The sequence below is a fragment of the Pan troglodytes genome, chromosome 12, assembly GCF_028858775.2.
Source record: "Pan troglodytes isolate AG18354 chromosome 12, NHGRI_mPanTro3-v2.0_pri, whole genome shotgun sequence".
Taxonomy (NCBI): Eukaryota; Metazoa; Chordata; class Mammalia; order Primates; family Hominidae; genus Pan; species Pan troglodytes.
In genome coordinates, this window is record NC_072410.2 from 119200701 (window position 1) to 119694534 (window position 493834).

The 493834-nt window shown below is 48.4% G+C and overlaps 7 protein-coding genes and 3 long non-coding RNA genes across 81 annotated transcripts; 6 read left to right on the forward strand and 4 right to left on the reverse strand.

The window, feature by feature from the left end:
- Positions 1-4116: 4116 nt before the first annotated feature.
- On the reverse strand, positions 4117-53867 carry COLEC11 (collectin subfamily member 11). Of its 21 annotated transcripts, none has more exons than XM_063789357.1 (10): positions 53096-53865; positions 48579-48708; positions 46645-46763; positions 43621-43776; positions 36648-36692; positions 34782-34919; positions 10795-10866; positions 8066-8119; positions 5046-5141; positions 4117-4848 (listed from the first exon to the last, which is right to left on the reverse strand). In XM_063789357.1, exons 4-10 carry the CDS (start codon positions 43748-43750, stop codon positions 4457-4459), a joined length of 927 nt encoding a protein of 308 aa, XP_063645427.1. In that variant the 5' UTR covers positions 43751-43776; positions 46645-46763; positions 48579-48708; positions 53096-53865; the 3' UTR covers positions 4117-4456. The 21 variants fall into 21 exon arrangements, with proteins under 21 accessions (XP_063645427.1, XP_063645432.1, XP_063645430.1 ...); XM_063789362.1 differs by lacking the exon at positions 36648-36692 and adding an exon at positions 22308-22383 and having other exon boundaries at positions 34848-34919; positions 53096-53850; XM_063789360.1 differs by lacking the exon at positions 46645-46763 and having other exon boundaries at positions 53096-53867.
- On the forward strand, positions 30654-30982 carry LOC104004853 (thymosin beta-4-like). The gene has a single exon (XM_054677625.2). It carries the CDS (start codon positions 30715-30717, stop codon positions 30847-30849), a length of 135 nt encoding a protein of 44 aa, XP_054533600.2. The 5' UTR covers positions 30654-30714; the 3' UTR covers positions 30850-30982.
- An 11100-nt stretch (positions 53868-64967) lies between the features above and the next one.
- On the reverse strand, positions 64968-70574 carry RPS7 (ribosomal protein S7). Its single transcript, NM_001252001.1, has 7 exons — positions 70549-70574; positions 70215-70307; positions 70011-70082; positions 69257-69400; positions 68113-68177; positions 65645-65795; positions 64968-65082 (listed from the first exon to the last, which is right to left on the reverse strand). The coding sequence occupies exons 2-7, from the start codon at positions 70287-70289 to the stop codon at positions 65005-65007; spliced, it is 585 nt and encodes a 194-aa protein (NP_001238930.1). The 5' UTR covers positions 70290-70307; positions 70549-70574; the 3' UTR covers positions 64968-65004.
- An 879-nt stretch (positions 70575-71453) lies between these two features.
- On the forward strand, positions 71454-78646 carry LOC107972070 (uncharacterized). Of its 2 annotated transcripts, XR_001714866.3 has the most exons (3): positions 71454-71561; positions 74665-76335; positions 76694-78646. It is a non-coding gene; the product is annotated as an uncharacterized LOC107972070 (long non-coding RNA). The 2 variants fall into 2 exon arrangements; XR_001714865.3 differs by lacking the exon at positions 76694-78646 and having other exon boundaries at positions 74665-76394.
- A 7259-nt stretch (positions 78647-85905) lies between these two features.
- RNASEH1 (ribonuclease H1) lies at positions 85906-114072 on the forward strand. Of its 21 annotated transcripts, none has more exons than XR_008542900.2 (12): positions 85906-86147; positions 87372-87487; positions 88115-88228; positions 92853-93017; positions 94694-94793; positions 96045-96099; positions 96435-96519; positions 97114-97238; positions 100197-100367; positions 109167-109354; positions 109749-109864; positions 111820-114072. XR_008542900.2 is itself a non-coding variant. In XM_054677412.2 (9 exons), exons 1-9 carry the CDS (start codon positions 86020-86022, stop codon positions 106052-106054), a joined length of 996 nt encoding a protein of 331 aa, XP_054533387.1. In that variant the 5' UTR covers positions 85906-86019; the 3' UTR covers positions 106055-106899.
- A 9319-nt stretch (positions 114073-123391) lies between these two features.
- LOC107972068 (uncharacterized) lies at positions 123392-127626 on the reverse strand. The gene is made up of 2 exons (XR_001714864.4): positions 127533-127626; positions 123392-124582 (listed from the first exon to the last, which is right to left on the reverse strand). It is a non-coding gene; the product is annotated as an uncharacterized LOC107972068 (long non-coding RNA).
- Positions 127627-127826: 200 nt separating this feature from the next.
- ADI1 (acireductone dioxygenase 1) lies at positions 127827-153049 on the forward strand. Of its 2 annotated transcripts, none has more exons than XM_001153347.6 (4): positions 127827-128123; positions 133522-133641; positions 149540-149719; positions 151890-153049. In XM_001153347.6, the coding sequence occupies exons 1-4, from the start codon at positions 127827-127829 to the stop codon at positions 152007-152009; spliced, it is 717 nt and encodes a 238-aa protein (XP_001153347.1). In that variant the 3' UTR covers positions 152010-153049. The 2 variants fall into 2 exon arrangements, with proteins under 2 accessions (XP_001153347.1, XP_001153282.1); XM_001153282.8 differs by lacking the exon at positions 127827-128123 and adding an exon at positions 128565-132689.
- An 18733-nt stretch (positions 153050-171782) lies between these two features.
- TRAPPC12 (trafficking protein particle complex subunit 12) lies at positions 171783-278748 on the reverse strand. 8 transcript variants are annotated; one of them, XM_001153001.6, is made up of 12 exons: positions 278562-278748; positions 269773-270823; positions 256616-256732; positions 235230-235343; positions 232578-232716; positions 209270-209382; positions 193940-194012; positions 191320-191393; positions 185945-186043; positions 173694-173794; positions 172415-172502; positions 171783-172129 (listed from the first exon to the last, which is right to left on the reverse strand). In XM_001153001.6, exons 2-12 carry the CDS (start codon positions 270817-270819, stop codon positions 171887-171889), a joined length of 2208 nt encoding a protein of 735 aa, XP_001153001.4. In that variant the 5' UTR covers positions 270820-270823; positions 278562-278748; the 3' UTR covers positions 171783-171886. The 8 variants fall into 8 exon arrangements, 7 of the variants coding, with proteins under 7 accessions (XP_001153001.4, XP_009440220.4, XP_054533640.1 ...); XM_009441945.5 differs by having other exon boundaries at positions 173694-173797; XR_010149223.1 differs by lacking the exon at positions 173694-173794.
- Positions 278749-278779: 31 nt separating this feature from the next.
- On the forward strand, positions 278780-457840 carry EIPR1 (EARP complex and GARP complex interacting protein 1). Of its 23 annotated transcripts, none has more exons than XM_063789367.1 (12): positions 278797-278929; positions 301849-301956; positions 303962-304045; positions 320532-320664; positions 333588-333730; positions 334311-334412; positions 391679-391835; positions 432001-432100; positions 449125-449261; positions 451973-452140; positions 453556-453723; positions 457302-457840. In XM_063789367.1, exons 5-12 carry the CDS (start codon positions 333670-333672, stop codon positions 457474-457476), a joined length of 1068 nt encoding a protein of 355 aa, XP_063645437.1. In that variant the 5' UTR covers positions 278797-278929; positions 301849-301956; positions 303962-304045; positions 320532-320664; positions 333588-333669; the 3' UTR covers positions 457477-457840. The 23 variants fall into 23 exon arrangements, with proteins under 23 accessions (XP_054533645.1, XP_063645439.1, XP_063645440.1 ...); XM_063789368.1 differs by lacking the exon at positions 278797-278929 and adding an exon at positions 297114-297158 and having other exon boundaries at positions 301873-301956; XM_063789366.1 differs by lacking the exon at positions 301849-301956 and having other exon boundaries at positions 278795-278929.
- A 1530-nt stretch (positions 457841-459370) lies between these two features.
- On the forward strand, positions 459371-475801 carry LOC134807845 (uncharacterized). Its single transcript, XR_010149224.1, has 2 exons — positions 459371-460692; positions 475244-475801. It is a non-coding gene; the product is annotated as an uncharacterized LOC134807845 (long non-coding RNA).
- Positions 475802-493834: the final 18033 nt, after the last annotated feature.

The window sequence follows — 493834 nt, forward strand, 5'->3', positions numbered from 1 at the left end:
GAAGGCGTGTCCCAGCCTGGGACACAGCGGGTCGTGTGATGCGCTGGTGGAAGAGGCGGCCGTCTGCCCAAATAGATTTGCAGGAGGACAGGGGTTGGTGTTGGAGCAGAGAATGGGGGGCAGTGGACAGCCCACAGCCCCATGGACACTTGGACAAAGATGCTGTGGGCAGCCCTACGGGAATGGAGGCCCAGCTGGCAGGCCTTCCCTGTGGCCAGGAGTCCGCACATGGAATCAGGGTCTCCACCCACTCTGTGGGCAGCACCCCAGACCCTGCAGGATCCCCGAGGCCAGCAGCACCCCCAGGACTGGTGGACCTGGGGCAGCCAGGGAGGCTTTGTGGGCAGTGGATGCCGCTGTGCAGATGAGGAAGAGCCAGCCAGCCTCACATGCACAGAGCCGACACCCTATGTGTGCACAAGAGCTTTGCCAGCGTCAGGAGCGTCTTGGCTCCCCCAGCCTGGGCAGAGCAGCCTCGAGCATGTGAAAGCCTCATCAAAGACAGATGGGAAGACATGCTTTCCTGTGTGACTGGGAGACGTGTCAGGGAGAAGCCACTCCACATAATGAATAAGACTCATCCATTAAAATAATTACCTCTGCTCCTTAATGGGGGGGAGAAATGGAAAAGAGGACAAACCTCTCTAGGCCAAAGAGCTCTCCTGCTCCCATCCTGAGGGCCCAGACTCATCACTAGCACAGGAGTGGGAGAGGCTGCCAGGGCTGCCGGGCTCCCTGGCGCTGCTGTCCCCAGGGCACCCACTGCCCATTGCCCCACACCTGCCCACTGCACCATCATCAGCAGAGCCTGGTCTCTCCTCTCCTGCCTAACTCACAGGCCCAGACTTGGCATTGGATTGGTTATCAAATTTCTAAGTGCAGCCATTCAACCTCCAGGTTTGTTTCTCCCCTACAGATAGGTTCTCACCGGCGCACATCAAGGTGCAGTCAAGGAGCCTGACCGCAGCTGGGTTGCGAGAGTGAAGGCTGAGACAACACTAGTGTCCATCAGGAGAGGATGTGTGAGCGACCCCCAGGGGCATCAGGAGAGGATGGGTGAGCGACCCCCAGCGGCCACACTCTGGAATACTCTGCTGCAGGATGGGAGAAGCAGGCAGGCCCCATGGGCAGCATGGGAATTGCCCCAAGACAGGTTGCTGATGAAGAAGGTGAAAAAGAATGCCCACCCCCAAGCCATTCTCCAGATATGTTTTAATCGCGCGCGCGCGCGCGCGCGCGTGTGTGTGTGTGTGTGTGTGTGTGTGTGTGTGCATGCTGTTGAAAAAGGCCTGGAAAGACTGACCCTCAACTAGAGCAAAGTTGATTGAAGAAAAGGAGGATTTTTGCTTCTTAGACGTATGTGTGTGTCGCGTTGAACATATTACCAATTACATTCACATGGTCCCTGTGTCATCACACACGCAACCCCTGCAGCCTGTCTGGGGCCCTATATTTCAAGGCCACCTCAGCGAACCAGAGAGTTCAGAGGCAATGGGGGGATGAGGGGTGCAGGGGCTGAGGGAGTGGCTCTGCGTCCTCATGGGGATGATGGACAGCAGGGCACAGCCTGTGAGACCAGAAGTGGGGACCACTGAGGACTTGCCCATTCAGTGAGATGACCTGCTCAGTGACAACCCTCCCCACACACAGCCTGGCCCCCCAACACACACACACAGCACCATCCCCCAATTCTTCAGCTATGCTCCAGGCATTGTTGGAACTGCCCCACAGAAAACCATGGGTCTGACAGAGTCAGAAACGGAGAAATATTCAAACTGACTGCTTAGTAAATGAATGCATGGGTGAGCAGATAGAGGGGTGAGTTAATGGCTGCAGTAGCTTGTAAGCACCAGAAGGATATACGCACCAGTAGGAAGACTCCATCTCTCATACACAGAGTCTGCGCCAATGAAGCAAAAGCCTGGTCGCTCTGACGGGCTCCCTTCCAGCAGGCGAGGCAGCGGCACCTGCCTCTCCAGCTGTACATCATTCCCTGGAACCTGCTCCATGAAGACAAGGTGCTCCTCTTCCCATCCAAACAAACCAGGGACCGCTCAGGTCTGGAATAAACTTGTTTGCTATGTCCTTCCAATGAGATGAGAATTAAATTCAAGGAGATATCAAGAAATTCCTGTCAAGAACTGTGAAGGGCCTGAGATTTTACCCTACTTACAGTCCCAGGTTCATGGGTGCTGGCCGAAGACATGAGACTTCTGGGTCAGAGACAAAGGACTTTGTTACTTACAGCAACAGCCATAGCTGGGGTATTCGCATTTCTGCACCAGTATCCTGGGCTCTACTCCCTTCAGGGGTTCAGGAAGAAGGCAGACAGCACCCGCACATGCAGTGGGTCCGTTACAGGGAGGACCCTTGAACCTAGGGAACCCGGTTCTTCTCTAGCAGGTAGTACACATGCCTGCACTCTTTCCTGGAGGGAGACATCATCTTTATTATGCTGGACAGTAACCATGCCTGCCTGTTGCCACAGAACGAGACACTCTATTTTCCAAGGCTGCGGGCAAACCTGCCCTTTTCTCCGGTGGGGAGACAGGGAAGGGAGACACTATCTTTATCTTCCAAGGCATTTCACTGTACAAACACCCAGAATAGATAACCTAGAACAAAGGGCCATCAGGGCCTCCCTGGCAGGATGTGCACAAATACACCCACCCCTGGGAGCCAGCTCCACAGCTCCCTCTCGCCCCACAACACCAGCTGGGAGGGAACGTGCATGTACGTGTGTTCTATTTTAAAAATGAAGATACTTATTATTTTTATTGGGATTCTGAAATACAAAAAAAAAAAAAAAAAAACCATGAGGTGCTGTGGCAGGCAGCTTCTGAACTGACCCCCACTGGTCCCCACCCCCTGGTATTCACCCCCATGTATGGGCTGCACCCGGTGCCTCGCCTCAAGCTGGTAGAGCACCACAGAGGGAAGGCACGTGCTGTGGTTTGCTGTTGGGCTTCTCCGGATCTCATGTTGAAATGTGACCCTCATAGTGGAGGTGGGGCCAAATAGGTGTTTGGGTCGGGGGCGGAACCCTCATGAGTATCTTGGGTGCTGTCCTCAGTCCTTACCCTAGTGAGCAAGTTCTTACTCTGCTAGTTCCCTAAGCTGATTGATTATGCAGAACAGCCCGGCACCTCCCTCTCTTTCTTTGTGGCTTCCCTCTCCCCATGTGATCTCTGTGAGTGCCGGCTCTCCCTCCCCCTCCACTGAGGGTGGACGCAGCCTGAGGCCTCACCAGGAGCAGATGCTGGCACCACGCTTCTGGTGCTGCCTGCAGAACCGTGAGCCAAATAAACCTCTTTGCTGATCTGTTGCCCAGCCTCGGGTTTTCCTTTGTGGCAACGCAAATGGATGCAGACAGCAGGATATGTCCAGGTGAGCTTAGGAAAGGCTGCGGCTTCTCTCTTCGGCTCTTCTGGGCTGCTCTGAGGAAGGTGCTGTCATGTTGTGGGCAGCCCAGGGGAAGGGCCCCTGTGACAGGGAACTGCGGGAGCCTGTGACCCACAGCTGGTGGGAAACTGAGGCCCTCCATCCAACAACGCAGGAGGACCTGAGCTCTGCACAAACCACACGAGGAGTGACCTTGGTTCCAGCTTGGGAGAGGCCCTGAAGCAGAAGACTGAGCTAAGCCCTGTGCCGATTCCTGATCTGAGAGGTAATCAATCTTTCTTAGGCCACTGAGTTTTGGGGTAATTTGTTAGGCAGCAATAAATAACTCATACAAGCCGGGTGTGGTGGCTCCTGCCTGCAGTCCCAGCTATTCAGGAGAGGTGGGAGGATCGCTTGAGCCCAGGAGTTCAAGGCCAGCCTAGGCCACATAGCAAGACCTCACCTCTACAAAAATTAATTAAAATAAAAGATAACTAATACAGCTATTGAAAAAATTAAGAGAACAAAATGACTCCACACATTTAGTAGTAAAGTTTGGAGAATTTTGTTGTTGTTTTCCTGAAATCTGGGTTTGAAGCAAAGCAAAATTGTTTTTACATGGATAATAGTGTGAAGGAACCTATACTGTAATGTAATTTACAGAAGTGTTGGTCAAAGTGAGTTCTTTTCCATATAGAAATTAAAAGGTAGTAATTCAAGACCCCATTGCCACTATTTGGACTTAACTACTGCACTACTTAAAGATTTTATTGTATAGCTTGGACAAAGGCACAAACTTTATGGAAGAGCAATTCTGAGTAATAATTACATAATGACATTGGGGCTACAATACAGGTAATGAAACTCTGCTTCTTCAGAGACAGCACCCCAGGAACACTTTCATTTTCCTCTTAAGCATAGGCCATTTTCTCAGTTTAGACAACAGCCCTCTACTCAGTGAGCCTCCGCCCTTCACAGAGGGACAGCTCCCTGGCTGGCACCATGGTCTGGGCTCTGTCCCTGCCAACCCTGCAGGGACATGTGGGGCCCCCAATGGGCAGCCCCAGCCTGAGGCTCACATGTTCTCCTTGTCGAACTCACACATGAAGTACATGGTGGTGTGGCAGGCCACGTCGTTCCAGCCGCCCGAGGCCACCATCTCCACGCAGTCCTCCTCGTCGTAGGCGTTGTTGGGCTCGCCACTGCGCCACTTGTTGAAGGTCCGCATGGGGGAGCGGTCGGAGTACACGAAGGCGCCCTCCTTCTCCAGGTCGTTGATGCCGATGAAGACACGGGCCAGGCCGGCTTGCGCCAGGTATGCGGCCATCAGGCCATTGGCAGCCTCGTCCTTGGGCATGCTCAGCGTGCCCCCGCGGCCCTGGCAGGACAGCTGGGCGTCCGTGTAGCGCTTCTCCTCCTTCACCAGCAGGTAGATCTTGCTCTCCGTCTCGCGCACACCGGCGACAGCTGTGGGGTAAGGCAGGGTTGAAAAGTGAGCACTTGTATCTGTGCAACAAACTTAAGGTACAGCCACACGCAGCAGGGGCCGGCAGGGCAGCAGGGGCCAGCAGGGCAGGTGTGGGCACAGCAGAGCCCTTGCCAGGGGGGCTTAGGACAGGGCTGGGAGGTGGGAGGGAGCGAGGGCGGCGCCGGGAGCCACATACCATTCTTGATGAACTTGAGCTCGCTGGTCAGCTGAGAGACCTGGTTGTCCATCTCCCCGATGGCCTTGCGCAGCTGGCTGCACTCACATGGGAGGCCTGCGGGGGCCGGGCCCGCGCGTTACAAACGCTGGATGAGGACTCGGACTCAGAAGAGAGGCGAGGACCCCTCCCCGGAAATGCACATTTTACTCAACAAACATGCCCCATGGGCCTTTGAGGCCGCAGTAACCATCACCCACTTCATCCTAACGGCAGGGGGAGCAGGGAAGGACCTCCACAGGAGCGGAGGGAGGGCAGACACGTGTATTTCAAACCTCTCCAGCTGTAGGGGGAAGAGAAATGGAGGTGCAGGGGTGGGAAGCAGCCCAGGGCAGGGTTGGGACCCAGGGAAGCGGGTCTGGCTGAGGGCGTGCAGTGAGAAAAGCTAGAACATCTGAGGAAGATGGTGGGGACGACCAGCAGGCCTCCATGGCTTGGGGGCACTGCAGGGCTGAGGGGAGCTGAAGGGGGCAGTGGCGTCTGTCAGGAATGGAAGAGGTGGTGGGGCCATTCCATTCCTGGCTGGGCACAGGAGGTGGAATCTGCCAACACTCAGGTGCCTGTGACATGTCAGGTGGGGAGTGGGGGCCAGGGCAGAGCTGGGCATCGTGGGCACACACAGGGCGTGAGGGACGGCTCAGGGAGGGAGGACAGGGCAGCATCACCAGGAGCACCTGCAGGCCGTGGGTGAGGCCTGGGAGGAAGTGAGGAAGGCAGGCTGCACCCACAGGACAGGCGCTGCCATGGTCTGGTGGGAGGATGGCTGGAGCGGCCCTCAGACCCACCACCTAGCGATCAAGGGCTGTCCCAGCTGGATGATGGGGCAGGAATGTGGAGGGAAAGACAGGGGCCCAGGGTACAGAACTCTGGGGTGCTGCACACATGAGGCCGCTAGAGAGGAGCTCTGCGGCTTTGCAGTCGTTTTGCTTTAAGACAAGAATTGCTTGCATGTATTGAAACGGTGGTGAAAGGGAGCTGATAGGGAGGGAGGGATGAAGCCGGTGTCTGTCCTGACACACAAGAGTGAGCAACACACGTGGCCTGATGAGAGGGACATGGATGGGACGCAGAGCCGTGGTGGGAAGCCACCTCCCACACTGAAATAACAGGGAACACCTCACAGGCCTTTCTGGCAACAGATCTCATTCTCAATGAGCTCATTCAATTCCCACAGGCCTGTGACCACACGCGTGCTGCTCCTATCCCTGCATCACATCTGACATCACTGAGAGCCACGGGGCATGGAGAGCCTGAGATCTGGGCCCAGGCAGACAGTCTGGGCTCCAAAATTGAGTATCTGTGCCCCTGTGGCTAGGCGGGAAGTCCCTCTGATGCCTTGCAGACGGCACGGTGTCCAGAACACGCAGCTGTCCTAAGTCCTCTCTGGCTAATCAACTGAGCTACACTCCGCCCTCCCAGTTCTGCCAACCAATTCCCTCAGGCTGCGAGTTTGTTCCTAGTCCCTGGACGGACCCTAGCCTTCTTCCTGTGAAGAGTGACACCCGGTCATCGCCTCCGTGGTGCCGGGGCTCCCCGTGGCCCAGCAGCCCCTGCCTTTCCCCAGGATCGGAGCCTGGGCCTGCCCAGCACCTCACCATCCACCCCCATCGCTGCGGCATGCGGGTGGGCTTTACGCCTTTTCCCAGTTTCCACTGTGCAGAGTCTCAGCCCACCCTGCAGTCTGGCATATCCTGTAGAAGTTCAATCCCCTCTTTCTGGACGTCGGCAATCACGTAGAGCCCAAACCACCTTCCTCGCCCTCATACGTGAGACCCCTCCCTCCACTCACACTTGCACATTTGAAACTCGATCTTTCTTGGGGTTTGCCTTGGTTTTGGGGTTTTTTTTAATGGAAGTTTTATCTAAGATAAAATTTTTTAAATATATTTTATCTTCAAGCTCGCTGAGGTTTGAGGTAATAGAGGCTTTCTGGAGAGACCCCTGTCAGGGGAAGTGGATGGATTCCTCTCCTCATTTAACCTCCAAACTCTGACCAAGCTAGGCCTGATGATAGCAGCTCAGCCCCGGGATGGGACGTCCCCTCTCCTTGCCCCGCCGTCACCTGCCTCCAGGTCCTTCTGTCTCCCAGAGGCTTTGTCCGGGCCCCTCAGGTTGGCTGAGTGCCTGGAGGTGCCCTGAGTGGATGGTGCTTGGACACTCAGTGACACTGATCTCAGCACACTCGCACTGAGCAAAGTCACACTGGCAAGCACACGTTCCAAGCAGCCGTTCCTCCTCATCTCTGCGGTGCCGAAGGAGCTTTTAAAACAAGGACTTTTATTCAGAAAGCTAGCCCCTCTCTTTTCTCCCTGGCTTCCAAGAGTCAGATCCTTCTCGGAAAGCACCTTCTGAATGGGATCCACCGTGGGGTCTACACGGTGGGTGGGTGTCCACCGTGGGGTCTACACGGTGGGTGGGTGCCCACCGTGGGATGTGACGGTGGTGGGTGTCCACCGTGGGATGTGACGGGGGTGGGTGTCCACCGTGGGATGTGACGGGGGTGGGTGTCCACCGTGGGATGTGACGGGGGTGGGTGTCCACCGTGGGATGTGACGGTGGTGGGTGTCCACCGTGGGATGTGACGGGGGTGGGTGTCCACCGTGGGATGTGACGGGGGTGGGTGTCCACCGTGGGATGTGATGGGGGTGGGTGTCCACCGTGGGATGTGATGGGGGTGGGTGTCCACCGTGGGATGTGATGGGGGTGGGTGTCCACCGTGGGATGTGACGGTGGTGGGTGTCCACCGTGGGATGTGACGGGGGTGGGTGTCCACCGTGGGATGTGATGGGGGTGGGTGTCCACTGTGGGATGTGACGGTGGTGGATGTCCACTGTGGGATGTGATGGGGGTGGGTGTCCACTGTGGGATGTGACGGGGGTGGGTGTCCACTGTGGGATCTACATGGTGTAGATCTACATTGTTTTCAAAAGTGCAATTTTTAATACATTTTATTAAAAATCCTTGGACCCTTTATGCCATACCTGGTTCTCCATTAGGACCAGGGGGTCCTATGTCACCAGAATCTCCTTTCTCACCTGAAAATATAAAACAAGGTCCAAGTCACCAGGCAGAGATGGACGTGTCCTATGAGTTAAAAACATCAAGACTGAAAATGTGATTTGTCTCACGGATTTCTCCCGGGCCCTCTTGTTGCTACGAAGTACCGGAGCTCCATTCTGCAGGTAATTCCTGCTTCCGGCACTATTTATGTGATACGAACCATATACATGTCATGGGGTGACAGGGATTATCGAGTGATCATTCTTTAAATCAGTTCTGGAAAATCCAGGATATCTGATAGAACACTCTGCAGACATCGCCTCATGAATCCCTGGTGCCATGAGTGAGTGGCCACTCCTCCCAACAGCAGCACCCGACCTCTCTCATGACAGCAGGAAAATCCAGACGGAGCATGATGGGAGCGCCACGCGGGCCTGAGAGCTCGTCTAATCCAAGAGTCGGCGCACTCCTTCCTGCCCTGGCTCAAGGTCCTTCCCGTCCCTGCTCGCAGCAGCCTGGTGTCCTGGAGGGCCCAGATGCCAGGAGCCCTGGGCTCCATCCTGGCCTGGACCCAACCTCCAGTTAGATGAGACAAGCCACCTCACCACCCTGCCCCTCAGTTTTCCTCAACGTACACAACAAGGGGGTTGAACAAAATGATGGCAACAGGGCTTTCTAGCTGCTCTAAAATTAAGTCATGTGACTTAATAGAAATAAGTTCTAATGCATTCTCTTTATTCTCACAGAGAGGCCCCAAATGCCTCTGAGAAAAGACTTGAGTAGATTCCAATTCCATTCGCATAAGGAGAGAAGGAGTTTCGCAGTCTCCACCCACCTGATTCCTCTGTGTTCCTTTATCAGCATCGGGAGCTTGGAAATGAAAGCACAGCTTGACCAGAACCCAGGATGACAATCTCAGACATGAAGCAAATCAAATAAGCAAAGCCAAACAAGGCCAGCCTGGACCAGCTGCCCCTTAGGAGACGCCAGAATCTGCCCAGAGCACACACCACATGGTAAAAGTATACACATCCCCATGTGTGAGTCAATACGCAATGTGGCATTATTCACAAAAGGCAACAGGTGGAAAGAACCCACGTGTCCATCGACAGGTGAATGGACAAAAATTGTGGTCCATCTGTATGGTGGAATATTATTCCCTAAAAAGGCAGGGGATTCTGACCCACGCTACCACACAGGTGAACCTTGAAAACACTACACCAAGTGAAATCAACTAGACACAGAAGGACAAACATTGTTATTCCACATATGTGAAATATCTAGAATAAGCAAATTCAGAGACAGAAAGCAGATTGGAGGTTACCGGGGCTGGGGGAGGAGGAATGGGGAGCCACTGGTTAGTGGGAAGAGTCTCTCTTTGGAGAGATGAAAAGGGTTTGGAAATAGTGGTAATGGCCGTACACCATTGCAAATGTACTCAATGTCCCTGAATTGTACACTTAAAATACTTAAAATGGCAAGTTTGGGGATATAAGTATTTTACTATGATGTTATTTGGGTTTGTGAAGCCCACGCCTCCCTCCAGATCCTGTGGTTCTCTGCGTGCTCTTCACTGGATTGGCCGTGGCAGGGAAGGTGCCTCTCACGGGTTTTCCAGGAGGAGGCCCGCAGCTGAGCTAGGCCCCTCCCCGTCGCTCTCCTGGCCACAGAGCCCTTTCTACCAGGTATGGGCTGGGCTAGGGGGAGGTCTGTGACCATGGATCAGAACAAACCATGAGAACCCCCTCACAGCTCAAACCCCAGACCGTAGCCTCTTGGTACCTGGGCCAACCTGCTCCGAAGCAGATGAATGAGGTAGAAGAACCTGGCCCCTGAATTGGACAGATCACAGCAGACTCCCTCCACCGCCAGTGCTCAGGACAGCTTAGCCGCATTGCTACACCGTGCGGGACCCCAAGGAGACTTCATGAGTCCACACCTGAAGAGCTCAGGGACGGCCAGCTCCTTGCCCTGCCACCGGCTCTATCCCCCAGAGCCCAGCATAGACCTGGAACAAGTCAGGCGCTCCAAAGACGTCCACTGACCAGATGGCGGGGGGCGGGGGCGCATAGGAGCAGCACCTTCTGAACAACCCCTTGCCTGTCCTGGCCTCAGTCTCTCATCACGGGAGGCGCAGCTGATCTGCCCGCCTTACCAAGGCTGTGAAGCCAAATGCAGCAGCGGAGACGGTGCAATTAGAACCCGCAGGTGCAGACTGAGCCCAGGTGTTGGCACCATAGTTGCTGCTCACACCCGCTGCTGCCATCCCACACCCTGTTCTCACCAAGAACCATCCCATCACCTCGAAATGCCTGAGACCTGAGCTGGGGGAACAGACGCCGTGCCTCCAGAGCAGGGTGCGTCCGCTCCTTACGTGAGGCTCTAAGTCTGTTACCAAACTTGTTAAGGACTTTGTGGCTACACAGCCAGAGTCTTGCCCAAGCACACTAGCTGCAGCCCCTCCATCCTGGGGCGCTGTGAAAATCCCGCAGAATGGGGAGCACTTCACCACACCCTGTAAGCACAGAGCCAGCAACTAGCTCCAAGCACCCCAAAAATGGAAGCACTACAGTAGATTTCTTATCTACCATGCACAGAATATAAATAAGAGCACCAGACGAGACAATTCAGGCTACAGTTATTCTCAGGGTATCCAGACGCTGACCCTAGGGGCAGGGGGGAAATGAGGCAAGAATTGCATTGCAAATACCTTTAGAGCCAATGGGACCGATTTTTCCATGGCGACCCACACTGCCTTTCTGTCCTTTGTCCCCCATGTCTCCTGTAGAAAACAATAAGAGCAAAGTTGGTTGATGCACACATGACACCGTGGCCTCCTCCATCACACACGTGCACGGGTGACCCGACCACCCTCCTTCCTAAATCACAGGCACATAGAAGAGACTAAGAAAGACAGCTCTAAATCTCTTCAAGGTCACGTATGTCACTGTCACAGGCAGGTCGCCTGTTGATACAGCTTCCAAAGGAAGATGCACTTCCCCCAAAAGTCATACACACTATAGAATGGAGGGGCTGAAGGGGGCATCCCTAAGTTCCAAACTCAACCACGGTCCATCCCCTCCATGCCTGTGTGAGACGAGAGCTCGTCTTTCCTCCATCCCAGCAAGGCAGTGCCTCCCAGCTCTTACTCCTGCACCCCACCAAACCACGCACCCACTACTCTGTAAGCATGGACATAACTGGCACTGTCAGGAACACGGTCTGGTGGGTGGGTGGCAGGTGGCAAAGCCCCTGGCTCCTCTCGGGTGTGTGAACTTGAGCCAGGGAGGAGGGTCCTAGGACACTTCATCAGATGCCTCCCGACCTGACCTGCCCTACAGCAGAATGCCTGATCCCCATGACCTGCTGGCCCCTGTCCCCAGCTTGGGTGTGTGCAGTGGTGGTGTGGGGTGGTGTGTGTCCCCCACCCTTCTCTCATTCATAGCAAGAGGGACACCAAGATCCCACGGGATTGTCTCTCTGATCACTGGACCAAGCCTGAAGAATGCCGCTGTCACCCAGTCCCTAGAACAAACTAAACCAGAGGGTGGAGTTTCTCAGTGCTCCCTCCCGCAAAGTGTTAAGCCCTCAGCAACTGCTCCTACCTGTCTGCTGGTGATCACCACTGACCACCAACCCAACCAGCAATCAGCAAACAAGTACATAGGGAAAAACTGGGAAAAGAAACAGGCTACCTGATTTAACTCAGCAATTCTTTTTCATGGACATGTTTACACACTATTAGGACTTCATGATCAGTTATAACCCACCATTGCAGGAACTAAATGAAATTCAATGTGGGAAATTCAATGTGGGCAATCCTGCAAGACAGTGGGTGGTGGGAAGGACTTTCTTTTTTTGAGATGGAGTCTTACTCTGTCACCCAGGCTGGAGTGCAGTGGCGCAATCTCAGCTCACTGCAAGCTCCACCTCCCGGGTTCACACCATTCTCCTGCCTCAGCCTCCTGAGTAGCTAGGACTACAGGCACCCGCCACCACGCCAGGCTAATTTTTGTATTTTTAGCAGAGATGGGGTTTCACTATGTTAGCCAGGATGGTCTCGATCTCCTGACCTCATGATCCACCCACCTCGGCCTCCCAAAGTGCTGGGATTACGGCGTGAGCCACTGCGCCCGGCAGTGGCGGCGGGAAGGACTTTCTATTGCACGCAGATAACCCTCTGTCCCGCAGTGACGCCACCTGCCTCCTTAGAACCAAGGACTTCCCTGCCAGGAACTCCTAGTCTTGTTTTGCGAAGCAGATGTAACGTTCCCCCAATTCAGAATAGATAGAAACCAGAGGATGGAATACAGACTTCAGTGAGCTTTGCTAAAATGAAACCACACACGCCCCTGCAGAGAGTGGTTTACATTGCAATAAAATGCAGCCTTGATTCACAAAGCACATTCACATGCATTCTCTTATCTGGCTATGAAAATGACACGGCCTGGCATGGCAGAGCCAGGACAACAGCCATACTCTGCTGCTCTGAGGCCCAGGCTGCTCTCCTGATGCTGGCAGCTGGGGGCCACATCCAGCCTGGGGGACGATGCAGGGACGAGGGAGGCAGAGGCAGATCCTAATGGCACCTAGGCTGGAGCTGGACAGCCAGGACGGAGGCGACTCTGCTTCGCACACCAGGCACTGTGTGTCGCCAGCTGTGCAGGGCGCTGGCTGCAGGAGTCAGAGCTCAGGGTCTGCTGGTAAATCGGGACAGCGGCCCAGCAACTGCAGTGCACACGAGAGGAAGGGAATAGAAAAGGGGCAATGGGGACACCACTTCCTCGTCCGTCCTCAGAGCCCAGGAAAGCATCGGAGAGGGTGTGGTGCATCTCCGTGCTGTGGGAGACGCGGAGGGTTGGTGAAGAGGGCGGCGAGATCAGACTTGTGTTCAGGAAGCATCTGGCAACACTTGCTGGAGAGACTGAAAGGCGCAAAAGGAGGCCAAGGGCAGAGCAGGCTGGGGGTGAAGGGGGTCATGGCAGGTGGGGTCTGGGAAGATAAGAAAAACGCCCAGATTGGGGAGACACCCAGGAGGCAGTGTTGGCAGAACCTCGTGCATGATGGGACGTGTGGATGAGGCACGCACAGCTGGCACTGAGTGCCGAGCCTCCCCAAGATAGGCGCAGGGAGACACAGCTCTGGAGAGGCACAGAGGGGAATGTCACGGGGCACGTGGGGAGAGGGGGACAGGCAGGGGAGAGGGGGACAGGCAGGGGAGAGGGGGACAGGCAGGGGAGAGGGGTCATCATGGGACGGTGACAAGGGCCAGGAGGGCACCTGAGAGACGTGTCCAGTGGGAGGCAGGGGCCCACGTGAGGAAGAGGAGCTGGGGGAGGAACCCGAGGGCAGCGGGGCAGGCAGGGGCACAGCAAGGCAGTGAGAGGCACTATCGCTGGGGGGCACCCAGTGAAGACAGGGTCCAAGACATGGGCAGGGCCGGGACCAAGTGGACAGCCAGGAGGTCTCACAGAGGGAGGGGCAGGGCCCCCACACCAGAGGGGGCCCTGCCAGAGTGCTCAGTGCGTTGCCTTCATCGTCAGGGGGCCAGCCCTGCCCTCCTCTGAATCCCTCTCCACGGCAGCCTGTGAGTCCAGCGCCTGCCGGAGCCAACTGGCCTGCTCTTCCCGATGGCAGGTGCCAGGTACCCATTCCTGCTGTTCTGAGTCATGACAATTTCAACCTGAAGATTTCTGTAACAGTAAAATGCCAGAGCAGGGAGAGAGAAGGGCAACTGGAACAAACAGCTTCAATCAACCAGCCAACCCATTATACATGCCCAAAACTCACTGCAAGGGAAGCAATTTGCAATTCTCCCTGGAATATAACTGAGGGGCCCTGCTTTGCTGCAGGAGGAGGCACGGTACAGTCAGTTCTCATGGCTGGAGGAGCTGGGAAGTTGCTGCTCTGCTGGGTCCGCCCAGCCAGCCTGGTTTTGCACCCATAGAAATGCAAAGCCAGCTGAATTCACCTTCTCCAAGAGTCCCCTAAACATTTAAAAACTATTATCTGTCTGAAATCTTCCCTTCATCCAGCTAGAAACCCGCAGTCCCTGCCCTATCCTGGCTGCCTTTCCCCAGGACGTACCCTGGAGTGTCTTGGTTCCTTGGAAGGATGGACACAGCCACCCACACTGAGTGCCCAGTCACGGCCTGAGCACCGTCACCTCCTGCAGTGGATGGAACTGTGTCCCCCACCAAATTCCTCTGTTGAAGCCGTGACCCCAAGGTGCTGGTATTTGGAGACAGTTCCTTTAGGAGAGAGTTAGGGCAAGATGAGTTTGTGAGGGCAGGTGTCCCTCACCGTGGTCTGAAGCTGAAAGGTGAGTCCCGTGCTTCTGCTCGGCCTCCCGCAGAGGGTCCTACAGAAAAGCTGATATTCCCTGAAAATGCACATCTGCTGTTTCGTGTTGTCCCAGGCCCTGTCTGCACAGGAAACATGTGTCTTCCTCGGGCCTCCTGTACCCAGCTCTCCACCGCAGCGGTCCTGAGGTTCTGTGCTGACCATGAGGAGGAAGGTCGGGAACACGCACCTTCCTCGGGCCTTCTGTCCAAAGACAAACTCTCCCAGCTCTCCACGGCACTATTCCAGAGGTTCTGTGCTGACCATCAGGAGGAAGGTCGGGACAGCCTCAATGTTCATGCTTCTTATTTCCCCCTCCATGTCTTCATGCCGCTCCCCCGTCGGTCAGCTGTGGTCCCCGCTCTGTCCCCTCGCGAGGAGGTCCAGGCAGCCGGATCAGGCTGGACGCGCTCACAGCACCCTCACAATCAGCAAGCAGCCAGCGCAAGGGCTTCTCAGAACCCCCTCTGGCAGGGACTGGGTCCCGCACTTCTCCAAGGGCAGGAGCTGAGCTCTACTCGCCGGAGACAGGTGCCAAATGTGAGCGATGACCTTGGATTTGCTTTAACATCTGGCCGTGGGATTCAGAGATGGCTAAAGGCCAAATGCTCTCAACTCACTCTCAGGTTTTAACTTGTCTACAGCAGCAGGCCGCGTGCCTCCTCCAGCTGATGGACTGAACCACTAACAAGTCCTTCCTGAAGACGGGAGGAGCCTCCCCAAGTGCATCTGCGCCCAGGGGCTTCTCCTCCACTGTCTCCTGGGCCTCACCATCCCGGTCCCGGTCTACTTGTCAGCCTGGGGGCCTGGCCTCGTCCTCCAGGGAGGAGCTGTGTGGGTGGGAAGACGGGAAAGCGGGGCCTGCGGGCCGCTTCTCTCTCCCCGTCACTGGTCACTGCCCTTGAACAGCTTCACATCTCATCTCTCAGGGGTCTCAGGGAGAAACAGCTCCCAGGTGGGGAGGAAGCCCCTCGCGCCCTCCCCATCTTTTCCAGGTGGAAGCTTCTTAGCAAATAGTTGGCTCTTCGTTCAGGAGAAGGGCCACAATCCGCCTCTGCCACGTCGCTCCTCAGCCCCTGTGGTGTTTGTGCTTTTTCATGGGAAGGTGACGTTCCTCGGGCTGGGACTTTGGTTTTCTTTCCCGTGCTCTGACGCTGCCCCTCTCCAAGTGGGGACTCAGTGGGGGTCCCGGGATTCTGCTCATTTTTCCATCTTTCAGAAATAAATTAGAATACTCCCAGGTAGACTGTGCACCAGGAAACCACATCCACACGTACACGCTGATTTCAGCTTCACAACGTCCCTAGCAGCACCATCTGTTAGGGCTGAATTACATCCTCCAAAATTCTGACGATGGAGCCCTAACCCCAGTGTGAGTCCTACTAGAAGCAGGGTCTTTAAATAGGTCACACAGGTGGGCCCTGGTCCAACAGGACTGTGGCTTTACCGAAGAGAAAGAGAGGCCGGGATTGTGCATGCATGGAGGAAAGGCCGCGTGAGACACAGCAGGAAGACACCGCCTGTAAGCCCCGGACAGCAGCCTCGGGAGAAGCAGCCCTGCCGGCACCCGGATCCCTGACTTCCAGCCTCCACAGCCGGGAGGAAATCATCTCTGTCCTGGAAGCTGCCCGCTGTGTGGTATTGAGAGACGGAGACACTGCCCTCTGCTCCAGAAGAGGAGTTCAGAGAGTCACGTGACCACCACAGGTCACACAGTGAGCCAGGAAAGAACACAGTGCCCCGTGACTCAGAGCACAGCCTCTGCGATCAGACAGGCCTGGCCCCAAATCCCAGTGCTCCACCCATGAAACCCTGCACAAGTTACAGCCCTCTGTAAGCCTCAGTTTCCCTGTCTGTCAAGTGGCACCTCAGGGCATTCCGTGCCTCGGGTCACAGCGAGCATCAGGAGTAGGAACGCACACTGATGGCGTGGATTTCACTCAGACCAAGGCCTCCTGACTCCACGTCCAGGGCTCCAAACCCTGCACCCCCACTGTGGGCAGGCCCTAGCCTGTGGGACTTCCACCCCTGGGTACAGCCAAAGCCACCCTCCACGGGCCAGGAACTGCGGGAAGCCTGCATTTCTAAGAGCCAGGGGCTGGACACATGGCACAGGATTGTGTTCCTGTGGGAGGACAAGCAGTGCCCTACTCCCAAGCCCAGGGGGCAGGAGACAGAGACCAAGAGACCAGAGTGTGCAAAGCAGCAGGCAGAGCCCTCCGAGCAGAGCCCCCTCCGAGCAGAGCCCCCTCTGAGCAGGGGCCCCTCCGAGCCCTCTCGCCTGTGTCAGCCATGACCAAGCATACTCAGCTGGTGGGGAGTTAGGGTGGCTACAGGTGGCCCAAACCCTCCCGTCCCTCCTCATTCCCTTCTGCCCTAAACCCACAGCTTGGACCACCAGACCCCTTTCCACAGTCCCCTCAGCCTTGCAGGGAGGCCTTTGGGGGAAGGGCCAGGCCCTGGGCACAGCTGGGCCTGGGGGTGGAGAAACACTCCCTCCACCAGATGAGCCAGTGCCAACTTTCTCTAAACACTCTGATAGTAGGCAGATGTTATTGTTCTTTGGCCCTCCACAAAGAGAACAAGCAAAATGCCTTGAGCATCCAAAAAACCTGTTGCCATGACCTTCGCTCTCGGCCAGTCTGCTTTGCTTTACTGTTAAAATTCTTTGAAGAATGCCTAAGCATCTTTTTTTTTAATTTTTTCTTTTTTTTTTTTTTTTTGATACAGAGTCTTGCTCTGTCGTGTAGGCTGGAGTGCAGTAGTGCAATCTTGGCTCACTGCAACCTCTGCCTCCCAGGTTCAAGTGATTCTCCTGCCTCAGTCTCCTGAGTAGTTGGGATTACAGGTGTGCACCACCATGTCTGGCTAATTTTTGTATTTTTAGTAGAGATGGGGCTTCACCATGTTAGCCAGGCTGGTCTCGAACTCCTGACCACCCACCTCAGCCTCCCAAAGTGCTGAGATTATGGGCGTGTATTGTATTGCATTTCTTCAAAATTGTAACAGAAGATGAAACATGGCTTTACCAGTACAATCTTAATGACAAAACAATCAAAGCAACGGCTACCAAGAGTTGGAAGTGGTCCAGGAAAGCAAAGCAGACTGGCCGAGAGCGAAGGTCACGGCAACAGGCTTTTCGGATGCTCAAGGCATTTTGCTTGTTCTCTTTGTGGAGGGCCAAAGAAGAATAACATGTGCCTACTATCAGAGGGTTTTGAGAAAATTGGCCAAAGCCTTAGCAGAAAAATGCCCAGGAAGCTTCACCAGAGCCCTTCTCACCCCAACAATGCTCCTGCTCATTCTCCTTATAAAACAAGGACAATTTTGCAAGAGTTTCTATTGGAAATCATTAAGCATCCAACTTTCCCAGTTTGGCTCTTTCTGACTTCTTGTTTCCTAATCTTAAAAAATCTGTAAAGGGCACTCATTTTTCTTCAGGAAACAATGTAAAAAGGACCACATGGGAATTCCTGGGAATTTCACCATGAGGAACCCTCAGTTCTTTAGGGATGGACTAAATGGCTGGGATACTTACTTACAACAGTGTCTTGAACTTGCTGACGCTTATATTGAGAAATAAAGTTTATATTTGTATTTTTATTTTTTAATTCCACTTTTCCACAAACTTTTTGAAGTCCCCTCACACATTATATACAGACATATGCACATAAACTATACACACATACATGCATGTACACATACACATACATACTACCCTGATATGCATACACATACATATGCACACATACATACTATACACATATGCATGCACAGACATCTATATGCATACATACACACATGCACATGCATATACACATACAGAGATGTGCATATTCACCTCCACATACATACATGTGCATGCAAACATATACATATTAACAGAGATATGCAATATGCAAACACATAACATATGCACACATAAAAACACACATACATACACATATGCATGACGCATGCACACATTCATGCAAACATTTTTGTATAAACACAACCACACATAGCATGTAACTGCACATCGTATATATGTACATATAAACATACCCATATACACATACATAAAACTTACAAACCTACATATATGGATACATGTGTACACACACAAACATACATACATGAATACAAACATATACATACATATGTAAGAGCACTTGGAATTCAGCTTCCTCAGTGATTTTTAACAGCTTGGCTTTCTCTGGACCCGTGGCCTGGCTTTGTTATCTCAAAACAGGGCATCCAGCAGCACATACATAGACAAAGGCATACTCACATGACATACCCATGCATACTATAGGAGCACACATACACATACATACTATTCACACACACGCTATATGCACATACACACAAATGCTCATATGCACATACACACAGGTACATATACATATGCACACATGCATGCACATATATACATATAGGTATGTATCCATACATACAACTATACATGCACATACAAGCTATGTGCACATGTATGCATGCACACACTATACACACGTGTGTGCATGAGTGCATGTACATAAGCCTACTTTTATCCTCACACAGCTCAAGCTTGTGCAGCTGGTCAGCACCTAGGCTTAAACTGAGAACCCCAGAAGCACCCAGGAGACCCTCACTACACCCCAACCTCCACATACCAGCCACACACACTGGGACCTATTGGTGTGAGCTGTTGTTTCTGACAGAAATATTCTATTTTGGGGTGTTTGGAGGAAGAAGAAAAGATGAGAACCGTTGAAATCCACTGAGATTGTCAACACATTCTCTACTTCATACCACAACCTTTTCTGTAGCTGACTTATTTCAACTTGAAGACTTCTCCTGGAAACTCACCCTTGGCCGGAACAGTAGTGTGGTTACAGACCCAGAGGTTCTCTACAGAGAGCAGATTAGAACAAGAGCCCTAACGCCTTTTTCCCTCTCCCAAGGCCTCGTGCACCTCCAAGTGACAGAAAGCTTTTTGCAAGAGGCAAGCAACGCCCCCTCCCGCTGGCTGCGTGCGACAACAGGAATGCAGCACCTGATGCCCCTGGATCCCTTCCCTCTCTGCCATAGGAGCTTCTGGCTGTGGCACCCGGCACACTGGGCACGAACGCCACGGCCCATCCCACATCTCATCACCATTGTGAGCAGTGCTGCGCCTCCCATCTGTCCTCTGGACACGCATGAGGATTGAGGGCAGCTCAAAGCAGGTGCGGAGTTCTTATTAATTTTAATGAACACTTCACACAGTCCTCTGAAGTGGAGAAGAAGCAAAAAGAGCATTTGAAATTCAGCTTCCTCGGTGATTTTTAACAGCTGGGCTTTCTCTGGGCCATGGCCTGGCTTTTCATCTCAAAATAGACCATCCAACCGCACCACCTCCTTGAATGGGGGGTGGGGGGTCTCACTTTCCCAACAGGACACTCCCTCAAAGCCCCAGCGCACACCCAGCCAGCCTGTTCAGGGCAGCCCCCACTGCAGCCAGGCCCCCATGTGCAGAGCATGCACTTTGCGGAAGCAGAGGCATCTGGACCCCCACCAATGGGGACAGCCCAGGCTGGCAGCAGCAGCACCTGGGTGCTGTTAAGACCAGTGCAGGGTCTCAGGCCGCCCTCCTGGGCCAGGAGCTGCATTTAAACGAGAGCCCCTGGGGAAACCTGAAGCAGAGCCCCGCCTCCATAGACAGGCAGAGAACACAGCCCCCGCCCAGCATGGCCTGAAGCCTCGTCCCACAGACCAGCTCTCTAGAACCCTGCGGGGCAGCCGCTTCACCTGGGGAAGGGACGATGACACAGATGGGGGGCCCTTGGCCATAGACTGGGATCACCCACAGATTGCAGAGGTATTTGAAGATATGAAACCTCAGGATATTTTTCCAACAGTGGACGGAGGGCCTTCCAAACGCCAGGTCTCATGCTAGGACCTGAAGACGCAAGGATGAGAGCGGATCTGCAGACCCCAGGCCCACTCATGGCAGCAACGCCCTGTGAAGGCTGTGATTTTGATGTCAGAAGTTGAAAACAATGGTTTGGAGTGGCCACAGGCTGGGCAACAGCAGGGCTGGCATGGGAGCAGGGCTGTCACACCCAGGTCCCGCTCTTCCCAGGCATGCTCCTCCCCTTCAGGAGCCCCTTCAAGAAGCACTGGGACAGGTGCTGAGACCCACTTTGTCATCACGCCCAGCGTTATGCCCAGCATCATCGTGTGCAGCATTGTGCCCAGCATCGTCGTGCCCAGATTCACGCTGTTGTCATGCCCAGCATCGTCATACCTAGATCCACCGTCATCGTGCCCAGCATCGTCATACCTAGATCCACCGTCATCGTGCCCAGCGTCACTGTGCTCAGCGTCATCGTGCCCAGAGTCATTATGCCCAGATCCACCCCATCATCGTGTCCCATCTTCATGCCCAGCATCGTTGTGCCCAGAGCCATCATGCCCAGATGCAGCCCGTCATCATGCCCAGTGTCATGCCCAGCATCATCGTGCCCCGATCTACCGTCATTATGCCCAGATCCACCCCATCGTCGTGCTCATCGTGCCCTCCATCATCATGCCCAGTGTCTTTGTGCCCAGATCCACCCCATCATCATGCTCATCGTTGTGCCCATCGTCGTGCCCAGCGTTGTGCCCAGCATCATCATGCCCAGATCCACCCCATCGTCATGCCCCCCGTCATCATGCCCCCCATCATCGTGCCCAGTGTCGTCATGCACAGCATCGTGACCAGCGTCATCGCGCCCAGGGGAAGTTGAGTTGCAGCCCCCAGTTTGCCCAGGACTGCAGTGGTTCCCAGGACCCTAGAAACCAGGAAGTCTTGGCCCCCAAGTTCCCGCAGAGGTCACTGTTTTTCTCCAGGTGAGTCTCCACAGCATAATGCCATGGAAGCCACAGATGTTCGTGACCGGACATCAGGGAACTGCCACTGTGCCCCCGCTGCAACGAGCTAGAAAGCTATCCACTAGCACCCAGCTAGCAAGCCCACGGGCAGAAGAGCCAGTGGGCCAGGGGAGCTGGCAGGGCTGTGTCCCACTGGAAAGTGAGACTCCAGGGAGGGTGTGGAGGGTGGTGGTGGCTGAGGTCCTGGTTCCCAGCACATCTGCGCCCCCTGGGGCCCGGGCACCGCCTACCACACAGGCAGAGCGCCCAGGGTGTCCTAGGTCTCAGGGAGGAGATTCATCCCAGGTTGTGTATAAAAAGTCCTAAGTTTATTCTATTCTCTCTTTGACCTAATGTCCTTGTAAACATATTCCATTCTCTCTTTGACCTAATGTCCTTGAGAATAAACATTATCCAGAACAGAGCACTTACAGCTGACGGAAACAGCCACGATTATCAGAAAGAATGTCAGTTGGTTATTGCAGAGCCCGGAAGTCATGCTCATTCCCTAGTGAGTTCCCATGAGCAAAAGCACCAGGGCCCAGACTTTCTTCTGTGCAAACGGAGAATAATAACAGCAACCACCAGGCCACCAGGCACCGGGCAACTGCCGCATCCAAGACATTGTGCGTCTATCCTTCCACTTAACCCTTCTGGGAGTCCTGGGAGGTAGATCCCCACCCCCTACCCCCCATTTTACAGGTACAGAAAAAGGGGGCTTGGGAAGACGAAGCTGATTCCAGAAGCTGACATGACTGACAGGTGGTGGAGCCACGATACAGACAGGCCCAGTGAGCCCAGGACTGTCTGGTTCCACGTCTGTGGTCTCTGCACTGCTCAGCTGAGGCTGGGACCGCACTGTGCCTAACAATATTCCTCCGTCCCAGCAAACCACGTCCATCTAGAAATGGGGCTTCTGCTCCAGTTCTGTCCAAGCCATGTGGCCATGGGCAGGGTGGTTGCCTATTCTCTGCATCTCAGGGTCCAACTTAAGTGTGAAGGTGGGATTTCCAGATCCATTACCCTGTGATCCCATTTCTACAAAGGACGAGGTGCGCTTCCTTTTGGAGATGTCAGAAGCTGTCACGACTGGCTGTGACTGTTGGAAAAAGTAAATACAATGTTATGACTATCCCTGCTTGACAACTCAGATAATAGAGATGTTAAATAACTTTGCAAAGTCTGCCAGGTATGGCGGCTCATGCCTATAATCCCAGCACTTTGGGAGGCCAAGGGAGGTGGATCTCTTGAGGTCAGGAGTTCAAGACCAGCCTGGCCAATGTGGTGAAACCCCGTCTCCACTAAAAATACAAAAATTAGCCGGACGTGGTGGTGGGCGCCTGTAATCCCAGATACTCAGGAGGCTGAGGCAGGAGAATCACTTGAACCCGGGAGGCAGAGGTTGTAGTGAGCCAAGATTATGCCACTGTACTCCAGCCTTGGCAACAGAGCGAGAGTGAGACTCTGTCTCAAAAAAAAAAAAAAAAGTAAAAAAGAAGAAAAGAAACTGTCCAAACTCATGGGTCCAAGCTGAGGCACAGAGTAGACCCCTGAGTGATAAACGCCCCTCCCCTAAGCTGACTCCCTGGGATGCCAAATGCCACATCCATTTATGGACTCCTAGCCCTCCCTGTCTCCAGATTTCAGAAACCTTGAATTACGAGTAGCCTCCCGAGTGCCTTCCCTAACCCCCGGCCTGGGCTGGGTCCATGGCCCCCCACCCACCACAAGGCAGCCAAGAACGCTGTCTCAGCAGTCGCTGTCCTGCACATCCTGCCTCAGGCTCACCCTCCATCCGTGCCCACCCCTCAGCAGGGACCTGAGGCCTGCTTGAGCATGGAAGCCTGACCTACACCTGAATATCAGTGGGGACAGGCCTCGGAGCCTGAAAAAGCCTGCTGCCACTTCTAAGTGAGAGAAGGAAGGAAGAAAGGAGGGAGGGAGAAGGGAATTCCTCAGAGGTTTTAATAGAGAATCCTTGCCGCCTTGGATCAGCAAGCCATTGTGTTTGTGGATCCTTTGATTAAGATTCTTTAAGAGGTAGAAATGAAAAGAGTCTATCAGACTTTAACCCCATATCTCTGGGGTAGTCAATGTACGTTTAATGACCCTCTGTAAATCTATCAATCTAATACTTAGGAATAACTACTATGTCAGGGACTTTGAACCACTTACTCGCAGGATGGCAGAGTGTGATCCACAAATCCCTACCCTTGAGGAATGTATAATCTAATTAGGAAGACAAGACATGCACGCATGGGTGACGTTAGGAGGATGGCAGAAGAGGAGCTTTCTACCAAAGCCCCCCAAAGAAGCTTCCATTTTGACAACTCCCCACGAACAAAAGTGTCTTTGTAGGAGTCTGGAAGTCCAGTGGAGAAGTTCCAGCACACTGTTAGAGAAAAAAATCCAAGAATAGATGCACTGATGAGGGTAAGAACAGTTTCGTTTTACCTGTGTGACCGTTTCCCACAACTGTGAGCTGAGCAACTGTGAGCTGAGCAACACAGCTCAGCGCCCAGGGAAACCCCCTTGGCCCATGATTTTTCCCACTGGAGTAAGTGAAAGTGTAGTAAGTGAGCTTCCAGCTCCCCCAGCCATGCAGGATGCTGCCCAAAAAAGGTCTGCTTCTTTCTTGTCTCACCTCCAATACTGAGGTGACTGACATGGAGGAGAAGTTGGGAGAGACTGGGAGCTAGGAAGAAAGGCTATGGACTCTAATAATTGCTCTGCAGATTTTATTAGGAAGTCCCCCAACAAGCTGATGAAGATGCCTTTCCTGTGAACCATCCCAACTGGACTACGGGCACCCAAATGCTCACATGCTTCACCCAACACTCTGCCAGGTCCCCAAAGGCACCCCCACAGATGGCAAGTGCCAGCATCTCACACAGACAGATAGCTTGACTGTGTGGGATGGGGAGGGAGAAGGAACAAGAACTTGAGCATTTCAGAGCACTGCCCTAGGGGAAACTAATGAGAGGCTCGTAGCACCTAGACTGCCTTTGTGGGATCAAGAAAAGACATATACTCTTTAAAAATTCACCCCTCTCCAAGAGAAGCAAAAGGTGTGGAGCAGGTGCATCCACAGAAATGGTCTGAGAGAGCCTCAGAATCCCTAGCCAGGCTGTTTCGTAAAGAAATCTCTCTCCCAAAAAAAGTCCATAAAGACTAGAGGAGGTGACTGCTTTTGCAAATGAGAAAACAGCAATGCAAGACTTCAAGGAATATAAAGTATCAAGGAAACATGACATTACCAAAGGAACACAATAATACTCTAGTAAACCAATCCCAAAGAAATGGAGATCTACAAATTGCCTAACAAAGAACTCAAAATAATCATTTTAAGGAAGCTCAATGAGATACAAGAGAACATAGACACACAACTCAACAAAGTCAGAAAAACAATACATTAAAAATGAGGAATTCAATGAAGAGATAGAGATTTTTTTTTTTAAAAAAAGGACCAAACAGAAACTCTAAAGCTGAAGAACAGAATGAATAAAATTTAAAATACAGCAGACAGCATCCACAGCAGAATTGATCAAACAAAAGAAAAGAAAGAATATGTGAGCTTGATGACAGGTCATTTAAAAATATTCAATCAGAGAAGAAAAAAGGCATTAAAAGAAATTAAGATAGCCTGTGAGATCTAAAGGACACCATCAAGAAAGCTAACATTCACATTATGGAAGTCGCATTAGGAGAATATAGAGAGAAGCTAATAGAAAGCTTGTTTAAAGAATTAATGCCTAAAAAACTTTCCAAACTTGGGAGTGATGTGGACATCAAGGTACATGAAGCTTAAAGTCTCCAAATAGGTTCAACCCACAGAAAACTTCACCAAGATACATTATAATCAAACTACCATAAATCAAAGACGAGAAGAGAATTTTGAAAGCAGAAAGAGAAAAGAAACTCATCACATCCAAGAGAACCCTCACAAGGCTATCAGCAGACTTCTCAGCAGAAAGCTTGCAGACCAGGAGAAAGTGGGATCATATATTCAAAGTACTGAAGGAAAAAAACTGGCAATAAGATTATGTACTCACAAAGCCATCCTTCAAAAATAAAGGAAACATTAAGAGTCTCCCAGATACACAAAAGCTAAAGAAGTTCCCCACCACTAGACTTCCCTTACAAGAAATGTAAAGTTCTTCAAGCTGAAACAAAAGGATGCTAATTAGTAACATGAAAACATTTAAAAGTGTAGAGATAACTGATAAAACTATATACTTGTCTTAGTCTGTTTTCTGTTGCCATTACTGAATATCTGTGACTGGGTAATTTATAAAGAAAAGAAATTCTTTTTTACAGTTCTAGAGGCTGGGAAATCCAAGGTCAAGAGGCCACATCTGATGAGGACTCTCCACAGAGTCTTGAGGTAGCACAGGGCATCACACAGTAAGGGGGCCCATGAGAGAGGCCACCTGGCTTTTATAATAGTCCCACTCTCATGATAACTAACCCACTCCTGTAATAACCCATTAATCTATTAACTCATAAATGGATCAATCCATTCATAATGTCAGAGAACTCATGATCCAGTCACCTCCTAAAGGCCCAATCTCTCAATACTATTACATTAAAGATCAAGTTTCAACGTGAGTTTTGGAGGGGGCAAACATTCAAATGATAGCAATAGTCAAATTCAGAATACTCTGATGGTGTAATGGTTATGTGTAAATCATATATAACTCTAGTATAAAGGTTAAAAGACAAAGATATTAAAATAACTATAGCCACAATAATTTGTTGTTGTTGTTTGTTTCTTTTTAGAGACAGGGTTTCACTCTCTCACCCAGGCTGGAGTGCAGTGACATCATCATAGCTCACTGCAGCCTCCAGATCCTGGGCTCAAACAATCCTCCTGCCTCAGCCTTGACTACAGGCACATACCACCCAGCTAATATGTTTTCCTTTTTTTTTTTTTTTTTTGAGATGGAGTCTCATTCTGTCGCCCAGGCTGGAGCGCAGTGGCACAATCTCAGCTCACTGCAAGCTCCACCTCCCGGGTTCAAGCGATTCTCCTGCCTCAGCCTCCTGAGTAGCTGGGACTACAGGCGAGCACCCGGCTAATTTTTGTATTTTTAGTAGAGATGAGGTTTCACCATGCTGGCCAGGCTGGTCTTGAACTCCTGACCTCGTGATCCACCCGCCTCAGCCTCCCAAAGTGCCAGGATTACAGGTGTGAGCCACTGCACCTGGCCCAATAATTTGTTAATAGATGTACAATAAAAAAGATGTAAATTGTGATATCAAAAACATAAAATGGGGGGGTGGGTGTAAAAGTGTAGAGTTTTATGTGTGATCAAAGTTAAGTTGTTATTAGTTTAGCATAGACTGTTATAACTATAAAATGTTTTATATAAGCCTTGTGGTAACCACAAATAAAAAACCTAGTACATACACAAAAGTAAGAAAAAGGAATCAATGCATACTACTACAGAAAATTATCAAACCACAAAGGAAAACAGCAAGAGAGGAAGAAAGAAACAAAGGATCTACCAGGTGACCAGAAAACAATTAACAAAATGGCAATGGCAAATCCTTAACTATCAATAATTACTTTAAATGTAAATAGATTAAATTATCCAATCAAAAGACACAGAGTAGCTTAATAAAAATAAATAAATAAAAAGGAGACCCAACTATATACACTGCCTACAAAAGACACACTTCAGCTTTAAGATCACACATAGACTAAAAATGAAGGGATGGAAAAAGATATTCCACACAAATTGAAACCAAAACAGAATAGGCGTAGCTATATTTATTTTATATCAGACAAAATAGACTATGTCAAAAACTGTAGCCAAGAGTAAAAAAAGGTTTTTATATAATGATAAAAGGTCAATTCATCAAGAAAACATAATCATTACAAATATACACACATTCAATATTGGAGCACCTAAATATGTAAAGCAAATATTAACAGATCTGAAGGGCAAACAGATAGAATACACTAATAGTAGCAGACTTCAATACCTCACTTTCAACAATGGAAAGATCACCCAGACAGAAAATCAGTAAGAAAACACTGTATATAAACTACACTTTAGACCGAATGGAGCTAACAGAGAACATTCCATCCAACAGCAGCAGAAAACACATTCCTCTCCAGTGCACACGGAACATTCTTTGAGATAGACCATACGTTAGGCCACAAAACAAGTCTTAACAAATTCAAGGAGACTGAAATCGTATCAAGCGTCTCTTCTAACCACAACAGTATAAAACTAGGAATCAGCAAGAGGAGGAAAACAAAAATTCACAAATATGAGAAAATTAAACAACACATTCCTGAACAATCTATGAGTCAAAAAAGAAATCAAAAAATATCTTGAAACAAATGAAAATGAAAACACAACATACAAAAACTTATGGGATACAGCAAAAAGATATTCTAAGAGGAAAGTTTATAACAATAAATACCTACATGGAGGGAAAATAAAGATTACAAATAAACAATCTAACTTTACACCATAAGGGACTAGAAAAAAACAAGCAAATGAAGCCCAAAGTTAGCAGAAGTAAGGAAATAACGAAGATCAGAGCAGAAATAATCAAATAGAGACTAGAAAAGCTGTAGCAAAGCAACAAAACTATGAGTTGCTTTTTGAAAAGGCAAAAAAAAAAATTGACGAACCTTTAGCTAGACGAAGAAAAAAGAGGTAACTCAAATAAAATCAGAACTGCAATGGAGAAATTACAACTGATACCACAGAAATATGAAGGGTCATAAGAGAGTAATATGAATAATTATACATCAAAAATTTGAATAACCTAGAAGAAATGGATAAATTCCTAGAAACATACAACCCACCAAGACTGAATAATGAAAAAATACTAAATTTGAACAGATCAGTAATGAAACTGATTCTGTAGTCAAAAATCTCCAATCAAAGAAAAGCCCAGGACCTGGTAGCCTCATGCCAAACTTTACCAAAAATTTAAATAGGAATTAATACCAATCCTTCTAAAATCTTACAAAAAATTGAAGAGAGAATACTTCTGAACTAATTTTTAAAAGCCAGCATTACCCTGATACCGAAGCCAGACAAGAATAATACAAGAAAAAAAGATTACAGGCCAATATCCCTGATGAACACAGATGCAAAAATCCTCAACGCAATGCTAGCAAACCAAATTTAACAGCACATTAAAAAGATTATACACGGCCGGGCGCGGTGGCTCATGCCTGTAATCCCAGCACTTTGGGAGGCCAAGGCAGGTGGATCACCTGAGGTCAGGATTTCAAGACCAGCCTGGCCAACATGGTGAAACCTCATCTCTACTAAATATACAAAAATTTGCTGAGCGTGGTGGTGCGTGCCTGTAATCCCAGCTACTTGGGCGGCTGAGGCAGGAGAATCGGTTGAACTCAGGAGGCGGAGGTTGCAGTGAGCTGAGATCATGCCATCGCACTCCAGCCTGGGCAACAGAGCAAGACTCTGTCTCAAAAAAAAAAGTATTATACACCATGATCAAGCAAAATTTAGGCCTGGGATGGTTCAACATACAGAAATCAATAAATGTGATATGCCACATTAACAGAATGAAGAATAAACATCATATTATCATCAGTAGATGCTGAAAGAACGTTTGACAAAACTCAGTGTTGTTTCATGATAAAAGCTCTCAAGAAAGCACATATACAAAGAATGCACCTCAACACAATAAAGGCCATGTATGAGAAGTCCACAGCTAACATCATACTCACTGGTGAAAAGCTGAAAGCTTTACTCTAAAATCAGAAACAAGGCAAGGATGCCCATTCTCGCCTCTTGTATTCAATATAGTGCTGGAAGTCCTAGCCAGAACAATTAGGCAAGAAAGAGAAAAGGAAAGCAGAAAGGAGAGAAAAGGAAAGGGGAAAGGAAAGAAAAGGAAAGAGAGAAAGAAAGGAAGAGAAAGGGAGAAGGAGGGAGGGAGATAGGAAGGAAGGAGGGAGGGAGGGAGGGATCCATCCAAATTGGAAAGGGAGAGGTAAAGCTGGCTCTGTTTGCAGATGGCATAATCTTATATAAATAAAACCCTAAAGACTCCACTAAAAACTGGTTAGCACTAATAAACAAATTCAGTAAAGTTGCAGGATACAAAATCAACAGACGAAAATCAGCAGCATTTCTATACACTAACAATGAGCCACCTGAAAAAAATTAAGGAAACAATCTCCTTGACTGTAGCACCAAACAGAATGACATATTTAGGAATAAATTTAACCAAGGAAGTGTTGTGTACCTGTACACTGAGAACTATGAAACATTGAAGACACAAATAAATGGAAAAAATATCTGTTCGTGGATCAAAAGAATTAATATTTCAAAATGTCCATACTACCCAAAGCAATCTACAGATTCAGTGCAATCTCTATCAAAATTTCAAAGGCACTTTTCAGAGAAATGGAAAAAAAAATCCTGAAATTCATGTAAAACCATAAAAGGTCATGTATAGCCAAAGCAGCCTTAAGCAAGAAAAACAAAGCTGAAGGCATCACACTTCCTGATTTCAAATTATATTACAGATAGATGGTAATCAAACCAGTATACTTGATCAAACAAGCACTGGTATAAAAACAGACACGTAGACAATAGAGCAGAGAAGAAAGCACAGAAATAAGCCCATGAGTGCATATACAATCAACTAACCTTCAACAAAGGCATAAAGAATTCACAATGCTATTGGGAAAACTGAATATTCACATGCAAAAAAACAAAACTGAATCCTTGTCTTATACCATACATAAAAATCAGCTCAAAATAGAAGACTTAAATGTAATACCTGAAATCACAGAACTCCTAAAAGAAAATGTAAGGGAAAAGTTCCTTGACACTGGTCTTGGCAATGATTTTTTTGGATATGACCCCAAAAGCACAGGCAACAAAAGCAAAAATAAATAAGTGGTACTAACCTATCCAACTAACAAGTTTCTGCATAGCAAAGAAAGCAATCAACAAAACAGAAAGGTACCTATGGAATGGAAGACAGTATTTGCAAACCATATATCTGATAAGAGGTTAATATCCAAAATATATAAGGAACTCATACAACTCAATAGCCGAAAAACAAATAACCCAATTTAAAAATGGGCAAAGAATCTGAATAGATATTTTTCTAAGAAGACATACAAATGTCCAACAGGTTTATGGAAAGGCGGTCAACATCATCAATTATCAGGAAAATAGAAACTAAAGCCACAATGAGACATTACCTCACACCTGTTAGGATGGCTGGTATCAAAAAGTCAAAAGAGAGTAAGCATTGGAGAAGATGTGGAGAAAGGCGAGCCCTTAGACATCGCTAGTGGGAATGGAAAACAGCACAGAGGCTCCTTGAAAAAATCAAAAGCGACAACTCGGTGGTGGCCACTGCACAGACCAGACTTCTCTCGTTCTCGCACGCCTCGCTCCGCTTTTCCTCCACAACCATGTCTGACAAACCCGATATGGCTGAGATCGAGAAATTTGATAAGTCGAAACTGAAGAAGACAGAGACTCAAGAGAAAAATCCACTGCCTTCCAAAGAAACGACTGAACAGGAGAAGCAAGCAGGCGAATCGTAATGAGGCGTGCGCTGCCAATATGCACTGTACATTCCACAAGCATTGCCTTCTTATTTTACTTCTTTTAGCTGTTTAACTTTGTAAGATGCAAAGAGGTTGGATCAAGTTTAAATGACTGTGCTGCCCCTTTCACATCAAAGAACTACGGACACCGAAGGCCGCGCCTGCCTCTCCCATCTGTCTGGCTGGCTGGCAGGGAAGGAAAGAACTTGCATGTTGGTGAAGGAAGAGGTGGGGTGGGACGACAGTGAAATCTAGAGTAAAACCAAGCTGGCCCAAGGTGTCCTGCAGGCTGTAATGCAGTTTAATCAGAGAGCCATTTTTTTTTTTTTTGTCAAATGATTTTAATTATTGGAATGCACAATTTTTTAAATATGCAAATAAAAAGTTTAAAAACTAAAAAAAAAAAAAAAGAAAAGAAAAAATCAAAAGCAGAACTAACACATGATCCAGCAATGTCACTACTGGGTCCATAGCCAAAGGAATGAAATCGGATCTTGAAGAGATCCCTACAGTTTCATGCTGACTGCAGCATTATTCACAACGGCCATCACATGAGAACAACCTACGCATCTGTTGACTAATCAGTGGATAAAGAAAACATGGCACATATATAACGGAATATTATTCAGTCTTGAAATATAAGAAAATCCCAGCATTTGTGACCTGGATGAACCTGGAGGGCATTACGCTAAGTGAAATAAGAATGTTCCAGTCCTCTCCCTCTCCCCACGGTCTCCCTCTCCCTCTCCCTCCCCCCATGGCCTCCCTCTCCCTCTCCCTCTCCCCTCGGTCTCCCTCTCCCTCTCCCCATGGTCTCCCTCTCCCTCTCTTTCCACGGTCTCCCTCTGATGCCAAGCTGAAGCTGGACTGTACTGCTGCCATCTTGGCTCACTGCAACCTCCCTGCCTGGTTCTCCTGCCTCAGCCTGCCGAGTGCCTGGGATTGCAGGCGCGCGCCGCCACACCTGACTGGTTTTCGTATTTTTTTGGTGGAGACGGGGTTTCGCTGTGTTGGCCAGGCTGGTCTCCAGCTCCTAACCGGGAGCGATCTGCCAGCCTCGGCCTGCCGAGGTGCCAGGATTGCAGACGGAGTCTCATTCACTCAGTGCTCAATGTTGCCCAGGCTGGAGTGCAGTGGCGTGATCTCGGCTAGCTACAACCTCCACCTCCCAGCCGCCTGCCTTGGCCTCCCAAAGTGCCGAGATTGCAGCCTCTGCCCGGCCGCCACCCCGTCTGGGAAGTGAGGAGCGTCTCTGCCTGGCCGCCCATTGTCTGAGATGTGGGGAGCGCCTCTGCCCCGCTGCCCCATCTGGGATGTGAGGAGCGCCTCTGCCCGGCCACAACCCCGTCTGGGATCTGAGGAGTGTCTCTGCCCGACCGCCACCCCGTCTGGGAGGTGAGGAGCGTCTCTGCCCGGCCGCCCCGTCTCAGAGGTGAGGAACCCCTCCGCCCGGCAGCCGCCCAGTCTGAGAAGTGAGGAGCCCCTCCGCTCGGCAGCCGCCCCGTCTGGGAAGTGAGGAGCATCTCCACCCGGCAGCCGCCCCGTCCGGGAGGGAGGTGGGGGGGCAGCCCCCGCCTGGCCAGCTGCCCTGTCCGGGAGGGAGGTCGGGGGCAGCCCCCGCCTGGCCAGCCGCCCCGTCCGGGAGGTGGGGGGTGCCTCTGCCCAGCCACCCCCTTCTGGGAAGTGAGGAGCCCCTCTGCCCGGCAGCCACCCTGTCTGGGAGGTGTACCCCACAGCTCATTGAGAACAGGCCATGATGACAATGGCAGTTTTGTCGAATAGAAAAGGGGGAAATGTGGGGAAAGGATAGAGAAATTAGATTCTTGCTGTGTCTGTGTAGAAAGAAGTAGACATGGGAGACTCCATTTTGTTCTATACTAAGAAAAATTCTTCTGCCTTGGGATGCTGTTTATCTATGACCTTACCCTCAACCCCGTGCTCTCCGAAACATGTGCTGTGTCCACTCAGGGTTAAATGGATTAAGGGCGGTGCAAGATGTGCTTTGTTAAACAGATGCTTGAAGGCAGCATGCTCGTTAAGAGTCATCACCACTCCCTAATCTCAAGTACCCAGGGATACAAACACTGCGGAAGGCCGCAGGGTCCTCTGCCTAGGAAAACCAGAGACCCTTGTTCACTTGTTTGTCTGCTGACCTTCCCTCCACTGTTGTCCTATGACCCTGCCAAATACCCCTCTGCGAGAAACACCCAAGAGTGATCAATAAATACTAAAAATAAATAAATAAATAAATAAAATAAAATCCCTTTGGAAAAAAAAAAAAAGAAACTATTTCTCAGTGGATTCCTGAGAAAGGGTGCATATGAGGTACATTGTTGTGAACTGAAATACATGAAAATATTTTATTCTGCTCTCAGCCTTGATGGATAGTTTAGCTGGGTATAGAATTCTTGAATAGAAATAAGTTTCCCTCAGGATTTTAAACGTACTGTTCTTTCTTCAACTGCTAATATTGGGAAAACTGATGTTATTCGGATTCCTAATTCTTTGTATGTGATATTTAGTGTCTGGAAAATTTTGGATTTTGTTTTTATCTTTGTGTTCTGAAATTTCAAAGTCAGGTGTCTTGGTATGAATCTTTTTTTCGTTTACTTTGCCAGGTTTCTGGTAGTTCTGTTCAATCTAGATACTCATGTCCTTTCATTATAAGAAATTTTCTTCTAAACTTGTGCAACTTTAGGAGTTTTACTCTGAGCACCCTTATTGGTCATCCTCTCCTTCTGTATTGCCTATAAAAAATATCTGTGTTGAAGATTTTTTAAAGCTTTACTTAGAATTGTTCCTCTCTAAACTTAATAAAAGGAAAGCTGATAAAAAAAAAAAAAAAAGAATGTTCCAGCTCTTGCTTAGGACGAGGGTACGGGCAAGTGCAATGGTCAAAACTGATTGCATGGTAATCTCAAAATGAGAATGTCCATAAATTATACCTCAAAAACATTTCAAAAAACAGTGTATGGGCTTAAATATATATTTAATTATCTTTGTGTTGTTATAATAATTTTTTTTAATTGGAAACAACTTAACTCTCCAATGTTAAAAGATTGGTTGGGGGGTTGGCTAACTGTAGTATATGTTCTCATAGAATGATGTGTACATACTGAGAAAGCATTTCTAGAGACAATCTTTAATGACTTGGAAAAAATGTATTACTTGAGGCCAGGAGTTCGAGACCAGCCTGGCCAACATGGTGAAACCTAGTCTCTACTAAAAATACCCCCCCCAAAAAAAATTAGCTGGGTGTGATAGCACATGCCAGCTACTCAACAGGTTGAGGCAGGAGAATAGCTTGAACCTGGGAGGAGAAGTTTACAGTGAGCCAAGACTGTGCCACTGCACTCCAGCCTGGGCAACAGAGCAAGACTCAGTCTCAAAAAAAAAAAAAAAGAAAAAAGAAAAAGAAAAAACACTTAAAAAAATTTTAAGCAGTAACAAGGAGTATATAAAGATAATAGCCACCATATATTTAACCCCTGCCATGCACTGTGCAGCTACTTTACACATGATACATTTCCTTTACATGTATGATCTAGCTCCCATGAGCCTCGGCACAGTCCCACGAGGCAGGCACAATCACACGACTTTACGAAGGAGGAGACAGACGCAAAGTGATGAGGGTCCTATCTGTGTACTCTGCCACGCCGCCTTCATAACGACACTGATTCACTTAGCGCTCACAAATGATCTGGAAGCTATTATTCCCGTCTTACAGATGAGGCTTAAAGGGGCCAGGAGCCTCTGCTGAGTTCCAGGACACACTTTCTTTCCTAGGGCCCCACAGGTCAGCACAAGGAGCAGTGCTGAAGGAGCACTCTCCCCTCTCTGCTCCCGAGCCAAGTCCCATGCCGTCTGCCTCCCTGGGACCCAGAGGGCAGGGCCTGTCCTCAGGGGAACCACCACCCCCACCTCCCCACCCGGCTCTGGCAGGAGCGGTGCCTCCATCCTCAGAGCTCTGAGGGCCGGCCCAGGGCTGCAGGTACCTTTTTCTCCCGTGGGGCCGACTCTTCCAGGCCGTCCTGGGGCGCCTTTGTCTCCCTTCTCTCCCGCATCCCCTGTGGAAGAAGTCACATCCATTTAGCAGCTCGTCTGGCCAGCACAGCGTCTCAGAGTGATTTGTGGAGGAAGAACAGTTAGAAGCGTTCTCCCCGGGTCCCTGCAGGTGGCCAAGCCCCTTCTCTCCCCACCTACCTCCCCGCCTGCAGCCCAGCCCCTACCCTGGGTGCCCCTGATTCTGCTTTTAGGGCTATTTGTCTCCCTGCCCTACCTTCTCTCTTAGAAAGGGCCTGTGTTTCTCTCACCAGTTACCCCTCTTGGCGGGCTCTTAGAAAGGGCCTGTGTTTCTCTCACCAGTTACCCCTCTTGGCGGGCTCCTAGTCTGTCCCTGGGCGCACAGTGCCGTCTAAACGCCGGCTCTCCCCAACCCTAACACCAATGAGAAGGGCGGCAGCGTCTCCAGGCGCCCCCATGGGAAGCGTCACCCCGACCTCTCCCTGAGCTTCATCTGCTTGGTACTCAGGGAAGGATGAACTATGTCAGCATCCCCCTGGCCCCGTCAGTGTGAGCCCCCCAGGGCACAGGCTCCTGCTCAGCCAGGGCCTCCACCATGGGGGCTGCCTGTGACCAGGTGGGCACGTCCACCCGCTTCCAGGGCTCAGCAGGTGCAGGAGACAGAGGGTGAATCACTGGTGGAGACACCCTACAAGGCACAGTTCAGAGATGTGTGCAGTGAGGCCAAGGGCCCCAGGAAGGCCTATGGACACCAACACCTCCGCTCCAGTCTTCTCCCCCCACTCTAATCCACACCAAAATGACTGTCCTGAAACAAATGGAATTCTATTATGTCTCTAGATTCAGCTATAAATGACGTTCAGTACTTGAGCCTCTCCTCAGTGTGGTCTCTACATCGGACCCCGGTCTTTCCCTACTCTGTGCCCTCTGCCCAGCCTGCCTGGTCAGCCGGCTCCTGTCCAGGGTCTGCCTTCTCACCTGGTTCTCTGGGAGGCTCTTCCGGATTCTCTCAACAGGGCCACTCTGCTGGCTGGGACTCAGCTCTGTAGTCATTTTTATAAGGCCGCATTTCTTACCTGCTGCACTATCCCTCCTCTGAATGGTTGCAGACAGGGAGTGTGTGTGCATGTGTGCATGCGTGTGCGTGGGTGCGCGTGTGCATGTGTGTGCGTGTCCGCATGTGCATAGGTGTGCATGTGTATGTGTGCGCGTGTGTGTGCGCTGATATGCTACAAGTTCACCTTCCCTCTCTGCACAATTGTGCCAGCGTTCACGTAAACTTTACTTCTCTATAACTCTCCATTTGCACTTTTGTGGGCGGCAAGCCATCCAGGTGCCAAGGCAAGAGACCAAGGGCACAAGCTGTTCCAGTATAATAAAATATATAAAACAACCCTATATATAGAGAGAGCATATATACTCTAGTATAACTCTTGTTGTTTTATATATTTTATCATACTGGACCAGCTCATGCCCTCGGTCTCTTGCCTCGGCACCTGGACGGCTTGCCGCCCACACACCTTGTGGCCCACACACCTTGTCTTGGAGAGAGGCTCAGTTGAGATTACAGATCCCTCCACAAAATCCCCAAAGCTGATTATCTGGCCTCACGGAGGGGACTTTCCATTTAAATCCAAGTAACAAAGAGAAAAGCACAGCGATGGTGGCAGGCCCATCCCCACATCACCCCCGTGCCACAGCCACAGCCCCGCAGGGCCACCTGCTGAAAAGCCTGTGGGCTGCCCCTGGGCTGACCCACGATCAACACTCACATGCTGCTCTGAGGCTCCAAGTAGTTCTCAAGTTTGCTTTCTTATCTTGTAAGAAGAAAAGAGAAGTATTGACAGTTTAGCAAGAAATATCCACTAACAAGATAAACTCAGCATTAAGAATCCCCAGAGGTTTCAGGGGCACCAGCATCGTGCAGAAGAAAGAACAGAGAAGACGGAACAGTGGAGCAGCCGGACGCTGACTGTGCAATCAGTGAACGGAGGTCCTCATGACATGGGAGAGGCCAGTCCGGGAACAACAGCACACTGCAGCGGAAAGAGCCGAGCAGAGACGCTGTGCGGGAGCCACTCCGCAGAAAGGCGAGTCCCCGGTGGCCAAGGATGAAGAGGCCTCGTGGAGCCAGCGGTGAGGAGGAAGCACTGTTCACAGGGCAGTACTAATAAGAAATGCAGGCTTTGTTTGTTTGTTTTGAAGTTACAAAGTTGAGAGTTGAAGGAAAAACTCACAAATGCCAATGTCGCTCTGACAGCAATTCCGGAAAGAGAGGAACAAAGCCTTCGTGGCTGCGAAGATTTAGTAGCTGCGATTTCCCAGCGCTAAGGAAAGCCATGAAAGAACTCTGTGAAAGGGCCTGCAGAGAACCACACGGGGAAAATCAGAGAAAAGTAACTCAGACACGTCAGAGTGACACCGCAGAACACCAAGAATAAAGAGAAAATGCTGTCAGCTACCCAGGAGGGAAAAACAGTTTTAAAGACTGCATACCTGTGAATGAGAATCAGATGGACATAAGAATTCTCATTAGCAACACCGGACGCAAGAATAAAATGAGGCAATAACCTCAACAAAGGAGCCATAATTTAGACGGCAAGATCTGAAAAGCCCCTCTGAGGGGTGGTTCTCAGGCTAAGCTGCTGAGCAGGGGTAGCCAGGCACAGAGTAAGAAGTTCTGAGGACAGGGTCAGCAGGTGCACAGACAAGGGGGAAGGGCTGGAGGGGATGACGGGAAGCCAGGTGGTTGGGCAGAGCGAGCCACGAGCCCGAGGCAGTAGGCAGCCCAGGGACTTCATGCCTGGAGCTCATGGGGATAACCTGACCACCCATGCCACGGTCCAGGCCAACAGTGATTGTGGCTGAGATGAGGGCGGAAGAATGTTTCCTTCATAAAGCATTTCACACCGCCTACATGACAGCAGTCTGCTCTTTCTCCCACTGGCTGAAAGCTCTGAGAAGACACAGCTCCATCTCACCCAACCCTCGGTCCCCCAGAGCACCAGGAAGAAGGCAGGTGCTCCATCAGTACTCGTAAAGAATCAACACTAAGCAGGTCTGCCAGTGTTTCTCATACCGCTTAAGAAAGCTCCTGGAGTTTGTACACGGCATTCACTTATTTGCATAATAATTTCACCTCTCCCCCTACATGGGGCGGGCACTATGTCCACTCTAGAGGTGAAGACACAGCTACGAGAATCAAGTGACATGTCCAAGCTGGGATGTGCTGGCACACCAGTGTGTCTTTACCACGCCTTGCTCAGGCTTCAAAACCTCAGAGCGAGACTCACTAACCAGCATGACTACTCACCCTCGTCTCCTCTCCTCCTAAAGATAAAGCAGTAAGGACAAGTTTGTCATGACAGCTTCTGACCAACCTCCACCTGCATCCATCTGCCTATCTCTAACCTGATTTTTAAAAACTGGTTGGCCAGGTGCAGTGGCTCATGCCTGTGATCCTGGCACTTTGGGAGGCCAAGGCAGGAGGATCATTTAAAGGCAGGAGTTTGAGACCAGCCTGGGTAATATAGCAAGACCACATCTCTACAAAAAAATTAGCAGGGGTTGGGCATGGTGGCTCACACCTGTAATCCCAGCACTTTGGGAGGCCAAGGCGGGTGGATCACCTGAGGTCAAGAGTTTGAGACCAGCCTGGTCAACATGGTAAAACCTCGTCTCTACTAAAAATACAAAAATTAGCCAGGCATGGTAGTGGGTGCCTATAATCTCAGCTACTCTGGAGGCTGAGGCAGGAGAATCGCTTGAACCCAGGAGGCAGAGGTTGCAGTGAGCCAAGATCACGCTATTGCACTGCAGCCTGGGCAACAAGAGCGAAACTCCATTTCAAAAAAAAAAAAAAAAAAATAGCAGGATGTGTTGCTGTGCACCTGCAGTCCCAGCCACTCAGGAAGCTGATGTAGGAGGAGCTCTTCAGCCCGGGAGTTGCAGGCTGCAGTTAGCTATAAGCGCACCACTGCACTCCAGCCTGAGTGACAGAGCAAGATCCTGTCTCTAAAAAAAAAAAATCAAAGAAAAGAAAAATAGTTCATAGTAACAACTGGAGGCACGGAAAGACCCTGAAAAGCACCACACATTACACTGTGTCCCACAAACTCTTGTTACTAAAGCAGGAGAGAAAGAATAATAAGTCATTAAAAACAGCAAGACTTTCTAAAGAAGAGGATTTAACACAGGTTTTCTTTATATCTCTCAGCTAATCACAAAACCCACTTACATGCCATCTCCCAAGGGCTCTGCTTAATGGACCTGTGTCTGTAGTTGTACAGGGCCAGGCGCATTTCAGCCAGTGCTGGGCAGCAGGCACCCCAAATGCCTCACGGCTGTGCCTGCAGTGTGGGGAACCCAAACCTGGAGTCAGAAACCGCTTTCCTTCCTGTGCAAAACCCAGTGTAAGCCCTCCCAGCCTGGTCCTCCTCAGCTCTGATGGGGATTGAACAAAATATGCCCTGGAAGACACCGTGCTGGTTGTCACGAGAAAAAGTATTTTAATCCCTGGTTCAGGACCAACAGCACTGAGGACCAGAGAGTACAGAGGCCTCCCATCCACGGCGGGGCTGCCCTGGTTTCTCCACGGTCCCCATCGCCTCCGCCTTGTAGACTTGCCCTGTCCACGCATCTTAAGAACCAAGGCTGTTTTCAAGCACTGTTCACAATTTGGCAGGGTTTTGTTTTGTTTTGTTTTTGTTTTTTGTTTTTTTGTTTTCCAGAGATAGGGTCTTACTCTGTTGCCCTGGGCAGTCTCAAACTCCCGGGCTCAAGTCATCCTCCCACCTCGGCTTCCCAAAGTGCCGGGATCACAGGCGTGACCCACTGCACCTGGCCAATTTGGCAAGGTTTGAAGTGTTCATTGTCCACTGGTCCCAGGGGTCATAAAGATGTATGTCCCTGCAGGTAATGACTCCAGAGCAGGATTTCTATACACGTCCCCACTCAACACTCCATGCATTTTGTAATGTAGACCCAGCGAGCACAATGACATTTTTCCCACATCCTTTTCATTTTCAGGATGATTGACTATATAAAGTTCTAATGACAAGTTATTTCTCTACCAGGAGAGGCTAACATTTCAACTGCTGGCTCACTTCCACCATCACCACAATGCAGCTCTCTCCTTGCTCAAAGAAACAAAACGTGGCTGACATTTACTATTTGCTTGGCTTCCCTGCAAATCATGTATAAATCTACGAGCAAAAATCTTTTACCTAGATTGTATTTGGGGTCATTTCCAACCCAGCTAGGAAGGCGCATGTCAGTTATTTTATTGAGAACCTAAGATACTTCGACATATTTATAGCCAGTTGAGGAAGATCCGTGGGCAGTGCTTGACTGTCACGCCACCTGCTTACAAGCTGAACAAACTCGTGTGCCAGCGACTTCACATCCCTGCTGGCCACAACAAGTGCCACGGCACCCCAGGGCCATGGGAAGTCAGAGAGGAGAAAGCCAGGACCTCAGCCTGCCTGGCTCGTTCTACACAAGGGGAGACGGCACAGACAGGCCGTCAGGTGTCAGAAGAGCAAACCTCCCACAGCGCATGTTATTCAGGCCCCATTACTGGTTTTATCAATGTTGTTTTAAAGAATGGCAGTAAATGATTTTAAAATTAATTTGATAGGCCAGGTATGGTGGCTCACACCTGTAATCCCAGCACTTTGGGAGGCCAAAGCGGGTGGATTACCTGAGGTCAGGAGTTCGAGACCAGCCTGGACAACATGGTGAAACCCCGTCTCTACTAAAAATACAAAAATTAACCGGGCGTGATGGTGTGCGCCGATAGTCCAGCTACTTGGTAGGCTGAGGCAGGAGAATCACTCGAACCTAAGAGGCAGAGGTTGCAGTGAGCCAAGGTCGCACCATTGCACTCTAGCCTGGGCAACAAGAGAGAAACTCCATCTCAAAAAAAAAAATTAATTTGATAAAGCCTATAAGAAGAACTATGACCTTTCATATTTCTGGGAAACACATTTGTTAATACAGATAAATGTTTTCTCACCTACAGCCATTTTTTTAACCATTAAAAAAAGACTTTTTTTCCCCATTAAAAGGAGTTGTCATTCTAAATGTAAAGACAATATATTATTCCCTCTAAATGTAAAGATAATATATTATTATTATCTGAAATGGCCTGGAATGGCAAATAAATGTCATCTCAAGCACCACCAGCAGTCAGCGGCAGCCTGACACGTGTGCCCAGGAAGATTCTCCAGCCAAATGTGGAGTTGGCAGAGGTTTCAGGATCCAAAACACAAGGGGTGTGGGGGTTGGGGGGGCGGCGCGTGCTGTGTTTCTCAGACCAGATGCCACCCCGTGTCCGGGGCTGAACGGCGGGACTGTGAGGAGACAGGCCGTGGCTTCTTCATCCCAGCCCTGAGCCTGCCTGGTAGATTCTCAACAGACGTTTGTCTAATGAATGGTGACTGCGTGTGTGTCTGTTTCCTTAGAAGCTGGCACTGTGCCGCACGCTGCCTCTCCTCTTTGACCTCCAGCGACCCTGGGGGGCTACGGCACATGCTGGGGCCGGCAGGGATGAAGTCTGCTGGCACACACCATTTTCTCCATTGAGTAACCCAATTCCTGACATGCTGGGTATCCTGAATCCTTTTAAACCGCTCCTTGCCCCTGGTGCTCGCCTCTCGCTTGCGGACTCGCGGGGCGCGTGCTGGACGGACACCTGATCTGCTCCCTGGTCGGGCTCGCTGCCTGCACAGGGTTAGTGCTTTGTAAGTCACTGTCCCAGAGCAGGGAGCAGGGGCTGGGTCCCCAGTCACTGTGTGCCCACTCCTGGTGCCACCATTGCATCCCCACAGAACCCAAAGCTGACATCACCTCCCCAACCTCACGGACCAGGAGGCCGAGGCTTGGGAGGACAGGTGACCCGTCACGCAGGACGGCTGACCCACAGCACTCTCAGACCTGCCCTACTTCCCAGCCTGCGAAGGTTGAGAAGGGACCCTACCCATGTGGGAAATGACAGCACATCCAGGGGACCCAGGACGTGGACAGCTGGGAAGGACCCTCCCAACAGCACCTGGGAAAGACGGCGTCCAGAAAGGACCCTGGAGCCCACCCCACGGCCCCCACCAGTGCGGGCTACTGACCTGGCAGGGCGCAGGGAAGAGAACCGTAGGGACTCGGAGGCACCCACCACATCGGGCAGCGACGTGACCTCCACAGCCAAAAGTCCAGCTCTCCACAGCCACGGTTTCCAACCTAAAGCTGAAGGTTCCACTCACAAACCCACACACGCTACCACAAAGTCAGGGCCAAAGCCACTTTCACCAAAACTTCTGAGAGAGCCGTAGGCGTCCAACAGTTTAAGTTGCTTCCAACATAATTAAACATTTTCTAAAGCAGGCACATTTATCACAATTAAAAGCACAAAGGCCACTGGGCTTTTCTGGGCTGCAGGACAGTCCACTTGGTTTCCAACAGCAGGGTGAACACAGCCGGAAAAAAGCCCCCAGCCAGAGCTGCACAGCCTGGCAGGGTGGCCCCGAGCTGTCCGGACCCTGTGCCCCGGGAGAGGGCTGACCTTTTCATTTTGTACAACACGGGCTGAGCAGGGTTTGTCTTTCGTGGTGACTGTTTTGATCATGGGTTTGAATCTACTTTTCTCTAATGTTTCAATAAAAAGAGCTGCAGACGCTCCACAAGAGAAGCTGAAGGCCCAAGCAGCCCGTGGATGAGGAGGGGGCGGACCGGATTCAGGTTGCAAACGGTCAAGGTGCCCCTCCCCCTCCTCAGTACCCACGTGACTCCCCCTCTCCTTCCTCAGCACCCACGTGACTCTCCCTCCCCCTCCTCACCAACCACGTGACTCCCCTCCCCCTCCTCAGCACCCACCTGACTCCCCTCCCCCTCCTCGTCACCCACGTGACTCCCCCTCCCCCTCCTCAGCACCCACGTGACTCCCCTCAGCAGCAGCCTGGACTCTGCTGCCGCCGGTGCAGCCCCGGCCCTGCCACCCAACACTGGCACACACTCTGCTGTCCCTTCTTGGGTTCTGTAATTTTGAACAAGGGGCCCACATTTTCATTTCACACCGGGCTCCCCCAGGCTTGGGGACCTGTTGCCTCTGCTTTGTAGAAGCTGGTGATTTTCTTACTTGAAGATGCTGCTCTGGAGTCTTCAGGTACCGCAGCCTCAGGGACTTTCTCACCCATGCCTGACCTGCAGAACTATCTCTATCCGGGAGCAGATTACAGACAAAGCAACAAGAAAAAAAAAGTTCCTGTCTTTTTTTTTCCCCCTAACCACTAGACCACCAGGGATTTTTTAATTTTTAAAATAAAATATTAAGAGCTCTCAGGAAGCAATGTAGAAGCACACTTTGGGAACTTAACACAAGTTGCAAATTTTCTCTGACCCTCAAATTTCCTTATCTGTAAAATGGTCCACATGAGATCATCTCATGGGGAGGATCACACGAGGCCATGTGTGCAGGGTCTGACGCAAAGCCAGGTGCCTTCCAGCAAGGTCCCCCTGGAGAGGGCTGAGTTGCAAATAAATTGCTATCTTCAGAATTAGGAATTCCATGGCCGAAGACAGTTTAGACATCATGTCACCCAACCCTTGATTTCCAGATGGGGAAACTGAGACCCAGTGGGGTAAGCAGATTTGCTCGGGCTTTGTGCTTTTCCGTGGAACTGCGCAGTTGCATGGGAGTCTCTCAGCTGGCCCGGAGGCCACTGCCCAGCAGCCCAGAGTCCAGGGAGCGGTTACCTTTGAGGCCAGGGACAAGGATCTGCACAGAGCAGGCGTCATCGCCAGCCGGCTGAGGATGTCCAGATGGCAGCAGTGACAGGAAGGCCAGGCTGATTAGAACGCCCGCCAGGGCCAGATTCCCCCTCATCCTGAGCGCAGGCAGGACACCAACTCCTACACAGAGGAAGGAATAAACAGTGATGGGAACTGCAACAGCCGGGCAGCCAGTGACAGTGAGCAGGCCTCGGAGGCAAGGGGTGTAGCCCTCCTGGTGCCTGGAAGGGCTGTCTGGGCCCCCATGGCGGGTGCTCCTCACTCACTCAGGCACCAATCATGAGCCTCCACTGAGAAGCTTCCACAGCAGCCCCAGGGTCAGCACCAGGCACCAACTGCATGCCAGCCCTGGTCAGTGAGCCTTGATTGAAGGCCTACGGCTCGCCCATCCCAAGGAGTTCGATCTGATCTCTGGGACAAACGATTCCTACACAGAGTGGAGTAGGGGTCTCCACACAGCATAGCCAGCCACAGACATGGAGCCTCTGCAGAGCTGGGCACAGCGGAGGGAGGCTGAGATACGGCTAAAGGAAACAGCCAAGGCGCCTGAGGAGCCCCAAGCTTAGCGGCTCCATTCACAGACAAGGAATCCACGCCCCCACATCTCCTTAGGTGGCAGGAGACAGGCACCTGGCCTTCTTCAGTGAGATCAGTAAGGAGAGAGGAGCCCCGGCCTTAGGAACCCAGGGGCCTGGGGAGGTGGGGCCTGAGCCCACAGGAAGAGGGGTGTCATGGACATCTGACCATCCCAGGAGGGGCGGGTACGTGCTGACCTCTTTGTTTCTTCATTCGTGAAGGGCATTAAAACTTGGAAAACAAGACCGGGCGCAGTGGCTCACACCTGTAATCCCAGCACTTTGGGAGGCTGAGGTGGGCAGATCACCTAAAGTCGTGAGTTCGAGACCAGTCTGGACAACATGGTGAAACCCCATGTCTTCTAAAAATACAAAAATTAGCTGGGTGTGGTGGCGGGCACCTCTAATCCCAGCTACTTGGGAGGCTGAGGCAGGAAAACTGCTTGAACCCAGGAGGCGGAGGTTGCGGTGACCTGAGATCATGCCACTACACTCCAGCCTGCATGACAGCGAGACTCCGTCCCCCCAAAAAATAAAATATAATAAATAAATAAAACTCGGAAAACAAAGAGGGCAATGGAAACTACTCAACTTGAAGGGAGAGGCCCGGGAAACAGAAGGAAAGGGACAGGAGGGGAGAGAGGGACAGGCCAGAAGGGCAGAGTGCGGACAGCAGCCCTGGAGCACAGCTGATAAAGAGCCGTGGCGAGCTGGGACTGGGGCTCCGCAGAGCATGGAAGCCACAGGAGCATCTGTCCATCCCAAAGGCCATGCTTCCGGATACTTCTGGCAGCCTTTCGTTTGGTTAATCATTCGTTCAAAAACATTTGTGGATGCCGACCAAATGTCAGGCACAGCTCTAGGCACCAGGAGTACAGCAAGAACATTTATGTTTTTATTCCTGTTGGAAGAGACAGACAGACAGAGACAGACAGAGGCAGGGGTAAGCGCCGTGGGGAAGACTGAGGCAGAGTACAGTGGCCGGGACACATGCTGCTGTTCAGGACGGTTGCCAGGGAAGCCTCGCTGACAGGTGGGTGAGGGCGGCTCAGAGAAAGCCTTGAGGCAGTGCATGCCGGACAGTGCTAGGAGAGGTGGGCTGGCCTGGTGGGCACAGAGGAAGCAGACAGCCGGAGACAGGAGCCGGCGCCCAGCAGCTTTGGGGGTTGCTCTGTATGAGACAGAGGGTCTGGATCAGGGAGCGGCTTTACAAAAGGGTCTCCCTGCTCTTGAGACGGGACTTAGGGGAACAGCAACGGAAGCAAGGAGACCAAGCCAGGGTGACCACAACAGCACAGCGGGCGAGGATGGCAGCTGGACCCCACGTGTGGGTGGAGGTGATGACAGAGGTCTGGGATGCAGTCTGGAAGCAAAGCTGACAGGTTTTGCTGATCAATTATGTGGGAAATGACAGAAGTCAAAGATTAAAGCTTTTGTTCTGAGCAGCCAGGTGAACAGTGCAGCCAGCTGCTGAGAAACAGAACTGAGGAGGTGAAGTGAAGTCAGGGGCTCGGGTTCAACTTTCCGAGTCTGAGACACCTATAGACTCCTATGTGACCCAGTGGGTGGAGCAATAGTTCGGTTTGCGAGGCTTGGGGGTCAGGGCACCCTCCATTTTCTCTCCCACAATTCCAAGCCAGCTGGCCCTCTCAGGCCCAAAATGAAGGTCACCTTAGCTGCTAGAGAAAGGCCATCTGTGGTGGGGGGCTTCCCACATCAACAGCCCCGTGAGAGCCCTGCTACAAAAGCCAGGGGAGGGTGGTCCGGACAGATCCCGAAAGCCAGGGCCCCATGGAGTCTACAGAGACCCCGCCTCTGGCTGGCGAGAGCGCACCTTTACCACCTGATGTCCTGCTGCACGAGGAGTTCTCCCAGAAATGTGTGGAGGTCAAGATGCGCAAGATAGCCCTGCAGCTCGAAGGGAAGTCATTTGAAATCCTTCTCCCAAATCTGAAAAAAATCGCCTCTAATGGTAACAGACAAAAAGATGACGTGGAGACGGCTAGCGTTACCACCATGAACATTCCATGTTAAATGTCCATTTCCACTGAGGCAAGGGTCGATGAAGGGGCGGGGCGGGAAGGGAGAGAGGATTAGAGTTAGGGCAGAGCCAGGGCTTGGGCACGCGGGTGGGAGAGCTTCACTTGCCGAAGATGACAGAACTTAAATCCTACCTCTGTGAAAACCTACAGACCTTAAAGCTGAAGCCGTCTCTCATCCCGGATGTCCAAGAATGGCTCGGGGGAAAAAAGGTACTATAAAGCTCAGAGTCACGGTGGCTCACGCCTGTAATCCCAGCACTTTGGAAGGCCAAGGCCAGCAGATTGCTTGAGTCCAGGAGTTTGAAATCAGCCTGGGCAACATGGCTAAACCCCATCTGTACAAAAAATTAGCCAGGTGTAGTGTCACGCACCTGTAGTCCCAGCTACTGGAGAGGCTGAAGTGGGAGCATCACGTGAGCCCGGGAGGTTGAGGCTGCTGTGAGCGGTGATCACACCACTGCACTCCAACCCGGGCAGTCAGAGTGAGACCCTGTCTCAAAAAAAAAAAGAAAAAACAAAAAGCTCAAAGTCACAAAAAGTAAACCCATGAGCTTCGGCTACACCACGATGGTCTACATGGTCCACACACCACCCTGTCCACGGCGACCCTACTCAAATCCCGGCTCCACTGCCACCACTCCAAGGCCCCCTGCCTGTGTGGGAAGGGTGGTGGAAAAAGGGGTTGATTCAGAAACTGCCCACATCCCCCTTTCTTCAAACATCCTACAAGAATCCAAGAGGAATCAGAAGTAGAGATGACTTCACAAAGCACAGGAGTGGAAAGGCCAAGAGGAAAGTGGGGGCTCCCGACTCTTCTGAGAAGGGGCGTGGATGGGAGCCCGCCCCGTGCAGTGACACAGCCATCACGGGGCTGGGTATTGTCCTGCTGAGGCTCTCATCATTCTTAACATTTATAATGGAAAATGTCGATACACACAAAAGCAGTACCATGAACTTCCATGTCCCCATTGCCCAGCTTCAACAATTATTAATACCTCGAGGTGTCATTTTTGATGTTCACTTTCTAGTTCATTAGGAGTTAATGTGTGTATACAACTACGCAATGACGAGGTCTAACCACACAGCAGACGCTGGTGAGTGCACCTGCCTCGCCGGCCCCAAAGCCCCAGCCCCGCTCCCGTCCACGCGCCCTCCCCTGGGGGACGCCATCCGGAATGCGAACTTCTCCTCTGGCGGGGTTTAAGCAGCATTCCTACACATTATGCGTTCTTAAACCATATTCTGTCACCTTTTGCTTGTGTTTGGTTTTGGGACAGGACTGGAGTGCAGTAGTGCCATCTTGGCTCACTGCAGCCTCAATTTCCTGGGCTCAGGGGATCCTCCCACCTCAGCCTCCCTGGTAGCTGAGACTACAGGCATGTACCACCATGCCTGGGCAATTTTTGTCTTTTTTGTAGAGACGGGTTCTCACCATGTTGCCCAGGCTGGTCTCAAACTCCTGGGCTGAAGTGATCTGCCTGTCTCGGCCTCCCAAGCTGCTGGGATTACAGGTGTGAGCCACTGTGCCCAGCCTTGCTTGCTTTTGAGTTTTGTTTTTGTTTTTTTTTTTTTTTTTGAGACAGAGTCTCGCACTGTCACCCAGGCTGGAGTGCAGTGGTTCGATCTCAGCTCACTGCAAGCTGTGCCTCCCGGGTTCACGCCATTCTCCCGCCTCAGCTTCGCAAGTAGCTGGGACTACAGGTGCCCGCCACCACGCCTGGCTAATTTTGTGTATTTTTAGTAGAGAAGGGGTTTCACCATGTTGGCTAGAATGGTCTCGATCTCCTGACCTCATGATCCACCCACCTCGGCCTCCTAAAGTGCTGCGATTACAGGCTTGAGCCACTGTGCCTGGCCGCTTTTGAGTTTTATAAGATATCACAGCACAGTAGCTATAGTCTTCAGTGTCTTTATACTCAACTTTATGTACTTGTAGCTTATGGATTATCTAATCTTATTAAGGCAGACTGCGTGCCACTGACGGGTGCTGGGAGAGGAAGGGCACAGCTGGTGGCGTGGAGCTCACCCTCATGACTGTGGGGCCAGTAGGCCAGTGCTTGCCTCCCTGGGCCATGGAGGGGCCATGGCACTACCCAGAGACCTCCCGGGACTTGGCATCCTGAGGGCAGTGGGTGAGGGACAGCTACAAATCCACTGAACCACTTACCAGCACCTTGGCCACACCACATGCCCTTTGCAAGCCCCTGCCCTTCTCTTAATATGGAGATAGGCTATTTGAAGGGATAGCAGAGGTAATTAATGCGTGTGGCACTGTGACCCAGTGTGACACATAGCAAATGCTCACCAAATGGCAGCTCCTGATTCTACTGTGATCACGTGCATGGGCTCCCAGTCCAGGGAAAGGGCTAGAAGCCAGGGTTCCTCATCTGAGAACGCCTGTCCCCCGCACAGTGCCTCTGCGTCAGTCAATTCTCCTGCAGAATGGGCACAGGGAAACCCGTTTCCATTCAGTGCCGTCCCGCGGTGTGGTCATCGTGCACCGAATGAGGACCTGGCTTCTTCCTGCAGAGCCCCTTGCAGAAATGACTTTGTAAAGGACAGGGGTACAGAACGTCCACTGGGTTGGAGGAAAATAACTCCCATACACTGCAGAGAGATCAGCACCATCACGCGCTCATCACAGATGAGGAAGCCAAAGAAAAGAAAAATTAAGAACGCTTCCCAGCATTGCGTAACCAGTGTGTGGTGAGGGTGGGACTGAAATCCAGCGCTTCCCAGCACTGTTGGCTGCTTTCCTCTTTCTGCCCGACTACCCTTTCCCCATGCATCAAAGGAAGGGCTCACCTTCCTCCTTCAGTCACGATGTAAGGGATTTTTAAAAATAGGTTTTTGATGGAGAGAACAAGGAGCCAATATACGTTGTATACCAAATGTGGACACATATCTGATTTAATTCCCAAAACAACCTTGTACCTTATTACAGTTCCTCACTCTAAAGACAATGCAATATGGAAAGTTGAACAATCGGTCCCAACTCCACCACCAGGCCATGCAGCTGGGCACTCCGCCCGCAGCCTCCTCTCCACACCCCGCACCCACGGCCCGCCTCCAGCCTCCTCTCCACACCCCACACCCACGGCCCGCCTCCAGCCTCCTCTCCACACCCCGCACCCACGGCCCGCCTCCAGCCTCCTCTCCACACCCCGCACCCACGGCCCGCCTCCAGCCTCCTCTCCACACCCCGAACCCACGGTCCGCCTCCAGCCTCCTCTCCATACCCCGCACACACGGTCTGCCTCCAGCCTCCTCTCCACACCCTCACCCACGGCCTGCCTGCAGCCTCCTCTCCACACCCTGCACCCACGGCCCGCCTCCAGCCTCCTCTCCACACCCCTCACCCGCTGCCTGTGCCCACACCCTTCTCCCCTGTGCTCACGCGGATATTAGAACAATAAGGGCAACTGAAAAGCGGAAACGCAGGACCCCACCAGCTGACTTCACTCCTCCCACCTTCCTTGTTCCCTGCAGGCTTGGGTCCACATGCGAGTGATCTGTGCAAGCTACAGCTTCGTAAAGGTCTCTGGGCACGCAGAAGCCTGCAGTTTAGCAGGCACCAAACTGAGTGAACAAATGAATGAGTAAATAAAGGAATAAACAACAGAACGAAAGTTCACAATTGCATCGCAAATAGAGCCTTCTGCTCTTCTCCTCGTGGTGTTTCCGTGTTTCCAAATCTTTATTATATCTAATGTCTACACAGTATTTCCAGGGCAGGCAGTCTGCAGACGTGGGTTACTGCCCTGCTGTCATTGTCCTGAAATTCCTAATAATGTTGAAATGGGCCAAGCACAGTGGCTCACGTTTGTAATCCCACCACTTTGGGAGGCCGAGGTGGGTGGATCACCTGAGGTCAGGAGTTCGAGACCAGCCTGGCCAACATGGTGAAACCCTGTCTCTACTAAAAATACAAAAATTAGCTGGGCATGGTGGCGGGTGCCTGGAATTCCAGTGACTCGGGAGGCTGAGGCAGGAGAATCGCTTGAACCCGGGAGGTGGAGGTTGCAGTGAGTCGAGATCACACCACTGCTCTCTAGCCTGAGTGATAGAGTGAGACTCGGTCTCAAAAAAATGAAATAAATAAAATAAAATAAAAATAAAAAATACAAAAATAATGTCAAAACAAGGGGCACCACAAGGTTTGTAGCCAGACGTGCTGGTCCACTGGGCTTATAACCATAGTCTCCCCGGCTCCTGCCTGAGCAGCAGTATTTTGGCTCCTTGTGGTATGTGGCTTCTGAAAGCAATAGTAAACTCTTGCTCCCCACCCACTCAGTACGCAAGTCGAACCTCACTTCTCAGTGTTTGTTGGATGCAAACTGGATTTAGTTTTTTTTTTTTTAATGTCTCAGGAATCAAAGGCTGACATGGGAATTTCCCCTCTAGCTAGAAATGATTCTGTTCAGGTATAACCAGGTGTTCAGCAAAGGCTTTTACTGCCCTCACTCCGCAGATGTCCCAAGAGCGGCTTCAACAAAGATCAGGCTCCGTCTCCCAAGAAAAGAGGTGAGTAGTGAGCAGAGAAACCCAGAGCAGCCCAGGCGGGATTTCTCGTGCCTTCACTCACACTCATCTGCTGATCCCAGAGCAGCCCAGGCGGGATTTCTCGTGCCTTCACTCACACTCATCTGCTGATCCCAGAGCAGCCCAGGTGGGATTTCTCGTGCCTTCACTCCATTCATTCACTGACACCGGAGCAGCCCAGGCGGGATTTCTCGTGCCTTCACTCACACTCATCCGCTGATCCCAGAGCAGCCCAGGCGGGATTTCTCATGCCTTCACTCCATTCATTCACTGACACCGGAGCAGCCCAGGCTGGGATTTCTTATGCCTTCCCTCACTTCACTCATCCACTGATCCCCGAAACAGCCCAGGCTGGGATTTCTCATGCCTTCACTCGCTCCACTCATTCACTGACCCAGCTGCCCATTCACAGAGTTTCTGTCCACTTTCCTGCGACGGGCCCCAGCTAGGCCTATGGGCACAGAGGGGGCACAGAGGAGGCACAGGCCCTGCACCGGGGCGCTCTCAGACGCACAGCAGGAACCAGGGCAGGTAGGCACAGGGTGAAGGCACCCAGGCCCCCGAAGGAGTCTCTGCTTCCCAGAAGTCTCGCCCTCTGACTGCCTTCTTAGAAGAGGAATTCCATTTTGTAAACGGAGAAGCCACAGCTACCCCCAGGACCCCTTTAAGAACAACATCCTTATCTCCCAGCCAGGGCCCAAGACGCTTAGGGCCCTCCCATCAATGGAAGGGGCAGACTTGACAAGCAGGGGAGAGGGGGTTAAACGTGGAATCCTGAGAGGAAATACATGTTATGAATGAAATAAACAATGGGGCCAGGCCCAGTGGCTCATGCCTATAATCCTAGCATTTTGGGAGGCCAAGGTGGGCAGATCACCTGGTTAGGAGTTCGAGAGCAGCCTGGCCAACATGGTGAAACCCCCCTCTCCACTAAAAAATACAAAAATTAGCCGGGTGCCATGATGCACACCTGTAATCCCAGCTACTCAGGAGGCTGAGGCAGGAGATCGCTTGAACCTGGGAGGCGGAGGTTGCAGTGAGCCAAGACGGTGCCATTGCACTCCAGCCTGGGTGACAGAGCCAGAGTCCATCTCAAAAAAAAAAAAAAAAATTAAATAGACAATGAGAAAAAATCATGGCTTCAGTTGCCAAACATGCTATTCTACTTTTTCATTAAGTATCTACAGCAAGGCCCAGCATCTTACAGGCACCACAAATATCTCCTAAGAACCACATCCCTGAAGCATGAGGAGGTTCCTCTCACTGGGGACAGCCCCAGCCCCACCGCGGTGTTTCCCTCCCTACAGCGACAGAGCACCTTCTGGGGCAGCCTGGATTCCACCCACAACAGCACACGCTCCTCTTAGCTTCTTACCAAGAGCACAGAGTAAGAAGGCACCTCTCCTCTCTTATCTTCCCCCAGCGGTCAGCACATTACCGGTGTGCTCTCTTCTACGGTACATGGATTTTTCATAATTGTAAACAAAATCGAATAGCTGTGAAAGATCGGGGCAGTGCTCTGCCTACCACAGGCAAAGTGCTTCCCATCAAACCAAAATTCCAGCTATGCACATGAGATGGCTTTAAACGTTCATCTTTAAATTGAGAACGACCACATCACCTCAGCTCTAAAAAGGCCGCCAGTTCCTAGCGCAAGGCATCCAGGTAGGAGGCAGCGGCCCTAGGAAACTTTCCTCCTTTCCAATTTTGGAGACAAGATGACCCCACTTGGTTTTAGATGACCCCATCTGAACTCAAAGTCTTTCCCTGGAAAGTTGCCAAAGCAAGGCCCACCTTTCCCCCACCTCTCTGATCCCCGTTCCTGAGCCCAACACAGAGCCACTGGTCCCTGGGGGCAGTCGTGGCTGCTGTCCGCCTGGCCCCTCAGACGCTGCTCAGGCTCAGGAACAATCGTCAGGTTGTGAGACCAGGTACTGCACTGCGGTTTGGAATTAGCGAAGACTGTTTAGCCCCCTGGGCCTTGGGCTGTTTGAAATCTGCCACCCAAGAGGGTGACTCCATCATCCAGCACCTCTCATGGGTCTGATCCCATCTCATCAATAGGCTCCACGAATTTCCGCCATGAACTAATCAAACTTTGGAACTCTGGTGCCAGATTTATTGAGACTCAATCTTTTGCCTGGATCTAGGGACAGATTCCCATGCTCCTCGCTCAGCAGGAGCCCACCTCGCGCCCAGTTTGGAAGCCTGCCTGCCTCCCCTCTCCACTGTCTTAGCCCCGTCAAACCCTCAGCTGCAGCCCCGGGCAGAGTCTCCTACCTGAGCACGCGCTAGGCGAACGGGGCGTCCTGCCCGTCGCTGGCCCGCGAGGACACTGCCCCCAGGCGCCTCATGGCTGCTATTAAGAGAGGCGGCCGCAGTCCCAGGCGCAGGGAGAAGCCTCGGCCCGGGCCATCGGACAGCCCAGCAAATCAGGCCGCCCGGCCGCAGCGTTATCTCGGGGAGCTTCCTGTCTGCGCTGCGTCCACCGTCCTGCCTGGGGAGTGTGGGAACGCCTGGAACTCCCTGAGGCCGGCTTTGGGGTGGGGGGCAGGACCCTCCTGGAGATGCCCCTGCTAACTCTCCAACCCGAACATCCCAATTTTGTTTCTTTTTTGGCTTTCTCTTCTTTCTTTTCGTTTTTTGAAAAAATAAGCATGACTACTGTGGAAATTCAGAAGAGCATAAAGAGGAGGGACGCACATCACCTGGCACCAATCAGACAGAAACGAGGGCAGCTGACTGATCTCCTTTCCTTTGTTCATATGGGATTTCGCTTCAAAAGTCAGCAAGAGCTTGACCACGGCCTGTGGAGACCTGGCCACACGTGAGTCCGGAAACTCACTCTACGCATTTAGGTTTCATTTAAAGGCAAGTTTTATTTAATGCCAGAAACAAATGTTAGTCAGGGGCTGGACAGATCCAGCTTCTATGCAGCCCGAATCTTGCATGTTTTCGGGGATAGCGGAACCTTCTTTAAGAAAAAGATACATATAAAATTACAATCATAAGAAGCTAGGTTCAAAGGTGAATATTTATTTAGACTGAAAAATCATAAAATAAAACTGTAAAAACAGACGAATTCCACACACATAATAAAATTAAGGAAAAATAATGGATTCTTTATTTAAAACGTATTATTGAAGTTATACATAAATTTGACAACTTAGACAAAATGAACCACTTGTTGAAAACACGAACTACAACATGCCCAGCATGAAACAGATAATTCAACAGCCCTATGCCAAGGAAGGGAATTGAACTTGCAATTTAAACGCTCCCCAGAAAGACATTTCAGGGCCAGATGGTTTCACAGGAGGGTCTACAAAACGTTTAAAGAAAAATTAACACCAATTCTACACATCCTCTTCCATAAAATAGAAGAGGAGGGAATATTTACCAATTCATTTTATAAAGTTGATTATTACCCTGATACCAAAACCAGATAAAGACAGAACAAAAACACTATAGACCAATAACCCTCATGAATATAGATGAGAAAATCCTTAATAAAATATTAACAGACAGAATTCAGCAATATAGAAAAAGATTTATCAACTATGACCAAATGGGGTTTCATCCAGGAATGTGAGGCTATGTCAATATTCAAAGCTCCTTTGATAAAAACCCATTAACAAGCTAACAAAGAAAATCAAATGAATATCTCAATTTATATAGAAACAGCATTTGGCATAAACCAACACCTTTCATGATAAAAACTCTCAGAAAAATAGGTGCAGGGGACCTTCCTCAACTTGATAAAGAGCATCTGTCAAAGGCAAAGCCACAGCTAACATCATACTTCATGGGCAAAAATGGAATGTTTCCTTCTTGAGATCAAGACAAGGCAAGGGTGTCCACTCTTACCTCTTACTCAACGCAGTGCTAAAGTTCTAGGCACATCAGCAGGGCTCGAAAAGGAAATAAACAGCATGTAGATTCGAAAAATAAAATAACTCTGTCCCTTGTTGCAGACGACATGGTTGTCTACTTAGAAAATCCCAGAGTCTACAAAAGAGCTCCTGGAAACTATTAAATCAGTGTGACAGGTGACAGGATACAAGGCAAACATTTAAAAAACCAAGTAGGCCAGGCGTGGTGGCTCACACCTGTAATCCCAGCACTTCGGGAGGCCAAGGTGGGAGGATCACCTGAGGTCAGGAGTTAGAGACCAGCCTGGCCAACAAGGCAAAACCCCATCTCTAGTAAAAATACAAAAATCAGCCAGGCATGGTGGTACATGCCTGCAATCCCAGCTACTCGGGAGGCTGACGCAGGAGAATCGCTTGACTCCGGGAGGCAGAGGGTGCAGTGAGTTGAGGTTGTGCCATTACACTCCAGCCTGGGTGACAGAGCGAGACTCTGTCTCAAAAAAATAATAAACAATGAAAAACCAAGCAGATTTCTATAAAATAACAATGAACTCATAGACACCAAAATTCAAAATAATATCATTTACAATTACTTTAAAAAAGGAATACTTAGGTATAAATCTAACAAAACATATATAGAACTTACATGCTGAAAACTACAAAATGCTGCTGAAAACCTCAAAAAAGATCTGAATAAACAGAGAAACACATCGTCTTCATAGATTAGGAGACTCACCCAAGCACAGTGGCTCATGCCTGTAATCCCAGCATTTTGCGGGGCTGAAGTGGGAGGATCACTTGAGTCCAAGAGTTCAAGACCAGCTTGGGCAACATGGTGAAACCCTGTCTCTAACAAAAACAATACAAAAATTAGCTGGGCATAGTAGAATGGTCCCAGCTACTCAGGAGGCTGAGGTGGAAGGATCACTTGAGCCCGGGAGGTGGATGTTGCAGTTAGCGAGATCGCACCACTGCACCCCAGCCTGGGTGACAGAGTGGGACCCTGTTTCAAAAATAATAAAATAAAAATTAAAAAGTATAGATTGGGAGACTCAACAGAGTAAAAATGTTGATTCTCCCCCAAGTTAATACACAGTACAAGCTTAACACAATTTCTATCAAAATCATAACAATAATTTTTGTAGATATAGACACGGCTATTCTAAAATGTATATGAAAACAGAAAGGAACTAAAATAGCTAAAACAATTTTGAAAAAGAATAAAATAGGAGGAATCAATCTACCCAATTCTAAGACATTATACAATGGAACAGAACAGAGAACCCGAAACTAGATCTACACCGATACACTCAACTGCTTTCTCACAAAAGTACAAAAGCGATTCAGTGGAGGGAAGACAGCATGTGCCATGAACGGTGTGGAGCAACAGGACGTCCATAGGCAAAAAAGACGAACCCCAGTATAAGCCCCACACCTCATACAAAAACTATCTCAAAATAGATCATGGGCTTCAATGTAAAATGTAAACTTACAAAACTTTTAGAAAAAATGGAAGAAAAATCTTCAGGATCTAAGGCTAGGCAAATCATTCTTTGATATTCTAACATCAAAGTACAATCTATAAAAGCAATAACTGATCAATGGAACTTCACCAAAATTAAAACCTTTTGCTCTGCAGAAGACCCCGTGAAGAAAATGCAAAGACAAGCTACAGGATGGGAGGAAGCATCTGTCAGCCACAAATCCAGCAAAGGAGAGTGTCGGGAATATAGAAAGAACTCTCCGAACTTAACAGGAAAATAACAAACTGCCCAAGTAGAAAATGGGCAAAAACATGAAGAGACATTTCACCAAAGAGGATATACAGTCGGCAAATAAGCACATGAAAAGATGTTCAACGCCATTAGCCATTAGAGAAATGCAAACAAAACCCACAGTGAACTATCACAACTTGTCTATCAAGGTGGCTAAAACAAAATCCCAACACCAAATGCTGGCATGAGGGGAAACAGGGGGCAATGTGAAATGGTGCAGCCAGCTGGGTGTGGTAGCTCAGGCCCGTGGTCCCAGCACTCTGGGAGGCCGAGGCGGGCGGATCACGAGGTCAAGAGATCGAGACCATCCTGGCCAACATGGTGAAGCCCCATCGCTACTAAAAATAAAAAATTAGCCAGTTGTGGTGGCGCATGCCTGTAGTCCCAGCTACTCCAGAGGCTGAGGCAGGAGAATCGCTTGAGCCCAGGAGGCGGAGGTTGCAGTGAGCCAAGATCACACCACTGCACTCCAGCCTGGACAACAGAGTAAGACTCCGTCACAAAAAAAAAAAAAAAAATGAAAGAAAAAAGAAATGGTGCAGCCACGCTGGAAAAGTCCGGGAGTGCCTCAAAAAACTAAACGTACAACCACACTACCACCCAGCAGCTGCACTCTAGGAATTATTCCAGAGAAGTGGAAAGCTGTGTTCACACGCACCGGGGCCATCCAGTCTTTTGGCTTCCCTGGGCCACATTAGAAGAAGAATTGCCTTGGGCCACACATAAAATACACTAACAATAGTTAGTGAGCAAAAAAAAAAAAAATCTCACGATGTTTTAAGAAAGCTTACGAATTTGTGTAGGGCCACGTTCAAGCCATCCTGGGCCACATGCAGCCCCCGGGCTGTGGGTTGGACAAGCTTGCTGTACACCAAGGTTTACAGCAGCTTTACCTATAATATACCAAAACAGGATAATCAGCCTGGACATCCTTCAACAGGTGAATGGTTAAACAGACTGTGGCACATGCCCGCCATGGAACGCGACCCTGTCACAAAGAGGAACCCACCATAGACCCACGCAGCACCTTGTAGGAACTAGGGACTCTACTCACTGAAAAATACCAGCCCCAAAAGGCTCCTTACTGTATGATTGTCTTTATACAACACTCCTGAGATGGCCAAACTACAGAAACTGAGAAGAGACTCACGGTTGCCAGGGATTCAGGAGGAAGCGGGGCAGAGGGAAGGGGGTGCTGTAGGACGGTGCCGTGCGGGGTCCCCGTGGTGACTGCAGCGAGGCACGTCCCTGTCTCTGGCTGGGAGACTGTCCTGCAGTTTCACAAGGTGCTGCCCTTGGGGATGTTAAGTACACAGCCTCTCTTACAACTGCATGTGAACCTATAATCATCTCTAGATATTAATAAAAGTTTAGTTTTTAAAAAGCTGCCTGACAGCCCTTATGTTTTTGTTTATGTTTTTGGGGGGGTTTTTTGGGGGTTTTTTTTTTTTTTTTTTTGAGACGGAGTCTCGCTCCGTTGCCCAGGCTGGAGTGCAGTGGCGCGATCTCAGCTCACTGCAAGCTCCACCTCCTCAGTTCAAGCGATTCTCCTGCCTCAGCCTCCTGAGTAGCTGGGACTACAGGCGCCCGCCACCACACCCGGCTAATTTTTTGTATTTTAGTAGAGACGGGGTTTCACCGTGTTAGCCAGGATGGTCTCGATCTTCTGACTTCATGATCCACCCACCTCGGCCTCCCAAAGTGCTGGGAGTACAGATGTGAACCATCGCGCCCAGCCCAGCCCTTACGTTTTTATATTATTTGGCTGTATATTCTTTCATTGCCTGCTCCCATGAACACAAATTTCTACAAAGAGAACAGAAGATGACTCAGTATTTGCTCTTTCTTGCATGGTTATTTAAATATCTTCTTATTGGTAGCTTCAAAACAGTTTACTTCAGCTCCACAAGCCTTTATCAGTGACGCCATGAACACTTTTTGGATAGCTGTCAAGTCTGGGGAAACCTCTATCAGTTTTCTTTCATATACTAGGTGTTTGATTTCAGGCATCTCAACGATTGGGTTTTGGTTTGTTTTGTTCAGAGTAATCCTAGTCTTTGAAATGACCACACCACTGACCGATTTATAGCTCATGACCTCCTCCTGCACCATGAACCACCCAGCATATCCAGCTGAAATCCAAAATAATATAACCCCAACTCAACGTCAGTTTGTTCTCCCCACCCCTCGGGCTCAGGGACATTTGACAATGTGCAGGAGACATTTTTAGTTGTCACAACTGGGGACATGGTACTGGCTTCTAGTGGGAGAGGCCAGGGATGCTGCTGAACATTCTACAATGCACGGGATGGCCCCACAGCACAGAGCTCTCCAGCCCTAAAAGCTAACAGTGCCGAGGTGGGGAAACCCTCAGCAGGATGCAAAGATGCCTGGGCCGCATCGGCACCACTCAGCAGGACGCTGTGACAGAGGAACCAGACAGCGGTCTTCACTCATTGTGCTTTTTTTTTTTGAGACAGAGTCTGGCTCTGTCGCCCAGGCTGGAGTGCAGTGGCGCGATCTCGGCTCACTGCAAGCTCCGCCTCCCGGGTTCACGTCATTCTCCTGCCTCAGCCTCCCAAGTAGCTGGGACTACAGGCACCCGCCACCACGCCCGGCTAATTTTTTGTGTTTTTAGTAGAGACAGGGTTTCACCGTGTTAGCCAGGATGGTCTCGATCTCCTGACCTTGTGATCCGCCCGCCTCGGCCTCCCAAAGTGCTGGGATTACAGGCGTGAGCCACCGCACCCGGCCCATTGTGCTTAATATTTTATCTGTGCTAATTTTATACAAATATATGACCACAGAACTCAATGCTAAGGCCTCTCCAGCCGGATCTTTATTGGCCTCATGGTGAATCTACCTCTATTGTCTGAAGTGGGGTGTGGAGCACAGTGTGCCCAGGTCGGGCCCATCACATCATGTCCTTTGGGCAGCCATCCCCTCTGCCCGTGGAGGACGCAAACTGGGGTGAAGAGAACGGAACGTGTGTAGAACCCGGTGCCAGCTAGGATCATTCACGACCGCTCACTCATGGAGGCCTCACAGCTACCCTCAGAGCAAGGAGTTATCGCCCCTGTTCAGAGTTCAAGAATGAGAGACCTTGCCCAAGATCAGAGTTCACAAAGAACGTGCCAGTCGGAGTCTGGGCCCATCGCACTAAAGCTGCACTTGTCACCGAGCAAGCCAGCAAGGCCCACAGGACCCCCCAAGACCCAAGCGCCCAGCGTCTGTTTCACAGCTGATGTGGGTGTTTTCCGTTTGTTTTTGTGTTCCTGAAACGTTAAGGGCTTTTTAAAAATTAAAAAAAAAAAAATGCCAATAAGCCGATAATTACTCTCAGTTACATAAATAAGTGATCATTCAACTTCCTATTTCGAGTACACTATATTGGAAGCACGGTTAGACTATAAACCGTGTTCACACCTGCACTGGGAACAGAAGGGCCAGGAGGCCTTCCCCTCCTCCTTTTTCCTCTCCTCCCCGCAGCTTTTTCTTGAAAGTGTTGAAGTCGTGGCTGCTGGGAACAGCCTTTTGCCTCGTGAACCCTGACCCTCTCATGGAGCGAGTCCACGCCAGGGGGCCAGGAAAAGACTCTGGCGCAAATCCCAAATCGTATTTACATTTCTCAGAGATAACTCAGAAATCTGGACAGCAGGAGCCGGATGAAAACCCCGCTTGTCTCCGGATGGGAATTCTCACTGGGGTCACACAGTGCATGCTGCCAAATCTCTGGGACATTGTCCATGAGGACATGAACGGCAGCCACCTCTCCCCGTCCTTAAGTTCCCTGACAGAGTGGAGCCCCGCTGGCCTCCTGCCTCAGCAGTGTGGGGCTGGGCCTCCATCTTCTCCCCGGCGCTGCCCTCTGACCGTGCCAGTCCGGCAGCGCACAGCTGTCCAGGAGCACAGGCATGAGATCCGGAGCACAGGCATGAGATCTGGAGCACAGCCTCCCTGCCTGGGCGCATGAGGGCAGGGCCCCACCACTGTCTCATCAGAGACTATTAGGGAGTCAACTATCAGAGGTCCTCAAACTTGAGCTTGCATCAGAATCGACTGGAAAACTTCTTAAAACACATGGCTGGGCCCCACCCTAAAGCTGCCGATGAGATACGCTGCCGGTGGGACCTCAGTGTTCTCGTTTTTAAAACGTTCCAAGCATTGGAAACCACTGCCTACCTCCCAGGGTCCTTGTAAGGATTTGAGCTAATCCTTCAAGAGTCTACCCCGGTGCCTGACCCACATGGACCGACACTCAGTGAAGACATAGGAGCTGTTCTGGTGTCCCCAAACACCATCCTACTCACCCCCAACTGTCTGCCACACTAGACACTCCTGCTCCAGCACAGGCCTCAAAACTGAAAATCAAGTTAACCCCAGGCCAGGCATGCTGGCTCATGCCTGTAATTCCAGCACCTTGGGAGGCCAAGAAGGGAGGCTCACTTGAACCCAGGAGTTCAAAATCAGCCTGGGCAACCTAGCAAGACCCCCATCTTTACAAAAAAAAATTTTTTTTTTTAATTAGCTGGGTGTGCGCCTGTAGTACCAGCTACTCAGGAGGCTGAGGCAGGAGGATCGCTTGAGCTGGGGAGTTTGAGGCTGCACTGAGCCATGATCACACCTCTGCATTCCAGCCTGGGTGACAGTGCAAGACTCTTGTCTTAAAAAGATAAAATCTGTAACTGGTTTGGTTTTCAAGGACAGGAAAACACATTCATTCATCTTTACTAAGTGCCAAATACTCTGAGAACTTGTCTGTATTTACTGATACTTTAAACTTGTAGTACTTAAAGTCAGTGGCTTTTAGAATTAGAGGGACCCTTAGACTCAGCTAGCCCACGCTCTTTTATTTCCCAGTGGGAAACCTGAGGTCCACGAAGGAATGACACAGCTCATCTTCACGCCACCAAACACAGGGAGGGACTCCCCACCCACCACATCAAACTCCCCAAGAGCTTTAGGCGAAGATTTAGCCATGTCAGGTTAAGATGTGGTCAGCGCTGCTTTCAGGGTCCCTGAGTGAAATGGTCAGGTACTATCACAAGCTTGCAGCATGCCAGAGATCACAGTCGGGAATAAAACTGGCAGAATGCTAAGGGAGTTCTGTCAGATAATGATTTAAAAGCTAAGTAAGGAGTGATTTGCTCTACTTTCAAGAGGAAGCTTAGGCCATTTTAGATCCAGATAATTAACAGCATGCTGACTTTAATGGTGGCCTCATTAAGTGTGTTACTACAGAGCACGGCCCTGATGTTATCTGTATAGCATTTTGAGTAAAATGTGATTGCTAGAGGCACTCAGACTAAACTTCATTACAGTCACTCACCCACTGTTGCTGCTATTGATTATAGTGAGAAAATTCGATGGAGTTAAAGCATTTCCAACAGCTCATCTAGCAATAACAGGAATCTTAGGAACCAGGCCCATCTCCAGTCATTGAAATGTCTCTTTCACTAGGCTGTGTTTGCATTGTCCTGTTATAAGTTTCAATAAATATCAAGTCTAATACCTGCTTTACAGGTCTAGTATCATCTCAGTGCCTGAAAACATTCAAGATGCTGTACTAAAGAACTGTGTGACTTTGTATACCTTCACTAGTTCCTTTACTGTGTTGTATGAATCACGGAGAAAAGGCTGCACTCATGTACCTAGAAGGGAAAAGGATTTTTTAAAACCACCATTCCTTCCCATAGCAAATGCATACATTCATGCCTGCAGGTTTACTATCTAATCTTTGTTCAACACAATCATGAAAAAGTTTATATTTACCTTTCAAAAATATTTGATATATTTAAGCTTTCTTGACAAAAAAAGATAAGCTTTCTTGACAAAGTTTACCGATGAAAATTGTGCGTGCTTAGCATGCAAGGCCCCAAACTCTTCCATTGTGCACTCCAAGTAAAACTTTTGAGTACCTCCAATGCGTAGTTAATACAGAACGCACCACGGTGCTAACAGGGTATGTACGTTATAAAAACACAGAAGGTTTAAATGAGTAACCACAGTAATGATATCTAAGTCTTTTTGTTCACCAAGGTATTAATTTTAGAGAAAGCAATGATTGTTTTACTTTGATATAACAATTTAAAATCTAGTTTTAAGTTTGGCACTTGATTTTAATAATTATCACAGCTAAAAGATTCCTAAATGATAGGTTTAGAATTTGCTTCAACAATCTCCAGCGAAAAAAGGGTGAGAATAGATGAAACAAGATTAGCAACGTGTCAGTACTAGCTCAAGCTGGGTGATGGGACAGAGGCCCACTACTGATTCTGTTATACTTTTGAGTATGACAGAAAACTTCCACTATGAGGGTTTTTTTTTTAAAGACCCCTTACAAAGATAGATGCGGACAGAAGCATATCTTTGGCTATGCTTCCCATCTAGCAAATGTGAAGTTTTTGTTGAAAAATCAACCAAAATTTTCCATCTTTCTTGGTATTCTGGTCATCTTTTGTTCTTGCCATGTAATTAGAAGGGATTATTAACAAATAGATTCAAAGCCAACTGAGACTCTTCACAAGCATCTTAAATAGGTAAAAATATTCTATTTCCGAGTTTTTATGTTATTGATACCTTACAGGTCAATGTGGCTTTCACCTAAAATGGAAGCATATCCCAATGGACATCCTAAAGTAAGCTCATTCCTTACACTAATTTCAAAAAACAATTGTTTTCTCACATGTTAAAGTTTCTTCTTTTCCTGGAGATGGGTTCTTTAATGTCTTCTAGGTATGCTACTGATAGCCACTGGCATCGTAGGAAAATCAAGAAATTCAGAACTTTTTTTTTTTTTTGATACGGAGTCTCGCTCTTATTGCCCAGGCTGGAGTGCAATGGTGATATCTTGGCTCACTGCAAACTCCACCTCCTGGGCTCAAGCAATTCTCCTCCTCAGCCTCCTGAGTAGCTGGGATTACAGGCACCCACCACCACGCCTGGCTAATTTTTGTATTTTTAGTAGAGACGGGGTTTTACCATGTTGGCCAGGCTGGTCTCGAACTCCTGACCTCAGGTGATCCGCCCACCTCAGCCTCCCCAAGTGCTGGGATTACAGACCTGAGTGAGCCACCATGCCCCGCCTGGAACATTTTTTTAAAAGGAAAATGCATAACATTCTAGGACAGCCTGTGTAAATCTTGTTTCCCAAACCAGTGAATCTGTGAATTCCAATACACTAAATGTTTGAGATGACAGAGATGAAGCCTCCCAAAAAGCCACTAAACAGGTCGCCAGGAAATGGGGGGTTGGGGGAGAAGGGTGCTTTGTGCTGGAGAAGGGTGAGAATAGGTTTGCAGCACCCTGGGCCTAAGTAAATACCTCATTCCAGAGAAACCAGGGCGACCCCCGACAGGGACAGGGTGAGGGACAGTGGAAATGGGTTAGGGACATATGGACTACTGAGGGTAAAGGGCCAGCCTTGGTAACTGACTGCTTAATGGGAATCTTCCTCACTACCCACTCATCCACAAAGGCCTCAGACATGTACCATCAAGAGGGCTTGCCAAAGCTTTGAAAACATCCCGTGTGCCTGCACCGCCATGTGAATTCTGCCTGGACAACAGCCTCAGGAGCCTGACAGTAGTTCTACTCCTAAGAGGCCTGACCCTCACCTGCAAAATGGGAAAATACTATTGTGTCACCTCAGAGGCTTCCTGGAGTGAGTCTATCTGTGGGAATAATTTGTTGTAAAACATGTTATTTGGGGGGTTGTTCAGTAAGATTGTCTCTTCACCCTATAGAAGCAGGAAGGTAAATTTTACAGGTCATTTTAAGGCTTATCAATACCTGAAAGCAATCTGGCACAAAGCCAAAACTGAGGAAATAATTCTCTAAGAAGACATCTGCTCCACTCTACAAAGACCTGGTCCAACTCCAGTCACCTGACACCACACCAGGGCCCTCACTTCAGGCTTTCATTTCACCCAGAGCCTTCGTTTGATGAAGTGGAAAACTAAGGAAGTGAGGAATTGAATACCCAAGTTTACACACCACTTAGCACCTACTAAAATCTATTAATCAGACTCTGACATTTAACTTGTGAAAGTCCGTTTAACACCTAACATGAATTCACGTATAAAAAATTCAACCAATCTGACAGAATGAGAAGTGGAGGTGCTGGTTTCATGGGTAATTTGAGTTCTACAAGATGAATAAAAAAGTTCAGACTTCCGTTTCCCAACTTTGTAGATATACTCAAGGCTACTGAGCTGTAAAGTTACAAATGGGTAATATGGTAAATTTTACGTCTATCACAATAAAAAAAGTACCTGCTATATTTTTAGTTTGAACCATGCAAAAGTGCCAATATTCAGCCATTTCTGCAGCATCACGTGATGACACTTGCACCCCTGAATACAAGCAGAACCTCACAGGCATCAAGCTTTCTGGCACAGACACCCCTCCTGCTGAAATCCTCTGGCCCACACAGGACGCCACTGATAATGAAGACAGCTGCGCATCCGTGAATTTGCAATTTTGAAAAACATAACTGAAACAGAGTACTGTGAATATATACTTTTTATTTAGTCATTTTTGTTTACAATTGAAACTCTGGGAATTCAAAATTAACATCCTTGCCCGTGAGCTTCTTATAGACACCAGAAAAAGTTTCAACCTACAAGAAAAGAAAGAATTCATCACAAAACTTTGAAATACACACTCAGCTTAAAACCTAATAGTTTCGTGAAATTGTGCCCTGTATGGTTTTTCTCCTCAGCAACTAAGTACTGAGAAGATAAGGAATACACACAGCATGTCCGCAGCAGTCTTCATGACCAGGGACAAGCTCCTCTCCAATGTTGTGGGACAGGACTGTATACCACTGCACTGGGGAAGCCATCAGGGGACCCCAGCAGTCACCCACATGGTTATGTCCCCCCAAGACACTGATCCCATCACCACCCACCCCTAACTCACCAAGAATATACAGCCTAACTAAAAGACCACAGAAAGAGTCTACTTCCAAAAGGTACAGAGAATTTCAAGTGTTCAATTCTTGAAACATCTCCATTTAACACCTGACACATAATCCAAAGGAGAGCAGGCTGAAATGCGGGTAAAAGAACTAGTCCTGAGTTTACTACAGTCATTGCTATGGTGGCGCATGGAGACTGGTTACACTAAAATCCACTCTCACTGTGGCTGAACCTGTCCATGATAAAATGTTGACCTATTACCTTGTGTTCCACATTGTTCTGCTGTGCTTTGTCCAAATGAACCTTTATGAGCCGGCTGCCATCTAGTTTGACGCGGATTCTCTTGCCCACAATTTCGCTTGGGAAGACCAAGTCCTCAAGGATGGCATCGTGCACAGCTGTCAGAGTACGGCTAAAAGAAGAGTTTAAAAGGTAAGCAACCTAGCAATGCCTGCCCTCTGGGCAACTCCAGAGGGCACCTCTTTAAGTCAAAATGAAAATGCAAATCCCAGGTTCCTGAAGTCAAATTAACACTCATTTTCAAATAAGCTTGTTATATTTCACGTACCAAACTAAAGCCTTTGCCTACCTAGAATAGGGTAATAGCTTACTGATTTATTTCAAAAGCTCAGTCAATTTTAAATGTTACTCTGGGATAAACTACAAACTCACCAAGGCAATGAGTGACCATCTCTAGGGAATGTGAGATTAGAGGACTTTTATACATCTTTATTTTCACTTGTATTATTTCTCAACTAAATCACTACAATAACCTTTAACACTCTTGCTCATCTCCAAAACCACCCCCTTCCAATGTCAAGATAATCTTTCTAAAACACGGATATGATCACATCATTTACTTAGCATCACAGAACTGCCAGTGGAATCTTGCTCCTCGTCTGAATATCACTACCAAGTTCAAAACCTACCTACCTGCCACCTAACAAATGAGAAGTTTCAATTAATTGCAAGCTTTTGGGGCAGCTACCATGTACCATGAGACATCAGGAATAAGTCAAGAGACGGTTCTTTGTTTCAGCATTTAGGGAGCTGCCTTACATATGGTTATCTGTCTACGTCTCACCCCATAGTAGCTAACAATAACACTATAGTCTACTCATTTGGATTTCCTATCTGGCAGCGCCCGTATACACAGTTAACATCTTCTGGTGGCTCTCAATTTTACTGCCAACATCTTAATATGTCACAGCCACAAAGGGCAAAAGCCTGAAGAAAGTCCATTTCCCAAAACCCTCATCACCTTTCAGAAAGCAAATCAAGACAAACAGATTATTCACTGCGACTCATTAATTAAGCATATTCTTACAATACTAGGAAAGCACCCAAATACGGAAATTAGATTCCAATGTCATCTACAATCTTTTAAAATGGGGAGCAATGGCACCATAACTCAATCATCACAAACCACAGGGACTGGAGCGCTTTAAAGGAAAAACCCTGCTATACCCAAAAACTGGATAATTTCAGCATTTCACCTGAGTTAGATAAAGACAGCTCTACTGAATAGGGAAACTAAATCTGAAAGCAGGAAGCAGGATTGGAAAAGTGGTAGAATCACTATGACCTACCAGCTAAGCTTAGTGTGAAGGCTTTCAATGTACAGACTAGGTCCCACTAGAAACACTGAAGCCATTGTCTGAGAAAATTTGGAAAACAGAGGTTTGTACTGAGGGGAACTAAAGCTATGGATTTGAGGGACAGTCCTCTGGGACTGTTCTTACACTCATTTCCTAACTGAGGTTCTCAGAACTGAGTTTCCAAAACCCTCTTTAAGTGTCATGATTTAGAGGAAAAAAATCCTAAATTCTTATGCCACTCTGCCTTTAAAAGTTTTTCAAAGTACTAAGCCATAGAATTCAAGTTCTAGAAAAGCTGGCACCTACCTTTCCACATACCACAGCTCGACACAATAACACATTACCAGACTCCCAACACTGTGTTCTAGCAGTTTTCAGAACAAGACCGAGTTAAAAAAAACATTCTTGGCACTACTAGTACTAGCTGCAATGAGCAAATTATCCCAGCCTTGGATCAGTTTCCTCATCCACTGAGAATAACAATACAAATTATACATGTTATAGGGTATTTTTCTTAAACTCATCCCTAGGGAAGAGTCCACAGGGATTTAATAGTTCACATTTGTAAAACAACATACTAATCAGAGACTAACAAAATACCAAAAGATCTAGTTCAAGAAGACAACTACCAATATTTGAGTTTGTGCCAGATAACCTGTAAGTCAATCAAGTTCATAAATCATTTTCCATCAGCATCTTCAACTGCAGTGATATTTTAACCTGTGATGTTATCACCAAAATCCACCTACATTTTTTTTACCTCCAATCCACAGCAAAAATAAAAATCAAAGATAAATCCAAGCCCATGTCAACTATGTCTAGCATGCTATATATCACAGAATTAAAGTAATGATTTCCTTCTCATCATTCCTATCCTGTGCACAAATAATCGGAGGAAATCATCTCATCTTGTGACAGCACTGACCTAGTAGGCAAACAATGGCTACATGAACACATGTATGTTTTACATCTAGAATTCTAAAACATATCATGTGCAACTATACAGGAAACCAAATGCTGCTACTCAAAAATTCCCACTTGAACATCTGTTTTCATAAACTACAACTTACACAAATTAAGAGTTGTTAATAAGAGGGGTACACACATTTCTGAAACTACTAAAATACTCACCTCCTGGGACGCTTTTGCTTATTTTTTGTACGGCTTTTTCGAGTTGGCTTAGGCAGAATTCTCCTCTGTAAGGTGAAAATTATCATGCAACAAAATGAAAAAAGACCTTAAATTGACAAAAAGCTGTAACTGCCATACTGCTTTAAAAGCAAGAAGAATGGCAGGGTAAGTTCAAAGTTCGAGAAGGCTAAACAACTTAGACCAACAATTGACTGAGGAAACCCTTCTATGGAGTTACTTCCTGATTCTTGAATAAATCATTCAGAATCCACAGCCTCTACTAATACGCCAGTGGACAAAATCTCCCAGATACGCCTTTCCCCATGCCTATGACCCAGAATGCTACTTTTATTCCAGATCAATCCTGGCACTTCATTCCCCACAGACTTCAGTTTGCACCAATCCCCCATCCGAACTGTAACAGGTTTCTTCTTTTTTTTGAGACAGAGTCTCGCTCTGTCGCCCAGGCTGAAGTTCAGTGGCGGGATCTCAGCTTACTGCAAGCTCCGCCCCCCGGGTTCACGCCATTCTCCCGCCTCAGCCTCCCGAGTAGCTGGGACTACAGGCACCCGCCACCACGCCCGGCTAATTTTTTGTGTTTTTTAGTACAGACGGGGTTTCACCATGTCAGCCAGGATGGTCTCGATCTCCTGACCTCGTGATCCGCCTGCCTCAGCCTCCCAAAGTGCTGGGATTACAGGGGTGAGCCACAGGGCCCGGCCTGTAACAGGTTTCTTAGTTTGATCATCTCTGTAAGCAACCCACTAAACTTGTGGAAATTTAAATATGGGAAATCATTTTCATAACTCAAAACACAGCAGTCTGTCACTTTACAGACTTCTTGTTTCGACTCCTAATTAAAGAACGTACTTTATCTTTCTTTTTAAAACTTATTTTTTCTATTTTTTGTAGACAGGGTCTTAACATGTTGCCCAGGCTGGTCTCTAAAGTGATCTACCCGCCTCCACCTCCCCGTGCTGGGATTACAGGCCTAAGCCACGGCGCTCTGCCTGTACTTTATCTTTCTACCCAGTTGGATTCATAAAAGGATTGTTTTCATGACTCCACCTACCAATGCAGTCTAAATACAAGCAATTTTAGCAAATTCACAAACAGAAACGTGCTGCAGCAGTAGAACAGATACCTGAGCGATAAAGACGACATGCTTCCCACTGAACTTTTTCTCCAATTCGCGTACTAGCCGGACTTGGATTTTCTGGAAAGATTTCAGTTGAGGAACGGGAACAAAGATTATGATAGCTTTCCGACCACCACCAACTTCAATTTCCTAAAGAAAAAAACAAAAATCCACTTTGTTAACTGCTTCAGAAAGTAAAAGTAAACGTTGTGGTCAAATTAGAGAATAAGAAGACCTTATCACTAACACCGTAGCTGCATTACAAACTAATACTAGTTTTGAGTTAATCATAAATGCACCCTTCGGAAATGTTCTCATCTCTCCCCAACCTTCACGTTTCCTTATTCCAGGAAGGGAGACTGTCCAGGCCAGGAGGCCAATCACTGCCACTTCTGCACCCCCACTTGCGGCAACTCCGGGCTAAGTGTAGAGAGAATCTCATCCTGAGCTCCCCACAGCTCTTTGCTGTATCTATAACTAAGTAAGGGCAAATAAGGTCCGAAATGGGCCCAGGCCCTCCCTACTCCACGTTTCTCCACCGCCCGCACTTGGACAGCTTAAGCCGCAGGGTACCTGCAACCCCACTCCCCGCACCTGGGCGGTATCACTCCCAAACAACACGGCCGAACCTGAGTTCAGGTTAGGCGGCCAGGCGGCAAGTCATCATCAACCGTAAGCCAGGTCATCTAACAACCCTCCCAGGCACTGCGCGGGGAGACGCGCCGCAACCTCCCTCCCAGCCGACGGAGCGCCAGCTTACCTTAGCTGCCGTAATATTCAGCTCCCTGAGCTGAGCCTTGAGGTCCGAGTTCATCTCCAGCTCCAGAAGAGCCTAAGAAGCAACGAACAGCAGGACCGACCCTGAGCGCGCGTCCGAGCACCCCGAGCCCAACACACGCGCGGCCGCCTTCCCTCCCGGGCGGGGCGCCTCCCCCCACCCCAGACCCCAGGGAAACCCTCTCACCTGGGAGATGCCGGACTCGAACTCGTCCGGCTTCTCGCCATTGGGCTTCACAATCTTGGCGCTCGAACTGAACATGGCTTTCTCCTGGGAGAACTGAGGGGACAGCGGTCAGCGTTACGCGGCCCGGGCTGCAGGCGCCGCTGGCTCGCCCTCCCGCCCGCACCCCCCGGCCAGGCCCCGCTCGCCCCGCAGAAGCCATCGGAAAGCACAGGGCGGGTAATCGGCTGTATCCCCACCCTGTGAGCAAGGCCCGCCGCTCCAGGGCCTGACTCCAAAAGGCGTTTTCCTCAACCCAAGAAGAAAAGTTCCGTCGGAGAGCAGGCCGCCAACCTACCTTGCCGAGCGCCGGCTTAGGAAGAGACCCAAATCTCGCGAGAGCACGTCAAAATCCGGCGGCCGAAGGGAAGAGGCGGAAACAGCGCGAGGAGGAGGGCGGAAACCGGAACATCACTGAGAAGCGGTAGGAGGCTAGAGAGTCCCAGGAAGCGGCTCTGGGGACGAGTGTCTTGGTAACGCTTTTCCGCCCTAGGATTCGTACTTTGGTGCCGTTTCCGAGCGTTCCGGTACCGGCTCCCAAGGTTCCTGTCTTCATTGCAGGTTGCAGGCGGGAACCGGCCTCGTCCCAGCCCTGGGCCTGGGCGAGAGAAGGAGGCCGAAGAAAACCAACTTCGGCAACCTCCGGAGACAGGACGTTTAAAAAAGGCTAACTTGGCTGGGCGCTGAGGCTCACGCCTGTAATCCCAGCACTTTGGGAGGCCGAGGCAGGAGGATCACTTGAGCTCAGGAACCATCCTGGGCAACATGGCGAGACCCCATGTCTACAAAAAAAAAAAAAAAAAAAAAAAAAAAAAAAAATTAGCCAGTCATGGTGGCGCGCGCCTGCAGTCCCAGCTACCCCGGAGGCCGACGCGGGAGGATCGCTGGAGCCGAAAGGTCGAGGCTGCCGTGAGCCGAGGTTGCACCACTGCACTCCAGCCTGGGCGACAGCGCAAGACCCTGTCTAAAAATAAATTTTAAAACAATTGTGAGGCCTTCATTCTATGCTAGTACTGTACTAGGTGCTAATTATTAAGTAAAACCGACTGAACTCTTGCCCTCATGGAGCTTACAGTTCAGTGGAGAAGACATTACCTAAAGCAGTATGACTAAATATATAATGACATATTGTAATAACTTACATAACAGTAAAATGAGAGGTTGGGGAGGGATTATTTATGCTTTAAGAAGTCGGGAATCCTGGAACGGAATGACATTAGACTGAGACACGGAAGAGCCGCAGGATCTATCGCTGGGGAAGAGCATTCCAGACAGGGAGGAACTCGTGCCGAATGATCCCGCTGTGGACAGGTAATTTAATCTGAGCTTCGGTTTCCTCTTCTGTCAAATGTCATGCAAGAGTTACTTTCAGCCGTGGTCCAGGCACTGTGAAAAATGCAGAAGCCACACTAGGTGCCCTCTCTCAGGATTCCCAACCACCTTTACCAAGCAGAGATGGTATTCATCTCACATTTTTAATGCTAGATATGCTCCCGCCCGGTGCTTCTCTAATAATGTTTTTTAAAGGGCAAGTGACTATCTCCTTGGAAAATTAAGGATAACTTGAAGTTTCTTCCAGATAGAAAGTAAACTACAGCTGCGTCTACAATCTCATCTGGGCAGTCGTTCTGAGCCCTTTTGTCGAACTAGGTCCATTTCCTTACTCCACATGCACTTTTCGACCTGGCTTTTATCTCTGCTGCTCTATAAAAGTAGTAATCTAAAAGTTCATCCAGTAAAGCTTTTTCTCTGTGAACCTATCACTTGAGAAAAAAAAAAAAATTAAAGTTATTTCTGGTTTCCAGTCCTTTGTTGAATAGGAGTGGTGAGCAAGGACATCCGTGCCTTGTTCTCCATCTTAGGGGAAAACCATTCAGTCTTTCACCATTAAGTATAATATTAGCTCTAGGATTTTGCAGATATTTTTAATCAAATTCAGGAAGTTCCCTCTTTCTATTTCTGAGAGGTTTTTTTAAAATCATGGGCCGGGCACGGTGGCTCACGCCTGTAATCCCAGCACTTTGGGAGGCCGAGGCGGGTGGATCACGAGGTCAGGAGATCGAGACCATCCTGGCTAACACGGTGAAACCCCGTCTCTACTAAAAATACAAAACATTAGCTGGGCGGGGTGGCGGGCGCCTGTAGTCCCAGCTACTCGGGAGGCTGAGGCAGGAGAATGGCGTGAACCGCCGGGGGCGGAGCCTGCAGTGAGCCGAGATCGAGCCACTGCACTCCAGCCTGGGTGACAGCGAGACTCCACCTCAAAAAAAAATAAAAATAAATAAAAAATAAAATAAAATCATGAATGGATGTTGGAGTATGTCAAATGCATTGTTTCTATGAACTAATATGATTATGTGAGTTTTTAGCCTGTTAACGTGCTGTTAATGTACATAAATGCTTTTCCTTTCTAACTCTTTAGCTTTGAGCCTCATGAGATCCTAAGAAATGTGATTTTTAAAACCTAGAACCTGATAGAAGTTGATAGAGGTTGCACATGTATTTTTAATAGGTAGTTTCAGGATCATAATCACAACTTAGAGGATCATTCTACTAATTTTATGTTAGGAAACGCCTACTAATCGTTACATTAGATTTTTTTCCTAGTTTTACTAGTACTAGCTTCTTTATTATTTAACCATACAATAAGTGAGTCGATAATACCAACATGATTGACAACGAACAGAAATGTCATCTATGCAATCCACTTACTTTTAGAACACTTTGTTAACTCTTATGTATCATTATGGACATGGGACATTTCAGATTTGCTGTACATCAATCAGTCTCAGCCAATATTCTCCTTTGATCCTCAAATTGTCTCAGTTGTGACCAGGAGGGGCCCCTCTTAGATAAGCAGCCGAGTCTTGTCATTTCCATGAATGTCTGAACATCTTGTTTTCTGGCACAAGATATTCCAGGCTCCTCTTGTAATTTTCTGCCTGAGACATAGAATGAGCCTTTTCTCCTAGAAGTGCTGATACTTTTGTTTTTGCTTTTTTGGAAAAATAGTACTGGAGACCAGAATTTTGGCAGCAGGAAGCATCGTGGGGCTCCTCACAAGCCGTTTCAGCGGACAGAACTTAGAAAGATGGCATTTAAAATAATTTTTTCATAAAAGATACAAGTTCACATTGACATTCTCAATCCACTTCTAACAGAACAATTCCTTCTGAAATCCTCGATTCTATCATAGCATCTCCTTTTCTCCTGTAATAAAAACCTTGCTTCCTAAACACAAAAATACAATTACTTGCTTTATCTGACACTATGAGAAAATACATTCAAAATAACAATGCAGGTGGGCCGCAGTGGCTCACACCTGTAATCCCAGCACTTTGGGATAATCCACCCAGGGTGAGTGGATCACTTGAGGTCAGGAGATAAGCCTGGCCAACACAGGGAAACCCTGTCTCTACTAAAAATACAAAAATTAGCCAGGTGTGGTGCCACACGCCTGTAATCCCAGCTACTCGGGAAGCTGAGGCAGGAGAATCGCTTGAACCTGGGTGACATGAACTCCTGACCTCGTGTGATCTGCCCACCCTGGCATCCCGAAGTGCTGGGATTACAGGCGTGAGCCACCATGCCCAGCCCTTGTTGACTTTTGAATATGTGAAACACTCTGCTTCTGAAAGTCAAAGCCATCTAAGGAGGTCACTCCCTTGAGAAGGCCACACTCCACCGGCCCCTGCCTTCCCTCCTGCACCCAACCTTGCTTTCTGGTTCATGCTTCCTGGGTTTCTTTTTGCTTGAATGTATATTTTCTTACCTCTCCTTCATTCTTACACAAAAGCAGGATTTGATTTTTGCATTTTGTGTTCGCCTAAACATATTTCCTGGAAATCCCTCCATGTCAGTTCAGGAGACCTCCCTCATGCTTTTTCACCACGGCATCACTCTCCGCTGGGCTGTTAGACCACTTTCACCCAGCCCGTGTTCTGTGGAGACACTTGGACTGCATCCGAGTCATACTCAACATTTTGAAATTTTAAACAATGCCCCACAAATAAACTTAGGCATATGCGTTAGGATGCTTTTGGAGCAGCCCCTTCGGGATAAATTTCTAGAAGTGGGATCTCAGCCTCAAAAGGTAAAGGCATAAGTAATTTTGTTACGCATTGCCACCTTCCCTTAGAAGAGCGCTGTGCATCATATGGGAATTCTTGTTTTCCCACAGCATTCCCAACAGAATGTGTCATCATACTTTTTAATTTGTTTCTATCTGACAGGTGAAAAATGAGACCGCAATGTAATTTAATTTGCATTCTCTAATTCCGTGTGAAGTTGGCATCCTTCCATGGGTTTCATATGTTCAAGGACCATTTTAAAGCGTTTTATACGTTTTTGTGTGATTTTTTTCTGCTCATATTTTAACCGTTTTTCTTTTTTCTTTTCTTTTTTTTTTTTTCAGGTTGAGAGCAGAATTTTAATAGGCAAAAGAAAGAGAAGAGCTCTCTGCTGCAGACAGGAGTCCTGGAGAAATGGGTTGCCCTCTTTTTTCTTTTTCTTTTTTTGAGACAGTCTCTCACTGTCACCCAGGCTGGAATTCAGTGGCGCATTCGTACCTCGCTGCAGCCTCAACCTCCTAGGCTCAATCGATCCTCCCACCTCAGCCTCCCGAGTAGCTGGGACTATAGATATTTAACCATTTTTCTATTGAGATTTGGTCTTCTCCACCCCCCACCACAGATTTTTGTAATTAGAGGGCACTTTTCCAAACAAATGATTCTTAAGGTACTGCTGTCTCTGAATATTATTTTTATAGAACAAGCATAAGTATAATTGGATCAATCATCTAACCTTTCAGATCCTCAACTTAGTCTTCCATTAATGAGAGGATTAAATCCATTAGTTAAATGTTCTCTAAGAATCAGTGTGTCTCCAACTTCAGTGTACAAACAGCAGCTCACCCAGGGATCGCAGTGGGACGCAGACGCTGATTCCGCAGTTGTGGACTTGGTGGAGGTGGGCGCTGTCTCAGTCCATCTGGGCCGCTATACAGAGTGCCACAGACAGAGTGGCTTAGGGACAACAGACGCTCATTTCTCACTCTCTGGAGACTGGAAGCCCAAGATCAAGGTGGCAGAAAATGCCGTGTCTGAAGAGGAACTGTTTCCTTGTTCACAGCCTCTTCTCACTGTGTCCTTGCAGAAGGGCTGAGGGAGCTCTCCAGGGGCCTCCTTCATAAGGGCACTCATGCCATCGTGGGACTCCACTCTCACGACCTCATCACCACCCAAAGACCATCACTTTGGGGGTTAGGATTTAACATGTGCACTTTGTGGGGACACACACATTCAGTCCACAGCAGCTCCAATATGTTGCATTCCTAATTAGCTCACAGGCAATGCTGATGATACTGGTCCAGGGACCACACTTCGAGTAGAAACAAACCAGATAGCCACAAAGAGGAATTAATAGATGTAGCATTAAGGAAGAAAGATTCCTTCCAGTGCCAAGGAAACTCATCACAGTACCTCCAATACCGTGTCATCCTGGAGGAACCACAAGACCCTGGATAGTTGGCCCAGGACAGAATACTGCTCGGGGTTTGGAGGGTGGCAGTTAAAAAGCCAAGATCTGTTTACCTGTTAAAATATATATTATTTTCTTTACTAAAAATATATATTATATATATAATTTCTTCTCTATTATGTAGGATCCTGTGCCTGGAATGTATAATCTCTGTGCTGCAGAAAGCCTAGAGGTCAGATAGGTGAGGGAGGCCACAGGCTTCAAAGTGATTCTTCCCCTCCGAATCTTAATAACGGAGTGACAGAAGGAAAGTTACTAATGAGTCCTTGCATGTGAGATGAAGTTATGGACCTGTCTGCTTGATCAAGAATTAATGGATTGCATTTAACAGAAGGTCCTTTCTCTCCCCTCCACTTACAGCTGGCAGAGCCTTTATTATTATCATCGTCCGTGGACCAGTGCAAGTGAGATGAATGTGCAAGGCTGTAATGAGAGTGAACTCCTGGGTTAGCACACGCTTCACTGAAGCAAGGTCACAGGCTTGCTCTGTAAAGTCAAGACCACTTTTCCTGTATGGCAGTAAACCATCTCTAGACATGGGCGACCTGTGGGTATATGGAAAGTAATTGCTCATATATTAATATTTAAAATATAGAAATATTTGCACTCTTGATTTTTATCATAAATTGATAATTTGCTTACCTTTGATAGATCTCATCAAAAGAAACACTATTCTTACCATTAATTGTCACAAAATATGTACAGGATGAAAAGAACCAGTGTTCTTTTCATCCTCTACATGCCCGGATAATTTTTATATTTTTAGTAGAGACAGGGTTTCACCATGTTGGCCAGACTGGTCTCGAACTCCTGCCCTCAGATGATCTGTCTGCCTTGGCCTCCCAAAGTGCTGGGATGACAGGTGTGAGCCACTGCACCTGGCCAGTTATCTCCATTTTTCACAGGAGAGAACAGAATTGGAGCAATGCAGCAGATGCACACAACCAGCAAACGTAGAGCTGGAATCCGAAGTCGATGCCTGTGAACGTCCCAGCTCAGAGAGAGGCGGTGAGCAGGAGAGGACTGGGTGAAAATGGTTCGCACACACACCTTTGTCTTCATCATTTAGTCCTCCAGGGTGTCACATGGACGACGCCACTTGACCTCCACAGCAATTCTGTGGCGTTTGTGCACCAGAAACTTTATCCCTGTTTTGCCAGCGAGGAAACTTAGGTTTGGAACGGGTAGATCACCACACAAAGCCTTACTATAAAGAGCGCCAGGCCTCAAACTTTTGCTGGCATTGTCCTTCGCAGTTTACTTTAGGGCCTGTCATTTACTGGGGTGAAACACAAAAGTTCCTTGTCCCCGAAAGACTGCAATTAAAGTGCCATTAGCACAGTAATGTACCAACCAGTCGTTCCTTGGGCCGCAAGGGGGCATGTCTACTGCTACTCAGTCTCAGTGGGTAAGCTGGAGAGTCCTCCCACAATGAGCAGATTCCGAGGCGGGTGTGTACATGGAAGGACTCACAGGGGTTGGGGAGGCAGCAGTGGCGTTCTGTCTGAGCCTGTTTGTGTTGCTATAAAGGAATACTCAAGGCTGGGTAACTTATGAAGAAAAGAGGTTTATTTGGCTCAAGGTTCTGCAGGCTGTACAAGAAACATGGCGCCAGCATCTGCTTCTGGTGAGGCCCTCAGGGAGCTTCCACTCATGGCAGAAGGGGAAGGGGAGCTGGCATCAGATGGCAAGAGAGGAAGGAAGAGAGGAATGCGGGAGGTGCCAGGCTCGTTTCAACATCAGCTCTGGCAAAAACTAACAGAGCAAGAACTCACTCCTTCCCGAGGGGACAAGAGGATGGCACCAAGAGGCACATGACCCCAAGACTCCCAGTAGGCTCCACCACCAACACCAGGAATCAGATTTCAACATAAGATTTGGAGGGACCAGGTATCCAATCTATCCATCCACTCCAAGCATCCATTTGATACCCAGAATGCATTATTTCAGCACCCGTATCCATTCAACAAAACTATTTTAAATTATAATCATGTAATAGGAATAATCATCATTTTCCTAATTATTCTTCGGCTTCAAAACCAAAAATTGGCAGGTCATGGTGGCTCACACCTGCACTCCCAGCACTTTGGGAGGCCTCAGGTAGATCACCTAAGGTCAGGAGTTAGAGACCAGCCTGGCCAACATGGCGAAACCCCATCTCTACTAAAAATACAAAAATTAGCTGGGCGTGGTGGCGTGTGCTTGTAATCCCAGCTACTGGGGAGGCTGAGGCAGGAGAATCACTTGAACACGGGAGGTGGAGGTTGCAGTGAGCCGAGATCGCGCCACTGCACGCCAGCCTGGGTGACGAGAGTGAAACTCCATCTCAAAAAAAAAAACCCAACAATTACACTTTTAAAAAACAATAAATTTCTTTCCTTTTTTTTTTTTTTTTTTTTTTCTGAGACAAGATCTCACTCTGTCACCCAGGCTGGAGTACAGTAGTGCAGTCACGGCTCACTGCAGCCTTGGCCTCCCAGGCTTAAGCAATCCTCCCACCTCAGCCTCCCAAGAAGTTGGGACCACAGGCACGCTTGGCTAATTTTTTAATTTTTTTGTAGAGACAGGATCTCACTATGTTGCCCAGGCTGGTCTCAAACTCCTGGCCTCGAGTAATCCTCCTCCGTTGACCTCCCAAAGCATGAGCCAACGTACCTGGCCAAAAAAAATAAATTTCAATTGTATTTTATTTATTTATTTATTTAATATTTTTTTGAGACAGAGTCTTATTCTGTCGCCCAGGCTGGAGTGCAGTGGCCCAATCTCGGCTCCCCGGGTTCTAGCGATTCTTCTGCCTCAGCCTCCTGAGTAGCTGGGACTACACGCCCGCGCCACCATGCCCAGCTAATTTTTGTATTTTTAGTAGAGACAGGTTTTCACCATATTGGCCAGGCTGGTCTCGAAATCCCGCCTCGGCCTCCCAAAGTGCTGGGATTACAGGCGTGAGCCACCACTCCTGGCTAAATTTCAATTTTAAAGACATTATTTGAATTCAGTAAAATGTGTAATATATGAGCTAAAATCCACACTATAACAAAAATATTTCACCTTGCGGTTCCCACCGCCCTATTTCACTGATTCAAATTTTAAGCACAAGTGATCACATAGAATGAAGTGAAGTAAAGCAAGTTCTCCTTGTTTGTCTTTATAGTCATAGTGCTACCACGGTTTACTTCAAACCTGCTGTTTAAATGCAGGAGGTTGCAGTGCCCATGAGTTGGATCAAACTGTGCCTGAAGCTAGCACTCTGCTTCTGAACCAAATAAACTTCTTGTGGCTGAACGAAGACGTGTTGGAACCAAGTGCATAGCTGGGAGCCCTTGGGATTAACTCCCATGTAAGACATGTTTGTTAAAAGATTAGGGATAAAAATGGAATTATACTCATATAATTACAAGAAAGTTTTTTTTCTGGGAAGAGTATTTATCACTGACAGTGTTTAGAATTCCCGGTGCTCAGTTATAATAACAGAGCACCCTGACTTTCAGTCGGCTTGATCGGTCTTTTTTTTTTTTTTCGAGACGGAGTTTCACTCTCGTTGCCCAGGCTGGAGTGCAACAGCGCGATCTCGGCTCACCACAACCTCCGCCTCCCGGGTTCAAGCAATTCTCCTGCCTCAGCCTCCCGTGTAGCTGGGATTACAGCCACCACACCTGGCTAATTTTGTATTTTTAGTAGAGATGGGGTTTCACCATGTTGCTCAGGCTGGTCTCGAACTCCCAACCTCAGGTGAGGCTTGATCACTCTTTTAGGTTCTCTGTGGCTAAGGTGACACCCACACCAGAATGAAGTTCCCCTTCCCCAGCCTCAGGCATCCGTGGCAGGAGGTGAAGGTGTGGGGATTGTTGATAATGGATGGAATGTGAACGAGTTGCATCAGGAAATGCAGGCTGAGCACAGTGGCTCCCGCCTGTAATCCCAGCCCTTTGAGAGGTCAATACGGGAGGATTGCTTGAGGCCAGGAGTTTGATTACAGCCTGAGCAATATAGTGAAACCTTGTCTCTACAAACAATTTTTTTTCTTTTTTTTCAGAGACAGGGTCTCGCTGTGTTGTCTAGACTGGAGTGCAGTAGTGTGATCATAGCTCCCTGTAACCTCAAAACATTTTTTTTTTTTTGAGACAGAGTTTCACTCTTTTTGCCCAGGCTGGAGTGCAGTGGTGTGATCTCAGCTCACTGCAAGCTACACCTCCCAGGTTCAAGCGATTCTCCTGCCTCACCCTCCCAAGTAGCTGGGATTACAAGTGCCTTCCACCAGGCCTGGCTAATTTTTTGTATTTTTAGTAGAGACGGGTTCAACATGTTGGCCAGGATGGTCTCAATCTCTTGACCTCGTGATCCACCCGCCTTGGCCTCCCAAAGTGCTGGGATTATAGGCGTGAGCCACCACACCCGGCCTCAAAACATGTTTTTTTTTAATTATACAGGAGGCGCACACCTGTAATACCAGCTATTTTGGAGGTTGAGGTGGAAAGATGACTTGAGCCCAGGAGGTTGAGGCTGCAGTGCACTATGATTGCGCCAATGCACTCCAGCCTCGGCGACAGAGCAAGACCCCATCACAACAACAAAAAATGAGAAAATGGACATTTATGGCAAACTACTTCTGCCCCGAGATTTCCTGTGGGTTCTGCGTGATTGGCTCTCAGGGTGTGGGCAGCTAAGGTTCCAAAGTGTACTGTTTAATCCTAGCACAGCACAAATGGCTTGCAGGAGATAAGGCAGAATCTCCTCAGCACATCAGGGTAAGCACCCAGTTATCATGGGCTAGACCCATGGAGAAGAAGCCGTGCTCTGGGAACCCCCCTCCTCCTTCACTAGAGGCAATGAAATGAAGCAGTAGCTCCTGCTCTGACCTTACTGCTCCCAGAGTCCTTGTGGGTACTAGTTCCAGTCTCAGACTAAAAGCCAGAAGATCTGCCATTGGAGTTTCAGTTCCAAAACTAATGTGATGACTTTGGGTAAGTCATAAAACCTCAAAGCTCAGTTTCTTCATCTGTTAAATAAAATCGACATCTGCCCTGCCGGCCTCACAGGGTTGTTTTAAGAAGGAGATGGAATAACAGAAATGAAGGAGGGAGGCCGGCTGCTGCCACAGGGCAGGGACCATCACCCACTGTGGCCTCCAACCTGATGGTGCCTCAGAGTCAGCTGGGGCTGCCCAAACGCAAACCGCCGGGCTCCACCCCCAGGGATTCCCATGCTGAGGTCCGGGTTGAGGCCCAGAATTTCCATGTCTAATGAGTGCCCAGGTGGTGCTTTTGCTGCTGGTCCAAGGACCACACTTTGAAAACCATGACTTAGGTTGAGGAGGACGGGCTCTGGAGGCAGGTTTGAGTCCTGGCTGTACCACTTCCTGTCTACGTGTCTGAGGACAAGTGACTTAATCTTTACATTTCAGCTTTCTCAGCTATAGACAATATGATATTGGGAGTGCAAATTAGTTCAACCATTGCGGAAAGCAGCATAGTGATTCTGCAAAGAACTTAAAACAGAACTACCATTCAACCCAGCAATCCCATGACTGGGTATATACCCAGAGGAATCTAAATCGTTCTACCATAAAGACACATGCAGGTGTATGTTCACCGCAACACTATTCATGATAGCAAAGATGTGGAATCAACATAAATGCCCATCCACAGTAGACTTGACAAAGCAAATGTGGTACATTTACATCGTGGAATACCATGAAGCCATAAAAAAGGAACGAGATCATGTCCTTTGCGGCACCATGGATAGAGGTGGAGGCAAACTAAGGCAGAAACAGAAAACCAAACACCGCGTGTTCTCACTTATACATGGGAGCTCCACAGCGAGAACACAGGGATATTAGGAGGGGAACGGTGGGCACCAGGGCCTACCTAAGGGTGGAGGATGGGAGGAGGGAGAAGATCCGAAAAAAATACCTATCAGGTACTAGGCTTATTCCTGGGTGATGAAATTATCTGTACACCCATCCCCCATGACACGAGTTTACTCATGAAACAAACCTGCACATGGACCCTCAAACCTAAAATAAAAGTTAACAAAAAATTTTCCTGACCGACCTCTTCAGGAAGAGGGGCAATCCTCGTGTCACAAGCAATGCCAATAGAGAACAGGAACACCACCTTTTTCAACTCCTGAGAGATGAATCCAACGCCTGACCCTGCATTGCATGCACTCTCGCCCATGTCGGCTCTCATCCCCACACTCCTCGTTCCTGTCACCGGCCTATGCTGTAAACACCCTAGCAGTCACAATCAGTCACTTATCTATGGGTCTATTATTTCATTCTCTGTCCTGCAACCGAAGCTCTGCGTTGTCTTACCCATGTTTAAAACAGCTCCGTTCAATGATGAGAGTCACACAAGCCATTTAAACTTTTCTGGTGGTCACATTTGAAAAGTAAAACAGCAACAAATAATTCTATTATTATTATTAAGATGGAGTCTCACTCTGTCATCCAGGCTGGAGTGCAGTGGGACAATCTCGGCTCACTGTAACCTCCACCTCCCGGGTTCAAACGATTCTCCTGCCTCAGCCTCCCAAGTAGTTGGGATTACAGGCACCCACCACCACACCCGGCTGATTTTTGTATTTTTAGTAGAAATGGGGTTTCACCATGTTGGCCAGGCTCATCTCGAACTCCTGACCTCAGGTGATCCACCCGCCTCAGCCTCCCAAAGTGCTGGGGTTACAGGCATGAGCCACTGTGCCTAGCCACTAATTTTAAATGTATTTCTTTAACCCAATATATTCAAAATATTATCAGTTCAACCTGTAATCAATATACAAAATTAACAATGTGTTTTAATTTTTTTTGGCAGTAATGAATGCCATGTTGGCTTTTATTATTTTTTTTTTCTAATTTTAAGTTCCAGGATCCAAGTGCAGAACATGTAGGTGCTATATAGATAAACATGTGTCATGGTGGTTTGCTGCACCCATCAACCTGTTGTCTAGGTGTTAAGCCCTGCGTGCATTAGCTATTTGTCCTACTGCTCTGCCTCCCCTCGACCCCCACCCCTCTTAAAATTCTTTTCATTTTTCACACTGAGTCTTCAAAGTCCAGTGTGTATCATACAGCACATCTCAATAGCCACATGCAGGCAGGGCGCGGTGGCTCACGCCTCTAATCCCAACACTTTGGGAGGTCGAGGTGGGCATTGGACGATGCAGGTCTGGACAAGTGCCTGGTATATTGTGGGCACAATTCTTGAATGGACACTGAGAAATAAGCAGAAATGGTTTTGTTATTCCTAATTTACAGAGTATAATAGATAATGGCAATATAGCGACTTTTATTTGAGTTTATGTCATGTGTCAGGAATAGGCTATGCATACATTTATTATTTCATCTAAAATCTCATCCTCAAAACAAAAGCCTTTTGCAGTGGGAATTATCACTCCCATTTTTTTTTTCAGTAGAGAAAATTAAGTTTCAAAGGAGCTAAGTGACTGAGACCACATATACACTCATCTTCTGATTTCTGATCCAGTGTTTGCTCAGGATAAGAAATGTCCTATATTTCTATGAGCCAGAGATTAAGATAAAAAAAGATTTTCAGGAGTAACCAGTCAATGAAAAGTCAAAATAAATAGTTTTGGCAGCCGGGCGTGGTGGCTCATGCCTGTAATCCCAACACTTTGGGAGGCCGAGGTGGGCAAATCACTTGAGGTCAGGAGTTCAAGACCAGCCTCACCAACATGGTGAAAACTTGTCTCTAAAAATACAAAAATTAGCTGGGCGTGGTGGCGCATGCCTGTAATCCCAGCTACTCGAGAGGCTGAGGCAGGAGAATCGCTTGAACCCAGGAGGCAGAGGTTGCAGTGAGCCAAGATCATGCCACTGCACTCTAGCCTGGGCGTTGGAGTAGGACCCGGAAAAAAAAGAAAAGAAAATAAAGAAAGAAGAAAAGGAAAGAAAAGAAAGAAACAAGAAAAGAAAGAAAAGAAAGAAAGAAAGGAGAAAGAAAGAACAAAGGAAGAAAAGAAGAAGGAAGGAGGAAGGAAGGAAGAAAGAAGGAAGAGAGAGGGTTTTGGCACTGTGGAAAGTCATGTGGATGATCCTGCAAGCGTCCTCAGGTAATTCCAACCTAGGACTTCTCAGGGAAGATGAGTCCTTGAGATACAGGACCAGCCAGTGGGCACAGAAAAGCAAGCCCTTGGTAGGTCAACCCTCAGATATGCTGACGAGGTGGGGGCAGCTGTCAGGTCATCCTGAGAGCCTGCCCGGGCATCTCTGGGCTTCCTCAGATATCTACACAAGGGTAGGATGATCAGTCATAAATGGACTTTAGGGACAGCTGTGTGTGTCTTTTTATTTTAAAATAAGAATCCGTCTTGAAGTGCAATAGATAGGAATAAGGAATGAAAGCTATGGCCAATTTAAATTAAAATTAGGAAAGCTGAAATGTTTAAAATTGATGTTCTTTGGCCAGGCACAGTGGCTAATGCCTGTAATCCTAGCACTTTGGGAGGCTGAGGCAGGCGGATCACTTGAGGTCAGGAGTTCGCAACCAGCCGGGCCAACATGGTGAAACTCTGTTTCTACTAAAAATACATAAAAATTAGCCAGGCGTGATGGCGGGCACCTGTAATCCCAGCTACTTGGGAAGCTGAGGCAGGAGAAATGCTTGAACCCGGGAGGTGGAGGTTGCAGTGAGCCCCAATCGTGCATCGTGCCACTGCACTCCAGCCTGGGCGACATAGCAAGACTCTGTTTAAAAAAAAAAAAAAAAAAAAGATGTTCTACGATTTCACAGAGGAACACAACTGACCACGCCAATGTACGTGTCGCTTTTGCCTGGGCCGTTCCTTCTTCCTAGAATGTCCTGCTTCTTTCTCTTTGTCTAACTCATGTGAATGAACTTTTTAAAAAATTAGTATCCTTCAAAACAGTATTTGCTCAGGCGTTCTGATGTGAGGCCCTCCTGACCCTCCAGGTGCGGTTGCTTCTCTGCTCTGTGTCTCTCTCCTCCAACAGCTTGTTCTGCCTGCGCACTATTTGCTGATGTGTTATCTCCGGGGATTCTCGACTTTCTCACCTTCATCCCCAAGGCCTGACAAAATACATGGCAGGTGTGCAAAAGGCTTGTTAGAAGACCTTAAGAAAATTAAAGAAAAGTGGTTTAAAAATAATTCGAATAACAATGTTTGCCAATGGAGACTTTTTTTTTTTTGAGACGGAATCACGCTCTGTCGCCCAGATGCAACCTCCACCTCTCGAGTTCGAGCGCCTCTCCTGCTTCAGCCTCCTGAGTAGCTGGGATTACAGGCGCAGGCGACCACGCCCGGCTAATTTTTGTATTTTTAGTAGAGACAGGGTTTCATCATATTGGCCAGGATGGTCTCGATCTCCTGACCTGGTGATCCACCCGCCTTGGCCTCCCAAAGTGCTGAGATTACAGGCGTAAGCCACCACGCCCCTCCAACCCATGGAGACTTTTAAAATTACTTGATTTGCTTACAGAGCAAAAGGTCAAATGGGGAGAATTCTAAAAGTTACCTTCTCAACTCAGTTTTCTCCCGGGTCGTGGTGCTTGAGGCACTGGATATCCCCTGGTTAAACACCCACGTGCAGTGGAGCAGGGAGGGGACGCGCCCCTTCGGGGGTGGGCGCCCAAGGCAAGGGGAGGAATGCGGCTTCCACGGCCTCCCCTCTCGCCCTCCTTTGTGCTTATTCTAATTCATGAATTCTAACATCTTTCTGCCCACTAAAAAATGTGCATTCATTCATCTGGCCACAGCCCTTACTGTAGATCCGCATCCCTGGAGCTCTCGAGGAGCCGCGGTTACCGCACGTGGGTGCCGGGCGCCAGGGGGTTCAAGGGCTTCCCGCGGTGACCCGAGCACGCCGGGGCGTGGCCCCCGAACTGCGGCCTGGGGACGGGGAGAGAAGGGGCCCAACATGGTCCATCTCGACCTTCCTCTGCCGGGCCCAGGGATTCAGCCCCGCTCCCATAGGCCCCGCCCCATCCCAGACCTCGCTCGCCTTCGGGATCTCAGCCCTGGTTCCGCTTCTTCAAGTACCGACAGGAAGTTGACGAGTTCGGGCTAATCAGGGGCCGCGCTCCGGGCTCCGCCCTACGACCCCGCCCCTCCCTAGGCCCCGGCCCTCATCAGGACTCCGCCCAGACGTGCGTCATCTTCCCGCGCCGGTGACGGAAGTGCGGTGTTGAGCGCCGGCGGGTCGCGCCCACGCTGGGCCGGGAGTCGAAATGCTTCCCGGTGCCGGGAGTGAGCGATGAGCTGGCTTCTGTTCCTGGCCCACAGAGTCGCCTTGGCCGCCTTCCCCTGCCGCCGCGGCTCTCGCGGGTTCGGGATGTTCTATGCCGTGAGGAGGGGCCGCAAGACCGGGGTCTTTCTGACCTGGTGAGTGGCCCGCCCGCCGAGGCGCCTCCCTGCCGGCATCGGGGTCGAGGGAGGCCGGAGCCCGGCTAACCCCGGCGGCGGGAGCCTGGCGGTCCGAGTCTGTGCCGCGCGCTGTGGCTGTGGGTGGTCGGGGGACCGCCTCGTTTTCCTGCTCGGCCGGCGGGGTTCCAGGAGGCTCATGGCCGGGGACTGGACCGCACCGAAGACTTGTTTGAAATATCAGAAACGTCGCGTAAAGGTTAGGGGTGGCCTAATAAACCCTGTGTTTAATCCTTCGTCTTTGTTGCAGTTAAAGTGCAACAAAAAGTGACACGTAATCAGAACGAACCCCCGTTACCAGAAGACTTTCCGTACCAGCTAAATTGGGATTGGAACTCAGTACCTAATCTTCCCTTTTAAAAAAGGCAAATTCTAATAAGCCAGTATTTGCAGTTGGATCCTTGTAACAACCCTTGGAGGTGAGAGGGATTATTCTTTCAGGTATAGTTCTTGGGGTCAGGAAGTTCCCAGGGCATGTAACTGACAGAGAAAGGACTTGAGCCCAGCTGTTCTGACTGTACCACCAGAACTCTTCCCGCTACAAGATACCAAAGTTCGTTACCTGTGTTTCCCCATGCACGGCAGCTACAGTATTGAGGAAGAAGCATCTCAGAAGTTGACCTTTTTGTTGTAATGAAATGGTTAATATTTTTTTCAAAGACCGCAGTATTTTGTTATGCTTTGAGTTTGACGAAAGCCTTATGGTGCTGGTGTGCTGGCTGGCTGGCATACAGTAGAACACAGGTGTAGAGTCTGACGTGCAGGATAAAACTATAAGGTGCGACTCTGCCCTTTTCACGCAAAAATTGGTCCTCTATATCCAGTTTGCATCCTCAGTTTCAGCTAACCATAGATCAAAAATATTTGGAAAAAATTAAAATAGAATACAGTTTTAAAATACGCATAAAAAGACAATACAACTATTTACATTGTATCAGGTATTATAAACTAGAGATGATTTAAAGCATACAAGAAGATGTGTGTGGGTTATTTGCAAATACACCATTTTATGCAAAGGACTTAAGCATCCTCTGATGTTGGTATCTGTGATGGGGTGGAGGACTTCCTGGAATCAGTCTCCTTCAGATACCAAGGGACAACTGTATTTCCAACCTTAAGAATCTCAATATAAAAGGGGATAAGTTAGAGAAGGAAGAAGGAAATAACATTGCACATCTTTTCCAGGAATGAGTGCAGAGCACAGGTGGACCGGTTTCCTGCTGCCAGATTTAAGAAGTTTGCCACAGAGGATGAGGCCTGGGCCTTTGTCAGGAAATCTGCAAGCCCGGAAGTTTCAGAAGGTAGTCACCTCTCATATCAGTGTGACATTTTAACCTATTCAAAGACTTTCATATGCCAGATGGCATTTGATCTATATAGCTACCCTCTAGGCATGTGGGGAACCTCGTGTGATTGTTTTCATTTTACAAATTAGGGAACAGACTGAAAGCAGTTACAAATAGTGGTTCATATTACTTACAGTATTAGGGATAAGCCAGGACTCAGCTCTCCTGTTCCATTCAGCCTTTTATGCCATAATTCCTTGTCTTTTTTTAAAAAAATACTTGTCCAGCCTGGCCAACATGATGAAACTCCGTCTCTACTAAAATACAAAAATTAGCTGGGCATGGTGGCGCACGCCTGTAATCCCAGCTACTCGGGAGGCTGAGGTGGGAGAATTGCTTGAGCCCGAGAAGTGGAGGCTGCAGTGAGCCGAGATTGCACCACTGCACTCCAGCCTGGGTGACAGGGCAAGACTCGTCAAAAAAAAAAAAAAAATACTTACATAGTTATTGGAATGAATGGGCTACAGTTTACAGGAATGAGTGTGGTTCTTTCCATGGCATGCCCCTTTGTGGTGTTGCCTTTTTATTGAGGACAGAGTCACACAATCTGAATTTCTTCTTTTTTTTTTTTCCTTGAGACAGAGTCTCTGTTGCCCAGGCTGGAGTGCAGTGGCACAATCTTGGCTCACTGCAGTCTCTGCCTCCTGCGTTCAAGCGATTCTCCTGCTTCAGCTTCCGGAGTAGCTGGGATTACAGGTGCGTGCCACCACGCCCGGCTAATTTTTGTATTTTTTTTAGTAGAGATGGGATTTCACCATATTGGCCAGGCTGGTCTTAAACACCTGACCTCAAATGATTCACCTGCTTTGGCCTCCCAAAGTGTTAGGATTCCAGGCATGAGCCACCACGCCTGTCCAATTTCTTCCAATTTTATGTGTTATAGAAAGTATGGTTATTCAAAGTTTAAAGCCCAATATAAGATTAATTCCCAATATAATTGGAAGTTTAAAGCCCATTATGCAGACTCAGATGAGCAGGGTGACGACTTTAGAGCACAAGATTTTAAAAATATTTCTGGATCTACACTGAGGAGGTGATCTTACGTGAATGTTACTTACAAACTTTTTACTATAGCAAATTAAGACTGAGCAGAGCATAGTTTTAATTACCTTATCTTGAACAGCCTCTCTAGAGGCCACTGAGATGCCTGAACCTGAACAACTGCTCCTTCGAATCATCGTAACAATCCTGGACAAAGCACAATTCAGAGCGAGGGAGGTTGTGTCCAGAATGGAGCCCTGAAGAGTCAGTTTGCAAAGCAGGGTCGACCCTCACTCAGTGCATCTGCTTCACCCTCTCTCTCTTCAATAGCTTTTAAAGGAGATTCTGTTTGAGAATGAGGACACGTGAAAAAGGCTCATCGATGTGACAGTTCTTACTGCTTACTGCATGACAGCCAATAAGCTGAGAGACAAGGTGTTGGGGCAAGGAAGGCGACTTTTTTCTGAGAGCCAGCAAGTCAAGAAGATGGTGGACTAGTGTCCTGAAGAACCATCTTAAGTTAATAGAACTTGAGACTTCTTTTATGTTAAGGGAAGGGGAAAGAAAGGCGGAGGTGAGATCAGGAGGAGACCGATGAGCACAGACATCTGAATGGCAGCGAGGGTCCAAGGGGATTGTGAAACTTCTCTGTCCTTGGTCAGGCCATGATGCTCCTCCTATAAGTCTTCAACATAACATTGTTACTTGTGTGTACTCCCTCTTTATCTCCTTGGGGGTTAGTTTTGGGAACGGACCACTGTCATCCTTGCTTTAAACTATAAATTCTTCCCATAGTTCACTTGGCCTATACGATACCACTACGGGGATGTTAAGGGAGAATGGAGGCAGTAATGCTGAGCCACCTCCTCGCTGTTACAGCTGTTCATTTTTCTACCCAGATGGAAAAATCAGTTTGAGACAGAAAGCAGGTGTGAAAATATGGCTCTTTCCTTCTTTGCTGGGTTCCTGATACTTCCTTTTCTTAATTTTCCTTTTCAGTTTTCCTTTTCACAAATTTTTTGTTTTTAACCAATCAGTAATTTATTTGTATCTCAAGTCTTCCAATAGAAGTATGTTTCTGTTTTTATTAAGTACTCTGACTCTTAAAGCAAGCTAGTTCTTTTGAATCTACTTCTTTAAACTTTAGAGACCTCCTAGTCAGTGACTTACGTCTATAAATTGAGATTTAGTGCCTTTAATGATTCAGATCTGTATCAAAGAAAAAGTCTTAGCCCCTTTTACAGTTTTTTGTTTTTTAACATTACATTTATCCTTATTTTAGAATTATTGAGCTATTTACTGGTTCTTATGGTTTATATAAGCTGATTTAAGGTTAATTTACTTAAAAACCACAATTTTGTGAAGTAAAACTTAACTGACAAGTGTGGTTTTTTCCTCCAAGTCTTATCTGTTCTGTAAAGTGTCCATCTCTGTTATAGTAAGTAAAACCAGTATTTATATCCGTGTTAAGGTTCTACAAAATGACACTTTAACCTGGACCACAGTGTCTGCATTTACTTCAGTAGAGTACGCAGAGGAACGTTTTGGAGATGAGTGTGTGAAAACAAAACGTGGCAGCGGAAACGCCAGCTGTTGCTGACGTCGTGCTGATCACAGTCAAGTGTTGCCCGGCGCCCTTAGGGTTCCGAGAGGTGTGAGTTGAGAAGCTCCACTAGGCTGGAGATTTTCTTGTTCCTTTCTAGTAGGCGTTCTGTGATGTTCGTGCCCCATTTCTCCATCCCTGGTTTAGGAGTTGAGAGCTGGAGGTGAATCCTGTAGTGTTGGGTTAGGGTTGTTAGTTTGCAGGTAGTTGCTCCTGTGTCCTTATTTTCACTCCATAAAATGATAGTGTAAGGAAAAGTCGTTTCAGATCATCTAGCCCAGGGCCTCGTTTTACAGAAGCCCAGAGGGTTTAATTCAGTTGACGGAGTTCGCAGCTGATAAAAGGTATAGCACAAATTGAAACTGGTTTTTTGAGTCCTGGTCTAATTTAGCTGTTCTACTTCAGCTGCCATAGTATTACCCAGTGAGTGAGATATGGGCCCTTCCCAGATAACCCTGAGGTGGTATTAAGAATCTCTTTGGGGCCGGGCGCAGCGGCTCATGCCTGTAATCCCAGCACTGTGGGAGGTCAGGGCGGTGGATCACAAAGTCAGGAGTTCAAGACCAGCCTGGCCAAGATGGTGAAACCCCATCTCTACTAAAAATACAAAAAAATTAGCCGGGCGTGGTGGTGGGTGCCTGTAATCCCAGCTACTTGGGAGGCTGCGGCAGAGAACTGCTTGAACCAGGGAGGTGGAAGTTGCAGTGAGCCACGATTGCGCCACTGTACTCCAGCCTGGGCCCAGAGCAAGACTCCGTCTCAAAAAAAAAAAAAAAAATCTATTTGGGATTAACCTTGAGTTCCCCCTGAAGAAAAACTTCGTTGCAGAAGAAAAACTTCGTTGCAAAAGAAAAGCTGCAAGAGTACTGCCCCTGAAGGGACCCAGTTGCTTCCTTTTAGTTTCTGGTTTCTGTTTCCTTTTTTTTTTTTTGAGACAGAGTCTCACTGTCGCCCAGGCTGGAGTGCAGTGGCGCGATCTCTGCTCACTGCAAGCTCCACCTCCTGGGTTCACGCCATTCTCCTGCCTCAGCCTCCTGAGTAGCTGGGATTACAGGTGCCCACCACCACGCCTGGCTAATTTTTGTATTTTTAGTAGAGACGGGGTTTCACCATGTTGACCAGGCTGGTCTTGAACTCCTGAGCTCAAATGATCTGCCCGCCTCGGCTTCCGAGCCCTGTTTTCCTTTCTTAATATGTCCCATTATCTGTTTATTCAAGCTAGACGAACCTGCACCCTCTGAGCCCTCCTAGGGGTTCTTAACTTCGTGTCCATGTAGTTGTATTTGAGGCAGGGAGGGGCTGAACCATGGACACAACTCACCTTTTTTTAGATTTATCTATTTTTAAGCAAAGGGGTCTCACTATGTTGGCCGGGTTGGATTCAAACCCGGGCTCAAGCGATACTCGTATGTCAGCCTCCCGAGTAGCTGGAACTATAGGCACACACCACTGCGCCCAGCAACACCACTGATGTTATATACACAATTTTGGGCCATGTTTTTCCTGGAGAAAGAGCCCCTTTGATTTCAAACTGTCCATGATTCCTAAAGGGTCATGAACCCTTGGTATCATGATCTCCATCAAAACCACATTTTACTTTCTTTTTTTTTTTTCTTTTTTTTCTTTGAAATGGAGTTTCACTCTTGTTGCCCAGGCTGGAGTGCGATGGCGCGATATTGGCTCACCACAACGTCTGCCTCCCGGGTTCAAGCGATTCTCCTGCCTCAGCCTCCCAAGTAGCTGGAATTACAGGCATGCGCCACCACTTCCGGCTAATTTTGTATTTTTAGTAGAGACAGGGTTTCTCCATGTTGGTCAGGCTGGTCTCGAACTCCCAACCTCAGGTGATCCACCTACCTCAGCCTCCCAAAGTGCTTGGATTACAGGCATGAGCCACCGCGCCCGGCCAACCAGATTTTACTTTCAACAAAAGCCTTGCTACTGTCTTCACATTGTCTTTATCAAACTTATCTTGAAAAATTTAGAATTATTTCAGAGTATCGAAGTCTGAGATGGTGTGGATGGGGTCATTCCCTTGTAAGTCTGAGATGGTATGGATGGGGTTGAGATAGTGTGGATGGGTTGAGGTGGTGTGGAGGGGGTTGAGGTGGTGTGGAGTGGGTTGAGATGGTGTGGATGGGGTTGAGATGGTGTGGAGGGGGTAGAGATGGTGTGGAGAGGGTAGAGATGGTGTGGAGAGGGTAGAGATGGTGTGGAGGGGGTAGAGATGGTGTGGAGGGGGTTGAGATGGTGTGGATGGGGTTGAGATGGTGTGGATGGGGTTGAGATGGTGTGGAGGGGGTTGAGATGGTGTGGAGGGGGTAGAGATGGTATGGAGGGGATTGAGATGCTGTGGAGGGGGTGGAGGTGGTGTGGAGGGGGTGGAGGTGGTGTGGTGGGGAGGGGGTGGAGGTGGTGTGGAGGGGTGGGGGTGGAGGTGGTGTGGAGGGGGTGGAGGTGGTGTGGAGGGGAGGGGGTGGAGGTGGTGTGGAGGGGAGGGGGTGGAGGTGGTGTGGAGGGGGTTGAGGTGGTGTGGAGGGGGTGGAGATGGTGGGGAGGGGGTGGAGATGGTGGGGAGGGGGTCATTCCCTCGTTTCCCTCGTTGTAGGGCCACATACAGAGGGTGTTTTTAAGTCTGATTTAATGATACTAAATAATTTACTGAATGTCTTCATTCTCTAGCATTTCGTGTTATGTTCATTGTTTCCAGCTCACGAGTGGACTCTTGTCTTTCAGGGCATGAAAATCAACATGGACAGGAATCGGAGGCAAAAGCCAGCAAGCGACTCCGTGAGCCACTGGATGGAGATGGACATGAAAGCGCAGAGCCATATGCAAAGCACATGAAGCCGAGCGTGGAGCCGGCGCCTCCAGTTAGCAGAGACACGTTTTCCTACATGGGTACATCTTCCTTGGGTTTTCAGATTTTAATACAACAGTCAGGAAAATGTTATGTGTAAAAGGTGTTTCCCACTTGATGGGGGGGGTTTGAGCTGGTGTTTGTCATCTTCATTCTTATGTGTAAAGATTATTTAGAAATCACTAAGGCCATTATTTATAATCAAGTGGTGCAGAATTAAACTTTTGGATGTTCTTAGGAAAACCCTTACATGTAAATGAACAACTGTAATCTTTTGAAATACCAGTATTCCCTGTGCATGCAGTACTTAACGTTAAGATGAAATGCGAAGACTCCAGCTTTTTCAAATAAGAAACACCTCACACGCAGCTGCTTGTTATAATTGATTAGCACCAGCATTTTAACCTTTCATATTCAATCTTTGGAAAACAAGAGATTCTATTTTATCCTGAGAAGCAAGGTAGTAGTGAACTTTTCTGCTACCTTTCACTCCAGGAATCAGTTGTATGTATTTAGTGACTCACAGAATAGAAGTCTCCTTTGTGTCTTTTACACATATGAGCAGAAAGTAGAAATAAGCATTAAAAAATATAAATCAGCATATTTATAGGTTCTAATTTAATTCAAGGGAAACCAGTAGAAAATGTTTTGCCAAGCTGTATTATTTATAGATATGTTTTGCAGTTACGTAAAAAAAGATCAAACAAGTATTCTTTATTTGGTGATTTACTAGTAGGAATTGAAGCAAAGATTTGTGGAGTCGCAGGGAGATGAGCCGTTTCCAGACACTGACCATTGCTGGAGGCTTGGTGGCCTGGAACATGGCGGATAGCAGGTGCTGGCTCCTGAGACAGTTCAATGGCTGGGTGGGAAGCTTGTAGTCATGCTGATACAGTCAAGTTCCAGCCGAACGGAGGAGCCCTGCCCAACACCCACACTGCCCTTGGCTCTCAGCCCCGCTCCTGTGAGGAGCACGTCCCCATCTCTGCCGCTTCGCCGCCGCTGAGCTCAGTCTGCCGTCCTTCGGACAAGTACTTCCACTCCCTGCGGTACCACCTCTATTTGCCCTCTCGCCCAGCTCTTTTAACACTTTGCAACCTGACCTCTGATCCCACCACACTACTGAAGTGTCCTGGTCACCAGTGGCCTGAGAGTGCCCCCATCAGTCCTTTTTTACCTTGTTCTTTACAGCCTTGGTGTGTCAATCATACCCTCTATCTAGAGGGAAAGAAGCAAAGGCGGGAACCACACTTAACTGGCAGCAAATATGCCAGGGAAGAAATTAGACCAGCACTGGTCAGGAGACTGGGCCCTCGGGCAGGCAGGGTCACCGTCATGCTGAGGCGCTGCTCATCTCTGGAGGACGGCTCCCTGGGAGTGAAGGTGACCCTGCCGTGGAGACAGCGCCATTGTCCTCTGAACCCGCAGTGTGGGATGTGAACAGTAGTTTTTACTGCAGCAGGCTCTAGTTTTACAAGGTGATTGCCTTCACCCCGAACTTGCCTGGCCTGCAAGATCAGAATGTAAGTGGATTCCAAGCATAAATGTTAGGTGCCCCCTTGTAAGGAATGGAGCACGTTTTCCTAGAGAGAAAGTGTCTGCAGCGTTGTGAAATACCCTCTCGGTTTAAAATGCTAAGTCGACCTGGTGGATTTTTGAGGTGAATTTCAGTTTTTAGTAAGGTCAGCCCAGCAGCATGTACTTCCTTTTCCCACAGGAGACTTCGTCGTGGTCTACACTGATGGCTGCTGCTCCAGTAATGGGCGTAGAAGGCCGCGAGCAGGAATCGGCGTTTACTGGGGGCCGGGCCATCCTTTGTAAGTTAACAAACGAAGCTGAGTTTGACTGAATCATGTTCCACAACTTGTGAAAAGATGAGGCGGGATCTGCTCATTGTTTGATTATTGGGAAAACCTGCAGATAAGTAGCTCTGGCGGGGGTGGCAGAGGAGCAGCTTTGGCTCGTGTTGGGGCTAAGCGGCATTGCTTTTCAGAACGTCAGGTACCTCAGCTTTACTTCCTTTGCCTTTTTTTTTTTTTTTTTTTAAGACACGGTCTCACACTGTTGCCCAGGATGGAGTGCAGTGGCACAAACACAGCTCACTGCAGCCTTCACCTTCTGGGCTCAAGCGATCCTCCCACTTTGGCCTCCCAAAGTGTTGGGATTATGGGTGTGAGCCACCGCACCTGGCTTTGGTGTTTCTTTCTTGCCCTGGGGAGGAGTCTTTTTTTTTTTTCCTGAGACGGAGTCTCACTCTATCGCCCAGGCTAGAGTGCAGTGGCGCGATCTCGGCTCACTGCAAGCTCCACTTCCCAGGTTCAGACCATTCTCCTTCCTCACCCTCCCAAGTAGCTGGGACTACAGGCACCTGCCACCAGGCCCAGCTAATTTTTTGTATTTTTAGTAGAGACGGGGTTTCACCATGTTAGCCAGGATGGTCTCGATCTTCTGACCTCATGATCCGTCCGCCTCGGCCTCCCAAGAGGAGTCCTTTTTTCAGTAGAGATGAAGTCTCACTATGTTGCCCAGGCTGGGCTCAAATTTCTGGGCTCATGCGATCCTTCCACCTTGTCCTCCCAAAGTGCCGAGATCACAGGTGTGAGCCACCACCCCTGGCCCAAAAATTATTCTTTTAGGAAACTCTGGATCTCCTGGTGACCCCAAATTTTAAATAACTTGTCTAAGGGTTTTGCTGGTTCCTTGATTTCATTTTCCTCCTTTACTTCCTGGAGGTTTTTAGTAGTTTCAGTCTGAAGTCTCACTCTCTCCATTCTTCTTCCCGAGTTTTCTCCTGGGATTCTTTCTGCTGCAGCCATAGGGCCTAACCCAGGGTCCGCAGAGAACCAGCTTTTACTTCCTTTGCCCTAGTGGAACCCATGAGAGTCAGAAGGTGCCCAAGTGTGGAAACCTGTGTGCTGCTCTCTGCTGGGAGTCTGTTAGTTTGATTTTTATATGATGCTTTTATATTTCAAATAAGAATACACACTAGTTTATCGTTATCCATTAAGAAGAATCACTTTGAGAATTCACTTTATGCTTTTATTTTCTTTTGTACTGTTTTGAAACAGAAATGTAGGCATTAGACTTCCTGGGCGGCAGACAAACCAAAGAGCGGAAATTCATGTAAGTTATCAGATACGTTTAAGCCTCTCTTTTTTGAGCATTGAGTATGAAATTATCAAATAAACTAATTCTTTTTTTTTCTACCTATACATATAAGATATTTGAAGAGAGACTTGGGTTTAGTAACAATTTTGAAAAATAGGAATTTTGTAGAAAAATTCTAAAAACTTATTTCAAATAGATGTCTACACAGGAGAATTGTATGTATAGTAGTGTTTCATACAGAGAATATAATCAGTACAGAGGGGATGTTTCAATTTCGAAGTACTTTTGAACTTTAGTAATGTCAAAGTTGAACATTTTCTGTAGCATGACTATCGACTTGTCTTTTCAAGGCAGCCTGCAAAGCCATTGAACAAGCAAAGACTCAAAACATCAATAAACTGGTTCTGTATACAGACAGTATGTTTACGATAAATGGTAAGCTTTCACATTTGATTTCTTCTGTTTTTCCAGTAACTGTGAAGGGAAATTGGTAGGAGGTGTTGTAACAGGGCAGGACCCATATGGGAACGGGGGGATGACATTGGTTTGTCAGGTACCGAGCAAAGAGTGAGGATTTTGGAGTCTCCCTTCTGCTGCTCTGATGTTTTCCACATGCTTATTTCTTTGCCAGGCACCGGCGATGCAGTCAGAAGTGGAAGTGTCTCTGCTCTAGTGTTACTTCTAGTCTGTGTGTGTATAAGTCACTTAAGATGGCGTGTTGACTGCTTCTTTGGGAAATGCCCTGAATAGGAGCATGTAGGGGATGCTTACGAGGCTGGGGAAGGCTCCTGGGAGAAATGACATCTTAAGCTGACAGCTGTAGGTAGAATACAAGTTAGGGGAAAGGGAAGAGAGGAGGGCATTTCAGGCTGTGCCAAAGGCCAAAGCAACTAAGGCCAGCTAAGGAAGTGAAGAGTCAAGGATGGTGACTCAGAATACAAGTGGGATCAATTATAAGAGGTAAGACTAAGGAGGTGAAAAAGGCAGGACACTCAAGATTGACTCACCAGTGATCGTGCATTTTTGTAGGTATAACTAACTGGGTTCAAGGTTGGAAGAAAAATGGGTGGAAGACAAGTGCAGGGAAAGAGGTGATCAACAAAGAGGACTTTGTGGCACTGGAGAGGCTTACCCAGGGGATGGACATTCAGTGGGTGAGTATCTTAAATGTTCATGTCCTATGGCCATTATGACCAAATAAGCTAAGTTTACTAGAGATTAATGGTTTATGTAAGTGGTTTAATGACATAACAATTTCCATGATATTAATATCATAATGTATATTACAACGTATTTGAGGCTGGGCGTAGTGGCTCACGCCTGTAATCCCAGCACTTTGGGAGGCTGAGGTGGGCGGATCATGAGGTCAGGAGTTCAAGACCAGCCTGGCCAGTATGGTGAAACCCCATCTTTATTAAAAAATACAAAAATTAGCCGGGCATGGTGGTGTGTGCCTGTAGTCCCAGCTACTCAGGAGGCTGAGGCAGGAGAATCACTTGAACCCAGGAGGCGGAAGTTGCAGTGAGCTGAGATCGCGCCACTGCACTCCAGCCTGAGCAACGATATGAGACTCCAAGACCCCGTCTCAAAAAAAAAAATATGTGAGCCTGGGCTCAGTGGTTCACATCTGTAACCCAGCACTTTAGGAGGCCCAAATGGCCTGACTACTTAAGCCAAGAAGTTCGAGACCAGCCTGGATAACATGGGGAGACTCTGTTTCTCGAAAAAATTAAAAATTAGCCAGGTGTAGTGGCGCATGCCTGTAGTCTAGTTACTCAGGACACTGAGGTGGGAGGATGACTTGAGCTGGGGAGGTCGAGGTTGCAGTGAGCCAAGATCGTACCACTGCACTCTAGCCTGGGCGACAGAGCGAGCCAAGATCGTACCACTGCACTCTAGCCTGGGCGACAGAGCGAGCCAAGATCGTACCACTGCACTCTAGCCTGGGCGACAGAGCGAGCCAAGATCGTACCACTGCACTCTAGCCTGGGCGACAGAGCGAGCCAAGATCGTACCACTGCACTCTAGCCTGGGCGACAGAGCGAGCCAAGATCGTACCACTGCACTCTAGCCTGGGCGACAGAGCGAGCCAAGATCGTACCACTGCACTCTAGCCTGGGCGACAGAGCGAGCCAAGATCGTACCACTGCACTCTAGCCTGGGCGACAGAGCGAGCCAAGATCGTACCACTGCACTCTAGCCTGGGCGACAGAGCGAGCCAAGATCGTACCACTGCACTCTAGCCTGGGCGACAGAGCGAGCCAAGATCGTACCACTGCACTCTAGCCTGGGCGACAGAGCGAGCCAAGATCGTACCACTGCACTCTAGCCTGGGCGACAGAGCGAGCCAAGATCGTACCACTGCACTCTAGCCTGGGCGACAGAGCGAGCCAAGATCGTACCACTGCACTCTAGCCTGGGCGACAGAGCGAGCCAAGATCGTACCACTGCACTCTAGCCTGGGCGACAGAGCGAGCCAAGATCGTACCACTGCACTCTAGCCTGGGCGACAGAGCGAGCCAAGATCGTACCACTGCACTCTAGCCTGGGCGACAGAGCGAGCCAAGATCGTACCACTGCACTCTAGCCTGGGCGACAGAGCGAGCCAAGATCGTACCACTGCACTCTAGCCTGGGCGACAGAGCGAGCCAAGATCGTACCACTGCACTCTAGCCTGGGCGACAGAGCGAGCCAAGATCGTACCACTGCACTCTAGCCTGGGCGACAGAGCGAGCCAAGATCGTACCACTGTACTCTAGCCTGGGCGACAGAGCGAGACCCTGTCTCAGAAAAACAAAACAAACCCACCCACATACACACGTTTGATTCTTTTCCTTATCATACAAGTAATACAGTTTTTTGGTTTGGTTTTTGAGACAGGTCTCACTCTGTCACCCCAGGCTATGGCGTGATCTCATTGCAACCTCTGCCTTCTGGGTTCAAGTGGTTCTCGTGCCTCAGCCTCCCAAGTATCTGGGATTACAGGCATATGCCACCACGCCTGGCTAATTTTTGTATTTTTAGTAGCGATGGAGTTTTGTCATGTTACCCAGGCTGGTCTTGAACTCTTGACCTCAAACATTCCACCTGCCTTGGCCTCTCAAAGTGCTGGGATTACATTTGTTTTGTGTCACTTCCTATATGTTTTTGTTTTATGACAAAAAGGTTTACAACTAAATCAATAATCATGTCAAACTTTTATTTATTGTTTTGAGACGGAGTCTCGCACTGTTGCCCAGGCTGGAGTGCAGTGGTGCAATCTCGGCTCGCTGCAACCACAAGTAATACAATTCTAGTGAGAGTGTCACTAGGCATAGAATACACAGGCAGTGTGGTTTGAGGGATGTTCTACAATCCTTATATTTTGTTAAGAACACGAAGTAACACCCAACCTGGGCACATGGCATTACAATGACAGCTGTATGTCACCCTGTTCATTTCTTTGGAATGCATCATAATGTTAAATAAAACTATCAGTGTATTTTGTTTCAAACAATAGTAAGGTTGTATGATTAAAGCCTTGGTAATAGAACTTTTATTCCAAGATGGAAGCACTTTTTAAAATCATAGATCATGTTTATTAAAAAGTTTTTTTCAAGCAATACAAAACAAATTAAACTGCAACCACTGTCTCAACCCTGCCTTGTTCTGCCTTCCTAGAACCACTGATAATAGTTTGGTAGCCTGATGTGTAAATTTGCTTTGGCAACATAAATGTAAACAGTGGTTAAATAAGTACATTATTTCTGACAGCACTGCAAGGGAAGCGTGTGTGTGTGTTGCATACATATCCGTCCACCCATCTGTACATACATGTGTTTTGCCTGGAAAGCTTATCAAGTCCCATTGATAAGTGGGGAGGAAATAGCAATATGAACGGTAAAATCCAATTTGTGGAAAAACAAAATGGAATGTTCGTAAATAACATCCATTGCATAAACGCATGAAGAATCGACAGCGTGCTGTTGAGGATCATGTCTGGGGAGAGGAGCGTTGAAGTTGAGCTTATGCTACGCAGTCTGTTCTGAATGGTTTTTCATGATGAGAATATAGTCATGTGTTGCTTATGTAAAGATGAGTAAAAATAAAAGGAAAACATCTATCTTTAACAGATGCATGTTCCTGGTCATTCGGGATTTATAGGCAATGAAGAAGCTGACAGATTAGCCAGAGAAGGAGCTAAACAATCGGAAGACTGAGCCATGTGACTTTAGTCCTTGGGAGAACTTGAGCCAGTGGCTGTCTTGCTGCCTGTACTTACTGGTGTGGAAAATAGCCTGCAGGTAGGACCATTGCAGTGATGGGCAGATGCGTCTTTCACACGGAATCAGGCACAGTGGCCTTCTGTGACATGTGTTTATAAAAAATGGTTAAGTATATAATAAATTGAACACCTTTGAGATTGGAGAATTATGTGAGATTGCCGCATTATGTTTACTGGGTTCAATACTGTCCTTGCTTGTTTTATTGCAGGCAAGCAAGGCAAATGGCCTAAAATGCTGTGGCTTATATTTTGATAAGAAATCAAAAAACCATTGGTTAAAAGATGCAACTCAGAAGTCTGGAAGTGTTCTGAAAGCATCCATTTACCGTCCAGTTGACAGGTTTGAGTCTCCTGCTTGTATAGGTGACTTGTGCCCATGGGTACATTAAAGGAACATGCTGCCCAGGGCCTGGGCGGACAGCTCAGTGGGCAGGATGTGTGCTGGGTCTCAGCCCCATGTGCCTGCTTGCTGGGCACTTAGTATAGGGCAAAGCCTGCCTGCGGCGACCCTGGCTGCTAGGCCATTCTCTAGGAACAGCTGCGACTCGTAAAGACCAAGATGCATAAATAAACTTTCAAAAATTTATTTGGCTCTTTCGTTAAAAACTGTGCAAATTAAAAAAAAAAAGAAAAGAAAGACACCGGCTGGGCACAGTGGCTCACTTCTGTAATCCTAGCACTTTGGGAGGCCAAGGCGGGCAGATCACTTGAGGTCAGGAGTTTGAGACCAGCATGGCCAACATGACGAAACCCTGTCTCTACTAAAATTACAAAAATTATCCAGGTGTGGTGGCACGGGCTTGTAGTCCCAGCTACTTGGGAGGCTGAGGCACAAGAATCACTTGAACCCAGGAGGCGGAGGTTGCAGTGAGCCAAGATTGCACCACTGCACTCCATCCTGGGCAACAGAGTGAGACTCTGTCTCAAAAAAAAAAAAGTAATAAAAGTTTGACATGATTATTTATTTAGTTTTAAACCTTTTTATTATAAAAACATACAGGAAGTGACACAAAACAAATGTATAGCTTATTGAATGATTATGATTGTAAGGTGAATAACCTTTGTGTCCACCACCTGGTGAAGAAATAGTATGTTGCCACATACCCCAGGAGGCTCTCCAAGTGCCCCTCCAGCCGCAGCCCCCTTCTTCTCCCCCTCCTTGCCCCAACAAGTAATCCTGACTTTTACAGAAATGACTTTCTTGGTTTTTTGATGGCAGTTTAGTCTTGTCTGCTTTTTTTTTGTTTATTTTTTAATCTACTTCAGTGTCCATTTGCAGTCTCGTCTGCCTCGCTGTTTTCCCTGCCGTTTATCTGTTGAAGAGCCTGGGCTGTTTGTCCCATGGCTTCCCACGGTGTAGATTTTGCTGACCATGTGGTCATGGTGTAGTTCAGCATGGCCCTCTATGTTGCCTGCACGTTGGCAGCTGGGTCCAGAGGCTTGATGAGCCTCAAATTTGATCCCTTTGGCAGGAGAACAGGCGGTTAGGAGCTTTCCTCAGGAAAGTACCATGTTGACAGCAGCTGATGCTCAGTGCCAAGATCCATTAATTATTTGGGGTTGCAAAATGGTGGTATTCTCATTCTGTCATTTTGCTTGCCTTTATTAGCTGGAATGGTTTTCTAAGAAAGTGTTTTCTTTTTTATACTTATCTGGTTACCCAGTGGTACAGTTCATATAGGAAGGGCAGGATAAATGCTTGATTCTTTGCTCTTGTACACTAAGTTTTTAAGATAATGCATTAGTTGTCTGTCAAGGAAGGTGAGTGGTGAAGGGTTTTTACATATATACAAGAATTCATGGGCTGGGCATGGTGTCTTATGCCTGTAATCCCAGCACTTTGGGAGGCTGAGGCTGGAGGATCACGTGAACCCAGGAGTTTGAGACTAGTCTGGGCAACATAGCGACACCCTGTCTCTACAGAAAATTAAAATAAAATCAGGTGGGTGTGGTAGTGCCTGCCTGTTGTCCCAGCTATTCTGGAGGCTGAGATGGGAGGGTCGCTTGGGCCCAGGAGGTCGAGGATGCGTGAGCTGTGACCATGCCACCACATTCCAGCCTGGGCGACAGCAAGTCCTTGTCTTAAAAAAAAAAAAAAGAATTTGTGGAGTTAAGCATACTTGGTGGGTTTCAATCCGTTGTGATTTTTATCTTTATTTAGCTCAGACTAGCTTATTCGGTCAGTGAGAGGGAGCCTCTTCAGCTTGGCTCTTGCTTTCTTTTGATAAGTGTGCACACGTGTGCATACATGTGTGCACAGACCACACGCACAGTCATTGATAGCTCCCTGCAGCCTGGCATGTCAAGATGCTCTAGGCCCAATTTATACAGCTTCTGCTCCAAACCTGTCTTAAAAGAAAAACTTTAGACAAGTTAGCAGTTTAATTGAGCAGAAAATAGTTTCTTCAGCTGGGTAGCACGCAGGACCAAAAGTGGTTCAGAACGTTCTCCTGTGCATTGTGTGCAGGCTGTATTTATTTATAGCCACAGGAAGGGAAAGACACACGTACAGGGCCAGACTGACTGCAGGTCAGCCTCCACCTCACATAGGCATGTTTTGGGAGCCTTCAGCATGTGATTGGTGAGACTCTGCTGCTTGTTACAGAAGTGTACTCTCAAGTCAGGTCCCAGTTTGCTTATACATTAAGTGAGGTTATAAGTCACTATGTACAGAGGCAGTTTTAGGCCAAACTTAATTCCGTTTAACACTTGGAATCCATTATTTTTCCCAGAGTCTCTGGTAGAGATGGTATTTCAGATCCAGTTTAGGATGCTCATTGCTATTGGGTTGGTCATTGTTTCTAGATTTTTGGACAGAGCTTTAAAAAAATACAAACATTGCACACACATATTTAAAGGAAGAATATTTTCTGAGCCTATATTGATATTCCCAATACAAATTCAGGGTCCTGGGGACTTTACATAGCCTCCTCTATATGATGTCTGTGTCTCCTGCACTCGGAATCCTGCTTCTCAAGACACAGGACGATGGCATGGAATATCCATCCCGTAATCACTCACTTGTTTTATTCCTCTTTAGCATTTAGCATTTTAAAAAAATACTAATAGCATAGCATTAATTGTGATGATGAAAACAGCACTGTGTCTACATTGTCAGAAAAATCGCTCCTTTTTACCACCATTGACTCATTTCTATGTGTTCAGGTCTCATAACCAGTCTATAGTCAGTGTCATCTTGGGGACAGTATTCCTTGAGTTTCTGATGTTGAATTCAGTTTTGCTGGATACGAAATTCTTGGCCCAGATTTTCTTTGAGTATCTTGTTTTATTCTGTTTTCTTCCAGCATAAAGTGATGCATGAAAAGCCTGATGAATCTTGTTTTCTTCCCCTGACAGTCATATGCTGTTTTTCCTTAGATGCCCAAAGGATTTTTTCCTTTTTCAGTCAAGTCGGCCGTTTTATTCGAATGTGTCATGTGTTGGTATTGGTTGTCCTGGTCCATATTTGCAAGTGTATGGTGTGCTCTTTCTGTGTGTACTTCACATCTGTTATTTTAAGATTTGCTTGAACTGGAGTTTAGTGTTACATTTTTCTTGCTTTGGCTTTTTTCTGTGGGGATCCCTGTTATCTGTATGTTGAAATCTAAATTGGCTGTTCTCAGTGTTTGCCACTGTCTCTTGAATCTCTTTTATCTCTTTCTTTGTTTCTTTTTGAGTTTTAAAAGTTGTTATTGTACCACTTTTGTTTTGTTTCGTTATTTAAAATAGGAACGGTGTCTCACTGTGTTGCCCAGGCTGGTCTTAAACTCCTGGCCTCAAGCCATCCTCCTTCCTTAGCCTCCCAAAGTGCTGGGATTACAGGTGTGAGCCACCAAAGCCAGCCCCACCTTGCTTTTTAAAATAGCTCTGTTGAGGTGTAACTGACAGGTAATGAACTGCACATAGGTGAAGTGACCGATGCATTTGCCTGTGAAGCTGTCGCCAGAACATGTCCATCACCACCAACAGCAGTTTCACACCCCGGTCTAAACCGTCCCTCGTGTCCTCCATGTTCAGGCAACCACTGGTCTGCTCTCTCTCACTAAAGGTTAATTTATATATTCTAGAATTTTATCTGAGTGGAATCGCAGAGCAAGTACTGTGGGGGGAGGTGCTTCTTCTACTCAGCATAATTATTTTGGCATTCACCCATTTTGTGTACATCAATAATCCACATTTTGTATTGCATGGATATACCACAGTTTATTTATTTACCTGTTGACCTATATTTCGATTATTTCCAATTTCTAAATAAAAATAAAGCAAATAAAGCTGCCGTGAACATTTATATCCTCGTCTTTGTCTTCTGTTTCTCTTGGGTAAATGCCTTGGAATGGAATGCTTGATCATATGGCAGGTGTGTGCTCTTTCTTTCTTTTTTTTTTTTTTTTGGAGATGGAGCCTCACTCTGTCACCCAGGCTGGAGTGCAGTGGCGTGATCTTGGCTCACTGCAAGCTCTGCCTCCCGGGTTCACACCATTCTCCTGCCTCAGCCTCCCGAGTAGCTGGGACTACAGGTGCCCGCCACTACACCCGGCTAATTTTTTTGTATTTTTAGTAGAGATGGGGTTTCACTGTGTTAGTCAGGATGGTCTCAATCTCCTGACCTTGTGATCCGCCTGCCTCGGCCTCCCAAAGTGCTGGGATTACAGTGTGAGCCCAGCCAGCAGGTGTGTGCTTTTTAAGAAACTGTGAAACTTTTCCAAGTGTGAACTTTACACTTTACATTCCCTCCAGTCAGGCAGGAGAGTTCCAGTTCACTCCACATCCTTGTCAACATTTGTCACCTCATTCTGTTACAAATGTCCATAAGTTTTTTGGTTTTGCTGTTTAGTAGTTCTGTTTTTAGGTGGGGATTTGAGAAGATTCAAAAAGCATGCTCCTGCTGCTGCCTCTGTCTTCTGAGAATCTGTGATTTAAAAAAAAAAAAATTGAACCAGAATTGGAAATAGATAAAAAGTTGTGCCTTTAGAAACTTTACGGTCTGTGGGATTTTCACAACACAAATGATGTTGGCTGGGCGCAGTGGCTCACGCCTGTAGTCCCAGCACTTTGGGAAGCTGAAGCAAGTGGATCACGAGGTCAGGAGTTCAAGACCAGCCTGACCAAGATGGTAAAACCCCATCTCTACTAAAAATACAAAAATTACCCAGGTGCGGTGGCAGGTGCCTGTAATCCCAGCTACTCGGGAGGCTGAGGCAGGAGAATTGCTTGAACCCAGGCGGCAGAGGTTGCAGTGAGCCAAGATTGTGCCACTGCACTCCAGCCTGGGCAATAGAGTGAGACTCTGTCTCAAAACAAAAAACAAAAGTGATGTCAGTACAGCAGAAAGTGCATGAAGCCGGAGAGAAGGAAAGGTCCAACCACTTTTAAAGAGGAATCTTAAATTTTTAGGGGGCAATTTTTTTTTTTTATTAAAAGAAAATATATTACTGAGAATAAAAAAATCAGCTGCATTTTTTATATCTTTAGAAACTTAACAATGATATATAATTGCATCTTCATCAGCTCCAAATCAAAATATTTGAGTGACTGTCATATCAGATTGTGCTACATATTGTGGAATATATAAGCTTTCAACTGGTGCTTCTTTAATAGGATGTTCGTGCCGCACAAATAGAGGCCGTTGAAGAAATGTTCTTTGTGCAGAACTCCCCTCCTGGTGTCTGCCGGTACTGGAGCGTCACGGTGTCACCCCATTGCTGAAGCCTGAAGGTAGCCACTCTGCCATCTTGTAGGACAGGCACAAAAGTGCACGAAGCCGGAGGTCAAACAAAACGAGAAAGAAAAAGCCCTCCTGGCTGGTGGACAGCTTGGGTAACTGTAAATAGGAACCAGTGAAAGCTGCACTCCTGATTCAGGTGATGTTCATTTCAAGTTGAGCAAGTCTGGGCCGCAGATGCTGTGTCTGAAAAGGAGGACCTCGGGGTGGATTTCTGGTCTTTTTCCTAATTCTAATATTCTAGTAGTTCTGGAGCAAGAAGGAATAGGTCACTCAACTAAAGCCCCTTTTTTACTAACGTGATGAGCCGACATTCAGAACTCAGTAAGAGGATGTCATCAGAACAAAACACGTAGCAATGATCGTGGTGGTCATGGTTCCTCAGTTCGTAAACACTCAGGAGTAACATGGGGAGGGTCGGCTGCATCTGCCTGCATTGTGTCTCCTGGCACACAGAAGGCGTTGACTATGCTGGCCAGCTCGTTCAAGCAGCTTTGGTTCTTAATTGCCCATTGAGAGACAGGAATTGGCACAAGGTGACTCTGATATTGTGTTGACATAAGTATTTGTCAAAGAACAACTTTCATCAAAATACGCCCTCAAATTAAGATTCTTTGGTGATATGGGAAGCCGCCAGTATACGGTGGTAGGGTTTTGGACAAAGACAAATATGAATGAAGTGGGAAACAGGGCAAGTGGACCGCTGTCTCTGCCCACAGCTGACAGAGATGTTCTCTAAACCTAAATATGCACAGATTCGTGTATATTAAAAGCAGTACCTCAACAGTAAACAAGGGTCTTTAACCTAGGATTTAACATCCAGCAACCATGAAAGAAGACTACGTATAAATAAAAAAGTTTTGAAGAGCCATAAGCAAAAACAAACTAGGAAAAGAAGTTGCAACTCATATCACAAAGGACTAATTTCCCTAATATATAAGAACTAGAAATTGAAAAAAAACTAACAACTCAGAAGAATGGATTGGCCAAATTGTTTACAGAAAAAGAAATACTCCTGGCCCTTTAGGAATGAAAAGATGCTTGGCTTCACTCACGAGAGAATGCAAATTAAAACACCAAGACATCATTTCTCTGTATGATATTAGCAACAGTGCACATGTTGCTGAGGCTGCCTGGAAACTTGTGCTCAGCTGTGTTGGTGCTGAGTGCAGATGGGCACCACTCAACACCAGACAGAGGTGTGGCCCACTCTCAGAATTACAAATGCTTTGATGTTTAATCCACCAGTCCCCACTCTGCAGATTGTATGCTGTAGATACACCTTGCACACATAAAAATAAAAGATGACCAGGTTTTTAATATCAGAGAACTGGAAACAATACTGGGACCTGAAGCGGCCGTGGAATAAACAGCGTTAGAGTGACAGACCCCATAAGTACCCACAGACCAGAAGGCGCTCTGGGCGCTGTTAAGTGGAAAAAGGAAAGTACTGATTCATGTTACAGCAGGCTGCCTTTTGTGTCAAAGAGGATAAATAAAAATTCACAAACAGTGAAGTATTACTCTATTACACTGGGAATGGGGAGAGGATGCTGTGGGTGGGAACAGGGCGGTAATGAGACTTGCTGGTGTGTGCGTCTTTGTATGCTATCTTTTTATCTTTTATATATATATTATATATATTTTTTTGAGATGGAGTTTTGCTCTTGTTGCTCGGGCTGGAGTGCAGTGGTGCCATCTCGACTCAGTGCAACCTCTGCGTCCTGGGTTCAAACAATTCTCCTGCCTCGGCCTCCAGAGTAGCTGGGACTACAAGGTGCCCAACACCACGCCCGGCTACTTTTTTTTGTATTTTTAGTAGAGGCAGGGTTTCACCATGTTGGCCAGGCTGGTCTCCAACTCCCGAGCTCATGTGATCCACCCGCCTCGGCCTCCCAAAGTGCTGGGATTACAGGTGTGAGCCACTGTGCCCAGCCTGTATGCTATCTTAAAAAACAAACTGTTTTAAGACAGAGTTTCGCTCTTGTTGGCCAGGCTGGAGTGCGATGGTGCGATCTCAACTCACCGCAACCTCCGCCTCCGGGGTTCAAGCAATTCTCCTGCCTCAGCCTCCCGAGTAGCTGGGATTACAGGCATGCACCACCACGCCCAGCTAATTTTGTATTTTTAGTAGAGATGGGGTTTCTCCATGTTGATCAAGCTAGTCGCGAACTTCTGACCTCAGGTGATCTGCCTGCCTTGGCCTCCCAAAGTGCTGGGATTACAGGCATGAGCCAGCGTGCCCAGCCAAAAAGATTTTCTTTAATCTTTTTTTTTTTTTTCTTCTGAGACACGGTCTTGCTCTGTCACCTAGGCTGGAGTACAGTGGTGCTGTCAAAGCTTACTGCAGCCTCCACCTCCTGAGCTCAAGTGATACTCCAGCCTCAGCCTCCTGAGTAGCTGGGACTACAAGTGTGTGCCACCATGCCCAGCTAATTTTTATTTTTGTTAGAGCTGGGGTCTCACTACGTTGTCCAGGCTGGTCTTCAACTTCTGGGCTCAAGCAATTCTCCAGCCTCGGCCTCCCAACACGCTGGGGTTAGAGCCATGAGCCACTGTGCCTAGCCTTTTTATATGTTACCCTAATCTTTGAATCATGTTGTAATACCTGTTAATAACTATTTGATAAAAAATATTCGAAAGGTCTGCCTTCAAAGAGGGCAGGTAAAGGGCATGGGTGCTGTGGGACTCTGACCAGCAGAAACCCCAGTGGCCAGGTGGACACATGCTTAGCTGAGGTGTTCAGATCCCACCCCAGTCTCTGCAGCTCCCATCTGCTCTGTGAAACACTGTGACACGGCACCGTGTGTGTATCTGAGATTCGTATAATATGTAGTGTGCTCCTTTTAGGTAGACAACATGCTTTAACCTAACATTTTGAAACCCAGAGGAAAATTTACGGGGATCACATTTATGAACTGAATGGATCCCCCAAAATTCATGTTAAACCCCTAATCCCTGGTGTGGCTATTTGGAGAGGGGCCTCTAAGGAGGTACTGGGGTTAAGGTTATAAGGGTGGGGAGGCCCTGACCCGATGGGATGGGTGTCCCTATGAGGAGAGACCCCAGAGTGCTCGTGCTCCCTCCTGCCTGCAGGGGCACTCTCCCGGGACAGGCCACACACCAGCCTCTGCGAGCCAGGAAGGAGCCTCCCCAGAAACGGAACCAGCGGGAACCTTGACCTGAGACTTGCAGCCTCCAGAACTGTGAGAAAATAGATTTCTGTTGTTTCAAGCCCCCGAGCCTGTGGTATTCTGTCCCAGCAGCCTGAGCAGGCTGAAATGGTAGGTTGGGATGCTTGGTAAAGAAAAAAAGGAAATCATTGTTAAGGGTGTGAAGAGGCATTATTCAAGGGCCCACTCCAGTGAGGTTTTGCAGTAAAGGAGAGAGATGGGGCTCAAATTGGAGTACAGGGATGGGTGGGAGCTGACAGCCCCGGAGCAGGGGCGGGGCCTGTGGACAGAAATTCCTAAATGGAAACGTCAGGAGTCAGGGTGGGTTTCCCCAAGCAGGCTCAGCAGGATTTGCTCAAACGGAGCCCAAGGTCAGAGCCTGGTCCACGAGGGGACTCGGAGGGGTGGACTCAAGCTTGGTCCCGGAGGGGAGGGGACTCGGAGGGGTGGACGCAAGCTTGGTCCGGGAAGGTCTTTGTCAAGGCCCATTTGTTTTATTTTACAGGGAGGAAACTGCAGCCGAGTCAGCTCCTCCGACTCTAGGCCGACTGTTCTTCACTGTATGACATGTGACTCACCAGATAAAGCCACACACGTCATTCTTTTAAAATTCTCTACTCTGTGAGTGCAATGAAATTAGTATTTTTCCACAAGTCCTTTCCTTTCTCTGATGTGTAAAGTAAGAGGCAGAGAGATCCTGCTCTAGTCTCTGGGCCCTCCCTCTGCTGGCAATGTTCTTTTTCTGTTTTAACCATCTGAGCAGCACACGACCCCCCTGTCTTGGGGCAGTGACGGGTCTGTGGTCAGTGCAGGACCTGGTGCTGGCTCTCTCGTGGCCAGGACCGACAGTGGTCATGCCTGGACCCCGCTGTGTGTCCTGCCCTGTTCAGTTTGCCAGAACAAGCTTTTGGTTCCATTTTCAACACCTCTCTAGTCTGATCAGCCCTGACCTCCACTGCAGGCTGCGTCCTTCCCTGCCTGTACTAGTGCAGAGCTCCTGGTGGGTTCGCACCTTCTCCCCCAGCTCCTCCCTCTCCAGGTAGCAGCCAGGATGGCACTTTCAAACCATGTCAGATCACGTTGCTGCTGTGCTCAGGACCCTCCCATGACTTCCTTGTCCCTCAGAATAAAATGCAGATTCCTCCCCCACACCCACAGGTGTCCCCCTGTCCCCACCCCACACCTCACCTGCACTTGCCAACTCCAGCCATGCGGCTCTTACTGACCTTCCTCAATGTGCTGGGAACCTCCTGCCTCAGGGGCTTTGCTGTTCCACTGCCTGGGCTTTACTCAGATGGAACTTTCTTTGTAAAAATTATTGATTTCTAAAATTATGGTAAAATATACATAACATAAAGTTAACATCTTAACTTTTTTTTTTTTTTTTTTTTAGACAGGATAGTCTCACTCTATCACGCAGGCTGGAGTGCAGTGGTGCAATCACAGCTCACTGCAGCCTCTGCCTCCTGGGTTCAAGTGATTCTCTTGCCTCAGCCTCCCAAGTAGCTGGGGACTAGAGGCACACACCACCACGCCTGGCTTTTTAATTTTTTTTTAATTTTTAGTAGAGACACGGTTTTGCCATGTTGGTCAGGCTGGTCTCAAACTCCTGATCTCAGGTGATCCGCCTGCCTCACCGTCCCCAAGTGCTGGGCTTACAGGTGTGAACCACTGCGGCCAGCCCATCTTAGCCATTTTTAAGTGTGCAGTTCAGTGGCATTAGGTACACTCACACTGCTGTACAACCATCAGTACCCTCCATCTCCAGAACTTCACATCTTCCCAGACTGAAGCTCTGTTTGTGTTGGACACGGACTCCCCAGCCCGCTTCCCCAGCCCCTGGCAGCACTGTTCTGCTTTCCATCTCTATGAATGTGACTCCTCTGGGGACCCCGTATAAATGGAATCGTGCAGGATTTGGCCTTTTGGGCCTGGCTTATTTCACTGACCCTAATGTCCTCAAGGTTCCTCCACATGGTAGCAGGTGTGAGAATTCCCTTCCTTCTAAGGCTGAAGAATGCTCCATTGTGTGGATGTGGCACAGGATTTTTTCCGTGCCACTTCACCAGCCGGAGACCTCCATGGCCGCCGGCGCCCCTGCCCGGCCTCACTCGGCCCAAGGATCACTGCTGGAGGTACTCTGCACATTCGGCCCAGTGAGCTGTGCTCGGCTTGCACCCCGGCCCAGATCCCACGCTTGCCACAGGATCCGCGCTCAGCCGGCGGTTGGGCCGGGCATGCCGCAACCTGCTTCTGCCTTGGGCACCGGTGTCTGGATGAGGGGAACGTGGTGGCACCCAAAACTCAGAGACACCAGGAACCGCAGAGCCCCAAGGGTGTCACAGCTCAACCGTTCCCACCACCTGTGACTTGGCGAGCAGGGCGTGCTACAGCCCTGGTTCAGGGAGTCTGACGTCTGGGCTCTCGGGAAGCGCCACAGCTCTAGTTCATTCCTGCTGCCCGCAACTTCAGCAAACGGGTGTGTGGCAGCCAGCAGTTTCTTCTCTTCCACTGCTCAGCAAGCAGGAGGGAGGGTTACAGTGTTACAGCCTTTTTTCACACCCACTGTTCTGCAGGTCCCAAGTTCTTGTCCCACATCCAGAAGAATAAGGTTATGCAGACAACCGGAGAGTGAGCAGGGCAGAAAAAACTTACTGCAGGACGGAACAGCTCCCAGTGTTGAGGGGCCCTGAGAGTGGGCAGCCACTACCTGAAGGCGAGTAGTCTCTACCCAAAGGTGGTAGTCCCTGCCGTGTGGCTGAGTCCAGGGTTTTTATGGGCTCAGAAAGGGGGAGTGTGTGCTGATTGGCCCATGGGCGGGCCTAGAAAAAAATCACCATTTGATTGGCTAAAAGGTCGTGGACTTAACCTGGAACTGGCAGCCTGGTTTTCCAGCTTCAGGCTGTCTTTGGCTTGAAGGTCGGGTTTCACTGGGGACCTGCCCCAGTCTGCCTAGGAATCTGTCTTCTGCTACTATCAGAGGGACCACGCTTCGCTTATCCAGTCGTCATTCACGGACCCTGCATTGTCTCTGCCTCTTGGGCTTTGTGAAGAACGCTACTGTGAACAGGGGAGTCCCCCTGCCTGTTTGGGTCCCTGCTTTCCATTTCTTTGGGAGGTATGTGGAGAGGAGATTGCGGGGTCATGTGGTCATTCTGTTTGGCCCTCGGAGGAGCAGGCATCCTGTTTTCCACAGCAGCTCTGCCATCAAATGGCACTTTCTTAGTGACACCCCCCGTATCTCTCACCATAAATGTCTCTCCCCGTAAACATTGCAACTCCTGGCTCACTTTCCTTCTCCTGTAACTTGTCACTGTGGAACTCTCAGGTGTGCCTGAGCCGACTCGCAGCAGCCCAGGAAGGCCAGCAGTGAGGCCCCTTCCCCGCTCCGTGGTCAGTGCCTTCACACAGGGAGTTTGGAGGTGGCTGTAGTGGAGGACTCACACCGCAGAAATCAGCCAGTGCTGCAGGTCAGGGGCCGCCATCCCCCAGAGCTGCTGTGAGACATCGACCAGCACATCAGTGGGCTGCTTTCTGCTGGTTTTATTTGCATGTATTTTGGTCTGTTTCCCTACCTAGAAAATAAACTCCCTGTGGCAGAAGTTTTATCTCTCTGCTCCCTTCTTGGTTCCCAGCTCTTGGAACAGAACCAGACTTCTGGCCGGGGCTCAGTCAGTGCTTGCAAGATGTTTGTTGGCACCAGGCTGTGCCAGGAGAGGTGAGCTCTGAGAGGGCAGTGTGAGGAAGGAGCAAGCCTCGCGGCTCTCTTTGGAGAAAAGGCCCGGGTGACATTTTATGCGTCCTTTCCCTTCCCCTAAGGCAGCACGATCAGCTTCTCTGTGGGCACAGAGGCCTGGGTTCTCGCCTCGCTCTGCCCGAAGGGCGAGCAGCTCCATCAGTCCTGTCTGCGCGGGAGAGCGCCTCCATGCCCCTTAGTGCGGTGCCTCCCAGCCTTTATAATGTCAGGGCATGGCTAGAAAATACGATTTCTACAGCACATCGGGGCCAAATGGAGGGCGTTGTTGGGTGCATCTCTTTGGGTCTCAGTGAACACTTCCACTAAATTCTTTACATGCAATCATGCACTGCATAGCAACATTTCTGTCGATGCACTGCATATACAACAGGGGCCTCGTCAGATGATGATACCGTGTTTTTGCTGTAACTTTCCTATGCTTAGATACACAAATCCTTACCATTGTGTGACAGTTGCCTGCAGGATTCAGAGCAGTGACCTGCTGTACAGGTTTATAGCCCAGAAGCCATAGGCTGTGCCACGTGGCCCAGGTGTGTAGTGGGCTGTACCATCTAGGGGTGTGAAATCACCTAAGGACACCTTCCTTAGAACCTATCCCCGTCAAGGGATGCGAGGCTGAGTAACGGGGCCCCTTGGGAGTTCAGCACTCAGCATGTTTCAGTGAGTGACTGAAATAATGAACGTTCTGATCGGGCCCTCTCTGGCTGGCACCTGTGAACCACTCGCTTTGTACCCATTATTTCTTGTTCCCACAGCATCATTATAAACTGCTGATCTACTGTTTCTTTGTCAAACGGGAGGAGATAACATAAAGGTCATAAGAAATGTTTGCAGACGGAGTGAATGCCTTGAAAGTGCTGCGACCAGGTGCTGACATCCGGAGGTCTGGCTGCTCGAAGTGTTAGCTGACACGGAAGACACACGGACTTTCCCTCCATTCCCCAAAACTCCCCCTCCCTGACTCGTCAGCTGCATAAAAACCCTCTCCTTATCTCTTTGTCAAGGGGATTTGAGAAATCTTGCTGTCTTGTCTTCTTGCTTTGGCCAAATGGAATAAACCTTTGTCTCCAGACACCTGTGTCGCAGTGTTCGGCCTCAGCTATACAGCAGGTACATGAACCTGGTATTTGGGCTTCTACAACAACTGTACTTATAGCAGAAATAAAGTACAAAGTGTTAGGGAAGACCAAAGACCACAGGTAGAAAACTTGTGTACAACTTCCAAATAAACACTCTTCAAAACATTTAATGACCAGCTTCTGGAAACATAACTTTTTCCTGTCAGGTTTATAATTAAAATAGCTGTAGACTTCCCAACCGCAGCTTTTTAATGATGATCTCTTGAAATTCTTTTTGGCCTCACGTTGTCATCCAGGCTGGAGTGCAGTGGAGCAGTCATGGCTCACTGCAGCCTTGAACTCCTGGGCTCAAGCAATCCTCCCACCTCGGCCTCTTGGGTAGCTGGAACTACAGGTGTGTACCACCACGCCTAGCTAATTTTTAAATTTTTTGTAAAGGCAGGGTCTCTCTATGTTGCCCAGGCTGGTCCTAACACCTGGGCTCACGCAATCATGGGGAGCTAGAAAATCCTGTCTTTGGAAGAGTGTCCCTGAGTTTTGCACGGACTCAAAAGGAACAGAGCCGCTGTATCCAAATTTCTGCAAATACTGGAAGCACAGGGTGGCAGCAAAGTTTTGGGGCATATTAAGTTTGTTCCAACTTAATTTGCTTTTTAATGCAATTATTAAGGCTGTTAGAAACTGTTCTTGTTTATACGGAAAAGCCACTGTTTTGTAACAATACCTGCTTACTCTCCCACTGTGTCTTAACACTTCTGTTAATTTCCTTGAGTTTTCCAGGTATGCAATCCCATCATCTGCTAATAATAATACTCTCATTCCTTCTTCCCCATCCTACTAATAATAATACTCTCATTCCTTCTTCCCCATACTACTACTAATACTCTCATTCCTTTTCCCCCTCCTTCTAATAATAATACTCTCATTCCTTCTTCCCCATACTACTACTAATACTCTCATTCCTTCTTCCCCCTCCTACTAATACTCTCATTCCTTCTTCCCCCTCCTACTAATAATACTCTCATTCCTTCTTCCCCATACTACTATTAATACTCTCATTCCTTTTCTCCCTCCTTCTAATAATACTCTCATTCCTTCTTCCCCCTCCTAATAATACTCTCATTCCTTCTTCCCCCTCCTACTACTAATACTCTCATTCCTTCTTCCCCCTCCTACTACTAATACTCTCATTCCTTCTTCCCCCTCCTACTAATAATACTCTCATTCCTTCTTCCCCATACTATTAATACTCTCATTCCTTTTCTCCCTCCTTCTAATAATACTCTCATTCCTTCTTCCCCCTCCTACTAATAATACTCTCATTCCTTCTTCCCCCTCCTACTACTAATACTCTCATTCCTTCTTCCCCCTCCTACTACTAATAATACTCTCATTCCTTCTTCCCCCTCCTACTAATAATACTCTCATTCCTTCTTCCCCATACTACTATTAATACTCTCATTCCTTTTCTCCCTCCTTCTAATAATACTCTCATTCCTTCTTCCCCCTCCTACTAATAATACTCTCATTCCTTCTTCCCCGTCCTACTAATAATAATACTCTCATTCCTTCTTCCCCATACTACTACTAATAATACTCTCATTCCTTCTTCCCCATACTACTACTAATACTCTCATTCCTTCTTCCCCATACTACTACTAATACTCTCATTCCTTTTCCCCCTCCTAATAATACTCATTCCTTCTTCCCCGTACTACTACTAATACTCTCATTCCTTCTTCCCCATACTACTACTACTCTCATTCCTTCTTCCCCATACTACTACTAATACTGTCATTCCTTCTTCCCCATACTAATAATAATAGTCTCATTCCTTCTTCCCCGTACTACTACTAATAATACTCTCATTCCTTCTTCCCCATACTACTACTAATAATACTCTCATTCCTTCTTCCCCGTACTACTACTAATAATACTCTCATTCCTTCTTCCCCATACTACTACTAATACTCTCATTCCTTCTTCCCCGTACTACTAATACTCTCATTCCTTCTTCCCCGTACTACTACTAATAATACTCTCATTCCTTCTTCCCCATACTACTACTAATACTCTCATTCCTTCTTCCCCGTCCTACTAATACTCTCATTCCTTCTTCCCCGTACTACTACTAATAATACTCTCATTCCTTCTTCCCCATACTACTACTAATACTCTCATTCCTTCTTCCCCGTCCTACTAATAATACTCTCATTCCTTCTTCCCCATACTACTACTAATAATACTCTCATTCCTTCTTCCCCGTACTACTACTAATACACTCATTCCTTCTTCCCCGTCCTACTAATAATAATACTCTCATTCCTTCTTCCCCGTACTACTACTAATAATACTCTCATTCCTTCTTCCCCATACTACTACTAATAATACTCTCATTCCTTCTTCCCCATACTACTACTAATAATACTCTCATTCCTTCTTCCCCATACTACTACTAATACTCTCATTCCTTTTCCCCTCCTTCTAATAATACTCTCATTCTTCCCCATACTACTACTAATAATACTCTCATTCCTTCTTCCCCATACTACTACTAATACTCTCATTCCTTCTTCCCCGTCCTACTAATAATAATACTCTCATTCCTTCTTCCCCATACTACTACTAATAATACTCTCATTCCTTCTTCCCCATACTACTACTAATACTCTCATTCCTTCTTCCCCCTCCTACTAATACTCTCATTCCTTCTTCCCCGTCCTACTAATAATAATACTCTCATTCCTTCTTCCCCATACTACTACTAATAATACTCTCATTCCTTCTTCCCCATACTACTACTAATACTCTCATTCCTTCTTCCCCCTCCTACTAATAATACTCTCATTCCTTCTTCCCCGTCCTACTAATAATACTACTCTCATTCCTTCTTCCCCATACTACTACTGATACTCTCATTCCTTCTTCCCCGTCCTACTAATACTCTCATTCCTTCTTCCCCATACTAGTACTAATACTCTCATTCCTTCTTCTCCATACTACTACTAATACTCTCATTCCTTCTTCCCCATACTACTAATACTCTCATTCCTTCTTCCCCGTACTACTACTACTAATACTCTCATTCCTTCTTCCCCACACTGTGTCGCTTACACAGTCTCACATCTCATGGCCTCATCTAGCACTCCCTCAACATTTTCCATTCCGGTGATAAATTGGTAGTGAGTGTCTCCAAGCTAAGCACCATCAGTTAGTTGTGTTTCTGGCCTTTAGGAAAAGGGATTCCTTGCATTTCAGCAGAAAATGGTGCCTGCCTAAGCCCTGCTGTGAGCCGGGGTCATTTGCAGTGTGGACCACCCAGTCCAGGGCGGGGGCCCTTCCTGTGGCTCACTGCAATGGTGGCAACAGGGCCGGGCCAGGGCACAGCAGTGGACTGACAGGGCTGGAGGGAGAGAATGGGTGCCCGTTCAGAGATCGCTGGCGTTGTGTCCCAGGGCACCATACACAGAGGAGTGCAGGCAGGTGAGATGGGAGACAGAGGGCAGGGGCAGTGAAGGGCGATGCTTTGCCCTGGGTGATCCTGAGGCTGGCAGGGTGGCCAGTGCCGCCAGGCCCAGAGCTTTGCCCCGCGTGAGGCACACAGAATGGGGGCCTTTTGCGCACATCACGAGACTGCTTCAGAGTTTCAGGTGTCTTGAAATGTCTATCAGATAGGGACATGCGGGTCCCACTGGAGATTTTAGTACTTATTTCTTCCTTCCACAATTTGTACAGTAACAGTCATGGCAAACAACTACATACATGTGGTGGTGATGTGGTGGTGGTTGTTGGCCCAGGCTGGAGTGCAGCGGCGCGATCACGGCGCTCCGCGGCCTGGACCTCCTGGGCTGGGGCGATCCTCCCACCTCTGCCTCCTGAGCGGCTGGGACCATAGGTTCAAGCTACAAATCCAGCTTCTGCATTTTAAATTCAGAAAATTAGTTGCTTCAGGCTAAATTAAAGAAGATAAGCCAAGTTTCGTGCGCATATGTATTTTGTGGGATATTCACTTGTTCCAGCACCGTTCGTTGTTGAAGCTAACGTGATGTTAAAACTACGTATTTTTAAATAAGTATCGATTCACGGGCAGGTGCAGAAAAAGTACAAGGAGGCCCTGGGTCTCCTTCACACACTTCCCCCCAGGACAGTGTCTTGCACAGGTATAGATAGGTGCGTTTTAAAATTTATCTTAAGTAAATAATAAAAGTGGATAAAACATGAACAAGAATGTTTTTGAAACATTATTTATAAAAGTCACAAACAGCAAAAATCTAAAAAGCAACAATAGAAGTGCATTTACATAAACGACAGCTTCGTGTTGCAGTGGAGTCCTGCGGGTCATTAGGAAGTGATGTCCACGTGTGGCCATGTGGCTCTTGGCTCTCAACGTGTTAGAAATCAACATATGGCCGGGCGAGTTTCCCCGACAAGGCCGTTTAGAGCTGCGCCCGGGAAGGTGGGCACGAGGGAGGTGGCACAGGGGAGGGGGGTCGCAGGCTCCCCAGGGGCGTGCACTGCAGTCTCCAGGAGGGCGACGCGCAGAGCTCCCCAGTGTGGTGAATGCCCCTGCGCGTGTGGGCAGAGTGCAGGGCATGCGCACAAAGGAAGGGTCACGCTAGCGCACGCGTGATGGTCAGGGAGCAGCGCGCAGGCCTCAGCGGGGATCTTAGTGTGATGAGAGGCCAGGGTCTAGGCGTCACTCTGCGGGCGGGCGGCGTTTCTCAGTGTGACACACCCCCTGAGGTGGCCCGTGAGGTGGAGCAGCCAGGCCCGGCTTTGGCATCGGGCTGCTGTGCCCGACACCCGAGAGAGCGCGCAGGCAGCGCGGCTGGAGACGCGTTCACTCTCGGTCCTCCCCAGAGGCTCAAGATGAGGGTGGGATCCCCGCGGGCTGAGGAGCGCTCGGCCAGGAGCTCAGCAGACGGTTCCGGACTCTGCGCTGCCGCCCACCAGCCTCCCACCGCCTCGGCCCACAAGCTCCCCAGACGCAGACGGCTCCTCCAGCACCTGTGCAGACGCAAGGGCGCGCGCACACACACACACACAACACACCACACACAACACACAATTCACCACACACACCACCATACACAACACACCACACACAACACACAATTCACCACACACCAGACAACACACACCACCATACACAACACACCACACACAACACACAATTCACCACACACCAGACAACACACACCATACACACCACACAACACATACCACACAGCACACACACCACACACAACACACAACACACACAACATACCACACACACCACAGACAACACACACAAACACATAACACACCATACACACCACACACCACACAAACACATCACACACCACACAACACACATACTACACACAACAGACCACACACCATAGACAACACAAACACAACACACCATACACAACACACAACACACACAGCACATACACCACAGCACACACACCACACACACCATAGACAACACACACAACACATACCACACATCACACCACACACCACATACAACACACAACACACACCATACACACATCACACACACCACACATACAACACACCATACCATAAACACACCACACAACATACCATACATACACCACACACACCACACATCACACCATACACTACAGATACCACATACACACACCACACTACACATATACATCACACTATACCACACACACCCCACACAACACACTACACACACACCACAGAGTACACCACACCCACGTCACACACACCACACACGCCATACACCACACTTACCACACAACACACACAACACACCATACCATACACACTCCACCATACACACACCACACACATTCAACACACAACATACTATACACATACCACATACACCAGGCATTACACACACCACACACCACAGTATACACACACATCACACACACCACAGACACACATCACACACACACAACATACACACACCACACACATTCAACACACAACATACTATACACATACCATATACAACAGGCATTACACCACACACACCACAGACACACATCACACACAGCACACAACATACACACACCATACCATAGGCACACACCACTGCCCTCATACAACACACCATACACACACCACACACCAGCAACCCCCCTTCCACACACACAGCACTGTGCTCCCACCCTGTGCCACGCTCTCTGCCCCACCCTGTGTGATTTTTCTCTTTTGAGGGGGTGGTAGGGGGGCGCCCTGCAGACTGGGGGAAGAGTGCAGGCTGGGTGGGGGAGGGGTGCCTCTGAGCCCTGCGCCCTCCCTGTGTCCCGGGACGCCAAGCTCCGGAGTCAGGGTGTGTGGAGCCCATGCTGCCAGCCTGCTGGTGATGACTCGGCCAAGGAGCGTGGAGCCACCTCTCTGACTCCTAAAGCGACTCGAGTCGTTCGCCCTTCTTGGGTTTTTGCTTCTCTGCCTTGGCCTTCCCAGCCCCCAACATTGGTGTTCACCGAAGAATGTTCTATGGAACATTTTCAGAGTTAGTAGATGCCTCTGCCCTAAGAGCCAACAGTTGTGTTACCTGAAACAGTGTCTTCATCGCAAGCCTTCCCACTGCCCAGGACGGAGCTAGGACCGGGTTTTCTCACTTTTTTTTTTTTAACCTCAAAACCCTTTTTGCTAATCACCTCACAACTTAGGTGACATGAGACACATTTTGGGAAACGTTGTGGGGGCAGTGTGACCTTGAAGATGATGACAAACGCAGAATGAGATACCCTGGAATGGACGTGTGGTTAGATTTCATCCTGGGGGCACGGAGGTCTGGCATAATTCACTGACATGCTGTAAACCAGCCTGCATTTTCTCCCAGGAAAAAACCCTCCATCTTTACTTCAAAGAAGATGTATGAAGATCAAGAGAAATGTTTTCCTTTTAATTAGTTTCAACCACATTTTGCTGACTGTGTCCTCCAGGCAGCTGTTTCTGAATATGCTGCTGCTTTCTGAAGAAATCTATATACCCACACTCCCTTTTTTCAATTAAGACATTTTACATGCACAGATGGGTTGCTTGTTGATTTATAGAGAACACAACTTTTTTTATTATTATTATCATTTTTTGAGATGGAGTCATGGTCTATCACCCAGGCTGGAGTGAAATGACATGATCTCGGCTCACTGCAACCTCTGCCTCCCGGGTTCAAGCGATTCTCCTGCCTCAGCCTCCCGAGTAGCTGGGACTACAGGTGCCCACCACCATTCCCAGCTAATTTTTGTATTTTTAGTAGAGATGGGGTTTCACCATGTTGGCCAGGCTGATCTCAAACTCCTGACCTCAGGTGATCCATCTGCCTCAGCCTCTTAAAGTGTTGGCATTACAGGCGTGAGCCACGGCGCCCGGCCTATAGATAACATAAGTTTTTTAAAATTGAAAATTTTCAAAAAATTTGAAATACACAAGAGAATGGTTTGATGACCATCCAAATACCTCTGTCACCTACCTTCAATAATTATCAACACTTGCTACCCTAATTTGGAACGGTATTCTGGAAGTGGTTTTTTTTCATGTGCAGTACTAGGCGTGACTCTGATACAGGAATCTATTACAGTCTCCTGTCATTTTAGGTATCATCTGTGAACCTGCCTGGCTTCCTTGACTTGTAGGGTCTGGGACAGTCTCACTGGTTGTCATTACACAGGTCTTATTGTTAACCCCAGGCTTATTTATAGAGACACCCTTGCTTTCACTGCAAACATACTATATTCTTAGCTGTTAGCTGTCAACTGCTCCTGAAACAACCCTTTTTACCCAGGCGCTCCTCCGCAGCTTCTAGCCATCCACCCGTCTTCCATTATTTATCATACCCCTGGTCCCTTACTGTTTTCTCTATTTCCCAGCAAGCCCTCCAGGCTGTTCCATTTAGAAGACATTAAGTCAGTTTTGGCCCTCCCAGGAAGAGTGGTGTAGACTCAGCCTCCTCCACAGAATGGTGTCTGCCCTGGCAGCACTCAGACTGGGTTCAGCAGGGAACAGCCAGGAGGGTATGAAACCTGAAGTCGTGGCATTGAGAGCAGCTTTGCTTGTCTCTTTCATTTGCAAGCTGTTGGAAACACTCACCAGTAGGACACCTTGGCAGCTTAGTATTTGTCATGGACGTCTGGCCTGTTGGTCTGCCCTTCCACCGCCCCTCTCCCTGACCAATCGTGGGGCTGAAGGACTGCCAGGCAGAGCACCTCCCAGACTGGGCACCCGGCCAGGCCCAGGGTAGTGGAGTCTGCACCTCGGGCTCCCAGAGAGATCTAAAGGGCTTGCAGTCTGGAATCTCCCATGAGACTGGATATCCAATCATTACATAACAGAGCTCTTTTGCCTTGAATTGCAAGCAAGTGCAGTCTTAGAGCTACTGGCGGCTGTTTCCTGACCCATGCAGAGAGCTCTTTTTAGTAGCTGAGTATTCAGACAATGCACAGAGAAAAGAGGGTTGAGATAGGGAGGAGAGAGAGAAAGAGAGAAGGAGAGACAGAGGGAGGAAGAGAGACAGGAGGGAGAAAAGGGGGCAGAAAGAGGAAGAGAGAAAAGAGAGGGAGAGAAGAGAAGGAAAGCTAAGTGAAGAGAGAGACACACACATATGGAGAAGATAGAGACAAAGAGACAGAGACAGAGCTGTTAACATACTTTCAGCCCTGAATCCAGCCATGCCCAAGGTGCGTTCTGCTCTAACCCTTCTCATTTATGTGATCCAACATATCTTTGTTCCCGTTTGTTTGCTTAGGTAACTTGGACTTTTCTTTTCTTTTTTTGAGATGGAGTCTCACTCTGTCGCCCAGGCTGGAGTGCAGTGGCGCAATCTTGGCTCACTGCACCCTTCACCTCCCGGGTTCAAGTGACTCTCCTGCCTCAGCCTCTTGAATAGCTGGGATTACAGGTGTGCACCACCATACCCAGGGTTTCACCATGTTGGTCAGGCTGGTCTCGAACTCCTGACCTTGCGACCTGCCTGCCTCAGCCTCCCAAAGTGCTGGGATTACAGGCATGAGCCACCGCGCCTGGCCAACTTGTTGGATTTCTGTCACCTGCAACCTAAAGTACCCTGAACAAAAAAGATGAGAGCTGTGATTCTTACAGTATGGGGATGTTTGAAGTCAAAACTATTTCTCTCACAATGCCAGGATGACATGTACCTTCTTCTCTGTGTTGAGCACTGCCCTCATGGTGCAAAGTCAGTGATGGGCTCAGCTCTCTGTGCCCAAGAGAGCCACGCCATGGTACACACTGTACCAGCAGTCATTGTGTTTTTCACACACCTGCACTGAAACAACAGAAACAAAAACAAACCCCTGCTTCTCTTAAGAATGTCTTTAATGAAGCTGTAAAAATGACTGGTTTTATTAAATTTTGACCTTTGAGTAGACATCTTTCTAACATTCTCTGTGACAAATTGGGAAGTACACAGGAAGCATTTCTGCTGAATAGCTGAGTATGACTCAGGGAAATATTTTGGTTATCCCAAGCTCAAAGTTCCTCCCCTATAACGCAACCCACTGAAGATGCAGGTATCATCCCTTTTCAAGTTCCCTTGGTGGGGACTGGCGTTCAGCAACCTGTGCAAAAATGCAGACACTGTGGCCCCTGCTACCGCTGTTGCTCCTGAGTAATAGGCTATGTTTTATCTCTGAGCCGATAATCTCATGTCTTCTGTTAACACCCATGAATCTGGGACAGGCTAATTTCTTAGCTTGCAGAGGGTAAACATCTCCGACTCTTGGCAGTTCTTTCCACAGGCCAGAAGTAAAGTACACTTGATCATCAGATAAAAATTAACTATTATTAATAGTGCACAGCATGCATTGGCAAACTCCAGGCTATGAGCCAGATTCAGTCTGCTGCCTGTTTTTGTATGTTCCATGAACTAAGAATGGTTTTTATGCTGTAATGTGGTTGTTGTATAAGTACCTACATACTATCCTCAATTTTGACTCGATCTACAAAACCTAAACGATTTACTATCTGGCCTTTTCCAGAGAAAACTTGCTGCCCCTGTCTATAGAGCCTTATCTGCGTTCCACATTCCAGCAGTTTGGATTTTCCTGTTCTTCTGTGGCTCTACTGTATCCCTACATGGTTTGTTAACGCGCCCCTGGGTTGGGAGCATATCACAAAGCCCAGACGGGTAACAGTCTGTGCAGGTCTGCGGCGATGGCGACCATCTGTCTTTCAAAACATCTAAACAGATTCTTCCCAAGTGTCTTACATCGGGGTGATACATTCTGGTCATGAAACATATTTTTGGGCTGCTGCTGGCTATTCTTCTGGAAGAGACAGTTCAAGTTCCAAAGATTCCCCTTCAAAGGAGGAATCCCATGGGCCGGCAATGTCCGTATGAAGTAATGAGTGCTGTTCTCATCTGATTCTGCCCGCTTGAACTCCTGCCAGCAGCAAGTGCTGGGCTGCCTTGGCAATTCCTCAGAGCCTCTCCATCATCTTGCTTTTCTAAAGTATGTTTTTTATGGCATAAAACTGTTTCCCCCATACCTAATAGGAAAAAAGGAACAGCTACTGAAGACGGAGGCTGACAAATGGTAGATACACAACGGTGTGGGGCTGCTGCAGCCTGGGGGTGGGAGTGGAACCGGAAGCACTCTTCCAATTTCAAGATGAAGTTTATTCTACGATGGGATGAAACCCACATCATTACTTCTTGTACTCGATTTTAGCAGTTATGTGTACAGGCTGTTGGGCTGGGCTCCCCAAGCTCAAATACCAGCTTTGTCACTTCTGGTTGTGTGACCATAAGTTACTTCACCTGTTTGTGTCCTAGTTGTCTCATTTGTTTTTAAGTGATATGGGGTCTTGCTGTGTTGCCCAGACTGGTCTCAAACTCCTGGGCTCAAGCAGTCCTCCTGCCTCAGCCTCCCATGTCTCATCTTTAAAATGTGGATAATAAGTCATACCAACTTCACAGTGTAATCATGAGGAGTAAAAATAATAATATGCATCAAATCTTTAAAATGTTACCCAGCACACACTACTATTATTGTCACAATTACTATTTTCTTTTTAATAAAAATATTTTTTGTAGAGATGGGGTCTTGCTGTGTTGCCCAGGCTGATCTGGAACTCCTGGCCTCAAGTGATCCTCCCACCTTGGCCTCCCAAAGTGTTGGGATTACAGGCATGAGCCACAGCACCCAGCCTAGTACTACTATTTTCTAGGAAATGAGAAGCATTAGATATGAGATAGGAGTGCAATTACAGTAAGACAGTAAAGAGTATTTGGAGTGTTCCTCATCCTATCCCTTCATTCAACAAACTTTTAAAAAAATTGTCTACTATGTACCAAGCACTGAAGGACTAATAAGACACATTCTCTGACCTCAAGGTATATGCGGCACTCAGCAATACAGACAAATCCATTCATTCAGCAAGTACCAAACAACACATGGAGTGGTCAGTCCTTTGGTGAAAAGACATTAAGTCAACATGTCCTTACAAACTCTAAGCTAGCACCATGGCAGGGTTTCACACGGAGAGCCCATCTAGTTGTCTAGGGAGTGGTCAGAGAAGGCTTCTCTAAGAAAGGGATAGTTACGCTGAAATTAGAATTTTGTACAGGAGAAAAGTACTTGGAGGAAGGAAGAGCATTTTCAGTGGAAAAACTGCATGGGTGAAGGGCCCAAAGGAAGGAGGAGCATATGACTCAAATACACTGAAAGGCCAAAGTATCTGGAGGACAGAGAACAAGAAAGGAGGGCGATGGGCTGTGAGGTGGTCAGGCCGAGGCTATAGAAAGGAGGGTTGAAGCAGAAAAGGGGCTTGACTGGATTCCATGTTTTTTTGTTTGTTTGTTTGTTTTTTGAGACAGAGTCTTGCTCTGTCACCCAGGCTACAGTGCAGTGGTACAATCTCAACTCACTGCAACTTCAGACTCCCAGGCTCAAGCAATCCTCCTGTCTCAGCCTGCAGAGTAGCTGGGACTAGCGGTGCAAACCACCACGGCCAGCTAATTTTTGTATTTTTAGTAGAGACGGGGTTTCACCATGTTGCCTCGGCTGGTCAAGTGATCTACCCTCTTTGGGCTCCCGAAGTGCTGGAATTACAGGCGTGAGCCACAGTGCCTGGCATCTGGCTCCTATTTTTAAAAGGTCACTCTGGGTGCTGTGCATAGAACGGATTGCACTGGGGCAAAAACGGAAGCGGTGTGAGGAGGGGGAATTTCAGTAGTCAATTCCATCAGGCAAGAAAAGACCGCGGAAAGAGTTGGGCTGGAGAGAAGTGCATGGGTTTGCGGTGTGTTTCGAAGGTCAAAGCAACATGACTTGCTGATAGATTGGATTGGAGCTTGAGGGTGAGGAAAAGCAAAACTGAGAGTACACCTAGATTTTTTTATTAAGCCACTGGGCAGTCAGTGCTGCCGTTCACTGAGACGGGAAAGGTTAGGGAGAAGCATGTTTGGGGGTGTGTGTGGGGAATCAGTTGTTTTGGCCATGTTAGGTTTGACACACTTATTAGCCATGTATGTGACAACACCAACTGGATACTCAAGCCTGAGGTTCTGGAATGAGGTCCAGGTTGGAGATGTGGCTGTAGGAGCCGGCAGCACAGCATGGAAAGTCGCCTGGAGTGAGTGGATAGGAACAGGACGAGGAGAGTCTGGAACCCTCCACTAACCAGTGGTTAGAGGAGCAGGAGCTAGGAGGGGCCTGGGAAGGAGCAGCCAAGATGCCCTCATGAAAGAAAATGAGAAAATGTTTCAAGAAGGGCGCGGGCAACTGTGATGAATGTTGCTGGTAAGAACAGAAGTGCCATGATTGGATCTGGCAATATGGCAGTCATTAGCAGTTCCCCAGTGGTGAGAAGCGAAGCCTTATTGCAGTGGCTTAAGGAGAAAATGCGAGGTGCGAGATTGCCATTAGACTCTTGCATGAAGGTTTGTCATGAATGCTGCAGAAAAATGGGCAATGGCGTCTAAGGTGTGTTCTTGAAGGATGAGTAGAAACTGGTCAAGTGAAGAGGTGGAGAGGTAGGCTCTCTAAGGAGGATGTATTTGCAAAGCCATTAGAGCAAGGGAACAGAAATGAAATAAGTGTGTATTTTTCTTGCAATATTTCTGGAAGTTCAAGAGTCAATTGCATGCATTGGGGTTGTGCTCTTACAGCAGTCTCATTTAAATCCTGTCTGCTTTATCATTATTTGTTAAAGAGACTGAGGGAATGGCTGAGATAATCTGATCTTTTTCAACTGGTTGGTTTGAAAAGACATCTAGGATGGTCAAGCGGCTGGACTTTATTAGCTACACTGAAAAATTCAGAATGGGATAGGGGAAGCTTGTTTTTATTCTAAGACTAGCATATTACAGTGTACGGGGAAGGGAGAAACGATGAAAAGAGGAAACAAGAGGAAGTTTAAAAAGTACAGGGTAGCACTGCAGAATGCCGACACTGCAAAAGTCTGGCGAGCGGGGAGGTGGAGGACAATGTCTCACCTGGGATCCGAGCTGTGAAGTCTCAACTGTGCCCATATGGACTGCATGAGCTTAACAAAATCCTTCTTCTTTTCTTTTTTTTTTTTTGCATTTGCTTTCCATGCTCTAAACACGTTTAACGTCTTTTGCCTCACAAGATTGCTCTGAAGGTGCAGGGAGACCGCGGCAGCACACACAAGGCACGTGCGATGCCTACGGTGAGCTTCACCTGCCCGGCGCGTCTGGCGAACGGCTGGCCCCGGGCCGCGGGCCTCAGGCAGGTCCGAGGGTGCCCAGGCCAGGGCCGGGGCTTGAATGCCTTTGCCTCCGAAAACAGCGGAGCCGTGGGGCCTCCCCCGCGCCGGCCCTGCCTCCAACCAGCCGCCCAATCCCGGCTCCCATGCGCGTCCACGCCTCCCTATAAAACAAAGCGCGGCCGCCGGGCTCCCAGCGCGGCCCCTGGGTTCGAACACGGCACCCGCACTGCGCGTCATGGTGCAGGCCTGGTATATGGACGACGCCCCGGGCGACCCGCGGCAACCCCACCGCCCCGACCCCGGCCGCCCAGTGGGCCTGGAGCAGCTGCGACGGCTCGGGGTGCTCTACTGGAAGGTACGCGGGCCCAAGGCTCGCAGAGCGTGCGGGCGACGCCGACCCCCAAACGCCGCGCACAGCCCAGCCTCCTCCGGGTGCCGGACAGCGGCCTGGGAGCCGCGGCATGCTGCGCATGCTCAGCAGCGGGATTGGGGGTTCGTGGCCGCTCCCGGTGCCTGGCGTGGGCTGCGCATGCTCAGCAGTGGGGCTGGGTGGTCAGGGCCTCCTGCGCGGCGCGGGTGTGCTGCGCATGCTCAGCAGCGGCGTTGAGGGGTCGGCGGTCAGCTCCCAGCGCCTGTGGTGTGCTGCGCATGCTCAGTAGCGAAGTTTACGGGGTTGGCGGTCGGCTTCCGGCGCCTGGGGTGGGCTGCGCATGCTCAGCAGCGGGGCTGGTGGGGGTCGGCGGTCCGTTTCTGTTGCCTGGGATGTGCTGCGCATGCTCAGCAGTAGAGTTGGCCAGTCAGGGGCTTCGCAGCCGAGACTCGCTGCGCACTCGCAGCTCCGGGATTGGCAGCGGCCTAAAGGGTCGGCCGGCAGGGCTGCAAGATTCGCCGGAGGCGGGCTGCGAGTTCGTGGGCTCGTTGGGCTTGTCCGACGCCCTGCCTGCCTGGCTAACCTCGGTCAAAGGCCCAGGGGTTTCTTCTATCGGAGGAAGGGGGACTCCGCTCGAAAGTGTCCTGGCGGAGGGACCGGGCGCCAGCAGATCGAGGCGGGGTCCTGCCGCGGTCTGTCTGGGATCCCCGGGGGGTAGCGCTCGGTGGTGGGGTGGGGGCGTCTTCAGCGGGCGGTGGAGCTGGCTTGGGTCCCGGCTGGGCCCGGTGTCAGCCCTGCCTCTGTAACGCTAGATTTGCAAGGCGGGGCTAGGCTTTGCACCGGTGTCCCGTTGCTTGCACAGCACCAGTCCAGATCCACTCACCTTGTTTATTTGCAAATAGTTTTGCAGTAACAAAGGTTTACTGCAAAAGAGAGGGCCAGGGGAGGCCTCAGGGATAGGCTGAAGGGTGACTGGATCTAATCTTCATTCATGTGATTTAAATGAAATACACAGGGTTACCTGGACACCACACTTTTTCCCTTGGGAAAGGATTATAGAATATTCCAGCATAATCTATTTGGAGATCATCTTGTTCTATCCTAAATAACAGAAGAGGGAAGTGACAGTTGGCATACCAGTGCCAAACAGGGCATGCATGTTAATGTTTACATAGTATTTGTCTTTTCCTAGGATAAGGTTTAACACTTACCTTGCTGGAGGGTACTTCTTCAAAGCAATCAAGTGGTTTATAGTTTCCATTAATGAGAGGAGAATAAATTTTGGCTTATTATGTTTATCCACAATCCAAACAACCAGAGGGTTCAAATTAATACACTTGGGGAGTTTCATTGTGCATTTGACGGTTTTAAGAACAAGAGTGAGATTACAGGTCAGCTTCTAAATGTCTTCAAAGAATAAAACAAGATTTATTTTAGTAGACACCTTTTAGATTATTACATGGGCTCAAACATAGTTTTTCCTACCGTCTAGTTCTGCTCTGAGTCAGGGCTATCAAAATTAAATCATGTTTACTCTGTGGTTTTAATGTCCTGTGTGTTTTTATATTCTTTCTTTCTTTCTTTTTTTTTTTTTTTTTTTTGCTCTTTTTGCCCAGGCTGGAGTGCAGTGGCATGATCTCGGCTCACTGCAACCTCATCTTCCCGAGTTCAAGCCATTCTCATGTGTCAGCCTCCCGAGTAGCTGGGATAAAAAGGTGCACAGCACCATGCCGGGCTAATTTTGTATTTTTAGTAGAGACAGGGTTTCTCCATGTTGGTCAGGCTGATCTTGAACTGCTGACCTCAGGTGATCCGCCCACCTCGGCCTCCCAAAGTGCTGGCATTATAGACATGAACCACCGCACCCGGCCTATATGCTTTCTTAATATCCATTCTGGATCAGTGCTGTTGGAAGACAAAATTACAACCAATTTAGTTAAAGATCTAATTAGCTTTTATTCTTGATTTGTGAATAGGGCAATCTCCATTCTACAAAATAGAATAAGAGCTTGATAGGGTAATAGCACAACAGTGGGTTTTGTAGGGCGGCAACAAAGAAACAGAACAATAGGTAAAAAAGCTGATTGGTTAACGTCAAGTTACATTAGGTTACTTTTTTCCTAAGGGTTAAAGCAGAAGCGACTTCCTTATTATTCTGACTCAGGAAGACTGGAATCTTCTGATCTCAGGAAAAGCTGGTCTGTTTGAGATGCACCTCCTTCTTTGAAGTTTTAGTTTGATCAAGTGGCATATGGCATGAGTGGCTGCATTTTGGTTTGGTCTCATCCTGGGGCCTAGTGCAGGGGCTCAGTCCAAAACAATGACCTCTCCTGGGCCAGGCATGGTGGCTTCTGTCATCCCAGCACTTTGGGAGGCCGAGGCGGCAGATTGCCTGAAGCCAGAAGTTTGAGACCTCATCTCTAAAAAAACCCAAAAAACCAAAAAAGCCACACACACACACCCCATATTAACATTATATGTATGTAACATCTCCCATAATTTTTAACAGAGGTAACACATGTGGACATGTTTGTGTATCTGTTTAATCAATCTGTTATTAGTGACATAGAGTTCTAAAAAACCTTTTCTCATACATACAAACAATTGGAAGATTATTTTAGCTTGGAATAAACTAAATACCTGCTGCTATAACAAAATGACAAAATAGCTTAAACTGGACAATTTATAAACAACAGCAATTTATAGAATTCTTATAGTTCTAGAGGCTAAGAAGTCCAAGATTAAGGTGCCAGCAGATTTAGTGTCTGATGAGGATCCTGTCCTCATAGACGGCCATTTCCTTGCTCTGTCCTCATGTGGTGGAAGGGGCAAACTGCTCCCTTACATCTCTCTTGCTCTTTTTTTTTTTTTTTTTTTTTTTGAGATGGATCCTCGCTCTGTCACCCAGGCTGGTAGCGCAGTCTTGGCTCACTGCAACCTCTGCCTCCTGGATTCAAGTGATTCTCCTGCCTCAGCCTCCCGAGTAGCTGGGATCACAGGCGTGGACCACCATGCCTGGCTAATTTTTGTATTTTTAGTAGAGATGGGGTTTCACCATGTTGGACAGGCTGGTCTTGAACCCCTGACCTCAGGTGATCTGCCCACCTTGGCCTCCCAAAGTTCTGGGATTATAGGTGTGAGCCACAGTGCCCAGCTCCATCTCTCTTACAAGGCCACTAATCCTATAAATGAGGGCTTGCCCTCATGACTTAATCACATCCTAAAGGTCCCACCCCTTAATACTATCACATTTGTGTTAAGTTTCAACATTCGTATATTTAAACTTATGACACGTGTCATATAATGTGTCATATTACATATTATGTGTCATAATATGGACACATTCAGACCATAGCAAATAGTACTGTGCATATCATGCAGTGGATATGCTAAGTTTTAGAGTCAACTTTGTAGAAAATAACATATTGATGACTAGTACTTTAATATATTCTGGAGTATCGGGGGAACCCGCCCCCAATATTTCAACATAGGTTCCATTTTCCATAAGTGTCGGCCAGCTGAGAAATAAAGAGAGACAGTATAAAGAGAGGAATTTTACAGCTGGGCCGCCAGGGGTGACATCACATATTGGTAGGACCATGATGCCCGCCTGAGTCTCAGACCAGCAAGTTTTTATTAAGGGTTTCAAAAGGGGAGGGGGCGTAAGAACAGGGAGTAGGTACAAATATCACAGGCTTCAAAGGGCAAAAAGCAGAACTACTAATAAGGGTCTAACAAAGATCACATGCTTCTGAGGGAACAGGACAAAGGGCAAAAGCAGAACTACTGATAAGGGTCCAACAAAGATCACAGGGCAAAGGGCAAAAGCAGAACCACTGATAAAGATCTATGTTCAGTGGTGCACATATTGTCTTGATAAACATCTTAAATAACAGAAAACAGCATTCGAGAGCAGAGAACTGGTCTGACCACAAATTTACCAGGGTGGAGTTTTTCCTCACCTTAGTAAGCCTGAGGGTACTGCAGGAGACCAGGGCGTATCTCAGTCCTTATCTCAACCGCGTAAGACAGACATTCCCAGACCAGCTGTTTATAGACCTCCCCCCAGAAATGCATTCCTTCCCTAGGGTATTAATATTAATATTCCTTCCTAGGAAAATAATTTAGTGATACCTTCTCTACTTGCATGCCCGTTTATAGGCTCTCTGCAAGAAGAACAATATGGGTGTTTTTGCCTGACCCTGCAGGCAATCAAACCTTATGGTTGTCTTCCCTTGTTCCCTGAAAATCGCTGTTACTCTGTTCTTTTTCAAGGTGTACTGATTTCATATTGTTCAAACACACATGTTTTACAATCAATTTGTACAGTTAACACAATTATCACAGTGGTCCTGAGGTGACATACATCCTCAGCTTACGAAGATAACAGGATTAAGAGATTAAAGACAGGCATAATAAATTATAAAAGTATTATTTGAGAACTGATAGATGTCCATGAAATCTTCAAAACTTATGTTCCTCTGCCGTGGCTCCAGCCAGTCCCTCCATTCGGGGTCCCTGACTTCCTGCAACACTGGAGTTTGTTGTTCAGTAAGTAGTGATGATATAATGTGCAGTTTATTGCAAAACATGAAGTGTGCTAGATTCACTGCCAGTAGTTTTAAATAAGAGTTCAGATGAATTCTGCCTGGAGCTTCATCAGGGAAGTGCTTCATCAGGAAGGAACAGTAAAACTGAACCTTAATAGAGATAGGATTGTGATAAATGAAAATGTTGAATGGAAATTTTAGGCATAGAAAGCTGTCATGAGCAAGGTTGTGGGGATGTGAAATATCAAATATTTTTAAGGTAGCCAATCATCCTATTTGGTTTAGAATGTAGAGTTCTTTAAAAAGTAGGAGACAGGAACAGATAGAAGTAGAAAAGTCAGCTGGGGCCAGATGGTAGAAGGTTTCTCATTCCAGTTTAATTAACTTGAGTTTTATTTGCAAGCTGTGAGAGCATACAATGTTTTGGCTCATGGAAACAAACTGACCAAAGAGATTGGCATTGAGGATCAATGAGACTCATGAGTGGGATGGTGGCAGAGAAACAGGGCACAGTGAGGGACCTGTGGAGAGGTCAGACAGGCTTGAGGTGGTGAGACTATCATCTCAAAATGGGAAGAAGAATCCCCTGGGATGGACTGTTGCAGAGAAGGGAGGCAGAAATCAAACAGAACTCCATTGTATGTATAGCTGGTGTTTTGGAGAATGGAAAATCCATTAAATGCCTAGAGGAGATGAAGAGAGTTAGTTGAGGGTTGAAAAAATAACAAATGATAAATTTGGAGTATAAAATCATATTGGAGATCCAGAAAGAGAATGTTTCTACATCTCCTTGTTAATCTGAGCTCTTGTTTGTGGTGGGTTAACTCTTTTAGCTGGATGCTGACAAATATGAGAATGATCCAGAATTAGAAAAGATCCGAAGAGAGAGGAACTACTCCTGGATGGACATCATAACCATATGCAAAGATAAACTACCAAATTATGAAGAAAAGGTAAGGGAGCCCTGGATTACCTGGAAAAGAAGTATCATTATATTCACTACTAATAGACGCAATATTTTCTTTCTTTTTTCTTTTAATGTCTGTATGAGGCCATTCTTGCTTTGCTATAAAATAAATACCTGAAACTGTGTAATTTATAAGAAAAGAGATTTAATTGGCCCACAGTTCTGCAGGCTCTACAGGAAGCATGTGCTTCCTGTCACCACCATCTGCTTCTGGGGAGGCCTCAGGAAGCTTACATTCATGGCAGAAGGCAAAGAGGGAGCAGGCATCTCACATAACAGGAGTGGGAATGAAAGAGAGAGCAAGGTGCCACACTGTTTTAAATGACCAGATCTCACAAGAAGTTACTGTGTAATTTATAAGTAAATTATAAGAAAAAGGTTTAATTGCATCTCAGTTCTTCAGGCTGTACAGGAAACATCTGCTTCCTGGCACCACCATCTGCTTCTAGAGAGGCCTCAGGAAGCTTACAGTCATGGCAGAAGGCAAAGTGGGAGCAGGCATTTCACATAACAGGAATGGGAACAAGAGAGAGAATGAAGTGCCACCCAGTTTTAAATAGCCAGATCTTGTGAGAAGTCACTCACTGTGGTGAAGACAGCACCAAGGGAGTGGTGCTAAACCATTCATGAGAAATCCATTCCCGTGATCCAGTCACCTCCCACCAGGCCCCATCTCCAACATTGAGAATTACGATTTAACATGAGATTTGGTTGGGGACATATTGCCAAACTATATCAATGTTTTAGTTTGGATTTCATATCAGAGTAATGCTGATCTCATGAGCTGGAAAGTAGTCCCTCCTGTTCAGTTTCTTGGAAGAGTATGTGTAGATAGTATTATTCTTTCCTTATGTTTGGAGATTCACCAGTGAAGCCATCTGGCCTTGTAGTTTTCTTTGTGGGAAGGTTTTTAACTGTGAGTTCAATTTCTTTACTAGATGTAGGGCTATTCAGGTAACCCATTTTTTCTTGAATGAGCATTATTTGTTTGTTTCTCTCAAGGCATTTATCCATTTCATTTGAGTTGTCAAATTTATTGCCATAAAAATATTTGGAATATTTTCTATTATCCTTTTAATATCTGTAGAGTATGTAGTGCTGTCTTCTCTCATTCCTGATACTGATAATTTGTGTTTTTTCTCCCTTTCCTGAGTCTGGATAGAGGCTTATCAATTATATTGATCCTCTCAAAAAACTTTAGGTTTCATTGATTTTTCTCTTTTTCTATTTTTTGTTTCATTGGATTCTGCTCTGACATTTATAATTTGTCTTCTTTTACATGTTTTAATTTGCTCTTTTTTCTAAGTTCCCTAGGTGGAAGCTGAAGTCACTGATTTGAGTTCTTTCTTTGTCATTATTATTATTATTATTCTAGAAACAGACATTATTATTATTATTATTATTTTGCTCTGCCACCCAGGCTAAAGTGCAGTGGTGCAATCATAGTTCACTGCAGTCTTGAATGCCTAGGCTTAAGCAGTCCTCCCACTTCGGCCTCCTGAGTAGCTAGGACTACAGGTATGTGCCACCATGCCAGGCTAATTTTTTTTTTTTTTTTTTTTTTTTGAGACAGAGTTCCGCTCTTGTTGCCCAGGCTGGAGTGCAATGGCACAATCTCGGCTCTCCGCAACCTCCGCCTCCTGGGTTCAAGCAATTCTCCTGCCTCAGCCTCCCGAGTAGCTGGGATTACAGACATAAGCCACCATGTCCAGCTAATTTTGTATTTTTAGTAGATATGGGGTTTCTCCATGTTGGTCAGGCTGGTCTCAAACTCCCAATCTCAGGTGATCCTCCTGTCTTGGCCTCCCAAAGTGCTGGGATTACAGGCATGAGCCACCGCACCCGGCCTGCCTAATTTTTTTTTTTTTTTTTAATTTTTTGTAGCGTTGGAATCTCACCAGGTTGTTCAGGTTGGTCTTGAACTCCTGGCCTCAAGTGATCCTCCCTCCTCGGCCTCGCAGAGTGTTGATTTTCTTTCCTTAGTACGGGGGTTTAGTGCTGTAAATTTTCCCCAGAGTACTGCTTTAGTGGCTTCACACAACTTTTGATAATTTCGATATACTTTTAATTTTCATTTCATTTTAAATACATTCTAATTAATTTACTTTTTAATTTTATCTTTGACTTGTGTGGATGTTTTGTTTTGTTTTTAGATATTTGTTAGTTTCCAATTATTTGGGGATTTTTCTAGATTTTTTTATTTGTTTATAATTTATTTCTGGTGTAGTCAGAGAATAAACTTTGTATAATTTGAGTCTTCGTAAATATATTGAGACTTGTTTTATGGTCCAGAATGTTATCTGTCTTGGTGAATGTTTCATGTGAGCTTGAGAAGAATGGGTATTCCATTGTTGTTGAATGAAGTAATCTATGAATGCCAATAAGAACAGTTGATTGATGGTATTATTCAGATCAACTATATCTTTACTGATTTTCTGCTTGCTGGATGTCAATTACTGTTAGTATTGAAATTTCCAGCTGTAATAGTGGATTTGTCTATCTTTCTTTGCAATTCTATCAGTGTTAGCCTCACATATTTTGATGCTCAGCTGTTAGATAAATATGTGTTTAAGATTGTTATGTTCCCTTGGAAGATTGACCCATTTATTATTATATAATGTCCCCCTTTATCTCTGATGATTTTGCTGTTTTTAAAATTAAGATAGCTCCCTTGGCTTCTTCCCCTCCCTCCCTCCCTCCCTTCCTTCCTTCTTTCCTTCCTTCCTTCCTTCCTCCCTTCCTCCCTCTCTCCCTCTCTCCCTCTCTCCCTCCCCTCTCCTCTCCTCTCCTTTTCTCCCCTTCCCCTTCCCTTCCCTTCCCTTCTTCCTTTTTTGACAGAGTATTGCTCTGTCACCCAGGCTGAAATGCAGTGGTGCCATCATGGCTCACTGCAGCCTCAACCTCTCAAGCTCAAGTGATCCTCCCATCTCAGCCTCCCAGGTAGCTGGGACTACAGGTGCACACCACCACAACTGGCTAATTCATTTTTATTGTTCATAGAGGTGGGGTCTCCCTATGTTGCCCAGGCTGCTTTTGAACTCCTGGGCTCAAGTGATCTTCTTGCCTTGGCCTCCCAAAATGCTGGAATTACTGACATGAGGCACTGTGTCTGGCCAGCATTTTTTTGATTTGTGTTAATATGGTATATCTTTCTCCATTCATTTACATTTAACCTATTTGTGTCTTTTTATTTAGAGAGGGCTTCTTGTAGATGACATGTATTATAGTTAGTTTTTTAAATCCATTTCGATGGTTTCTTTCTGTTAATGGTATATTTAGATCATTCATGTTTAAATTGGTTATTAATACAGTTGAATTAATATCTACCATATTTGGGACTGTTTTCTATTTGTTGTGCTTGTTCTTTGTTATTTTATTTTATTTTATTTTATTTTTTTTTGAGACAGAGTCTCACTCTGTTGCCCAGGCTGAAGTGCAGTGGCACGATCTTGGCTCACTGCAAGCTCCACCTCCTAGGTTCATGCCATTCTCCTGCCTCAACCTCCTGAGTAGCTGGGACTACAGGCACCTGCCACCACGCCCGGCTAATTTTTTTGTATTTTTAGTAGAGATGGGGTTTCACTGTGTTAGCCAGGATGGTCTTGATCTCCTGACCTCGTAATCCACCCGCCTCGGCCTCCCAAAGTGCTGGGATTACAGATGTGAGCCACCGTGCCCGGCCTATCGTTGTTTTTAAATATTCCCCTCTTTTTCTGCCTTGTCTGGTTTTAATTGAACATTTTATATGATTCTGCTTTCTCTCCTCTTAGCTTATCATTAAAAAAAAATTTAGTGGTTGCCTCAGAGTTTACAGTATTCATTTACCCAATAACTGAGTGTTCCCAATTCCTCCCTCCCATCTCTTACAATGTTGCTGTCATTTATTTTATTCTCCATATGTTATAATCACCTAATACATTGTTACTGACATTACTTTGAATAAACAGTTATTGATTAGATCAATGAAGAACAAAGAAATAAAAGATTTTAGTTTTCTTCTTATTTCTGTTCTCTCTTTTCACTTTACTTAGATCTGAGATTCAGACCTATATAATTTTCTTTTTCATTTGAAGAACTTCTGTAAACATTTATTTGCAAGGTAGGTCAGTCTACGGGCGACAAATTCTTTTCATTTTTGTTTGTCTGAGAAAGTCTTTATTTCTTCTTCACTTTTAAGGGATAATTCTGCTGGATACAGATTACTAGGTTGGTAGTTTTTTTTTTTCTTGCTTGCTTGTATAGTTTCTGAGGAACGGTCTGATGTAATTCTTTTTCCTTTTTCTTCTATAGATTAGGTGCATTTTTTCCTTTGGCCTTTTTCAAGGTTTTCTGTCTTTTGCTTTCTGCAGTTTTAATACGATATGCCTAGGTACAGATATTTTGGCATTTATCCTGCTTGGTGTTCTCTCAGTTTCCTGGATCTGTGTGGTGTCTGTCATTAATTTTGGAAAATTTGTGGACATTATTTCAAAGATTGATTCACTTTTTTGTCTTCTACTTCTGTTATACCATTTATACATATGTTACATCTTTTATAATTGTTCCACAGTTCGGGGCTATTTTGTTCTCCCCCAATCCCTGCTCCCCATTCTTTTTTCTCTTTGCACTTCAGTTTGGGAAGTTTCAATGGACATGTCTTCAAGCTTGCTGATTCTTCCTTCAGCTTAGTCCATTCTACTAATGAACCCATCAAAGGTATTCTTTGTTTGTGTTAGAGTGATTTTGATCTCCAGCATTTTCTTTTGATTCTCTCTGAGATTCCCTCTCTCTGCTTATATTACCCATCTGTTCTTGCATGTTGTCTACTTTTTCCATAGAGCCCTTTGTATTAGTCCATTCTTATGCTGCTATAAACAACTGCCCAAGACTGGGTAATTTATAAAGGAAAGAAGTTTAATTGACTCACAATTCTGCAGGGCTGGGGAGGAAACTTACAATCAAGGCAGAAGGGGAAGCAAACACATCCTTCTTCACGTGGTGTCAGGAAGAAGAATGTGAGCTGAACGAAGGGGAAAGCCCCTTCTAAAACCATCAGATCTCGTGAGAACTTACTATCACGAGAATAGCATGGAGAAAACCGCCCCCATGATTCAGTTACCTCCCACTGGTTCCTTCCCACCACACGTGGGGATTATGGGAGCTACAATTCAAGATGAGATTTGGGTGGGGACACAGCCAAACCATATCACCCTTACTATATAGCCATAATTTAAAAAGTTCTCTATCTGATAATTCCAAAATATGTGATATGTCCCAGTCAGTCTCTGTTGCTTGCTTTGTCTCTTTGTACATATTTTTTCTCACCTTATATCATGCCTTGTTATTTTTGTTGATAGTCTGATATGCTGTATCTGTTAATAGGAGCTGAGGTGAAGAGGCCATTCGCAGGACGTGTTACGTTATCTGGGTAGAGGTTGTGCCGTGTTGAATGTTTGCTGTAGCTGTAGATGCCAGAGGCTTCGGTTTCCTTGTTTTGTTTTGTCTGCCCTGGATGTCTTTGCTTTCCGAAAAACTCCTTTGTAAAGGGATTTATTTCTTGCAGCTTTAATTCACTTATTGTTCTGGAGCCCTGTTGATGTGAGGGTGAGGCGTGGGGGAGGAGAAGTGTTCTATAATCTTAGGCTTATGATTAGGGGTCTTAGTCTTTTACTGGGCCTGAGTTTTTGGGCTGATCTTCAGAAGTGTTTCTTAGCCTCTTTTTTGTTCCTTTGGGCTAGAGGGGGCTGGAGTTGGCCAGCTGCCCTTCCCCCACGACAGAGAAGGCTCTGTTAAAGTTGTTTCCCTTGGTTTTTGTTATGGACAGAGTTCTGGGGGTTTTTAAAAACGGTTCCTTTTTCCCTTTTATTGCCTGATATGTGAAGGGATTTTTGTCGGATCTTCATTGTGAGAACAAGGTGGGGGCTTCTGGATATGCAAACCCATGAAAGTGCAGTGTCCCTGTGATACCAGGTGCCCTGGATCTCGCCCTCAAGCTAGTCCACACTCAGCCTCCAGCAGTTTGTCCAAATTGCCTTGGAGGTGTTCCTACCAGTTCATGACTCCTGGGAAACTGATCTCAGTTGTGGTTCTGTGTGTCCGCTTCTCTCTCCAGATTCAGGGTAGTAATTTGTCCTGCGACTTCAGTTCTCTGTTGGATCTAAGAAGGGGAGTGAGACTTCCAAGTGCTTTGCGTGTCCAACCAGAAACCAGAAGTTCCATCCTTGACCGACCTGCCAGCCTTCAAGTATTATTGCACCTCCGAATGTTGGCACAGCTTGAACTTCTGTTTCTCCCCCTCATCTTGGTGCCATTGTTTCAATTTACTTTTTTTTTTTTTTTTTTGGAGACAGAGTCTCACTGTGTTGCCCCGGCTGGTCTTGAACTCCTCAGCTCAAGCAATCTGCATGCCTTGGCCTCCCAAAGTGCTGGGATTACAGGCATGAGCCACCGTGTCCAGCCCAGTTTACTTTTATAAACCCCACAGTACACTGTTTTTATTTTTGTTTAAATAGTAAGTTAGCTTGTAGAGATTTGAATAATAGGAAGAAAATCTTCTCTAATTACCCGTGTAGCTATCATTCCAAGTGCTCTTCGTTCTGTGGTTAGGGTCTATATTTCTGTCTGACATTCTTTCCCTACTGCCTGAAGGACTTCGTGTAACATTTCTTGTCGTGCACATCTGTCGTTAAGGATTCCTTCAGCTTCTCTGCTTCTGAATGCTTTCAGTTTAAAACAATTTTTTCAATAAATAAATAAATAAGGCTGGTGCGGTGGCTCAGTGTGGATACAGCTGTAATCCCAGCACTTTGGGAGGACGAGTTGGGTGGATCACGAGGTCAAGAAATAGAGACCATCCTGGCCAACATGGTGAAACCCTGTCTACTAAAAATACAAAAATTACCTGGGTGTGGTGGTGCAGGCCTGTAGTCCCAGCTACTCGGGAGGCTGAGGCAGGAGAATGGCTTGAACCAGGGAGGCAGAGGTTGCAGCAAGCCGAGATCGTGCCACTGCACTCCAGCCTGGTGATAGAGTGAGACTCCGTCTCAAAAAAATAAAAATAAAAATAAAAATAAATTTTATTGGACTTTATTTTTTAGGGCAGCGTTAACATCACAGCAAAATTGAGAAGCAGATATAGAAGCTTCCCATACACGCCCATCCCCTTGACCTGCACCACCTTCCCACTTATCAACCTCCCTCCCCAGAACGGTACATTGTTTCAACTGATGAACCTGCACTGACACATCAGTATCACCCAAAGTCTACAGTTCACATTAGGGTCCACTCGTGGTGTTGTACGTTCTGTGGATTTGAACAAATGTATGACATGTGTCCACCATTCTCATGTCATACAGAGTAGTTTCACTGCCCTAAAAACCCTCTGTGGTCCATTCCTCCCTGCCCAACCCCAGGGAACCACTGATCTTTTCACTGCCTCCATAGCTTTGCCTTTTCCAGAATATCCCATAGTTGGAATCATACAGTTGATAGCCTTTTCACACTAGCTCGTTTCACATAATAAGATGTATTGAAGATTCTTCCTTGTCTTTTTGTGGCTTAGTAGCTCATTTCTTTTTATTGCTGAGTAATATTCCACTGTCTGGATGTACCACAGTTTATTTATCCATTTACCTATTGAAGGACATCTTGCCTGCTTCCAAGTTTTGACAATTAATGGATACAGCTGCTGTAAACATCCTTTTGCGGTTTTTGTGTGGACATAAGTTTTCAGCTCCTTTTGGTAAATACCAAGGAACACAATTGCTGCATAGTGTGTTAGTCAGGGTTCTCTAGAGGGACAGAACTAATAGGACAGAGAGATATATATAAAAGGGAGCTTATTAAGTATTAACTCATATGATCACAAGGTCCCACAATAGGCCGTCTGTAAGCCAAGGAGCAAAGAAAGCCAGTCTGACCCCCAAAACTGAAGAACTTGGAGTCTGATGTTCAAGGGCAGGAAGGGTCCAGCACAGGAGAAAGATGTAGGCTGGGAGGCTAGGCCAGTCTAGTCTTTTCACGTTTTTCTTCCTGCTTTATATTCTAGCTGTGCTGGCAGCTGATTGGATGGTACCCGCCCAGATTAAGGGTGGGTCTGCCTTTCCCAGCCCACTGACTCAAATGTTAATCTCCTTTGGCAACACCCTCACAGACACACCCAGCATCAATACTTTGCATTCTTCAATGCAGTCATGTTGACATTCAGTATTAACCATCACAGATAATATGGTAAGAGTATGTTTAGTTTTATGTGAAATTGCCAAACCGTCTTCCAAGTTGACTGTCCCAGTTGTTCCTGTCGGCAGGGAGTGAGAATTCCTGCTGCTCCATACCCTCCCAGCCTCTGGTGTGGTCAGTGTTCTGGATTGTGGCCATGCTCCTAGGTGTAGAGTGGTGTCTCCTTGTTGTCATCTGCATTCCCTGATGACATATGACATGGAACATATTTTCATATGCTTATTTGCCATCTGTACATCTTCTATAGTGAGGTGTCTGTTAAGGTCTTTGGCCCATTTTTTAATCAGGTTGTTTGTTTTCTTATGGTTGAACTTTAAGAGTTCTTGTATATTTTGGATAATAGTCCTTTATCAGATATGTCTTTTGCAAATATATTCTCCTAGTCCGTGGCTTGTCTTCATTCTCCTGATAGCAGAACAGAAAATCTAGTTTCAATGAAGTCCAGCTTATCAGTTACTTCTTTGATGGGTTGTGCCTTTGGTGCTATATCTAAAAAGTCATTTTGTTGACTAGATTTTCTAAGGTTGTCTAGATTTCTCCTATCTTAGAAGTTGTCTTAGAAGTTTTATAGTCTTGTATTTTATTTATTTATTTATTTTTGAGGCAGTATCTCACTCTGTTGCCCAGGCTGGAGTGCAGTGGGGCAATCTCTGCCCACTGCAGCCTCCGCCTCTCGCGTTCAAGCGATTCTCCTGCCTCAGCCTCCTGAGTAGCTAGGACTACAGGTGCGTGCCACCATGCCCAGCTAATTTTTGTATTTTTAGTAGAGGCGAGGTTTCACCATGTTGATCAGGCTGTTCTTGAACTCCTGACCTCAAGTGATCCACCTACCTCGGCCTCCCAGAGTGCTGGGATTACAGGCGTGAGCCACTGTGCCCAGCTGAGTCTTGCATTTTATATTTAGTTCTGTAATCATTAAAAAATTTTTTTGAAGAGACTTCTTTTAATGAGTCAATGATCATCGTTCATTGCAGCCTTAATCTCCTGAGCTCAAGTGACCCTCACACCTCAGCTTCCTATGTAGCTGGGACTACAGGCATGCACCACCATGCCTGGCTTTTTTTTTTTTTTTTCTTTTTCTTTTTTTAATTTTCAAAGAGGAGATCTCTCTGTGTTGCCCAGGCTGGTCTCAAACTCCTGGCCTCAAGTGATCCTCTCTCCTCAGTGGCCCAAAGCACTGGGATTATAGGTGTGGGCCACTGCACCTGGCCCGTGATCCATATTATCTTAATTTTTGTTAAGGGTGTAAGGTCTGTGTCTAGAGTAATTTTTTTGCCTGTAGATTTACCATTGTTTCAGTACCATTTGTTGAAAAGATTATTGTTTTCATTGTATTGCCTTTGGTCCTTTGTCAAAGATCAACTGATCTATTTTTCTACTATTTCACCGGTGTCTCAGTCTTGACTACTATAGCATGCTAGTAAGTCTTGAAGTCAGGTAGTGTCGGTTCTTCAACTTTGTTCTTCTTCAATATTGTGTTGGGTATTCTGGGTCTTGTGCCTCTCCAGATAAACTTCACAGTCAGTTTGCTGATATGTGCAAAATAACTAGCTGGAACTTTGAATTGGATTGTACTGAACCTATAGATTAAGTTTGGAAAAATGGACATCTTAACACTACTGAGTCTTCCTATTCATGAACTTGGAATTTCTCTCCATTTGTTTAGTTTTTGATTTGTTTCATCAGAGTTTTGTAGTTTTCTTGTAGATCTTATGCATATTTTGTTAGATTCATACCTAAGCATTTCATTTTTGGGGGTGCAAATGTATATGGTTTTGTGTTTTGAATATCAAATATCACCTGCTGTGTTTCTGGTATATAGGAAAGTGATTAACTTTTGTGTATTAACCCTGTATCCTGCAAACTTGCCATGATTGCTTGTTAGTTCCAGGAGCTGTTCTTTGTTGATTCTTTTGGATTTCCTACCTAGACAGTGATACCATCTGCGAGCAAAGGGAGTTTTATTTCTTCCTTTCTAATCAGTATGCCTTATATTTCTTCATATTGCATTAGCTAGGACAGTCTCAGTCTTGTAGTCAGCCTGTGCCTCTGGGCTGTGACCTTCACCAGCGTTTCTCAGACTCCCTCCTTTAAGTGGGACATGATGGCTGGAAGCAGCTGGACTTGGGGTTTCCCTTCCTCTCCTGTCTTAGTCAGCTCAGGCTTCCATAAGCAAATACCATAAACTGGGTGGCTTAAACAACAAACATTTATTTCTCACAGTCTGCAGGCAGGGACGCCCAAGGTCAGGACACTGGCAGCTTTGGTGTCTTGTGAGAGCTGCTTCCTGGTTTATAGATGACTGTGTTTTCACATGGTGGGTGGGTAGAAGAAGCAAGCTCTTTTGGGACTTTTATAAGGACACTAATCCCATTCATGAGGGCTCTACCCTCATCACGTTATCTAATCCTAATTACCTCCCAAAGACACCACCTGCTAATACCACCATATTAGAGGGTAGGGTTTCAGCCCATGGACCCGGGGGAGGGGGATCATAGTATTCAGTCCATAACATGGAGTTCCGAAGGGGCTGGAGTTTCGTGTTTCCCTTCACCCAGGTCAGGCTCTCATGAAAGCCCAGCAGGCTGGGATCTGGCTGGCTGAGCTCTCCTGAGTTGAGGCCTTCATAAGAAGAGATTTCAGATGTATCCTGATAGACTTCAGAATGGCCCCCTTTCCCTCCCTCTGCCAGAAGCACAGGGAATTTTCCCTGATATTCACTGTTGGGACCCAGTAGAGCTTTTGCAGGTAAAATTTACAAAAGTGTGAGGCCCCTGATGACTGGGTCTGGAGTTTTTTTTAGCTCTCAGACTTGTCTACACTGAGCCCCCAACTGGTCAAGTACAGTTTGGGTTTCTCGACCCCAGCCCTGGTTCCCATAGGGGTTTCTGCTCTGGTTAGGTGTGGATCTTTCTGTCTGCCTGTCTCTCCAGTGTGAGGGGCTGTGGTTTGCTCTGTGACTTCGCTTCTCTTACAGATTTAAAAAGAGTTGGTTTTTCAGTTTGTTCTGCTTTTACTTGATAGGATGGAGTGGTGACTTCTAAGCTCTTTAGAAAACATATGCAGGTGAACAAACAATATAAACATACGCAGGTAAACTGACAATACAAACATACACAGGTGAACCAACAATGCAGACATACACAGGTGAACCAACAATACAAACATAGGTGAACCAACAATGCAAACATACTCAGGTGAACCAACAATACAAACATACACAGGTGAACAGACAATACAAACATACACAGGTGAACAGACAATACAAACATACACAGGTGAACAGACAATACAAACATACACAGGTGAACTGACAATGCAAACATACTCAGGTGAACCAACAACGCAAACATACGCAGGTGAACCGACAATACAAACATACACAGGTGAACCGACAATGCAGACATACACAGGTGAACCAACAATACAAACATACTCAGGTGAACCAACAATACAAACATACACAGGTGAACAAACAGTACAAACATACACAGGTGAACAGACAATACAAATATACGCAGGCGAACAGACAATACAAACATACACAGGTGAACCAACAATACAAACATACGCAGGTGAACCGACAATACCAGATAGAACTAAGAGCAGAAGAGCTTAAGGATGTGGAAATTGTTCAAAAATAGATCTGTCGTGTGAGTTTCTTTTCTCTATGTCAAATGATTCTTGCTGGTTAGAGTCCACATATTGTCTTTATTTCTCACTGAGTGCCCTACAATTCATTAGATTCTGGTGGATGTAAATGGTGTGACTCTGACATGGAAGTTGAGATGAGCCAGCCTCTTCTCAGCCACGTTTTATCTCACATAACAGAGGCTGGCCTGCTGCTGATGTTGTAAGTTACATTAGCTTCACCATTGCTGTCTTCTGGAATTACTTCTCTCCTGGTATAAAACCCTCTTGCTGATACCGGCTTATTCTTTGTTTTTCTAAAATAACCTTATTTTCTGACGATCTTGTGATTGCCACTGGTTTCCTCAGTGTTAGGTCGTGTGTTTGTAGCGGAATCCTACGCAGTGTTGTGAGCAAGCGTGTCCGAGGGCCCCTCACTGCTGATGTCAGCGTGCCCTGGGTGAAGCCGGCGTCCGTCAAGTCTCTCCATGTGGGGAGGTTCCTTTTCTTTTCCTCTGTAACTGGTAAGAAATGTGTGGAAAGTTACTTTTAGACCGTGAATATCCCATTTCCCCTCAAACTTTCACTCGACGTTTTTCATAAGTCGTGATGATTCCTGCCTTTGTGGGCTGTGACTGTCATGGCCGTGCAATGGCGCTCACCCGGGGGTTGGTTTTCACTGTCAGGAGGCGTGTCCCCTTCTTCTCTGTTCACTCGGCATCCACTGGGGCTGGAGGCCTTCTTGTTTCACTCGTTGGTCTAGGGTCTATTCTTGCTGGGATTTATGTTGATCTTCACGTTGTCCCAGACCTCAGGCTTGGCAAGCAGCAGCCTCGTCAGCTGGCTTCCGTCCCCTGGCGCATCCCCAGCCCGTTACTTTCTGGACCCACGGCGTGTCCAGGCCCACCTCCTGCTTTTCCTGACCTTGTGCGGGGTCAGCTGCTCTTCCTGGCACCTAGCCCTGGCACTTAGAAACTCGGATGGGAGTGCCCTGCAGAGTCACTGTGCTCAGGTGCTTTCTGTGGACGGGATGAGTACTGTGCGAGTGAATGCACGCGTGTGAGAGTGTACGTGTGTGTGCATGTGTGTGAATGTACGCGTGTGTGTACGTGTGCATGTGAGTGTGAATGCACACGTGAGTGTACGTCTGTATGTGTGCATGTGAGTGAATGCACGCATGTGTGTACGTGTGTATGTGTGCATGTGTGTGAATGTGTGAGTACGTGTGTATGTGTGCATGTGTGAATGTGCGTGTGAGTACGTGTGTATGTGTGCATGTGTGTGAATGCACGAGTGTTACGTGTGTGCATGTGTGTGAATGCATGCATGTGTGTACGTGTGTGCATGTGTGAATGTACGCATGTGAGAGCGTGTATGTGTGTGCGTGTGTATGTGTGCATGTGAGTGTGTGAATGTACACGCGTGTGTACGTGTGCATGTGTGAATGCACACGTGTGAGTGTACGTCTGTATGTGTGCATGTGAGTGAATGCACGCATGTGTGTACGTATGTGTGCATGTGTGAATGTGCGTGTGTGTGTGCATGTGCGTGAATGCACGTGAGTGTTACGTGTGTGCATGTGTGTGCATGCATGTGTGTACGTGTGTATGTGTGCATGTGTGTGAATGTACATGAGTGAGTGTTACGTGTGCATGTGTGTGAATGCATGCATGTGTGTACGTGTGTGCATGAGTGTGAATGTACGCATGTGAGAGCGTGTACGTGTGTGCGTGTGTAGGTTTGTGTGTGAATGCTAGCATGTGAGTGTGTCTGCTTGTGTGACGGTGCGCATGTGTGAGTGTGCATGTGTCCGCGTGTGTATGACAAGTAGTTCAAACAGACACCTCTAATTCCGGTTAAATCCACAGGGCTTTCCTTTGCCTTCCTCATCAGTATTTGTATCTTTCCTCTCACTGTGAGAGGCCTGGCTCCCAGTCATATCAATGTTTTTTCCCATCCTCTCAATCCCCACAACACACACAACAGCATCAGCATGGCGGCACCCAGACCATGACAAGCAGCAGGCCTACTGAGTGCAACCTAAGCTTGGGTTGCGGTTTTTCTGTCTTAGCCTGAGGATGTAGTCAAAATAATATGTTCAGGAGTTATTTCCGTTTGTCGCCGTGTGTGGTGGCTCACGCCTGTAATCCTAGCACTTTGGGAGACTGAGATGGGCAGATCACCCAAGGTCGGGAGTTCGAGGCCAGCCTGACCAACATGGAGAAACCCCGTCTCTACTAAAAATATAAAATTAGCCGGGTGTGGTGATCATGCCTGTGACCCCAGCTACTTGGGAGGCTGAGGCAGAGAATTGCTTGAACCTGGGAGGCGGAGGTTGAAGTGAGCCGAGATCGCGCCATTGCGCTCCAGCCTGGGCTACAAGAGTGAAATTCCGTCTCAAAAAAAAAAAAAAAAAAAAAGCTATTTCCGTTTGTCTTTTCTTTCTGTGTGGCTATGAATACACTGATTTCAAATTTAAGGTTTTCTTCCTAATCTTGTTTTCATTTTATTTATGATTTTGTAACACATAACAAGGTAGGCTGGGGACAGTGGCTCATGCCTGTAATCCCAGTGCTTTGGGAGGCCAAGGCAGGAGGATCACTTGAGGCCTGGAGTTTGAGACTAGCTTGGGCAACATAGTAAGACCCTGTCTCTAGAAAACATTTTTTAAAAAAATTAGCCAGGTATGGTAGTGCACGCCTGTAGTCCCAGCTACTGGGAAGGCTGAGGCAGGAGGATCTCTTGAGCCCCAGAGTTTGAGGCTGTAGTGAGTCATGATTGTGCCCCTGCACTCCAGCCTGAGCAACAGAGTGAAACCCTGTCTTTTGTGTGTGTGTGTGTGTGTGTGTGTGTATGGAGCAGGAGGTATGGAGATATGAACAGTGCAGGCAGCATCAGATTATAAGGGCGCAGTCTTGGTGAAGAGGATATGGATATTTACTGTAAAATACTCTCAATGTTTTTGCATACTTGAATGTTTTTATTATAAAATATTACGAAGAAAACACTTTCAGAAAGACACAAAAGTCAGACCAGGTGTGGTGGCTTCCACCTGGAATCCCAGCACTGTGGGAGGCCGAGGCAGGTGGATGACCTGAGGTCAGGAGTTTGAGACCAGCCTGGCCAACATGTTGAAACCCCATCTCTACTAAAAATACAAAAATTAGCTGGGCATAGTGGCAGGCACCTGTAATCCCAGATACTTAGGAGGCACGAGAATCGCTTGAATCGGGGAGGCGGAGGTTGCAGTGAGCTGAGATTGTGCCACTGCACTCCAGCCTGGGCAACAGAGCGAGACTCCACCTAAAAAAAAAAGTACACAAAAGTCAATGTGAAGACATAGAAAATGCTTGTGGAGTCTGTGCCTGCCTCCCTGCAATGTCCACTGGCTTCTCACTCACCCTGTGTGTTGTGATTTCATGACTGCTGTGTGCAGCACACTGGGTGGGTGTGAGCATGGGGCCAGGGTGTCTTTGGGGCAGTCTCGTTGTGTGAGGTTGGGCCAGTGACTTAGCCTCTCTGTGCCACCATTTCCACATCTGTAAAACGGGGCTGATAGAGCAGCCACCTCGTGGGGCCGTGTGGGTTGGGTGAGTTGGCCTGTGTGAAGCCTCGTGGGGCCGTGCGGGTTGGGTGAGTTGGCCTGTGTGAAGCCTCGTGGGGCCGTGCGGGTTGGGTGAGTTGGCCTCTGTGAAGCCTCATGGGGCCGTGTGGGTTGGATGAGTTGGCCTGTGTGAAGCCTCATGGGGTCGTGCCGGTTGGGTGAGTTGGCCTGTGTCAAGTGTTCAGAACCTTTGCTGCAGGTCTGTTCACTTTCAGTTACTGCTCATTTGTTGACAGGTTTCATAAAATATTCTAGCTCTGGCCCTTATACTGTTAGGAAAATAATTCTTAGCAAGTGTAGTTTTCATTTTTATGGAGAGAAGTCCCATTCACCTCAGCTCTGGCCCACCAAAAGCTCAGGCTGCTGAGTGGGTGGATGCGAGCTTGGGTGACAGGTCTCTGGTAGACTCACAGGAATGTTCCTTCTGCACTAGATTAAGATGTTCTACGAGGAGCATTTGCACTTGGACGATGAGATCCGCTACATCCTGGATGGCAGTGGGTACTTCGATGTGAGAGACAAGGAGGACCAGTGGATCCGGATCTTCATGGAGAAGGGAGACATGATAACGCTCCCCGCGGGGATCTATCACCGCTTCACGGTGGACGAGAAGGTGGGAGCGCTGTGCTTTCTCCCCAGGCCTGGCCTGTGTGGTGGCCCTGGCCGTGGCATCTCTGCCGCTGAACTGCGCGGCTTCCGCAGACTCCAAGTGCAGTCGCTGGGCTCGGGACTCCTCGACCTGTGCTTCAAGGAGAGTCTGTGGAGCCGCAGGCGATGTCCGAGGTGACAGCTGTCCTTCCGTGGCCGCCTCCGTGGCCCCTACCTGCGATCCTGGTGGACAGGTGTGCATTTCATACCCAGGCGGGGGCAGGTACAGGCGGCGGCAGGTACACACTCACGAGCCTGGCCCTGCCCCAGCCCTTGCTTGGCAGTGAGGCATCTCTAGGGTTGTCACCCCAGCCCGTGTTTGGCGGTGAGGCACCTGTAGGGTTGTTGTCCCAGCCCGTGCTTGGCGGTGAGGCGCCTGTAGGGTTGTCACCCCAGCCCGTGCTTGGTGGTGAGGCGCCTGTAGGGTTGTTGTCCCAGCCCGTGCTCGGCGGTGAGGCGCCTGTAGGGTTGTCCCAGCCCTTGCCTGGTGGTGAGGCGCCTGTAGGGTTGTCGTCCCAGCCCTTGCCTGGTGGTGAGGCGCCTGTAGGGTTGTCGCCCCAGCCCTTGCCTGGTGGTGAGGCGCCTGTAGGGTTGTCGCCCCAGCCCTTGCTTGGCGGCGAGGCGCCTGTAGGGTTGTGGTCCCAGCCCATGCTTGGTGGTGAGGCGCCTGTAGGGTTGTGGTCCCAGCCCTTGCTTGGTGGTGAGGCGCCTGTAGGGTTGTCACCCCAGCCCGTGCTCGGCGGTGAGGCGCCTGTAGGGTTGTCCCAGCCCTTGCTTGGTGGTGAGGCGCCTGTAGGGTTGTTATGTTGCCATACTGTCACTTTTAAAAACATTTCAGTTTTGGAATTGAACAGTAACTCAGTCCAGTCAGGATTGGCAATAAACACAGATAAGGTAGTTTTGGGGTTCACTGGAGGCAATTGGGGTAATGCTGATTTAAGGGTAATTTTTGAATAATACTAAATGCACATGGTTTAAACTTTAGAAATATGAAAGGGGACCTGGTGAAAGGTCTCCCTCTGACCCCCGTTCCCAGCCCCCCAGTTTCTCTCCCTGAAAGTAACCAGTATTCCACTAAAAATTATTTTTAGAGTGACTTTACACATATCCAAGTGCATGTCAGTCAGGATTCTTTTTTTTTTTTTTCTTTGAGATGGAGCCTCACTTTGTCACCCAGGCTGGCATGTAGTGGCTTGATCTCGGCTCACTGCAACCTCCACCTCCCAAGCTCAAGCGATTCTCCTGCCTCAGCCTCCTGAGTAGCTGGGATTACTGGGGCACACCACCACGCCTGGCTAATTTTTGTGTTTTTAGTAGAGACAGGGTTTCACCATGTTGGCCAGGCTGGTCTCAAACTCCTGACCTCAGGTGATCCGCCTGCCTTGGCCTCCCATGGTTCTACATTTTACTTTTTTCTACATGATGTTCACTGGGGACCGTTTCATTTCAGCGTCTACAAGCCTCAGCCCTGATTACAGCTGCACAGTACTCTGGCGCTGGACATGCTGTACTGTATTTAACCATTAATTTATTTCAGCAAGTCATTGACCCCCAACGATGAGTATATACATTGTTCCCAATTTTTTGCTCTTGTGAACAGGGCTGTAATAAATACCCTTACATGCTTGTCATTTTGCACTTATGTGTGTTTTTCTGTAGGGTAAATTCCTAAAAGTGAAAACTGAATTAAAAGGCACGTGCGTTTTTAGTCTGGACGGATGTCGCTGAATTGTCCTCTCCTGCCCACCAGCAACACGTGGGCCCTGATGCTAATTCTTAGGAAAACTGTAGCCAAATGAGGCAGAGAGGAGGTGGAGGGTACATGGGGTTGGAGCCAGTGCTTTTCCTGACTGTGTGTCTCTATAGAGAGCACGGAGGTGCGGAGCTCAACACCGAGCCTCAGCTCCAGATGCTCTTACCTGGCACGTGAGGACAGGCAGGGCCAGCTGCACCACCTGATACAAATTTTCCTTCCACGAGTAAAATGTGGCCTAAATTGTTAAAGACGCAGAATAAAAATAGCAAGTAAAGTGTTTATAGCAATTAATGTTAATAAGTTGATATGTTAATAAATAAAAGTAAGTAGAAGGCCGGCTGGTTTAATGAGATGCTGGGTGTGTTTGTCTGTTTTCCAGAACTACACGAAGGCCATGCGGCTGTTTGTGGGAGAACCGGTGTGGACAGCGTACAACCGGCCCGCTGACCATTTTGAAGCCCGCGGGCAGTACGTGAAATTTCTGGCACAGACCGCCTAGCAGTGCTGCCTGGGAACTAACACGTGCCTCGTAAAGGTCCCCAGCGTAATGACTGAGCAGAAAATCAATCACTTTCTCTTTGCTTTTAGAGGATAGCCTTGAGGCTAGGTTATCTTTCCTTTGTAAGATTATTTGATCAGAATATTTTGTAATGAAAGGATCTAGAAAGCAACTTGGAAGTGTAAAGAGTCACCTTCATTTTCTGTAACTCAATCAAGACTGGTGGGTCCATGGCCCCGTGTTAGTTCATGCATTCAGTTGAGTCCCAGATGAAAGTTTCATCTCCCCAAATGCAGTTCCTTAGATGCTCATCTGGACGTGATGAGCCTGCCGTGTAAGAAGGTGCAATCCTAGATAACACAGCCAGCCAGATAGAAGACACTTTTTTCTCCAAAATGATGCCTTGGGGTGGGGAGTGGTAGGGGGAAGAGCTCCCACCCTAAGGGGCACACACTGAGTTGCTTATGCCACTTCCTTCTTCAAAATAAAGTAACTGCCTTAATCTTATGCTCATGGCTTGGAGTTACCTTATATTCAGGTATATATGATATTTTGCCTGGTTTGTTAAAATTGCCCCATTTAGATTCCTTCTATAATTGTTCTTATAGATAAGTAATTTATATATGAGCTGTGTTAGTATTTTTTCAGTGTGAGATCTCTGGATTCTTTCACAATCAAGCTGTTGAATTTTAACAAGAGTATTAGTACATAAATTTTCTACTCAACAATTCCGAGATAGGATTATGCCTAGTTTGTCATATCATAGAAAAACTCCAAGTTAACTTCATGTTTTGGAAGGCAGGTCGTTTTTAAAGTATTTCTTTTTTTAACTGGATGAAAAATCTTCATGTTAGGATTAATTTTTTTAATCACCTCCACACTGTACAGAGGAAACTCAAGGCTTAAATGTTTAAGTAAACTCTGTCTCAATTTTAGGATTAAAATATCCACCGGTGGTGTGATGATAACATATACCGCAGGGCTTGCTTCTGTCAAGTATGACTCTATCTCAGTAATTAAAATAAGTGCTGATCTACTGATTTTTTTTTAATGGATTCATTTCTAAATGGGCATTATAAATAGAGCTTGTTCATTTTTTAAGAACAAAACATTCATATGATAAACTATCGCTTTAAATTGCCTTTCTTGCTTCATATAACTTTTCCCTGTCAGGATCCTTAGTGTTTGAAACTCCTCGTGCGGGGCTGGCCTCCTGCGGACTCCAGTTTCGCCTCCTTGATGTGGCGCCTCGGATTTCTTCACTTCAGAGCTGTATTTTTACAGGCAAGAGTAAGTTCCTGGGCACAGTGGCTCATGCCTGTAATCTCAGCTACTCAGGAGGCTAAGGTGGGAGGATTCTTAGAGCCTGGGAGGTCGAGGCTGCAGTGAGCTGTGATTGTGGCCACTGCACTCCAGCCTGGGTGACAGAGCGAGACTCTGTCTCAAAAAAGAAGAAAGAGTAAGAGCTGAGGCATATTATAGAATTCTGCTAAAGCACTTAAGGTGAAATCACATTTTCTTTTCCCAGGATGTTGCTCACATCTTTCGTTTTTATTGAGGTGTCATTTACATACAATAAAATGTACTCATTTTCAGTGTTTTTGAATTTTGACAAATGCAGCATGACCTCAGGCAGAACAACACAGGACATTTTCATCACCCAAAGAAGGTTCTCATGCCCCTTCTAAGTCCCCCCACACCATCCTAAGCAACCTATGTGGGTGGGTTTTGGCTTTTCTAGAATTTGATGCGCGTGGAATCCTGCAGCATGTTCACGTTTGTATCCGGCGTCTTGCGTTCCTGCTTCTGTTCCCTGATCCCTACACTTACACTGTCTCCTGGGTCAGGGCAGCCCCTTGTTAGTATCTTAAGCACTGGAACGGTTTGAGGAGAGCTCGAGGGTTGAAAAACACTAAGCGAGCGGAAATGTAATGTAGTAAGAAACAGAACTCTAGGTGGGGAGAAAACCTAGGGAGGTAAAAGGCTGTTCTTCCTGAAGGCATCACTGTAAAGTAGTGGGGGGGGTCTCTCTTCAAGCCGAATGTTAGAGAAGACAGATCCTTGGCTGGGCGCGGTGGCTCACGCCTATAATCCCAGCACTTTGGGAGGCCGAGGTGGGCGGATCACCTGAGGTCAGAAGTTCAAGACCAGCCTGGCCATGATGGCGGGTGCCTGTAATCCCAGCTACTCAGGAAGCTGAGGTGGGAGAATTGCTTGAACCCAGGAGGCGGAGGTTGCAGTGAGCTGAGATCTTGCCATTGCAGTCCAGCCTGGGCAACAGAGCGAGACTCTGTCTCAAAAAACAAAAAAAGAAGATGGGTCCTTTATAAACACATTCGTTAGATTCTAAATCAGGTATTTTTTTCCAAGGAGCCCAACTGTTAGTTTCCCAGGCGGGACAGCTATTGGTTTTCACTGTGTCCAAGTTCGTCAATTTAGAGCAGGCTCTGCCTGCTTGCTGAGTAAGATATTCCTGGACATGTGTTATTTTTCAAATGTGCCCTCTTTTTACAGGCACAGATGTATTTATTGCCATGGGGTTTATGACTGGGATATTAATAAATCAGAATATGAATTAGTGCACTGGAGTATGGCTTCAAGCTGGTTAATGTGTTGGCATTTTCAAGACACTTTGATTTTTCCCTGCCGTCTTCCTACTCGAGGTAGATACCGCACTGCAGACAGCACAGGCAACCTGGTGAGAGGCCTGCTCGCACTGTGGGGACTTCATGCTTGTTTCTAAGGGGTAGGCGTGGATCATCCAGGAAATGTCCAGCCTTGTTCTATCTTGTTCCAGATTCAACATCTTATCCCAATGAAGTCCTGGCCCCAGGACGCTTTCCCGGTTTGGAATAGCTGTTACAGGCTTCGTCATTCCTGCGGCGGCTCATTTCCCTATTTGGTTTTGTCCTCACTTCCGAAAAGTGAAGAGGATCATCTCCTTTCTGATTTTTATTTCTCTTCTTGCCATCCATCTCTTCATCTTGTTAACTAAAAGATGACACAATCTATACATTTAGAAGAGGAGACATTATTTCTTTTTCTTTTCTTTTTTTTTGAGATGGAGTTTCATTCTCGTCGCCCAGGCTGGAGTGGAGGGGTGTGATCTTGGCTCACTGCAACCTCTGCCTCCTGGGTTCAAGCGATTCTCCTGCCTCAGCCTCCCGAGTAGCTGGGATTACAGGCGTGCACCACCACACCCGGCTAATTTTTTTTGTATTTTCAGTGGAGATGGGGTTTCACCATGTTGCCAGGCTGGTCTTGAACTCCTGACCTTGGGTGATCCATCCGCCTGGGCCTCCCAAAGTGTTGGGATTACAGGTGTGAGCCACCATGCCCACCTAAAGACATGATTTCTTGTAAAGAGTTACACTCTGCAAGGTGGCATCCCGCAGGCTGGGAAGCACAGCCTCCCGCAGAGACCGCAGACAGGCATCTTGGAGGAGTAGGGGCAGGAGCTTTATGCTGAATGGGCTGGAGGATCATACATATTCAACAGGTTACAGGAGGAGCTGTGAATATTCATGAAGTGGTCCTGATGCATGTGTATTGAACAAACATCCACTTACATACAACTCGTGTTCACCTTGGAGAGGAGACTTAACATCTACGTGCATCCCAGGCACGCTCTGCACTTCTAAAGGTGAAACAGGGACATGAAGGCTCCCAGCGCTCAGCCTCTATCAGCCGGCCAGAGCCCATCCACGGGCTTATTCTTGTCCAGAGGAAGTTACTGAAATCGGTCTCTTGTTCCATCAAAGCTGTAGTTACGGCTGGTGGAACAGGGCCAGTTAGCCAGCATCGGGTGGTGGATAAACTACAAATTGTTTTCATCTTGCTCATCTCAAGGCCGGCACTGGTTTAGCTGCTGGAGAAGAAAACCTTTGTGGTGGTGAGGACAGAGTTTCTTATTTAAGCTCAGGGTGCGAGACTTCGCTGTAGCCTGGCCAGGCCTTAGGTCCTGTGTGTGATTTGTGTCTTATTGCCACAGTCTGTTCTCTAGTCTCACCATCTCTATTTTAACATGAATGCTGGCCAGTTGTGTCTAAATCCCAAAAGGGAGGGGGTATAGTGGGGTGTGTCTGACCTCCCGTCCATCGTGCCTGGGAACTCTTTTTTTTTTTTTTTTTTTGAGACGGAGTCTCGCTCTGTCACCCAGGCTGGAGTGTAGTGGCGCGATCTCGGCTCACTGCAAGCTCCACCTCCCAGGTTCACGCCATTCTCCTGCCTCAGCCTCCCGAGTAGCTGGGACTACAGGCGTCTGCCACCACACCCGGCTAATTTTTTGTATTTTTATTAGAGACGGGGTTTCACTGTGTTGGACAGGTTGGTCTCGATCTCCTGACCTCATGATCTGCCCGCCTTGGCCTCCCAAAGTGCTGGGATTACAGGCTTGAGCCACCGCGCCCCGGCTGGGAACTCGTTTTTTAAGGTTGGCCAACGGGTTCCATTCAGTCAGTTGGGGGGCTCAAGATTTTACTTTAAATTTGCGATCCTTATCATTCAAGTGTAGAAGGAAGACTGGAGAGCCCAGTGAGACGCTCCGCTGGCCTCTGAGCAGTGGCTGTCAGCAGATGCCCCTCCTTAGCCAGGGCCCCAGTGATGGTCTCTGTGTGTGAGCTGATTAAAAATGACGATAAAGAGGCCTCCACTATCAGCTCATGACCCTGAACTCTCCATTTTAAAAAAGCCTAAATTGACCTCTTACAGAAGGGAAGGACGAAGAGAGACTCACTCCTCATCGGACTGGAACTAGGTGGAAGCAGGGAGGAGCTAGGCTCACAGTGACTGCGTAGCTCAGTTTATTTCCTGCAGTCCCCATTTCTGACATTCTGTCCTCTGGCCGTATATGTACAGACCACATATTCTAATGTTTGATTAGAAAATATAGCTACTAAATTCAATTCTTGCATCAAAATTGTATTTTAAAATATAAGCATGTTTAATACTGGTCTACAGAATGAGCCGGTTGCTTTGTTTGTACACAGAGCTCACATTAAGCCTCACGTCCAATCGTGGCTTCCATCCACTGTGATGGGCGGATTCTTCCTAGGGGCCTCCCCTGGCTGTCTCTCACTGTGAACGCCACCCGTGTCTCCCGCCCACACCACTGCAACCTGGCTTACAAAATCCCCCACTCTCCTTCCAGCCCAGCGCAAGCTCAGGACGCCAGACGTCCACACTGCCCAAGCTGCTGTGGTTCACCTAAGACTTTGGAGGAAATATTCCTTCTTGAATTTGTGTCAATAAGCCAGACAGCTTTCCAGCTCCTCAGAAGTAGTTATCCTGTGGAGTGTGGACTTCATTCTTTACCTCCTTAAATTAAGATGAAATTTAGAAAGGCAAACCGGGCTGCAGTGGGCACCTGACTGCACAGAGTGGCTGCTGATTTGCAGGAGATTAAACCCAATCCGAGATGGAGGGGGTCTCGTTTCTGCACTCACGTCATCATGCATGTGGTTGGACTTGTGTGCATGCGTGTGGACCTGTGTGCCTGCGTGTGCACGTGTGCTTCTGCGAGCTCTTCAGAGAGCCTGTAGAGGCTGGTGGTTATGAACTGTGGCATGTAAACGAGCCACTGTGGGCTCCATGACCTTTCTTTCCCTGCCTGTCCCCCAAGGAGGGGGCGTGTGAGGTAACCACTGCAGACGTTTTCCTGCGTGTCCACAAGGAGATCGTCTGGTTCTGTTGATGGAGGTGTTTTCCCTAGTTCTGTGGTGAAGTTGGCAGCTTCAGACATTTTGTTCTCATGACGCAGCTCTGACAACGAAGATGGGCTCCCCTGCCTTGGCCGGGCTCCCCGGTTTCCCGAGAGTGAGTTCTCTGTTGGTCGATCGTGTTACCGGGTGGCTGTGAGTTACGCAACTCACGAAAACATCTCATCCGGATGGGCATGGGGCGGGAGGGTGACCCCAGGAGCTGTGAGTAACTTCCCAGCGTGCCGGCTTCTTGCATGTTCCCAGAGCCTGGTGTGTGATACCTCAGGTGGGCGGGTGGATGGCTGGAGTCTGGTTCTAGTCACACAGACCAAGAATGCGACATTTAGATGTGATCTAAAAACAGCCATTTTTCCAAAAGCTGTTTACTTTGGAAAGTGTATCAGGCAGCAGTTTCTGGAGACCTGTAATCGTTTTATGATTTATGCAGTGAAAACCTAATTATAAAAAGGACGGGCGTGGTGGCTCATGCCTGTAATCCCAGCACTTCAGGAGGCCGAGGCAGGAAGATCACTTGAGGAGTTTGAGACCAGCCTGGCTAACATGGTGAAAACCCATCTCTACTAAAAATACAAAAATTAGCCGAGCATGGTGGTAGGCACCTGTGGTCCCAGATACTGAGGTGCTGAGGTGGGAGGATCACTTGAGCCCGAGAGGCATGACAGGTATGTACAGGGGCTGAGCGGCAGGTACTTTCTGAATCTCAAGGGAAGACCTGCAGCCCGTGGGCACTTCACGGGCCATGGATGGAGCGCCTGTTGTCAGCGGCGTGGGAGAACTCTAGGGATGGGGCTGTGCTGAGGCCAGTGGCCTGCAGGTGCACGGCCAGTGAGCTGGGCTCTTTCCAGCAACACCTTCAGGAGACTCTGGTGGTTTGTTTTTTCCTCATTCTCTGACAAAGAAGACGCTGGGATGCGCCATGCATCCCACATCTGAGAAATGCTTGCCTCCTGTGTGCTGGACACTGGGCCAGGCACTGGCGAAGGGATAGGGCGGTGGAGCCAGTTTATCCTGAAAGTCCCTTTGCACACATCTCTTATTACGTGTGTGTTGAGACCGAAAATAAAGTCTGGAACCAGGGTGTCACAGATGAGGGTCACAGACACACAGCAGATATAGCATGGGGCTCCCAGCAAAGATGCAGGAGAGCATGTACAGTCCCTGGACTCAGCCTATGTGCAGCAAGAAATTCATTAGGGGATCTCTGGCCCCGGGTGCCACCTGGGAGCATGTGTGTGCAGGGCCACCTGGCCAGCGAGGGCCCTGGGATGGCCTGACCCGTCAGGGATGCTGACAGCAGGGCTGGCTCAGTCACCGAAAGGGGAAACAAAGGCTCTCCGGGGCCTCCCTGGGGCTCGCACCATCTTGAGGTCTTCAGCCCCCCTGGAGATGGAAGGGAGGTGGCCGAGTGGCCTGTGGCGTGGGGCTCCTTTGCTGTTCCTTGCAGCTTGGGGGTCTCTGACTCTTGGAGCTGAGTGACAGGTGGGGATTTTTGCTCCTCTAATGGTCTTTGGATGATAAACTCCCAACTGACGCTCCAGGCTGGTGTCTTTACAATGCATGCTCTGAGGAAAGCTAGTCTGTGAAGCCCTGCATTGAAAGGGTTCTATTATGGGTTGGGAGTCTGAGTCCCTCTTGGGGAGAGCCGTCGTGCCGGGAGCAGCTGGAGGCCTCGGGGCTGTGCTTAGCTTTGCTTCCCCAGCTTTGCTGACCCCAGTGAGCTCTTTCCCACGTGGTACCTGTCAGCAGTGCAACGGGAAGTTCTGTGTGTGTTAAACCACACGGGGGGTTCAGAGCTATCCCCAGGGCAGACCTGGAGTTTTTTCTGGTGTTCCTTAAAAGCATCTGATGAATATTGGGATGAATTTCCTGAAGAACTTGGAGGAGACTTTCTCTCTCGTTTCTGAAAACTAAACGTTCAGATCAGCACATGATAGGAATCTGGGTGGTGGAGGAGAAGATGTGGGTCAGTCTCCCCAGTGCCCCAAATCAGTGAAATGACACCAATTTTTTAAAAAATTAAGTGTGTTGTTTTAAAAAATACAACCACAAGTTTCGACGATCTCCCTCAATTTATCCTCTCCTTCAGCACGGTCTCTGTTGGTCACTTGTTTCTAATGAGTAGGAAGCGGCTGAGGTGGCTGTGGGTGGCCTCTGTTGGCATGTAGTTTCCTGCTTGCTCTCAGACATTGCGCTCTGGGGAAGCTGGCTGCCACATCCGCAGGACACTTGTGCAGCTCTCTGGGGAGGTCTGAGGCCTCTGCCAGCAGTGCTGCTGGCTCGGGGTGTGTGGAAGCAGGTCCTCCAGCCCCCGTTGAGCCTTCAGATGATGCAGCCCCAGCCGTCACCTTGAGGGCAACCTCAGGAGAGCCCCACACCACCCAGCTAACCCGGAGACCGCAGGTGAGAATGTATGTTCGTGTCGTAAGGCACAAGTTTCAGAGCAGTGTTGTTACATGGCGTAGGTAACTGGTGCCTAAGTGTGACTCCCTAACCACAGTGCTCACCTCCACTCAAGAAACTGCTGACGGTGGATCAGACATCTGGACAAAGAGAAACCAATGGAACAGACATCTGAGAAATAGGAGAAGAGCTGTCCTAGTCAGGCAACGCCCGGCCTCGGAGTGGATGGGGAAGGATGGAGGCAGACAGGTGGGATCGCAGCGGGGGGTGCGTTCTGTCCCCGCTCCCCAGGCTGTGTGGACCCACAGGGCAGAGGCTGCCGGCCTGCTGTTCCCTCCTGCACAGTGCCTGGGGCGCCAGGCTCATGGGGTGCTCTCAGTGGAGAGGTTAGAGGGACTAGGAAGGAAGACCTCTTGTCCCAGGCAACCTGCAGAGGCCGGGAGCCCTGGGGGGAGGCCCTGGGAGGAGCCCTGGGGGGAGGCCCTGGGAGGAGCCCTGAGGGAGGCTCTGGCCCCGCATCTGCCTGGAGCTTTGCCCAGGATTGCCGTTCTCGTCTTCCCAGGATTCCGACTCTGTGCTTCGAAATGTCGTGACACGATCTCTTCTGTTGTCTTAGTTGGGGCTCTTTTTGTTACAAGTGACAGAAGCCCAATGTGAAGGAGCCTGTGCCTGGGGGTGCCTGCCCTGGGGGATCAGGGACCAAGCCACGTCTGCTCACGGTGGGACACAGTGTAGACACAGTGTTGACGTCTTAAAGCCTTACCCTACACAGAGGGTCTTAAAGCCTTACCATTACGCAGAGGAGTGACTTCAGCTGCCAGCCCTGGTCCCCAAGGCTCCAGGAGAGGTTCTGTGGGACTAGACCCAGGTCAGCGGCTCTGACAGGGACAGGATCGCGCAGCACAGACATGGCCGTCGGCTGAAGGGCCTCCTGTGGTGCGCAGGCCACTGCCAGCTCATGTCCAGGTCATCTCTCCCGCGCTGCAAATCCTGCTTGCCCAAAGTAAAAATGGAGCTTGTAAAGTTAGCACGGTGGACATTTGTGCACTTATGGGACAGAGGAGGCTTGAACTTCATTCCGAGGGTAAAGAAGCCAGCCCTGGCTTTCTTACTCTGTTAGATAACCCTGTCTCTCTAGGTTTCAAAAATATCTTCACCCCATCGCAAGTGACCAGGAGGGACTTCTGGGCCTCACCCAACTCACTACCGCAGTGAGTCGCTAGTACTGGTAAGATGGCCTGTGGGTCGGGTCAAGGGCTCCTGGAGTGCTCTGCCTGCTATGGTGCGTGAAGTTCTTCTATTCACCATGTCTCTCAGTGAAACTCGGTCCCACAAGCCCCTCCAGGAGAGCTGGTTTTGTCCCCCGAGTGCCGAGATGCATAAGAAAGTGGCTGGTCGGTTCCTCAGGACGCCACAGTCCAGTGAGGAGAGCAGAGGGTGCAGCAGCCCTTACAGCCGGGTGAGGGGTACAGGGGCTCCAGGCAGGCACAGCTGCTCAGAGAGAGGGGTCGGGGCAGTCGTCACCATCAGGTGGATGGCTGAGGCAGGACGTCACTGCGGGCTCATTGTCCCTGGTCCTGACCAGATTTGCTGTGACCACCTGGCTGGGCCCTGAAGAGGGCAGAGGAATTGCTCAGGTGGGGCCAGGGCACAGGGCTGAGGCCTGCAGTCGGGCCGTGCCAGGTTGCAGATAACATCCGGGGCACCCCTGAGCAGGCGGCTCTTCTGAATCGGTCAGTGTTTTGCTCTCTGTTTTCTGCCTTGGGAAGTGATTATTTTTCAAAACATTCTCTTAAACGTGGCGGGGGCAGGGCACTAGAAGCATCCAGGCATGAAGACAGCCCCCAGGTCAGCAGGGCTGGGGGAGCTGGGCTGGGCGGGGGCTGGAGGACAGGAGGCTGTGCTCCCATCACGGTCTGTCCCTGGCGTGAGCAGCGCAGGTGTGACAGTTCTGGTATGGAGCTTACTTTTCGACTGAAACCACTTTCCCATGGACGTGCTTGCCTGCCTGCCTTTATTATTATAGTTTAATGTGTTTCATTGTCCATGTTAAAAATGCTTGTGTTTATTTTGCACCAACTGTTCAAAAAAACCCATCCATTCTAAAATCCAAATAGGATTTCATCTGAGTTATAAACCCACCCATTCTAAAATCCAAATAGGATTTCATCTGAGTTATAAATACAACAGCCTGGCAAAGGGCAAGTCAATGGAATCAATACGATCTGCCCTAGCGTCCGCGTATTTTCCAGCCTGCTCCACTGCTAATCACTCCTGAAGCCTCTTTGGTGCCCCGGCTTTATTGATTGCCTCTGCAGAAGAATGTGTGTGTGTGGGGTCCCCAAGGACACAAGGACGCCACTGGCAGGGCCAGAGACAGAGGCATGCTCTCCAGAGGCCTGTCCTGCTGCTGCTGCTGCTAAGCAGGACTTTGGGCCAGCGGCCACCCATCATGACATTGAAGCTGGCCCCAGAGATCCCAGGATAGAGGCCCCAGGGCAGCATTGCCTGTTCCACCTCCACAGAGAAACATCCCTGTGAGCTTGGGGTGTGGAGAAGACGAGGGAGGAGCCCTCCGTGGATGCCTTGGACTTGGAGGTGTCTGCATGGATGAAGGCTCAGATGGAATCACCCCAGTTCTGCTGCTGCAGTAGCTGTGTGGCCGTGGGCAGGTTCTTCAAGCTGTGCCTCAGTCTCCCTGTCTGTAAAGGGGGACATCATGTACCCTTGGAGCAGGGTTGAGGTGAGGAGTCCACCAGAGCCTGTCTGTGAGGTGGAGGGGCTCGAATAACGTCCACTAAAAGTTCATGTCTGCTCGGAACCTGGGAATGTGACCTTTTTGGAAATGGTCTTTGCAGATGTAATTAAATAGGGGTTTGAGATAGAATCATCCTGGACTAGGGTGGGCCCTAGCTCCAAAGACTGTTGTCTCTGCAGGAACAGAAGACAGAGACACTGGAGGAGGCCACATAAACACAGAGGCAGAGACTGGGGCCATGTGGCCGAAAGCCAGGAGCACCGAGGACTGCCACGGCCACCACGGAGAGAGGCCTGGGACAGACGCCGCTGCAGAGCCTCCAGAGAATGCAGCCAGCCTGCAGCTCGCGTGCAGCCTTCCGGCCCCCTGAACTGTGAGAAGATGCAGTTCTATTTTAAGCTGCTCTGTTTGGGCACCTTGTTACAGCAGCCCCAGGAAGCTACTCAGTGGGCGTTTGTGGTCAGCCGCTGATCATTCCCAAGGTCACGGCCCCATCCTAAGCCCTGGGACCTGTGCACGTGACCTGTTTTGGAAAAAGGGCTTTTGCAGATGTAATTAGCTTAAGGATCTTGAGATGAGAAGATTATTCTGGATTACCGTGGGCCCCAAATACCATCTTAAGTGGCTCCGCAAAAGATCTGGCACACGGAGGAGGCTGTGTGACCAGAGGAGAGACCGGAGTGATGTGGCCACAAGCCAAGGGCACCGGGAGCCCCCAGAGGCCGGAAGAGGAGAGGAAGGAGCCTCTCTAGGAATGGCCTGCTGACAGCAGCCTCCAGAATGGGGAGGGAATCAGGTCTGTGCTGTCATACTTAGGAGTGTCTTACGGCAGCCTCAGGAAACAGACGCAGTTTCCCATTCACAGCCTGGCCTCTGTCCCCATCTGGGGGTTTCCCCACAGCCTGGCCTCTCCCTGTTGCCCAGGCTGTCCCCATAGCCAGGTCTCTCCCCATATCCTGGCGTGTCCCTGCAGTCTGGCTTCTCCCCACAGCCTGGTGTCTTCCCATAGCCTGGAGCCTTCTCACAGCCTGGAGTCTCCCCTGCATCCTGGGGTCTCCCTGCAGTCTGGCTTCTCCCCATATCCTGGGGTCTCCCTGCAGCCTGGGGCCTTCTCATATGCTGGGGTCTTCCCGCATCCTGGGGTCTCCCATATCCTGGGGTCTCCCTGCAGCCTGGGGCCTTCTCACAGCCTGGGGTCTCCCCACATCCTGGGATCTCCCCGTATCCTGGGGTCTCCCCATATCCTGGGGTCTCCCTGCATCCTGGGGTCTCCCTGCAGTCTACCCATGGTGCCAGGGCAGCTCTTCCTCCTGACGTGTGGGGGGCCCTGGGGTGCAGAGAATAAACTCCACCCATCGGATGTGAATTCCAGCAGCCCTGAGGTTGGGTGAGTTTCCTGGAGCAGTGGGCGAGGGGTCAGGGATGCAGTTTGCTGACTGTCCAGCTCAGCACGCCCAGGGAGCTGGCAGGGTTCCCTGACCCCGGGCAGCAGGTGGAGGCTGAGACAAAGGCCAAGCCAGCTGGAGGCTTTAGGGAGACGCACTGGGTCCACTCCACAGGCAGCAGGACCCCAGGCGCACTGTGGGCATTTGAGGAGTGGGTGTCAGGGTGACCAGAAGGAGCCAGGGTGGAGGTCGCAGGGTGTCATCTTGGTGGGCAGAGCCTCGGGGCCCTGGGGTGGAGGGAGTGAGGCTGGAGAGCCTGGCTGGCTGTGCCGGACGCCTAACACGGTCCCGGAGATGGCACTTCTCGCACGGACGAGGGTGGGCGACGCGGGAACAGACTGCCCGTAATCGGGTTCCAGGTCCAATAAAGGTAAACCTCGAGGCGGAAAGGACCTAGACGCAGGTGAACACGGTCCTCCGTGTGTGAGTGCATGTGTGTGTTGTATGTGTAAGCGTGTGGCCATGTGTGTGGTGCTGGAGCCCAAAGCCTGTCCACGGCAGCCCATTGGTGGGTCCGGCCCTGCCTGTGGATTCAGCTCTCCACTGCAAAGCAATATGCAGTGTGTGAAACGGCAACACAGATCGTGGCACCACCATGAGCCTCACTGTTAGATTTGGATTGGAATCCCTCCCTCTCTCCCGCTTTAAACTGTGGGTCCTTGGGAAAGTTACCTGACATTTCTGATTTTCACATTCTTACCTGTAAACCCTCCCAGAGTTGAAATGAGCCGTGTGGGAATGGGGGTGGGGATGGGGAGGCGCGCAGTCACCCTCGCCTTCCTTTTCTTTCTCTCGGTAATTGTGTTCTTCTATGTCAAAGGAAAAGAATAAAACTGGAAAATTATTTGGGGGAAAAAGAAAAAGACACACATGCAAGTGCCACAGGAACCTGCTGGGGGAGAGATGCTCTGTGGCCTTCGGTAAGTCAGCCCTCAGCCTAGCAGTTGTAGGACCCTCCGTGGTTCTGGATCCGCATCAACTAGAATTCTATGTTCCAGGGAAAACTGCTTTCAATGCTGACTTATACTTAACACTGTAAGGCCATGGAGCAGAGTAAACATCCCGTCCCATCATGCCCCACGCCCTCCGGAACACCCCGTCCCATCATGCCCCACGCCCTCTGGAACACCCTGTCCCATCATGCCCCACACCCACTGAAACTTCCCGTCCCATCATGCCCCACGTCCTCTGAAACATCCCATCCCATGCCCCACGCCCTCCAGAGAGTGAGGGCTGCAGGGCCAGCATCTGCCTAGCCCGTGGCAACCTCAGCCCTCAGAGAGCAGCCCTGGTTGCCAGGAACCCAGAGGGCAGAACCCACACTGACCACTAACCATTGGCAAAGCAGCGGCTCCTCTGCAGGGGCTTTTACGTGTTGGTTTCTTTGGCACCATCCAACAGAAACAGAATGGGAGCCACAAATGGGCGCCACATACGTAACTTAAAGTTTTCTAGTAGCCACGTTAAAAATGTTCAAAGGTCATCTTAATTTTAATAATATGTTTTATTTAATCTACTAGATCCAAAATTACTATCATTTTAACAGGTACTCAAAATTATTAATGAGATCTTTTACATTCTTTTAGAAGTGTTTCATAACGTCTCTGCAGCAGCCACATTCCCCATGCTCAGCAGCGGCTCACAGCCTGGATGGCAGTGCGGTGTAGACACTTGAGCTGTGGGCAGGACTCTTCCCGGTCCTCATGGCTGAGCACACAGTGCCGGGCCAGGTGGTGCACACTGGGGGACCATGGGCCGGGCTGGTCCTGGCTCTGCACTGTCCCTGTGACCCTCGGGATGTTCCTCAGCATCTTTTGGCGATGGTTCCTTTCCTGTAGGATGCGAGGCCGACAGCATCTGCTGCTAGGAGTTGTGAGGACACGTGAGTTCATTTCAGTTGGGTGCAGCGCTGGCCTAGTAATCTCACTGACCCTTGGTCGCTCAGCCAGTGACTGTGCCCACCTGCCACCATCAGAAGATGGCGGACTTGGGGGTCAGGAGAGCCCTTCCAGGACTGCAGAAGCTGGTCCTTGGGGGTCTCGCAGCAGATCCTGGGGGCGTTCCCAGTATGGGTGCAATGTACATGGGGGGCTCAGGACGGGAGGCCCATGCCAGCCCCTGGGCCTCCAGAGCTGGCAGAAGGCACAGCCCTGCATGGCCAAGGGCGCTGGGCTGCGTGGAGAATGTGCGGGTTCTGTTGTTCTGCCAGCTTAAGCAGTTTACCAAACCAAACAAAAAAAAAGGATATGCAACAGGGACAGCATGTGGCCCACGAAGCCTCAAATATTGCCTCTGGCCCTTCACAGAACACGTGTTCTAGAAAGGAAATCCTATGCTCGTGGGCTAGGGGCTTGCTGGGTGGGGAGAGGGGTTCAAAACGTGGTTTGTCACTTCCTATGAGGGTGATCCGACAGGACTTCGTGGAGACGGTGGCGTTTAAGTGGCCTAAGAAGAACTGGAAGGATTCAGAGGAGCGGAGGGACGTGGCCTGGTGGGCAGAAGTCATGGCTGGGTGTCGCAGGCTCTGTGCAGCTCTGACAGCTGCAATGCAGGCAGGCACCGCCCCCCCCCCCCCCCAATGCTTTACGGCCATCGGGTCTGCAAGTTATAAACTTGGTTACCCCCAGAACGTTGTTTAAACAGTACTGTGTTCTAGAACATGCTGAGATAGCATTTATGCAACTGATGCCAAGGTGTGGAACAGGTTAGTCTGGCTTTTTCCTCAACAATCCAGGAGGAGGACAGGGAGAAGGCAGCATTGTTCCTGAGCGGGTGAGGCCAATTTCATCCTGAGTGATAGTGACAGTAATAACTGATAAGAAATGAAATCACAGCTTTTCACACGCAGAGCCTGACTAATGGCTGACCCTTCCTCCATCTCTGGGTGCTCATGCTGGAGAGCGATGGGCCCTCCCTCCACTGCCGGGGGGGGACGTGCTGGAGAGTGACAGGCCCTACTTCCAATCCTCGGTGTTTCTGCTGGAGAGCAAGGGGCCCTCCCTCCTCTCCTTGGTGCACGTGCTGGAGAGTGACGGGCCGGCAGTTCACGCCTCGTGCTCCTGCTGGAGAGCGATGGGCCCTCCCTCCAATCCTTGGTGCACATGCTGGAGAGTGACAGGCCCGCAGTCCACTCCTGGTGCTCCTTCTGGAGTGACAGGCTCTCTCTCCACTCCGTGGTGCACGTGCTGGAGAGTGACGGGCCCGCAGTTCACTCCTGGTGCTCCTGCTGGAGTGACAGGCTCTCTCTCCACTCCGTGGTGCACGTGCTGGAGAGTGACGGGCCGGCAGTCCACTCCTCGTGCTCCTGCTGGAGAGCGACAGGCCCTCCCTCCAATCCTTGGTGCTTCTGCTGGAGAGCGACAGGCTCTCCCTCCACTCCTCGGTGTGCGTGCTGGAGAGTGACAGGCCCTCCCTCCACTCCTCATGCTCCTGCTGGAGAGCCGCAGGCCCTCCCTCCACTCGTGCTCCTGCTGGAGAGCGACAGGCCCTCCCTCCAGTCCTGGTGCTCCTGCAGGAGAGCAACAGGCCCTCTCTCCAGTCCTCGTGCTCCTGCAGGAGAGCGACAGGCCCTCCCTCCACTCCTCGTGCTCCTGCTGGAGAGCGACAGGCCCTCCCTCCAGTCCTCGTGCTCCTGCAGGAGAGCCGCAGGCCCTCCCTCCACTCGTGCTCCTGCTGGAGAGCGACAGGCCCTCCCTCCAGTCCTGGTGCTCCTGCTGGAGAGCGACAGGCCCTCCCTCCAGTCCTCGTGCTCCTGCTGGAGAGCGGCAGGCCCTCCCTCCGGTCTTCGGTGCGCGTGCTGGAGAGCGGCAGGAGCTCGGCCTTCTTAGGGTGTTTGGGACCCCATCCAGCGTGGTTTTGCTTTAGTTCCCCGCCCAGGGAGAGGAGCTCGGCAAGCAGCACCGGGTTTATTCTTGCTCATTTATTCAAAAGAAAGGTACTGAGTTTGAAAATGCACCAAGCACTGGAGAGAAGAGAAAGGTGAGAGGACCTCGGGGCCTGCCTGTAAGAGGCTCAGGATGTGGCTGGGGATGAGGCCCAGTGGCACCTTCAACGCAGGAGATGAGGGGGTCTGGATCCCACCGTCAGAGCACGCACGCAACCTGTCCACTCCCTCAGGACTGCAGAAAAGGTCCATTCTTGTATTTCTTTTTAAGTTGAATTAAATCCATCTCTAGCCCCTGCCTCTGAACTGATGGAGTGTGGCTGTTATTGGGCCGCCCTCACCCGCAAGGGGTGGAACCAGAGCTTGGGGCTGAGGCGCTCCTGGAGTGTTTAGCGCCTCTGCTGTCAGGACATCCTGTGGCCACTGGCACGCTGTCTTCCCACACAGAGCCCCCGACCAGCAGCGGAGCCACCCACTCTCCACAGCCAGGGTTGGGAGCCCTGGGGCCCGAGTCCCCGGTCCCACGTGCCACACAAGGCAGGACATTCTGGGTGCTGTCGCATCCCCGGAATCAGGGCCTGGACCCTGGTCAGAGCAGGACCTGCAGGTGACCCCGGGTGGGGCAGACTGTCTTCTGTCCTTGGTGGCAAAGCCGGTGTTCTCGGCGTCATGTCTGCACACGTGTGCCTGAAGCCACGGGAACGCAGGGGCTACCTCCGGGCCTGGGCCTGGGCTGTGGAGCAGGATCGGGGAGGACACACAGGTGGGCGTCTCAAGAACTGTGGTGTACACAGCTGAGCCCCTGCAGCTCTGCTTTGCCGGGCCTCACCCTCGGTGCTGGGTGCAAGACGTGACAAGATGGCATGGGAAGCTTCCCGGGGAACGCTGGAACTGGGTGTTTGAAGGAGGACCTCATGGCGGCAGCTCCAGCCCAAGTACTGCAACTGTGGGGCCGTGCCAGGAGCAGGTGCTGCGGAGCCTGTGTGGGTCCAGGACAAGAGGTAAGGGGAGTATGGACGGGGCTGCACTGTCCTGGGGTTGAGGGCAGGCTTCAGGGGGTAACACTGAATAGGGACTAGGAAGGTGCATGCCAGGGGGGGTCCAGGCAGAGACAAGTGGGGGCACAATCCTCGAGGGGGCATAGAAGAGGCCAGCAGTGTAAGGCAGGATGGCGATGCCCACGGGCTCCAACGCCTGCTGTGTAACTGGAATTCTGTCTGTGGCCTCCGGCGTCTGACATGCGTTCTCACACCTGCAGGAGCACCAGAAGCCCCTGGAGGGCTGTGCAGACGACACTGTCGGGCCGGCCCAGCCCAGGCCCCAGCAGTTATGACTCCTCTGTGATCAGAGGATGTGGCTGAGGATGTGCATTTCCGTCAAGTTCCCAGGAGAACCTGGTGCTGCTGCTTCGGGGACCCCACTTTGAGGACCACTGATCTAACACTGCCCCTCGTGGCAAACGCGGAATGACTCAAGATTCAGCTGGATGGATCATTCAGGGAGCAAATCCACCTTTGCCGCCTGGCACACCCTGGCCATTCGGTAACGATGCCATCAGGGTTACTGGCTTCTTCATTCTCCACTGTGCATTCCAGGGTGGGCATTTCCACAGTTGTGAGCCCATCATCAACTCAGCGAGTTCCCATTTTCCAGTTAGAAAATAAGCTTTCTGATGGTTAGCCATTCACTTCACTTGGCTCTAGAAAAGATTTCAGGAATGTATAATTTATTTTTAACATAAAGAAAAGCTAAGTGTAAACTAGATAAGCTACAACAATTGTCCCAGACATTATAGACACTCACAGCACCGTTTTCCTCTTCTAGCAAAACAAAACAAAAAATTCTGCAATCATACAGGCAGTAGGAAAAAAAATTAGCTGGACACCATGGCTCACACCTGTAACCCCAGCACTTTGGGAGGCCGAGGTGGGAGGATCACTTGAGGCCAGGAGTTAGGGACTGGCCTGGGCAACATAGTGAGATCCCATCTTTATAAAAATAATAAAAATCTGGGCGTGGTGGAGCACACTTGTGGTCCTAGCTACTCAGGAGGCTGAGAGTGGGGAATCGTTTGATCCCAGGAGGTTGAGGCTGGAGTGAACCATGTTTGCACCACTGCACTTCAGCCTGGATGGATGACAGAATAAGATCCTGTCTCAAAAAAAAAAAAAAAAAAAAACAGGAAGAAATAATCCGGGTAAGAAACGAGGCAATGATACTGTCACCTGGCCTGGCCTCATGCCAGCAGCATGGGGGTGGGGCTTGGGAGGGAGGGTGGATTTAGGCTTACCAGCTTACTAGGGAACCTTGATCTCTGTTTCTAATTTGCCGGGCTCATGTCTAGCTGGAGCCTGGGCACTGCTGTCTGCTTTCCTGCACAACTGGCTGGGGACAGCTCTGAGCCCTGGGCCTGTAAAGGACAGGCTCCATAATCCTCTGGCAAATCCTGCAAGATGTCTGCAGTGAGGTGCCAGGTTGGAGCAGAGGAAGAGCCTTACACTTCATCCCTGAAGTCACATTTGAAGGAAGACCCTCAAGGTGGAGGGCTTCTAATTACATCTTGAGCTTTCTGGGCTTAACAATAGTTTCAGTTCTCTTTTTGAAGAGAAAGATCTTGAAACCTCCTTGGTGTCCAACAGTCCTTTTGGCTGTCTCACCTCTTTTTTCTTTTATTCTAATGCATAATTAATCTAGATGTCAGCAAACGGGCTGAGACTGTCTGTCTGGTAGATGCAGTGTTTGTATGTTTCTACTCTATTACAAAAATTAACAGAAATATGGCTTCGCTTTGTGCAAATGTTTACATCACAGTCTGTAAAATGAATTATATTTAAAACTACCCACAAAGCTAGATATTTAGAGAACGCTTGTCAGAGTTCTTTCGTAAAGTGAAGACATTTTCAGGTACTTTAAGTTCTTCAAAAGCAGGAATAACTGTGTAAACGTGAAGGCAAAAGGCCTTTCAGGCATGAGAGAACACATGAAAACACGTGTCTGGCTTCAAAACCGCCCCCAGCCCCTGCCTGCCTGCGTTTTACGCGCTCTTCCTTTGCTTCATTATGCGTCGTGCTTCCTGTTCCACTCAGCTCACTGTCCACGTGGACGTATAAACTATGGGAGAAACAGTGATGGCCTCTCCTCCACCACCAGGCTGGCAGGGGTCGTTTGGCTGGCATCAGGCTGGAGGAGACTCGGATGGGTAAGACCAACGCACTTAGTTTGGGTGTGTGGGGAGGGCAAGAGGAGCATGAGCGGCGATCTGTCTTCCCTGTTGTAAATCCCCCTGTACGTGCAGGTGCATGGCGAGAGGGTCTCCACACCTCCCAGCTTTTCTCTGAGGATGTCCAGAAGGAACGAGCAAAGCAGGATTGGCCTCCAGAACAGAGGCCCCGAGGCTGACTCCAGATTTCCTGTGTCTACGACCTATGTCCTCCCAGCACGCCTGCCCCTTGCGTTCATGAACAGTGACCCAGCTGCAGGGACTGCGTGGCTGAACGCCGACCAACTGTGGGGCAGTCCTGGGCTGGGCCGTGGCTTGGGACCAAGAAGACACGCAGCAGACACCAGTGAAGCAGGAGTTTTATTGAGTTCCTCCATGTCACATTAATACATTAGCTTCATGACACAGTTTCAAAGACCCGGGTCCTTCTGACGTAGTGTGTTGGAGGCAGCTAGGCCAGCTTGAGGCACTGCGTGTTAAAGCTGTCCCCCTCCTTGCCGGCGACAGCCTCCAGCAGGGCCTGTTTCTTCTGCATGCTCCGCGAGGACTCCAGCTCGTACATGGTGGTCAGGTTGAAGAGCACGCTCTCGTGCAGGTAGTGCCTGGGGTCCTGCTGGACCATGGCCTCCAGCTGCCGCAGGGAGTCCTTCAGCTTGCCCAGGTAGAGCAGACACACGGCAGCGTTGTTGTTGGCCTAGGGAGGAGCACACGCCCAGGGTCGGCCCACACAACCAGGACAGACGCCCGCCCATTCCAGGCTGTGTGCTGGGCCGTGTTAGGGGCCTGGGGGTGGTGCAGAGCTGCTGGGCAGAGCCTAGGTGGCCCTGTTGGGTCACTTCCCCTAAGGGCCACGGCCACTGCCTGGAGCTGGTGGACTGGAGAGAGAGAGCGCAGGCCCCTGCTGAGACGTGTGTGGGTGTATGTTTCTAGCGTCTGTGAAAGGCAGAGGACGGAGGATCCTGCAGCTTGGGGATCTTACCACTGCGTTTGTTGGATCCATCCTTAAGATCTCTGTGAAGAACCTGTGGGCTTCTGCGAAGTTATTCTGCCCGAGGTGAAGGAACGCGCTGTAACACAAGCAACGGTGGCAGTTAGCGGGGAAAGCCCAGGAGCTGCTGTCCCCCAACACAACCCACAGGGGCTTTGGATCCCACAGAGACCCAGCGTATGGCCCTGCGTGGCCCGGGGTTCCTGATCTCCAGGTAGAGGCGGTGAGCTGCGTTTTGCATTCAGGCTCGCACATTAAAGCCACTCTAGTTTTTATTTATTTTTATTTTTTAGACGGAGTTTTGCTCTCGTTGCCCAGGCTGTAGTGCAGTGGCACGATCTCGGCTCACCGCAACCTCCGCCTCCTGGATTCAAGCAACTCTCCTGCCTCAGCCTCCCAAGTAGCTGGGACTACAGGCGCATGCCACCACGCCTGGCTGATTTTTTGTATTTTTAGTAGAGATGGGGTTTCACCATGTTGGCTGGGCTGGTCTTAAACTCCTGACCTCAAGTGATCTACCTGCCTCAGCCTCCCAAAGTGCTGAGATTACAGGCATGAGCCACTGCACCCGGCCAAGCCACTCTAGTTTTTATTAATTGAGATACAGTAACTTCACCTAAATGACTTCCTGCTAAAAACGGACACCTGCTTCATTTACGCTTTCTGATCCTGGGTGCAGGCTTTGTCCAAGGCGTGTTTCCTCCTCACGAACGTGCACTCGCACGACGCTGTGCGTTCTACCACAGAACACCAGAGCACAGGATCCAGACACAGAACACCAGGGCACAGGATCCAGACACAGAACACCAGGGCACAGGATCCAGACACAGAACACCAGGGCACAGGATCCAGACACAGAACACCAGGGCACAGGATCCAGACACAGAACACCAGAGCACAGGATCCAGACACAGAACACCAGAGCACAGGATCCAGACACAGAACACCAGAGCACAGGATCCAGAACGGCCGCTACGCCAGCAATGGTGACCTTTACGCACACATACGCTGCAAACGGGGGCAATACAAGCGCTTCTCTGAAGAACAAGGGGGAAATAGCTCCTTAAAAATCAGCTTCTGTGACTAAAAGAACATCACTGCAATTCAAGAAAACACCCGTGTACTCCTTGGGTCTCAGCTCTGAGAGACACAGGGCAAGAGGAGATACCGGGAGAAGCGCCTTCTCTAGGGAGCTTTCCGACTCAGTAAGTGGGGCTTGAACGCCTCTGGGAAATTTGAGAAAACATATATTTAGTTTTAAAATATTTACCTGTTCATCAAAACCATGATTTTACCCTGTAGTCCATCTAATTTCTGTGTCACTTTCTCAACGTCTTGAAAATACTTTTCAGCTGTTTTTATGTCTCCAATCTGCTTTGACAAAATTTAGTCAGTTTAGTTGACAAATATTAAGTCTATACTCATATATTTAGTTCCCTAATATCATGTTAGAATATGAAGACATTTATATGTCAGGCAGAGGAAAACTTCAGTAACCATTTAATCATTTTTTAATAAAAAGGCAAAAGACATTTAAGATACAGTGGAATGTTAATGTTCTATATGTCAGAAACTAAGTTGCTAATATACAGGCCTTATTTAAGAGTCTTATAGTTTAGTAATTTTTACCTTTTGGAATGAATTCTGGCAGAGCATTAGATAAAATAAAATGAATAACTAATAAGATAAAACATAAAATACTTAAAATATTGGTATAATATGAGCAGGTCCTAAGTCAACTTACGAGTTACTTGTGGCTAGTAAAATGGTAGGTGCCACCACATTTGCAAATTGCAAAGTAATATTTTGACCAAATAATATAGAATTCTACTGTAAAAAACAAGCCAAACCAAACCCAAACTCAAACCCACTCTTATCACACATGTCAGGAAACCCACCGGCTGCCCTACTGAAATGCAGCCAGATGCAGCAGGCCTGTGGCGGAGGAGGCCTGGGGGGTGGAAGGCTGAGTGCCCCAGCCCTGACTCCTGAGGCCACAGCTTGGTTCTACAAAGGCAGACTCGGGTTTTCTTTCACCTCCAGAAGTGTAAGGAAGGGAATAAATGATCTAAGGCTTACAATAAGAAATAGATACAAATGAAAGAAAAGTCCTATTATGGCCCAAGCCGCGCTCACGAGGGTAAAGACAGAGTTGCTCTGTGTCCGGGGCACAGCCTGCGGGAGCCAGAATGTGACAGCGAGCTCTGTTATCATGGCAGCAGCAGAAACTTAACAGAATGCTGTCCTCTGTCTCGATGAGAAACAAGCTGAATGTGCGCGGCTCACCTCCATGAGGAGGGCTGGGGCACCCATCACTATCATCACTGAGCAGCCTAGTTAACTCTTAGACTGTCCACGCCAAGCATCTGTCCAGCATTAAAACAAGCCTGCTACCTTCTCAAATGACTGGTGGGGAGATGGTTCTCCATGGGTGTCATGTTTCTGCATGTCTTCCAAGCACAGACAGTGACAGGGCTTTGTTCAAAGCATTTACACAAGGATGCCTGTTTAGAGGACAGCCTTGTAAGCTAAACTGCATCCCTCTGGGGCAAAGGGCAGGCAGGCTCGCCTCCCAGTAGCAAGGATTTGGGTGTTCTAAGTTCAGATTCCTCTCCAGCCACACAGCCCACTGCAGGCATCATGAGGCCCTCGGTGAAGACCCTGAGGAATCAGGGCCCCGTGTCTGGTGACAGAATGCCACTCTGGCTGTACTGCTGTTGCTGTGTAATAAATATCCTTCCTCTCTAACGTAGGAATCTTACATTTTTTGCCAGCATCCATGAAAGTGGCAGCTAACTCCACAGCTTGGAAACAGGATAACATCTCAGGCCCTTCACAACTGTTGCTCTTATCCCACAAAAGAAATACCATTCGAGGAGGAAGAAAAAACAGAATGAAACAAGAGAAAACACAGGCGTGCACACACACCACACACTGAATGGCATCTGTCCATCACTGCCCACTGTCTGCACAGTCTGAAGCGGTTTGAAGTCCACTACTATCGACTTCCCACTTGCGGACTAAAAAGAAACCAAAGGCAGCATGGGCTCCGTGACACGGCCCTCAGCTCGAACGCCTGCATCTCCTGTCTAACAGGACCGTGTGAGATACTGAACTGAAGATGATTACAGCCCATCATCAAGACCGATCAAGATTAACGTGTGCCGGCGGCCGTGGCACGCGCTTACAAGCACAGCTCGCCTGACCCTCGCGACAGCCTGGGATGCAGATGCTGTCGCTAGCTTCGCTTTCTAGATGAAGTCGTCAGGCTTGGAAAGATGAGACAATTTTCTGAGGTCACACAGCTAACACAGAACAGTGTGGTCAACACCCAGGCTGTCCAACGCCCAGACCATGTGCTGATCCTCCACACTGCAAGGCCTCCTGAGGCTGGCATGGGACTTTACTCAATGTCTCAGAGGAAGATAACAGAGAAATCTTGGGATATTCTTTGCTACCCACCGATTTTCCTGATGATTAGAAAGTAAGTTGACATTTTCAGAATTATTAAAATGTAATTAGGATATAAAATCCTACCGATTTCTAAAAGTTAGGAGCAACTGAAAAAATTAAACATAAAAATGCAATTAAAAGAATTCCAGAATATGTAGAAAACAAATCAGTAAAAGACACTATTAAAAAGGAAATACAGTGGCTGGGCATGGTGGCTCACACCTGTAATCTCAGCCCTTCGGGAGGCCGAGGTGGGAGGATCGCTGAATTTCAGGAGTTCAAGACCAGACCGGGCAACAAAGTGAGACCTTGTCTCTATTAAAACAGAAAAGAAAATTAGCCAGGTGTGGCCGCCAGCACCAGGTGTGGCCGTCAGCACCTGTGGTCCCCAGCTACATGAGAGGCTAAGGCAGGTGGATCTCTTGAGCCCAGGGGTTCTGCAGTGAGTCATAATTGCGCCACTGCACTCCAGCCTGGCAGACAGAGCAAGATCCTGTCTCACAAAGAAAAAAACAAAAAACAGTGTATAAACTAATCCAGAAAAAGGAAGCATAAACAGAAATGTAAAAGTAGAAATAGCTACAGGCAGAACAAGGAAATGGAAATAATGGTAAGAGCACTGTCTTTTACTCTGTGCGAATCCACGAGAAAACAGGGACCAAACAGGTGGCTTTCTAGAAAACTCTGTTACCAAAATGGTTCCCAGAAACAGAGAAAAATCCTCAGGCACACAACACTAAGGCAGATTCATAATGATAAATTAGGAAAAGCACACAGCACAACTCACGTGCTCAGCAAAGGCAATTCTTAGGTGAATACTCAAACCTTCAGGGAATAGATCATTCCACATTACTCAAGTTTTCCAGAGAGAGAGAAAGCAAGCTTCTGACTTACATGAAGACAGAAAACAGCCGCCATATCCTTTTGAGATGTCACCTGTGCACACGCAAACCAGACACTAACATCACTTATAAACGCAGAAACCCGGGGAAACGCCGCCCTGAAGCTCCAACCTGAAGAGCAACACATGGTCAGTGTTTCCGTGGCAGAAACTGGAACTGTGCGCTGGGTCTGGCCCTCCCCTCCTTGGGCGCTGTCAAGGTTAATACTGAGTGTCAATTTGATTGAAGGATGCAAAGTATTGATCCTGGGTGTGTCTGTGAGGGTGTTGCCAAAGGAGATGAACACTTGAGTCAGTGGGCTGGGGGAGGCTGACCCGCCCTTAATCTGGGTGGGCACCATCTCATCAGCTGCCATTCACAGCCAGAATAAAGCAGGCAGAAGTTGGAAAGAGCAGACTTGCCAAGTCTCCCAGCCTCATCTTTCTCCCGTGCTGGATGCTTCCTGCCCTTGAACATCAGACTCCGAGTTCTTCAGCTGTTGGACTCTTGGACTTACACCAGTGATTTGCCAGGGGCTCTCAGGCCTTCAGCCACAGGCTGAAGGCTGCACTGTCGGCTTCCCTACTGTTGAGGTTCTGGGACTTGGACTGGCTTCCTTGCTCCTCAGCTATTGTGGGACCTCACCTTGTGATCGAGAGTCAATTCTCCTAATAAACTCCCCTTCATAGATTCATCTATTCTATGAGTCCTGTCCCTCTAGAGAGCCCCAGCTAATACAGGCACTGAGGGGTGGGGGAGCGCTCCAGTTCTCAGCTCCTTCACCTGCTTCTCTGTCACAGTTTTGGGATTCCTCACCACCTTGGTGGCACGGAAGCCATTACAGATGGGCAATGGCCATTTTAAAGTGTTCTCAAGGCGGAGTGTCCTGCAGTCCATGGCTGTGAGCTGCTGACTGGAGAGGGAGGCAAGAATGATTCTTCTCTGTGGTGCGGGAGTCAGATGATTTTAAACCATCCAAAGACAGAACAGCTATGTTAACAGCCACATAGGTTGCTAGATGATATTAAATCTGTAGTCAGCTAGAAAACCCAGTTCTTTTCATATTTACCACTGATCAACTTTAGTCACAGAAACACAGGTCTGCAATTGATACAGAAAACTCATTTCAGCTGGGCCCAGTGGCTCATGCCTGTAATCCCAGCACTTTGGGAGGCAGAGGCAGGAGGATTGCTTGAGGCCAGGAGTTTGAGACCAGCCTGGGCAACATGGCAAGACCCCCTCTCTACAAAAAACTTAGCTGGCCATGGTGGTGCATTCCTGTAGTCCCAGCTACTTGGGAGGCTGAGGCGGGAGGACTGCTTGAGCCCAGGAGGTCAAGGCTGCAGTGAGCTGCATGTGCGCCTCTGCACTCCAGTGTGGGTGACAGAGCGAGGCCTCGTCTCAAAAACAGACAAAAAAACCCACCAGAAAAACCCTACCCAAAAACCAACACGGAAAACTTTAGTCTAAATTTTTATGTTGTAAAACATTCTTGTATTTTAAAACTTATCAGAAAAACTGTTCCATTCCAACTGGGCAAATCCCCCCAGGCTAATGTACATAAACAAATAAAAGAAAGATGCGATCTATTTCAGAGTACCCTAGCTTCTCTTCCATGTTTTTCTTGAGTTCTCCTTCACCAGCTCCTCTTCCCGCCCCGTCGTGAGCACAGCAGAGCAGGCCCCAGGGGTCCTCTCCTTTCCCCTGACCCCCCCTCACCTGCTCTCTCTGCAGAACCCGAGGGCCTGCTGGGAACCAGGCAGGCTGTCAATGCATAAATTAGGCTGCATCCGTGCAGAAGCCTCCTCTACCAGACAAGCTTGACCTTGCCTTCCTTCTCTGTCCTTGTAGAATCCAGTGTGAGCAAGAATCCTGCTAAGTCAGTTTAAGAAAAGTCCCCGCCCTCGGTGTCTTAGCACCCGGAGATCCTACCACCCTGGCCGGCTGTCAGCAACGATCCTATCAAGTCTGCTTGGCCAGAAACCCCTTCTTGATGCTTCCTCTGGGTAATTTTCCAACCATGGACCCTGACCCTGACCCTGGTCCCTGGTTGTCAGTTCCCACCTGTCCTCCGTGAAGTCGGAGTTGAGTCCGCTCTCTCCCCTGCTGCATGCTAGTGCCATGAATCATTTTTAATTTAGCAGCTGTAAGAGTTCTTTATATATTCTGGATGTAAGTCTCTTATCAGATACGGGATTTGCAAGCAATGTCTCCCATGCCGTAGGTTGTCTTTTTACTTTTTCTTTATGGTGTCCTTTAAAGCACAACAGTTTTTAGTTTTGGTGAAATCCCATCTACCTACATTTTCTTTTTGCTTGCACTTCGATGTCACATCAGCATGATGAGGCCTCACAGGGTGGGAGGGGTTGGGGGACGCTCTCCCCACTCTTTCCCTGACTGTAGCCAGCACACTCCACGGCTCAGGCTGGCAGCCAGAAGTCAGTCTCTTCTTTTTCTATTTGAAGGTCTCTGTTGAGCTATGGCTGATGTACAGGAACCTGCATGTCTTCAGACCGTACAACCTGAGGGATTCTGGTACGTGGCTGTGTGCGTAAAACCACCCTCCTGGTCGAGACCGTCAAGGTGCCCGCACCCCTCCTGGAGCCTGGGGTCGTGCCCCTCTGTAAAACGTGCTCAAGTCTTTCCCAGCTTCACAGCGCCTCCCTGGCCCTTCCCTCCCTTCTTCCACCTCAGCGTCTCCCCACCCTGCCCTGGGTTCCTGCTCTCTGGGAACTCGGTCAGAGGTGACCTTGGTCCTTGCTGAGGTCCTCTCGGCCATAGCGGTGAGTGGTCCTGCATCCCGTCCCCCTTCGTCCTGCCTGGCGTGGCCGGTTTATCCCAACTTCCCACCACTCCTGCAGTGGCTGAGGCTTTCTCCTGCCTGATGACCTTGGGCTCTGACCTTTGGTCCAGGACACTGAGGCCTAGGACTGGCCACAGACACTGCAGAACCACCCTGCGCTCAGCTGCCCCAATGCCAAGCACAGGCCCCTCGTGTGTGCTTGGCTGCTGGACTTGCACCTGCGCACCACAGCTACTTTCCCAGTCCCAGTGAGGATCCTCTCAGACCCAAGTCCCAGTGAGGACCCTCTCAGACCCAAGTCAAGAGATTCTGAGGAGGTGGAATCTAAGTTGGAGTGAAGTAATTTTAAGAAGTATGAATATAATGCTTCTTCTGTTTGAAGATCAGTTGCTTCTGCCCCTCCTTAATTTAGATTATGTGAGAAACTCCTCTGGAATACAAATGTCTTCAATCTTGCTTACAACACAGATTTCCTTCAGAACTGGAAATTCCCACTGGGCCCCATTCTCTCTCCTCCTAACCCCCAGCCCCCTTGCTGTGTGGAGGCCCCGGTGCTCTAAAGGAGGCTCTGTGTGATGAAGATGAAGGCACTGTGGAAATGATCACAGCAGGCATGTGAGTTGTAAACACGGCTGTCACCTGGCTGGCGGGTGCGCTGACAGTTGGCAGGGAACGTGGCTATGATAGTTCTCCCTGCGGGACGAGGCCGAGGTGGGAGATGGATCCTCCCTTATATGCAGGCATTAAACCCCAAGTACAATTCTGTAATTTGAGCCAGGGTTCCCAGCTGGAATGTGAACAGCACACAAACTGAACCGGTGACCCTTTGCTCAGTGCCCAGAATTATGCTATGAATTTCTTGGAAAGAATAAGGATTGCTATTCAAAAGTAGAATACGTTTTGAAATATTAAAATTGAAAGTCAGCTTCTCGGAGGCCTAACACAAAGTGAGGGCATCTGTGCCATCCTTGTATTCGCCAGTGTATCTTCTCGTGTGACCGGGCAACTGTTGGTGTGGTGAGTGAGTGAGCTTCCTATTTTTAGCTCGCATATTTCAGAGGCACCTACATTCAATGCAAAATTTTAAACACAAAGAGGAGGTGCGGTGACAGTGTTCTCAGCCCAACTGTGTGGAATCATCTGGAACCTTGCTGTCCGTCCACCCCTTTCACCTCTGTCCGGCTGGGTCATCTCTGGAGTTAGCATGGTTCCTTTATAGCACGTTTTCCCAAAGGTGTCTGCATATTTTGTTTTAGTAAAATCATTTTTTTCTATTTCCACTCTTTAGAATTAAAATGGAAAATACTTCCTTTTTGATTAGTGTTTGCATTTCAGTGCTCTTGTTCAAATTTTCCCAAGCTCAGAAAAGGAAGGTGGCTGTATGTATCTTTCTCAGACTCTGCTACACACACTCACACACAAACAGAAGAGAAAGCTGAGGGTGGAGTTGTTCAGCCCACTCTTTTGCCAAGTATTAGATGACCTAAACATTCAGAAACGTTTGCGGTTGCTCTGTGTTACTGATTTGGCGACGGCACCGGTGGAGGCAGGATTGGTCTGTTGTCCATGGGAAGATTCACACTGCAGTGCCCACTATCAGCTGAGAGGGTGATCAGGACACAGTGCAGAGAGTCCAGCAGGAACAGGGGGGACAGCACGCAGTGCAGGCCATCGTTTGCCGGGGCTGCGAACCACGCACAGCAGCGCCCTGGGACGCTGGCCTGGAAGAATGGCCTTTTGGCGTGGGTCCCTGGGGAGGGGCACGTCAGCTTCCTTGTGGATCAGGGCGTTCTTAGGAGCTGGAAATCTGCCTTCTCCGCAGAGAAGGTCTGCTTGTGCTCCCTCCTCGCTAGGGCTGACCTGGAAAACCACAGTTCTTGCAGTAGTGCCAGGGCGTGAGCAGAATGGGCCCAGCTATGTGGGTCCCTCTGCCTTTGTGCTTTGCCAAGCATTTCCCTACCTGCCGGGGACATTTCCTAGCTTTCTCCTCGAGACTCAGCATCGACGCGATGCCCACCTCATCTCCCACCTTCAATGCTGATGAAACGCAAATCCTCCCTGGTCTGGAGATAGCATTCAAGATTATAGAAAATGCCGAGCCTCCCTTGTATCTCCATGCACATAAGAGTAGAAACTAATCTCAGAGAAACGAAATCAATCTTATTCCATGTGTGTTTAGCTTTGTGTTACATGACTTCAGATGTTACAACGTGATTTGTAAGGGATGCTCATGACTGCTGCTGGCCCTGCCTTCCCCGATTCTGTGCATTTCCTACCTGTCAGGGGTCCTTTCAAGGAGGAACCAGGAGGCCTACATTCCTACTCTTGCAGGAGGGGCAACCCCATGGCCTGGGCCCCCAGAGAGATGCACGCACGTAAGGTGACATGGCCTGAGGAAGCAGCGGAAGCAGGAGGCCGTGTGGGGGAACTGGGTCTGCAGGGTGGGGACAAGACTCTGAGATGCCAGGCAGAGCTGGCAGTGCTGTTCTTGCTGGAGGGGCCTCTGTGACGTGCTAGGGCATCCTGGCTTTGTGGCTCTAGAATGGCCTGTCTCTGGGCCCTCATGAAGATTCCCTGTACTACTGTCCGTGAATAAACTTTTTCTGCTTATAGCAGCCACTGTGGATTCCACTGACTGCAACCAAAACCTCATCCCGTACTTTCTAAGCACCTGCAGTATTATTTTACCATTTGAGGGACAGTTACTAATATATGTATTTCTTATGAAATTTACCCCTCTGACAGCACAGCACACAGGTGCTGACGGTGTATGTGATACTTCTTTGCTTCTGTACAGTGGCACCAACTCATTTCAGAATGGCTCACACACAGCCAGTTTAGAGACCGTATAATTAAGATACAGGTACTGATGAGGTGCTTCAGGGAGAAGAACACTGCAAGAGCTGGAAAACACACGTGCTTTCTTGAAAGTGACTTCTCTGAGGGCTGTTCCTCCAAGAATCTAACCGTGGCTGAACACTCTGAGTTTAAAGTACGCATTGAGCGCTACGTCCCTTCGGAACAGAGCTCTCTGCTGGCTTTTACGTGTTCATTCCATTTGAGTTCTTTCTCCTTAAAACAGAGCGCAGTCAATTCTGTCTACATTTAGTTCAGGCGTTTCTGCTGGACGAGTCCCTGTTCAACCCCATCTTGTCCTGCACCACTGACCTCTCATCGACTGCCATCTGACTCCGTGTGGCGTCCTCCATCCCGTGCTGAGATGCAGCATTGGGGGTGAGCAGGGTGCGCCGGCAGGAGCTCTGAGGCTGGTGTGTGGGGTGTGAGTGTCCGGACACGTGCGTGGGGACACTGCTTTTGCCCCTTCCTACAGCCCATCCTGGAGGGCCTCGTGCCCACGTGTGCACTGGAGTCACTCTATGGGGTGGCTGCCCCGCCGTGGGAGTGGGGCTACCAAGGGCAATTCTGAGCACACGTACTTTTGCTGAGACCTGGGAATGCCGCCCTTACACTTGGATCTGTGAGGAATGGAACAAACACACCCCATCCTCAAGACATAGGAAAGACAGCAAGTTACGCTTACAGCGCTCCTGGCATGTCCCAGGCAGGACACAGAGGATTTCACATGGATAAACTTTATCATCTACACACGACGATGACTGCTCACGGCAGGCGGTTGTGGTGGGGGGACTGACACCGTGAAGGTGAGATAAACTGCTCAGAGCCACACCAGCCTGAGCAGCTGGGCCAGGGTCGGGGTCTGTCTTGTTCCAAACCCCAGCTCCTGAGCCCTGTGCTTTTATCCCCCGTAGATGTCTTGGGGAAGAGGGAAGGGAGAGCTTGCTGAGAGGGCTGGGGTGACTTTACAGAAGTCCTTCCAGTGAGCCCTCAAGAATGGGCAGGGTTTGCACAAGCAGAAAGAGAAGGGAGTTCTGAGCACCAGGAACAGCCCACGAGAGGTCAAAGCAGCAAGTGTGGTCCCATCTGGGCAACAGCAAATCAACTGTCTGGTGGGACTAAGGACATGAGGCGAAGAACACTGGGCTGGAAAAGGTTAGCTAGGGCTCTGAATGTGAGCTTTAAGTGTAGGCTCACCTGACAGGCCACAAGGCCCTAGCAGGACCTCTGACCAGAAACGGCAGGGTGGAGTGTACTCCCGGAAGGCTAATGGCAGCTACGCGCAGGACGGGGGACGAGGGACGTGCTGAGATCTCTGGCAGCTCAGCACCACATGTACACACAGGGTCCCGCCTCTGCAACCCTCTGCTGAACCCAGCGGAGATGAGGAGAGGTCCCAGCACAGAAGAGGTCTGGAGAGGGCGGGTCCAGGTGCACCCAGGAGGGTTTCAGAACTGGGTGGGGGTCTGCTGTGTGCTCGGGCATCCACTGGGCTGATATGTGGTCGTTCTTGCTGATCACAACGGTGCTCTCGGGCCTTGACTCCCACAAATGCCTGTGTTCTTCAAGGGCAAAACCTGCCTGCTTCATCCTTCTTCCGAGATCCAGCATCTTCAGACAACACACTGACCTGTCCACGCCGGAACTTACTGGGGCCGGGTTTTCTGTATGTGCAGATGGCAATGCAGTCATCAGCTGCGCGAGGCTGTCTGAGAAGTTCTGTAGCAGCCACGGCACAACGTCTTCAGAGATATCCCAAATAGCTAGGTATTGCAATCTCCATTTCCTTTAGAAAAACAGAATTCAGAGACTTTGCTCTTCAGCAACAGTAAAAATACCCGTGAGCGAGGCCTGATAAATAATTTGCAAGAGATGCAGATCAAGGCACTTGTGTGGGGCGTCGGTGAGTCCAGTCGGCCTGGGTGCTTCCGTCTTTTTCTCCATTCTCCTTTGGCAAAAGCTCTTGCCCACAGCGCCGCTATCACCTCCCTGTGTCCTCAGAACAGCAAACACCGAGGGCTTCTCTTGCAGCCCGGTTAGCACATTCTGTGTGCCAGATGGGGCTTAAATCACACTGTGGAAGCTAAGCCTCCCTCCTGAGACTCCAGCCTCATTGCCAGAGCCCTCGCTGTGGTCAAGCCAGTGGCTCCCCCTGGAAGGAGAAGCACTTCCAGATGCAAAAGCAATTCAGCATCTACTTCTCAAATTGTGCAAAATATGACTCTGAAATAAAATTTCCGAGATTGTCTCCAGGGTAGTGAGGAATCTGAGCGGGCCCAGGGTACTATTTTACTATGATAACCAGGGGATAATGTTACACATGAGACACCCTGGCCACACGGAGATCCTGGCCACATGAAGCTTTCTCACACAGGCAACGAGGGTTGCTGCAAGCATCCCAGTGCAGGCAGGAGCCGATGCCCATGGTGGCAGCTTACGCGTCACGCATCTGTGCCTGCCCCGGGTTATTCAGTGACAGTCATCTGCTGTGCCCCACCACAGGGGCCCATGGACAGGGCTGTCCTCCAACACTATCTGGTGTCCCATGTGGACTTCCACAAGCAGGCGGCGTGCAGGAGATGGTGTGTGCACGTGTGCCTACCTGTGTCAGTGCATGTGTGAGCAACTGTGTGGAGGAGGAGAGGACCAGCTGTTAGCTGAGAGTGCAGGCCCTGAGTTCACAGAGGCCCTGTTCAAATTCTAGCTTCCCCATTATCTATGTGGCCTCCTGTAGCTGGATCTCACTTAACCAGGAGACCTCAGTTTGCTGATCTGTAAAACAAGCCAGTCACACTGTGAGGTGAAATGCTCAGCGCAGGGCCTGGCTCACCGTGAGTGGGTGCCTGTGGAAGGTCTGTGCTGCTTCTCCCCGCTCAGCCGTCCCTTGCTCGTGCCTCCTTTCCCTGGCCCAGGTTTGGGACGTGACCTAAGACTGAGGGTGAGAGGGGCAGAAGCTGCCCTGTGCTCGGCCTGCAAGGGTGGGATTGACAGGGATGTGGGCGGGACTCATCACTCCCTGTGACCTCCCTGTCACCAAATATTCCAGGAAAATGCATTCCAGCTTCAAGGACATTCTTAGCAAAGGGGGTCCTGCCGAGCTTTGTGCATTACTGAGACCACTGTTCAGTCTGGACTTTGTCTGTCCAGCAAACATGATTCAAGGGTTATTTCAGGCAAAATATCAGCGAGTGACTATTACGGGCTAAGCTGAACTGAGATTCCTCACGGTTTAGTCAGTGCTTTTGTAACTGCAGCAGGACAGTGTCTAGAGTAACTCGTTTCAGTGCTGCTGCGATGACACTTTCTGTGGGTTCACATTTAGCAACAGGCACAAAAGCCAGCAGGGCCTCCCACAGTCAAACCAGAACTCCTGGAAAGAAGCCACCCTTTTCATGGTCACACACATTTGAATTGGAATATTTTCTGCAGTCTTTCTTATATTAAAATGATGAAAAGCAAACACTCGCCCATCTGAGCAAAGAACTATCATAAGGCCTTTCTGGCTCATGTCTGACGGTGCACAGGTACCTGCAGGGAAATCCGGCCGATGCCGCTGAGCAGCTGGGGCTCTTGCTCTGGGTAATACTTGATAACCGAATGATACGCCTCCACGGCCAGCACATAATCCTGTGGGAAGAAAAACCCAACGTACATTAGAGCTGAGAACAGCACTGTGGGCTTCACACGTGTAGAAGAGCACAAGTGTACACAGACGTGGTGTAGAGAGAGGACACGCTGACGCAGGAGCTGGCGGGGAAGCTGGAAACCAGCACACGGTGCTCGGCTGCGAGGGGGCGGCTGCTCTCCCGACTGCAGTCGGGCTGGGATTCTGAGCTGTGCGCAACGCACCGGCGGGGTCCTGCCTGTCACCAGGGGCTGTCGGGGTTTAGCTGGGCCTGAGGGTCTGTTTCCTGCTTCCATCTTCTAAACAGCGATTCATATTTCACTTGGACTGCACCTAACTCTCTTTCCTGACAAAGTTATTATGTGAGTTGGCGAACGCTGTCTCATCTCCATCCTCCAAATACATAAGCCAAATTTTTAAAGTGTCTCTTAAACGTTTTCTATGCTAGAAACTAAGGTCAAATCTTTACATGTAAAGAAAAACCACAAAACAAGTTTGCCGAGGCTGAGTATGGCGATGGAGGTCGGCCTTGCAGAGCAGAGTGCGTGAATGTCGTGTGCTCCGTGCGGCACGCATGAGACCTTCCCGTTTTAGAGACAGCTACGGGGGAACATTTAGGAGCGCTGTGCCAGCTGCCGTGCTCAGGGCATCTGGTTTCTGCCAAAGGCCTTTGCTGGATTCCTCATCGCTCTGCCCTCTCTGTGGTGGTCTGGCCCATGGCCCCTCCTCAAGGACAAGGCCTGGCAGCACAGTCTCACTGTCCATCTGCCCACTCATGCCGGCCCATCACAGGCACTTGCTGGACGCTGAGTGGACCCAGTCACCCTTTCCAGGTGTGAGCAACGCGGTCTCCGTGCAGGAAGGTCTCGCCAAAGTCACGTGGGACACAGTGGTAGCTTGTCTCAAGTCCCCAACAAACCCGGGCTCTCTCCAGGATGACAGTGATCGCCACATTTATTGAGCGAGCTCTGTGCAGCAGGCCCTGCACTAAATACTCCCCTGCATTCTCGCACTTAGCTATAAGCACACGGTCAGCAGTAACTATGGCCACCAATGGTGTTTTTCTTCTTATTCATCGTATAATCCCAGAAGGTACTTTTATTTCTTTATTCTTCTACATGTTCCATTTCCTCCAAACTGGGACTGGAGTTACTGGCTTGCTAATTGGGATGTTACAAAGAAAGACAGACAAGTACAATTCCAGTTTGGTAGGAAGGAAAAAACAAAAAAAACCCAAAATGACTCTCTCCAGTCTAGTACCTTCGAGTACAGCTCATTAAAACTAATTTTATTCAAGGCCTGATGCTCATGACGAGCCAGACAGCACATGCCTCGGTCTCCTTTCCCACGCCTTCCTGCTGCCTGTCTCTGCTGTCTAGTTGTACAAGTGCGAGCATGTGTGTGTAAGCGTGTGTGTGTGAGCATTGTGTATGAGTGTGAGCGTGTGTGAGAGCATGTGTGTGTGTGGACGTGAGTGTGTGTGTGAGCTCCCTCACACAGGGGAGGGCTTTGTGACCTGGCATGGGGGCACTCGGGGCGGCTGAGGTTGCAGCTGGGACGGACATGGCACCCCAGATGCAGCTGTGGGGCCTGCACACCCTGGGCTGGTCCTGACCTGAGAAGTTTAGGGGAGCAGCCCTGCTTTCCAACAGAGGCTGCACTCACCAGCTTGCACCAGCTCGGGGAAAAGTAGCAGCTGCCCCCCTAGGCTTCTCTGGGGAAGGAAGTAGGCTTCCAAGCACCCATCATGCCAGGCAATGTCTGTTCTAATCCCACACATGTCCCACCTTTGGTTTCAAGTAAACAAAAGGCAGGCTTTGACTTTCTTGTTATCAGCCCGGCAGTGTCACTGGGTCATTCCAGTGCCCCACTCACGCCACTGACGCTCCAGGCTGAGGCGGCCACCACAGAGAGCGCAGGGTGGGGGCGTGGTGGGGGTGCAGCACTCACTGCTAGTGGGCGATGCCGTGACCAGCCGCATCACCCTAACCACTCTTTCAGTGCTCAGGGCCACAGGTCAGTGTTTCTGAAGATAATCTAGTATGACAAAAGACAGGTTTTTACGAAACCAAGCCATGCTCCTTGATGGGAAGTTACTTTGGGCATGGCTCTTCCGAAAAAGCACGTGCACAGGCCTGGGAGCCGTGTGAGAGGAAGCTGGATTCCAGGCCGGGGGCAGGCGGCAGAGAAGGGATCTTGGGGGCCCCTGCACCCGCCGGCAGCCACTCCCACCAGCTCAGCGACAGTAGCGCTCGCCAGTCCCTCAGGTGTGAACAGGACACGTGTCTGTGTGTCTGGGCTGCAGTCGGGGGAAGAATTCTGGGGCACTTCAGGGGGCCCATCGTCAATACAGCAGATGAGGATTTGGGATCGTGTTACAAAGTTTCCTTAGGTTGACGGTTACTTAATGACTTTATATACTGAAGAGGAAACACAGCCCTTCACAGGTAAAATGGCCAAAAGAAGCTCCTCAAGAGAGCTTAACCTACTCTCCAGATCCCATGGATTTGGCTTTTGTAAAGGACATGAATGACTTACTTCCAGGGACAAGCCTATTTTAGCTCAATCTTCACCATTTCTTTTCAGCAGCCACATGTGTTTACAGGCCGTGAAACTAGATTTACAACCATTCTGCAACCAGCAAGGACTTCTGCAGTCTAATTTCGGCAAGACGGAAGGTAGCTGATGCAGCTGCGTGCTCCTTTCCATCACGTGCGGAGCCACGGCGGGTTCTGATGTGCACACTGGCGAGTTGTGGGGACACCAGGAGGGAAGTGGCCTCCCAGGGGCACCCGGGGGAGGGGGGGCCCAAGCCACCTAAGGTGGCAGGCACCTGCATCCATATGGTCTGCCAGTGCAGGTGCCCTAAGGCTACAGTGAGGCCTAAGGAGAGGAAGCAGTATTTAAAAAGTGAAGATAGTGACATTTTCAATGCTTCATAATACATGCCTTCGTGCATTATAGCATATCATGCAGATTTATCCAGGGCTAAAACATATGAATACATTTCATTGTTAAGAAGTTAAATTGATATTTATTTCACTGTAATAAAAATGTTATTCAAGATAATTAAATGGCTGATTAAATAACTCATTGTTAGCCCATACACATAATTTAATTAACAGGATACCCCATATTATTAAGATCACACACTGTTGCAATACCCTGTATGCTCACTAGATGGCAAGAGAGTGCATACGCTTGGCTTGGCTTTAATTGCAACATTTTTACTCCTTTTTTTAACTCATGAAAATCAAAGCTTAAGCTGAACTTTCAAATTAAATCACGTCCATTGTAAAAGTATTTTTGAAATGCAATAATATGTTCTGTACTGAGTCCCAGCAATACAGGAAGAAGACTCACATTCGGAGCCTGGTGGTGGTGGTACTACCACAGTGCCACAAAGAAAAGCCCATTCCATCGTTTTCTATTAATGTGTCTTAAAATGCAAATAAAAGCCCGCCAGTGGAACAGGGAACTTTCCTCCCTGGGGAGTTTTAGCCCCATGATTAGTGAAACGTCAGTCCTGTGAATTTATAATTGGTTCTTCATGTCTTTGCATAAGAATGTTCCAGCAAGCTGGTGACTTTCAGGTGAAGCTGACAACGCCCTCAGCGGGTGGAGGCCTACTGCGGACCGCCCAGACTGCCAGGTGGCGGTGTCAGGGCTGGCCACAGGCAGCACAGGGAGAATGGCCTGTTTTGGGAGGCAGAGGGGTCAGGCCAGGTGCTTCGGGGTCACCTGGTTGCTGGCCAAGCCTTGGGTGGTGAAGAGGCCACCAGGGCAGGGGAGCGGGAGGGCCTACTTTTCACTCCCACTCAGAGGTGGGCAGGCCCTGCTGCAGAAGCCAGAGGGGGCTGGAGAAGGGAAGGGGGCGGGTGGGAGGAGGGTGAGGACCAGAACAAAGCACCTGTGCGGGCCACCTGACCTCAGTGGGACTATCTCAGGAGTGGCAGCGGAAGAAAAACCTGCTCTGAGCAAAACCACAGAACTTGAAAACTGTAATTTCCTTTATCCGGTGTGTTGAAGGAGAGGAGAGAGCTGTGTGAATGTCAGAGCTGGGAGGGATTTCAGAGATCTCAGATCTATGCCCTTATTTTAAGGAGGAGGCTGAGGCTTGCAGTAGTGCGAGGCTGCGTCACGGTCGCTTGCTACCGAGGACGAACGGGATACCCTGAGTCTCCTTGTGCGTCCAGCCTGACGTAGACGCAGAAGCGCAAAGGCAGCGGCCCCGCGCCGGGCACTGGGGCTGCGCTAAAGCCGGGGTGCGGGCTGCACGTCTTCCTGACGGAATGCCTGAGCCACTGATGGCTGTGAATATATACCCGCACCCAGCCTGCTCGGAGCAGTGCCCGGGGTCACAGTCACCTCTGGGGATACTGCAGGGTCCGTGCATAAAGCAGGGCTGCCACTTCGGGGTTCATGACGGAGCCCGTGAGCACAGTTCTCCGCCTGGTAAATTGCCTGCTCTGCCTTGCTGAAAATCAAGCTCAGGAATGACCTTGGCCACATGAAAGCCGCATGGGTGTGGGTGTCATGATCGCTGTCTTAGAACAGCCCAGGAGGTGTTACGAGCACTGCTCCAGAGCGACTGCTGCTAGCCGATTCCTGCAGTAGCTCTCAGTACGCACAGCTGGCTGCGGGGCCACTAGCTCCACACAGGGCACCCCGATGCCCAGTGTGGGAGGTGAGCCAGGTGTGGGGTGCGTTCCAAACAAAGAGAGGAGCCAAAAAAACACCGTTGCACAGGCTGGCGAGAGCCAGGAGACACGGAAAAACAGATGACAGCCTCAGTTCAGCTCCTTGATTTCTAAGCTGTTTCCCTGCGGGCTGAGAGCTCTGAGGTGACGTCCTAAGAAGGCCTTGTGGGGAAGCCTGTCTTCAGGTGTTGTAAGCATCAATCATAAAATCAAAACCATGAGGTGAAAAAAAACACCCTCCACGAAGACAGGGAGAACAAAGGACACCTTCTGGGGATGGAGTTCAGAGAAAAACGGGGGAAAATGAACAATACTTTTAATTAAATCACTTAGACCCACATTTCAATAATGAAATCTGATCATCTAAATTCTACATTCTGTTGAAATTTCTTGCAGTAGAAATGAAAGTAAATATAGCCCCATAATGTGTCACTGGGCTCCCTGTTAAGCCAGTACTTAGCTGGCTTCTCTGCACAGCCGGTCCCTGCCAGCATCTATTATACCAGCGGCTCCCTCGCGGCTCCCACTGACCCCGCTTTTCCAGATCACATGGCAGCCCTGCTTGGCCACCCACGTACCTTCATCAGGAGCAGACAGTTTGCCATGGAGTACATCACCCGGCCCAGACGTGACCTCCACAGCCGGACAGAGGCTACAAGGTAAGAGCAGCCTGTGAGTGCACAAATAAATTCGAGGCTCTTTCTAGCCATCAATTATTGGGTCCTGTGAATTCTAATTTAACTTTAAAAGATCCCTCTTGTTAACACCACTGGATTTCGGCCTGAAATGCTGAATATGCTGCAGGCTGCACTGAGGCAGAAAATACAGCACTCGCATTGGGACCAGAGGTGGCTTTGGGAAGAGACCCTCGGCATCAGAGAACCAGGAGGGTGGCTGCTCAGCATCAGCCCAGACACAAGGCCAAATGGTCCGACCGGGGGCCCCGTTTCCAAAGCCAGAACTCTGAGAAAAGGAGAAAAGCTGACAGAAATGACGACATTGCCTGCAGCTCGACAAGGCCGGGAGGGCCACTGGTCAGGGTGGCCGCCAGCCTCTCGCAGTTGACCTAGGGGAGGCCACCTGGAGGGCCCCACCCATGCCCAGCCATGAGGCCTCCCCTGCCTCCCGGCCATGGGCTGGTGCAGACGCTGGTTCCCCCAAGGAGTGCTACACCGTGGTCCAGAACTCAAGTGGCTGGCACATTCCGCTGGGGACTCGGCACTCCCCTGCAGCTGGCTTCCTTCCCTAGCACCTGCTGCCACACGGTGGCTGACCGCGACCCTGAGCCTGGCCCGTCCCTCCCTGCTCTCCCCTGCACATTATTTAGTTAGCAGCCATCCCTCCACTGATTTCAAACCTTCAGGGCCCATCTCTTCTAGTAGTTTCCAAACTGGCTTTGTGGCCTTCTTGGGGTCTGCAAAGGTCCCCTGGGAGCTGCCCTGGGGGAGGGTGGGCTGACCAATGGTGCCTGTTTATCATTGGGATGACCAGGAGGAAGGCGCAGGTTGAGGACTGAGCTAATCTGAAATGAACATATTATTGACAGGCAGGCTGAGGTCCACAGAGGCCAGGGACGCTTCCATCTGACCCCTTGTCCAGCGCTCCTTGTGCCTGTGCTGTGTCTACTTCCTCCAAGAAAAGTCCACACTTCCAACTGCAAAGTGCCAAGATGCCACCCTGGGCAGCACCAGGCCCTGGGAGCGCTCCTGGCCTCCCTCATCGCTGGGCACTGGGAGCCGTGTGTCCCTGGCTGCCTCTGAGGCTGTGATTTAGGAGGCTGAAGCTGACCCACCGCTGGCACCAAGCGTCTACTGTGAGATAACAATCACCTAGAAATGATTTACGGTGTGCTTCAGGAGAACACATAGAAACTTAATTGCTAGAATTAAAAACTTAACTCACTTTGCCTTTCAGCAATGAAAAACACATTAGCTGCTTATGTTCCCCTTATACCATTATTTTTGTGAAAAGAAATTCTGAATATCTTCTCTTAATGGATGTAAAATATGGATTGTCTCAATGAATTGCATATTTATTCTGATGATCTTTGCAGATTCCTTTCCTGCTCTAAATCCTCCCCTACCCTCCTTATAAATGCTCATGGGTGTGACCTTCTGTTAGATTTCCAGGAACAGCCTTCTGCTCTCTGATAACTACATGCTCATTCCCACCAAAGCAGGAGCCCAACCAGGGGTAAAATGACTGGCTGCCAAGAATGCTGAATGGGACATCCATGAGCAGACAGTGCCGTCTCTCCTTCAGACCTTGTTACTCTACCTGCAACTAAATTACTGAAAAGAGAGTGCACAAGTGCACACACATGCACACACCACACCCACACCACATGCCACAGCATGCACACCCAACATCCACACACCACACACATACACACCTCACACACGTTCAGCTCACACCAGCCAGCAGTTCCCCAGAAACCCCAGCACACCTGCGGAAACGGAGACCACCCGATCTTGACTTGGGCTGCACATCGAGTAGGACAGAAGCTGTGGGAAGGAGGAGATGACCAGGCCACCAGGCCTGTGGGGAGATGCTGCCACAAGGAGTGAGGGAGTGAGGCTAGGGTGGGGCTACCTGGGAGGGAGCACTCAGGCCAGGTTTCCAAGCATGATCGGAAGCTTGCTCCTGGCTAACGCACTCCCCGAGCTGCAGCTGGCATGGCCTCACTGTGCAGATCAGCTCATGTCAACCCACCCAGTCCCCCAAGGGGTTTCCAATGCTCCAGGGAACTGCCCAGGTCCCTCAGCCTGCCCCAGGCTCTGGGCCTTCCTCTCCAGCTCCTCCTGAAGCACCCTCCGGAGCCTCTGTCCCCGACGCAGAGGCCTCTCTCCCTGACGCAGAGGCCCCTCTGGGCCCCTTCGGCTGGGCTGGGCTCCTTCCTCGTGCCCACTCAGACCACTCAGCGTGGCAGGTTCCGGGCCGTGTGCTTTTGTGGTGAAGGCGTGTCTTCTCCCCGGGCGCAGGGTTCGGGTCTGAGGCTGCACGTTGCACCCACAGCATCACCCAGTGATGTGCTTGGCTTCCCCAAGAAAGGAGTGAGTTGCAAATGCACGAATGGACACGTGCAGTGCTGACTACAGAAAGGAAAGGAAAGGAGAAGGAGAGGAAGCGAGAGGCTTTGGGCTCAGTCTGTCAGTGATGTCCGAGAAGCATCTAGTCAGCAAAGTCCGGCCGACCCACCTTGTCTGCCCTCCTGAGTCACGCTGCTCATGCCGCCGTCTTCTGCTAAGCCTTGCTCCAAATTGGCCAGGATCTGCAATCATTCCAAATGAGAAGGACAAAATCATGGGAACCAATTTTTGTCTAAGACTTTGTTATAATATATTCTCAGTACAGCAAATTTCTCTGGATGAAAACAATTTGTCAAGGGATGTTCACACATACTTTTAAAAAATATTAAAACATTTGATATTTTATTTATTTTAAATTGCAACTTTATTTTAGATTCAGGAGGTATGTGTGCAGGTTACCTGGGTATACTGGGTGATGCTGAGGTTGGGGTACGATTGAAGCCATCACCCAGGTAGTCAGCATGGGACCCAACAGATCATTTTTCAGCCCTTCCTCCCATCCCACCCTCCCCCCACTGGTAGTCTCTGGTCTATTTTTTGTCCATGTGAATCCAATGTTTAGCTTCTACTTACATGTGAAAACATTCACTATTTGGTTTTCTGTTTCTGTGTTAATTCACTTAGGATAATGGCCTCCAGCTGTATCCATGCTGCTGCAAACAACATGATTTGGTTCTTTTTTTATGGCTGCGTAGTATTCCACGGTGTATGTGCACCATCTTTTCCTTATCCCGTTCACCCACAGGGACACACTGTAAACATCACCAAGTCCCTATGGCATGGGGCGACAGTGAATGGGGAGGGACTCTGCTCCCAGCTGATGGTGAAAGTGGTGTTTATGATGTTCTTGAAGTATCTGCAGACATCATACATGGGGAATATGTTTTTTAAGACAAGCATCAAGCCTGTAATCCCAACACTTCTGGGATTGAGCGGTGGCTCAAGCCTGTAATCCCAACACCTTGGGAGGCCGAGGCAGGTGGGTCACTTGAGCCCAGGAGTTAGAGACCAGCTGGGGCAACATGGCAAAACCCCATCTCTACAAAAATACAAAACATTAGCTGGGCATGGTGGTGTGTGCCTGTGGTTCCAGCTACCTGGGAGGCTGAGGTGGGAGGATCACCTGAGCCTGGGAGGTCAAGGCTGCAGTGACCAGGGACTGCACCACTGCACTCCAGGCTGGGTGACAGAGTGAGACCCTGTCTTTAAAAAAAAAGCATGGAGAATGTCACATGAGACTGATGATGACCTTTTGTGAAGATGTCAGTCTCATTCCTACAGGGCACTGTGCTTCTGGCCTTTGTAACGTACCAAATACGTTTTGTGCAACGTGTCGCTTCCCGGTTTTACCGCTTGCTTTCTAACTTTTGGGCACTTTTTTTTGTGTTTTCTTCTCTGAAAGCAAAGCTGCTGTAGCCGCTGTGATCTGGGTAGAGAATTTAGATCGTCTTGCTAGTTAACACTCCCCACACGGCCCACCCCAGGAGGTGAGGATTTCCGCTGGTCTGACTCCCCAGTCTCTACCTGCTGAGGACGAAAGCAGCCTCTCCTCACCTGCAAGGGACACTACTTAACAGAAACTGGAGAACAACTTGCTGCCAACACAAAGGATGTTTCCTCTTAACCATTATCTTGGGCTACCTCGATGACTCAGGGGACAAGGTGGGGTTCAAAATTGTAACCTTGAAAAGAATCTAGCCAGTTTAAACTAGGTAAAACGACATTCTTCAGTGAATCTGCCTTCTAATGAATGATCATAAGAACAGAAACTGACAAAAAGGAAAGGCTTGGTGTTACCATGAAATTAACTTCCCTCACCCCTTGTCCACAGTTGGTGGGAATGTACATCAGTGCAACCACTACGGAGAACAGTTTGAGGTTTCTACAAAAAACAAAAAATAGAGCTACCATACAACCCAGCAATCCATGCCTAGATATATACTCCAAAGAAAAGAAAGGAAATCAGTCTATCAGAGATCACTGCACACCCGTGTGTGCTGCAGCACTGTTCACAACAGCCAAGACTTGGAAGCAACCTAAGTGTCCATCAGCAGACAAGGGGATAAAGGAATTGCCATATATACACGATGGAGTACTCTTCGGCCATAAAAAAGAATGGTATCCTGTCATTTACAACAGCATGGATGGAACTGGAGGTCACTGTGTTAAGTGACATACGCCAGGCACAGAAAGACAAACATTGTATGTTCTCACTTACCTGTGGGAGCTAAACTTTAAACAACTGAACTCATGGAGATGGAGAGCAGGAGGATGGTTACCAGAGGCTGGGAACAGTAGTGGGGGATGGAGTGGGGATGGTAATGGGTACAAAAAAAAATAGAACAAATAAGACCTAGTATTTGCTAGTACAAGGGTGACTATAGTAATTTAAGTGTACGTTAAAAAAATAACTAAGGGAGTATAATTGGATTGTTGCAACACAAAGGATCAATGCTTGAGGGGATGGATACTCCATTTACCCTGATGGGATTATTACGCATTGCCTGCCTGTATCAAAATATCTCCTATAACCCATAAACACCTACTATGTATCTACAAAAATTAAAATTTATTAAAAAAAGGAAACTGACTTCCCTTAGGCTAGTGTAGAGGGAGCACAGGAAGAAAGAGGGACGGGACACCTATCACAGAGGCAAAGCCGCTGCCCGAACCAGACCTGACAGCGCCCTGGTCAGCGGAGCCTCGAACACGCCCACTGGCGGTCCCCGGGGTGTGGCGCACCAGGTCAGCAGACTCCTGAGCTTGTTCTGCGCCTCCGCACACCACGGGAGCCCTACGGGCCTGGGTGACCTCCTCACGTGGCGGGGTCTAGGGGTCTGGGCAAATCCTCTATGCGGCGAGGTCTCTGTGGGCCTGGGCCATCTCTCCATGCCATGGGCGATCTCCACGTGCTGAGTGGAGGAGAAAACCCTGCAGAAACACCCCAGACCTTTGCAGTGAGCACGCAAGGCCTGAGAGAAGACCTGCACCACAGGGCCATGGTGGTCTCAGCACAAGCTGCGCTGGGGCTGACGTTCCCTGTGGACTATCACGGCCAATGAGGGGAGAAGGGGGAATGAGGTCCTTCAGAAGGGCAGCAGGAAGAGAAAGGTCTAGAAAAAAGGAAACAGAGTTTCCCACCCCAATGACGCATAAATGCAGAAACAGAAGCTCCATCCTAGCAGAGGCATCAAACGCAGAGCACGTGAGTGACGGGAGCTCCACCTGCAGCAGCTGCTTTTGGCCCAGACCCACCTACCCAGCTGGGAAGGCGCAGGGGTAGGAGACGGAGACACCAGGCAGGCTACACCCCTCCAGACCCACCTACCCAGCTGGGAAGGCGCAGGAGTAGGAGACGGAGACACCAGGCAGGCTACACCTCTCCAGACCCACCTACCCAGCTGGGAGGGCACACGGGTAGGACACGGAGACACCAGGCAGGCTACACCCCTCCAGACCCACCTACCCAGCTGGGAGGGCACACGGGTAGGACACGGAGACACCAGGCAGGCTACACCCCTCCAGACCCACCTACCCAGCTGGGAGGGCACACGGGTAGGACACGGAGACACCAGGCAGGCTACACCCCTCCCTCTGCAAAAAGCACTCTCCTGGCTGGGGCAGAGGGACACACGAAACGACGCCAAGTGCCTGCAGGGATCTGGGTCACTGAGGTGCTTCAGCCCGAGAAGGGGACAGCTGGAGAAAGCCCCTATTGTTGACAGGAACATAGGCATATCAGACACAACCTTCTGACCCTCGGTGACTATTGTTTTATTTGTAGGGTGTGTCATTTAATGTCAATTAATAGGTCCCAGTGTGATGCAGAAGAGCATCCATGAGTGAAAGGAAAAGAAACAGCAGTTCACAGTTGGTAGCTTTTATTGCTGTCTATCTAGAGACAGTTGTCTGGCTTTATAAAGTAACAGTACATTGATTTACAAAAGGTTATTTCTATAAAGGAAAGTGACAGACACGTTCTCAATCCAAAGCCTGAATTATTTAGGAAATGCAGTTATTGCAAAAAAAGCCCGACAGTGTGCCGTTTGCAAATGTGGTGCGGCTGGAATTTCCTCCTTGGTTCCTTTTGCCCCAGACAAAAGGAGCAGACTCCAGGGTCTATATCAGAGACCAATCAGCAGTCCCGTGTTTGTGTCCCAGAAGAATAAAGGCCCAGTACGCCACACCCGGTTCGTTTGGGAAGAGGCTCTGAGGAGTAGGGGCATGATCCAAATCACTGCACCCACACCCTCCCTGCTGGAAGCTGCTGAGGGCCCAGGCGAGGGCATAGGAGGAAGAGGACAGAGATGAGGCAACAGTGCCAAGTGCTTCAGGAAGATGCACAGAGCAGTAAGCGACCAGCCACAGGGGCAGAAGGACTGTGGAGGGCAGAGTGACCACAGGGGCCGAGGGGCAGAAAGGGCCGGGTGTTGGAGGCACCTTCCTGCACATTCCCTGGGAGCTGTTCCCGACGGGTTGAAGCTGGGTCAGGAGCTCCATGGAGCTGTCTGGTCAGGCGCCGGCAGTGTGGGTGGTGCTTAGCGCCTGCTGGGAAGTACCGGGGACGATGTATTTTACAGATGGGGGCGCAGGATGGTTTTTAAGCACAAACAGTATTCTGTTTGATTTCACAAAAATAAACCTGTGGAGGAGGCAGCATCATGCCCATTTGCAGGGGCCCTTCACACTTTCCACACACAGAGCAAAGTGCCGCAGTGACAAGAACAGGGATGTCCGGTGCCAGAAGACGTGGGTTCAAGTTCAGGCTGACCTTCAGCGTACCTTCAGTGTACCTTCTCTGAATTCCTATTTCCTTAGCTTCCCATTTTTTCACATGCCTGTTTTACAAATCACGGAACTCCAATGAGAATGTACTTGAAGCATTTTGTAAGCTTTAAAGATGCTGAATGGATATGAATTACAAATAAGAGGAGAAGCAACCAGAAATTAAACAATTCCACTGCCTCGGATTTTCCCTGTGGTTTCTCTTTCACCATCATCCCTGTACTAAACTGTGAAAGGTTTCGCTATGTGGGATCGGGGAGCAATGAAATTAATGCTGCACTGACTTCTAAATATTAAGTGGGTCTTTGAAACGTCCAGGAGCTTCCACAGCTCTGAGGTTTGGCTGCTGGGCAGTTTCAAGGTGCCTGGAGGTTGAAGGGAAGTCCTCTCGGAGCCCATGGGCCTCCCAGTACAAGCCGCATCCTGGCAGGGTTAAGTGCGGCTCACAACCACCAAGACGGGCTGGAGTGGAGGCAGGGGAGCCTGTCCTGCAGGGCCAGGAGAGGCCTGTGGATCCTGAAGTGGAACAGACCCAGCTGACCGGCCCAGTGTGGCAGTTTAAATGCGGCCATGCATTCCTGAGCACTCCTCAAAAGGCAGAGTCTCATTCCCATCCCTTGCGTGTGGCCTGGACTTAGTGACTCGTCCAACAAACAGAACCAGGTGGAGGGGACATAGAGACCTCTGAGACCCGGCCGTGCAAGGCACTGTGGCTTCCTCCTCCTCCCTCCCTCTCTGCAGGGAGCCAGCTGCTATGCTGTGAGATGCACGAGAAGCCCTACAGAAAGAACCATGAGGCCAGGAACCCAGCCTCTCACCAACAGCAGCAGAACTCAGCGGGTGTATGACGGAGCCTCCCGGAGCCCAGTTCTCCAGCCCCAGCTGAGCCCTCAGGTGAGACACTGCGGTCACCATCGTAACTGCAACCTCAGGACAGACCTGAGCCAGTGCGACCCAGAAGCTGTGCTGGACTCAAGACCCACAGAAATAGGAAGGTCATACATCCCTGTGGTTTTAGCCCACAGAGCTGCAGATAATCTGTTAGGCAGCAACTGATGGTCAACACACAGGCAAATCCAAGTTACCCAGCACTTTCAATTGAAGGCTTTGCATGAGGAATAGTGTATTGAGGCCACTGTACTGAACCATGTTGGAGGGTTAGTTTTGTTTAATTTGAAAATTCTGGGCTGGACATGGTGGCTCACGCTTATAGTCAGCTGTAGCACTTTGGGAAGCTGAGGTGGGAGAACTGCTTGAGTCCAGGAGTTCAAGACCAGCCTGGGCAACATAGTGAGACCCTATCTCTACAAAAAGTTTAAAAATTAGCCAGGCTTGGTGGTGCATGCCTGTAGTCCCAGCTACTCAGGAGGGCGAGGCAGAAGAATTGCTTGAACCGGGGAGGTCAAGGCTGCAGTGAGCCACGTTCATGCCACTGTACTCCAGTCTGGGTGACAGAATAAGACCGCCTGTCTCAAAAAAACAAAAAAGAAAAAAAAAGAAAATTCTGAACTGGGTTCTTCACTGGGTATCAGCATGAGCTCATCTCTGAAAGCGACTGTAATCATGAGAAGACGCTGCTTGGAAATGCATGGAAGAGGAGTTTGGAGAAAATAACAGATGGAACAGCTGTAGGGCTGAAGAGACGATTCCAGACTCAGACTGCTCTGTGCATAGTGTGGAGGGGCTGCTGCCAGCCCCACTGTGGGGGATACTGCACTGGGCATGTCATGGCCGGTCCAGGGATGAACAGGCTTCAGGCTAACAAGGTGGGGAACCATCAACACCTGCCCACAGTATGGGAGGGAAGATCAATTATTCAAAATTAAAAACCTGCTTGTGTTTTGTCCAAAGAATGAAGAAAATTACACGCTTTGAATGAATATCCCAGCTGCTTGACTCCATATATAACCACTACCACTTGATCTCAAGCAATATTTAAAAAGGCAATTTGTAACCTATTCATATTTAAAGAGACCTAAATCTATGTTCTCATCCTATGCAGTTATCCAGGAGGTGGTGAAGCAGGTTTTCTGGCTGGGTCACTGACACCTTCAGTGTGGAAAGTGCTGTCTGCAGGGGGCCTTGAGGAAGGAGCCTTTGCGTCTGTCCCTTTGGCGGCTGTCATGGGTCGTGGGTGAGCGCGGGATAGGTTTAGGGAACTGGTTTTATTCCCAAGGCATCTAATATACAAACTACTGGGAAGCTGGCACTAAGCCAAGGACCTGAGAACTTACTAAGTGGACCCTTTTGAGTGGAGACTAAAGCTTGGAGCAGCTCTGTTCTGGAGAGACTTAGATTTTGGAAAGTCCTGCGACCTTCCAGTCCCACCACAGCTTCCCAGGGCACCTTTTCAAAGTAAAAGAGTCTTCTTGGAGCTGCTCCAAAGCTCTCAAAGAATCATGAAACACCGACCACGTGCCTGGCAGGCACCGTGCGGGGTCACTGACGTGTGCCCCCTGGCCACCCCGGGGGGATCAGCAATGCTCTCACTTGCACAAAAAAGGCCGAAGCGGACACAGGCTGGACGGCTGGTCATGCAGCCGGCACTTCAGAGCGGACCTGGAAGTTTCCAGACTGTCAGCCTGACTCCAAAGCCACTCTCACAACCACTGCTTTTGGGACAGTGTCCTCTGGGCCCCTCACACCTTGAAAATACACTTTCTTCTTTCTACTCAGATCACAGATTGACAGAACACATACTGCCGAGAAAAGCAAGGCAAAGAATGCACGATTTAAGAATCATCTTACATCAAAGGCCTCTTCTCTGGGCTATCATGCCCGCTTCAGGGCTGGGTCACTGGCAAGGGCTATGGCCTTCGAGTTCACATTTGGTGCATTTGGTTTTGAATCGGGTTGCCACGGCTGGGTGGCGGGGTTGGGCATTCCTAAGTCCAAGTCCCAGGATTGGCCACGATGAACTCTAGAGGTTTCTGAAGGTGTGAATTTCCACTGCCAGGTCAAGACATTCCCCTGGAAAGCCCTGATGCCCAGTGCTTTCCGCTCCCTCTCCTTCTGCTGCTTGCACATTCTGAACGCACACGGGGTTCCAGGAGCATGGGCTTCAATGGCAAAGAGCAGGGAAGTGGCCTCAATGGATGGCCATCCTCACTCGGCCTTTCCTTTCTTCTCCCCACCTGCCAGTCATTCCCATCTCATCTGATTAAGCCACAATCAATTTGTTTTCTGTGGAAGCAGCAGAAAAGAAGGGCAACCAAACCCTCTGGGTCAGGCACGGTGATGGCAGTAACTGGCCACTGTCGGTGTGCGGGTGGCCAGGCCCTGAGTGCTGGCCCTGACAGTGTTAGAGGCCAGCCACGCCTGTTCTCACTTATGTTTCTAACTTTGCTTAACAAATAAGACAGCAAAACTGAAGAATGTCCATCTGTCAAAAAACCCTTTTAGAAAAGATATTAACTCTTCCTACAAACAAAGCTCTCACTACCACATTAGCAATTATCAATAGAGAAGCAAAAGCTACATGGACATTGTTGAATACGTTTCTTTTCCAGAGTGCACGAAAATGTACCTTACCCTCTGCCTCCTCCAGCTGGGAGTGAGTCTGTAAAGAAGCACTTGGATGAACGTGAAACTCTCAGCCAAGCTGAGGTGGGGAAGCCGGAGGCTGCGGAACTGCAGGGAGGGATGGAGCTGAACTCAAGACTGGGCGGGCAGATGCAGGTCACTGACGAATGAAACTACAACCGAACAGTGCATCATTCCGTATGGATTATGTCTACTTATGCAAATGGCTTGCAGAAGTGTGTTTGCTTGGCTCTTTCCCAAATGGTCTGTGAAGCTCTCTCGACCCCAGAGGGAGACAGCCTGCAGGGCGCGTGGGAGGAGCAGGGTCAGAGGATGGCGGCACTGATTTTTCAGCAGCACGGGAAATTTATTTTAACTCGTGGTATATGTTCTTCTTCACTGATGCAATCACATTTGCAAACATTTACTAATTCACTCAGTGGCTCAAAGACAACAGATAAAACGAAGTACCCTGAACTCGTTTGTAAAGATCCTAAATGATGTCCTGCTAAAACTGGGCCCCATATAAAAATTCTCAACACTGTTCTAATCTAAAACACACATGCTGAACACAGACTCGAATCAGTCTTTGATGAATCTTCAACACAGGGGAAGTCGGCCCCCTAAGAATCCGTGGGGGATCAGCTTCCCGCTCTGCTCCCTTACCAGGAGCCTCGGCCCGGATTGTGCTCCCGGCACACGCCCTCCGCCCTCGTGTAACCGCGTAACCGGCTGCTCTCCACGCCCTACCCTCGCGTAACCGGCTGCTCTAGACGCCCTACCCTCGCGTAACCGGCTGCTCTCCACGCCCTACCCTCGCGTAACCGGCTGCTCTCCATGCCCTACCCTCGCGTAACCGGCTGCTCTCCACGCCCTACCCTCCCGTAACCGGCTGTTCTCCACGCCCTACCCTCGAGTAACCGGCTGCTCTCCACGCCCTACCCTCGCGTAACCGGCTGCTCTAGACGCCCTACCCTCGCGTAACCGGCTGCTCTCCACGCCCTACCCTCGCGTAACCGGCTGCTCTCCACGCCCTACCCTCGAGTAACCGGCTGCTCTCCACGCCCTACCCTCGCGTAACCGGCTGCTCGCCACGCCCTACCCTCGCGTAACCGGCTGCTCTCCACGCCCTACCCTCGAGTAACCGGCTGCTCTCCACGCCCTACCCTCGAGTAACCGGCTGCTCTCCACGCCCTACCCTCGCGTAACCGGCTGCTCTCCACGCCCTACCCTCCCGTAACCGGCTGTTCGCTGGGCTTCCTTTATTTTCGCTCCTGCCCCATGGTCTTCCTTCTTTCAATAGCAAAAGGTCTCATGACATGATAAAATGGATACACGCGTTGAGTGAGACGTGGATAAGAAAAGGGGAATGACACGGCCTTTCATCACATTGTTTACGCCACTAACACACCGGGGCATTCTTCCTCCAATGAATATCACTTACTTCATCAGGGTCACATTGTAATGATAGTTCTGGCTTTAAATGAATGTGATGTCACGAGCACTTCACCACGTGAGGCCACACACACACAGCGGCACCCCGACCAGCCTCTTCCTCTGCTACTTCGGCAGCTACTGCGTCTCAAACCGCGCGACTCGACTCTCGTGAGCGGCAGCCCGCAGGTGACTGGGGCGGCCCTGTTCTGGCCTCTCCCCTGAGAGCTGAATGACAAGCTCCAACCCGCACGAGGCCTGGTCTGAGCGACTGGGGGCAGGCACTGCGCTGCCTGTCACTCCAGCTGCTCCCGAGCCCGCCCGCACCTCACTCTGCTGTCACCGAGGGCGGCTTCTTTTCCTGTGGGAAATCACGCTGGGAACTGAACCTGAGAAGACGTGACTTCTGCTGGAGTGGCAATTATCAGACAGCAGGGCTCGGCACACATCTGTACAAATGGCAGCGTGTTCATTTCCCGAGCAACCTGAATGCTCTGCGCTGACTTGATCACTACGGGATGAAAACCTTCCGCCGTCCTCGCTCGCTTCTTGCGCTACTGTTGACCCCCTTCTCAAGCATTCGATTCTACAGTCGTTCCTGACCTCCAGCCTGGAAACACTCCTTTGAAGATCAACAACAGATGCCAGGCAAGCAGTGAAAAGAAATGGGACAGAGTGCTTTGGGGAATATGAACCAAGTATCTGCTTTCTTTCTAGAAACAACAATCTCAGTTTTGTAGAACGTCCTTGAATTAAGCATCTCAGATCAGCGTCAAGGCTCCGGGCCAGCCAACGGCCACCGACTGCAGCCCCAGCACTGGCCTCCGCCTGCTCAAGTCCCCCCTGAAGACCTGAGAGGAGGCGTCATCCAGGACTCCAGGGCTCGGCCTGGGTGTGGCCCAGCTCAGGAGTGGTAACTGGAAATGGCGGTGGTGGCTTCCCCACGCAGCTTCCCTTAGCAGCCTGAGGGGGAGCTGGAGACCAGGGGCCAGAGGTGCAGACCAAGGAGGGTAAACTGCGGGAGGAGGAGCTAATGGAAAACGGCACCAAAGGAAATCATGTTTAACATTCTGGACTCATTTCTTTTCACTCTGACTCTCCTCACCCACTGGAAGAGTCCGCAGTTCCCTGAATCTACTGAGAGCAATTTTTGGCAGGAGCAAGTGCAGTAGAGATTGCTAAAATTTCTGGAACTGTTCAAGTGACGTTTAAGACCAAACTTTAGAGCCCCTGCTTTACAAAGCATCAGAGAAAAGTCTGTATTTGGAGGAAAAAACCACAATCCTGATGGTCTAATTTCACAGAGAACCGCAGAGTGGTGCTCAAGGGTGAGGCTTCTGGAGCTGTGTGATGGGGCTCAGCCAGGCTCCATCGCTGCCTCACTGCAGTTGTCTGGGGAACACTTCACCTCCCTGAGGCCACTTTCCTCATCTGGGAACTGAGGATAATAAAATCACTTGCAGCTGCTGTGGGCATTAGTAGGGGGTAATCAACATAATGCATTCAGCACCTCACACATCCATGCAGCGTTAACACGTGACTGCACCTCAGTGCTGGGACGCACAGCACGTGTCCTGAGCAGAGCTGTGTGTGTGCGTGTGGTTTGGGGCAGGTGTGGTGAATACTTTAAACAATGCAGCAAAGGGCAGTCCACGGACGGAGAGGTCTCACTAACACATCCTTAGTTTAAGACTTCCTGAGGATTTCCTGGAGTTGCGAAGGTCTGGGAAAATCAGAATGTCATGCTGGAGAACCCTGGAGTCTCTGGTCTGACCTCTCTCTTTACTCACCAGTGGAGAGCAGAGGGTATCGAAGTCCACACCAAGCCGTTCACTTTAATCCAGCAAATCAACACTGGCAGAATAGTGGTGGGCTGCCTTTTAGTATTTTTAGATTTTGCACTATGATATAGTTTGGACATTCACCCCCTCCAAATCTCATGTTGAAATGTGAGCTCCAGTGTTGGAGGTGGGGCCTGGTGGGGGGTGTTTGTGTCCTGGGGGTGGATCCCTCATGGGTGGCTTGGTACCATCCCTACGGCAATGAATGAGTTCTGGCTCTGTTAGTTACCTTGGGATCTGATTCTCAAAAAAAGTCTGGTGCCTCCCTCCTCCTCTTCTCTCTCGCTGTCTTTCTCACCATGTGACACACTTGCTTCCCCTTTGCTTTCTACTATGATTAAAAGCTTCCTGGCCAGGCGCAGTGGCTCATGCCTGTAATCCCAGTACTTTGGGAGGCCAAGGCGGGTGGATCATTTGAGGTCAGGAGTTCGAGGCTAGCCTGGCCACCATGGTGAAGCCCTGTCTCTACTAAAAAATAGAAAAATTAGCCAGGTGTGGTGATGGGCGCCTGTAATCCTAGCTACTCAGGAGGCAAGGCAGGAGAATCGCTTGAACCTGGGAGGTGGAGGTTGCAGTGAGCCAATAGCGCCACTGCACTCCAGCCTGGGTGACAGAACGAGACTCCGCTTCAAGAAAAAAAAAAAGCTTCCTGAGGCCTCACCGGAAGCAGATGCTGACACTGTGCTTCTTGTACAACCTGCAGGACTGTGAGCCAAAATAAACCTTTTCTTTATAAATGACTCACCCTCGGGTATTCCTTTATGGCAAAGCCAAATGGACTAATACACACTTCTTGAGTAAAGAAATTCTAGCATGAACACAAACTGTCCCTTTTTAAATTCTGGAGGATCATGATGTATTGGTGATGGCTGCAAACCTAAAAGGAACAGGTGAAACAAGCATCGTCTACCAAACTGTAAACTCACTGAGGGCGAGGCTGCGTTCTGTTGAGTCCCGAACTGCCAGTGTGCAGTACTCAGTAGGTGCTGAAAGGACATTTGCTGCATGAACAAATGAACAAGCTCAGATAGAGCTGTTCTGGACAGCGTGGAGACGCATCGCTCCATGTCCCCGCAGTGCCCACTGTTCACATCCAGATAAAAACTGCTTCAGTTCAACACTGAACCAGCCACAGAAAGGTCAAGAATGCCCACATGCGGCCACGAGCCCCTAACGTGCAAGGAAGTGAGCGAGGAAGTTGGCGACGGTGCTTCTTCTCCTGCCAAAGGTGGCGGACAGGCAAGGCTGACTGTATGGTCATGCCCTGGGTCTTTCCCTCTTGGTCCAGGCATCCACCAGCTGTGCCACAGTGCAGCTCTCTCTCTCAAGAGGGTGTCAAATTTTAAGTCAGCACATAAAGGAACACATAGTAATTACATATTGAAATTAACGGTGAAAATCCTTTAAGGTGAAGACCAACACACACCTTTTCATAAATCCAACTGCTTGTTTTTCTTCCAGGATTAGAACGAATTGCGATTTCCTCATTTAAGTACCATAAGGAGTGTTGGCTTAGATTTGGATCATGCCATGGAAAAGATATGTATCTTTAAACATGAGAGATACCTGAAGTGCGGTTATGTATTCACAAGATGAGAGGCAGGTGGAACTGTAGACCAGCGGAGGGAACGAGAAGCATGAGTGGCTCTCTCACTGACGGTGGCCCCACGCCCAGTCAGCCTGAGAGAAACGTTCCTAGGATGTGACTGCACTAACCCTTCTGGTTTCTCCCCAACCCTACGATGCTTAGCTGTCAACTGCTGTTGCTTGGAAGCCCCCTCAAGAGTCTCAGGAGGGCCCAGCCCAGCAGAGCACAGGCTCGAGCCCATCTCCAGGCATCAGTCAGGGGGAAGGGGCAGGGCCCCATTCAGCACAGGGGTCTTCTGAGCAGATGTCAGTTGACCCCGGACAGCACTGTCCTTTCTTGGAGCAGAAATGCTGGTGCAGGGTGGAAGAGAGGACTCTCGGTCCTTCTCTCTTCAAACGGGACATGTTATAGTGATGAAGCCAGGCAAGTGATGAAGAGCATGGACTTTAGAGCCAGATGACTTGGGTTCAACTCATGTGATCCTAAGTTACCTAACCTCTCCGTGCCTCAGTTTCCCCATCTGTAAATTGGGATAATAACATCTCCTTCATAGGGTTGTGATAAGGATTAAATGAGTTAATATTGGAACTCAGAGCAGTGGCTGCCTCATAATGAATGCAACAAAGGTGTCTGTCAGGTGGAGTAAGTGCAGGTGCCCAGAGCAGCGGTGTGGGAAGCTCCTGCTCTCTGCTCCACCGTCCCTGCTGCTTCATAGCTAGTGCTAAGTGGCTCCTCTCATCGTTACACTGTAGTATGCAGGTTTTCTTTTTTTTTGAGACAGAGTCTTGCTCTGTTGCCCAGACTGGAGTGCAGTGGCTTGATCTCGGCTTACTGCAACCTCAGCCTCCTGGGTTCAAGCGATTCTCATGCCTCAGCCTCCCAAGTAGCTGGGATTACAGGCATGAGCCCCTGTACCCAGCCTGTAGTATGCATTTAAGGAGCATAATTCTGAAATAGGACATACTTCAGGACCAGGAAAGCTGACCTGCAAAACTACTTCAACTAACTTGGCTTTTCCATCCACAAATCACCCTATGGCCCAGAATTTTCTCTCTCAAATACTATAAAGATTTCCTACAATGTGACATGGAGGATAATGAAAAATTCGTATAGTTTAGAAAGTCACTGATTTAGAACTTCTCAATTTCAAGTTATGTGCTTCCGATTTCTGTAAATAAAATTAAACCCCGTTTTAAGATTCAAGAAAAGTATTGAAATGTAAAAAAGTTGGTAACATGATTCTCCATCAACTGATATAGTACAGAAAGCAAACAATTTTTCTTTTTATCTTTTAAGTTATGGTATTAAAAAAATGGAAGTGGGTACAAAGCCCAGGACAACAAGGGGCCTAGAAATGCCTGTTTTTTCTCCACAGATAAGGATAAAGAGGGCCCCTTCCTTCCTTACTAGGAACACTGTTAACACCATCATCTTGGAACTCCGCAAAACTTCTACCACAACAGTTAGGAAGTGAAAGGAGGAATCTGACAAGAAGAATCTTAGTTTTCCCAAAAATTATAATATGCTGCTGCTCCTAATAACTGCTTGTTGTTGTAGTTTTCAAAGTACTTCCGCATACCTTATGTCACTGAACCTATACAGGAACACTGTGATGTGGGTAGAAAGGCAGGATCATTCCTAATCTGAGATGAATACTCTATAACAGCCTGTAGACAGCAAAGTCTCTGAGTCCCACATTTCTTCCCAATGTCAGTTAGTGTAATAACGTGCCACTTTGGTGGCTCCCACATTAACTGTGACTTCACAACCAAGAATGAGTCCGAAAACACTCCGACTCTGCCTTTGCAGTCAGGATCATGAGTGACAGTTGCCATAATGCAGGAGCACTTACTTGGATTTGAAACCTTAAACCATGATTGCTTTCAGTACTGCTCCGGTACCTCTGTCTGCACGTGGCAGGTGCGTGTGGGCACTTGTGGGACACAGGGGTGGTCTGGCACACTGACCTTGAAGCTTCAGCTGGCAGCCTTGGCAAGAAAGATGTCTCTGCCTTTCAGCTTCCCATAGTACCAGGCAGTAAGAATTACAGGACTCAAGCTCTGCTAGAAACTCTTACCATCCCTAAAAAAGATTTCAGCAAGAGCCACGACTACCAGGCCACACAAACCGGGTCACCTAGCCTTCTGAAGGCAGAAGCAGCGATGGTGCATGGGGCAGGACGGGCAAGGAACAGCATGGGCATGTCCTGTGGGGAGAGCGTGGAGGACATGTTCTCCCCGTGGCAGGGAAGAATGACAGCGCCACCTACCTTGCTGCAGACAGTCTTCACCTTGTGCAGTCTATCCAGCGACTCCTGTGGGTTCCCCAGGTACTGCTGAAGCTCCGCGTGCAAGATGCGCATCGAGAAGGGGACCATGGAGCCTGGAATCCAATCAGTGCTGAGTGAGTTTGTTTGCCATAACTGAGCACGCATTCATACTTGGCACACTTGAAGGAGGCGTCGCAGATGTCCCAGCAGAAGTGATGACAGATCCCTTTATTTCTTGTGAAGTATTTAACGGTGTCAACTATAAAATACATGCTGGTTTTCTCTATGGAGCTCTATCTATGTATGTCTCGACAATTATCAGAGGAGACAGGTGGATGACACCACAATTTCCAAAGCTACACTGCAATCATTTAGAAACGATCCTAAAATGAATGAAACAGTAGAGACCACCAACCCCTCCTCCAATAAAAGAAAAACCAGAATGCTCAGATATTCTTTCATATTTCTTTAGTTTAGCAAGCTCGAATGGTAGGTTGCTTAGCTTGGGTTCCCCAGAAGGAGACCCTGAAGGGAGAAGCTGTAAGCCAGCCAGTGGTTCCGGAAGTGCTCCCGGGAAAACCAGTGGGGAGGAGGCGAAACTGAGCACAGGTGCGTCTCAGGCCTGGGCCCTGGGGATGGGCCTCCCACTGGATTCCGTGTGGCCCTGGAGCCTGCGTTCCGCCTCTGACAGGAGGCAAGGGAGCTGGAATTGAAAAATCCATCACCCAGAGCTGCCTGGCTTTGAGTGTGCTAAGAAGAGGAAGAAGCCCAAGAGAAACCCCCTTTATATCGTATCACCTGTGGCTGCATCATCTCTCAGGGTAAGGTCAACTTTTTGTTGATATTGTGTTCTCTTCTAATAGGATTTGGAATTTGATCTGTAGTATGTATACTAAGTAGATAACAATCATCAAAAAATCAAATAGCGTGCACTGATTATAAATGAGATAAAGAATAGAGAAATGCCAAAGAGGGCAATCACATAGATTCAGTAAAGTGCTTTTCAAAATAGGCCTAAGCGATGAATATTCGGATCTGGAATGTAGTCTGAAAGATGGTGAGAAAACACGCGTATGACTTCTGCAAGCCACTTAACGTATCTGTGCCTCAATGCATCCATCTGTCTATTCATTAACCATTACTGAGAATGGGCCGTGACCACACTGAAATGAGCTTTATGTTTATGGTCTTTAATAACAAAGGTCCAAAAAGAAGACAGTCAAAATTAAGGAACACTATGGAAAACAGTTCTATTGTGATTATAAGCCTGGAGAAAAGAAAGGTAACAATTATTGAACTTAAAATGTTTAAACTTTCTTTTTTGATGCCACTAAATAATTTCTGTATCTCAAGAGAATATCTGGCCGAGCTTAAGTTACAGCCTGAGTCACTTCGGTTTTCTAGAAATAAACATTTCTAGACCATCCGCATAATGACATAGGGGACTGGCCTACAATTAAGTCATATGTAAGTCATGTCACTGTGGAACCGGCCCAACATGGTAAGTTATATGTAAGCCACGTCACTTCCATCCTTCTGTCTCAAGTAGAGAAGGGGCCAGAATCACTCCTGTGTGGTTTATCACTTACCACAAGGGAGAGAATATCTCAAGAACCCTTCAAGCTCTGTAAGATAAGCACAGAAACAAACCTCTACTGGAAGTTCTCAAACCCAACTTGGGACTAGCTGTTAATACTCTGATCTCAGTTTACAGACTAGCTGTTAATACTCCGATCTCAACGTACAGACTAGCTGTTAATACTCCGATCTCAATTTATAGACTAGCTGTTAATACTCCGATCTGGAATACAGTTTGGTGGATGGTGAGAAAACAGGCTGTGTGACTCCTGCCACTTCACCTGAGAAGGTGGCAGAAAGTTAGCTGCCCCTTATCCTGACAACTGCCCATGGACATGGGGGTGCTTCTGGATGTAAAAGCACATGTGAAAATATTTTGAACTAAGTGAAAATAAAAATACAACTTATCAAAATTTGTGGGATGCAGCAAAAGCAGTGCTGAGAGGAAGCTTTTTAGCATTAAATGCATATATTGGAAAAGAAAGATCTGAAACCAGCTTCTACCTTTGAAAACTAGAAGGAAAGAAAGAGCGATATAAGCCTAAAGTAAGCAGTAGAGAAGAAAATAATAAAAATATTATTTTATTATAATAAGAAAATAAAATATTTTATTATAATAAGAAAATAATAAAAATATTATTGTATTATATAAGAAAATAATAAAAATATAATAATAAAAATTAGAGCAGAAATCAGTGAAACTGAAAACAGGAAATCAATAGACAAAATCAACCAAACCAAACACATATTCTTTGACAAGACCAATAAAACTCTGACAAGACCAATAAGTCTCTCCCCAGGCTAGTCAAAAAACAGAGGAGACATAAACAACTAGTACTAGAAGTGAAGGACTATTACTATGGATCCTATGAACAGTAAAAGAATAGTAAAGGAATATTATGAACAGCTCTATGTCCATACATTTGGTAACTTGGATAGAAAAAGAAAAACCTTTCCAAAAAGCAAGCCCCAGACCCAGATGGTCTCACTGTGAATTCCACCTAACATTTATGGAAGAAATGCTACCAGTTCTCTACAATCTCTTTCAGAAAACAGAAGCAGAGGAACGCTTTCTAACTTCTTATATGAGTCTGGCATTACCCTAATACCAAAACCAGACAAAGACGTTACAAGAAAAAAAAACTGTAGACCAATATGTCTCATGAACATAAATGCAAAAATCTTCAAAAAAATTAGCAAACTAAATCTAAGAAAACTGAAGTCAACAAAAAATTAGCAACCAAATCCAACAATGTATAAAAAGAATTATGAACCATGACCAGACAGAATTTATTCCAGGTATGCAGGGGTGATCTAACATTCCAAAATCAATTAACATAATCTACCACATCAAACAGGCTAAAGAACAAAAATCATATCAATAGATGTAGAAAAGCATTTAACAAAATCCAGCACCAGCTCGTGATAAAAACTCTCAGCCAACTAGGAATAGAGGGAAACTTCCTCAACTTAATAAAGGACATCTACAAAACAACTGCAGCTAACAACATACTTAAGAGTGAGAAACTCAGTGACTTCCCCCTAAGATCATGAATAAAGCAACAATGTTCCCTCTTATCTCTTCTACTGAACATTGTACTGGAAGTTCGAGCTAATGCAATGACAAGAAAACCAAAGGTACACAGACTGGGAAGAAGGAAATAAAACTACTTGTTGGCAATGACATAATTATAAAGAACAATCTCAAAGAACAAAAACACTTCTAAACTAGGAAGTGATTAAAGGTCACAGGATACAAGATCAATATGCAAAAGTCAACTGGCTTCCTAGATACTAGCAATAAATGATGGGAATTTGAAATTAAAAACACACTATCATTTCTACATAAATAAGTGAAATACCCAGGTATAAAATGGACAAAATATGCACAAGAGCTATAGGAAGAAAACTATAAAACTCTGATGAAAAAATTCACAGAGCTGAAGAAATCAAGAGATATTCCACATTCATGGACAGGAAGACAATACTGCTAAAATATCAGTTCTTTACAACTTGACCTACAGATTCGATGCAGCCCCAATCAAAATCTCAGCAAATTATTTTGTGGTTATCAACAAAATGATTCTGAAGTTAATATGGAGAAGGAAAACACCCAGAACATCCAACACAATATCAAAGAGAGCAAATCTGGCAGGCTGACACTACCCACCTTACAGAGCTACTCTAAAGCTACTGTAAAAAAGACTGGGTGACTGTGTGGTCCTAGAAAAAGAACGGACAAATAGATCAGTGGCCCAGAGCAGAAAGACAAGAAATTGGTCCTCACAAATATAGTCAGTTTGATCTCTGACAAAGGAATAAAGGTAATTCAATGGAAAAAGGACAGGTTTTTCCAAAAATGGTGCTGGGACAACTGGATGTCCACATGAAAAAAAAAAAAAAAATGAATCTAGACACACATCTTACATCTTACCCCAAAATTAACTCCAATAACAGACTACATGTAAAGTGCAAAAACTATAAAACTTCTAGAACAGAACACAGATGAAAATCTGAGTGACCTGGGTTTGCTGATAATCTTTTAGATACAACACCAAAAACACAATCCATGAAAGAAAAAAATCAGTAAGTTGGACTTCATTAAAATTAAACACGTATGCTCTGTCCAACGTAGTATTAAAGTAATGAAGAGACAAGTCACAGATAGGAAGAAAATATCTGTAAAACACCTATCTGATAAAGAACTTGTATTCAACATATATGAAGAATTCTTAAAAATCAACAACAGGCCAGGTATGGTGGCTGATGCCTGGGATCCCAGCACGCGGGGAGGCTGAGGCGAGCTGATCGCTTTTTTTTGTTTCTACAAAAAATACAAAAACTAGCCAGGTGTGGTGTGTGCCTACAGTCCTTGCTACTCCATTGGTTGAGGTGGGAAGGCTGCTTAAGTCCAGGGGCTTGAGGCTGCAGTGGGCCATAACTGCACCACTGGACTCCAGCCTGGGTGACAAAGTGAGACTCTGTCTCCAAAAAACAGACAATGAGAAAACAACCCAATTAATAAATGGGCAACAGATCTGAACAGACATATCACCAATAAAGATTTATCAATAACAAGCATATAAAAAGATGCTCATCATCATATGTCATTAGGGAACTGCAAATTAAAACAATGAGATAACACTACACACCTATCAGAATAGCGAAAAATCCAAAAAATGACAATACCAAAAGCTGGCTGAGGATGTGAATCAACAGGAACTCTCATTGATTGCTCTTAGGAAAGCAAAATAGTATGAAAGTTTTGGAAGATGCTTGGCAGATATTTACAAGGCTAAGAATACTTTTACCATAAGATCCAGCAATCACAGTCCTAGAGATTTACCCAAGGATTGGAACTGATAAAGGTGATAAAACTTTTATCTACACAAAACCCTGAAAAAGAATGTTTATAGTAGCTTTATTCGTAATTGTCAAAAACCAGAAGCAACCAAGATGTTCTTCAACAGAGAAATGGATAAATAAGCTATGGTATATACATAAAATGGAATATTATTCAGAGATAAGAAACGTACTATCAAGCAGAAAAAGACAGCGGAACCCTAAATGCACATTCCTAAGTGAACGAAGCCAATCTGAGGACCACATACTGTATGATTCCAACTATAAGACCTTTGAAAAAGGGGAAACTATGGAGACAATGGAAAGACTCCAAGCTCCCAGGGGTGGTGGGGGATTAATCCAGGAGGATGGGGGATTAATCCAGGGGGATGGGGGATTAATCCAGGGGCCATGGGGGGATTAAACCAGGGGCGATGGGGGATTAATCCAGGAGGATGGGGGATTAATCCAGGGGCGATGGGGGATTAATCCAGGAGGATGGGGGATTAATCCAGGGGCGATGGGGGATTAATCCAGGGGCGATGGGGGATTAATCCAGGGGTGATGGGGGATTAATCCAGGGGTGATGGGCGATTAATCCAGGGGTGATGGGGGTCAATCCAGGGGTGGTGGGGGATTAATCCAGGGGTGATGGGGGATTAATCCAGGGGTGGTGGGGGATTAATCCAGGGGCGATGGGGGATTAATCCAGGAGGATGGGGGGATTAATCAAGGGGTGATGGGGGATTAATCCAGGGGCCATGGGGGGATTAAACCAGAGGCGATGGGGGATTAATCCAGGGGCGACGGGGGATTAATCCAGGAGGATGGGGGGATTAATCCAGGAGGATGGGGGGATTAATCCAGGGGGATGGGGGATTAATCCAGGGGCGATGGGGGATTAATCCAGGGGTGATGGGCGATTAATCCAGGGGTGATGGGGGTTAATCCAGGGGCGATGGGGGATTAATCCAGGGGCGATGGGGGATTAATCCAGGAGGATGGGGGGATTAATCCAGGGGGATGGGGGATTAATCCAGGGGCGATGGGGGATTAATCCAGGAGGATGGGGGGATTAATCCAGGGGGATGGGGGATTAATCCAGGGGCGATGGGGGATTAATCCAGGGGCGATGGGGGATTAATCCAGGAGGATGGGGGGATTAATCCAGGGGGATGGGGGATTAATCCAGGGGCGATGGGGGATTAATCCAGGGGTGATGGGCGATTAATCCAGGGGTGATGGGGGGTTAATCCAGGGGTGATGGGGGATTAATCCAGGGGCGATGGGGGATTAATCCAGGAGGATGGGGGATTAATCCAGGAGGATGGGGGATTAATCCAGGGGGATGGGGGATTAATCCAGGTGTGGTGGGGTATTAATCCTGGGGTGATGGATTAATTCAGGGGTGATGGGGGATTAATCCAGGTGTGGTGGGATATTAATCCTGGGGTGATGGGGTATTAATCCAGGGGTGATGGGGGATTAATCCAGGTGTGGTGGGGTATTAATCCTGGGATGATGGGGGATTAATTCAGGGGTGATGGGGGATTAATCCAGGGGTGGTGGGGTATTAATCCTGGGGTGATGGGGTATTAATCCAGGGGTGATGGGGGATTAATCCAGGTGTGGTGGGGTATTAATCCTGGGGTGATGGGGGATTGATTCAGGGGTGATGGGGGATTAATCCAGGGGTGGTGGGGTATTAATCCTGGAGTGATGGGGTATTAATCCAGGGGTGATGGGGGATTAATCCAGGTGTGGTGGGGTATTAATCCTGGGGTGATGGGGGATTAATTCAGGGGTGATGGGGGATTAATCCAGGGGTGGTGGGGTATTAATCCTGGGGTGGTGGGGTATTAATCCTGGGGTGATTGGGGGATTAATCCAGGGGCCATGGGGGGATTAATCCAGGGGTGATGGGGGATTAATCCAGGGGTGGTGGGGTATTAATCCTGGGGTGATGGGGGATTAATCCAGGTGTGGTGGGGTATTAATCCTGGGGTGATGGGGGATTAATCCAGGTGTGGTGGGGTATTAATCCTGGGGTGATGGGGGATTAATTCAGGGGTGATGGGGGATTAATCCAGGTGTGGTGGGGCATTAATCCTGGGGTGATGGGGGATTAATCCAGGGGTGGTGGGGTATTAATCCTGGGGTGGTGGGGTATTAATCCTGGGGTGGTGGGGTATTAATCCTGGGGTGATTGGGGGATTAATCCAGGGGTGATGGGGTATTAATCCAGGGGTGGTGGGGTATTAATCCTGGGGTGATGGGGTATTAATCCTGGGGTGATGGGGGATTAATCCAGGGGTGGTGGGGGATTAATCCTGGGGTGATGGGGTATTAATCCTGGGGTGATGGGGGATTAATCCAGGGGTGGTGGGGTATTAATCCAGGGGTGGTGGGGGGATTAATACACAGGGCAGTGAAACTATTCAGCATGACAGTACAATGAACACGCAATGCCATTAATTTGTTGAAACCCACAGAATGGACAACAGCAAGAGTGAGCCCTAAGGTAAACTATGTACTTTAACAACAATGTACCGCCATTGGTTTATCAATTATAATAAAAGTTCTACGCTAATGCAAAATTTTTATACTTATTAATAATAAAAATGCAAGATGTTATTAAAAACTGTGCAGAAGAAAAGAGGGTATATAGAACTCTCTACTCGATTTTTCTGTAAATTACAAAAAGGGAATACATATATACTTTAGTATACAATAAAGATGGTGTCTCCAAGGTATTAGATGGAAAATGGAGTTTTTAATGAGCATGGTTCAGATATGGGGATTGCCACATGAAAAAAGATAAAATCAGATCCATTTCTTTGGGGTGAAGGACTGTGTTCTTGGGATCTCAAATTGAGACTTAAAATATGTATTTTTTTTGGTCAGAAATACTATTAAATATAGTGGCCAGCTGTAGCTGAAAGAGTAATATTAATACTTGATTAAAGGTACATTCTGACCAGCTGCAGTCTTATCACCTGTGCCCTTGTTAGAACTTCAGAGTCTCAGGCCCTGCCCAGACCTGCTGCATCAGGGCCTGCCCTCCACAAGAGGCTGGGTGACTCCTGTGCATGCTGAGATGGAGAAGCACTGCTCTAAAACAGTACCTTACTGATGTGAAATTAAAATTCGCTAACTCAAAGGTTATCAGGTAATATCAACTATATTTTTATAATGCCTCAAAATGCACATTGACCTTCCTTAGGATCAAATTAAAACAGGTAATCGGTACTATACAGTGCCTTCATTATAACAGGTAATTAGTACTACATATAGTGCATTCATTACATATCACACAGGAAAATGTCCCTCATTAGATATATATTGTTTCCTTGCTACTTCTACCCTTTTAAAAACCACACAGGCGTTTAAAACCTAAATGGGGGTTAAGGGAAAAGAAAGTGATGAAATTCTGCCTGAACTTCCGTGAGGCCTTGGGGACCAAACACCTGCTTGTACTCGTGGACTCTGCGCTGCTGGAGCAGGTGGAGCTGAGCTGTGCTCAGATCCTCCTCCTCCAACAAACCCAACTTCCGGGCTCTTTTCAAATCTCCCCCGTGCTATGGCACTCCCATTTCTACTGCTTTTGGGAGGTGGGGAGGATATTTTTGTGAACAAAATGTACCAATTTCTTCCTTACATTTGGGGGACATATTGAATAAAATCACAATTAAAACTAGCACTAATGTAGCAAAACTCTTTCAGAATTAAATTTTAACATTTTAAAAATGTTAATGTTATTTAAAAAAATGTTAATGAGCCCTTCCCCTGCCCCCCCAGTAACAGTTAACAGTAACTCAGCTGGGCGCGGTGTCTCACGCCTGTAATCCCAGCACTTTGGGAGGCTGAGGCGGGCAGATCACTTGAGGCTGGAAGTTAGAGACCAGCCTGGCCAACATGGCGAAAACCCCGTCTCTACTAAAAATACAAATATTAGCTGGGCGTGGTGGCATGCGCCTATAATCCCAGCTACTCGGGAGGCTGAGGCAGGAGAATTGCTTGAATCTGGGAGGTGGACATTGCAGTGAGCCGAGATCGCACCACTGCACTCTAGCCTGGGCGACAGAGCGAGACTCCATCTCAAAAAGAAGAACATACAAACCACAGTAACTGGAACTTCTGGGCATCCTCGTTCCCACAGAGGGTGATCGGCTCCTCCTGCTGCACCGGCCAGTCCCTCAGTCCAGATGGAAAACTGTAGCCTGAAGGGGACTGCCTGGGGTTCTGTGGCAGGGAAGAGATGGCTGGCTGTGTCCTCATTATGGTGGCACTATTCCCTCACGCTGCCACCTCTCCTTGTAGACACTCGGTTATCAAGTAAACAAACATTCCCTAATCCCAATTCATCAAAAACTGCCAATATACGGCCACCAGGCCACTTGGCAGCCGCTCTGCAGAGACTGTCAGCTGGAAGCTCTGGCAGCATCCCCCAAGCAATCCTCTCTCATGCTTCCCTCAATGGGAACCTAAAAGCTGGGCTCTCCCAGGTAGACGCAAAACCAAGAAAGACAGCAGCGGTGACCCAAGCCGGCCAGGTTCTTCCTTAAACATGCTGTCATTGTTTGTGCCTTTCTTAGCAATAGCTGGAGCAAAGTGAAGACTGAAGTGGAAAAAGATCTTCATCCTCCTTGACTTGTATCATTGAAAAAGTCTTGCCCAGGTTAAAAATCTTAAAGAATAAAAATCCGAAGGAAAAACATTATCTGCAACTTCATATGAAAGAGAAAAATGTAGGGAATTAAATTAGAAAGAAAAACACCCCTTCCTAGAAAAAATATATAGATCACAGAATTAAAACAATAAATGGAAGCAGCTGGAGAAACTGTCTGTGAGCTCCAGGTAAGGTGTGTGAATTTCACTGAGCTGACATTTACTCAGCAGCTCCTAGCGCTGGGCAGGAGGGCCTGCACCGGGTGCACACAATGACAGCCACGAGGTCCGTGTCCTCAAGGAAACTACTCCCCTCTTCAACAAGATGCATACAGAAGCTGCTTTGGTGTAATTCATACTTTTGTTCTTAAGTAAATGCACATAAAAATACCTTTAAGCTGATTCTCTCAGTGGCCAAACCTAGCCCCTGTCTCTGAAGAGCTACCCTGGGAATCTCACTGAAATCCTCCATGCTAAGGGTGGTTGTCAAGCGAGATAAAATATGCAAGGCTTCCACGCCAGCCCTGAGGCCCGTCTCTCTCCTGCAGGGAGAAAGAGCATTGGAAAGGAAAAAAAAAAAAGGAGAAGCTAGTCAAAATCTGTAAGGAAAAACAATTCCTAGTGGATCTATTTTTCCGGAAGATTCCCACGTATAGTTGTGACCTGCCAAAATCTAGGTTGGTATAAATACTGTAGAAGTGTTCTCATTCATCATTTAGAAAACATTAAATGAAAATACTCCTACAAAATTTATTTCAGACTGTCCCTTGTTGTGCTGAAAATCCGTGCTGCCACTATAGAAAAGAGAAATGTGCCAGGAATTGCCCGGGCCTTGGTGCTGGGCAGTGAAAAGTGAAAGGGAACAAAGATGACATTTCAGCTTCCCTTCAGTGGGGTATGCTACCTTCCGCCACTCACTAGCTGTTTGTGCTGGGTGGATCACATCCTGTCTGCAGCCTTCTGTGTCACTGCAAACTAGGGCGGGAGGGCCCAGAGGCAGCTAGGTTGCCGTGAAGCCGCAGCAGGTGTGACATGATGCCTAGACGCCTGTGCCACCTGCCTCACAGAAGGGTCTGCGGGAGCCTTCCAGACCCTTTGCCCAATTTTAACAGCTTTCTTCAGTAAGGCACAAACTTACAAGTTTGCCCTGGCATTTCCGTCTCATTTTCAAGTTACGCGAGTGCTTTGCTGGGAAGACTGCCTTGTATTTATTTCCCACTGTCTCTGCCTGTCTGGGTGTGTCCTTCCCTATCCTGACCTCAGCAGGCAGGATAAGCCATGCCTTTGGTTTGCCTCTGCTCAACGCTGGGGATACTGCTTGGTGTCTGTGCCCGGCCAAGCACACAGTGTCACACTTACAGCTCTCAACAAGTCATTTTTGACTTTAATGTGGCATTGTAAATTAAAAACAAAACAAAACAAACCAAACACAAAAACAGTGAGAAAGTCCTAAGAGAAAAAAATACCTTAAATATTTCTTATTTAAATGATTCGCTTAACTAAAGCCCTGAAGCATGAAGACAAACTGAGGCTTGGGTCACTGCCTCTGTACGAGTCTGCCACAGTCATGTGCAACCCACGTGTGGCTTCAGCTACAGCCCAGTGACTGGCCAAGGCCTGTATCTTGTGCAGACAGGATAAGGAGAGGTCTCCATTTGGGTGTTCTCATGGTAGATACGGAACCCCAAACTGAAAATTCCCCTATTTTTAGTAGTTTGTTCTAAGAAAAGACTGAAAATGCCAGATTTCATAAAAACGGTGGGCAAAGTGAAAAGCAGTAAGATGAACTAACGAGCCTTCTCCGAACAAATAAAGCAGCGATCACATGTCCAACCATCAACGCTCGAGAGTTCTGATGCAAAGCATTGTGACCTGGAAATCTAAAGCAGAACGTGGTCACTCTGCAAGGTGAGGTAATTTTGTCATGAAAAATAAAATCCGACACTGGAAACATGCTGAATATTTAATTCTGAGATATCACGTATGGTTATGTGTTGATAAAAAAAAGTTTCAGAATTTGAGAACTCAAAATGTGAATTTCATGATTTTGGGGGGAGGATGAAAAAGGAAGAAAGATCCAGTGACAGTGTGCCTTTATGCACATAGAGGAGCAGACAGCTGATGGAAGAGTAGAGAGATTCGGCATCCGATTAATGGAAGTGTTTGCCCCATCCACTTTAATTTGACCTGATGGTAATCCACACGGATTAAGTTCTGAAGTACCATTTCCTGTGACGTCATTACAGCTCTTGTAACTTAGCCTAAACATGCAGATCTGAATTTAGTATTAGAAGCAGCACTATACTTCTTAAACTGCATAGTGAAGATAATCAAGCTGCTTTATTTCCAGTGGGAAGATCTTTTGGGCTCCTATTTTCCCTCTAGTTGCATGGAAACTTGAAGTGAGCAATTTAATGCAGAATGTGGTACTTTAAAAATTCAAAGCACTATGAAAGTTTACATGCTCACTGCCATTGTGAATGTTTCTTTGGAACGAGAGGGGTAATTCCAAACAACAGATTAAAAAGATGGTGGTGGGGGCCTGAGAGAGGATGAAATTAAACTTGTCAGGAATGGACATTTAATTTTCTTTAACATGGTGAATATGTACAACACAAGAGTGAACCCAAGTGTAAACTATAAACATTTGTTAATAATGCTGTACCAATACTGGTTCATCAATTGCAACAAATGTACCACACCAATGCAAGCTGTTAATATAAAATGAATGAATGTTCTAGAAATATTTTCATGGATATAATCCCTATCAACACTTTTCATGACTGCAAACCCTATAATGGGAGAAACAATCTGCACTAGTGTAACAATTTAAAAAATAAAAAAAAAATCTAAAAGAAAATTAAAGAAAGAAGGCTAGTACAGGGATCTGAAGAATGGCTCTCAAAAGAGAAACTTTGTAGGATTTTGGAAAGGTATTTTAAAGCCCTAACGTAAATAGTAATTATGAAGTTATCAACATTTAAGACAAACAAAAACAAAAACAAAAATACTTTTAGTGCTGGGTAAAGGCTGGCATCTATGGCGACCCTGCCGCCCTCTGGGCTGGATGATGTTTCCTGGGACCGGGATGCTCCCTGCAGATGCTGAGGTGCCAGTGAAGGCGGACGGCTGTGCTGTGGGGAGATTACAAGATTACAGAGACTGTCTGTCTACAGGGCCACAGACTCTGTGGGATGTGATCCCGGGAGCACTCACGTTAAGTGCATCCCACTGTACTCGATGGAAGACGGCGAGGGCAGCAGGTGGCCTAGGGCCTCAAGGGTATGCCAGGAGAGAGAGCATCTTTGACAGGTGTGCACGAGGGGCTCTGCCGGCCTGCCTCAGAGCTCTTGGAAGCTCCAGGTGAAGAGCTGCAAGTCAGCAACTGTGTAGACTCTCCTCCCAACACCGCATCTCCCAGAGCTCCTCCACACCCAGCGGACGGTCCCAACAACAGTGTGCAGAGCTCCTCCACACCCAGCGGACGGTCCCAGCAACAGTGTGCAGAGCTCCTCCACACCCAGCGGACGGTCCCAGCAACAGTGTGCAGAGCTCCTCCCACACCCAGTGGAAGGTCCCAGCAACAGTGTGCAGAGCTCCTCCCACACCCAGTGGAAGGTCCCAGCAACAGTGTGCAGAGCTCCTCCCACACCCAGTGGAAGGTCCCAGCAACAGTGTGCAGAGCTCCTCCCACACCCAGTGGAAGGTCCCAGCAACAGTGTGCAGAGCTCCTTCACACCCAGTGGAAGGTCCCAGCAACAGTGTGCAGAGCTCCTCCCACACCCAGTGGATGGTCCCAGCAACAGTGTGCAGAGCTCCTTCACACCCAGCGGACGGTCCCAGCAACAGTGTGCAGAGCTCCTCCCACACCCAGTGGATGGTCCCAGCAACAGTGTGCAGAGCTCCTTCACACCCAGCGGACGGTCCCAGCAACAGTGTGCAGAGCTCCTCCCACACCCAGTGGATGGTCCCAGCAACAGTGTGCAGAGCTCCTTCACACCCAGCGGACGGTCCCAGCAACAGTGTGCAGAGCTCCTCCCACACCCAGTGGATGGTCCCAGCAACAGTGTGCAGAGCTCCTTCACACCCAGCGGACGGTCCCAGCAACAGTGTGCAGAGCTCCTCCCACACCCAGTGGACGGTCCCAGCAACAGTGTGCAGAGCTCCTTCACACCCAGCGGACGGTCCCAGCAACAGTGTGCAGAGCTCCTTCACACCCAGTGGAAGGTCCCAGCAACAGCGTGCAGAGCTCCTTCACACCCAGTGGATGGTCCCAGCAACAGTGTGCAGAGCTCCTTCACACCCAGTGGACGGTCCCAGCAACAGTGTGCAGAGTTCCTCCCACACCCAGCGGAAGGTCCCAGCAACAGTGTGCAGAGCTCCTTCACACCCAGTGGAAGGTCCCAGCAACAGCGTGCAGAGCTCCTTCACACCCAGTGGACGGTCCCAGCAACAGTGTGCAGAGTTCCTCCCACACCCAGCGGAAGGTCCCAGCAACAGTGTGCAGAGCTCCTTCACACCCAGTGGATGGTCCCAGCAACAGTGTGCAGAGCTCCTCCCACACCCAGTGGAAGGTCCCAGCAACAGTGTGCAGAGCTCCTTCACACCCAGCGGACGGTCCCAGCAACAGTGTGCAGAGCTCCTCCCACACCCAGTGGATGGTCCCAGCAACAGTGTGCAGAGCTCCTTCACACCCAGTGGACGGTCCCAGCAACAGTGTGCAGAGCTCCTCCCACACCCAGTGGATGGTCCCAGCAACAGTGTGCAGAGCTCCTCCCACACCCAGTGGAAGGTCCCAGCAACAGTGTGCAGAGCTCCTTCACACCCAGTGGACGGTCCCAGCAACAGTGTGCAGAGCTCCTCCCACACCCAGTGGACGGTCCCAGCAACAGTGTGCAGAGCTCCTTCACACCCAGTGGACGGTCCCAGCAACAGTGTGCAGAGCTCCTTCACACCCAGTGGACGGTCCCAGCAACAGTGTGCAGAGCTCCTCCCACACCCAGCGGAAGGTCCCAGCAACAGTGTGCAGAGCTCCTCCCACACCCAGTGGACGGTCCCAGCAACAGTGTGCAGAGCTCCTCCCACACCCAGTGGACGGTCCCAGCAACAGTGTGCAGAGCTCCTCCCACACCCAGTGGATGGTCCCAGCAACAGTGTGCAGAGCTCCTTCACACCCAGCGGACGGTCCCAGCAACAGTGTGCAGAGCTCCTCCCACACCCAGTGGAAGGTCCCAGCAACAGTGTGCAGAGCTCCTTCACACCCAGTGGACGGTCCCAGCAACAGTGTGCAGAGCTCCTCCCACACCCAGTGGACGGTCCCAGCAACAGTGTGCAGAGCTCCTTCACACCCAGTGGACGGTCCCAGCAACAGTGTGCAGAGCTCCTTCACACCCAGTGGACGGTCCCAGCAACAGTGTGCAGAGCTCCTCCCACACCCAGCGGAAGGTCCCAGCAACAGTGTGCAGAGCTCCTCCCACACCCAGTGGACGGTCCCAGCAACAGTGTGCAGAGCTCCTCCCACACCCAGTGGACGGTCCCAGCAACAGTGTGCAGAGCTCCTCCCACACCCAGTGGATGGTCCCAGCAACAGTGTGCAGAGCTCCTTCACACCCAGCGGACGGTCCCAGCAACAGTGTGCAGAGCTCCTCCCACACCCAGTGGATGGTCCCAGCAACAGTGTGCAGAGCTCCTTCACACCCAGCGGACGGTCCCAGCAACAGTGTGCAGAGCTCCTCCCACACCCAGTGGATGGTCCCAGCAACAGTGTGCAGAGCTCCTCCCACACCCAGTGGATGGTCCCAGCAACAGTGTGCAGAGCTCCTCCCACACCCAGTGGAAGGTCCCAGCAACAGTGTGCAGAGCTCCTTCACACCCAGTGGACGGTCCCAGCAACAGTGTGCAGAGCTCCTCCCACACCCAGTGGACGGTCCCAGCAACAGTGTGCAGAGCTCCTTCACACCCAGTGGACGGTCCCAGCAACAGTGTGCAGAGCTCCTCCCACACCCAGCGGAAGGTCCCAGCAACAGTGTGCAGAGCTCCTCCCACACCCAGTGGACGGTCCCAGCAACAGTGTGCAGAGCTCCTCCCACACCCAGTGGACGGTCCCAGCAACAGTGTGCAGAGCTCCTCCCACACCCAGTGGATGGTCCCAGCAACAGTGTGCAGAGCTCCTTCACACCCAGCGGACGGTCCCAGCAACAGTGTGCAGAGCTCCTCCCACACCCAGTGGATGGTCCCAGCAACAGTGTGCAGAGCTCCTTCACACCCAGCGGACGGTCCCAGCAACAGTGTGCAGAGCTCCTCCCACACCCAGTGGATGGTCCCAGCAACAGTGTGCAGAGCTCCTTCACACCCAGTGGACGGTCCCAGCAACAGTGTGCAGAGCTCCTCCCACACCCAGTGGAAGGTCCCAGCAACAGTGTGCAGAGCTCCTTCACACCCAGTGGACGGTCCCAGCAACAGTGTGCAGAGCTCCTCCCACACCCAGTGGAAGGTCCCAGCAACAGTGTGCAGAGCTCCTTCACACCCAGCGGAAGGTCCCAGCAACAGTGTGCAGAGCTCCTCCCACACCCAGTGGAAGGTCCCAGCAACAGTGTGCAGAGCTCCTTCACACCCAGCGGATGGTCCCAGCAACAGTGTGCAGAGCTCCTCCCACACCCAGTGGACGGTCCCAGCAACAGTGTGCAGAGCTCCTCCCACACCCAGTGGACGGTCCCAGCAACAGTGTGCAGAGCTCCTCCCACACCCAGTGGACGGTCCCAGCAACAGTGTGCAGAGCTCCTCCACACCCAGCGGACGGTCCCAGCAACAGTGTGCAGAGCTCCTTCACACCCAGCAGAAGGTCCCAACAACAGTGTGCAGAGCTCCTTCACACCCAGCGGAAGGTCCCAACAACAGTGTGCAGAGCTCCTCCACACCCAGCGGACGGTCCCAGCAACAGTGTGCAGAGCTCCTCCACACCCAGTGGACGGTCCCAGCAACAGTGTGCAGAGCTCCTCCACACCCAGTGGACGGTCCCAGCAACAGTGTGCAGAGCTCCTTCACACCCAGCGGAAGGTCCCAGCAACAGTGTGCAGAGTTCCTCCCACACCCAGTGGACGGTCCCAGCAACAGTGTGCAGAGCTCCTTCACACCCAGCGGAAGGTCCCAGCAACAGTGTGCAGAGTTCCTCCCACACCCAGTGGATGGTCCCAGCAACAGTGTGCAGAGCTCCTTCACACCCAGCGGAAGGTCCCAGCAACAGTGTGCAGAGCTCCTCCCACACCCAGTGGATGGTCCCAGCAACAGTGTGCAGAGCTCCTCCCACACCCAGTGGATGGTCCCAGCAACAGTGTGCAGAGCTCCTTCACACCCAGCGGAAGGTCCCAGCAACAGTGTGCAGAGCTCCTCCCACACCCAGTGGATGGTCCCAGCAACAGTGTGCAGAGCTCCTTCACACCCAGTGGATGGTCGCAACAATAGTGTGCAGAGCTCCTCCACACCCAGCGGAAGGTCCCAGCAACAGTGTGCAGCAGCTCCCTTAGGAAACGTTTTGGAAAGCTGTCTGGTAAATGTCTTTACTTGTCTCAGCCTACTTGGCAATGACATAGGCATGATTTCTTTGCATTTATTATTCTTGATATAACAGTATGTGGAATAAAGAAGATACTCCTAAAACATGTCATGTTGCGAACAAAAAAGGTTATGTTTGTATTTTTAAATTAGAATTATTTTTTCAGGGTTGAAAATAGTATTTCCCAGAATGGGAGAAGATATTAATATTTCCCAAATACAAAACAGATGAAGGATTAAATACCTACTATATAGAATGAACCTCAACCAATTAATAACAAAGATAACCCAATAGAAATACAGGCCAAGCTTATGAAAGAGTGAGTCACCAAAGAGGAAACTCCGACAGACAAAGGACACATAATTCAGCAGAAATCAGAAAGACGTCAGTTGCGACAGGAGGTAGAATTTTAGACTCACTGGTGAAAGTCTGACAATCTTTAGTTACACAAGAGTGGGGAAACAAACTGACAGGCTGTGGCTAGGAGTGGAAATTAGCATGGTCACTCTCACATATGCCACTTTAAATTTACAGCTCAGAGAAACGCCTGAACATGTACAAAGGGAAACGTACAAGGATGCCCATAACACCATTGCTCATAATAGCCGAAAGTTGGAAAGATCCTAATTGTTCATCCTTATGGATACGGATATGGATGGATATGAATAATGGAAAGTGGGGGGAAAAAAGCAAATGAAGACAGATATGCTCATGATGTACATTTACAAAGCTTATAAGACAATAGTCTCTCTCTGTATATGTATTTCTCTGTGTGTATGTATATGTGTGTGTATGAAGCAAATATGTAAAAACATGACCTGGAAGAATACACAACAAACCATGATTGTGACTGCCTCTGGGAGGGGACTGAATTGGGAGGAGGTTCACAGGCTGTATCAGCAATGGGTGCTTTCATTTGTTACAAAAATGTCTAAGGCAAATATGAAAAAATATTTGTTAATGGTCTGAGTATTTAATATTTGTATTTAAATAAACATCAATTTTTGTTGAGCAAAGAGTAGATTCAACCAGATCCCAAAACAGACTTTCTCATAAGGTACGGAAGTAGTGGGTTAGAACAAAAGTAGATAGCTTTTATTAAAAAGCTATTAGAACAGAAAAAAAAGTAAAGTAAAAGTAAACAGTAAATAGACGTGGGCAACATAGAAAAATCAAATATCTGAATTTGCACAAATCCATCTGGAAACAACAGTGACATCCTGTGCAATGAAAGAGTACTCTACCTCAACTATCTGAAGAATTCACGGATAGGGAACTTCTGTTTCAAAATCAGAGAAACGCGAATAGGAAAGGCAACTTTAAGATATACTTATCTTTTTCTCTGTCCCTGGAGATGCATGATACAGGGTATCACTATGCAAGTGAAGTTCAATTTTCAGAGATAAGACAGTGGCTAAGAGCAAGTTTTCTGCACACTATTTTTATTCTTCTTGTTTTGACATCTTCCACCAGTATGACCAACGCCGATCCTCTGAATTCCTGAAGCTGCATGACAATTCTAGACAGAACAGCTCAGTTGCCAAGTTATGTGTGAAGTCTGAGGGAGCTAAAGTCACACAGTCTTTAAGTGTGTCCTGCAGGGATACAGAGGACTTCCAGTGAATGAAAAGATGTGGACAATCTGCTCACAACCCCCAGCCAGTTGGCTTCTAAACACAAATGTGAGCTTTCAATGACTACCCCACAACCCACGAAAAGAACTCTGATAAAAGGCTTGATGCAAGCAGCTTCCACCTCTACCGCTTGCGGCCTGGGTTCTGGGGATGGATGAAGCTGGGCCCTGGGTTCTAGGGATGGATGTAGGGTCTGAGAGGGGAAGAAGCAATGAATGCAGTAGAAGAGGAACAGAGGAAAAGGGGATGGAGATTGAGGAGCAAGAAAGGAAAATCAAGAGAGGACACCCAGGTCAGAGTCAGTGCTACCTGGGCTTCTTGTGGCTTTGGGGGCCCCACCCAGAACCGCACAGACCTCAGCTCCGGGGGCGCGGGGCTGGGTCGGCCCCAGGCCCGTAGTCCTCGGGATTCTTCCTGTGTGCAGGAGGGAGCGTCCAAACAACCAAGTGAAAGACACAGCGCCAGGGTCAGAAACGGGGCTGGGCTTTGGGGGTGGCTGAAAGGAACTGACTGAAATTGCTAGATTTGACATGTAAATACATCAACCATAATACTGTTCCTTTCTTGGATGATTTTTTTTTAAAAAACCTTCATGATTTTTACACATGATTCATTACATGTCTTGTTATGAATATTCTGAATGGGCAAAAATTACGCCCAATATTTACATGAAATATATTAAAGCTCATTCATAAAAGTTTTTATAATTATAGCCTCCTTTTAAAGCACATTTTAACAACTTGCTCTGCTTATATATTGCAAGCGAAAATGAAGTGAATGAATCAAAATCTTACATTTATGCTTTGTTACACCACAAAATGGGAAGAAAAATTAGTAAACATCCAGCATATTATTGAGGATGAATGTTAATACGCTTTTGCTAAAATGTATGTATGATTTATGTCTATTTCATAATTTAAATTAGCTTCTCAATGATGCGTAGCTGCTGTCTTCTCTTTATCCATTTACCAATGCAATTTAATTTCAGGAAGAATCAAAGCATGTTTTCTAGGCTTGACTGAACGTCCTTAGGAAAAAGTGTCCTCAAAGTGAGGAAAGATGACAGGCAGTTTCCACCTAAACCCACAGATTTTCATTCGCTATCTTAAAGGGCACTCAGTGTCATTTCCATCAAAATCCTCTCCTTAGAGATGGGTAAACAGTGCCACAGAGTCTTCAGCACACTGTAAAATAGGATACACAAGGCGATGTTGGGCATTCCTGAATGGCCAAAGGTAAAGGTTAGAGACCAATGGGAGCTGGAGTTTTTTGTTGTTGTTGTTGTTGTTTTTTTTTTTTTTTTGTGGGACAGAGTCTCGCTCTGTCGCTCAGGCTGGAGTGCAGTGGTATGATCTTGGCTCACTACAACCTCCGCCTCCTGGGTTGAAGAGATTCTCGTGTCTCCGCCTCCTGAGTAGCTGGTAGTACTGGTGTGCACCACCATGTCCGGCTAATTTTTTGTATTTTTAGTAGAGATGGGGGTTTTGCCATGTTGGCCAGGCTGGTCTCGAACTTCTGGCCTCAAGAGATCTTGAGATCTTCACGGCCTCCCAAAGTGCTGGGATTACAGGCATTAGCCACTGTACCCAGCCAAGCTGGATATTTTTACCTGGTCATGATAGGAAACATCTGCCTTTCAGTCACACTCATTCTTAAACACCTGTCATAAATTCAGAAGCAGGTGTTGTAAGAGGAGTCATTTTGAATCTATAATTCACACGGACCTCAGTAGGAAAAGAAACCAGAGCACTTGGTGCAGCTCTGCGCTTCAGGGTATCTGGTGGTTTCGATTAAGGCCTGTGTGCTCAATGCCCTGAGTTTTCTGTTAGCAGCAGACAAAATGCCTAAAACACCAGCTGTCCAGTCCCAGTTCCAGTCCCCGGCCCAGGCAGAGTCCCACAGACCTGGGTCCAGCCCCCTCCCGGGACTATGAACCACGTGGGAGGGCGGGGTTGGAGGCGATGCTCAGGCTGCAGTCAGGCAGAGGGAAGGGATGGTTTTATGTATGCTGGGGTGGGGGAAAACAAGGCTGATCCGTGTGAGAAATAGGAAAACAGCTGTTTCTTGACTATGATAGCTACCAGGCATAACTGATTAAACAGAAACACCCTCAAACTTCCCCAATTAACAATGCCTTTAACCTTTCCATCTTTTCTTCACAACCTACCAAGTGACAGGCTCCCCATTCTTTTTGGGCTGGAAATTCGGTCTTACACGGAAAGGATGACCCTCAAATTGGCGACGAAGTGGAGACAAGAAAGGGACACGACAGAATCAGGGAGCCCAGTTAATTTACAAGGTAGAACAGTAGCCCTTGAACAACCAGCCATGGCTGTATCTCTCCAACTCATGAGCGGATGTGGGAACCACCTACGTGCGGACTGGACGGAACTTTGGGAGGGACGTAGATGAGACTTGCTCCGGGGGAGAGAGGATGGATAAAGCCCTGCTCCTCAAGGACAGTGCTCACGACCACCGAGCAGCTTCCAGGCTGGAGTGCGGGAGAAGAAATACCCCAGGGAAGAGGTAAAGACATCTTTATCCAACCCATGGCTGCAAAAGCCAGACTCCTGGGGACAGAAGGCCTGCTTGGCCAGCAACGCCAGTGAGGGCCCTTCAGCAAGTTCCCGAGACTCCTCTGGCCCCACTTCCTCCACCTGTTGGCCAGGCCACAGCAGACAGAGCTCCTGAACACGAACCCTCAAGCGGTCCTGGCTTTGGTCTGTTCCTCCTGGTCATGTGGAAGGCCAGCAGGACTGGACAGGCCAGTGGGTGGGCAGGAAGTGTTACACATTAAGGACTGGCGTCTACGTCCCTGGATGACACAGAGTCCTACGTCCGAGAGTGATAGTGGTGTTGCTGGTCCTTCTTGACTCTGTGGCTACCTAGCTTGGTTGGTTCACTTCCATGAAATCAAGCCAGCTCCATCAAGACAATCTCTTTGATTTATGCCCTATTTTAGTTATTAAAAGTTACCCTTCCCATTTTTTCTTTTCCACAAGGGGCAAATTCCCTTAGTCAGAAGGAAGAAACAATTTTAATACCAGTGAGACTAAAGGTCAAAAAACACTTTATACTAAAAATGATAAAAATCTCCATCAATTCTGGGATAACTCAGAGTAATATGGACCAATTCCCGCCCGTCCTACTTGCAGGAAGGTAAAGATGATAAAGGAGAGAGCATGGGGAATAAAGAAAGCCGGCGTCTACATTCGTTCCTATGCCCCTCCAAAGAAACAGAGCTGAGTTTTAACCAAAAAAACAACACACAAAGAAGTTCAAAGATTTGTTTTTACTTCTAGCCTTTTTAGTTCATCTATTTACCTACTAGTATCAACCAAGTTCAATAGAATGTTTATTTAAATTTTCTGAGACTTCTATAGGAATTATTATTTTATTATTAATCAGGCCTTTGCATCTCTTGTACCACTGGTTTTAAATATTTTCTACCTCCAATCAGGCTCTGCATTTCCTGACAACTAGGACCATTCTCTGTAGCTCCACTGCTGCAGCCAACAAATGCTGACAATCGAGCCTGCAAAATGCGGCAGTGCGAGACTTTCCCATGTTACTGATACATTCGGAAGAGAGTAAGAAAACCAGCAAATACAGTTGGTACTAGATAGCAGCCATTATTCCAAGCAACTTACACGTGACATCATTTGATCTTTAGGACAACCCAGGCAGCAAGGAGGATTGGCATCTCTGTTTTACCAATAAGGACACTGGGGCACAGAGATGTCAGATAACTCCTCCAAGGCTACGCGATTCAATGGGGGAAGCAGGATGTAACTGGGGATGCCTGACAACAGGGCGTGGGCTTTCAATAGCTGCTTACACTGCCCTCACAAGACATCCTGCCAGGACTGTTTTCTATTTAAGAACACATGAGAGGCTTCAAACATATTTATGAGGTTCTCCACCAAGAGACGCACACTGCACAAGGCTCCCAGTGCTGCAGAAGGCTCTCCGTAACCCGCCCTTCTCCCTTCCCAACTGGTGGTTTCTTGTCACTCTCCTAGAACTACCCTATGCTGTAGCCTAGTGTTTTCCAAACAATGGTCGTGACCGTGACCCAAACGGTGAACCACAACCAGATTTTTAAAATAAATTAAATCAGAATAGAGACAAACGGAAAATGTCACGGCGTGTGCCATATGCACGGACACGTTTGGTTCCACTGCTCTGCATCTCTGTGCGCCAGGTCCCGATATGGGACGGCTCTTCCCTGTGGAGCGCAGCTCAGACGTCTACTACCCGGCCCTTGCACCAAATCATGCTGCCCTGACAGAGCAGGTGCTTGACACGTAGCTGCTAAATGTACAAACAGACGCACCAGGGAGCACCTCCAGGTCAGTGTTTCGGTAAATCGGAGTGGGAGCATTCTGTAAGTCAAGGCTTGTTGCTAGGTACTTATCTGATTTTTCAAGACTGGATAAATAAGGAAAACTGAGGCTATGAAATTATGTATAAATCAAAGCAAACCAGAGCGACACACATACAAATGTACAAATATTAAATACCATGGCCTTACCCCTGCGCCCAGGGTACACGTGCGGGTAGTACTCATAATAAAGATCTGGCTGATCAAGATTTCCAAAGGGTTCAAATTCCATCTCAGCATTCTGGAAAAGGCCCAACTTCACTAGCAGTGCCAGCCTGACAAACCAGAGCTAAAAACAAAATACAGTGGAAACAATAGGTTATCTACATATATCCAGTTCAGAATTTGCTATTCCTTATGAGTTGGTGTTAGAGGTTAATTTCTCATATATTAAAATAAGGGCTAACCTAACTTTCTATCTTTGCATATTTACACAATCGTATTTAAAAAATTACTCTTGAAGCTGGGCATGATGCCTCATGCCTGCAGTTCCAGCTACTCAGGAGGCTGAGGTGGGAAGATTGCTTGAGCCCAGGAGTCTGAGTCCAGCCTGGGCAACATAGCGAGACCCTGTCTCTAAGAAGAAATTACTATTGAGCTTAATAACAATGTGAATGATTTTACATAATTGTTTACTCAATAAGTAAACAGTGCTTACTGAGCAGGTCTGTGTGCAAAGCACTGTGCTAGGTGTCATGAAAATGAAAAGGCACCAAAGGAATGCGCCACCTAGTGGAGGGCGGGGGAATGACGGCAGGAACGGGAGCAGGAAGGAGACGAAGCGCAGGGATGGGTTGTGTTTGAGGGCAGCTCTCAGGGCTGCGGAATTTCAAGGGGCCACAGGCTAAGGAAGGGTCTGCTGGTTCAGGGAACGTAAGGACAAAGGTACAGAGTGGACAAAACACAACATACGAGAGAGCACAGTGTGCTCTCAGGGGTACATTCAGGAAAATGGTGGGAATTTGCATTAGACAGCTGCAGAGCCAGAGACTTAGGATTAAAAGGGTACCTCAGAAAAGACCTAATTGGATCTGACTTTACTGATGAGAAGAATGAATTTCACTAAGTGTCCGCTGAAGGATGAATGGATAAAGGAACGTGGCACGACGCACAGTGGAATACCACTCAGCTTTCATGGAGGAAATCCCGTCGTTTGTGCTGTGGATGAGCCTAGGGGACATGACGTTAGACAAACAAGCCAGGCACAGAAAGACAAACACCGTGTGACCTCACTTACACATGGAATCTGAAAACACTGAACTCACAGAAGCAGAGTAGATGGCGGGTGCCGGGGCTGCGGGTGGGGAGGAGGGCCGGGCAGGGGAGGTTTGAGAGATGTTAGTCAAAGGAAACAAAATCCAGTGACGCAAGGAATAAGCTCAAGAGATCTATCGTCGACGTGGTGACACAGTTACAATGTATACTAAAAATTGCTAAGACAGATTTTCAGTGTTCTCATTACACACACACACACACACACAAAGGCATGCGAGGCAATGCATGCAATTTAGCTTGATTTAACCATTCCATAGTGTACACATAGCCTGTCATGGTCTGAGGGTTTGCATACAACACGAGAAGATGAAATTTCACATGGTAGGCAATGGGAAACTATCCAGATCTTGACTAGCTCCGTTTCAGACCTAGTTGGAAAGGAGGGTGGTTCACCCTCTTTAGGCAGCCTGGTGGTTCCTGGCTCCAGGGAGGTCACCATATTGGTGTTGAGCTAGTGCCAACACCTGATCAACAAAGTGCACTACGGCCCAGAAGTCCTGGGCCCAAGTGATCTTCCTGCCTCAGTCTCCCCAGTAGCTGGGACTACAGTCAATGCGCCACTGCGCTGGGCACAGTTTTCCAGCAGGAAAGTGAGATGATCAAAAGTGTGCTTTTTTGGAGGTAGTTTATGGAATGAATGTGAATAAAGAAACTTGAACTAAGTTCATATAAGAGGCCAAAGCAACACTGCAATGAGAGCTCGAACTGTGGGTGGTGGTGGGTTGGAGAGAAATGATAGGAAAACAGCCTAAGATTTGGCAAACCAATGGATGGAGAGGTGATGGGGGAAAGTACATTTAAAGCTAGAGCGGCTCTTCTTGTCGGCTCTTGGGGGAAGAGAGAGAAGGAGAAGGAGCCTGCTGGAAATAGCTAAGCTGTCAGGGCTCCCCAGAGCTGCTCCTTTCAAAAGCTCATCACAGTTCTGAAGGATCTGGTGATCTGTTTAGTCCTGGGGGATTCCCATGCAAGCTAGAAGAACAGTTAAAAAACTCCCCAGGGAAAGGTAAGAATGTATCAACATTTGCAGCTGTTCCTTCTTCTCAGATGAGTTTCCTTTTGTTCACAAGTCTATTTTGTGCATTCCCTTTTCTTTTTTTTTAAATTTCAGAGCAAGTGATATACCAGGAGGAGCAAATGGCACATGGACCCTCCATCCTTGGGGTGGACAGAACCAACTGCTCCTGTCACTGTTTCCTACCGGGCCCAGACACGCCCCAGAGCCCCGCACAGGCCAGTTGCTACTGCCAGTTGTGAGGCGAACCCACCTGCTGACCCAAAGCCATGCCGGTTCCACCGTGAGACTGAGTGTGGGCACTTGTGAGCGTGCTTCTGGGGCGCAGAGGCGTCCTGACGGGCCGAAGTGAGAATTCCAGTGCCCCAGTATAGTATATACAATATAATTAGGAGAGAAAGAAGCAGGATATGAAAATATACTTTTTGTTATTGGCATGAAAGGCCATGGTCCTGTCCATGTCCCCAAACTGTGATAAGCCAGGTTAAACTCCAGCACCTGAAAGGTGTTCTCACCTGCAGTGAATCTGTCGTGTGGCTGGTGGGCAGCCCGCTCTTGCCGTAGCCCTGGCCGTGGGCTGTGAGGAGACGTCCGCACAGGTCCACTGCTGCCCTCCAGTTTCTGCAGCTCTGCAAGACACGGCAGAACATGTGACCAAACACACATGCAAGGCATGGTGGAATCCATGACCCAAACGCATAGCCACTGGCCACAGCTGCTCACCTTGCTGGAAGCAGCGCCAGCCAGCCGTTAGTAATGGTGACAAGGTCAGTGTGCTGACGGCACGGAGGGGCATGCCATTTGTCAACGCTGCATGTGTAATTAGGCAATAAGAGAGCCAAGCGTGAGGTACAGCTCAAGCCGATCAAATCATAAAAACATTACAATTTAACAACCGATAGAACATCGGGAAGAGGCTTTTTATTGGAAAGCTCCGCACATCTCTCAATCTATATGACTGGTTTCCTTTTTAGCAAGATTATCTTAAGATTTCTGTCAATTTAAAATCAATAAGGAAATTTTATGCTATGTGTTGGACATATTTATTTGTATCTGTAAGATTTGCATATGACTCTAAAATAACTGGCTTTATATGTTCATAATTCTAATTTATCAATATGAAAAAATCAATGAACTGGGTGAACACAACATGTTCCAGGCCCGTGTGGCAATGCACAGTATACTTTCACATCACTTAACGTTACGGCTTCAACATGGAAAGGCTGGCTGGTACTGACACACTGGCTGATTCATACAGACTCTTGTGTTTATCTTTGCCCTTGTGCAATACAGAAAGGATGGCCATCAGGCAAATGAATGGGAAAATAAGATCAGAATGTTTAAACCTTTTAAGAAGCTAAAAGTGGATGCTCACTCTGTCTTTTCTCAATGTAACGGGCACTATCTTTGAATACGGTAGATGTCCTCATTTCTGCAGCCAGTCAATAAACATGCTTTAAGTACCTCCTGCCTGACAGAGACTGCAAGGCTGGCGGGGAGGTTAGTGAACGAGCACTCATTAGTGGTATGATCTAGCAAGGGAGACAGACAATTAAACAATATGTTTCTCAAGAATTAGCTAAATGATTTTGTGTGCATGCCAAGCGCTTCTCTGACAAGAAGTTTAGGAGTTTACATATTTTAAAAATGTGTGGTAGAGCCTGCCACACACTTCTTCTGTATACTAACTCACACATGCACTACTCCCTTTCCACACCTCCTGCACTCCACGCTGGGACACAGAGAACTCAGGGCCTGCTCATGAAACGCCTAGGAGGGCAATGAGTCTCAGCTTTGCACTACAGTTGTTCTGCAGTCCTTTATTTGGGCTTCCTCAGGCAGGAGCTAACGACCTGCTCCAATTCCAGCCACAGTGGCAGTGTGGGGGGCTGTGTTGAAGGCAGGAGAGTGGGGCTTGTGTCTTCCGGGGCTCTGACATGTGGCCTCACACTCACACTGCAGGCTCAGCAATGGCTGAGTTTACAGAGCTGAGGTCATCTGTCCCACCTCACAGATGTGACAATTAAAGAAGATACATGAAAGTGCTGAGCACAGTGCCAGGCAGGAGGCAGGCATTAAAAATGTGAACGATGCTGTTAAAAATTCCCAAACTGTTTCTCCATCAATCCAGAGTCAGCGTGTGCGTGCCTAGTGAAACTCTATGTGTAAGGGAAGGAACGGGTGCTGGGCCTTGAGCTTCAGACAGGCCAGGCTCTAAGCCTGAGTAGCCATGTGACCTGCTGCAAGCCGCCAGCCATCCCTGGGCTGCAGGCATCTCAGTTTCCTCCAGGTCTTCTGAGGGGTTGATAGTTGTTTTTTTTTTAAATGCTGAACATCCTACTGTCCACATTACCAGTGTGTTTACCCACTGACCTATCGAAGGACCCCTTGGTTGCCTCTAGTTTTTGGCAACTACGGATAAAGCTGGTATCAACATCTTTGGGCAGATTCTTGTGTGGATATAAGCATTCGGCATAACTGGGTGAAATATCCAGGAGCGTAATGCAGTAACTGGATTGCTGGGTTGTACGTAAGAGTATGTTTACTGTTGTAGGAGGCCGCCAAGCTGTCTTCCTAAGTGGCCGCACCATCTTGCCTTCCCTAGCAGTGAGGGGTCCCACGGCTGCACGTCCCGTGGCACTTGGTGTTGTCCATGCTATTTTTCAGCCACTCTAACTGGCATGTGTTTCACTCTCAGGTTAACTTTCCACCGTTCTCTCACGGAGTTTTTCCTTTCACTGTACCTGCCACAGCCTGACGGTGAGTACTGGCCTCCACGGCACCCACCAGCGAGCTGCAAATATTAGCAGGGCAACTCAAACGAGATTTCTTAAACTCTATCTTGTAGATTGTTTTTTTTTTTTTTTTTTTTTGGAAATGAGGAAACCAGAGCGTACACAGTGCAGTTGGAGTCTGTGGTTTTCTTCACTAGCTGGTGTGCGGCCACTGGACCAAGTCAGAGAACCACTGATCGACGGTGAAGATGAGATCGGTGCCACGTTTCCCCAAACTGTCCAGACTACAGCAAGTAATACAGGATTTCTGTGTTCTGGTTGACAGTTCAGAAGTATTTTTAGATTGGTTAAGATAATTTACTAAAACGATCTCCAAATGCCTTTTCTAGTCTAAATTCAATGCAATAATCACTTTATATAATACAAATGGCTCTGTATATTCTCTTTGAATTGCAAATGTGAAAGAGTGAGAGGGAAAGAGATTGTGCCAAGTCTGAACCAGTTCTATATATGCATCTAGGCAGATTCTGTATCCAGGGGCAACTAATAACTGCTCCCTTCCTGGTTCCCTAGGCCTAAGGCTCTGGCCTTTCCTGCTAGAAAGGCTGGGGCCCTCTTCCCTCAGGACATGACCTACAGTGAGGACAGGCAGGAGTTAATCAGGGAGGGGGAGGGGGCGGAGACCCTAGAAGAGGACAGAATGTGTGCAAAGCAAGGCGAGAGCAGGCATGGGGGGCACAGGGAGCAGAGGGCAGGGTGCAGGGCCTGAGGGGATGCAGTAAGGACCAGCGGGCCGGAGGGAGGCGGTGGAGTAGGGGCCGAGCAGGTGTGGATGAGGGGAGGCTGGGGAAGCAGGTGAGGATGGGGTGGCACAGGAGGTGAGGCAGAGGAGGGTCGGGTGTGCTGGCCTTTGCAGGCTTCCAAGAGCACAGGCCACAGCAGTGTCGTGTCATCACATTTGAAGGCCCCAGTCTCCCTGCACTGATGGGGTGAACTTAAGGCGTCCGTGTAGACGTGAGTAAAGCTATGAGGATGTTCCAGCAGCTGGGCCTGGTGCTGGCAATCTTTGCACATCCTTTGGACGCCCCCCACCCCCTACTGCCTGAGTTGGTAGGCAGAGCTCACAGGAACCCAGAGCCCAGCCTCGTGTGCACCTGCACGATGATAAGGTTCTGTGCTACCATGGAAGAGCTGGGCATTCACAGCAGAGCTGAGGAGCTGGACAGATACTGTATGGCCAGGAAGTCTACAATGTTTATTCTATGGTCTTTTACAGAAAACGCTGGCGGATCCCAGGTCTAGGCCCCTCGTGGCTCAGTAGTTCATTTCTGTTGACTTCAAGGAGGACTGTGGGCTAACTTCAGCCCGTGAGTGGCTTGCGACTGATACCTGAGGACGAGGCACAGGAATGGAGATGCTCCTGCAGTCACGTGACAGAGAACTTTATGTGTATGGCATGCAGTGATAACAAAGCAGGGGCCTGCATTTGGCATGTTTTCCATTTTATTCTTTCATGACTGATTATTGTGAATTAGTTATTATTTATATTGATGGTGCAGAGTGGCAGAAGCAGGCGAGTATTTGTAGAGACATGGTTTTCCCATGTTGCCCAGGCTTGTCTTGAACTTCTGGGCTGAAGTGATCTACTCACCTCAGCCTCCCAGAGTGCTGGGATTATGGGATTACAGGCATTAGCCACTGTGCCTGCCACTACGACAATGTTTTTTTTTTTTTGAGACAGAGTCTCTATTGCCCAGGCTGGAGTGTGGTGGCACAATCTCGACTCGCTGCAATCTCCGCCTCCTGGGTTCAAGTGATTCTCTTGCCTCAACCTCCTGAGTAGCTGGGACTACAGGCGCCTGCCACCACACCCGGCTAAAGTTTGTATTTTTAGTAGAGACGGGGTTTCGCCATGTTGGCCAGGCTGGTCTCGAGCTCCTGACCTCCGGTGATCTGCCTGCCTCGGCCTCCCAAAGTGCTGAGATTACAGGCGTGAGCCATCACGCCCGGCCAATGACCATTTTTAAAAATGAGAAACTTAAGGTTTTAATTCTCGTGGAAAGAAGAACAAAGAAGTTCGATGAGTAAATGTTGGCGGAATCTGCATTTCCTCATTCATTCACTCAGTGGCCATTTACTGACTGCCTGCTGTGAACCAGGCACTGTGCTAGGCTCCGGGGGACACAAGGCCGATGAAGAGGGCCAGGTCCCAGAAGCCAGGGCAAGTTTCCAATATCAGGTCACAATGGTGAGATTTCAGTTCCAGGCAAGAGGGGCAACTGGGTGCTTCTAAACAGAGAAATGTATTTTGAAATAAAATGTTTGGAAAATGAATCCAGCTGCAGTGTACAGACCGACTAGGGCAGTCTAAAGACCGTACGTGGTCAGACGCTGCATCACCTGGCCCGGCAGGAGGAGAGCAGCAGGCAGCGGGGGCGGTGGGGGGAGCCGTGGCTGCTCCCTAGAGGGTGAGAGAGACCCAGAAACAAACTAACCAATAAAACACTAACGTGGAAATCTGAGGGACGGCGCGAACCTGTCTCTACCCACCCAGGGCAGGCCGGACATGGAGACGCAGCAGGCAGATGAGCTGGGTTTTACAAAATGACAGAAGATATAAAAAATGACAAGATGGTGGAACAGTCACATGAAAAGTGCCTGGTAAACCTGCAGATGGCAGGTTGTAGCTGAGGAGAGAAGACACTGGAGATGCAGGTTTGGGAGAAGCATGTGCCAGGGAGAGGTGACCCAGAGAGGGAGAGGAAGGCCTTCCTGAGAGGAGCGGGAGCAGGTACCACAGAGCATCTGCCCTGCAGCCCAGGAAGGCTGCCCAGCAGGGCACAGTGAAGGGGGAGGGCACAGTGAAGGGGCAGGGGGAGGGCGCAGTGAAGGGGCGGGGGAGGGCAGTGAAGGGGCAGGGGGAGGGCACAGTGAAGGGGCAGGGGGAGGGCACAGTGAAGGGGCAGGGGGAGGGCAGTGATGGGGCAGGCGGAGGGCACAGTGAAGGGGCAGGGGGAGGGCACAGTGAAGGGGCAGGGGGAGGGCACAGTGAAGGGGCAGGGGAGGGCACAGTGAAGGGGCAGGGGGAGGGCAGTGAAGGGGCAGGGGGAGGGCACAGTGAAGGGGCAGGGGGAGGGCACAGTGAAGGGGCAGGCGGAGGGCACAGTGAAGGGGCAGGGGGAGGGCAGTGAAGGGGCAGGGGGAGGGCACAGTGAAGGGGCAGGGGGAGGGCACAGTGAAGGGGCAGGGGGAGGGCACAGTGAAGGGGCAGGGGAGGGCACAGTGAAGGGGCAGGGGGAGGGCATAATGAAGGGGCAGGGGAGGGCACAGTGAAGGGGCAGGGGGAGGGCACAGTGAAGGGGCAGGGGGAGGGCAGTGATGGGGCAGGAGGAGGGCACAGTGAAGGGGCAGGGGGAGGGCACAGTGAAGGGGCAGGGGGAGGGCAGTGAAGGGGCAGGGGGAGGGCACAGTGAAGGGGCAGGGGAGGGCACAGTGAAGGGGCAGGGGGAGGGCACAGTGAAGGGGCAGGGGGAGGGCAGTGAAGGGGCAGGGGGAGGGCACAGTGAAGGGGTAGGGGGAGGGCACAGTGAAGGGGTAGGGGTGTGCCTAGGAAGTGGCCTGGGGGCCCTGCAGTGCTTCTGCTCTCAGCTTCCAAGGACAGAACTGCCCCTGCGGACACACAGGAAAGCTCACAGAATGCCCCTGATGTTTTGGGGAAGGAATAAAGAAACCTACCTGTGGAAGTCACGGTGCGAATGCCTGTGAGGCGAAGCTGTTACAAGACAGCCCTTAAGGCAGGCTGGGCTGGCGGGGCAGGCTTAGCTCTCTGTTCATACTGATATTAACAGAAGCACCCAGTCACTCCCTCACTTAAGAAGCATCTACTAAGCACCTAAGAGGAGGTATGTCCTAAGTCAGGCTACAGGAGTACAAAGATGAATTTGGTATGAGGGACAGTCATACAGAACAAATGGCTACCAGTGCATCAAGACAGACACAGATGCTCCATCCATACCCACTGTAAGTTAGAAATATCTTGAGATGAAAATAAGTGGGCCAGGCGTGGTGGCTCACGCCTGTAATCCCAGCACTTTGGGAGGCTGAGGGGGGCGGATCATGAGGTCAGGAGATTGAGACCATCCTGGCTAACACGGTGAAACCCCGCCTCTACTAAAAATACAACAAATTAGCCAGGCATGGTGGTGGGCGCCTACAGTCCCAGCTACTTGGGAGGCTGAGGCAGGAGAATGGTGTGAACCTGCAAGGCAGAGCTTGCAGTGAGCTGAGATCGCACCACTGTACTCCAGCCTGGGCAACAGAGCAAGACTCTGCCTCAAAAAAAGAAAAAAAAAAAAAAAAGAAAAAAAGAAGTGAATGCAGGCCAGGCACGATGGCTCACTTCTGTAACCCCAGCACTGTGGGAGGCTGAGCTGGGTGGATCACCTGGGATCAGGAGTTGGAGAGCAGCCTGGCCAACATGGTGAAATCCCAGCTCCACCAAAAATACAAAACTTAGCCAGGTGTGGTGATGAGCACCTGTAATCCCAGCTACTTGGGAGGCTGAGGCAGGAGAATCACTTAAACCTGGGAGAGAGGTTGCAGTGAGTGGATATCGCACCACTGCACTCCAGCCTGGGCCACAGAGCTAAACTCTGTCTCAAAAAAAAAGAAAAGAAAAGAAAAGAAGTGAATGCACCATCTAACCTACTGAATGTCACAGCATAGCCTAGCCTACCTTAAACATGCTCACAACACTTACATTAGCCTGCAGTTGGGAAAATCAGCCAACACAAGGCCTGCTTTATAAAGTGTTGGACATTTCACGTCATTTCTTGAATTCACTGCGAGTGAGAAACAGAATGGCACGTGGGTGCTCACAGCACAGTTCCCACCGAAAGGGGAGCGCTTTTGCACCATCATAAAGTTGAAAAATCTTAAGTCAAACCACGGAGGTTGGGGACTGTCTGTACATACACACACATGCATACACACAAGCAGCAGACCCTCTATCTGCCGGGGACCGGTTCCAGGACCCCTGGGATACCAAATCCATGACTGCTCAAGTCCTTGGTTGGTCCTCCGTATCTGCAGGTTCCACACGCGTGGATTCAACCAACCACAGCTGAAAGGTTGCTGTGCACACCTCACTGTGTTTCCCAACTGCGGGTGGTGGAATCTGTGGATGCGGAACCTGTAGATATGAAGGGCCAACGTACGTGATGTCCATAAGAAATACATGCATGCACACATACGTGTGTTTATGAAATACGGACACTCCAGTGTGGGAGACACTGAGACCGGTGGCACAGGGGTGGGGAGTCTCGCACGATGAACAAGACGAATGCACGTCAACGACGGGGAATGGTGTCCCTCGCGGGGCAGAGGCACAAGCGGCACGGCATGGACACGCTTGACAGCTCTGTGAGGACACTGCTGGCACACAGCTCTGTGAGGCACTGATGCCTGAGGATTCAGGAAACGGGCCGACACATGGCAGAGCACGTTCAAGGCACTGCACAGCGGGGACAGCTGGGGGATGGGGTCAGGGGGATGGTGGGGGTGAGGCTGAGCTGGAGCTGGAGCTAGAGGCTGGACCCCAGAGTGGCAGACCCCAGGGTGGCGGCAGGGGGGAGGACAGGAACCCGGGGGGCTTTGAGGGGAGAGAATGAATTCTAAGGACTAAATCCAGAGTGGAGTGACTGCTGCCAGGACCCCACTGCCATGCTTATCTGGATCACACGACGAAGTGAGATTTCTTCTGAGATCACACGTGCCTGGTTTGAGTGACTGGTTACGATGGGTACTGGCTGCCAAGTGGGTCACATTTCCCAAACTGAATGAGCTGAATCTGCAGTCCTACTGCTGATGGAAATATAATTAAATCACATATGCAACATACTATGTGCTAAAAATTAATTATATCCTTTGAAACCATTTAAATTTATGATAAAACATTTTAGATAGCTTAAAAATGTGTGAGGGGTACCTAGTTTTCTAATTCTTTGGGGGGTATTACGTGAATAAAAAGGATACTGAGCTGGCTTAGTGAACAAGTCACAAGGAAACAAGGCCTGAACTAGCACAGGAGGGGAGGGGCAGGGTGGAGGAGACAAACACTCATATGAATTATTTAGGAGGTAAAAGTCCTGGATTCTGGCCAGGGCAAATGGGTACTATCGTAAGCTAACTGAGAGGATACAGCAGAAACAGCAGGCTAAGGTGGCGGGTGCTGGTGAGATGATTACGCATACTGACACCTTTTGAACACTTACAGTATTGTCAGGCAGGTTAGCTGCTTCAACAGAGTTAGCTAACACCCCCATCTACCACCTCATCCCTGTGCACACTGTGGAATAGTACAAACAGTAAGTATGAAGTGAAAAAAGAAAGTCAACTGTGGACAATGGTACAGTATTCTCAGATGCATCCTTGTCATCTTTTTTTAAAAAAACATACAGTGTCTTGTATCATTTACTCAAAACTTTCTTATATCCTCAAATATTTTCTTGGGACATGATTTATAATGGCTGCATGATATTCAATCACACTCACGTACACATTATTTGTTAATTTGATATTGAACGTGTGTCACCTTTTCAGAAACTATAAAACTGTTCACTAACCGAACACCATTCAACAAGAGCTGCTGGTGCTACGGAACTGGCTGAATGACACTCTATTCATGTTTTATCTAAAAGCTCTTCATCAAGGTTCTCTGGGATGACAATGAGTAATGAAGATAACGAGATAATCCTTTGCCACTACTATGACTAGCTGTCCCAGGATAAAAGAAACCAAGACCATATTCCCTTGATGTCCAAGGAGTCAACTTTTTTGACTATCACAAATGGAAGCAGTACAAAAAGCAACAGAAAAACCAGAGTCCTAAAGAAAGAGGGTACGCAGTGGTTAGACAAAGGAAACTGCCAGTTTTTATGAACAAAAGTTATAAACAGTTAAGAAGAGAAACTGTAAATAAAAGTTTTTAAGTTCTACCAGTAACCCGGAGTTGTCCTTCTGCACTAAAAGTATTCAACTGTTTTCTTCTGGAAGGGTCTTTGGGAGCAAAGACCACCATTTATTTTGTATAATAAATGAACAAGATCTCTGTACATGGTATATTTTCCTTACTTTTGTGGTAATACAACTCCTATTTATGTCCACTCACGGCTAAGTTGGGCCTTTTCAGGTTGTACTTATCAACTTATGTGCCTAGCTCTGTGTGAAAGGTATTCCTAATTTCATCGAAGTTGTGAGTGTGCTGACCAGGTCTAAAACAACAGAACAGGTCATAGGAAACAAAATCATATCAATGATTCGGAACAGATGATGGCCCAGTCTTCAGCTGGCCACCCTGGAGTTGGAGATGACATGAATCCGTTCTAGATGAAGGTGTAGCTGGCTGCTCTGTGTCGCCGAGCCCTCACACGCCCCTGCTCCAGTCAGAGCTCACCTGCACTTGCTCATTGCAAGATGAGCACCCTCAAACCAACCTCAATCCTGATCTTTTTGTTTGTTTTTTTGAGACGGAGTTTTGCTGTTGTCGCCCAGGCTGGAGTGCAGTGGCGCGATCTTGGCTCACTGCAACCTCAGCCACCTGGGTTCAAGCAATTCGCCCGTCTCAGCCTCCTGAGTACTGGGATTACAGGCGCCCACCACCACGCCCGGCTAATTTTTGTATTTTTAGTGGATATGGGGTTTCACCATGTTGGCCAGGCTGGTCTTAAACTCCTGACCTCAGGTGATCCACCTGCCTCGGCCTCCCAAAGTGCTGGGATTACAGGTGTGAGCCACCATGTCCAGCCTCAAACCTGATCTTAATGGTGCCTTTCCTGCTCATGGTGAAACCTTCCTATTCTTAATTCCTATTTCTCCTTTAGCTCATTGGGGCAGTGGCCGCATCTAATGCATTGCTTTTTAATTTCTTTCTTTTTTTTTTTTTTTCTTTTCATTTATTTTTTTTTTTTATTTTTTATTATACTTTAAGTTTTAGGGTACATGTGCACATTGTGCAGGTTAGTTACATATGTATACATGTGCCATGCTGGTGCGCTGCACCCACTAACTCGTCATCTAGCATTAGGTATATCTCCCAATGCTATCCCTCCCCCCTCCCCCCTCCCCACCACAGTCCCCAGAGTATGGTATTCCCCTTCCTGTGTCCATGTGATCTCATTGTTCAATTCCCACCTATGAGTGAGAATATGCGGTGTTTGGTTTTTTGTTCTTGCGATAGTTTACTGAGAATGATGGTTTCCAATTTCATCCATGTCCCTACAAAGGATATGAACTCATCATTTTTTATGGCTGCATAGTATTCCATGGTGTATATGTGCCACATTTTCTTAATCCAGTCTATCATTGTTGGACATTTGGGTTGGTTCCAAGTCTTTGCTATTGTGAATAATGCCGCAATAAACATATGTGTGCATGTGTCTTTATAGCAGCATGATTTATAGTCATTTGGGTATATACCCAGTAATGGGATGGCTGGGTCAAATGGTATTTCTAGTTCTAGATCCCTGAGGAATCGCCACACTGACTTCCACAATGGTTGAACTAGTTTACAGTCCCACCAACAGTGTAAAAGTGTTCCTATTTCTCCACATCCTCTCCAGCACCTGTTGTTTCCTGACTTTTGAATGATTGCCATTCTAACTGGTGTGAGATGATATCTCATAGTGGTTTTGATTTGCATTTCTCTGATGGCCAGTGATGATGAGCATTTTTTCATGTGTTTTTTGGCTGCATAAATGTCTTCTTTTGAGAAGTGCCTGTTCATGTCCTTCGCCCACTTTTTGATGGGGTTGTTTGTTTTTTTCTTGTAAATTTGTTTGAGTTCACTGTAGATTCTGGATATTAGCCCTTTGTCAGATGAGTAGGTTGCAAAAATTTTTTAATTTCTAAAAGCATTTCTTTAGTGTGGCACTTGGCATGCAAAAAAATTGTGGAACAGACAGTAAATTCATAGCACTACAAGAAGACAGTACAAGAATAAACTAATGCTTAATTAACCACACTAGTAATCAAAGAAATGCAAATTATAATTTACTAGTGAGTTGATCTTCACTAGCAAAACAAATAAAAAGCAAATGTCATTGTTAGCCTAAAAAAATTAGAAATTTTTTAAAAAAAGATACAAGTCAGGATAGGCAAGGAGATGCTACAGCCAGTGCACTCAGGTGCTGTGGAAAACATAACCTGGAATGACCTTCTGAACGACAATGGGGAGTATTTATGAACAGCCTTTGACTTCAGAATTCTCCTCCTAAGACTTATCCTAAAGAAATAATCACATATGTAGAATTCTGTATAAGACAGTTCATCTTAAGATTATTTACAATAACTTCAGATTATGTGGCTATTAAAATGTTTTTAAAGACCCTTTTATATGGGGAAATGCTAAATATATAATACATAATAAAAAGACACAAATTGATAGAAGCATATGAATTTTGTGCCTAAGCATATATACACAAACATGTATCTCCATCTTCATACATGCACACTATGTATAGTATAGATATGCACACACATACGTATAACACATACACTAAAATGTAAAAGGACAGTGGTTATATAAGCAATCTTTTTTTCAGTTTTTCTTTTCTCTTTTAGATACAGGAACTTGCTATTTGTGAAGGGTGGAAAAAGAGTTTTGTGAATGAAAAAATAATGATGGATCAGCACTCATGCAGACAGCGCTTTGATGTCCTGGCCTGTCAGAAATCAACCGTGTGCATGTCACTTCTCTCCACACAGTGACGCCCTCAGTCTCTGTACCTAGAACAGTGCTGACATGCAGGAACCAAATTCAGGCTGGTTGAAATAATACAGCATTTTCACAACAAGTATGGAAGGTGTAAGTTACTACTAAGTATAGCAGCTAAATCATAAGCAAAGTTTTGGGTTTTTCTGAAAAACAAAAGGATTTTGATACAGTAGATATGGAATCTCCTGATGTTCAATTCTGTGATGCCACACAAAGCCCAGTGAACTCAATTTGTTTTTTATTTCATTTTATTTGTTTTTGAGATGGAGTCTCGCTCTGTCGCCAGGCTGAAGTGCAGTGGCGTGATCTTGGCTCACTGCAACCTCCGCCTCCTGGGTTCAACCCATTCTCCTGCCTCAGCCTCCCTGGTAGCTGGGACTACAGGCGTGCACCACCACGCCCAGCTAATTTTTGTATTTTTACTAGAGACGGGGTTTCGCCATGTTGGCCTGGATGGTCTTGATCTCTTGACCTCGTGATCTGCCTGCCTCGTCCTCCCAAAGTGCTGGGATTACAGGCATGAGCCACCACGCCTGGCCCTCAATTTGTTATCTATTTGATGGACCTCAAAGGCAATTTGAATTTGTGTGGGCACAAAAACATATCAACGGGAAGATCTGATTATGGATACTTACGTATTTTTTAAACAAGTAAGAAATATTTTACAGTAAAGGCTTCCATCTCATTTTATACCCACTATATATAGATACTCGCCACCAATCAAACATTTACATGTGTAATAAAATTATTTGCAAGGGCTTTGCAAATATAAAGTACTCCATAAATGATTAAAAATAGTAAAACATATCATATAAAAAGCCTTCAGCTTTTGCCATGATTTCATATTCTAAGACTTATTTTCTATGTCTCACACTAGATCACAACTATTAAAAATAAAGCAAATGCCTACCATCTTAATTATTCATTTCTTTGGGAAATGTAAATCTTTTAAAAAGTGGCTTCTTTCCTGACTGAAAATAGAAAGCAGAAATGTTTATGCTCTTGTTACAGTTTCTCCCAATATAATTTTCCCACAGATGACTGAATATGAAAGATTTACTTGGATAATTGCTGCTATTGATTAAGTGTGCACTATTAGAGTGAGCAATTTACTGGTTAATATCGATTGGTCTATAAATGACATGCAGTCATATCTACACAAACTTACACCAACCCGAGAGCCAATTTTCTAGGAGTCAGAACAACCCAATTCCCTGAGACGATAACACAAAAGAGCACGCGGCAGAGAGAGTCTGGGCAGCCCTTTCCACCTGCATCTCCCAGGTGGAGGCGCAGAGGGCTCGGCACTGGCAGACCTGCTGGGGGACACGGAGTGGGGAGCAAAGGGGCAAGGCCCAGACCCAGCCTCACACCTCAGCTGGGGAGAGCCCCCACTGCAATTCAGGGCAGAGGTGACTGAGAGAGCCCCTTCATCTCTAATTTAGATGTGGTGTGAGAGTCAGATGCATCAGTAGAGGGAACAGAAACAGGATTTTTTCATTTCTTCCTCTTTTTTTTTTTTTTTTTAAAGACAAAGTCTTGCTTTGTTGCCCAGTCTGGAGTGCAGTGGTGCGATCACGGCTCACTGCAGCCTCCACCGCCTGGGCTCTGGCAATCCTCCCACCTCAGCTTCCCGAGTAGCTGGGACTACAGGTGCGTGCCACCACATCAGGCTAATTTTTAAATTATCTGTAGATAAAGCGGTCTCACTATATTGCTCGGGCTGATCTTGAACTCCTAGACTCAACTGATTCTCCTACCTCAGCCTTCCAAAAGTGTTGGGATTGCAGGCATGAGCCATTGTGCCCAGCCAGATGATTTTCTTTGTATAATCATTTAGAAAAACATTAAAGGAAAAAAAGAGAAGAAAACACGTTATTTACCATTTACAATTTATACTTTCCCAAATGGTGATTTTTTCTGATAAGAGAATATAAAATATTTGTCTATAGTTCCCGTTTACTTTGTATTTCAAAAACATTTCTAGGCACAGGAATATTTTTGTTCACACCAAAGGAGATCAACTGAGACCGTAACTGTCTCTCCTCGCTGAGGCCAGGCTTTGCTATCATATCCTTTGTCGGGGGCCTGGCAGGACATGATGGCTACTGCATGGTCACAGGAGTTTCTGAAGAGAGTCTTAACTTTTTGCAAAGTTGTGAGCAGGGGACAGTGATGTGCCCAGGGCATGGCACCAGAGGAGACTGGGCTGCAAGACAGCTGTGGCAGCCTCAGCAAGAGGATCACAGCCGCCAGGAGACTGCCCCTGGCCGGGCAGGGCTCAGGAGCCACGGTGCACAGAGCTCTGTGCCGCAGCGGGCCGCGCAGGGCAGGAAAGGAGCGTGTGTGGGAACAGGTGCACGTGTGGGACATCCAGGGCGGCACAGAGTGAGCTTGGTCAGGTCACACTGTGTTGCCCGATCAACTGCATATAGCATAATTCTCTTCTTTTGGATATTGAATATTAAGATTTTTAATATAATTTTTGGCTAAGTAACATAAGTAATACAGCAGCAAACATTCTTGAATGTCTTTTTACACACATGTACAAGTTTTTCTAAAGTATATAATTGAAAGTGGGATTGTTGAGTCAAAAGTTATACAAAGCATGTACTTTATTGTTATTATTATTTTTTAAAAAAATTTTTTTGAGACAAGGTTTTACTGTGTCACCCAGGCAGGAGTGCTGTGGCCCGATCATGGCTTACTGCAGCCTCAACCTTCCAAGGCTCAGGTGATCCTCCTGCCTCAGCCCCACAAGTAGCTGGGACTACAGGCGTGTGCTACCACGCCCAGCTAATTTTTGTACTTTTAGTAGAGGCGGAGTTTTGCCATGTTGCCCAGGCTGGTCTTGAACTCCTGGGCTCAAACGATCCACCCACCTTGGCCTCCCAAAGTGCTGGGATTACAGGTGTGAGCCACCACGGCCAGCTTTATTAGCTATTGTTAAATTGCTCTGCAAGACAATTCACGTTCGCATCAACAATGTGTGCTGCCTACCCTTACTAACTGGTGCTGCCAGTGTGATAGGCTTGTCCGCTTCCCTCCTCTTAAGTGTTTCTCCTGGTACAAGCCTCCAACTGGAGGCACGGTAGACATTTCCTTGGCCACACATGTCAAGCACACGTGTTTGGAGGTTTATTTTTACCAGCCTCGGCAGAGCACAGCCTCAGCATTCTGATCTTCAGACTTGTCCAAGAGGTGATGTGGAACTAGCAGAGCCAGGGCTCTTGGTTAATGGACAAATGCTGGAGAGGGGACGACCGGCCAGGAGGAACCAGCACATCCTTCCAAGGTGGGATGTGACTGTGGCTACTGTGAGAGCCAGAGCCAGTTCTTATGATCGCATGCCGTCTGCTATTTGAAATTATAATTGCTTATTTTCTTAGTGTGTTTTTTGCTATTTTTATCTTATTATTTTCCACCTTATTCCCCTTCCTGGTGGCCCTCCTCCATTTTCTTTTTCTTTTTTTTCTTTTTTTGAAACAGAGTCTTGCTCTGTCGCCCAGGCTGGAGTGCAGTGGCGTGATCTTGGCTCACTGCAAGCTCTGCCTCCCAGACCATTCTCCTGCCTCAGCCTCCCGGGTAGCTGGGACTACAGGCGCCCGCCACCACGCCTGGCTAATTTTTTGTATTTTTAGTAGAGACGGGGTTTCACCGTGTTAGCCAGGATGGTCTCGATCTCCTGACCTCGTGATCCGCCCGCCTCGGCCTCCCCCCTCCTCTATTTTCAATGATAGATGTCAGAAATATGAAGCAAAGAAACTATTTTTAAAATCAGAATCTAAAGTATACCACATAAAACTTTAAACTTTGTGAAAGAAATCTTATGAAAATCTCATAATTACTGTACATGACATGTAAAATTCTAATAATGAAGTTAGTCTGATATGAGATAAAGATTTTAGATAAAAATTACTTTTACTTTTTTTTGCTAGGAGTATGATACAGGGTCTATTTGAAAAACTGAACGTAGGCATTACACAATTTCCAAATGATGAGAAAAATAGTCTAATAAAAATCACTCAAGTAACTAATGGCATGTACATAACTTTTCTCCATCTAAGACTCAAAGGGAATTATTACCTCTACATATGATACCATTAAAGTGATTAACACGTCCTTCTCCCAGGCTGTGACATCCATTTCCCTGTAAATTACAATCTTAGGAAACTCTGACATAACTTAGGAAAATAATTCAAAAACCCTTTCCTGGCTGCCTTAAAGACAACACCAATTATTTTAGGACACACTAGAATTAAAATACCAGGGCAAGGTAAAGATCCTTTCATAAATACATTTTTCACCTTACGTAAGCTCCCTTGTTAGGCCTGTTAATAAAATTTCTGATGGTCTCAAGTATTTCCAACGTATGAAACACATCAAACCATTGTATATATTTATTAATAACAGGAACGATCAAAGAGGATAAAAAATAGCCTGTAGAAAAAATTAATTATAATTAACATGCATGGCTTTGTGTGTGATTTTTAAACCCATTATTATAAAGCCCTGTCATGCTGCCAGTTCAGTTCCTGCCTCAAGACGATACATCACAGCAGCTTCCCCAAGGCCAAACCAAGGGGCCACGCCCACACCCTTGGGAACAGAGCATGGGCCAGGGAAACGGCCACCCTGGAGATCCGTAACTGCATTAGCAAATTATAAAGGATACAGATACTTACAAATTAGCTGTTTCTTCCCCTTTAAAAAAGAGTATCTCCATCTCTCTCCTCTCCAAAGCTTTCTAATCATAGAAATAATTACAGAATCACTTTGGTAAAAGAAACTCAAAGAAGCATTCGACTGACATTGACTCACATTTCAACTTGGTGTGATGTGTGAAGGTAAGCAAGGGATGCTTGTTTACCTTTTTGAGGACACGCTTCTGTACGGTAAAGGACGTGGGGAAGAAAGGCAATTTGGGGAGGATAGTTTCCAGTGGTTCACAGGCTACCAGAAGGATTCAGACAGCAAACACCTACACCTAAGATAATTTCCTGCTTCTATTTTAGGAGAGGGTCTCTGCCTGGGTTTTTGCGCTTACTCCGAGTTAATGAGTACAGACCTGTGTGTGTATGTTGCGTGACCATGTGAGTGACAGTTCCACAGCTTGGGGAGCGTGGTGCAGAGGAAGGAGGAGAGGGAAGCGTCTCTGGGGAAGGTTTGGCTTCTCTGAGTCTGGAAGGGTCCTTCAGTCTCTGCAAGTCAGGGAACAGCTGGGAACTTTGCTCTGGGGCAAGAGGCCTGAGGGATTCATGCTGGAGCTCTCGGGATTCCCGCCAGTTACAGAAGCAGGGTTGTGGGAACTGGTATTCAAGATGTAGTACAAGCAGCTTCTCTATGGGAAGTGGATGCAGGGCATGAGGAGAGAAAAGAGAAACTTCACTGCCGTGGGTTAGGAGTGCAGCTGAATTTGTGTCTGTGTCTGAAGACACTGATGAAGAATCATAAGAGTTACAATAAATTTGTGAATCTGGAATATATACTTCTTTTAAAAATAGTGTATGAGCTTCAAGTTAGCAATAAGTAAATTAAAAATAATAGAATAGCACTTCTAAATCTGAGTAAATCCCATAAATGGTTAAGAAGGCAGAACTTCACGGAGCAAGAGCACTAGCTTAGCAACCTTTATTGTTATTGCTGGAAAGAGAAGAGGCTTAATATGTGTTTGCTCAATGAATACACTAAGAAACACAAGTGAGAACTTGTTTGTTTGAATCCCATCAGATATAAGGTCTTCTCATGGGAAATCCTACCCCTGGATACAACCCAGTCCTAGAAGCTGTATTGAAAAGCATAATTCCCACGGTGTGTAGATCCGACGGTTCAGAAATACTAAGTCATTTGGTGGGAGGTAGTCAATGAGCAAAACCACCACCAGCAACTGTGCTTTTTGCTGGGCTGTGCGGACTGTGTAAGGGACATGGGGCAGTAGGGATGGTACTGGTAACAGGAGCAAGGACATTTGTTTGGGGCCAACCTCTACACCTTTGTAGATCTTAGTGTTCTAATCTACAAAGTGGGCATTTTGGACTATGTTAGTTTTTCAAATTTTTAAATAGTAAAATTCATCCACCTTTACCCCCACCCCCCAAAAAAAGACATCTCAAGAGAGACTTCTACATAAAGTAGACCCTGCTGAAATGCTCTGCCTGACACTGGCCCTACCAAGTCACCTCCGCAGGCCATGCCCAGTCACCCCAAGGTCCCTCCCTGGAACCCGAGAGTTCTCAGAATCACAGTTTGAAAATGTGCTGGATTTGATTTTCATTCCTTTCAAATCCTTCCTTTCCTTTTCTGTCATTGCAGAGGAAGAAACGTTCCATCTTTCTCCAGACTAATCTTCATGTGGTTTCATCTCCTCACTCTTTGCGCCCCCTCCCCCGTAACCGCCCCCCGCTCTATCCTGTTGTATGAGCTCCTTCTCTATTTCTTTAAACCCAACATTCTGACGCTACTTCTTTATCAAAAGAGTAGCTTACCGACTGGGGGTTCTCTTATCTATTCATTCCCTCATCCCTTTATTTACTCAAGAAGACGCCGTGTACTCATTCTGTGCCTGACCGTGCTGGGTCCTCAGATGCACTGGTGAACAAGACATGCTTCCTGACTGTCACGGTGTTTATTACAGATTTTTAATTTTTGTAGGTTGGCTCTGTCTCCCCCAAGTTACAGCATTTGTTATTGACACTGATGACATGTCACCTCCCAGTTCATGCATATAATGAAGTCAGGATAAAATCCAAGTAACTAAGGCTGCTTTGCCAATGTTCGGTACTTTCTCAAAAACAGGCTTTTTGGGCAAAACTCCAAAAAAAGATTTTTTTGGGAAAAAGATCAGGGATCAAAGGAAGTTAACAATCAAGATCGAGAAGAATATAAGAAACTGACTTTTGAGTAAAATGGGGAGGATTCTATTTTTTTTCCTTTAGGCTCTCTTAGGAAGCAAGAGATCTGCTGACAATAGAACACTAGAAAGTAGAAAGTCAAAGAGAAGTTTAAAATCAGAAGAGAGGGACTAGAAAATCCAGTAACCCAGGGCACGATGTCCCTGCGCGACCTCACAGCAGAGTACAGCCCCCGCCCATGCTTCGGAAAGGCCCTCACACAACCGCGATCTGGGTCATCACAGCCGGGAGCCAGGCCCCAGGCAAAGGGGTTCCAGGTGGCCCGGTCAGCGTAGCAGGCAGCCCCCAATCCATACTGAACCCAGGAAAGCTTCTAAAGTGTCACAGAAGTCACAAAACCACACATAATAAGGATTTGTCTGAATTCAAGAGAACTAGTCAATTAAGGAAAAAATTTTGTTACTTTGTTAAATGCTACTGTTAAAGATCAAGAAATCACTCCTCTCCTGGCTCAGCATTTCAGCCTCACAAACATCAGTCATTTCTGGCAGAATGGGGACAGGCTATACCTCACTTTCAAATACAGAGGCAGAGGTGATGTAACAAAAAAGGAACTGGGATTATTTTCTTCTGAACTTCACTGTAGTCTTCTTGCAAGTAAGTGATTTACATATTACTGTTTTCACACAAAAGACAGTTGCCTCTGAGCTGGGACTGAGCCACGCGCTACTCCAAAATAAACTTTAAAACATTCTCATTTTCTGTTTTAGTTCACAGGCTAACCTTCACCTGTCATTTCAATGGGCTGCAAAGTTTAATCCTCCAGAAATTTCTAAACTTCTCAACTATTATATCTTTAGGAACTAAAGTTTGCTTAAAATAGGTGAAATCTGGTCGGGTGCGGTGGCTCACGCCTATAATCCCAGCACTCTGGGAGGGTGAGGCAGGCGGATCACCTGAGGTCAGGAGTTCAAGACCAGCCTGGCCATGGTGAAACCCTGTCTCTACTAAAAATACAAAAAATTAGCCGGGTGTGGTGGTGCACGCCTGTAATCCCAGCTACTCGGGAAGCTGAGGCAGGAGAATCACTTGAACCCGGGAGGTGGAGGTTGCAGTGAGCTGAGATCACGCCATTGCACTCCAGCCTGGGCAACAAGAGTGAAACTCCATCTCAAAAAAAAAAAAAAAAAAAAAAAAAAAAAAAATTGGTGAAATCTGAAGCCCGGTGCAGAAGAATTAGTAACAATTGAGAAAAACAAGATGGGGAACTATTAGAAAAATAAGTAAATTAGGAAATTCCATTCTCTTTTTTGAAAGTTGAAAGGTGAATACATGTCCTCCAGATTGTTCACCCAAATGGAGAGTGTCTGGACCATGTGCCGCTGAAATACAGTCAGGATAAGGGCTGCATTTCAACATGAGTTTCAGACAGCCAGTGGGACTTATTCCCAAAATCAAGGACCTCATTCTCCAAACCCCTTCAAGGAAGTGCGCCCACTAACTTGACTGCATGCAGGCATGGGAGCATGGCTTTGCTAAGTCCACTCTAGGCAAGCGTGTGGATGAGCTAGCAGAGCAATTCCGCAGCCCCCTAAGGAGACGACACTGGGGAGGTGAGATTCGGTGTGAGATGGGGCTCTCATTTCAGAGTACTTACCCCACGGCTACCATAGGATTCCTGAAGGAAACATACGCGACAAACTTCCAACATCTTCTCCTTAATCTAGAAAAGCTACCCAACGCGATTACAGCTGTCTTTAAGATTATAAATTCATTGGAAACAAATCAACCTGTACAGCAATGGTGATCCAGTACTAATGTTTTTTTATTTATATTTTTTTGAGACGGAGTCTCGCTCTGTAGCCGAGGCTGGAGTGGCAGTGGTGTGATCTCGACTCACTGCAACCTCCACCTCCCGGGTCCCAGTTCAAGCGATTCTCCTGCCTCAGCCTCCTGGGTATCTGGGATTACAGGAACGCACCACCATGCCCAGCTAATTTTTGTATTTTTAGTAGAGATGGGGTTCACCATGTTGGCCAGGCTGGTCTTGAACTCTTGACCTTGTGATCTGCCCGCCTCGGCCTCCCAAAGTGCTGGGATTACAGGTGTGAGCCACTGCGCCCAGCCATGAATTTTAAAAACCTACTTATAGAATTCATGACAAAGCTTAAAAATGTTCAGAAATTCACCCATTCAATAATAAACTTTCTACACAAAATGCAGAAAATGCAATATATTTTAAAAATGAACACAAATCATTTATCTCTATTATATATGATGAAGCAAACTCAATCAAAGTATGCACTGCTTTGAGTAATTTGATCATTTCCAATAATGGCTTTTTAACTAATTAGGCTTAAAAGTATCCATGTATTAATATGATGCTTTTTGGTGCACAGGACTGGCATCTACTCCAACAAAATTCTACTTACGTGCAAGAGCTTTGAATAATATTCAAAATAATTGACTTCTAGAGAAAATATTATGAAGGCAGGCAGGACTTATCACAAAACAACACTGAAATCAAACACATTGTCACTTACGATTAGCTGTTTCAATCCAACAAAAGATTGTTCCACTGAGTCGGCATTTAGGACTTGTCTCTTTGCTGCAGCTTTTTCACCCAGAAAGCGAAGCATCAAGTCTTTAACTGCATCTCCCTGGGAAGAATAGAAGAAAAATATGTCAAGACAATAAAATGTCAACTAAACTCAGCTAACCAGAACCCATAACTAAACACAATTTCTTTTTTCTCCACTGGCTTGTGGAGGTAAAAGTAACGGTTATAGTATCGTAAAACTTCAATTAACCAGAAGCTAAATTACCACAATCGTTAATAAAATGCATAATTTTAGAATTGCTCTTTATTCTTTTTATTTTAAAAATTATATCTTTATTCACCACTGATCAGAAAGCATGTTCTTTATTCTGAAGAGGAAACGGTAAGTCCTACCGCCTACTACCAGGCTTGTAGTGAGAGGCAAAGCCAAGCCAGCAGAGAGGCCTCAGGTGAGGGGCCTAGGGAGGCCCAGGAGCATGAAGGTGACACTGCTGGGGACCAGGGGCTGCACCCACAGTGGCCAGCCTCGCGCTGGTGCAGGCAGGCCTGAATAGTCTTCCCAAATCTCATCAATGCCTCCATGCTTGCCTGGACCTCCAGGAAAGCCTGGAGGGCTAGGGCTAAAGAAGTTAAATTACCAATGGCCCTCTCTTCAGTGCTGAGGTCACCAGCCAAGCCAAAGGAAAACTGAGACCCCCTTTCACAGCAGGTCCTCGGTAGCCTCGCTGAGCCAGGCCTTGCTCCAGGAGCTGCTGGGCGCACTTCATGCTGCAAGCCAGGGAAGAATCCAGTTGCCTCTGCACGGGACCGTTTCTACTCCTGACCTGACTCCTCTGATTAGAACGATCTTTAGACAGTGCTGAAGAACACTGGACGTGGAATCTGAAGCATGCCACTTACTTTAAAGGGAAGACACAGAAGGGCAAGGGGAGGGAGAACAGGTGCTTTTGTGTGGCCTGGGGACAGAAGAGATGTGCCAATGACCTGCCCTGAGCAGGGAGCAATCTCACAGCTGGTGTCAAGCCCCGATGCTGGGCGAGCCAGCCTTCATGACCCTCGGGAGTCGGCACGGTTCGGGGGCCCCAGGGAAGGGCCTGAAGTTACCAAGTCTGTTGTATGGGGACAAACTAGTCATCCCAACAGTGCAGAGAAAACTGTCACAGTCCACAGGCCTCAGTGCTGTTTCGGTGGCTGCACTGCAGGCCGAGGGAGAGTCCAGGGTAAGTAAAGGCTGCTCACAGGACACGATGCTCTCCACGGGCGGCAGGAGACGCCTCTCACACACAGCTGGGACCAGGACACAGCCCTGGACCATCTCTCTCCTTTCTGGGGGTGCTGCTGACTGAGGAAAGGCACCTGGGAAGGGGCAGCAGCACTGAGGTCCCTGAAACACCTGAGGCGGGGGCAGCCGGGGGGATAGAGCAGCCCAGGGGGAAAGGGAAGCAGCGCTGAGGTCCCTGAAATGCCAGAGACAGTGAGTATCCTGGGAGGAGGAAGCAGTGGCTCTGAGGTCCCTGAAACGCCAGAGACAGTGAGTATCCTGGGAGGAGGAAGCAGTGGCTCTGAGGTCCCTGAAATGCCAGAGACAGTGAGCATCCTGGGAGGAGGAAGCAGTGGCTCTGAGGTCCCTGAAATGCCTGGAGACAGCAAGCAGCTGGAGCTGGCTGGATCTTCCCTGACACGTGCTCTGGGCATCTGGCCCGCAGCAGCTGCTGACAGGGACACAGCACAAAGTCCCTGCAGTCTCTCGGGTGAGCAGAAGAAAGACTCAAACTAGGACAACCCCAAGATGGGGGGTGGAGAAAGCCAAGATCTCTCCATCTCAGCACAAAGCTGCCTCCCAGCCACAGAGAAGCTGATGCTCATGCTGCAGGCGGGCCACCGGGAGCACGCAGTGACTGAGGGTGCAGAGAAGCCTGCGTGCCCCCTGCCTGGACTTCACCGCTGGCTCAGATCTCTTCCTATTGTTCTCCTACCCTTTTTTTTTGGCGGCGGGGCGGTGGGGGGGGAGCGGGGGAAAGAAAAGCATAGAAGTTGTTTCTCCTAAGAAGCAAGGTTATGTCAATCTTTTGCTATCTTTCAAAATAGTGACACTTAAAAGAAGAACAGAATCTAGACCATGAGAGCAAGAGAATCAGAAAAGCTGCTGACATTGCTTCTCTGCTCTGCTGCCTCCCTTCTACCGGGAGAGATCAACAGCCTGCGGCAGAAGGGGCTGGGTGGCTCCGGGTCATAGGTCTGTCTCTTCCCTGGGTGCTAAACCTGGTGCTCGCAGAGGCCAGCCTCATGTTTTCTCACATTGAGGAAAAGACCTAGGGGCAGCAGTTGTATAATTTCTGCTTTCAGAGCATAAGGTGAAGTACTTCAAATATCAGATCCACAAAATCAGCTAACTGATCTAGCAGCAATAATTAAAAGGCAAAATAAAAGAGTTCAGACACAGGGCCCCATAAAGCTCTGCAAAAATGCAACTCGTCTCAGACAAAGAGCATCTCAGCCAGAGGGGCAGCGAGCTGGGTAAAGAGCAAAATCAAATTGTAATGCCAGGGACGGAGGGCCAATTCAACTCCTCCATCCCCACAACATTATCAATGAGACCATGCTGTGAAAATCTCTCGTCCTTAAAATTCTCTGTTAGTTAATATTTTAGCTACCACAGCAAGTTCCTGAGATACTAGCATATGCATGACTATCAAATATCCCACCAACAGAGGGCCAAGGATGTGACAAGTGTCTTAAGACAAACCTCACCCTTGCTGTGTGGCTAACTGAAGGCGGTGACAGCGCAGGGAGGTGGAGACGCTTCTACTGCGTCTCCTCTAGCCATTACTGTGCAGGGGAGGTGGGAGGGGGAGGGAACTTCCCCCAGGGCTTTCTAGAGAGCTGTGCTACTACACCTGGGATGCAATCCAGCTAGAACCAATGATTCCTTCAGACCAGCAAGCCATTCAGTGAGGGTCTACTTTATCCAGGGCAAGGTTCAGGGAACACGAAGGAGACACATGAATATATCACAATCTGGGACTCATCGTGATGTCGCCACCCCATTCTCCTGGTCAGGTGCATTTATGGAGGAGCAAGTGGCTGTTCTCACAGCTGACAGGCAGTTAGGGCCTGGCTGCCTTTCCTGCAATGGGGGAATAGTCTCAGTAGTCCCTTCTTGATTTTGACGGTGAAAGACAAAACAGAAGCCAGAGCAGTGGACTGAAAGCATATGGGCCTTACTGTCTGGGAAGCCCAAAGACACAAATGCTCATGGGGTAGCGCTGCTGAAAGGCAGCAGCCCCTGCACCTGGCGCAGAACACGCTGAGCTTTCTGCCACATCGCCAATGCAGAAAGGTGCCTGTTTATCCTGGCAGGGTCTATCCTCTGATCCAGTGTTTGCTTACTCCCGGGAAAAATGAGACCACCTGAACAAAAAAACCACAACAATTAAAACCCAAACCCAAACTCAAGGATGTGGAGAAACTGGAACCCTCACACACCACATCATTGGTGGGGAGTCAACATGGAATAGCCATTTTAGAAAGCTGTCTGGCGGGGCCTCAAAATGTTGAACAGAGTTACCACAGAATCCAGCAAGTCCACACCTAGCTATACATCCCAGATCACTGAGAACACATAGACACAAACGCCTGTGTGTGAATGTTCACAGTAGCATTACTCACAACAGCCAAAAGGTAGAAACAGCCCAAATGTCCACCAACTGATGAATGAATAAAAAGCAGCAGTAATTTGCTTCTGTCCATTTCAGGGTAACTGGGACTGGACTGTCTTGATGTGAACAACTGCAACGTTGCTCAGAAGAAATCTAACAACTGTCTTCAGACACAGCAAAGGACTGTGACCCGACAGAAGGAAAACATGAGTTGAACTCTTGAACCCAATGGCACTTTTTGGACCACATTGCAGGAGGAGAATCCCAAGCAGGGTTTGGGACGTCAAGGAGGTTAAGGCGGATGGGCTGATGAGGTTGAGACTGTACTCAAATATGCTTTCCCAACATTCTTATTTTGCTAAATTATTAACAACAATGGGAGACAGAGAAAGTGTGAGAGTGTATGTGTCAGAAAGAATATACATTATCTCTATATAATAAGTTCCACCTACATAATCCTTTGTGGTTTATTCTAAAAACCCAGCTACAATTTATAACATAATTTACTAGAGAATGGTTTTGGAACATACTTACAAACTGGATAATTCTTATATCCAGAGATCTAGAAAGGAGGGAGCCAAGCAGACAAAGGGTTTGTGTGGGAGCCCTTGAGTTTACTGCTGATCACTCAGCTGTATGTGCAGAGAGTGCAGCTCTGAAGACAGGAAAGGATGAGGTGCTGTGAGCTGACAAGCCCAGAGCTCACACAGGGCTGTGGGGTGTTGAGTGTGGGTCTGCCATGGACAGAGTCCTGTGAGCTGGCAAGCCCAGAGCTCACACAGGGCTGAAGGGTGCTGACTGTGGGTCTGCCATGTTTAGTGCTCTCACTGAACAGAAGGGGAATTCAGTATAGACTTCAGAAAGGTCACCCAAAAGTAGGAGCTACTGCTCTAAAGTCATTCTAAAAAGCCTAAAAACAAACATGAAACTAAATCTGTAAATAAGTTACTTGCTTGTCAGAATAAAGGGCAAGTCTTTTCAAAGGAAGATGAAAAAGCTAGACACACAACCTGAAATCCACAATGTCCACCTTCTAATAAAAAATTACTAGACATGTAAAACATGTGTCCCGTAACTAAGAGAAAAAGTACATAAAAATAGATGCAGATATTACATAGATAATGGAACTTTCAGATAAGGACTTTTTTTTTCTTTTCTTTCTTTCCTTTTTTTTTTCTTTAAAGAGGCCTGTGTTGCCCAGACTGGCCTCACACTCCTGGGCTCCAGTGATTCTCCTGCCTCAGCCTCCTGAGTAGCTGTGACTATGGGCACATGCCACCATACCTGGCTCAGAAGACAACTTTAAGGTGCCTCTTATAAATGTTCTCAAGAGTTTAAAGTAAAGCTTGAAAATGATAAAAGAAAAATGATATGAAAAAGAACCAAATAAAAATTCCAGAGATAAAAAACATGGAAAAGTCACTGAATAGGATTAGCTGCAAACTAAAAAGTCTGAAGAAAAGATAAGTGAACTTAAGGACAGCAGTAGAAATTCTAAACTTAACCACAGAGAGAAAAAGACGGCAAAATAAAAACACAAAAACAGATCCTCAGTAGCTTCTGTGGCAATATGAAGCAGTATGTATACTTGGAGTTTCCAGAAGTAGGAGAGAGAAAAAACACAGAAAATACCTGAAGAAATAATGACCCCAAATTTCCCCAAATTGACAAAAATGATAAAGTCTCAGATCCAAAACAGCCAATGAATGCCGAGCAAGATAAACATAAATCCCATGTGAAGGTACATCAGAACCAAACTGCTGAAAAACCAGGGATAAATCGTAAAAGCACCCAGAGGAAAAACATACAATTAGGTACAGAGGAGCAAGGATAAGAATTACTACAGACTTCTCATCAGAAACTATGCAAGTCAAAAGACAGTGGGATGGCATCTTACAAGGTCTAAAAAGAAAAAAAAAACCTGTCAACCTAGAATTCTACATACTGTAAATATGTTGTATATTTGGCAAAAATAAACTTTAATAACGAAGATGAGGCTGGGCATGGTGGCTCATGCCTGTAATCCCAGCACTTTGGGAGGCCAAGGTGGGCAGATCACTTGAGGTCATGAGTTCAAGACCAGCCTGGCCAATGTGGTGAAGTCCTGTCTTTACTAAAAATACAAGAACTAGCCAGGCGTGGTGGCTCACTCCTGTCATTCCAGCACTTTGGGAAGCTGAGGTGAGCAGATCACTTGATGTCAGGAGATTGAGACCAGCCTGACCAACATGGTGAAACCACGTGTCTACTAAAATTACAAAAATTAGCTGGGTGTCGTGGCACATGCCTATAATCCCAGCTACTCAGGAGGCTGAGGCAGGGGAATTGCTTGAGCCTGGGAGGTGGAGGTTGGAGTGAGCTGAGATTGTGCCACTGCACTCCAGCCTGAGTGACAGAGTGAGACTGTGTCTCAAGAAAAAAAAAAAAATTAGCTGGGCATGGTGGTGCGTGCCTGTAGTCCCAGCTACTCTGGAGGGTGAGGCATGAGAATCACTTAAACCTGGGAGGCAGAGGTTGCAGTGAGCTGTGATTGTGAAACTGTACTCCAGCCTGGGCGACAGAGCAAGAGTCTGTCTCAAAAAAAAAAAAAAAAAAAAAAAAGTAATAATTTTGAAACTAATAAAAGCTGCAACAATCTGTAGCTAGTACACCTGCACCCCAAAATTAAAATTTCTGCCCTTCAAAAGACACCTAAGAAATTGCAAAAACAAGGCACAGAATAGTAAAAAAAAAAAAATTGCAACACATCTATTGTGTATGATAGCTCATTTCCAACCAGGATATTTACAGAATTCTTAAAACACAGTAACAATAAGACAAACATCCAAAGTTTGAAAGATGGAGAAAACATTTGAAGAGATACTTTATAAAGATATACAAATCGTCTACATATCAAAGGATTAATATATGAGATCCTTTGTATCAAGTAGCCTATATAACCTCAGTCATCAGAGAAATGCAAAAATCTAAAAAAGTTGACTATATCATGGATATTTGGAACTCTCATACGTTGCTGACGGAAACATGAAATACTGTGCCCACTTTGGAAACTGTTCTATTTCTTATAGAGCTAAATGCACATTTATCGTAAGCCCCAGAAAGTATACTATTAAGTTTTTACCCAAGAGAAACGAAAATATATCCACACAAAAGACTGTACTCAAATATGCTTTCCCAACATTCTTATTTTGCTAAATTACTAATAACAGGATAGAGTGTGAGTGTGTGTGTGAGAGACAGAATATACATTATCTCTTTATAATAAGTTCCACCTAGAGAGCCCTTTGTGGTTTATTCTAAAAACTCCCCTACGATTTATAACATAATTTACTAGAAAATGGGTTTCGAACCTACTTACAAGCTGGATAATTCTTACATACGCAGCAGTGGGAATTCAGTTATCAGCAAAGGCTCAAGGCTGGCAGTAATTATGGATTCCAGATTCAAGACTTTTGGTGCTGGAAGGACTCACTGGAGGAGACTCTCAGCCATCCACCAATCTCTGATCTCCCCCCCTTTTTTTTTTTTTAACCTCAAAGTGCTGCTCTGTTGCGCAGGCTGGAATGCAATGGCGCGATCTCAGCTCACTGCAACCTCTGCTTCCCGGGTTCACGTGATTCTCCTGCCTCAGCCTCCCAAGTAGCTGGGACTATAGGCGTGCACCACCACGTCCGGCCATTTTTTGTATTTTTAGTACAGACGGGGTTTCACCGTGTTAGCCAGGGTGGTCTCGATCTCCTGACCTCGTGATCCACCCACCTCGGACCCCCAAAGTGCTGGGATTACAGGTGTGAGCCACCATGCCCGGCCCTCCCCTTCTTCTAGTAACAGAACTTCGGTTTTGCCTGAGCACATGGTCGCCTACCTAAAGACTATTTTCAGCCTTCCTTGCATCTTGGTGTGGCCAAGTGACTAAACCCTAGGTAGTGGGATGTGAGTGGACACACTGTCTTCCAGATGACGTATCATAAAAGGAATACTGCAGAGCTCTCCAGCCTCTCCCTCTTCCAGATGGCTGGAAGACAGCAATGGGAAAAAGCTTCCTGGACTTGGTTGACGAAGGTAGAGTCAATCCACAGTGCTGGCCCACATATCTCCAAAGTGTTCTACCACCTGGAAATAAACATGTATCCTATTCCAGCCACCATACCTTTGGCTTTCTTTGTTAATGCAGCTGAACCTACAGCCTAACTGACAGACTTACCAAAACCTTTCATTTTACAGAGAAGAAAATAGAGCCACAGATGTTCAATAAATTCCCTTAGGTTACACAGGTTATTGGCAAAGCAACAATTTGAAACCAATTCTTCTAATTCAAGGCTCTTTCTAAGCTCACATACTGATCAGGGATATGTCTACGTATCAGGCAACTTCTGGGACCCTGGAGAAGACTCAGCTACTCATTCTTTATGGAACGCTAAAGTTAAGCCATTTGATTTCCAGTTCTTTTTTTTTTTTTTTAAATGTGGGTACATAGAAAAGGCATTTTATTTTTAAATTTTAGGATATTTAGTTGACAAATACAAATTATATATATTCAAGGTATACAACATGATCATTTGTTATAAGTAAACATTGTGTACTGAATTCCAAAGTCAAAATAATTAACACAACCGTTACTACCCATAGTTACTGTGTGTGTGTATATGTGTGAGGGTGGTGAGGACACTTAAAATCTGCTCTCGTCAAATTTCAAGTAAACAACGCAGTATTACTAACTATAGTCACCATGTTAAATATACATTCCATCCCCAGCATTCCTTCCTCTTGCATAAATGAAGCTCTGTACCCTTTGAGTAACATCTCCCCATGCCCCTCACACCCCCAGGCCCCAGCTTCTGTGAGTCTGACTTCTGTAGATTCCACATGTAAATGAGATCACGTGGTATTCATCATTTTGTGTCTGGCTTATTTCACTTAACCTAATGTCCACCAGGTGCATGCATATAGTCACAAATGGCAAGGTTTCCCCTTGTTTTTTAAGGACTAAATAGAATTCCATTGTGTATATTTTCTTTTCTTTAAAAACTTTTTTTTTTTTTAAAGAGACAGGTCTTACTCTGTTATCCATGCTGGAGTGCAGTGGTGCAATCATAGCTCATTGCAGCTTTGAACACCATGGCTCAAGTGAGCCTCCTGCCTCAGCCTCCTGAGAAGTTGGGATTATGGGCATGAGCCACTACATACCAAATTTTCTCTGTCCTCTCACCTGTCGATAGGCACTTAGGTTGATTCCCTATCTGGGCTACTGTATAATTCTGCAGTGAGCATGGAGCGCAGGCATCTCTCTGAGATCTCGATTTCAATTCCTTTGGATACATACCCAGAATGGGGGACTGTTAGATCATATGGTAGCTCTATTTTTAACTTTTTCGGGCACCTCCATAATGTTTTCCATAATGGCTGTATTAATTTACATTCCCACTAACAGTGCACAAGGGTCCCTTTCTCCACACCCTCACCAACTCTTGCTGTCTCCAGAGTTTTCAGTTAACAGTCATGATATCTCATTGTGATTTTGATTTGCATTTCCCTGATAATTAGTGCTGTTTCTAGTTCTTTGACTTAAACAGAGATCCTTCTGAGAGAAATACAATTAGTCATTTTCTATGGTAGGGAGAAATACAACATAAGACAAAGAGGCCAGAACTAAGGCAAAGAGAACCTGTGTTCTGGCACTGGCTCTGCAGTGTTGTGGCTGCATTATCTAGGGTAAACACGCCCATGGGACTCTGCCTGGATCTCTACTGAGCCACAGGACACTGAAATTATCCATTTACAGGTCTCCCTTCCCTTGTCTAGGCCGTCTGTCCTGGTCTGGGCTGGCGGGTAGGCATTACACCCTCCTTTGTGTCAGGAGGAGAGAGGATGCCTGGACATGGCAGGCTTGCCGGTGAACACACAAGTCATTCGGATCTGTTTCCTCATCATAAAAGGAGAAACTGGACAGGACCAGAGACCTTTAAGCTTTTTTGAGGAACAGGTGTTTTCCATTCCTTGAAAGCTTTGAGCTCGCTGCAAGGTACTGAGTACTCTTAGCCCTACTCACTAAATGTCATATGCTCACCCCAGCCCTTTTGTCAACCAAAGTGAAACACCTCTGCCCCTTTCCAAATGTACCTAAGACCGTTGGACTGCAGCACCCAGTTGGGAAGCAATAGGTTAAGTCTTTCCTGTGGCAACCTTCAGATTTCCTCGGAGTTACAGTCAGAGGGAGAAGCAAACGGCAAGGCAAGCAACAGAGGGTTTGAAAGAAAGTGCTTAAGGCCAGACCCACAGATGTTAAAGGAATTTTACAGCAGAGAGGACAAAGACCCCGAGAGAGACGGGAAGAAACATGGAGCAGAACATGAAAGCCATCTTGGGGGTACAGGATACAGAGACAAGACCAGGGAGTGGGAGTACAGGTAAGGATTCAGTGACAAATAAATCCAATCCCACACATCCAAATACCCCTGACATCAGAGTCCGGAATTGGTATTCATTAAAAAGATCCTGCAAAGGTTAAATTATGCTCAGTATATTCTGCCTAAGAGGGTAGAGAAGGATGCCTAGACCAATGCCTGGTCAAGAGTAAGCACACAATAAATATAGTAAATGAATATTAGTAAATTAGTCAATGAACATTCTGGAAAGACTGCCTGTAAAACACCCAAAATATGGATGTCTATAGGCTTACACTTCAGTTATCTGAAAAAATTAATTGGCTTCATTTCTCTAGTATGTCACTTTTCTTTTCCTGGAGAATGCACCACTCCTAGGTCTCAGCCATCTATCAATTCAATAGCAATAGTCACAGTCATACGATTGGCTTATTGGCTTACCTATTTGTGTTCAGGAGTGAGAGTGGAGTGGGTAAGTGGGTTCAGGAGTGGGTAAGTGGTTGCACTAAAGGGGGCTGTAGGTCCTTCTTTCAGTTTCAGGAAGACAGACACGCACAGGATCTGAGGCCAGTAACTGGGAGGTGGGGCGCCCCGTCATGTACAGTGCCATATGGAAACTACTAATCCTGTCCCACAATTTGGTTGCAATAAACTAAAACTGACAGGCATATGATTTAATCTGATACATATGTATACATATATTTATAAAAATTTTATCATACTATGCATGCTACATGCTATCTTCTGTCCTGATTTTCAAATTTAACAGTATGAGATGAACCTCATTAAATATTGTTTTATATCTTTTTAAAAATAGATTTTACAATTTATTTATATTATTATTCACCAATGATCAGAGGAAGATTTTATTACTTAGAGCACTTTTAGGTTTGCTGCAAAATTAAGCGGGTATAGAGATCTTCCATATATTGCCTGCCCCCTACACACACAGTCTTCCCCATGATCAACGCACCTCGCCAGAGTGGTCCACCTATTACAACTGATGAATCGACATGGACACATCATTGTCACCCAAAGTCTACAGCTTACATTAGGGTAGACTCTTGGTGTAGCACATTCCATGGGTTTGGTAAAATAAATAACAACATGTACCCAGCATTAAAGTATCACACGGAATAGTTTCATTGCCTTAAAATCCTCTATGTTCCACCTGTTCATCCCTTCCTCCCCCTAACCCCTGGCATCATTTTAAAAACTTACATAAATATTCCATTGCAAAGATGAGGTGAGTCAAATGTATTCAAGCCTCCTAATAACGGGCTTTTAGATTATTTCAGATTCTTTGCAATTACAAACCACCCTGATAGACATCTCAACAGCTGGTATATGTATACAAGTATGATTATGTCCTCACAATACATTCCTAAGGGTGGAATTTCTGGGTCAAAGAATATGCACATTTGATACGCATTTTAAAATTTACTTAAATATGTTTGTATTGATTTTGGTCCCATCTGGGCTGCCTTAGAGAGGCTATTTTCCCACACTTCAACAAACAGTAGATCATGATTGATAAATGGAAACGGAAATGACTCCAGTGTGATGGCGGCAGGAGGCAGACACATCCTAGGCAGACAGGGGCGGTTCCCGGTGAAACCTGACTGGAACTGAAGACAGTTTAAAGCCTAGCTGCAAGTCCTGGATAAACCCACGTAAGGGACTGAGAACCTTTCGTCCCATGTGGAGCACTTTCCTCTGATTGATTACCCCTCTTCACCTATTTTACATATACCTACCCTTCCCCAATTGGTTTTTTCCACTGTCGTGCCCACCTTTGAGTGGTGACTTTGTTTTAGCCTTCTTTTTTGCATACTCACAATCAGCATGCCCCCCTCCATTCTGAGCCCAAAAAAGCCCCTGAGCCAGCCACACTGGGAGAGACACCACCTGACTTTCGGTGGGGGACCACCCTCGCCTCCCCTCTCTGCTGAGAGCTGTTTTGTGCTCAATAAAACTCTCGTCCGCCCTCCTCACACTCTGGTTGTCGGCATAATCTCGTTCTTCTTGGAGGCAGGACAAGAACTCAGGACTCCGCGGAGTGCAGGTACCAAGACAGCAATAACACTGTAACCCTCCATCCCCCACCCCCTTCGGCTGCCCCACTCAACGGGAAGCAGTGGTCTGTTAATGCGCCCGTTTAGAGCCGTTAAGATGCCCGTTAGTCCGGCAGCAGATGCGGGTCGAAAAGAGCTGTGTGCACGCTGTCACATCCCCTCTCGGGCTTCGGGGCCGCGGGCGTCGCTCTTCGGGCGCCACGGTGTTCCCCTCGCCTGGACGCAGGAGTCCACTGTGGGAGTCACTTGCCACACGCCTGGTCCAGCTACAAGCCCCGTGTGGAGCCTGCTCCTATGCTGGCGGTTGGAGCAGCCCCCGGACCCCTACACTCAGTTGCTCGCACAACCCACCTGCTGGGGGCTGAGAGCACAGTCACCGAGGCCACGGGATATGCCAAAGCGCAAGCCAGGTGCGGCCCGGCAGGCCTAGTGGGCGAACCTGGGCCGAGAGAGGCCTGGGCAGGGGCATCGCCGACCACGGAGGTCTCCGGCTGGCAAAGCGGCACCGAAAAAAACCCTGCATCAATTGTCTTTCATTAGTAGTGAGATCGAACGTTTGTATGTCACCATTTAGCTTAACATTTATATATTTCTGTGATTTGTTACTTTTTGGGTCACGCGTATTTTTCTTATTCAACCTATAAAAATTCTACATCGGGCCCATTATATGTTACAGGAATATATTTTTCCATATTTTAAAGAAAGAAATGGATTTATTATTAACTGGAGTTCAAATGTCAAATGGATTACAGGACATGGAGAACTGACTGAGAGAATTACGGTAGAACTGTCTGCCTTGGTGGTATTTATTTCCACCTCTCTGAGTAGCAGTCCATTAAATATGTTCTGTTGGGGAAACCAACAGATCCCTAATTACCCAGGGACGGAGGAACACAGACGCTCACAATGGGATGTCAGGAACTACTGAAAACACGGCCTTCTCCATCCCTTGAGGGGCACTGTGCGTATCTCACAGACGCAGGGAGGAGGCACGAGCTGCGGAGGTGGGAGACCCGGGCTCACCTGGATGTTGTCGAACCTGAGGCCCGGCATGGTGAGGTTCTCCTTGTCCACGAACACGGCGCCGCGCTGCTGGGTGGCCACGGCCCGCAGGACTCCACGCGTAGCCTCCCCGGGAAGCCAGGCGTCGTTCCTCCGGTCCATCTCGCTCATGCTCAGGGCGGTGGCAAAGGGGTCGTCACTCCCTGCAAACACTGCCTGGATGTGCGCGAAAGGCTCTGGCGACGCCGGGGGCGCAGCTGCCTGGGGCCCTCGCATGGCCACGGGTTGGGGGCGCCCCTCGGTCCCGGGCACAGCGAGGGGAGGCGGGCTGGCGGGGGCCGGGGATCCCGCGCCGGGATTGCTGACGGAAATGAAGGCGGAGGTAGTGAAGGAGTCGAAGAAGTCCGAGGCCAAGGAGTGGCTGGCGGCCGTGTCTCCGAAGAACGTGCTGAGGCTGGGGCTGGGCTGCACGACCTGGGGCGGTGTCCTGGCCGAGGCCTCGCTGGCGCCACCGAAGCTGGGCGACTTCACCATCTGCGGCTCGAAGCCGTCCCCGGAGGCTGGGGGCGCGCGCTGGCTGAAGATGGTGCACACCGGGACCGGCTCCGCAACGGGAGGCTCCTGCTCCGGGCGCGCGGCTTCGCTGCCTGGGACCTCGCGGGCCGCGTCCTGCCTCGGGGCCCCTCCGCTACTGGGTGCCGCGTCCTCGGGGGCACAGTCGCCGTCGGCCTCGCCGCTGGGACTCGGGGTGCCCGCGGGCTCCGGGCCTGGGTCGCCTTCCCCTCCGGGCTCAGCTTCGTCCCGCACTCGGCCCAGGTCGCCCGCGTCGCCCTCGCTGTTGGGGGAGTCAGAGATGAGGACGCTCTCCATCATGTGTTCGTTCAGCTTGTCCGCGAGAGGACTCGAGCCTTCCGATGCGGTCTCGTTCTCTTCGGATCCAAACTCATCTCCGCCAAGATCGATGGTTTCCTCCTGGAAGAGCAACCCCTGCTCCTCCGGAGGCGCGAGCTGAGGGGGGTGCGGGGCCTCCGGGGCCGGGGTCTCCTCGCCGCCGCCAGCGTCCTCCATGACCCTGAAAGCAAAGACAGAGAGAAGGCCCCTGAGCGTGATCTTCATTCACCTCAACCGAAAAATGAGTATTGCTTATAGATTCAAATGACGCAGACTTCCATTTCTCCAGCTTCTTATCCATGTGCTTTTGATTATGGTAAAATACACATAAAATTGACCACCTTAAGTTCAGTAGTGTTAAGTACATCTACATTTCTGTGCAACCAATCTCCAGAACACTTTTTATCTTGCAAAATTAAAATCCCATCCCCATTAAACATTCCCCCGTATGCCCATCTCCCCCGCCTAGAGCATCCACCATTCTACTATAAAATAAGTGGAATCACCCGATAACTGTCTTCCTGTGACTGGCTGATTTTACTCAGTATAAAGTCCTCAAGGGCTATTTATGCTACAGCTTGGTCAGAGTTTCCTTCCTTTCTATGGATGAAAAATATTCCATGGTATGCGTACACTACAGTTTGTTTATCCAGCTATCTGTTGTTGAACACGTGGGTTGCTCCCATCTTTTAGCTATTGTGGATGCTGCTGCAATGAACGTGGCTGTACAAACAGCTCTTTGAGACCCTGCTTTCAATCATTTTGGGTAAATACCTAGAAGGAACTGCTGGATTATATGGTAATTCTATTTTTAATTTGTTTTGAGGCACCAAAAAACTGTTTTTCATAGTGGCTGAACCGTTTGTCATTCCCACCAACAGTGCACAAGCCTTGGAATTCACATCCTTGCCAACACTTGTTATTTTGCTTTTATTTTATTTCATAGTAGCCATTCCAGTAGGTGTGAGGTTCCAGCCATATAAACACTACTTCATTCTGAGAGTCAGCTAAATCCCTCCTCTTCCATGAAGCCCTCCCAAGACTCTTCAATTTGTAATAGTCTCTTGACTCTTCCCCATGCCGTCCGCCCCTACCCCCACCCCGCGCCCCAGCTCATATTATCTGCCTGACTCTGGAAATCTGATACAGTGCGAATGACATGAAAAATTTAAACAGTAAGAAAACAGCACACTCACTAAGCACTGATGGCTGAAGCTGACAACACAACTAGCTAACATTTATCCGCACATACTATGCCCCTGGCTATATATACATATGCCTGTGTGATTCTCAGAACACCCCTCGAGACAGCTGCTATCACTGTCTTCATTTCGCAGATGAGGACACTGAGGCCTTGGGAGGCTATGTAAGCCGAAATCACACCGCTAGTGATTGGGGAAACCAGGACCAGCCAAAGAATGAGACAAAGAGCTCAAACTGTAAAAAAGTATTTGTTCTTTTTCTTGAAAAACTTTTACTTTATGTAGTTTTACTCTCACAGTGAACAAATTCAAGTTAAGGAAATCTAAGAGACTATGATAAAAGATAAGGGATTTTTTTCAGAATAAAACAACACGTACCTTTTTTACTTAAAAAATGACACTTAGCTGATCTCTAGATAAGACTACCCTTTTCTCACTGTCAACACTTCCATCATAGTATTCCCAATGAGTCAGCCTTCCCAAAACATTATTTTAAAGTACATAATCCAAGTTATACATTTTGAAGAAGTTTCCGGTTCAGCCTGGTCAGTTACTAATTCCCTTATACATTCATCCAATAATTGTTAAGTATAAATGAATAAAAAATCCAATGAAAAGGAGTAAAACGTTTTTTTTCCTGCCATGTTTCACCGGGAGCCCGAAGAACAAATTGCCCTAGAACCCCAAAGGGGGAGCCCCCTGTGCATGGTAAGGCTGCTCCTTCGGGTCCTTCCTGTGCGGGGATAGATGCCGGGCACAAGGAGCAAACAGGCAGCATGAGGCAGTGCCCCCTCTGAAGTCTCCCAGCAGGACTTGAAGGCACTAGCGTGGTCTGCGTATTTTATTTTAGAAATAAGAATTTATTTCGATATAAGCTAATGATGAGAGAAAGGGATCTTCCCTCCGTCTCATCTCCCCTCAGCCCTAACAAAATTCTAGGTTCTAAAGCTAATTCTGATTCAATCTCACAGATTGTAAAAGTTTTATTGCCTTTGTGAAGAAACGTTTTAAAGAAACAATTCTTACTATTGTGAAGATGAAGCTGCTTTAAACCTCTAAGATTTAGGGAAATCTGTTTATCAGAGATATAATAACAAAAAACATCGCCTAGAAAAACCACCAAAATAATAAAAATTAAGGTAAAATGCTTCTAAATTATAAAGCTTAAAAACTTTATAAATTGTAAATTAAGGAGAACTGATAAAATGGGAATGTCCAAAATTTTCATTAATACCTGCAAACCACTTTTGAGAAGAGAAGAAAATAAAAAAATAAATTTTATTCTTAAGTAAATACCAAAGTAATAAAAAGCCCTAATAATTTAGGGCAAGGATGATCACTTTTGCTTTCACACAAATAAAATCTAGATGCAGGAAAATGCTTGTAAGTAAGGATCTGAGGGTTTCTTCTCTAGAAAATCAAGAGGAATGCTCAAATAAAAATGATATAAAACGTGATTTAGATGATGCTTTTATGAATGGGAAGACATACATATATTATAAAGCTACATCTATATAAATTATATACATAAGATTTTGTGAGAAGGGACATATAATTTGTAGCAAAATAGCTTCTTCACTTCAAGGGTTTCCTTACTCTAATCTTATTCCAATGTAAGGTTCAAATGCAAAGCAGACACTAGTAAAAACCATGTATATATGACGAGATAGTTCTATAACCATAAAAAAAGTATAACCAGTAGTTAAGTCTTCCTACAAAGAAAATATAGGGTCCAGAGGGTTTACCAGTGAATTCCACCAAAGATTCCGTACAGATAATTCCTACAGTACAAAAATTCTTGCAGAGAAGAAAAAAGACACATGACCCAATTCACTTTATAAGGCTAATATAACCTTGAGACCAAAATTTGACAAGGCCATACTAAAAGGGAAACTATCATCTCACTCATGAACACACATGCAAAAATCTTGAAATATTAGCTAACTGAATCAGCAATGTATTTATTTCCTACCAAACTCAGGTTATCCCAGAAATGTACTGTTGGTTTAATGCGATAGATTAAATAAAAGTACATGACTATCTCAATAGATGCACAAGAAAGTATCTAATAAAATTCAGCATCTGCTCAAGATAAAACTTGTCAGCAAACTAGCAACAGAAAGTAACCTCCTTAATGCAATCAAAGGTATCTACCAAAAACCTAAAGGAAACCTCAAATTAACAGTGAAACGTTTAAAGCATTCTCTTTAAAAGTAGAAAAAAGATAAAGATGTCCTCTTCAACATTTTTATGCTGCCTAATACTGGAGTCCTCGGGCAGGATTAAGGCAAGAAAAATAACTAAAAGCTACAATAAAAACTGAAAAGAAAAAAATACAAACCTTCATTCTTCGTGTATGATTATTTATGTAGAATACATCAAAAATCTATGGTATAAAGACTGAAATATCGGGCCGGGCACGGTGGTTCACGCCTGTAATCCTAGCAATTTGGGAGGCCGAGGAGGGTGGATCACCTGAGGTCAGAAGTTCAAGACCAGCCTGGTCAACATGGTGAAACACTGTCTCTACTAAATATACAAAAATTAGCCAGGTGTGGTGGCGGGCGCCTGTAATCCCAGCTACTTGGGATACTGAGGCAGGAAAATCACTTGAACCCAGGAGGCGGAGGTTGCAGTGAGCCGAGATCGCACCATTGTGCTCCAGTCTGGGCAACAGCAGCGAAACTTCATCTCAAAACAAAAACAAAAACAAAAACAAAAACACAAGACTGAACTATCACAGGGGAATATGTAGCACACATCAAAGGAAGAGACGATTTTCCTTGAGTGATGTGTAGACAAATCATGCAGCTGGGAAAAAATAAACCTGGAATCTTGTCTCACCACAGACACAGTAACAATCTCAGGGACGTTAAAAACTTAACTGTGAAGGCCGGGTGCGGTGGCTCACGCCTGTAATCCCAGCACTTTCGGAGGCCGGGGCGGGTGTATCACGAGGTCAGGAGTTCAAGACGAGCCTGGCCAACATGGTAAAACCCCGTCTCTACTAAAAATACAAAAATTAGCCAGGCGTGGTGGCGGGCACCTGTAATCCCAGCTACTCTGCTACTCGGGAGGCTGAGGCAGGAGATTCGCTTGAATCCAGGAGGCAGAGGTTGTAGTGAGCCAAGATTGAGGCACGACATTCCAGCCTGGGTGACAGAGAAAGACTCCGTCTCGGGTGGGGCGGGGGTGGGGGGTCAAAAATTAACTGTGAAAGGCAAAACTTCAAAACTTTCAAAAGAAAATATAAGAGAATATATTTTCAGAGTAGGCAAAGCCTCTTAAACTAGGCATAATCAGTACAAACCATAAAGGGAAAATGGATACATCTGCTATATTAAAATGGAAAGTTCTATCATTAAAAACCTAAAAAAAGTGAAACAAACAAATGTAACTGAGAAAGGATTAACACGAAGAATACATAAAGAATCCCTACAAATTAATAAAAGCACACTAAATGATCCATTAGAAAAATAAGCAACAGAGCTGAAAGAGGTATACCTTTGAATATCCATGTTGAGAAACCACTTGGTATTATCTAGTAAAGTTTAAAAAGCACATTATCACTTTGATAACTATACATCTTGATTTTTCCCAGAACAATTCAATTTTTCACCCATGGTTTAAGTTATTTCTATTATTTTATTAGTATTATTATTTTATGAGACATAGTCTGGCTCTGTCACCCTGGCGGGAGTGCAATGGGACGATGGTGGCTTACTGCAGCCTCGATCTTCTGGGCTCAAGCCCATCCTCCTGCCTCAGCCTCTGGAGTAGCTGGGACTACAGGTGTGCACCACCACACTCAGCTATTTTTGTATTTTTTGTAGAGATGGGGACTCAATATGTTGGCCAGGCTGGTCTCAAACTTCTGAGCTCAAGTGATCCTCCTGCCTTGGCCTCCCAAAGTGCTGAGATTACAGGCGTGAGCCACTGTGCTTGGCCTCAGTAAAATCACTAAGTGTCTCCTTTCACTCTTAAAGGAGTCTTGGTTGAGACAATAAATATGTGGTCATAGCACCTAGGACCTAGCAATTCCACTGCTAGATACCTATCATGGAGGAATTCCTGTACATGAGCAGTGTAAGCTATGATGCTGAATTTCATAAATAACACATCAAAATACCTTTCTTCTAAAGTCCTAAAAGAAAAAGTAGGCTGGGCGTGGTGGCTCACATCTGTAATCCTAGCACTTTGGGAGGCCGAGGCAGGCGGACCACGAGGTCAGGAGATCAAGACCATACCGGCTAACATAGTGAAATGCTGTCTCTATTAAAATACAAAAAATTAGCCAGGCATGGTGGCGGGCGCCTGTAGTCTCAGCTACTTGGGAGGCTGAGGCAGCAGAATCGCTTGAACCCAGGAGGCGGAGGTTGCAGTGAGCCAAGATCGTGCCACTGCACTCCAGCCTGGCGGCAGAATAAGATTCCATCTCAAAAAAAAAAAAAAAAAAAAAAAGTGGAAATAAACACTGCCTGTAGACACAATAATAAGTAAATAAGTAGACTGTGGTATACTAGGACATAAAATATTAAAATAGTGGTAAAAATCAGTGAACTCTTCCATATCTAACATATAAATTATGTTTGGATCTCACAAATACAATTTTGCACAAAGAATGAGTAGAAAAATAAACAGCATGACTCTGTATATTCAAAAACATGTAAATTAAACAAAAGTGTTGAATCCAAACACTTTTTCTGTGTTAGGAACACAAACATATTTGGTCAAACTACAAAGAAAAGCCAGGATATAGTAACAGCCACTTTAGTGAGGGAGGGGTGGAAGGTGATGGCAGGAGAGCTTGACTGGGGAGGGACACACGGAAGTTTCAACGCACTGGGAAATGGTCCCCATCTTATGCTGGTAATGGAAGACTGGGTTGACTTGATCTTTAAATCTCACATGTGTGTTACGGGTAGTCTTTATAGTTCTTAATTAAAAATGGAAAAACACAAGTATCTGTTCTTGATTTGTACGTGATAGAAATCTTTACTCCCTCCTATCATTGGCTTTATTTTTATTAAACTATAAATAGGATTTTAAGCTTACAGAAGCTTACAGAAGCTTTACATCACAGTGCAGCAAAGAAATCTGACTTTCTCCTTGTCCAGTTGAGGGCTTTGCACAAGAATGTGATTAATTAATTGTTTAAAATTTTTTTAAATATTAAATTTAAGTAATTCTGTATTTGAGAAATAAAAAGTTCCTAACAACATTTAAAACTTGGTTTCTCAGGTTCATTTCCTGGACACAGACACTCTGTAAACATAAATCTTTTACCAAATTGCAGTCATGTAAAATTTCCTTCCATAAGGGCACGAGGGTGTGTAGTGGAAATCTAGGTGGCATGTATTAACAGAAGTCTCCACGTAATGAACACTCACTACAGATCAAGCATTTTACCTTATTATTTAATACTCATCCTAAACTTTTGAAGCATTATTATTACCTCCATCATACAGCAGAGAAGGCCAAGTGATTTGCCTAACATCACACTGACAGTACCTGATGGTGACAGGCTACCCCCACAGGGTTTTCTGCCAATACTCTTTTCTTTGTGCTGGTCACCTCTCAGCTCCTCTTGCAAGGTTGCCAGGCAGGGGTGGGCAGAAAGAGCTCTGAATGCAGTATCTCAATAACTGTGTTGAGTCTTAGCTTCACGATCAAGTGAAGTAACCTCTGAAAATCTTGATCTTTTAGATGGTACATCAGAATAAAGAGGATTAAATACTGGCACCCCTGCATAGGCATCTTTTAAAGTGTGAAGAGCTGCACAGACACAAGCATAGTAATTATCATTTTAATGATAAAGCAGAGTGGCAACACCCAGTTTAGTAACTGTGAAGAAGATCCCATCAGATATCACAAAATGTAAGACCTGAATGAGTAACACTGTGTAATATTTCATTTGCATTTCCCCTGTCCCTCTCTCACCCCAATCCCAAGACGGGACTGGCTCATTATCCGCCACTATCTTCTGAATTTGCGAACAGTGACTGAATCCAAAGACACCATATCTTCAAGTAGCCATTAAAAAGTACAAACCGTAGGCCCAAGAAAATTTTTCCTTGGGGCTAAACTGTTTCGTAGTAAAGAGTGAAAAAATGACACGTTAAAACACATCTTTGACCCTAACGCTTTCTGTTGAATAAACGCTTTTTCGGTCTTCACAGTAAATATACTCTACAATTAGTATGTGTAGCAACAGCGGACGTTTACACAGTGACTCAAATGCTTTTACACTGCATTGCAGCCTCACAATGCTGAGTTTGGCAGGGCAGGTCATTAGTAACCTCTTTCCGCGGGAGGGTGAATTAAGTCTAAGGGAAGTTAAGGGGCTTGCTGGGGGCCTGGCTGGCACCAAGCCTGGAACTGGGGGTTTCGGGGACGCCTGGGCGCGCGCCAGCGGGTAGTTTCCCACACGCTTCGCAGCAGCTTCCCCTTCCCGCAACCTCCGCGGGCTGCAGAGACGCTTCCAGCCCTCTGCAGACGTGGAGAGCAAGGGCCGCGGCGAAGTGGAGCCTGGCACAAGGCCCGCGGAGCACACACGCCCTCGGGTGGCAGGCGACCCCGCGCCCGGACCCCACGCCCACTCCAGCATCGGTCCTAGAGAAGGTCCCTCCGGGCTGAGGCCAAAGCCAGTGTGCTCCCTCCCCGAGGTGGCGCTACACGGTCCCATCCCCTCTGGACTGCCGAGGCCCTGATCCTCACCTGCCACCCGCCTACTGGAGCTGGGCTAAGGGGTCACCTGCGGCCGTGACCAAGGTCCGTGAGGAAGGTGACAGAAGCCGGGAATCGGAGAGGAACTGGCACCCCCGGGCAGCTCTGTGCGCCTGCGCGTGCCGGGCCGCGGCGCGCCTAGTTCTGCTCATGCCCGATGCAGGAACCCGTGGCCCTGCCCCCAGGCCGGAAATGGGGTTCGTTTCCGGTTCGTCTGCTGTGGGCGGGGCCTGGAGCCCTAGGTGTGAACGCGCACAGGCAACCAGGAGCCGGTAGTCGAGGGGAGCGGACCCTGTACTTGGAAATGGGAACGGAGACTCCACTCCACCTAGCCTGATTCTGTGACTCAGAGGCAATAGGCAAGCCTGTGGCAGATGGGGCGGGTGAAAGGGAGTCGCTTAGGCTATTTTTATTGACCAGCATATCCTAGAAATCAGTGTTTCTATGGAGTTGTCTTTGTGTTTATCTGTATTTTTTAAGTTTCTTACCATGCACCTGCAGTACTTGTATAATAAAATTCATGATAAAGATATCAGTGATAGATGGGTGGGTTTAATCCCGAAGTATGAAGGCCCTCTTAGCTCCGCAAGTTAATATCGGCAAACGGAGTGGTTGAATAGGATGATTCTCATGTCTGGGCCATTGCTTACTTGATTTCTTTCTTTCTTGTTTTTGCTTACTTGATTTCTTTCTTTTCTTGTCTTTTTTTTTTTTTTTTTTTTTTTGACCGACTCTGGCTCTGTCGCCCAGGCTGGAGTGCAGTGGCGCGATCTCGGTTCACTGCAACCTCCGCCTCCCGGGTTCAAGCGATTCTCCTGCCTCAGCCTCCCGAGTAGCTGGGATTACAGGCGCGTGCCACCACGCCGGGCTAATTTTCGTATTTTTAGTAGAGACGGGGTTTCACTGTGTTGGCCAGGCAGGTCTCGAACTGACCTTGTGATCCACCCTCCTCAGCCTCCCAAAGTGCTGGGGTTACAAGCGTGAGCCATCGCGCCAGGCCTGCTCATTTGATTTCTCATGTAATCTCTAAAATCTCATCCACTCAACAGATACTCATCCAGCCTTAACTCAATACCACGCGCCTTGCCCAACTGAGCAAAACGAGACCCAACCATTTCCATCAGGGAGATCAATAAAGGGTAGAGGGGAAAGCTAATCACAGAAATGGAGGAAAGGTGCGTGGTCCTGGAAGCCCCAGTGGAACCAGGCTAGCGGCGTGGTTCAGCTATGATGTATTTTGGAGTCCTTGCAATGCCATTTCTGCTGGCCCAAGGCCAGGGCAGGCACTTTGAGCAGGATGCGTAAGAGGGGCGGTCTCTCCACCACAAGTCTTCGGTCTTTGGAGACCTCTAGGAACCCCAGGGCCTTCCCTTCCGACTCCCATTCGGAGGCATATGCAGTCCAGGACCACCAGTGGTGCGGTGCCGGCTTTCATGATAACCCCATCCTTGGTAGTGCTTTCTTAGCCACACAGTGCTGGGCACCTGCAGAAATGCATTAGGCATGGCCCTGACTTAGGGCACCTTGGGCCGAACCTAAGGGAGTCAGCTCAGGTGCCTATCCTGGCTACCCAATGGACCAATGAGCGCTGCGACTGTGTTACTCAACTTTGCAGCGTCTCATCTGTAAAATGGAAGTGTAACAGTTTATTCATAGGGTTGGATGAAGCTCCTTATGGCAGTGCGTGTGAAGCGCTGGCCCAGCGCTCAGGAACGCCAAGTACATACAAATGACAATACATGGCGGCGCCCAACTACGGCGTGAGCGATTCTTAGATGCGATGGCTAGCTAAGGCTAATCGCCGCTCGCTCCCGACGGCCTGCGCCCGGAGCCGGCCTCCGCCCACAGCCGGCCTCCGCGGCCCGCTCCGCCCACCAACTTATTTCCTCTGGGCCGGGTTCTCACCTCCAGGAGTCCCCGCGCTGAGAGCCCGGATGTGAGCCCAAGTGGCCATGCGCACAAGCCAGCGCCGCTGCCATTGGTCGCTGGTGAGGAACAGATTGATGACACATCCGAAAAATAGGAAGTGGCCACTACGGAAGCTGTTCTGGGCCAGAAAGACTTCCAGTTTGGAGTCGTTTGCTGCGGGGAGGGAACGAATGGGCGCTGGGAACACGCCCGCGAGGTGGGGACGCGCCGGCCGTAGCGAGGTCCTTAGCGTGTGAGTGGCCGGGGTCGGGTCGCTTCCCCGCAGCATGGAGGACGATGCACCAGTGATCTACGGGCTGGAGTTCCAGGTGGGTCAGTGGGAGGGCGGCAGGTGCTGCTCGGCCTGGCTGTTGATAGCATGCGCGGTCCCATGGTGACTTCGGTTTGCAGATCTCCCACCAGCCCTGCAAGGACCCGTGTATGTTCCCTAGTTCCCATTTTGCAGATAAGTAAACTGAGGCTTTAGGAGGTTACACGGTTGTACTGGATAACAGGGTTGGCCACAGCCGGCCTGCCTCCTTCCCCTTCACATCCTGTCCCGAACATGACTTCTGACCTTGAAGTTATCACTCACTTTGGTGGACTCATTTGTTTACACGCCCACCTTTTCCTCTAGAATTTGAGTTCCTGAAGGTAGGAACTGTATGTTGTTTAAAAGAAAAATATTTGATTTTGAAACAATTTAAAGTATTTAGAAGAGTTGTAAAAATACATAGAAAGTTCTTCTTTACCCTCCACCCAGCTTCACTTAATGTTAACACTTTACATAACCATTGTACATTTATCACAGCTTAGAAATTAACATTGGTACACTAATATTCAGTAAACCACAGACTGTCTTCGGATTTAACTGTTTTCACACTAGTTTTTTACCTTGTATTTTCCAGTGCCTTTTCATGACTGTCACATAGTAGGTGTTCAACAAATGACTATGAACCGAATGAGCCCCCAGAGCATAAGCAATGCACATGGTAGTTCAGGACAGCAAGAAAGCTGCCGTGGATAGAGTAAATGCGTCAGGGGGAATGAGGTAGGGGATGAGATGAGCGGGGGAGGAAGATGAGGATTGTGTAGGGCCTGTTAGAGCCCTGTCCTGGTTTTCATCTATTCAAGTAGCTTTTGAGAATGTGTTATGCCTAAAGCACTGAGGGACAGATAGAGAGATAGAAACACAGTTCGCTGCCATATGAAATACTTGATACATAATTTTGTGCGGCAGTATGTGTTAAAGATATAAATGATGTCTGCTTTTTTTTTTTTTTTTTTTTTTTGAGATGGAATCTTGCTCCGTTGCCCAGGCTAGAGTGCAGTGGCGTGACCTCGGCTCACTGCAAACTCCGCCTCCCAGGTTTAAGTGATTCTCCTGCCTCAACCTCCCAAGCAGCTGGAATTACAGGCACCCGCCACCACGCCCGACTAATTTTTGTATTTTTAGTAGATACGGGGTTTCACCATCTTGGCCTGGCTGGTTTTGAACTCCTGACCTTGTGATCTGCCTGCCTCAGCCTCCCAAAGTGTTGGGATTACAGGCGTGAGCCACCGCACCTGGCCAATGTCTGTTTTTAAGTAGGTTACAGTCAGAGAGGCAGCAGTGTTAGTAAAATAACATATGCCACCCAGACACCTAAGTTTTAAATCCTGCCTCTAGCACTTATTAACTATGTGACCTTGGGCCTCAGTTTCCTTGCCAATAAAATATGCATCTCCCTCCCCCCCACCCCAAGGCTGTTATGAAATTAAATGAGTTAATACACTTAGTTGAATCATGTAGAACAGTGCCTGGTGCATAGTGTGTTCAATAATTGTTGTTCTAATTGTTATAATGAGAGAAAATTCCTTTCTTTTTCTTTGTAGAAACGGGGTTTCGCCATGTTGCCCAGGTTGGTCTCACACTCCTGAGCTCAAGTGATCTGCCCTCCTTGGCCTCCCAAAGTGCTGGGATTATAGTCGTGAGCCACCGCACCCTGCCTAAGACAAAATTCTTACAAATAAATTTTATACATGGCAGCAGTTAAGTGTCCTGTATAATAAACTGTGCTATAGGATTTGACCAGTGGCTATATCACATTCACAAGACTGATGGCTTAACTACCAGTGATTTAGCTCTGGACTATGTGTCAGACACTCTGCTTAGCACTGTACAAATATTTCATTTAATTCTCACAGAAATCATTATTGGTAGGTGTTATTGTTCCTGTTTTACGGATGAAGAAACAGCCTCAGAGAGAATAGTTACCTGTCCAAGGCCACTTAACTAGTAAATGATAGACCTTGGATTCTGACCTAGTTAGACTTTCAACCCAAACTGACCTCAAATCCCCTTACCTGCTAAGTTCTACTGCTTTCTCTTTAACTAGATACACATAGGGATACACAGGGAGAGACCACATGGGTAGATAGAAGGTTCTATAATCTTGTACTACCTGAAGGTGCATACTCTGCCAGTGCTACTTAATTTAACTTCTTGATCTCCTTAAGAAATCTCTCAAAAAACCCAGAGGATTTTATCTTCAGTATTGTATCTTTGAGGTTAACTGAAATGTTATTTTCTTTTTTTCTCTCCTTTTTTTTTAAATTATTATTATATTTTAAGTTTTAACGTACATGTGCACAATGTGCCGGTTAGTTACATATGTATACATGTGCCATGCTGGTGTGCTGCACCCATTAACTCGTCATTCAGCATTAGGTATATCTCCTAATGCTGTCCCTCCCCCCTCCCCCCACCCCACAACAGTCCCCAGAGTGTGATGTTCCCCTTCCTGTGTCCATGTGTTCTCATTGTTAAATTCCCACCTATGAGTGAGAATATGCAGTGTTTGGTTTTTTTGTCCTTGCGACAGTTTACTGAGAATGATGATTTCTAATTTCATCCATGTCCCTACAAAGGACATGAACTCATCATTTTTTATGGCTGCATAGTATTCCATGGTGTATATGTGCCACATTTTCTTAATCCAGTCTATCATTGTTGGACATTTGGGTTGGTTCCAAGTCTTTGCTATTGTGAATAGTGCCGCAATAAACATACGTGTGCTTGTGTCTTTATAGCAGCATGATTTATAGTCCTTTGGGTATATACCCAGTAATGGGATGGCTGGGTCAAATGGTATTTCTAGTTCTAGATCCCTGAGGAACCGCCACACTGACTTCCACAATGGTTGAACTAGTTTACAGTCCCACCAACAGTGTAAAAGTGTTCCTATTTCTCCACATCCTCTCCAACACCTGTTGTTTCCTGACTTTTTAATGATTGCCATTCTAACTGGTGTGAGATGGTATCTCATTGTGGTTTTGATTTGCATTTCTCTGATGGCCAGTGATGATGAGCATTTTTTCATGTGTCTTTTGGCTGCATAAATGTCTTCTTTTGAGAAGTGTCTGCTCATATCCTTTGCCCACTTTTTGATGGGGTTGTTTGTTTTTTTCTTGTAAATTTGTTTGAGTTCATTGTAGATTCTGGATACTAGCACTTTGTCAGATGAGTAGGTTGTGAAAATTTTCTCCCATTTTGTAGGTTGCCTGTTCACTCTGATGGTAGTTTCTTTTGCTGTACAGAAGCTCTTTAGTTTAATGAGATCCCATTTGTCAATTTTGGCTTTTGTTGGCATTGCTTTTGGTGTTTTAGACATGAAGTCCTTGCCCATGCCTATGTCCTGAATGGTAATGCCTAGGTTTTCTTCTAGGGTTTTTATGGTTTTAGGTCTAACGTTTAAGTCTTTATTCCATCTTGAATTAATTTTTGTATAAGGTGTAAGGAAGGGATCCAGTTTCAGCTTTCTACATATGGCTAGCCAGTTTTCCCAGCACCATTTATTAAATAGGGAATCCTTTCCCCATTGCTTGTTTTTCTCAGGTTTGTCAAAGATCAGATAGTTGTAGATATGCGGCGTTATTTCTGAGGGCTCTGTTCTGTTCCATTGATCTATATCTCTGTTTTGGTACCAGTACCATGCTGTTTTGGTTACTGTAGCCTTGTAGTATAGTTTGAAGTCAGGTAGCGTGATGCCTCCAGCTTTGTTCTTTTGGCTTAGGATTGACTTGGCGATGAGGGCTCTTTTTTGGTTCCATATGAACTTTAAAGTAGTTTTTTCTAATTCTGTGAAGAAAGTCATTGGTAGCTTGATGGGGATGGCATTGAATCTATAAATTACCTTGGGCAGTATGGCCATTTTCACGATATTGATTCTTCCTACCCATGAGCATGGAATGTTCTTCCATTTGTTTGTATCCTCTTTTATTTCATTGAGCAGTGGTTTGTAGTTCTCCTTGAAGAGGTCCTTCATGTGCCTTGCAAGTTGGATTCCTAGGTATTTTATTCTCTTTGAAGCAATTGTGAATGGGAGTTCACTTATGATTTGGCTCTCTGTTTGTCTGTTATTGGTGTATAAGAATGCTTGTGATTTTTGTACATTGATTTTGTATCCTGAGACTTTGCTGAAGTTGCTTATCAGCTTAAGGAGATTTTGGGCTGAGACAGTGGGGTTTTCTAGATATACAATCATGTCGTCTGCAAACAGGGACAATTTGACTTCCTCTTTTCCTAATCGAATAGCCTTTATTTCCTTCTCCTGCCTAATTGCCCTGGCCAGAACTTCCAACACTATGTTGAATAGGAGTGGTGAGAGAGGGCATCCCTGTCTTGTGCCAGTTTTCAAAGGGAATGCTTCCAGTTTTTGCCCATTCAGTATGATATTGGCTGTGGGTTTGTCATAGATAGCTCTTATTATTTTGAGATACGTCCCATCAATACCTAATTTATTGAGAGTTTTTAGCATGAAGCGTTGTTGAATTTTGTCAAAGGCCTTTTCTGCATCTATTGAGATAATCATGTGGTTTTTGTCTTTGGTTCTGTTTATATGCTGGATTACATTTACTGATTTGCGTAGATTGAACCAGCCTTGTATCCCAGGGATGAAGCCCACTTGATCATGGTGGATAAGCTTTTTGATGTGCTGCTGGATTCGGTTTGCCAGTATTTTATTGAGGATTTTTGCATCAATGTTCATCAAGGATATTGGTCTAAAATTCTCTTTTTTGGTTGTGTCTCTGCCCGGCTTTGGTATCAGGATGATGCTGGCCTCATAAAATGAGTTAGGGAGGATTCCCTCTTTTTCTATTGATTGGAATAGTTTCAGAAGGAATGGTACCAGTTCCTCCTTATACCTCTGGTAGAATTCGGCTGTGAATACATCTGGTCCTGGACTCTTTTTGGTTGGTAAGCTATTGATTATTGCCACAATTTCAGATCCTATTATTAGTCTATTCAGAGATTCAACTTCTTCCTGGTTTAGTCTTGGGAGAGTGTATGTGTTGAGGAATTTATCCATTTCTTCTAGATTTTCTAGTTTATTTGCATAGAGGTGTTGGTAGTATTCTCTGATGGTAGTTTGTATTTCTGTGGGATTGGTGGTGATATCCCCTTTATCATTTTTTATTGCGTCTATTTGATTCTTCTCTTTTTTTCTTTATTAGTCTTGCTAGCGGTCTATCAATTTTGTTGATCCTTTCAAAAAACCAGCTCCTGGATTCATTAATTTTTTGAAGGGTTTTTTGTGTCTCTATTTCCTTCAGTTCTGCTCTGATTTTAGTTATTTCTTGCCTTCTGCTAGCTTTTGAATGTGTTTGCTCTTGCTTTTCTAGTTCTTTTAATTGTGATGTTAGGTGTCAATTTTGGATCTTTCCTGCTTTCTCTTGTGGGCATTTAGTGCTATAAATTTCCCTCTACACAGTGCTTTGAATGTGTCCCAGAGATTCTGGTATGTTGTGTCTTTGTTCTCATTGGTTTCAAAGAACATCTTTATTTCTGCCTTCATTTCATTATGTACCAAGTAGTCATTCAGGAGCAGGTTGTTCAGTTTCCATGTAGTTGAGCGGTTTTGAGTGAGATTCTTAATCCTGAGTTCTAGTTTGATTGCACTGTGGTCTGAGAGACAGTTTGTTATAATTTCTGTTCTTTTACATTTGCTGAGGAGAGCTTTACTTCCAAGTATGTGGTCAATTTTGGAATAGGTGTGGTGTGGTGCTGAAAACAATGTATATTCTGTTGATTTGGGGTGGAGAGTTCTGTAGATATCTATTAGGTCCACTTGGTGCAGAGCTGAGTTCAATTCCTGGGTATCCTTTTTAACTTTCTGTCTCGTTGATCTGTCTAATGTTGACAGTGGGGTGTTAAAGTCTCCCATTATTATTGTGTGGGAGTCTAAGTCTCTTTGTAGGTCACTCAGGACTTGCTTTATGAATCTGGGTGCTCCTGTATTGGGTGCATATATATTTAGGATAGTTAGCTCTTCTTGTTGAATTGATCCCTTTAACATTAAGTAATGGCCTTCTTTGTCTCTTTTGATCTTTGTTGGTTTAAAGTGTTTTTTATCAGAGACTAGGATTGCAACCCCTGCCTTTTTTTGTTTTCCATTTGCTTGGTAGATCTTCCTCCATCCTTTTATTTTGAGCCTATGTGTGTCTCTGCACGTGAGATGGTCTTCCTGAATACAGCACACTGATGGGTCTTGACTCTTTGTCCAATTTGCTGGTCTGTGTCTTTTAATTGGAGCATTTAGTGCATTTACATTTAAGGTTAATATTGTTATGTGTGAATTTGATCCTGTCATGATGTTAGCTGGTTATTTTGCTCGTTAGTTGATGCAGTTTCTTCCTAATGTCGATGGTCTTTACATTTTGGCATGAGTTTGCAGTGGCTGGTACCGGTTATGCCTTTCCATGTTTAGTGCTTCCTTCAGGAGCTCTTTTAGGACAGGCCTGGTGGTGACAAAACCTCTCAGCATTTGCTTGTCTGTAAAGTATTTTATTTCTCCTTCACTTATGAAGCTTAATTTGGCTGGATATGAAATTCTGGGTTGAAAATTCTTTTCTTTAAGAATGTTGAATATTGGCCCCCACTCTCTTCTGGCTTGTAGAGTTTCTGCCGAGAGATCCGCTGTTAGTCTGATGGGCTTCCCTTGTGGGTAACCCGACCTTTCTCTCTGGCTGCCCTTAACATTTTTTCCTTCATTTCAACTTTGGTGAATCTGACAATTATGTGTCTTGGAGTTGCTCTTCTCGAGGACTATCTTTGTGGCATTCTCTGTATTTCCTGAATCTGAATGTTGGCCTGCCTTGCTAGATTGGGGAAGTTCTCCTGGATAATATCCTGCAGAGTGTTTTCCAACTTGGTTCCATTCTCCCCATCACTTTCAGGTATACCAATCAGATGCAGATTTGGTCTTTTCACATAGTCCCATATTTCTTGGAGGCTTTGTTCATTTCTTTTTATTCTTTTTTCTCTAAACTTCCCTTCTCGCTTCATTTCATTCATTTAATCTTCCATCACTGATACCCTTTCTTCCAGTTGATCGCACCGGCTCCTGAGGCTTCTGCATTCTTCACATAGTTCTCGAGCCTTGGCTTTCAGCTCCATCAGCTCCTTTAAGCACTTCTCTGTATTGGTTATTCTAGTTATACATTCGTCTAAATTTTTTTCAAAGTTTTCAACTTTGCCTTTGGTTTGAATTTCCTCCTGTAGCTCGGAGTAGTTGGATCATCTGAAGCCTTCTTCTCTCAACTCGTCAAAGTCATTCTCCGTCCAGCTTTGTTCCGTTGCTGGTGAGGGACTGCGTTCCTTTGGAGGAGGAGAAGCGCTCTGCTTTTTAGAGTTTCCAGTTTTTCTGCTCTGTTTTTTCCCCATCTTTGTGGTTTTCTCTACTTTTGGTCTTTGATGATGATTATGTATAGATGGGTTTTTGGTTGGATGTCCTTTCTGTTTGTTAGTTTTGCTTCTAACAGACAGGACCCTCGGCTGCAGGTCTGTTGTAGTTTGCTAGAGGTCCACTCCAGACCCTGTTTGCCTGGGTATCAGCAGCGGTGTCTGCAGAACCGCGGATTTTCGTGATCCGCGAATGCTGCTGTATGATCGTTCCTCTGGAAGTTTTGTCTCAGAGGAGTACCCGGCCGTGTGAGGTGTCAGTCTGCCCCTATGGGGGGGTGCCTCCCAGTTAGGCTGCTCGGGGGTCAGGGGTCAAGGACCCACTTGAGGAGGCAGTCTGCCCGTTCTCAGATCTCCAGCTGCGTGCTGGGAGAACCACTGCTCTTTTCAAAGCTGTCAGACAGGGACATTTAAGTCTGCAGAGGTTACTGCTGTCTTTTTGTTTGTCTGTGCCCTGCCCCCAGAGGTGGAGCCTACAGAGGCAGGCAGGCCTCCTTGAGCTGTGGTGGGCTCCACCCAGTTCGAGCTTCCCGGCTGCTTTGTTTACCTAAGCAAGCCTGGGCAATGGCGGGCGCCCCTCCCCCAGCCTCGCTGCCACCTTGCAGTTTGATCTCAGACTGCTGTGCTAGCAATCAGCGAGACTCCGTGGACATAGGACCCTCCGAGCCAGGTGTGGGATATAATCTCCTGGTGCGCTGTTTCCTAAGCCCGTCGGAAAAGCGCAGTATTTGGGTGGGAGTGGCCCGATTTTCCAGGTGCCGTCTGTCACCCCTTTCCTTGACCAGGAAAGGGAACTCCCTGACCCCTTGCACTTCCCGAGTGAGGCAATGCCTCGCCCTGCTTCGGCTCGCGCACGGTTCACTGCACTCACTGACCTGCGCCCACTGTCTGGCACTCCCTAGTGAGATGAACCCGGTACCTCATATGGAAATGCAGAAATCACCCGTTTTCTGCGTTGCTCACGCTGGGAGCTCTAGACCGGAGCTGTTCCTAGTCGGCCATCTTGGCTCCTCCCTGAAATGTTATTTTCTGAGGTTTGAAAAATGAATGAAATTGATTCTCTAAGGTAGTCAAATATATTATTGGATTTTCTTCTTTATCTTAAAAGAAGTAGCTGACTTTTGCTACTTGGATTTTATCGGATAGTATCATGGACCAAGACGTTCTTAAGTTTGAAGAACCATCATTGCAGTAAACAAGAAAACTGAAAAGGATAGTGTTTTTTTTGTTTGTTTGTCAGTGACATTCAAATCCCATGGAGAACACTTTACATGAAAAGATAGAGATCTGATCGTTGACCGCTGAGTGAAGGTAATGACGCTTGAAAGATAAAGGGCAGTATTGCAACTGCAAATAAAAGACCAACATGGAGGGTCGTTATGATCGCAAAATGCTGAGCAAATTCATGGTAATGATTCTGGATTTTTTTATAATTATATTTGAAATGCATGAAATTTCAAATGATATTTGAAATGCTTTTGCACACTTTTAGTTTACTGCTCAGTAGAAATCCATTTTCTCAATATGAGTTTAATGAATACTTGTCAGTTAACACAACAGTAGTTCTTTGTGACTATCTCAAAGTGCATACAAACAGTATGACTTCTCTCCTGCAATCATGTTTCTTTGAACTTTTGACATTAATAGATCTTCTTTGTTGTGTGGTTCAAATCTCCATGTGGCAAACATGCCTAGTGATGGGAACAGTGAACCTCTAGGCAGTGGTGGCTCTGCCCATGTGTAGGTCTAGGGGCAGGCATGTGACTAAGATGGACCAGTGGCAAGCAGGGCCTGCAGGTGTGGGCAGAGTGAGGGCTACATCTGCCAACTCCTATTTGAGCCCACTGCTGCCAAGTGAGCTGGGCCAGACCAGAAAGGACGGTCGGGGTGGGAAGGTGGGTGACAATGATGACTTGGGCTTGTTTCAAGTTGCTTTCCCTTCGGTTTACCACCAAAACCAGGAAGCAAGCAGGGCAGGTTGTAAGCCACACGAGGATATGCGTGCCTCCTTTCTGTTCTGGGAGGTTCTCCTGGAGTCCTGAGATCAGTGCAGTCAGGTCAGAGGGGCAAAGAGACTGTGGGCTTTTGGCTTTTTGTGCCATCAGTCTGAGGGACAGATGGACCAGGCCAGCGCTTCAGGGTCTGCCTGTTGCCAAGTGAGGAAAGACTTTTGAAATGGAAGATGGAGATTAAATTTTCTTTTCTTTTTTCTTTTTTTGAGACAGAGTCGCTCTGTCACCCAGGCTGGAGTGCAGTGGCGCCATCTCAACTCACTGCAAGCTCCGCCTCCCGGGTTCACGCCATTCTCCTGCCTCAGCCTCCTGAATAGCTGGGTCTACAGGCGCCTGCCACCATGCCTGGCTAATGTTTTGTATTTTTAGAGACAGGGTTTCAGGGTGTTAGCCAGGATGGTCTCGATCTCCTGACCTATTGATCCGTCTGCCTTGGCCTCCCAAAGTGCTGGGATTACAGGCGTGAGCCCCCGCACCCAGCCGAGAGATTAAGTTTTCAAATGCCTTTTTATATCCATGGAATTGATAATTTGGTTTTAGGATTTTTCTCTTTTGATCTCTTTGGTCAGTTACATTAATAGCTTTTTAAATATTGGCCCAGCGTTTGCATCCTTAGAAAGAATTCCACTTGATTGTGGAATAGTCCTCTGCTGGATTCGGTTTACGAGTCATTTACTGAAAATTTTCACGTTACTATCTGTGTATTTTCTTGGTTGAGTTTTGTTTCACTGCTATGCTGGCTGCATAAAAAGCACTTGGGAATTTTCCTTCTGTTTCTGTGTTGGAAACAACTGAAGGTAATATTGGTGTTGCCTGCTCCTAAGGTGTGGTGCTGTTACAGTGTTGACTTTTTAATCTGTGGTAACTAGTTGTTCAGATTTCTTGTCTTTCTTTTCTGATCAGTTTTGGTAACTTACATTTTCCTGGAAACTTCATCATTTATTCAGTGAACAAATATTTATTCCCTGCAATAAGGCACTATTATGTGCCTGGAACACAGCATAGGAGGAAACAGACAAAATCCCAGCCCTCGTGGATTTACCCACCCAAGACGCACCCTTGCAGAGGCATTTCTGTAGAGGAGTGAAGTCTCTGAGAATTGAGGATTTGTCTTTTAGGTTGTTCCTTTTTTTTTTTTTAATTTCATCAGTTGAATTTTTTTCGTTTATTTTTTATTTTTATTTTTACTTATTTTTTGGGACAGAGTCTCGCTGTGTGGCCCAGACTGAGTACAGTGGCGCAATCTTGGCTCACTGCAACCTCCACCTCCCAGGTTCAAGTGATTCTCCTGCCTCAGCCTCCTGAGTAGCTGGGATTATTGGTGTGTGCCACCACACCCGGCTAATTTTTGTATTTTTAGTAGAGATGGGGTTTCACCACGTTGGTCAGGCTGGTCTCGAACTCCTGACCTCGTGTTCCGTCTGCCTTGGCATCCCAAAGTGCTGGGATTACAGGCGTGAGCCACCGCGCCCGGCCAGTTGAAAATTTTAATACAAAAAATTCAAAACAATTTCTATTCATTTGCTCAGCATTTTTCTATCTTAATTACCCTCTATGTTGGTCTTCATTTGCAGTTGCTTAAATTATTTGTTTCCATTCTTTTTATTAATACAAGCATTTTAAACACATGGATTTTCTTGTGAACACTTTTATTGTTTTGTGGATGTTTTGCAGCTTTGAATTTAATTTTGAATTTCAGGTCAAATTTCTTTTTTGACCTCGGATTCACTGGAGAGACCCTTCTCAATTCTGTCCCTGTCGCCTGCTGTGTTTTGGGGGTTGTCTGTCTTTGTGTCCTTTCCACTGCAGACTTCCTTCCTGTGCTGGAAGTTTTAATTTCCGTCTATTTGTCTTGGGTTGTCTTGCCATATCTTCTTTGAGTTCTGCTTTGCATTTTTCTCTTTTACTTTTCTTTTCTTTTTTCTTTTGAAACAAGGTTTTGCTGTCACCCAGGCTGGAGTGCAGTGGTACAATCTCAGCTCACTGCAACCTCTGCCTCCTGGGTTCAAGCGATTCTCCTGCTTCAGCCTCCCAGGTAGCTGGGATTACAGGTGCATGCCACCATACCCAGCTAATTTTTGTATTTTTCGTAGAGACAGGGTTTTGCCATGTTGGCCAGGCTGGTCTCGAACTCCTGACCTCAAGTGATCCGCCCACCTGGACTTCCCAAAGTGCTGGAATCACAAGTGTGAGCCACCATGACGGGCTTCTTTTTAAAAAGCTTTTTCTCCCGGATGGGGCGGCTGGCCGGGCAGGGGGCTGACCCCCCCCACCTCCCTCCTGGACGGGGCGGCTGGCCAGGCAGGGGGCTGATCCCCCCACCTCCCTCCCGGACGCGGTGGCTGGCCGGGTGGGGGGCTGACTCCCCCACCTGAGAAATCGGATGGTTGCCGTGTCTGTGTAGAAAGAGGTAGACATGGGAGACTTTTCATTTTGTTCTGTACTAAGAAAAATTCTTATCCTGTTGATCTGTGACCTTACCCCCAACCCTGTGCTCTCTGAAACATGTGCTGTGTCCACTCAGGGTTAAATGGATTAAGGGCGGTGCAAGATGTGCTTTGTTAAACAGATGCTTGAAGGCAGCATGCTCGTTAAGAGTCATCACCACTCCCTAATCTTAAGTACCCAGGAACACAAACACTGCGGAAGGCTGCAGGGTCCTCTGCCTAGGAAAACCAGAGACCTTTGTTCACTTGTTTATCTGCTGACCTTCCCTCCACTATTGTCCTATGACCCTGCCAAATCCCCCTCTGCGAGAAACACCCAAGAATGATCAATAAAAATAAATTTAAAAAAAAAAAAAAAAAAAGCTTTTTCTGAGACAAGGTCTTGCTCTGATGACCAGGCTGTAGTGCAGTAGTGCGATCGTGGCTCATGGCAGCCTGGAACTCTTGGGCTCAAGCTCTCTCCCGGCTTCAGCCTCCCAAGTAGCCGAGACTACAAGCCTAGCTCATTTATTATTTATTTATTTATCTCTATCTAATCTATATAGTCAGTCACTTAATCAATCAGTGAGATGGGGGGTCTCATCATATTGTCAGGCTGGTCTTGAACTTTTGGGCTCAAGCAGTCTTTCCGCCTTGGCCTCTTACAGTTGTGGAATTATAGTCTTGAGCCACCACACCCAGCTTCTTTTTTTTTATTATTAAAACAATTTTTTAAATTGATGCATATTAAATGTATATAGTTTCAGGGTATATATGATAAGTTAATACATTTATATGATGGTAAAAATCAAATCAGTGTATCTGAGATATCCATCACCTTAAATATTTGTTTTTTCTTTATGTCAGAACCATTCAAATTATTCTCTTTTAGCTATTTTGAAATGTACGATAGACTATTGTAAACTGTAGTCAACCTGCTGATATACCAAACACTATGTCTTATTTCCTCTATCCAACTGTATATTTGTACCTATTAACCAACTTTTCTTCGTCCAAGCCACCTGCTACTTTTCTCAGTCTCTGGTGACCATCAGTCTACTCCATTTTCAGAAGATCCACTTTTTTTTTTAGCTCCCACAGATGACTGAAAACGTGTTGTCTTTCTATGCTTGGCTTAGTTCACTTAACATAATGACCTCCATTTTGCTGCTAATGACAAGATTTCATTCTTTTTTTTTTCTTTCTTTTTTTTTTGAGACAGGGAGGGTCTCACTCTGTCACCCAGGCTGGAGTGCAGTGGTACAATCTCGGCTCACTGCACCCTCTGCCTCCCAGGCTCAATTGATCCTCCCACCTCAGGCCCTAGAGTGGCTGGGACTACAGGTGTGCATCATTACACCAGGTTAATTTTTTTTTGTATTTTTTGTAGAGATGGGATTTCATCATGTTGCCCAGGCTGGTCTCAAACTCCTGAGCTCAAGCAATCCTCCTGCCTTGGCTTCCCAAAGTGCGGGGATTATAGGCATGAGCCACTGTCCATGGCAATTTTATTCTTTTTTATGGCTGAGTAATATTTCACTGTGTATGTACAGCACATTTTCTTTATCCATTCATCTGTTGATGGGCACTTAGGTTGATTCCATGTCTTGGCTATTGTGAACAATGCTGCAGTATACCTGCGGGTGCAGGTATCTCTTCAACATACTGATTTCCTTTCCTTTGAATATCTACCCAGTAGTGGGATTGCTGGATGATGTGGTAGCTCTATTTTTAGTTTTTTGAGGAGACGCCATACTCTTCTTCATAATGACTGTACTAATTTATATTCCCATCAGTAGTGTATGAGCGCTCCCTCTCTCTACATCCTTGCCAGCATCTGCTATTTTCTGCCTTTTTAATAAAAATTATTCTATCTGGGGTGAAATGAAATCTCATTATGGTTTTGATTTGCATTTCTCTGACAGTTAGTGATGTTGGGCATGTTTTCATAGACCTGTTGGCCATTTGTGCGTCCTCTTTTGAGAAATGTCTATTCAGATCTTTTGCCCATTTTTTAATTGAGTTATTTTGGTGTTTTTTTTTTTTTTTTGCTATTGAGTTGTCTGGGCTTCTTATCTGTTGTGGTTATTAATCGCTTGACAGATGGATATTTGCAAATCTTTACCCCATTCTGTGTCTTCTTTTCTTTTCTTATCTATTTATGTTTTTGAGGCACGGTCTCACTCTGTCAAGCAGGCTGGAGTGCAGGGGTGCAGTCTCTGCTCATTGCAGCCTTGGCACTCAAGCCTCCCACCTCAGCCTCCTGAGCAGTTGGGACTACAGGCGCACACCTCCACACTTGGCTGACTTTTATATTTTATGTAGAGACGGGATTTCACCTTGTTGCCCAGGCTGGTCCCAAACTGTTGAGCTCAAGCCATTTGCCCACCTTGGCCTCCGTCAGTATTGGGATTATAGGCATGAGCCACCATGCTTGGCTGCTTTTCTTCTCTTCCCTGTTTTTAGAAAGATGATTCCTTCATTAAGTTTTATGATTTTTGTTGATATGTTTGATTACAATTTTCAGCCATCATGTGTCAATACTTCCCGGTTTGTGTTTTCCATCCTTTGATGTCTTTTTTTGTTTTTCTTCCCTGCCCGTCTCCCTTTGTAGTGCCTTTGTTTGGCACCTGTGCTCGTTTCTTTTGATCGCTGGTCTTTTCATGGTGAATCTTTTCCTGGTCCAGCAGGATCTGTATGTGGAGCTGGGCCCGGCCCCCATCGCAGGCTGGCAGGAATGCTGACAACATACTGTTGTGTTTGTGAGGAAATTCTTTGAGCTGTCATTTACCCCAAGCCCAAGGAGAAGGGCAGATGCAGGCCGCCCAGGATGCAACACCTCTCCCCTCAGCTTGGAGAGCCAGAAACAGCCTCCTGAGAAGACACCAGGCAGCCCTGCCTGCCCTACTCTCCTTCCTACCATGTGTATGGGAAGTACCTGCCCCCAGCCTGGGCACCTGTTGCTGTCGTCCCCTCCAGGGTTTCAGCATTGCTTCCAGGGCATGCATGTGGTCTAGGGACTGCTCCCTGGGGCGTGCGGGGCTGTGGCTCCCCCAGCCCGCCTCCAGCACCTGCTCCTTCCTGACCTCAGCAGCCAATGCCCTCTGTCTTCAGATACTATGCCTTTGGATTATAGATGTTTCTAAGTTTCACTGTAGATGGAGTTTATATTTCTGTTTTTTCTTCTCCTTTTTTTTTTTTTTTTGAGACAGAGTCTCGCTCTGTCACCCAGGCTGGAGTGCAGTGGGGTGATCTCCTTCTTCCTGCTTTTGTGTGATTTCCCAGAGTCTGACAGGAAAGAAATGAAGCCTTCAGCCCACCGCTTAAAACCTGAAGTCCAGATTTGACTTGATAAAGTAGCTTTTGTGGCGAGGTTTAGGGTAAAAACTGGAACATGGACTCAGTCAGGAAAATTGGTTAAGAGGTTGTTAAAATGTAATTTAAGCACCGAATGGGGAGAGGAGGGTGGGGATGGAGAGCGCTGGAAAAGCCAGAGCCCAGGTATTGGGTGTGGGGCTCACCCCCATGTGTATGAATGAATGGGGCAGGCTGGAGGGAGGGGCACATCCCCCTGTGTATGAATGGGGCAGGCTGTGCAGAAGGGGCTCACCCCTGTGTGTATGAATGGGGCAGGCTGGGAGGGGAGGGGCTCATCCCCGTGTGATGAAAGGGGCTGGCGGGACTGGGGAGGGACAGGGACCAGAAGGGTAGTTGAGGTCCAAGCTTAGTTGAGTGGACGTGCCCAGGGGCGCTTAGTGCGGGTCTGGCTCGGGCAGTTTAGGAGGTGCCTGGGCACCAGATTCGCATTTGGAAAGCATGGGCTTAACTTACAGAAAAGGGAGCATGCCAAAGAGGAAGGTGTGGATGAGAAAAGTCAGAATCGAACTCCAGAAGCAAAAATGTAGGTGAAGGGAGAAAGAAGAGCAGGAGGCGATTGGGAAGGCCTTGCAGGGTGTGCAGATGGTGGAGGTGCCCGTGTGAGGGAGTCCAAGGGCTTGGGCAGGGTCAGATGGTGGAGGTGCCTGTGTGAGGGAGTCCAAGGGCTTGGGCAGGGTCAGATGGTGGAGGTGCCCGTGTGAGGGAGTCCAAGGGCTTGGGCAGGGTCAGATGGTGGAGGTGCCTGTGTGAGGGAGTCCAAGGGCTTGGGCAGGGTCAGATGGTGGAGGTGCCCGTGTGAGGGAGTCCAAGGGCTTGGGCAGGGTCAGAGGGTGGAGGTGCCCGTGTGAGGGAGTCCAAGGGCAGGATTGGGGCTGGAGGTGGCTGTTGGGTCTGACAGTTGGGTGACTCTGATGACTGAGTGGAGGTCAGATCAGCATAGGGTGAGGAACTGGGTGCAGCTGGCTGGAAGGGCTGGAAGAGCACTCCTCGCCTGCTTACCCATTGTTACATCTGCTGTGAGTGGAAGGACAGAGATAGGGCAGTAGTTTGGGAGGGACATTGAGTCAAAGACAGTTTTTTTTTTTTCCAAGGAGAAAGGGACATGTGAGCTGTTAACTAAGAAGCCAGAGAAGAGAGAGAGGTGAGAATAGAATGGCTGCTATGGGGGTTTCCTGGAAGCCAGAGATGGCTCTGTTTCCTTGGGGACCTGTGAAGTGAGTTCTTTCGTTGCAGCTTAGGGGGTTGGGCTTGCACCAGGGGCTTGCAAAGAGATTACAGGTAATATCTGCCCCAGGCAATACAAAATGGAGGAGGTGAGGGTGGAATGAAAGCCCCTTAGCTACGTGGAAAGGCTTGGACTTCAGCGGGTAAGTGCAGGAGCGAATGAATGAATGTGTGTTAGGGCTTCTGGGCTCTCAGAAATAGAGCATCATCACCTCAGTTCTCCTGGAGGGTTTATTTTCCTTTTAATGCACTTCAATTCTTTGACTGCATTTTTTCTTTTGGGTGTAGGAGATGAGAAATGGGTATTTAGGTAACACAGAATGGGGAAGTTAGGACTTTGCCCCCTTTCCTTCTTTTCCTTTTTTTCTTCTCTTCTCTTCCTCCCTCCTCCCTTCTCCTCCCCTTCCTTCCCCCTCCCCTTTCCCCATACTTTCCTCTTCCTGAGGGTCATCCTGGTGATTGGTGAGCAGCGCTTTGTAGCGGTCCTTTCTGGAGGGAGACTCTCGGTGTAGGAGAACAGGTTCATCTGCTCCTGGCCTGTGTCTGCCCTGCTTCAAGCTGAAGCCCCTCTCCACCTGCCCTCCTTAAACCTTCTAAGTGGAGAATTCTGATAGCAAAGCTTTAATGGACACGGTTTGCTACCTGTTTCTGGAAACCACTTACTTGCTTAACCTAGTAAGCAAATGAATACAGTTTTGAGTTTCCCAAGGGAATGGTGTGTGCTCAGTTAATATGTCTAGGTACTGATATTTCTACCTACTCTAAATAGTTGTAAGGTTCCTGATGATTCTTTCCTGCTACGATCCAGAACTCTCAGCATTTCCAATTCCTTTCCCTGGTTTGGTTCCCTGCAGGGTGGTGGCAGACTAGAAATTTGGCTTTGTGAGAAAAATGCCTTGGCCTTTCTTTCTTTTATTTTTCATTTTTTTTTGAGATGGAGTCTCACTCTTGTCGCCTAGGCTGGAGTGCAATGGCACGATCTAGGTTCACTGCAACCTCTGCCTCCCTGGTTCAAGCAATTCTCCTGCCTTAGCCTCTTGAGTAGCTGAGATTACAGGCGCTCACCACCACGCCCAGCTAAGTTTTGTGTTTTTAGTAGAGACGGGGTTTCACCATGTTGGCCAAGCTGGTCTCGAACTCCTGACCTCAGGTGATCCGATCGCCTTGGCCTCCCAAAGTGTTGGAATTACAGGCGTGAGCCACTGTGCCCGGACTTGCCTTGGCCTTTCTTTATGAGAACTGGGGAAAATACACAGAATTTTTAGTATAAAGGGACCTGTGTTCCAGCTTCTACCAAATGTGCCATTTGTGTTGCCAGCTACCCTACTTTACCATGAGAGAGCCATAGCCGGGCTGAACGTTGGGAGTGTGGGTTCTTTTTCCCCTTTGGTAGCTTTGAGGCAGAGGCGAAGTCACATGACCTTGCTCATCCTCAGTTTCTTTATGTACTAAATGGGAATAATCTGCATCCTGTCTTCTGTGTACTTCATTGAATTATGAGGATGAACCAAGACAGAATGTGTGAAAATGTTTTTTGACATATTATACTATAAAAATTTGATCTTTTATAATAAGGTCATTGAAACACCTGTAAAACGATCATTCTGACTAGACTTAGTGGTCATTTTATCATTACTTTAATCAAAGAGGTAGAATTATACACATGGAGATCTGTCACCAGAATGGCCCAAATTAAATAATTTTTGGAAAGCTCTTAAATTAAACTTTTTATTTCACTGTGATTTTTAAAGATACCTTTTAGATAGGTGTATACAAATGATTCTCCACTTCCATTTTTTTTAAAAGAAGTATGTTTTCTTGTATGAGCTTGAATAAGATAGTTTCAAATTTGCAATGCTTTTCCGAAACTGCAGCCTCTTCACTCCGTCTGAAACAGATGATCTATTTAGACTTGTTTTTCTGCCTGCTTACCATGATTCCTCTCCAGGTATGCAGCTCTCGGCTCTGCAAATTGCTTTAGAGTGGAGTAAATTGAATACTGGTTCATTGTTGTCACTCAAGCAGCTTCTGCATTTTCTGACTTGCCCTTCGTTTTTCAGTATAGTAGCCACTGATACAATTTACTTATTTTTGGTTTTCTTCTATTTTAAAGTGATGGCATTTAATCCTGCCTTCTGTCTAACTTTGAGCTCCTGGGTTCATTTTGATAAATGTTAATATGTTGTTATTATGGTCTGTGCCAGTATTTTTGATACTTAATCGTCTATCATCTTGTCTTTTAATCTTTTTGAGTGTTTGTCTCCTCTCCCCTAATGAGAGTCCAAGTTTCCTGAGGGCAGAGGTGGCACCTCATACCTCTTTGATGCCTCCACAGCACCTGCTACTAGGCAACCCTTCATCACTGACTTGAGGCATAGACAAGCTTTTCTGTGGAAAATAATCATTCCCTTTTAGGTGGGTCCTCTCCTGGGTGCTATTTTTGGGGGCTTTTGGGCTTTTTAACGTCTAGGGTGATAACACAGTCCTGCATTTGAAAATCGTGGGGTTCTTGTCTGAAGGTGGACCTGTCCCGGTGTTCTCTTTCCTGACCTGGGTCTCAGCCTTGGAGTAGTCAGGGCTTTGTCTTTCAGGAATGGCTTGCCCTCCTCCTCATCAGAGTCATCTTTCTCCAAGCCAGAGCTGTTTAAATTGGATAGCGTCAGAGGCTCTGTGAACTTGCTGATAATTATATGCAAAATTTTCTGTGCATATATGCACATTTTTGGCAGAAGGCCTATAACTTTATGAGTCTAAAGCTCCAAAAATTGTCCAGGGAAGTTGCAGCAGAGGGTAGAGGAATACCAACAGTGGGACCCTTAAATGTATCTTGAAGAGTTGAATTGGCTCACACAGATATTTTCTCCAGGTGTCTAATCATGGGAATGTTGCTCTAGACATGTGTATTCTCGGTTTTATTGAAATGTATTTTAGCTGTTGAAGTTTTGTGCTGCTATTTTGGGAAGGTTGGGAACATAGATAATATTGGTTGTTTTCTAAGAACAGTTAATGAAATTGTTCTCTCTCAACTTTTTTGCAGTGGACACCCAAGAGATGTCCTTGTTTTGCTCTAGTTGTGGAAACCAAGTCAAAACTAGGCAGACTAAATGGTCAGGGCAACCGTTCACTTGTTTCTCTTACCTGGTTTTGAAAGAAATGAATCAAAACACCAGAAAGAACATGTAAGAGTTGGATGTGACTGCCGAGGAGGTGGGAAGTGGGTGTCAGGTGTATTCGGAGCTCCGTATGGGAAGGGGGCGTGACCGAATGGGGGCATTTAGTGAGCTGTAGGATGCAGGGTTAGTTTCCTGTTGCTGCCATAATAAATTCCCATAAACGTAGTGGCTCAAAATAACATAATTTTATTATTTTACGGTTCTGTAGGTCAGAAACCCAAAATGAATCTCCCTGGGCTAAAGTCAAGACATAAGTAGGTCTCTGTTACTTCCTGGAGGCACTAGGGGAGAATCTGTGTCTTCACCTTTTTTAACTTTCAGAGGCACCCACATTCTTTGGCTCACAGACTCTGTTAAAAGAAAAACTTCAGCTGAATTAAATTTAAAGGAGTTTAATTGAACAATGATCAATTCGTGAATTGGGCAGCCCCCAGAATCACAGCAGATTCAGAGAGACTCCAGGGATGCCTTGCGGTCAGAACAAATTTATAAACAAATAAAGGGAAGTGACATACAGAAATGGGAAGTGAGGTACAGAAACAGCTGGATGGGTTACAGGCTGGCATTTGCCTTATTTGAACACAGTTTGAACACTCAGCAGTGTATGAGTGGTTGAAGTACGGCTGCTGGGATTGGCCAAGACTCAGTTGTTACAGGTGCATACTCCTAAGTTAGGTTCTCAATCTTGTCTGCATATTAAGTAGGTTATGTTTCATCCACAAGGACTCAAATATGAAAGCATGGAGTCCTTCTCAGGCCATATTTAGTTTGCTTTAACAACTCCCTCATTCATCTCTAAATCCAGCAACGGCCACTGGGTCCTCCTCACAGCTGCCATTGTTACTGGTGGAGGGTGTCCAGGTTCTTGGCATCTTGAGCAAAGAACTGGACAAAACAAAGTGAGGAAAGAATGAAGCAACAAATGCAGAGAGTTACTGAAAATGAAAGTACGCTCCATGGGGTGGGATTGGGCCGAGCAGCCGCTCAAGGGCCCTGAATGCAGAATCTTCTCAGGTCCAAATACCTGCTAGAGGTTTCCCATTGGCCACTTGGTGTTTACCCCATGTAAATGAAGTGATGGCCCACAATCAGTGTGATTGGTTGTAGAAAGCAACCAATCAGAGCAACCAATCAGAGGCTACAGTGAAGTTACAAAGTTACAGCTTTATGCAAACATCTGATTAGTTGCAAAAAGCAACCAATCAGAGGTACTTTCAATTTCCCTACTGCCATGCAGAAAAGGTGAGGGTTTGCAAAGGGTGTAGCCTCTGGTCTTTTGGTTACTTGGGTGGGGAAAATTAGCGTTTTCCTTTCAGTTTAGTTCTAGGAAGTCAGCGTGAATTGGCCTTAGGTTCCCTGCCTCCAGATCCTGTTCTCCTGCCTCACCACCTCTCTGATTCTCTTCTCTGTGGTCACATTTCTCTGGGGCTACAGCCAGGGAAGGTTTTCTGATTTCAGTGACCCATGCGATTAAATAATCCAGGAGAGCCTCCTCATCTCAAGCGCCTTAATCCAAGCACATCAGCAGAGTCCCTTTACCGCGTAAGTTCACATTCACAGGTTCTGGGGATTAGAATGTGGATATGGGTGGAGGGCCATTATTATGCTGGCCACGGGAACTTGATCCAGGTGCAGTTAATGCTTGCCCTAAGACAGATGGATTTGAATTTATAAGCCTGCAGTGCTAGTCACAGCTCTAGTAACCAGTTGTACAACTTTTTCCTCTAAGCCTCAGATTCATCACCTGAGATCTTAGTTTTATCTTCTAATTATTAAACATATTAACCATAGCTATTGCAATTCAGGCTGTTGTATACAGCCTACATTTCTCTTTCAGGAAATCCAGCCACTTCTGAGATTGTTGGGGGCTGATAGCTCTCAGCTGGGCCCTAATAGCTCTCAGCTGGGCCCTGCTCCAGGAATTGCCCTCAGCTGAACAGAGGCACTTTGCCCAAGGTCACACCCCTCCTCAGGAAAAGCCTGCATCCAATGACTGACCCATGGGGGTAGGGGTTGGGTGGTATAAAACCCCGGCCATCTGGCCTTAACTCTGAAGGGCCATCTGGCTCCAGAGCTCCCCATTGGATTGGCTGAGGCCTCCATTGCAGATGTGATGCATTTCATCTTCTCCCTCAGCCCAGCCCTTCCTCCTTCACCCCAACATGGAATAGTTCCCAAGAGCGCTCTCTAGTAAGTCTCCTTTAGATACCGATAGAACTTTAGAGCTTGCTTCTCAGGGACCCTGTTTGAATCCTCTGTAGCCGTTTTTCTGTTGGTTGTTGTTTCTTTTGGTTTTTGATCATGTGGTTTTGTTTTATTGTATGACTGGCTATTTTAATTATTTATTCATTTTATTTTATTTTATTTTATTTTATTTTATTTAGACAGGGTCTTGTTCGGTCACCCAGGCTAGAGTGCAGTGGTTTGATCATGGCTTATGGTAACCTCAAACTCCTGGGCTCAAGTGATCCTCCTGCCCCAGCCTCTTGAGCAGCTAAGTCAACAGGCACGAGCCACCATTCCCAGATGATTTTTACAATTTATTTTGCAGAGATAGAGTCTTGCTATATTGCCCAGATTGGTTGGCCAGAACTCCTGGCCTCAAGTGATCTTACTGCCTCAGTCTCCCAAAGTGCTGAGATTAGAGGTGTGAGCCACCATGCTTGGCCTTATGACTGGCTATTTTTGATTAAATGTTGAACATTTTTTGGTGTCAGATTTTAGACTTGGGATGTTATCTTCCTCCAGAGGACTGACTTCTGGCAGGAGGCTGGCTAGCCTAAGAGCACTGGCCTGCTGCAATCAGGATTGAGATGACTTGGAGCTTTAGCCTGTGCAGGTTGGTCTGATTCTCATTTGCCTTCACTCCTGGGCTGTACACCTGTGGGGTTAGTGCTTTACAGGCTCTTCTCCCAGGTGGGCCCTGTGCTTGGGTTTTTGTGCCCTGAGCTCCACGAGTCTGTCAAAGCCCTTGTCAGCATCAGCCTATCAGCCAGGCTTTCCAGACTGGCAGGTGCCTTTAGGTGAAGAGTGACCAGGTGCTGGGCTTCCCCCCTAGGCTTCCTCCTGTCCTGGATCTTGGCATTTCTTTGTTGCCTTGGTAGTTATCTGAGGCTGTGAAACAGATTCAGGCTATTCTTTTAGTTTTTCTAGTTGTTATCTGCAGAAGAGTTGGTTTAAACCCCCTACTCTGCTATTGCTGGAAGCTATTTTCTGCTGTATTGTTGAAGTATAATTTGTTTAACCAGTCTTTTACTGTTGAAATAATAGTTTTACTAAAAATTAATTTAAACATTGATGTGTAGATAATTTACATCTTTATTGCTTAATTTATACCCATTTACAATGATTTCCATATGCAAATTTGAAGTGGAATTGTGTTGAAAGTGTGCAAAAGTCAAAGGCATTTAATACATATTTCTAAATTGCTTTCCAGACACTCTGTACTAATTTATACTTTATCAACAGTAGATGAGATAAACTGCCTTTTTAATCTCTATTAAATCTAACTTCATAAATGTGCATGTGTTTTTCTTCCCTCCTGCAGGCACGTGCCTTAACACCTCAAACTGCAGAAACAGATGCCATTCGGTTTTTGGTTGGGACGCAGTCTCTTAAATATGATAATCAGGTAACTATTTTTAACAAATGTATACATGATAATTACTAAGCCTATTCTTAGTTTTATAACCATTTTGCTCTGATTTTCCAGCAACATTTGAGAAATTAATGCCACATAAACAAAATAAAACTTTCATTTGGATTTAAGTCTATCTTCAAATCAAAGAATATTATCCATCTATATGTATCGACTGTGTTCAGTAATTTAAACTTCCTCTGTTTGGCATGACTTTCGTAGTCTTGTTTGGCTCTTGTGGTTATATAGATTTGGCTTTATGAGCAATTGAGAAGCAAGGATATGTGGTCACCACTACCCCTTCTTCTTGGCCTGTGGATTACTTCTTTAATTGCTCATGGAACTCTTTCTAGGCAAGTGTGGGGTGTGTCACAACCTCATCCCCACTTGACCCAGGCCACTTGATCTGTCACTGCCCCTTGATCCAGGTGGGGATACAGATGGGACTCTTTGGTGTTCTGGTCACTGTAGCGGACACTTAGGAGATCGGATTCGGTTCATGGCCTGGCAGTAACCACGTGACCTTGAGCACACGGATTCCCCTTGCTGGACTCCATTTTCCTCATTGCTAAAGTGGAGATTAAAATGAGATGCTGTGGTGATTGCAAAGATGTGCATTGTCTTTGACACTGGGAAAATGTGCGGGAGGCCATGTCAGACATGATCTAGGGCTTCTGTCCGGCTTATCTGATCACACAGGGGAAATGGCATTCAAATAGCTGTCGAAGAATACGCAGGCCTGGATAGGATGTAGTGAAACTGTCACTCTCGTATGTCGATAAAGATTTAAAGTCGGCATAGTCATTGGCAACTAGTTCAGTGATACATCCTTAGAGCTTCATAAATAAATGTTTATATACTTAATCTGTAATTCCTGTATTCCAAACCTAGGAAAAATCATTATACACGAAGAATATTAATTATAATGATACTTACAGTTATAAAAACTTACAAGCAATCAGAATATCAAAATGCGTGAATGTTAGGTTGAACAATATGAAATTGCCACTTGTAATGGCAGATTCATACTTCCCTCAGGTTGAATCTGGTTACTCACAGTGAATAGTATTCCCTTATTACACGCATTAAAAGTTATAGACTCCTAAGAAACATGACAACTTAAGAATCGTTAGATGATTTGGTGGGATGTTAAAATTGTGCTTACAGTATGATCAACGTGGTGTAAAAAAGCAAAGTGCACAATTGAATCTCTTCTTAGAATAAAGACTGGAAGGAAATAGGCCAAAAAGGACTAAAAATTGAGCCAAGGGTTATCTTCAGATGCTTTTCACAGGGGATGTGTTCCAAGAGCACCCAGCGGATGCCAGGAAACCTTGGTGAGTACTGAACCCTAAACATAACATGCTTTTTCCTATACTTACATATAGGTGAAGTTTAAGGTATAAATTAGGCACAACAAAAGCTTAACAACATAACTAATAAAAACACAATGATTATTAGTTATGAAAGTTATATGAATATGGTCTCTGTCTGTCAGAACACCTTACAGTACTATACTCACCCTTCTTCTGGTTTTTTTTTTTTTTTTTGAGACAGAGTTTCACTGTGTTGCCCAGGCTAGAGTGCAATGGCACGATCTCAGCTCACTGCAACCTCCGCCTCCCAGGTTGAAGTGATTCTCCTGCCTCAGCCTCCTGAGTGGCTGGGATTACAGGCATGCACCACCACGCCCAGCTAATTTTTGTGTTTTTAGTAGAGACGGGGTTTCACCACATTGGCCAGGCTGGTCTCAAACTCCTGACCTCAGGTCATCTGCTGGCATCAGCCTCCCAAAGTGTTGGGATTATAGGCATGAGCCACTGCGCCCAGCCACTCACCCTTTTTCTTGAGAAGATGTGCAATAATATAAGGCCTGCATGATGAGATGAAGTGAGGGGAATGACATAGGCATTGTGATGTAGCGTTAGGCTATTACTGACCTTCTGAGGATATGTCAGAAGCAGGAAAATCTGTTTTGGGTGATCCGGATCATCAAGCCATAAGGTGTTGATGGTTGGATGTCAGGAACAGACAGTGTGGGTGGCTCAGGGGCAGGTAGCTTCTGTAGCATGGATATGCTGATCAAAGGTGTCGGGAACAGACAGTGTGGGTGGCTCAGGGGCAGGTCGCTTCTGTAGCATGGATATGCTGATGAAAGGTGTCGGGAACAGACAGTGTGGATGGCTCAGGGGCAGGTAGCTTCTGTAGCATGGATATGCTGATGAAAGGTGTCGGGAACAGACAGTGTGGGTGGCTCAGGGGCAGGTCGCTTCTGTAGCATGGATATGCTGATGAAAGGTGTCGGGAACAGACAGTGTGGATGGCTCAGGGGCAGGTCGCTTCTGTAGCATGGATATGCTGATCAAAGGTGTCGGGAACAGACAGTGTGGGTGGCTCAGGGACAGGTAGCTTCTGTAGCATGGATATGCTGATCAAAGGTGTCGGGAACAGACAGTGTGGATGGCTCAGGGGCAGGTAGCTTCTGTAGCATGGATATGCTGATCAAAGGTGTCGGGAACAGACAGTGTGGATGGCTCAGGGGCAGGTAGCTTCTGTAGCGTGGATATGCTGATCAAAGGTGTTGGGAACAGATAGTGTGGGTGGCTCAGGGACAGGTAGCTTCTGTAGCATGGATATGCTGATCAAAGGGATGACTTACGTTTCGGGTGGGATGGAGTGGGATGACTCCAGACTTCACCACACTACTCAGAATGGTGTGTGATTTAGACTTATGAATTGCTTATTTCTGGAATTTTTCATTTAATATTTTTGTGTTACACTTGACCACAGGTAACTGAAACCTGAGAAAGCAAAACCTCAAATTGGGATGAGGTGGGGGCAACATCTATTCAGGATGTAAAATTCTTTTCTTTCTAATGTTTTGTTTTCTGAATGTGTATATATGTATGTGTGTTACTTTTCTACTGGAAAAAATATAAGAAGGGAATCACTTATTTATAAAAATAGTTACCAATGGCCACCTGAAAAGGAAGGAGAACCCACCATGAAGATGGCCTGTGGTTTCAGGGATGGTGCCTACAGGGGAGTTGGGGAGTAAAAGCTACATGGGCGATAGTGGCACAGAGATAGGATGGGAGGCACGCCAGTCTGCCTTCCAAATGCAGCTTCATAAAGCAGAAGTCAGCAGAAACCCAGGAATTCAACACAAAATGGGGCCATGGAAAGCATGATAGTTATGAGCAAATTACTGTGTACCTGCTCTTAGCCAGAATGTAGTAATGGCATTTCCATTTGGTAATGACATTAATGAAGAACCATTGGTACCAAAGTTATCAAAATAGAAGAAATAAGAAGAGGCCAGGTGTGGTCGCTCACGCATGTAGTTCCAGCACTTCGGGAGGCCAAGGCGGGTGGATCACTTGAGGTGAAGAGTTCAAGACCAGCCTGGCCAACATGGTGAAACCCTGTCTCTACTAAAAATACAAAAATTAGCTGGGTGTGGTGGCACGCACCTGTAATCCCAGCTACTTGGAAGGCTGAGGCATGAGAATCACTTGACAACTGGGAAGATGGAGGTTGCAGTGAGCCGAGATCGCACCACTGCACTCCAGGCTGGGTGACAGAGCGAGACTCTGTCTAAAAAAAAAAAAAAATCGCCCAAAATGACATAAAGTGTTTTAATCTACCTTAATTTGTTTTTTTTTTTTTTTTGGAACGAAGTAACATTCAATTAATTAAAGAAGCTTTCCAGTTTTTCTGTCTCCTTTCTTCTAAATTGAAGAGTTCTGATAATTACTCAGATTAGTTTCCCAGGATCTTATTTTTTTGAGTCAACAGTATGTTTTATTACATACCTCATCTATTTCCACACTTGCCTGCAGTTGTCTGCGTGTGAATCCGTATGGTAGGTATGAAGCTGTGTTTTTGACTTGCTGGTTTTGTCTTTCTGTTTCTGGTAAAGGCATGTGACATTGTTGAGCTGTTCATTCATTCATCCACTCAACAAATGCTTACTTCGTAGATTAACAGAACTCTTTAATTCCTCTTTTATATGTGCTGGGTACACAAAACCTGAACAGATATTCGTGGCCTGAGTTCAGTGTTTAGTGAAATGGTGAAATGGACAAGCAGATATTCATAGTACTATTAGTATTACCGTCTGGTATATTTTGGCCCTGTGTCCGTACCCGAATCTCATGTTAAATTGTAATCCCCAGTTTTGAGGGAGGGGCCTGGTTGGAGGTGATTGGATCATGGGTGTGTATTCCCCTCTTGATGTTCTCGTGACAGTGAGTGAGTTATCACAGGTCTGATTGTTTGAAAGGGTGTGGCACATCCCCCTTCATGCTCTCTCCTATTGCCATGTGAAGATGTGCCTGCTTCCCATTCACCCTTCTGCTGTGATTGTAAGTTGCCTTAGGCCTCTCCAGCCATGTCCCCTGTATAGCCTGTGGCACTGTGGGTCAATTAAACCTCTTTTCTTTATAAACTACCCAGTATCAGGTAGTTTTTTTTTTTTTTTTTTTTTGAGACAAGAGTCTTACTCTCTCACCCGGGCTGGAGTGCAGTGGTGTGATCTCGGCTCACTGCAACCTCTGCCTCCCAGGTTCAAGCGATTCTCCTGCCTCAGGCTCCCAAGCGATTACAGGCACAGGCCACCACACCCAGCTAATTTTTGTATTTTTAGTAGAGACAGGGTTTTGCCATGTTTACCAGGCTGGTCTCAAACTCCTGACTTCAGGTGATCTGCCCGCCTTGGCCTCCCAAAGTGCTGGGATTACAGGCGTGAGCCACCGTACCTGGCCTCAGGTAGTTCTTTATAGCAGTGTGAGAACAGACTAATACACCATCTCACAGTATTCTCTGTGTCCCCATCTTGCGGTGTGCTTCCTGGCCCTGTCTTGCAGCATCCTCCCTGTCCCCATCTCCCAGCATGCTCCCTGTCCCCATCTCACAGCGTCCTCCCTGTCCCCATCTCCCAGCATGCTCCCTGTCCCCATCTCCCAGCATGCTCCCTGTCCCCATCTCACAGCGTCCTCCCTGTCCCCATCTCCCAGCATGCTCCCTGTCCCTGTCTCCTGGCGTGCTCCCTGTCCCTGTCTGGCAGCATCCTCCCTGTCCTGGTCTCCCAGCGTCCTCCTTATCCCCGTCTTGTGGTGGTATTGTGCAGTTCTTTGGCTGCTGTTTGCCCTGGGTCTGTTTGGAGCCTCCCCGGAGTTGGCTGTGTGGGCGGTGCTGGCACTGAGATCAGTAAAGCAGGCCCTGCGCTCACAGTCTTCCCAGGGCTCACAGTTGGCTGAGGCTTGTGGAGTCGGGGAGGTGGGTGAGTGGCTGGAGGAGGCAGCTGGTCCTGGAGCAGGGCCGGTTAGGGCTGGTTCCCACATGCTGCCTCAGTCAGCAGAACAGGTTTTCTGGTGAGGCAGGTGGCCCCACGCAGTGTGGAGCTGGTGCGTGGCAGAATCGGGACTGAAACCTGCATGTCTGCCTCTCTCTGCTCGCTTCCCTCTCCTTTGAATTTGCAGTTCAGCTCTGAGGCATGTGCCATGGGTATGCTCTTGCACCTGAATGTACACTTTTGTACAGACACACGTGGAAAGGGTGCACCCGTGCTGTTGCCATGCCGTGTCTCTGTGGGGTGAGATGTCCTGAAAATCAGGACAGCTCCATCCTGAGCAGCCTGGGCCCCATGGTTCCGGCTGCGAGCAGCCCGCCTGTGCGCATGTGCACAGACCAGGAGAGACGCCGGGAAGGCTCCACTGGCTGGGGACTGCAGCCCTGCCCCTGCCTTCTGTGACGATGGAGTCTGGTCTCCTCCTGCACAGTCGGAAGCCGCCGTCCCTCACTCTGGAGCTCCAGCTCTCCTGGGGAGTGGTGGCTGGGAAGGGTTAATAGCTCCTGGTGTTGCCTCAGGTCCTCGCTCCTTTCAGTCATTAATTCCCTGGAAAATGCCCGGTACCTGCATCGTTACTGCATAATGCAGCTGCGCTATCTTTCTGAAAATGTGGGGACTGTCACAGTTGCTGACTTTCCTCTGAGGGATGAACTGATTTGTGTCTGTTTCCTCCTGTGGGACAGGACCCTGTCATAGCTCCCTGTGCTTAGGCGGGACAAGGATTTCTGGGGTCCTTGCTCGCTTTCTGGGGTTCTCCTTTGAGGAGGAGCTGGTGTTCTTCCTGGGGGGTGTGATCATGGCTTAGCATGGGCAGGGATGAGGAACCGCGACCTGAGGCCTGTAAGTGCTTCTGCATTTCCCACAGACTTTCCCTGTATATTGGTACCCCCCTCTTTCTCATGTAGATAAGAGATGAGTCTTAATCTTCCTCTGGAGACCTCTGGGAGTGCCATGGTGACAAAGAGGACCGGCTTTGCCTCTTCTAACATGGAAGCATTGCCCCGGTGGCCAGGGTCCTCGTCAGTGAAAAGACTGATGTCACAGAAGGGCAGCGACAGAGCAGCTCGTTTCCTCCCCTGGGTAACGTCTTAGTTTATCAGCTCAGCTGCGCGGTTCTGCATCTGGTTCTGCATCTGTTTTGATTCGTGATAGCTTTGTTCCTGCAGCCCCTCTGATTGGTGACAACTTTGTTCCTGCAGCCCCCGCTGCCTGCAAGTCCTGTTCTCACCTGTGCTCAGAATCACCAGGGTGCTTGGTCAACATTCAGATTCCCAGCCCCACTCTAGGCTAACTGAGCCTTGATTTCTTCCCCGCTGCTCCTGCTCTTTCCTCCCCCACCCTTCTCTCTTCCTTTAATGGTAAAAGGACCTGGTTGCCCACTGAAGCATCACAGGGTAGCCTGGCTTCCTTTCGATGAGGCCTGATCCAGAGGCTCCAGCCTGTCACTAAGCGTCCCTGACTCGCATTTCTGTTTCTTACTGTCTTCAGTGTGAACTTCATCTTCAGGGGTCCTGTATTTTTAGGGTACATCCCTAGATGGTCTGCCATACTTGGAAATTCTTTAATTGTTTTTTTCCAGCTTTCAAGTTCAGATCTAACATACAAAGTGCTCTCTGATATTCCCCTTTTCCCTCACTCTTGAAGAATCGGTTTGACCCTGTATCAGTCTGTTTTCATGCTGCTGATAAAGACATACCCGAGACGGGAAAGAAAAAGAGGTTTAATGGACTCACAGTTCCACATGGCTGGGGAGGCCTCACAATCATGGTGGAAGGCAAGGAGGAGCAAGTCACATCTTACGTGGATGGCGGCAGGCAAAGAGAGCTTGTGCAGGGAAACTCCACCTTATAAAACCATCAGATCTCATGAGACTTATTCACTATTAGGAGAACAGCATGGGAAAGAACTGCCCCCATGATTCGATTGTCTCCCTCCAGGTTCGTCCCACAACACATGGGAATTCAAGAGGAGATTTGGGTGGGGACATAGTCAAACCATATCACACCCTCAAGTCTGTTGGTGTATTAGGCCATTCTTGCATTGCTATGTAGAAATACCCGAGACTGGGTAATTCATGAAGAAAAGAGGTTTCATGGTTCTGCAGGCCGTACAGGAAGCATGGCTCTGGCATCTGCTTCTGCGATGGCCTCAGGAAGCTTCCAGTCATGGCGGAAGGCGAAGTGGGAGCAGGCACATCACACGGCGAGGGTGGGAGCAAAGAGTGAGAGGGAGTGCCACACGCTTCAATGGCCAGATATCAGAAGAACTCACTATCATGAAGACAGCACCCAGCCATGAGGCATCTGCCCCCAGGATCTAAACACCTCCTAACCAGGCCCTGCCTCCAGCACTGGGGATTACAATTCAACATGAGATTTCGATCGGGACAAATTTCCAAACTATATCAGGTGACATTCCTGCAAGTGTTCAGCTGGAAGGGCTCTTTCGGTTTGAGGAGAAATTTATGATTTTTGTCCAAGGTTTTTGAGTCCTGATCTCTCCTACAAACAGCTTCTATCGTCTTTTCTGTGAAGTCTTTCCTTTTCTGCCCCCTTTTCAATTCCTGAGCTGGAACTAATTGATGCCTTTTCTCTAGTCTTATCTGTCTTTGTGTATGCATGCCTCTAAAATAAGTCTTCATGTTATAGGATTCCTGTTACTTCTATTGTGTATTTATTTTTCTCCAAATTCCTTGACACCTTGCCATCCCTGACACATATTGTGAGGCCAAGGACCATTCACTGCTGTGTCCTTTCGATGCCTGGTGCTGAGCAGGTTGTTGGATGGATGTATTTTAAGGAAAGTCACAAACTTTTGTAATAATTAGTTCTACTGCAGCAAACATACTCACTTTTCACAAGTAAACCTTGTGATGTTCTATTGGGCATCTATTACATTTTCAGACAAACATTGGCTTTCTGTCTAGAGAAGTCACGCTATCCAGAAACCCCATGCCTGGCCATCCACTTCCGGGATTTTGCTGCAAATTCCATCAGATTCCCTGGTGTCCATATCAATGAGCATTGGGTCAAAACCCACAGCCAGTTTCATCTGTCCCACCAGAGTCACAAGGAGTCAATGCCCAGAATCTCCCATGGGCCCTGCTGCCACCCTTGGGCCAGCTCCCGAGTGGTGGCCCTCCCGCACAGGCCTATGCTCGGTTTGTGGGGTGTAGGGGGTGGGCAGGGTGTCTGTCACTGCTTCGGATGAACAAAACATGCTGGGAGAAGCGGTGTGGACTCTGGATCATAGGGTTTCCCCAGTCATCTGTTTCATAAGGGTTTCCTTAACGCATTTCTCTGGCACGGTGGTGGTGGTGGTTTTCACTGGACTTCTGTACCAAGAGCAAGTCATATGTGTGCACCAGTATAAACCAAGGGAAAGATTAACATGGTGCCCTATTTCCCTCTTCTGTGTGCACCAAGCTAGATCTAGGGAAAGATAAGCGTGGTGCCCCGGGGCCGCATTCCCTTCCTACATGTGCATCCGTGTAAAGAGAAACAGAAGTGTAGTGCCACGGTGCCACCTCCCACTGTGCACTTTCTTTTTTATTTTCCTCTGTGAATTGTACCCCACTTTGCTTTCTGAGAATTTTGGTCTCATTTTATATGTACATATTTTTCTTTTTTTTTTTTTCAGACAGAGTCTCGCTCTATTGCCTAGGCTGGAGTGCTGTGGTATGACCTCAGCTTACTAAAACCTCTGCCTCCCAGTTTCAAGTGATTCTCCTGCCTCGGCCTCCTGAATAGCGGGGATCACAGGCGTGCACCACCATGCCCGGCTAATTTTTATATTTTTAGTAGAGACGGGGTTTCACCGTGTTGGCCAGGCTAGTCTTGAACTCCTGACCTCAGGTGATCCACCCACCTCACCATCTCAGGTGATCCACAGTCCCAAAGTGCTGGGATTATAGGTGTGAGCCACTGCACCTGGCCTGGTCTCAATATATTGATTATGCCCCAATAATTTTTTTTTTTATAGAGTTCTACTTATATCTTTCTGATTTTTAGAGTGAGAGGCAGCTCCCCACTGGAAGGAAGAGCCAGTACTTCAGCCCTGTTCTCTGCTACCAGAGGCAGCTGGTGGCATTCCAGTGACCCAGTTAGGTTCCAGCCTCCCCCGCAGCCCTTGACCACGCACTGCACAGGCTGTGTCACTTTCTGCACAGTTCTGAGCAACGTGCTTCTGGGGCACAGGGAGCTTCTGGAATGTGGAGTCTTTTTTCTCTCCCACTGCCGAGTGTACTGTTTGGGCTTCATGGGCAAGGGCTACTAATACCCTATGCTTTAATTGCCTAAGAGAGAAGTATTAATATGTTTAGGGAAATGGTGGTTATTGTATGGGGCTCATAAGCACTGGAAAAAGAGTTATTAAGTATGTTACAGATTTTCCAGTGCTTATGAGCCTGGCCTGGCCAATATGATGAAACCCTGTCTCTACTAAAAATACAAAAATTAGCTGGGCATGGTGGTGCCTGCCTGTAGTTGCAACTACTCAGGAGGCTGAGGGAGGAGAATCATTTGAACTGGGGAGGTGGAGGTTGCAGTGAGCCGAGATCGCACCACTGGACTCCAGCCTGGGAGACAGAGTAAGACTCTGTCTCAAAAAAAAAAAAAAAAAACCAGTATGTGTTTCTATTAGAACAAAGGGATCTTAGAGATGTAGTTTCCTAAATGTACAAATGCTGAGAGGGGCCCAGATATACAAAGAGCCCAGAAAGGGTTAGTGGCTTGCCCAGGGTCACACAGCCAGGAATGGCAGAATCCAAATGAGAAACAAGTTCTCTTGATTGGCAGGTCACGTTCATGTCAGCACTGAGCTGAAGCGTGAAGCCGACTAGAGTAGAAACTGTGTTTTCAGAGTCACATGCTGTAACCAGGGGTAAAGAAAAGCAGCGATATGGGCCCATGGCTTGTTCTGTCCAGGATCTGGTCACAGGCAGTATTCAGTATTCTGCATAACTCTTAAGGAATTGCCATTGGGCAGGTGGGTTTTAGTCATGGATGACGTGGCAGGGACGGTGTCTCCTGTCGTCTGCCTGGTGGCCATCAGGGTGAGAGCTGGGGGGGTTTGCCATCAGCGGCCGAGGGAATCTCCTGCCTCTGGGGAAGCCATTGGATCATTCACTTTCCCTAGGCGGGTGCCTCTTGATTTTTTAATATCCAGTCTTATTTATATGTGGTATTTTTTGTTTTTATTTTTTTCTGTAGAGATGGGATCTTGCCGTGTTGCCCAGGCTTGTCTTGACCTCCTGGGCTCAAGCCATCCTCCTCCTGCCTCAGCCCTGCAAAGTGCTGGGATCACAAGTGTGAGCCACCGTGCCTGGCCCTTTTTTTTTTTTTTTTTTTTTTTTCCAATTCTCAAGAGTTTTTAAACTTTCAGTTTGGAAGCACAGATGAAATGGACAGTGCGATGGCCTCAGCTCTGTACTCAGCAGCCTGGCCCTGCAGCTCTGTACTCGGTGGCCTGGCCCCACAGCTCTGTACTCGGCAGCCTGGCCCTGGGCTGTGGCCACACAGCATTTCTCTCCAAGCCCCGATTCTTCCAGAAAAGGAGGGAGAGGTGATTAAGTTCATCTTCATGGACTTCCTAATAAATTTTTATAACTCTTTATTCTAAATCTTTACAGTGTCACCTATAGCCTTAGCCCAGCACTGGTAAAATCAACTTTAAAAATTTTAATGATGATTCAAAATATATGAGTTTGATCTTTATTATAAACGATTAACACATTAAAAAATCCAATGTGGCTTGAAAAGTTTAAAGTAACATTTAAGTACTGCTCACAGGGCGACCGCCTTTGCAGACCTGCCTAGCTGGTGTTAATGGGTCTTTCTTTTGGGCCCTGGTAATCTTTTGCACTCACCTTAGTTACAGTGTTTCTTTCTCGCATTGCTTGTTTTCGGAGCTGGCCTGTACCTGCGTATGTTTATTCAACAAAACAGTTGTTTATACTTTCAGGTGAGCTGGGTGTAGGGTGGTGCCCTGAGAACAGAGAGTTGAGGTACTGGTTCTTCCTTCCAGCTGGGAGCTGCCTCTCACTCTGGCTTGCTGCCACCCTGCAGAGTGCATCCACAGGGCAGGTGGCGGGGCTGCAGAGCTCGCATGCCAGGACCAGGGGCTCCCGTAGGCCTGGCTGTGCCGTGTCTAACTGGAGGAGCCCAGGCCCTCCACTCTTCAAGCCTCGATCTTTTCACCTGTAGATTGTGATTAATAGTAATATATTATAGGGCTGTTTTAAGGATTAAGGCACTAAAGTGTATAAAATACTTCACATAGTGCCTGGTGCAATATAAATTTCAGCCATTACTTTATTTTGCTCATGGTGGTTGATGGCATCCTGTTTGAACAGCCCCGAGTTAAAACAGTTCATGAAGATGTGTACTTGCACTACTCTATGAATCAACCATAAAATAAGGATATGTGGGAAAATCTCAATACTCATCAGGCTTAGCAATGAAGGTTAAAGACCATTTCTATTGCAGTGTACCAGATTAGGAGACATGGGCTTGGGAGGAACATGGATCCCCCCCTGCCCTGTGCGTGCTCGCTGGCTGGAAGAGGTGAACCTAGAGGAGATGCGTGCATCCGGGAGCTGAGTCCCATTGGAAAGCTGTGCCTTGTGTCTTCACAAGAAGGAAAACAGCTTTATGGCAAGAAAGGCGGGCCCAGGTGGAGGCAGAGCCTGTGGGGAGGCAGGAGACTAGGAGAGAGGGTCTGCTGAGACCTGCAGCCAGGCCGAGGGGCCAGCTTGGGGGCCGCGCCGCACTGTCCTGAAGAGCCCAGAAAGCCCCCGGCTGCGCCTGCTGCCCTGGTGCATTTCAGGGGAGCAGATTTGCAAAGTAGTACATTTAAGCGCATCCCTGTTTTCAGTGCTAATGGATTTCCTGATAAGTAGGAAATGTGAAAAATACTGAGGAAAAAAAATTCCCTAGCAACACAAAAATTACTTCTAATTTGCTGTATCACCTTGTGGTCTGTGTTCCTGTGTGATGGTATTATATAATCACATGCCATTTTATAGCCTGCTTTTAAAATGTAATACTCTTGTAACATTTTTGGTATTAATAATTGCTCTTAATCATAACTTTTAAAGCTATATAACATTTCATAATACACTTTTTTAATTCATTTATTCTTTGGGGCAGATTTCACAAAATCAAATTATTGTTTCAGTTTCAACATTTATGTAGTTCTTATTTACATATTATAACAAACCTTCTAAAAGAATTGGACAAGTTATAATCCGGATCAGTTCTATCATAGAATTCCCTGTATTGGTTGCCATCACTTAGAAAAAGTTGGCTAATATAATAAATATTAATTGGTATGATGAAATTCTCATTTTTAAATTTTTAAGTCATTGGTTATAATAAAGAATAAATTTTCTTCATGTATTTGTTACTAGTTTTTATTCTAATGCGTTTCTGCCTGTAAGATATAACTATAACTTAACATGCATACAAGTGCACGCATCCAGAATGTGCTACTGGGGACATCTTTACACATGCATTCACCGGTTCCCCACGCCCACGTACCCCCCACACACCCATACCCGTGATGCACCCACACGCTCCCACACACCTCCCACACGCCTGCACCTGCCTCACACCCACACATATGTGCACATTCACACCCATGTACACCCACCATACCCATGTACACCACCATACCCATGTACCTACAGACCCTCACACACACCCTTACATACACACCTGCACCTGCCTCACACTCACACCCCCTCCACACACAGCTGCACCTCCCCCACACCCACACCCGCACACATACATGCATAGACCACGTACCCATGCTCCCACACACGCACTCCCATGCACATACACGCATAGACTGTGTACTCATGCTCCCTGCACACCTGCATGCACACATACCCACGCCCACGTGCACCCGTGTCACTGCCATGAAGAACACCCCAGCAGTCCCCTCAGATTCCTGGAGTCTGGGCCAACTCCAGGCCTGCGGTGAATGGTCTCTGTCGTTACCTCAGTTGGTTTTGCCTGAGGTAATCGCACAAGGTTCTCCTTCTCGTGTCTCATTTTTCTCACTCAGCATTGTCTGTGCATGTGTTGTTGTTACTTGTCATTACTGTGAGAATTGCATTTGTGAATATACCACAACTGATTTACCCATTCTATTGTGGAGTTTTTTTTTTTTTTTTTTTTTTTGAGACAGGATCTCGCTCTGTCACCCAGGCTGGAGTGCAGTGGCGTGATCTCGGCTCACTGCACCTCCCCCTCCAGGCTTCAAGTGATTCTCCTGCCTCAGTCCCCCAAGTAGTTGAGGTTATAGATGACTGCCACTACGCCCGGCTAATTTTTATATTTTTAGTAGAGACGGGGTTTCACCATATTGGCCAGGCTGGTCTTCAACTCCTGACCTCAGGTGATCTACCCATCTTGGCTTCCCAAAGTGCTGGGATTACAGGTGTCAGCCACCGCGCCTGGCCTACCCATTCTGTTGTTGATGGACATCTGAGCTGTTTACTGCTTTGGCTATCATAAATATATCTGCTGTGAAAATTCTTGCACTTGCCTTTTCTTTGGTGTTTGTAGGGTCTATCCCCAATTGTAGAGATGTGGCATCATGGGACACATGTGTTTCTGCCAAATGTTTTTCTCAATATCACTAAGTAATCATTTAATAACTAATAATATATTATAAAATGTATAACAGGTCCACAGAGGAAAAAACTGTTCATAGGTAAACTTTCCTTGGGTGTGGAAAGGAAAAAGAGTACAATAAATTTTCACTTATAAAAACAAGTACTGTGTTCGTTTCTCTGGTTCTTAGATGTGTGATTTGTAATTGGAAGCTGTTCACTGGGAATGTTTCTGAACCTGCTGTGGAAACTTCAGTTCCCCGAATGGAGAGGGCGGGCGCGCATGCTCCCTGGGCTCCTGCTCTGCCTCGGGCAAGCCGGCCATATCTGGCTTCTCCTTGGCCCCAGGACCCGGTGCTGGCGGCCCGCTCTACTCCTGGGAGATTGTGGTTCAGCTCACATGGCTCTGGGCACTGGCTGGGTATGAATTCCACTCTGAGCAAGTCCAGAATGACTCCCTGGGGTGACCTTGTATTAGTTCGTTCTCATACTGCTATTAAGAAATAGCTGATACTGGGTCATTGATAAACAACAGAGGTTTTATTGGCTCACATTTCTGGAGCTGTTCAGGAAACATAGCAGCATCTGCTTCTGGAGGGGCCTCAGGAAACTTCCAATCATGGCGGAAGGCGAAAGGGGAGCAGCCGCCTCACGTGGCCGAAGCAGGAGCTAGGAGAGGGAAGATGCCACTCAAGTTTTTTTGTTGTTGTTGAGACGGAGTTTCACTCTGTCTCCCAGGCTGGAGTGCAGTGGCGCGATCTGGGCTCACTGCAAGCTCCGCCTCCCGGGTTCACGCCATTCTCCTGCCTCAGCCTCCCGAGTAGCTGGGATTACAGGTGCCCGCCACCACGCCCAGCTAATTTTTTGTATTTTTAGTAGAAACGGAGTTTCACTGTGGTGGTCAGGCTGGTCTCAAATTCCTGACCTCAGGTGATCCGCCCGCCTCGGCCTCCCAAAGTGCTACGATTACAGGCGTGAGCCACCGCGCCCGGCCCATGCCACTCACTTTTAAATGACCAGGTCTCAGGAGAATTCACTATCGTGAGGATGGTACCAGGTGGGGATGGTGCTAACCCATTCCTGAAGGCCCATCCCCCATGATCCAGTCACCTCCCGCCAGGCCTCACGTCCGACACTGGGATTACAATTTGACGTGAGATCTGGACGGGACACAGATCCAAACCGTATCAGACCCTGAGAGGAGCAGTTGGAAATAATGAAAGGGCCATCTGAGGCCTGGTTGATGTGTAGGTGCTACTGGGTATCGTGGAGACAGTTTTAAAATAGCATTTAATGTTAGATTGCAAACGTATTGCGGAGTGCGCCAGGCACGGTCAGTCCCAGACCTAGTTAGGCAAAAAATGTTAAAAGTGCAAATAAAGCACAAAGAAGTAAAGGAAAACCGCCTATAATTCCACCATCCAGACACCACTCAGGTACCTGCTGGTTCTCATTTGGACACGCGTACATTTTTAAAACAAAACAACAAAAAAGGATGTAGCATTCGTACCGTTTCTTTTGTGTATTCTCTTCTAAAACATATATTACATCGTTCCATGCCACTGAGTAGTCTACAGTACACCAAATGGCGTCACAATATTACCATCAAATATTACTGCAATTTATTTGAACAGTTTCCTATTACTAAACATTTAGGTGACTTCTAATTTTTTTTATTTCAATAATCAATGCCATAGTAAACGTACTTGGATATAAATCTTTTGTGCAGACCCATGAATATTTTCTTAGTACAAATTTACTTTTAAAAGAGGAATTATGTTTTCTCATTGACTTGGGTATTGGTAAGAAATTAAATGTGAAATCATTTTAATTCTTCTAAAAATTATCCTGGAAAGCATGGAGATAGTATATTTAACTTTCTTATGGAGTGGCTAAAATGTTATCCTATTTAATATCATAAGATAATAGACACCAACGGCTGTTGGACTTGTTTTTGAAAAGAGGATAAAAGTGTGTGAATATACAGCCCTTTCTCACTCTCTCCCACCTTAATCATGTCTGAAGTATGAGTCGAGTTCTGCCCACTATAGACAGAGTGGGCCAGGCGTGGTCAGTCCCAGCCCTAATTAGGCAGTCGTGCCCTGCCGCGCCTGCCCTCCCCAGCAGCCGTGCAGCAGGCTGGGAGGACCTTGCTGATATGGACAGCCCTGGGCAGCTCTGGTCGTGACACCAACAGTGGCTCGCTCTTAGAGCCACTTGAGGACACAGCGTTTGGTGCCTTATTTCTTTAAGACTGGATATGACCGGACGGCAGTCTTATGTAGCTTGCAATCTTAAAAATGCTCCACAGGGATTTTCTAACTTGTCTTTGGAGAGGAGTCCAGTAAGAATTAAATTATAGAAGCACATACTGTTGGCATAATAACAATTAATTAAAGATGTATCTGTCATGAAATGTGCATGTGACTATTCTTTGTAATCATGATGTCTGATGAAGGTACTGAGGAAAGTGTTTGAGATCCTGATGTGCTCTTTTCTTGTATTTGTAGATCCATATCATAGATTTTGACGATGAAAACAACATTATAAATAAAAATGTCCTCCTCCATCAAGCGGGTGAAATCTGGCATATTAGCGCTAGCCCTGCAGACAGAGGTGTGCTGGCGACCTGCTACAACAGAAGTAAGTGCGGCTTTTCTAAGATACTTGCTAACTGGAGGTAACTGGAGGTATTTCCTAAGACGGGTTTTGTATTGCTAATGGGTCGACACATGACTGAAAAGATTTAGCCATTAATGAAGGTGTTGCATGCACAGAGAAGCCATGATATTGTGAGTAGATGTTTGCAGAAATTATTAGAATCTTGAGATTCTAAGAACTGAAGCTGGAATCAGCTGTTCTGGGAACGTTGACACCTTGATCAGGGGAGTACAGTGCTGGAGTTTCCGGTGAGGCAGACACAAGTGTCCTGATGTGGAAACTGTACGTTGTGGGGAGCAGCAGGGATTCATCTCTTTCCTATAGTGTCTTGGTGACTGTCTTCCAGTGCTCTTTGGTAAGAGCAGTTCCATGCACACACGCGCGTTGACTGGTGATATGCCTCATAGGCTTCTTCCTGCCCGCCGTTGTGCTCTCTAGGCTCTTGGAGCTCTGGGACCTTAGTTTGTGTCAATGCAGATGTCTGAGTTGCTGAACTGAGCCTCTGTCTTCCCCAGTTCTCCTTGTTTGGTCGTCGTCAATGAGTACTTTCTAAATTCTGGCTCTATGGAGAAATATCTCCTAGGATCTCTTTCTCTACCATGTAAGCCAGAACAAATTCTTTGTGGTTTTTGATATATAGTTTCTAAAATGTTGCCTTCATTTGTCCCACAGGCTGAATGACTTTTTAGGTACTTTTAATGCATTCTGTCTGATCTTCTCTCTCATACCCTGGCTTCAGAATATTGATGTGTAGGGATTGCATGGCTCATATATCAGGCTGGTCACCAGGACATCCTGATCTAATATTCCACTTTCACCGGGTTCTGTGTATGTTTCCCTTCCCCTCCCTTCCCTTTTCCCTTCCCTTCCCTTCCCTGTTCCCTTTTCCCTTCCCTTTTCCCTTTTCCCATCTCTTTCCCTTTTCCCTTCCCTTTTCTCTTCCCTTCCCCCTTCCCTTTTCCCTTCTCTTTTCTTTTCCCTTCCCTTTTCCCTTTTCCCTTCCCTTTCCCTTCCTTTTTCCTTTCCCTTTCTTTTCCCTTCCTTTCCCCTTTCTCTTCCCTTCCCTTTTCCCTTCCCTTCCCTTTTCCCTTCCCTTCCCTTTTCCCTTCCTTTCCCTTTTCCCTTCCTTTCCCTTTTCCCTTCCTTTCCCTTCCCTTCCCTTTTCTTTTCCTTTCCTTTTCTTTTCTTTTCCTTCCTTTTCTTTTCCTTTTCTTTTCTTTTCCTTTTCTTTTCTTGACAGAGTCTCACTCTGTCGCCCAGGCTGGAGTGCAGTGGTGCAATCTGGACTCACTGCAACCTCTGCCTCCCAGGTTCAAGCAATTCTCCTGCCTCAGCCTCCCGAGTAGCTGGGATTACAGGTGCACATCACCACGCCCGGCTAATTTTCATATTTTTAGTAGAGACGGGGTTTCACCATGTTGGCCAGGCTGGTCTCGAACTTTTGACCTCAGGTGATCTGCCCGCCTTGGCCTCCCAAAGTGCTAGGATTACAGACGTGAGCCACTGCGCCTGGCCCTTCTTCCACTTTAACTTCACAGCTGCCCCATGTCCTCCTCTGAGGGCCCTGCCTTCCACATGGAGGGCAGCATGGCATGTGGCTGAGTGTGGCTATGCACCTCCCTCCTGCCAGCGGGAGGTTGGGGGTCCGAGAGCCTCCTTGTGTTTTGTCTGCTCTCTGTGCTGATTGGTCCAAGCTGACAGTGTCTCAGCAGAAACACATTTCTCAAGAATCTGTGGGTCTTCAGTAGATTTCCTGAGGCTTCGCTTCCTCAGACAAGAGCATAACTGCAGATCTTTTAGAGACGATCTCTTCTCTGCCTTGGTCTCCTGCTAAGATGGCCAAGGGACTGCCCCCTTCATCCTTGACCCTTCACCTTGACCCTTCACCCTCCCCTTCACCCTTCACTCTCTTCTGCCTGAGGATCTGTGAGGTGCTTCCTTGGCTTCTTGAGAGGCCCTTCCTAGGCCTGCACTCTGACTTCCTGATCTTCCCGAGGCTTTAACCACATGCAGTGTGGCCCGTCCTTGGCCTTTTCTTAGGGGCACACTCTCCTGACAGTCGGGGTATTAGTCCATTCTCACACTGCTATGAAGAACTACCTGGGACTGGGTAATTTATGAAGAGGTTTAATGGACTCACAGTTCTGCGGGCTTAACAGGAAGCATGACTGGGTGGCCTCAGGAAATGCACAATCACAGTGGGGGGTGACGGGGAAGCCAGGGCCTTCTTCACAAGGCAGCAGGAGAGAGAGAGAGCAAAGTGGGAAGAGCCACACACCTTCAAACAACCAGATCTCACTGTCACAAGAACAGCAAGGGGGAAATCCACCCTGTGATCCAGTCATCTGGATCCTCCCTGGACATGTGGGGATTACAATTCGAGATGAGATTTGGGTGGGGACACAGACCCAAACCACATCAGTTAGGCTTTTCATTTCAGCACCTTTTGCCGGCTGGAGACGCTGTGCTTGTTGTTACTCCACCATCGTATAACTCTTCCCCGTTTGCCCTCTCCTCCACCCTTGCCCTGTCCCCCAACCAGGAAACCCCCCTCGTGCAGGACCAGCCTCAGCACAACAGGAGCTGCCTCCATGGTCCTGTAGGGCATGGCCTTTCTGCCCCCTGGATATTCCAGGCAAGCTCTGCTTTTTCTGTGGCTCCTCAAAAGCCTCCCAGCCTCTACCCACTGCCAAAATCCAGAGCTCCTCCCGCATTTCAGGCAGTTGTTACTGCGGCCTCTGCTTCCATAGTCATTATACACTGCAGAGGAATTCCCACAAACAGCGGCTTCCAACAGCGCATGCCTCTTCAACAGTGTGTGCTGGCTGTAGCTTCGTAGCGTGCTGGCCTGGGGTCTCCAGGCCCCCACCAGGCTGTGTCAGGGCTCTCGCCTCATGTGGCTCCTGGGGTTGTAGGATGCAGGCTTGTTTCCTGGCTGTCTGCTGGGACCACCCTCAGCTGCTCCCAGCTGTAAGTGGGCTTTGAGTTAAGCTGCCAAGTTTGTGGCAATTTGTAGAAGCAACAGAAAACTAACACAATTGCCAAGCACTCTTGGTCTTGTTGATCGTCCACAGGCGTAAGTTGATCGTGTCCTTCAAGTTACCCTGGATCTCGTGATTTCCAGTCGTGGCTTCCAGAGACTGACTCTTTCTGCCAGACTTTGAAGGCAGCATAGATCTTCTGTTAAGTATTTCCCTAATCTGTCAGGCTCTCAAGGAAGAAAGACAAAATTGTTCCACAACATTCATGTCTAAGTTCCAAGAATTCTATTTTATTCCTGCCATAGCAGAACTGAGATTTACATCCCACAGGGAAGGCTGTTTTCCATTGTGAAATGCTGCAAGTTCCTGCTCTGATCAGGAAAGAGCAGCACAGCTGCTTGACTCGTGCTTAACCTGGCTCTTTCGCCCTTCGAAGCACACACGGCGCCACGTCTCATCTGAATCAGGTCATCTGCAGCAGCGGTCACACCCGTGGGGCAAGGCGCCAGGCCCTCCTGCTTCAGGTGCCTCCGGAAAAGCCTGGAGTCACAGACCTAAGCTTGCTGTGCATAACGCAGGGCAGGGAAAACATTCTAGAGACTTCATGTGTTTTGCAAACATACTTGTGCTCTGTAGTTTTTGCACTTAGCTCACCTGTAAATCACTAGGCTTCCACATTGCCGTGAATCAAATATGAATTAAATCCAGAAGCACCACAAACTTAGATTAGACAGCATTGCTTAAATCGTCACTTCGTTATAACAAATCTCTTTGCAAACATCAGAGTTGCAATTTATCCTCTTTGTCTTCCAGTAGTGTTTTCTCGTATTGTGCTTTTACCCTGCCGGTGCCTGGGCTGGTGGGAGGCGTCTTGCGGCGTTTTCTGTGTACGTGCTGTTTATTAGGGGTGCTTATAGAGAAGCTCCTGTTGTCTGCTGTACTTGGAGACCCACGTGTGTTTTCTTTGTTGTTGCTCTTTTGTAGCCCCTTCCTTCTTTTTGTTTCCATTAGTTTGTGTGATATTTTGGTGAACGGTGGCATATTTTAATGAAGAGGCTGAGGGCTTCTGAGACACACCTTTCGGCGCACACCCTGCGTGGGGCAGCCAGTGTGGACAGTAGCACCGCACGTGGACAGGGCAGGCCGATCACAGGGCCAGCAGGCGTGAGTTGTTAGGAGCACCCTCCTTCCGGCAGACCGTTGCCCTCTTCTAAAGCTGCTTTCCGTGTCTTTCTTCACAGATGTCCTAAAATCCTTTTTCATGATTTTTTTTTTTTTTTTTTTTGGAGGTAGGGTCTCGCTCTTGGCTCTTGTCACCCAGTCTGGAGTGCAGTGGCACAATCTTGGCTCACTGCAACCTCCGCCTCCCAGGCTCAAGCAATCCTCCCATCTCAGCCTCTCAACTAGCTGGGACCACAGGTATGCACTACCATATCTGGCTGATTTTTAAAAAAATTTCTAGTAGAGATGAGGTCTCACTGTGTTGCCAGGCTGGTCTTGAACTCCTGAGCTCAAATGATCTACCCGCTTCAGCCTCCCAAAGCACTGGGATTGCAGGTGTGAGCCACCACACCTGGCCTTCCATGGATCTTATCTTATGGGGAGGAAAGGAGACGCAGCCATGGAGAAGGGGCCTCTGGGGAGGGTGTCTAGAAACAGAGTTCATTTGGAGGGCCTGGCTCTTCTTTAGGATGTGGCTATTGGTTATTTGTCAGAAGCAACAGCGTTTACATTTTATCTGTTTATTGTGCCACACTGAATCTCTGCAAATCAGTGGAAGTCTGCAGTGTGGTAGAATTCTTGTGCACGCAAGCACATGCTAGAATGAACATCACAAATATGCAGAAGTGGATGAGCTCGTGACTTTTTTTTTTAAATGCAAGCGAGAAACCCTTTCTCTGTACCCTTACTATTCTTAAGAAGGGTGGTCAGGAACTGCAGTGTTGAGTTCCCCGTGCACAGCTGAAGGATCTGGCGCTCACAGGCAGTCTCCTTGAAGAGTAATGTTCTCTTCACACTGTCTTAGAAAATGATAGAAAATTTGCATGAGGTTAAAGTATCTTAAAAAGTCAAACATTTTCAGATTAAACCCATACATCCATCTCTCCTAGCTTACTGTCTCATGATTGTGTCTATTCATGCAAGGAACAAGTGACAGATTGCCATCGATTACTGATAGGGATTTATAACTGCTGTTGATCTATTTTCAGTTATTACCTGTGATGATAGCGAAAAAGACATTCTTGGAGTTGGTGGAAGGGGGAGTTGTAGCACAATAAACTCATGGAATGTTTTCTACATAGATGATGAAGATTTAAAAAGAACTTTAACTCTCCTTTCTGATAATTTGATAAGAAAAATGCATCTCCATGAAAGCAAAATGAGGGACTGTGCGCAGGGTAGAAGCTGTCTCGACAGGACTGTACATACTTGGAACAGGAGAGATCTTGACAGTAACTGGTCTGTGGGCGTAGATTGTGGGTTGGACACGGCTGTGGGGATGGTGGCAGGTGGCAGGCTGGCCTCCGAGGAGGACGCAGGCCTCCACACACAGCAAATAACAGCACAACCTTCAGGTCTCAATTGGACCTGGAGCCCTGAGAGGCTGTGGTGTTGCCACCTGGAAGAAGCCTGGTCACGCAGGGAATTAGCATGAGTGACATATTTCTCTTGGGGTTTCTCCCTTCGGAGCTGCCAGGTACTTCCAGTCACCTCCCTCCCCAATTTGTGTGCACTTCAGAATGTGCTGCCAGCAGGCCTTGACCTTTCCATGCATCTCACTTTCCATATTTAGAACTTGTTTCACCCACGGTTTTCTTAAGGTTCATTGAGAAAAAAGCATATGTTTCAGATAAACATTAAAAAACCCCAACTTTGCTGCTTTAATTTCTAATATATGTTTCTGAATTAGGGTACACCATGTGTGCCTGCCTTTGCTCACACTGTCTCATGATTGTGTGCCTGCCTCTGCTGAAACCATCTCATGAGTGTATACACACCTGCCTCTGCTCACACCATGAGTGTACACCTGCCTCTGCTGACACCATCTCATGAGTGTGCACACGCCTGCTTCTGCTCACACCACCTCAGGAGTGTGTGCCTGCCTCTGCTCACACCATCTCATGAGTGTGTGCCCATCTTTGCTCATGTGTCTCATGAGTGTACACATGCCTGCCTCTGCTCACACCGCCTCATGAGTGTGTGCACCTGTCTCTGCTCACACCATCTCGAGTGTACACGTGCCTGTCTCTGCTCACACCATCTCGTGAGTGTACATGAGCTTGCCTCTGCTCACACCATCTCACGAGTGTACACGTGCCTACCTCTGTTCACACTGTCTCATGAGTGTGCATGTACCTGCCTCCGTTTACACTGTCTCATGTGTGTGCACCTGCCTTTTCTCACACTGTCTCATGAGTGTGTGCTCCTGCCTCCACTCACACCATCTCACGAGTGCATACCTGCCTCTGCTCACACTGTCTCGTGAGTGTGCACATTCCTACCTCTGCTCACACTGTCTCCTGGGTGGGCGTGTCTGCCTCTTCTCACACTGTTTCATGAGTGTGTGCCTGCCTCTGCTCACACCATCCTCGGTGAAACTCTGTGTGGTGGCCTCTCAATCAGCAGAGGGCACCAGTGGTCTGGCTCCGTGTCCCCTTTGCTCTGGACCTTCCATTGTGTCCCCTTTTGTGTCTTTGTGACCGTGTCCTAACTTGATCTGTTATACTAGTGCAAGCCATTTTGAAAACTTTCATCCACTTCTCTTGCTGCTCTCTAAATATTTTCACAGACTTTTACACCTTGCTTGAAAAACACGTTTGCAGAGTGAAACTAACTCCTGCATTTAGCTGAGGTTATGCGTATTGAGTGGTGGTCACTCCAGAGCACTTTGTGGGTTTCTATAGAAAAACAAGAATGGAATTTAGTTCCTCACTCCTAAACTTCAGGAATTCGCCGAGGGGAACCTTGTCAATATCTAAGGACCTCTGACCCAGGGAGCCCAGGCTGGTGCCGCAAGATCATTAGAGAGTGGTCATGGAACTGTCATCTGGGGGAGCCCAGGCTGGCACCTCGAGATCATTAGAGCATGGTGGGTAGACCTGTGATCCAGGGGAGTCCAGGCTAGTACCCTGAGATCATTATACTGTGTTACGTGGACTGATCCAAGGGAGCCCAGGCTGGTGCCCCGAGGTCATTAGAGAGTGGTCATGGAACCCTCATCTGGGGGAGCCCAGGCTGGCACCCTGAGATCATTAGAGCGTGGCGCATGGAACTGTGATCCAGGGGAGCCCAGGCTGGTGCCCTGAGATCATTAGAGCATGGTGGGTGGACTCTGATGCTGGGGAACCCAGGCTAATACCCTGAGATCATTAGAGCGTGGCGAGTAGAGCCTGATGCAGGGGAGCCCAGGCTGGTGCCCCGAGATAATTAGAGCATGATAGGTGAACTCTGATCCAGGGGAACCCAGGCTGGCACCCCGAGATCATTAGAGCGTGGTGGGTGGGCTCTGATTCAGGGGAGCCTGGCTGGCACCCTGAAATCATTAGAGCATGGTGGGTGGGCTCTGATTCAGGGGAGCCCAGGCTGGCATCCCGAGATCATTAGAGCGTGGTGGGTGGGCTCTGATTCAGGGGAGCCCAGCTGGTGCCCTGAGATCATTAGAGCGTGGTGGGTAGAGTCTGATCCAGGGGAGCCCAGGCTGGCACCCTGAGATCATTAGAGCGTGGTGGGTGGGCTCTGGTTCAGGGGAGCCCAGCTGGTGCCCTGAGATCATTAGAGCGTGGTGGGTAGAGTCTGATCCAGGGGAGCCCAGCCTGGCACCCTGAGATCATTAGAGCATGGTGGGTGGGCTCTGATTCAGGGGCGCCCAGGCTGGTGCCCTGAAATCATTAGAGCATGGTGGGTGGGCTCTGATTCAGGGGCGCCCAGGCTGGTGCCCTGAGATCATTAGAGCGTGGTGGGTGGGCTCTGATTCAGGCGAGCCCGGCTGGTGCCCTGAGATCATTAGAGCGTGGTGGGTGGGCTCTGATTCAGGGGAGCCCAGGCTGGCATCCCGAGATCATTCGAGCGTGGTGGGTGGGCTCTGATTCAGGGGAGCCCAGGCTGGCACCCTGAGATCATTAGAGCGTGGTGGGTGGGCTCTGGTTCAGGGGAGCCTGGCTGGTGCCCTGAGATCATTAGAGCGTGGTGGGTGGGCTCTGATTCAGGGGAGCCCAGGCTGGCACCCTGAGATCATTAGAGCGTGGTGGGTGGGCTCTGATTCGGGGGAGCCTGGCTGGCGCCCTGAAATCATTAGAGCGTGGTGGGTGGGCTCTGATTCAGGGGAGCCCAGCTGGTGCCCTGAGATCATTAGAGCGTGGTGGGTAGAGTCTGATCCAGGGAACCCAGGCTGACCCCCCTAGAGCATTAAACGTGGTGGACCCCATGTGATGAGCAGGCCGTAGGGGTGGCACCCCCAAGGTGGAAGTGGTCCTTAGAGAGGGATCTCTCAGTGTGAGGCAGACTCATGTGCTTCCCGTCCGAGGTAGTCTGCTGTGACAGGTGTGAGCACGGATGTTTGGACCTGGAGGTCTGAGTTCCAGGGAATCGTGCCAACACATGAGCTTCCCACGGCTCCCCAGGTGACATCCCTCTGCCTTTGTGCCTTTCTGTGGCTCTGGCCCACTCCCCACCCTCTCTTGTCTACACATCGGGAGCTCTTTTTTACCCTTAGAAATGGAGACCAAGGTGGGTGGATTGCTTGAGCCCAGGAGTTCAAGACCAGTCTGGGCAACATGACAAGATGCAGTGACCCGTGATTGTGCCACTGCACTCCAGCCTGGGTGACAGAGTTAGACCCTATCTCAAAAAGAAAAAAAAAATACAGGATAGTTCATCTGTGGAGTTTAACAACAAAACGAGTTGAGTATACAGAGATTGAGAATAAAACCATGGTTACATGGTTAAGGAAGGGGCACTGGAAACTGTAGGTCTGAGGATGCAAAGTAGCAGGTATGTAGGATGGAGAAGGCCAGAGGCCTCATTTACAGCAGGGCTATTGTTGATTATCTTCTATCATATTTGGGATTTTCACTAAATGAGTGGATTGTAGCTACTCTTGCCACAGAAAAAGAGAATGAGCAACTGTGTGAGCTGATGGATATGTTAATTCGCTTCACTATAGTGACCTTTTCTCTCTATCTCAGCATCATGTTGCAGACCTTAAGTTTAGACAATAAAATTTTTTTAAAAATGAAAAAGGGCCAGCGCAGTGACTCACACCTGTTATCCCAGCACTATGGGAGGCCAAGGCGGGCAGATCACTTGAGGTCAGGAGCTCGAGACAAGCCTGGCCAACATGGTGAAACCCCATCTCTACTAAAAATACAAAAATTAGCCGGGTGTGGTGGTGCGTGCCTGTAGTCCCAGCTACTTGAGAGGCCGAGGCAGGAGAAGCGCTTGACCCCGGGAGGCGGCGGTTGCAGTAGGCTGAGATCATGCCACTGCACTCCAGCCTGGGCGACAGGATGAGACTGTCTCAAAAAATAAATGAAATGACATGACATGACATGACATCTATGGCATATCCACCGCCTCCTGAAAGCCCCGCTCTACCCTAGCTCCCCGGGGTCCCAGCCCATCTCCCGGCCCCTGTGTGGCCGTTTCTACCAGAGCACTTGTCTCCCTGTTTCCTGTCTTGCTTGCTGACTGGAAGCCCCCGGCAGGCCTGGACGCGGCTGCTTGCCTCTGTGCCAAGCACCCTGGCCTGCAGAGGCCACGCAGCTTCGGCCGCTCATCCTGGCACCATCTTCCTCTGAAACACGACTCCATTTGAGTGATCAGCCATTTTGCTACATCATAGCTGCTCAGAACATAGTGACAGACTGAATCGACTAATTTGAACTATGTTGAAATTATCATCTCAGTGAGATTTGGGAAGATACAGTGGATTTTTCTTGGGAACAAGGCTGCTGAGGTGTACTGAATAAATCAGTAGGAGGAAACGTAAGAAAATGACAACTGAGCAGCTAAATTCATCTGGGTCTGCATCCTTAGGTACTGCAGTGTCCTGGAAGTGAAATGTGTGTGACCTGGAATGGGTTCTTTACCCTTTCTCTGTCTCGCTTCTTCTGTCACACCCTGGACATGAAAACTTAGCACACCCCAGGGAGGCGTTTGTGAATGAGTGAGACCCACTGTCAGATTGTACTGAAAAATTAAAAAGGGAAGCTAAATGTAAAGTGGTCCAGTTATTTTCCCAGCCTTTCTTTCACCTCCTTAGGTGGGCATGGTGGGAGCAGGGCAGTGGAGGCAGGGGAGGCAGCGGTCTTGCAGGGGTATCGGGCAGTGGAGAGGGCACCAGATTTGGTGGCTGGAAAACCTAGACTCTCTGCTTTTCCCTCTGCTGCTGACCGGCTCTCCAATCCCGGACCAGTCAAGTAACCTCTGGAGCGTTCATCTATAATATGGGCACAGTTGACTAACACCACTGTTAAATAATGAGAAAACATGAGGCTGCTGTGAACAGGTTTGTCTCAGAGTTGGATCTATGTACCCTGCAAGGACGGGACTCCAGGGATGTGTGCAAACAGTCCTGAGCAGTGGGCTCTGAGCATCTAGAGCACACCTTATGCCCAGTCCAGGGCACCTTACCCCTTACCCCCAGGAGAGGTGGGCAGTGCTGCAGCCATAGCCTCCTCTGCACTGGGGAGCAGCCGCCGCAGGAGCCCCCGGCACAGGCAGCAGAGCCCGTTGGAAGCATTGGGCCAGCCCAGGAGTCTATCCGCCTTCACGGCTCACTGACCGAGCCTTCCCTTCCATGATGGGAGCTTCTTAAGCAGGGCACAGCACCTCCAGGGGTGGGTGGCAGGGTGCCAGGGGCACCTGAAGCCACAGGATAAGGGTGGTGCGTCTTTCTGTAATGTTACTTCTATTTGATTTTGAGTAATGAAAACATGATTTATAGCCTGAAATGAATGTAGATATGTTACAAAGTAGAATGCAAACTGTGCGGTAATCTCTTGAGTGAAACATGAGGCTCGTGGAGGGTCCCTTCAGAGAGGGTCCCCAGGCCCTGTTATGCAAACACGTAGCCGTGTGTAAAGGATGCTGTCACAGCAGGATGTGCCTTCTCTTTCCTCTGCCATTGGTGTGGCTCCCTGAAGACAAGGACAGAAGCTCTGTTTTCGGGGGTTGGGAGTAGGGAGGGTGGCACAGGGAAGGTTTTGTGCTGAAATGGGCCCTTTCACTGGGCGGCCCTCGAGTGGAAGGTGGCCCGCCCCAGCTTCCTGTCACCGCTTCACTGTCTTGACTTTCCTTTGCCAAATCCAAAGGGCCACAGTGGACAGGGTGCTGGTCCTCTCTGAAGACCCCACCTCCTTTTCACCCCGTCTCCTCCGCGGTGGGAGAATTCCCATTCTCACGACCTGGAGATGCACCTCCCACTGTACCTGTGAGCATCAGGCGTGCTCTGCACAGGCTCACTGCACAGGGCCCCACGCTGGGGACACCTCTTGGGGCTGCTCCGTGATGCAGGGTGATATTTGGGGTGGTCCTGACCGCCGGCCCTTGCAGGGAGCCCAGAGCTTGGCCTTCTCGTCGACTTTCCTTTTTGGGCCCAGTTGTAGCTCCGTCTCCCTGGGAACCAGAGAGGGGCAGTGCTCTAGCAGGTCACTAGGCAGGGTTGCTTATGATAAAAGACAGAACTGATCAGGCAGTTGTGTCTGGACTTAGGACTCTGAGCAGTCCTAAGGACTCTGCTCTGCCCGCAGATGCAGTGTTGCCCGCAGGTGTAGTCTTGCTCTGCCTGCAGGTGCGGTGTTGCCCGCAGGGGTGGTGTTGCCCACAGGTGCAGTATTGCCCTGCCTGCAGGTGCGGTGTTGCCCGCAGGGGTGGTGTTGCCCGCAGGTGCAGTATTGCCCTGCCTGCGGGTGCGGTGTTGCCCGCAGGGGTGGTGTTGCCCGCAGGTGCAGTATTGCCCTGCCTGCAGGTGCGGTGTTGCCCGCAGGTGCGGTGTTGCCCGCAGGGGTGGTGTTGCCCGCAGGTGCAGTATTGCCCTGCCTGCAGGTGCGGTGTTGCCCACAGGGGTGGTGTTGCCCGCAGGTGCAGTATTGCCCTGCCTGCAGGTGCGGTGTTGCCTGCAGGGGTGGTGTTGCCCGCAGGTGCAGTATTGCCCTGCCTGCAGGTGCGGTGTTGCCCGCAGGTGTGGTATTGCTCTGCCTGCAGGGGTGGTGTTGCCCGCAGGTGTGGTATTGCTCTGCCTGCAGGGGTGGTGTTGCCCGCAGGGGTGGTGTTGCCCACAGGTGCAGTATTGCCCTGCCCACAGGTGCGGTGTTGTCCTCAGGGGTGGTGTTGCCCGCAGGGGTGGTGTTGCCCACAGGTGCAGTATTGCCCTGCCTGCAGGTACGGTGTTGCCCACAGGTGCAGTATTGCCCTGCCTGCAGGTGCGGTGTTGCCCGCAGGGGTGGTGTTGCCCGCAGGGGTGGTGTTGCCCGCAGGTGCAGTATTGCCCTGCCTGCAGGTGCGGTGTTGCCCGCAGGTGTGGTATTGCTCTGCCTGCAGGGGTGGTGTTGCCTGCAGGTATGGTATTGCTCTGCCTGCAGGGGTGGTGTTGCCTGCAGGGGTGGTGTTGCCCGCAGGTGCAGTATTGCCCTGCCCACAGGTGCGGTGTTGTCCGCAGGGGTGGTGTTGCCCGCAGGGGTGGTGTTGCCCACAGGTGCAGTATTGCCCTGCCTGCAGGTGCGGTGTTGCCCGCAGGGGTGGTGTTGCCCGCAGGGGTGGTGTTGCCCACAGGTGCAGTATTGCCCTGCCTGCAGGTGCGGTGTTGCCCGCAGGTGTGGTATTGCTCTGCCTGCAGGGGTGGTGTTGCCCACAGGGTGGTGTTGCCCGCAGGTGCAGTGTTGCCCGCAGGGGTGGTGTTGCCCACAGGTGTGGTGTTGTCCGCAGGTGCAGTGTTGTTTGCTGGAGGGAGGAAGAGCACACCGGGCGTGGTGGACAGAACAGCCTCGACTGCAGCCGGTACTTGGGCATGGAGAGTGATAAGGAAACCTCAGAAGACTGGAGCTTAGGCCCCAACTCCACTGCTCGTGGTGGGTCCTTGGGCAGGTCATGTACGGTTTTTGGCTTCCATCATTTTCATCATCCTTATTTTATACATGAGGTAACGGGATAATGATGATGACTGTGAAGATGATGACAATGACAACTCCCATCGAGTGCTCATGTGCCAGGCACGGGGATCGGCGCTTTCTGGGAATGATCAAGTTGAGTCCTCTGTGCCATTGGCCTTTCCCCCTGAGCGAGTTGTTGCAGTGACCCGCCGGGCCAGCAGCGTTAGTTAGGAGCACACAGCGTACTTCCAGAGCACCTGACCTACAGCTACAAGGCTTCAAGGATGCGCTTCTGAGGCACAGATTTTGTAAATACGCCTTGTTGTATAAACATGTTTTCTTCTTGCTGGTTTTTGTCACGGAGGATGGAGATGTAACTATCGCCTCAGAGTGACATTTGTAATGACGCTCAAGCACTGGAGTTTAGAAGCCGATGAGATTAAATATCTTAAACACTTTTCTCCTTTCTGTCTTTAGAAGTAAAATTAGATTTTATGGACCCAACTATTTTGTTGCTGGGGTAAGTTCCAAGTATCTGAATTCCTTCTTGTCTTTTTAGGAGACATCATAGAATCGTTTGGGATCCTTCCTGTAGCTCAGAGTCCCACGATTGTCTTTGTAAACACGTTGCACCAGGTCTTCTTCAGGGGACAGGTCGCAGGTGAGCTCAAAGGTGTTTATATAAACAAGCACCCCTCCTGAGTTTGGGGTGCATGCGTGGCGATCGAGGAATGGCACGTCACCAGATGTATTTTGGCTTCAGAGTTTGGAACGGTGTGTGAGGAGAACTCTGATTGCCAGGACACAGCTGAGCATTGCAGAATGAGAGTCCTGGTTCTGGATATGGAGGACTTGAATAGCAAGGGGCTTCAGACAGTAGGGAGCACCTGTGTTTTTTGTTTAATTGTGTTATGGAAATGAGGCATGGCTCTGGAATAGTGGGCCATTTTTTTGAGGCCGACTCCTGTGTTGTTTCTTGCGTTCCTCACTGACTCTTCAGATCCCGTTTGTATCATCTCTCTGTCCTCATTGACTTTCTGTGGCACCTCCAAATTCAGTGTCATCTGGAAGTGGAATTAATGTGCTGTTTACGGCTCCTTCCAGATCACTAATGAAGATGTGAAATAAGACTAGGTCCCTGGAGCAGCCCACGGTGGCTCCTCACGGCGTCCTGCTCTGTCATTTGCCGGGTGCTTTGTTTATGGCCCTTCCTCCAGGTTTCAGCCCACGAGGGGGTGCTTAGACAAAGCCCAATTTGAATTAATTTTTCCAGTAAGACTGTAAAGAACCGGGGCCAGCTCCTCCCTCAACCCCACATGTGTGATGTGCTGTGCTCTTCTGCGGCCTGCTGGTCTGCGCCCTGCCCTTGGCCCGCAGCAGCTTCGACGTGGCAGCGGTTCCGCTTGGAGGTGCAGAGAGGAGCCGTTAGGAGCCACGGCTGTGCTCCTGGGACCCAGCAGGAAGCAGGTGTGACCTTGAGATGATTCCCCGTCCGAAGTGCTGTGCATCCTGTTAGGCAGGTGCTGAGCCTGTGTCTCGGGTGGCCTGGACGGCTAAAGCAGAACACTGTGAACTGGGTGGCCCAGGCAACAGAAGTTAATTTCCTCCCGGGTCTGGAGGCTGGAGCTTCAGGGTCAGGCATGGCAGGGCTGGTCCTCCTGAGGCTATGCTCTGGGCCTGCCATCGGTCCCTTCTCACCGTGGCATCATGTGGCCTCTCCTCTGTGCACGTGCAAACCCCACGTCTCTTCCTCTTCTTATAGGGACCCAGGACCCACCTGATGACCTCCTCTAACCTTAGTTACCTCCTTAGAGGCTCTGTCTCCAGTACAGTCACACTGGGTCTAGGGCTTCAGTGTATGAATTGGGCGGGGGAATGGGGGGTGGATTCAGTCCATATAGCTTGGAGTCTTCAGTGTGTTTATTTAAGTGAGGTGGGAGGGGCCTCTGTCTAGACTCGACCCTCACAGCTGCTGCGAGGTCACCTGCCTGTCAGTGCCTCATGTGCTCCCGGCACTCCGTGCTCCACCCCGCATGTGAGGCACACAGTAGGCCCTCAGCTCGGTCAGTGCCTCATGCGCTCCCAGGGCTCCGTGCTCCACCCTGCGTGCGAGGCACACGGTAGGCCCTCAGCTCGGTCAGCACCTCATGTGCTCCTGGGGCTCTGTTCTCTACCCGGCATGCAAGGCACACAGTAGGTCCTCAGCTTGGTCAGCACCTCGTGTGCTCCTGGGTCTCTGTGCTTCACCCCATGTGCAAGGCACACAGTAGGCCCTCAGCTTGGTCAGTGCTTCATGCACTCCTGGGGCTCTGTGCTCCATCCCACATGCAAGGCACACAGTAGGCCCTCAGCTCGGTCAGTGCCTCATGCGCTCCTGGGGCTCTGTGCTCCACCCCATGTGCAAGGCAGACTGTAGGCCCTCAGCTTGGTCAGTGCTTCATGTGCTCCTGGGTCTCCATGCTCCACCCCATGTGCAAGGCACAGAATCCTCAGCTCACACATGCACTATTTCTGTGCGTCTGACTCTTGGTGGTACCTGACAGCACATGGTCTGTTTTCCTGAGGCATTTTGAGTCTCTCACTGTTGGGACTGTGTCTAGACTATGGCAAGAGGTTGGCGTGGCTGGGGAAGGTGTGGACCAGGTCAGGGGGCTGTGAGGCCAAGGAGCCTGGTGGCCTGGCTAGCGTCTGTTCTGTAGCCAACTTTGTGGTTCGTTACTTGAAGTTATCTGTACAGCAACCCTTTGGGGGAAAAAGTAGTAATTACACAGCTTCATTGTGAAGAGTCAACGTGAAGACAGAAAAACTGTGTGGAAGTTGAAAAGCAGTGAACTTGAGGAATGGGTCTCATAGAATGTGTGAGTGTGGCCTGTGAGTTGGGAGAGAGGCAGGATTCTGTCCAAATAGTAATGAATTTGCAACATCAGGTATAATGGCTGCCTGTGGATTGCCTCATAGGAAGTTTGTGTGAAGTATGGGACTTAAATGTACCTAATCAAGGTCTATTTCAGGCATTAAATAAATAAATAAGTACTTAAGCCAAGCTGGTGTGCCACAGTGGCTTTGCAAAAACATGGTAAACAGATGGTGAGGAGATTGTTTCTCTGGGCAGGTGCTGCAGACTCCAAGATAAAAGCATCAGGGTAGAGGGGTCCTGGGTGTGGTGGAGGGGGTGGGAGTGGGGATAGTGGTGATGACGATAATGGTGGTGGCGATAACAGTGGTGGAATGGGGGTAGGGACTGGGATGGTGATGGTGGGAGTGGGTGTGGGGGTGGTGATGATGGTGGTGTGGATGGTGGTCGTGATGGTGGTGGGGGTGTGTATGGGGATGATGGTGAGGATGGTGGTGGGGGTGTGGATGGGGATGGTGGTGATGGTGATGGTAGGGGGTGTGGATGGGGATGGTGGTGGTGGTGGTGGTAGGGGGTGTGGATGGGGATGGTGGTGGTGGTGGTGGTAGGGGGTGTGGATGGGGATGGTGGTGATGGTGGTAGGGGGTGTGGATGGGGATGGTGGTGATGGTGGTGGTAGGGGGTGTGGATGGGGATGGTGGTGTTGGTGATGGTAGGGGGTGTGGATGGGGATGGTGGTGGTGGTGGTGGTAGGGGGTGTGGATGGGGATGGTGGTGGTGGTGGTGGTAGGGGGTGTGGATGGGGATGGTGGTGATGGTGATGGTAGGGGGTGTGGATGGGGATGGTGGTGATGGTGGTGGTAGGGGGTGTGGATGGGGATGGTGGTGATGGTGGTGGTAGCGGGTGTGGATGGGGATGGTGGTGATGGTGGTGGTAGGGGGTGTGGATGGGGATGGTGGTGATGGTGGTGGTAGGGGGTGTGGATGGGGATGGTGGTGGTGATGGTGGTATGGATGGTGGTGGTGATGATGGTGGGCATGGGGGTGATGCTAGTGATGATGATGGTGGTGTGGATGGAGGTGGTGAAGACAGTGATATGGATGGCGGTGGTGATGACTGTGGTGGGGTACAGGTGTTGGGGGCGGGTGGCGGGTGATGGTGGGGACATGTGAGTAAGTGCAGCACGAGGGGATGCAGTTTGCCGGAGAGCAGCAGCAGAAGATGCTGTGTGGACACCGCCAGGGCAGGGCCTTGCCAGGGAGGCCTCAGGGTGACCAGCACTCTTGCTGCTGGTCCTGAGAGTGAGTGGCAGGTCACCAGGCAGAGCCCGTGGGGCACAACTCAGGCCTAGGTGAGAGCATCCGCAGGTGCGTGCAGCTTGTTGGTCCAGTGCGGCTGAGGCAGGTCCTGGGGAGAGGCTAGCTGGAGGTTGGGGGAGAGAGCTTTCTGCAGGCAGTGAGAGGGGCATCGGAGCCTAGAGCCAGAGGAGTCCCAGGATCAGGTGTGTCCTTCAGAAGGTCCCAGGGGGATTGGGAGGGGACACGAGAGAGGGACGGCAACAGGCTGGCCGGTGAGTGAGACCACCGAGGGCCCTGAGCCCAGCTCCTGCTCCTCTTCTGCCTGTCACAGAAATGCTTGTCACCCTGTGGTCTTGGAAAGATAGTCTTTACGAAAAAAAGTCAAGTACTGTGAAAATATGAAAATCCTCAACATACTGGTTAAATTTCAGGAAGACCAAAAAAGAGAGTATAGCCTTAAAAATAATAAATGTCCACCCATGATGGAGAATAAATGTAAAATGATGTGGCAAAGATTGATAAATTAGGACTGTGAAGCCTGCTGTATAATTGGGAACTGGCTTAGCTCAAGCAAGCTCTGGCCCCAGGAAAGGGGGCTGAGTGGCAGCTGGCATTAGCGGCAGCCGGAATCAATCTCCTGCCTCTGTACTTGGGAACGAGCGTCCCACGTTAGAACTGGGATGAATTTTTCAGCAGAGGAAGGTGAAATGTCAGGAAGACTGTAGATCACGCTGGCGCAGAGTCCTCGGGAAATTAGAGCCATGAAAAGCTGCCAGCGCGGCGCCCCAATGACATACGGCCGGCGTGTGTGCTCTGCATCCGCCGATGTTGCTCCCCGGGTGGTGCTCTCCGGGGAGCTGGCGTGAGAGGGGGGCTGGGTCAGCTAGTGCCACCCTCCCCGGGTCCCAGCGGCTCAGGGCCATTGACCCAGGCCCGCAGCTCGGGGACAGCCCCAGCTGCTGCTGTGACCCGCTGCTAATGAAGACCCTGGGGTGAGGGTCAGATGCACATAATGAGCCCTCTCGCCTCTGCCTTCCTCGCCCTCCCTGATCCGAACCCTGTTTTTTCCTTCATTTCTGCCCAGGCCCCAGCTTGGGCCTTGAGTTTCTCATGGGAACAAAGACAGTTTGACTCCTACAATGACTTTTCTGAAACACAGATCCAAACACACTGTGCATCTCAGAAGCTAGGGCGATAAAGCCCAGGCTCCTTACTATGCTCCTGACGGTGGGGAGAGCTGTAAATGGCTATAAATTTAGGCAGATGGGGATTTTCACCCTGGTCCCAGCATTTATTACCCCTGAGGCCTTCAGCAATTTGTGGACCTTCTCTAAGCCCGTTTATGTCCACATAAATGGGAATAATACTTGTGGGAGTCCAGCGAGTGTTCAGTGCCCATTCACCTGGAGGACTGGGCTCTGTGTCCTACTGTGAGCTGGCCCCAAGCCACCTTTCGACCCTCGTCTCCTGCCATGCCCGTCCACAGTGCTCAGGTCTGTGCGCCTTGAACCCCCCCACCCACTTTTTTAACTCTCAGGCGGCATTTTGTGCTGCTCTCTCAGCCTTCGATCTTCTTCCTCCAGGTCTCTGCCTCTCAGAATCCATGTCCTCTCCCAGGGATCAGGTGATGTCCAATTGGGTCCTCACTGCCTTTAACCCTCTCAGCACCCCTTTCACCTCACATGAGACTTTGTGTCTAAGGGGTGGGTGGCTGTCTGGCCCCCAGTGGGAAGAAGTGCAGCCCTCATCGCAGCTCTGGCACTGTGGACTCTGAGTTGGAGGCAGTCACCCAGCCTCATTGGGTCACTGGGTCTCCTTGAGGCTGATAGGTAATATACCTGTCCTGTACCTTTCTTGTAGATTTGTGTTGAAGCTGAGGTGCGAAGTGTGCATCGGAAGTAGGGTTGTCAGATAAAACACAGGATACCCTGTTAAACTTGAATTTCAGGTAAACAAGGAGTAGTTTTCAGTGTCAGTCAGTCCTGTGCCAAGTTTTTATTTCTCAATCTGGTGACCCTCATCAGTGGGTGTACCTCCATATGAGGCTTTGTTAGGTAGCATCCATTCCAGAATGAGGCCCACAGCAGTGGTCAGGCCATGGCGTGCTCATGTCATAGACCAGCAGAGGCAGACAAAGCAATGTAACCATCAAGAACCTTCTCAAGCCTGGGGCACCAAAGATCTCGTTGAAGGGACCAGTGGAGGCTCTTCCCCACCCCACCGTTATCCCCTGAGCACAGAGGCGGTGGCGTCGTGGGTCCTTCTCCCTGCAAAGCTTTACCTGCAAAGCTAGGGAGAAAACTTCAATTTTAAGAGACCAGAAACACGCTGACAATGATGAGCAGGTGCTGAGTGGTGGGAGGGAGCCTTGGGAGGACTATGGGAACCTGGAGATGGAATATTGGACAGGGTGTATTTTGGAGGCAGTGAGAGAAGTCCCATCATGGGGTCTGAAAAATGAACTTCGCCCCTCAGACGTGAGTCTCATCCCCACAGCAAGCACACAGAACCTTCCAGGGACTGTCTTTGCCAGGAAACTCAATTTTATGCCACAGCCACCTAAAAAGCAGTGCAACCTTAGCCTCCGTTGACCAAGCTGTGGTCAGTGGGATGGCGGGTAAAACGTCAGAGCACACCCGGAATGCGGCCTCAGTGGCCATAGGCAGAGCAGACAGATGGGGACTGACGTGGCTGCAGGTCACTCCATGTGCAGAGTGATGGACAGATTCGGGGGGCAACTTGAGGAAATTTGGGAGCGTCATGAGACTCATCTTCAGGCACTTCAGTTATCAGACAGAGGGGATAACTGTGTGTTGTGGCTCCAACACACAGTTATCTTGGGTCAATGAAAGCTATAGGATGGAGGGTGTCATTTGTATGTCAGCACGAGAGTGACCGCCAGGTCCTTTTGTGGTTCTGTGCGCTGTTCCAAAGAAGGCCAGGTCCAGGTTCCCGCAGGATTCAGCAGAGGCTGGGGACAACCCCGACACTGCACAGGGACCCCGGTGCCCCAAGCCTGGAGCTTCATGCCCCAGGTGACTGGAGCTCCCCTCCCACCTCTGGTGCCCCAGAGTAGAGCCCCCCCGCCCAGCACCCCGCGAATGGAGCCCCCCAGTGCCCCGCGACTAGAGCCCCCACCACAGCATCCTGCGAGTGGAGCCCCCTGCACCCTGGGACTGGAGCTGCCCCCCACGCCTCGCGACTGGAGGCCCCTGGCGCCCTGTGACTGGACCCCTAGCCCTGTACTCTGCAGACACCACCTCATGCCCTGCTGATTCTGAACGAGGGATGGTGGGTGAGACAGGAGTTAGTAGGGAGAATGTCTGGCCTGTCTTAAGCCTCAACATTTTTTGAACTAAATGAATAGAAGAAAAACTGTTGTAAGAGAATGCCACATGTTCTCAGATTTAAAATATGCCACTGCCTTCTATATGTTCTAAGTGTGAAAAAAGCAAGTCCTTGACCTTATGGGACTTGCTTGTAGCTGCCCCCTCACCCCCATGAAAATCATGCAGAATTACTTTCTAAAAATCTTTTTTTTTTTTAATGTGAAAAGAAATCATTTCTGGAATCTCAAAAGATACAAAACTACTAATTATCGTATATTTGAAAATCACATATTTCTAGGAGGAGATCAGCTTGAGAGTGTGTAACAGGACTAAGGAGAATAAAATTCTGTGGGCTTTTTCTGGTCTATCAAATAGTAAAGCTTAGAAGGTGGAGGCACTTGTGTTGATAGAGACCGTTCTACCTGTGCACATACTAGGCCTAAGTAAGTAGTAACCTTGTCTTTGCTTGCCAGTTTTCAAAGTACTCTTCAAGCTATTGCAATGTGATATTTCTGGTAATCGTCTGAGAGTGGGCATCTTCATATGCTCCATTTTTGTAAACAAGAAAATAGGAAGTTCAGAGACATTGGTTTGCTCGGGGTCTTGTACGTAACATTTCAGAATCAAGTTTCAAGAAAAGTTTATTGTTTACCCAGCAATTATTTCCCCTAACATATGGGAAACTGGGCTAATTTGTTTATTTGAAAAAAAAATTGATTGATTTGGGAGAATCATAAAATATTTATCAGTGTAACAAAGTTTAGTATATAAAATAATTTTAAATATTTGTATACCATTGAGACATAGCATACACAAGTACAACTGTACCCTGAAGATTCTTGCGTTAAATATAAATATAAGTCAGTCTTACTACAAAGTTTAGATAAGTTTTTAGTTTTAAATTATCAAGACTTTTAAAAGCCTTTGAGAACTTACTGGTATTTCTTCTCTCCCTAAGAAAAATATTAAAAAGGAAGATTTTTATAATACCCTTAGTATCTATTTCCTGTTGTTTGGAAACCATTTGTCGTCTTCAGAACGGATAGCTATTTGCTGTAGTCAATCTTGGGTGACTGTGGAAACATTGTTTTCTGTCCTTGGCGCTGAACCAAGCGTGCACTCCTAATATATAAACAACTTTCCAGCTCCTTTTTCTCTAACAGAGTGTGGTGACCTTGCCGTGGGCACATAACCTCAGGGGCTGTTCTTGCTTGTGTGGGGTAGTGGCTGTGTTCTGGTGTCTGCAGTGGGGAGACGCGAATATTCCAGTTTGGAGCAGCGCAGGGAGCGTCCCTGCCCTGTGCGTACACGGGCACTGCCAGAGCCTGCACACCTGTGCGTACACGGGGCGCTGCCAGAGCCTGCAGGGAGAATCCTGCCCACACCACCGTCTCTTTCCTAACCCCCAGCTCTGCTGCCTCTCTCCCACATGATTACCTCCTTTGAACAGGTAGTGAGGGGGGGTGTTAGAACAGAAGGAGGTGTGGACCGGTCTCTTCAACCTTCACTCCCATTGGGAAGCATCTGTCGTTTTGGGGTCTCAAGTCAGTGACCCTGGTCCTGGTCGAGCGCAGGCCATTTTCATGCACTCCACTCCCACCACCCTCACCCACTTTTTTTCCTTTCCCGGGATGCTCTGGGTTTTGGGAAGTGGGATTTTTTGTAGACTGCATAGGCCGTATGGAGCTGGGTTGTGTGTTTATGTGCGTGTGTTTATTCCCTCTGCCAATCTCTGTCTTGTAATTGGTATACTGAGACTACTGACCTCTCAATTATTAATCTCTTAGGGCTTAACTCCGCCATGTTGTTATTTGTTTTCTGTTCTCTTTGTTTCTCATCGTTCTGTTTCTCTTTCACCTTCCTGAGTTATGCGAACGTTTTTTAATACTCCATTTTGATTTAGTTACAGTGTTTTTGAATATACAACTCTGTAGAGGTGCTTTGATGCTTGCTCTAGATATTACAATATACGTATGTCACTTACCAAACCCACAGTTATTGGCATTTTCCTACCTCGAGAGGAATAGAGCAGCCCTGCTTCCATTGAGGCCATCTCTGCCCTCCCACTTTCAGAATATAATTGTCTTAAGTGTTTTCTCTCTGTACATTGACCATCAGATGTGGTGGTGTAATTTTTTCACCAACCATCAAATATGGTTTAAGAAGCTCACGAGGAGAAAGATGTCTACTGTAGTTACTGGGTTTTGCCCATTCGTTGTTCTTTTCTTTCAGAAGTTCTAAGCCTTTTTTCATTACAATTTCTTTCCGTTTGAAAAATTTTCTTTATCCATCCTTTGAGGGTAGGTCTGCTTGTGGCAAACTTCCTTAGTTTTCCTCCTTTTGAAAATATCTTTATTTCCCTTTCATTCCTAAGGATACTTGCAGTGAATATAAACTTCAAGGTTGACAATTCTTTGAAAAATGGAAATATTTGAAAAATATTGTTCTGCTTTGTTCTGGTCTCTGGTTTCAGGTGAGAACTTGGTGATCCAGTTTGAATGAAGAGCAGAGGCTGCTTTCAATTTTCGTTCTTGTCTTTAGTTTTCAGAAGTCTAATCATGCCATGTCTTGGGATAGCTTTCTTGGGGTTTATGCTACTTGAGATTTTCTCAGGCTCTTGAATCTGTAGGCGATGTCCTTCACCAAATTCGAGGACTCTCTGTCCATTATTCCCACAAATGCTTTTCAACCTCACTTTCTCCTCTCTGGTGACTGAGGCCATCTGCTATTGTCCCACATTCCTGAGGCTGTTCATTTTTTTTTCCGTCTATTTTCTCTCTGGTCTGGTGTTCAAATTGGGCATTTCCTGTTGTTCTGTCTTTAAATGTTTTCTTTTCTCTGCCATATTTATTGTGCTGCTATTGAACCCATCCATTTGGTTTTTTTTTTATATCTTTCATCTCTTTGTTGAAATTTTCTGAGTTTTTCCCTTTGTTTGTTTCAAGGGAAGAGTCCCTCATGGAAGCATCTTTATGGCGGCTGCTTTAAGATCATCCTGTCCATTGACTGTCTTTTCTCATTCAAATTTTGATTTCCTGGTTCATGGGAAACTCTGGGTCATATTTTAGTCGCCCTGTTTAGGTTTGGAGACTGGGTCCTGGCCTTCTTGCACGGGCTGTGGTTCCAGTGGCAGCTGTCAGAGCCCCACAGTCTGTGCAACTGGGCCTCATTCTCTGAGGCCTCCGTGGCCACACACGGCTGACAGCGTTGGCCAGCGCTGGAATGTTCTTCCTGGGGCTGGTGCGGCTCTGTTGCGTGTGGGAGACGCCGAGAGCATTCCCAGGCCCGTTCTTTTTTTAATTGATATAGCATAGAGGTACATATTTTGGAGGTACATGTGATATTTTGATACATGTATACAATGGGTCATGATCAAATAGGATCATTTGGGATAACCAAATGGCTAACGTATCTTTCCTTTGTGTTGGGAACATTACAGTTCTCTTCTGCTATTCTGAAATATACAGTAAATTTTTGTTAACTCTAATTTTCCTACTATACTATTAAATACTAGAACTTATTCCTTCCATATAACTATGTTTATACCATTCACCAGCTTCTCTTCATCCCTGCCTCACTTCTTTTCCCAGCCTCTGGTAACGGGCAGTCTACTCTCTCCCTCCAGGAGAGGTGCGTTTTAGCTGGCACATGAGCGAGAGTGGGGATGCCGTCTTTCTGTGCCCGGGCTGCTCCTGAGGCTGTGCGCAGGTAGTGGGCAGGGCGGAGCTCTTGTTTCCTGGCTGCCTGGTGCTGCTCCTGCAGAAGTGGGGCTGCTGGTTCTATTGCACAGAGACAGTCTCCATAGGCCTGCTTTCTGGGGCCCCAGCATGGTAGGGCTCCTGCGTGAACACTGTGCCACTGAGGAAGGGAGGCACACACCCCAGTGCCCTCTACCTCTGGCTTGGGGCCGGGAGACATTAGGGCAGGAGCCGCTGGGTCCGGGGAGCTGCTGGGTCCGGGGAGACACTGGCAGGAGCTGCTGGGTGAGGGCTGGGAGGGGCTGTCTGGAGTTTTTGACACATATTGGAATTTGGGCTGGGCACAGTGGCTCACACCTGTAATCCCAGCACTTTGGGAGGCTGAGGTAGGCGGATCATTCGAGGTCAGGAGTTTGAGACCAGCCTGACCAACATGGTAGAACCCCATCTCTACTAAAATACAAAAATTAGCAGGGTATGGTGGCGGGCGCCTGTAATCCCATCTACTCAGGAGGCTGAGGCAGGAGAATCACTTGAACCCAGGAGGGGGAGGTTGCAGTGAGCCAGGATCACGCCACTCCAGCCTGGGCAATAGAGCAAGACTCCCTCCAAAAAAATAAATAAATAAATAAAAAATAAAAAGATTGGAGTTTGAAACCATATATTTATGTACATCCTAAATAGCAAATATAGGAAAAGGAGTTCTCTTTTTTGACTCTGTAACGAAACAGTACAGTTGACTTTGAACAACATGGGTTTGGACTGGGGGGGTCCACTTACGCTTGGATTCTCTTCTGCCTCTGCTGCCCCTGAGGCAGCAAGACCAACACCTCCTCCTCCTCCTTCTCAGCCTGCTCAGTGTGAAGACGACAGGGTGAAGAGCTTTATGATGATCCCACTTCCACTTAATGAATAGTCAATATATTCTCTCTTCCTTATGATCTTCCTAAAAATGTTTTCTTTTCTCTAGCTACTTAATTATAACAATATAGTCTGTAATACATTTGTCATACAAAATATGTTAATCGACTATTTATGTTAGTACAGCTTCTGGGCAACAGTGGGCTATTAGTAGTTAAGTTTTTGGGGAGCCAAAAGTTATACACAGATTTTTCAGTTGTGTTGGGGTTTGGTGCCCCTAAACTGTGTGTTGTTCGTGGCCCAACCATAATTTCATAAAGAAAACCAAACTTCTTATGACAAAAGGTAATATATGATATCACCAAAAACGAGTGACCAGGGAATAAGTTAAAGAATCTTAGATAATGAATTCTGCATAAAACACTAACCTGGGAAACAGAAGGGGGGAAAAGAGAACAAATCCAACCAAATATCCATAGAAACCCAGAATGTGGGAAAGGTGTGTACAGCGCCGTTCAGAGGAGCGAAGGGAAGGGGCGGGGCGGGACCCAGGCCACCACTAGCATGACGAAATGATGACTTCGGGCCTCTGTCCCTCAGGCTGAATGCGTCTGCGCTGGGTGCCCATGCAGCTCACCCCAGTTTCGTTTTTGTGTCTGTCAATAAGTTCAGCACAGTATTGTTTGTAAAAGGCGTGGCTTTACATTGTAGTGGGCTCATACCCAAGTGACTGCCTTGGAACTCAGTAGAAAGGGGGGAAGCAGCGATTTGAAATTTTCAGGTCATAGAATTGGCTTGATGATGGTAATATGTAACAAGGAGTCATCTTGTAGGAAAATACAGAATAAATAGGAAAGAAAGGAGAACAGAGCGTATGAACCGCCTGGGAGGAGGTGAGAATTTATCAGAAATGGATATGACAGACACTTAGAAGACTGTCTGGATATAGACATAAATGAAAGGGGTGAGTTGAAATTGCCAGATCGCTTTCAGCCTGGCTGTGGGAGAGATTGTGGCGGTGTCGTCAATGGTGAGGGCCTTTCTGGAGGGCGGGCAGGTCCCCCTTTGTCTGTCTTTCCCCGTCCCCTGCACCTGCTCCTCCCCAGGGTTGTCAGGTCTGTGAAGGTGGCCCCAGTCCGTTACTTAATGGGGGCACAGGACGGGAGTGGAGGGTTGAACTGGACGGCAGTGGAGGGTTGAACTGGATGGGAGTGGAGGGTTAAACTGGACGGGAGTGGAGGGCTGAACTGATGGGACTGGAGGGCTGAACTGGATGGAAGTGGAGGGCTGAACTGGACGGGAGTGGAGGGCTGAACTGTACGGGAGTGGAGGGTTGAACTGGACGGGATTGGAGGGCTGAACAGGACGGGAGTGGAAGGTTGAACTGGATGGGATTGGAGGGTTGAACTGGACGGGAGTGGAGGGCTGAACTGATGGGACTGGAGGGCTGAACTGGACGGGAGTGGAGGGCTGAACTGGTTGGGAGTGGAGGGTTGAACTGGACGGGAGTGGAGGGTTGAACTGGACGGGAGTGGAGAGTTGAACTAGACGGGATTGGAGGGCTGAACTGGACGGGACTGGAGGGTTGAACTGGACGGGATTGGAGGGTTGGACTGGACGGGAGTGGAGGGCTGAACTGGATGGCAGTGGAGGGCTGAACTGGGCGGGAGTGGAGGGTTGAACTGGACGGGAGTGGAGGGCTGAACTGGACGGGACTGGAGGGCTGAACTGGACGGGAGTGGAGGGCTGAATTGGACGGGACTGGAGGGCTGAACTGGACGGGACTGGAGGGCTGAACTGGACAGGAGTGGAGGGCTGAATTGGACGGGACTGGAGGGCTGAATTGGACGGGAGTGGAGGGTTGAACAGGACGGGAGTGGAGGGCTGAATTGCAGGTGTCAGGATCACATAGTCTTGGTTGCTGGATGTGGAGCAGAACCATGTCTTCTGATGAGGTTGCCTGGGTGATTCTGAGAAATGCTGGGAACCCTGGACACTTTGTTCCTCAGCCCTGGCCATCTCAACTCCGATCTCGTCTGACCATCTCACTGCTGTGCCCTGGATCTCTCCAGCCTTGCGTGGCGCTCCGTGGGGTCTTGGGAAGATCATCTCTGTGGCTTCACCACTGCCTGTCCTCGTGCCTGGGTGTTTTTTCCGGCCCTTCAAATGGATCCTTTGCGTGTGAACTTGGTGACCGTGTCTGTCTTCCTATATCAGAGTCAGCAAATCACACAGTGGGGATTTTGTAACAGGAAATCTTCATTTCAAACCATGCAACAATTACTGTAAATCGGAGTTTTGAGTGATAGGGTTTTATGAGAATCTTCACTATTCAACCCAAATTATATAATTGTATAAGATTTTTAACAGTCTTCCTTTGACAGCGATTGACTCTTTGGGGTTATACTCTGTCTGTTATGGCTGGTCAGCCTGCTGTGATTCCCGGTCCTCCCAGCACCCGATGGATCCCGCCGTCTGCCAGCAGAGGGCGAAGCTTCCCGGGCGCAGAGGCCGCGCCGTATCACGTGTCGTCTATTGTGTTCATGGTGCCCGGAAACACTCAGAAGTCAGGTTGCCGGCGTCTGGCGGGATTGTGGCTGCTCCTTATCTTTGGAGTAGTCTTCCTGTGCTTGGGGAAAATTCCTAGGTTATTAGTCCCATTTCCCAATATGAAAATAAGAAATCTATTTTCCAGTTTCGCTGTGACCCGACTCTGCTGGCCTGAGCATTTGGGTGAGACTGATTCAGAGGTGGCAGCGTGAGGGGACAGTGGGGGCTGCCACTGCTGCTGTGAGTGGCGGTCGAGGTGGCAGCAGTGCCCGTGACTTCCAGGTGGTGGTCGGTCCCTGGCACGCAGCAGCCTAAGGCAGCAGCAGAGCTGTGGGGTGGCTTCCTTTGTGCTGGATGGGGGCCGCAGAGACTCCCCTGCTGGGCCATGGCCCTGGTGAGGCTCCGAGCTTGGCCCCCAGAGGCTCCACTTAGCCTGGCCCTCGGCATGGCTGGTGAGAGTGAGCTGCCTGGCACCCCTCCCCTTCCACCCAGCCCCTCACGTTGATCTCCTTTTCTGCTTAATCAGCCGGAGCCAGCTTTTGTGAATTGCAAGTAAAAGTGCAGCAAATACACGTGACGTTGGGCTGTGTAAGTCCCCAGGCTGGGGATGGTTACATAGGTGGACACGAGGGCACTGGCTGTCACCACGACTGAGTGCGGCTGTGAGCCGGTGCCACTGTCACTTTTCAGCGGTCTTCATATTTAATCTCCACAACTCTTGAGTCACAATTTCAGTTTTACAGATGAAAAAAACGGAGTCAGATTTCGTGTCCCTGCTGTGGCTGCCCAGGCCCTCCCTCCTGCTGACCTTGGCCCTGGAGGTTCTGCCCTTTTCCTCTGTTCTGTTCTCAGTATTGATCCCTCTCTGCTGCATGCCAGACGCCCTGCTGGAGCGCCCCGAGCTCAGCCATGCAGACACGGCTGGCCTGGCCTTTGGGAGCCTGTCGTCTGATGGGAAGACAGACACAAAGCAAGCAGTTCACCCAGAGTGACAGTGACAGGGTGGCGGGGGTTCCAGGATGCAGGGAGGGCTGTGGATCCGCAGCGGGCCTGGGCTTCTGGCAATGGCCACTGCAATGGGGCACAACCTCCGGTTCCGCGACATCACGTCACTGCCATCGCTGTCTTCATCCAGCCTGTCGCCATCCACCAACTGCACTCAGGATCAGCTTGCTAAAAGCCCAGCAGCAGAAGGAGAAGCAGCCAACAGAAAAGAACTGGGAGGCAAAGAAAGGAGAGTGTGGTGCTGGGAGGATGAGACAGCATGAGAAAGCCAAGGACCTGGATTTCAGAAGAGGGATTGTCTTCTAATTGCTTGAAACCGCAGTTTGCCACTCACCACACGTTTTATTTAAATTTAAATTTTAATTAATTGTTAACATTTAAATTTTTTGTAGAGACAGGGTCTTGCTGTGCTGCCCAGGCTTCACCAGAACCACAGAATATCAGGCGGTGACTCTGATCCTGTGATTCATTAGACATTGGCCCAGAGGCACCCTCGTTAAACTCAAAGCTGATTGAGTTTAGGAAATCAGGGGTTTTCTTTTTGCTGTATGCCAGGAAGTTTTCAGGTGGCTGGATCTGGAACCCCAAGTCGCTGGGGGAGTATTCTATACACAGGTTTCTTGAATTCAGTTCCACTCTGGAGGTTTTCCCACTGCTGGCGTGGCCTCAGGAGCCCTGTAAAAAAGTCCTGTGAGCTTCTGCTTTATCGCATCTGGCAGTCTCTCCGCCTTCAGAGCCCTCATGGTGGTCCTGTCAAATACTAACTGATGCGCTGCTCCGCCTTCTGGCCTCCTGACCCTTGTTTTAGAAGTGAGAAGCCCAGATGTGAGTTCTAAATTTGTTTTTATTCATGTGTGTTCCTGATAGAAACACCTACCACATCTAACACCTAAGACGTTTTAAATGGTGGGTTTGAGTATCCACAGGTATCAAAGATGACTAACCATCCCTTGCCACTTGTCACTTTATTTTTATCCTACTGCGTTATTTTATCACCTTGAGACTGTGTTTAATCAGTCTCTGAAATGAAAATAAGAGGTTTGAGGTGTCAAACAAATATTATAAGACCAGAAACACTTTTCTCGTTTGGTTTTGTTTTTAACACAGTTCAGGTATGTTTGGCCACCATTGTGGGTACCTGAGTAAGAACTAACTACTCAATAACGAGCCTGGCCCACTTGGAAGAAGAAAGAGCATTGTCTGACTTAGTGACCTGGCCTGGGAGACTCCTCAGTGTTCAGATGGCTGTCCCCTGGCAGGCACAGGGAGTGAAGGCCAGTTCTCCTTGGAGCGTTCTCTGACTTAGTGACCTGGCCTGGGAGACTCCTCAGTGTTCAGATGGCTGTCCCCTGGCAGGTACAGGGAGTGAAGGCCAGTTCTCCTTGGAGTCCCTGGGACCTGCCTCCATGCTTGTTGTTGTGAAGGGGTCAGAAAGAAGATGTGTGTCTGTTGCCGTCTACTGCATCTCACTTGGATCTGAGTCACTCATCCCAGAAGCTGCATCTGAAAAGCAAGGCTCATTGTGGAATCTCATGCAGACACAGAGGAACTTGCGTGCCCATGATGCTGACCTCTGCTTGTCTAAAGAAACTGTCATTTCCCAAAACATTTTTGGAACTTTTCTTTCAGAAATGCTCTAAAAGTCAGCTTCAGTGCCATCTGAGAAAATCTCTCTGCTGTGTTTTTGTAGGATACTTTTTGGCTCTCGATAATTTAGCCCTATGAATCACCTTTTTCATTCATCAGGCTGGCCTCTGAGATTTTTGACTATTTTGAGAATTTAACTGTACCCTGAAAAACAAGATTTCTCCTAATGAAGAACACACAGAAGCCTGTGCTGTCGGAATTGGCACTGTTAGGAGTTCACAGGTTCACTTGCTCACTCGCTGTTTATAACCCATGACATACATACTCTCTTGTAGAAAACATGCCTGGGCGACAGCTGGTTTACAAACGCTTTTGGACCATTAGGTATTTGTATGATCGGGACATTGGGACTTCCCAGCATCATCCAGAAAGAAGTGCATAGTGTGTACCTTCTTGTTTTTGTTTTTGGTTGATTCTTTTTTTTTTTTCATGGAAATGGTATTGGCAAGAAGGCTGTTTGATAGGGTATTAGCGCGAAGGCCCATTTGACCCTGAAGTACAGCCTTGAGAAACGGACACATTGGAGAGGCTGTGAGGCAAAGATGTGGCCGTGGACATGCAGGTGGCATTGAGGCGAGACTGCTGGGAGCCCAGCGCAGGCTTTTTAGGGAGCAATGATGAAGGCGCTGTAAGAGCAGAGGAGGGGTGCTTGCATCCTGAAACCGAGGCACTGACGAGAAGGAGAGGGGCGGGCCTGTGTGAAAGCATTTAGATAGACCTGTGCTGGAGAGACCGGAAGCCAGCCATTCATATGTAATCACTGTCTAGGTACAGAGGAGAGTACATGTGTTACAGGGGAAACTGTCGTCTTAATGGACCAAATAGAATTTTGGAGTTTTGACATCTTAAAACTACTTTTCCATAATATAGGACATTCATTTTGCAATTGTGAAAACTGGGAGGTTAAAAGTCTTGTTTGGGATTTCGCAGGGTTGAATTATATGAAATTGCTGAAATTTGACCCTTTTTGACCTATAAGAATGGCAGTTTCATATGGTTCAAACTATTGATTTAGTGATCCAGCCACAGCTTGTCTGCACTGGAGTTTGCGCTTTGCCAGGCCAGGCTGCATACTTCACTGGGGAATCTTAGGGTCCCCGTCGAGAGGCACCTTGGAGACCAAATAGTCTGACTCTTGCGTCATAAATTTGCTGAGTCTGGGCTCTGAGCACTTGAGTGACTGGCCCAGGATCACTCGACTGTGAGTGGTGGAGCCGAGACTGGGAACGAGATCCCTTTCACTCACTGCCTAGAGAACCAAGCTTTCTACAGACTGTCAAGAGAGGGAATGCAGCTTGGTGAATGACATCTTAGGGACGTATAAGATTGCATGTAAACTGCCAGGATGTCTGTCTTCCGTGATTTGGCAAAACCTAAGAAGAGCTTACATAGCTTACACGTATGGCCATAACTCAAAGTGTGTGTGTGTGTGTATGTGTGTGTGTATGTGTGTGTGTGTGTGTATGTGTGTGTGTGTGTGAGAGAGAGAGAGAGAAAATATTTTCCTTTCTGAAATTTAAAACATACAAATGGGAATTTCAGCAAGCTATAGTGTCAAAGTCAATAGTATGATTTGCCCATTAAAACAAAAAGCCAATCTAATCCAAGGACTCTCTTTTCCTAAGAGAAGGAGATATTCGTAACAAGGCCGCGCCCAGTCAGATCACATCCATGTGGCATCCAGCTCTCAGAATGCCATCAGCAGAGCCCCAAGCAGAGTCGCTGGGACAATGAGCTGACCCAGGGCCGAGCACTGCAGGACAAGGGGCCAGGACAGTGAGCTGACCCAGGGCCGAGCACGGCAGGACGGGGGGCCAGGACAATGAGCTGATCCAGGGCCAAGCACTGCAGGACAAGGGGCCAGGACAATGAGCTGACCCAGGGCAGAGCACTCCAGGACAGGGGGCAGTCCATGGAGGCTCACGCGGGAGGCCCTGTGGGGAGACAGACACAGCGACATTCTCAGCAACAGCTAGGACTTGTGATGAATCTTGGCTTCCTGAAGTTCAGAACTCACCCTGGTCATCTCATTACTTTTGAAAAATGAGAACCCCCATTTTAAATGTTTGAGGCTTTTTGGCCTCATTAATAGTGCTATGGTGGGGCTTTTCTGTATCTGTGGGGCTGTTAAGCGGGAGAGGACTGGACCTTCTCTTTCTGATCCCAGGGCAAAGATCTGAGCGCAGTGAGCAGGAGCGGGGTAGGTAAGGGAGAAGTTAACGCCGAGTCAGACGATGTCCCCTGGAAGGCTGGGCTTGACGTCTGCAGCTGTCCCAGAGCTGTACGTGTCTTCTCCCAGGAAGCATTTGTGCCGACACTGGAATGCCTTCTTATGGGGGGTGAGTCTTCTGACGGTGGTTGGATAGAGTGTGGTTGGGGGTTCCTTCCCTCATGGAGAGCCCGAGCATCTTAGAGAACACGGCCCCTCTTTGGCTGCTGTCAATCCTTGTGTGGAGCATTTCTGAATACTGAGTGAGCTCTTGGTATAGGAGATCAAGAACCCACGACATCTTCTCGGGGGAGGACACCGGAATTTGCTTGTTGAGATCTGAGGACACTCAGCCAGGGGAGGATCATTATTACAGAACCAATTTACCAACACCATCGAGATCGTAAGATCCTAGATACTATCAGGATGACTTTGGAGGCCATAACTCCCTTCTGATTAATTTTATCTCTTTCGAGGGCATGACGACAGACAGCATGGGTCCAGGGGAAGCAATAGATGTAATCTGACACTAGCAAGACTTGGATTCTCTCCCACACAACCCAGCCATCAATAAAACGGAAGTATCTAGGCCAGACCAGTGGCTTTCAAATCTTGTTTTAAAGCTACCGAACCCATTTTCACAAGTGACAAGGAACCCCAATATATAAGCCTGTAATAGACATATAAATAAAACCCCGGTATGTGAAACGGGTAAGAGCGGGGCTGCAGTGGCAGAAGGAGTGGGCCGCACGAATCTCAAGCCTTTCTCTGCTAACAAGCATCTGTTAAGGGAATGAAGGGAAAATACAATAAATAGAGCAGGAAATGTATAGCATTATCCATGAGTCCCAACTGTCTGAGATGGCAGATCTTTCGGTGATGACCCCCTCTCTGACCCATAGGCTCAAAAGTGCCTGGCACATGGTAGGCACTGAGAAAGTATTTGTTGAATGTAGTGAATGAGCAAATGAACAAAGGGTTTCTCCTAAATCTCCTTAAAAAGCAAGACAAAGCTGAACCCGGGAGGCAGATCTTGCAGTGAGCTGAGATGGAGCCACTGCACTCCAGCCTGGATGACAGATCGAGACTCCATCTCAAACAAACAAAAAAAGAAGCAAGACAAAGCTTTTTATGGTCTAGGAGAGGGGCCAGGAAACCACAGCCACAGCTAATTCTGGCCCACTACCTGGTTTTGTGAATAAAGTTTTATTGGCACACAGACACACTCGCTTATTTCTGTAATGTCTGTGGCTGATTTTGCTCTACAGAGTAACTGCGATAAAGACTGTGTGGCCTGCAAAGCCAAAAATATTTATGACCTGGCCCTTTACAGAAAAAGGTTGCCGTCCCTTGGACTAGAATGCAAGGGAGAACCTGGCTGTTTCCCCTGGGCATGAGGCTGAACTGGGAGGTAGAACCTCGTAGCTCAACTCATCTGAAACTGGTTGAACTCCGCTGTAGAAGGGACTTTGAAAATCAGCTCAACTACAGCCCTTATTTAACTGTTAGGGCAAATGCCCACCATCTGCTGAGCCCTGTGCTTACCACTTGCCTCACCAGCGGTGTAAGATGTGAATGGCTGTCTCTGCATGCTGCAGGTGAGGCAGGTGTGGCTGAAACACTCACTTCATGCCACTCAGCCTTCTTTTATACTCCACTGAAACATCAGCCTTTCCTCGCCCCCACCCTCTTTTTTCAGTAGTCGGATTCCATCGATGCTGTCTTCACAGCGTCCCACACGCCTCTTTCTTTTGTGGTCACCAGATATAGGCTGAGCTCCTAGCATGTGCCACACAGTCCCAAATGCTGGAGCCACAAACACAACTAAGCCCACCTAATCCCTGCCACCCAGGAGCTCATGGACAAAAGGAAGTGATTCTGGTACAGAGAGAAGCATGTTAACTGCCACCACCTGCCTGCCGGATGGCTGCCGGGAGAAGTAGATGGCTTCCAGGCTAGGCAGGAGAACAAGATTAGCTCTTAATTGGAAACCCCTAAGGAAACAAGTCAGAGACTCGGAGAGGCTTGGTCCTAGACAGCTGAGGTTGAAGAAAGGTCAGAGCCCTGGGTTCACATGTGAGGACAAAGATGCCCAGAGCTGGATGGGCAGTGTGTGGGTGCAGAGAGGACAAGCTGGATGGACAGTGTGTGTGCAGAGAGGGAACAATCTGTGTGTGTAGAGAGGATAGGCTGGATGGAGGGTGTGTGTGTGTAGGGAGGATGGGCTGGATGGATTCTGTAGGCAGAGAGAGGACGGGCCGGATGGAGGGTGTGTGTGTAGGGAGGATGGGCTGGATGGAGCGGTGTGTGTGTGTAGAGAGGATGGGCTGGATGGAGGGTGTCTGTATGTGGTGAGGATGGGCTGGATGGAGGGTGTGTGTGTGCAGGGAGAGGAGGGGCTGGATGGAGTGTGTGTGTGTGTGTAGAGAGGATGGGCTGGATGGAGGGTGTGTGTGTGTAGGGAGGATGGGCTGGATGGATTCTGTAGGCAGAGAGAGGACGGGCCGGATGGAGGGTGTGTGTGTAGGGAGGATGGGCTGGATGGAGCGGTGTGTGTGTGTAGAGAGGATGGGCTGGATGGAGGTGTGTATGTGTGTAGAGAGGATGGGCTGGATGGAGGGTGTGTGTGTGGAGAGGATGGCCTGGATGGAGGGTGTGTAGAGAGAGGATGGGCTGGATGGAAGGTGTGTGTGTGTAGAGAGGATGGGCTGGATGGAGGGTGTCTGTATGTGGTGAGGATGGGCTGGATGGAGGGTGTGTGTGTGCAGGGAGAGGAGGGGCTGGATGGAGTGTGTGTGTGTGTGTAGAGAGGATGGGCTGGATGGAGGGTGTCTGTGTGTGGTGAGGATGGGCTGGATGGAGGGTGTGTGTGTGCAGGGAGAGGAGGGGCTGGATGGAGGGTGTGTGTGTGCAGAGAGGAAGGGCTGGATGGAGGGTGTGTGTGTAGAGAGGATGGGCTGGATGGAGGGTGTGTGTGCAGAGAGAGGAGGGCTGCATGGAGGGTGTGTGTGAGTAGAGAGGATGGGCTGGATGGAGGGTGTGTAGAGAGAGGAAGGGCTGGATGGAGGGTGTGTGTGTAGAGAGGATGGGCTGGATGGAGGGTGTGTGTGTGTAGAGAGGATGGGCTGGATGGAGGGTGTGTAGAGAGAGGATGGGCTGGATGGAGGGTGTGTGTGTGCAGAGAGGATGGGCTGCATGGAGGGTGTGTAGAGAGAGGATGGGCTGGATGGAGGGTGTGTGTGTAGAGAGGATGGGCTGGATGGAGGGTGTGTGTGTGCAAGGAGAGGATGGGCTGGATGGAGCATGTGTAGAGAGAGGTTGGGCTGGATGGAGCATGTGTAGAGAGAGGTTGGGCTGGATGGAGGGTGTGTGTGCAGAGAGAGGATGGGCTGGATGGAGGGTGTGTGTGTGCAGGGAGAGGATGGGCTGGATGGAGGGTGTGTTTGTAGAGAGGATGGGCTGGATGGAGGGTGTGCGTGCAGAGAGAGGAGGGCTGCATGGAGGGTGTGTGTGAGTAGAGAGGATGGGCTGGATGGAGGGTGTGTAGAGAGAGGATGGGCTGGATGGAGGGTGTGTGTGTAGAGAGGATGGGCTGGATGGAGGGTGTGTGTGTAGAGAGGATGGGCTGGATGGAGGGTGTGTAGAGAGAGGATGGGCTGGATGGAGGGTGTGTGTGTAGAGAGGATGGGCTGGATGGAGGGTGTGTAGAGAGAGGATGGGCTGGATGGAGGGTGTGTGTGTAGAGAGGATGGGCTGTATGGAGGGTGTGTGTGTGCAAGGAGAGGATGGGCTGGATGGAGCATGTGTAGAGAGAGGATGGGCTGGATGGAGGGTGTATGTGTGCAGAGAGGATGGGCTTGATGGAGGGTGTGTAGAGAGGATGGGCTGGATAGAGGGTGTGTAGAGAGGATGGGCTCGATGGAGGGTGTGTGTGTGCGTAGAGAGGATGGGCTGGATGGAGGATGTGTGTGTAGAGAGAGGACGGGCTGAATGGAGGGTGTGTGTGGACAGAGGATGGGCTGGATGGTGGCTGTGTTTGTAGAGAGGATGGTCTGGATGGAGGGTGTGTGTGTGTAGAGTGGATGGGCTGGATGGAGGGTGTGTGTGGAGAGAGGACGGGCTGGTTGGAGGGTGTATGTGTGGAGAGAGGACAGGCTGGATGGAGGGTGTGTGTGTGTAGAGAGGACGAGCTATATGGAGGGTGTGTGTGTGTAGAAAGGACATGCTGGATGGAGGTTGTGCATGGAGAGAGGATGGGCTGGATGGAGGGTGTGTGTGGAAAGAGAATGGCCTGGATGGAAGGTGTATGTGTGCAGAGAGGATGGGCCGGATGGAGGGGGTGTGTGTGTGTGTAGAGAGGATGGGCTGGATGGAGGGTGTGTGTGTGTGTGTAGAGAGGATCAGCTGGATGGAGGGTGTGTGTGTAGGGAAGATGGGCTGGATGGAGGGTGTGTGTGTGTAGGGAGGATGGGCTGGATGGAGGGTGTGTGTGTGTGTAGGGAGGATGGGCTGGATGGAGGGTGTGTGTGTGTAGGGAGGATGGGCTGGATGGAGGGTGTGTGTGTGTAGGGAGGATGGGCTGGATGGAGGGTGTGTGTGTGTTTGTAGGGAGGATGGGCTGGATGGAGGGTGTGTGTGTGTAGGGAGGATGGGCTGGATGGAGGTTGTGTGTTTGGAGAGAGGATGGGCTGGATGCAGGGTGTGTGTTTGAACATCAGTTCAAGGGCACAGGTCAAAGCCAGGTCACGAGTCAGCTAAGCTGGTTGAAAGCAGTCGCATGGTTATAATTATTCCTCCTGTGGGATTCTCCTAATGAACAATATTACTTCTACACAATAAGATTTTCATTTATGACTTTAAATGTATTTGTTAAATGGTTATACATAATTTTTTGCTTATTGATTTTGAAAAGTTCAAGAATGAAAACATTATTTGCACTTTGGATATCATCAAAGAATTGTTTAGGTTCATATTTGTTAAAGTGTTTGGAGTCTGTGGTGTTCAAATAGCCCCATTCCATTTAATTAAATTTATGGAAGAAAAATCTTTCTTTTTGAATAATGTGTGGTTTCTGTAGCTTCACAGAACATTAAAGGACATGTTTAGACATTAACGTGTTCGGCGACAGACAAATTCAAAGTTGCCTGTGATCAAGTTGAAGATGACTTGATCATTGCCTTAAAATAATAACAGGCTGCCTCTGCGTCCTGTGGTGGGTCTCACCTGCAGCATATTAAGAGAGTTTACCTGCTGCTGCGGCCACCTGCATCCAACAGCTGTCGGGACCGTTCCTTTCCTGAAAACCCGGGAGGACTGTCACCACGTGTGTCCAGAGTGATGGGGAGAAGTGGAGCAGAGGTTAAGGGGCTGAGGTGCCCATGGGGACTGGTCCAGTCGTGGCTGATGGGCCCGTCTTTGAAGCAGGTCTTCTGTGTGCTGTTTTGCAGCCTGAATGGCTGTCTGGGTGCCAGGACCCTCCTGAGCAGTCCGGGTTCTCCCTGGGGCATGCAGCTTTGCCGTGAGAGAAAAAGCAGGCCACATCTGATTGGTCCAGGCCCTCCCCACGCATGGACTCACAGGCTATACCAGCATTTCCCTCTGTCTTCAACCACGCCCCTCCTGAAGTCTTCCAAGGGCCTCCTGGAGGAGCCACTGACCCAGTGAAGACGCCCTTTCCTGAGCCTGCTAGGAAAGGTGTCCTGGGAACCTGGTTAGAGTGCTGCAGGCCGGCTCAAGGGGAGGCCCTCATCTGTGCTAGAATGTTGCTGAGTTAAGCTCAAGTCACTGAGCAAGCCATGCCACCAGGCTGTAGATTGTGGGGTGATAGTTTGTCGAGATTGTTCTGTGATGGAATGAAAGGAAACAGAGGAAGACTCGTAGGCTGGCAGAGGACTTGGGAGAATGCACATGGGTGCAGAAGAGCTCAGGCCCAGGCCAGTGTCTGCACAGAAAGGCTTCATGGGACTGGGGTAGCAGGGCTTATTTCGTTTAATGTGGAAAAGGAACGTTCTCTCTCCCTTTCTTGTTTTCTGCAAATGACAGTTTTTTTTGGACCTAGCCACTAAGGTTTATATTTAGTTTTAGTTTTTTTTTTTTTTCAAAACATTTTTGCTCTGTCTCATATCTCATTATTTTCAGTAACAGTTGAATTCATTATAAAGAAATCAACATTATTTTAATCTTCCACATAGTACTGGCATCATCTTGGCAGAAGTTGCCGTAATGTAGATGAGAGCTTTTTGGTGCTGGTCACCTGTTCATCACACGAGGCTGCGTGCCTTGGAGGCGGCACAGACGTCAGCATCAGACATACCTGGATTTGAGTCCCGGCTCTGGCACGGAGGCTATATGGCCTTGGGGAGGTCTCTTAGGCTTAGACTCATTCCTCATAAAAGAGGGACAGCAGCACCTATCTGGAGATCGCTCTGGGGATTAAGGAGAGGTACTTGTGAGGTGCGCAGAGCCGGCCGTCTGTGAGGTGTGGGGGGCTGTCCCTGCAACAGCATGGTGAGCATGGGGGAAGTATGTGGGCCTGTCGTGAGGTGCGCAGAGCCGGCTGTCTGTGAGGTACGGGGGGCTGTCCCCCCAACAGCGTGGTGAGCATGGGGGAAGTATGTGGGCCTGTCGTGAGGTGCGCAGAGCCGGCCGTCTGTGAGCTACGGGGGGCTGTCCCCGCAACAGCGTGGTGAGCATGGGGGAAGTATGTGGGCCTGTCGTGAGGTGCGCAGAGCCGGCCGTCTGTGAGGTGTGGGGGGCTGTCCCCCCAACAGCGTGGTGAGCATGGGGGAAGTATGTGGGCCTGTCGTGAGGTGCACGGAGCCAGCTGCCTGTGAGGTGTGGGGGGCTGTCCCCCCAACAGCGTGGTGAGCATGGGGGAAGTATGTGGGCCTGTCGTGAGGTGCGCAGAGCCGGCCGTCTGTGAGGTGTGGGGGGCTGTCCCCCCAACAGCGTGGTGAGCATGGGGGAAGTATGTGGGCCTGTCGTGAGGTGCACGGAGCCGGCTGCCTGTGAGCCACGGGGGGCTGTCCCCACAGCAGCGTGGTGAGCATGGGGGAAGTATGTGGGCCTGTCGTGAGGTGTGCAGAGCCGGCCGTCTGTGAGCTACGGGGGGCTGTCCCCCCAACAGCGTGGTGAGCATGGGGAAAGTATGTGGGCCTGTCGTGAGGTGCACGGAGCCGGCTGCCTGTGAGCTACAGGGGGCTGTCCCCCCAACAGCGTGGTGAGCATGGGGGAAGTATGTGGGCCTGTCGTGAGGTGCGCAGAGCCGGCCGTCTGTGAGGTACGGGGGGCTGTCCCCCCAACAGCGTGGTGAGCATGGGGGAAGTATCTGGGGCCTGTAGGGCTCACGGTCTTTTTTTTACGAGTATCTTATGAAGGGGCACTTGAAGATGATAAACCATTAACATAAATGATGGGTCAGCCACTTAATGGACTGGGTCCCAGTCTGGCCGCGCAGTCACCTGAGGACTTAGGGAAAGTTCCAGTGCTGCAGGCCTCACCTTGACCCAGAATATTTCCCAACAGGGCCCCAGATGTCAGTAGGTTCATTCCTGAGTGATGTTAGCATGGAGCCAGAATGGAAAACTCTTCAACCTTCCTCACAGAGCAGAGCGTGTGTGGCAGGAGGGTTCAGTGGACATAGGCTGCCATGTGGCCCTGTGGCGAGCACGTGTGCATGGTGCCCCTGGAGTGGATGGCCCAGCGGGGCCCCTGATGGCCACAGGACCAGGACACAGACAGGCTTGGGGCTGACAGCATCCAGCTGTGCCACCTGCTGTGACACTGCCATGGTCATGCGAAGGTGACCAACTTACCTTATACATAACATTGTGTTTCTCCAAGAAAATCAGGAAAACAGCACTAAGGTTGATATTTGAGAACTTTGGTTTGCTCTTTATAAAGTGATAACAATACCATGATATAAAAAGGTAATAACTTCCACGTCTATTATACAGATTAAATAAGAGAAAGGGTGGAAAGGACCTGGGTGAGTTTCTTAGCCACACTCCCTCACGGCATCACACTCCCTCACGGCATCACCCCAGAGACCACTTGAATGTGTTCCCTACTCAAGACAAATGGATGCAGATTGAATTTAAAAACCAATTTTTTAGGAGGTATGCTTTATGTTTAGATAAAACTATCTTTTAAATTATGACATTTTTATGATAATTTTGATCTATATCATAATGTATTTAACAACTAGCCATCTCTCTTAGACTCCTTTTGAAAGCAGATAGTTATGATTCTAAGTGTTCAGCACCCAGCATAGTCTAATATATGGATTCGGGTACACGGCAGAACTGTGCGTGCAGCCCTCTACGTGGATTGGGGTACACGGCAGAACTGTGCGTGCAGCCCGCTACGTGGATTGGGGTACACGGCAGAACTGTGCGTGCAGCCTGCTACGTGGATTGGGGTACACGGCAGAACTGTGCGTGCAGCCCGCTACGTGGATTGGGGTACACGGCAGAACTGTGCGTGCAGCCCGCTACTTGGATTTGGGTACATGGCAGAACCATGTACTCTTCATATAGGATGATAGCCCACTTTGCACTGATGTGTGTCCTAATTACAACAGAATTGAATTCTTGATCTCCAGTTGTGTGTGTTGTGATGCTGGGTGTGCCTGTAGCTTCATTCTGGGTGTTCTCGCCCCACCCCCGGGCATCCCTGCTGCTGTGGGGCTGACATCCAGCCTCACATCTGAGGCATGTTCCTCGGGGTATCCTCATCAATGCCAGCCGTGGGGGATTCTCTTAGGGACTTGGGCAGAAGCCAAATTTTAGACCCAGTTTACTTCCTAATCAGAAAACTGAGGGCTGGCCCGTGGAATGTGAAGAGTCCATCCCACTCTGGCCTCTTTCTCTCAGTCCTGGCCTGGCCTGGAGCACCAGGAGATAAAATAGATTCTCTGTGTTCCTCTCGCATTGCTCGGGCCATGATGGAAGCGCTGTCTGTGTGTGCTGACACATGCAATCTGATGGCAATTAGTGCTGGTTGATTCGCGAAAGACCCAGATGACCGACGGTCCATTTCATGGGGCCTCTCCTGTCATAGCGAGTGCGCTCAGCCCCACTGAAGTGGTCAGGCACGGCTGCCTGTGCAGTGAGGAGAACGTGGTCCCTTGCTGCCACACCCCTGCCACCTGCCCCCAGCACCCTCCTCTTTAGAGAGCCATGGCGTACCCTAAATTCATGGCCAAATGAATTCTACAGATGCCCAAGTGGCAAGACCCATTACAAAGACTAAGCCTATTTTTTTAAGGAAAAATCTCTAAAGAAGTACAAGCTACAGCTGATTGCTGCTGCCACTTCTTCAGGGAGAAGATTTTTCTCTTGATTATGGCTAAGGTTCCTGGGAACCTTTGACTCCCCCAATTCCAACCCTTCCTCACGCAACCCGCTGTCACATTTTAGTGGTAAAATAACATCTTTAAAAAGGACTCTTCCTTTTGTATTCTTTTGTATTTAAAAGGGGTTATGCATCTCATAATCTTTTGTGTACTTCATATAACACGTCATAATTACGCATCCACCATCCTTCACTGTGCATCTTATTCTGCTCCCGGCAGCATTCTAGGCCTGGGGGCTGCATCTGGGTGAGTGAGACGAGCCACTCTCTTGTGCCACGCACTGCCCTGTATGCTGGGCCTGTAGCATCCACCAGCTACACACCTTGCCCTTGTAACCTGCAGGCTTGATGGGGGACAGACAATGCTAAGTACAAAAGAAAATATGTAACTTGTGCAATGGGATAAAGGAGAAACAAGCGGCTGGGAAGGAGAAGCCAGCCAGGGCTTAGCCAGGAGCTGTGGCAGGGCCCATCAGAGGGCATTGTGTGGTTCTGTGAGCGACCGTGGTAGCTGGAACTGCGGCACTCACCCTGGAGGCCGTGACAAAGGGTGTAGTGGTCGTGATGAGAGGCGTGGATCAAGGTGGGGCCAGTATCTTGTGGCCTGAGCAAGCATGTGCACTGATGTTGTCTGTTGAGACGGGAAGCCCCGGGAAGGATAAGGCTGGGGGCCGCTGGCGTTCAGCTTTGGACACTAAGTGTGAATTGCGTATCATGTGTCTACTCGTCTGCCGAAGCCGGTGGCTGTGGGAGCCTGCGTCGGGGAGATGAGCATGGGAAATGTGAATTGGGTGCTGTTGACACACCCTACGGGATTCAAAGCCCTGGGGCTCATTTTAGACGTGGTGCACATAGGGAGACAGGATCACGGATGGCTCTGGTCATGCCTCGTTTACAAGCTGGGAGGGAGACCGAGGGAACCAGCACAGAAGCGGAAGGCCAGGAGGCTGGTGCAGAGTGGGGAGCAGGGCATGGCTCCCAGGATCCCGTGGTCCCTCAGTTCAGTTTTGGGTCTGCCATTGCCCTTCTCCCACAGAGGACGAGACTGTTCCTTCTGTCATTTTTGGAGGCATTTGAGAGCCAACAACATACTCTGGGTCCCTGGGTCACATGCCCCATCCTCTGTCTGGACAGAGAGAAATAAAACCCTGAGCTTGGCATTCTTTGTTTTAAAACTATAATTTGGAGGATCACCCAGAGAGAAGAGAGAGACAGCGAAATGATTGAGAAGAAAGAGACAGGAAGAGCGAGCCCTGAGAGGTCCAGGAAGCAGGCGGCAAAGAGGTTTGCCAATTAATACGGAAACAAATCCTCGCTTGTCTCCCCTCTCCCCTGAAACCGGTGGGGAGATATTAATAGAGCAGTTCTGTTGCCTAGGAAGAAAGCAAATGGGCAATTAAAACTCCAGAAAGCTGAGCAGTGCGTGAGCATCATGGATTTGAAAGCCTGCATTTTAATTGCGGGAGATACGGCCGTGCAGGCACTTGGAGGCTGCGTGCGGGGTGGGGCTCCGCTGGGGGCCTGTGGCTGCCCAGGGGGCCAGGGCTGCTGGGGCCTGTGGGCGTTGCCGAGGCCACCACCTGGCCCTCCTACCCATCCCATGCAGGAATGGCTGGTGCACCAGAATCTGGTTTCATCCCCACTCCCACTGTATCATGGCCGCTGCGTGCTGTGCGTCTGTCCTCTGTCCCAGGCTATGCGCCATCTGATGCTGCCATGTCTGACCGTGCCTGCTGAGCAGTGTTTCCTGGTCTTGGTGGAAGGCTGGGCTTGTCTCGGGATCTTCACGTTTGGCAAAGTCCAGCAGCTGCCACCCTCTGACGCCCGAGGAACTGGGAAGGCTGTTGCTTAGCAACAGATTCCAGGCCGCATCTGCCCTGTAGGGGCCACAGTGACACCCTGGTTTTGTCCTCAGAAGTGCTTTTCTTCCTGGCTTGTGTTCTTACATCATTAATAACTGTCTTTTACTCTGCCACCTGTCAGAGAAGCAAAAGAACTTTCTGGACACCCCAGCAGCCCCAGCCACGTGAGACTCATGTTCAGCTATAACGTGGTATTTCACATCACCTCCTTGTTCGCCCTGTGGTCACTTTCGAAGAACTTGGATAGTTTCAATGACAATTTCCTAAACTGCTAGAGTCCCAAAACTTGCTTTGGGTTCAGTGTTTCAATGAGGTACGAGGGTGGCCTGTGTTTTAGAAGACCTCCAGGCTAGCAGAGAGGCAGGGGTTGGAAATAGCACACCTGCTTCCAGAGCAGCATCTGAAGGGTGGCAGGACAAGCATGTGCCAAGGCACCAGGCAGCAGTGGGAGACTGTGGCCCTGCCCCACCCGCTGCTGTCACCTGCCATGACGCCACTGCGTCAGGACGCCACCCCGTCAGGATGCACCCTGTGACAACCTTACCTACAGCAGACTCGGGCCACGGGGAGGAGAGGGGAACCCTGTGAGGGGCCACGAGGAGCTCTCATGGCACTTACCCCTTAGTGCAGGCAGCCTACTCCTTACTCAGTACCCTCTGCACACAACCTTGGCCCCTCCACCGCCTGGGTACGTAGGGGCTAGAGCATGCTGAATGAGCTTTCTGGAGCATGGTGAATGAGCTTTCTGGAGCATGGTGAATGAGCTTTCTGGAGCATGGTGAATGAGCTTTCTAGAGCATAGTGAATGAGCTTTCTGGAGCATAGTGAACGAGCTTTCTAGAGCGTGGTGAATGAGCTTTCTGGAGTGTGGTGAATGAGCTTTCTGGAGCGTGGCGAACAAGCTTTCTGGAGCATGGTGAACAAGCTTTCTGGAGCGTGGTGAATGCGCTTTCCAGATTGTGGTGAACGAGCTTTCCGGAGCGTGGTGAACGAACTTTCTGGAGCGTGAATGAACTTTTTGGAGCATGGTGAACGTGCTTTCTGGAGCGTGGTGAACACGCTTTCTGGATTGTGGTGAACGAGCTTTCTGGAGCGTGGTGAACAAACTTTCTGGAGCGTGTTGAACGAACTTTCTGGAGCGTGGTGAACGCGCTTTCTGGATTGTGAACGAGCTTTCCGGAGCATGGTGAACGTGCTTTCTGGATTGTGGTGAACAAGCTTTCTGGAGCGTGGTGAACGAGCTTTCTGGAGCGTGGTGAACGAGCTTTCTGGAGCATGGTGAACGAGCTTTCTGGAGTGTGGTGAACGAGCTTTCTGGATTGTGGTGAACGAGCTTTCTGGAGTGTGGTGAATGAGCTTTCTGGAGTGTGGTGAACGAGCTTTCTGGATTGTGGTGAACGAGCTTTCTGGATTGTGGTGAACGAGCTTTCTGGAGCGTGGTGAACGAACTTTCCGGAGCGTGGTGAACGAGCTTTGTGGAGCATGTTGAATGAGTTTTCTAGAGCGTGGTGAACGAGCTTGGTGCTGCAGCTGGGTCTAGGTGTGATGTGCTCCCCACCGCCCCCTCTGCCGGCTGGTACTCTGGTGTGTTATTGGACGGTGGCTTCAACTCTCCAAGCCTTGGTTTCCTTGTCTGTATGTGAAATTGATAGCTCCGTCTCTTGGAGCTGCTGGGAGGATGGACTCAGCACATGGGGACGCAGGGGCTGGCTTGTTCCTCTGGGGCATCGCTGCCTGTGCTCTGCCAGCCGCTGTCTCGGGTGCTCTGCAGGGCACTCTGGACTGTGAGATCCCCTGCTCCCCTGGAGCACACTGCCTATGACATACGACAAGTGCTTATGAAAACGCTTCCAGAGTCACCTTCCAGAGTCACCAAGGTAGACACAGCCCGAAGCCTGACGCCTCAGCCTTTCCCCGTCACGGACACCAAGTGTCCCTCACCCCTCGGTCTTCCCATGTGCCCAGGACATGCCTGGTAGGATGGCCCCACCCCCGGGGGTCCTTGGCACTGCTCCTTCTGGGCCCACTCCTGGGGCTTCCTGGAATCTGGCACTTGACACCTGGAGCTGAATGGAGGCCATGTCACGGCCACACGTTTACACAGGAGCAGTTTGTGTACGCGTCATACACAGGCAGGCACGGTGACGGCAGTCGTCGAATCACCTTGGGTTTGTGAATGAGGCCAACCTATTTTTTTTTATTAGCATAAAAACAACCTTTTGTGCTGCTCGTGGGTTCTTAGTAAGAGCTAATAGTAAGAGCTAATTCTTTCCTCCTACTCTGTGCATTTTGTTTGGGTGGTGAGAGTGGCGTAGTCATTAATAAGGCAGCAAGGCAAGCCCGTTTGTCAGTGGGAAGAGCGGGGCCTCTGGACCTGCTCCTTGTTCCTGGAGCACGGAGAGCACTGATGGGCACCCGCCGGGCACAGCCCCTGCAGCACCGAGGTTCAGCCAGCACCGCGACAGGTGCCGGCCTGGTGCAGACTTGGGAGCGCACACTTCAATGGCTGTTCCCTGGGCAACGGAGTTGCCGCTGCCAGCTGGCTCTGCCCCCAGAGCCCATCAAAGCACACACCCTGCCAGGAGCCGGCGCAGCAGCCCGTGCGGCCGTCTGTAGGCACCGATGTCGGTGCGTTGGCAGTCGGGTTTCAAGGTTAAACATGAGGGAATGAACGGGATGACTAACGAGACAGAGACCACAATCTGGGTATGTTTATGCACCAGGTGGGAGGGAGTGACGAGGGAACACAAGAAAGGAAGTGCCGGGCTCATTGAAGCCTGTGGGGCTGTGTTTTTTGTTTTTTCCACACAAAAGGCTGGAAAGACAGATTTCACCACTTGGTCTGAGGGTAAAAGCATGTTCAGTCCAGGGCAGCTGCTAGCCGTGTCCGCAGAGCTGTCCATCTTCAGGCCTCTGTGCAAGCTGCACAGAGGGGCAGTGCCCCCACCTGACGGAGGCCCGGGGCTGGTGATGGTTGCCGACACCAACCCAGCAGGGAACTGACTTGGCTCTCCTGTTGGCTGGTTTGTCCTAGAATTTTCATAAACTTACTTATTTGATCTTTGCAGGGATTCCCCCTTCACTTAATGGATGCACCAACTGGCTCTCATCAGTGAGCTTTTTTTGTAGCATTGAATATAAAATTCTCATTTCCACGTACGCAGTGCCCCTTTTAAAGCGTCCTGGCATTTGAACTTGGTATTTCCACCTAACACTCAGTTCCATTCATGTGAGCCCCTCTAGTGCTTAAAAAGGGTCTCTATCATCCCGCAGAAACTTTGGTTTTAATCTCTCATTTTGTTAAAACTATTTTTTGTTTGTTTTTTCTCTCTGATCTATAGGAATTTGAAATAAACACAGTTACATTTGAAAAGATATGGAAAATTCAAATAATTTATTTCAGAATCAAGTTTCAACATAAAATTTTAATTTGGGATGGTTGGACAGGTAAAAATAAGAATATTCGGCATATTCCACATTGTAATATAATGAATGTCAATGCTGTTTCCGCCTTGACCGTCTGAGGGGAGCTAGTTCAGATCTACTGAGCCCTTCCAGGCACGCGTTCCTGTATACGTGGGTGTTGCTCATGAGCACTGTGTGATAATAGTGACTTTTTGGAGCCGCTGACTAAATTTCCAGATTTTTCCTCAGTTTTTTCATCTCACCACTCCAATTGCTCTCTTTTATGTGCCTTTTTCCATCGTTTTGCTTTGCTTTACCTTTTCATGAAACATGTAAGTATTCCCAGGCGCCTAATCCCTGGATCTGTTTACCTTTCATAATGAAGACTTCTGACTTTTGAGAAGTGCTCACTAACTCGCCCTATGTTCTCAGGAAATGTGCACGCTCACTGGATTTCTGTAAACAAATCTCCAGCCTTCCTGGAGGGACACGGAGAAGGAGGGCAGGTCCCAGCCACCACAACCAGAGGGCACTTTTGGGCCAAGAAGAGAAATCTGACTTCCCTGTTTTTCAAGTTGTTGAGTGGATGTTTGTGTCCACTCAACTGTGTGAGCCAGACCTCGAGTACCGAAAGACCAGGGAGTGTGGTGCGCATTCCAGCCATGACGGCAAGGACAGGGTGCTGTGCCCAGGGAACATGGCTTTATGTGGATGGGGGTGGGTATGGTGCTTGGGTTCTCCTAGAGGACCACGTAGGAGACAGCACCCCAAGCTGGAGGCCAGGGACAGGGATGAGACACCAGAAGGAGGGAGATCAAGGGGAGGAAGAGCGTCCAGCAGCAGCAGCCGCACAGGCGGCTCCTGGAAATGACCACAGGAGGAGGCGCGGGTGGCACTGGCTGCTCGTGCTCAGACCTCTAACCTGGGCATGCAGCTTCTCATGTCCTGAGGCTGAGAGGAGCTGCCTCTCCTTGAGTGCCCTGGAAGGCACAGCTTTCACTGTGGCACTGGCCATGTCCCTCTGGGTGCCATCACCTCTAGGAGCCATACTGTGGAAGCCATGCCAGTGACCTCTCATGGGAGTGAAGGAAAGAGCTTCCCCTGAACAAAACAGGCCTGCTGATGTTAAAATCAGAGCGGATACTTGTAGCTGACTTAGACAAGGCAACCTCGTTTGCTTGCAGCCTTGAGCCCTTCTAGTCTGCAGGCGCGGTCAAGGTTGTGAGCGAGTTGGCCAGAGCCCCTCTTCCCCTGGAGCAGGTTAGATTCAAGTTGGGGGAGACAAGCAGAGAGGCGGGGCCAGTCTTCCCAGGGCCACTCACCCGCGGCCCATCCTGTTCCTCATGCCAGGGTGCGGCTCGTGTGAAGCCTGAGATGCTGCCTCGAGGCACCTGGAGGATGGGAACGAGGCCGGGCGAGGAGTTGGGAGACCGGGTCCGAGTTCCTCTGTGTGCGTGAGGGAGCGTGGAGCCTCCTTAAGGTTTTGCCGACTTGTCTGTAGCTGTGGGTAACCACCACGGTGCTTTGCAACCTGTGAGGCTCTGGACTCAGGTTTAAAGGGGCTAAGCAGGGCGGTCAGTGTGGAAGGAAGAGTGTTTTGGAATTACTGCTGCATCTCCCCTTTTTTCTCACAGTTAAAGAATCGGAAAGGCATAAACCACAACACATCCCTTTCCTCTTCTAAGGTGATTACAAGAAAATGGTGAACCAGAATGGGCTCCATAGAAATCATACAAATACGTAAAAATAGAAAGACAAATAGTAACATTTATTTTTCTTTTCTCCGTCCTTACAAAAAGCTACTTGCAAAACTGCAGCTGGTAGGCTCCAGGCTGCGCTGTGGTGACTAGTAAGAGGATGAGGTCCTGTTACTTCTTTTTAGCCAGAGACGTGGATATAAGTGAGAGGTGTTTGATTCCAGTGAATTGTTTGGCATGTGATGGAACGCACCTAAACTTCCCGGGTTGTGTATAACTTCGCATCATGGTGTTGGTTCACCTCACGGCTCTGCGCATTGGGTCAGCGGAGCAGCCTCCTGCAGTTGCACAGATGAGCAGGCCGCTGTCCCGACCCTCGTGCCTGGGCGTTCACCATTCCATACCTTCTTTAAACTCGCTTCTGTTGAGTGTCTACCTTATCTCTTAGGCTGCATGATATGTGCATTCATTTCCATCTCATTTAATATTTTAAAAATCCCCAGAAGAGAAGCATTGGTATCTGTCTACATTTTGCAGCTGGGGAGACTGAGGCTTAGGGATTGTAAGTGACACCTTGCCCAGGATCCCAGCCAGCAGGCCACAAGCGGGGATTCCGACCTTGCCTGGTATGATGTCCATTTGGCCCTGCTTCCCTGTATCCTACGCTACCTCGCTGGGCTCAAGGTGACAGACTATTCCGACCTCTTCCCAGTATTTACTGACAAATATGTTTTTACAGATAAATTGATTGAATATTTTTATAAGAGTGTTTTTGATATTCTAGTGTGGGAAAAAATATTGGAAACCTAATTACATCAGTCAGAAAATCATCAGATTTCCAAAGAATGAAGGGATGAAGATTTTTTGGAGTGAGGGGTGTTAATTAATTTCTGACATGATCGGTTGCGAGGTGTATAATGCTGATTTTTAAAAACTACCTCCTAAAGTGCTGTGTGTCACATTTGCTTTAGCAAATGCTGGCAAATCCACATTTTCCTGTTTTAGTGAGAACCTGGGTGTCGAGTCACTGTCCAGAAAGTAGTTTGATGTCAAGCAGACGTCACTGTTTCCTTCTGTAGGCATAAAAAAAAAGGTTTGATGTACTCAGAGCACAGGTGAACTCACGTATCAACCAAGGTTTATGCTGTCTGCCAGATTGCTTCTGTTGGCTGGAGGTGAGGCTAACGGGCTGGCGGGAGGTTGGGCAGTGCCCCCCCGTGACCTCCTCCCTGCACAGGGCAGCCTCTGTGGGGCTTATGGGGTTGCCAGTTATGGGGTTGCTGGAGCAGACATGGCCTTCCATCTGCTTGATCTTCCGGGCTTGCCTGAATCCTGTATGTAGTTGGGTTTTGGAGGTGGGCCGACCTTGCTGATGGTCTGGGGGCCCTGAAGCCGACTCAGCTCTAGGGGAAGGCACCTCCCCTTAAAGAAATGGCCACAAGCGGAGCCTCCGGTAGAGCAGGCCAGGCCAGGCCAACCTCAGGGGTCAGAGTCATGAGGAAGGAAGAGGGGGAGCTGGGCCTGGCTGCCTCCCAGCCTGCTCCTGCCAGGGTGCTATGGGGACTGGGGAGGACAGGGCTTGGATTAAGGAGAGATGGTGCCCCAGGCAGAGCAGCTCTGCACGGAGGGAGGGTACTCTCTCAGAGGGCTGGCTGGCCACAGGTTAAAGGCAGGTTCCCCTGGCTCCTGCAGAGAAGTGGTAGCTTGGAGGAGGTTCCTGGTTGGGCAGCATGGGGCCCATGGTCCAAGGGCAGGGCATGTGGGCAGTGGCACCAACCGCAGTCTGCGTGTGGTGTGGATGGCAGCAGCTGATGGGGCAGGATGCAGGGATGCAGGTGGCCTTTGCCATCCACCTGCGTCTCCCCCTCCTCTCGTTTCCATCTCAGACTCTCCTGGGCCTCTGGGGCCTGTGCCTCGTACCTGGAGTCCCCGTAGACAGACTGAGTGAGCCTGGGGACGGTGGTGGGACCAGGTGAAGTTCAACCACAGGTGCAGACCCTCCTGTTATTCCCAGGGATGATTAGGGAGGGCAGTTCCCTAGTGAGGGAGGCCTGGGAGCACAGGGTAGGCTGGGGCCCTGAAATGGGAGTGCTGGTGCAGCCCTGACTGGCTTGTGTCCCCTCATTCCATGAATGGCTGGAGAACCCAGGGACGGGCCGAGGGAGTGCCGCTTGGTTAGTGCCATCCAAGGGCTCGAGTCCACCGTGAAACATGCCTTCTCATGTAGCTCCTTTCCATCCTCACCACAGCCTGAGAGATGCACAGATGGGGCAGCAACGTTCACAGCAGTCAGGGCCCCTAGCCGAGGCTGCGCAACAAGTAAAAGGAGGGTAGGGGCTGAGATACGGCCGACTGCAGGCAGCGCCTGGCAGGGACCCCCACTCATGCCCGGGCTCCTTAGAGTAGCAGGTGGGCGTTACTCAGCCTAGTCAGGTAGGTCACTTAATTAATGAGAAAAGGAACCAGATGAACACCCGGGGGAGTAGTTCCCACGGCCTGGGGTTGTTCACCAGGTAAGTGAGTTCTTATTTGTAAAGCACGTAGGTGAAGGCCACAAAGGCAGGGCGAAGTAAATGTTTGCAGAATGGTCTTGCCACCCATCACCTGGTAAGGTTTTGAAGCTGTTCATCTTTGACGTGGGGTCAAGACATTTCTGCAGACCTGAGTATCCCGCATGTAAATCACCCTTCTTATGTAAATTATTCCCAGAAATGTCCTGTACCGTTTCCAGTTGTAGTTTCAATGCGTTGAATGGAGAACAGAGGACACATGTGGAGCCGTGTGAGTGGAGACAGGTGTGGGGCTGCGTGGGTGGAGACAGGTGTGGGGCCGCGTGGGTGGAGACAGGTTGGGGCTGCGTGGGTGGAGACAGGTGTGGGGCCGCGTGGGTGGAGAGGCTCCTGGATTTCTGTGGTTTCTCCCCCAACATTGCACTTTGTTTTGCCTGCCTCTAAATGGGCAGGGTTTTTGAATAACTTCTTTTTACTGAGACTTCCTCGTACATTCACCCGAGTTTTCCTGGTACCTTCTCTTTCTCTTACGTTTTTAATTAGAGTATTGGATTACACAGTACCCGTAACTGACAAACAGGTTTGCTCCCTGGTGACTTCTCTCATGGTTTAAGGTATTACTCAAAACATAAAGTGTAAATTTAGAAATTTCAGTAAATTAATCTATCATTGTAGGTGTTTGCATTTTAACCTAATCGTATGGATGCTATTATTTTTAATATTACTCATGCTTAGAGTTGTGTTCCTTGTTAAAACAACCAGAACTTAGAGAAAACTATGAACTCAGTGCACATCCACTGAAAACGCCATCCGCTGGTAAATTACATCTGTAGATCTAGAGGAAACCTTTCCAAAGCATCCTAGCATAATTCTAGGGATGCGGAAGAGCAGCCATATTTATACTTTTTCAAAACCAGTTGACGTGGAGGTAGTGGACTTGAACTGGCCACAGTATGAGACCGAGTGGCACATGGGCCACTGTGCTCCCAAACCAGCAGGAAGACACCCAGCTTTGTGTGGTGGCCCAAGGGTGCTGGGTGCAGCAGGAAAGAACATGGTGGCTGGAATCCTGACCACGTTAGAAGAGCAATCTTGCAGAAAGACTGCAGCTAAACTGGATATAGTTTATCTCTTACATGTTATAAGAAAAAATTATAAAAGCAATATTTTTCATGAAAGGAAATTTCAGAGCTGTGGATAAAAGTATTTATTCAGCGTGGGCTCCCACATCATCCCTTCTCTGTCTGGAGATGAGTATTTATGCACCAGAATAGCTAATTATGTTACCAATAAATTGTCAAAGAATAATTTTTAGAAGTTTTTTTGATATAGCATTTGCAACAGCAAGGAAGTAAACAATCCACTTTAGATTGATTTTCACCCTAAATGGTAATTTCTAAAAATCGAGTACACTTATCTTGACAATTTATCTGTGTTTCATAGCAATGCCTATGAAATTGAATGGTTTCTTCGCTTTAGTGGTGTCCTTTCATTGCCTACCCTACTGTTTTGTAAATTTTTAAAATACTTATTTGCTTAAGGTTATTAGTACATTGGATGCAATAGAGTAGAAAAATACAATCGACTTTGAGTCGAAAGCCTTGAGTTCTCTTTTTGTTCTGCCATTAGCAGTTGTGGGACCTGAGGCAAGTTACTCAGCTGTCATGGTAGCAATTTTCTCCTGTAACCTCTATAGTACTCTTCTTGAGTGTATAGTCTTTGGCAGCTAGATAATTTAACTTAGTAGTGTTTGCACTGTAGGATTTCAGCACATCTTCAATTTTGCCTTTTCACATTTAGCCATTGTTTGCTGCCTCTCACAAGGATGTATTATTGTGAAGATGCAACTTTTTCCTAATCTTTTATTCTCTCTTGGTGGTTTTTAGAAATTCTGATGTTGATGTGGAGTCTCTTTTCCATAAAAGGGGGACGTCAGTTAAAAAAGGAATATGATTGTTTAATAGTAATTCTTTGAAATATATTGAGATTTGTAATGGTCTATTGTATGGATTAATTTTTATGTTGCATTTACACTTGAGAAAAAAATTGTGTTGTGTTTGAATCTTTTATAACCTTGCTATTTTAATTTTTTTCTAACTGGTTCTATCAGTTATTGAAAGATTTAAAGTCTCCCACTATGATATTGGATTCCTCTATTTTTATTTGTTCTGTCAATTTTTGCTTTATGTGTTTTGGTGTAATTTTATTGAGGGCATATAAGTTTAGAATTTTTTGTGTTTCTGAACCTTTGTATTATTCAGTGGTGACGTTTTTTGTGTTTCTGAACCTTTGTATTGTTCAGTGGTGACATTTTTTGTGTTTCTGAACCTTTGTGTTATTCAGTAGTGACCCTTACTGCTTTTGCTCAGATCTATTTTGGCAAATATTAATATGGCTAAATCAGCTTTTCTTTTGTTGCTTGGTGTGGTGTTTTCTGTTCTTTGCCTTCCTGTGTCATTACGTTTTAGGGATATGTCTTGTAAACAATGTTTTGCTGATTTTTAAAAAATTCAGTCTAACAATATCCAGCTGATGTCCCTTATAGTTATTGTGAATACTGATCTATTTGTAATAATTCCTGTCATCTTATTTTATACTTTTTTTTTTGGTACAACTTTATTTCATCTTACTTTATGCTGTTTTGGGGGGTTTTGGTCCTTTCTTGTTCTCATAAATGATTTTGAATCTTGTTTTTGCTCCATTTCTCTTACTGTATTATTTTAGAAGTTATATGCTCTTTTTCTACTGATAACATGTTGTTATTCATATTTAACATGAAATCTGAAATTAAATATTCAGTATTTCTCTATTCCAACAATATGAAAAGCTTTTAAATCTATTTTCATCTCCCTTCTATCTTAGATACTTTGTTGGCCAGTATTTTAATTTTACCTTTGGGTATTTTTATTAACCTCAAAAGTAAATATTGTTATTATCATTAGTGTCACACATATTTAGATGTTTTCTAGATTTTTGCCATTTATTTTGCTAATTTTTTTTTTTTTTTAACTTCGAATTTGAGACCTTTCTTCTGGGATCACTTTCTTTATTTTCCAAATATGTCCTTAGAAGTTTCCTTAGTGAGGCTTTTGGAGGTAAATTCTCATGGTTTTAAAAATATTTTATTTATAGCCCAAGTAGGGTCTCATGGCTTGATTTACCTTGACATGCCTTTATTTTTGAGTATTTAGCTGACTGAACAGTTCTGCCCTGACTTTTTTTCTAGCATTTTGTTATGTGCCGTCTCTGGATTCCTTTGGTGCTCTTGGGAAGTCAGCTGCCCAACTGTTCATAGCACTGGCAACCTGTAAGTTTCTGTCTTTGTCTTTGGTGTTCTGCATTTGTGCTACAGTGTGTCCAGGAGTGGATATATTTTTAATTATGGTACTTGGAGATAGTTGTGCTCCTGAGTCTGATAATTTGTTTATTGATATTGTGCCTGCTGTTTTCTGTTTTTCCTGTGCACCCCACTTAAGGGTACAGTGGACCCTCTCACTCTGTCTCCCACATTCCCACGCTGCAGTCTCTGCTGCGTCCTAGGTTCTTTCTTCACATCTTTATTCCAAATGATTAATTCTCACCAGTTATTTCTAATCTGCTGTTAAATTGCCAACAGAGACTTTTATTTCAACAGTCATGATTTTTACTTCTAGATGCTTTATTATTTTTTTTTTAAGAAGATTCCTGGTAAATTGTGATAGTCTTTTGTTGCCTGCTCATAATCCAGCTTTTATTTCTTTGAACATTGCGATTATAGTATCTGAAGTCGTTGGAATGCTAATTTGCTCTGTTCTCTTGGCCTGCCCTCATTCAGGCCACTGTCTTCATGGGTTTGTCGTGGGTCACAGGCTCCTATCAGGCTGCTCTAAGTCGGTGGGGCCTCCAAGGGGCTGGCCTGTGGGTGCATTCCTCCAGAGATGATTCTCATTTGTTTCTGGAAAATGTCCAGGGCGGCCCAAAACCCAGGACTTCTTTAAGTTAGATTCTTGGCTTAGGATTTCCTGGACCACACCAGTAAATTCAAAGTCAAACTTTTGTAAGGATCAATGCAGTTTTCAGGTTCTCAGTGTAGACTCTTATTTTTTATAAGAGCCGTAGCTGAGATAAACAAGTGGGGTTTTTTGTGTGTGTGTGTGACATTTTTCTATGCATGCCAGCTGGAGAATAATGTTTTCTAGCTCATTCCTGTAATGAGGTTGTGGGTTTTAAGGAGCCTGGGTTTTTGCAGAGGTCCTAGTATCTCCTCGTTGCCTTTTGTGGGCCAAAAGCTTACTTTCCCGTTCTATCCGTGGCCTTCAGGTTCCTAGCAGAGGCCAAGCGTGAAGGGTAACTAACCGTGGTTTATCATTTTGTTTTCAACAACAGCTTTACTGTTTGCTCCCAGTCGTATTCTTCACTTCCCTGAAAGCACAGCTATGCCTTCAAAAATATATCTAAGTATTTTAGAGAGGCATGATTTTGTTTTTTCAGAATTAGCTGTATTGCTAGAATCCAAAGTCCTAGAATCTATTGATACATGAAAGAGAATGTGAATAAAGATGCTGTAAAGTAAAATAATCTCAAACCTTTACTTCCATCCTTGGGCTTCACATAACAATATCAAACTGCCTGGTAGCTGTTTTTGCGTAGATAGCTCTTGACATCTCAAAAGCAGCACAGTCTAAACTGTGTTCTCTGAATTACTCATGTCAGTGGATGATGTCACCATTGGTGTAGATTCTAGGAGAGTTTGTCAGTCAGGGTCAAGAAACCACTCTAGATACAGACGCACCTCATCGTATTGCACTGGGCTTTATTATGCTTCTCAGATGTTGTATCTTTTGCAAATTGAAGGTTTGCGGCAACCCTGTGTCCATCAAGTCTATTGGCCCATTTTTTTCAATTACATGTGCCAGCTTTCAACAGCATGTCCCACTCTGTGGCACATTTTGATAATCTCACAATATTTCAAATTTTTTCATCATTATTATATCTGTTATGGTGCTCTGTGGTCAGTGTTCTTTGATGTTCCTATTGTAATTGTTTTGGGGCTCCACGAACCATGCCCATGTAAGATGGCAAAGTGAATCTGTAAATGTGTGTTTTGAATGCTCCATCAACCGGCAGTTTCCTCATCTCTCTCTTTCCTCAGGCCTCTCTGTTCCCTGAGAACAACGATATTGAAGTCAGGCCAATTAATAACCCCTATAATGGCCTCTGAGTGTTCAATGAAAGGAATATCTCTCACTTTAAATCAAAAGCTAGAAATGATTAAGCTTAGTGAGGAAGCCAAGTTTCAGCCAAAAGCTGAAGTAGACCAAAAGCCGGGCCTTGCACACCAGTTGGCCAAGTTGTGAATGCAAAGGGAAAGTTCTTGAAGGAAATTAAAAGTGCTACTCCAGTGAACACACAAATGATAAGAAAGCCAAACAGCCTTCTTGCTGATAATGGAGAAAATTTTAGTGGTCTGGATAGATGATCCAAATCATGCACAACATTCTTTTAAGCCAAAGCCTAATCCAGAGCAAGACCCTAACTCTTTATTCCATGAAGGCTGAGAGGAGTGAGAAAGCTGCAGAAGAAAAGTTGGGAGCTAGCAGAGGTTGGTTCATGAGGTTGGAGGAAAGAGGCCATCTCCATAGCATAAGAGTACAAGGTGAAGCAGCAAGTGCTGATGGAGAAACTGCAGCAAGTTCTCCAGATCTGCCTAAGATCATTGATGAAGGGGGAACACTTCAGAACACTAAACAACAGATATTCAGTGTCAATGAAATACCCTTATATTTGAAGAGTATAAGTCATCTAGGACTTTCATAGCAAAAGAGGAGAAGTCAAAGCTTGGCTTCAAAGCTTTAATGGACAGGCTGACTCTCTCATTAGGGGCTAATGGAGTTGTTGACTTTTAAGTTGAAGCCAATGCTCATTTACCATTCTGAAAAACCTAGGCCTCTTAAGAATGATGCTAAATGTACCCTGCCTATTCTCTGTAAATGGAACAATAAAGCCTGGATGACAGCACATCTGTTCATAGCATGGTTTAGTGAATGTTTTAAGCCCCCTGTTGAGACCTACTGCTCAGAGACAGACTCTTCTGAAAATTACTGCCCATTGGCAATGCACCTAGTCACCCAAGAGCTCTGAAGGGGAGGTACCAAAGAAACGAATGTTGTTTTCATGCCTGCTAGCACAAGATTCATTTTGCAGCCTATGGATCAAGGAGTAATTTCAACTTTCAAGTATTATTATTTAAGAAATACATGTCTTAAGGCTGTCGTTGCCACTGATAGTGATTCCTCTGATGGGTCTTGGCATAGTAAATTGAAAACCTAGAAAGGATTCACCATTCCAGATGCCATTAAGAACATTTGCGATTTATAGGAGGTGGTCAAAATATTGACATTAATAGGAAGTTAATGGGGGAAGTTGACTCTAACCCTTGTGGATGACTTTGAGGGGTTCAAGACTTGCATGGAGAAAGTAACTGCAGTTGTGGTAGAAATAGCAAGAGAACTTGGATTAGAAGTGGAGCCTGAAGATGGGACTGAATTGCTACAATCTCATGATCAATCTCGAATGGATGAGAAATTGCTTCTTAAGGATGAGCAAAGCAAGTGGTTTCTTGAGATGGAATCTACTCCTGGTGAAGATGCTGTGAACACTGTTGAAATAATAACATAGGATTTAGAATATTCCATAAGCCCAGTTGATAAAGCAGTGTTAGGGTTTTAAAGGACTGACTCCAATTTTGAAAGAAGTTCTACTGTGCACAAAGTGCTGTCAAATAGCATCACATGCTAGAGAAATCTTTCATGAAAAGAAGAGTCAATAGATGCAGAAACTTCATTGTTATCTAAGAAACTGCCATTGCCGCTCCATCCTTCAGTAGCCACCACCCTGAGCAGTTAGCTGCCATCAGTTTTGCCATTAAGGCAAAACCCTCCACCAGCAAAAAGATGACAACTCCCTGAAGGCTCAGGTGATTGTTAGTATTCTTTAGCAATAAAGTATTTTAAAATCAAGATATTCCCAGTAGTTTTTTAGACATAATGTTATTGGACACTTACTTGACTGCATTATAGTGTCAGCATAACTTTTACACGCACTAGGAAACCAAAAAATTAATATGACTCTCTTTTTGCAATATTAATGTTATTGTGGTGGTCTAGAACCAAACCTGCAATAAGTGTGCATGTGTTCCAGAAAGAGGGGATTTCATCCAGGGAGGAAACACAGATCTTAGTTACCATGGGAAGCAGCTACCATCGCCGCATGGAGACGCAAAAGGAAAAGGTAATGAACCTGGAGCTTGGAGGAGGTACCCCGCAGAGCACACACTGGCACACGCTGACACACCCCAGGCCCTGTGCGGGAGTGTTGGCATCCACGGAGCAGGTCTTCTGAGAGACTCTTTGGAACTGAGACCCTGCAGCGAGCATCCGTGTGGGCACAGATGGGCTTGCACTCTGCTCAGCCTGAGCCCTGACATCCCCTCCTTGTTTCGCCCCTGCTCTGTGCTTTCTAAGTCCTGGTTATATGGGCAAAATGGAGGCTACTGCCTCTAAATCAATAAAGATCCATATCTCTGCCCATCTGGACGATGTGGACAGCCAAGTGTCCTGCTCAGAGTTTTGCCTCCTGGTATGATTTCTCCTTACCAGTTGTTGTCAGAGACATTTCTTCATGGAGCACCTACCGTGGCTGCAGCTCATGAGGCAGTGCTGTGTGCAAGCCAAGGGCTCGTGCTCCCAAGCTGAGGGCTGGTGCTCCTCTTCATTCGCGGTGCTGGGGAGCTTCCCAGGAGAACAGAGGCAATGCAGCTGCGCCAAGGGCAGAGGGATCTGCTGCCTCTAGTTGTGCCATCTGCCTGTGCCTCAGGACCTGCTTGAACACAATTTTGTTTGGAAGAAGTGAGATTTCCACGCAATGACTGAGTACGATGATTGAGTGTGATGATTGAGTGTGATGACTGAGTATGGCTGCTGCTTCTGTCTGTGCTTAGGGCTTGATGATCAGACCACACGCATTTTTTGATGTGCGGTGCTCAGTGTACAGCATGCCCACATGATGGAGTACATGGGGAAGCCAGGAGCTGTGTCCGGACAGGAGAGAAGTTACCTGCAGAAGGGACACTGCTTTCCTCCCACACCTCAGCAGCTGGCCTGTGATTCTCCCGTGGGCCCCCCAGAGGCCCCACACAGCCTGCTTGTTCACCCCTGACGCTGTGGGTGCCAGTGGCCATGCAGGTCTTCACAGCCCACCATATGACATAGGTAGGCTTTGTATCATATGTTACCTCCCAGATTCAAAAAGCCCCACCAAAGTCGGCCTCGTGGTGGTGAAGATGCCCCCACCTGCTCCACATCACCGGAGCTTGAAGCCTCTCCGAGCCAAGGGGAGCCGGCTTACTTCCCACCCCTGTGCACTTGTGTTGTTCGGGTATGAGGTGCCCAAAGCTTCCTGGTCAACAGGCCCCAAGCGCGTGCTGTCCTCAGTGTGCTTTCTGTCCCTGTGATTGAGGTCTTTGTGGATGAGGTCAGGCTGTATTGGTCTGGGCAGGAAGTGGAAACAGAGCAGGTTAAACAGGGAAGTTTAGTATAAAGAAGCGCTAAGTGTGGTAGAAGAGTCACACGCGTCAGATGTGAAGAAACTCCCTCAGGTCACCCAGGACTGAGCAAGAACAGCCCAGGAAGGAACATCTTGGAGGGGCGCAGACCTCGGCCCACTGTGCAGCAGAGGTGGCTGCTTTGGCCAGGCTGGAGCTGGTCCACAGTCGCTGGATTGGCAGGAGGCTGCCCTCTGGAGTGCAGGTGGGGAGTGGGCGGTCACAGCTGATGGCATGCTGTGCCCAGAGAGTGCAGAGGGTGTGGGAACCCTCTGGGCTATAGACAGGGTACAGATAGGCCCCACAGGTGCCTTCAGAGGGAACCAGGATGCTGACGCGGGCCCCAGGCCTCCCGGAGCTGGTGTGGGCAGGAAGCCTTGGGGTGCCAGTCTCTGGATTGAGAGGCCCATGGAAAGGCTATCACCAGGCTGAGGTGGCGGGGTCACAGAGGGACCAAGGGCCCAGTGCTGGGGCCACGCTTCCCTGCACACACTCACAACCACTCCAGGACCATGGCGTGGAAGCCCCTGCCTCTTGCAGTCTCCTTCCAGGGCTTTCGGCTGAGAACGGGGGCTCACCTCCAAGGACAGCAGTCAAACAGTCTGTGCGCTACACAGGGCACGGTCTGCAGGGCGCCTTCGGCACCTGAGGTGGCAAGTGGGTCACTGGCACAGGCGGATGGAGCCAGCCGATTTCTTCCTTAAAGGGCCAGAGAGTAAATATTTTAGGCTTTGTAGGCCATTCGGTCTCTGTCTCCTATTCTTCTCTGTGTCCTTTTATGCCCCTTTAAAAATGCAGAACCACTCTTAGCTCATGGGGTGCAGGCCAGATGTGCCCGATGGGCACAGCATGTTGGCCCCAGGCCTGAGTCTTGATGTAGGTCTGCAGCAGGACGTGAACAGGCACTGCTGGCCTTGCCAGGTGACAGCAAATAGCTTCTGGTGGCCCTTCAAATTGGTGGTGTGAGACCAAATTGCTAGCTCAATCTTTATATCAGAAGCCAGGGCCTGCATTCTTGTATAGATATGCTGTGTGACAACAGCGTATCTGACATTCTTGTATAGATATGCTCTGTGACAACAGCGTATCTGAAATAGCTGCAGTTGGGGTTGCCCACCTGATTAAGTTTATGATCATGCACTGTCATTCTCCAAGAACCCGCTGCTGCGACGCAGGCCAAACAGCTGGGTTTAGTGGGGTGTGGTAAAAGGCAGCACCCAGCACCTTTCACAGCCTCCATGGTGCTCCTAACTCTCCATCCCACCAACACTGCAGTGTTGCTTTTGGTTGACTATTTTCACAGGTGAGGGAATATCCCGGGGCATCCGTCTGGTCCTTCCTGTCATCATTGGCTCTGTAGCCGTGGAGTGAGTGCTCTGTGGTCGTCCTGCCAGTGCCAGGTCTGCTTATTCCAACACACATACAGGGATTGGAGAAATAACCGCAGATTGGATACACTGACCCCACTGGGCCCTCTGAGGTGGACTTGGGCCACAGCTTCCGGGTCCCTGCTTGGCTGTAGACCCTGTGATGTGTTCAGTCCAGCAGGACTGGCATTGATTCAGGGTCTGGGGTAGTTCCCTCTCCCCATGGTCAGCTCTCCTATAAAATAGCCATGGGTCCTTCCCCAAGGGGACCTGGGTTCCCCTAAACTGAGGGGCCATAGGCCTGTGAGCTGGCTTAGGTGAAGAGCCGAGAGAGGCCGCGCCTCTGCACGGTGGTCATCGGGCCAGCTTTCTGTCTCTGTCCTGAGCCTTTCTGGCATGTGGAGTGGGGGCTGAGCAGCCTGCCTGTCTTTTTCTCTCTTGGCCTCTGCTGCAGCTCCATCTGGGCTAGACTGCTCTGATTGGCACATCATGCTTGCGCCCACTGTGTCTCTGGAGCTCACGGCCAGCGAGCCCCTGACACCTCCACTTCTCAGCACCCCCTTCCTGTTGGGGCAGCAGCCTGTTGTGATGCTGGCACCACCTCCTGCTGCCTCCTGGCCAGCAGAGCTTGTCAGAGGCGCAGGTGCCCCTCACCAGTGCCTGGAGGATAAGAGAGTTGGTGTCATCCTTGTCTTGCTCATCAGCCTTGCCACCTTCTGCAGTCAGTCTCTGCCCCTGCACACTCAGGCGATGCAATCTGTACATGGTGCCATCCCTAAGGCATTTAAAAGGCCATCGAGGAAGGTATTTTTAGGCCCAGATCTTCAGACATCCTGTTGTGCACCCCGAGGTGTACCTGCATCAGGTGAGCGCCCAGTGAGGCTGTCATTTGTCCTCATCCATCCTGCTCAGCTCCTGCCAGACTCAGAGATGGCCGCGGGCTCTAAAAATAGTCCCATCTTAATGTACTGCTTATGCAGCCCTGGAAGCCTCCTCCTCCTCCAGCTGGGGATCAGATTATGTCCCCCAGGCAGGGCATTGTTCGCCCTTTAGCCGGGCTGACTGGAGCTACTATTCATGCTCACAAAGGCTCTGATCTCCTTTGAATTCCTGTAAGCCTTTTGCCTGTTAATCCCTTCCAGCGGGCAGCACACCCGTGGCTGCAGTTGGCGGTCGCGAATATGCCTCCCTCCCTTCATTTTGCCCTGATTATCTCTTTATCTCATTAAGAGCCTTGAGCTCTTGTGCTAACATGTGAAAAGTAGGTAGTGGCTTCAAATTGGCTTTAAAGACACAACTTGGAATTTTCTCTTTCAAAGCAGGGGGCTGTTATGGGAGTCAGGAGGCTCCATTCATTCTGGACATCAGCGCTAATGAGCCGTTTGAACTTGGAAAAGTCAGTGGCTTCACTGGGCCTCAGTTTCCTCATTTGTGAAATGAAGGGGCTGTGTTCATTCAGCATGATATCGGAGTTCCCTTTCAGCCTAGGTATCGTGTGGTTCTCTGACTTCTGTCGGCACAGACATGGTTTCTGTGGGCAGTGCTGCTGCGGTTTGTGCCATATGTCTGGTTTTATTTGGCAGCCTTGAGCCCTGCCCTCTGCAGGCTCCTAGTCATTGTGATATTAATTCTGCACAGGAAGTTACATTACAGAACCTCAGTTCAGGAGCGTGTGAAAAACATAGATAAAAGATGAAATGCCTCCCTGCTTATTAACAGCATTTTCCTTCTAAAGATCAGGTTTTCCTTCTTAAAAGCTCCTTAGTTTCTTTGATAGCTGCTGGATGTGTGTTGAACACTCTGTTGGGATCAACACAGCTACAGAAATCCTCAGAGTTTCAGAGCCGATGAGTATGTCCCCATGGGTGCTTCTTCCTTAGTGCTGTTTACCTTCCATTTCATCTGCCTCTGAGGATGTGGAGTTTCTGGAGGTAGGAATGCCAACCGTATTTCCTGAGCCCCAAGCACACTCCTTATTCAGCAACGTGTGCAGCTTCGTTCATTTTTTTGGGTGACGATGCCAGAGACACCTCCTGCCTGCACACCCCTCTAATGTTCTGGTCTTCCTCAGGGTGGTTTCTGGTGTTCACATACTTTATTAAGGCACTTTGAACTCACCTTGTACCCACCAGATTTTCAGACTAAATTCTAGAAGGACAATTTTATAATCTTTTGGAAAATCTATGTAAATTTTTCATACACTAGACATTTCTAGTTACCAATTTTTAGAAAAATGCATTGGGGCCAGGTGCGGTGGCTCAAGCCTGTAATCCCAGCACTTTGGGAGGCTGAGGAGGGCGGATCACAAGGTCAGGAGTTCGAGACCAGCCTGACCAACATGGAGAAACCCCGTCTCTACTAAAAATACAAAACTTAGCTGGGCATGGTGGCGGCACCAGTAATCCCAGCTACTCAGGAGGCTGAGGCAGGAGAATCGCTTGAACCCGGGAGGCGGAGGTTGCAGTGAGCCGAGATGGTCACTCCAGCCTGGGTGACAGAGCGAGACTCGGTCTCAAAACAAACAAACAAACAAAAACAGCATTGGTTCATAGTGTTTTGCAAAGGAATGGGGTGAGGTTGTCTTCTTGTGTCACGTGAACTCGCACGTGGCTAACATAGTTGATGCTTCTACCCACTGCAGTTCCCTTTTTTGATCTGTCCTGCCCGGAGGAAGCCTCCTCTGGCCCCTGCCTTTGACACTTCCCTAGCAGTGCTGGGAGCTTCCTTATTTGCCGTACACAGGAAAGTCTTTATTTATCCAGTTCTTCTGGGGCATGGCAAGCTGAAGATGATTGGGACATTCATTACAATAAGGAAGCAGCCTGCGTATCCATCAGTGCTAATGAGCCGGATGAACGGATAAAGAAACGTGGTACAAATGGAGCACTGCTCAGCCTTAAGAAGGAAGGAAATCCTGCCATCCGCAGCAGCAGGATGAACCTAGAGGTCTTGAGTGGAATAAACCCAGCACAGAGAGTCAGACACCACGCAATCTCACTTACATGCAGAATCTAAAAATACTGAAGTCACAGAAGCAGAGCAGGTGATAACAGAGGCTGGCGGGAGGGCGGATGGGGAAAAGGGAGATGTTGGTGAAAGGATACAAAGTTTCAGTTAAGGGGAGAAATGAGTTCCAGAGATCTATTGGATGTCTTGCTGACCACAGTTAGTAACAATGTATCATGGTAACTGAAGTTATTAGCAATGTATCATATACTTGAAAATTGTTAAGAGAGTAGATTTCAAGTGTCTTCACAACAAAAGATGATAAGTATGTAAGGTAATGCAAATATGAATTGGCTTGACTTAGCCATTCCACAGTGTATACACATATCAGAACGTTATGTTGTATACTATAAATATATGCATTTTTAAATTAGTTAGATAATAAGAAAGTTAATGGTGCTGCAGCATCATTTGTTGGGGACACAGAGCCATCTGGAAATACTGGGTTCCAGGCCTCTGTGTGCTATTACTGGGGCAAGGAAACTGACAGAGTAGCTGGGTCCGGCACCGTGCCGCCTCCTGGGGAGGGCGCTGGCCGCACTGTGCTGCAGGCTCTTGCTGCATGAACCCGGCTCACCTAGGTGATGCGATGTGATGTGGATAGGAGATCCTGGGCCCACTCCTGCTTGTTGCATAGTGCAGTTCTGTGGCTTCTCTGATTATGTGCTATTTGTAGTGGTGGGGCCGTTGGGGGGTCGTCTCTGGTCAGGGCATCAGGGCTTTGTTTTTGCAGCCAAGAAAGGCAAACTCATACTTGGACTAAGTGTCGGATGAACCCCTTCCCGTTCTCAGGATGGAAGGGGCTCCAGGCATCACCTTGCCACATGCAATACTGTGGGTGGGTCTCCAATTTCTCAGTCTTTTTACTTCCAGGCTTCTAACCAGTCACCAGGCAGTTGGCTATGCCCTTGAGCATGGGCCACTTTTTGCACGCCGCAGGGATGGCCAGAGCAGTGCTGGGAGCCCTGCCTCATGATCACCGTTCTTCACAATCAGCTTTCCCTCCATGCTCTCCCAGCCCTCTCCTGAGTGTAGCCGTCTGACAGCGCCTGCCCATGTTTGGCTTATGCCCTCTCCCGAACTCATTGATCTGTGAAGCAGCTCAGATCTCTTCTCCTTCTTCAGCTAAAAGTACAGGACTCCCACATGGCCACAGGCATGAGTGCAGGGAGGGTCCGGGGCAGAGAAGTCTTGTATGGTTTGGGCACCTACCATGCAGTTTTCTGGTGCCCTCTGGTCCTGCCTGACTCTGTCCTGTGTGCACCGTCTCTGCTTTGTAGTCAATCACTGCTGGCCCTGCCCGACCCTGTGCCGTGGTGGGTATGACTGAGCTCTTCTCATGAGTGACAGTGGCACTTGGTGCCCCATGGCCAGGAGCTCCATTATCAGGACCCAGAGGCATGGTCAGAGCTGTTTATCAAAAGACGTGGTTCTGTGCTGCAGATGGCATGGCTTGCTCCAGAACCCCGGGACCACATGGTGACTCCAACCGGGCTCTCCACAAAGTCCATGCTGCATGCTTTCTACCACCAACAACTTCCACACCAGCAGGTCTACTAGGCGTCCCCAGAAGCAGGGCTGCCTCTCCCCAGCCTGATCTTGCTATAGTGCCCTCTTGGCCTAAGCTGGCAGCCTTACGTGCTACCCCAGCATCTGGGCTGGTCCAGCCTTCCTAGGTGTGTAACGTGTCACCTCTAGAATGAAGAGGTCTGGCAGGCATTACAGTGTCTTTTCTGCTTTTGCTCTGGAGGGGAAGTCCTGGTGTCCTCAGCAGAAGTAGCAGGTCCTGGAATCGCCATAGCTTGTGTCTCCTGCCGTCTTGCCAAGGTCTTCTGCACGCTCCTCCTACGTCGTCACTGTAATGTCATGAATGCAGTGGGTCCATGTGACGTTCTGTGGGCTGCCCAGGTCTCTTTGGACTATATTATGATAGAAAATGGGAGACCAGCACAGCTCTGTGGCAAGAGTGTATACTGTTTTCCTTTGCTTGTGAGTGCGGATGGTTTCTCATCTTCTTTCTTCATTGGGATAGGACAGCATGCATTTGGCGGTCCGTGTATACACATCATGTGCCTGAGGGCCTGGGAATCTGCTCTAACAAGACTCCACGGCTGGCACTGTGGATCTGAGTGGGCTCCTGCTTTGTTGAGCTTAGAGTCATCCACAGGCATTCTCCAGGGCCCATTAGCTTTCTGCAGAAGCCAATGGTGAATTCAGCAAAGCCACACCCACTTCATATCCTTGATTCTTAAAGTAAGCGCAGGTCTCTACCACTCTTTGATGGGACGGGGAGGCAGTTTCAGAGGCTTCTATGTGACCTTCCCATTAACTCCACAGGTCACAGACCCAGTATGGGTATTTCACAAACTGCCCAGTATGTCAATCCTATTTGACCTTAACAGACCCTGGAATTGCCCACTAGGTGCATCCACAGACTCAAAGGATCTACGGTAAGCCAGGCTTTGCCTAGGACTTTACTTATTACCTGGCATCCCCATGCCCCACTCGGGCCGGAGGACAGTGGGACACTGGGTTGCTGGACCCCTGTGCGTGTCTTTGTGTTCAGCAGACCTGGAAATGTGTGAGGATTACCGTTTGCCCAGGGAATGGCATTCAGGAAAATGGCCATGGGTCCCTTTGGGTACAGACTAGGGTAATCATTGCAGTGTACACCTGCCCTAGGGTTGCAGGTTCCTAACCCGTGGGGAATCTGACTGTCTTTACCGTCAGTGGGTTCCAGCTCTGAAGCTGCCTCAAATCTGGATCTGGGTAAGGGATTGTGACTGTGAGTGGGATGACTTCCCTCAGCCTTCCGCTCATTCATTCTTGTTTTCTTTTTAATATGTATGTACGTTATGTACGTTTGCACTCGTGTGCATGTGTCAGGCAGTCAATACTCTCCTTGCATGCCTTGTCTGTTTCACCCCTAGGAATACCATCTCTATTTACTGTCTCCACAGCCCTCTGCCAGTTGAGCTTCCTTGGCCGGCACTCTGGTCTCGTTGGTCATTGTGATCATTGCCACCCCCTGACTTCTGGCAGTTACATACCGTCACCCGACCACATTTACTTGGGGCTGGGTTTAACTGCCCAAGTCAGAAAGCTGGACAAGGCTTATTATCAACAAGCCAAGCTTTGTGACAGCTTCTTCTAAGAGTGGAATTATTGGGTCATCTGGTAAGTGAATGTTCAACTTCCAAAATGTGTGTACTGTTTTACACTCTTTTTTCACAATCTGTGAGAGATCCAGTTACTATATATCTTTGCCAATACTTGCTATTGTTGGTCTTTTTTAAATGAAAATTTCACCACTCTAGTAAGATGTGTGGTGAGTCTCACATGGTTTCACTTTGCCTCCTTCCAATTATTAATAATGTTGAGCATCTTTTCTGGTGCTTGTTGACCATTCATATGTTTTCTTTTGTGAAGTGTCTGATTTGGCATAAGGTACATTTAAAAAAATTCAGTTGTTTCATTATTAAGCTGTGGGAGGTCTTTATATTTATTCTGGATACAGGCCTTTTGTCAGATATATGTATTATAAATATCTCCCCCAGTCTGTCTTTTCTTTTCTTTTGTTTTCTTTCTTTCCTTTCTTTCCTTCCCTCCTTCCCTCCTTCCCTCCCTCCCTCCCTCCCTCCCTTCCTTCCTTCCTTCATTTTTTGAGATGGAGTCTCGCTCTGTTGCCCAGGTTGTAGTGCAGTGGCACAATCTTAGCTCACTGCAACCTCCACCCCCCAGATTCAAGCAATTCTCTTGCCTCAGCCTCCCAAGTAGCTGGGATTATAGGCGCCCACCACCATGCCCAGCTAATTTTTATATTTTTAGTAGAGACGGGGTTTCACCATGTTGGCCAGGCTGCTCTCAAACTCCTGACCTCATGATCCACCTGCCTTGGCCTCCCAAAGTGCTGGGATTACAGGCGTGAGCCACCATGCCCGGCCAGTGCTTCATTTCTTTAATAGTGTCTTTCTAAAAGCAGAGTTTTTCATTTTGATTTTGAAGAAGTTTTAAATTTTAATGAAGTCCAATTAATAGGGTCTTTTGGTGAATAGAAGTTCTTAATTTTAATAGATTCTATGTTATTCGTCTTTTTCTGTATGATCCAGCTTTTTTTCCTGCCATTTAAGGAATCTTTGCTTGTCCCAAGGCTGAGAAGACATTCTACTATGTATTCTTGAAAAGATTTCTATTATTTTATCTTTACATCTTTATCATCAGTCTATCTGGAATTGGTTTTTGAGTATGTTATGAGGTAGGATACAAGTTTATTTTCTTTCATATGGATATACAATTGATCCAGCATCGTTTATTGAAAAGACCATCCTTTCTCCACTCTTGAGTGTTATTTTTGTAGTAAAACAAGTGACCATCTTTCTAAGGGTCTGTTTCTTTCCAGCTTCCAAAACTTCATTGCTCTTCTATCCTTGTGGGTTTATGTTTTTAAAAGAAAATAGAAAGAAAAACCCCTCTTTGTTACAACATTAGAAAGGTTTCAGAATGGAGTAAAAGTTGAAGTGAGTGTAGATTCTCTTATCTATATTTTCTTGGAGGTTCCTCCATTGCCTTCTCTACTCTATGAAGTTGATGGACTGTGGGGAGAGAGGTGAATAGCGCTACATGAACCGGATACGTGGAAGCTTCATTGTCCAGCTGGTCACTTAAACATTGTATCTGGTGTAGACTTTGAAGGGAGGTAGCTTACCTGATAGTGGAAAATCTTACTTCACCTGTACCACTTTTGCTTTATTGAGGGCGACGTGGATATAGTTAATGAGTTTGGTGAGCTGGCGTTTACAGGAAAGTCACTTTCTTTACACCTGAACAGAATTCTCCAAAGAAGGAACTTGTTGGGGATGTGGGGGGGAGTGTCTGCCATTAGTCATTTCTTCCACAGAATAGCTGTTTTTACTATTCCCTGCCTTTGTCATCTTGTGTATTTCATTCATTTTGAAGTGCAGCCACAATTTAGTGCTCCCATTATTAGTTCTATAACTTGTAAGATTAGACATGTATTTTTCTACCATTTAGAAAGATTAAGATAATCTACACCTCTGTTGGGTTAGTGTGTGCTAGTGGGTTAGGCATTCATTTTTTTCTTTCCTACTCCAAATTGCCAACTTTCCCTTTGGTTATTTTTGTGTTTCCAGGAGTGCCATTGCCAATCTCGTGGGCTCTGCAGAAAGATCGTGTAACTGAAAATTTCAGCAAATAAATAAATAAATAAAATTCTCATGTAGACAGAATTGTCTGTACACTCCATTTTTGTAAAGTTGGAAGTGTGAACATTATATGAATATATGATGGAGTTTTTTTTCTTTAAGCCATAATTGCATGTTCTTTTAGACCCAATGTGGTATATAAAATGGGCACTGAATTTGGAATCAGAAAATCCTGGTTGAAATCTTAATCTTTTAACTTCTTATCATTCAATCATGGTTAACAATGGTATTAATAATATTCACAAAGCTAGATATTTTGTCATTGAGTTCGTTGCTGTATTGCTTGGTCGATTAGTTGATATTGAGATCGCAAGAGCATCATCACCAGTAAGTGATACATTTTCGATTGTAACCTAAGGTCGTTGTTATTTTGTAATGCCATGCTGTTTTCCTTCTTGTACTACCCATGAAATGTTTTTTTATGTTCTAACGCAATATATAATATTTTTATATTCTTCACTTGTTATCAATTGATGATTTAATGTTGAATCCTGTTTGCTAGTTTATGATTATTCATTAAAGGCCATCTTTAAAAGGGAGACGTGTTTAGCACATATTCAATTGAAAACTAAATGGAAAGCAAATTCTGAAAGGATTTATGTTCAAGAATTCAATGTTAAATCTAATTTTTAAAAAATTTATCATATTGAGAAATTTTCTAGAGCATCAGAGACCTTCCTTGGAAACAAGTGACCCCAGTCTTTCTAATGCAGGTTGAGTCTCTATCCACAAAGTGGCTTTTCTAGGTACTCTAGATTCCTGGAGCATCTTGAAAATAAAGAGTATCAAGACTCAGGGAGACCGAGCAGCCACCAGCAGGATCGTGTAAGGATGGCACTCTCATTTCTAGGAGAAGAGGCTGTATTGATGGTGACATGACCAGGCTGGGCTGCCACCTGCTGCCCACCAGGGCTCCAGGCCTCAGCATGCGATGCCTCTGAATGGCATTACCTTCCGGTCCCAGATACTCATCACTTTAGGTAAACTGAGGCAGAATAACATGCGTGACAGGATTTCCGAATAGAATATCGCTCAGTGTGCCTAATAGTCATTTAAGGTGATCTCATACAGCTATGGAGAGAAAACCCGTTTAATGCCAACCTTAGACACCAGCTGTGTGCGTGGTGATTATATCTTTAGTCCCCCATTTTGCTCCCTTTTTTGAAGAACTATTGAAGAAGAACGGAAGGAAATCGATTTTGAGGAAATTAAATTTTCTTTTGAAACAGCATGATGGTTTTTAAAACAAAGAGAAAGCGGGGAACAGGATGCTGATTACGAACCGTGCCGGGTTCTGCCTGCCGACTCAGGCTGTGCTTCTCCCTGCTCCGTCTTTGCTGCCTGCAATCGTAAATATTTTAAAGAGCAGATGCACGCTGCTTATGGATTTGTGTAAATGTGCATGTGCTGTCTGCAGAATGCGGGGCACACCGTGCTCTGTTGACATTATCCATTATGCTCTGTTGCTCAGCTTCAGACAGCAAAGTCCTGACATGTGCAGCCGTGTGGAGGATGCCGAAGGAATTGGAATCAGGCAGCCACGAGTCCCCTGATGATTCATCCAGCACTGCGCAGACCCTGGAGCTGCTCTGTCACCTTGACAACACAGCCCATGGCAACATGGCCTGGTAGGATTTTGCATATTTCATGCGCCCAGAACGAGCCTGCAGGTTGGCCAGGTGCAGGAGCTTGTGCAGATTCCTTTGCAGGAGCCACCGTCCACACCTCGGAAACGCTCCTTTCTTTTAAAAAGCTGCTAGAATTTGATTTTTAATTTTAGTCCCTGAGTTTTCTAGATTAGCCGCATTGACAGAAACGTAGCCAGCGCGCCTGCATCCCACTTTCTCCTCTTCATCTAAGAGGAGTGTTGTCCGCAGGGACCTGCCAGAGGGTAAAGGGTCAGGCACTGCACTGCCCTCGAGCGCTGTGGCTTTTCAGCTTGGTCAGCATGCATTTATTCACACTCACACGGCAATTATTTACCACTTCAGGTTGAGGCTTACAATCCCTTCCTCCCGTGGACAAAGCATGAATGCGTGGTGTGCCTGTGGGGCTGCGTGCCCAAGCCCGCCCCTGTCCGGCATGTGGTGTGTCATTCACGTGGCTCCCTGGCCAGTCGCTGCTTCATGAGCTTGGAGGCCTGGCCGTGTGCACCCACTGGTCATTCCCAGGGACCTCCCCATGGCAGTCACAGCTGCTCTCTGAAGGCCCTGAGGCCTTGGTAAAAATTAAGAAGCCGTATTTTCTAAAGGAGATTGCGGGGGCATACTGTTGTTATGAGTGTTTACAATAACGATAGTGATTGTTTTACTTAATGCATTAACACATACACATGTGCGTGTGTGTCTGCAAGAGACAAATCGTTTGTACAGTGACTTCTGTCTAGTCAGTTCTACCAATTAAATAAATTTAATACGACAAATACTTATTAAATACCTGCTACACAAACCCTGCCAGGCTCCAGGGACACCAAGGTGACAAGTTAGAGGCCCCGGCCTCCGAGAGTCATGATCTCCACGGGGAGACCCAGGGTGTACACAACTAACTGTGGCTGGGCCAGCCATGGCGTACCCCGAAATCATTACGAACTGTACGCTGTGGCCCCGGAAGGAGCAGCCATTAATTGTTATTAGAGGAATTGAAGAGGGATTCGCTTACGAGGTGGAGTTTGGAACGGGGACTGAGGACCGACTCAGGTTTCCCTCATCAGGTATGGAGGAGAGCAGTGCTGAGGGTCAGGCAGTCTGTGGCTCCGGATGCTCTCTGTGTATCAGTTTGTGGTGGAATTATTTTTATACTTGCTGTGCTTCTACCACGTCGGTGGATATTTCTTCTTACGGAGATGCTCTGAGTATTAAAATCACAGCCAGTCTTGCACAGTAAGGGGAGGCAGATGAAGAGTCCCAAAGTCCCCAGGAGTGATTGCCACTGCTGTCACTCCCCGCCCGAATGCAGGATCTCTGTGCAAACCACACAGCACTGTTAGGAGTTCCACATTTCAAATGATCGCCACATCCCCAGCAAATAGACATTTGTGCGCATGTGTGTGATGCACATGTGCACACATTTGTGCTTGTGTCTCTGTGCACACATGTATGTGTGCACATTTGTGTATGTGTTAATGTGTGTACACGTTGCAGGAGACACCGGCACCAGGGAGCAGATGAGTGAGACTCTGTGCAGGTCAGTGGTCATGTTAGGGAGGTTAGCATGTGTAGTGGATGGCAGTCCTGCTGGGATGTGCAGAGACAGGTGAGCTCAGAAAAGGGACCTTGGCCCTGCCTGGGGACAAGGAGCTGTTAGACTGCTTCTCAACTTCCCACCTTGTGCAGACACTGTATGCAAAGACAGGCCACATGGGTGTGTGTCATGGGGAACTGATTATTAGATTGTAATGTTAAATTGCATCATACCTACATAGACTTATGAAAATAGTTGTTGAAGGTGGGGTGCAGTGGCTCACACCTGTAATCCCAGCACTTTGGGAGGCCAAGGTGGGTGGATCACCTGAGGTCAGGAGTTCGAGATCAGCCTGGCCAACATGGTGAAACCCCATCTCTGCTAAAAAAACAAAAATTAGCTGAGTGTGGTGGCACGTGCCTGTAGTCCCAGCTATTTGGGCAGCTGAGGCAGAAGAATCACTTGAATCTGGGAAGCGGAGGTTGCAGTGAGCTGAGATCAGGCTACTGCACTCCAGCCTGGGTGAAAGAGAGAGACTCCATCTAAAAAAAAAAAAAAAAAAAGAAAGTAAGAAAGTAATTGTTGATATTAAACAGGCAAATTCAACTATCCTCAGATCTACCTTGGAATGCCATTTGCTCTGATTTTGCCTCTGTTGTTCAAAGTATTGCTTGAATTCCATTTTGTTATCCAATATATTATTGCATATTCTTTTTTCTCTTAAGCTTTTTATTTTGAGGTTGTAAATTCACATGTAGTTATAGGAGTAACAGAGAGATCCCGTGTATCCTTCAGCCAGTTTTCCCCAATAGTAACACTGCATAACTACGGTACTGTATCACAAACAGGAAACTGGCATTGATACAGCCCACTGAACTTACACAGATTCCACCTGTTTATATGCATTTGTGTGTGAACATTGACATCTGTGCCATTTATTGTGTGTGTGGGTTCGTGTAGCCACCACCAGAGTCAAGACACAGAACAACTCCAACCCTGGGTCCCTTGTGCTACGTTATATTTATAACCACGGCCACCTCCCTTCCGCCTCCAAGGCCTTAGCCCCTGGCCACCCTGAATCTGTACTCTATCTCTGTATTGTTATTTGGAGAAGGTTCTATAAATGGAATTACACACAGTGTAACCTTTAATAACTGATGTTCTTTACTCGGCTTGATTCTCTGGAGGTTGAGTTGCTGCTTCATTTTCAAGTTTGGGTTCCAGCCACCATGCGTGCCGGTCAGTGGCTAGTTCCTCTTTGCTGTGGCGGGATATTCCATGGCATGACGCACCACGGTTTGTTAAGCACTTGCCTGTTGAAGCTCATCTGGGTTTTTCCTTGTTTTTGGCGATTATGACTACAGTTGTGGTAAATATTAATGAACAGGTTTTTGTATGAACAGGAAGTTTTATTTCTCTCGGCTCAGTTAGTTTTGTGTGGAGCTGCTGCATGTGTGATGCCATGACAGAGCGTGAGGGATCCTCCTCTCCGCGTCCTCCCCAGCATTTGGTGTCATCATGCGTGTTCTTTTAAGTGTCTTCCATGGTGTGAAAGTGTTATGATTAGACAGGGAGTTTGATTTGGGGGAACGTCGGTCTGGTGAATACAGCACAGGTGAAGGCTGCCCTTTGGGGTCAGGCTCCAGGTGCTTGGTGGTGGTTTTGTTTGCCTCCTTTTGGCATATAATTGGCACCAAGAACAGCTCCAGGAGATGTTTACTGCACAAAGCTTCTGGCCACCTGGGAGTGCCCGAGAATGCCGCACGGTTCCCCACACTCACATCGCTAACACTCCAGCTGCCATCACGCCTGCCATGGGTGCAGACTAGAGGCATGCCCCACACCGCAGGGAATGGTGTTAGGGGCTCCTGTCCTCCTGGCCATTTCAGCTTTTGCCTGTCTGGAGCAACCTGATGTCCTAATTTCCGTCACCCCTCCTGTGTCTGTCTCAGCACTCCAACAAGCAGAGGCTGAACAGGGTACCCCACCAGTCGCCTTTAGCTCCTGCTAGTGGGAACAGCGAAGGCTAAGGAAGGAACTTACAGAGCCTTGTGACCCAGTGTGCCCCCCGGAACACTAATCAGACATGCTCCAGAGCCAGGCAGCCTATGGAAGCAGACAGAGACTAGCTGGGAAGTACTGAGTCCAGTTTCTCGTCCTCACCCACGCCTCGGGAGCAGTAGGGTCTTTAGGAAGTCACTCATTTCTCTAGCTCAAACCTTCATCCCTGAAACGGAGATGACGTTGCTCAGCTGATGGTTATGTGGCAGGGCCTCTACATGGTGTCCACCAAGAATCCAATTCTGTAAAATATTTGAAGAGATTTATTCTGAGCTGAATATGAGTGACCATGGCCCGTGACACAGCCCTCAGGGGGTCCTGGGAACACGTGCCCAAGGTGGTCGGGGCGCAGCTTGGTTTTATACGTTTTAGGGAGTCATGAGACATCAATCAAATACATTTAAGAAATACATGGGTTTGGTCCAGAAAGCGGGGACAACTCGAAGCGGGAGGCTTCCAGACTGTAGGTAAATTTAAACATTTTCTGGTTAACAATTGGTTGAATTTGTCTAAAGACCTGAGATCAACTGAAAGGGATGCCTGGGTTAAGAAAAAGGACTGTGGAGACTCAAGTTCTTATTGCAGAGGAATCTTCAGGTAGCAGCTTCCGAGAGAACAGGCTATAAAATGTTTCCTGTCAGACTTAAAGCCTGTGTCGATGTTGATGCCGGAGAGGTACAATGAGGCACGTCCGATCCCCACTTCCCATCATGGCCTGAAACAGCCTTTCAGGTTAAATTTTAAAAGAGCCCTGGCTGGGGAGAAAGTCCATTCAGATGGGTGGGGTTCTTAGCATTTTTTATTTCTGATTTACAGTGGAAATGTGTCCCTTACTATATTTGCTAAGGAAGATCCTAAAAACAAGGCAGTGCCGGGGTTCCTGTAAGGGTCCCTCAGGTCCCCGCCAGCCCTGGTGCTCTGCAGCTCTGCCCGGCAGGGATGGAGCCCCTGAGCTGGGCTTAGAGCAGCTGCCCCATCGCCGGCACCACTTAGACGCTCCTGTCTCAGCCTCGCCTGGTTAACCCTTCCCTCTCAAGTCACCATGCTCCGCCCCACCCCGTGATTTCTTGCCATTTTGCCCAATTTTTTGTTTTTGTTTTTGTTTTTGTTTTGGAGATGGAATCGCCCTCTGTCACCCAGGCTGGAGTGCAGTGGCATGATTTCAGCTCACTGCAACCTCTGTCTCCCGGGTTCAAGCAATTCTCCTGCCTCAGCCTCCTGAGTAGCTGGGATTACAGGCACCCACCACCACACCTGGCTAATTTTTGTATTTTTAGTAGAGACGGGGTTTTGCCATATTGGCCAGGCTGGTCTTGAACTCCTGACCTCAGGTGATCCGCCCACTTCAGCCTCCGAAAGTGCTGAGATTACAGGTGTGAGCTGTTGCACGTGGCCCGTTTTGCCGTTTTATCTTCATAGGAGTTGCCGCTGCTCAGTACTCCCGTCTCTGTTCTCACTCACGTGTGGTGTTCTCTGTGGACGCTGAGCCTCTGCAGAAGCTGCTGACTTTGTCAGGTCCGAGGCTGTGTCCTCAGCACCAAGGACAGCACAGGGCGGACACTCCGCGTATTTGAGTGAGAAAACGAATGCTTTGCAACAACCGTATCGTATTGAACCGTTCTGTGAACCAGGCCCCTTTGCTAGGGCTTTGCATGCATTACCTCATTCATGCAAATCCTGTAAAGTAGGGACTGTCCTTTCCCATGGCCCTGAGAGATTAAGATAAAGGTATCTGGAATTACTCACTCCTACAGAGGGAGTATTCAGGATTCATGGCCAGAAGTCTCGCCCCAGAACTCCAGAAACGCTGGGCTCACCTCCCTGTTGAATGAACAGAAGGAGCCATTTGTGTTCATCACACTGTGATTATGAAATTGTCTCTGTTCCTAGGAATATAAATGTATCTTCATGAGAGTAAGTGTTGAGGATGTTTCAGTACTTTTAGCTGGTCCTTTTGGTTGATAAACATCAATAAAGTATGCTGTATATGGGAATTAAGCATTTTGAAAATAACAGAATGCCCTTCTTTTTAAACCTGCTTTCCCCTCTCTACCTCTGGTTTGCTTCTTCGTCAGCTGTAGTGACTTGTGGGAGAGATGGTGGACTTCAAGGTAGCAGACCTAGGGTGGCGGGCTCTCGTTTCAGATTTACAGGTAGTTACTTGCAGTGTTCCAACTTTGGGCAAGTCATTTCTGTTGAGGCCTTGTTCCCTTGTGTGTGGAGTGGGGGTGGTTGTGGGGCCTCTGATTCTTTCCAGTTCTATGTTTATTAGATGTAGAGGACATTTATTTATTTGTTTATTAGATGCAGAGTCTACATTTATTGACTCTTGCTCAGTGCCACATCACTTTGTTTTTAATGAATCAAAAATAAATTACAGACCCTCTTCCCACCCTCCCTTTAGCCTTACAGTGGCTGACGCCCCTGCTACTCCAGCCAAGGCAGCCTGCCTCAGGAGTAGGAACTTACAGAGGGCACGGCCGCGGTCTTCTTGCTGAAGAGGACTTTGGAAATCATTCAGATGAGTTCCCTCTGTGGATGAAGTCAGTTCAGCAGACTGCTGGCTGCGTGGGTGGAATTGGACTGAACACTCCCTTGGGGGTGCTTTTATCAAATTATGCCCATCTAGTGTAATGTTTTAACTATTTTTCAGTATATCTCACACTGTTATATTTTATTTTATGTGTGTTAGCTGCCTCTGTTAGTCTGTTTGCATTGCTATAAAGGAATACTGAGACTGGATAATTTATTTAAAAAAAAAAAAGAGGTTTATTTGGCTCAGGGTTCTGCAGGCTATATAAGCATGGTACCAGCATCTGCTCTTGGTGAGGCTTTAGGACAACCATCGTGGAAGGTGAAGGGGGAGCCAGGGCATCACTTGTTAGGAGAAAGAAGCAGTTGCCAGACTCTTTTAAACAAGCAAATCTTGTGGGAACTAACTGAGCGAGAAGACTCAGTCATCACCAAGGGACAGGTGCTAAGCCTTTCATGAAGGATCCACCCCTGTGATCCAGTACCTCCCACTAGGCCATGCCTCCAACATTGGGATCACATTTCCACATGAGATTTGGAGGGGACTAACATTCAAACCATATCATTCTGCCTCTGCCCTCAAAGAGCTCATGTCCTTCTCACGTCGCAAAATTCAACCATCTCTTTCCAGTAGTCCCCCAAGGTCTTAACTTGTTCCAGCCCCAACTCAAAAATCCAAAGTCTCATTTGAGACTCAAAGTATGGGCTGTAAAATGAAAATCAAGTTATTTACTTTCAAATTACAGTGGGGGTGCAGGCATTAGGTAAACATTTTCATTCCAAAAGGAAGAAATCAGCCAAAACAAAGGGGCATCAGGCCCCATGCACATCTGAAACCTGGCAGGAAAGGTATTAAATGTTAAAGCTCCAACACTGACTCCATGTCCTACGTCCAGGGCACACTGGTGTGAGGATTGGGCTCCCAAAACCCTGGCCAGCTGTCCCCATGGCTGCCTGCATGGGTTGGAGTTGAGTGCTTTTGGCTTTTCCAGGCTCAGGATGCAAGCTGCCTCTGGCTCTACCATTCTTGGGCCTGGAGGGCAGAAGGTTCCTTCCTACAGCTCCACTAGGCAGTGTCCTAATGGGGACTCTGGGGGGGCTTCAACCTCACATTTCCCCTAAGCATTACCCTAGTACAGTCTCTCTGCAGTGGCTCCACCCCTGTGGCAGTCTTCTGCCTGGGCACCCAGGCTTTCCCATGTAATCCATGAAATCTAGGGGAAGCTGCCAAGCTTCTTTCACTCCTGCATTCTATGTACCCATAGACTTAGCACCATGTGGAAGTTGCCAGGGCATATAGCTTGCACCCGCCAGAACTGTACCTATGGCCCCTTTGAGCCATGACTGGAGCTAGATGCAGGGAGCAGTGTCCTGAGGCTGCACAAGGAAGCGGGGCCCTGGGCCTGGCCTTGGAAACCATTCTTTCCTCCTGGGCCTTTGGACCTTGGATGGGAGGGGCTTTCCCCCTCCCAAGATGCCTGAGATGTCTTCAAGGCCTTTTTCCCATTGTCTTGACTATTAGTGCTTGGTTCCTTTTTAGTCATGCAAATCTCTCTAGTAAGTGGTTGCTCCACAGCCCTCTTGGATTCTTCCCCTGAAAATCCTCTTTGCTTCTTTTCTACGTGGCCAGGTTGTGACTTTTCCAAACATTATGCTTTGATTCCCTTCTAAACATAAATACCAACTTTAAGTCATTTATTTGCTCCTGTATCTGATTGTAGGCTGTTAGAAGCAGCCAGGCTACCTCTTGAATACGTTGCTTCTGAGAAATGTCTTCTGCCAGATACTCTAGGTCATTTCTTTTAAGTTCAAACTTCCACAGATTCCCAGGGAATGGATACAATGCAGCCAAGCTCTTTGCTAAGGCATTAACAAGGGTGACCTTTGCTCCAGTTTCAAATAGCTTCCTCATTTCCATCTGAGACCTCATCAGGCCTTCACTGTCCATATTTCTATGAGCATTTTGGCTACAATCACTCAATAAGTCTCTAAGAAATTCCAAACTTTTTCTCATCTTCCTTTCTTTTTCTGAGCCCTCCAAATTCCTTCAACCTCCGCTCGTTACCCAGTCTCAAAGCTGCTCCACATTTTCAAGCATCTTCGTAGCAATGCTCCCCTCCTCAGTACCTATTTAATGTGTTAGTCCATTTTTGTATTGCTGTAGGGAAATACATGAGACTGAGTAATTTATAAAAAAAGAGGTTTATTTGGCTCACAGTTCCACAGGCTGTACAGGAAGCATGGCAGCAGCATCTGCTCCTGGTGATTCTTTAGGAAACTTACAATCATTGTGGAAGGTGAAGGGGGCCCAGTGCATCACATGGTGAGAATAGGAGCAAGAGAGAGAATGGGGAAGTCCCAGACTCTTTATTTTTAGTTTAATTTAGTTTTTTCTTTTTTTTAGACAGTCTCACTTTGTCGCCCAGTCTGGAGTGTCATGGTGCCATCTTGGCTCACTGCAACCTCTGCCTCCGCCTTCCAGTATAAGTGATTCTTCTGCCTCAGCCCCCTGAGTAGCTGGGATTACAGGTGCCCACCATCACGCCTGGCTAGTTTTTTTGTTTTTTTTCTTTTTCGAGACGGAGTCTTGGTCTGTTGCCCAGGCTGGAGTGCAGTGGTGCAGTCTCGGCTCACTGCAGCCTCTTCCGCCAGGGTTCCAGTGATTGTCCTGCCTCAGCCTCCTGGGTAGCTGGGATTACAGGCGCCCACCACTACGCCTGGCTAATTTTTGTACTTTTAGTAGAGACAGGGTTTTGCCATGTTGGCCAGGCTGGTCTCGAACTCCTGACCTGAGGTGATCCACCCACCTTGGCCTCCCAAAGTGCTAGGATTACAGGCGTGCACCACCGCACCCAGCTCATGCCCGGCTAGTTTTTGTGTTTTTAGTAGAGATGGGGTTTCACCATGTTGGTCAGGCTGCTCTTGAACTCCTGATCTCAGGTGATCCACCCACCTCGGCCTTCCAAAGTTCTGGGATTACAGGCGTGAGACACCACGCCCGGACCCCAGACTCTTTTAAACATCCAGATTGTGTATGAACTAACTGAGCGAGAACTCACTCACCACCAAGAGGATGCTGCTAGGCTATTCATGAGGGATCCACCCCCATGCCCCAATACCTCCCACCAGGCCCCACCTCCAACGCTGGGGATCACATTGCAACATGACATGTGGAGGGGACAAACATCTCAACTATGTCGCTCCCTTAAATTCTTTCTGGAAAAGATGGGCTACAGATAAATAAGAAGAATTAATAAAATTCTACCCTTTGACTGTTACAGAAATTGAGGCTAAATGAGATGAATACCAACATCACCCTTATAATTGATAACAAATTTTTACTTTCCAAGAGTAGATAAGAAAGGTTTCTTTAGGACACCTTTTAAAAATATTGTATATGGTTATTCTTCTATTAAAGGATTAGGTTTCTCCCTGAGTCAATGATTAAACTGATAGCTAAATGCATCTTATCAATATGTAGAGTGTACATATTGATAGTGAATAATGAGCAATTGACTGTGGACCCACCACATCCTCTAATGCTTCCCAGCACTTTGCACCTACCCAGCTCATGTTTACACCAGTGCCCTTCGGAGCCCTGATAAAGGGGAGGTTTCCTGGAACTCTGCAGGTAAGAGCAGGAAGGAGGTAATTATCTTCTGCAAGTACTGTTCTCTTGTGTCGGCTTGCTGTGAAGTTGGGATGTGGTGTCTCCACAATGCATCATCATCACCATTGGTTCGATGGCTGATTAGCCACAACAGGGTAATTTTATGGTTTTCCATCGCCCTTTGATGATAAAGAGGCTCTCCAGCTGTTCAAGAGTTATGCACCTTCACTGTAGATTAATGCTCCCTGCTGGCTAGTGGAAGCAACGTCAAAATAATGGAAACCTCGGCGCATTCTTGTTGTGCTCCGTTTCCCAAGTGGTATATCAAGAGTCGTCCTAGAAATCGCCTTGTTTCTTGGATGATGAAAATCTCCTTTAAAGGCAAAGTTACTAGAATCCATAATAAGAAGCTTTTGAGGGATGGGAGTGAAGTGAATGACAGCGACAGCTCCCTACCTCCCTCCCTCCCTCCCTCTCTCGCTCTCTCCCTCCCTCTCTCCCTCCCTCTCTCCCTCTCTCCCTCCCTCTCTCCCTCCCTCCCTCCCTCTCTCCCTCCCTCTCTCCCTCGCTCTCTCCCTCCCTCCCTCCTTCCCCTCTCTCCCTGTCTCCCTCCCTCTCTCCCTCCCTTCCTCTTTCCCTCTCTCCCTCCCTCTCTCCCTCCTTCCCTCCCTCCCTCCTTCCCTCCCTTCCTCCTTCCCTCCCTTCCTCCCTCCCTCCCTCCCTGCCTCCCTCCCTCCCTCCCTCCGTTTCTCCCTTTCTCCCTCCCTTCCTCCCTCTCTTCCTCTCTCCCTCCCATACAGCTACCACCCCGGCAGGGAGGAGGCTACAGGGAGGAGTCCTGTGGGCTGGAGCTGAGCAAGGCTGCACTCCACACGCTGTGTGTTTCTCTGACACGTCCAAGTACCCGTCACCTGCATGGTGGCCAGCTGATCTCTGTGTGCCATCTGAGCCAATTTCTGGGGGAAGACAATCCCCTCAGTGTAGATGGAGGTAAATATCACAGTGAAATGCCAGACAGGCTGAGAGCATTTAGCATTACCTGGGAAAGCAGGGTGTACGTGTTAAGATTATTATCAGAAGAAAAGAAAAGGGCACAGAAGGCGGTATTGAGGCAGGGGGAAGGAAAGCAGTGTGTGTGGCTCCTCCAGGCACGGGAGGCATTTTGTTCAAAAAGCAGGATTTGGCTTCAGCTCTCTTCATTTTTCCTCATTTTAGTTTAGTATGACAGAACAGTGGAAATTGGCTCAGGTTAAATGTTACAAAGAGGAGTGAACTGATAGCTATCCTTCCCATTTTGTAAATGTTGTGTTTGAGGATAAGTAGTAAGAAAATGTGCTCGAAAGTCTCAGAGACCCTATGATATGATTCTGCTGTTAAGGAGAGTAGGGAATTGTCCGTGATTATGGCAGTATTGCCACTGAAGATTTGTTAGGTTCTTTCTTTGAGACGGGGTCTGGCTTTGTCACTCAGGCTGGAGTGCAGTGGTGTGATCACGGCTCAACTACAGCCTCGGCCTTCCAGGCTCACGTGATCCTCCCATCTCAACCTCCTGCAAAGCTGGGACCACAGGTGTGTACCACCATGCCTGGCTAATTTTTAAATTTTATGTAGAGATGAGGTCTTAATTTCTAAATTTTAGGCAGAGATGAGGTCTCCCTACATTGCTCAGGCTAGTCTCAAACTGCTGGGTGCAAGCAGTCCTCCCACTTCGGCCTCCCAAACACTGAGATTACAGGTGTGAGCCACCACACCTGGCCCAGATTCTTGTAAGAAAGGTTTACATCAGTGCTGGTTGGCTTTAGCCAGCCTAGATGCGCTTAGGTGTGAAGTGCCTCACACTGGCATGCTTTCCTGGTTACTGGCTCCTGAGCAGAGTTGTCTATTAGCTTTCCAAAGGAGCTCAGAATGATGCCTAACATCCCTTAGTTTGTGCAGGAAAAGAACAACTTGTGTTATTACAGGAGAATAGAAAAATGTCTTCTTTCAAGTTTGTTTAAATTCTCCATTTAAAATGGGGAATGAAGCTGGGCATGGTGGCTTATGCCTGTAATCCCAACACTTTGGGAGGCCAAGGCGGGTGGATCACCTGAGGTTAGGAGTTTGAAACCACCCTGGCCAGCATGGCAAAACCCTGTCCCTACTAAAAATACAAAAATTAGCTGGGCACGGTGATGGCTGCCTGTAATCCCAGGTACTCAGGAGGCTGAGGCAGGAGAATCACTTGAACTCAGGAGGTGGAGGTTGCAGTGATCCCAGATTGCTCCACTGCACTCCAGCCTGGGTGACGGAGCAAGACCCCATCTCAAAAATACAATACAATACAATACAGTACAATACAGTACAATACAGTAAAATAAATGAAATAAAATAAAATAAGGAATGGTTATCGGAGTCTCCCTTGCCCCATATAAATGTTATTAAAATTAATTATTAGAAAGGAGATGATGAGAAAATACTTTAGTAAAATGCAAAGTACAGGCGCAACTTATTCTAGGAAGAGTCATAATACAAAAATCTATACAGTGCAGAAAATATAGATAATTACTTATATTGCAAGAGAAATTCCTATCTCCCCTAGGATTTTAGTTCAATTTCCATTAAATAATGTGGTTCAAAAGTATGTTTTTGTTGATCCTTTTATGAAGCAAATGGGTGTTTTAGGTAAAGAGAGGCAGATCGGTGTGTCCAGGCGAATGGCTCAGAAAACGCCTTAGTCCATTTGGGCTGCTTTAGCACAATCCCATAAACCAGGTAGCTTCCAGACAGCAGAAATTCATTGTTATGAGTTCTGGAGGTTGGGAAGTCCACGATCAAGGCGCTGGCTGAGTTGGTGTCTGGTGAGGCCCCTCTTCGTGGTTCACAGATGGCTCCTTTTTGCTGTGTCCTCACGTGGTGGAAGGGAAGAAGGAGCTCCCTCAGGCCTCTTTGATAAAGGGCACTGATTTTGTTTGCCAAGGCTTTGCCCTCATGATCTGATTACCTTCCGGAGGCTCTGACTCCTAATACTTTCACTTTGGGGATTAGAATTTCCACATGTGAATTCTTGACGGGGTGGGGGGGCTTCCAACAAGAACATAGCAGAATAAGTTTTTCAAAATTCTATTTGTGATATTTAAACTTGAAGTTTAAATAATTTTAAAATGTTATGCCTGAAGGTATACTAACCCTGCATGTAAGGAATTTTAAGTAGAGTTGACTTTTCTTCTATGTTTAATAAACAGGGGTCAAGGGAGGAGAAAAAGAAGTAGAAGAAAAAGGAGACCAAACTGCTGTTCAGGTTTGAGACAGCACGTTTTACCTAGAAATGTGTGATAATTCAGAGGCTATCTTTGCACTTGCTGAGAAGACCCAGGGAGAAGACTGTTTGATATGTTAACGTTTCCCTGGAAGTCCTTTGCTGATGCAGCCGTGCTCTCCCACCTGCATCCTGGGAGGAGCTCTGCAGTGAGGGAGCCCCTGTGGGCCTGGGTTGTCACAGCCTTGGAGAGGAGACACCATGTGAACCCGAGAGAGGACACAGGTGAGCCCTGGGGCTGGTGTGAGTTCTGTCCGTCAAAAGGACATTCTGAGCCCTGGCTGTGCTCCTCCAACCCTCTGTGGGATGGAGAGTCAGGACTGTGAGGCCTCCAGCATGGAGCCATGTCCTGGACGTCACAGCAGAGCCATGCCCTGTACGTCACAGCCCATATCTGCCCCAAGGACAGGCTTGCCCGGGTTGTGGCCTATTTCCCACCAGAGGATAGGGTTTTGAGGAATGGAGGGCTGGGTGATTAGGGCCGTTGTTTTTCTGCCTACACACTGATAAATGGTCCTGGTTTTGCTTGTGAATTCTTTTTAAACTTTTTTTAAAAATTTTTAATTTAATTTCATTTTGGGTTTTTTTTAAGATGGAGTCTTACTCTTGTCACCCAGGCTGGAGTGAGGCGCCATCTCGGCTCACTGCAACCTCTGCCTCCCGGGTTCAAGCAGTTCTCCTGCCTTAGCCTCCTGAGTAGCTGGGGCTACAGGCGTGGGCCGTCACACTCAGCTAATTTTTGTATTTTTTAGTAGAGATGGGGTTTTACCACGTTGGCTGGGCTAGTTCCGAACTCCTGACCTCAGGTGATCCACCTGCCTTGACCTCCCAAAGTGCTGGGATTACAGGCGTGAGCCACCGTGCCTGGCCTTGCTTGTGAATTCTTAGTGTTAGAGTGCTTGTTTCTGTTGAGCTATGCCCAAGTTCTATGAAGCATATACTTAGGCTGTTAATTATTGATGTCAGTCTCCACAAAAAAGAAAAAAATTGGAGAAAAAAGCCATTCCCCTCATGCGCAGCCTGTATCTTCCTTTTGCTTTCTGTCAGACTTTAAACGGGGTTATTTGGTTGATGGAGCTATACGTTTGTCCCAGTGAGAGATGTCTGAGTAAACACAGACTTTTAATAACTGAGTTACCCAGTGTCAAACTTCCATGCTTGCCTGTCAGAAAGCGTTCCCAGGAAGCATAGAAACATGATTCTGTTCCTGGAAGTATTCCATAGGTCCCAACATAAAGAACTTGTACATCTGCAGATTTGATCAAAGGGAGCCTGGGGGCTGAACGGTGTGATTCGCGGAGTTTCCTTTTTCATACTTCTTGCACATGTGGAAAGCTGTCACGTGCTTTACTGTGGCTTTGCAAGCAGGAAGAAATTAACCACATTGCCAAGTCCGTGTGTTGTAAACGATTTGTAAGCTGGGGAAATAACTCATTACATTCTCTTTTAAAAGGGTTTCTCAAAGTTCAACTGGTAAGCAATGACATAATCACCATCATTGGATAGATACATATCTTTCTTAAGGCTTCTCCTTCTTCAGTACAGTAATAAACTTGAGTTTTAGGAAGCATTTGGAATCTTAGTCTGAGCACAAGCTTCCACGCCATCTGAAATCTCTGTCTTCCAGCCGTCGATGGCTGCTGCCTGGTGTGTGGTGTGGAGTCGGGGGCCTGAAATCTCTGTCTTCCAGCCATCGGTGGGTGTGGAGTTGGGGGCCTGAAATCTCTGTCTTCCAACCATCGGTGGGTGTGTAGTTGGGGGCCTGAAATCTCTGTCTTGCAGGCATTGGTGACTGCTGCCAGGTGTGTGGTGTGGAGTTAGGGGCCTGAAATCTCTGTCTTCCAGCCGTCGGTGGGTGTGGAGTCGGGGGCCTGAAATCTCTGTCTTCCAGCCGTCGGTGGGTGTGGAGTCGGGGGCCTGAAATCTCTGTCTTCCAGCCGTCAGTGGATGTGGAGTCGGGGGCCTGAAATCTCTGTTTTCCAGCCGTTGGTGGCTGCTGCCAGGCCCGTGGTGTGGAGTTGGGGGCCTGAAATCTCTGTCTTCCAGCCATCGGTGGGTGTGGAGTCGGGGGCCTGAAATCTCTGTCTTCCAGCCGTCAGTGGATGTGGAGTCGGGGGCCTGAAATCTCTGTTTTCCAGCCGTTGGTGGCTGCTGCCAGGCCCGTGGTGTGGAGTTGGGGGCCTGAAATCTCTGTCTTCCAGCCATCGGTGGGTGTGGAGTCGGGGGCCTGAAATCTCAGTCTTCCAGCTGTCGGTGGCTGCTGCCTGGTCCGTGGTGTCGAGTCGGGGGCTCCTGTTCTGTTAGGAGCTGTGCCTCTTGCCATTTGTCCTGGTACCTCCCCTTCCCATCCTACATGACGGCAGGGCTAGGAGGCATCTGCACACCATCGAATGTAGTCGATTTTGTGTTGAGGTTGTTCTGAGAATTTCTTGGTGTCCCTAGAGTTATCCCCACCCCACGTGCCAGAGTCCAGAATGGTGAATCACTCATTTTAGAATCACTTATTTGAAGAAGAAAAGTATACATTTTGTTCGATCAGCATGAAACCTGCCGAATTAGGACCATACCCCACGATGATGACCCTTGTGAATGCCTCAAAGAAGTTCAGCTTGTTATTTGCTTGTTTCAGTTTATCTGGGCTTATTGACACAGACAGCCCATTTCCAGCACCTTCCTCTCAGTGGCAATGAAGGGACGCTGCATACTCACATCAGGTGTGTGCCACCTCATTCCTGACTTGTTCATATGGTTTTATGTCCTCTCCAATTCAGTGGGAGAGAGTGATAAAGCAGAAAAGTGGGTGATTTTTACGAACAAAGAAATAAACGTCTTAGTTTGGAGTAGCGAGTATTGCAGAAATTCTAGGTTATTTTCTCATGTTTATGGCACTAGTTTCATGGTGATGGCCCATGATAAAATAGAAATTCTCTTTTTATTGCACTTTGCATACTCCAGTTATTCCAAGGTATACTGCAAACAGTAATGATTATAGGGATTGCTACGTATAAAATAACAGCAGTTATTTCCAGATGTATCACCCATGGATAAATAGTGAAAGATACGATAAAGGAGCTCTCCCTACCATAATTCTGCCTGGCAGTTTGGCCCCCATGGATTACCTCATGGCATCTGCATCTCAGCTCTGCGGAGGTGCCTTCAAAATGCTTTGCTTTAGGAGGTACCGGCTGGCTTTGCTTTAGGAGGGACCTGCTCGCTGTTCTTGAGGAAGGATCTGCTGGCTATTCCTGAGGAAGAGTCTGCTGATTTTCTTTAGGAAGGATCTGCTGGCTTTGCTTTAGGAAGAGTCTGCTGGCTTTTCTTTAGGAAGGATCTGCTGGCTTTGCTTTAGGAAGGATCTGCTGGCTTTGCTTTAGGAGGGATCTGCTGGCTTTGCTTTAGGAGGGATCTGCTGGCTTTGCTTTAGGAGGGATCTGCTGGCTTTGCTTTCTTTAGGAAGAGTCTGCTGGCTTTTCTTGAGGAAGGATCTGCTGCTTTGCTTTAGGAAGGGTCTGCTGGCTTTGCTTTAGGAAGGATCTACTGGCTTTCCTTGGGAAGGATCTGCTGGCTTTGCTTTCTTTAGGAAGAGTCTGCTGGCTTTCCTTGGGAAGTATCTGCTGGCTTTGCTTTAGGAGGGATCTGCTGCTTTGCTTTAGGAAGGGTCTGCTGGCTTTGCTTTAGGAGGGATCTGCTGGCTTTGCTTTCTTTAGGAAGAGTCTGCTGGCTTTTCTTGAGGAAGGATCTGCTGCTTTGCTTTAGGAAGGATCTGCTGGCTTTGCTTTAGGAAGGGTCTACTGGCTTTTCCTTAGGAAGGATCTGCTGGCTTTTCTTTCTTTAGGAAGAGTCTGCTGGCTTTCCTTGGGAAGGATCTGCTGGCTTTGCTTTAGGAGGGATATGCTGGCTTTGCTTTAGGAAGGGTCTGCTGGCTTTGCCCAGTGTTCTAGTTTCACATCACCCTGGAGAAGAACAAAGAGACCTGTTTATGTGTTTGAAGCTTCATATGTGAATACATGTCATAGGACCAGAGACCCATATATGTAAGGAAGGAGATGGAAAGAAAATAAGAGTTAGGAGAAGCCTAGGTTGGGGTTAATGAGCAGCCAGGAAGGGGGATGCCCTGAGTGTCTGCACTGTGCTGAGGGCAGGGCCACATGTGGAAAGGGGGTTAATGAGCAGCCGGGAAGGGACACCCTGAGGGTCTGCACCATGCTGAGGGCAGGGCCACACGTGGAAAGGGGTTTAATGAGCAGCCAGGAAGGGATGCCCTGAGGGTTTGCGCCGTGCTGAGGGCAGGGCCACACGTGGAAAGCAAACAGGCACCCTGGATGTCCATGCAGAGTGGACGCACGATGGCCAAATCAGAAGACGGACCCACCTCATGGCCAAATCAGAAGACAAAACTGCCGGCACACTGAGCCTCCTTCCTGTGTCTAAGCGTCTGTGCATCAAGCACAGAGATGGTCATTTTACTAAGAAAGTGAGCCTGGGTTGTCTGTGCTGGAAGATTCCCCAGCCGTATTTCCTGTGTGAAGGCGGCTTTTATCTGCTCTCCCTTCTGTGTGTACCTGCGGGGTTTTGTTTGCTTTTCTTACATATTTTAATTTGTGAACTGGCCCATACCCACCTGTAATATTGAGAAGGGGGAGGACACAGCCTGATGGGGCCTGTCCCCAGAGGTCCCAGACCCTTGGCGCCTCCTTGTCCCTGTTGATCCACTCTCAGATTCTCCCAGTGGCCAGGTGGGGTCTGCTGTGCAGGCGGCCGGGCAGAGCCAGGTTGCGTCCCATCCTTGGCCGTGGCACCTCATCTGTTGACTGTGGGTTTTTGTGTGTTTTCTTTTTCCTTCAACATGCTCTCCCCTTCCAGGCTCTCCCAGAGACTTCACGCCGAGCTTAGATAGTCCTAGAAGGAAGCCTCTGGGAGTTTCTCCATCCCAGGCTGGCTGGCTCCCTTCTTAACGCAATCTTTTCCAAGGCTAGGTAGTGGACGGTGAGTGGCACGGTGAATGTAAGGAGCCGGAGGGCCCGCTGTACTTGCCCGTCTTGTCTGGGAATCTCAGGGCATGCGGATGATGTGGCCGGTTGGCCTCTTGCAGCATGGAAAGCAAGCTCGTTTCTCTTCACGCTCATGTAATTCAGAGACTGCAAGATGAACCCTTTCAGAAATGAACGGCGAACGTTCAAAGGCATCCCTTGATTCATACCCTGAAGTTATTCAGAGTTAATTTTCCACATTGGACGCTTCCTCTGTGAAAACAAAAGTCTCTAAATTCTCCTGACAGTGGGAAGACCAGGAGGAAGGCTGCACTCTGGGTCACAGTGGCAGTGGGGTGTGCATGGTGTATGGCATCTGAGAGAGAGGGAATGTGAGGAAGGTCCCCCACTTTGTGCATTAGCCTTAAAAGCAGAAGAGAACAATCAGCATCCCCACAGGGACCCACAGCCCAGGGCTCTGGGACGGGAATCACCTGTGCAGGCAACAGGACCTCCCACGGCTCTGGAGTGTCACCAGCCCATGGAGGGAGACAAGAGAGGCCCAGCTGGCCGATGTAGGTGGAAGAGCACCTCCGGAAAGCTGTGTTGGTGACTCCGGTCCTGAGCTGCTGGGTAAGATGCGGGTAGGATGGCCGCACATGATTGAGTTTGGATGCCTTTCGGAACAGATGAAACATTGAGTTTTAGACATCTCTTGGAGGTTTTTTTCTTCTTAAAATATATCTCCATGGAATTTTTTTGGTGCGTGCAAAGGTGATCATTTCAGTGTCCAGCCAAATTTTCAAGAAGCTTTTACGGTTTTCGTGAGGGAGGCTGTTGGCATTTGGGTGAGATAAGCCTTTGTCGTTGAAGCTGTTTGCACATTAGGAAGGTTTGTGAAACCAGAAATGTCCTTCACCCCTTGGATTTCTCAAATCCCCGTGGAGGGCAGCACCACGTTCAGCCTGAGGAGCACAGATCTCATCGCGTCTGATAACAGCGAGGGCTTATTGAACAGCAGCCGTGTGCGGGCCTGTTCTCAGTGTTGACTGTTGACCATCCCAAACCTGTAATGTCAGTTTACTGCTATTCTCCCCGCTGGACGGAAGCGGAAACCAAGGCTCAGAGAGATGCAGGCACCAAGGGCTCAATCCTTCCAGGCTGCTGCAGACTCATGTGCTGCAGCGTTCCACGCTTGCCTCTCAGCGCGTTCCATGTAATTGCCATGCCGTTCCGTGCTCTCCTCTTAGCGCGTTCCGTGTGATCTGTGCTCTTAGTCATACAGCAGTCCCTGTTCCAAGACCCTAGCGGACCCCTGAAACGGCTGATAGTGTGGAACCCTAGACGTACAGTGCTTTTTCCTGTGTGCAATACATATGATGAAGTATAACTTACAAATTAGATGCAGTAAGAGCTCAATGCAGTAATGGCTAATAAAATAGAACACCTGTAACAATAGACTGGACTAAAGGTTCTGTGAATGTGGTCTCTCTCTCTCCTTGTCTCCCAATATCTTGTTGTACTCACCTATTTTTAGACTGGCTGACCTCAGGTAACTGCAACTGTGGAAAGCGAAACTGGATAAGGCAGGACTGCCATATGTATGGTGTGTGTGTGTGTGTGTGTGTGTGTGTGTGTGTAGTTTTCAAAATACAGCTTAATCCCGAAAGGTCAGATCTTCTTTCCTCAGGTTAATGATTTGTGGTTTTTTCTGGACAGTTCTCCTCGCCCTCCCCATCTCCCAGGTGGACCTGTGTGGGGATCACTCGGTCTAATCCCTCCCTGGGTGCGTCTTTGTGTGCCTTGTGAGGAGCTGTGGCGGCGGCTGCAGCCACCGTAGGAAATCACAGCCACCCGGCTTTGTTTTTCTCGTGTGTTAACATGGTACAAATCAGTATAGTCAGCAGCTTTGAAGGTACCAGATAGTGTTGCCTTAGTCCTTTTGCCTAATGGTGATATTGAAGCCAACAAGCTTCCTGAAAATTGTGAGCTTTCAGGCCACGTGCAGACCTCAAGATACTGAGTCAGCCCTTGGTTGACTCTCAGCTCTGCCATTTATAGCTTTTTAATTTGGGGCTGGTCACTCATCTTTCTGTGTTTGTTACCTCATCTGTACAATAAGGAAGAGCGTAGGAGTCACCTCCTAGGCTCACAGTCAGTGTGAGAAGAAGAATGCTGTCCAGGTAGCCCAGGGCCTGCACCGAGCAGACGCCTTGGGTGCCACCTACAGTGAAGCTGGCCCTCTGGGATCCTGTCCTGAAACGGTACCTGGCCTGCCTGGTCTTGCCCACGATTGCGTCCCTTCTGTTCCCTGGCCCGAGTTGTGTCCTGCCCTGGCCCTGTAGTCACCTTTCTCAGGTGTGGTTTTCAGCCAGGTCCTTGGGCATTGCTCACAGATCCCCATGTCCTCCTGAGTGAAGTCATCACCTGGGCTGAGCTCTCATGGCTCTCATCAGTCCCAGCCTCTGCTCATGTCCCTGGGCCAGGCAGCGAGGGACAAGGATGAGGACTGGGATTTGTTCCTGACTTGCCAGAGATGCCATGTTGGCCAGGTTCCTTAACAGAACTCTCTGAGCCCAGTTTCCCATCTTTAATCATTGTTTTCCTGTGCAGTTCATGCTTTTTCCCACATATTCTTGGTGGATATAACAGTATTCTGTAGACTTTAACATACAATACACGTACGGCGATGTCATGACAGCCTCCCTGCCTCACAGGGTTGTTCAGTTCTGTGCTGCGGGCTGTGATTGTTCATTTCTAGGTGGCGGGAGGATGGTGTGGTGCCAGCACCTTCATGCATGTGGAGGCGCTCTTAGCATGTCAACAGAAGTGCCCGGGTGTTGATGTCGCTCTTACCGTGATTACTAGTGCTCATTTGGCAAAACCCACTTTTCTCCACCTAAGTCCTGCTCCGAGGGTCTCACTGGGAGGGAGGGCTGTCGTAAAGCTCCAGCTTTCATGCAGAGCTTAGGATGCAATGGTCAGGTGATGGGTGCTAATTTGGGGCATTCTTTACCTCTGGACCAAGTGCTGACATGGGTCAATAAATACCAGGAAATCTGATTAATAACAAGGAATTATTGCTCAAAGAAAAGGATTTTGATGTCCTTTCTGGTAATTTTGTTCATTTGTATTATGTGATAAGCCTTTAAAATCCTGCATTCTATAATAAATGTGTGGAATCTTAAAATAAGTTTTGCAAAAACTTAGAGTTGAATTAAGTTCATTTGAGACTTCTTCAAAGAGCTGTAATTGCAGGAGCACCACAAGGTTTCCACGCTTGTCGGGTGCTTTGAAAAATTAGGCAGTGCTGTCGCGTGGACCTGAAGGACCTGGCCCACTTGAGCACTTGCCAGTCACCTTGGGAAGTCGCTGAGAGCTCTGGCTATTGGGGTGTGTGTGTGTGTGTGCGCGCGCACGTGTGTGTATGTGTGTGTGTGCGCGCGCCCGCGTCCACACATGTTTGTGTTTCTAAAGGAAACCTTTGGTAACACAGAAGCCACCTACTGCTGTGCAGATGGTCATAGCTCTTATTCTTCAGATGAAGGCCGGTGGAGGCCAAGAAGAGGGAGGAGCTGAGGGGATGTGACCTATTCCTGTGGCTCCATGTCGGCATCACCTTTTTAAGTCATTTGTAGCGCTCATCTGGCTCATACATCTTTGAAGAGGGTAGTGAGTGAATAACAGGTAAGCAGCCATCAGAGGTTGTCATTTTCTTTTTCCTTTTCAATTTGCATCTTCCAGAGTTTTTGATGTGCAAGTTTGCATGTTAGTCTGAAACTGTTCTAACTTGCCGGTGGAAAACACACACAGACTTAAAAGGCAGGATAATTACCTTGCTGAAATTCTTTTCTCACCTTTTATGAAAGAGAAAGCTATTTTCTTGAGGAGTCAAGTTCCTATCCCAGCAAGGAAAAACTGATGACAGATTAGGGATGTGGCCACAGGCCCGGGACCAGCCGGTTAGCTAAACTCTCTGGAGTGTCTTTTGGAGGCCATGGCCTTGTGACCTCAGAGATGAACACTTATTTCAAAGCACAGGATTTTGACACTCAAGAGAGCAGGTCTCTTGTGCAAAGTAGGAGCATCTTCCAGCGCAAGGGCAGGGCTTGGAGAGAGACTGCAGAGGCTTCCACGGAGTGGTGCTCAGTTTTGTGAATGCTGCCGCTTATAATTCAACAGCTTCCCGCACTTTTACAGTGTGTGCTGTAGTGACGCAGGGGCTGGAGGGGACCCCAACAGGAGTGAGGGATGAGACTTTCTTTTTCCCCTTATATCAGGGTGTTGACCGCCACGGCCCTGGGCTCTGGCAGCCTGGGTCTGGTCTTATTTATTGTGCATTCACCATGTTGGGCCTCCCCAGTGTGGAGCGTCGTGACACAGGGCCCTGGCTGCCGGAGCCTTGATGCGATGTCCCTCCCACGTGGATGTCCCCAGCCGACACGGAGAACTCCTGCCTGCTCTCGGGGACTCTTGCCTGTTGTTAAAGATGGAAAAGGTAGAGAAACAAGAAGGAATTCTGAGTGGTTCAGTCAGACGTGTTTAAAGCAAAAAGTTGGCTTTTCAGTTTCAGAATTTAAGCATGCGATGTATTAGGTATTTTCAGCCAGTGACATTGAGCGACACAAACCACAATTTATTGGTTAAAAAAACAGCAAAATACAAGACATGCCAAACACATGTGCCCTCATTCCTGCAAGTTTTTTGTTTTGTTTCATTTTTAATTCTAGCAGTAATATGGATCCACACCACGCCCTCACTCTGTGGCCCTGGGCCTAATCCAGCCTACTGCCTGCTGGTGTAAATAAAGTTCTGTTGGATCCTGGCTGCTACCCTTTGGTCATATATTGTCTATAGCCACTTTTATGTTACAGTGACAGAGCTGAGTAGCTCAGAAGCCTGACCTGGCCCACAAAACTGAAAATACTTGTCATTGAGCCCCTTATAGAGAAAGCCTGACACCTGCTCAGGGTGCTGAGAACTTTGACTCCTATCTTTGAGATTTTTAAAGTTCTAAGGGAAAAGTAAGTAACTTCTCTATTGCTGTAATTCTTCACCCACTTAGGCCTCAGCTCACTGGACATTTTACCCAGATGGAACTTTGATGAAGAACAAGTCAACAGACTTTCCTCTGAAGGCTCCTTAGCTTGACTTCCAAAATAGATGCAATGAATGAAGAAGCAATTCACAGAAGTGTGAGAAGCAGCCGGTACACACTTGACGGGTGGACAGACTTCCTAGTTGTTAGGAAACGCAGATTAAAGCAGCGAAGACATACCCTGTGAGGTTGGCTTGGGGAAGGGATCAGCACGGTCATTATCACAGTTACGGCTGGGATCCAGTGTCCCTGAGAATGCCGGGGGAAATGCACATTCTAGGAAGACAATTTGGGAAACATGTCTGTGTTTTGGCCCAGCAATTATAGCTCTAAGCACTTACCCTAAAGTGTGCCAAGAAGTCTTTCTCCAGGATACTTACTGCTTCATTGTATGAATCAATTGTGTGAAAAATTGGAAACAACTGAAGTGGCATACATGGGAATTGGATTAAAAAATTATGGAAATTCACATGATAGAATTCTGTGTACCCTTTGGAAAGAGTTATATCTATTTGATATGGAAAGTTACCCAGGATATATTTTAAGTTAAAAAAAAAAAGCAAGTTGCAGAATAACATTAATAGCCTGATCACATTTTTGTAAGTAATGATTATGATTGTATTATACATACCACTGTATGCATAGAAAAGACCTGGAAAGCTGCATATCAATCACTTAACAGTAGTTATCATCTGTGGGTGGGAGTGTGAGAGACTTCTACTTTTCTAAAGTTTTAAACTTTTTAATGGGCATATATGACTTTGCGTTTACAGTGTAAAGTAATACAGCTTAACGTGAGACTTCGCAAAGGCAAGAGGCTTCTTGTGTTTTACTCAGAGGAGAACTCCTTTAATGCCCACTTAGGGCTATTTATTATTTTGTTAGCAAAACTCGTTACATCTAAGTGTATGTGCTTTTCAGGGTGGTTGAGAGAGGAGAGAAGCCAGTGCAGACAGGGACACACACAGAAACAGAGACGGAGTAGATAACCATCCACGGGGCTGCTGACTAAATTTTCATGAAAGCAAACCCTATTCAGGCCTGTTCAGCATGGGGGAGCCGGCTCTCCCCTGAGAGGAGAGTGAGTGTGATGCTGTCCTAACAGTGTTGAAATGGGTCATAACTGGCCTGTGCTCAGTGAAGCAGGCAAAAGACGGATGATGCACCTCGACGTAAATTCTAGCCAAAAAGCCTAAAATAACTAAAAGGAGACCAACATTGAAACAGGAGATCAAAAAATATCTTAAGGCAAATGAAAATGGAGCCACAACATACCAAAATGATGGGATGCAGCAAAAGCAGGTCTAAGAAGGAATTTAATAGCAATAAATGCCTACATGAAGAAAAAAAGAAAGATCTCAAATAATCAACTCAACTTTATACATCAGGGACTAGAGGAAGGAACAAACTAGGCCCAAAGTTAGCAGAAGGAAGGAAATAACAAAACCCAGAGCAGAAATATATGAAATAGAGATGAGAAAAGCAATTGAAATATCAAAACTTAGAGCTGCTTTTCGAAAAGATAAAGAAGTTGACAAGCCTTTAGTGAGGCTAAGGAAAGTGAGAAAACACAAACAAAATCAGAAATAAGAGACAATATAAATGGTTCCACATAAATACAAAGGATCATAAGAGACTACTGTGAACAATTATGCATAAACAAATTGGATAACCTAGAAGAAATAGAGGAAACATACAACCTACCAAGACTGAATAAAGACGAAATAGAAAATCTGAATAAATCAACAATGAGTAGAAATTAAATCAGTAATCAAAAATCTCCCAACAAAGAAAAGCCCAGGACCTGATGACTTCACTGCTGAATTCTGCGAAATATTTTAAGAAGCATTAATGTTTGTTCTTTTCAAATTCTTTCCACAAAATTAAGAAGAGGGAACACTTCCAAACTTATTTTATGAGACCGGCATTAGTCTGATGTTAAAGCCTGACAAAGACACTACTAGAAGAGAAAATTACAGGCTAGAATATCTGATGAAAGTAGGTGCAAGTCCTCGATAAAATATTAGTAAACCAAATACAGCAGTACAGTAAAAGGATTATATACCATTATTAAGGGGGATTTGTCCCTCAGATGCAAGGATGCTTCAATATACCCACGTCAGCAAATGTGATACACCACATTAACAAAATAGACAAAAACCATACAAGCATCTCAGTAGAGGCAGAAAATGCATTTGACAAAATTCAACATCTTTTCATGATAAAAACTCTAAATAAATTAGATATAGAAGTAATTTACCTCAACATAATAAAAGCCATATATGGCATGTGTGTTAGCCAACAACTAACATCTGAAAAGTTGTAAGCTTTTCTTATAATATCAGGAACAAGACAAGGATGCCCACTCTTGCCACTTCTATCCATCATAATAACTGGAAGTTCTAACTAGAGGAATTAAACAAGAAAAAGAAATAAAAGGCAAAAGCATCCAGATCAGAAAGGAAAAAGTATTTGTAGACAACATGATCCTAATATAGAAAACCCTAAAGATTCCACTAAAGCATTGTTAGAATCAGTAAACAAATTCAGTAAAGTTGCAGGATACAAAATCTGCATACAAGAATCAGTTGCATTTCTGTATACTGACAATGAAATATCCAAAAAAGAAATTAAGAAAACAGTTCCATTTACAACAGCATCAAAAAGGATAAATTTCTTAGGAGTAACTTTTACCAAGGCAGTGAAAGATCTGTACACAGAAAACTATAAAACATTGGTGAAAGAAATTGAAGAAGATGCAAACCAATGGAAAGATGTTCAGTGTTCATGGATGGGAAGAATTAATATTGTTAAAATGTCCATACCACCCAAAATCATCTACAGATTCAATGCAATCCCCATCAAAGTTCTGATGGCATTTATCCATAGAAACAGAAAACAAAGTCCTGAAATTCATATGGAACCCCAAAATACCTTGAATAAGTAGACTTTGAGAAAGAAGAACAAAGCCCAAGACATTACACTTCCTAATTTCTTATATCATAAGACTACTGTAATAGAAACAGGATAATATGAAATTACAAATTGACATATAGACCAATGGAACAGAATAGAAAGCTCATAAATAAACCCACACGTATATGGTCAACTAACCTTTGAGAAGGATACCAAGAATACACAATGGGAAAAAGTCTCTTCAGTAAATGGTATAGTTGTGTCTCTGTGATCTGAAAATTTGAAATCCTATATGCTCCAAAATCTGAAACATTTTGAGCATGAATATGATGCCACAAGTGGAAAATTTTACACCTAACCTCATGTGGTGGATTATAGTCAAAATGCAGACCCACAACACACAGTTTATTCAGCATCCCCAATGGGAAAAGAATCCTCCCACCCCCTTCAGCTGCAGCATATCTTTTCTGCACATGCCCAGATTTCCCCACACACACCCACAAAGAGTAAGAAAATGTCACGTGTGCAGGCTGGATGTGCCAATGGCAGTTTCCCTACAGTGTTCCAGATGGCCAAGACGTGTGTGCATTACTCACCATGTTTTTTGCTTATTCTTTGCATTTCTATATACTGACAATGAGCTATCCAAGAAAGAAATTAGGAAAACAGTTCCATTTACAAATAAAAAAAAATAAAATTTTCAGGAATAACTTTTACCAAGCCAGTGAAACACCTGTACACTGAGAACTATAAACCATTGATAACAGAAATTGAAGAAGATGCAAACAAATGGAAAAATGTTCAGTGTTCATGGATGGGGAAGAATTGTCTTCTTATGTGATGTAAAGATAGTGTTGAAAATGTCAAAAAGGTCAGCAGATACCCCTGTGAGTAATAGTGATAAGAAAAAAAGGAAGCATTTGTATTTATCTATAGCACAGAAAGTCATGCTGTTGGAGAAACTGGACAGTGATGTAAGTGTGAAACAGAAGAGTACCACATTGGAATGACCACCATACATGAGCTGAAGAAACAGAAGGATAAACCGTTGAAGATCTGTGCTGAAAGTAATGAACAGACGTTAATGAAAAATAGAAAAGCACTGCATAAAGCAAAAAATGAAGATCCTAATTGTGTATTGAAAGAGTGGATTCATCAGCATTGCAGTGAACACCTGCCACTTAATGGAATACTGCTTATGAAACAAGCAAAGATCTATCACGATGAACTGAAAATTGAAAGGAACTGTGAACATTCAACAGCCTTGTTGCAGAAATGTAAGAAAAGACACAGCATTAAATTTTAAAAGATGTGTGGTGATAAAACATCTGCTAATCACGAAGCAGTGAAGAAATTTATTGGCATGCTTGCCAAGCTCAAAGCTGTTGAAAATCTCATGCCAGAATGAGTCTGTGTTGCTGATGAAACATCACTGTTTTGGTGTTATTGCCCTGGAAAGACACCGACTTCAGCTGATAATACAGGAATTAAGGATGTCAAGGAGAGAATAACTGTGTTAGGATGTGCTAAAGCAGCAGGCACACTAAGTGTAAACCTGGCTGTGATAGGCAAAAGCTTGTGCTTTTATTGGTTTCAAGGAGTGACTTTCTTACCATTCCGTTATTCTAACAAAATGTGTGGATCACCAGGAAAATCTTTTCTGGTTGATTTTACAAATATTTTATACCAGTGGCTCATGCTCACTTCTAGGAAGCTGGACTGGACAACAACTGCAAGATTTTGTTATTCCTTGTCAACTGCTCTGTTCATTCTCCAGCTGAAATTCTCATCAAAAATAATTTCTGTGTCATGTACTTTCCCCTAAATGTGACTTTATTAATTCAGCATTTGACTAGGGTATATTAATCTGTTCTCATGCTGCTAATAAAGACATACCTGAGACTAGGTAATTTATAAAGGAAAAGGGCTTAACTCACAGTTCCACATTGCTGGGGAGGCCTCAGGAAACTTACAATCATGGTGGAACGCAAAGAAGAAGCAGGCACCTTCTTCACAGAGTGGCAGGATGGAGTGAGTGCAAGCAGGGGAAATGCCAGATGCTGATAAAACCATCAGGTCTCATGAGACTCACTCATTATCACAAGAACAGCATGGGAGAAATTGCCCCCATGATTCAATTATTTCCACCTGGTCCTGCCCTTCACATGTGGGGGTTGTGGGGATTATAATCCAGGATGAAATTTGGGTGGGGACACAGCCAAACCATATCATTCTGCACCTTCCGCCTCCCAGATCTTATGTCCTCACATTTCAAAACACAATCGTGACCTTGCAACAGTCCTCCAAAGTCTTAACTCATTCCAGCATTAACCCAAAAGTCCAAGTCCAAAGTTTCATCTGACACAAGGCAAGTCCCTTCTGCCTATGCATCTGTAAAATCAAAAGCAACTTAGTTACTTCCTAGATATAATGGTGGTACAGGCATTGGGTAAATACACCCATTCCAAATGGGAGAAATTGGCCAAAACAAAGGGGCTACAGGCCCCAGGCAAGTTGAAAGTCCAATAGGGCAGTCATTAAACCTTAAAGTTCCAAAATGATCTCCTTTGACTCCATGTCTCACATCCAGGTCATGCTGATGCAAGAGGTGGGCTCCCAGATTCCTTGGGCAGCTCTGCCACTGTGGCTTCACAGGGTACACCCGACTGGCTGCTTTCATGGGCCAGCATTGAGTGTCTGCAGCTTTTCCAGGCACACAGTGCAAGCTGTTGGTGGATCTACCATTCTTGGGTCTGGAGGATGGTGGCCCTCTTCTCACAGCTTCACTAGGCCGTGCCCCAGTGGGGCACTCTGTGTGGGGGCTCCAACTCCCTAGCAGAGGTTCTTCATAAGGGCTCTGCCCCTTCAGCAGACTTCTGCCTAGACATCCAGACATTGTCATACATCCTCTGAAATCTAGGCAGAGGTTTCCAAACCTCAGTTCTTGACTTCTTTTCACCCACAGGCTCGGTACCATGTGGAAGCACCAAGGCTTGGGACTTATACCCTCTGAAGCAATGGCCTGAGCTATACCTTGGCCCCTTTTAGCCACAGCTGGAGCAGAAGCAGCTGGGATGCAGGGCAGCATGTCCCAAGGCTGCACAGAGCAGGGGGGCTGTAGGCCTGGCCTGTGAAACCATTTTTTTTCTCTTAGGCCTCTGGGCCTGTGATGGGAGCAGCTTCCATGAAGGTCTCTGACATGCCCTGGAGAAATTTTCCCCATTGTGTTGGTGATTAACATTCGACTTCTTGTTACTTATGCAAATTTCTGCAGCAGGCTTGAATTTCTCCCCAGAAAATGGTTTTTTCTTTTCTGTTACATAGTCAGGCTGCAAATTTTCCAAACTTTTATGCTCTGCTTCCTCTTGAATGCATTTCCACTTAGAAATTTCTTCTGCCAGATTCCCTAAGTCATCTCTCTCGAGTTCAAAGTTCCACAGATCTCTCAGGTGGGGGCAAAATGCCACCAGTTTCTTTGCTAAAGCATAGCAAGTGACCATTACTCCATTTCTCCATATCAGACCACCTCAGCCTCGACTTCATTGTCCATATCAGTGTAAGCATTTTGGTCAAAGACATTCAACAAGTCTGTAGGAAGTTCCAAACTTTCCTACATCTTCTTGTCTTGTGAGCCCTCCAAGTCTCCAGGTAGGAGTTCCAAACTTTTCCACATTTTCCTGTCTTCTTCTGAGCCCTCCAAACTGTTCCAACCTCTGCCTGTTACCCAGTTCTAATGTCACTTCCACATTTTCGGGTGTCTTTACAGCAGTGCCTCACTCTCTGCAGTACCAATTTACCGTATTAGTCTGTTTTCATGCTGCTAATAAAGGCATAACTGAGACTGGATAATTTATAAAGAAAAAGAGGTTCAATGGACTTACAGTTCCACATGGCTGGGGAGGCCTCACAATCATGGGAAGGTGAAGGAGGAACAAAGGCATGTCTTACATGGCAGCAGGCAAGAGAGCATGTGCAGGGGAACTGCCCTTTATAAAACCATCAGATCTCGTGGGACTTATTCACTGTCATGAGAACAGCATGGGAGAAACCTGCCCCCATGATACCATCACCTCCCACCAGGCCCCTCCTCCAACACTGGGAATTACAATTTGACATGAGATTTGGGTGAGAACACCAAGCCAAACCTTATCAGTATTGGCCTTGGCAATGATCTTTTGGATAAGACACAAAAGCACAGGCAGCAAAAGCAAAAATAAACAAATGAGAGTGCATCAGATTTAAAAGTTTCTGCACAGCAAAAGAAACATCGACAAAATGAAAAGGCAGCGTACAGAGTGGAAGAAACCATACATCCAATAAGGGATTAATATCCAAAATACATAAGGAACTCATACAACTCGATAACAAGCAAACAAAATAACCCAGTTTAAAAATGAGCAAAGGACTTGAATAGACATTTTTCTAAAGAAGACATACGGATATCCAATAGGCATATGAAAACGTGCTCAACGTCACTAACCATCAGAAAAATGGAAATCAAAACCGCAATGAGACATCACCTCACACCTGTTAGGATGGCCAGTATGAAAAAGACAAAAGATAAGTCTTGGGGAGAATGTGGAGAAAAGGAAACACTTTTATATATTCAAGGTGGGAATGAACATAATGGAAAACAGTTTGGAGGTTCCTCAAAAATTAAAAATAGAACTACAACCCAGCAGTCCCACTTCTGGGTATATATCCAAAGGAAATGAAATCATTAGCTCAAAGAGATCCCTGCACCTCCATGTCAAAGGCAGCTTTATTCACAGTAGCCAAGATATAGAAAATACGCAATTGTCCATTTGACAGATGAAGGGATAAAGAAATTGTGGTAGATACATATACAGTGGAATATTGTTCAGTCTTTACAAAGAAGGCAGTCCTGCCATTTGAAACAATATGGACGAACCTGGAGGACATTATGCTAAGTAAAATGAGACAGAGAAAGATAAATACTGCACGATCTCACCTGTGGAATCTGAAAAAGTCAAACTTCTAGAAAGGAAGAGTACAATGGTGGTTACCAGAGGCTGGTGGGAGGGGTTGGAAAGTGGGAGGTGCTGGTCAAAGGTTAGGAACGTTCAGCTTATAAGATAAATACGTTCTGGACACCTCATGTACAGCACGAGAACTGTAGTTAATAATAGTGTATTGTGTACTTGAAATTGGCTAAGAGAGTGCATCTTAAGTGTTTGCATGACAAAAAAGGGGGTTAACTATATGAGTTGATGGATATGTTATTAGTGTAATTGTGGCAGTCATTTCACAATGTGTGTGCGTATCAAAACATCACATTGCGGCCAGGTGTGGTGGCGCATGCCTCTAATTCAAGCACTTTGGGAAGCTGAGACAGAAGCATTGCTTGAGCCCAGGAGTTCGAGACTAGCCTAGGCAATGTAGGGAGATCTTGTCTTTACAAAAAATTTAAAAATTAACCAAGCAGGGTGGCATGTGCCTGCGGTCCCAGCTACTTGAGAGGCTGAGGTGGGAGGACTGCTTGGACCCAGGAGGTCAAGGCTGCAGTGAGCTGTGATTGCACCACTGCCCTCCAGCCTGGGTGACAAAGCAATACCCTGTCATACACACACACACGCACACATATATCACAGTGTACTACCTAAATATACACAAATTCCATTTGTCAAGGACACTTCAATAAATCTAGGGGGGAGAAAACCAACAGTATGATCTGAAGCAGTATTTTCCAAATTTGTTTTCATTGGACCTATAGATAGTTTTACATAATGACTTCCCCCACACATGTAAATAGATATGCATGTAACTGAAATAAACTGTTTACAAGGGAGTACTCACATTGAAAACCTGTGGCACACTGTGCTTCACTCCAGCCTCATGCTGGCCCCGGCACCCTGATGTGGCTTCATGGCTGGTCACAGGCTGCAGCCCCCAGTGGAGGAGCTCCAGTACTGGGATTCAGATATCTCATGAGCTCTTAGGCAGCCCTTGGAGTAGGCAAGTTCCTCTTCAGATGTAACAGGGGTTCCGACAGGTTGTGGCATTGCCAGTGGCATTGCCAGCAGGGACTCAGGTGAGCCCGATGTTCAGCTCGGTAGGTGCAGTGCCGTTACTGAGGGAGCTTGCATTTGAATTAGGGAGATGTCCATGCTGGGATGTTGAAGGACTGCGTGTGGTGGGGAGGTCTTGTTGGAGCAGTTATCCCTGGGCAGCTCAGCCTCTGCTAGAGTGGCAGAAAACTTTCACACGGGGCTGCCTCTTCCTGGCTGCGTATGGGGCAGGCAGTGTGCCTTGATCATGGGGCCCTGCAGCAGAGCCTGGAGCCTCATGATAGAGTGTCCAGCCAGGCACCTGTGGTCCTTTGAGGTGAAACCTGTTTGGCAATCAGGGCTGGTTGGACGGGCAGGCATGTAGCACCCAATTCTGAATCTCTCTAGTTGAGCAACCTAAGGTGTAAAGTAAGGCGGATGTGACTATTACAGGTAAAGCCGGGCGCGTGTTAGGAGCTGCATAAGTGCCGGTTGCTGTTACGGCAGGGTTGAAGCTGACTTCCTGTTGGAAGTAGCACTTGAGCCTAAGACTGTGTCTGGATGGTGAGTCCTTAAAGTAAGACACTGTATGTTTTCTTGTTTTAATGATGGAAAACAGCAAATACAGGCCGAGATGGGACCAGGCAGAGACTACAGGGAGACAAATTTAGCCGGTAAGGCGGGAATCAGGCAGGCGGTGTCTCCAGACAGCCTGGAATGAAATAAAGTCATGGCCAGATCTTAGGTTAGATTGAAGAAAAGACAGCACAACAGACATTAAAAAGTACAGTTCAGTGAGCTTTGTTTTGCATTTAGAGTTTGAGAATGATAGAGAGGTGTAACTACTCTGAAGCGTTTGTTCCCGGGATGGTTCTCTTGGTTGGAAGAGGTGGGTGCCACAGAGGAGCACTTTCTGCTTGATACATGGGGAGTTTAAGGGTCACATGGGACATGTGGTCGGAGCTGGGGAGTCCACTGGACGAATTGGTTCTGGCTTTGTCCACAGGCATGCCGCCATGCCGTTCCAGCCCTCGGAATGGGAGTGGGCAGGTTTGGGAGGAGGAGCATAGAGAGAGCAGAGGGCAGGTGTCCACCCTGGGGGCCACCTACAGGGCTGCACCTTGACCTGGCCTCAGCAGCCCCTTGCGAATTGATTCACAAGCAAAGCCTCTTTTTTAGTGAGACGCTTTGGATACTGAGTAGCAAACCCTTTCCATGGGTTTCTAGGGTGAACCAGTCTTCACTGAGTTGTACTTGATAAACAGACTTTTTCTAAGTTTATTTTTTATGCATTTAAGAACGCACAAAACATCCTCACATACTCAGAGGGGGCGGGATGAATTCTTCCCTCCTCCTTCGTCAGCACACAGTTTACTAAAGGCCTCTTAGGTGCCCGTCACAGCCTGAGCTGGCTGCTTGCATATTCCCATGAGTGGGAGGTGTGAGCTCGTTGCTCGTACAGAGTTGAGAGTCTGGCCAGGAACCCGGGTGCCGGTGGTGATCAATGTGTTGCATGTGTGGGGGGAGTGCAGGCTGCCACGGGAAAGGACCAGGGAAAGTCCCAGCGACCTTTGTGGATCAGTCAACTCCGTGGGAGGAAGTGGTGTTTCGACCAAGGCCTGAGAATGTGCAGGCCAAGTGATAGGAAGTAGGCCACATCTCTCTTCGTCGTCATCTGCAAACTATGCATTTTATTGTAAGCTGTGTGCCCTTCCAGCTTCAGTCCTGGTCCTGTGAAGAATAATCCATCTTGCCAGTCTCAGGCTTGGGCAGTTTGTAGGACCCTGAGGCTCCTGGGCTCAGATTCTTCTGAATTGTCTTTCTTGACCCTTTCCCTCTTTGCCTTGACATTTATCTCTTAACAAGAAAGACACACAAAACCGTGATTGGTTAGGGAACCGCCCGTCACTACTCTGCAAACATGTAGCCACCACCCATGGCTGTGTTTCCAGAAATCCACGAAGCTTCTGTTTGTGTAGTTGGTTTCCTAGACTCCTAGCAAGATGATATCTCGATCTGGTCTCTCTGAAAGCGAATCCACGATGTCATCATGCACCCATCTACCCAGGTGACAGGTTTTCAGTCTGTCTGGCAGTCACTCTTCAGGGCTCTCCACGCCCAGGCCTCCCTCCCACAGACTCAGTCGGTACCGAGGCTCAAGTGCCATGTGACCTTCCTTCATTTCCCTGTGCTCTTCGCAGACTTCATCACAGCCTTACAATGTTCTCTGTGATCTTCAGAACCCAAGAAGCATTTCTTGAAAGCTTTACCTGTGAGAACTCGAAGCCAGGTTATTTTCTAAAGCAAATCAATATTACCTCCTGTAGTCTTTAAGCCTTTTTTTGCTGCTTTTTGAATTATATTTTTTCTTCATAGATCTAGGAAGTTACTTATACAGCCACTTGAAACTCATTTTATTGCTTCCTCTGATAATATGACTGAGAAATATGAGCTTTTTCATAGGGAAGTATATCCCTTGGCCCACGCCAAGGCAGATATAAAATCAGTCGCATGCAGAGAAAATGAGTGGAATAGCACACCACGATTTCCTGCAGGAAATACCGTCCTCTCCCCCACTTATTTTATTCCACACCTGGAGCAAAACTAGGCTAAGATGACCCATTTTCTTCTAGCCAGGGGAAGACGGCGTTGCAGTGATATGTCTGCAGGGAGAGTGTCTTTTAGAGCACATGCTCCTCTTAAGTGCAGGATGCTGTGCTGCTGGATGTGCATGTAGAGGCAAATATTTGATTCGGCTTTGAATCTCTACCACTTTGGAATTGGTACCCATTCAAATGCATACATAAGTGTCTTGTGAAGCAAAAAAAAACAAAAAAACAAAAAAACAAACAAACAAAAAAAAACAAAAAACCGTGAGGGGATTTGGGAAACAAGTTTTCAGGAGCATTGATTATGACCATCAGCTCCTTAGGACGTGAAATGGATGCTTCAAAATGTGTCCCAGAGCTGTCCGTGGCCATTGTCTGCATGTGCACCTGACTCTGTAAATGCTCTAGAGTGTATCTCGGCCATTGTGTGCTTGTGTCCTCAACTGACTGTGAATGCTCTAGAGTGTATCTCGGCCTTTGTGTTCATGTGTTCCGGACTCACTGTGAATGCTCTAGAGTGTACCTCGGCCTTTGTGTGCTTGTGTCCTCAACTGACTGTGAATGTTCTAGAGTGTACCTCAGCCATTGTGTGCATGTGTTCCGAACTCACTGTGAATGCTCTAGAGTGTATCAGGGCTGTGTTGGGTGTGCACCTGACTCACTGTGAAAGCTCTAGAGTGTATCAGGGCCATGCTGGGTGTGCACCTGACTCACTGTGAATGCTCTAGAGTGTATCAGGGCCATGTTGGGTGTGCACCTGACTCACTGTGAAAGCTCTAGAGTGTATCAGGGCTGTGTTGGGTGTGCACCTGACTCACTGTGAAAGCTCTAGAGTATACCGGGGCCGTGTTGGGTGTGCACCTGACTCACTGTGAAAGCTCTAGAGTATACCGGGGCCATGTTGGGTGTGCACCTGACTCACTGTGAAAGCTCTAGAGCATGTCGGGGCCGTGTTGGGTGTGCACCTGACTCACTGTGAAAGCTCTAGAGCATATCGGGGCCATGTTGGGTGTGCACCTGACTCACTGTGAATGCTCTAGAGTGTATCAGGGCCATGTTGGGTGTGCACCTGACTCACTGTGAATGCTCTAGAGTGTATCAGGGCCATGTTGGGTGTGCACCTGACTCACTGTGAATGCTCTAGAGTGTATCAGGGCCATGTTGGGTGTGCACCTGACTCACTGTGAATGCTCTAGAGTGTATCAGGGCCGTGTTGGGTGTGCACCTGACTCACTGTGAAAGCTCTAGAGTGTATCAGGGCCATGCTGGGTGTGCACCTGACTCACTGTGAATGCTCTAGAGTGTATCAGGGCCATGTTGGGTGTGCACCTGACTCACTGTGAAAGCTCTAGAGTGTATCAGGGCTGTGTTGGGTGTGCACCTGACTCACTGTGAAAGCTCTAGAGTATACCGGGGCCATGTTGGGTGTGCACCTGACTCACTGTGAAAGCTCTAGAGCATGTCGGGGCCGTGTTGGGTGTGCACCTGACTCACTGTGAATGCTCTAGAGTGTATCGGGGCCATGTTGGGTGTGCACCTGACTCTCTGTGAAAGCTCTAGAGTGTATCAGGGCCGTGTTGGGTGTGCACCTGACTCACTGTGAATGCTCTAGAGTATACCAGGGTCGTGTTGAGTGTGCACCTGAGTCACTGTGAAAGCTCCAGAGTGTATCAGGGCCGTGTTGGGTGTGCACTTGACTCACTGTGAATGCTCTAGAGCGTATCAGGGCCATGCTGGGTGTGCACCTGACTCACTGTGAAAGCTCTAGAGCGTATCAGGGCTGTGTTGGGTGTGCCCCTGACTCACGTGTATTTAGCATAGCTTATGAGGGGTTGGGGAGTGAAACCTCCTTTACTGCCTGGGAGTGGCAATGGGGGTTTCTCAGCTAAGGTGACACTCACACTCTGTGGGGTGTATCAGGGTAGCCAGTGGGGCCTCTGAAGATTCTCAGGTGGGGCCCAGGAAGTGGTATATCAGACTGGTACCATGCAGGGTCTTGCTGGTTGCAGCCTTTTTGTGATATGTGGTTTCTGAATATCTGCCAGCAGATTTGACCCGTGATACTGGTGTCTGCCTCTCTCTGTGGAGCATGTTGCTTCACAGAGGGCGGCTTCGGCTTCTCCACTAATCTACAGTGGGATATAATGTACGCCTCTTTCTACAGTGCTTTTACATGAGTTTAACTCAATTTTTTAAAAAATTTGGATTAAAATCTTAGCTATGTGAAATATTTAGGGTTATTCTTTTTAATGTTTTTATTTGTTAATTGACAGATTGCAATTGTATGGGGTTACTTTCTTGAGTTTTATGAAGCACCTATGTTTATTGAAGTTAAACATCAAACTTAAAACATTTAGATGAAAACCTTTCAAAACGTATTTTGATGTTTACTACTTTTTAGCTAGAGCTTACTGCAGGTAAACCCCAGTGATTCTTGGCGGTGACTAAGAACAGCTCCTTACACAAGCTGTAATACAGTGTTGCTCTTATGGCTTTGTGAGTACATGCTAGTGTTTCAAATTCCATCCAAAACGAACTGCCCTAGGTTATGGGGTCTTATTAATTCCGTATTTTTGCTTCCTTCCCCCCAATCTATTTTGCTCTGAATTAATCATCTTTTATAGCTTGCTGAATCACCTACATTTCTGTTTAGAGCCACCCCTTTTCTCTCCTCATCCACAATTATGTTCTCTTGTGGATTTAGAAACCAGATGGTGACACAGGTTGGGACTGTGGGCAGTTGAAAGGGCACACTTGTCTTCTGAGGAAGGGCTTGAGGATGCTGCTCTTTGAAACACAGTGTTTGAAGCTTCAAAGTTGTTCAGAGGCCTTTAAAACATTTCCTCATTCTAGAGTTGTTGACTGTTTTCCAAATCCAAATGTACTAACGGTTATAACTAAATTTATTTTAAAATAGTGTTATTTGTTAATATGACATCTTCACTCTTACCTGGAATTCTTCACTCTGACTTAGAATTCATCAGCAGGCATTAAGTGTGTGCCCCAAAGGTTGCCAGTCATTGTGGGGAACATAGAAGAGTTTTAATAGATGGGGTGTATGATTCAGAAACCTTTAATCTGTTTAGAGACACTGTAGTCAAATATTTATGGCACCAAAGGAGATAGCCAAGATTAGTGTTTGTGCATTATTAAAATTGGTCTGTGGGAAAGTGTGGATAACTTACAAGCTCTTAGCTTTGATTCATAATTAGGTAGTCTTTGACATCAGATTGGCTAGTTCTCATCCTGCGATGTGTGAGTTAGTTGTGAAGGGAATCTCTGCCTTTCTGGAGCTTCTACTAAAACCCCAAGTGTCTTGGTGCTGACGTAGACTGCGTCTTGCTGGTACCATGCTGAGAAGTCACTGTCACTGCATTGTTGGCATAGCCCACACGGATACTCCTTGCTCCAGCCTTTTGCTTGCTTGTTTTTTGGTGGGAAGCACACGTGAGTTATAAGTGAGATCTGCTGGGGAGCTTATGAATCCATGGAAATTTACTGCCCGTCATATAGAAAATGTCCCGCACAGGGTAAGTGCATTACTCCACCAGCACGAGATCTGTGGGCTGCCCGTTGCATCCTTCTCTCCCCGCATTGCATTTGTTCCTTGGAATTCACTGTCAAGCTGTCCGAACTCTACCTATGTTTACCTGCAGTAACTGGGCTACGGAGAGAAGTGTGATCATTTTGCTCCAAACAAGTATCTTCACCATTAGAGTCAGCCATTGTCTTACCTGGACCGGAGCAGTGGGTTTTGGAGCAGGTTTTTCAGCATCCTAGCTTTAGAGTTTTGGTCTTGTTTACTACATATTATGTGTTTATTATGATTAGATAAGATACAATAAACTTTTGGTCTAATATAGGCGTGATACGCCTTTGATCACAGTACTATGAGCTTTCTGTGTGTTCCTTAAACTATAAATGTGAAAGAGATTGTGGTTTTGAATGATGTTAATGTTGTGATTACTAGTAGTAATAGCTCCATGGACAGTCTTGAGATGATGGTGTAAGGGAGGTATGCTTGAGGGTGCCCCCAATCAATCCATATTGTGTTCTGTTTAAGAAGAAATAGTGTAGTACCTTATTGATGTCTTTAATTACTCACACGTTAAAGCACATGGAATGAAATTCCCTTCTTTATAAATAAGCATTTAAGAATTTCACCAGAGAAAACAGACATCCATATTTGCGACCATGTTGAAAAATTCTTGGTCTCTTTATGGCTTTATCGCAGAGGTGAGAGGATTTTGGTCTTTGTTGAGTAACTGAATAGCATTGTATCATTTAGGATGGCTTTGGCTGCAGATGATGGGAAACGGTGGCTCCAATTTGCTCAAACATTAGGAAATGGCCTCACATCACCCCTGAGCCTGGTGTGGCCGGTGGCAGCTCCTCTGCCCTGCTCTAAGCTCTGTCCTCCCATCTCGTCCAGTACTTTGCCATTATCCTTGAGTGCCTAAGGAGATTGCTACAAAGGATGGGGGCATCCTGTGCAAATCATCTTCTCCTCTCTGCCTCCATAAGACTCTCCACCCTCCAGCCCCCACAGGCCTCCCTCACGTCTCGTTGGCCACTGCTGGTCAGTGTCCATTCCTTAGTTACTGATGAAGCCCACGTTGGTGAGTGTCTTAGCTTGGGCTGCCATAAAAAGCGCCACACGCTGGGCGGCGTCAACATGAAAATGTGTTCCTGGGGCGGGAAGTCCAGGATCAAGGTGTTGGCTGATTCATTTCCTGGTGAGGGCTCTCTTACTGATGTGTAGACAGCTGCCTTCTCACTGTGTCCTCACGTGATGGAGAGAGACAGAGGAAGCCTGCCCTCCAGGTCTCTTCTTATAAAGGCATGAATCCCATTGCGAGGTCCCCACCCTCATGACCTCCTCTAACCCTAATCACCTCCCAAAGGCTCCATTTCAAGTACAGACAGTCCCTGACTTATGGCCTCTCGACTTTACAATGGCATAGAAACACTATGCATTCGTAGAAATTGCATTTCGAGTCCCATACAACCATTCTACCTTTCACTTTCAGTGTGATATCCAATACGTTACATGAGATATTCAGCACTTTCTTATAAAGTACGTCTTGTGTTAGATGATTTTCCCAGCTGTAGGCTGATGTGAGTGTTGTCAGCCTGTTTAAGGTAGGTTAGGCTGGCTCTGACGATGAGTGGGTTAGGTGCACCCACTGCATTTTCAGCTCATGGTATTTTAAACTTACGACGGATGTGAGGACATAGCCCCCGTGTACATTGACGAACCTCTGCAGCATCACACCATGTGGGGGGCTAGGACTTCCACACATGAATCTGGGGAGGGGGGCACAATTCAGTCCATAACAGTGAGACAACAACAGTGTTGTCAGGCATTGCCGGATGACAGTGTAAAAAATACTCTAGTGACTACAGGCCGGAAAAGAGTTCCTGCGTCATGAAGAACGTGTATCACAGCTCTTAGCTACCAGCCTGGGTATCTCAAATGTTTATGTTAACATTTGGTACTTCTCTTTCTCTTAGTGTCGTGTGGGAGCCAATGGGAGATGGGAAGAAAATCATTTCCTTGGCTGATAACCATATCCTGCTGTGGGATTTACAGGAAAGCTCGAGCCAGGCTGTGGTAAGTAAAAGGAACAACACAGCGTTTGTTTCTGTATTTTTAAACCAAACCCTGCATGTTCTCACTCATAGGTGGGAATTGAACAATGAGATCACTTGGACACAGGGTGGGGAACATCACACACCGGGGCCTGTCGTGGGGTGGGGGGAGTGGGAGGGATAGCATTAGGAGACATACCTAATGTAAATGACTAGTTAATGGGTGCAGCACACCAACACGGCACATGTATACATATGTAACAAATCTGCACGTTGTGCACATGTACCCTAGAACTTAAAGTGTAATGAAAAAAATAAAAAAATTAATAAATGGGACCTTTGGGCTAAATTCAGAATGTAATTCTTGATTCACAACAGTTTAGAATTTTGACCTTAGTTAATGAACAGACTGAATCATCAATCAAAGAACTGACTGATGGGGTCTTTCAGGTGAAAGCCGTTCAGATGTCACTCAGGGCTTGTGGGATATGACACGGAACCCAGTGGTTTGCAAAACATGTGCGTTTTGCTGCACTTTGAGCAAAGGAGGGAGTGGGATGCCCAGGAGTATTTTCTACCGTTTCAAGCGTGCTGTCCTTTTGACGAATGGATTCTTAAAGTGTATTTGGGTAAAATCATAGTTTTAAGTAGGAGCAGTTATAACATTTTAATTTCATAGTGGTGCCTAGCTCTTGTAATGTATTTGCATGAGTTATGAAAATAACTTTTAGCGCTTTCTTTGGGTTGAGTTTTGCTTTTAAATATGCATCGTTTGAATACTTTGTCTCTCACAGAGTAAATATTAATATATATTTTTCATATTTGATTTCTTAAAATTTTCTCCTTTAAAATGTGGTTTTGACATGCATTCATAATTTCATTGCGTTTGTTTATGTTAAAGTAACCACTTTAGAAAAGAGAAAAGGGAAGAACTTTGAACTGATAGCACTTACAATGTCATTTATACCTTGGGGGCTGCGTTGCCGGCACACAGTCAAAGCGATCGCACAAACATCCATTGGATAGGTTTCTGCAGTGATGGCCTCATCTTATATTTATTTGTTCCTACCATGTTTTTTTAGCTCTTCTCCCTCATGGTGCCTTAGAATATTAATAAGTGCTTTCCTCAGCCCTCTAGGCTGACGAGGTGGTATGAATAATGATGCATCATTATTAGTAAGTGGCACAGAAGTAAGACTTAAAAATATTAAGTTTCCTGTTAAAGCTTTAAACCTCTGAATGGACAAAAGGGAGTCTCACAGCCTTCACCGTGGAATTGAGTGTTGGGCGTTCACCCAGAGCATCAATGGTGTTTAAGGAAGAGAATTATTATTTTCATGAAAAACTTTAAATATAAGGCATATCTTCATATCTTGGAGTAGAGTGCAAATTTCACACAAACTTTTAAGATAAAACAGGAAACGAATGACATTTCATGCCTGAGGTTGACCCCTGTGGACCACACCTGCAGGCTGGGGATATATGTTCATAATCTCCCACCTTCCGGGAGATTTGGCAGAGTCCTGGTCATGGTGGAAGGCGATGCCTTCCTTGTCCCTTCCCTCCCTGTGTTTTCGCGGGGCATTCCTACATAACTATAAACCTCCAGGAAGAAGGAGGGAAATACTTTCCTATTAAAATGCCAGGCTCACGGTAGGCTTTGGGCGAGACACTTGGGCAGAGGGCTCCATTCCTGGTATAGACACTTGGGCAGAGGGCCCAGCTCCTGGTGTGGGAAGAGCTGGGTGGAGCCTTCTGCACACCTACTGTGCTCGCTGCCTCAGGGAGGGTGCCGGGGAGAAAGGAGACCCCACAAGTTAGGATGCGGCAGGTGGAGACCTATTCTGTAATCAAACTGTGAACACATCTTCAGAGCCTCGGTCATCTCAAATGGATTTCATGGTAGGGTGATTAATCTGTAACTTATTTTCTGCAGAGATCAATTTAGTTTTCTCTCCCCCTTTTTTATCCACTGTCAGCAGTTCTGTCAATATCACTTTGTGACCCTCCACTATGGTATTTAATACAGAAACCTTCCTATCGATTTGAGCCATTTTCACACCCAGCTTCTCAATGTCTTTTTATTGTTTGAGGATATTGCCTTCTGTGGTGAATCTAATCTCATGCTCACTGCATCATTACCTTTTGCAATTAAATTGGAAATTCCGTGCCATTTATAATCATTAGCAGAACTCAGGGGAGGTCTGGAGTGGAAGGTTCCGTGGGGGCCACAGACCCCGATGAGGGTAGAGGGATGGCCGTCCTGTGTCTGTGCGTGCTCATTCATCTTCGCCTTTCCCAGCTTTCACTCGCCACGAAATAAATAGCTTCTGTCAAGGAGCCGACAGTGGCGGAGCGAGAAGGAAGCTTGCGTGAGGATTCGCTCCACCTCTGCCTTCTGTTCACGCAGGAGAGCAGGAGCTCCTTGAAGGTGGCCATCTAGAGAGAGCCATCTGCTTGGCGTGACACACATGGCACCTCTTTGAAGGAAGGGAGTGTGCTTCAGGAACACAGTGTTTCTATTGGGAAGTTTCTAATCAGAGGTTTAAAATGTACCACAGGAGGATCAGATAAACAAACATAAGCTGGGGGGCACTCCTAGCGACAGCAGCATGGTCCTTGCAGCCAACGCCATGTCCAGCGTGCCTGTCATGCAAATAGCGTTTGTGTTTTGGGGACCAAGAGAGCAGTGGGCAGAAGCCGAGCTTAATCTCAGAGCTCGTGGGGAGGGGCTGGGAACTTTGCGGGCGGTCGGTGGGTTCTATGGCTCCTTGCCAGCGCACCTTGGAAAGCCTGTTCTGTTTTCATCTTTCTTGTTCTCCAAACTGGAAGAGACGTGGTACAGAGGAAAGAAAGAGGCTTGTTTTGTTAGTGTTAAAGTGGAGAACTTCATGCGTGGAACCTGACTGCTGGTTCCAGCAGCGACCCTCCTGTTCACTGCGGCGTGCCCATAGGTGGATTCATTTGCCCTTTTATTTCTGATATTTTATTAAAATTTTATTTACTTATTTTTAAACTTTCGTTTTAGGTTCAGGGGTGCATGTGCAGGTTTGCGATGTAGGTAAATTGCATGTCACAGGGGTTTGGTGTACAGATGATTTCATGAGCCAGGTAATAAGCACAGTACCCATGGGGAGTTTACAGTCCTGTCTCCTCCCATCCTCCACCCAAACTATGCATGTTCTCACTTAGTAGTGGGAGCTAGGCCAGGGGCGGTGGCTCACGCCTGTAATCCCAGCACTTTGGGAGGTTGAGGCGGGTGGATCACCTTACATCAGGAGTTCGAGGCCAGCCTGGCCAACGTGGTGAAACCCCGTCTCTACTAAAAATAAAAATAAAAATAAAAATAAATTAGCCAGGCGTGGTGGCATGTGCCTGTAATCTCAGCTACTCAGGAGGCTAGGGCAGGGAGACTTGCTTGAACCTGGGGGGTGGAGGTTGCAGTGAGCCAAGATCACGCCACTGCACTCCAGCCTGGTGACAGAGCGAGACTCCATCTCAAAAAAAAAAAAAAAAAGTGGGAGGTAAACAGTGAGAAGACCTGGACATGGAGAATGGGACAGCAGCACCGGGACCTCCTCGACTCGCCTGCGGACGTTGCTTTCTTGTCTAGAAACCAAGCGTGCTCATCCCTGCATGTGGCTGTGACTGTCGTGGGGGTGTTCAGGGACAGCTCCTTGTCCCAATGTCTGTCCCCTGTCCTCTGTGGCAACACAGACCAGGACAGGCCTCACTCCCCAGCCTCTCTGCAGCCTGGTGTGGCCGTGGGACTGAGTTCTGGAAAAACAGATGTGGGTGGGACAGATGCGTTCACCCTGAATGAGGAGTTGTTTCCTTCGCATTTTAAGTCTCTGCTCCTGAAACGTGGAGGTGGCTGGCAATGCTCTCTCCTATTCTGTCACTTTTCTTTTCCTCTTTTTAGTAGGGTCTTTTTCAGAGCAAAAGTTTATCTCTTTTTTTTTTTTTCTTTTAGAACAGTTTTAAGTTCACGGCAAAATTGAGTGGATGATACAGAGATTTCCCACAGCCTCCCCCACTCTCAGCATATCCCCTGCTGGCGTGGGACCTTTGTTATCACTGATTAACCCACACGGGCACATCACCGTCACCCAGAGCCCCTCGTTGACATTAGGGCTCCCTCTTGGTGCTGGATGTTCTGTGGGTTTGGACAAATGTGTCCTGACACCTGTTCTCTACCGTGATGTCACACAGAATTGTTTCACGGCCCTAAAAATCCTCTGTGCCCCAACGATGATTCTTTCCTCATGCTCTCTCTCCAAGCCCCTGGCAAGCCCGATCTTTTCACCATTGCCATTGTTTTGCTTTTTCCAGGATGTCACAGAGTTGGATCCATACAGTATGGATGGTTTTTAGATTGGTTTCTGTCCCTTAGTAATAAGCAGTCAAGGTTTCTCCAGGTCTTTTCATGGCTTGAAAGCACATTTCTTTTTATCACTGAGTAATGTTCCATTGTCTGGAAGGTTCTCCATGTCGATGAAGTTCAGTTTGTTGGTCTTTCCTTTTATGCATTGTCCCTTGTCCCAGGGCTGAGAGCTGAGATGACTTGGATGCTGAAGATCGTCTCCTGCTTTCTCCTCAGGGGGCTGATCGCTGTGCGTTTGACAGTGACGTCAGGGTCCACTTTGGTTAAGATGCACAAGGTGCCTGGGCCTCCTTCCACGCACCCTCGCCATGCGGGGGACACGGAGTCTGGGCTTCCCTGTTGTAGGGGGCAGCGAGGACATGGTTTTTTCTGGGCTGCTTGTCTGGAGTACGTGGTTTCTGTCTAGAGGTTTTGTGTCCTACTTGGCTGCCCCTTTTTGAAAATGTGGCTTTCAGTGGGCTCTTCTGGGGCCTTATTTGGTGGTGTTTCCTGGCTTCCAGCTTCTTCAGCTCCAGGTCTGGGGTGAATGAGGCAGAAGGAGACCCCAGGGAGCCCCACTGCATGTCTCCTTATGTGCCGCATGGGCCTGCCCTCTCTCTCCAACTTTCAAATCACCCTCTGTTGTATGTGCAGTGTCCAGGCTTTCGTTGTGCTTAGTGAGAGAAACACGGAATGGGTGTACACCCTGCCTTCCCACCAGCAGGCGTCCCGGAAAAGATGGTGCTGGTCAGCCACCTCCACTATTGTTCCCGCTTCTGGAGACCTTGATAATATGAGAGCTCTTCCCTTGTCCTATTAGAGGGAAGAATCTGAACATTCTGAATGAGCGTGCACGGACCCTGTGTGTGCCATCATTCCCAGGCTGGAGGCCTTGTGGGAAAGAGGAACACTGGAGTCGGGGAGCAGGGATGGCCCCAGACACCTGCACCTGCCACGGGCCTCACTCACAGAAGGAGGACCCACCACGAGCCTCACTCAAGGAAGGACCCGCCACGAGCCTCACGCATGGACAAAGGACCCGCCGAATGTTTCCTGGGGGAATTGGGGTTGAGTTATGACTGCAAGAAGTCAGCCATACGCCAAGCATACCAGAATGCCATGGCCAAATTCATTCAACAGACACTCAGTGAGCTCACTTTGGAGAGGGTAATAAGGACTTTTCCCAACAAATGGTCATTTCTCACTATTTTTAAGTAGTCCTTTTAATCAAAGACACAGACCTCGTCGTCATATAATTGGGCCCCCTCCCAACTGACAGATGAGAAGAGGAAAGCTAACGGAAGCAGAGGAAGTTTCTGAAGGTGACGTGATCTGACTGCCAGATCTGGGGCTGCGGGTCAGGTCTGATGCCCTGTGAGTGAGTCACACCCGGGCACAGAGGTGCTCACGGCGGCATCTGCCTGCCCAGACCTCTCCTGTCCTCCTTCAGGTCTGTGAGGTTCTCAGATAACTTGCTCTTATTTGAGTATCTTGAATGATCAATAACATTTTGTCCTATGAGCATGAATTTGATTTTTTGAAAAAGTTAATTGGAACAAAATCTGGTAAATAAAATAGGTCAGCAAGCTTTGCAAAAGCTGATTAGTGGAAAACGGGTTAAAACCACATGAAAATTGATTTCCTTGTAAGACTCATAAAAAGACATTCTGAAATATTTTGAGCAGAGACTGCATCATTAAAATAAATGTCAGCTTTATAGCCAGGGGTTTCAGACAATGGCCAGTGAAATTTATGTTTTGGATATTTGTTTTGAAAAAGCCATTATCTTTAAGAAAATATGTAGTCAGTGATTTACTAAGTTGCATATTTTAATATCATAGTATAATTTACCAAGTTGCATAGTTTTAATATCATAAAACTACATGTATAGTTTGATTTTGTAAATATTGGAGCTCACTAGCATTTTCTTATTAGTCTTCCACTCAGATTTTGAATAAAAGTCATTAAAAAACAAAAGTGGCTAGGTGCTGGTATCTAGCAACTGAGCGTCTTTTTCCCAAGCTCTTAAAAGACTTCTTTCTGGTAATACAAAACAAATAATATATTTTTAGAACCAGGCGTCTTTAAGAAAGAGGAGCTGCTCACCCTGGGGAGCTTCGGCACAGGCTCCCCATCAGCACCCTGTTCTGAGTGCCTGCCATGTCCAAGGGCCACCTGAACTGTGACATGCTGCTGGAGCTTTGGTGGCCGACACAGAGCCTCTGCCTTTTGTAATGTGCCATGCGGTTATAGGGCCTGCAGTATCTAGATGATGCATTTAATGTAAGACTTCAAGTTTTGCTGGAATAGCTGGGACAGGCACGGGTCAGTGGGAAGGTGCACAGAGTACAGGACGACCTGAGCTGGGGCGGCAGGGGAGGCCCAGAGGCAGTGAGTCCTCCTGCAGCTAGGGCGGCAGTGCAGCCTGCAAAACCAGGTCTCCTTCCTGCCACTCCTTAACAGTGTGACCTGAGACATGTTCCTTGGCCTGACCAAGCGTCCATTTAACAGTGGAATTACAGGTTACAGGAGAGCAGCGTTCCTCACAGCAAGCTCTTAGTGTGTGCCTGTCAGGTAGATGGACGGCGGGTGGGTGGACGCGTGGATGGGTGCGTGGGTACATGGATGCGGATGGAGCAGCTGTAATACATGATCTCCAACACTGGGCCGTGGGTGAAGGTTACCCAATAGGAGGGTCACCAAGAAGACCCTCGTGCAGAGGCAAGACAGAACTTGAGGTCCCAGAAAGCAGTCTGTGTCTCCTTCATAATTAAATGACTTTCCCCAAAGCCAGCGAGTGATCATTACAGTTCAGACATGAGGGATCCGGCGTGCTTTCATGACGCGCTGCTCCCAGTGTTTTCTGCCCTCATTATTCTTTTTAAAAGGTCTTTTTCCCTCTCCCAAGAATTGCCTCTAATTAGACCCACCTCTCCAACAGATCACTAATGTCTAATTGGGGTTGCAGAAAGATTTCTTATAGTCTATCTTGGTAAAAAAAAAAAAAAAAATTCTGATCTCTACTCATGGTCTTTCCAATTTCGAGTGTGTAAAACTGAGGTCACATCTGCATTTTGGGGTTTAAGACACACAGTTTTTCTCCAGAAACAGAGCTTAGATTTTTGTGTAGCAAAGGAGGAGTGAAAAGACCCTTTTAGTTCTATTCTTCCTACAAATAGAATCCTTTTAGAAATAAACTAAAAATAAGTTTAAAACGGCACATCGTGTCACCTAGTGGGGACAGCCGATGCCCTGTGTACATTTTCTGATACAGGAAGGCTCTACTCTTCCAGGAGGCCACAATGCAGACTCTCATGGGGGTCAGCTCTGTGCACCTCAGACTTCGTCTCCCCAGGGGATGGTACCCTTGATAGTGTGTGGGAGCCTGCAGCCCACTGGGGGCTCTGTGTCCCATTCAAGCTGGGTGTGCACAGCCTCCCTCAGGGCTAAGGGCCCACCTGCCATGTGACCCTGGCAGGACACACCTCCACCCTTTCTCTGTCCCCTGGTGCTACCAGCTCCTGCCATCTGGAAACGAGCCCTGGCAGCGAGGTATCCCACCACAAGAGCCTGGATGTCCCGCCAGGAGAGCCCAAGTGTGCCACCAGGAGAGCCCAGCCCTCCCAAGATCCTCTTCCTTTTCTTTTTCTTCTGCATCCTGAAGGTGGCGCTGGGCCTCAGGGACTCCAGCAGATTTCATTTCTGTCGCCTCCATCAGACCATAGTGCTCCAGAAGGCAGCGTCAGTGTTCGCCCCACATAAAGACCACTCAGAGCTCTTCTGAATGTTCCAAGGTGCTGTTTTTTGAGTCATAGTAAGGATGAAGAAAAACGTGTTTAAGATGCCTGCCACGTGCTAGGCACTGTCTGGACATTTGACCTGTATTATCTCCTTTAATCCTTATAACACTGCAGCGTGGGTCCTTTAATATCGTCATGCGTGAGTTATAGGAGCTGGAGCCAAGCCTCAAAGAGACTAAGTAACCTGCCGATGATGGCTTACTCGGAAGCAGAGCTGGGGTTCAAGCTCGGGGCATTCACGTTCAAAGCTGGGACTGGAATTCCCAACCAGAGATAGGGAAGGGAAGTTTCCATAGGTGTCATCGGCATTCTCAAATGGGCACTAGAGGTGCAGCAGTTAGGTTGTATTTGGCTGCAGGACACAGGGAATGACTTAAACAAAGAGGAATCTTTATTATCTGCTATAACAAGAAGCTTGGAAATAAAGTGATTCAGTGTCTCCACAGCATGAAGGCCTCGGCTGCTTTGCATCTTTCCACTCTGCCATATCCACATGTGACTGCTTTCTGCCTTCATGACTGCAAGGCAGCTGCAGCAGTTCCAGCCATCACATGCAGACTCCCACAGTTCCAGTGCAGAGAAAGCAGATTTCTCTGCATCTCTGTTTGTAAGGAAGGCCTTTGTTAGAGGTGCCTCTGTCCAGTTGTCAGACATAATGGCAAGTCATGTCTAAACTAGTCATTGGCGAGAACAGTTTCCTCCTGCTCAGCTCAGAGCAGTGTCAGTCCCTGAGGATGGGATGGGAACGGGCTCAGGGTGGGATGGTCATGGCCGTTTTGTAAGCCAGCCCCTCCCGCCTGCCATGCAGCCCAGGGTGCACAACCTGGGACACGCCTGCACCGGGTGCTTCATGCGTCCTGCGCCCTAGACACCACAGCCTTGCTGTTTCTTCACCCTGCTGTTCTCTGTCCAAGGTGAGAGGGTGGTGCGTGCTTCACTCTGCTGGCCCTCCATTTTCCTTGGTATTGGTCAGCGTGCATGTGGTAGGGTCTGCTGTGAGTGCGGCCTGCAAGTAGTAGGGTCTGCTGGGAGCACAGTCCTACATGTAGTAGGGTCTGCTGTGAGCACAGCCTACACGTAGTAGGGTCTGCTGGGAGTGCGCCTGCATGTAGTAGGGTCTGCTGTGAGTGCAGTGCTGTGTTCTCTGTAGTTTTCCTGTCCTCCAAATCAAGCCACCCTTGTCAGCTCTGTGGCTCTTGATGGCAGGAAATACAGCTTTTTGTCTCTCAAAATCTTCCGCTGAGACTCTTCTTAGATATGCTCCACATGAACTGCTAAAGACGATGCCAGGCACGTCATTTTGCTCGTTAGGAGGTGTATTCTTTTGTTCACATTCTGGCATTAGTAACATCTCCCTTGAAAGTTTTGTGGGCGCCTTTAATCATTCCTTTTGGACCAGGAAGCACTGAATATTCTTCTTTAATGTCGAAAAACAGATTACTGCATGCATCGCACCCTGTGGAGTTCTTGCTGAGTTCTGTCTCCGTGTCCCCAGGAAACCAAAAATTGTGATTGATTAACCTTACAACTTACACTGTACTGTCTGCCCTGAGTAGACCCTCAGAAATTGATGGTGAAATATCTTTCAGGCTTTTATTAAAATTTACCTTCTAGGCTTCTCTGCACCTGTGAGTGTGAAGTTTTCAGGGCCTGGGAGTACAGGCGTTAGCATGACCAATGGAGTGGAGTCAGGTGACAGATCCTGTTTCTGCCTCCAGCTGGCTGTGGCCACAGGCAGCTCACCCACTCTCCCTGGGTTCTAGTTTTCCCAGCTGTGGAGTAAGGGGGGGCCACAGCCCGCCTCTGAGCTGCTGAGATCCATCAGGGTCTCCCCTTATCTGGGGGCATCTCCCTGTCACCTCTGGTCAGTGCCTCGTGTTAGTTGTCTGTTGCTGGAACAGATGACCTTGAAGTGCTCAGCACGGCCCACGTGTGTGACCTCAGCTTTTGTGTGGATAACCTGGAATCCAAGCACACCTCAGCTGGGTCCTCTGCTTGAAACCTCCCTCGCACGAGGCTGTGGTCTCAGGGTCAGTGGGGCTGGGCTTGCTGCTGGTCGGATGTCGCTCCTTCTGGGCCGCTGGACTGAGGGCCTGGATACCTCCAGCTGTTGGCCAGAGGCCACCCTCAGCTGCCGGCCGTGTGGCCCCACAGTGTGGAGCTTGCCTCATCCCAGCCAGCAAGATGAAGCCCAGATCTCTTCTCATCTAATCCGCTGAGGGACCCCGCCCTGCTGTGCTGGTTAGAGGCCAGCCGCTCTGGGGCAGGGACTCCATAGGCAACCAAGTCTGAGGGCCATCCCAGATGCTGCTGACCATGGGCCTCTTCTGCCTCCAGCTTCCCTGGTTTTCAGCCTCCTCATGTCACAGCTTCACCTCTGCCAGCTCTGCTTTTTTTATCTACCCTCCAGCTGGAGGAGGCGCCCCGAGTGCGGGCTCTCCTGTCCGACTCAGTGCTGTGCTGTCCCGGCCTCCTGGCCTGGTCTGTTTTGTCGCTGACTACCGGCACGTGGTTCCCCTTCAATCAGGTTTATTTACGTTACGTATCTCTCTGCCTTGGTGAGGCTTTTGTTTTTGCCAGGAATGGCTCACTCCTGTGTTTCACTGATTTAGGTTCTGTTCAGTCTGTAATGCCCATCGCAGTTCCTAAGCCTCATGAAAGCTTTCCCTAGTTACTCTAACCTGGATGAGTTCTACTTTATTTGAAATCCCTCTCAACGTACGTTATTATCATTTACCCTGGCTTTGTCACTTGTTAGCTAGCTTTTAAAACATTGTACAATTATTTAATTGCTCCAAGCCTCAGTTTTCTCACCTGTCAAATGGTGATATTCACATCTACATCATGTGACTTGTGATAATTTCACTAGGAAATGAGCATAAATGCTCAGCACAGGGCCTGGCATTGAGTAACTGATAACGAGTTGTGTTTGTTGAGTGATTTCGTTGCACACATTTACCTCGGCAGCCAGACACCGAGTGTGAGAACAAAAACCACGTCTGCCATCTTGGCTCTTGGCACGGCTGAGGAGCTTGCTCAATAAATACTTGTTGATCAGCTGCAAGCCTAATTGGTAGTTGGTTGATGGCTTAATTAATTAACTTACTCTTTCAAAAATCTAGACGAGTCCTTAAGCTGAAGGCTAGGATGTGTTTTATCCCGTGGGTTTTGGACGCAAGTGGTGCTCCATTTTGCTAACTGAACTTCTGCAAGGAGCACTTACGGAGTTAGAAGTTGAAGTGCAAGAGCTTGGGATGGCAGAATAGCTCTGCTGGGGGCTCAGCTTGCATTGCTTGGCTCAAGATTTCGGGCCTTCCCCTTCTGGAATGGCCCTGTGGTGTTTCGCACACACGAGTCATCAAGAACTTGTCCAGGCCACTCTGCCAAATTTGCATTACCTTCTAAAGGTGTGACCTTGCGTTTCTGACTTCTAAAGAGTTTCATAATCAACCAATAAAGTTAGTAGAAAGTTAACTGGAGCACAGTATCGATTAGTTAGAAACAATATCCAGCCTTTTCATTATATCTGCTAGTTGGTCTTTTTTACTGTATTCATTGTCATCAATGGATAATCATTAACCTGATAAGTAGGTCTTCAGAAATAGTACCTGTAAAAAATTTCACTTGACTTTTTTCTGTTTACCTAAAGGGAATACTACAAAGGTATTTCTTCATTCATATTGTCCATGTGGAAGTTAAGACATTGAACTTAGGCCGGGTGCGGTGGCTCACGCCTGTAATCCCAGCACTTTGGGAGGCCGAGGCAGACGGATCACAAGGTCAGAAGATCGAGACCATCCTGACTAACATGGTGAAACCCCATCTCTACTAAAAATACAAAAAATTAGCCAGGCGTGGTGGCGGGCGCCTGTAGTCCCAGCTACTTGGGAAGCTGAGGCAGGAGAATGGCGTGAGCCCGGGAATTGGAGCTTGCAGTGAGCCGAGATTGCGCCACTGCACTCCAGCCTGGGTGGCAGAGTGAGACTCCGTCTCAAAAAATAAATAAATAAATAATAAAAAATAAAACAAAAAGACATTGAACCTAACTAACTGTAAGTTGCCAAAGTTAAAGCCAAAAATTAGCTCACCCTGTGTTTCTGAAATAATGTGTACACTCGAATCATTGCTAGTTTTTGACGTAATGTTGCTACCAATTCTTCTCTTTAGGAAACTGTATTCCATCATTGCTGTTGGCAACATTTATTTTGACCTACTCCCCAGCTGGCTTTTACTAAAGGTTTTCTTGTGGCTTAGCGTTTAGGGTCGTGAATTTTCCAGCTCTGTTTTCTTCCTCGGTAGCTTTGCAAGGGGGACCCTCTCCTTGGCTCCTGTGTGTCACCCTGCACACTATATGGTTCCTTGGAGCTTGCTGTGGGAGCCACGCCCTCCCTCCCTGCAGTGCCTGTGCCCCCGCTCTGTGTCTGGGTCCATGCTGAGTGTATCTGGGAGCCCGCCTCCTGCACCAGCTGGAAAAGCTGCACCCTTGCCGCAAAGGTAATGAGAAGGAAGAGATGCTGTAAAATCTGATGGAGTGAAATAGGAAGGTGGGAGGTGCCTCTGATTTTATGCGCAGAGCACTCCCCTCTTTTGTTAACATCCCCCCTCCACCGTGGTTGATTGTTCCTGGCGAGTGCCTGGCCCGGCTGTGCCAGTCTACCTCCTTCTCTAGGAATTTGGGGTGAGGTCTAAGGGTTGGCTCATCTTTGGGTGCCTGGTCAGGGGGATGTCAGGCCCTGGTGTTGCCGGTGCCTTTGCCTCCCGCCCTGTGCACATACGGGAGCCAGGCCGGAGTGAGAGAAAGAAACGGAGCAGGTGTGGAGAGAGGGGCCCAGCTCAGGGTGGGAGCACGTGCCTGGGGCTCGGCAGCCCCAAAGCCCAATGTAGTTCCCACCTCTTGGTCCCGAGACACCTCAGGCTCCTCAGGTTCAATTTCCCTTTGCTAGCGCTAGTTCGTGTCCAGCGTCCGAGCTGCTGCACATGCTGCCGTCACCATGCGGAGTGCCCAGGCCCTGCCACCTCCCTGCCCATAGCCCAGACCTGCCCAGCCTTTCTGGTTCGGTCACTCTGTCCTGCTGACAGCTGGCCTGGACCCTGGCTGTCCTCAACAAGTTCAGTGCTTGGTTCCAGCCCTGTCCCCACTGTTCTGCCTGGTGCTGTGTCGGCTGCCTTGGTGAGCCTACCAGACTCACCGCGGATGCCTTGGCCTGGTGTTCATGACTCAAGCTTAATCCTGCCATGCTCACACATGCTTGCGTGTTCTGGTGTCTGCCCCTGCCCCCCTCCCTGCCCCGCCCCTGTGTCCACCTTTCAGTTCTGCACAGGCTTCCCGAGGCCCCACACGTGGCGGCTGCTCCCGCCTCCTCCTCTGTGTGCTCCTGGCGTTTTCCTGCTTGGTCCGTGTGTGGGACGCATGCCTGCCAAGTGTCCCCACACAGCAGGAATGCAATTAACATTTCCTGCACGGAGCAGAAATAGCCCTTCAGCTTACTGTGGAGAGAGGATCAGTAAGTCACCCTTGGCACATACGACAGTAGAGCGGATAGTTTACCAGGGATATCGTAAAACAAAAGCCCCGCGCTTTTCCTAAGGAGACATCCTTTGACTTCCTGAAAGTCACTTGGTTGTGGGGATGAAAGTGGTGGGCCAGGCTGGGCAGGGACCTGGGCACAGGGGAGCTGGGCCGGGGGCACACAGGAGGCTCTCCATAAACAAAAGAAGGAGCCCATCGGCAGCCATCCGCTTGGGGCTGGGAGGGAGCGGACAGGTCCACTCCTCGGCAACACCCAGCCTGCCGGTGCCCCTGTCCAAGCGATTCCTAGAGAGCTCCTCTGACCATCACCATGGCTATTCTTCTCCTGGCTCTCAGTGAGGCCCCAGGTGCCACCCCAGCCCTAACCCCCTTGCCTGTACCCAGATGTGGACACATACTCTCCCCATGCATGCCCAGATGCAGACACACCCATCACCTCTGCCTAGATGTGGACACACCCCCCAATGCGTGCCCAGATGTGGACACCCCCCCATGTGTGCCCAGATGCAGACACACCCCCCATTCCTGCCCAGATGCAGACACACCCTGTCACCTCTGCCCAGATGTGGACACACCCCCCATGCGTGCCCAGATGCAGACACACCCCTGTCACCTCTGCCCAGATGTGGACACACCCCTCCCCATGCGTGCCCAGATGCAGACACACCCATGTCACCTCTGCCCAGATGTGGACACAGCCCTGTTACCTCTGTCCAGATGTGGACACGCCCCCCCCATAGCTGCTCAGATGCAGACACAACCTCCTGGCTTCTGCCCAGATATGGAGTCACGGGTACCCTGTCCCCCCAGTGGGTCTCTTGTGTCCCCACCTTCTCTTGACCTCTTCTCACCACCACAAGGTGTTGCAGGAAGTCAGGGACTGCGAACAGAGGGACCTGCTGAAGCCGTGACAGAAGAACATAAATTGTGAAGATTTCATGGACATTTATCACTTCCCCAATCAATGCTCTTATAATTTCCTATGCCTGTCTTTACTTTAATCTCTTAATCCCATCATCTTCATAAGCTGAGGATGTATGTCGCCTCAGGACCCTGCGATGATTGCATTAACTGCACAAATTGTTCGTAAAGCATGTGTGTTTGAACAATATGAAATCTGGGCACCTTAAGAACAGGATAACAGCAATTTTCAGGGAACAAGGGAGAATTGTAAAGTCTGGCTGCCTGGGAGCCGGGTGGAACAGAGCCATATTTCTCTTATTACCAAAACGGATAAGATAAATATTGCTGAATTCTTTCCCCAGTAAGGAATATTAATAATTAACAGCCTGGGAAAAGAATGCATTCCCCGGGGGGCCTCTAAAATGGCCGCTCTGGGGGTGTCTGCCATATGCAGTTGCAGATGAGGGATGAAACACACCCTGGCCTCCTGCAGTGCCCCCAGGCTTGCTAGGATTAGGAAATTCCAGCCTGGCGAATTCTAGTCAGATGGGTTCTCTGCTCTTGAACCCTGTTAAGATGTTTATCAATGGCAATGCGAGCACAGTGGGACATGGAAGTTCATTAGTGGTTGTAGTTTCGCCCTGACCTTGTGATCTCGCCCTGACCTTCTGCCTTGTGATCTTCTGTTGCCCTTGAAGCATGTGATCTCTGTGACCCACACCCTATTCGTACACTCCCTCCCCTTTGAAAATTGCTAATAAAAACTTGCTGGTTTTACGGCTTACGGGGCATCATGGAACCTGCCGACATGTGATGTCTCCCCCGGACACCCAGCTTTAAAATTTCTCTCTTTTGTACTCTTTCCCTTTATTTCTCAGACCGACCGACACAGGGAAAATAGAAAAGAACCTACGTTGAATTATCGGGGGTGGGTTCCCCCAATAACAAGGCTCTGCAAGGATGGTGGCTTTCAGTTTCCAAAAACGTTTCCTAAGCATCAGAGCAGGCTTTCGGAGTGGGAGGTGAAGATGTGGCTCTTCCTGGGCCCGAGGCCTCCTCTCCCTGACTGAGCGCAGTGTCTGCATCTCTCACTGATGACCGCCCTTCTCGGCTTCTGACCAGGACTGTTTTGAGTTCTCAGTCTCTCGCACAGCCCATTTGCATAGGACTTGGGGGACACCAGGTCTTGTAGCTCACGCCTCCCAGTGGCCACCTCTGAAGTTGGGAGGCCTCTTGCTGGGAGACACCAGGAGCATCTGCAGCCAGTGCGCTCTTTCCAGAAAGCCCTTTGCCTGTGACTTAGACGGTGCCCTATTTCTCACTGGGAACTGCCCGTCTTTCTGTTCTGAGTGGTGGTTTCCAGGCAGAGCCCCTGCCTGTCTATGCAGTGGGCACTCACTCTGTGGGGACCTCCGGGACTTGTTCACTCCGAGCCTGGGTACCCAACCTGCCCTGGCCAGCAAAGCCCCTCGGTAAATCTTGTGAGATGCTGAATAAACTCCAGCACCAGCTCGGTCATTGGGCCTCTCACGGCCTGTCTAGCAGCTCGTTTGGACCTGCCCTCGGCCTGGCCAGGCCTGCCTCACCAGCCACCTGCCTCAGGCTCCTCTCAGAGGGCTCTGAAGAGCACAGCTGGTTTGAAAGTTAACGGAATTAGTGGTGGGAACTGTGTCCCTCAGGAGGACTTGGGGGCAGGTGTGACAGAGGACCCTGGGGCAGACCTGGACGCTTCCTGCCTAACAGTCATCCTGTGCATTGAAATTCAACCCCCAAATTGAAATAACGATGCAGCCAACATGCTCAGCCTTTGTGCGTGAAATCCTAGGCGAGCAGAGAAACGAGCTGGGGATCTCGCAGGCTCACAACTGGGCCCCACCCTCTTTTAGGCAGGAGGAGGTTTTAGCCCTAACACCAGCCCCACAGGGCCTTGCTGAGGCCTTCATGGTCAGCTCGCTGGCTTGGGGTGGTCTGATTAAATGCCAGGCGAAGGCCGTGTGGGCCTCGAGACGGAGGGAGGGAAGAGGGTGTGCACTGGAGACAGCATCTGACCGAGTGAATGTGTTTGTCCCTTTGTTATTCCGGAACCGGTCAGGTGGACCTGACTTGTTTTGTCGCTTTCTTTGGGGAAAGCCAGATGTTTGAGTTGTTTTGTATTGTTTCCCTTCAAGTTCGAGTTGATTATCTCTAATCACATACTTGCAAGCAAACGCTCTTTAATAGAGGCCTATTAATATGCTTTCTATTTTTTGCTGTGCTCAGTTTTATAGATTTCCCCAAGTAAGGTTCATTTTTGCCATTTAAGGAAAGGAAACAAAGAGCTTCCTGATTATTCTCAGTAATTATTGTCAATAATATCCTTGAGTGTGGGATATCCTCTCGCGTTTCTGAACAGACTTCACATTCTTCTTCTTCTTTTCTTCTTCCTTTGGAAAACATCATGACACTCCCAGCTGGCCAGCTCAGCATCCCTGGAAGGGAAGGGACAACTGAAGTTCACCTCAGGACGGTGGAGCCCACATCATAACTGCACCCAGGTGGCCACAGCGAACGACACCACCCTCCGTGGCTGGGACACCCGGAGCATGAGGTCAGTGAGCCCACCTGGCGCAGGCCCCACTTCCTTTCCTCCCTCACCGAGCAGAACCGGGATGATGGTGGAGCTGATGGTGAGCCACATGCCTTTGGGGGCGCATGGTTTGTCTTCATCTCGTTTTTGTAGGAAATCATAAATCTTCATCTTGTTTCTTCACCCCAAATTAAGCTAGCACATCCACTGCAATGGAACCGGTGCACCTCGGTGGCTGTTTAATGTTCCATATTGATATCTCTGCATTAGCAGGAGTTTATGATGAAAACTAGGGATTGGGGCTTTTGTAACACTGAGCGAGATGGGGACCACAGGGTGCCCGTGTCTGATGAGCCGCTGCAGGCTGACAGCTGCAGTCCCCAGGTTAAGTCTCTCCTGGGGTCGTCCTTGACCATAGCTGTGCCTTCTGGAGACACACCTATAGGGCAATCATATTTTGTCATTTAAGTAATTATACACAACAGCCAGCAGCTCTAATGGAACAAATAAGAGCGAGTTTTCCGTTCCAGTTGTGATTTTGATAGGCAAAGGAGTGATGGTAGCACGTCTGTTGCCGTGGCAACGGAAGCCCACACAAGCTTTTTTAAGATACAGTTTATCCCCTCAGCACACCATAATTTATCACCGAGCTGAAAAGACGGATGTCATACAATAACTCGTGTTGATTCCAGGGTGGGGACACAACTTTAGGTTTAGTTCCAAGGCCCCTCTGAAAACTCAGGGGCTAATAAAGAATCAATTGCCACTTCCTCCTTTGTGCACGTCCGTGCAGAGGGCTTGTTTGGTTTCCTAATCAGAAGCTGGAAACCACAGACTCAGCCCGTGATGAACGTCCTGCTGAAATCCATTTCTCCGTGTCCTGTGGTCATCGTGTCCTTTGTCTGCATGGTTTTTTGAAGGATGTGAAGAATTTCAGTATCTGAAAACAAGAAACTCAAAGACTGACATTACAGACCAAACAAATAAGCAAACAAAAAGATGCCTGTGGCTTTGATGGGTGACATCTGGCAGTGGCCTCATTTTGCCCGTGTTGTGTCTGTGGTGAGGACGTGCCAGCGCAGCACAGAGGGTCCTGGCGCCTTCTCAATGACTGTCATTTCTCCTTTTGCAAGCAGCTTTGGTTTGCATGGAGCCAGGATGCCTTTGGTGCTTTTTTAGGTGGTATGATGCTTTTGTGTGACAGTTACTGGTGATGGAGCATGCAGTAACCTTTAGTTAATACGTCGTGCATGTGCGACTGACCATCTAGTTCCCCGGGAATTTGCCAAGTTTTTAATTTTCTACCTTTGCCTGTTTCCCTTGAAAGATTTAAAAGTTTAGGTATTATATTTTAGGGAAGAAATATTAAGATATTGCAAAGGTGCAGGATATAAAAACCAGAAGATTTAAAAGTGGTTTAGGGCCGGGAGTTCTAATGTGAGAGAAAAAGATGAAAGGAATTGAGTTCATCTACTTTGGAGAGCAGAGAACAATGATGGTCTTCAGATAAGGGAAGCAAATTACAAGGCACAGAAGTTTCCCATTGCTCTTCAGCCCCATTGAGGCCTGCGGTGAGGAAGGTAAATGATGCAGGAGTGATTTCAGTCCCGCCCACGGCAGTGCTGGGGAGGCCGTGCAGGTAGGAGCCGCTGGGCAGCGCCAGGCCATGGGTTCTTTGCTCTCCTGGGCGCAGCCTTTTGTTCCAAGCCACTGTCCAGCCTCACTGGGTGACCTGCCCTCTGGGATTCATGACATCAGGGCCGTAGGCAGGATATTATGACTTCAGACCCTGCGAGGAGCAGCCAAGGACCATAGGATCCAGGGCAAAGTGAGATGTGTGAGTGCGTGTGTGCGTGTCTGCCCTCTCATGCATGGATGTGTGCATGTGTGTGTACATACATGTGTGGGCATGCACACAGATGCACGCGTGAGTGTGAGAACGCACGCACTGTGAACAGCCGTGTGACTCATTTCAAACAGTCCCCTTCTCCCACCCTGGAGCGAGTGGGTTGCACTGGCCACCAGCAGTGTTGGACCTGGAGCTGGTGTGGACAGTGGAATGGCAAGCCCAGCTGGCATGGTCCTTCCTGCTTTCATGGCCTTCCCCACTGCTCCTCCCTTTCTCTCTCTCTCTCTGTATATATCTATGGATAGATAGATAGCCGGCCCCTTCCTGCTTCCATGGCCTTCCCCACTGCTCCCCCCTTTCTCTTTCTCTCTGTATATATATAGTTCTATATATAGATAGATATTTTGTGTTGTATGTGTGTGTAAGTATATATATATAAAATTTCCCAACACTATATTCTACCTCAATTCCCTGTCTTTTTCTTTTCCTTCTTCACTGTGTCCCTCCAGAAATGTGTCAGGCATCCTGTCCAAATGTCTGGCTCAGTGTCCCCATGGCTGTTGCAGCCCCTCTGGCATGCTTTCATTTTCAAGATACCAAGTCACATTTTTGATGGCTACAAAGCAAAAATTCCTTCCACGGCTCGCCCAGAGGGTCACAGATACGCTTCTGGAGAGATGAGCGTGGTGCGACCACACAGGGTTGCTGGGATGGAGGAGCTGGCACCAGCCTCTTCCTGCAGGGCAGGAACGCCGAGGGGACGAGAGCACCCTGGGCCGGGGGATTAGACAGGGTCCCGGGAAACCAGTGTGTGCCCGCAGCACGCAGTGGCTTTTCCTAATCCATTTACTATTTTCCTTTGCTGTTCTTCCTTCTCCCTCAGCCAGATCTACTGCATAGAGAATGCCCACGGACAGCTGGTGCGGGACCTTGACTTTAATCCCAATAAGCAGTACTACTTGGCCAGCTGTGGAGACGACTGTAAGGTGAAGTTCTGGGACACCCGAAATGTCACCGAACCCGTGAAGACCCTGGAGGAGCACTCCCACTGGTAGGGCCGCTCCTGGCTGCTTCAGGGAGGAGGGGATTACGCAATTGATTTTGCTAATTACTTTACCATTGGGAAAGACACAAACCAGCTTAGTTTGTGCTGCTGTGAATCAATCAACCCAGTTTTATTTTTCCTAAAGAAACACTAATTCCAAATCTGAATGTTTGTGATTTATAAACGTAGGAAAAGAAGAAAAACATTAAATTCTGTTTTCTCTTGAAACAGTGCTGGTTCAAGTATGCAAAAATAAATGTGCACAGATGTTCACGCAACATTGTTTGTAATGCCAGAAACCTGGAAACCACCCAAATGTCCATCACTAGGGGACTGGTTAAGTAAATTAGGTGACATCCGTGCAGCGGAGATGATGCAGCTGTCGGGAGAATGTGAAGCATCTCTATGTGGCTGTGGGAAGATCTCTGAGGTCACTCATTCTCCCTAACATATTATTTGAATGTTTTTCATGTGCTGGGTACTTTTTGCTAAGTAAGTAAAAAGATGAAGTTGTACAATGGCATGTATAGCATGAATCCATTTTTATGCAAATAAAACGTGTGTGCCCACACGGGTGTACACAAGTGTGAGTGACACAGGTATGTGGAGGAAATGTCTGAAAGAGTAAGAGCCAAAATCTCATCAGGAATCCTCCCCAAGTCAAAAAGGGGCATTCACTCCCTATGGCCTGCATCTCTGTATCGTTTGAATTACTTATCTGAAGCTGTATGTTAAAACCCCGGATTGGTAGTGCACACTTCTGATAAATTCAGTGACTTGCTGGAATTTCCTGTGGTCTGAGTGGCTGGGCCTCCCTGTGCCCCTGGCCATGCTGGGTGCACCTCCTAGCGTCAAGGGCCTGGCACTGTCTGCCACCTGGGCCCTGGAGCTTGTTTTGGCCTCAGCATGACGGGAGGCAGAAGCTCCCAGGCTCTGGGACCCACGCCAGCAAGAAAGCTGATCCCAGTAGCCAAAACCAAGGACAGCCCTTGTGCCCCAGGAGGCCGCCATGCCCTGGTCTCAGGACCCACAGTCACTGCCAACTGGGAAGATGCCGTGAGGCTTGTTTGATATTACAGGATATCGCTAATCCACATGTTGCTTCTGGGGCAGTATTTTTTTTTTTTCGAATTTTAGAAAGCTTGTCTGAAATGTTGCGTGATAAGCCTTCTCCTCCTGTAGGTTTCGGCCAACATTTAGTCTTCCCTGTCTGTCTCTTGGGACTTAAGAGAAACCTACAGTAAACCCAACCTCAGCGGAAAACTGCCTTATGTCAGGTCAGGCCCTGTGACTGGGGGCCGATTGCCTGGCAGTGCCTAACGTGAGCCCCAGCCTAGTGGGGCCCTCAGAGCCGGTGTGGTCCATTGTTGGTGTTGCCTGCGGGTGACAGTTCATTTCAGCAGCTGCCTTGCCCTTTGCAGGGTGTGGAACGTCCGCTACAACCACTCTCATGACCAGCTGGTCCTCACGGGCAGCAGTGACAGCAGAGTCATCCTTTCCAACATGGTGTCCATCTCGTCGGAGCCCTTCGGCCACTTGGTAGACGACGATGACATCAGTGACCAGGAGGACCACCGTTCTGAAGAGAAGTAAGGGCACACACTGCAGAGTGGCTCACGCCGTACCAGAGCCTCCTGTCTGCACAGCCATCTCCCGAGCCAGGCTGTGTATGTAGAAAGCTTCCAGGAGTGCGTTTGGGGGACACTCTCCTTACCCACTGCAGCTGTGGGGACCCACAGTTCCAGGGGTGCCGTCATTAGCAGCCCAGGTGGGAGGCACTGCGGGTGGGTTAGGGTTAGGTGCGGTTTTAAAATAGATCTATTTGTGTTTGTATTCTTATTGAATGCCATCTGTAAGATTTAAAAGACTCACTGGTCTTCAAACTTGAGCATGAATAATAATAGAACGAATATATCCCAATCCTCACAGCACTCCCTGTAAGAGACGCATCACAGTCAGTGTCTTCACTGGCGTGGATTTGAGCGTGTTGGGGTCGGGTTGTTGGCCATCAGCTCACGGGCCTTCCACTGGCTGGTAGCAGGGCGGAGACTCCAGGCCAACCTTCCCAGTCTCAAACCCAGGTCCTACTTCACTTCTAGATACTCTACAAAATGTGGTCAACCATGATGTGTGTTTTCTAGTCACACCATCATGGTTCTGGATTTTCCCAAAGCTTTTTCCTATGCACCTTAATTTCTGATCCTAGGTGAGATGGGAGATCGCTAAGGGCACCCTCTTCATGCCCGCCTCTGGTCAGCGGTGCAGTGCCAGGTCCCCTGTGTCCTTGAGCAGTCCACCTTTACAAGTGGCAGCCGCTTCCTGGGGGGTGACTAGGTGCGATTCAGATGCAACCGCAGAGATTCTTGCCCCAGGTTCCAGAGGAAGGAGGTTCTGGAATAAAACCTTGTGAAGTTGGACAGAGCCCTTAGATACGATGGGGTCTGTCACTCTGTTTTGGGATCCTTTGCACTGTTTTTTGTCTGAATTCTCCCCCTACCCACCTGAGCTTGGTCTAAAATTCCTCTGTGAGAAGACCTCTTTCTTCTGACCCTTTCTGCAGTGGCGATGGGCCCATCTGATTGTCTCTGTCTTCGGACCCTTTCTGCAGTGGCGATGGGCCCATCTGATTGTCTCTGTCTTCGGACCCTTTCTGCAGTGGCGATGGGCCCATCTGATTGTGTCTGTCTTCGGACCCTTTCTGCAGTGGGGATGGGCCCATCTGATTGTCTCTGTCTTCGGACCCTTTCTGCAGTGGGGATGGGACCATCCGATTGTCTCTGTCTTCTGACCCTTTCTGCAGTGGGGATGGGCCCATCTGATTGTCTCTGTCTTCAGACCCTTTCTGCAGTAGGGATGGGCCCATCTGATTGTCTCTGTCTTCAGACCCTTTCTGCAGTGGCGATGGGCCCATCTGATTGTCTCTGTCTTCGGACCCTTTCTGCAGTAGGGATGGGCCCATCCGATTGTCTCTGTCTTCTGACCCTTTCTGCAGTGGGGATGGGCCCATCTGATTGTCTCTGTCTTCAGACCCTTTCTGCAGTAGGGATGGGCCCATCTGATTGTCTCTGTCTTCAGACCCTTTCTGCAGTGGCGATGGGCCCATCTGATTGTCTCTTTCTTCTGACCCTTTCTGCAGTGGCGATGGGCCCATCTGATTGTCTCTGTCTTCAGACCCTTTCTGCAGTGGCGATGGGCCCATCTGATTGTCTCTGTCTTCGGACCCTTTCTGCAGTGGCGATGGGACCATCTGATTGTCTCCGTCTTCGGACCCTTTCTGCAGTGGGGATGGGCCCATCCGATTGTCTCTGTCTTCAGACCCTTTCTGCAGTGGCGATGGGCCCATCTGATTGTCTCTGTCTTCGGACCCTTTCTGCAGTGGCGATGGGACCATCTGATTGTCTCCGTCTTCGGACCCTTTCTGCAGTGGGGATGGGACCATCTGATTGTCTCCGTCTTCGGACCCTTTCTGCAGTGGGGATGGGACCATCCGATTGTCTCTGTCTTTGGACCCTTTCTGCAGTGGGGATGGGCCCATCTGTTTGTCTCTTGACTCTGTTGCCTTTGTTTTGTTTTTGAGACAAAAAAAAACAAACAAAAAAGTCACCCAAGCTGGTGTGCAGTGGCATGATCATGGCTCACTGCAGCCTTGACCTCCTGGGCTCAGGTGATCCTCTCACCTCAGCCCCTCAAGTAGCTGGGACAACAGGCCCACGGCACCATGTCTGGCTAATTTTTTGTAGAGACAGAGTTTTGCCATGTTGCCCAAGCTGGTCTCAAACTCCTGAGCTCAAGTGATCTGCCCACTTCAGCCTCCCAAAGTGCTAGGATTACAGGCGTGAGCCAGACTCTGTTGTTTTTCTGTTCAATCCTTAGAAACTCGGTCTGCCATAGAATGGTATTTAAGCACACGCACGGTAGCATCTGCCCAGCGGTCTCTCGGTGCCTGTGGGCCTGGCTCCCTTTACCGTCCTCTCTGCCAGTGGCCCAGGGAGTCTGCACTTCCTCACCATGTCTGTCCCTGTTAGGGGAGGAGCCTGATGGGCCCGTTGGTCGGAAGACTGCTGGCGTTGTCTTCTGGGCGGCAGCGTCATGGGAGCAAGATAGGAAGGGAGGAGGTGATCAGGGCGACGCAGACTTCTTAGGACATCCCTCAGTCCTGATGTCCTGCTGCATTCAGGAAACCATGATTCCTCCTAAGGATTTGCACCTGGCATTCGTCCCACAGCAGCAGTTGACCACTGGCAGGTCCACTTTGTGGGAAGCCAGCTTCCCAGAGACCATGCGAGTTCTGGAGGGTCCGTCTTGCTGGGGGGTGAAGCATTTTCCCACAAAGAAATGCAAAAGCAGTTAGAATGCGGTACACAAATTATGTGGGAATTTTTTTGTGAAATGGGAAGGAAAGTGCCAGAGAAGCCTGTGTCCACCGGAAAGTGGCCGCTGTGAGCCGGGCAGGGCCCCCTCCCCATGCGCACGCTGTGCCGAGGAAGTGGTGCTTCTTGTGTGAGGATCCCCTGGTCAGGGCTCCCAGTGAGGGTAACTCACAGTCAAGGGAGGCGAGGTGGGAAACACCCTGGGGGAGGCCAGGCAGGTCACGCCTCTGCTGCTCCCACAGGGCCAGGGCGTCTTCTTCTTGGTGTCATGGGGGGATCCTCAGCCCAGCCCCACTCCCATCCTAGCAAGGCTCCTTGTGCCCCAGCCTCTGACTCCTACACAGCCAGGAGCTGGACCCGCTGCTTCCCAGGGTCCTTTCTGCTCAAGCAATAGGGGCGTTTACATCCTGTGTTACCCAGACACGGTGACTACTTCCCCCAGTCTTTCCCCTGAGCAAAGGAAGCCCTTGGAAGACCTCCAACAAAATATCAACCCAGGCACCCGGGGGCCAAGGACAGAAGAAACCAAGACACCATGTGCCAATGTCGCCGATTTCCATAAACCTTTTGAGAAATGCCCACTCCTCACAGTGACAGTGAGGGTTTCTGGGCTTCTGCAGGGACCACCCCACTGTCCTCAGTGTGGGCTCCTCTAATTCTTCCCATCCCACAGCGGAGAAAGCTGAGGCCCCAGTACCTCCCGTGTTTCCCGACGGCAGCCCTCGCGTCCTCCCTGCCCCTCTCCTGCCCGCCCCGCCGGAGCTGCCACGCTCACGTCTGCCTCTGTTGCATTGCAGGAGCAAGGAGCCCCTGCAGGACAACGTGATCGCCACCTACGAGGAGCACGAGGACAGCGTCTATGCCGTGGACTGGTCCTCGGCCGACCCGTGGCTGTTTGCCTCCCTGAGCTATGACGGGAGGCTCGTGATCAACAGGGTGCCCAGGGCCCTGAAGTACCACATCCTGCTGTGACTCCCGGGCCTGGGTTATCCAGGTCCCATAGGGTGGTTTTCCTCTTGGCAGATTCTCAAACAGTCGCAGCTCTTTGGAGGTGACTCGTTTTCCAGGTGTATCCCTTTCCGGGAGAGCCGCTGTTCCCTTCCTGTAGCAGCAGCATTTATGAATAGGGTGAATGGGGCTATTGTCGACGGCACAGCTAATGCCCGAACCCAGCCCCTGTCGGCAGAGACAGAGCCCCACATTGTTATGTGAATAACAACGTTTTCTGTTTTAAGGGTGTTAGGAGTTTCACTTTTTAAAAAAATGTCTGTTCCTGCAATAGTAACTCTTCTTTCTCTTGAGAGTAAAAAATGAAATAAAATAAATCCACGCTGCACAGGTGCTCGGCTCATTCTTTCAGGAGCTCTGCCCTGTGACCCCATCTCCTGGGTCTTTGTCCATTTTCTCTTTCCTGACCCAGGGAAAATGCAGATGGACAGACATGTGCTGTCTACGCCGCCCTAGCATGGAACTCCTGGGAGCCATGCTGGCTGCAGCAGTGGTGGGCACCTGGCTCGCGCCCTGGGCTGAGCTGGTGTGATGCATTTTCACTGCTGTAGACGCAGGCTCTGCCCGCCCTGGGCCTCCCCTGGTCTCTGCAGCCCATCCTGTGCTGTGTCCTGCCCACCCTGTGAGCCGGGCAGGGTCCCCTCCCCACGCGCACACACTGGTGGCCTTGGAGGTGCCGTCCTCCCTCACCTGGGAGCTTGGGGTTGGGCTCCCGCGTCTCAGTTGTCGGGGACCCCTCATAGGCTCCTACACTCATCAGTGCTTCTCCTTAGGAATCCTCAAACACTGACCTCGCAGCCTCTGTTCGTGGTTCCCTTGGGTGTGCGGGGTCTGTTCTCTGTGTCTGGTGCGTGTTCCCACTGGAGAAGCCACCTGGGCCCTGGACTCCGGGCTCCATCTCCCTTAGGCCTCCACCTGGCCAGGTGTCCCCGCAGGGGCCACTTCTGCGCTCTGCTGCCCCGATCACCTCATCTGTAATGATGGGGAAGGACGGGCTGAGCTCACAGGCCCATCAGCTCTGGGGTTTGACGATTCTAGGACAAGTCTTGCCCGACCTGCAAAAAGGACACGTTCCTGCTGCAGCGCCCCCCGCCAGTAGGTGTGCCGTGCTGCTAAGGACACTGTGCACCCAGAGGGCCACATCCTGGATTTTCTTTTCATAGATGAGAGTTCACAGCGAAGTGGAGGCCATAGAGGGAGAGGTGAAAAGGTGGGGTCCTGGGCGAGGGGACAAGTATGGGGGGGGTCCACAGGTGGGGGCTGTAGGGAGGGGTGCACAGCTGGGTGGGGCTGTTGGGAGAGGCACGCAGGTGAGTGGGGAGTGGGGAGGGGAACGCAGGTCGGGGGGCCATGGGGAGAGGCACGCTGGTTGGGGGGCCGTGGGGAGGGGTGCACAGGTGGGTGAGGAGTGGGGAGGGGAATGCAGGTTGGTGGGGCCGTGGGGAGGGGCACGCTGGTGGGGAGGCCGTGGGGAGGGGTGCGCAGGTGGGGAGTCAGGAGGGGCGTGCAGGTGGGGGGGGCCATGGGGAGAGGCACGCTGGTTGGGGGGCCGTGGGGAGGGGTGCACAGGTGGGTGAGGAGTGGGGAGGGGAATGCAGGTGGGTGGGGCCGTGGGGAGGGGCACGCTGGTGGGGAGGCCATGGGGAGGGGCGCGCTGGTGGGTGGGGCCGTGGGGAGGGACGCACTGGTAGGTGGGGAGTGGGGAGGGGCGCACTGGTGGGTGGGGAGTGGGGAGGGGCGCACAGGTGGGTGAGACCGTGGGGAGGGGTGTGCTGGTGGGGGGGGCATGGGGAGGGGCAAGCTGGTGCGGGGGGCCTTGGGGAGGGGTGTGCTGGTGGGGAATGGGGGTGGACAGAGACGGATGTGTTGCAGACCCTCCAGCATTTCTGCTTCCAGGTAAAACCTGCACATGTGGGGAATGTGTGGCATTGTAATGTCAGTCCTCCCTTCAGTTGCTGTCACTTGAAAGAAAATGTGTTTGTTTAACAAACATAAATTGAGTGCCTAGTGTGTACCCACACTTCTAGATCCTGCTGTTGCTGCAGCCACAGCTGTGATTAGGGCAAGTCTCAGCTCCCCTGGAGTGAGTGCTCCTGTGGGCCATCAGGTGACATGGGGACAGATGCCACAGGGGAGTGTAGAGGAGGGGCCAGGGAGCGCTGTGGGAGTGAGGCTCTCTGAGAAGGTGATGCATGAGCCAAGGCCCAGGGTTGGGGTGGGGTGGCGCCTGGGTGAGTGGATCAGGTAGGGAGGCAGCTGGGCTGGCATGGGAATGAGGCAGGAGGCCCAGCCGTGGGGAACTGGAGGTCCTGCCTTTTTGAGACGGAAGCCACTGAACAGGTGAGGACTGAAGTTTAGAGTTTGGATGGTTTACTGCCTTTGATTGGCACACAGCCGCCGGTGTATGTACGTTGTGTGTGTGCAATGGTGAGGCCACTGTGCACCCGGTGGCTGGCTTCTCATGAGTTTAACACACACTCACCACACCAGTCAGCCCTCACGTCTTTACCCTGGATCCTTTTCTAGAAAGGATCTGGAAAGTAAACATTTTAGACTTTGAGGGCCACAGTCACTGTCCCTGTTCCTCTCTGTGGTTGTCCTGCCAGACACACACCATGAGTTTACAAAGACAGGCGGCGGGTGGATGTGGCCTGGGGCCTGTTTGCCAATGCCAGCCCCAGAAAATAAAACTTATGTTTGCATAAATACCTATACACAGATATTTCTACCCAGGCATAATCACCAAGTGCTGGAAGCAACACAAGCGTCCTTCAATGGTGAACGGATGGCAGGGCCCCCAGAAGACCACACGAAAGTCGTGTAGAGAAGACGTCAGGTGAGCTCTGGGATGAGGAATCTTCAGAGGAGGCGAAGATTCCTCTGAATCCTCCGAGGAGGCGAAGATTCCTCTGAATCCTCCTTCAGAGGAGTCTGGGGGTGGGAGGGCACAGGGCATGGGGTATCCAGGAGCCAAGCAAAGTGGGGGTTTCCGGGAGAAGGACTGAGGCACCCTCAAGGCTGCAGATGGGGCGTCAGATGTCGGGGAGAACGAGCTGGAGATGGACACGGACATGGAGGTGTGGATGGCCCTGGGGAGGCCCCCTGGCAGCTGGTGGATGGCAGGAGCAGCGTGGACAGCAGGAGCAGCATGAACTGCAGGAGCGGCGTGGGATGAGAGAGGTAGGAAGCTGGGAGCGGGAGGGGCTGTGTAAAGGAAACAACAGGAGGAGTAGCCCCCCAGGGCCTGTGACCACAAGGAGATTTCTATTTCTTTTTTTTTTTTTTTTTTTTGAGACGGAGTTTTGCTCGGTCGCCCAGGCTGGAGTGCAGTGGCACAATCTTGGCTCACTGCAACCTCCGCCTCCCAGGTTCAAATGATTCTCCTACCTCAGCCTCCAGAGTAGCTGGGATTACAGGCATGCGCCACCACACCGGGCTAATTTTTGTATTTTTAGTAGAGATGGGGTTTCACCTTGTTGGCCAGGCTGGTCTCAAACTCCTGACCTCAGGTGATCTGCCCACCTCAGCCTCCCAAAAGTGCTGGGATTACAGATGTGAGCCACCGTGCCCGGCTGAGGATCTCTCTCTTTAAGAAGGAGAAATATCTATATTTCTGAATGCGGATAGACTAGTCCAGTGGAGAAGCACAGAGAGGGGAGAAGGGATATCCTGGAATAGGAAGGCGAGGGTGCGATCTGGTGAGCAACTCCAGATGAACAGGGTGAGAGGTTCCGTTAGAGAAAGCGAGTGTGCCCCAGGACAGCACCACGTGGGACCCAACGCCATCATCAGTGCGGCCATCGTCAGTGTGGCCATCGCCAGTGCAGCCATTGCCAGTGTAGCCATCATCAGTGTGGCCATCGCCAGTGCGGCCATCATCAGTGTGGCCACGGTTTGGGCGTCATCAACAGTACTTCTATTTGTAAAATGCACACACATTCAAACACAGGACATAGTTTTATCTTAAGGACCCCTTGTAAACAGAGCAAGCATCCCCCTTGTGAGGATTTTGAAACAGGCTAGGGGCACCTTGCCCGGCTCTGTCCACGGTCTGGGGCATAGGCCATGTCCCCTTCATGCAAGTCTCTCAGGCTCTGCCTCCAGCAATTCTTACCCAGAGGCAGCCCAGTGACCTCTAGGTGACTGGTTGGACAGCTGGAACAGTTAGGATGCAGCCACGCAGAGACTTTGGGGTTCATCACCAGCATCCTCTGTTGCCCATGCCATTTTCAGAGCTAAGCCTGCATCCCTGTGCGTGGGGTGGTGGAGGGGCTGCACTGGACACCCCTGCGCGTGGGGTGGTGGAGGGGCTGCACTGGACACCCCTGCGCGTGGGGTGGTGGAGGGGCTGCACTGGACAGCCCTGCGCGTGGGGTGGTGGAGGGGCTGCACTGGACAGCCCTGCGCGTGGGGTGGTGGAGGGGCTGCACTGGACACCCCTGCGCGTGGGGTGGTGGAGGGGCTGCACTGGACACCCCTGCGCGTGGGGTGGTGGAGGGGCTGCACTGGACAGCCCTGCGCGTGGGGTGGTGGAGGGGCTGCACTGGACAGCCCTGCGCTTGGGGTGGTGGAGGGGCTGCACTGGACACCCCTGCGCGTGGGGTGGTGGAGGGGCTGCACTGGACACCCCTGTGCTTGGGGTGGTGGAGGGGCTGCACTGGACACCCCTGTGCGTGGGGTGGTGGAGGGGCTGCACTGGACAGGCCGTCCCTGTGCGTGGGGTGGTGGAGGGGCTGTGCTGGACAAGCCTCCTGTATAGATGGGGTTCTTCCCTCCCTTACACAGAAGCTGTGTTGCAGGTGATGGGATTACATGTGGACCTTCTTTACCAGGACCTGGGGGGCCGGGAATATGGGGAAAGAAGTCAGCCTCGACCCGTCCTCCTGGCCCCTCTGTGCAGTGTCAGGTGCTGTGCGGTGTCGCCTGTGGCTGTGGACGGCAGCGTCAGTGCCAGAAAAGATGAATGTCATCCATGGTGTGCCCTGGCCGGGGCCTGACTTACCTCGGCACGTGTCCAGCTGCACAAAGCAGGGTCATTAGTAACCCACTTTCCCCGCAGGCGCCTCTGCAGCATGGGCCTGGCAGGGCTAAACTGAGAATCCAGGAGCTGTGTGAGATTGGGAGCAATGGGAGATTTTGGATTTAACACTTTTCAGGAGCCCCTTCTGGTGTGGGCTGCCCAGTGAGTTGGCGCTGCTCTTAAATGGCCGGGCTGTGGCTCTCCATTCCTGCTCTCTGCCTGGCCAGGTGATGGGAGGGAGGGTTGGTGCTAATTGAGAATCATCTTCTGACACCAGCAGGTGAAGCCCTGCCAACCCACAGCAAGCATCACGCAGCATCCTCAGGGTGTCCTGGAGCTGGAGCCGGAAGTCCCCCTCCCCACACCCGGGGCACATGCTGCAGACTGCAGGGACACACTGTGTGGGCTGCAGCTGCCCCATAATCTGTGTGGCTCGTTCAGAAGAGCTGTGGCTGCTTCCTCTGGGATGTGAAAAGCTGCGGTGTTGGGGGCAGGGTGTGAGAGCACTGGATGGGCTCCTAGGGGTGTCACCAATGACATGAGGACAGCCCTTGTTAGTGAGAACTCCAGCAGGGCCAGCTTTAGTTCAACAACAAGGACCCCAGGCAAAGGTCTTGGGGGACGGAGTTGGGAGGAGCAGGCCTTCAGCAGGGCGGGCGAGCCTGCTGGTGTTCTCCCTGAGACACTGTGCTAGGCCCTGCAAAGGCATCTCCTGTAGCCAGGGAGGCAGAGACTGAAGACACCAGAAATGGGGGGTGGGGGATCAGAGGAGGGAAGGAAGGGGTGAGGGACAGAAGGCAGAGACCAGGTCAAAGATTTGTGGGCCCCTGAGGACCTCAGGGCTAGAGAAAGTGGGTGCCAGGCAGGGGACAGTCAGGCTGGGTTGGATAGGTGGGTGGGTAGAAGGGTGGATGGACAGATTGGGTGGGTGAGTGGATAGTGGATGGGTGGGTACAGGTGGGTGGATGGGTTGATGGATGAATGGATGTGTGGATGGATTGGTGAATGGGTGGGTAGATGGGTGAGTGGGTGGATGGCAGGCGGGTGGGTGGATGGCGGGCGGGTGGGTGGATGGCGGGCGGGTGGGTGGGGGTTAGGTGATGAATAGTGGATGGGTGAGTGGATGGGTGGATGGACAGTTACGTGGATGGTGCATGGGTGGCTGGATGGGTGGGTGAATGAATAGTGGGTCAGTGGATGGGTGGGTAGATGGATAGGTAGGTGAGTGGGTGGATGGATGCATGGGTGGGTAGATGGATACCTGGGTGGGTGGATGGTGAGTGGATGAGGGTGAGGGGTGGGTGGGTAGGTGGATGGGTGTGTAGATGGATGGGTGGTTGGATGGGGTGAGTGGGTGGGTGGTGGTTGGTTGGGGATAGGTGAGTGGGTGGCTGGATGGGTGGATGGATGATGGGTGGGTGAGTAGGTGGATGGATGGTGGGTAGGTGGATGGGTGAGTGGATGGATCGGTATGTAGGTGGGTGGGTGGTTGGATGGGGTAAGTGGGTGGTTGGTTGGAAGGGGATGGATGGGTGGATGGGCAAGTGGATGGGACAGTGGTTCGTATCTTAAAACACTAGTAGGCGTCATTGGGTCTGGTAATCTTACCCCTAAAGGCTGAATGAGGAGATGCCGAGTTTGGAACATTTCTAGAATTGGGTCCTCACTTTCAGTGAATAACCCAAAGCTTAGTCTATCTCAAGATAAAGTGCTTGATGGACAGACGAAAGGATAATTGAAATACTGCCTTGTATATTTGTATGAAATATGTGAAAAATGAAAGTTCTTAATTCCTTTGAGACATTGAAAGCCATAAGCTGGGTCATTTAAAAGCAAGATCCCCTAAATAGAGATGGATTAAAATGGAACTTCCAAAGGTATTCTGTGCTGCCAGTGAATTCAATGTGACTATTTTGCAAATAGAAAGCAGTACATAGAAGGCCATTTCCTAAGAATCAAGAAAAATGGCTCCGTAACTGACTGCACCCCTCCGTTGACAGGTTTTGTCTTTTTGACTTCTCCTGATACTCACTTTTCTAATGTAAGATAACCTTAAAAACATGTCCCATGCACCAGTAGAGTGGCCGAGCTTCCAGAACAATGCAGGGGCTCGGAGCCTATCACTTATGCCCCAGCAGTTACACCGTCATGCGCTTTATGGTCTCAGGAAGTGACGATGAGGATTGTGATTGATTAGTGTTTACTGAGCCTTGCTGATTGGATTTCTGCATGGCTTATTGAAGAGGCACTAAAAATCACATAGGGAACAGCCTGCGAGTTTCTGGTTTGAAATGCTGCCTTATGTGTAATAGCAATTAATGAGGGTTTATTAAATCAATCAATCAACTAACCATCAATCACGGTCCTCTGACCCAGCCTGGCTTTTCATGGACGTCCCGGCATCTCTGTTATAGCTGACATTCTGATCAAACAGATGAGCGACCTTTCCTAACGACGCGTCAGATCACCTTTGTCTACATTGGCTCTTCTTTGCAAATCCTTTGGAAGTCCTCCTCCACCTGGTGAAATTCTGCTCATTCTTGAAAGCCAGCTCCAGTGTCATAGCCTTGGGGCCTTTCCCTGTGTCTCCTCCTTCCCTTACTGTGCCCTGGAATCCAGCCCCCGGGCTGCCTGATGGAGGAAGGAGCCCCACTTCCTGGTTTACATGGGCTTCCATGTCAGTGCTGGAATACTGGTGAGCGTCCCCGTGTCGGGAGCGCTGGAATACTGGTGAGCGTCCCCGTGTCGGGAGCGCTGGAATAGCGGTGAGCGTCCCCGTGTCGGGAGCGCTGGAGTAGCGCTGAGCGTCCCCGTGTCGGGAGCGCTGGAGTAGCGGTGAGCGTCCCCGTGTCGGGAGCGCTGGAGTAGCGCTGAGCGTCCCCGTGTCGGGAGCGCTGGAGTAGCGCTGAGCGTCACGTGTCGGGAGCGCTGGAATAGCGCTGAGCGTCCCCGTGTCGGGAGCGCTGGAATAGCGGTGAGCGTCCCCCGTGTCGGGAGCGCTGGAATAGCGCTGAGCGTCCCCGTGTCGGGAGCGCTGGAGTAGCGCTGAGCGTCCCCGTGTCGGGAGCGCTGGAGTAGCGCTGAGCGTCACGTGTCGGGAGCGCTGGAATAGCGGTGAGCGTCCCCGTGTTGGGAACGCTGGAATAGCGGTGAGCATTACTGAGAAGTGAGTGTTCCCGTGTCGGGAACACTGGAATAGTAGTGAGTGTTCCCATGTCGGCCTTGAATAGTGAGCGTCCTCGTATCGGTGCCCCATGTCCGTGCTGGAATAGTGACCGTCACTGTGTCAGTGACCCGTGTCCGTGCTGGAATAGTGAGCATTCCCCTGTCAGTGCCCCTTGTCGGTGCTGGAATAGTAAGCGTCCCCGTGTCGGTGCTGGAATGGTGAACGTCCCCATGTCGGTGCTGGAATAGTGAACATCCCCGTGTTAGCACTGGAATAGTGAGCGTCCCCGTATCGGTGCTGCAATAGTGAGCGTCCTCATGTTGGTGCCCCGTGTTGGTGCTGGAATAGTGAGTGTCCCCGTGATGGTGCCCCGTGTTGGTGCTGGAATAGTGAGCGTCCCCGTGTCGGTGCTGGAATAGTGAGTGTCCCCCTGTCAGTGCCCCTTGTCAGTGCTGGAATAGTGAGCATCCCCGTGTCGGTGCTGGAATAGTGAGTGTCCCCGTGTCGGTGCTGGAATAGTGAACATCCCCGTGTCGGTGCTGGAATAGTGAGCGTCCCCGTGTCCGTGCTGGAATAGAGAGTGTCCCCACGTCGGTGCTGGAATAGTGAGCGTCACCGAGTCGGTGCCCTGTGTCGGTGCTGGAATAGTGAGCGTCCCTGTGTCAGTGCTGAAATAGTGAGTGTCCCCGTGTCCGTGCTGGAATAGAGAGTGTCCCCACGTCAGTGCTGGAATAGTGAGCGTCCCTGTGTCGGTGCTAGAGTAGTGAGCGTCCCCGCATCGGTGCTGGAATAGTGAGCGTCCCCGTGTCGGTGCTGGAATAGTGAGCGTCCCTGTGTGGGTGCAGGAATAGTGAGCGTCCCCGTGTCGGTGCCCCGTGTGGGTGATGGAATAGTGAGCGTCCCCGTGTCGGTGCTGGAATAGTGAGCGTCCCCTTGTCGGTGCTGGACTAGTGAGTGTCCCCATGTTGGTGCCCCTTGTCGGTGCTGGACTAGTGAGCGTCCCCGTGTCGGTGCCCCGTGTGGGTGATGGAATAGTGATCATCCCCGTGTCGGTGCTGCAATAGTGAGCGTCCCTGTGTCGGTGCTGGAATAGTGAGCGTCCCCGTGTCGGTGCTGGAATAGTGAGCGTCCCCGTGTCGGTGCTGCAATAGTGAGCGTCCCCGTGTCGGTGGTGTAATAGTGAGTGTCCCCATGTCGGTGCCCCGTGTCGGTGCTGGAATAGTGACCATCCCCATGTCGGTGCTGCAATAGTGAGCGTCCGCGTGTCGGTGCTGGAATAGTGAGCGTCCCCTTTTTGGTGCTGGAATAGTGAGCGTCCCCGTGTCGGTGCTGGAATAGTGAACGTCCCCATTTCGTTGCTGGAATAGTGAGCGTCCCCACGTCGGTGCTGGAATAGTGAGCATCCCCTTGTCGGTGCTGGAATAGTGACCGTCCCTGTGTCGGTGCTGGAATAGTGAGCGTCCCCTTGTCGGTGTTGCAATAGTGAGCGTCCCCGTGTCGGTGCTGCAATAGTGAGTGTCCCCGTCTCGGTGCTGGAATAGTGAGCGTCCCCATGTCGGTGCCCCATTTCGGTGCTGCAATAGTGAGCGTCCCTGTGTCGGTGCTGGAATAGTGGGCGTCCGCATGTCGGTGCCCCGTGTCGGTGCTGCAATAGTGACCGTCCCCGTGTCGGTGCTGGAATAGTGAGCTTCCCCGTGTCGGTGCTGGAATAGTGAGCATCCCACATCGGTGCTGGAATAGTGAGCGTCCCCGTGTCGGTGCTGGAATAGTGAGCGTCCCTGGGTCGGTGCTGGTATAGTGAGCGTCCCCGTGTCAGTGCCCCTTGTCGGTGCTGGAATAGTGAGCATCCCCATGTCGGTGCCCCTTGTCGGTGCTGTAATAGTGAGTGTCCCCGTGTCCGTGCTGGAATAGTGAGCGTCCCCATGTCGGTGCTGGAATAGTGAGCGTCCCCATGTCAGTGCTGGAATAGTGAGCGTCCCCATGTCGGTGCCCCGTATCGGTGCTGGAATAGTGAGCTTCCCCGTGTCGGTGCTGGAATAGTGAGCATCCCCGTGTCGGTGCTGGAATAGTGAGCGTCCCCGTGTCGGTGCCCCGTGTCGGTGCTGGAATAGTGAGCTTCCCCGTGTCAGTGCTGGAATAGTGAGCTTCCCCGTGTCGGTGCTGGAATAGTGAGCGTCCCCATGTCGGTGCTGGAATAGTGAGCGTCCCCGTGTCGGTGCTGGAATAGTGAGCGTCCCTATGTCGGTGCCCCGTGTCAGTGCTGGAATAGTGAGCTTCCCCGTGTCGGTGCTGGAATAGTGAGCGTCCCTGTGTCGGTGCCCCGTGTCGGTGCTGGAATAGTGAGCGTTCCCGTGTCGGTGCTGCAATAGTGAGCGTCCCCGTGTCGGTGCTGGAATAGTGAGCGTCCCCATGTCGGTGCCCCGTGTCGGTGCTGGAATAGTGAGCTTCCCCGTGTCGGTGCTGGAATAGTGTGCTTCCCCGTGTCGGTGCTGGAATAGTGAGCGTCCCCATGTCGGTGCTGGAATAGTGAGCGTCCCCGTGTCGGTGCTGGAATAGTGAGCGTCCCCGTGTCGTTGCTGGAGTAGTGAGCGTCCCCGTGTCGGTGCTGGAATAGTGAGCGTCCCTGTGTTGTTGCTGGAATAGTGAGCGTCCCCGTGTAGGTGCTGGAATAATGAGCGTCCTCATGTCGGTGCCCCACGTCGGTGCTGGAATAGTGAGTGTCCCCGTGTCGGTGCTGGAATAGTGAGCGAGTGGGCTCACTGCTTCTCCCACCCTGTGCGTGGTCACAGGAATAATTTTCCTTAAAATCAAAACATGTGGAGATACTTGCCCACCCTTGGTTCCTGCTCTTGCAGGTCAAGTTGCGGCCCCTGTTGCAGCCTTGTGTTGAGGCACTCAACATACCCTGCTTCCTGGCTTTTTCCCTTCACACTCCTCCAGTTCAGGCACCCATGGCCTGTCTCCGGGCTCCAGACACTCCCTGCAGCTTCCACTTCTCACATCTTACGAGGCTTGCCCCGACTTATATTGAGTTGACATGGAAAGGAATTGATAAATGTATAGTCCTAGACCTGACTGTGGTCCGGAGCAATCCAATACATGTTTATTGAGCTGCTACTTTGTCCAGCATGGTCCTCCGGGGAAGGAGGAAGAGACAGGGAGGGCGTGGCCCACGGGGTGCATCTCTGGGAGCCCCCTCCCTGCGGTCTCTGCCTCCTACCTGAAAGCCCACAGGGCTGGGCTGGGAGTGTGAGGCGGCCCCATGAAGGGGCTGATTTCTGGTGAGGGGGACACACGGGCTAATCCCAGCCAAGGGGCCGTGGCGGCTCCGTGCTCCCTGTGTTGGGAAGGGCAGGAGCCCAATCTCTCAGTGTAGGTCAGACTCTGTAGGCTGCTCTGAGAAGCGTGGAGGTGGAAAGGGAGAGCAGGAAGGGGCAGTGCAGGGGTGGCCCCAGGCCCCAGTTAGGCAGCCCCCGGGGCATCGGGCATCAGCCCCAGAGCTTCAAGCTTGGTGTAAGTTGGTCGTATTCACCTATTTCTATAAATTCATTAAGAGGAAAGCGTAACGATGTCTTTCTGAACGATGGACACTTTGCAGATTACAAAGGGTTTTCGAGAACGCTTTGCTTTTGACAGTAGCATCGAATACAATTCCTGCAGATACAGGAGCGCAAGTTCGGCAGGTGGCGCCCTCCTGAGGCCTCACGGCTCCCTGTGGGTTTGGGTTCGCCTCTTCCCTCCCTCGTTCCTGAGTCGGGTTCTGGGCTCTTCCACTGCATAGACGTCCCTGGAGTGGCCACCTGGCTGCCAGGGCCCCTGTCCCGCCTTCAGCAGGGAGCGTGTTCCAGCTCCAGCTGTTGTCAACAGGGCCCACGAGATCATGGCCCAGTGTCTGCCCACCCAGCTACCTGCGTTGGGCAGTAGCTGGCTGTGCAGTAAGCAGCTCTCACCCTCTCTCTGTGGGCACTGTACTACGGGCACAGCACCCACCCACCCACTCAGTCCCTCCATGCCAGATGGGAGGTCTGGGGAGCCCCTCCCACAAACATGTACCCTGCCTAGAGGCCTGGGACGGGGAGGAAACGCATTGCCAATAACCTCTAAGCTCACAGAGGCCAGCCCGGGACAGAAACATGCAGCTCAGCATGGGGCATCTGCCAGCACAAGTGGGCGGTGAAGAGAGGACGGCTTCCCTGAATCCTGGAGGGGTGGGGGCGCCAGCCAGGCATGGAGCTGGGTGGGCATGGGAGGGCACAGGTGTCTGAGTGGTGGGACTGCAACAGCAAGACTCTGGCCTGGATTTTAGGCTGTGCTGGGCCTGCACGTGGAGGAAGAGCTGGCCCTGCCGGCTCTGAGGCTGCCTCTGCCCCTAGCAAGGGTAAGGGAGACTCTCAGGGCAGCCTACCAGTGGCCCCGGGGCCATCCTTAGCTTCCCAGGAATGGGTGGCCACAGAACCCTGAGCTGCTCCCACCTGGCAGCAGGAGAGGGTGGGGAATGAGGGCCAGTGGTGTGCAGCAGGCCTGGTCAGGGAGCAGCCCTCAAGGGTGCTACTGGTAGGGTCCACCTGCCTCCCAGTGGTCTTTGAGATGCACCTCTGCAGGCTTCTCCTCAACACTCCTTATCCAGCATGTCAGCCCCACAAAGGAAGGCCTGGGGACCTCTGTCCATTGCTGGGTCCTCAGGGCTTGGCACAGTGCCCTGCACAGAGTCGAAGTGCGGTCACACTTGCTGACGAACCAGCCTGGCCAACCCCCTGGAGCCGCATGGTTCAGGGCTCACAGCTGGGGGCCCTCCAGTGGCGCCATCACATGACAGACCTCAGACTGCTGTGTGCCCTCCCACTCTCCTGATGTGGCACCCATGGACCAGCGGGGTCTTCAGGCAGCCTATGCCCAAGGGGGCTCACCCTGCCGCACAGGTCTTTCCACTGGGCAGCTTCCTTTTCTGCTTTTTTTTTTTTTTTTTTTTTTGGAATAAGAAGCAGGGTCTTTATCATCATCACCAGTAACAGACTCTAAACCTAGAGGAAAGCATTCAAGAGGTTTTCCTGCTCAGCTGCTGGTTTATTTTAAACTGTCGGAGTTGATAGCCCAATCCACTTTTTGATGTAACTATGATGGTTTTAGAAGATTTAGACATGATTTTTTTATAGCGTGAAAAAGAAAAATAGAACTGAATATATGATAATGATGAATCCTTCGACTTTTGTGTCTGCAATGGCTTCCAGGCATGAGTTACTGCATAATAATTCATGCCCTGTTGTGTCTTACTGCTTAATAAGCGTGTGGAAAATGGTGATGTTGGAATTGCCTTTCTGTTGTCATTTTGGTGCTGCTGAAATTGTGCTTGTGTGGTAGTTGAGGGGAGAGCTAAGGGCCCTGACTGATGAAGCCATCAAGGGCACCCTCAGGAGAAGCCATTCACAGGCCACCTACCAGAGGCCGGGAAAAATGAAAAGATCTGTCGGCATCAACTTCTCCCCCGAGAAACCATGGGATTTCCTACTAATACGGCCGCCAGCTTCTCTCTCTTCAGGTATCTCAGCCACAGAGACGCTGATTCAGTCCTGGACACGAGTCTGAAGTTGACATTGCATCTTAGGTGGAAACAGCCATTTGCATTTGCGTGGGTGTGGATTTGCTTGCACCCGAGGCCTCCGTCACAGGGCATATGGCTCGTGATGTCCAGCTCAAAAATGGCAGGGAATCCTTAGGGCCGCTGGTCCCATGTGGCGGGCCCTGGTGCCTTCCTTTATCATAGTTTCGGGCCACGACTCACCTTCTCACTAGACCGTGAGCTCGTGGGGCTCAGACCCCAAATGCTCACCTCAGAACCCACCAGCAAAGGCCTGCGGCCGAGCCAGTCACTGTGAGCCAGAGTGGGATCAAAGCAGGTGTGCAAGGAGTGTCCGCGTTAGTAGCGCAGTCTGCACAGTTTCACTAGTGGGGAATCTTTATTCTGAGAAGTTAATCCAAGATGTGTTTTCTAAGCAGCTCAGGGCAAGGACCGTGGTCCAGGTGTTTCTCCCACCACAGTGACGCCTCTTGCGCTCTCGGGCATCGCGAGAACGCTTCACGAACACGCGCACCCGGCCACTGACCCATCGCACAGCGAGCCCCAGTCTATGCTGCAGGAAAATGGCACTTGGGGAGGGAAGAAGCCCCGTGGCCAGGAGCAGCCTGGGCCATGTGTGTTACACGCAGCAATAGACGGGTGCTCCCGCCCCTCTCTCCGTCCACCACTTTCCGGCCAGGAGACGTGGGTCGAGTCCCTTCTCCCCTCTGGGCCTTCCTGTGCAGCACAGGGAGGCTGACCTGTGACTGCCAGGCTCTTTCAGGTCTGGGCAGTTCCTGTGCCCCAGGGCCAGGCATTCAGGCCCATCAGGCCCTTCCTCTTCCCAGGGCAGAGCCAGTTCTGTCTCCGGGCTCCCTGGGAAGAGCGCTGGGAGTCAGGGTTAGTGAGGACAGGGCACAAGCTGCACCCCGAGGGCCGCTGGAGGCCACAGAGTCCTGTCCACACCGTGACTGTGACCAGGGCCCATCCACGGATTTCCTTTGTTCTGGTGGGCAGGCCACAGAAACTGGCTCTGGCAGCCAGCGGAGCTGCAGAGTGATCAGGCAACTGCTATCGAAGGCGGTTCCGCTGCCACCACTGCCCTGGGGACCCTCTCAAGGCCTGGGGACCCCTCAGCCCGCATGGGAGGCTGGCTCACTGGCGCGGCCAAAAGCGACCTTGTTTTGTCTTTAGCCGGCTGCTTGTGCTCATGTATTTATACACAGGAGAAAGTGCAGTTGGCCGTGGGAGAAGTTCATTTTGTTTAATTTTTAATCAGAGACCACTGCAGAGTGGCACTCGACAAATTCTAGTGCAGAGGATGGCTCATTGCATGGGGCTCCTAAGCTCACCGACAGAGCCCTGGGCCGCCGCCTGACCCTCCCAGCTGGAGTCAGGCCAGACTCCAGCGACACTTCCGGCATGCTCCACACAGCCCGCGTCCTGCTTCCCCACCTTGGGAGCACCTCACACGAGTGTCCTCAGTGAATCTGCATCTTTAATTCTCCCCCCGTTTTTGTTTGTTTGTTTGTTTTTGAGACGGAGTCTCGCTCTGTCGCCCAGGCTGGAGTGCAATGGTGCGATCTTGGCTCGCTGCAATCTCCACCTCCTGGGTTCAAGCAATTCTCATGCCTCAGCCTTGCAAGTAGCTGGGATTACCTGCATGCACCACCACGCCCAGCTAATTTTCGTATTTTTAGTAGAGATGGCTGGTCTCAAACTCCTGACCTCAAGTGATTCACCAACCTTGGCCTCCTAAAGTGCTGGTATTACAGGCGTGAGCCACTGTGCCCAGCCCCCGCTTTAATTTTGTTTGGCTTTGTTTGTGGCATCATTTAGTGGAATGAGGTCACATGGGTTTTGCAGCCAGAGGTCCTGAGTTGGAATCATGGTTGGGCTACTTCACTACCTGGGGCAATGACCCTTCTTCTTCTGGGCAGCAGCGTCCTCATCTGTAAAGAGATGGTATTAATGGGCTCCTCTTAAAGGTGCAGGTTCCATGGCAAGATGCACATAAGGTGCCTGGTGTGTGACCGGTATTCAGGCGCTGGTCCCTTCCCTCCATTTCCAAAAGCCCTTGTGTGTTCGTGCCTCCCCAGCTGACCGGAGCATCACACCTCAGGTCTTCCCTGGGTGGTGTTCTGCTCTGAATCCTTCTAAGCGTGACAGAAAGTGGACTCAGCCTGCCGGGCGGGCAGATGAATTGCATGAAAGTGTCTGCCTCAGCGTCCTCGTCAAAGGCATGTAGCAGATGCCCTTGGAGTGAGGATGAGCCCTGCCACAGCCATCAGCTGTCTGTGCACCATTCTGAGCAGCACCCTGCAGCCTCCCTGGAAAGCTGGTGTTCTATGGCCTCTGCAGCTTGTCTCGGCCTCGCCAGGCAGGGTGACAGAGTGACCTCCTGGCCGGGCGTGATTGTGGTGCTGGTCAGCTGCCTGTGAGAGCAGGCAATCTAGCCGCCCTCTGTGGACCTGCAGGGTGACCTCCAGACACCCACGAGGAGAATGTGGTGATGTGGGGAAGGAGGGAGCCCCAGGTACTGCAGAGGGAACAGACCAGCCTGGACTCCCCTGTGGATAGAGCCCCAGTGGGTGAGGCACCCTGCTTCCCCACCTGCCTCCAGCATGCAGCTGCAGAGCAGGGACCGTGTAGATCAGTGCACTGGGATGAACAGCCGGGCGGTGTGCAGACAGCGCTGCAGACCCGAGCTGGCCACATGATGTGGGGGCGCCCGTATGCCTGAGAACTGACAGCTCTTGGAGTCTGCAGCCACATGGCAGGACCTGGTTCGCTCCTGACTTCCTGGTGCACACCCTGGGCACCTTCCCTGTGTGGAGCCCACCTGTGCTGCCCACTGCCCCCACAAAGTTCCTCCTGGGAACGACCCTCTGTAACCAGGACTCATGGGCCTTCGTGGTTACAGCTGTGTGCTCGGCCCTATCACATCCCACCAGAGATCAGAGGCCCCGGGAGGCACCTGCAGTGCTGGGGTTGCAGAGCAAATGAGCTCAGAGCCGGGATTCGAGGCCGGGGCTGAAAGGCAGGGCTCGGCTGCCTCTTGTATGTTGACATTTAGCACGATGTTTGCAGGACTGTGCGTGTCGTTGTGCCTGGGTTCATTGTGGATTTGGATTTCTACTTCATTTTTAATATATTTAATTTAAAGCAACTATCTGATTTCTGGGCTGATATTCAGCAGTCAGAGACCAAAACATGGAGAGAGGGCAATGTAGTTCATGCTTATCTTTGAATTCTTTATGTCTAGCATGGGGCCTGGGCCATAACCTTCACTTAGATGTTGCTAATAAGTAAATAAAAAATCAAATTCCATAAATGGTCTGCATCTTATGCAAAATAATGTAAAAGTGTTAAGAGGAGACTATCAAACAAAATGGCAACCATTAGACTTATTTTTAAAGCTTGATCTGTCCAGGTGTTTACAGCAGAGTGGTATATGATCTGTCCAATGGGGTTGTGGTAAAGTAGTATTTGAGGCCATTCATTCAGCAAACATGTACTGGGCTTCAGATGCTCTGCTAAGTACTCAGGATAGAAAGCAAGTAAAACACGCTCTCCTGCTTGGAAGGGCCTACAGCTTAGTCCATTCATGTGAAACAGTGGAGGTGGGACGTCAGGAAAGGGCCGTCCACAATGCAGGTGCAGAATCCGAGTCCAGGGACCCCATATTCCCCCGTGAGAGGCAGCTGGACATGGGGCAGGGGTTGTGCTCCTCTTTCAAGCTGCCTTGGGCCCCATCTGAGGCAGAGGCAATGGCCTGGCAGCGTCGGGAAGGTTCAGAGGGCTGGTGCTTGTGGCTGCCGTCTCCTGCACAATTAGGATCATAGCCCTAAGTGCCACGCACAAGCCTGAGAGGAGTGAAGGGTCTCCTAACCTTCATGCCTCTACAGTCAGTCCAGACCCTCCCAAGGGGGAACTGCAGAGACCCTCTCGGGGCATCTGTAGCAAACAGAACACTTTGTCTTCACGACAGCCATGCACAGTTCTTCCTCCTGCTGAGAGAACAGATCCTGTGTGACCTTCACACCTTCATTATTGGAAACTGCTAATGTGTGTTCCTTTTGAAATGTGCAAGATGTTGGACGTGATAAACTGAGGAAAGATTAAGGTGAGTAACTCCTTTGTTTAAACTTTGGCTTCATGGGTAGTCTTATTAAGGGAAGGGATTTAAAGTGCTTAAAAATTCAATAGGACAAAGGGCATGCTGTGGTTCAAGAAGTGACGTATTGCCATACAGGATGCAGTCTGTTCCAACGGCCATAAAGCAGTCATCTGAGCTCGCTGTGGTTGGAGCCGGCCAATTATAACACCTCCTGAAGACACAGGGACGCAATCTGCACGCTCCTGCAGGCCCCTGGGACGGCTTGGCTGGCAGCTCGGACAGCTGGGCTCTTCCAGGTGCTTCCAAGCCCCCTTACATCCTGTCAAGGTCATCCTACCCATTCCCCCGTGGCCGTCTCCCCAGCCAGTGGCTAAAGTCACCGGCAGACCAGCCATTAAAGATGGGACGCCACTTGCTTCCCTTCAACATCCTCTTGGCTTTTTGCAAAATCCTTATCTTAGACATTCCTCCTTATGCTTAAGACACGTCCTTTGGTGGGGTCCTCTCTCCGGGCGAATCCATTCAGGGCTCACAGCAAGAGGGGAGCACACAAAGGAGAAGGGCTGGATTAGGGGACAGGAGCATTGGGAGGGTGTCAAATTCTCCACCTCCGCATTGTGTGGCTTCTCTGAGTGTTTCCTGGTGGGCACCGGGAGGATGATGTTTGCTCTGGGAACCAACCAGTGTCAACATGAGAACCAAGCGCTGCTTGTTGGGCGAGGCCCGAAGAACTGGAATCTGGAGTCAGACAGGCCTGGGCGTGTGTTTCGCATCTGCCACTCACTGTGGGGCCAGGGTGGCAAGGACTTGCCTTCCTTGTGCTTCGGTGCCTGCATTTGTTGAGTGGGGATAACAGCATCTAATTCATTTAGATGAGGATGTTCTCAGGCTTAATGCTGTAATTTATGGAACTAGTGCTTGGCCCAGTGCAGAAACTCAAGGAATGGCAGCCGCTTTTAAAGTTATTACCACGACGATAGTGTTATTATCACTCTTACTCCTACTTCCATTACCATTACTACAGCGCACGGCGCAGAAGCCCTTCAGAAAGCGCGGAGCCCCTTGCAGGCGTGAGGGCTGATTCCGGGTAATGTCCAGGCTCACCTGAGGAGGGTTGTAATTACCCAGAACTTGCTGCTGGTCTCTCCTGCCGGTGACTCTTGCAGAACAGCCACCGGGAGCCTTTTATATCGTGTGTCATAACACAACTCTGATTGGGTTCTTAGGAAGTTGGGTGTGTAACGGCCCCACCCGTCACAGAAGCAGAGCGCATTTCCAGATAAAAACGACGCGGACTCTTGCTCCTGTGCGGGCAAGCTGTGACTTGCACTTTGTAGCTGCACACACTGACGTATCCTTGTGCACATAATGACTGCTTCAGGCCAGTGTGTGCATGTGCAGATGGCACTGCCCTTCCCTTCAAGCTGTGCTAGTGAAATACCTCTCACATCCGCCCAGTGAGGCCCAAGCCTCCTCCTGTCTCAGCCTTCGTCACTCTCATCTCAGCCTTTTTCTTCCTAGTCACCTAGAGGTGTTGATGAGTTAGTGCAGTCACTCATTCACATCAACAAACATGTATCTTGGGCCTGCGGTAGATAGCAGCACTGGTGACACCAGCCAGGAAATCAGCATGTAGACTGCCCGCTCCGTGGGGCACATGTGTCGGGGCCCGAGAGAGCAGGAGGAGCTTGTGTGCTTTCTGCTTGGCTGGGGAAACCAAATACAGGGACAAAGGGACAAGTCACCCAGGCATCACAATGTGCTCACACACCTGCAGATGCACCGCAAGGGTGGACACCGTGTGGGGCCTGGCCTGTGCCCAGCGCTGGGTTAGAATGTGGCATTGTCCCTGTCTTAGTGAGCTCACACCTAGATGAGGGACGCTCTGGTGAACACACAATTTAATCTTCAGTAGAATCCAAGCAGGTAAATACCAGGTTTTAGAAGAAGAGAAAGACCACGTTTGGCAAAGAGGCACATGATGGCTTTGAAGATCTGGGAAACGTGGAGCTAGAGATGAGTGAGGCCTGTGCTGGGATGAGGAATAGGGGTTCAGCCAAGGGGGCTTATGAGCTGCAGCCAGAGGGATGGTGCTGTGGTGCACACACACGAGGATCCCCTGCCACGGTGCACACACACGAGGATCCCCTGCCACGGTGGACATACACGAGGATCCCCTGCCACGGTGGACACACACGGGGACCCCCTGCCATGGTGCACACACACGGGGACCCCCTGCCACGGTGCACACACACGGGGACCCCCTGCCACAGTGCACACACACGGGGACCCCCTGCCACAGTGGACATACACGAGGACCCCGTGCCACAGCCCATACACAGAAGAGCCGCCTGCCGTGGTGCACTCACACAGGAATGGGATGCGAGTCAGGCAGTGATGAGTGATGGTCCCCCATGCCAGGCAGACAAGCTGAGGTGGAGATAGGTGGCAAGAAGGATGGTGAGGGGTTCCCGTGTGTGTGCACCGTGGCAGGGGTTCCCATGTGTGCACCGTGGCAGGCGATCCCCATGTGTGTGCACTGTGGCAGAGGGTCCCTGCGTGTGCGCACCGTGGCAGGGGGTCCCCGTGTGTGTGCGCCGTGGCAGGGGTTCCCGTGTGTGCACCGTGGCAGAGGGTCCCCGTGTGTGCACTTCAGGGCAGCGTTTCTGCTGCATGCACACTGTGCGCTCCATGCACACAGATATGAAATTGTGGAACAGACCTCAACACCTATAACTGTGCCTGGAAAGGACAGACTAGCTTGGAAGCTGTTATAATAATTTCAGGTAAAGCAGTTTAGGCTAGATGGACTGGCTGTAAAACCAGAGAGGAGATGCAGCTTTCATCCTGGGGAGGGAGTGGGAGATGACACAAAAGGTGGGTTTGTGAAAAGGAGAAACAGCTGTCAGGGAAGAACCCTTAAAAAGGCCCTTGGACCTGATATCCTGAGAAGACACACCTCAGCTACTCTTGTGATCATTAAAATGTGACAGAGTGAAATCTTCGTGAGTTAGAATTTCATCCCAGCACCCCCTCCCATCTGCAGAACACTGATACCTGGTGTTGGGAGTGATGGCCAAGAACTCCAGAGAAGCAAGTAAATTAGGTGCAATTGGATGTGGGGGTAAACTAGCGTGCACCTGCCTTCCAGCCTAGAGGACTTGGGAGCTCCTGCAAGCAGGCGAGGTGACCCTCTACAGCCCAATCAGCCCAGCCCTTCCCCAGACATCACCAACACCAAAGGGCTACACTCCTGCTTAAAATTACAATCACAAGCCAATTCCTCCCGTAATAGAAGGTATTTTCATATATAAATCAATATATCTTCCTTTCTCTTTCTGTAAGGAAGACAGAGGATTGTAATTTATTTCTCTTTCCTTCTGTGTATAAACTAATTTTTTCTTGTTATAAAAGAAAGAGAATTCTAATTTGCTGCTTTGGAACAAGCCCAGCGATGAAGCCTAAATATGTGGAGGGAACTCTGGAGATTACAGAGTGAAGTTCAGCTGACCTGGTGCCACAAATTAAGCTGCAGTCCACTTAAGCTGCCAACAACAATAAATTAAGCTATTGTGCTTGGAGGACGTTGGGATCGGCACTGCATAGGATCAAGGCTCTATTAAGTGGAGGCACTTACTCCATCGCTCCTGCCGCCAGCCCTGGCCGAGGGGGCTTGGCGTCTACTTTTCCTTGAAATGTGTGATGTCTGAACTTCCATTTCAGCGCGCGTGTCATCAGCACGGTGCCCCAAGGTGCTGAGAGTTCACGTTGTTCTTGGTCTTTTGACAGAGTAAGGGTGATAAAGTCAGGAGATTCGCCTTTTACGAAATAACGTGAACATTCTCTAAAGTGAGACCTGTGCGTAGTAAGAGGTGGGCTGAACCACAGGACGCATTGATGAGGCCCATATTCTTTTCCTTTTCATCTGAGGTCATTCTGTCTGGCCCTTCCTACCCCCAGAGGCCAGTCATGGTTTTGTTCACAAAATGACAACAACGTAGCCTCTAGAAAGCTTGTTGTGGGATGACTCAGAGGTGATGAGCCTCAGATGAGTTGGAGGTTCTAATAAAGGGGTTGCATATTCCATGCTCCCACAGCTGCCTTCAAATCTGTGGAAATCTTACAGAAAATGCTGATCTTTCCTCCAAGTAAATGGTTAGTTATTCTGAGCTTGTGGATAGGGCTAAGGCCATTCCTTTTCTCCTTTTCTTTGTCTCTTCCCCTTCTCTTTCTCTTATTCCTGTCCCACATACAGGCATTTGAGGTGGCTCTTAAATCAGTCACAGCACACAATGCTGCTGTTGGGAATAAGGGCAGAAAAGAGAATCCACAAATGGGCATGAGGAATTTGGGGTTCCCGGCGCGAGTGTCTTCCGGTGCTAAATCGTAGTCTGCAGATGCTGCGCTGAGGCACTTTTCCTTGCGCCTGTCACTGTGCCCTCCCCTCCCCCAGGGTGACTGTAACACAGCTCCGCTTCCTCTCTGGAATGTTCCAATGTTCCATAAATTAGTTGACGCCCATCCACCCTGAGGCAGGATGATGCAGCTCATGGCTTCACAGAAGCTTGGATTTGGTCACCAGGGCCCTGTCTGGGGCTCTAGCCATTGATTTAGCAGGTTCAGTGGGCGGCTTGTGCTGGCTGGGCTGACCCCTGCCTGCCTGACCACAGCCTGTTAGCTGCAGAAGACTGGCCCGTGGGGCTCTCCAGGGGGCATTCTGAGGCCCTGGTGAGTGCTCTGGTTCAGGCAGGGGTGCCTTTTTCCTGGCTAAATTCCCCCAGTAGAAGTGGCAGGCCTCCCCTGAGCCGCCGTGGCGGAGGGCTGAGAGCCCACCTCCTGCAGCTCAGCCCTGCATATCCACCTGGAAAGGCACAAGTCCCTGCGAGGGACCCTGTCTGGGTCCATGGGTGGCTGCGAGTTGCACTAAAGCTTTCTTTTCTTTTATCTGGTGAGTCTGCGTTTTTTGTGTAGGGACCCACTTCACTTGTTTAGAGGAATAATGATATATGCTTTTTACCTTTCCGACAAGAAATTTAGTCTTTAATTAGATTAAAACATAGGGAAACATAAAAACACAAAAGCAAAACAGATTCTTTTGCAAAAATGAACTTATTCTTGGAACTAAAATGCAGTTCTCAGAATGAAGTTCTGTAATGACTTAGAGCGACACAGTAGACCCTACATTCAGCCCCGGTTTTTCTAAAAGAGATGAACACGCTGTTTAAATGACTGGTTTTTTGTTGTTGTTGTTGGTTTTTTTTTTCTTTTTTTGACAGAATTTCACTCTTGTTGCCTAGGCTGGAGAGCAATGGTGAGATCTTGGCTAACTGTGACCTCCGACTCCGGGGTTCAAGCTATTCTCCTGCCTCAGCCTCTTGAGTAGCTGGGATTACAGGTGCCCGCCACCACGCCTGGCTAATTTTGTATTTTTAGTAGAGACGGGGTTTCTCCATGTTGGTCAGGCTGTTCTCTATCTCCTGACCTCAGGTGATCCACCCACTTTGGCCTCCCAAAGTGCTGGGATTACAGGCGTGAGCCACTGTGCCTGGCCTAAATGTCTGGTTCTTATAATGATCCTTCACAGAGGGCTGAGGCTGCCACAGTAAGTCCCAACGCGATGGTGGGATTACTGAAGGGGTGAGTATGGAAATCAGATCTGGGGACAGGCACTTGGTCCAGTTCTATCTTTGACAGCACAGATAGAAAAAGCCAATGATATTAGCTACATGTACAGTGGATAATATATTTTAAAGACTTCTTGTCCTGTTCTTAGATTGCAGCCACCACAAAAACTTTTCAAAAATCCTGTCCAGTTGTGAAAAGGCAGACCGTGCAGGTCCTGTGCAGCCCGTCCCTAGCCACAAACCCAAGTTGGGGTGGAGAAAGAACGCTTGCATTTGAGCAGGTTCAGAGACCCTGTCAAAGAAGACGTGTAGCCCCGCAGCCCCACACCGGCAGCCCCATGTTCCAGCCTGGAGCCAGGCTCACCCACACATCGAGGTGGCCACTCCCCAAACCACCAAACTCATTTCCTCACAGTCCTGGCCACACTGACAACCTGGGCTTTCTCCCTCAGGGCCTTTCTCTGACTGCTCCACCCACTCACAGACCTTCCCTGTTCCCTGCCTTGCCTCGTCTTGAAATTTGGGCCATCAATGAGCTGTGCTGCAGCCACTTGAGCACACGGGTTTCCACTCCCTAGACTATTTAAGCCACCATACTGCTGGCTGCCTGCAGACGTCTTCACATTTATTTATTTTTTTAAAGATATCCAGGTTTTTGTTTGTTTTGAGGTAGAGTCTCGCTCTGTCGCCCAGGCTGGAGTGCAGTGACTCGATCTTGGCTCACTACAAACTCTGCCTCCCAGGTTCAAGCAATTCTCCTGCCTCAGCCACCCTAGTAGCTGGAATTACAGGTGTGCATCACCACATTCGGCTGATTTTTGTATTTTTAATAGAGACAGTTTTGGTCATATTGGCCAGGCTGGTCTTGAACTCCGGGCCTCAAGTGAACTGCCTGCCTCCCAAAGTGCTTGGATTGCAGGCATGAGCCATTGTGCCCGGGCAAAGATATCGAGTTTTAAAATTTGCATCCACTCTTTTTAGTGTACAATCTATGAGTTTTTGACAAATGCATACTGGAGCAGCCACCACCACAATCGAGACGAAGAATCCACCCTGGCCAGCTCCCCTGAGCTGTTCCTTGCAGCTGAGTCTCCCCTCCCTCCCCCTTAGCCACCGACAACCTGTGAGCTGGTCTTTATCTCTGCATTTGCCTTTTCCAGAAGGTCATATAAATGGAGTCATACATATAAATAATATATGATCAAACATGTAAATGGGGTCAAAAGTAAACATGTTTTACTAAACACAGTGCATCTGAGATCCCTCCACGCTGATGCAGGCGTCCACAGTTCCTTCCTCTTTATCGCTGATGAGTGCCCCATTGCATGGACGTACCACAGGTGATCCGTTCTCCGGGGCTGGGTATTTGGGTGAGTATGAGGATGAGGATGAATAAGGCTGCTATAAACATTTCATGCAGATTTGTGTGTGGTCATAGTTTGCTTTACTCTTGCCTGCTCGGGAGAGACCTAGTCATGTGGTAAGTGTTTGTTTAACTTGATAAGAAACTGCCAGTTTCAGCCAGGTGCAGTGGCTCACACCTGTAATCCCAGCACTTTGGGAGGCCAAGGCAGGCAGATCACGAGGTCAGGAAATCGAGACCATCCTGGCTAACACGGTGAAACCCCATCTCTACTGAAAATACAAAAAATTATTCAGGCACGGTGGCAGACGCCTGTAGTCCCAGCTACCCGGGAGGCTGAGGCAGGAGAATGGTGTGAACCCGGGAGGTGGAACTTGGAGTGAGCCAAGATCACGCCACTGCACTCCAGCCTGGGCAATAGCGTGAGACTCCATCTGAAAAAAAAAAAAAAAAAAAGAAAGAAACTGCCAGTTTCCCAAAGAGGTTATGCCGTTCTGCATTCCTGCCAGCAATGGGGATGCATTATGGATGCCCACACCCTTGCCAGTGGTGATGTGATCTGTCATTTTAATGTTAGCCTTGCTGGTTGGTATGTAGAGGCATTTAATTGTGGTTTTAGTTTGCATTTCTCTAATGACTCCATGTTGAGTCTCTTTTCATGTATATATTTTCTATCCATACATCTCTGGCATATTATCTATTCAAATTTTTGTCCTTTAAAAAAAATTGGGTGGTGGTTGATTGGGTAAAGAAACTGTGGTACATAATCACCATAGAATACTACACAGCCATAAAGAAGAATGAAATCATGGCCTCTGCAGCAGCATGGATGCAGCTGGAGGCCATTATCCAGGTGAATAAACACAGAATCGGAAAGCCAAATACCGCATATTCTTACTTATAAGTGGGAGCTAAATCTTGGGTACACGTGGGTGTAAGGAGGGGAACAGTAGATACTGGGAACTCTAAAAGGAGGGAGGGAGGGGACCAAGGGTTGAACAACTTCCTAGTGGAAACTGTGTTTACTGTCTGGGGGATGGGATCAATGGAAGCGGAAGCCTCAGTTGGACAAACCTGCACATGCACCCCCTGAATCTAAAACAAAAATGGAAATTAACTGGATTGCATGTTTTCTAACTGTTGAGTTTGACAGTGCTTCATATATTCTAGATATAAGTTCTTCATCAGATATGTAACTTGTAAATATTTGCTTTTAGTCTATAGTTTTAAAATTTTTCTTAACAAAAGTTTTGAATTTTGCTGAAGTCTAATTTATTAATTTTTTTAACGGATCATGCTTTTGGTGCCATATCTAAAACCTAATTGCCTCACACAAAGTCTAAATAGTTTTCCCCTGTTTTTCACTGGAGATCTTTACAGTTTTGCCTTTTACATTTAGACCTGTGATCCATTTGACTTAACTTTACGAGCTATGGAAGGCTCCAGGGAGGCTCATTTTGTTGCATATGCATTTCAATTGTCCAGCATCTTTTGTTGAAAAGATGATTCCTTGAATTGCCTTTGCAGCTTCATCAAAAATCAATTAACTATATATTTGTGTGGGATTATTGGACTCTCTGTTTTGTTCCATTGATCTATGTATTTGTCCTCACTAATACCACATGTGATAAACTCATTTATTTGCTTGAGGAGCTTTCTTTTTTCCTAGAATACTTGGAATTTTTCAGGCAGACATTTATGTTTTATGCAAACCAGAAACAGTTTTATTTCTTCCTTTCTATTCCATATGCGATTTCTGTATGCTGCTGTATTGCAGTGGCCAGAACCTCTGTATAGTGTTGAAAAGGAGTGGTGAGAGATGACATCCTTGTTTTGTTCCTGATCAGAGGGGATAAATTTTTCAGTCTTGGACCACTAAGTGTGATGGCAAATTTTAGTATTTTGTAGATACTCAATATCAGGTTGAGGAATTCCCTTCTGTTCCTATTTATATGAGCATGAACCAGTATTGAATTTTGTTGAATGCCATTTTTGTGTTTATTGATATAATCAGGCTTTCTTCTTTAGTCTGGTAACATGGTGGATTACATTGATTGATTTTCAAATGCTGATCAGCCTTACATGAGGTTGAAGTCCCTTAGTGTTGATTTGCTATTCATTTTAAATATTGAGGATTTTAGTTGCTATTATTTTGTGGAGGATTTTTGTGTCTTTGTTCATGAGGAATATTGGTCTCTTCTCTTTTATTGTGGTATCTTTGTCTGCTCTTGGCATCAGAGCAATGCTGGCCTCATCAAATGAGTTGTACAGGCTTCCCTCTCCTATTTTCTGGAAGTGATTGCATAGAATTAGTTTTATTCCTCCCTTAAATGTTTGGTAGAATTTGCCAGTAAAACCTTCTAGATTCTGAGTTTTCTTTTTGGAAGTCTGAAATTGTCCCAGAAGTTTCTGAGACTATGTTCTCTACCCCTCCCCCCACCTCCCTGCCACTCTTTTTCTCCTTCTCTGTTCTTCAGATAGGATAATTTATACTTTCTACCTTCAAGTTCTTGGGCTCCCCCCACCCTGTTATCTTAATTCTACAATTGAAGCCTCTTTGTGATTTTTTTTTTTGCTTCTGTTTTATTTTTTCAGTTCTAAAATTTTCATTTTTCTTCTATGGTTTCTATTTCTTTGCTGCAATACCTGTCTTTCTCTTTGTTTCAAGAGTGTTCGCCTTTACTCATGGAGCATGGTTATACTAGCTGCTTGAAAGTCTTTGTCTGATAATTCAAACACCTGAGCCATCTCAAAGTTGCATGTGTCCTGGGTGTTTGAGTTAATCAGACCTTGACAATTGGGCAGATTCTCCTAGTTCTTAGTATGTTGAGTGATTTTGGATTATATCTTGGGCATAGTGGCTATGATGTTGTGAAATGCTGAGTTTGTTTAAATCAATGGTTTTCAGCCAGGGATGATTTTTCCCCATAGAGAACACTTGGGAATGTCTGGAGACAATTTTGACTCTTCCAACTGTGGGGTACTACTTCCTGGTGTTTAGTGGTTGGAGACAAGGTGCTGCTAAACATCCAGTAATGCACAGGACCGTCTCTTCCAACAAGAAGTTATCCTGTCCAAAATGTCAACAGCGCATACATTGAGAAACCCGTGTTTAAATCTTCCCGAGAATGTTAAGTTCAGGCCACAATGCTGTCTCACCTTCTGTGGGAAGTGATTTTAGCACCAGTTCAGTTTTAAAAGCCTTTGTTCTATGTGCCATAATTGAATTGTGTCCTTCAAATTTATATGTTGAAGCCCTACCCCCAGTGTGATGGTATTGGGAGGTGGGGCTATTTAAGGAGGTAATCAGGTTCAGATGAGGTCACGAGGGTGGAGTCTTCATGATGGGATTAGTGCCCTTACAAGAGAGACCAGGGAGCTCTCTCTGATTGAGGACAGTGAGAATGTGGTCATCTGTAAGCCAGAAAGAGGATCCTTCCCAGAACTAGACCCTGCTGGTACCCTGATCTCATACTTCCAGCCTCCAGGACTGTGAGAAAATAAGTTTCTGTTGTTTAAAACACTCAGTCTATGGTATTTTGTCATGGTCGCCTGAGCTGACTAATCCACTCTGCCTCCCTATGTTCCGTGCATGCACAGCTTAGAGGTAAGCCTAGGGTTCATGGCAGCTCACACACATTATTAGCCCCCTAATAATGGGGGGCTACTCAACTGTCTGCCCCTGGGAATTCCCCAATACTGTCTGGATCACAGGAGCACCTTCCACAATCCTTGGCTAGAAAGCTCTGGTTTCTCAGCCGTGTGAGAAACTGTATTGCAGTTTCACCTGAGTAGAGTGGTTTTCAGGGCAAAGTGGCAAGAGAAAAAAGACAAAAAAATTAGTGGGTTCCCCCAATATTTTTGGAACACAGAGGCCCATTTTCTCAGTTCCCCCAGCCAGAGGGATGATGTTTTTCTGGTATTTTAGTGACAACACCCCTGCCACTGCCATAATTTCAGGATGGGGTGGCCTTGGAGCAGGGCCAGGAAAGGAGACAGAGAAAGGACCTTGGTGTCCCAGCTATCTCCCTCTGGTCCTCTTTTTCAGTCCTCTGGCCAAAAAGAGAGGGATTCTCTTGAAGTTATTTCTGTACTGCTTGCTGAGTAGTGCTGAGGCTCTGGCTGCCTTCAGGACAAAGCTGAGAGATAACAAGAGAGAATCCAATAACTTCATGCCTACTGGTCACCTATCAAGTTCCAACTTCCCGTTCCAATCTGCCTGCTGTTGCCCACATTTTGGAGTCCTCAGGTGCTAGCTTTCTGCACGCTGTCAGAGTTTTTTGTTGTAGTTGGTGGGAGAGAGCCTGTAGTGGACTTACTGCATCTTGACCAGGACCAAAGCAATTTATTTTCCTTTTTAGAAAAGAGACAGGGAAGGGAATTGAGATGGTAAGTAGATTTTCTTTAGACATAGCAGATATTGGTTTCTTTTCTTGCACTACTTTGAGGCAGTGTGTTAGCTGGCATGAGGTATTGTATTTGTTTATTTTATTTTATTGATTTTTTTTTTTTTTTTGAGACAGGATCTCTCTCTGTCACTCAGGGTGGAGTGCAGTGGAGTGATTACAGCTCATTGCAGCCTCGAACTCCCAGGCTCAGACCTCTCACCTCAGCCTCCAGATAGCTGGGATTACAGGTGCACATCACCACGCCTGACTAAGTCTGTATTTTTTGGTAGCAATAAGGTTTTGCCATGTTGCCCAGGCTGCTCTTGAACCCCTGGGCTTAAGTGATCCTCCCTCCTCAGCCTCCCAAAATGTGAAAATTAGAAGTGTGAGCCACTGTGGCTGGCTAATTTTTGTGTTTTTGTTGTTGTGGTTGTTGTTGAGATGGGGTTTCACCATGTTTCCTAGGCTGATCTCAAACTCCTGGGCTTAAGTGATCCTTGGCCTCCCAAAGTGCTGGGACTAGAGGCATAAGCCATCGTGCCCAGCCAGCATGATTTATTTTAAATGTATTCTTCTCCTTTGGCATTCCTCCTGAGGAATGTTGATGGAGTTGGTACTCCAAATATGGAGGCACGATCGTAGATGTGCTGTCTCGGTCAAGAGACTCCCAGTGTTTATTCTTGCACATTCCACATTTCCAAGCCTGTTTTGCAGTCAGTCACGGCCATGTGATTGCGTTCTGGCCAGAAGTGAGCATAGCAATGAGTTGCAGCCCTTTCAGGCCCTGCCTGAGGACCCTGCACAACCTTCCTGCTGTGGTCTGTGCTCCCTGGCCAGCGGGATGCAGCCAACAGAGCTCAATGGATGCTCTAGAGACCCACATGCCAGAGAAGCCCTGGACCCCCGAGTCACTGCATGGAGGAGACAGCCCCATCATGGCCGCCTGGCCCACATCAGACTGTAACACGTGCAGCTAGTGGGTTCTCATTGGGTTGAGTCACTGATATGTTTGTTATGGTAGCTAGAGTTGATTACCCTAACAAATACAATCTTTGATGGGCAATTTGAATCTCTCCCTGGTCGGACTGCTGAGTGAAATGTCAATCTTCTGATGAGTCATTTTCTGGCTCTAATTTTGGTTAAACCCCCTATCAAATGGGGGTATATTAGTCTGACCCACCAATATTACTTTTTGCTTTCCACAGCAATGTCAAAAGATAAATTGAAGCAATCTGGAAGACTTCAGACCCTTTGGAGGAAAGAGAGGCTATAAAGCCAAGGTATCATTATCATAATTTTGGCCACCACTCTGCCAAGTACACAGATACAAATTATGAATCATCTCTTAACTTTGACAGAACATAAGGATCGGTTTTGCAATTGAGATCTGTGGATAATTTTAAGTGCCCTGTGCCCGGCTTCAGGGTGCCGCCTTCCCTCTGACTGTTGCCATTCCCTTGGGTGGCATGGCTCGCAGGCACTGTGTGCCTTGGCAGCTGAAGGATCCAGCCCCAGGAGCCTGAGGAGTGAGTCTGCTTCGCGCGAACTCGCTCTGTTGACAGGATTTCGTGGCACACATTCGGGGAAGCAGCACAGCACCGCCTGTCCGGATCACTTGTTAGATGTGGTTTAATTAAGCAAGGAGGGCACTGTGGAGGAGACTGCTCTGCCTGCGTTTTGATTTGTGTGATGGTTAAAATGTTTGGAAGCTCCTTTAAGAAGCCAGGTGGTATAGATGAAGGGAGCCATTCGCCCGAGTGAGTGAGTTAGAAACAGCTGAGGGGCACCGTGCTTGCTTTACTCAAGGCATTCCCGGGAAGCTGCTGCCTCTCAGCCCCCACCACGGGAGGAGGAGAGGAGACAGACATGGCTATGGAGGGTCGGGGGGTCAGTGCTGTGGATGACAGTTCTCAGTCCTGGCTGGCCACCAGTGCCCTGGGGAGTTCATTCTTCATTCCCAGCCCCAGGCCCAGCCAGTCCTACCGCGGCAAAGATGTCTGTCCCCTTCTCCCTTTTAAACGTTTTTACTTTGATATAATTGTAGATTCACATGTGGTTGTAAGAAATAATATAGAAAGGGCCTGTGCACTCTCTACCCAGCTTCTCTTGACGATAGCATCTTGTAAAACTACAGTCTAATCTCATACCTGGGATATTGACATTGGTGCGGACCAGTGATCTTTCAGACTTCCCTGGTTCTGCTGAGTAGTGTGTTTGGATGCATTTGGTCGTGTGCAATTTTATCTCATGGGCGGCTCCCCTATTGTCAAGACACAGAACGGTCCCGTGGATGTATGTTGCTGGTGTGTGGTGAGGCCTCCATAAATCTTTGTTGAATGACCCTTCAGCTCCTCGTTGACATGGAATGTGGGAATTCTGTGCCAAATCGAAGAAGTGCTAAGGAAGCACTTATCAGATAGAGGACACGCTGGGGACATTCAATCGGGCCAACAGCGCTGGAAGAGTCTGGAGCAGGCAAGGTGACAATGGTGGCTGCCACTCTCCACTGGAGTATTTGTGTATTAGAATGTGAAACAGATGAAGGTGTGTCTGTTAGTACATTTTAAAAATATTCAAAGTATGTTGAGGTGCCCAGTTCTTATATCTGTAACTGGGCTACTTTTGTTGAATTATACTGATGGTTAGCTGAAGAGCTGGCAGAAGTATTTTCATGTTACTAGGGAGACATTTTAGAGTCTCTCTAGGACTTAGTGTCTGGTTGCCTCACGCCATGACAGAGAGTTTCTGGGCCATGTATGAGAAGCTCGTTTGATCACATCAGTTGCTGTGCTGTTCCTCAGCCCACGTTGATTTAGATCAATAAACCTCAGATCTGTTCACACCAGAATAGGCGCGGAGTGTCAGCATATCCACATCATAAAGGCTTTCGGGGGGCCTTTTCATCTGCAGTAGACTCCCTAACTTCTGCACCTGGCTGGGTGCCTGTAGTTGGTGCTAGCTGGTGTTGGCATAGTGTTAGTGTGGTATTAGCCTGCTGCTAGTGTGGTGTCCACATGGTGTCTCCATGATGTTAGCATGGTGTTAGCATGGTGTAGTGTTGTGTTCATGATGTTAGCATGATGCAGCATGGTATTAGTGTGGTGTCTGCATGGTGTCAGCATGGTGTTAGTGTGATGTTAGCATGGTATGGTGTGATTTAGTGTGGTGTCTGCATGGTGTCTCCATGGTGTTTGCATGGTGTTAGCATGGTGTGATGTGGTATTAGTGTGGTGTCTGCATGGTGTCTCCATGGTGTTTGTGTGGTGTCAGCATGGTGTCAGTGTGATGTTAGCTTGGTGTCAGCATGGTGTTAGTGGTGATGTTAGCATGGTGTAGTGTGATTTAGTGTGGTGTCTGCATGGTGTTTGCGTGGTGTTAACATGGTGTAATGTGTTGTTAGTGTGATGTCTTCATGGCATTTGGATTCAGCTGTGATGTACTTGGAAAAGTCCTGACTTTGGAGTAAGACACAGGTTCAAATCCGAGTCACATCACCTTTCCCGATACCAAAATTTCTCTGTGCCTCAGTTTCCTTTCCCATTTAACAATAGCTCCCCTTTCTTTGTTTTTTGTTTGTTTGTTTGTTGTTGTTGTTTTGAGACAGAGTCTCGCTCTGTCACCCAGGCTGGAGTGCAGTGGCGCAATCTTGGCTCACTGCAAGCTCCACCTCCCGGGTTCATGCCATTCTCCTGCCTCAGCCTCCCGAGTGAGTAGCTGGGACTACAGGCGCCTACCACCATGCTTGGCTAATTTTTTGTATTTTTAGTAGAGACGGGTTTTCACCGTGTTAGCCAGGATGGTCTCGATCTCCTGACCTCATGATCCGCCTGCCTCAGCCTACCAAAGTGCTGGGATTATAGGCGTGAGCCAACACGCCCAGCCTAGCTCCCCTTTCTTTACTGAGTAGGAGTAAACGAGACTTTATGGAGGTGCCTTCACCATGCTTCATGTATTGTTAGCAGAGTTCAACAAGTTTTTCGCCCTGCAATTGACAGAAACCAAAAGACTTTTCTGTTTCTTACTGCTAAGGCCTGTGATCAAAAAGTCTGCATGATTTCATGGCTAGGACATGAGGACACGAGGGCTTTGCAGAAGTGCAGCCGTCTCAGGAAGGCAGCACATTATAGGGTCAGACCGCGGGCCTTCACAGCTGTAGGTGGCACCAGGCTGGATTCATCTCAACATGCTTGTGACCAGGCGAGCCACGGATCCTCCTGCAGACAGGCAACAGACAATATGTGAGTCCCATGTTGAGGTGCAGAGCATCGTGATGGGGAAGGGGTCTGAAAAGCTGAGAAACTTTCACAGATGGGGATTACTGTGTGATGTAATTTTCTAAATAAAAATATACAACAAAAACCTAATGTCATGCAGAGAAAACAGTTCAGAAGCAAACCACTGTGCTCAGTTCTGCTCCTTCCTTTCCCTAAACTAAAGGACCCCACTGACCAGACCCTCCCCTCCGGCATCGGCTCCATGTCTCTCAAGTCCCCAAAGCCCAGACAGCCACTGTAGCCTTGGAGGAGCCGCTGGGGGTGCACTGATCTCGCCCACCTCTTCCTGAACAGCCCTTCAGCCCAAGGCCAAAGCACCTGTCACCAGTCCTCTGTTTGACAGACTTGGCTGGACTCTGATTCAAGATGACTGAGCATGGTGTTTATTTCCTCTCCCTCCTCAGGTCCCTTTAAGACATGGCAGTGAAACGATGAAACAGGCAAAAGCTGGTTGGAGAGGAGTCATCAGAGAAGGAGCTTTAAGTGAATTTCTTGACGATGGTGAGCGGATGGATGGAGGAAGCCTCCTTGCTGATATAGAGTTGTGATCCAGGGTGGATGGGGGTGCATATGTGTTGGGGGAGGGCCGTGGGGATGGAGGGAGCTGCTCCTGGTGTGGGTGGCGGCCATGATTCTGTGGGTTAATGGAAGGTACTGGGGATGGTCAACTCTGGTCACGCTTACCCTGCAGTCTGACGGCGCCAGTGCCCACTGACTGGCCCAAATCACTCTTCTTCAAAGATTCTGAAAGGGCTGTACATCTAGAGTAGATCCAGGGCTTTTGCAGTGTTGGTGACTTAGAATAAAGATCTTCAAATTACAACATTTTGGGCCTCTGGCTCACTCCCCCAAAGCAAAATTTGTCCAATGACGATCTACAAAACTCAAGTAAGCCTCATTCTTAAATGTGACTGGAAATATTTAAGATAATCCAAAATAATCAAAGAGAATAAAAATAGCCTATGAAGAAGCAATTTAGAAACAAAGTCCGCCCAATAATTAGAATTCTCAGAGAGATTTAAGGATATAATGCAGCCATAAAACATGAACATGTACTTTAAGAAAACAGCAATTGTGCCTCATAAAAGCTCTTGGAAACCTGGAATGTGGTAACTTCTGAATTTTTTTTAATCAAAAGAAAAGGGGAAATTTTCTAAAAAGTAAAACGAAAGAAGTGAAGGGGTAATGAGGCATGAAGGATCCTTCTAGGACAGACCACATTCAGCCAATAGAAGTTTTAGGAAAAGAAAACAGAGAAAATGGAGTAGAGGCAATTTTCGAGTAAATGGCACCAGAAAAGGTCCCCAAATTGTCAGGGAGACTCAAATGTTCATATTGAAAAAGTTGTGAACTGCTAAGTAAGATGAATTTTAAAAGATATCGTCATATGTTATTGTAAAAATTCAGAACACCTGGTTTAAAGAGAGACTAAAGTATTACCTAAAGAAAAAATAATTCAGCTACAAAGAAATAAAAATCAGACAGGCATTAGATCTCCAACAGCAACGTAGCATAGTAGCATTCCAGAAGGCAGCAGGGTGATGTTTTTCCAGAAGGCAGCAGGGTGATGTTTTTTCGAGTGCTGACAAAGTTTCCACCTAAGTTCTACATCTAGACATCTATCAAACAAGTATGATTTTCAGACATGCGGTGAGTTCTAAGGGTCCCAAGATCCTTTCTGTTTTTAATAAACTTTTTTTGCTCTAGTGCAACATACACGCAGAGAAGTGGGCAAAGTGAATCGAACTCTGCAGCCTGGTGTCCACACCACAGCGCCCACTGGCAGCCCCCCCAAGCCCCGCCTGCCATGGTCTCCAAGGGTGACTGTGATGCTCACCACCAGTGCTGTCATTTAGCTTAGCCAATATTGGAACAGTTTTAACCAAGCATCCTTTCTTAATGAGTTATTTGAGCACTTGAAATAGGGCACTGAATAGGAGCAGAGGAAATGACTGTCCAGGGTCTGAGGCTGCAGTGAGGGACCAGAGGTCCCAGGGTGGCCCCTCCATGCAGGAGTGTACGACTGGATGCTCTCAGAACAGGTGTTCCTGGGGAAGGTGATTCTCAGTAGATTAAGTGGGGAGACGGGGTGGGTGGGAAATGCAAGGACAAGATAAAAGTAGAGGTTGAAGGAAAAAAAGAAAAGCCATTAGAAAGAAGCAGAATAATAATAGTGACAAATGTCCACTCGACCCAGCCAGGGCAAGCAGAGAAGCAGAGATGGCCTAAATGTGGAGCAGTGGGTCCAAACTGGACCAGAGTGAATCTAACTTAATGAAAATGACAACTGCAAAAAAAACAGAACTGATTCTAAGCAATCCATGAAATGCATAAGAAGCTCAAATGTATAATTAGGACAATGGTGAATAGCATTAATATTTCTTCTTTCTCAACAAGGAAAAGGCAATTAGAAATTCTAGAAAAACAACCACATAATAAAGACAGCGCCCCAGTATGGAACAATAAAAACAATGATGGTTTTGAATAATTGGTAAAGTGTAAGAAAGGAAAAGTCATTTGACACCAGGAACATTTTCCTAGGCGTGGCTTATGCTTTGAGTCATTGGACGTAGAGGGAGGGGTGCAACCCTGCAGCGGTGCTGGGCTCTGCAGTGAACCATGCAAATCACCTAAGGCAGCCGGGAATGGGGCCCAGCCAGCCGGCTGCAAAGTAGCTCTAGGTGCATCTTCCGTGCGTCTAGGTGTGCCATGTGACAAGGTGCTGTTGGATGCCTGTGAGTGGAAATGATGCCAGTGTACCCAGGCCTGGCCCATTAAAAACACCCACATCGTGCTCCTTTGGCCACTTTCCC

What these genes read in the sequence shown, in the direction of transcription:
- LOC104004853 (XM_054677625.2), top strand. Translation starts at nt 30,715, where the DNA reads ATGTCTGACAAACCCGATATGGCTGAGATCGAGAAATTTGATAAGTCG.
- COLEC11 (XM_063789349.1), bottom strand. Translation starts at nt 46,255, where the DNA reads ATGTTCATGGTGGTAACGCTAGCCGTCTCCACGTCATCTTTTTGTCTG. An exon ending in TTGGAGCCTCAGAGCAGCAT is followed by an intron (nt 34,920 to 36,647) that starts GTGAGTGTTGAT and finishes CTTCTTCCACAG; the next exon opens with GGGATGCGGGAGAGAAGGGA. An exon ending in ACCGCTCCTGCCAGAGCCGG is followed by an intron (nt 10,867 to 34,781) that starts GTGGGGAGGTGG and finishes TGTTTTCTACAG; the next exon opens with GAGACATGGGGGACAAAGGA.
- RPS7 (NM_001252001.1), bottom strand. Translation starts at nt 70,289, where the DNA reads ATGTTCAGTTCGAGCGCCAAGATTGTGAAGCCCAATGGCGAGAAGCCG. An exon ending in ATGTCGTCTTTATCGCTCAG is followed by an intron (nt 68,178 to 69,256) that starts GTATCTGTTCTA and finishes TTCACCTTACAG; the next exon opens with AGGAGAATTCTGCCTAAGCC. An exon ending in AAGCAAAAGCGTCCCAGGAG is followed by an intron (nt 65,796 to 68,112) that starts GTGAGTATTTTA and finishes CTCTTCTTTTAG; the next exon opens with CCGTACTCTGACAGCTGTGC.
- RNASEH1 (XM_054677412.2), top strand. Translation starts at nt 86,020, where the DNA reads ATGAGCTGGCTTCTGTTCCTGGCCCACAGAGTCGCCTTGGCCGCCTTC. An exon ending in CGGAGTAGCTGGGATTACAG is followed by an intron (nt 88,229 to 92,852) that starts GTGCGTGCCACC and finishes CTTGTCTTTCAG; the next exon opens with GGCATGAAAATCAACATGGA. An exon ending in TGGGGGCCGGGCCATCCTTT is followed by an intron (nt 94,794 to 96,044) that starts GTAAGTTAACAA and finishes GTTTTGAAACAG; the next exon opens with AAATGTAGGCATTAGACTTC.
- ADI1 (XM_001153347.6), top strand. Translation starts at nt 127,827, where the DNA reads ATGCCTTTGCCTCCGAAAACAGCGGAGCCGTGGGGCCTCCCCCGCGCC. An exon ending in TACCAAATTATGAAGAAAAG is followed by an intron (nt 133,642 to 149,539) that starts GTAAGGGAGCCC and finishes CTTCTGCACTAG; the next exon opens with ATTAAGATGTTCTACGAGGA. An exon ending in GCTTCACGGTGGACGAGAAG is followed by an intron (nt 149,720 to 151,889) that starts GTGGGAGCGCTG and finishes TCTGTTTTCCAG; the next exon opens with AACTACACGAAGGCCATGCG.
- TRAPPC12 (XM_009441945.5), bottom strand. Translation starts at nt 270,819, where the DNA reads ATGGAGGACGCTGGCGGCGGCGAGGAGACCCCGGCCCCGGAGGCCCCG. An exon ending in ACACGACAGATTCACTGCAG is followed by an intron (nt 232,717 to 235,229) that starts GTGAGAACACCT and finishes TTTTGTTTTTAG; the next exon opens with CTCTGGTTTGTCAGGCTGGC. An exon ending in TCGGCCGGATTTCCCTGCAG is followed by an intron (nt 173,798 to 185,944) that starts GTACCTGTGCAC and finishes ATTTTGTCAAAG; the next exon opens with CAGATTGGAGACATAAAAAC.
- EIPR1 (XM_054677669.2), top strand. Translation starts at nt 301,879, where the DNA reads ATGCGATTAAATAATCCAGGAGAGCCTCCTCATCTCAAGCGCCTTAAT. An exon ending in GCCCATGGCAACATGGCCTG is followed by an intron (nt 391,836 to 432,000) that starts GTAGGATTTTGC and finishes TCTTTCTCTTAG; the next exon opens with TGTCGTGTGGGAGCCAATGG. An exon ending in GACCACCGTTCTGAAGAGAA is followed by an intron (nt 453,724 to 457,301) that starts GTAAGGGCACAC and finishes GTTGCATTGCAG; the next exon opens with GAGCAAGGAGCCCCTGCAGG.